Raw genomic sequence first — 520,194 nt, 5'->3', positions numbered from 1 at the left:
TGAGTAGCAACATCCATACTTTGGTGGAACATCCATAGTTTAGAGTTAATTGGTCAGTGATTCCAATGACCGTTTTCACGTCACATTGAGTGGAAGTGGTTCACGTTAGATCAAGAGTTTCCAAACTGTTCATCCCTCTGGTGTTATTTATTCCATGAAAGCGTGACCGTAAAATTGTCATTAATTGGAATGCAGTTTTCTACAGATCCTTCCTGGTACCTTCATCCACGTATTCCCTGCGTCAATGCATTGGCTACACCTGTGATCAGTGCGTCACAAAAATAGTCTCAATATTTTCCGTTTTCCGTTCAGCAGCGGATGAAGACCCAGGTTGGACCCTTTGAGGAATACAACGCAACAAGGACAGGAACCAAGTACCTTAGCTTATACACCTAGACATCCTGGGGGGGGGGGGGTTTGGAGAGGAAGGAACAAAAGGAGAGAAGCGCCGCTGCGATAGAGCGACCGCCGTCGCCTCCCGGGTGAGGATAGACATACTACGGAAGATCAGATCATATTAATAAAATAAGAGAGATAGATTGTAGAACAGACAGGTTCAGAATGTCTATTTTTCCACGATCAATAACAGATGATAACGGCAGCGATAAAACTCATAAATAGATTGCATGACTTGTAGTGTAGCCTACTAACCTATGTCAAACTTAATGCATGTTTCTTAATTTTATTATTATTTCTAACAACATATGGTAGGGTAATTTGTTAGTATACGTGACGCTTTTTGGACCGTGCGGTGTGCATGTGGGAGTCGAATTGTATGCTGCATGCTGGTGATTGATCACCCTCTGCCAAACACCCTGGAGGTGGCTCGCAGGGTATTATGTAGATAGCATCCATAGTAGATAGGACTGGAAGGGACGGGATAGAGAAATCCCAACGCTGTCATTAGGACGACGTGGGCCACTACTAGAGAAACCATAATTTAATGCTTCTACGGAAAGGAAATATTTTCTATGGAGAATAAAATAAAAGAAATAGACTGAAAAACAGAGAGATTTAAAATGTCATTCTTCCCTCGTACTATGAAGGATAGCAACCTTGTCTCAATCAATAGGAAGAAAGGCGTCACTTGCTAGGATGGCTCATTGCATGTGATTTTTTTCCATAAGTTCTAACCTTGTATGTATTTGCTAGAGGAATTACAAAACAATGGTAAGGTTTGTCTTATGAATATGCATGTATATTTTGCTAGTATGTGTAATATTACTATGACCGTGCGGTATGCATGTGGCGGTCCTCTTGCATGCTGCATGTTGGTGATTGATCACCCCCTGCCAAACATCCTGGAGGTGGCTCGAAGGGTATTAAGCAGATGTTGGTGTAGAAAACCCTACGATGATCCGTAGATTTTCCGTTCTGCAGTAATCTTTCATTTTCAGCCAATAAAAGCGTTGTAAAGAAACGCTTTTATTTAGGGAATAATACTCTAAATTAATTTTCGCTGCCCACCGCAGTCACAATCGGAAGGAAGTAATATTTTTCCCATAGTTTGTGAGGAATAGCGGCGAATGCAGCCACAAGTATAAGAGCATCGCTACTGTATACTTATATTTTCGTTTCAATCAGTTTTTCACGCAAATTTATCCACTCTTCCCGTTTTTATTATAACCATTACTACTAACTGCTAGTTTCTCCAGTCCCCCATATTATCTATATTATAACTAACGAGATTTTGAAAGAAACAGGGTTTATTCCTCCCGAAATTCCTTAAGAAAATTTTTGTTGAAGCTGTTTTTATGGGTTTGCCGGGAGGAAGTCTAACAATTGTCATTCCACCCTAAATCAACAGACGTTTTTCCCTTAATGCTTCAGATTTTGCTGTAAATTTGTCTATGGATCTACATTCAACTTAGACTGAATACTTCAATACCGCTCTGCGTTTTATGAACATTTTATGTTCCCACACTTTTCCCAAAAAATTCCTTCTATTTCTCCAGAAAATAATTTCAGATATGACTTAAGTAGTATTAATAGTGTAAGTCGACCCAGAAGGTCATTCAAGCGTCTTTTAGGCATTTTTTAAATTATTTATAGACCCCCGTATCGCCCCCACTCACTCGCGGTAGTTCCAAAAGCTAATTAGGATAGTGCCGCGGGATATTATAGTAGCACAATTAATTCGGACATTATCCTTAAACGAGGGAGAGTTCTGGTAAAAACTGGATTCTCTCTGTTGATACCAAAGGAGAGAATTGCAAGTCGATCAGGGTTGAGTGTTAAATACGGAGTGGAGGTTTAGTCGTGGCGTTATTGATTCCGATTTTAGGGGAAATAAAGATATTGCTATATAATCATAGCGAAGAGGATTGTATAACATCTAGTGCTGTAGTTGGAAAAAAAATTTAGGCGGTACTCACCAAAAATTCCAACAGCTGAACATGCATTATACATCCGGCCGCGAAGGTATTTTAACCGGTACGCTTATAACGAGTTTGGATTTTTGGGGGTACGCCGGACCGGCCCAAGGACAACACTGATAATATCTACAGGTGATAGAATAAGTGACATTATTTTTGAAATAATAGTGAAAGATGTATAATTTATTATGACAAATGACACATTATCTCAGTTTTATGGTTGGATTTGGGAGTTCTGATCAATTGTACGTCGATATTAAAGGTATGAACATTTTTTAGGGAATATGATTAATTCAACAATTTAAAAACATACTACCTAATATAGTTACTTCTTTTACAGATGAAAAGTCCGACAACATCACCTCTGCGTTTATCATAGCTAAATAAATTCATATGCAGGGGGGGCTGGCGGCGTTGGAAAAAGATGTTGAATACCCTGTGGAGGGAGTGATGTTTTTGAAGAGGGGTGGCCTTTTAGCCTTTGCTCTTTTCCGGTGGTGGATCAGGGAGATTTCACTGTCAAGGTATTTTAAAACTAGAAAAGATGTTAATATTTTTATAATTATGCATGGGGGAAAATATAAACATAAAAAACATAAATTTCACACTGTATATTTTAAAATAAAAGTTTGACAAAAATAAGGTGTTTGATCAGTTAAAATTTTCAATAATGCATGGCTATCTATCAACCAATCACATTTACAAACTCCTGTAACTGTTTACTGGTGAAATTTTCTCTCGGATACAGTCAAACGTTTTTCAAAAAAATTAATTTACACAGTAAAAAAAATGGACAGGATGAACAGTCAATGATTACCTGTAGCTGTACTTCCAAATCTTAGCAGGTACAGTCAGTCCTATACCAGGGGGACCGGCCTAAGACCACGATATTCATTGAATAAATGAATATAATATGTATATAAACGTTACTCTGTGGTTTTATTTTCTCTGCCATTGTTCTATTTTGGATCAGAGGATAGCGGGGAGATTTTTGGCCGCCACTGTGGTACATTTTGAACGGATTTCGTCCAGCGGTGGACTTGTGAGCATTTTTTCATGGCAGATATGAAACTCTCCCGGGCTGGAAAGAAATAACCATGGACTTTCGACTTTCTGGGCCACCACGCTATTTCCAGAGTTCTTTAATTTCTATGGAAATTTTGACACTCGCATTGAAGCACACATGATTCCCGATATGCGATTTTTTCCCATTTTTATCAATTTGAATTTCACCGACATTCATTCGGCAGGTTTGAAATACACCTGAAATTGATGATGTGTGATTGATTGAGACAGAAAAACGTTTTCAAAATTTGGAGATGAATTGTCGTCATAAATCTGGGAGCCCACGATACGTCGCAAGAAAGTGTACATAGACAACAGTCATATATGTTAGCAAAGCAAAATCTTCAAGTTCATGCATCGAATATAATACAATTAGAATTTGACTTAGAGTATAGAACTCTGCTGTTAAAAATTAATCGTTGGCTTGTCTGCTACAACCGCTGCAAGTTTACACTTGAGCCCACAAGACGTCGCAAGAAAAAGTACCTAAGGCAGCAATAATATATGTTAGAACAGCAACATCTTCAAGTTCATACATCGAATGTAATACAATAAGTTTTTATTAGATTATAGATCTCTGCTTTTAAAAATTAATAGTTGGCTTGTTTTCAATAACTGTTCAAAATAACACTTCACTTCGATAATCCGAGGAGCATAGGTACCTATTATGTGTCGTATTTGGGATCAACTGAACCCTATTTATTTCTTAATATATACAACTGCAAAAAGAGTTGTAAATGCATGTCAAATACCACGCAACCTTGTAAAATTTGATATTGTGTATAGGAGAAATAGTAACAAAAGCACTTTGAAAGTGAAAAGAAGTAAACACTGACCTTGCCGAAACTCAAAACCACGGAGCCTCATGATGATTGCTATGATTAACGAAATGACCAGCAATTTTCATGTATGATAAAGTAAATAACACAGACAAAAATAAATATTTACTCTAGTGTGATTTTTACCCGAATGCTAACGATAACTTATTTAACCTGCTTTGGATTGCATGATCTTGGATACCAATTAGTACATATCCCACTTATTTATGTGATGATGGTCCCTAGGGATAACAGTTTATCTCCCCCCCATAGAGCCAAATGTATTTATGCGGTGGAGAGGAGATTTCGATAGAGCCTGCGCATGCTGGAGGGTGGCTGGCTCGCTCCATTGGGAGAGGCGGTGGCGCCGGCGCCGGCTGCCGCCCGAGGCGCCGCCCCGAGCCGCGCGCGCACTCGCTTGTTTACGGCGGGAGAGTGGGGGGGGGGGCGCCCCGGATAGGCGTCGCGTCGTTGGATATGGGTGGGCGGCAACAATGGAAACGGACAGGGGTGGGTGTATATCGCAATATGTTTCCTCGCACGACCGTTCTCACACAAGCTTCCCGTTCCGTCCGATGAGGGCATGATACTCGCCGGGGAAAGAGGGTGGTTGGGGGGGGGGGGTGTGACGTCAAACCGCCCAAGCATCCTCAAGAGAGAGCTTTCGATTTAGAACGGCCACTGACAGCGATTGCGCCCGCTGATATTGCTTCTTTTGTTTTCTCAACTCGCCTCGGAGCGGAGGTGGCTGTCGACTTAGACGGCTACACGAAACATTGGGTCTTCGACGTCAGCCCGTAAGTGATTCCGAAAACGCCCATTCAAATGACGCGTTGCCGCGCCTGTCTTCGAATATTAGAGGAGGGGGTTTCTCCAGTTGCCCCCTGAATCTGATCCCACCCGGTGCAAATTTAAATGCGTTTGCAAAATTCGCCGCTCGCGTCGCTGACGGCTGAGTGATTTGCATTTCAGGGGATTGAAAGCCAGATTAAGGCTTAGAAATTACATGCATGTGGATATGATCTATCAAATTCATAAATTTTCATTGACGTTTCGTACGAGTGGAAATACTCTGGGTCAAATACAGAATTGCGAATAAATGGATCGCTCAGCTCCATGCGCCGCGCTGCGGTCATTTTAGAAATCTGGTTAAAATGCACAGAAATCCGAAACATAAATCAATCAGGGGCGTAGAGAAGAGGGCGGTCCAGGGGGACCGCAGCACCACCGACCCCCCCCCCCCGATACATAAAATCACAATTACTTTGCTTCATGTAAGAAAAAATATTTTAAAATCATTTTTTAATAGAAATCGTTAGTAAATTCATGAAGTTTTTTCGAGTAAGAAAAGTGTTAAAATTAGTTAAAAATCCTCTACTTAGTATCCAGTTTTCGAATAATATCTCCCCCTATTGTCAACCTCCCCCCACCCCCCGAACGAAATTCCTAGCTGCTCCACTGTCACCAATATGATACTAAAAACGTCAGTCGTCGCATTTAAGCTTCCCTGGAAAACAATGAAGATTTGTACAGTGGTATAGGACATAGACCCTAAGGTGGATATGCCATGGTGTATACCTTGCTAAGTCATGACAAATCTAAAGATAAGAACTTGGAACTGATACAGGAGGACACGAGGAAAAAGATAATCAGGGGATCTGGTTTGGGCAAGGGAGATACGGAGAATACCAATCAAGGATTGTAGTACTACGATGATGAGAAAATAATATAGCAGTATAACAGGCTCTGACCGCAACGTGCTTGTCTTGCTAATTTCACAATAGCTCTCAAGTTCAAGTGATCTACTTTTGGGTACAGCCACGTCAAAGTTTAAGATATCAACCAACAGTTCCGTCTCCCCTCCCGTACGAATGAACTTTCGACGTAACAATTATCATTACCCTGAGGCAGGGCTGGGCAGTATTTCAAATACAAGGATTTAAAAAAATGCGTATTTGTAATACATTGGTAATTTGAATTCAGTATTTCAAAATACACGACCTGAACGTGTCTAGTATTATGCATTTCAAATACACATATTTGGCATTTTCCCATTCTAAAATAAATAAAATATTTGTGAAAAACTTTTGAAGAAGCTCTGATAACACTTCTGTAACTTTATGCGTAAGCGATTATTTCGTTTTCGTTAGAATAGTTTTCATCGTGGTTGCAACTATCCATAAATTTCCAAGGTAGATTATATTTTTTTAGATCTCTTAGTTTCTATACAAATGCATTTTGTATTTTAAAAGGCATTTAAAATACTACTTTTTAGTATGTTTTTCAAATACCCAATTCAAAGGTATTTTGTATTTTGTATGTCAAATCATTTGGAGCGGTATTTTGTATTTTAAATACTCCTCGGCCTGTATTTTTCCCAGCCCTGCCCTGAGGAGTTGGAGCACCTGCGACATCAGCAATTATCCGGCAGCGGAGACGAAACTGAAGGTGGATAGTTTTAACAATGACGAGGGTGTGCTCAAAAGAATCTTGCTGGGACTATATGGACCGTGAAAGTTTTCACCAATATTATAAGTATTTTATGTAATTTTTTCACGTGCAATAACAAGAGCTCCTAAGATATGAAAATGAACAACCATGAACATTGATTGCATAGGTACCTATGATTCACGGAATAGTTTTTATTCGAGTAGTTGGTCAGTAACGACCTTGTTGGCACAACCACGCAGAGCGTGCTTTTTCCAGTTTTATCGCTGAATATCGCAAAAGAGTCTCTAATTTTATCCATGAACGGCCTTTCAAAGCCTATTATGACATTTTTCGCCACATATTCACGTCCATAACATTTTAATCATCGTACGTACATATGTTTCGTGCTCTTTTCTACCATTAATGTTATATTCATTTATATCTAAAGTCTCATTCAGCTGTTATGTATTAGTAATAAGATTCTGAATTCTCAATTTGGAAGGTAATTAGCAACGGCAAAAATTAGCCTGTTCTCAGAAAAAATAGCTCTAGGAATAAAAAAATTAAGGTTAAATTTGCTCCATAGAAAACGTTTAACTAGTGATGATTAAAATTTTCAGAATATATCCTCAATGTTATAAAAAGGACGAGTCAAGAAAAGATTTTATCGCGAAACAATTCTTATCCTTGATTTTCACTGTATGATTGTTAGATTACACTCGGCACATCTTGAATGGTGACCGAATGATCAGCCACAGGGACTCGTTCAACGAACGTGTCTCATCTCAATGCGGCGCCGGATTTTGAAACCACTTTTTGCCAAGTGATTCACTTGGCGTTTTCGCTCGCGGACCAAAATGTTATTCTTGGAGAATGGCAGCGTGTCTAACACAAGCTGCCGAGGAGAGGGGGGAGGTGACGGGACGGCAGCGCGGCAGGCGGCGAAAGGGGGAACTGTCGACGGAATTCTCGAAGAGGGGGGGAGATAGGCGCCAGTCGCGGACGGGCGCCATGTTTGTTTGTTTATGTTTTCGCCATATTAACAGGATCACAAACGAATGTAACCCTTTTAACTCCGCATTACTAAGCAGTCGTGTATTCTGAATAACTTCCACAAAATCCGATTAAGCGTCAAGAAACAAGCGTAAAGAGAATTATCGCTAAAAAGCCCCGTAATGAAGCAAAACAGCACCGATTTATAATGTAAAAGCCTTCCCGAAACATTAAATTCACTTTCAATAAACTAATTTTAATTAATGAAGTTTGAAGCACGTTTTACACGAGGCACGTCATCGCACAATCTAATGCATGTGTACGCCGTGCATGGGCAATTACAAATGAATCGTAAAATGCCATGAGTCGCACGAACGCATGCTCAAAAGAATGGAAGCATAATGTAATGCATGGAGATATGGTGGCGAAATAGTTCCTACTCTGATTCTGAAACGATCGTAGGACGCGCAATTGATAAATTGATGAAACTTGAAGATGAGAAATTTTAGGGCCACTTATAAAAAAAAGCTCCTTTAGAAAACTTAGTTAAGAGGACCCATCACTCTCGCTCAAGCGGTGGTACTTTATTTATGAGGGTAGTGCAATCATGTTTAAAATTAAGATTTTGATGTCGGAGCATTTCTATGGCAGTTGTATTGTAATAAAGATTTTGCGTAATTACGCACAATAAGAAATGTTGGGAATATAATTACCAGTGAATTTCATTGTAATAATGCGATAATAATATTAATAAAATATAATCTTATGTTAAATTTTTACTGGATCAATATGACATAAATGAATGGTAATTATAGAGCGAATGATTCTTATTGTATTTCCTTGGATATTTTGTTACAGTGATTAGAGTAAATATTTTTCAACGTTATCTTGTATCTCATACACGAATATTTCCCTCAAGAAAAGTTTGAGGAAATAGTTTTACGTTTAAAACACAGGAAAATGTAAACATATTCACTGTACTAGTTCAGACAAAATTATATTAGATGATAGAATATACTTTAATTGTGTATACTTAGAGAGAGCATTATATCATGAATATAGATTGGTCAAGCGGAAGTGAGGCATTTGCTCAAGTTTCGGTGTAACCCGTCTCCTCTCTCCTGGAGAGTTAGTCGGGATTTCCACCGGGTCCGGTTCGTTGAATGAGTCGTTTATCATCATCAGGGTATCGTTGCCAAGCTCTGATTACGATGGACGACTCGTTCATCGAAACGTCGTCCGTGATGGAGAACCTGACCCGTGGTAAATCCCGAATAACTTTCCACGATACAATACACAGCAAAATTCTTCCTTCTCTCCTCTTCCCACAAAAGTACCCTCAGAAGACTTCAGAGTAAATTCAAGCAAGAGCGATTATTGCCCTCTGTAGATGCGACTAACCATAAAATACAATGTTGAAGTTATTTCGGGTTTCCCACCGGATGAGGTTCTCAATCTCTGCCGACGTTTCGATGGTCGTGTCGTCCATCGTCATCAGGGCTACATAGCGACTGACGATGGACGACACGACCATTGAAACTTCGGCAGAGATGGAGAACCTCATCCGATGGGAAACCCGAAATAACTTCAACATCATCATTCGCCGGGAAAACCTCAGATCTTTCAATAAAATACAATTAAAACCAAATCACGATATGGCTGATGGATCTAATTGGCTAATTACCATGACAGTTTGTTACATGTCGTTTCTTTATGTAAAATATTTGGTACTGTACATTGAAATGCATCTAATTTTTTAAATACTTAATGCGAGTAACTATATCAGCTTTTGTGCTGTCGTGTTTTTTAACATACGAGATAAAAATTTCTTCTGTGGTATATTGCATTTGCACAGAAATATTTGAGCCGGGGGCGGGAGTTTTTCCCATAAATGTACACTCATTCCAGAGCATGAATTGAACGGACACTACCCATGAATACCATCAAGAAATTCTAGAATATATTTAAATTATATTTAATTTTATTATTTCGATGTAAATATTATCCCAGAGAAATTTTATCCTCACAGCCAAGAAAAAATAGCAGGATATCAGTAAAAGCTATTAATGAATATTTCATTTTATTGCAGTTTAAATTGCTTTTAATATACTTTGGGCAACGGTGGATCCTTTTTGTGCGTTTCTGTTTATAATGAATCTCAGAAATCAACTGCAAAAGAGGTGAGAATGTAATAAAACGGCCGTGAGTTAAACGCAAACTATGAAGCGACCAACGGTGGAAAGGTAGGGCCAAAGCAAATTCAACGCACACATCCAAAACTATAGGGATGGAAGGAAGAGAGAATTAATTCACCACGTTCCCTTCTGACAATTTATTTCCGATAAAAGCCTAAAAACTTCAGTCAGTATCAATATCGGATACAGAGGAGAGCTGAGCGATTCGTCATTAACTGCGACGGACGTAAAGAAAGCGTTGCACAGATGTCAACGAATTAAGCTGGGAGCCGCTAGAGACCCGGAGGCTGCGCACTAGGCTTAGATTGCTTGAACAATTTAGAACAGATATCTTTCAGAGTGATACGGAGAACATCTTATTAGAACCCCTCTATATATCCAGGTCTGACAAAAACGAAAATTTAAGAGAGATATTTTGCCGAATGCATCGGTAAGGGAATTCGTTTTTCCCTGAGCAATAAGGACCTTAAATAAATGCTTGGCGGACCTTCCTTAGAGCATTTCTTTCGTATTTGTAAACGAATGGTTCCTAACACACCCACCGCACTGCTGCTGAGGAAGCTTGCGGGTTATTATGCAGATATAGGTAGATGTGGTGGTGTGTATAAGTGTCGAAAGATGGTCGTAATATATAATCAGGGTGAAAATTTCAAAATGAATATACTTTTTCTATTTCGTGGTGCCAAAGGGTTAATGGGCCGGAAACGTTAAAAAAAGCGAAAGGAAGAAGTAAGTAGAAAAAAAGCCAGTGAGTCGATCGAGGACCATGGAGATGACGGAAGGGAAAGGGTTAGAGTCAACAAGGAGGACGACTGAATGGGAAATCTCAAATGAACGGATGAAGACAAGTCACACCCGCTCTGCCGATTATACGAGTCCAGAACCCTTCCTCGTTACCAGGAAAAATTGGTACTCACCGATCATTCAAACATTTATGAGGGCAATCATAAACTACCTGATAAGTTTAAGGAGAGCCATAACTGCCGCTCGACTGGTATTCTCTCGACGCTCTTTAATTGTTCATAACCTTAGTTATCCTTTTGAAATCTCAGGTTATGTAAAGTTTACTCACCACAAACAAACAAGTAATGGGTCAGCATTTGCCCGTGCATATAATTTGTATGCGTTTTTTCGATATCGCCTTCACTATTGTTGGACCGATGTAAACTAATAAGGACGTATTATCACTGACACACGGAAGCCTTATTTTCACCGAAATAAACTCTTTTTATAGTAAGGAATTTATTTTAAAGCCTAGTACCCGCGAATGATACCATAGTTTCTTTGACTAATTTTAAGTGATTTTTCTCAAATTGATTCATAAAAATTCAAATGTCAATGAATTGAAACTAATAATATTATAAACATAATAGGAGAGACTAGAGAGGACTGGAACACATTTTGGAATACAATTTTTTGGGAAAATATTACCGGCTTGAATCAATTTTTTGCAATCCTTAGTTGCTTTGACCCTTCTATATCCCACATAAAATTCTTCGATAAAATAGAAAGGGTGAGCACTTTGGAGCTTAGGATGTTCTGATCATATGACATTTGTCCCAGTCCTCCCTCATTCATGGAGGAATGGGACACTAATGCAAATGAGCAAACATAGCCAGAAAATATAAGTGAATGATGCAAATATACATAAATACTGTGGTAATATATGATCATATTCATACGATTTATGGCTGTAGTAGTGAATGTAAATAAGGATTTCATTCCTCCAGTATCTTAAAACAAAATTGGAGAATTCAGTTTCAGAACATTATCTTTTTTCACTATGAAACTAATGTCCTCTTGTGGAGGGAAGAAAAATTTTTATCTGGCTTCCCCTTTTCGCATGAATTTTACATCATATCCATCATCCTACTAATTACTACCAGCTTTCCCTGTGTAGTACAAAATAGGAAAACCATTCCACATGTCAGATTGCTTTGAAATATTACACTGCCACTGCCCTTGGACGAAAATGCTTAAATTACTTGTATTGATAATGCAGATTTAGATGAATTCTCTACTCTTGATAACTCTCTCACACTTTTTCCTTCACCACAAGCCATCTTCACAGCTACCAGAATGGTACAATTTGGCACTGGTACCATATCTGGATTTTTTCCCTCCACTTATGAGACATAATAATTAAAAGTAAAAATTAAAATGCCTTACAAAATAAAACTTAAAAAAAGGATAGTGCTTGGGAGGAGTGGGATTCTGTCCCAGTGTCCCATTCCTCCCACATATCTGATGCCCCAGACCTCCCTTAAGGTCCATTTTGTATTTAGCGTGTATTATTAGGCTTTCAGAAGCAACTAAATGTTAATAAAATTAACAGTTATAAACCCAAATTACATGCATTTTCGTCAGTGTTTCCTGCGAGAGCAAGTCATAATAGGGTAGTTTCCTTCATCAAAGAAAACGAAATGCATTGATTGCGATTCCTTATCCAACATTGGTGTATTCATAAAGTACAAATTATTTGGTTTTAAAAATACCGGTTTAGACGAATGGCAACGGTCAATTTTAACCTCATTTAAAAAAAGCCAGATTGGCGCCCATGCGATTCCATTCCACGTGACGTCACAGGGACCTAGTTTCTATACGAGTAGATAGGAGTTTTACATCGTCTGAGATTACCAATGCATGCATGAGGGACAGAGCTCAGGGAAACATGTCTTAATAATCACACATTAAAAATACCTAAGTTCGGAAAGTTTCCTTCGTTTGATAAGGTATTAATAATCCTTATTTTACCCAAGCGCTACCAGCTAGCATAGTACTCTGCTACCTGCTAGCATCCTGCGTCGTATCAGCGCTCAAAGCCTCGCCTCAAGGTCACCTCACTTGCGGCAGCAGGAACCAGAACGACGTCACACAGAGTTTTCCCATCATTCCTACTTAGCCGTCGCGTTTTCGCGCGCTTGAAAATTTTCACTTTTCGTTTACTCGCGAAAAATAGATATCGCCATTAAAAAATCTAAGAGCGTGAAATGCGTACTCCAGGAGTAATAATATTTCGATTTAGGCAATAAAAAAATAATAGGAAACCATCCTATTAAAGTAAGAGAAATTTAAAGTTAAAGCATCTCACGAGAGTGACACAAATTGGTGTGAAAACCTATTATCTCCTCTTCTCAGCTCACGTTAACGGAAGTGAGCCAGGATCCATTTTATGAGGAAATGCAGCTACTACTTCTTATCCATGTGAGAAAAACAAGAGCTAAAAAACGCAAGTCAAGAGAGGGGAATTTGAACTCCGTATCTCACACCTCCCACTGCCCCATTCCTCCCTTGTTTCCCCTATTTCATCGGTAAAAAAAAATTCACCCGTTTTTATATCTCTTCAGCGCCACTTGGGAAAAAAATTAACTATAAAATTTCATATTTTTCCCAGGTTCCAAGAATACCATGCAACCTCAGAAATCCGAGCATTCTCTAAATCGTCGTCAAAGTTATCACTGATTATATCTTAAACAGTTCTTCATTACGGCTCACTACAAATTTGAATAAACTGCTCAAAACTGGAAAAATGGCCATTACCATAGAATTCAAGAGTGCAAACGAAGCAGTGGTTTCAAATACGAGGAATATTTGCATTATTTTAGATTTAGGATAGTTAATGACCAACCTTTGAAGCAGTGCTTTAAATAGATATTGATATCTTATAAAAGATTAACATTGAAAATTTTCAAATTTTTTATTTTTAAAATTTTGTACATTTTTTGTTTCTGCAACTACAATAATTAAATTTAAAAAATTGAAAAAGTAATACCGTGCATAATTTACATTAAAAATATAGTAAAAAACAAACACCCGGCCGATGGATCCGTTCATAACATTCTTCAACCATTCTCCTGGCCCCGATAGGCTTGGATTTAGATCGTATAGCTTGCCATTTATACATTGACCGTGGGTCTATTTTCTGGTGTCTGCAAGCGGAATGCCGGCTGAACAAGGGGTCGGCACAATTCACTGAGTGAGAGATGTCTGATTGCCAGGACACTCAACGAAGCAAACCATGCACGCTATTTAGGTAGGAAATAGAGATAATTGTTTTTAAAAATGCACTCTAAATTCCAGGAATATTACGAATGCTTTAAATATTCTGCACGCTCACCATTTTCTTTCATTTTATATTAAGATGGTACATATTGGAAATAAATTGACACGTACTTTTCCGTTATTCGATCCTTATACTTCTTGAGCTATTCACAGGGAAGAGTGAAATACCTTAACCCCTTCGAAGATAAGTTGATGACGTCATGAACTCATTCCGAGTGTGTCGCCGCGTCTCAGCTACTCCTTAGTCTCTTGCATTTGTTGTTCTCTACACTCTCTTGTGAGATATTCATTCATTCACTTCGCTTCTCTGTGACGGTGTTTAGGATTTGAAACTCCACTGACGTCACGAACTTATAAAATGTAACGGTAACGGGTGATAGCTTTCGTATTTTTTTATTTTAAAACTGCGAGAGAGAATGGCAGACAGGGAGACATTTTTTCGTTGTAACTATTCGTTCCCTTTCAGCTACCGAATTTATTTAATGAATTGCCATTATGGGGTAAGTGAATGGTGTTTAGGTTGCCCCTTGCATTACCTCTTTTTGTATATTAATGTTGAAAAATTAATAGCCTTGTGCGTATCAGCCAAAACGTTTTTTATTCATGCGGTGGCTACTAATATTAAATAACAACAAATGAGAGGACCACCCCTTAGACCCTACAATTCTCATTCCCCAAGGTTAGCACTCATCACATAGGGCCCAGTGAATAAATCACGTAAAATGACGAAACACGGTCGGTTGAGCGTAATACGTTCTCAAAATAGGCGAAATAACGAACAAAGAGTGTTTAAAATGTTCACTTTCTCATTAGATATGCGCGCACACCGAATGAGCCGTGATTGTTACACACTCGCGCGCGCTGAGCACGCTGGGATTGCCATGGAGACGAGGGGACGGACCGCGTGTGTGGTTTCCGAGTGAACCTGTCTCCCTTGGTGGTGGCGTTGTTGTTGTTGCTATTAGCAACGTTATTATTTTTCCCCCGCAACCTAATGGACCACCCACGTCAAAGAGAGCGGAAGGAAGCTAGCCCCACCCCCAATTACGCACGAGGGGAGGGGGGAGGTCCCGACCGCCCCTCCCCTCCCCTGCCCACCCCCCTCGCCGTCGTCCTCGGAGACGCGTCGCGTTGTTCTATGTAGAACGCGGAAAAAAGTCTTTCGACTGTAGTAAAGGAGGGACCTTCATAGTTTATGGCAAGAACTCATTTTAATGACCTCATTAGAGATTTTTTTACTTTTTAAATGCTTGGAATAAATGCGCGCTATTTTTTTAAAAACATCTTTCTAAATTGCCAATGAAATGAGTATATAAAATTTTAAAAATCATGAAACTTTTATGTGGATTTCATATTTTATCAACCTTCTCTCGACCGAGCATTATAAAGTAAATCAGGAGCGATAATAAGAATACATATGAAAGGAATGAATATATTTTCAAAAGAAGCGCTGGTCACCAAAAGGATTAAACAAGTTAGAATTACGGAGAGTCATCCATATAACTGTCTTTTTGAGAGCTCATAAAGGTATATGCTCTTATGAATGAGCTCTTATATCCAAATTTAAATTGTCTTTATGAACTCCCATTGAAGAATGTCGCCCGTTCGCAGAGAGACTTTTATTTCAAGTATGGCGGATTTTAAAGATAATTTGCTGAATTGAGGACTATTGCGGGTTCTAGCAGTACGTGATTTCATTCGTGTACTAGGCGTGGCCCACCATACACATATCTGCATTCAAGCGCCAAAGACATTCCAAAGGTTTAATTAAGATACATAGAATTAAAAATCATAGCATTGTCCAGCGGAAATCGCCATTGAAGATAGAAATTTTAATTTATAATTATAAAGAAACCTATGATATGCCATTATAAAGGCTATGTTTACAAGTTTTCGCGTCCTGGTGTACTAACACCCTTTACCACTCACTTAAACAGGCTGCTTGCGGAGTATTATTATTATAGCAAAAATAGGTACAAGTCGACCATAAAGTCAGGTGGTACCATAAAATCAGAAAGTATATAAAGACAAAAACATGTAGAATCAGACCTTATTGAATCTTTCCTTCTTATCGCTATGACTTTCTCTGTACGAACTTTATTATTTCCTCCTAGCACAATTTCTGCCCTTACACGGGGCTTATCACAACCCTTACCGCCCGGAGTAAACCGGATGAATGCAAGACGCGGGAGAAAGCTGGCGAATATTTTTCATTGACTGCCTTTCAACCCACCGTTGGTAAGTGACCCCGAAGATGGCAATTTCGTTCATGCTCATCCCTAATGAACCAATATTACGGCCGTAACGGATAGGTAAATAATATAATGTTTCAGAACCAATGAACGATCTCTTCCCTTACCCTGTGTAATAATAGTGAGCCAATGACTTTGAGCGGAAAACTTCAACGTGATACGATTTTTGCCACCTTTTCGATATTTGTGAATCCAGAGTCTTTTTACATTCTTCGAGAGGAATGTCAGTAGTACTCTCACATGACATAGGGCGGTAACAGTGATTGGAACGTAAACCGAGACAAATCAAATGGGGCAAATCGAATGGTGCAAATCGAATTGGGCAAATCGAATTGGAGGGGAGTTGAAGGAGAGCGACCTCTTCTCCAAATCCAGATCACCACCGCCCCCCAGGGCCCTTCATTCCCTGAGCAAACAAGGCGCCGCCAGGGGGGGCCCGCTCTATGAGAGAGCGGGAGGGGTGGGACACACGCCCTACCCTTCGACAGGGTGAGCGATCACCGCGCTCCAAGCGAGTGAACGCGGAAACATTGACGCGAACGTGAGTGACAAGTGGGAAGGAATCGAATGATCGATACATCGAATCTTAGTTAGCCTCGCTTCTTAGTTGGCTTGTTCGCAACTTCACGTCCAAAATAACCACTAAGATCAGCTTCTATCCCTGCTGTATCTATCGCTCAATTGATGCTAATAATAACCATTCAAAACCACCGTTTTTCACTATAATCGTAGCAAGATCTCTAACGGATAAGATCGATATACAGAGGGTAATATGCACCATTTCTAGTGATCACCTGTTCCTCTCTTGCACTCGTCCGGCTGCACCTTGAGTTCGTGGCGAACATGTGGGATCCAACGCCGAAATATATGATCTGTGAAGTTCATTAAATACAAAGAAAAGCGGCGCGGTTCGTCAAAAATTGTAGCGAGTAATTAAAGAGCGTTACACAGCTTTTACATGAATTAGGAATAGAGAATCGGAGTCTGCGTGCAAGCCTTGGATTACTGGAGCAATTGAATAAAGATATTTTTTCAAAGCGAGAGCACGGAGTGTATCAAAATTCACTATTTCTCCTTTTACTTGGTAGTATTCCATTCAAAGGTTTGAAGACGAAAAAATTACTCTTTATGAAAGATGCTAGTAACATGTGAGGGCAATTAGACCGACATGGAGTACTTTCATTGTAATCCAGCGAATGAGATGATGTCCACGTGGGGGAGACAAGAAGGGGCATTTGCGTGTAAAGAAAATAATATTCAAGTGCTTACAAGGGCAAGTAAGAGAAAGATAAAAGAAATTTTGCTGAGCACTTAACATTTAGCAGCTGTAGGAGCGATTTTCAGATGAACGCATTAAAGTTATGCTACGACCACCCGAATTAAGTTCAAGAGAGAAGTTGGAAATTTAAAAAGATATTGAATAACCAAGACCATCGTCTGCGAATAGCATCACAATTAGTTTCCCTCTATTCTGGCTTCCGCTGCAAGATCTCCAAGGGTCTCCTCCTGCCTGTTACTCTTTCATGGAAACGGCCCGGGGCGGCCGCACCCAGTCCTTTACTTTTCGCCGCCAGCCCCACCCTCCCTTTGCGAATTGGCGGGGGGAGGGGGAACTCTCATAAAAGTGGGCGTGAGACACCGTCTTGTTGTCTTTCAATCGAGCGGAGAATTCCCACGGGGGGTTGCACTCCCCTCCCTCCCTTCTTTCTATTCCCTCCCCTCTCCTTCCCCTTTAACCTCCATCCGGGAGTGCCAAGTTGACCTCCGAGGAAATCGGATAATATAGCGACCACTTGTTTCATCGGCTCCGGCAGAACATCCCAACAAAGCCACAGCCATCATCAGGTTTGTTTTAATTTGTAGATATTGAACGGACCCGATGATTGTGCTGAGCGTCGGCGTATAAACTCACTTTAAGTAAAATATGAAGACATTCTCTCCCGACGAATTAACTTCGTGAAGTCTATTCGTGATTTCCGCCGGTTTTATCCGTTGTACATGAACAACGTTTCAACGAAATAATAATTCTGACCGAACAAAAATCGTTGTAACAAACCACAAACGTAAAAACGTCGGTGATATACTGCGAATTAAACCGCTGACTGAAAAGACTTATTTTAAGTATTTACATTAAGGGTGGAAAACGCCATTAAAAATTTATTTGGTTTAGCCGTGATACGAATACGGATCTCCTAGTCAGGTTTGCAATCGATTACAACATCAAGCCACCTTCCTCCAAGGTAAATTTCGGACTGGGCTGACCGAAAAAAATGCTTGCGTTTCACGTCCTCATTGAGGCACAGGCGGCACAGAGTTCGTGCTTACTTAGCCACCGTTGGAGGGAAAACCCTATTCCGCGACGGACGATTGCCATTTACCTTGGTAATAAATTAATAAAGGTTAATAAATTAGAAGGTAAGGCTGCATAAACAAAGAACTTCGTACTCATACACTTTCACAAGCGGGAATTCAATCAAGAATGAGATTAGACGATTAATTGTAAGCCAAATGATTTTTTTCTAAACGATTTTAATTTTTCCAAGTGAATACTTCTGAAGAATATTTCTCGGGTTGTAAAAAAGCATTAACCTGGCTGCAAACCCGAGAAATATTTTCAGATTTTTTTTCTATTTTGAATTTCACCTTTGGCGTGAATAACTTTGCACCCGCGCGCGAGACTGCTTAAAAAGTTACACGTTCATGTAGTAATTCCGAACGTAGCTCATTCCACCTTTGAGTTCAATTCATGTGGTCGCGGGTGGCGTCAGCTGAGAGCGCGGGAGAGCGAATAAATCTCTCACTAGAAGCCTCCGATTACGCGCCCAAAGGTTCATCATCCTTGCCGCTCATAATTAAGTACCTGTACCAGCAAAAAATACTGAAAAAGCGAAAATCTTCGGCTAAAAAAAAACTTATTTTATTGCTATTCCGCGACAGGTGTTTTCAAAGTCATCCATGAAACAAGTGACTAGCACCAGGCTACTTATAGCATAATGAAATAAAAATAGCTGCATGGTTCACCGAGTTTTATTATAAACCGACGCAGACTTCGAAAATTTATGTAATTTTCACGGAAAATTTTAAATTTTTAAGGAGAGCCTTGGAAATGACAAGTTTCCGAAACCAGCATCGGTCAATAATAAAATTCTGTGGACCACACAAACGTTTTTCTGTAACTATACTACTCGTTACACGGTTCCACAACATATCGCTATCCGCCCTTCAAGTTTGACAGAGTTGCTTGTTTCATGTGGTGCTTTGTAAGAAACTTCAACATTGAATGAGGTGTGACTGAAGAAAAGCATTATTGCCAGTTGAGAGGACTCTCGTCGCAGCTTGGGGGTTTGCCGGTGACGTCACTAGTTTGATCCCAACATACCTTGAGCGTCACAATAGAAACGTGGTATTGTACCACGTGACTGGCTTGCGATTTGAAAAATGGTCCATTATTGCTATGTTTTGCGGTGTCAAGAAAAATAACTAAAGGTAAGCTCAGTAACCTTTCATTGGTGACTATAGTTAAATAATAAAAAAAATATATTGTATATTATTTTGATATGTGCCTAATTTATCCTCCCAGGCTCTTGATGTGTATATATCCCACGTCACGTGATGCATATGTGGGTTTATTTTTTTTTAGCAAAGAGAACGCTTCGCTAGCCGCCGTAAATCTTCCTCTATCTAAACTCTAAGTCTGTTACCCTCTCCTAGTTGTGCTACGCGGGAGGATGGGCTTGCTCACCAGTTTCTATTTGTCTGCCGCCAAAGAAACCCGTATTATTCTTTTTTTTTGATCTATCGCATGCTTCCCGAGATATTCTCGGTGAAAAATCGACGTTTTTAAACCTTTCGCAGAATAGTTGATGACGTCACGATCTCATGCAGAGCATATAAACCTTATATCATCTACTACTGCGTGTATCATTGTTGTATACAATCTTGGAGGAGAAACCTTCCCTCAGTGAGTGGCTCAATGAATGATCGAGTAAATTATCCGACTCCGGAAAAGCTGTCAGCAACGTTTGCGATTTTTTTTAAATGATGAGAAGGAAGGTGGGTGAGGAGTATTTAAACTCAGTTGCAAATCCTCTTTCCTTTCCATCGATGGATTCTCTCAATGAATTTTGATTTTTGGTCAGAGTGTAAGAAATTTGTTGTAAAATAGAAAAAAGTTGTGGATAAATAAAATCTTGTTCTTTAAAAATATGATTTTTGAAATTTTTTAGCATCGAGGACTCCTTAGACACTCATTAAACTTATTCTTAGATCACGAACGAAGGGAAAAATATCTGTTCACCCATTTGGTCAACTACTTATCCCACCACACTAAAACTACTCAAGCGTCCACTAAATTTCTTCTGAGCAATAGTACGAAAACGTATAATAATAACGAAACGAGCAATAACGAGCAATAGTAACGAAAACGTAAAAAAACCTCAGACGCTCTTCAAGTGAAGAAATGCTTGGATTATTACACCCAAACCGCCGCCGAATGACATCCGACATCAAATTTCTTCATTGCATTATGAATGGGTCCTTCAGATGCATTCATCTCCTCTCATTCTTTTAGCTCCACATCCAGCCCGCGTGACCGACAATACCGAAACTTAACACCAGTCAAAATTCCTACTGTCAATTCCATTTCAAATACTTCTCTTGACCTCTTCGTCTCCCGCACTGGTTTCAACAGTGTAACGTCGTGTCCATGATGTTTGGCGTAATTAATTATGCACTGATGTTTAAATTTTTTTGTTATTTATATGCATATTTGTATTTATTTTGGTGTTCTGGAGTTGAGGACGCTATGGTGATGAAGAGTAAACAGGGATTGTCAGAGAGAGAGAGAGCCATTTTGGATGGAGAGGATGAAATAAAGCGCGTAAGAGTATAAGTAAGTGATTATTATTGTCTGAGGAGAAAAAAAGTTATGTCATTACAACCGCCAACTGCAAAGAATCTCATTCTGATACCCACGTTTCTGTATACCTATATATTTCATGTGTTGAACATTATTATTACTATTTATGAAGTTATTTTTATACTGGTTTTCATCATCTTCTATATTATTTCTACTGTAGGTATAGATACCTTTTTCTCAACTTATACGCAAACAAACGCTACAAATGAGGTACGAAAATGCACAGAATTTATCAGAGAACATGCGACGGCATATCTTACTTCCTAATTATTGCTATTGTTTCCTAAAATTGGTTTTTAAATAATTGAAAAAAAAACAAAAACCGGTAAATATTCCTGACGTTAACGGCGCACAAACTGATATTTTTGTTCATTTGCAACAATATCTCGCATTCTTTAAATAACTTTTATCAAAATGCGGCTGATTCCACATTCAAGTCTCCTGTTGATACGTAAGTATGAGTCATCATGAGCGTTTAACAGAGGATAGTGTAATTACTTCCAATGTTGTGTTTAAAGAGGTCCTCTGACCTCAATTTGCACATGAACATTCCAATAAAATTTGTAAATAAGACCCTGCCTTTTTTTCTACATTTTAAAATTAGAAACGCGCCTATCCCTCTGTGGATCTGCATTGAAAAGAGTGGGGGAAGCCCGCTGAGAGCGGGTGCATCCACGACCACCGAGAGACAAGGCCTGAGCGCTGATGCCTTCTAATTGTCTGACGTCACGAGCCGTAGGTTATCAACCACGCCTTCCGACAATGCTTGCAGTTGTTTATATTTATAAGCCATTGCGGTGAAAATGGTGATTGGGTTGTTGAACGCTAAGTTATTTGGAGTTTTAAAGCTTTTGCGATGGTTTTGTGGGCAACAGTATTGAATATAAGTGTTCAAGAGACGGTGTGCTAAAGTTGTCTTTCTCTGTACAGAGGAAAATACAAGGAGGAAACGAAAGTGTGCGTTTTCAAATTTCCTGAGGACGAAGAGACGAAGAGGAAATGGATACTTACCAATCCAAGAAAAGACTTCCAGCCGGCGAAATATTCCAAGGTGAGTTACTATCTTTTTCTTTCTATTTGGACGGCGTGATTATTCAGGGAAATGTTAGTACAATGTAAATGTTGATCGTCATTAAAAGTGAATTAAAAAGATACTTGATATAAGCATTGACCGGTAGACGAATTGTTATTGGTTTCTTGAAACAATTCTACTCTCGAGTGTATTTGCAGGTTGATTTCAATATTATTTGCGTTATCGCTTGAATAATTAATGGTTTTAATTATTTCATAGTACCTAAATGTCTTTGAAATTTTCGTATATCAACGCTAAATAGAATACGGCGCTTATCCTCGTGTTCTAAGGTGTTGTTATTAAGAAGAACTTGATTTTTTGAGGGTGTTATGAATAGTTTTTGTTATTAGTAAATTGTGGAAACATGTGAAACACTCGGGATGAATAAATGGGATACCTACTTGTGTAATAAATATGACCCATGCCTACGATGGCATTTTACATTATTTGTATGTTTACGCATGCATAGGGTAGTATTACTATTTTAGAAAAGAAGATTTTTTTGCATTAAGCAGTTCTTACAAAGGTAATATGTACTAACTAAACGTGTTAATCTGAGAACGATTGTGTAGAGAGCGAAACCTTAAAGTCTTCGAGGGTATTGAATAAATGATTCTTCAGTAGTTAATCAATTATGGAAACATGTGAAACGCTCGGGATGAATAAATGGGCTACCTACAAGCGAGATAAATATGGCCCATGTCTAAGTTGGCATTTTAGATAAAATATTGTTAATCTAACTACCATTGTGTGCACAGCGAATTATTTAAGTCTTGTTTACTACACCCTTATCAGACGAAGGTATTCTTCACTTGAAATACATTTGATTTTCCGTCTACCAATAAAATTATCTCTGTTTTTAAGGTGTGTATCCGGCATTTTCTGGTTGAAGATGTGCTTCATTAAAGCTCCTACTTCGATGAGAAGTCAGGAAAACTGCTGGCTGTACCATTGAACAGCCCAAAACTGAGGGATGGTGCCATGCCGAGGATCTTCCCTGATTACCCTGGGTACCTTACCACTTCAGAGCAGACCAGGGATGCGCCATCAATGAGGGAAAAGCGTCTTGAAAGTGCTACTGTGGAAGCTGCTTTAGCTGAGAGTTTGAAAACTCAGGAAGCATATAAGGCTTAGAAAAAGCTAGACTCTTTCGGAAACGTAAATTCTCTGGTGAAGATGAATAAGCATTCAGCATTTTGGGATGTGGTCGTGAAGCCGTGGACTGAAATATTTATGCATTAGGAAGAGTGTGCACCACCTGTTATTACTTACTCATTAGTAGTATACATTCATAATAATATCAAAGTATACCACTGAAAAAGGGAATTAAAAGCAATAAGCAAATTCACTTCAATTTTTCAAGCCTCTTTCATGTATGAAAAGTACCAATGATGTGTTGGATAGAATTTAAAAACTCCACAAACTGTAAATATTTATAGCTATAGTGTAGCTCTACTGGAAGAATGCAAAATTAAAGACTTTGCAAATTAATCTTTGAATAACTTTATCAAATCACAAATGTCTCTTGTTCCAGAAAAAAAGGTAAGTAGGTTCAAGAAAAGAAGACAAGTAAGGTACATCTGTGACATATTTGTATTTGCTGCAATGTTTTGTTAGTATCTCCTGAAGTTCATATATTTGCTCGCAATTCTGGTAATTTGGTTTTCCCACATCCAGTTACTATCAAACGGCTCTGCTCTTCTTTTAAAGTTGGTCCAATTAATGGGAAAAATGAGCATGGGTTTCTATCTTACGTGAAGCACCGAGTATCTCATTACAGAGCAACGAGCGTTATATCACCCTTATTCATTAGAAACCCCTTCTTGACTACAAGGGCAGAGTATAGTAGAACCTGCATATAACTCCAGCAGTTTAGCTTCTAGTGCTCATGAGTTCGCGGTAGAGAACTTACTATATTCATTTAAAGATGTTGTCCATATTTTGCCAGTGAGTACTCTGTCAGCCTGTGTTCTAAAAGATATTCTGAAGAAAGTCATCATTGGTCTCGAAAAAGTTGGTCTGGAGGTGGTTTGTGTTATAAGTGAAAACAAATCCATCAACAGGAAGGCAGTATCTCTCTTCACCAATCCACCAAGGCTGAGTACCTATAGTTTATCCACATCCTTCTCATCATTCTTGACCATTACTCTAAAGCCCTGACTCTGTCCATATGTTTAAATGTATTCGCAACAACTGGATCAATAAGAAATACTATTATTTTCCCAACTGAATGCGTTACATATGCTACATTTCTGTGTTATCAGGTAGGACATGGTATTTTTCCATTCAAAACTATTTCCCCAGGTACTTTAAAGCAGCAAATCCTAGTTCACCGTTTCTTAAAAGGTTACAATTCATAAGTGCATAAATTGCCATGAAATTATAGTTTGCAGATAGGTCTAATCAAAACAATCCCTATGTCATTTAACAGAAGCACAATCTAGTTTTATCCTAATCTTGTGCATGTGTAAGAACATAACTTTTTTATTTCATTATCGTTTAATGCGATAATTAAAAAGCGATGCTGAAAAAATAGAAGCCCCGTGAAGGATGTAAAAATCCTATGACTTCTATGTTATAAGTTCCACTGATGCGTAAAAAATGTTTTACTGAATATAAGACTTTTAATGATATTCTCGAGGTTTCGAATGCATTTGGAAGCAAGCTGTTTCTCTTCGAAGAAGATTTTTCGGCGAAGGCGTAGGTCCATTCGAGACAATTATGTTTCCCGAGGTAGGGATTTACTGTTAACATCATTTAAGTGTATGTACATATGATATTATATAAGGAAAATTGTAGCCGGAGAAATGTCTGTTCACATATCGTTTGGTTTTCTTACGCATTCCCCACCAATCGGCGCTATCAATGGCAGTCTTCGCTATTCCCTCCGTCCGCCTACGACTCGTGACGTCACAATTCAGCGCTCAGGCCTTGTCTCTCGGTGGTCGTGGTGCATCACGCTCGTATTTAAATAATTTATTACTGATGATTCCGCATCGACCAATTCTTTTGAAAAAATGAGTCGATGCGGAATTAACCTGGAAACCAATCATCAATTTAACCACCGACGAAGCCTCCGTAATAATTTATTACTCTTTTTTGAACCCAATTGTATAGACCTTAGTGCTGTTTTTGGTGTTCAAGAAATAAACTCGAATTTTAAACATACCAAGGAGTGCTTTCCAGAATCGCTCACCTTCGATTACGAAAAAAGTTAAAAGTGAGTGATGACCTCGACGTACTCAACGGATCAGCGTTGATGCCCAGTGTCCAATTTCGTACCTGGCAGTATCATTGACCCAAATGATTCGCGTAATTCTTGCGGGAAGATATCACTGGCGAGTGTTTTTCCTTCGGGCGCAGTGTGTTTCCGCCCAAGAGGGGCATTTACCCCCGGGGTACGAAAGGCGGAGGGAATGCGGAGGCGCTAATCGAATGAGCGAGTGAGAAGAGAAGTGAGAGGAGGGGGGCAGACCCCCCCCTTTCCCCCTAAAAACAGGGGCAGCGGGGAAGAAACGGCAGTTTGCGGAATGAACATAATATGTAGACCCCCGCGCTCCATCTGTCTCACTCGACAAAGACAAAGAGAGATCCCTTTCCGTCCATTTATTCATTCTGCGTCCCTCCTCAGATTGCAAAGCCTTTGGAATGGGTTGAGCAAACAAACATGGCGGCGGAGCGCAAACAAAGGCGGCCGCTTTAACGTGATTTGCGGCGGGCGTTCATCCCGTGTCGCCCCTGGCGGCCGACGGCCGAAATAATCCGCTTTGTGGCGAAGGACTGGATCAGTGCACGGGAAAAGTGGGGATCGTTATCTTGCAACCGCCGGAGTTTTCCTGTTCAAACTTCTCTTATGTGGTCAACCAATCGTATTCGATTAAATTCAACTTTCTGGCAACACCGAGTGGAATAGTTGTGGAAGACATGCCAAATTATGCAATTATCTGCAACGATGCTTTTTTCTCGTATCCACCAAGTTAGGTAATTGGATGAGTTGACCTGCAGCTCACGCCCTCGCCGTCAGCGCAATTAGGGGAGAGAGAACAAGGAGGGCAGGATGGAGAGAAACCCGATGTCGCCATTGGCTCCATTGTACCGTGAGGCAGCAAGGTGACCACATCAAAACTTCCCATTCGACGGATGAAAGACTGCTAAATAGTGCCCTCCAAACAGCACTCAAGATAGGATGGGGAACACTCTTGAAACTCAACTTGGACAAACAAGAAAACTTGGATTTGAACCCAGGCTCACGGGCTGGGATTTTTTAAACTTTTACTTATCTTCATCACCCCGAAAACAGGTCTTTTAAGGCCTTCGCAGGCGGGGAATATAACTTGTAACAATTGAGGACGATCAAACACAACCAAGTCCTGGAAAGAGGCACCTGCTCAGGCTGGGCTCGAACCACCGACCGTCGGTTTGGAGAGTGAGGACTTCTTCCCGCTGCCACCGAGATCGGCACCGATGTCAAGATCTACCCACCACACCCGCCGGATCCCCTTGTCCCTGGATGTTTGGTCACAAGCGGCAGTAGTGAAGAGGAATCGTTCATAGTTATATTTCAAAACCTTTCGAATGACCTCCAATCCGCCCTCTGGGAATTAAAAATATTATTAATATTATTTTTTGGCGCGCTGATGAATGTTACGCCAACACAATCATCGTATTTACGTACCAATCCAGGTTTCGGTATGATTGGGTAGAAATGTTTTTAAAAAATTGGGAAGCTGCGTCTCTCATTGTTCCACAGAGATTATTATGTCGAGACCTAACTGTAATTCTAGCTCCAATTTAAACTACTAAAAACGCTCATGCGTATCGCGTTTATCAGGAATTCCTTAGCGTCGGTCCATGTTTGCCAGCAGACTCCAGTCTTCTCATTCGAATACGCCTAAGAAAACCCCGGCAAAACCGCCGAATGAAATACTAATCGACGCGGAGTAAAATATGAGAAAGCAGTAACGCCACTGGAACCGCCCAGTGGAAACCTTTGCCTACAAAATAAATACGCTTTCAAGGGAATGCGTGGGTTACGAAATTCTTTTTACTCGGCATATAAAATAAATGATAGCACGTTTTAAGGTTCATTTATGCGAGTTTTAGCTGGCACAACTCGGATTTCATAACTCTTTTACATCGTTGGCTCATATCCAGGTTCCATAGCTTCATTATATCGTCAGATTCCAGATGAAAGGGCATACCTAACGATGCAACGAAGTGTAAACACAGGATGTGCCGATTTCAATCCGTAAAAATTTATATTTTGTGTTTTCCACAGTGGAAACATTTCATATGGTTTAGCCTGAAGTTATCAGTTATATTTGAATCCGCTCAAACATTTTCATCACAGTTTTTTTGGCATTTCTTCATTGTATGCCATTAATATAAAAGTGTAATTTGTAAAAATTTTCGATTTATCTGTTACTTAAATAAACCATAATTTATTTAAAGGAAAATGTATCATTGTTATCACCATCGGTGAGTTACGAAAAGAAACAACAGTAAAATTTTTAAATATATATCAAAATTAAAGCATTTAGCCATCAGTAAAATGTAAAGTTTGCTGAAATTTTCAGTAATGTAACATTTCAAATGTTTCTCATTCCTACGAGGGCCGTTAAGTACCAACTTCCTTTGAATTTTCGTGAGCTTGCTCTCTTAGTATCAAAATTGAATTCTATCAGCAGCAATTGAAACTCTCTTTTATGGATTTTATAAACAACGGAAAGTTGTTTACTTCAATCGACAACAAAACTGAAAGTATGGAAAGCTCACGAGAAAAGGTTAATGCCTAAAAACGAGTTCATCGCCGAAAAAAATTCCTATATTGAGGAGCTGCCGAAATTGTACTTGTTGAATGGCTTTCAATGTTTGGAAAAGTGCTCAAATAATTTATACAGCTGAAAGGAAACTATTTTGAAAAATTAAAATAGGGGAGGCCCGGGTAGGCCAGCGTAGGCCGGGTCAGCTAATTGGTTAAGTGACGCCATAATAATTAAAACAAATCAATACAGACGCGATTTTGTTGTTAAAGTGAATAAGAACGATATCTGTTGTTTTCCTACGATTTTTGCTAAAATTTGAACGTATTTTTTAAACTAATGGTTAGTGATCAATCATACTTTCTATTTATTCGATTGCACATTTCTTTAAGTTTAATTTGTAACAGTAGTCTTCCTCTGACCGCCAAAGATATCTGAAATTTTTTTGCATCTTTCTAATATTGCGGCTTTCTAATATTGTGTAATTTTAAAGCTGTATATTATCTCCGCACTGCGAACCTTGGTTCTCCCCCAATCTATCGATAGCGCCCTACTAATATGCAGTGTCTTCATCTTCGGCCGCACCCTGGACTCAAAGTCTTTTTCAGGCCCATCTCCACCGAATTTTCACCTCATGTAAAAATAGCTCAATCCCCATCAAATCATCTGACATCCTTATACCCAGTGGCGTAACTGTAAGGGGGAGGAGGGGACTGATCCCCCCCAAATCCTCTAAGGAATAAAAAAATATTTAAAACTATTGTCTAGTTTTGACCCATAATAACTGCATTTGCCTAAAATCAAAGATAATTTATAAATATCATGGCAGTGAGAACCGCCGGTTGCCTAAGGGGGGTCGCACCCGCAGGCCATTCCGTTCCCCAGAAAGCATATTCCTAGTTACGCCACTGCTTAAACCTCTGCTGAATCCATTGTGTCATTCTCTGAATTATAATAAATCATGACCTTAGGCACATCGATCACACAGTGATTCAACCCGAAGGTTGATTTGGTGGTGAGGGTAGGGCCCATCCCCAGCTAAGCTTCAGGCGCGCGAATTTCACACATTCAGGGTAGTGGCACAAATAACTTTCCCTGGGTCATCTCGCATTTCGAGGAGTTAGCCATAAATAGCAGTCTATAAATACTGGGAGTAATGATAATGCCACACTTGCCGTGGAGAACATATAAAAAATATTTGTGGCAAAGACCTGAAGAAGATAGGATTCTTCAGGCATGTTGTGAGAAGATTTTAGAATGAAGAATAATAAGAGAAATTCTATTTCGCAATCGTAAGGCACACCGTGAATATGCTGCAAGTATGTGTGATTCAACGAAGACATACTTAATAAATTATGAAGGAAAGCTGCGCGATTTGTCAAAAACTGTTACTAGCGAATATAGGCGTCGTACATGTTTAACACGAATTAGGCTGGAACCCGGCAAGGCTTAGACTGCTTGAGGAACTAAGAACAAATATCTTTAAAAGCGACACGGAGAACATTATAATTTCATCCATGTCCGTCAGAAACGATAAAGCAAGAGAGATATTTTGCCGAACGGATAGCTATAGGTATTAATTTTTCCCCAGGTAACAAAAAATAGCTTATAGGTTGAACTCATTGGTCCAATGAATCCCATGCTACCAACTCTTCATCGCAGTAGGGTGTTATACTAATACAACTTCCCAAGCGCCATTGAAGTGACTTGTTGGGTAATACTTCGATGTATTTCATTGCATTATCTTTTGTTGACCTCATAGGAGAAATTAAATGGGAATAAAATTGAAGGAAACATTCCCCGGGGCAAGATACGAGTATATTAATTTGGTTGAGATATGGAGGACCATGAGTTATTTAATGGAACTGGCATAGGAGAATGGGAAACAGAGGGTTGCAGTGTGCCTACCTACTCTCAGCTATACATTGAATGCATGGGCCTCTCATTTTCGAACTGACTTTTAATTTTCCTTTTAAGCATTTCTCATATAAAGTCAAATTATAAAAAAAGGATATTCATCTCTTTCTCACTATGGTTAAAGGTTATGGCGAGTAGCGCAAGATTTCCATCAGATTTTATACTTAAATTAACCTCGCGCGTCCTTTCTTGTAAGGTAATTTACACGTCTGAATTCAAAAGACCATCTCAAAATTTTCAATAAAAATTAAGCGCGCTACCCCGTGAGAATGAAGAAATTTTGTTTAAAGTTAAACCAAAGATTCACTGCCCGGTAACGATAAACGGCATTATGTTTTTCCGCGAGTAATCAATGCAGAATAATTGCATTCTTATCAACTTTATGCCACTATGTAATTAAAAATTATTTCATGCTCAACCTTATAATTTCAGCGTTATCTTTTTTTTAAGTTTGGCCAAAAGTTTGGAGTGCAAAATTTTTATTTTCAACTCAGTCAGCTTCGTTTACAACTAGGAGTGTAGCATTAGCTCAAATACTGTATTTCACCACTATGAGTACTTAAAGCGTACGAATACTCTTTGTTATGGTAGAGATAGAAAAACGAAAGAAATTGTGGCGTCTAAAGAGAAATATTTTCATATCTCCTACTTTGTTATGACATCAAATAAAATTTTGACTCACCATTGATCTTACATAAGTAATACATTGAAAAAAGTAAGCTGTAGCTATTTTTATTACCTGAGTAGTGCATTCAACGCTTTCCGCTTGCGATTTAACTATTGCAATCGATTCCTACAGCGTTGAAGTTTGAAGTGCTTCGACTTCGCTGATAGATCGAGTAAAGATCGACTACACCCTTAATCAATTCATGATCACTTCGCAGTTACCGTCCACGCGTAAAAGTGGAGCGTAACAGCTGATTGCTATAGAAGCGAAAGTCGACGTGAAATTATAGCTTTAAGATAGGCGTTAGCGGTCCCTCACGGTAAAGCACAAGCAATAATGCCATAACTACGTGAAGTTAGGCAGGGCCTGTGAAAAAACTACGATGGAGCCTTCTTGATTCTTTATTCATTAATAAATAAATGCGTAACTAATGCGGCTCGCTTAATTACAGGCGAAATTAATTGAGGATCGAAAGAAACCGCGCGTTGAAATCTCCCATAAAGAGCATAGGGGGCGATGTTCATTTAAGCGAGAACTCACTCCGACATACCTCTCTTAAATTTTGCATAGACTTTACAAGTTTTCCTCCCTTTCCTCAACCCAATTCCTGCATTATACAGTGCATTCCGGTTAAGAGAGAAACATTGGGACGGGTGCAATTTGCCCCATTCAAGAAGCAGTCTCAGTTATCCGAATATTTTATATATCCCATGAAAGAATTACAAATTGTTAAGTGGATAATTATCCATGCGGCTGCATAAAGCAACAACAACAAACAACAAATACTAACAACGTAAGGATTTTCCAGAAGAGTTGTAAAGGATTTATATTGGAAAATTAATATCATTGCATTTTAAATATTCACTATCTAGTTTAATTTTGGTGATGTATTTTTCATTTACAATATTTTTTTTTATTATGTATAAACTCTTACCACCTGGCAAATAGCCAACTTATAACTTGTACAATATAATAATAATAATCATAGTTGATGCCGAAAAGGAAAACAGTGACCACAAAACCGAAACCAGAAAAAGGAAAAAAAACATCTTTCAGAGCCACACGGAGAACATCATATAAGAACGCCACTATGTTTCTCGGTCATACAGAAACAATAAATTCAGAGAGACGTTTTTCCAATGGATAGGTATGGGGTTTCCTTTTTTCCCCCGAGCAAAGAGAACTTTCAGAAATGGTACTTGGCATGCGCATTCATTTTTAATTGTTAACACTACCCGCTACGCGTCTATTGAGGCGGCTAGTGAGGTAGTTCGCAGAGACAGATGTAGCATGATAGGGATTGCTTATAGCCAGCGTCAAATCGCGTAGTGGTAATATAAAACACGTATACAAAATCAATTTCAATTAGTTTAATGAACATGTCAGTAAACATTCACTTATTTCTTCACTAGAAGAAAGTAAGAAACATGGTTCAAATGGAGTGTGTTTTTGGAAGTACTTTTATTCACCGCAGAGGGCGCAATGCCTCACAAACCATTGTGCGGAGAAAGAGTTCGCCGCGCCGCGTGATGTGCGCCAAGTGTTGCGCTGCGCAGCCCGATGCTCCTTTGTCTCAGGCGACCCGCACTACCCACGACCGGTCCTTGACGTGAGGTCGGGAGATGGTCCGTAGGGCCCCAAGAGTACCGTTCGATTCATATATATTTGCCATTCGTCTCTCTAAGGCAGCAGTAACCGCGCTCCCTATTGGGAAGCGGAGAAAACTGCACGTAATGATCCTGTAAGCGATGATGGGCTTTTATCAGGCGAGCAGTCAATTCGGATGCCCATCTTTCCTACCGGTCCCTCCTCTTCACTTCAGCCAATAAAACGGTGCCTAGAACCCTAAGTTTGCAAGTCCACGCTCCGATTTCGGCCACTCACACGAACAAACAACATCAATGCGAAAGAGATCAGCACCAGCGGAAATACGTTGCCATCTCGAGTGCGATGGATGGTCAAAGACAGAGAGAGGAAAACCTGCGTGCACACACAAGTGTATTTTAATATATAGATCTGACTGGCAAGACCGTCTCACTCTTATCACTCAGTGCACGCCTAACACCAGTGCCACACAACAGAAAACAATGAAAACTCCACCGACTCTTACTTCCACAGCCACAACGCGGGTCGTTAATTGGAACGCCCGTCTCATCCAGGTCGAGGTGGTTTATACTGAGCATGGGACAACGTTGCGTATGGAGCGGATACTTCGCCCGCTCGCAGGCTTTTATAACAGAGCTACCGACGCAAAGGCCGGCCGCAGACATAGAAGACTACTTAGTTTCATGACGACTCTGTCATTCACGGTCAGTTCCTCTTGCGGTCGGCGGCCATCTTGGCGTCGAGGGACTCGTGCGCTGCCCGCAGCGCCGCGTGGTGGTAGGCTCTGCACTCGTCGCAGCAGAGGTGCAGGTGCTGCGGTCTCAGTGGGGGCGGCGGTGGGGCGAAGAGGTCCCCGAAGAGGGTGCCAGGGGGCAGGGGAGGCCGCGGGGGCGGAGGTGGCGCAGCGAACGGGTCGAGGAGGAGGGGCGGATGGGGGAAAGGGTGGGGGTGGTAGGGGAAGGGGAGGCGGGGAGGGGCGGGGGGCGAGGGGGTGGTGGAGGGGGGCGTCGCCGATACGGGCGTGAAGGCCGACATCTGGTGGCGCCGGTGGCCGAGCAGCAGGAGCGGGGGCGGAGGCGTGGAAGAGCCGCGCCTCGACGCACCACCCGCGCCGCAGCAGTCGGGAGCGGGGTGCGGCGATGACGGCGACGACGAGGATGAGGAGGTGGAGCAGCGCGTGGACGAAGACGAGGAGTGCGGACGCCGCGGGTGCAGGGGTGCGGCGTCATCCGCCTCTCGGTCTACGGAGGGAGCAGAAGTAATAATGGGGTGAGGGCGGGTTGCGGTCATGGGCGCGGCTAATTAAATGGTCTAGAGCACAAAAACCTCTTCTTCTAAGTTGTAAAAGAGTGGCCTCTCCACCACGGGAGGCCACTATGAAATCGGTGCTAAGTATGACTCAAACATTGACACACATTGCATGTCACACGGAAAAAATATCATTGTAATTCGCACAAATACCCACTCGCTGGTTCAGAATTCGCCGCTAAAGTGAGTTCTGCTGTCATTATATTGACTAAAGAACTTTGCAGCGATATCATAGGGAATTTATCTACAACATGTTTTTTTATCCGAGTAGGTGCAACCATATTTTAATTCCTTATAACTAAATCATTTTTATTTATGAATTTATTTATTCATCACGTGGCATTCTATTTGATTTTATTTGTTAACGTGTTAATCTTAAGTTTTGAGTTACTATTGTTATAGGGTAGGGATAAAATGAAAAAAAAACTGTTAGACTCTAAATGAGAGAGAGAGAAGTCAAAAGAGAATTGTACGATAAAATATGGGAGTATGGTAAATAAATATTTATTGCTGAAAAATGAGAAAAAAGGGCAGAGGGATACTATGTGAACCGCTTCGGCACGATAACATTCCGGATGACTTCGTGGATCAGCAACCAGAAAAATGAGGAACTAAATGAATCAGTCAATAGCTGTGAGTACATATGAACGAATTGAGCGGGATCGGGAGTCGATGACTCATATCGGTGAATATCCCGGAGCATAGACAGCATTTTCTATTTCTCCACTGTGGAAATATTATCCTTATGGCTATACATACTATTATCTATAGAAAACGGGTTGCATGGGTTCAGGATACGTCCTTCCTATGTACAATCCCGATTTCTGCCATTTTAATTTCTCTTTGTAATTATTCGGGCTTTGCTATAAATAAAAATTGATTATTCCATGACGATATTTTTTTAACGAATAAATGCGCTTTTTTGAAATTCCTGAACTAGATTTTTTGGTACGTGAAAATCCTAAAATCCAAAAAAACTACACTAGAGGAAAGCATAAAAAATGTGCAATTCCTTAAATTAGTCTCTTCGAGTCTTATTTAATCCTGAATTAAATCAGATTTTAATGCAAAATAATAATTTTATCAATATTTCACTCTCGCAGCTAGAAAAGATGTCGTTTACGACGGGGTTTTCCATAGATGATGCCATCTTCGGCTGGTATTCACCCTGTTCTAAAAACAACGGTACAACGCGGCTCAACATCTGTGATTCATGTCTCCGATTTCTGTGATACGGCGTATAAAATACGAATAAAATTTACCAGAAGAGTTCGGACATGTTTTATCTGACATTAATGTGTAGGTCCATACTAAGGGTAAAATTTTTCCGATCTAATCGAGAGACATCACTCATAAATTTCGATCTAATTTCAAGCATGGTAATCTCAAGTGCTCTTAATTGAGAATCCTGACGTCTACCGTCTTCCACCACGAAAAATTTCGATGTTATACCTTTTACAATAAAGCTTGATTGCTGGAGAAGTGCACTCTATTTGTCAATAGCTCTTCCATGATTTGAATGAACCGCGAATGCACACTTTTTACGTGTTATCCTTGAGAAAGCTATCGAAAGCCCTTCGTGGAGACGTCATGTGCATGGCGGAGTTAGTATTTCGGTGATGAACAACTTTATTCGGCATATTAAAATTTTGAAAGTCGATCAACGTAGCCAGCAATCCAGCCCCTGACCCACTGGCAGTCCCGCTAGCTTATCACGCTACCTATGTTGAAGTTGGCTACGGCTATCACTAACCGAAAGTGCGACGGTTGAAATTAAATTATCCTAAAGAAAAATTAAATTTGAACTCTAAGCTCGATTAATCTATTTAATTTTTTCATTCACCAGTTGCCATATATGGTAATTTGAGTTATTTCCTTGGATTTCAAAGCGTCATAGAAACAAATTCAGCAACCACCAGGAATGGTTAAAACATGGATTAACTCATAGGCGTTTTTACTAATGCATACAAATGAGTATTTCAGCGGAAATAGAAATTTTACATGTAGTCCGTAAGAATCATTAAAAAAGGAGCGAAATTCAAGAGGTCATTCTAAAGATGACTCGATGCGCGCAATTTATTTGGGGAGGGAGTATCAACATTCCATTGCCTAGACGTTTTTTTGGAATTTATAACTGATACTCGAAGAAATACAATCCAAGAACGCAAGTCCTCGTTTTGAAAGCTAATATTTGATGCAATACGATTCGCTGTGAAGCTTTTTAAGCACTGCTTTACCATATTATTACGCAAATGCAACGAACTGTGAAACTGCATCTCGCGGAAGAGTGGACTCAAATTCCTCAGAGAGTATGAGAGTCCAAGGTTCTTAGACGGTTGCAACGCTCCGGGGCAGGGACCCAGTAATTCAACTGATACGTCCACGCACCCGGGTAGGGGATTGGAGTGGGAAGGAAAAAGGATGGACGCCGCGCCGCGATAGGAGTCCTACGACGCCTCCGGGGTAGGGATAGGGATGGAAGGGCGGGATAAGGTAATACCCGCGCCTCTATGAGAGCGACCGGGATCCACTACTAGCGAAACAATACTTTAATGTGCCAACGATTTTGGAAGGTTTTACTATAATTAAGAAAAATGTAATGATCTGCGAAGCTGAGGATTAGTCTCGCGGAAGAGTGGACTTTGAGTACCGGCAGCTAAATTTAAAGCCCTACTGAAAAATCCAGCCATTTTGACTAAATTCGTACATTTTCTAAAATAATTGGCATTAAAAATATATTTATATCGATGTGTATTTCAATAAAAATAAACTTCGCTCTTTTTTATGAATAAGTTGAAAAACATTTATTGCTAATTTTTAAATATATAATTTAACAATGAAAACCTACTGTTTTTGAAAAATAAAAAAGTTGTAGCATATGATGTACCACCATAACATGCATAATAATTTTTTATTGCGCTCAATTTGAACTATTTAAAGCATGAAATCATAAAAAAGCATTTTTCCAAGCAAAGCATTATAAAGCCTGGATGACAAAAAGGGTCACTGCGCCCTCAACGAACGGTTCATTGACCCAAAGAATTTTCACACGAAGTGGGCTAAGATATGGGTGCCGGTAGCTACAGAGGAATTTTCGTCCTCAAGACACAAAGTGAATTCTTTTTCCATCGAGCAGTTGATTTTTGAAATAACAGAACCACTAAGCAGTAAACTGGAAAAGTACCACGGGTGAAATATTACGGCTTCACGCATACAAAGCCAATTAAATAGAAAGACGTATTATTACGTCCATGGCAATCTTCAGAAAGATTAACAGGACGTAATATTACGTCCATGGGACGCAAAGTGTTAATATTCTTAGCTGAAACAAAGATATTTTTCATCATGTTTATACCCAAGTTGCTGGCCCGATTTTCCCGGGAACTCGCAGAGCCAACTGCTGCAGCCGACGCACCCGCCGCTGCCGGAACGGCTATTGCACCCGCACCCGCCGCGCTTTCGACGAAATGCTGGATAGCCTACGGAAAGAGAGTGGAAAGCGGTTCATAGGTGACGCCATATGATCACACCTTTAAATGGAAAAGAGGCCTTCCGAGTCTAAACCATCACTCATTCAATTTATATATTTACACTCAATGTATCATTTACCTATGCTTGTGCACCAAAAATATCATATTAAATACAATATAAATATATCATGCACTTGCTTACCCGTATTAAATTTTATTTGTAAAAAAAGATTTTTGTATACCATTAAGATATAGACGGTGATTTAAATTCAAAAATTGCAGAACCACGGCACACCAATTGCAAACACGAATGCAGCAATAACAAAATTGAATGACATATCCGATGACTTTACTAATTGCTGAACTGATAATCAATTTAAAATTACAATTTATTCGTATCCATTTGAAAAATAAGATGGGCTTTTGTGTATTTTACATAACTAAATAATTTTAAAAATAATTATAATTTTTAAGCTGTGTTTTAAATATTTTATTAACTGTTGACGTGAGGGTAGAACCCACACCGGACGAAGCCACAAGCGTTCGAAATCGCACATTCAGAGAAGGGGGCCAGTTGCTTCCCTGGGACTTTTTGATAGTACGAAGCGCATTCAGAAAGTAAGTTCCCTGTTAAAAAAAAGAAAAAGAAACTTTTAATATTAAACATTGCTTTGTAAACATTGCTCAAATAAACATTACTCTTGTATTTTCTTTTTTTAACAGCGTTAAATTCACTATTTGAAAGCGACTCGCTCTGTCAAAAATGAAGGCTAGAAATCAGTGTATGAATGATTAAATGCATTTTCTACAAGGTGCTGCATAATTACAACGCACTTTTCCAAGTTTCCTGCTACGAGAGTTTCGCCGGCGTCGTAGTAGCTTTCTTCTGGTCGATGTGGAATAGGAAAAGCCGACTGTGACGCCGGCAATAATCCCGTCACAGGAAACACAGAGAAACGCGGCTATTTATTCTTGGACGATCTGGAGCCCGAGCCTCTAAGGCAATCTCTCGGATAGTTCGTGGTTGGTTCTCGGAGAGACGTCATAATTTCGGAATGAAATATCCACTAAGGTCTATCCGAATTTTCCGTCACGGAAATTCGTCCGAGAGCGGCCGAAATGACGGATGGTCTCGGGATAGCTATGACTTTCCGGTACTCGGAATCGGAAAGTGATGCGCCAGCTGATAAGTTATGGAATATTTTTGCAGCGAAAGTGGTGTTGTAGAACCTTGGTAAGAAGTTGCGAGTGATTTGCAATACTGGCACGGTATGAGTGCTAAAAATTACGGGAAATGTATGATTATGTACGGAGTTAGGAATTAAATTAAGTTACAGACGAAACCTGTTGAAAATGTTAACGCCTTTAAAGACATTAACGCTTTTCAACAATGCAGTAAATTAATTAAACGTAGCATAAAAGCGCTTCTGAGTGATGGAAACGGAATCGGAGTCGGAAACGGAAAGTTCGATTCCGAAATCTCGGAAACGAGGAATCGTAGTTACTGGATAGGGCTCCTGAAGCGAAAATCTCCTCAAGTGTTGAACTGAATTTTTGAACATTGCATTGTCATTAAAGTAAGCAAGTGTGCAAAATTTCAATCCGATCTGACAATGGGCAATGGGTCAAAAATTAATTAAAAGTTTCCATCGATGAAACAGATGTATAAACAAAGCAAGTTAAAAAAAATTGTGTAATAAATTAATTTGAAATAAATAAATGGGAGTCTGTCTTGTTTGGAGGACCCGGACTAGGTTCAACTGCGGCCGTACGCATGACGACCAACATTCCATTGTTTTAAATTCGTTGCATTGTCCATATACACATGCGTCGAGCGTAACAGCTGACTACTATATATATATATATATATATATCAGTCAATTCCGATGCGTAAACCAGGCTTTGGGAGAATAAGAATTGGAAGCAGATAGATAAGACAGGTGGATACCTTGAGGAGGTCGTCTCCGCATCGCTGGAGCACCAGCTCGAGTACGGATCGCTTCTTGGCCGGAAACACTTTGGAGAGCACCTCGAGAGACGAGAGCCTCTCCGCAGACAAGCGACGATCGCCACCCGCTTCCGGCCCCCCTCCCACCGCAGCCGACGCCGCCGCCCCCTCCTCCTCTGCCCCCGGAGTCGGGTCACCACCTGCAACAGCACAGAGAAAGGATAGGGATTAGGAGAGCGCTCGTACGGGTGATTAGTTTGAGACCGAGGGATCAATAAAGCCCCATATTCACAATTCACTTGGCCTAGCACAATTTCGCATATATTAGCGAGTACTGATGAACTAATGCAAGGTCAAGTATCGTGTGATTCATAGCCATTATGCTGCAGATCCTTCAATACGCTCACTCTCATTATTGGTGCGATTCTATCCTCATTCTTCCTCAACAGAACACACCAGCAAAAATCGTTAAAATAACAATTTTTCTCTTTACAAATTTTGCATAGGGATTATAATAGGGTAGTTTCCTTCATCAAAGAAAACGATAGGCATTGATTGCGATCCGTTGCCCACCATTAGTGTATTCATAATATACAAATTATTTGGTTTTTGAAATACCGGTTTAGACGAATGGCAAGGGTCAAATTTTATCCTCATTTGAAAAAGGCCAGATTGGCGCCCATGCGATTCCGCTCCGCGTGACGTCACAGGGACCTAGTTTCTACACGAGAGGATAGGAGTTATACATCGTCTGAGGTTACCAATGCATGCATGAGGCACAGAGCTCAGGGAAACATGTCTTAATAATCACCTATTAAAACTGGCTAAGGTCGGAAAGTTTTCTTCGCTTGATAAGGTATTAATAAACCTTTTTTAAGCCATGCGCTACCAGACAGGAAGGTACTCAGCTATCCGCTAGCATCCTGCGTCCTATCAGCGCTCAGAGCCTCGATCAAGGTCACTTCACAAGGAGAGAGGGGGAACCAGAAATGCGGCGCACGGACTTTCCTACTTACGCGTCGCGTTTTTGCGCGCTTGAAATTTTTCACTTTTCATTTAATCGCGAAAAATAGATATCGTCATTTAAAAATCTAAAAGCGCGAAATACGTACTCCAGGAGTAATAATCTTTCGATTTAGGCAATAAAAAAATAATAGGAAACCACCCTATTAAGGTCATAGGTGTGCAATCAAGATTTTTGGAGTCTCTATTAATTTTTTAATGAGTTCTTTTTTATATATTTTTTTAATTTTATGGCGGAGTTATCTTGTCCTTATCAACTTTTCTGTTCTGTTCTGCTATCCATGGTGAATATGAAACAAACCCAAACAAATCTTGAGCAGATCGAAGTTAGCCATACGGTTCTGGCAAGGACGTTTTCCAGAATTCTCAGCTTGAACCTGGAAATCCTGGTATCGCTAGCATCCTTGGACTTACGCAAAAGTAATTATCGAATCTCGCGGCTAAGCTTTCGAGAGCGTCCATCAGGTTGCAGATGGTAGGTCGAACTCTAGATAGACGGGTTAGCTGCAATGTAAGCGAGTTCACTCACCGAAATAGCACTCGAGGACAAGAAGTAACAACGTTCTTAAGGCCTGTTTACACGATACATTAGCACGTACGAGTTAATATCTGTTTGCATGATTGATTTTTGTGGACCGGAACGAAACATGTACGAATGCATGAACCAAATTAGAACAGGTTCTATTTTCTGTGCATGCATTTGCACAAGTTGGGTGGTTACACGGTGCATTTTGGTGTTCATTCTCCCATTCATACCTTTAGACACTAACCCGTACGTGTCAATGTATCGTGTAAACAGGCCTTTAGATTGGTCTATCCAGGGGTAAGGTAGGAAATTTTAATGATACAACACCTGTGATGAATCCGTGACTTGGCGACGGAATGACGCCAACAATTATGCTCCCAAGCAAAAGGAGTTGGATGCAGCCCTTCTTATTGGGAGTGAAGGTGGAAACCACAGTGACACTCGAATGGAATGTAAGACCACATCGTACCAATGGTAGGCTAAATACTTGAAGGTGGAAATGAGAAGAATGAACCTCGGTGTATTGGGAATTAGAGAAATTAAATGGCCCTGTAGAAGGAGACTTTTGGAGAGGAAGCTACACCATAAAACCCAATGGAACGATAAGCGGTATTTCTCTGGTGGGAATAGTGCTTAGAACCGGAATGCAAGATGAAAGCTTTCTGAGGTAAAATGAAAGGATAATCACGGATTAGCTCGTGAACAAACAGGAATGTAAGGAGGTGGAACACGTTTACATGTGAACGACAGGCGATGAGAGATAGAAGACTTATACGGGGGTATAGTGGGAGTCATCAAACAGGTAAGAGAAGAAGCGAGTATTAGTATTTAATGGGATTAAAATCCTGCCGTCGCAGAATGTCAAGGCCAAAGAATAACCTGAAAATATGGATTAGGTCAACGAAATAAAGGAGGAGAAAGATTATCCTGTTCGGAATACAATCAAGTGGTTGCGGAAAATTATATAAAAAACATAACCGAGGAAGATATATTGTAAAATGCCTGGAGGCATGAGAATATTTCAAAAGACTTTATCATGGAGGAAAATATATAGAGACAAGGTGAAAGACTGCATTAACCCGGGGCAGATATTGATAGCGAGCATGATTCAGTTAAGTGAAAAAGTCATCCTCAATCAAGAAGATGAAGAGAACTGTACGATCGTGTCGCATGTAGAAAAATTGAAGGCTCAACGTCAGCTATCATTTCAAGGAGCAGTAGGGAGTAAAACAAAAGTGAATGTTACTGAGAAACAAATTGAAGACAGCAGGAAATACATTGAGAGTGGACTATAGGAGGATCCAAAGAAAGTACTTGGAAGAAAAAAAGCTGTCGAGAAATATTCATGGATCACGGATGAAATTTTGGAACTCATTGAAGAAAGAGGGTAGAACAAGAATGTATAAAAGTAAGAGAGACAGCTTAACTACGAGAAAAGTAAGGAAAAATTTAAGTCACAAAACGAGGAAATATAGGGAAATGTGTATGGAGATTATATCTGCGAGAATGCGCAAAACAACTTTTCCTGTGGAAAAGTTGAAGTTTTCTAAAGATTAGTGACCAACCACCTCAAGGAGCTGAGCGCATGATCCAATGTCATTAAGGGCAAGAACGGAGAATTCCTGATTTAAAAATGAACATAATTTAAATAGGTGGAAAAATCCTAGAAGAATTACACAACAGAAATAATCTTGTTTCGAAAATAACTCTGTGAAAGAGTCATTTCGTTGTTTTAGATACGTGACTGGTTTTCGATTAAGTTTTCGCATCTATATTAGAAATTAACCTCACTTTTAATCTATGCGACAAATTTTTAAGCTGCCAATGCCTTCCTTTTGCCTCATAAGTTGGACAAAATTTTCATTTAAATAAGTTTAAAGGATATATTTCCCAATATACTGTGAATGCAGGAAATTTTAATTATACAGAGTATATATACAGTTACGACAGGTTAAAACTGTGATCAAACAATTAGTGACATTTTTCACCAAAAGGTAAACTTACGCATAAAGGAAAAACTGTTACTTATATCTTGCATTGTGGAGTGCTGAATCAGTGGACATTTTTCGCTCAATGCTTTAACAATTGTCATATGTATTCATCGCATCTATATCTTACAACTTTTCCTCCATGTCCTTTAAACATAGGTTATAAATAATCACTCATCATGTTCATATTAACTGTGCCAAAATATTTTAAAATTAATTACGATGGCTATATAAAACACGCAATTGGATGGTTATGATGCATCAAAGCACCTGAACCTTTCCAAGAGTTGCTGAACAAATTTGGTGGAATTTTGTACTCGTGTGTATCCAAGAAAGCTTTTGACAATATTTTTTAATTCCATACCAGTACCTAAGCATTATTTTGAAGTTATGTCATTATTCGTAATTAATGTTCATTTTTATCGACTTGCTGAATTTGTGGATCATCAAACACCACTGCTTTTTTCTTTATAAATTTACAGGCTGGGGAACGCCAAAATAAAGTACCTGAAACAGTCACATTCAGTTGGCAAAGCTTTGAGAAATTGTTTAATGAAACCAGGTTTTATATTTTGAGGTGGAAATCTAAATTTCTTTCTGTCGACAAGGGGCTGATGTAGTATATTTGGATTACAGGGTTTCAGTCCAGGTCTTCGACAGTACCCATTGTTTCTCACGACCTCTGTTGTCTCACATGCACTAAAAAGGAGGCAAGGTATCCATCTCACGTTATGAGTGCCCGCTTTGCTGGCCAAGGGGGAAGCAACCATGCTAAGGTCAACAGACATTGGTGCATGTGACATTGCAAAAAATGAACGACTCTATTCAAGACTTCATATTCTCCACCCAAGCAAACTGAATGGCTTACTGGGACTGAACCGAATTTATATCTACAGAGGAAGAGGGCAAAATTCAAGCTACGCTTTGAGAGTTGATGAAAAATAGCCATTTAGTTGCGATACAGGATGAAATTACCACCTGTTAAATAAAAACTGCTATCATTGTACAAAGGCAAGAAGTTGCAATTCACGTCAGAATCTGACCTATTCCTCCATTATTTAGCAACACTTCATAATATCTGCCAATAACTAACGACGACGATTTTGACTTTCAGCATTACTCTAACAGAATATATAGCTGATTTAATAAAATTCATGATTCATGATGCGTGCGAATTGACGACAAAATATCAGTGCAAGCAGCATGCATAAAACCTAAAACCCCTACAAATTACTACTGCTACGTCCCTGCGTCTCTATGCAAAAAGCTTTCCCGTTGCCAAAAAAAAGGCAATTTAAATGCTGGGCAAAAAAAGTAACAACATCATACGCAGTTGTTTCAACCTATTGAAAATCCTAGTTTTCCCCTCCCTTTTCGCTTAAAGCAAGGGTCTTTAACCCGCAGCTCCCGGGCCGAATGCGGCCCCTGGAGGTCTGTGGGTTGCAACTAAAAAAATAAAACCAAATACCGACACACTCGACAAAAATCGCATTGATTGATTGAAATGTTTAACTAATAAAGACCACTGCACTTTGAAATTACACATTTTTTATTTTATCGATGTGGTGGTAAAGTGACGTTGAGTATCGTGGCCCTCAGGATGATGTAAAATCGATTTTTAGCCCTTGCATTAAAAAAGGTCGAAGACCCCTGTCTTGAAGTGTACTTTTTGAAAAATTGCATTGACAAACGAATCAAATTATTCTCGGCTTGTCATTATTTCTGGATCCACTCTGCTAGCAGATAAGGGGAAGGAGGAAAGATCCACAGGACTGAGGAGTGTAGCGCGAATCAAGCAAGGTGCGGCGCGGCTGGTGGCAGTGTCGCCGTGACATTACCTTGCTCTCCTGTCCCCCCATTAAGACAGCAGGAAGGCGGGTGGCGTGCGGCGGGTGCTTTTGAGGCAGCATTTCGGCATAAAGAAATCAAGATACGACAAAACGGTTAATGCTTTTGTCCAAATGTCTCTAAGCTATCATGTACATGTTGAAAAACGGTTTTTTTCGGTTCGAAAAACTCATTGAGGCCTTTAGGCACCTCAAGCACGGCTATCCATCGTTGCACGAACCTGAGGATTTTTTAATAATTTTTTTCTCACCCATTCGCACATTTTGAGACCATGAATTCTTAAATCAAATCATTTTTTAATACATGAGCGCCGGCCTAATGGTGCATGCTTGATGAGAGCTAAACCCTATCATCTAATTTCACGTGCCACTGTGGTATCACCTGCATGTAGCAGAATACATATGTATGGGGACGTGGGCATGTGGGAGGATGAACTCACCCCCTGCCAAACACCCTAGAGATAGCTCACTTCAGCGGATCATGTACAATGGGTGACAAAAGTTTCCCAAGAAACGAAGTGGTGCCACAAATACTTTCGTTGAAAATTTACCTTATTTTCGCATTGCACGAGCTGACGACAGAAATGTATATGTGATACTATCTTTACTTTTACGTAATTAGCGTACATAACCTAGTTGATCGACTCTCAAAAACTCAAATAGGATCCGTCAATTTGTTTCCGACCAAAATGGGCTCTTTTGCTGTCTATTGAACACTTCACAACGGTTTTTCCATTTGGTTTTCGATAAATTTGTTTGCTTAGCAGGTTAACTGGGAAACAAGAGTCATTTGTTCATTTTCACTCCGTAACAGAGTTGAACAGAACTAGGAGAGTGTGCGTTTTTATCAACAGTGGTTGGCGACGAATAATGCGTATTACATGAAAATTTTATTTTATAACTATCTCCTTCTATATTCCCTGGGCGGATGGAACGACTAACATTATTCAACATTGCGGTGCTCGATTTTCGATCTTCATGAGCGTGGAATAGGGTAGTTTCCTTCATCAAAGAAAACGAAAGGCATTGATTGCTATTCGTTATCCACTATTAGTGTATTCATAATATACAAATTATTTGGTTTTAGAAATACCGGTTTAGGCGAATGGCAAGGGTCAATTTTATCCTCATTTGAAAAAGGCCAGATTGGCGCCCATGCGATGCCAGTCCACGTGACGTCACAGGGACCTAGTTTCTACACGAAAAGGATAGGAGTGTTATATCGTCGGAGGTTACCAATGTATGCATGAGGCACAGAGCTCAGGGAAACATCTCTTAATAATCACCTATTAAAACTGGCTAAGGTCGGAAAGTTTTCTTCGTTTGATTAGGTATTAATAATCCTTATTTAAGCCAAGCGCTACCAGCTAGCATGGTACTCAGCTACCTGCTAGCATCCTGCGTCGTATCAGCGCTCAGCCTCGCCCCAAGGTCACCTCACTTGCGGCAGCAGGAAGCAGAACGACGTCACGCGGAGTTTTTCTCGGCATTCATACTTACCCGTCGCGTTTTCGCGCGCTTGAAAATTTTCACTTTTCATTTAATCGCGAAAAATAGATATCTTCATATAAAAATCTACAAGCGTGAAATACGTACTCCAGGAGTAATAATCTTTCGATTTAGGCAATAAAAAAATAATAGGAAACCACCCTATTGGAGTAACATATAGCAACAGCGGAAGTCAAACAGTGTATGTGATTTTTTTGGAAGCTTTTTCCACCCAAAGTATGCATTGTACACCAACGGATGTAATGTCATATGTGCATCCACTCATCGTTAATGTAAAGTACATTTTACGTATGCGGATGTAATGTCACCTGGGCTCCCGGCTCGTGCGTCCCCGGACAATGGCTGTCCCTCCGCACCCTGTTCGTCTCGGCCGCCGCAGTGTGGGTTGCTGGGTTGTGTGGAGGCGGGTGGGGCGAAGATGGGCCCCGGGGGCAGGAATCCGAACTGCTGCCCCGTGGCCATCGCCCTCAGACCAAGGGCGATCGCGTCCTCCGCCGCCTGCTGCCTCTTCAGCGCCACCTGCACGACAAATACCATAACTAATCAGCCATCATGAGCAGGAACAGTGAACATGCGTAGGTATCGTCGATAAAGCCTGAATCACACGAGCATATTTCATGAAAAAGTTCACTGATCATTTGAGATATGCTTTTCAATGACTGGAAAAATGATTGCTTGGGCCATAATTTTCTATATTCCACGGCCATTTGATTCGTTCTTGACGTTTCCTTTGCTCATCATCATAAAGTTCAATGGCGATGCCACAATATACGATTGAGCCAGAGTCCTTTGGATGGCCATTTTCAACTCTACTCCCTCACCAATAGTCATTATGTGGCAATCGAAAGGACTATGTACTGAGCTAATATGCTGATGGGTCGCCTCCGTTTGTCACGTACGTGTTCAGCGATGGAAAACGTGACGACAACAAATGATGGAAATAGCTGATTATGTAATCCCTACCATAGCTGCCATGCCAGAAAAAGATAATGTCCGGGATTCATTAATTGAGCTGCCACTGCCGCCTTTCCTGAAAAAATGGCCTGTGAAATAGTAAGCACATAATAGGTTCTGGAAAGATAACGCCGAGATTAACACAACCACAATTATAAAAATCGTAGCTAGGAACGTGAGGAACAATAATCTAGAACCAAGTAACTAGGACGCTAATCAGACGCCCAACCAAAGTCCCGAATGCCTCATTACTGCAGTGCTGATGATCATCCTCGCAATGTGCGGGATAGCGGATTCGAGAATAATGGGAGAGGTAAAGATGAGGATCGAAGGGGAAAAGCGAGCGCATGGCAGTCAGAACAGCTCGCCAATATTGCGCTTAAAAGCAGTGGAATTCCGATGATTCGACTAAAAAAGGAACATGAAGCATTTAGCCGACTCTTCCCTATGCTCATCTCCCCAAATCCGTCAAAGAAAAGGAAAAACACACGGATGAGAATCGCAGATGTAACGTTGAACGCATACAACCATGTTTCAACAAAATTTATTTCTGTTGAAATTGATGGTTTGAGGTGAACCTTTGTGAAAGTGATTCATTATGAAAAATGAAAAAGAAGAAACTTTGTGCTTTCACATGAATATTCATTCACACATTTACACGACCATGGTTTCAACGATAGACGTCTTCATCAGGTGAACTCTACAGAGGTCCATCACATCATTTTATACCAGGCTTAAAGGCTGTACGTGCGAATATATATGCATGTGAAAGCTCAAAGTTTCTTCTTTTTCATTTTTTATTCCTGTTAATTACTACCACGGAAGTATTTTCCAAATTAGTGGCTTTCCATCTCATTTCTCCTCCACCACCCCACCATTACATAAAGTACATCAAAATTAAATAACTTGCAGTGAGACGGTATATAGAGGGCATTCCAATTTAATGAAACAATATGGTAGTTTCCTTCATCAAAGAAAACGAAATGAAGTGACTGCGATTCCTTACCTATCATTAGTGTATTCATAATATACAAATTATTTGGTTTTAGAAATCCCAGTTTAGACGAATGGCAACAGTCAATTTAACCTCATTTGAAAAATGCCAGATTGGCGCCCATGCGATTCCACTCCACGTGACGTCACAGGGACCTAGTTTCTATACGAGTAGATAGGAGTTTTACATTGTCTGAGATTACCAATGCATGCATGCGGCACAGAGCTCAGGGAAACGTCTCTTAATAATCACACATTAAAAATACTTAAGTTCCTAAAGTTTCTTCGTTTGATTTGGTATAAATAATCCTTATTTAAGCCAAGCGCTACCTGCTAGCAGGGTACTCAGCTACCTGCCAGCAGCCTGCGTCGTATCAGCGCTCAAGCCTCGCCCCAAGGTCACCTCACACGCCGACAGCTGGAACCAGAAATACGTCACACGGACTTTTCCCATTATTCCTAATTAGCCGTCGCGTTTTCGCGCGCTTGAAATTTTTCACTTTTCGTTTAATCGCGAAAAATAGATATCGTCATTCGAAAATCTAAGAGCGTGAAATGCGCACTCCAGGAGTAATAATCTTTCGAATTAGGCAATAAAAAATAATAGGAAACTATCCTATTAAACAAATTTCAAAGTAGACAATGAAAATCGTCCACAAGAGCATCCAATGCATTCTTTCCGCCCTCGAAACGATTTTAGAAAGTAGATTGAGTAAAAGAACCCACCGATTTAATATTTTCACCCACGAGAATTTGTTTTAAAAAACTACGAATCTTCCAAAATAATAGACATCCATTAGGCATTTCCGTAATCTTTCTTTGGACTGCAATCCACAACTCCAACTCCACCCGCAGCGTCGGAAGTGAGATATAGACATATAGTGACGTATGCTAATAAATTTCCGGGAATGTTGGCAATTTGAGGAAAAATAGAATGGGAATTGATGAGGAACGATCTAGGAATTATGGGGAATAATTCGGGTGAATTCTTTTGGGTTCCCAATCGGGATAGGGTCTGCAAGTTCGATGCCGATGGTTCATCGGGAAAGTGTAACTGTATTCGGAGAGACATGATGAAACAGCTAAATGAAGTGAGTTCAATTAAAAATTTTTGGTCTGTACCCCCTTCTCAATGTAAAGGTTACGAGCTAAGCATTTATACACACGGCGTGTAAATTAGGCAAAATATAACCCCGGAATTCTATAGAGGGCCCAATTTCAATAAGAATTGTAGTATGCGGTTTATCTTCATAAATAAATTATTTTCGAGATATTAACGATAAAGAGCTTAGTATATTTAAGGATAAAAACAACATTTGAAACTTTTTCATAAATTACCCAAAAACTCAGGGTTTTATCAAAAAAGCATAGAAAACAAAAATGTAGCTTATTAAAAAACATGGAGAACATTTTTTTGAGAAGTGATCAACGTGGGACAAAAAACGAATTATGCTTTTGTGATGGGCAACTATCCACTGAATTTCAAGTCAGTTGGTTCACTTTCAAAAAATTCGGAGGAGACTAGAAGCCTTCTCCCACGCAACATTCCAGTTCATTTCTTTCGCTTCCCGGGAAAGTGGACGATATGATTAAAGCGCTGGCGAGCAGTCGCCGCCCCGGGAGAGGATTCACATTCGATCAGCGGCAAATAAACCAGTGAACCAACGATTTTAGTTCGAGGGAGTTTTTTTCGGAACTCATTCGTTTGAAGCGAGAGAGAGCGCCGACTACATAGAAGCCAAAAAGAACGCCAAAGAAAATGCTGACGCAACCGCAGAATGAATCACGAATAATATTGTGTTTTATACGTAAAGAAACAAGTCTACGCTCGCAATTTCTCGCTAACAGCTTTCTCCTTTGTACGAAGCATATTCATAAAGTAAGGGCCGTTTGGACACAGGAAAAAATATACTCATATGAAACACATTTTTTTTGGCACTTTTAGTTGGCCACAAACCTACTCCACCAGTGGCGCAGCGAGGGAGGGGGGGTTTGGGGGATAACCCCCCCAGAGTTCAGAGAAATTTTTTAGTTTAATCCATTTTGTAATCCAGTATCTCGCTGCTGATGGAAGGGTCTCGGGTTCGAATTCCGGGTTAAGCATTAGGACGCCCCAAATAAAAAAAAACCTCGAAGTCAGAAGTGGTCCAGGGGATTAAATTGGCCCCCTACTCTGAATTTGTGATCTACACATGCCTGCGCCTTAGCTCGAGGAGAACTCTACCCTCACCTTTGCAAACCAACTTTCGGGTTGCATCGCTGAGTGAATGAGTGAGCTGAAGTCTTAAATGAGTGATTCGTCACAAAAGGGACAAAATATGATTTGCTGAGAGGGAGGCTTGCGTCCTCCTCAGATTTCAATGATCATATTTATTCCTCTTGGTATATCCAGCCTACAGCAACACCTTCGCAGTGCAGGTAGCACAGTGCTGGAAAGCAATAAATTCCTACTTTAATCAGATATGCTTCCGGAAGTACATTCTAAAACAAATTAATCGATAAGGGTGAATAATAAAAGCGATTTTTCCCTTCTCTGGTAAAACCTGTTTCAAAATGAATAATAGTAAATATGGTAATTTGAAATATCATGAAATGTCAAGTAACCCTGAGGTGGGAGCTGTTATGGTAGAGGCATGTGATGAGGAATGTATACATTCGTTTCTCCGGGCAACCCACCACTATTGGAATGAATACTATCGTTAATAGAATTTTTGCTGAAATGTTGTCTCCATTATTTCGATATAGGGGAACCCGGGGTGGAACGGAGTAAATGATTATTTTTAATTGCGAAAAAACGTGCTGCGCAAGCGGAAAAAACTATATCTAGTTTATATTGGTGTTACTTAAATTTAAGCAACACTAATCTGGACTAGTTATAGATATTTCCGCTTTTTTCGCACTTAAAAATCACTTACCCCGTTCCGCCCCGGGTTCCCCTATATGTGGATAATTATAATAATATATGATTTCCATATCTGTTTCTTTAATTTTTGTTTTTTGTTGTTAGTCATTTTTGCATTACTTCTTGAACTGAAGATGTAAAGCACGGCAGAGTTTACTATGCATTGTATTTTTTGGAACTTAGAGTGAGTTGGACTCGGTATTTTTAAAGCCGTTATTTATTCATTCATATTGTTCTATTTATCGAATATTTAACATTATAATCACCTGAATACTCACTCCCCTCCCACCAAACTGTCATTTGATCTGAACAATCACCTTCTGTTAATGAAGTCTTCTCGGGAGATCAACCGGGTCAAGATGGACAAATCTGCCAACGTTTCAATGGCCTTCTCTGCCATCGTCTTCAGGGCGAATGATGGACATGGTTATTGCCGGGCATTTGGGGCGGTCAATTCGTCTTTGATTGGTCAGTTTTAGGTTGTCTTCCTCCTCTCAGCTTGCTCATTCTTTTGATCATGGGATTCCATGTTTTGCTGAGGTTGAAACCCGCGTTTCTATTCATTTTATTATTTTCGATTCTTGTTTCAATGGCTTCATTCAAGATCTTATCTATAATTATTCTAAATGTAATGCATTCCATTGCCAAATGGGGGATTGTTTCCTTGGCAGTGCTGTAGTTGGGCCGGCACGGGCCGGTACGGCGTACCCCCTAAAATCCAAACTCGTTATAAGCGTACCGGTTAAACTACCTTTTTAAATCTGTAAAAAGTAGCCCTACTGTAAATTTTCCATCGGATTTCAGAAAGAAAATATCGGAAATTATAATTTACTTGTTCAGAGTTATCTCGTGGCACAACTTTGAACTAATATAAGAGTTGGAGTTTCGCATTTCAATCGCGGTCAGATGCATAATACATGTTCAGCTGTTGGCAAATTTTGGTGAGTACCGCCTAAATTTTTTTCCCAACTACAGCACTGTCCCTTGCGACAACTTTCAGAAGAGCCACTAAATGCTCGGAATAAGGTAACCCGCAAATTCCGCCTGTGATTCAGCAGGAAGCACTCCAGAGAGGCCACAAACGACGATTTATTCAAAAGACTGCTTTTAACGTCTGATGCATTTTTTTCCTCTACCCTGACATCAACTCGGAGGAGACCAAAGGAAATGCCAAAAGATTTAAGAGATGTGCTGATTTTTGATGACATTGAAGAAAAGTTCTCAGACACCAGTGACGAAATAAGTTCATCCGAGGATTGAAAGTTGAAATATCGTTAATGAAAAAATACGATCTAAAACCTCAAAAAAAAGCGATGCTAGAGGTGACTTCCGAAATATGTATCCCTTATATATTGTTATTTATGACTCCAAATTGATTTAATTTGTAACTTTTAGCTAATGATTGGTATTCCATTAATGCTATATTGTTTTTAATTGAAATATTCCATTACGGATTTAGCAAATAGTTTTAGAACTTTATAAAAACGGAAAATGGAAAGTGAAATTTGCCAAAATCAAGTTAAATATTTATTTACCAATGTCATATAATAATGAAATTATGAATTCAAAGATAAAAAATTATTCTTTTCTTTTCCGTTAAACATCCCCCCAGTATATGATGACATTAAAAAGGAAAAACAACTGGAAGGACCCGTTAAATACCGTTAAAGGCCTTGTGTGGTCATAAAACGCCCCTTTCCGCACGACCCTCCTCGGCGAGGATTGAAAAGGGAGGGTAGGGACAAAGAGCATTGGTTGTTACCTTTCCCAGAAACTGTTTATTTCACTCTCTCTCTCTTTCGCATGCCGACTTAATCTCTTAACAATAATTCAATATCCGAAGCATACTTCTTAAACGTAGAATGGTTCGGATAAAAATCTAATTCTTACTATTTTCACTAGTGTAAATCGTTAAACGGTCAAGTCTATCGATCCATTATGCTGGTAATAGTGTTTTAGGTCAATTCTGACTATGTGCCATGCTTCAAATGACGATTTTTAAGAATTAAATTCTGAAAAAATAAATAAATCTTCTTGATAAATCGACCGCAGTCACCGAGCCTCAAGGTCCCGCGTTGCATAGCATAAGTCTCTATCTCAAAAAAGCCATTTTGGACTTTTGTCCGGCTTTTTCCGATTTCAGACCACTGTGCTTCGGTGCGGTTATGAGATCGAGAGAGTTGACATTTTCTAAGTACGCAAAGTAACCAGACTCTCTACCAAACCAGGCTCAATCCCGGCGGGGGTCCACAGCCATCCCTTCGAAAGCAAGATGTTTCGCGTTGATCCTCCTCACCTCGGCGAAGTGAACGAAACTGCGTCATCTGTTATTCATGGAGCCAAAGACGTACTGACATTTCTGGGAAATGATTTTCCCCAGCGGAATTTCACGCACATCATTTGCGCTTGCGAGTGACTCCGTTAAGCTATGCCGCTGGCTAGCCCGCGATTATTTCCTTGGATAATGCCGACGTTTGAACGCCCAACCATTCCTAAAGTCCCTGCTAAAGCCTCGGGAATGTGGGTGCTATTCGCAAAAACATGCTAGCTGTCTTGTAGCATTGAATGTCAGTCAGAATGAACTTTTTTGTTCCCTTAATCCATGAAAATTCCGCAGGAAAAAATAAGATGCCTTCTCCACTGGTTGCTGCGAATTCGGGAGAGATGGATTCGTGTCTCGGTCAAGACAAATGATAAATCCCAATGAAATTTTCGCATATACCTACTTCATTTCCATACCAACCTCCCTAAGCCGGCTTCGCGTTATTATCTTTCGAGAGATAAATAGTTTAAATCGTACCCTGGATCTCAAGAGTACTTGAGTGGTAAAATCGTACAATACAACTGAGCATTATATCGTAGAAAGCGATATGATGCTCGTTATATTTCAAGACTCTTGATAAACAAAAAATTATAACGAAGCCTTAAAGCAACTTACTAAGTTCATATAAAAGTTTATATTATATAAAATGGACCCGAATATTTAACAAATTCCTGAGAGAGAAAAAAATTTGACGAACGTGAGATCGCATAAACACTTAAAATCGAGCCAAGGAGTAATAAACGCAAGAAAATGCGGGCGAATCAAGTGAATAATTGAAATACATACTACAAGGATACAAATAAGGTTCAAAATTTCAGTAGATCATTCTAAATACTTTCCAGTAACTACGGGTGGAGGACTGGATTGGTAACAGTTGCTGTTGTGATATGAAAACAATTGGAAACGGGATTAAAATAATGTGAATATAATTTCAAGCTTTAATTAACATACTAGAGTCCGATTAGGGTTGAATTATAGAGGATGGAAGAAAATTGAAAAAGAACAAAAATGATGGAAACATTATCATGGGTGAATAAATGCCGTTTAAGAAAATGGAAGAAAGGCTCTTTTCGTGTGCAAACTTGGGAAATGTTAAACGTGCAAAGGGTGATAAATCAGTTGAATTTTAAACCAAAGAAATGCGCTAAGCTTCACAGAACCATCCTTTCAAAATGCTCTCAGAAGGAGAAATAATAGGAGTTGAAAAACTTCAGCTTTGATGCATAAAACAAAAGGAAGTAGGAGGCTGCAAGTCGATCGACGAAAAAATTGAAAAAAGAAGAGCAATTTTCTATTTCATAGATCAAAATGAGTACTCAAAAGAAAACCAATGAAGATATTTCATCTTTTATGATAAAATATGTTAATCGCTGAGTCAACTATTCCCCGTAATTCCATTAAATTTATACATATTTTATTAACATCAAATAATAATTAGTGAAGGCTCCGATTGATTTTCAGGGCATTTGTATTAGAAGCTGATACATGGATCGATAAATAAAAAATAACAATAATTTCCAATCATTCGTTATCGGTCGTAATTCCAACCATCATTTCCTTCCGCGAAATAAATTAGGCAACCTCGAATGAGGGCTAGCAAAGTTTGCATTCAAGGAAAACGGTATGCGAATGCGAAAACGTGGCGACAGCAAACAACGCAAGGGAAAAATGAAAGCTAGGCTTGATTTCCTGGCATCACTTAGAAAATTTCCAAGAATAAAGGCGACAGAAGGGACCCTAGTATTTTCGTAACAATTTAAAAGCAATCCCTTCAAATTATGCTCTTCTCTGGTATCTTATTTTCCTGTGCTATGCAAAATAAATGGATTTTACAGGCTATTTCTTTTTACGATTGCACTGATAAATTTGAAAATTCATAAATACTCAATGGTGATGGTTTTCAATGTGTAGAAAATATGCAGATTACACCTAGAACTCAAATGAAATTTTGCCTCATACCGATACACTTATGGTGTATCATATTAGTAGCGTTATGATATAAAATATAAAGCATGGCGGCTAGCTAGCAATGTAACCTCCCCAGTCATTAGGATATTCATGCCTTCTGTCAGTTATTCGCAATGACGCTACTACTGAGTCCAACCCTTAAATAAACGACTCAGAAAATGCGATTTGGAAATTTTATTCACAAACTGATCATAATTCTATGACGCTAATGTTGCATCTATAAGAAGTCTATTGCCACCATGTCATATGCGGAAGAGACAAAATTATTTGAAGCTGAAATATAACAGCAAACGGCAAGTCGGAATCTAGCGCTCGCCAAGGAAAGCTTGGATACGGCGGTAACTGATCACACTTGGGCGAACTCACGAATCAACAATGGAACCGGAAATGGTACATAAATGGACGCAATCTTTAGGGGAACATATTCCTTCGCATGTTCCCAATGGAAATAAAATGAGTTGTGAATCTACGTCGACATCAAATCAGAAGACCTCTCCTCAGACTCGGGGGCGGATAAATTATTAATCATACTGAGGAAGAAAAAAGCAAAAGGAAACACAACGATTCCCAAAAGATAGAAACAACTCCTAACAGGACAAAATCTATAAATCTAACTACTGGCTGTATTTATTTCATTTATTTCAAATTGGCTACATGCCACCTTCGCCTGGTTTGATCCGTTAACAAAAGGAAGAAAGGACAAATTCGAGATATTAAATATCAAGCATATGAGATCAATATGTAAAATAAGGCTAGTAACAGGTTAAGAAAATGTGTACGATGGCGCCAATTAAAAACATTTTAAAGAAAAAGACCGAAAAATACTATCAAGGGGTAGGAATAAATCGTTACAAGGCCCAGTAGCAATTTTTTTAAGTTTAAGACGCATAGGACGACAAATAAAAGGGATCAGAAGATTAATTAAATCTCTGAAAAAGAGGACAAAATCGAGCAGCAGTGTCTGAACCAAGAAAGACCAAGGTCCTCTTCCTCTGGCCCTTGGTTCAGGGGTAGGAGTGGCAACTGGGAAAAGACCAGTAAATGTACGGATAGTTTGATCAAAGGGGACAAAGATATCTAAAGGCCTGTTTACACGGTACATTAACATGTACGGGTTAATGTCTAGGTGTATGAACGCGAGAATGAACGCCAAAATCCACCGTGTAACCACCCAACTTGTGCGAATGCATGCACAGAAAATAGAAACTGTTCTTATTTGGTTCATGCATTCGTACATGTTCCGTTCCGGTACACCAAAATCATTCACGCAAACGTACATTAACTTGTACGTGTTACTGTACTGTGTAACCAGGCCTTAACATAAACCCCAGTGTATTTTCTGTATAAAAAAGTAAAGATTACACAATTTCCCCCGTTGAGCGAGGATCGTTTTGTAAAAAATCCTTCCATATGGCTCTCACGAAAAGCTGACCGCTAAAGACAGTAAGATTAAAGACCTGTTGCAAGCGTTGGGTCATGGGCGTACCCAGCGAGGGGTAAGGGGGGGGCAGCGCCCCCCCCCCCTTAGAAGCAAAAATCGCAAAAGTCTTTAAGCAAAATCAGTACTGAATTGAAACGAAAGTATTCAAGAAATTTTCTCTAAACCCACGAAAAATTATATATTAATGTAAGATATGTAACTAAAATAAAACTATTTTTTCAAGGAAATAATTTCATGGCTTGCCGCCCCCTAGTCCATGGCTTGCCCACCCCCATAGTTATGATCCTGGGTACGCTCTTGCGTTGGGTGATGAAGAATGGTCTTCAGTAAGCCAACCTGCGATTCTGAATGATTGACTCTTTCGGGCCTGAAATCACAACGGAGAGGTAAAAGAAAATACCTCCAGAGTAGCGGATCCAGGATAGGTACAAGTGTGGCGCAACCTCCCAGCAGTAGGGTTGGTTCGAACGAAATAATTATTTTATCTAAATTTGATACCCATTGGGTGGGGGACTAGAGCCCCCTCTAGCCCCTCTCTGATTTTACCTCTGGGTTTCAACATACCAAAAGCGTGTAAAATAGGCCAAAAGTTTAGATTTACTTTGTATGTCAGTTCGTTAAAGTAGGTAAATATATCGAAAAACATAACTAAATATTTTTGTGCAAAGTAGCAGTCTCCAAAATTTCGATTTTATCTAGTGCGTGTTTCGGCTCAATGGCGGGGCTATAGCCTCCCCTTCACGTTTACTCAATGAGATTTAATATTAAGAATGTGCCAACAGAATCACCAAATACTTAATCTGTAATTCCTAAATGCAACAGGCTTACCCATCGTTCCTTGGAGACCCGTTGTTGCTTTGCAGAAACACAAATTTCGGATCAAATTTAAAAGTAATAGTCATCGTGTCACCAGCCTATATCTTTTGTGATAATTAAATTCAAGCATTTATTTTAATAATATATTGCGTAAAATATTACTGAACGATATTAAATGACAAAAAAATATTTCTAGCAAGGATGTCAGGGAAAATTTTCAATCGTTCTGAATACCTAATTTCATTGCACCCTATTAAGTCGAGATTTGCACAAAGCATCACCTTGTGACGTAAACATTAACTCCTAAGATACAGCTTTCAAGCAATATTAAAGCTGCCTTAATATCATTCATTCTCTAAGAATTTCTGTTCCTTGAAATATATGTTGCTTCGAAGCAACATTGGGCGTTAAAGAGTTAGACGCTCCCTCATGAGAGCGGAGAGTGGTTGCCGTGGACGGGAAAAGCGAAATTCGGTCCATGGGCGCCCTCTCGTGCCGAGGAGGTGGGAAGATGTCGCTGTCTGCTACCGCCGTCAAACGGCCACTTCGGCACCCACGCACGCATTGGGACGACGGGGAACGACTAGGAGGTGGTCTTGTGGATTGCCATTCAAACTTTGGAGCGCGGGTAATGACCACTGCCTCGCTTCTGCACAACGGCTATCTGCATCGGAGTGGATCGTAATAATTCTTTCTCCATTCGTCCCTCAAAAGGAACAGACCATCAATGGCCTCCCCACACCCACTTTGAAAGAATTTGTTTCGTCTTCAGGGGTGCGAATCAATTGGGAAAATACATACGTCACTGATATTATATGAAGAAGGAAAGACACTGAAAAAATGATATTTCTGTTCAGAATGAGTGCAAACCTTGGTGTATTTTTGCTTTCTCCAAATCTCAGTCAATCGGGCAGAAAAACTGTCCCTGGTTTTCGGATCCTCATATCGGGGATTTTAAGTGGATCCTCGCTATCATTTATATGTTGCCCTATCGATCTCCTCCCGGATATTACCCCATGATGTTTTACATTTCAGCTCATCCGCGTAGTTTTATGCTCATAGGATTATCACTGCACAACTTTGCGCATGATTCATTAAACTAACTTTAGTACAGTGAAACCTGCCTTCAGCGGAACTTGAGCTTGGCGGAAACCTGTCTTATGCGGAAAATATGGTTGGTCCATGCGGTCGCACTAGGGTTTTACGTGCTTTGGTGCCCTCTGTTAAACAGAAACTGTCTAACGCGGAGACGGAATTGATTCCCGGGCACGTGCATCTTGGTTAAGCGGAATTACAAAAAACAATTCCAAGGACAGCTTTTACCGCAAGAAAACATAAATCCTAAAATGAGCCTCCCTACAAAAAATCCTTAAAACGGAACTAGACGAAGGTGTCGTTCGTTCACAAGTTTGACCACTATGCGATGCTGTTCTTTTATTAATTCATAATAATTTCGTTTACGTGTAGAATTTGAGTCTAACCAACCTTTTAGGGCGACGCATGCAATAGAAATGATATGACTTTCACGGTCTTTTTTTAATTGTCAGGCCTTGAGTTAATTGCAAGATATGAAACCTAATGAAGAAAATGAGCACCCAAGAACTATCTTCCTCCATGTAGGAACGAACAACCTGACAAGATCCAAGAACCCCGATGATATCTTAGGCGAAATGTACTGCCTCATCAGGAAGACCAAAGAAACATTTCCCAAGTCCTTGATTGCAGTGAATTCCATCATACACAGGAGATATGTAAATAATCAATACATAAATGAGGTAAACTGTAATATAAGATGGGCTTGTGAAACTCTGGGAGCACTGTTCTGCGAGGTAAACAAGTATGTGGGATCTGACTGCCTGGGAAAAGATGGTGTGCACTTAAATCGTAAAGGTTCCTTTTTACTAGGTAAATATATTGAAAATGTTATTTCCTTATGCCAAAAACAGGGAAACTAAAGAAAGTGCCAGATGATGACAATTTTAAATCCAACCATATTGATGATGATAGAAAAGAAAAGACACAAACTCTTAAGATGTTTTACCAAAATGTTCAAAGTCTAAAAAACAAATTGACAGAGCTCGATGTTCTTTTAGAAAGTGAATTAAATCAGATGGATATTTTATGTTTTACTGAACATTGGCTCAGGCACTATGAACTAACTTGTATTAACATCAGCAACTATAATTTGGGTAGTTTTTCATGCAGAAATGAATTCAAAAATGGGGGGACATGTATATTTGTTAAAAATGACATAGAAATCAAAAATATTACTCTAAATAACATCAATGTGATAGAGAAAGATTTTGTATTTTCCATTATACAGCTGTTGAAACCTAAAATATTTGTTGTGTGCCTGTATAGATCACCAGCTGGAAATTTTAATGTCTTTATCGATAATCTATATAACTTACTTGACATCTTGTACAAACAAGCAAATAATATTGTGGTGTGTGGAGATCTAAATGTAAATTTTCTTAATGGCGATTGTGAAAGAGTTAAACAAATTCTGTCAGTTTTAGACTCCTTCCAGGCTAGTGCTATTGCTACTGAACCCACTAGGGTTACCAGTACTAGCAAATCCATTATAGATCAAATCATTACAAATATTCTCAGGGAAAATTGTGAGTTAAATATATTTGATACTGGTTTTTCTGATCATAAGGGTATCTCATTGTATATTAATGTAAAAAATGGTGTAAAAAACAATCCGTATTACACTTATAAAAGGTGCTTCCATGATAACCAAATGCAATTGTTAGCCTATGATCTAAAAAATGAACAATGGAAAGAAGTCTATGCTGCCAACTCCTTCGATGAAAAAATGGATGCATTTTTAGACAAATTCCTTTACTATTTTGATATCAACTTTCCTGTGAAAAGGTACAACATTTCTGATACCCATCAAAAAAAATTGTGGTTAACTAGGGAAATTGTAAATATGAGTCAACGTAAAAGGGAGTTATATCTTCTAGCCAAAAACACTGACAGTGATATACATAAGACTACGTACAAAAACTTTTGTAAATATTTTAAAGAAACCGTGGAAAAAGCAAAGTCAACCTCAAATGATAAACTTCTTGCCTGTGCCAAAAATATTACAAGAACCACTTGGCAGATAATAAAAAAGGAGACAAATAATAATAGTCAAGCAAAAAATATACAGCTATTAGTGAATGATGATATACAAGTTAACCCAAATAACATAGCAAACACCCTAAATCGCTACTTTATTGAGGCTCCAAAAAATTCTGTCTCGTGTATTAAAAATGGAAATTTAAGAAATAGTCCTAATAACACGGTACTACATTCACTTTACCTTTTTCCTGTCACAGAGAAAGAAATAATTCAAATTGGTCAATCCATGGAAAATAAGAACTCTGCAGGAATTGATGGTGTACCAGACAGAATAATTAAATTCTCCATTCCTTATATATGCAAAATCCTCGTCTATCTCATTAATCTTTCCTTAAGTGAGGGTAGCTTTCCCAAAAGATTGAAGGTAAGCAAGGTAATTCCATTGCAAAAAAAGGAAATTCAAAGGATATAACAAATTTCAGGCCTATAAGCTTGCTATCAGGCTTCTCAAAAGATTTTGAAAAAGTAATGCAAAAACGTGTTGTAAATTTCTTGGAAAAAAATTCAGTTCTCACTAAACAACAACATGGTTTCAGAAAAAACAAATCTACTTCCACAGCTCTTCATGAACTTATTACCAATGTTTTAAGTGCAATGGACACTGGTAAATCATCCTTGGGTGTCTTCTTAGACCTCTCTAAAGCATTTGATGTAGTAAATCATAATCTATTATTGCAAAAACTAATTAAATATGGAATTACAGGTAATACAAATAAATGGTTCCATTCTTATCTCAAAGGAAGGTCCCAAGTGGTTGTAATCCCCCATCTTGACAATTCCACAAATTACAGATCTGAATTCAAGTCAGATGAAAGGGCTATTGAAATGGGTGTTCCGCAAGGTTCCATTCTTGGGCCTCTGTTGTTCCTCTTGTATATTAATGACCTACCTGAGAGTGTCCCAGAAGCAAAAACTATAATATTTGCAGATGATACAAATGTTCTCATCGAGTCCAATAAAAAATCTGATCTACTAAAGAAAGTTTGTTCCACAATGAAATGTTTAGAAGACTGGTGTCAAAATAACATGATGGCCATAAACGTTCAAAAAACAGTCTGTGTTAATTTTGGCAGAGATCTAACACCTCCAGTAAAATTATGTGGAAATGATTTAAAATTTGTTGAAAACCTCAATTTTCTTGGAGTAAATATTGAATCAACAATGAAATGGTCTATGCATATAGAAACCCTTACCTCTAAGCTAAATAAAACTCTTTTTCAATTAAGATATCTAAAAACAAGTACCAGTATCGATATTAGAAAATGCCTCTATTATGCAAATTTTCAGTCACATCTGTCATATGGAATTATTTTCTGGGGTGGCTCACATCAATCTCATAAAATTTTCAAAATACAAAAACAGGCTATCAGGGCTATTCTCAATCTACCCTATAGGGAGTCATGCAGAGCACATTTTCAATCCTTACAAATTATGCCTCTTACTTCCTTGTATGTATTTAATTTAATAATGTATGTCAAAAAAAACCTGAACTCATTTGATCTAAACTGTCAAATACACCAAATAAACACACGACAAAAACATGATATACATATTGAACCGAGGTCATCTAAACTTGCTAGTGAAGGACCATATCATAAAGGGGCCAAACTTTTTAACTTACTACCACCAGATATCAAAGCAATCCAAAATAGCAACTCATTCAAGCACAAATTAAAAACGCTTATATATCAAAATTCAATTTATTCACTAGATGAGTACTACGACTTGTGTAAAAAAAAATATGCTAAAATAAGCTAAAATATGTACCACTGTCATCTGTCCTTTATGTTTTTTATCTCATGTGTTGTTTGTCCACTATGACGTTTTCTATGTTACACTGTAACCAAGCAGAAATAAAATTATTATTATTATTATTATTATTATAATTAGAATTCTGTCTTATCCGGAAAAAAATGACGGGTCGGAGAAATTCCGCTAAAGAGAGGTATCACTGGATATGGTATTTTATTTTCTCGTTATTTCCCTCATTTCGGGGGAGAATCGTGGCCTTCTAGGCTTGGCAGTAGAATTGCCAGCACAGTGAGGAGGTATCAGGTTGAAGCGGTGGTTAGAACGTTGACTTCTCACCCCGTGGAACCGTGTTCAAATCCCGGCAGTGGCGTAGACTAATCCGAGACTGCCTGATCCCCACGGCATAGAGGAGGCCCAATTTCATCACATAAAAGGCTGATTTCTGTTGCGGCTTCGGTCGCATTTTAATCGGTTTTCAAAAATGTCCGCGGCGCGGTGATGAGTGCCATGCGATCCACCTTTATCCAATATTTTGCTTTATTATGCTTGTAATTGCGAGGAATAGCATTGATTAGTAATGAATTTGATACATCACATCATCATTTGTATAAGTTTCGGTCGAAACCCCTAATTATACCTTATTTCCCCGTGAAACTCGGATCAATTTGTCCGTCGGCGACGCGAGCGGCGACTTTCGAAAACCCATTTAAATGCGCAGTCTGTGACAACACATTTGGAGCCCGACTTGGGGATCCTGCTTTGTAATATTCGTGCCCACCTTAGTACTTTAAAGGAGGCTACTTGTAACACTCGACCCGTCAAGATGTTGCATTAAGCCGTGGTCCCCTTGGCGCCTTTCGTTGAGAGCAGTCTAATGCCGACGCCGGGTTTCTTTCCGCCCATCCTTCCCCACAATTGTCAAATGGCGCAAATGACCGCAGCTATCGGTCGCCTACTCCAAATATCATCATACCATCCAGCAGTTAGTACTTTGACTATTTCATTCGCTAACTCTCACAATTGAATACTGGTGCAGCGTGCCCAGTTGCGCGACGCCCGAAGTTGCAGGCTTCAGGCACTCGGATTAGATGCGATGATCGAGGCTCTCTATGATTCTCGCACTGATTGCACTTCGAATCGAAATGACCGCACTCACCTGCGCGGCCATGACGCGCTGCCGTTCCGCGATGAGGTTGCACTTGGCGCATGCGCAGTCCCGGAAGCGGCAGTGCCTCTTGTGCCCCTTGAGCCACGAGATGGTGCCGTGGTTGCGGCACCGCGCGCACTTGGGCCGGCGGGCGCCGCGCTCCGTCGTCGGGTGCGCACCCGAAGCGCCCACGCACGGGTTCATGCTGCTGCAGACGCTCTGACGGCCCCTAGGATGTCACTTAGGAATGAATACGTCTCTCCCTGCTGCACAATTCCGATGTCCTTGATATGGGGGCAGGGTAGGGTGAACGCAGGGCCGGAAGTCACTCGCCCGTGCAACACATGGAAGAAGAGGCCAGGGCCGTCGGCGCCCTCTCGCGGAGAACTGGAGGCGACTCGCTGGTTAGTGTTCAGGGGGGGCAGGACGGGGGAGGGGGCACGCCCCCCCCCGGGGGAGAGTCAAGCCACGCCCTTTCTCGGACCAATGGGGAACCAGGCCACGCCCACCGCTCTCCCTTCGCGCCTCCTTCCGCTATTATCACACGCCCCCTCTCACATACTGCACTGCACCTCACACTCCTTAGGATTGCAATTCTCTCATGGGATTGCGGGTGGGCCCTCATTCTATTGGCACGTAACGCCCGCCTTAGAGTAGTCGCCTGGGCATCCGTCAGCAAAATACCTTTCCTGACATGGAATGGACACAGCATCTACTGCACCTCAGGCTCGCGTATAATTCAAGAAAGGACGATTCTCTACTCAGCCGCGAGATTGTGTTTTCTCCCGATGCGACTTTAAATGGGTTCACAGAAGTCGCCTCACCCGTCGCTCTCGGTAGATCGATCCGAATTCCTGGCTATTCCTGCAAATACTCTGTGCCATTGTTGAGAATAAATGGATTGCCCTGCACCTATCGCCGTGCTGCGGAAATTTTTTTAACACTGTTTGAAATGCGTTCCATTTTGACCAGGCAAGTACAGCCTCTAGGGTAGGTACGGGGGTAGGTACCATACGGTCCCCTAGTATTTTGTTCTCACTCCTTGGTGATGCCCATCAGGGGCGCAGCTAGGAATTAAGGTTTAGGGGGATTATAGGCGGAACTAATACAGGGAGGTCTGAGGGTGTGGAATAACCGCCAGGGTAAGCGGGGGCCATCCCCTAGAAAAATTTTCAGATGAATGGTTCAAAATGGTGAGTTTTACGGATTTCTGAGGGATATTTTATCAATCCTTACACTATTCTAATAGTAATGTTAATCCAATTAAGTGAAATGGACTTAAAGTTAGTTAGTGAGCCAGTCGGTACCCAAAACGTCGGCGCTCTCATATAATCCTACCCGCGCGGTATCCCGAGAAGAGTTTTTACATGTTGTTCGCCGGGAAAGTGTTAAATCTTACGTTTATTTCTGTCTATCAGTACGATGCAGGGACGAAGTGGTTACCAAGAGGCCAAGTAGTGACGGTAGTCCGATAGATAAATTTCCCCCTTAAAAAGAAAAAAAAAAAACATTTGCGTGAGCGTTATTGAATGATTCGAAATAAAGAGTTCATTTTACGATTTTAAGCAAGTGCACTCAGCTCCTCTGAGCTCTGGGTAAATATGGCCGCAGTTATAGTCCTTTCTATTTTAATATTAACAGTCTTTCCCCTAGTTCAAATTTCTCAAAATTTCCTTGAGAGAAAGCCCTGCATCTCGGAGATTATTGACTTTAATTTAAAGAACACTCGTTCACAAGTTACTCGGGTGCATGATACGGTCACCAACTGCCCTGGCCAATCAGATTACAATCGTGTACCTACACAAAAAATGCCATCCCCGTTTACTAAAATAACCCTAAGGCGCTACATGACGCCATTTGATACTCAAATTAAATGCCAATCTAAGGGCATTTTAAGAGTGCAAGATTCACATCCGTAATGCCGACTAAGCCCGCAAATAAGTTCATTGAGAAATAAAATTGCTACTCATTAAAAGGATTCCTAGGATATTTAAATGAATAAAAGATCGTAGCACTTTTCCACAAATGTTTTTACTGCGTACAACGCGTTTCGGCTCACTGAGCCATCAACTGGTTTTTATACCAGTTGATGGCTCAGTGAGCCGAAACGCGTTGTACGTAGTAAAAACATTTGTGGAAAAGTGCTACGATCTTTTATTTATTTAAATATGTCAACCTTCCACCAATTGAAGCCTGAATCTGTTGAACTTAATTCCTAGGATGAAAAGTAAAGATGAGTTAAGACCAAAAATAATTTTCTCATTCAGCACTTCCCGAATAATTTTAAAATTTTTATTATGCGAAAGACGCTGCTTTCTTTTCACGCATTGGGGACGTCATCGGAGCTTTGACTCATGCATTTGTTCAGGGAAAATTGCTCTTCGAAGGAATAAATCCCTCACTAGAGTGAAAACAAAAGGGATCCATTCGAGGCGATGCGCAAGGCCAAGGGAGAGATGGGAATCGGCACGGTATCCAGGCCCGAGTTAGTGACATCATTAACTTATCTCCGAGAGGCCGTCGATTGTTGCCACGAATTGCTCGAGAAGTAAGCGTCCATTCGGGAAACGGAAAAAAACAATGAATTCTAAATTTTCAAGTTCAAACACAATCGAAAGAAAATGGCAAACAAGCCCATTGTTTCATACCAATTCCTACGCAAATCAAAACACTAGATGCTTCTCGTGAGATGTGATTCCATCATGGATGAAAGATATAATAAATAGATCTCGCTTAAAACGGAAAACGAAGAAATGGAAGGAATCTTTAGTGGAATCTGAAAAGGATCTTTCATATAAAGATTTTTTTTCCAATCGCAACAATAGGGCACTTCCTGACACGGGAGCTCTCATAATTTCAAGCTGTTACATGCAGCTCAAAAACGCTATTCGGGCTTCCAGCCGGGTGGTCTCCCTCCATTCTGCCGACGTTTCGGAACACGAGTCGGGTTCCATCCTCAGGGCTAATGGTGAGTGGATGCCGCGTTTCCTTAACCCGACCGATAACGTCACTTACTGCCATTATCAAGAAGAATTCATCATCAACAAAATGAAAATTCGTAAGATTGGTTTTTGAAGCAGCTCTCTATTCCGCTCTCCCATCGCTGCTTATGCAGAGTGACATATGTCCTGTTGTACCGTCTTCTCCTAACGGGTTTAGAAGACTTCTCATTTCTTCCACTCTTCTCAACACTTTCTCATTACTACCTCGGTATATTCATTCTATCTTCCCAAGGAGGGCTTTTCCCAATTAAAAAGGAACGTTTTTTTCACGTCTTACCGCGTGATCAGTTTTTCCTGACGTTTCGCGACTCTCACCTACTGGTCATTTATTCCGAGAGATTTGTAGACCATTACGAGTTTGACCAATTCCCTCAGTAGAAGTGCCCTAAAGTGGTAGCGGAATGACGCAGTAAGATGTGCAAAACGTTTATTTTTATGAAGTCGTTATATTCCTAGTAACAGCGAAAGTCTCAACGAAGAATTAACAATTTTCTCATCTAAAGTGAGTTCTAAAGGCTTACCTTAAAATATCAGTAACCTTAAGGTATCTACGACAACGCCAGCGTTAATTTTATAGAAAGAAGCAGTTAGTAGTAAGTAAATGTCAAACTTATGCAACGCTTTTGAAAAATGCAGAAGCCCTGTGAGGCACTGCATGTAACAAGTGATTTTGTTCGCAGTCACGCGCACGTAAGCAAATACGCACCAAGGGTGAAATTCTCCATGAAAATATCAATCGACCCAGCCAGGATAAGCCAAATATTTTATCGAATGGTGACCCCAGGAGTGTAAGCTGTTTAAAGAAGGTAATACAGCGGTGTTAAGGACCGATTCTGGTTATAACATATGCATCCTCAACGGTCACTTTGTGGTCAACCTAAGGGCTCACTTCCTTATATTTATGTACAAATCAGAGATAGATAATGCATAAATTCACACATTTATTAAATAATCAACGAGCATACAGTAGGAGGTTCTGGAGTAAGTGAAGGCAATACTCAATTATCTAAACACTCACTTCAGAGAAATATTAAATTATCTCAAACTTGATTTGTTAATGAAGAGCTTCCACTCCCTTCGATAGAAAATTTAGACCTGGAAACACAGTGCCTTTTTAATGTGATGCTCACAACATCGCTCTGAAACATATATATTCTTAATTTCTGAAGCAATCTAGGCATAGCTCATAACCTCCGAGTCTCTAACGGCTCTCTCCATAATTTTTGTTTAATCTTAGTAACGCCTTCTATTTGCCTTTAGCCATATAACTGCTCTATCTCAATCGGCAATAGTTAAAACAATGTTAAACGATACAGAACCGCCCTCCTCCAGCACGCCTTAAAAGTACATTCTCGTGATAAGATTTGCATACGGTTTTTCGCATTCCGCCGTTCCTTTGAGTGGCTGTGTTTGAGGATTGGGATCATCCCGTTTGGAGCGAATCGGACACCAGTGCATGCGAGAGAGTTAACTTCCATCACCTCCAACCGCCTACTCTCCCCCATTCTCCTTTTCACTGCATTGCTTCAGTCTATAGCTGCGTTTACACGTCGACGTTGACAGCAATAATTGATTCTCAAAAGAGATAGCTCACCACCTTTATCAACAAAAATGTTTTACCCTCCCGTATTCATGGAAATTCATCATGGTTCGCGGAAATAGAATATTGATTACCTGTCACCATATTGCCTTATTAATGAACAAATGGAATACAAAGCAAGTAGATTTAAAAAAATAATTCTCGTCACAAAAGAGGAGCCAAAAGTATTCATTCCATATCTTTCAGAGCCACACGGAGATCATCGTCGCACAGTGGGCAGACATCGAAGGAAGTAACGCATGTCTTCTGCGTTTTTTCGTCGAGAGCTATGAAATTATATCATACTTATAATGTTTAAGTTCCAAATCAAAATTATCACTTCCCCACCTATTAATGAACCTCTTAAAAACAAGACGACTAGATTCAGATACGATAAGGTAGTCGAACCAATGTTAGATTATAATTTTGGTGTGTTAGAAAAAGGAATTTTGAAGTCATGAAGCCTCTATAATCCTATGCATATTATATCAATTACCTCACATCTACCGCTGGCCGCATTAGGTATTACTAAAAATGTAAATGGTCTGAGGAAAAAAAAACATTTCCGGCTAGAGCCTTTGCAAAACAGGAGGTAACATTGAGAACGTTTTGTTCAAAAGTGAACATTTTGGTCAGTTCTTCCATACTTTTCAGCTCACTGTAGCATTCGCCTCCCTGATACAGAAGCAGTTTTCAGAACAGTTTTAACACAGTCTATTCGTCGGGAAAGCATCCTGTCCTTCTTCAAAGTTTTTCGGTCCCTTTCTGCAAGCTTACTTATTTTAAACTTGCGGCATAATGGCTGAATGAGAAAGATTCCTTTTATTGTCTTTATCTTATCTTTCCCTTCCATCTGCCGAATTATAAATTTACGAGATTCTGGGCCTGAATAAAAAGCGACACTGTTCAATCTTGAGATAACTTGCTCTACATTTACGTACTACCCAGCAAATCCGCGTAAATGAGCGTGTGGCAGAGGGTGTTGGGTTAACAAAAATAAACAAATAAATGAAAAAAGGGAAATGCCCGCTCAAAGTTCCACCTAGTATTTATATAAGTCCTTGATTGCTCGGGAGAAAAATCAGTTCCTATACATCAGTCCGATCGGCAAAATCTCTCTTTTATCTTTTCATATCTCTTGGACCTGGAAACATCGTGGTATTATGATATCAAGTTCTCAGGGTCGCTCTGAAATATATCTATTCTGAATTTCTCAAGCAATCTAAGCCGAGCACATAGGCTCAAAGTCTCAAGCAGCTCCCGACCAATTTCCCTTAAAAGCTGCGTGACGATTTCCACTCGCAAGAATGAGTTTTTTTTAGACGAATAGCATTTGCCTTTGCATTTTCTTTACTGTCGGCGTCAAAATGATGTGCCGCTGTACTTTGCAAATTTATATCTAGCCTTCAGTGCATGCTATAATGATAAATATTACGTAATTTTAAAGGATATTTTATTCTCAATTCTGATTTATTTTTAGTTTTATGAAAAATTCAAAACCAAGACGCGAGTGCAATAAAATCGTTCTAAAAATACGCAAAAGCCATTTTATTAATCTACCTCAATGTTTGCAACTTATTGTGGAAGATGAATGTTGTAGATGCAGCAGTTTTCCCTGGATTGAGTTACAAAGTTCATGAAGTTGACAAAACGGCTAATGTTATGGTGCGCGGAGTCATTTATTACACTCGCGTGTCTTGATTTTTGAATTTTTCACAAAAAAAAAATCAAAATTGAAAATAAAATTTCCTTTAAAATGACGTATTATTTATTAATATGGCATCCACTGAAGTCTAGTTATAAATTTGCGAAGCACAGACGCACATCATTTTGACGCCGAAAGTAGTTCACAAATTAAGTCTTTCCGTGCCCGGGTCCCATGTTCGCTTCGTGTTCAAAGTGTGGTCGAACGAGTGCGAAATAGATCCACTCCTTCACCATTTCACCCGAAAACTGTCGCAACGCTCTTGATGAATCCTAGATTTTTCACGGTTCTTCCTGTGTTAAATATTTCCCCACAAGCCTCTGAACATTATTCGGACTCCGCCGCGTGGACTATATAAAAAATTGAGATACTCGCGTAAATGATACGCGCATGTGGGTGAGCCACTCAGCGCTTCGCTCGCAGGTTCATTTAGGAAGAAGCGGATAGATTTTACATTCCCTGAGTACTCTGTGTGTCACCTCGAAGATGAGTCCTCACAAATAACACGCGATTTACTTTCCTTTCATCGGTGTTAGCCACTCACTCAGTGCCACCTACTTGGAGTGATTCTCGCGAGAAATGGCAAGGATAATTAAATAAAAATGCTACGCCTTCTAAAAAAAAATTATGATGCTATTGTTGGTACATCAAAGAGCTGAGCTTTTATTTAACTCTTACAATACTAATTGTTGGTCGTAATAATTATCTTGATTTTTTATCGAAAAGTTTTATTCGCTGATTAATTATTAATTTGAACAATTAACTTCCTCAAAGTCGATACATCGGCAAATGGAATTTTTCGGCAGAGAAATTGGCCCGCAGCACTGAGCGGATAAAAATGACTTTTGGATATATATCGGGAGTTGCCGCTTATGATGAAAAGACTCTTTTGCCATATCAAATGCAAAAAGTATTAGTTTTTTGAATCGCGCAGTCGCGAACCAATATCTCGTTAAGGAGGGAGGATTTCTCCCCTCCCCCTTTCCCTACTCCCACCCCACCACCCCCATGAGGGGGCGTGGGAGGGAGCGCATAGTGTGTTGAGCCACCCACGGCGAGAGAGAGAGAGAAAGAGAGAGAGGAGCGTGTTTCTGTGTGTGTACCTTCCGTCTTAAAAGTTTTCTGACGCGTAGACACAACAAGGAAGAGACTCCATTGAGCTGAAGATGAAGAAGAAGAAGAAGAAAAGGTTTCTCCTGAGGAAACAAACTCTCCCATCTCTCTCTCCCTCCCCCTATCCCAGCATGCAGTTCGCAGGGTGCGCTCGTCAGTGCGTGTGGCCCCGAGGGCTCGAGCCAAAGTTGCGTTTGCGTGGCACGGCAGGGGGGGCGCTAAATGCTCATCTCACTCTTCACTCCCTTTAAGGAGGTGCCTCCGAGACGGCTACGACATTCATTTAATATATGGGGATCCTAGAAGCCGGGTGCGAGTGTAATTTTCACAATTTTGAAGATAAGTACAGATAATAATATGTGGTGGCGTAAACCATCAGTGGCGTAGGTAGAATAGAATAGAATAGATATATTTATTCATGCTCTAGGTATACCCTTGGAGCAAAACACAATTTACAATAATTGGCTCATCAAAAGCACAAAGTTCATTTAAATATCAAGTAATAACAATAAAGCTGTTTGATACATAAATAATAAAGAAATGACACGTAAACAAGGATTTAAATTTGACAACACACGGAATATGTTGGCTGTATTTTATGTAGGAGCTTATTTTCGCTCTCCATTGAGTGAAGTCTTGTATAATTTTTATTTAAATGCATGGTTGGAATCCTTCTGTTTAAGATCCTCAGGGAGAGAATTCCAAAATTTTAGCTAGGGCGGAGGTCCGGGGGGTTCGGATGCCCCCCCTAACAGAAATATAAAAACATAATTACTTTCCTTCATAAAAGTAAACAAAATGTTTTTAAAATCACGAATTTACGAAATATTTTTTTGAAAAATAAAGTTTTATTCTATCATGAAAAGTATTAAAGTTAATTAAAAACCCTCTACTTGGTACCCTGTTTTTCAAAAAATTTTCCCTTGGTTTTGGACCCCTCTCCCCCGAACGAAATTCCTGGCTAAACTACTGTAAACGGAACTGTCGTGGGAAAGGGCTACTTGCGAATAACGGAATCTATAGGGCGGCTGGTGTATTAGTTTTACCGGCCTCGGTGGCGGCGGGGTAAAGTCCTCGCCTGCCAAACCGAAGGTCGCGGGTTCGAGTCACGCCTGGATAAGTTACCCTAATCCAGGGAAAGGGCGTGTGTGAACGTCCTTCATTGCTAATTCCCCATTGTAAAGGCCGTAAATGTGATGTTTATGGGGTAATGGAAATAAATGAATAAACTAGGTAATGAAAAAGATGAATAAATTATATATATACAGCATAAATTTATATAATACATACAGCATTATACAAGAATCTTGATGTATACTTTAAAATTCAATCCATCGGGCAAATATCTCAAGAGGCCAGGTATGGATTCCACGGACATTTGGAGGATGTCGCGTGGGATATTGCTGATAACTTTATGAATCCTTGCTTCCAATTGTTCCAGTGCGCTTTTTTGTCCATAATATTTTACCTTTTGCTCAGTTCCATCAAAAAGTCACATGGTGTCATGTCTGGATATCTTGCTAGCCACTCATGAGGTCCGCGTCTCTTAATCCAACGCCCTGGAAACTTCTCATCCAACCACGAACGCACGACATTTACAATGTGAGGTGGTGCGCCGTTTTGCATAAAAATAATGTCATTGATGTTATGTCATGCAGGTACAGTGGGCCATCTCATAATCAAAACCTCATTTAATGTCCTACATGTACACGCTTTTTTCATTTTTATTATTTCAATATTAAAAAATTGCAGCTATTTTATAATACTTAGTTATATGCCAGCCTCCCTGAATATACAAGTATACAGTGTTTCATAAGTAACCTGCAATACCTCGATAGGTATAGGGGATACAGCTTCTAGCATTTTTTGGCCTATAAGCATGGGGTCGCAACTCCTTAGTTCCGGAGCTATGGCAACGCAAACATTTTTAGGTGCACTTTGAGTTACCATGAGAACGGTTTATCTTTGGTATCCAGCCTTTTTGACATTTTACTTAATACTCTGAATCTTTAAGGACATTAAATAATTAATGCTGGACGAAAATGTGCGACAGTTATTGTCTGAAAAAAGTAAAATCTCAAAATGGGTGAGTTCGCATTGTAGGCACTTCCTCAAAGCTCTCGCCCAAGTACGCTCAAAGATTAATCATTTCAATTATAATCGTACGACGCTCCCACAATTTAATTTAATCTAACCATTATACATATGGTGTAAAGAATATTATATCAGTTTTTCATATACACAAGATATTTATTCTTATGTTAACAACGTTAATGCTCGAACAAGAATATCGGTAAGGACTTGTATTAAAATATCATTTCTTGTTACTCCCATCCTATTTAGTAACACTCGAAGTGCGTGTTTTAAAATGTCAACGAAAATGGCGTGCACTCAGGCCCCACCTGGTCCACCGGACGTATCTCTGAGAGCAGACCCCGTGGTTGCAAAATTTTTCAACAATTAAAATTGATGGATTGTATTGTATATTTAACTCTAATTTATTTCGACAATCAAAACCGTTCATCACCTTGGATAAATTTTACGTTTTTATTCCATACATTTATGATTAAAAAAGCCTCAAAACTCACGAATTTGCATCCCTCTTCCCCCTGTGCCATTACCATTTCAACTTGTCCGCCGCCCACTAAAGGTTCCCAGGCGGGGCCTGATAAAATTTATGCGTCCTTTACATTTGAAAAGTGTCCTCCACCGCCCAAGACGATAAATCGCCTCTCTATTGCACAACGAATTGCGAACAAAAGATAAACCATGTCCATCCTCGATATTCCCGTACAAAAATATTACAGGAGAGGATCCTCAAGTCGGCCTCTAAATGTACTGCCAAAAACCGCGCATTTATATAAATATACATATTTTAACTTTTTTTAACTTTTGCATACCTACCTCTTTTTATGAATAGGCTTACAAAAATCGCCGCTCGGTTCGCTGACGGACGAGGTGATCCGAGTTTCACGGGGAAATAAGGAATAATTAGGGCTGTTAACCGAAATTCATATACATGATGGTGAGATTTATCAAATTCATTTCTTTTCAATGCTATTCCTCGCAATGACAAACATTACAGTGCAAAATATTGGCAGAATTGGATAGCATTAAACTCATCACCGCGCGGCGGACATTTTTGAAAAGCGATTAAAATGCGACCGAAGTGGCTTCAGAAATTAACACTCTATTAGATGGAATTGGGCCTCCTCCATGCAGTCCCCTTGTTCCCGAAAAAGTGACACAATTCATTCAACACATTTCTAGAGTGTGCTAAATCAATCACTTAGCTTTAAATGTAGATTTCACCAGATGGCAGCCAAATCGGCTTCTTAGGGTTCTAACGTCATTCATTTTACAGTCGGAGTAAATATTAGCAAAAGAGCAGTGGACAAAATTTGAGGCTAAAATTGAAAAACCTCTCGACGGAATTGCAATGGAATATGGAAAAACTGGAGAAGATTAACCAGGAAAAGACTATAATTAATGATCTTCCGGCGTAGCAGCAGTGGTGCCGACTTACAAAAAATATTGAGGGGGCCCAAACCGGAGACATTGCCCCAGTAAATTTTATAAGTAGTGAATTTTAAGTTTTTAAGCATTTTAGAAGAGTCATACGATCGACATTAGAACCCTGATCACTCGAATCTCGATATCTGGCCACTCCGGGGAAAATCGACAAGTCTTACACATTTTTTCCTCACATCTGTGACAAATTTTTGGGGGGGGCTCGGGCCCCCTCAGGCCCCACGGAGTCGGCGCCACTGCGTAGCAGGTCGCACCTGACCGAAAATCGGGGAATCTGGGTTCAAATCCCAGCTAAACCTAATGATTGTGTACTCTGATGAACATCCATCAATCCTGCTCTTCTTTGGTGACGCATTACTTTCGTAAACCTTGCGCCTTCATCTTCAGATATTCAGGGTATATTGGGAGTAAAATATCTCTTGTAAACATTAGCTTGCTTTAAGGTATTTACAAAAATGTACCTGATGACAATAATTATTAAAAAACCGGTAGTACGCTCAATACTAAAAGCGTCGTGGCATTTATTTTTAATTTCTGTGGTTTATTTATTCATTTTTCTCAAATTTACGGCAATTTTTGTACTTTTTTGCAAATTAATGTTAATAGCATTAAAAAATATTCATACGAATACACTTTTATTTTCCTGCTGAAGAGGTAGTTATGATTCCACTGTCAATTCCATTCTGAGTATAATTTTTGGAGCGAAAAAATAACGCAAGGAGCCATTTGAAAAAAAATGAGAGATTCTGATTCACAATAAAAGTACCAGGAAGTAAAGTTTACTTTCAGGAATAAACGATTTGGTCTCGAGTATTCAATATACTTATAACGTAGTAATCACTAATGGAATTAGGCATGTTTCCTGAAAATTATTCGTAACCGACAAGCAGAGCATATAATTGGAATCCGCCGATGATTGATATTCTGGGACATAGAAAGGTATTAGTGGCATAAGAGATCATGGTGTTTTACATTTAGGTCTCGATAGCATCCGTAATTGCTCAAGTTGCTCATACGAGGTGTGTTCAGAAAATATTAATTTATTAGTCTACAGTAATGCTGTCGCCTTCAAAATAGTCCCTATTAAAAATAATGCACTGATGACATCATAAGCGGATTTAGGGTGGGCAAGTGGTCCCCCACCCCCCAGACGCTTAAAAATAGAGGAGGTTTTTAATGCAAATGTTAATACATTTTATTTTTTAATGTAAAATTGATCTATATTTACATATTAATAAATTTTATGTTGAAATTAAGGATATATTTCATAGAGTAATCGTTGCATTTAGTTTTTGATCCCAAAATGAGAAGACCGTATGCCTGTCAGACCCCGGTACCCCCTCAGAAAATAATCCTGGATCCGCCCTTGGATGCCAGAGCTTCTCCCAATCCTCGAAACACTTCTCAAACTCGATCTCTGGGATAGCCTTTCGCTCTATCAGCGATTTCTTTTATTATCATGCATGCTTATGAAACGACGGCCCTAAAAGGTTCTCTTTATTTTTGGAAATCGGAAAAAGTCACACGAAACCAAGTCTGGGGAATATGGGTTACAGTAATGCTTTTAGACAAAAATTCACGAAACAACAATGAAGTGAGCCCAAAATCGCCGATCTAATAAAAAACGTCTAAACTTAGCGACTTCCACAGACAAAGTAAACAATGAATAATGCGGAAAATTTTATCATACTTCAGGGAAAAGTATACCAACATATTAAAAATTTGACAGTCGGACTCTCCCAGCTCCAAACGCGCAAAATTAAAAAAAAAATCCCGTTATTTTATTCATACATCTCGTATGTTCACTGAGATCCAAACTCGTGATCCCGAGCTGAAGCTCACTGACCTTCATACAATGCAATTCTGATACCCCCTCTCCAAGTGCAGCCAAGAAATTGCGCATCTTATCATTTTGAAATGCATCCCAGTTACTGAGCTCCGTTCCAATCACGCAACTTTTAATTTTTTTTATCGGCTCGAATAGATCGAATAGATCAATACATAGATATAGATGGAATCGAATGGGAAATAATAGATCGAATGAGATAGAAACTTGGAAAATGTATTTTTTTGACCCCATACGACGATTCGCAAGATTCACTTTCTTCACATTTGAATTTTACACGTTTTCCCACTCAAAATACATTCAGTTGGTGGCCCCTGCGCAGGTGTCAGTTTTGAGCACGGGCGAGTCTACTTTGGGGGGGGGGGGGTGTCGCTGAGTGGAGTTGTAGGATGAAATTGCCAGTTTTGCTTGGGACCTGATTACATTCAAGGTCCATATCGATGGCTAAGTTCTAACAACACGTATCTCAAATTCGGCCGGTTGGAGACAGGTATCTTAAACAAAGTGTAATAAGATTAAGGTGTGTTTGAGGAGGAATCTGCAATACTTCAGGAGGTGGTAGGAGAGACACTTTCAAGTATTTTTCTCCATGAACATGGGGTCGCAAATCCTTAGTTACCGAGCCATAGCAACACAAACATTTCTTGGATCCACTTTGCAGATACCATGAATTGTTTTTGGTATCCAGCCTTTTCGACATTCTATTTTCTACTCTAGGTTTTTAAGGGCATTAAATAATTAAGGTTGGAGAAGCATGCGCGATTATTAATGTCAGAAACAACTGATCTCAAAATGGGTGAGATTGCGTATTCGTATTGTTGATACTCACACAAAGGTCTCGTTCAGTTAAGCTCAAAGATTAATCGTTCCAGGCAATCATAGTCTCATATTTTCGTCCAATTTTAATTCACTAATGTCCTAAAAATCCAGAGTATTAAATAAAATGTTGAAAAGGCTGAATAACCAGGAAAAGCCGTTTTCATGGTAACTGCTAAGAGTATCCAAAAAATAGTTTGCGTTGCCATAGCTCAGTAACTAAGAAGGTGCGACCCAAAGCCTTTAGGACTATAAATGTTTCAAATTGTCTCCCCACCCACCTCCTGAAGTATTGCAGGTTCCTCTTGAAACGAACTGTATATGGGAGACGGTCCGGAATGGCTTCAGCCTTGCTTCAACTGCTCGTGTGCGCGGTATATAGCGAACGGCATTCATTTGCTTTCCAAATTTAAGTGGCAGTGCAATAGGATCCTCAAGTCGGCCGCTAAATGTGTTGTCACCCACCGAGCATTGAAATTGGTTCACAGATGTCGCCACTGGCGTCGCTCACGGACAAATTGATCCTATTTTCACGGCGAAATAAATGTATAATTAGGGGTATCAGCCGCAATTTACATTCATGATGATGTTTGTTAAATTCAGAACTTTTCAATGCTATTCCTCGCAATTTCAAACATAATACTGAAAACATTGGAAAAAAAGTGGATCGCATTGCACTCGCCATCGCGTCGCGGACATTTTTGAAAACCGATTAAAATGCGACCGAAATGGCAACAGAAATAAACCTCCTGTGTGATGGAATTGGACCTCCTGTGTGCAGTCCCCTGGTGGCACTGAGTCCTTCATATCGAAAGCCTCTTCTTGCGAGGAATCGGATTCCCGCTTCACTTTTAAAAACCCACTTCTCTCCCAAACCAAATACATATGCACGAACCCCCACCCCGGGCCTCAACCCCCACCCCCGCTGCTGTTTGGGGTCTCGGGGTCGCGTTAGTCCTCATGAGAACCCGAGGAAAAGAAAACAACCTCTAAAATCAGCTCATCGTGTGTGGTTTGGGGTGAGTTTTCAAGTTAATGTGCCTCATTGCTTGCAAACGAAATAGGAGATGCTAAACAAGTTACATGACGCAGAAATGCACTTAAATGTTTGGCACGAAGGACAAGAACAGCACCGTTGATGTGATGCAAAGTGGAGTCGTTACCTCCTTTGAGTAGGGATAAAAGTGACTTCGTTCTAAAACTTAGTTCTAACTTTCGTCGAGCCTCTCTATGGTAACACGGTGTTGTGTCACGTGACTAGCGGTACGATTAGCGAAATGTTGCTCTATTTCAGTGAATTTGGGTGCCAAGAAAAATCATTCAAGGGAAACTCAGTGACCTTTCATGGGTGATTAGTGTTAAAAATATTTTAATACACTGCATTTCATTTTGATGTGTGCCTATTTTTCCTATAACGCTAATAGATGTTTAATATTCCCATGCCACGTGAAGCATACGAATTGAACACGTGTTCACAATCGAGGGTGCTTTGCTACCCTCCGTCGACTAATAATTGCTCTAAGGGTCACTCAGATTCAAGCTCGAAATTCACTATGGAACAATTCGGACGATATGGAAAAGACATTCTTCGTTAAAAATTTCGTGGGTATTCTACAGTTTAAATAAAAACTTTTGGGCTATGTCGTTTCGTAAATTTTTCGATCTTAAGATCCCCTTGAGAAAGCGACCAGCATCGGTCGGGAAACGTTGGGGCCACCCAAAACATTGACGCGGCGAGGTAGACCAAAAGTTTTTATTTAACATGGAAGGGACAGATAATTTAATGACGAATCAAAATATCTTTTATATTCTGCCATTCTCCCATAAATTTAAATTAAGAAAACGTTGCAAGTTTTCTTAATTTAAACTTATGGGAAACGTTGCCCGTAACGGTATTCAAGCTCTGCCAGAAATATGAGAAAAAGTTGTAGCTAGTGAAAGAAAATACTTTCGATGATTAATTTTTAACAATTTTTTTACAATAAAGTTATGATTTCATGAAATAAAATAGCGAGAACTTAGTTTCGCACGTAATATTTATTTATAAATGATAAAATTATTTATAAATAAAATAAATTCAAAGTCCATTGACACCCTTGCGAGTTACAAATTTGATGGCGTCCCTCGCTGGGACAACTCATTGAATGTTTTCATCTTTCCATAGTTCGAATCAATCAGTCAGGATATATTGCTTTACATAAGAGAAGATAGTTGATTCTGCCGGAGAAACGACCGCAGAACTAACACGAGATGAATAACTTCTACATCAACATTTGCGAGGCAGTGGCGCAGTGAGGTGGAGTTTTGGGGTATAAAGACCCCCCCTCCCAAGTGCTCAGAGAAATTTGTTTTATAAAAATATTTTGGCGTGAAAAATTTTGCAATTAATATTAGGGGGACGGATGGCTCACAAACAAAACATCGAACCATTCACACAGCCGTAAAATTCCCATTTTGAACCATTTATCTTAAAATTTTCTGAGGGATGACTCCCGCTCCTCCCGCTTACATCTACATCTATATAATACCCTACGAGCCACCTCTAGGGTGTTTGGCAGGGGGTGACAAATCACCAATATGTAGCATGCAAGAGGACCGCCACATGCACACCGCACGGTCAAAGAAATATTACGCATACTAGCAAAATATACATGCTTATTCATAAAAAAACTTGCTAAAGGTTAGTGATTCCTAGAGCAAATACATGCAAGGTTAGAACTATGGAAAAAAACATGCAATGAGTGATCCTAGCGAGCGACGCCATTAATCCTATCAATTGAGACAACGTTGCTATCCTTAATAGTACGAGGGAAGAATGACATTTTTATCTCTCTGTTTTGCGGTCTCTTTCTTTTATTTTTTTCTTATGATCACGTCTACTATAGTACGATGTTAAACGAAGGATCTGAGACTTACCATGGCGGGTATCTCATACCGCCGAGATCCTTCAGTATTAGTTGAGCCTAACCCACCCCCCCTCCCCGCAAGTCTTAATTCCTAGCTGCGCCCCTGCTGCGATGTACTGAGCAAGCCCCACCAGGGTGTGTGGTACGGAGTGATTCCACGCCACGCATGTAACTCTCACCCTTGCCTCGATCAGAAACGCGCTAGTTCGCCGGACACAATTCAAGCCTTCGACACGACAACGGTCAGACCAGAAACTGAGGGAAGGACACGAACATGCTCATGTGCATGTTCGTGTCCTTCCCTCAGTTTCTGGTCTGGCCGTTGTCGTGTCGAAGGCTTGAATTGAGTCCGGCGAACTAGCGCGTTTCTGATCGAGGCAAGGGTGAGAGTTACATGCGTGGCGTGGAATCACTCCTCATCAGCATTAGTCAACAATCCTATAAGATTAGTCTGTCCCACCTTTCCATCCTTCTCTCCTATCCTTTACAAACTGTTCTATGCAACTCATTCGGGGCCGTCCCTTGCCCTTCTTATCTTCCACTTGTCCTTCTATGATTGTTTTCATAAGGCTATCATAACTCATAACATGGCCGGCGAAATTGTCCCGTCTTCTCCTCAAGGTTTTCAGAAGACTTCTCTTTTCTCCCGCTCTTCTTACTATTTCCTCTTTACTCGTTCGATCCATTTTATCTTCATTATTCTTCGGAAATACTACATTTCGAATGTTTCAACTCTTGACTTATTGCTGCTGTCAAAGTCCAAGCCCCGCTCCCATAGAATGCTACCATGCAAATAAAACTGCTAGCTAGTGTTGGTAAAACACCCCACCCAGGCGAGAAATATTAGTGAATGCTCCTGGGGAAGTTAAACAGATTTAAATTAGCCTCAGGGAAGCCTTGACGAGTAGTCAGGTACACCCCACTCAATGCGGACGGGATGATGGAACTTTCAACTCGGAGTAGAGCCCGAGAAATATTTACTAACAAGCGATGTCAAATTTCAAGGTTGGGGATGGACGCTAGGGCACAGCGACACAAGGCAGTGAATACCTCGCGCGCATACAACAACACCCTCGGCAAATGTAACCCATCTCGGAAGGAGCGACTAGACGGAGACATGGATGGCGCGGCCCTGTTTCGCCCGTGGGCATCCCACGACGGAGAGTGGGGCGCAGGCCTGCCAACCCCACCCCTTCTTCGCAGCCTCCCCCGTCACTCACTCACGCCATCTATCCGAGGCGGAGAGAGAGAGAGAGAAAAAGTAGGATTGATTGATGGCTTAATGGGTTTCGGTCAAAACACACGCCTCCTCCGTGGATGCGATCGTACACAATGGGAAAAAAAGACTCACTAAAGAGTAAACACTCGCCCCAATGTATTCATAACTTTCTTCGGAGCGGGGTGTCCATTAGGGGACTTGGGTTGATAGTTAATATAACGTCCGATACCATGGAGTCGCGCGGAATGGCAGCGGTTGTCGAAAATGCTATTCGGATTCCGTCGTATCATAATAGTTCGATACAGATGTTTTCAATGCCAAAAATGTTATTAATGATTCCAGGCGATACATTGTGGAATATGTGCGTGATTATAACAACTAGTGTATACTCTTTACTCACACGGGGTTACTTAATTCGAATAGGTACAATCGGTTTCGCCATGATCAAGGGCGAACCTAGGATCAAAACTAGGGGCAAGCCATGGTTGTTCAAGTTGTAGGTAAGATTTAAGCATGGAAAAGGTGAATGAAATCAACATTATAGGGAAACTGTAACTCTTTATTAGTTTTTAAAATCACTTGCGTGGTAAAATATTATTTTCCTAAAAGACATTTGCGATGTTTGCTTCTAAGGGGGAGGGGGAGGCAGCTGCCCCTCGCTGGGAACGCCAATGAATGGCTCCGGTATGGCTCTTGCAATAATTCGATGCAGAACATCTAAGCTACACTAATGTGAAAAAAATATTATTAATCAATTAATTAATTATGGCCCTAATTTTTCTCCCGCGTCAAGGTTCATAACGAACAATCGTTAATTACCAAATATATTTGGCCGTAAAAGTTTTGCAGTCGTCGCTAGCAACAAACAAGACGAAACGACACGATAAATTTCAAGCAACAAGTTAACTAATTTGTTTCGCAAAGGCTGCGAGACGTTCACTAAAATGGACGATAACAACATGCACGACAAATCTGCGGCTGATGTGACGCTATCCCTACGTAAATGCTTACGTGCGTGTTCGTGTTACAACGTGGAATGTTATGTACTGGATGTCCTTGCATTGAGTGTAGCTGGTGTTATTAGGAATGAACTAGACCAGATTAACAAGGATCAAGTGCATATATAAGCGTCATCTGTGTCCGCTGTGGCCAAGGTAGAGACTTTTTTGTCGATTCTATTGTGTTTTATGAAATATACATTGTGTGCAAAGCGAGGAGTATTCCGGAAAAAATCGCTGACTCTTCAACATATTACAAGAGGCTATCGTTACTAATGTTTTGGTGACATTTTTTTTGATTTACCAAGATGGGTTTAAAATACAGCGTTAGCAGCCTTTTAAACTATTTTCCCTTTTCTTTGGTGAACTAAAGGTTCCCAAATAACTCTTTAAGCCGTTTTACAAGGGGCACTTACTTGCACAATCTGACTTGTGTACGAAAGTGCAGTCAAAATTGCGTCGTGTTTAATCGCCATTTTGGTAGTGTGCATTGCCGCAGGGCGATTTTCGCCTTTGTGGTTTATTTTAAGTGTGAGGGACAAAATAAACATTTCCTTATATAAAAAGTTTAGAATTTTTTTTGCATAGCATGCATAACTTCGATATTCATGCACTTTTCCACACCTCAGAAATTGAAATCTACCTTTCGGGCATATAAAAAATCAAAGAAAGGATAAAATTTAATTTTAAAAAGCTATTTGTCATGCAAAGATGTTTTCTCTCCATAAACATACAATGAAATGCACCCATCAAATATTTTCCTCGTGATGAGATGAAGACGACGACCGACTCGCCGTTCTCATAGTTTTTCGCGTGGTCTTCTTCGCTCTTTCGACCGTAGAAGCTAAACGCTTACTTTTAAACAATGTTTAATGATTTATTGTTGTAGTAGAATAATCAATAAGAAAAAAGATATATGTCAAAATCCTAATGAGCTACGGCAAAATTTCATACATATCCTTAAAGATCAGCGTTCAACCTCTTTTGCGCCTATAGTAGGTAACCATCACAACGATGACAATGAATCAGGGCCTTAGACTCATCGTTCTTCATGATCGATTTCGTTTATTTTGAGCGAGTTCACCAGAGAATTATAATTCATATAATTCGGTTCCTTACAACGAATCTTTTCGTTTGAGCTAGAGAGAGGACGATAGAGCTTTTGTTGCCAACTCCGAAATTCGCCGTTAGCCTCCGAATGTACTAACTATTCCTGTCTATGTCTTTCCGTTAACTCTTCAAATATATTCCACATCCCCTTTTCCGCGTATCTAGAAGACGCAAGTGCACGGCGATTAGCTCATAGCGATCCATTTATTCTTAATATTTGCAATTTAGCGGTCGCAATCTACATCTACGTACTTCCCTGCAAGCCGCCTAGAAGGTGTGCGGCAGGGGGGTTAAGACACCAGCTGTTTACACATAAAAAGGAATTGATCTAAGGAAATCACTACTATCATTTATTAAAGTCCTTAAAACTTTGAGGGAAAAACGAATTCCCATATCTATCCGTTCGGTGAAACATCTCTCTTAATTTATTGCTTCTGTCGGACCTGGAAATATAGTGGGGCTCTAATATTATATTCTTCGTATCGCTCTTGAAGGTATCTATTCTCAATTGTTCAAACAATCTAAGTCTAGTGCGCAAGCTCCGAGTCTCTAGCGGTTCCCAGCCTAATTCGTTTAACATCGGGGTAGCGCTGTCTGAACGCCCGTAGAAGTTTTTGACGAAACGCGCAGCCTTCCCTTATATTTTATTCAGTTCACCAATTGAGTCTTTCTGCACCGGATTCCTTATGCTCGCTGCTTATTCAAGGTGCGGTCGGAAGAGTGCAAAATAGCACATTTCTTTAACTTTCTCATCCGAAATTCTTCCCTCAATACGATTGATAAATACTGATTTCTTCAGGGTCATGCCGCAAATATTCCTTGTATGTGTTCCCTACGAGAGTTTCGGGGTTATCGTAACCCCCAGGTACTTCACTTCGTCTGTTGCCTTTATGTGGAGAATGACATCGAAAAGTTATGAATTCGATAAGATAATACCTATCATCTCTAAGATATGTTTCGGATATCAACCCTAATCCTTCGTTATCTCACTTTGAAATTTGGATCGATCTACAGACGGAATCGCGATTGGTGACGTAAGCACGGGAATTCGTCTCTCACCCGGACATTAAAGAAATGCTAGGCGTAACTTCGTTTGAGTGTTTCCTCTTTATTCATTAACAGATGATTTACTAACACCCCCGCCACACGCCCATTGAGGCGGCTTGCGGGATAGTATGTAAATGTGAAGTAGTCAAAAATCCTAAGATTACTACTCGATCCTACTCGAATGGTCTCTTGAGTTTCGCGTGCAAGACCAACGCAGCATTCGTTCACTCCTGCGTATTTTCATAATGTCCATATATAATTTAAGGTACATATAAATCATGTATTTCCGGATCGTAGAAAAAATTACAAGTAAATGAAAAAGTGTTTAAATCGTTTTTATTTTTTGTTTTGGGGTAAACTGTAGGACTAGATAGTTATTAAAAATTTGCGTTAATTAACATCAAAATATGCGTTCTAAAAATACGCAAAAGCGTTTTTATTAATTAACATTGATGTATGCAACTTATTGTGGAAGGTGAATGCTATAGACGTTGTAGTTTTCCCTAGGATGAGTTACAAAGTTCATGAAGATTACACTACGACTAATTTTACGGTGCACGGAGTCATTTATTGCGCTGGTGTGTCTACACTTTTAAAATTTCGTAAAAAAACAGAATTTAAAATAAAATTTTCTTTAAAATGACGTATTATTTATTATCATTATAACATTCACTGAAGCTCAGATATAAAATTTCGACACATTTGGACGGCGGCAGTAATTTGACGCAACTCTCCACTCAATTCTTCCATCAGCCAATTTTTTCAAACCTACGTATTTCTTCTTTTTCACATCTTTCTTTACCTGTTCCATAAATTCTGTTCGATGTATTCCTTTTCCGTTCTTGCAATCCACTTGTCCCTCGACGATTGTCTTCATCAGGCCATCATGTCTCAAAATATGGCCTATAAGGTTGTTCCGTGTTCTTATTAAGTTTTTCATGAGGCTTCTCTTCTCTCCTACTCTTCTTAGGACTTCCTCATTACTAACTCGGTCGATCCATTTTGTCCTCATCATTCATCTATAGCACCACATTTCAAAGGCCTCTATCGCTACTTTCTCCGCTTCCGTCATTGCCCATATCTCACTTCCGTACGGTAGCATACTCCAAATGTAGATTCTAATAAGTAGTTTCTTTAGTCTCATGTTTAAGTGTCTTGCCACTTTATGTAAATGTGCTGTGGGTGACTAAACACTAAAACGCCGAATAGGGAATGCTGAATTGTGATATTCGTGATTTTTTTAGAGTGCTAGGGGAAGCAGTTGGACGAATGGGAGAGTATTTATCGAGGATGGCTTACACGCATCCAATTAATACGTATTTTAAGGCAAATGGTTCTGAAATCTTTTAAATCCAGTATAGTGTTCCAACTACTATTATTGGATTTTTAGCCGTTGTACTCATCAGACCTGCAAGCCTTTGTTTATTTAAGTTTCTGGTCAGCCTGTTTTTTTTTAATTCTTGAAGTCATAACGTATAATCTAATAAATATCTCTAGCGGCTCCATGTTGGGCACTCAGTTCATGAATGGGTAGTATCACGCTGGAAATATTTTATGCATGTTTTTCCTTCTGGAACGTCTGTAATTTCTTCCTTCTAGACCTTCTTAGTCATTAATTTGTATATTCAAGATGATATAATTTATCGAATACATAACTTTTGTATAATATTTCTCGCGAGTAAAAATACTCAATTGCAAAACTGTAAGAATTAATGCATTAATGCTGCGTCGTGGAAATAATTACATAACCAATTTTGAATCGCGCCATAAGTGGCAAAATGAATCAAACGGGACGGATAGGGACATCCTACTTGTAGTTCCCCAGGAGACTGACTTCGCATTGCGACCAAGATTTTGCGTGGACCAGGAGAGACTGTAGCTAATTGTAAGACTGAAATTAAGAGAATATTTGCTGAGCTCTCGTTGAAAATGGAGGCGAAGATAAAAAACTGATACGAGGAAGTATTAGAAGGCTAATAACGAAGTAGATTTTTGATATCTACTTCGGTGCTGAAGGATTTCAAAGAGATGTCCCACTTTATTAGGTATAAAAGTTACCATGCAGGCGAGAGGTTCGCCGCATATTTTTGCTAGTTAATTTTAGCCGGAAGCCTTTTTCCTCTTTTTTAAATACACTTTTCGATTCGCACCAGCTCATTATAAAAGCACTAGTCTCCTCTAAACCACTGTCGTGGATACTTCTGTCTTGCGTCCAGGTTCCGTAACCAGGATCTACACATACATTGCTGCATGGCTCTCCCTTTCTCTTCGGGAGAGACGCCGCACCTCATTGCTCCATAGCTTTAAGGTCAATATTGCGTAACTGTACTGAAAACAACCCGCGCAGAACTTACTGTTGCTATAAACCTTAAACAATCGTAATATAGCAGTAGTTTAACGTCTGATATGCATTCAGTGCAAAAGGAGAAACGGTTCTTCAAGATCTCCACATACATTGCTGTATTCATCTCATCCCTAGGAAAATGTTTCGATTCCTGTTGATGACTCCTATGAAACAGAGATGTTCTCCAAAATTAAAAAAATATATAAATTGTCATCCCTCCAAAAAGACAGAGGTCACATGCTTGAAAACCTTCAGAAACGAGCTCGTTCACTATTGTTTTTTTGTTTTTTTTTTACTGTCGATCTCGGTGGAGTTTTTAAAGTGATTATACAGACATAGTATTTCCGATTTTCAACCCATCGCCTATTTCTCGAAATATTGGCGAAGAAAAATCGACGACCTTAGCCCTGTCATAGATAAGTTGATGGCGTCACCCACCCCTGCCAAACGGGTCCTAAACGGATACTATTTTAATCTATCTAAACGGATATATTTTTTTTAAATACGAAGCAGTATTAAGAATTTCGTAGTCATTCAAAACAGTGAAAAGGTATATATCTAAATTCATTACTTTCGTAGGAAAGGCTACTGCAGTAGGATGAAGAGAGGGTAGAATAATTCGCATCCCGATTTCCCTCTATCCTCATATTTGGTTCCGTGTTGCCAATTTTTCCAGGAAAAACGGACAGCCAAAAGCCTCACATTTTTCCTGGAGCCGTTGTTATTCAGCGCAGAACAACGATCAAAATATGTGCTTTATAAACCCTGCGTCAGGAGAACAAATGGTATTTTTGTATGCTACATCACTACAGTAAAAATACCCTATGCTTAGTAACATACGCCAGGGGGCCTCAAGACATAGTGGCCACTTCTCGAGAGCCTATATTATCTCCATTAAAATCTATATAAGGATCTGGTCGAGTGAGGACCCTTCTAATGACCCCTACCTTGGTTTGCCTATACCTGCGCCCCACAAAGCTACCATGAAGTCAGAAAATAAATTCTTCTAGTAAATTGAGATTTGGGAAATGTGTGAGCGACCTCATTGAGACGGGACGGGACCGGCTCATCCGTACTCCACGCATTTTACCTCAGTAGATAACAACGTCCGTTTTTCTCACAATATCCAAAGCTGCCTTGACCGCAAATGCCCGTATTCCACACCAATTTCCTGAACGAGAGTTTACAAGTTTAAATCCGAGTTTATAGCGAGTCTGTGTATCTCGGATCTTAAATAGGTACATATATGGTTACATGGCGTCTTATGTTATATAGCGTTACGTCTGTTACCCTATACGCAGGAAACATCTTGATTTTCTGTGAAAATAAGTTGTTTTTCAGCTGGCTGAGGCACCTGTTAGATCCAAACCAAAAACCAACTGCACGCGCTCCAGCTCGAAGATTAAACCATATAACAAATGAAAAGAAAGCTATGCACTTATCCAGTAGCGTAACTAGGAATATGCTTTGGGGGTGGAATGGGAGGGTCTGGGGGTGAGGGAAAATTTTTGAAAAATTACATGCATAGAAATACATTTTACATCATTTTGGCACTTAAAATTTCACTTTGAGTAAATGCTGTAATTATATGTCAAAACTAGGCATTAGTTTAAAATATTATTTTTTATTTCGCTGAGGCTTTGGGGGGGGGGGATCCATCCCCCTCATCCCCACCCCATAGTTACGCCACTGTACTTATCCACCAATTTATTCTCATCAGATGACGCCGCTGCATCGAAACTAGTTGTAAATTGGTGGTTAAGTACATAGCTTTCTTTTCATTCGTGAGAATGAACTTCCACGAAGTTGAGCGGGAGATATAGAGATTATTAAACCATATGTTCTCATAAGGGTTCCATGCACCGGCAGCGTACTCTAAAAGTGGTCTCACGAGGGAAAAGTAGCCCGTTTCTCTCGCTTAAACTTCGCATTTCCCGAAAAATATTTTCACCAAACGAACAACCACCTAGTGGTCATTTGCGGAATACAGACGCACGAATTAGTGTAGCTTTCTTCGACCCTTTTTGACGGCCATAAAATGTGCGGAGTACAGATGCGACCGACGGGACCCTGGGTATCTTTTCATTTCACTTGCCGGTTATCAGGGTTCGAAATCTATTTTCTCTAATCCTTTTTCCCACCACTACCAACTTAATCCCCTCCCCTCCTTCATCATCCGTCTCCGAATCAGGATGGCCACACCAGGTAGTGGTTACGTGTCTATTCTTTGCCGACAGTACATAGTTGGCAGCCCTGCGCCTCTCTCTCCGTCTGATACGTGCCTCCTGGCTCTAGAGAAGCGCTCCCCGCGGGGGTCCCAAAGGGAAAGGGGGGTTGAGGCCCACCCACCACGCCCTCCACGGCTGCACTGAATACTTGAAACAACAACAGCGCGAAAAGGAATCGCTCCCCCCCTCCCTCCTCTCAACGTGTCAACCCCCACCACCTCTTCTTAAACTGACTCCAGCTAGAAAGAAACACCCTCACCGCTTCCGTTCATAATTCGGGCACTTCCAACCTCGTCATTCCAGCCTTGAGACACCGAAGATTCGACAACCGCCGATGAACGAATATCGTTATATATCTTCAAATTGTAGGCGAGCTGATTTTGTGGAATTTGCTCACAGGTAATAAATTAAGTTGATCACTCTGTCTATTCCACACACATTATTTGGCACACCTAAACCAATTTCTACACTCTCGTGTAATTTTCTTGAAGAAATACCCTATAGAGAAGTTGTGCCAAATTAAGTACATGGAATATACAAAATGATTAACTTATTTAAAATTTATCATCATCTTCAGGCGCAAATTATGATTTGTTTATCTTATTAAATCATAATTTGCACCTGAAGATGACGATAGTTCATTGAAACCCGGGTCGCGCCCTTATTTAAAATTTACAAATATCGGCTTATTTTGGGGCTTGGCATGTTTCAAATTAGGTAACCTCAACTCTCACCTAATTGGTGTAGAAATTTATGCGGGACTGGCTTTAAATTCATAACTGACTCTGAAAAGACGCACATACTCTGTAAAAAGCCTTAAGAAATACATCATATAACATCATTTGACATGAAGTGGTATTGTTATTGGTAGTTGGAAACTGTAAATCAGATTTCAACATAAATTTTCTTGAATCGATTCATCTGTTTTAAAGGCCACGCATTTTTAACTAAGTGGTGGGACCTTGTTCAAAAGTCGCGTTCACAACTAAAGCGAGAGTACTCCCTGCGAACTACTCGCATTTCAAGCCGACTCCCTTTCACTACCAATTCACCAAGCACTTGCAATCCACTTTTCCCTCTAAGATTCTCTACATTCCACTCCCAGTTTCCTCCAATAACTTCCATACGCCATTTTCATTCAGAATTACATTTGTTAAACCTTTTTCACGAGATGAGTATTTATTACTTCATTATATTGAAGTCAATGGACAACAATCCTAAGATGGGATTGAGGCAGCTCCCTGCATACTTCCCATATCGGCTAATCTTTTTTTTCTTTGTCTCATCCTTCATTACCTCTTTCATGTGTAATTCCTCAGAGTATTCCTCTTCCGACGTTGCTATCCACTTGTCCCTTTAAGATTATCTTCATTAGATCATCGAGCCAAACGCAAAGGCCAATTTAGGTATTCTCAGTCATGTAAAGATTTTAATAAGGGATCTCTGATCTCCTTTTCTTCTTAGCGCTTCCTCATTTACCGCTTCCTCGCTAGTCCTAGCGTTTTGGTTTATTTTAAGTACGACATCGTCAACGACGAAAATCGCCCCGCCGCAATGAACTCTACCAAAACAACGATTTTCGTCTTTTTTGTGTATTTTAAGCAAGAGAAACAATATCAACATTTCCTAGCATGAAAAGTTTAGAAATATTTTTTTTCATATAGCAAACATTACTACAGTATTCAATTTCTTTTCTAAACCTCGGAAATTAAAATCTACCTTTCAGCCTTTTAAAAAATCAAAGAAAGGGTAAAATTTTGTTTTAAAAGGGTATTTATAATTCAAAAATGTCGTTCTGTCCATAAAAAATACAATATATAATGAACCAATCAAATATTTTGCCCGTGAAGAGATGAAGACGACGACCGTTTCGCCGTTCTCATAGTTTTTCGCGTGTTTTTCTTCGCTCTTTCGACCGTAGAAGCTATGCGTTTACGTTCAAACAATGTTTGATGATTCATTGTTATCAGGCCCGTGCTGGACTACTTGTGAGGGCGATGGACTACCATGGCCAGAGGACTCCAGCACCATGCAGGGGTAGGACTACTGGGAGGTCTAGGGGTGTAGAATGTAATAAATAAATTTTGAAATTTCAATCCTTACTTTCCTGAGATTGAATTGAAACTTACCAGACTGAATTATGTTAATTTAAATATTTTTTTTAGTTTATTCAATACGGCGTCAATAATGCCGTTAAATGAGACATGATTGAAATCAATTTAAATGATCAATTATGTTATTCTGACATTGAATACGAAACCCTAGGGCGGGCTCGCGGGGTTACTCTTCTGGGCCGAAGTCTGAAGCTATAAGCTTGTCACCTCTGCACCACAGAAGGGTGAGGACAAGGCAATGAAAAGGAGGGAGGCGCCGCCGCGATAGGAGCTCCTGGGATAAGATAGGATTGGGAGGATGAGGAATCCCGCACCGTCAAAGAGGCGGGCGGGTACTACTACTAGCGAAACCATAATTTAAAGTTTCTACAAAAAAGAAAGATTTTCGTATGAGGAAGAGAAATGCTACAGTTTTTCGTAGATGTTGCTATTCTGACAGAGAGTATGAGGGTTCAAGGTGAACCCTTCAGGGATACAACGCACCGGGGCCGGGAACCAAGCCCGTGGCTTATACGCCCGATCACCCGGGGAGGGGCTGGAGAGGAAGGAAAAAGGAAAAGAGGCGCCGCCGCGATAGGAGCCCGTCGACGCCTCTGGGAAAGGAAAGAGAGGGAAGGAACGGGACGAGGGAAAGACACCTTAACGCTATAGAAGCGAAGAGAGCCCTACTAATTAGCGAAACCAGGCAAAGCCATTAATGTACCAGCGATTTTGAAGGATTGTTTTATGAGGAAGAAGAATCCATCGATCAAATCGCTTTTCTGACAGTGAAATTTGTCAGTTTCGGAACAGGAGGGCGCCAAATATTTCCAGGCTGGAGGGCGCACCGGGATACGTCTCGGTGTCCCGATGGCCCAACACGGGCCCGATTGTTATCGTCGATGAGTAAAACGATTATATGAGTCGACCCGATGGAGCTTCGGCAGGATTCTATACAAATGCTTAAAGCTCAGCGTCCTACCTTTTTTGAGCCGATAGTAGTTCATAGCTGCCATCACCAGATGATGACGGGCCTCGTCGATACTTAGGTCGTACAGTATTAAATTAATGCGGGATAATAAAGTTTTTTTGCATAGCATTATTCCAAAAGTCAGTTTTGATAAATTATGTCTTTACTTCAATGCTTTAACTTACCATATTAAGTAGATCTTTATTCTTTTTTGTGGAATTCTCTCTTCACATGGGCTATTCTATCGATAACTTTTTTTTGCTTCTTCCATCACTAGTTATTCTAGCTCCGAAAAAACGCAATGATTATATCATCATCACAAAGAAACGTTTGCAGATGCATTGCAATGCCTATGGTCAACGCATAAAGGTACAGCATGACAACGGGTAAATATTTCATTTAAGCAATAAGCACAGTGTTTTACTCGTATTATTCGTGGGGCACATTCAAACACAAAAATTCGTATGGATGAAAATTGAGTGTTTATTGTGAAAATCCAATTTTGTACAGTTATAGACCCTTTTTCCGATTTTTTTAGTAAATAATATTTTTCACCTATTATTTTTTTATTAATGAGAATTACTGAGAGGAGGAATCGCATTAATTCGATATCAATGTTTTGCCTTGAAGTAACTTTCATAGAGTCACAGCACTGTGGCCTTTATTTAAAGGTACACAGAATAACTTATTATGGAATACTATTTTGACCGCCATTGTGTTGGCCATTTTTATCTAAACTTTTTACGGGATAAAATATAACGAGCATACCTTACATAATGTACCGGATACAATACAAATTAAGGTGTGTAATAGATGGCTAAGTTTCAGTTTTTCCATAAATAAATGTCGAAAATATAACCTTTAGCACTCGTAAAGAATCAAAGACGTGGTTTGAAAGACTGCGGTACACATATGCACGTTGTGTTACAAATAAACTCATCTTTCCTCAAAATGATATGTTTAAGAACGTTATCATCACAACCATCAAAATTCAACAACTCAACGATTGGTTTGACCCACCTTATCACTCCAGTCTTCTCTCTGCTAATCTTTTCATAGTGAAATATTTCTTCTCTTTTACATTCTTTATAACTTGTCCTATGTAACTCATTCGGGGCCCTCCCTCGCCCTTCTTCCAATCCAATCCACATAGAAGACTTCTCTTTACTCCCACTCTTCTTAGCATATCCCCATTACTTACTCGGTCAATCTATTATATCTTTATAACTTTTCGCCACTTCTCACTTTTCTGCTGCTGTCAACGTCCAAGCCTCGCTTTTGTTCATAAGCATGCTCCACGTATGGCATCCAAGAAATTGTAACCCTATTTCTATGCTAGTTTTCTCAGCCGTGAGTAGATTCTTTTTTTGTAAAATGCCTTTCCACCGGTGGTATTCTTCAGACTATTTCTTTCTTGTTTCGTCCATCGCTGTTGGCCACCAGATTACTTAGGCTGTTGAAAAATAACGTAACTCTTTAGATAAACTAAGCTCAAATGATTCTTGAGGAAACTTCAACTTATGTAGCGATACCATCCTCAGGAATTCTCAAGCAGGTGCACTTCATTGTAGAAAAAATGCACGAGAAAAATTCTTCTGACTTGGCCAAGTTTTTTTTATGTTCAGAATGCCCCGGATTAATTTTTGTGCTCCTAAAATGCATCAAATGGTTCCTTGAAGGAAGGTTTAAAGTAATAGGAACGATAGTGAGGTTTTTCGTCGATCGTTCCGAGTTAGGGCGCAACTATGATTCCCCTTTTTATTACTGAAAACAATAATGTAATAATAATTTTATTTTCTCCTACATATCGATTTTACAGCTGAATAACAAAGACATAAATAGAAAGAGCTTTAGGTGGTCTCCAAGGTCTACAATAATTTACGAAACTCTGAAATACAAAAAGCTCACCACTCCATGATAAAAATATTAATATTATACACAAAGTGAAGGCATGAAATCAACTTATGGAATACATCATTTTCTGCCGGTGATACTGTGGGACCACCTAGGATATTTTACCTCATTATTTCGCAAGAAAAGAACTAAAAGCATATGTATCGCATTGGCAAATCAAAGAAACGATACTATGCCTTCAGGATATCTGTAACACCTAATAATTTGGAACACATGGAATTTTCGCGTCAGTACAAGCATCAAGAGTGAAGCAATTAGTGATAAGAATCTAATATTTTGCTCATTCGTCTACATGACGCAATGTTAGCCACTTTAAAATCGTGCGCCATGAAGACAAACACGCATGCGCAAAAGGCCTTCTCTAACGACGAAGAGATAGTTTCATTCACGGCCGAGGAGAGCCGCCACTATGAAGATCCGGCCGCGTCGTAGTTGACGCGCTATCCGATAGAGTGAGTGGAAGTAGGCGGCTGAGATCGCAGTCCCTCAAGAGGGAGGAAGTTGCGAATTTGGAGTTTGGACGTGTTATGTGCTTCGCCGGTCATCAATTATTCAAATAAATGTATGCGTGAACATTCTAATATCTATAACCGACCAAAATATCAGAAAAACCAACAGTTAAGCTACAATTCCGTCGAAAGCGGGAAATGACCGATCTTGGTTCAGGGGAGGGGTAATCCGGGGAAGAGGGAGGAATAATCCCCAGAGGATTGGGATACTTTTTGGATTTTAAATTTTTTTTCAAATCAATTTTAGGCTTTTTTATTTTGATTAAAAAGATCAGAGGACACCAGCAAGCCATCACCCGTCGAAGAATACGGCACTTACAAACTCTCAACTCTTCAGGCAAAAAAGAGTAATATGTTGGGACTAAGTTTTCAATAATCGATTATTCTAAACACATATGGGGTATAATCGGGTCAGAAAAAAATATCTGTTCAAAGTAATTGATGAAGCTATTAATCGGCGAATAATTCTGTGATTCTTGGGAAGTTGCGTACAACCATACGTTCATTGAGATTCATATGATTTTTTCCTATTATTTGTGAGCAGAAGCATCTCCGAGGTGACCACGTGAAGCAATAATTGGAAAATCGGAAAATAAATGTACGATTATTTGCCGATTATTGTTACGCAGAATGAAAAGTTTATTCCGGTGAAATGATCGTGCCGTGAACTTCGTGGATACGCACGCTCGCAGATTGGATCGCATTAATCACTTTCTATTATCTATCATTAATCACTTTCGCCTAAGCGCTTGTGTAACTCGAAGTATAGGTAAATAATCGCATGATTCTAAGAATACAAGATTTTCTGTAGCATAATATCCCACAAATATCGGCGAGATCTGACTTCGGCCTTTTCTGAAAAAAAAATTGGACATTGAATATTTGCAATCCGGCTGACAATCGGCTATGAGCCAGCGAACAAGCACGCGATTATAGATAATATGATTCTCATCCGTTTAATTACGAGCAAAATATTCGTCTATTGAAAAAAAATAGTTCCTATTATTGTCAATAATCTATGCATGACAACGAGAGAGAATCTTACGATTAATTTCCAATTGTTAGGAACCATAGGAAATTGGCTCACTCTAATCGCTTTCTGTAACCTTAACGCCTATGGAACACGAAATTTGCGAAAATTGGTAAATAATGGTAAGATATTTGTTCCTGACACGATTATACCGCATATGCGATTAGAATAATCGATTATTGAAAACTTAGTCCCATCATATTTTTTGCGTGAAGAGGTGAGAGTTGGTAAGTGCCGTATTCTTCGACGAGTGATGGCTTGCTGGTGTCCTCTGATCTTTTTAATTAAGAGTAATAATATTTTTTTATCGAAGACATCTAGACCTGAGTATCGCATCGACTACTCGTGCATCGCGCCAATTACGCGCCAGTGGCAAAACCTGTGGTGATCGTTTAGTCTTGAAACTGCGGGTTAGTCGTTTACTTAAATTTACTATCAAAGGAACTGAGTTTTTTCTTTATACGTGCTAACAATGGATATCATTATTGGGCACAAAGACATAATATTAATCAAATGTAGGCCTACGATTATATGGATGCATAATTATTATGAGATATAAAGAAAACGCCAATTCTACATTTTTCAGCCCGAGGCAAGAGTGCACCTATAGTATACCTATGGGCACAGCATCTTCATTTCTGTGCATCAGCTCTTAGTATCATCCAATAGATGCATCACCTCGTGCAACTAATATCTGGAACCATCGCCTAATTTTATCGAGTGAAAATTATGCTATTTGTAATCTGTAAACTTCTAGAATATACAGAGGAAAAGAATCGCATGCTTTTTCTGCTATTTGGAAACACCTGAAAGTCAAATTTTCTTCCATGTTTCAAGAACTGAAAAGTGCTTGTTTGTTGACCCCAAATAAAGACTCCTGCTTTGTCTAAATTTAGTCATTTGGCTGTCAAAGTTTATTCCTATCCAACGGCATTGACGACCCGGTAGCCCTGCATCAATTAACTCAATTCTTAGTATAGATTCTGCAGCTTCTTCGTGTCGAGAAATCAGCCCTTTCAGACAGCCCACAGGGAAACGCAAATACTGTCACGAAAATTAACAATGCAGTTATTGAATACTAACCAACCAACTTAGGCAGAATTTGTTGATGAAATGATAAACTTTTAGGCGGGAGGCTAAAAAATAAAATAATTGCCGAATTAAAAGCTCAAATGATCTGCAAAGATATCGAACCACTGTCCTCACTAGAACGTGAAGGTTTTAAAAAGTTGATAAACCACGTTCAGCCAAGATATATAATTTCAAGCAGGAAATTTACTGTCCAGAAGGTATTTCCAGAAATGCATGCAGAAGGAAAAATATAAGTTGAAGATTGTTTGAATATAATTAAGTTTTTTTTGTATCATTAATAGATATGTGGGCTTCAACTTCTTCCGATGATTACCGCAGTTTGACACCTCATTTTTTAGATGAAAAGTTTGAGTGTCATTATTTGGGCTTGGAATGTTTTCCTTTTGCAGAAATTTCAAACACAGCAACAGAAACTTTGATCACAAATACCATAAAGGAATGGAGTATGGAAGGGAAAGTTGAGTGTCTCATAATAGGCAATGCTTCTGATATGATCTCAGGTTTACAGCGCAGTACTTCCGACCACTTGCCGTACTCGTTTCATACTTTCTAATTGGTCGTAAAAGAAAGAGTACTGAATAAAAGTGAAATTGAGACAATTTCATAATCCAGCCGAAGTATGGCAGCTGCAGTGGCGTAAATACGGGGGAGGGGGAAATGAGAGGATAGATAGATCCCCTTACAAAGCCTCCGAGAAATAAAAAAAATATTAAAAACTATTGTCTACTTTTCACATGCAATAATTTAATCTGCTTAAGCTAAATTTTAAGTGCCAAAGTGATGTAAAATGTATTTCCAGGCATGTCACTTTTCAAAAATTTTCCCGGACCATTGCATTGGGAGGTGAGTCGCCCCCGAGTCCCCTCCAACCCCCCAAAGCATATTCCTAGTACGCCACTGGGCAGCTGCTTTGTATATTTGTGAGCGAATATGTAGCTAGGATGCACCTATGATGAGGACAAGTAAGCTAGCAAGGATGTTATGTATTTATAGTAGATTTAGATCAAGAGTCTATCAATGTATTTATTGTATCAATGTATTTATTAATGCAATAATTGATTCATATAGTCAAATTTTTCTGTGTAGAAATGTAAAAATTAAGAGCTAATTCAGAATTAGTAACTTAATGGCATATGGATTTTTATTTTTCGCGAACTTTTACTGGTAAAAATAACTCCCAAAAGTTCAAAGCATATGAACACTATAGTTCTTCGTACATTCATTACTATACACATTCTAAATTTCTTTCCATTCTACACAAGAATGGCTTAAGGAATAAGCAATTAACAAGACGAGGAGTCTTATCTTCATTACGCTTGAATTTATGTTAGTTATTCTGTAATACAGTAAATCTACTATTAATTTTTAAGCTTAAAGTATTAGGTGAACGAATTATTTAATCAAATAAATAAAAAATCAGCTTTCCGAAATGATAAGTATTATGCCTTCGACGAGCAACTGTCATGTATAGACGAGCAGGAAATATTATAGGATTACCCCTGCTCTGCCAGGTACCACTTGAAAAAAGTCTCAATCGGTCAACATCTAAGCAAGATTGAGTGATATATATGGTGAAAACCTGATGAACTTGATCTGATTTTGATAATGAGTACTAGAAAAGTATATCTTTTGGAAAAAGTAAGGCGGCATATTTAAAGAAATCCCAAATTTTCTCTAAGCAACAAGGTTAAGTATAGTAATGTCGCCACTAGATTGCGTTCAGACTTCATAGTATAACATCAAATCAAATTTTAAGAGATAAATATACTCTTGTTTAAGCGTCCGATGGGCCTTAGTTTTCAAAACATAATCGATAGAATTTGTAAAAACAGTAGTACAACTCCTACACAAACGCTACCTGCTACACAGCAATATCAAAACATAATAGCAATACTGCCCCATACAAAATTAAGGAGAATATCTTCCGCTTTGTTGCTAGGCTCAACAAAGAGCGCGAAAGTGGCTATCGTTATGATCAGAGCCCTCAGGACTGCCACATAATAACGACGAGGCATGAAGGAGTAGTTTTGAAGATGACCATCCAGAGAACTCTGATTATAATTCGTTTCTTTGTTTCCACGGGCTGCATAAATGTAAAACTTTTACCAGTAACTCCTTTCAGGATATTATATCTCGAACACTTTAGGCTCACTGGAAGCTTGAGCGAAAACAATAATCTCTTCCAATTTAATTCACTTGACGGCGATCTGACGGATCAACTTTTGTACTTTGCCTTGTAAGCCTTTAAAATGCGTCTGAGTTAGCGAAATCGGTAAAGACGTCTCTCCCTTGCTGTGGAATTTAAAAGCATTTCCATCCAATATCTAATAATTGAAAATTATTCAAGCCCTTTCATTCTTCAAATGCCGGATCCATCCGAAAAAAATTAAGTGTCCAGTTACGGAAATAAAATTATTACATTTGAAAAATGGAGAAATCGAGTAATTTTTTTCCGATAAACCCAAATTTAAATACAGGAATTTATTTTAAGCAAATTGTGGCCCTGACCGGCAGTATAACAATGTCAGCAACTGAATTATTATTACTTTAAAATCAGTTAACAGGGAAGATATATTTCCATGAAAACAGCAAACATTCCATTTTTATCAACACAAAATGCCATTTTAAATCCATTACTTCGATGAAATATGTTATTCCATTATCAAAATAATAGTCGGAAATCACGCAACTTTGACGCGTTGGAATTAATGACGCAACTCCGAGATTAAGCTTTAGATGTGCTTCTAAACAGACAACATGGCGCTAATTTTCATATTTTATTATCAAAAGCCTAAGAATTAACTTGCGTGACGACATATTCCATTCCATCCTTCGTAAATCAAATGAAGGCAATTTTTTTCGTTCATTTCCTATTGTGATACAAAACTTTTCCATTTATCTCTCTACCTGAGAAAATGCATGGCAGTACGTCTTGAGCTGAATGTCTAAATATCCCCATGCATGCCTTGTGAATGGGGTTGATACACAGGTGACAGATGATCCGAAGTTATTACAACCACAGGCCTGATGTTGGTAATTGATATTGGTACTAGAGCTTAATCTGAGCAAATACACGGCAGTACATTTCTTACCATTGGTCGTCCAACTATCCCCATGAATATTTTGCGTCATCATAAAGCCGTAGTAGCAGACGATATCCATCGAATGTTAATATTAGGCTTATATGATGTCTCCATGTTTCTGGGCTTCACCGCGTGGATTTTTCTTTATGACGACAAGTTTCTCCGGTATTCCAACTGGCGTCTTCAGGTCGGAGAAACTGTCGTCATAAATAAAAATCCACGCGGTGAAGCCCAGAAACATGGAGACATCATCTAGACAACGCCGCGAAAAACTACGCATCAATTAGGCTTATATATATAAAAAAAGTTGTTTTAATATGATGTATATTCTGATTACGTTACATAGATATCCTATCTGTAACATACAAAACGAGTTGTAAAAATAATGTTACATAGATATCCAATTTGTAATATCAGTTTTTTTCTTGACTGACATATTAAATAGATATGGGCCATATACGCATTAAATTAAGAAAGGAAAGAGAAAATTACTATATTAAAAATAAAAAGTCTAAACACAATAAGGGTTAAAAAAAATATTGCGGAAAAAGTTAGATACTTGTTATTTTTTATCACATTTACTATCAATTCAAGAAGTGGCGCTTATTTCATTTTTTTAAACTATCCCAAAACATATGCGCTAGGTAACATATGCGCTCTACAGAACTGAAGAGCACAAATATTTAGTAGGCATGTATGGGGAATAGCAAAAACCATAATGAGCATAATCATGATTCTCATAAATACTCATTTGATGCTGTGAAGATATCTAAGACATGTTGTAATATGGACGTCCAAAAAACAATTATTATTAATGTCAAAGATACCACTTATTTAACTTTTTTCGTCCCTTATGTTACGGGTATTTTAATGCACATGTTTGCTCTGTTAAGGGATCTAAAAATAATCTTGAATAACTTGCCTCTCTGTCTCTCACTGTCGTTGAAACATCATTTCCTAATTTTGGCCTCCAGTGGTGCGATTTGGGAAACCGGTTGCCTAAATCGCAGAAGTTTGCAGAAGTTTGGTATTAAATTTTTATACGTGTGTTCAACTTGGAATCGATTGTCCCTAAAAAATTTTGAGAGAAGTAGACATTCCTCCTCATTTGAATCAGCATTAAAAACATATATTGCGTCACTTATTTTTGAGTTAATTCGTTTTTTACCAAAATTGGTGCGATTTAGGCAATACATGCTTTCCCTATGTATGCACCTCCTCGGCCGGCCCTGACTAGTTCGGGATTTCCATCCTTTATCAAACCTGTTCGAGAACGGTTTGATGCTCTAAGCAGGGACGACAAGTGAAAGAAAACTAAAAAATTTTGTTTCGACCAGGCAATCGAAATTAAACTGAAGTCAAAAACAGTAAAATTTCAATAGTTTTGTTCCCGGGAGCGAAATGTAGAAACGAAATGGATTTAAACCCGGTGAGCTAAACTCGGGGTCGAAAATAAATCGGAGTCAAGGGACGAAACGAAACAAAGGTAATGCTTCTCACCGGAGGGACCATGTGCTTCACCTTCGAACAGTTGAGTTTCGACCCGCACACCGAGTACGATGCATGGTTGGACGAAGTAGAGGTTCGGACCAACGCCATTATATGCATGTGGCACTTATATTTTTACCACAGATTCCCTGAGGTATAGTTTGGTTTCGACCCGGGGTAGTTTTGACTCCGATTTCGTTTCGACCCTGAGTTTAGCTCCCCGGGTTTAATTCTTTTTCGTTTCGTTTCTCCATTACGTTCCCGGGAACGAAACTATTGACATTTTACTTGTTTTGACTTTCATTTAGTTTCGATTGCCATCCGTAGTTCTAGGTTGCGCGAAAATATATAAGCGAGGACTAATCACGTTAGAATAAGACTCGGTCGAGGTCTAGGAACTACACCCACGCCATCGACCGAGCTATTCAACAAATCCTCGATCTGGCGGTGGAAGATATGGAACGGTAAGCTGAGAATTACGGGAAAAAAAGATGAGTACGCATCCGATTGGCTTAATCCATACGATTTTTTTTATTTTTCCAATGAACCGAATCTTTCCGATTTTTTTGTATTCTTCTCGAAACCGAAAAAAATACTTGGTGGGTCATTCGAAATATCTAACTTCAATTTCCGCAAAAAAAAAGATTAGCTACCATTTTTAGAAGTACCTACACCATGGTACGAAGGGTCGTGGGAAAATTTTTCGTGAAGAAATTCCCTTTTTATTCACCTTGGGTGGTACAGGGGATGTAAATCAGTACTCAGTACAGAAAATTTTCCATACATTTCAGACCGATTGGACCAACGGTTTTGGTTGCATGGGCCACAACCCTAAGTTTAGCGGAATTTTCTCAATGAATCCTTCATCACAAGGTTTTTTTTCCTGTTTGTAACATCCTACTTGCCTATACTATCTGTAATATCCACTACAAGTTTTAAAAATAATGTCACATAGGTTACTTTGGAAAGTTTTCCAACGAAACGTCGCGTCGGGAAGCTTCATGCAGTCCTAACGAGGTGGGCAACCCGAGAAGAATGCATCCGAATCTTTCACCGGGAAAGCCGATGAAACGAGGGATGGCCGATTTGCCAGCCGCATTCGCCCCGAAAGTTTCTTCACACCTTTATAAAATGTATTTATTTAACATTCTTCTGAATGCTAAATAAATATATTTTATTAAACACTCTAAAGGATGTTATTTTATGTTAACATTCACAAGAATGTTATGCTATGTTTTATGATTTATTTCATGCTAACATTCTTGCGAATATATGACTTTTTAAGAGGGCCGAAGATGATTTTTCAAAGTGGCTCGCATTATCATGTCCGTTGCGTGAGATCCTTCGTGAGCTTGAATTAATGTTTTCAAAGATAAAATTGATGAAAAGTGTTCTTTCATCCCCGGATATGACGCCGTGATGGCCGGAAGTTGGTCAGAGTGGAAGGAAGAGGAAAGAAATTGGGGGAGGGGGGGAGTAACGAAACGGTTGGGTCGAGAACGGTTGGATGTTCCAGATTGAGCGCCACTCGGTGAACAAAAAGAAAACAAATGAGCGCGAGCGAGCGATCGCTCGTTCCGTGAACAGCGGACACTGCGAGTCCTCTCTGCGAATACCAAAAAATCGATTCAAGTGAACGAGACGCCGGAGGAACATCATTTATCCCCAGGCTTTACTCGAAGCATATGTTGTTGCCGTAATGGCCGTTTGTTTGATAACATTTAAAATAAAAATGGGATAGAAATTGTAAAATTGGGAAATAATTGTAAAATTGCACTTGCGGGTGACTTCGTAAAGGTTTCAGGCAAGGATACCAACCTACAAAAAATATTGGAGGGGTCCAAACTGGGGATATTGCCCCGGGAATTTTTTTAAGTAGTGAGTTTTAAGTTTTTTAAGCATTTTGTATGAGACATATTATCAACATTAGAACTCTGAAAGCTCGAATCTCGATATCTGGACACTACGGGGAAAATCGACAAGACCGACACATTTTTTGCTCGCTCCCATAACGAATTTTTGAGGGGGCTTGGGCCCCCTCAGGCCCCATGGAGTCGGCGCCACTGGTTTCAGGGATACGAGGGCCGTTTTTTTTTGCCTCTGGTGGGTCATGAACAGAAGACAATGTGATTGATTAAAAATTATTTCAATGCTAAATGTTGTTCACATTTGTGGTGTCCTTTGGACATAATGGCCTTGGCGATTGAGGAATTGGTCGCGCCTGTGGATAAGCTTTGCAATACCTTCCCCTCAGAATAATGCCGCTAATGACTTCCAATGAATTCTGTCTTTGTTCTGAAGCTCGTCGCCCGTTTGAAAACCTTTTCCTCTTAGCCACATCCTCATTTCACCGTAAAGATGGATGTCACCCGGCACTTGGTCGGCATTTCACGGCGGGTGATCGAAAATGTCCCATTGTTATTGCTAAAGGAGCAGTTATAAAAAATTTATAGGCTGCATCAGCGCTGAGATGACGGGCGTTGTAATGGATCAGAACACGTACAGAAGTCAGCATGTCTCTTCTTTTGTTTTGAATGGGAATGGGCGTAATGTTTAACACTGTTTCCCACTCTAGCCACAGTGCATTTTAAAAAATCTCATTGTTCTTCATAAAGGACAAAATATGTCAATTCTAAAGCCATTCGGCGAGCTTTCTGGCTGTCGCTCCGCAATGTACTCTTTTCGGGGGGATCAACTGAGGCAGTATAGTTGATGACATTGCTACTAATCTTATTCTAACATCTTATGGTTAGAAATTACTTGATCGTGTGGTGCGAAGGACGTGCAGTTTCCTTATCCGTGCAGTACCCGCCTGTCACTTACATGGCGTTTTTTTCTGAGCGATCGGAGATTGAAAAAAAACGCCCTGGCATATACGCGTTAACATCGAAAACAGCTTTTCCCGCACGATATCAACCAACGGTTCAACAACGACTCCGTCAAAAGCGCGAAGTGATCGATATTGTTTTTTTTGGCATTCCGGGGGAGGGGAGGGAGGAATAACTCCCCAGTTGATCGGGAGAATTTTGGATTTTCAATATCCAAAAATGGCATTTAAATTTCAAAGTTAATTTTTCCCCATCATTTCGACGATTTAGAAATTTTAAAAAAATATTTGGATCAAAAAGACGCGAAGACTCCAGGAACTCTATTACTCCTCTAAGAATATTGCACTTACCAACTCTCACCTCTTCACACACGCAGAGCAGTATGAGGGGCCAAATTTTTCAACATACGATTAAAGGTGTTCTATTTTAGGTAAAATTGAATCAGAAAAAAAACATCGGGTCAGAATAATCGATTAAGCTTATAATTGGGCCATCACTATATATAAATATTCTAACACTTTTGTTAAGATTTAAATTGTATCTCGGTTGCTGTTGAGAGTTTAAAATTTAATACGGATATTAGTTTTACAAAATTGGCCACCAAAATCCAATGGCGGCGATGCGATCATTTGGAAGGAACGGCAAAGATAAAGGGTCATTATAGAAAATTTTTTACATTAAAGTTCATTGTAAAATTGTTTGAACAACAATTTACTGGCAAAAGAAGAAGAAGGATGAAAAACAATCACGATTAAACGTGTTTTATTTATTTATTTATTTTAATGCTGCATAATTTCATTCTCAGATATTAGAAAAAGATCAACTAAAGGCTGAATAGCGATATTTGGCGGAACTTGGCGATAGGAAACATAAAGAAAGATACACTGAGTTGTATGTTCTACAAAAGTTTAATTTGCCGACCCAGGTTTCGAGTTGTACACTATGTCATTTTCAAAGTTTTGAAAACCTTTGTTAAGGTCAAACCTTAGAAAATGACATAGTGTACATGTCGGAACCTGGGTCGGTCAATTAAACTTTTGTGGTACATAAAACTCGGTGTATCTTTCATTATGTCTCGTAAGCAAAGATAGTCGCCTTGACTTGAGTGATATTGGTGAGCCAAGAAGATCATCCCCTGCAAGTAAATTCCGACATCACTGACAAAAATCGTCAAAATTAAAGCCATTTTCATGTTTCAAGGCACATTTAAAATTTATCATTCAGTTGTATCCAGAATTTTAACGGGTTAAAATTTGCGTGATCTTAGGCCATTACTTTTAATAATGACTTCTTTTCGTCTCCGCATCGAATATTTCTTACAATATATTAACGAGGGAAACGTATAATACATATTCCCCACGATACGTTTTTAATTATCGTAAATAATTGATTTTGATCGAAGGGGTTATATCTCATCCCCGACCTCTCCACCGGCGTATAAGCTCACACATTCCAACCAGTTACTTTTCCTGGGTCACCTCTTAGACACAAATGGGCGATCCGTAGGCGTGTTCAGCAGCTGCACCGGTCAACCAATGCTCTCCCTAGCCACCCAGCTTACAAATGAATACGATTTTTAGCGTATTCGTCTGCGGTGTAAGCGTAGCATGTCGCTTGCGTTAGCATAAACTTAAAATTAAACATTGTGAATATGAATCAGAACATTTTTTTAAAATACTCTGGGGGATTACATTTCAGTGTTTGTTTTTTCAATTTTTTAATTCGCTTAGTTCATATTTCTTTCTATTTTTAGAATGATTTCACAGAGACACTTGGGGTTGTTTTTGCTTAGAATTTTCAAACTCTTGCCTAGGATTTGAACCGTGGACCCTCAGATAAATAGTCAAGTTCACTAGCCACAATCCTACCTCACATTCATAGCTATTTCTCTTTAGAAGTGTCTACTTTAAGTCGAGCTTATCTTCCACTAATTCTCTACTTCCCCAAAATGATAAAATATAGTGTCCACAGACCTTTTTACGCTAAATAAATCATCTATCTCTGAGAACCAATGAATAAAAATATATATTAAGCCGCATCAATAATTCTGGTGACGCCTTTGGAAACCTCAGCCATTAAGCCTTGAGACGGCATTTCCTGCCTGTTGTCAAAAAAACTATCGCCCATATAAAAAGTAAGGATGGTTTTTTGACGAGGTGACTTTACTTTCACCTCACAGAAACGCAGTTAGTAATATACAAGAAAGAAATGATGAGTCACAGAAAAATGTGTCCTCCAAAATCCAGTAATGAAAATTGACAAAAACTATAATCACGATATGCACTCCATTTACCATAACAATATTAATTTTTTTAGCGAACTTCATGTAACATGCTTAAATGCGCTTTGTTATCAATAGCTTCCATTACAAACATCTTCAAACATATTTTATTCATTAATTCAAACAAACCTTTAAGTCAAACAAATGAATGCCGATCGAGCACAAAATATTCACGAACAACGGTGAAGTGGAAGATGGTAGAAGTCGAAGGTCAGAGGTTAAGATGTCGTCAGGCGAAATCACGAAAGTTTTATACACCCCTTCTGTTTACGATTTTCCTTTGGGGAACTTCAACTTTGTGGCTAAATTAATCAATCTTGAAAGCTATGTCAATTTCCCAATGCTCGATTAGGTAAAACATAGACCAATTTCAACGCTACGGTATCATTCTCTACATTCCCGTGTATTTGTTTAAGCATATATCTACGTTTAAGGGAGATGGAAGGTAGAGAGGAGACAATTGAAGGCTGTATCCCTGGACGATTTATAAACAAATCAAACGAGTCCTGGATGCTATATATCATTCTTCCCTATAAACTAACAGCAAATTGCCGCTCATACTGTACTTAATTTAGTTGAATTGTTTATCAGCTGCCTTTCTGTGCCTTACCCGGAGAATATCTCTCCACTGAACATATAATCGATGGTATTTTTCATCTCGAGGAGGCTTCTTCCACGAATCACGGTTTCAGTTAACCAAATTAGGAATAAAAGTCATGAAACAAATGACTAAGACGCTGCGCGGTAAAAAAAAAAATTTCATGCTAATTGAAAATCGACAAAAACCCAATGATAATTTCCCCGTTCTTTGACGCGGGCTCTTCTCAGTTTATCTAAATAAACGCCACCAACGATCTATGGACAGAGGAACCTAACGCCAAGTCCTTCCTGTATTCTCTACTGAACGATCTTTACATAGTTTATAACGACACATATTTCGTAGCATGAAGGGGGGTAGAGTAATTTTTTACGTTGCGGAAATCAATCAAAATTGATAATTTTTTACCTTGGGTTATCACTAGCGTTTTGTGCGAATTTATTTTATTAATCATGAAACAGCTTTTTTCCAATAGTCTCTCCGGGATTTTGAACATGAAGCGCTGATATTGGCACCTAAATTACAGCGTGAATTTGGTGACAATGGACCAACAACAAACTGGTTGATCTACGACCAGGATGAAAAATACTTCCTCTTTAGATAATTTTCAGAGAATATCTTCAGAAGTTTGCGTGTCGAATACGTGGAACTTCGATGGCACGGTTAAGGAAATAGACAAACTTTGTAAATTACACACAACTTAAAATTTGTTAAACCTCGACCCTTTTTCGATACTCACGCTTCATTCTGTATGTTTAAGGGAGAGGGCTGAGGGCTCCCGAGAATGATAATGACTTGCTTTCCTTGTAAAAATGTCGAGACACCCGAGTTTGAAGTACCTATTGTATCTCGGTAACTGCCCATTCGGTAGCAATGAAATGTACTGGGAATGAAAGGATAGTTATTTATGAGTTTCCAAAATATAATCAGGTATTCATATTTAGATCAACTCAATATTTTTATGCGTCTTTTTACGAAAAAAATGCAAGGTTTTATGACGCCCGGTAAACGGTAGCTCCACCTGGAACGCTATTTTCTCAATAACTTCTCCATTTACTAATTTAAATGTGATTTCATACAATGATGGAACGGATTCTTATAAATGTATGCACCCGAGAATGACTGTAAACGAATTTAATTAGCGCTAAAAATTGTTACCAAATAAAACTCCACGTTTATGTCATTTTTTTCGTAGGCATGGAGGCTATAGACAAGTTAAGGGTATGGAAGAGTGGGCGACCGCATATTTTTACTGGATGCAGATACGGAACATGGTAGATATGTGGATGGCGTAACGGTATCCAGTTATTTAAGAGTTACTTGTTGAACAGCCTGGAATAAGTCACGATTCAAAATTTTACAATAAATCCTTGAATAGAACCCCTGTTAACTGCATTTAAATGTTCACTTTATAACCAGGCAAAATAAATTTGATGAAATTTTTCCAGCAAAAGGTTGTTTTCACCACTGAGTAAAATTTTAAAATGTTCTATTATTCTTGCACTATATATATTCACTCTCCTTTGTGCCAGAGAAAACAATTGCGGCCCTCTGCGTTAAAAAGTTGTAATCTATTTCTGTTACTAAACAACTTCAGGGCATCAGAAAAAAATAAGCAAATAATGGTGGATGCGCCTGGATGTAACTTGTCAATTTCAAAAAGAGGAGCACCGGAAGAAGACTAAATCATTCAGACGAAAATTTTCCTGTTTCCTTAGATTTGCTAAGGGAGGACAATTAGGAATCACAAGAATAGCCTTTACTTTAAGTTTAGTTGGCCATGCCATGAATTAAATTATATTATTTCTTTTCCGCTCATTAAATCTGATACAGTGAAAACGGGATGAAAACGAAGAGAAAAAAAATCATTTTTATTGAGAGTACGATGTATTGAAAATATCATGGGAAAAAATTGGACTCGAGAGGCCAATGTGAAAATATTGCTAGACTTCAAAACACTAAATTCCAAGTCGGCTACAAGATGACCTGACCTTACAAAATAGAGTCGTTCGCTCAGACCAGAATCCTTGAAATAATTCGGTGGGTAAAAAAAAGGTGGAAGGGAATCACAAGTTGTGATGAAAAAATATCTTTCCGATTGATTCAGCCATTCTCCCGTTGCTCAAAGAATAGAATGGACCTGTCGCCCCTACCCACTTTTCATGAGTTGGTGACGCCATTATTGAAGCGTTAAATTGACTCGTTCAAGAAGACCCATTGAGGTAAAGTAATCACTCACAAGGGAATCAACAGTAATGAAACAGACGAGGAGGAGAGCCGTTGTCAAGAGGCGGTAAATGAGCTCGTGACGTCATTAATATATTTGCGAAAGTGTTTATTTAGAAAGGAGCTTACTTGCTCGAGAAGTAGGCAACCGACGGATCGTAAGGCGGAAGCTAAATGTTATTTCTATTTTCCAAACTATACCACACTCTAAAATTAAAAAAAAAAAACTGTGACCAGGGAAGGATAATAATGACAGGAGATTTTTGAAAAGAAAATATTTAAATGCGTCCGTGTTTTTAATATTTGGCTAAATGAACAGAAGCGAATGTATGTAACCCCTTCTTTCATTCCCATGCCCCCTACCCTACCCCGGTCACCTCTCAGGGAAGCTGCGATGTAGACAAATGACGCTCGCCGTGCGGAGGCAGGACTCGATTGGAGAGAGCGCGCGTGTGTAGCGGCAGCCGATGACGTCGCAAATGGGTCAGCTCTCCGCCACGCTAAGCGGCAATTGTTTATATTCGTAGGGTTGTATCATTATAAGGGGGTGGGCGGGCGGGCGGACCAGCGACGCGTGTCGCCATCTCGCGGTGCCTCCCGCAACCACGCGCCGCCAAAAACCTTCCTAACCCCTTCCCACCCCCTCATGAGGGAGGGGCAAGAGGGGAGGTGGCCCACCCAACCCCCTCCCCTCCCTTGGCTTCCGAAACACTCCATTGACGTCCTTGGGGTTGCCATGGCAACCGCTTAGGTTGCCGTTTATTGATCGCTCTCTCTCTCTCTCTCCCTCACAGCAAACTCGTCGTCGGGCCGCGCTTCCGAAGGGGAGGGGGGGCTGGGGGTTGAGGGAGGGGTGGGTGGCGGAATAATGCATTTGGGTGGGGGTGGTTGGGAAAGGGGGTGGAGGAATCGCTTATGGCGATGAGAAAGTAGAGGAGAGGAGTGGGTGGGGTGGGGTGAGGAGGCGCATTCCACCCCTTCCGAAACAGCTGAATGCCGCCGTGCGCCGAAAACGCATCTTAAAATCCTCTCAACACATTGTCATCGCATATTATGTATGCACTCGTACGAAACATGCGCCAGTCGGCGCAAACATCGGGCGTGGCCAAAACACGATGGACACTTAAATATTCTCGCGCGTGCATACATCATGTCATGCATTGCATGACATAAAATTGAAGAACTTCATTTGCTATGCAAATAAAACGAATATTGTCTTTCGACTTGTCCATAATGGTTTTTACAACACCCTTTCGATGACCATGAAAATTGACTCTCTCAAATATAATTACCAAGAGAAGGTTTTTGAACTAATAATTCGTTACAACTGCCTTAGGTGGGCCCACCCTTGTAGCCCATGCACTAAGCATTGGGTTCGTTACAGCGGTCTCATTTACCGTTATTTAAAAGTACTTGTACTTAAGATAGAGATCTCGATTTTTATTAATCTGATAGATAATTGAATGAATTATCTAAAATGTTCAATGGATATTCCTTTACTCATCGTATTTGCTTGTAAGTCATGATTTTTATCTAAAAATCGCTAGTTTTTTCTCTGAAAATAACTATAACCTAATTCCATGACAACCAGTGATAACAATGATAAATAAAGATTTTTACTTTGAATTTTAACACCATTTCCATTCGATATGTGTTGAGGTGATGGAAGTTTCCATAAATGTCCCTCTTCCGATAAGTGTTTTACATATGCATTGTAGTAATGAAAGAATCTCTGCATGTCTATTAATTTTATTTAAAAAATCACCTCTCAAGCTTTTTACTACTTTTTATAAAGTCACTTTCTTGTTTTTTTGTCTTTCCATTAAAAATCTTACTACTCAAATTAACCCATTTCCCGAGTAGATATCGACTTGAAATATCCAGTAGAATTGGAACCAGATGAAAATGTATTCATACATTGTTTCTTGTTCTCGAGAGTCGGTACGAGCCACCATTTTCGTTAATTACCCTTAATATTTATCTCTCTGTTGCAGCATTAATTCAAATATTTAAGTTCTTCCTAGTCATAAAAATGCTTTCTAACGCAGCGAATAAAGCGTCTTACTACGGATGAAAAGGTTACGGCTACTAATCCAGGCATATCCATATTATTCTTTCTCTTTATATTCATTAATGACTTATCCTCATCGTTGGCTTTGAGCATCTTCCATCTTTTTTGTCCGTGTTATTTCGCACTTTTTTATGTAGTAGATATCGATGGACTTATAAGCCTCAGTTTTATAAAATGAATAAGGGGGAAAACAGAAAAATATTTTAAACAATTAATCTAAAAAACTTCATTTTTATATTAACAAAAAAAGTAGAAAATGTATCAACTAATTGAATAACTGATTTAAAATCCCACGGTTTTCTTTCGAACTAAAAAGAAGAAAATAAACCACCCTGCCTTGGACCATCGTCCCACTCATAAAGTTTACAGATAAAAGAGTGCCTGTCAAAACAATTTCAACATCTTGAGTCAAATTATTTCTCTGGGAAACATTACGGTTTACGGTTCTACATCGAACAAGACTACCACGGAACACACCCCAAATATCATCACTTCCGATTTAACGGTCACTAGCAGGCCACCCGCCGTTGCTCTGGAAAAGTAGTACCCAGAGAAGTGGGATAATTGGGACAGTGAATTCATCGTCACAAAGCAGGATTTTTATGTTTTCTCTTATAACTTATCAAGATGTGTGCATAACCGGCAGGATTTCAAACTACAGAAGTTGTACGACGCGACGCAGTGCTGTGGTTGGGCTGGTTCGGCGTACCCCCTAACATTCAAACTAGTTATAAGCGTACCAGTTAAATTACCTTTTGAAATCTGTAAAAAAATGGCCCTGCTGTAAATTTTCTAATGGATTTCAGAAAGAAAAATCGGAAATGATTATTTACTTGTTCAGAGTTATCTCGTGGCACAGCTTGGCACTAATGTAAGAGTTGTAGTTTGAAATTTCAATCGCGGCCAGATGTATAATACATTTTTAGATGTTGGAAATTTTTGGTGAGTACCGCCTAAATTTTTTTCCCAGCTACCGCACTGACGTGACGTAACAAACGGTAATGAGAAAACAACGCAAAGGACGCGTCGGACGCATCCTAAAAGTGGCACTACGGGGTTTCATAGCATGAGATGCAGCTACGTACTAACTTTGGTGGTAATCCGTGCAGCCGTATGGGTATGCATAGCGAACAGACAAACAGACATCCTCTTTTATGCACATTGTTAGATAGATAGATAGATATAGATTTGCAGAACACGCCGTTAATATGTCCCCAATCGTCCATTTCAAATGTAAAAAGTGCTCCTTGTCCACTTTGATCCTTGTCCTTTCATCCCTTCATGATTTCCCGGCTTGATCTTCCTTTCAGAAAATAAATTCAATATGCCAATATCCTGAATATAACATGGTTCTTGACAATCACACTAAGCCGAGGAGGACGATGGCGAGTGAACGAGATTTAGAAGTTATTTAAGTCCATTATTGTTCGGGGAAACAACGAATTCCTATACTTAAGCGTTTCGCAGAATAGCTCTCTTAATTTTTCTACGCTGTCGGACGAGAAAACATAGAGGGAAGAACATAAACATACGATGTTCTTCGTGTTTCTCGGAAATATCTCAAGCCTAGCGCATAGTCTCCGAATCGTTAGCGGCTCTCACTCAAATTCGTCTAATATCTGTGGGTATACTTCAATCATAATTGACGGTATAGCGGTGAAGTTCACCTGCCATCGGTAAGAACTCCCCTCGGGGATGAAAGCAGAGGATAAGTGATTTCACAAGGGCCTCGCCACGCACAATGGGGTGGAATCGAAATAAAGAATCATTGAATCATATAATTGACGTTTTTTGAATGCAAAAACCTGAAATATTCCAACATTATTAAAATATTCTTGGAAATTAATGGACGGGATGTCGATTGCCAAGTAAATTCATCGTTTTCTATACATATGCATGCAAAAATTCGAAATAAGGTTGGCAAGAGGCAAGGCAAATTCTCTCCTTCAAAAAATTAGGAACAATATTAATCTGATTTATGCCTTTAAGCGATTCAAACTTAGGAATTTAATTTACGATGTAGAGTGAGAGTTTTCTTTTCACTTCTTTAGATGCCTGAGTAAACATTCCTACAATTGAATTCATGACTACCTTAAAACCCAGCATTCTTTCAGCACGTAAATATTTCTCGAAAGTTTCTTGAGACATAGAGGTATGCAATCTGGAAGTTAGTACCTAGAATTTTAAGGACAATCTCTCAAAAGATACTTGATTGCACGGAATGGTAGTAAGGAATGAATTATAGAGGTGCCCGTCAAATAAAAATCCCCCGCTGGGTCTGTGTTAGACTTTTTGATCGGAATATTTCCGATCGGTTTTCATTCAGAGCAGTGGACTCAGATTGCTTGGCACCGCAATCTGATTTTTCTTGCGCTTGAAATTTTTCATTCCGACGACGATAGGAGCCCTTGCAGTGAAAATGTTCAGGCATAACGTATTCCGATCACGTTCCGAACAATCGAATTCCATTGTTCTGAATGAAAACCGAACGGAAATATTCCGATCAGTGTCAATCATCACACCCACTGGATTGGGAATCGAACCGCGAACATTTCGATTTCCGGGCTACAACGAGCATACCACTACGCAATCCTTCGTCCTTTATTACCGTGGTGATTTCACCGAGGTTGGAGGAAAACCACAGCTCTGCGGCTCGGTCCAGCGGATTTAAATTCTCTCGGCAATTACTGTGAAAGCCGCAGGGATTTTTTGGTCCACTGTTGCGCTACCATGGAAACTAATTTTTTTCGCAGAACGGATATTAAAACTTGATGAAACAATTGAAAATCATTAAAAAGATAAAATTTCCACGCCCAACTGTTGTACATATGTCCTACTGGGAGCTGGAATGAAGTTAGCTAATTTGGGAAGGAAATTGTTTGAATATCAGGGTAAGAAGGGAAGTTAAATGCACGCGAAGACTGCAGTAAATGATAAAATAAGAGGCAGCATTAAAATTGACGACTCAGAAGTGACCAGCAAGTCTCAATTCCTTCGATATCCATTGCTATTCGCTGAGGGATCAAATACATGTCTGAGGAAGAGTAAGTTTAAAATGACTCAACCCATCTTAAAATAGAGTAAACCATGATGGACATCCTTTCCTATTCGTGTAATTACTTGGATAGCATTGGAAATTAACGCACTATATTGTTTGAAAAAGTTATATATGTTAAATCAACAAAGAGTAAAATGGGGTCGTTAACTAAGATACGAATTCGAAATTGGTTGAGAGAAAATGCAAGGAAATAATAAGTTGCGACGAAAAAAAGAACCATTCCCCATTCAGATATTCTCTTGACAGCTTAACGTAAGAAAAAACTAAATTTTCCGCCCAATTTTTGTGAGTTGGTGACATCGTAAGAGTCATGATTCATTTTATCGTTCAATGAGAAAGGTTCATTGTGGGAAGGAGGACGCTCGCAAGATTGTAAACAATAACGAACCACGTGAGGCCAATGCACGAGAAGGAATGATCTGAGACGCGGCGAACTGCTTGGAATGAGTTCGTGATGCCGTCAACTTTTCTGCGAATAAATAAAAACCGGTGATTACTCGTTGCGCATTGCGTGTGAGTAAACGAAGGATCTCGAAGCATATAGGTCTCACATTTTACAACGATTTTGGCGCAGAAAGAACTCTATCGGGTTCCCCACTTGGTAATTGGTTGCACGTCCCCCGACGTTTCGAAGAACGGCTTGTTCTTCATCCTGTCGGGAGGCATGCAGCCAATTGCCCAGTGGAGAGCCCGAGAATTCTTTTTGTAAACGGATCTTTTTATTTTGATAACTCGTAATTCGATGTTCACGAAACAGAATACCTGTTCCGAAACCAATAAAAGAAGCTTTTAAGAGATCTTATAATTGTATGATTCATAACCAACCGCCACTCATCAAATTTCATCATTACCGTTAATTGGGTTTTTCCAGCCTTTATATCAACTCACCAACCTGTCTGTTTGTTTGTCTGTTTGTCTGGTACAAATCTTGTAACTCAAATTTGATTCACTTCCTGTGAAGCAAAAACGCTGAAATTTTGCACACTTCTTCATTTCCGATGACAATACATGAAAATATAACTTTTTCTCTCCAACCCCCCTTTAACCACCCCCCAGTCAACCTATAGCCCCCCGAAACATGTTTTTGATCTAAGAGGTTCCAAATGGTCGATTTTCGTGTTTTGCGACCACAGTAAAAGTTATCCACTTTAGGCATATCCACATAGTAGGCATTTAAAAGCATAGGGGTGGCATTTTGAAACATAGTGGGCTTACCATTCACTGAAAATTTAATAAATATAGTGACTTTCTTAATACGTCACTTTTGGTTTTTCGGGGTCACTGAGTTTTTTTGCTTTGTGTCATATATAAACGTTGCTCATCCCCTGTAATCTAAATATAAAGGCTGGTTTTTAAAAAAAAATTTTTATAAGAGCTTATTTATTCGAGATTTTTAAATGTGGTCGTTTACCAATTTGCATTGTTGACGATTACTTGTAAAACTTTGCGTTATGAAATATTCGTACTACATAGTCTTAATCTATTTCTTTAATTGCTATTTCTCCTGAGTGATATGATTTCTTACACCTGAGTTTAGTGGATTTTACAATGCACATAATTTAAATAATAGCTCCTTATCTCCTTCACAACGTATCTGTGTACGGAACACAATTATTATTATAGTATTCTACCGATTAAGGTAGGTTTCCATGGAGTACTAAAGAGGTGATCTGGGAGCCTCTCTTTCCTTCCAGCACTGACGGAACACAATATTGTAGAAAAATATGATGACTCTCACTCGTAATAGCATACTGCTGTTGTAATTGTTTGCTGTCACCAGCCACTTAAATTTTATTTAGCAAGATTTGGCAAGTTGACAACCCCGCCACAAGTATTTCTTTATTCCTCATCGGTGCCAATATTCCGCTTTTGATTAATATCTTGCACGTCTGCGTAACTTTGTGAAACTGGAATTAAGGTATGCCAATAGAAAAAACCTAAAAATCAAGACAAAATTGGTGAACTAAGCCCAGGATCGTCTGGGATGCTCTATTTATGAAACATTGGGTCTTCCAGCAGGAACACCTGCCAGGATTCCGACCGGGTGTTGATTTGCGTATACGGTTCGAACCTTGAATATGAGAGAGGGGTGAGGACGTGAGGTAGAGCTTCGTCACGTGCAATGGGGCAGATATCGCTTAAGGGCATACGGAGGAACATGGTTCACTCCTGTTGTGCCTGCGATTGCAAAGAAAGATTTGTAAAACGAAGCGTAATATCTTTTTACAGGTGCGATAGTCTTGTTTCAAGGTCCATATACTATGTATATTCTTGTGCGTAAATGATTGCGGAGGAAAATATTGAGAGTTTTAGGTATATTCTGCCACGGTACGAGGATAGAATGAAAGGTCTCGCTTGCTCATCTCTCTGAATATTTCATGCATATTAATCTTCTTTCGATTTATACATTCCTTGGATACCATATAAAAGTCTTTCTCTTCTCATAATCTGCATTATCCGATGAGATTAGCCCACGTGGCGATGGAAATCCTCAAGTGGAATCACCTCAACCAGGTAACCTATGGTTCAACGGCCAAGACTGCCGTCGGCTCGGCAAACTTTTCTCACATAACTTTTCAACTTCCATAACTCCATTTCCTGTTTATAGGTTTTGCACATACATCACTTTATTATTTTCTTAGCAAAGGTTAATTGGGTTTTTTATTGATTCTGTATAATTATTGGTATTAATAAGGGTTCCTTCTTTTTAGCATGGCAGACTTAGTCACTGAAAGACCATATTCCCAAATGAACACCCGGTGGAAAACCCAACGAAACTTTTCCGAAAATCTTATGCCGGGAATTCAAATTCTACATTGGGAATTCTTAAATATTTGCATTTAATTTCTATTTTATCATTCGTGTAAAATGGTTTAGATTTTCCAAACCTTTGCAATAATTATATTTATTTCCATTATCTAATTTTCAACACCCGCTCAGGTAAACTTTATGACCTCCTTGTAATCTTCCTCGGGTGGTTAATTGCTGCTCAACTTTACAATTGCTGATTCAACGTATTTTATTGCTGGCTGTCGAACCTAACATTGTGATAATATTTCCACTTTGGCCCTTACATCCTTCTTCTCCTGGTCGAAATACTTGCTTCATATTTTCAATTACTCAGTAAAAATTGTAATTTTTTGTGGTATGTTATCTCTCTAAGAAATCCAAAGGCCTGTGGTTCAGTCCATTGAGGGTTTTTCCGTCGGCAATTTCTCTGAATTCCACAAGGTTTGTTTTCATCACTTGTTTAGTTGGCATAAAAGTATTGTTTTTCTCTAAGCGGAAAATAAGATTAATAAAACCAAATATGAAATGGGCGTGAAATTATCCTGTATCTTCTTTTCGTACAAAGTTTCCTTGTTTTTAATTATTTTATGCTCTCTTTTACTTAATTGTTTATACTTTTTAGCATAACTTGGGGTATCTCCTTTTGCAGCATTAACTCCCGCTCTGCATTTATTCCTATTAGTTTCCCCACACTCTCCATCGAAAAAGAAACATGACAATTTCAATGATGGATCATAATTATCACACGACCCGGGTTTTGTTGCTTTGAATGATATTCAGGTGAATTCGAACTCACTTCAAACAACTCACAAGAAATTTCACTTGTTGATGCGAATCGCAATCCGGGTCGTGTGATAATCGAAACTAATTAGTAAATTTTGTTTTGTTTCTATAACGAAAAAAATCACAAAATTATGACAGTTGTATTGGTTATTTTTTTCATCAACATGCTTCATTCGTTTTTATTTATAACATTCATACTTTATAGTTGACGCAGCTCTCCTCCTAGTTTTTATTGTAATTTTGTTTTTTCCATCTAATTATTCTAAAAAAATCACTTATATTCTCGGACTTAGCTTTAAACCGATTCTCTTTTATTTTACACTAGTAGGCCGTCCAGCGCTGTGGAAAGATGAAGTAGAAGTGGGAAACATGTAACTTGGAATTCACGATCATATGGCAGGAATCAAAGGTAAAAGAAAATAGCAGGTATAGTGGTGGTAGGCATCTGAAACAGCTAATAATGGAAAAAACAATTCCATATACCGCGCACGAGATCAGCTTCTACCCCGCACCACAGCACTGACCGCCAATTGTATCCATACGTACGAAGGCCAAAAACGACGAGTAAATTCATACCTCAGCGAAAAGGTTTGCACCGAGTATACAGACTGTCCCAAGGATCGTGTGTCATTTTTGACCTGCTATTTTAGTAACTTTTCATCGAGAAATATTCATGAAAATTGGCATACTTATGGGGAAAGGTCTGAAGTTTTGTTGAGTGTAAGCAAAATTATACAATTTTGACCTTTTGACCTCACAATGTGGGTCCAAACAAAGAAATTGAATTCGCCTTATGGGGTTTCAATGTTAAAAAAATCAGACAGAAAAAAGTCTGAATTTCATTGACCAAGATGTCAATTCTTAGGTTTTCGGACATGAGAAACGCGAAAATAACACTTTTATTTACGAAAATTCAACCATTGACCCTTTAAGGTCACCGTCAAGGTCATAAGGGTGGCAAAAAGAATAGCATACCCACAAAGGTGTCGATCCATTGGTTTTATAGGGGGCCCAAGTTATTGGTATTGTCTAAATACCCGTATTATTCACTAATTGACCTCCGAGGGTCACAATGGGGGTCAAAGGTCAGAGAGTTAAACGTCGGGCCATAATTACAACCAACGTGTCAAACCATAGGTTTTGAAGGGTGCCAAAGTCGGTTAGGCGGTTCATAGATCCGTATTGTTGATTTATTGACCTCCGAGGGTCACAATGGGGGTCAACGGTCATAGAGTTAAACGTCGGGTCATCGTGACAACCAACGTGTCAAACCATAGGTTTTGAAGGGTGCCAAAGTCGGTTAGGCAGTTCATAGATCCGTATTGTTGATTTTTTTACCTCCGAGGGTCACAGTGGGGGTCAACGGTCATAGAGTTAAACGTCGGGCCATCATGACAACCAACGTGTCGAACCATAGGTTTCGAAAGGTGCCCTAGTCAGTATAGATCGTGAAGTGTAGCATTATTTGAGTTAGGGTGTATCGGAGAGAGAGGCCGCGTACGGGATACACAGCGCACCCCCCGTAGTTTCGGCGTCTGACTTTTCATTTAATCGCGAAAAATAGATATCGTCATTTAAAAACTTAAAAGCGTAAAATACGTACTGGAGGAGTAATAATCTTTCGATTTAGGCATTAAAAAGATAAAAGGAAACCACCCTATTAAAGATACAAAAGACTCACAGGACTAAATTTTCGGTTGCGACACCACCTTCCTCGGGTTTAGGACTTGGGAAAGGATGAAGCAGAGCTGCGGGGGATGGAATGGTGAGGAGTTAGGGTCAAGGGTTATTAAATTAAACAATGCAGGCACTCGTAAACAAAAGCGTAATCTACCAACGTGAACGGTCTTTTTCTCAGTGGAGGACAAGGCGCAGGACATCTGTCGGAGGGAATTGGAACCTGCCAAATTGCCGCATCTAAACACCTCTCATAAGTCTGGCACCCGTCATCGAACTACTCCTGGTCGCATCCTCACCGATGACTCTTGAAACGCCCAGCTCCACATTAGGCCACCGTGAAGATCTCTTTATTTCAGAAAATAGTTTCCCGCCGGAATTCCATCTCTCAATCTTCGACAAAATCACTCAAAAGAGGGGCAAGACGTACTAAATAATCATTGGAACTCCGGCACTTGAGGGCCCACCCACGACCTCTTTATCGGCAATTTTTGGTATTTGCTATTATATTTTTCTCCCGTTTTCTAAAAGATTACTTTTTCTTCATGAGGGCATCCATGTAACTATTTTTAATCAAAATTTGAATGGAATGCAATAAAAAAATTAGACTTCTTCGTTCTGGATATTTATCCTTACAATTGCTAAAATACCTAGAGCGCCTTAATATATGCATTTTTCGATATTATTATTTATTTTCAACAATCAGGCCAGTCGAAGAGCGAGATGTACACAGTCTTAAAATAAACCTACACTAAGCAATTGAAATACCAAAATTCACTCATTGAATAATTATTTGGACTGTAAACCGTTCGAAATTACTGACCGGTTCAGGGGTTGAAGATTTTAAAATGTGAAGCCCGTAAATGATAAAGAATATATTGCTAATCCTATGGGGCGAAGGAGATTCATTGAAATAAGATAGAGTCATTCAACCTCATCTTTCTTCATTGAACGCATAGGGAACTTCAGTGAAGAAATTTTCTAAATCAGGTAAAGGGACCATTTCATTATAATCTTTTATTGGGTAGTGTCCTTCATCAAAGAAAACGAAAGGCATTGATTGCGATTCGTTACCCACTATCAGTGTATATTAAATAAACCATAATAAACAAATTATTTGGGTTTAGAAATCCCAGTTTAGATGAATGTTAATGGTCAATTTTAACCTCATTTGAAAAAGGCCAGATTGGCGCCCATGCGATGCCACTCCACGTGATGTCACAAGGACCTAGTTTCTATACGAGTAGATAGGAGTTTTACATCGTCTGAGATTACCAATGCATGCATGTGGCACAGAGTAGAGGGAAACGTCTCTTAATAATCACCTATTAAAACGGCCTATGGTCGGAAAGTTTCCTTCGTTTGATAAGGTATAAATAATCCTTATTTAAGCCAAGCGCTACCTGCTAGTAGGGTAGCATCCTGCGTCGTATCAGCGCTCAAAGCCTCGCCCCAAGGTCACCTCACTTGCGGCGGTGGGAACCAGAACGACGTCACACGGGGTTTTCCCGGAATTCATACTTAGCCGTCGCGTTTTCGCGCGCTTGAAATGTTTCACTTTTCATTTAATCGCGAAAAATACATATCGTCATTCAAAAATCTAAAATCGTCAAATACCTACTCCAGGAGTAATAACCTTTCGATTTAGGGAATTGAAAAAATAGGAAACCACCCTACTACCGGTTCCGGGTTTATCGTTAAATGTCGTTACTATAGGCCGTTGCGTCGCTATAGCGTTCATTTAATTATTTTATAGTTTCACTTCGCGGGAGTGGGTTTACGAATGTATTTCTACTAAAAAAACGTTCTGAAAAATCTGCTTCTGAAAAAATTTCTGGCAACTTTGCCTTTTCACTAATTAGTATTTGTATCATTTATATTCAAAGACTATGCCGGTGTCAATAATTGCAGTTATCATCCGAATTCCATCTTTTGGGAAATGTCAAAAAATACCACGTAAAGTCAGGTTTACAGAAAAATTAAGAGGTAAATACAAAGGAATGAAATTAACGATCAACAAAAATATTAGCTTCACCACTTCGAGGAGATCATAGGAAAAGTCTGGCGTGAAATGGACGCCATCCATTATTCTTCTGCGGCACTATAGCAGCAATCTGCCGCGCGTGACGTAGAACGTTGGAGATAACAAAACAAGGAGGCAAAGCGAATGAAAAAATGACTACATCACCGCGCGTTCCAAAGTTTCACGCTAATTTTCTCGTTAATTTTAAATATACCAAACGCCACGCCAATTTCCGTGCTATTGTTTTGTGTGAATGCTGCATTGGGTACATGAATCCTACGCTAAGGGCTCCGTATGGATAATTTATTGTAATTTCTTTCTATAACTCAGCCGTCACTCTTTTTTCGCCATATTTGAGCTGCATGCGCAATTATATGCACGCAATCCAATCCAATGTTTTCATTGCGGATCGGTAATTCAGTACTTATCTGTACTGTGGTGGAAATAATTACTGAATCGAGAAACTGAGTCGCCGGCAATCGCTGCGTTGATGGCAGAAATAATAACAAACAGACAAGTATTAGTATAAGATGTAGTGTCATTGAGTGTAGAAATTTCATATCAGGCAAAAATATATGCATACGTGTAATTTTGTTGTGGTAGTGAAAACATACACAAAAATTGTTTAATTTTGTAAAGGCATGCATTTGGTTACTTCATTCTGTTTTGCACGGTAAATTGGTGGGTATGTACTTGTATGGACACCGATGTGATACGATTTTTGCATGAAAATAGTTCATGGATGCTTTGATGATGATCAAAAATGCTATATTGCTGTACACCTTATGCTTTGGATTTATGGCATAGCTTTTCCGAGACAGCAAGATAGTTTGGTACTCAAAAGAGAGAACCAATGCAGTTTCCTCTCTACATCGTGCTGCAACGTAATGCACGAGCCCGTCACGCAGCAGTCAAGAATAAGACTCTAATTTCAGCTAAAATTATAAGTACAACTGCCACTAATGAGAAATCGGAAAAGTACTTGCTTACCGATTGTATACATCGCGGCGGCGCCTCTTTTCCTTTTTCCTTCCTCTCCAGCCCCTCCCCGGGTGATCGGGCGTGTAAGACACGGGCTTGGTTCCCAGCCCCGGTGTGTTGTATCCTCAAAGGGCTCCCCTGAGCCCTCATGCATTACCGATTGCATATTCTGTCCTTTATATCAAACTTCCCCGTCACTTGATGGTAGGAGAATTCAGTCCAAAACCCTTAATTGTTACAATTAAGAAATCCATTATCTAGAACTGCACGGTCAGAAGTTTTCCATCTCCTTAAAATGTTATCAGTAGCACCTGAAATAAAATAAAATTTATAGATAAATATTCTCCGACATTTCGCGGCAACCTCAAATAATAATTTGAGAAACAAATACAGGGTTATCATTCAAGAATGGTTTGGTTTCATTAACTCATCGGAAGGTGGTAGGATGGTAGAGATTTTTCAGAGGCTGCCCGATCCCTGCTTCAGTGTCTTGAGGAGGACACTTGAAGTGCAACACTCCGTCCGTCAGATGGGACGCTAAACCGTGGTTCCCTTGGCGCCTTCCGTTAGGGGTGGGCCAACGCCTATGCCGAGTTTCTCTATTGTCGAGCGACTGAGGGCGCTCATGTTGAAATTTATTTATTATGTAAAAAAACTGTTTGAGACGACAAATTTTAAAAGTTTAATCAACTGTAATCAATTCTGCTTTCATTAAAACTATCTTCAAAACCGCACAATTCTTTAATGATAAACCCTATACTTTGAGAAGGAGTCACCCACTGTTGAACGTTATAATGTCGATTTAAATAGAGGCAATTTCATCATAGCGCTTAATGGGTCGCTTAGTTAGCTTGTTGGCGTGTTGAGGTGGTGGATGGGGGAGTGCATCGCTTAATCGATTCTAATTCCACAATTCCCGATAGCTATCCTTACAAGTCCCGTAAGCCTCTCATTACTGAACCCTTCTCGTTTTTTAGGAAATTCCGATAAAATCGTTTTCAATCGAAGAGTAGTTCACCTCCCAGAGGTCGGATTGTAACAAAAATTTCAAAATGTAACAGTGAGCAAAACCTGTTATCGTAAGATTAATTTATTTGAAATGACGTTCGGAAGGCAGCAATAAAATCCAAACATAAAAGTGGAAAATAGTGATTGTGCTTACTACTAATGGCGCTAAAATGTTCTTTCTCTCTTCGACGGATCATTAGTTCATCAGAAATACAAACTTCAATAAACAGATCTAGATAAAACTTAAATTAAATATAGCTTCTTAATTAACTAAAATTCAATATCCATTGTTTTCGTACCGTAATTTGTGAAGGCATAAACTCACAGTCCCTCCAGCTATATGACATCAGCTACCATATTATTCCGCTAACCTTCCTTAAACATGCGGAAAAATAGACGACAAAACTGTTGTCTTGCCCACTTAAGTGGGAATACAGTGCAATTTATGGTAATTTATATTCCATATAATTCATACCATATCCGACCACAAACTGAAGGACGGATTGCTTGGGGTGAACGAGACGAGATACGACAAAAAGTTATAGAATCTAACCCCTCTAAAACGTCGGAAACCCTAGGTAAAAATTATCGAAACACTAAACTTTCTATCATTTGCATTTTTGCCAACTGCCTGTACGGGTTAAAAAAATGGATTTCTTAAAAATTTAATTTTTCGAATATAGACCACGTGATTCGTCAAGAAACCAATTTTCAGACCGATATGATAACTTTTAATTGCGGTCGAATCGTGCAACTTCATTTCAATATCTCATGAACTATAAATTTATAACTACATATGAACATATCTCAACATAGGAAGATTCGATTTTGCTTCATAGGGGTCAACAAATATTGTAAGAACCAGCAGAGTGACCAGAAAAGGCCTTTGGGGGGGGCAGACACCCCTTAGCGAGTGAAAGCGATTAAGCTACATAAAAAGCTCTCTAAATATATCCTTCCTTTAATGAATGCTCTGATATTTAGTCAAAATAGCCACCCCATCTCAACTCGTGACAAAAAAATGGACACAAACATTGTCAGAGTACGACGGATTTGAAGCCAACCGTAGTTACACACCATCCTGAGGTATGTCTCCGTGTGATTTAATCTAAGAAGCGCTACACATCCAAAAGAAAGGCTCCACACAATACTAGCGATAAATGTTCAAAATAGTGGCCTCCGGCCATAATAAAAATAAATATCATTAACGAAGGATGTCTGATCCCACTCCTTAATACACGGGTTCACTCAAGGGTACTGCATAGAGGAGGCCCAATGCCATCCCATAGAAGGCTGATTTCTGTTGCCACTTGGGTCGCATTTTAATCGGCATTCGAAAATTTCCGCGGTGCGGTGATGAGAGCAATGCGATCCACTTTTATCCAGTATTTTACAGTATAATGTTAGTAATTACAATAAATATAATTGAAAAGTTATGACTTTGATAGAAAATATCATCATGTGTCTGAATCTCGGTTAATACCCCTAATTATACATTTTTCCCCCGTGAAACTCGGATCAATTCGTCCGTCAGCGACGCAAGCGGCAACTTTTGTAAACCCATTTAATTGCGCGGTGTGCGACAACACATTTAGAGGCATATTTGAGGATCCTCTTTTGTAATATTCGTGGGTTCACTTATCTACTAGTTCGTTGGAATCACTCTGAGAATTTTTAATCTTTATCTCACTATTTCATCTTCTCATTGTCTATGCTCACTTAATGCGTTTAAGAGACGTAGGTATGGCTTTCATATTATCTAGGTTTTTTCACCTGAGGAGGTGAAGAAATTCCGCCTCTTGGGTAGTCGAGTGACCAGCGTTGGATGAGGCAAGAGGAAAATAATTGGTAGAATAGCCCAAGCGAAGAGTGCATTCCTAAAAAAAAAGATGAGTCACTCGACAGCATAGAATTAAAAAGTTGAAGAAAGGAAGAAATGCATTAGGACTTGCTTTCGGAGAATAGTTCTTTACGTTAGTGTGAGACGTGGACGATGACAGCAGCGGTGAAATCAAGGTTGGAAGCTTTCCAAATGTGGCGCAATAGAAAAATGATGAAGGGGAAACGGATAGATAGTGTGAGTAATGTGGAGGTTCTTAGTGAGGAGGGTGGAGAGAAATGTTCCGAAAACCTGGAGAGGAAAACGGGACAGATTAATCGGGCACATTATGAGACAGGTATAATCTTCTACATTATTTCTACTGTATGGATACCTTTTTCTCAACTTCTACGCAACCAAACTCTACAAATGAGGTATCAAAATGCACAGAATTTATCAGAGAACATGCTACGGCAACCTTTACTTCCTAAATATTGCTATTGTTTCCTAAAATTGGTTTTTAAATAATTAAAAAGAAACAAAAACCGGTAAATATTCCTGACGTTAACGGCGCACAAACTGATACATTTGTTCATTTGCAACAATATCTCGCATTCTTTAAATAACTTTTATCAAAATGCGGCTGATTCCACATTCAAATCTCCTGTTGATATATGTGCTTTTAACAGAGGATAGTGTTATTACTTCCAATGTTGTGTTTAAAGAGGTCCTCTGACCTCAATTTGTACATGAACGTTCCAATTAAATTTTTACATAAGACCCTGCCTTTTTTTCTCCATTTTAAAATTAGAAACGCGCCTATCCCTCTGTGGACCTGCATTGAAAAGAGCGGGGGAAGCCCGCTGGGAGCGGGCGCAGCACGCTCGTAGTAAATCTAATAAAAGTACAATTTTGAAGACATAGGGAAGGAAAAAAGAATTGAAGAGATAAACCTCGGACTCGAAATATATTGAACAGGTGAAGGATTTATAGCCTAGGAATATAGTTGAATTAAGAACTACATTTATTTAAAATAAAGAAATTTAAACGTTAAAATATAAGCCGAAAGGAGCATCAAACGAAGATCTACACCAAACCTGCAAAAAAATCTTCAGATTGCTGACCTTCGGGTGTATCCATTAATTACGTGAGGCGTTTAGAAGGGGGAGGGGTCAAGCCGATTTTCACCCAATCTCACGAGGAGGAGTGAGGGAGAGAAAGGGGCCGTGGCAAGTGTCACGTAATTTTTTCCGCAAGAAACAGTGGAAAATTGCGAACTTAGTATTCTTATAAACTTTTCTTGACTAACCTTAAATAAAAATAACTAAACGAATTGTTTTTTTAATAAACCCAACGCAACGAAGCATAGATTAACATTTTTACACTGATAATACGCGTTTTGAACAATCTCACGCGAGGTTAGAGGATGGCGTCGAGCCAAATCTCACGATATCTCACTAAAGAGGGAGGAGGGTCATAAAATCGCCAAAATCACCTCACATAATTAATGGACGTTCCCTCAAATGATGTCACTTTATTCCAATTATAATGACTTGAATAATTATGGTTTTGCTTTTCGGCTTATTCAGCATATATCACCCGGAAATTTTCAACGCGGAGCTTGAATTACATTTTAATACAACAATTTGACCAGTTCGTTTTTGCTTTTATTGTTCTCATTTGACGGCACCATTTTTAAAAACTAGCTTGGGCAGTGAAGTTTTTTCTTTGTGACTCAATGATTTTCATGCGTTTCATTGGTTAAGAAATTATCGATGCATCATTATTTTTTACCTTAATATTCTTGATTTTACAGTTAGATGAACGATAAATTATATTTTACCTCGAAATGCACCAATTTTGAATGATTTTTGTTTCACAGGTTAAAATATAACTCATTTGTTTTCACTGATTTGACCTTTTTCATTCTACTACGTCACGGACTGTGCTTCATTTTTATAACTATTCCGTAAATTAATATTTCATGATTTTGTTCCATTGTTTTGGCCGGCACATCTCACGCATTTACTAATGAATTCCACATCCGCCTCCCATTACCCTCCCTTCCCCCTCACCTCCTTTCATTCAATTCCTTCCCTCTCCCTAATAGACCGTTCCAGAGCATATTACTTGCAATCCAACAATCTTTAGCTCCTTGAGAATGACTGTCGAACAGTTGAAACCAAGGTAGTGTGATTAAAAAACTGTCATAAGTCACGATGTGAATTACTTTCATTTCATCAACGTACCTTGTACCAACTGCCCCGGCAAAAGGTCATGAAATTGTGTTATGAACGATTGGAATAACATATTTTCTAAAAGCTGGCTGTTTTCAAGAGCTGGAAATATTTCGCATTGAAAGTTCCTCACGATGGTGCTGATGGAACGGAACAGAATCAAAATACTCTTTTCTATTTGCTTACGTTGAAGTCGGTGAATGTTCCATCAGGGGTGGGCCCAAAACTTATGCCAATATTGTAAGAGAAAAAAAATCCCTCCATCGGTAAAAGCCTCTTTTTTAATATAATACTTCAAAAAACCAAAAATATTCCTTCCTGTTATTATCACCGATAACCACGTAACGTGTCGAACGCATAGATGCCAAGATAAACTGTTATCACAAAAATCTTGAAATGGTAACTTCGGCATAATATTGAATGATGAGGACGAGAAGTGGCCAAGGAGTCCAAAGATCGGCGTACCGTAAAAAATAAGCCATTTGTTTCGTTAGGTTGCTATGGAATATAATTATTAGGCAGCGGTAGAAAAATATCGAAGAAAAATTTCATAAAAATAAAAGCTATTTTAAATTATGCAAATCAGGAAAAAAATTATTTCCAGCAAATAAATTTTTGTAAAATCTTGAGCAAATGCATGCAATCTTAACAGTGGTTGGTAAAAGACTTTATCGGATGATTTATCTTACTTAAGTTTTCAATCAAAATAAGCAACAATAAGGATGGGCATAAGTACAGTTGGCACCACAACATCAACGTGCGATGCCAAAGATGCGCCTTTAAAACCCAAATAATGTTGTATAAAATGTAAAATTAAAATGACAATTTTCAAAATATATAAACTTCTAACTATGAATATAACTTTTTTAAATGTTATATTCATGTTGGCAACAAATTCGTAACGCTACTATTTACAGAGTGTAAGTTAATACAGAGAAGACATGCGACGCTAAAAACGGTAATTACTCGATGCGCACCTTACCATGTTCTGAATAAGTTGTTTTCGCTATGGAGCAAATAATAATTTTTAATGGTCAGTAATATTGGTTGAGCTCCGTAGAATTGAACGAGGAGAAGAATGGGAGGTAAACAAGAGGTTAAGCTTAGTCTTTAATGATTGATTATCTAAGAAAATACCTTCCGGAGGAAAGAAAAGCTCAGCGTTTTCAGCTTCCCCGAAAGAACCATTGCGGTAATATTATTTTTCTTAAACACTGGTTAGTCTGATACTTTGCAAGTCGAACGGAAATGTTCATATTCCGTCTGTGCCTAATTTTACTGGTACTTGGAAATTATAAAGTTAGTTGCAAAACTTCAAATTCAGTTTTACTTACGATTCAGGGGCAAAGGATGAGTAATTTGTTGCTGTGGATATTCAATATGCGGGTACGAAAATGAATGGATTGGCAGTAATTGAAGGGATTATCTTACATATAGTTTCTAACTTCATTAATGACTGAATTGATAGATTAGTACGGTTAGTTAAGTGGGCATAATCAACATTTACACCTAACTTAGCACTCTCCTGCTAAAAATTACCCAATCGCACTCTCAGGGAACCATCTTGTTTCAGATAAGGCTATGACCCAGAGTAGGTATATTTACTCACTCCGAGTCGATGGAGTTAGCTTCAATTTGGCGCACTTTTAACTTATTTATTAATTTAGCAACAAGGCGACATTTCCCTTGCGAGACTATAATGGAGTATTTTCATAATGCTCCATCTGTATATCCTTACTCAGTCGTACAATAGATATCTCTTACTTGAAATTGGATGCTCATGATTTAGACGCAGTGATAGCCGCAAATGTCTCCACTGTAGGAGAAATTTCGGAAAAAGAGATTCTATGATTGTGAGAGTAATATATGAGATGTAATGTACGTGATAAATATGAGATTGTGTAGTTTTCAAGCGAAGAAGTGTAATTTTCAAGTGAAATCCGAATCAGGCTCACTTCATCATTGGCGCTACCGAAAACGATTCAAACTTTTAGGATGATGAATTCATAAGCTCTTCTGGAAGAATACGCAAGCATACTCGCGCCCTATGACATTGAGCAAACGTTACCTTAAGAATCATCGAATAAAAAGACAGTGGATCACGTGACCTGGAACGTTGCCATGCCAATCGTTTTCGCATGCGCAGAAGCCGGAAAGCGTGACTAATATTGAGTTCCGACTGTTTTAATAAAAAACCATTTTAATGCGCGAATGGCGACATTACCATCAGTGATCGACCGAAGAACCCTTTAATGTGATAACTGTGTTAAGAATCATGGGCCGATGAATACCTACGACCATAGCAGGATTTAGAATGGGGGGTCACGTGCCCCCCAGATGCTTAAAATATAGTCAAGATTTTTAATTCGGTAATCATTACGTTCGTTTTTTGTGTATTACTGATCCTAAATCCTTTAAGCAATGAGTCCGAGTCAAGATTCAAGAGATCAAGAGCAAGATAGAAAGATTTACCGGTCATCTGTCATTCAGTAGTCAGCGATCGAAAAAAAGCATCGCCCAAGTGGGGAAGAGGTTCGAAAACTGTCCTTATTATGTATGTTACTTATTAATATTTTCATATTTTAATATAGGGAATATATCGTTCATTGGTTGTTGTGTCTTTTTTATACTATCAAATATGAGAAGAACGATTGCATTGTCAGACCCTTGTGCGAGTAACGCAGCAGAGGGGGCAAAACAATGCCCCCTTCCACCCCCAGAAAATAATCCTGGAACGGCCCTTGCCTACGATTTAACGCACGCATTACTCTCGGCCTCTCTCCTTGCGGGCGATTTCATGGGAATAGATTTTATAAACGTGCATTTTTACGCAGTCGGGGTGAATAAACATTCGTTGGAGCTCCCCGCAAGTACGTTGCAGTGGCTCGTAACCGCAAGTGCAGATATTCCTCGTATTAAAAATCGTCCGCAGTGACCTGGACTCGAGAGAAGGTGGGCATTCTACTTCGATTTCGCACACGAGCATTTAATCTAATAAGGCCTGCCCCGCATAAGGCTGCCAAAGGCGTGCTTTATTTTATACCTATATATATCCAGCGTTGAACTGTGGCTTGAGGCAGACAAAAGAGCCTTCGCCTTAAAAGAAAAGACTCAATCTTTTCAAAAAATATTATCAATTCTCTCAATATCTGCTTATTCAGGGACATTTTCGAGAGCAAATCCTTTGAGAGTCGCTCGATCGAGGCCACGCAAAATAAAATATTAATTTTGCGGAAAATGTAGAAAAAAATGACCCTTATTACGAATAATTGATGCAAAGAGAATACGTACATAAAATAGTCAAACGATTCCCAATCTCCATTCATTGTCTCAACCTGCGCAGTGTAAGTAAACATTTTGTATACAGCTCTACTCTACCGTGTTACATCACCAGCAAACAATGCTTTTAATGGCGTAAAATTGTTCGGACACTTGTAGAAATTCAATCTTTTCATCCATTTTTAATGCCTTCAGTATCTTCTTCTTTCGGTACATTTTCGAAAACCAATTGAGTGAAAGTCACGTGTTCGAGGCTCCGCAAAATTGAGTTGAAAAAAGAAGTTCCCTTCCAACTGCTGCAGTTCGAACGCAGATTGGTCTCAAATGATTGAGACATAGGAGATTTATACTGAAACATTTTTTGCACAATTTCTATTTATAGACTCTACATTCCCACCCAGGATTTATTTTTCGTGAGTAACTTTACCCTGTTTATTTACGACTAAAGATCGCTCTCAATGATCTAAAATTGTTGGTATACCTCTATCTAATCCTTCGGGCTGCATTAAAATTATAAGCTGATAAAGTTTTCGGGTTGGTAAAGAAGAAAAAATGTAGGGAAGATCTTGCTTAGAATTAAGAAATAAAATACTCCTCATAAGGAGAAAGTAGCATTCAACTCAAACATTTCACCTTTTTCCTATTACTGTAACATTCAGCTGAGGAAAAAACAGCGTTCTGCAGATCATGAAGCTTCTTCACAACTCCCTCTGAAACCAAAATAATGTATAGGCCATTTTACGCTTCCCTTCTACCACGAAGTTTTTCTAGGAAACAAATTCCAACTAATTAGAATAATTTTAATTATTAAATTAACTAATTAGAAGTTCGTCAAGATAAGTTAAAATCGGGTCCAACAAATTTTTAAGGTGGAGATATATAAATATACTGTAGATAAATTAATATGTGGGAACACTTATTGAGATATTACGGTATTCTAAGGTCAATAGCAGTTCTTGAAAAAAAATTGACCGAAATATGGCTTATATATCGGATAAATTTGCGTTCGATCAATTTCTAATTAGTGTGACATTTTTCGACTTCGCACTACCTTAATCATTTTTTTCGTCGCTTTTCTTCCGCATTTTGCGGACTCAATCCGCTGTGGAAGATATATCTGGATAAAAAAAAACAACGTGGGAATCTTAAATTTAGCTGTGAATGAGCCAGCTAAGAAACAACTTAATGGGCGCAATCGGAAGAGTGTGCCAGATGGCGCCAAGAACCAGTTACTTTTTGTTATAAATGAACAACGGCTATGATTCCAAGGGCCAATCTCCAAAAAACTTACATTTTCTAAAGGCAAAATATAAAAAAAACTTTGTTAACATAAGAACCAAAATTGTGTAATTACAGTTTGTCAATCATGCAATCTAATGACGTAAGTGGCAGAGATGGTTAGTATTATTTACAATGTTTTCTTTATATTTTTACTTTTATGCTGTCTACGGATATGATGGATATGTCCACGGACACGGCATAAGAGGTATATTGTCTTTGCTCACGAGAAAAAGTTTATTTTATTTGTGATTGGACATTCTGTAATTAGCCATAGTGTATCATCATGTCCCTACCCATTTATCATGTCCATGGACTGCAGAGTTTACGATCATGATGTCCACGAACATAACGAGTCATAGTCTATAGACAATAAATTTGGGAAACAATGTTTTTTTTCCAATTTGTCACTAAAATTAGTGAAAGGGTAAATAAAATAATATGCCAGTTTAGTTTTCATTTAACTGTTTTGTTTTTTTAATGGCTGTCGATGGACATAATTTTGTACGATTATGGGAGAATGACCCATAATGTTTGGTCATGTAGTGTTTAATATTAAAATTTTCATTGTATTTACATTAAATCGGCTGCTAAACCTTAAAAAAAAAAACGTTTCAGAGTGAACAGAAATTAAAATGGCGAGTAATGCAGCAGAGAGGGAAAGCAATGCCGGTCAGATTCACTCAATCATGGAGCTTTTATTGCGGCTCAAATGCACAAAACAATGAAAAAACTCTATTACGTTCTCTAAATTAAAAAAATATATTCTCTAATTACAATATATAAAATAAAATATAAATTAAGAATAAAATTATATTCTCTAAATATAATAAAGTAAAATTAAAAAGTTGTATTTTAAAAATTATAGTAAAAAATAAATTCGAAAAGACTCCTCCCTGATAGGCAGACGTAATGAGCAAGAAAGAACGACAAGCAAAACGAATGAGCAAGGGGACTACATGCCCTATCCGTCCAGTAGAAGTCTGATATATGTTGTCACTTAACTCGCTTTTTTATAGGTTTCATAAGTATTTCCACTACGCGGCGATGAGCGGAGGGCGATGCTTTCATTCCTTCTTTTTTGCATTAGAATATTTACTCTCGAGGAATGCAATTGAGAAGTCGGTATGGTATTTGCAGGAGGCGACCGACAACTTAGGTCATTTTGCGCCATGAGGGAAAGGGTAGGTAAGGAAGGGTGGGGAGAAACCCGGCGTCGGCATTAGTCTGCCCTTAACGAAAGGCGCCAAGGGGACCACCGCTTAACGTCCCATCCGACGGACGGAGTGTTGCGCTTGAAATGTCCTCCACATAACATTCAAGCAGGGATCGGGCAGTCTTTGAAAATTCTCTTCCACAGCCGGGATTAGAACCCGAGCCCACGGGGTGGGAAGCCAACACTCTAGCCACCACACCAACCCGATCCCCAATTGAAAAGTCGATACATGATATTATTTCGAATATAAATATAAGTCCAAAGCAAACGTTACAACCTATTTTCCCGGTGAAATTCGGATCGCTCTGCTGTCAGTGACGCGAATGCCCACTTTTTCAAATCCATTTAAATGCGCGGTTATCTTTATAGCAAGCTACTGCCTCCCAAAACTCAAGGCGGTATCTTTGTCGGAGGCTATTTCTATCAATCTGTTTGATAGTCATTCAACAATAAAACCCTTGTACTTCTCATCCTGTTGACGTATTTTCATTAAATTTCTTTCTTACATTTCCAGTACTCTATGCGAGTCTCAGCTGTGAGTCTGAATTTTTAGGAAAGCAGGAAACCAATGAATAATTACTAGGATGATAGTAAAAAATGCAAACTAGTGGGAGTCGGAACAAGGGCGTACCCAGGATCAAAACTAGGGGGTTGGGGGAAGTCATGGTCAAGTAGTAACATTTAAGTACGGTAAAGGTGAATGAAACCAACATTTTAAGAAAGTATAGCAGCTCTTTATTACATTTTAAATGTACTTGCTTCAAAAAATTATTTTTAATTTAGTTGGAAATCTTATGGCTTATATCATTTTTCGTGGGTGTAGAGAATATTTCATCAAAGCTTTCGTTTTAATCCATTCTGATTTTCCTCGAAGAATTTAGGGATTTTAGCGAGGAGGCAGCTGCCCCCCCCCCCCCCCACTGCCTCCCGCTAGGTACCCTTATGATTCGGAAGCATTGCCAATAAAGTATCAATGTGTCAGCAATATAAGAGGAGTCGGAAGACAACTTCAGTTAATATTTGCCGGTAAAAAAAATATTTACCCGATGACCGCGCTCATTGTGATCAAATCAGCTTAACGTTAACGAAATGGATGCATCGGCTTCAGAATCACGAAGCAAGTTCACCATTGTTAGAGGTAAAAACTCTTTGCATTATTTATTATTTATGCACAATTATTTATTTTCTCATGATAAAGTTTCTTTCGGCATCAAAATTTCATTTATGAGCGGGATATTCTTCTCCCTGGCATATAATTAGGATGCAGCCGAGATTTTGCGCAATACATCGCAGTTTGAAATACCAGTAGCGAGCGAAACAGAAATAGCCGTCTATTTTCGTGGAAATGCGAGCCGTGGTCGATAGAGTGGATGTCTATTGCATTCAACCCTTCCCCCTTCTTCCAAAATACACCGCACGAGAGCTCGTCCCATGCAATGTACTTTACAAGCGGGACGCGGCCATAAAAAATAGGTGCTATTCATGGCGAAATGATGAAGGTGTCATGTGTTTGAAACTGGGTAACTTTTCATTGCGGGCAGCAACGTTTTGGTTGGAGATTACGCCAGACAGATTTTATTTTGATTCGGCAGGTAAACCGCGAAACCTTCACCATGACAACTCACCAAGAAAACTTATGAATTTTCCATGATAGAAATATAATTGAATTGAATAAAAGTAAATTCGATCTCCAACAAATTTGTATTCATTCATTGATATCTAAATTATGTTTTCACGGTAATTGTCATTATATTGTACAACCATCCATCAGTTATTTCATCGTGATTGAAATTGCTATTCGTATCCCTTGATACTTAGTAGAACTTCCCAGGGATATTACGTTCCAGAATTTTATTAATTATATATAAATATTCGCAAACGATTTGTCGGATCGTGTTGTTATTTAGAACAAAATTAGCTGAAACCAACATGGTGGGTTCTATCCCCGTTCCATGAGTTCACTATGAGTCGTCCTAGGCGTGAATAACATCTTCCACAAGTCATCGATCGAGTGTTATTGCGTTCATTTTGCTTAAGATCCTTGCTTTATAAGGTGATTATTTTCAAATTCTATTATTTTTTCTGGCAGCAGTATGGAGAAAAATTTCGTGCAAGACTTTCACTCAGTCCAAACGAAAATAATATTTTGAGCGCATAGTTTTTTTCGTCCCTTTGTCCCTTCAGATGAATTTGTACAGCTTCTGCAATGCTTAAACTTTTAAGGCTTCCGGAAATTCGACTTGTGTCTCGGAGCAATCTTCTTATGCCACTCCAGTCTTAAGGTTGGCTGACCGCTCCCATTCCTTCACCAATCACTAAATCGACTAGCATGGCTAGCGTAGAAACGTATTCCCTGAGTTTCTTTCGAAAAAAAATAAATCACATATTCCTTTGGTGCATTATTTAGCCATTAGCACTTGAGTTTTTATTGCATCGGTGTATGATGTTGTACGCCTTCCGATTCCAAATCACCAAGCCTCCTGATCCTTCCTCAGTTCCTCATCCAATTCTCTTTCTGCCATTTATTTCTGCGTACCATGTGACCAGCTTTTCCTTGGCCTGCCTTCTTCTTTCACTTCCCATTCGCTGCCCGTGACTCTTCAACTGCTGTATTCTCATTTCGCCACCTATTGTATCGCTGACATTCGTAATCTCCCCGATTCTTAAATTCCTGATTCTTTTATTTTTTCCTTAATCTACTGGGTGAACTTCTCCAAAAGTTCATTTCTGTGCTCAATACCAAGCTTTCTAATTGTTTTCTTCAGAGGCCATACTTCACAGTTTATGTTGCTATGCTTTCCACTGTTGTGCTTTTCACCTCTTTCAATTTTTGTCAGTATTTTCTGGTCCCATAACAAGTTATTCAAAAGTGCAATTGCCTTTTTTCTTTTGCTGAATCTTTCCTTGATGGCAGTCTCCATCATTTTTTCAGCAATTTTCAGCGACGCATAGCCTTAAAATGTAATAATATTAAAGTATAAAAACTTTTTTATTAAAGTATAAAAACTTTTTTATAAAAACTACGTTTTATTAAAAAGAAGAAAATAACTTCCGACGGCTCCTTAAATTATTGAAAATTTCAAATATGATTGAGGAAAAAGTAAAATAAGTTTTAAAAGAACATTTCAGATTTCAAAAACGGAAAACTGGAAAAGCACAAGTTAATTCCGCAAGTACTAGCCATATTAGTGACTTTTATAAATTTGGACAATAAAAAAGATATGGATTAAATGTAAGAGAATAAAGAATATAGGATATATTTTGTGTGAATTAGTTTTGTATGTGGTGATTTATTTGCTTTCTGATATGCGAGGGCGGTTTTCTTTTTCAACCCCCGATTGCTAAGTAAAAACATCATACAAGCGACAGGCGGGTACTCAGCAAATAGGGAAACTGCAGTGTGCATCCTCCGCACCACATCGCTCAAGTAATTTCTGATCGTAAGTTGTTAGTTTTAATTTAAGGTTTATAGCAATCTCATTAACTACACTGCCTTAATTAATTCTCCCGCCAATTGTGCACTGCGGAGCGACAGCCAGAAAACTCGCCGAATGGCTTCAGGATTGAAATGTCATGAACTTTATACCGTTAAAGGAGAATTTTTTAATGTACTGTTGCTAGAGTTTGAAACAGCGTAAAAAAGTTATCCATTTCCATTCAAAACAAGAGAGGAGATATGCTGACTTCTGGAAGTGTTCTGATCCATGACAACGCCCGTCATCTCAGCGCTGATGCAGCCCAACTGCTCTTTTAGCGATTTTAATGGGACATTTTCGATCACCCGCCGTGCAATGCCGACCTAGTGCCGTGTGACCCCCATCTTTACACTGAAATGAAGACTGTCTTGGATGGAAGCGTTTAAAACGGCGATGATCTTCAGGACATATGCAAAACTCATTGGAAGTTATTGGCGGCAATATCCTATGAAGAAGGTATAGTTAAGCTTGCCCACAGCCGCGACCAATTCCTCAATCGCCGAAGCCATTATGTCGAGAAGAACATCACAAGTGTGCTCAATATTTAGCAATAATATAATTTTTAATGAATCACTTCGTCTTCTGTTCATGGCCGATCGAAGGTTGAAAAAAAACCGCCCTCATATGTATAATGCAGCAGAATGTAATGAAGTAATAAGATGGTGTAAAATATTTCTCCTGTACAAAATTAAAAGGACCACTTCTTGGCCTAAGGCAATAAACGTATGCTGTCATTATTAATTATTATTTTTATTATTTTTATTATTAAAACCCCTGTGCATGAAATGTGCATGTATTAATACTTGCCAGCTTTCATACTAGCAATGCGATAAACAGCATATGAAAACAGCTATGTCCCTGAGCTCATTTATTTAAATCGTTGATTAATTCGTGGAACTTTGAGTCTTTTATGAACCGCATGACATTCTTTAAGGTTACACTTTGGGTTTCAAAACCTTTATTTGGATTTTTAACACTTAAATAAGAGATCGAATAAGAATATTATTATTACTATTATTTTTGCTACAAGTCGGCTATTGCCAGGTGGCAGCATTAGATTTACACACATGAGTAACAAGTCTACCTATCCAATAACATAGTAAGAAACAGAAAAGACAACTACAGTAAAAAATAATACATTAAATCTAATATCATACAAAAAACAATTGAACATTGATCCAAATAGCCCAATTTCATACACTCCATAATAATCCACTATTTCATCAACCTTGAAATGATGAACACCTAAAAATTTTGGCATTTGCGGCGAAGATCTTAAAAATAATTTCAGGTAGGTCGTTCCACTTCTTTGTTCCTCTATGTGGAAAGGATTTTTTCAAAATGTCTGTTTTATGTTTTTTGAACTTCTTGAGTTCTCTTGATTAATGTTTTGCATCAACAGGTAACAATGAATGCTTTCGGTATTGTAAGACTCTGAAGAAGCTTCATAGGGGACATTCCGAATGAGAGAAGATGTCTTGTTCGTATGTGCCTTCTCCATGACAACGTACGGGCTCACGTCGCTTGTTCCGCTACTGAACTCATGCATTAGATCGATTGGACTATTCTGACCCTTCAACCTTACAATCCCGAATTGTGCCCTTCAGACTTTCGTGTGTTTATCAAAATGAAGGAAGGATTAGCTTGAGAACATTTCACAAGTGACGAGGAAGTGAATAAAGCAGCCATGAACTGGGCCAAGGAAATGGAGGGAAGTTTCCTCGAGGAAAGGATTTCAAAGTTGACTTCAAGGTGTACGAAGTGTATTGAGGTCTCCGAAAGCTATGTAGGAAAAATAATGCATGTATTGAAGATAGTTTCTCGCAAATAAATATTTTTCCCAGTAAAATCACGATTCAGTAATGGTAAAAAATAAAAATAAATTTTATTTAAAATATCGTGCTTATCGCGAACCAAAAAGTATACATTACATTTTCTGTGAGCCTGACGGAGTCTTTAATTAAATTGCTTCATATAAAACGAAAAACGTTGGGCGCATCTTTCCTTATAGCACTAAATTTATAAGTAACATAAATTAAAATGTAAGTAAATATCGTTCACTGTATATCGCTGTTTCAGGATGTCATGATGCAAAGAAATTTGTTGATATGACACTATCATTCTTGTTCCTTAAAATGATCGTAGCGCCGCCATCGGATTTTGGTGGACTCTTTTCGAACTAATCTCCGTATTTAAATTTAAACTACCAATACCAATCGAGATACAGTTGAAATCATGATAAAAGTGTTACAAAATTGCTTTGTCAACTGGTTCCGAGTTACCCTGAAATTTTTAGCATGTTAGCTAATCGCAAAGTGTGTTAAAATTGAGTTGCAAGATTTTACCCGGACAAGATAACAAACAACAAAGCGACTTCATAAAAGCGTTATAATATAAAATGAAGAAGGAAATTCATTTTCCGGATGACCCTCGTTTTATCTGCGTGGCTCCGTGGCCTTTCCGTGCCGCGCCTCGCACGCATCTCTGAATGGGCGTGGGAGTGGTGCGTGGGATGGGCTCCGCACCCACGCGCACGCCGCACCCCGTGCCCTTCCTCGTCCGGGTGCGGCCCACGCCTCCCCCTCTCCCGTGCCGCACGAGGAAACATCGCCTCCCACGTCTCCAAGGGGCCGCTGCGCCGCCCGGACGACCGACGACTTCCCCATAAAACTCCCGTTTGACATTTGCACTAATGTGCACATATTTGATCAACGCAATTCCAATCCCTATAAAACATGTTCAACTGTTTCACAGTTAAAATCAGAAATGACATTGGCCACTGATAATCTGAAACGCATATATATGGAACCAGAAGATTTTTGAACAGGGTTGTAGTAAGCTTCTCGAATAAAAATTCCCTAACTTCCTCCTGGAAAAAATCATTTACCCTGACCTTTTCACATCCCTTTTCCGATTATTCCATTAAAGTTTGATGAAAAGAGCAAATAAAATACAAATTTATTTTATAACTATGTATTCAATTATGTAACGTATAAATTTGAAATTAACACAGAAAAACAGTGCCTTGAACACTAAATTTCAGCCAAATAGCCACAAAAACGAAAGTCAATAGGAATATTACAGAAAAATTATAATATACCTGATGCTGAAAGAGGATGCTTAAGAGAAATTGGTCAATCGAGTTGAGATGCGGGGTATCTATAAGGAGGAATAGCAAAAATTCTCTCTTGCAGGGTTGTTTCAGGTCAGGAAAATCAGGATAATCAGGGAAATTTGAAAAGGGTCGGGAGAAGAGAAAGGAAAGTGAGGAAAATGGCGCCAGCCAATAACGCGGGGCGGCGGTTCTTTCGATTCGCACGCCATAAAATAAACATTTCCCTCGCTTTTTCCCCGAATGCGCTGACATTCCCGACCTGAAAAACCCTGCAGGAAAGGCAGTTAACTCTTCCTCCTTCCGTTTGCAGTTGAAGTTCATTAGCGCGTGGAATTATCCGTCCGCCATATTGTTCTACCACGAGTGTAGCAGAGATAACGAGTGCTCTTATGATAATATGAGCCTACGAAAGCTCAAAGATTGCATCAGAGTACTTTTGCAGCCTCGGATTACGGATAAAATTCATAAATTAATTCGTAGCATTGCAGTCCTCCATTTCTCGCTACCCAAAGCTAGTTCGTATAAAATCGTTTCAGGCTTAATTTTGTGGAATATTGCTATATATTCATAATTAAAACACAAATGGCAAGGTCCATATTATTTAATTTAACACTTAGCGACCGACCATGGTTACGACACTTTGTGTCAAAACCTTGAAAATGAACTTCCCCTATTAGGGTCTTTTTCCCCATATCATTCTTGATCATACCTAGACAATCATCTCTTGGACTTCTTCTTGGGACTTACACTATCAATTTTCCCTTCCGTTATGATTCTCACGCAACTGATGAGTCTAATTACGAAACAATTCCACCGCATTCTTCTTTGGAGTAAAGTGATCCATAGTGTCTTTTTTTCTCATATTCCTTTGATTCTTGCGTCGTAGCATAAAAATATTCATGGCGCCATCTCCCTCACTCTCCCTGGCAATCCTGACCTTTTCGGAATTCCCTCATTACCCTGATGTTCGTGAACCGAAACAACCCTGCTGGAGAGGCCGATGCCTTTTCTCCTTTTTGATACCTCCATTTATCCGTCAAATTTCTCATCATCATCCTCCTTCAGCACCCGGCATCTACAGTTCTCTATTATTTTCCCATCACTTTTTTCTAGATTTCTGAACCATAGCGTATCACAGCAACATATCTCACCAAAGAATTGGCTTCCACTGGCTTGACAGAAAAACGCTACGCCTCCTCCAGAAACCTTAACCCAGTTTTCTTACTCAGATCACAGAATTACTCCACTTGCATGTTTTTCACCTGGTTCTCTGCATAATAGCTGTCCACTGGGCCCCTGCGCATTTTTTTTACGGTTGCCGGAGCTTAAAAATTGCCGTTTTTTATGGCATACATTTCAACTCACAAGAGTAAAGTGATTCGAGCAGGGCGAATATTGGGAGTAAGAATTTTAAGTCTTCAATGGGATCATAATCCCAAAAGTAAGTCGAAAATCTTTTATTTGTATTACCGAAGGATCAGATAATGATCTCAATTGAAGACTTTAAATGGTACAGTGGAACCATGCTCAAATATTCATAGAAGTAGGCTTAATCGGACATTTGCATAAGCTGAACGCTTTAGGAAGGTCACAAAAAATTTATGTTCCATTATTTTCTAAGTAACGCCACTGAAAGTGGCCAAATGGTCTAAAAATTATATTGGCCACGTATCAAATATAGATGATAACGCTTAAAACTGCCTCCATCAGAGTGAAGTTTGGAAAAAATGGAATTTGTAATGAAAACTAGATTTTTTCTCCGTAAATGAAAACTCTGAGGGGGGTTTTGGGGGATAAAACCTCCCTCAGAGCTCAGAGAAATTTTTATGTTCAATCCCTTTTACTTAATTGGATTTATATTACTAATAGAATAGTGTAAGGATTAATAAAATATCCCTCAGACATTTTGAACCATTCATCCTAAAATTCCGCAATTTATAAATCTCGCACATACCGCTTATCCTGGTGGGTATTCCATACCCCCACACACCCCGGTATTTAGTTGCACCTAAACCTCCCCCCTGCCTTAATTCCTAGCTGCGCCCCTAGACCGGGTGGCTTGCCAATTCTGGAAAAACCCGGAACCGCTGTACCGGAAAACTGCTCAGAACTACGTTGCGGCCACCCAATCAATCCATGCCACGTAAAACGTGCAAGAAGCTGCAATAAATATTTCGCTAAATTCATGGTATTTCCCAAATTCGTTTCGTCGCTGTGGAGAAGGTCATCAGCACGGGCACATAGACTCCAATGAATGGGAAACGAGAGGGAGGGTGGAAATGCCGAGGGCTGCCCTTTGAGGGGCGCAGGAGAGGGAGGAAGATATATATTTGAATATTCGGTGGGGATATATATATCGTTCGTCGACTCGCCCTTCTTTGGTGAGTCGACCTTTGTAAGAGGAATTCCGACACCGGAAATATTGCTGGAGTAAAATTAATTCCTCTTTCGTGCAACTCTTTCGCGGGCAAGTGCATTAAAACTACCAGAAAATGAGATTGTTCACTCAGAGCCGATATGAATACTTCCTACTTAAAAGGGATTTAGGATCTTCTTTTTAGATAAATTTCGAATTTTTCAGGATTCGAGGGCAGCAATTGCGGTTCTCAGGAAATAAAATAACCTTTTGCGACGAAAAATGTCTTTTCTAATGGGTATCCTCATTATGAATGAGTTGGATATTGTTTTTATCGACTCAAGCCTCTGCACAGCCTAAATATTCCCTTAGTTTACAAAAGTTTTTAAATTACTGTACCAATAACAGCCATAACTGTCTCTTACGCCAATCATTATTAAGTGTCATCTTTCGGTAATATTTTTTGATTAAGTAAGATTTTAGACATGCCTTTTTTGGCGGTTTACTCAGCAATTCTACCGTAATTCTTGTGTTTTTTAAATTCTCAGATTGACCTATCATTCAACGAGCGATTTCTCCGGGTCTTATGATGGAGGCTCGGCCGATGTGCGAAATGTCAAAGGAATGCTGAAGACAATGTTCAGAAAAGCATTCATAAATAAGCTGCCTTGGAGGATATACCACGCATTAAAGATTATCTCCCGAAGATAACTGAAACACATGATCAACATACGAAATATTTGGGACTACTTGCGATAAATTTGTACGCTAATTCTGAGTGAAGATGCAACAATTCCCTGTGAATGTACTCTGCCGTTGAACGTTTCTTCGCGGGACGTGAATTGCAATTGATGAGTTTGGTGACTTTGACTGAAATTAGTTGAACGTTGATCGATTGAAAGTTAAATCCTTTTAACGCGTAATCAAACTGACACATGATCGCATAATCACTCAAGGGAATGGTTGCCCTACAAGTATCGTTCCGCACAAATGGTTGACATTGCAAATGTTAGTTAAGATACCTGAATGACTCCTTAGGAAACAAGGACTTCTATAATTCCATTCATATGAGCAAATATTGATGATGCACTTGTTTGAAAAAAAGCTGCAGCAGATTAAAAAAAAAGTTAGAATGCATGCAATTGCTCGCTATATATCTCCCCTACTCCTAAGGCTACTTTTGAGGCAACAAAAACCTCTAGTGACGATCCAAGTTGGTGGAAATCCCGAAGAGACTTCGCGGAAACTATTTCTATAAATTGTATTGCTGAAAACCTTTCCATCGACCGAGACATCAACACAAATTTAATTAGCTAACGACGTCACTTCTACTCCATGGCGAACGTAAATTTTAAGATCGTGCGGGGTTTCCTACGGATCGGATCTTATCGTATAATTGGCAGCGTGGAACGGGATATCGTCGAGGCTGAATTGAGGACGCGTTTAAGGCACAAATGGCCTTCCTCACCTCACCCACCCTTATCTACACATCTCACGGTTAGTTCATGTAAATCATTTGAGGTCACGTGACAATCACATCTCCTCGAATCAACAACACACGATTTTCTTGGCAGCCACTAAATGTGTTGTTGCCCATGTGCCGTGTCTATGAATGGTTTTACAAAAGTCGCCTGCTTACGGCAGAGTGATCCGAATCAAGCGAGGTAATATTCTGTAATTAGGGCGTTTGAACGAAATTTTTATTCGAGATTATATAAGTGCAAACCCAATTGCACACATGTAGAAAAAATAAGATCGCTCTCATCATAACGCAACGCTGCGGACATTTTTGAAATCCGAGTGCCCTGAGGTCAATATCATATATATAAAACATTAGCGCGAAAAATGAGTTTCAAACGGTAAGATTCACCTTAGGGAGAGCTCTATTTGTAAATGGTGGGAAATTTCTTGAGTGCGCATGGTCTTTGTAATTTGTAAAAGTGCTTCTTTTATTCCGTGTGTTGTTAACTATAACCGTCTCCCACGAATATCAAACTTGTATATTTTCTTGTTACTACTGCGAGAATCATTACAATAACAAAGTCCCCCTTCCTGCCTTCAATCATGTAAACAGCCGTTGCGTTGATAGGGCAAGGTATTGGTTCCACTTGTCACCAACAGTGTCACCTACTTCGTAAGTCTTGCTGCGCATGTACTACTAAAAAGAAGACGAAAACGCTGAAACCATGCTGAAAATGGGCTCCTCCGGCGAAAATATACGCCAGCAGACAGCGTTGATTTTGAAACCAACTGCTTCAATAGTGAAGTTCACGGGGTGAGGCCACCCTGTTAACTTGCTCAGTTATGGTACTTTTGTGAAAGTTTACCTTCTGACGCATAACATACCATACTCATATCTCCTATTTAATTTAGGTTCGAAGTAAGGGCGGGATATGAAGCAAAAATTCTCCTCCAGAGAATACTTAAGATATTTTCAACACTCACAACACCTCAAATAATGATTCTAACTGACCAATTGGAGAATGGCGCAACATATTTAAGCATTTAATCACTCGAAATCATTTTATGACTGATATGGCATAACATTTATGTAGTTATATAGTTTGTTTGATAGTTGCTATGTTACAATGCTTTTTCATACTTGTATCAAAGTCGATTTGTTAAAGCACTTATAGGTTTTCAGATGGCAAGGCTCATCCAAAGTAGATGCTTGTTGCCGATTGGTATTTGTGAATAGAAATCCAATGACTAGTGTATTCCGAATCATCTCTGAAGGTGTGTGCTTGCGTAAGTGAGAGTGGCCGCAAAATGGAGAGAAGAGTGCCAACGACCGTACATCATAAACAGATAGAGAACGTTTCGCCAATATCACATCTCCAATGGCAACTTCTAAGCCTGCAATTCAAGTATTATTGATGATAAATTGACGTGACAGAAGCATAACCTCAGTATTTACTTTAGTAGTTGTTGATGAAGGGATTTCGAAGTAATTTTCTGTTTCTGACGTAAATATAACAACATTGGTTCTTTCCTATACGGTCAATAATGTGTTCGTTGAGAGGATGCATGACTATCGTAAGACCGGATTATGTTCGTGAAGTACCACCACTTATTTAAAAGTTACACCATTAACAGACTCTTCTCCACATTTCCCCGTATCTGATATATGCATATTTCACCTTAGTAATTTCCTTGAAGGATGAGTACTTGTATTTTTAGATACAGGAAAATATCGTTACTATATGTTACCAGCAAAATTCAATGAGATAGCTACGTTTTAAGCAATCAAATCGTCACGACAGCAATAGAGAGATTAAGACCAGTCGAGAAACGTACTTTATAAAAGTGTCAGGTCTTCTCATGAAAAAAAGTTGGCGGAAACTGAGGTTTCCGGTGGCGTCTCACTTCCGGAATCTTCTCGAATAGCAACAAGCAGTACAGAAACACCGCAAAAATCCCAAGATCCTGCTAAAATCAAGATTTGTGCGGTCACTGTTGAGCCTCACGAGATTGACTGAGTCACCAGTTCTTTCGGAGTCTGTTGCTCCCGTCGTTGCTATCTCCGCTCTCAGTCGGTGGGGGGGTGGGGTTTAAGGGAGGAAGGGGAAGAAGGTTAAAAAGAGAAGGTGGGGGGAAGTGCGATTTCCTTCCGCCCGAGATTTATTTTTATTTAAATATGAACTCTTGAGATTTTAGTCATTTTTTTTATATATTTTCCGAAGTTTCGGATATTCATCTGTAATTTTCAAGGTTTACCACATGAAAAGAAGAGAGGTACCATAAAAAAGTGCTCAAGTATTGAAAATTAATCTCAAAGTGCAAAATATATCCAATTAAACGCTTTAACAAATATTAGTCAATAAAATTGGAATTATTGCTCATTTCTAAACAAAGCCATTTGAGCAAAACGATCACAAAGGAGCAAACTTCATACAAAAATTGTGGGAACCTGCAAAGCGATCATAAAAGGCCGCAGGCCCTTTCCGAGTGGTGAATAGAGCTGAAAATGTACTATTTTTATGCTACTTAGAAGCAACATTAGGTCATAATGGATTTAGTACTCATAGCACAAATGACAGGAGTTCTAAGGATCCCGGCTCGATTTTCAGTTAAGGAAAATATGGTGTATTAAGAAGTGCAATGCTCGTAACCCTACCGCTTGACGCATAATAAGATTTAAAGCAATCAATACTAACTTTTTGTCTTTCAAAGGACCTTCAATACTGAGCGCAAAACCGGTTACTTCAAGTAATGGCAACATCGGTTACACTGTCAGACATTAAAAAAAATCCAAGTCTAAATATCACCCTCATTCAGTACAACGTTAAGAGTGGGGGTGGCCGGTGGGGAAAAAAGGGGAGTGGTATGTTAAGGAGGGGGACGAGATAGGGTGGGTTGTAGGAAAAATGGGAATTCACTGGAGCACCGTCAGTTGGGGCACTCATAACTATAATCATGGATACCTTCCATCTTTTTTTTGAGGAAATACTTAGAAGATAACATTTTAATTTTCAGATCTGAGATACAGGTAAATGTTTACAACTGTCAACTTAGTATATCCTAAACGTTTCAAGATGAAATCATAATTTTTAAGCGAGTAATCCATCATCAAAGTAGTCCGATCGAGCGAGAGGTTCTGTAATTGCACAGTACAGGTGATACTCTGAGAGTAAGTGACGCGATGAAATAAAACTTACACGATGAATGTTTCACAATTTATTTGGAATGCCAAACACTATAGATTTCGACACACTAGTATCACTATCAATGGCACTCTTCTTGCCCCTTGGTCAAGTACCCTGGAGAATGTCTCGAGAATTTTGAACGTAGAAGGGTTTGATGTTGAATTAATAGTTCGATATGAAGTGCTAATTTAAAGTAAGGAAGTACACAATGAAAATAAGAGTTTTCATGGAGGTCAAGTTTGTTGACGATAGACTGAAAGATGCTAAATTAAATGATTTCTACTTACAAAAATTGTTGCTAATACAGACTATATGTCAATCAACCTGAAAGAAAATTTTAAACTGAGTGGTTAAGCATTAAAAAAAAACTCCATAAGCTATGAGCCCAGGCACCCAATAATCACAAAAAGGAGAGCAGTTAAGAAAACTCAAAATTTAACATTGTAATCAAGTTTGAAAAATGTGTTGTATGACATCTATTTTAGCATTAATAATTCTTTTTTTAAGGCGATCTTTGGGTGGGAAATCGGTAAGGTAGTCACGCTGTCTGGCGATAGACCGAGTTTAGGATTCTGTGGGCCGCGCGTTGACTTGGAGCGAAAGCTTTTTTTTGTGTTTGAGTGTGCTTCCTTTCCATTCGGCCGCACTTTATCGAAAAGCGTTGAGATGGATCGATGGATCGATCGGGTGCATCCACGCACAGGGAGGAGGAGGGACGGGTGACGACAGCTGAGAGGCCTCACGCAATGGGTGGGGGTGGGGGGGCACGCAGGTGGGTGGGTGGTGGGAGGGCGTGGCGGAGCGGATAGAGGGCGTGGCGCGCGGAGGGGCCCCTCGAGCAGCGTGGCGTCGGTCGCTCCGGCAACCGATTGTCTCCTCCACCGCCACGCCACACAGTGCCCGTCCACAGAGGCAAGCAAGCACGCCGCGCGCTCCTCGCCCTCTCCGCCACGCCCTCTCTCTCTTCCTCTGGCTGCTCGTGATCGATCTGAGCCAATAGGCGGCGCTCACGGATTGAGAGAGAGAGAGAGAGAGTCAGTCTGTGTCCGCTCCGAAGACGCTGCGAGCGATCCCTCGCTCTCCGACAGTGATTTGTGCTTCTGTGAGAAAGGAAGAGAGTGCTTCTTCGCGAGCAGTGTGTCCACTCTCGTATTGTGTGTTTGATCCGCACCGCCTAGTGTTTTTGCGCCTCGCTGAGGGGCCATGGTGCGGCCCGCTCGCACCAGCACGCCGCTGCCGCCGCCGGCCGTGCGGCCCTCGAGCCATCGCAGGAGGGACGCCGAATAGGAGGCGCGGAGACTCACGGGAACGAGCAAAAGGTGAGCGGGCCGAAACGCCGTGCTTATCGCGTGCCGTGCCTACCCACGACCGGTGACTATCTCGGGCCGGGGAGACCACTCTCCCACCGATGAGGCAGACGCACGCTGTCGGATTATTATTCCGCACGGCGCACGCGGTCAAGAGGGGAGACATCCCCAGGCCTCGTGGAAATCGGTGACAGGAGCAACACGAAGGAAGGCGGGTGTATTTCGAGCGGTTAAATTCATATTAATTGCCACGGGATAAAATTGCCCTCAATGGGAAATCGAATCACGGTAAAACTGAGCCGAGAAAATGGGTGAAATTTCCATGAAAATCAAGGAAGGCTCTTTACAATATAAAAACGACGAAAGAAATTTTACCTATGAAATGAATCTCTACATTCAAGAGCAGAAAAGTCAGTAACTGTCCACACAATAAATTTCTCTTCGCGGTTTGAATGCAAGCTCCCACACTGCGTATTTGATTTTCAAACTTCGAAATTAGCGAGGAGGATATAGTGGTTGAGAAATCAAAAACTTTTATTTTGTAGTACTTTCATGAATATGTAGATGCTTTCCCATTACTTATTCTTATTCGGCACGGGTAATGGCATTGCTACGTAATGATTGGTCATCATGTTCTTAAACATTATAGTATTATCTTTCAGTTTTCCATTGAGTGTGTCACAATCATGCCATGACATGTCTTACATTTAATCCTGGGCTGCTTACAAAATAAAATAAGAGGAGAATACTAAAAAAGAGCCATTCTAAGTTATTACGCTGCCTGTCACCGATTCCCACGATTGTGGCACCATCACAGCTGACCCGGTGCAATTGTTAAGGGTGCTTTCCTAAGAGCATCTCATTTTCAAATATAAAGTTTAAGCGTAAACCGCGAGGATCGAGAACCGACGAATACATTTCTTTCGCTTGCTCGATAAGGCTCCAGCTGGCATTTTGGTCAAAGGTGACACTTTTTGGCATAAAACTTGTCAAGAGTTATACGTGGGAGGACAGATTAAATATCTTAGCATTACGACGAGAATTTAAATAAATAAACAATATGCATAACGACATTTAAAAAAATTAAATTTACCGAGAGCTTCACCACCACAAACACGAGTGGGTTCGAGCCGCCGTTTTTGCAATCCATTCATTCCCGCGTTGCCTGACTCAATAGGATGGGTTTAGTTCGTATGTTGCAGACACGCAGGATTCACTGGATTGAAAAAAAATCAAATTTTCTTCAGGAAAATATATAGCTTTCAGGGGTTGATTTTTAAAAAATTCTCTTTTTCCTCGTGGTTGTCGCACGCTAAGAGAGAGGGTGGTGGGGGTGGGGGGTTTGAAGGGGGGGGGGGGGCGGGGAGGGAGTCAGCTGACTGTAGCGCGTGCTGCCGTTTGGGCGTGCCCAACCCCGTGAGTGAGAAATGAGCGACACCGCGCGGAACTCGGTCAATCGCTCATTTGGCGGGATTCGACCCGCGACCCACCAAGCTCCTCGCCCCCCCTGCCTGCTGAAGAGTCGCATGCATGCGAGATAGGAGTCCACAACGGGAAAAAATGGGTAGAAAGTTAAGCGCTGAAATGACGAGTCTAGCATTTCGATGCCAAATCGCGCAATGACGGCTGAAATATGATGCAATGGAAGGAATACAATGATTTTTATACGAGTTACGATAACTGTTGTTCTTGATGTTCTTACGAGTTCGTTCGCCAACAATATGAAATAGGTAATAATCAGTGATGTCATGGAAAAATTAGCAGTGCCCGAAGGCACTTTTCTTAACTTATTTTAGAAGTGAAAAATTACTATTTTTTTACAAGTTATAATTTATATTTTATTACAATTTTTTGTTTTTGTAACGAATGTATGAATTAGAAATTTTGAGGCAACCAAATTATATAAAAATGATATTTGACTATTATGTCTTTCGTTAACCAGAGGCGGAACGGCGTTCCGGCATCATGACACCCCTGATAATAATCACTTTATATTTCTCTGTTCCACGCTGATTACAAACTAAAAAATATAATGTCATTACCTATCATTCCATTTCAAAACAACCACAGAAAAAATAAGTAGAGGATAGGAGCACGATATTCAGAAAACAAATTGAAGCGGAAGGGTATCAATGTTGGTACATTTAGTCGACAATGGCTTCGAAGCACAACATAAGACAAGATACTCTGACGAAAGAAATCTTAGAAGGATAGGTAAAAGGGAATAATATCAGGGGTATGGGAGAATATCAGATGGAAAGGAAACATACGCAAAAAAAAGCTTTCGTTCCAACTCAGTGGGCGGCCCACAGAATATGAAACCTGGTATTCCGCCAGACAGCGTGGCTACCTCATCGATTTCCCACCCAAAAATCGCCTTATAAAAGAATAATAAATGTTAAAATAGACATTAAACTATTTGATCGGTCATTTTTGGAATGCCAAATATTGAGTAATTCAAAGTTCACTCCTTTTTATAATTATTGGGTACATGGGCCCATTGCCTATTGAGTTTTTTTAACTTAATATCTCAACTTAAGTCTCTTATTGAGATTGATTGAGATATAGTATATATTTGCAACAACCGGCGACCATTGGAGCATATAATGAATAATATGCTGTGGAATAATTGAAAGTTGAAGTGTTATAAGATTATGCGATTATAGAGAATTGAGTTAAGAGCTGCGTCAAAACAAATCTTAGGGTTAAAGAGTGATGATGGAGATGGTAATGAAACAATGTTTCCTTCTAAACGCTAGATTAATCTACCGTGACAATGACACGCTGTGTAGAAACAATGCGGAACGCAGGAAGTGACATTTCTTCTCATTTTTTTATGTATTTATTGAAACTAAATAATGAAGTCTTAAACTGTGTCTTAATAGGAATCATAACTTCTGCTTGACCAGTCTTTATTTCGACCTATTATTAACCATTTGCGACTTCTCCAGCTTCTTCCAGATTTTACCCTACACATGCGCTTCTTTCATTCATCACATTTCCTTGACCTCACATCTAGTTTATCTTTTCCGTCACATTTTTTTTCTTTGGTACATTGTGTCACTTCACACTTTCACTATTCTCTCGTCCGTCTTTCTGTACGAGTTCTCATTCCATTCCACTTTCTTTTGACCAACCACACTCCGAATATCTTCCTCGCCGCAATCCCTTCTTACCGACTATCTCGTTTCCCTGTCCAATAATGGAGAGTCCATCTAGAAGAAAACTTGTGCCATCACATTGAAATTTACACGGTATTATCACTTTTACTCGGTACATTCATTTCACTTATCTTCATCGTCCCGAAAACAACTTATTTAAGGCCTTTTACACTAGGGGAAATACCGTGTAACAATAACTATCACACACTACCATGCCCTGGGTAGGGACAACCTCCCTAGGCGGGACTCGAACCCACGACCATCGTTTGGCAGGCAAGGACTTTACCCCGCCGCCTTAAAGGCCAAAAAATTTACAAAAATGAAAATATAATACATACAATAATACACATCCTTTTTACTCAAAGAAAAGCTCTTATCTCAATTTTTTAAAAATCCTCCACAAATTCTTAGTTGAATAATTGCTATAATTGAGGTAAAGTGAAATGTTGAAAATAGTCTATTCAATATTACCTATGAAAATCTCAAGATCACTATATAGATTTTAAGCGGGTGACAATAATGTCACGAGACTAAATTTAAGCTAGTAACTAATAACGCCACTAAAAAGACAAAACACAACCAGTCTAGTGGGAGTGATGAGCCATCTTAAACAGAGAATTCAAAGCCCGACAATCAACTACCATCGCAGCTTTTAGGCGATTATTGTCTTTCAGCTTTTGAATACACGGTATTGTAGAACATTTACCAATAGGGACTCTCAGAATCGTTGACAGACAAAGAAATGATTGAGGCCTGTTGCTTGTCCTGAAATGTCGTGTAGGTTATTACAACGCAGTACCACAAAAGCCTTTAAACTTAATACAGTGGACTTTGGATGAACACCATCGAGTCATAAATTGGCTGAAAATTTGTGAATACTGGTGATTTATATACGAAGGTATTCAGCATGCCGCATTCGAGTCCTTCATATTAATTCCACCTTAAAAACATGGATTGGTGGCTAAAAATATAGAATTTTACACATAAAAAGAAGCCTTACAATTGACATTTATCGCGAACCATGGAAGCAATCACTACCCACGATATGAACAACAGTTGTATCAGGGTCTATTGTTCGCACATGATGCTGAGGTTGTAAGAGCAATGGTTATTTATACGCCTTGAAAGAGGTTCTTAGGGAGTCATTACACAACAGGCAATGAATTAATTCAGCAACAAAATATTGCGGTGCATAATGATAACGATAATAAGTTCAACGCGCAAATGCTATTTTTTATTCTATGTGATATGAGGGGTTGAAAAGCCATGGGATCCAAGTAATTTCTTTTTTCTATGCAGTGTTAGGTAAAGTTAATTGTTGGAAGAAATACACAAAAACTTGGTTGCCATGGGATACGAGAAAGTCTCTGTTCTGCTCTGGCATCGAGTGGAAAATCAAATGCACTACCAAATATCTAAATGATATTGTTTGTTTTCTATGGCAAATTTCTGTACCTAACACTGCATAGATAAAAGAAATCACTTGTACTACTTGGTTTCTCACCCACTCATATGAGTTAATCTATGACGTCGATACTATTAGTAGGCACCACCAACAATTATCATTCACGAGTTAAAATGGTTTATTCGTCGTCCCTTGAACTTTTAACTCACCTCTGCGAGTAAATTAATGACATTTTTATAATAAAATACGATATGTTGTCGGTCTATATCATTTTATCATCTTTGGAGGCTTATTTTGTATTGGACGGACAGAGTAATGAAAATTTTTAATGGAAGTAACGTCAACAACCACACATCTTCCTGGAACTCCTCTCACACATCTCCTGGAATAAATCTCTCCCGGAACATTTAAATTATGAGGGAACTGGATCGTTTCCATTCTCAAGAGACGAGATCATTAAAAGGTCATCACGCAAAAGGCGAACCACTCCAGATTATATACAATAGAATCAGGTATACTTTGATGGAATTTCTCAAGCATAATGCACAAAAATCGCAAACTTTTGCCATTTCCCAAGCCATAATTTTACAACGACCTAGGTGTCAACGGAAAACCGTCATTCTCCAGGTCTCAAACACCAGAAAAGTACCGAAACATACACAGCCGGGGTGGGAGAAGCAAAAAGCAAATTCAGGGAGTAGGGATAAGGGGGATGATGAGGACATGCGCTGTACTCATATGGCAACCAAAAAAAGATAGCCAAATACCTATTATTCCACTTATACAAATACCAGAGCATTTTATAATACCAGCAAGGTCATAACAGAGAGTATTATGCACAGGGAAAGAAATGTTGGCTCATTCGAGGATGGGTGGACTGGCTGGTCTCGACTCGGACACCTCCACAGAGAAGGACGGAAAGACAACAATAGGAGGACGAGAATCACATTGTTGCCACGTCGAGTTGCCGCGGTGACCAAGAGCGATGATTCTATATGGAAGGAATGATCACAATCGATGTCGATACCAATACCAGCACTAGAGTGAAAATAGTTGGCCAAATGCATCAATAACCCTCAATAAAAAATCTCTTGCATTTTTGCATCGCCTGTCTTAATAATGATGGGAGTAATAACGACTTATTAATATTACGCATAACGTTAATTTAGTCCAGCCGGCTTCGACACTAACTGCGACATTCTCAATGGTGCAAATCCCGAAAAGCGAGAAGTTTAAACTGTATGTGCGAAATAACCGTGTTGTTAATACCAATTAACGTAGTGTGGAAAATTTCCAAGTCGTCATTGCACCTAAAACCGTGACGTGCCAAATAGAGCCAGGAGCTGTTTAACCAGCCCTTTATAACCATAAGGTCACCCGCGACTTTCGTAATAATCACCTACTATAACAACATAAATTTCGTCTTTCTCTCTCCCAGATATCACTTTTTTTTACAAACTCTCTACCTTTTTCAACGCCATTTCCACTTCTCACCCTCCCCTGGATCTTTCAATACCCGTCAGATCATTCAAGAGGCAGCTTCGATAGGCCATCCTCTGAATATTTTTTTCTTCCTTTTTTAATATAACTTTTTATAGTTTTTTGTACTTTATATTTGGTATAGCTGTAGATTTTAAGTTTTATATTCAATTTTAAGGCCGTGTTGGCTGTTTTTGAATATTTAAATAAATAAAAATAAAACCACCCGTTTATCGCATTGGATGAAAAAATAATAAAATTGGTTGAATTAAAATCTTCAGTCTCTGATTCATAGTTTCCTCCCGTCAGAATGCTATCGATGAGCTCCTGCAGTCAACTATCAATCATTCCCAACACTCCAAGCCCAAGGCTGTGGTACACTGCATCCCAACATATCTCCTCATCCCAATCCAGTTCCTTCAGTTTCCTCATCGTCTTCTTCTTTGCGCCCTTCTTAATCTGCTCCATGTATTTATCCCTTGGTATCCCACGGGCGATTTTACCTACGATTATTCCCTCCATTATATTTCGCACGCACTCAGAGTATCTCACCTATGTCCGTGCTAAAGGCGTTCCCCTATCCACCAATGGGCTTTAATCTGGAGTACGGTGCTCCACAGTTCCCTTTCTTCCCCTATTCTTCGCTTTACCCCCTATCCATCTCACCAGATCCGTCCACTCTATCCTTCACCAGCCCTCAAACGGTTTCATTTTTTTCCAATCTGATAAATTTCTAACCTGACGCGAGAACGGCTGTGAAATTCACATTAATTGCCACGGGGGAATATTTTCCTTGACCTGTTATCGAACCACGGGCATTTGCCTATCCAGAAAACTGCGCAGACCGCTATGCTATCCAGGTCCCTTGATTCCAGAATAGAAATTTGTCCGTGGTTTGATTCGAGGTCCAGGCGAATTTCGTTCTCAAATTATTAATTTTGTTCGCTTTTCCAATGATCTAAGCGCGTTAAGGACAGGACCAATAACCGAGTTGAGTTGATTTTGACAGCATTTGATGACGTATGGCAACGATCTCTTGTGAGGGGGCGAGAAGCCAAGAGGTACAAGTGATTTTCTTTCTAAACCGAGGTAGGTAAAAAAATTGACAAAAGAAGTATACAAAAACTTGGAGGCCGAGGGATACGAATTATTATCCGTTCTGCGCTTGCATTGAGTAGAAAATCAAATGTACTACTAATTGTCTAGTCGATCTCGTTTGTTTTTTCTACCAAATTTCTGTACTTAACTCTGTTTAGAAAAAAAAATTACTTGCAACCCTTGGCTTCTCACCCCTTCACATGACAATTAACGCACGACCTCCATCGGAGAAGACATCTAGCGGTGGTCGCCGCGTAAATGACTTACATAATATTGGAAAGACTATAATATTAAAATTAATAGTAATAATTAATTATTATTAATATTATTTATTAATATTATATCATACATATCATATTGTCATTTTATAAAATTGTTAAGTATATCTTCAAATAAAACAAATTATATTCACTAATTTTTACAGTTAAATAAGACGTAAGTTTTACATTTTAAAGGTCCTGCTAAGCATTATGCTTATCAGCAGGTTCCATTTTTATCTTTACCCTCACAATACACTTATTAAATGTTTACACTTAGACAATATACATACACCCATACATAACTATTAGCATTAAAATATTATCCTCAAATAAGAACCCTAGACACAAAAGAGTGATAAGATACTAAGACTAATAATATAATATAGTATAGAGTATTAGCATTAATATTGATGGTAATATAAATAATATTACTATTGGAAATTCGATGCCCATATAATTCAACTCTGCGATGTCCGCTAGATGTCTCCTCCGATGGAGGTAGTTCGTCATATGAGATCGTTATCCTACGTCATCAACTTAACTTGGTTATTGTCCCTTTCGAACGAGTTTCTGATCCGTGAGAGCGCCACGCCCCGCACGAATCTTTTCACTCCCTGCTTCCATGCCTCCAATGTTACGTGGATTTACTCTGTGAATCACACGTCTACGCGCGTTCCTTGATTCTAAATATCATTGGAAAAATATCACTAACAAACAAGGGCATGCCCAGGATCAAAACTAGGGGGGGGGGGGGGGCAAGCCATGGTTATTCAAATTCTAACATTTAAGCATGGAAAAGGTGAATAAATCCCAAATTTTAAGAAAACTATAGCAGTACTTAATTTTTTTATTACTGGATTGAAACAAAATTATTGTACTTAGACATCTTACACTAACATCATTTTTTGTGGGCTTAAAAATGTTTTTGAAAACATTCGTTTCAATTCGGTCGTGATTTTCCTCAAAGACTTTTGCGATTTTTCATCTAGGGGGGGAAGCTGCCCCCTCTTGCCCCTCGCTGGGTACGACCATGCCAATAAATAAAAACAAATTAGCCCTCTCCAGGTAAGAACCCCTGCTGAGAATAATACCGTGATAAGAACACGTTTTCTTCATTACACCTGAAAGATTTTCGTGGTAATTTCAAGACGAACTTTTAGGAATGTTTCAAAACTTATCTTCTTTTAAAGTCAACTTTTTCCGGAGATATATCGTGGAACAGCGTATTAAATGGTAAACAAAGATATCGTGCTGCCCACTTAAATTTAATTCACAGCTCTACTACACGTATTTCGATTGGCTCGCATTTAGTCAGTGGTCATGACCTCACAGGGCCGGTTTAAGCGGCAAGCAAAGTAAGCGGCCGCGTAGGGTGCCAAGCAATAGCCTCAGCGCTCCGTTCAATGTTCAGAACTAATCAAACAATGTTATTTAAGGTTGAGGGTTGATTTACCTCACAAAGCTATTGTAGAAGTAAGGATATATATGGGATATATCCTTATTATATATAAGAGAATCCCTACTACCTATTAGTTTTTTCTTGAATGTTGTTCGTTTACACTAGAAATATTTCCGGAACCAGCACTGGCACCTCATTATGATCACAAACCAATCGAAACACATGAAGCAGATCTGTGAAATAAATTTAAGCGGGGCAGTGGGATATCTTTGTTTCTCATTACATTAATTTTCTTTTAATAATTTTGGCCATAACTTCGGTCGGTCTTCAGATTGACTGGGCACGGCTCGAATAAACCAGCACTGCTTCCTCTACGAGCCGAAAAATAAATATAAAATCAGGAGGCACACGCCGCTTCGTGGGCCCGCGCCCCGATCGCCATTCAGCTCGGCTGACCTCTGTCCCTTCCCCTCCCACGCCCTCGTGCACTCACACGTTGGGGGGGGGGGCACCGCACATAGATTAGAAGGGGTCATCATTCCACCTCTGACATTCAACGTCTCCCCTCCACCCCCCTTCCTCTCCCTCCGCGCGCGCTTTTACGAGTTCATTGAATTTCAGGGTGTGGCCATTGCATCCCCTGCCCGCGACCCCTTCCCCTCCCCGCATTTCTTCTAATACCTTCTACTCTGTGGTATTTTGAGGGGTAAGTTAGGGTAAGGAAGAAGTTAAGACATTAATTCAACGGTATCGGGCTATATATGGTGGAAGAGCATCCATCATCTCTGGTCAACAATCATAAGATTGGTTTGACGCTGATCTCTATTCATTTCTCCTGTATGTCGGCTAATCTTTTCACACCTACGTATTCCTCTCTTTCACATCCTTCTTTGCCTGTTTCATATATTTTACTCGCGGTATTTCATTTAAATTTTTCTTATTCACTTCCCCCTCGAATTTTGTCTTCATCAGGCCATCATGTATCAAGATGTGACCGATTAGGCTGTTTTGCCTTCATATAAAGGTTTTCACTAGGCTTCTCTTCTCTCCCGCACTTGTTTAGACTTCCTCACTCCTTACTCGCTCGATTCATCTGATCCTCACAATTTATATGCAGCCCATTCCGAAAGTCTCCACCCTTGTTTTCTACGTTTCTATCGTTTTTCCATACTCCACCTCCGTAGAGAAGCATACTCCAAATATAAGTTCCAATAAATTGTTTCCTTACTTCTCTGCTTCAATTACCCGCTGTAATTAGATATTTCTTTTGTAGGAATGCTCTCTTCGCCTTAGTTATTCTGCTGATAATTTCGTTCTTGCTTCACCAAATTTACATTATCCTGCTTGTCAATTATCAGAATTCACTCACCTCTTCCGGTTTTTGTTTTCCTTTTCCAATATTACCTATCAATATATTTATAATGACCCTCCATCAATTTGTTCGACATACTACACGGAGAGATAATAATTAAGATTGCGTGATTAATATAATATGAGTTACAAAGGATTCCTGAGTATAATTTATGATCCTACCCTGATATCAAGAAAGCATCAAAGGTAGGGAAACTGAAAACGTGGGGTTAAAACCTTTAAAATGTTATGGCCAATAGGGGTGCATAACGTTTCGAAAGCCGGGATTATTTTCTAGCCTATATCAGCAACTTTCGAGACATATGGTTCTCGAAAAACTCTGTCAAATGCGCGAACTTCGCCAGGCTGTCATTCATAATCGATAATCTTAACTCTCTAAGTGCCACCTACTTGGAGTGGCACCGGCAAAAAAATGCCAAAATTTATTGAATTAAGTGATATATCTTCGATAAAAAAATTCTGATAAGGCATCTTTGGTATATCAGCATTCTTTTTCTTAAATTTTACTCCAATTATTTAAGTTTTAATTGTATAATTAATTCTGATTTATTTATTCAAGAGTTCATTTGCTGCATCACTGTTAGTTTGAAAAAAATAACTAACTCAAAGCCGATATTTCAGCTTGTGAAACTTTTCGGATGAGAAGCAAATGACGACATGACGGACCGTGGCACTGACTTCGTCAGCAAACGGGATATTTTACCTCGCACATTTAATGACACAAAGTTTTTTCCTAATATATTTATCCCTTACGAGTTATAAATTTCCTTTCTTACGGTTGGTATCTACAAATCAAATTCGCTGCCATTTTCTGTAATGGTTAACATAACATATATTACTCCTGTCACCAAATGAGACGCAACATAGACATAAATGTTTCCTCATCAGATGCCACCTATTCAATTGGCTTGATTTTTGTGCTCTGTTCACGGTGAAAAGCATTGTCGCTTTTACAGTACTTACTCTTTGCTGGCGGAGGTAATTAATTGTGAGTGACGCGCCAGGGCTTCTGAACCCTTTGGCGCGTAATCGGCGGCTTCTGGTGAGAGATTTATTCGCTATTCCGCGTTCCCAGCTGACGTCACACGCGCCCGGATGAAATCAGCTTAAACGTGAAATGAACTACGTTCGGAACTACTGCACAAATGAGTAAATATTTTAAGCAGTCACGCGATCGGGTGCAAATTTATATATACCCTTGGTGAATTGGTGATTGTTTTTTGGGTTCATTCCGCGTTGACTCATATTTTGCGGACGACAGTTTCGGGCGCATTCCAGATCCCGCCTTCGGGTCCAAAGACGACCCGAACTTGAAAAAAATTGTCTTTGGACCCGCAGACGGGAGCTGGAACGCGCCCGAAACTGTCGTCCGCAAAATATGAGTCAACGCGGAAATAACCCGAGAAACAATCACTAATTAACTCACCGCGGAAGCCTCCGTAATAATTTTACCTTAGGTGAAATTTGCCATGGAAAATCATATGGCTTAGCCGTCATATATATAATCTTTCATTGAATTTCCGCCCATACAAGTGACTGCCTACGAAGTTTCTTATTTATGCAGCCTTAATATGGAAAACTTTTGTCGCGGAATGGCGGGAAATTAAGGTTTTCTCTCCGAAAGTGGCTGAACAATAGCACGACTTCCACCTCCTGTGCCACATAGTGGACCTGAGATGCATGCGTCTTGTTCGGTCAGCCCAGTCTGAAATACTCCTAGGAGAAACATGATTTGGGTGGAATAATACCTGAATGACCATCGGATAACCTCAACTAAGCCAAAAGATTTGTTTAAGTCGTATTTCACCCTCGATGTAAATAATTTGATATGGATTCAAAGGATCGTCAAAGGAAACTGACGATTTGCGGTGATGACACCTTTTCTGCGAGGGAATTATTCTCATGATTTGTCTAAAAATTATCTTTCTCCTCAAAACAGTTTGGTCTCTTGCATTACATCACCTTTTGAAAAACTTTATCCACATCTCCTCACTAAAAAACCATCACAACGATTTTATTTAATTTCTACTCCGTTCATCGACTTATCTCATTCTTGGCCATATCGATATCTTGCCAACATTAAAATCGAGATGCTGGAAATACTATTTTTAGTATGTTTATCACTGCCATCCTCCATCGTGGGCTTCTTAATATTTTGTACGAAATTATTTCACGTACACTATGATCCCCTCATTGTTTGTGTATGCCCTTGTTTTCAATTATTATTTCCAATTCCTCCGCTCAGATCAAAAGATTCTGATATCCATATTCCATCCATATTCAGTCTCATCTACACATCTATATGAATACTGACTTCGAAAAAGTTCATATTTTACTGCATCCAGCATTATAAAAGCGTTATTTTCTATATTTTCCCGCATTATATTACGAGCATATTAACTTTTTATTACTTATAGTTTATTTTATGAACAATCATGTTTCCACTCATTGACTTTCGTAAAGTATACCTCCCATGCAGTGACTTTATCTCCAACTTTCTCCACATTAATTCCTCCGATCGGATCGATAAAGCCATCTCAATACCACTGTCACTTCCGAGCTTCCTTTTCATTTCTATTCGTCCAATCCAGGTTTAAAAACAGCTCATGACCTCGCCATGGCACAAAGCATTCGAAATCTGGGAGGGGTGGAGATCCACAAAATAAGTGGAGAGAAAGTAAGTTCATTTGTTCATGAAACCACTATGCGTCACCTCCAAATAATCGATAAGCACAATTAAGTCACTTTTCAAACAAATGTGTCAGCTGGACCGTGGTCCCCCTTTCTTCCTTAATATTCCTCAACAGCATGTAATGACTGAGACCACATTTTTCTTTAAACTCCAGCAACAGCTCTGGACTATAATACATGCAATGGTTGCTGCCTTGTAATGCAAACAGCTTCATGATTGGAATAAGACGATACGGCGATCACGATAATACCGCAGCCGTAGCAGCTGCGTCATCATCAAATTATTTTCCATGCCGCTCTCTTTCACTTCATACTTGGTACATAGACTCTATTAGTGATGACTTTTATCCCCTATATCTCCATAATATGATAACAACCAATTTTTTCAGGTAGGATGCGATATATTTCCGGGAAGCACTGTGGCAAAAGGCGTATTAGCTTGAAAATAAAGCGGCACGCCCAAAAGACCAATGGCCGCATTCATTATTCATGGGATTCATGTAACAATATTTGCTTAACTAACACAAAGCTCGCGTTCAAAAATAAGAACAATGTTGTGTGTAGAACTTAAGGGAAACCCATTTCTTGTTTTTTGCCCTTGTCGGAGAATTTCGCTCTGTAGACCGTTTGATAGCTGAATTAAACCAAAAACGAGTTTCTTTTCCGTTAAGATCAACGACCAATTATGAAATGGCACGATTGTGTGTGTGTAAACGACTTCCCTATAAAGGGTACATTCTGATTTATTCTCGCAGAGCGTTGCAATGAAACCCATAGAAATACTATCTCCAACGAGCCGTGGAAGTACTTCTACCTCTGGCTTCAGCTGAAATCGCCCGTTATGGAGTTTCGCCTTCAACACCCAAATAATTCCCTTCCCTCAAACAGGGGTACAAACAGACGGCTGGGGGGCAGTTGGCCTACTGCGCGCCGCGGCGCCTCCCGGCGGACGCGCCAACGACTGTCGCCCGCCACTCGGCCGCTTAGCAACCATCCATCCCGGCCGGACCTATGATGTGATAACGTGGGGTTAAATCTACTTACTGCCGCCCAAAAAGTCACCTCAGTAGGCGAGGGTATCAGACGTTGACCTGATTTGAGGATTGCGAACACATGATTATGAATTTACGCGTGCGTATTGAGTTTTTCATCATCTCCCAGGCTCCGTTATGATCTTTTGCTATCAATGAAAAAAAATTCTTTACCTCTCTGTTCGTTCCAATTCAAACAATCCCACACGGAAAAAAAAGTTTAGTTAGAACTATCGAATTCTGATGAAATTTATCAAACTTTTGGGTTCATATGGCACATTGAAAAATTCAGTAATTATTACCAAACCAGTTTGATAAATTCTATCCAACTGATTTGGTAATTGTTACCGAAATGGCTACAGCAGTTCGATAAAAACTATCAAAATCGAAAGGGTAATAAAATCGACGTAGCGTGCACATGTGAAATAGTTTCAACCCAGAAAACACTATTCTGATTGAAAATCATAAAATTACGAGTTTGGCGTAAGTTTCTGCAAAAAAAATACAAAAAAAAGTGGAAAAATAACAAGCCTGCAAGCAGTATTGAACGTGGGCCGTCCGCGTGGTAGCTACGGACTCTAAAAACTAGTCTAAATCGGTTGTCATAATAACTGCTAACTTAAACGCTGTAATATATTATTATTGTGAGTATTTAACCTTTGTTTTGAAATGTGAATAAGGTGTGACTACAGTTTCCCTTTGTATGCTTAAGAGGAATACTTGATGCACACAATTGCATTGCGTAGTAACTCCATATGAATATCTAGTGCAGATGCGCAAGAAAACTTTATTTGCAGGCTTATTACATCGACATAGAGATGGCTTTAACGTGCTGGGTGATATCCTTAGCATGGATTGGGTCTAGTATCACGGCTTTTATCACATGTTATTAAACATGATCGCGAATGATTATACCTCAGGAATACCTCTAATTAAAGTTTTAATGTGTCGAAATACACAAACATCTCCTTACAGCTTTAATATCTATGATAATATGCGATTCAATCAATGTCTTTGATGCACCAGCTAACGGGTATTGCAATTTAAAGCAGGAAAAAACAGAAAAATGAACGTAAACAAAATTAAAACGTTATCGCCATCACAAATATTGAAAACAAAATCATTTCTACCAACTTATCTTTTATGTAAGGCCTGTTTAAGAATCTTTCAACTGCAAATGTGTATTGGTATAAACATAAGAGGAACGATAGACCGTTCAATAGATTACGAAACACTTGGTAAATTCTATCAAACTAAATTTGCATAGCAATGTAGAGTTTGATAATTTTTACCGAACAAGCAATCACCTTCGTAAAATTAATCATAACTTCGATAAAAGTTATCAAACTCAGAATCGTATTGAATTAATTCGGTTATTTTTACGAAACTCTTCCGTACAATTGACCAAATTATGCAATACCAAAATGTTTGATGAAATATATCAAGAGCTCACGCTAGCGTTTGGTAAAATAAATCAAGTGCTTAATAATTTGCATCAAAGTTTAAGTATATTTAACAAAAATAATCCCTATCACACCAGTCCGATATTTTTAATCAAATCTTTTTTTTCCGTGCATGTTTCCATTCTCTCAATTTGCCGTTTCTGCCTGACATGACAATATAATACCGTCGCGAAAATTATGCCCTGCAAAATAGGACAACTCAAAGATTTCGTTTTCCCCTTTCGTAAAATTTCTCTGATCACCGCATGAAGACGTGATGGGCGTCACATCACCGCTTAAACACTTTAGAATCATTTCACAAGTGGAATTTCAGCCAAGTATCAAACGCTATGCCCGTGTAAGGTAAACTAAATGTTTTTACGCTACTTTTCATAATTTGAAGTCAACGCTCGACCATTTAACGTTGACCGATTGAGCACGTATTTTTGTATTGCTTTAATTAACCGAATTGAAACCAAGATCACAAAAATTCCGATATTTGTTGGAAAATAAGTTACTCTGGAGTCATCCTAACCCTCCACGCACAGCACTCAAGCTGGCATAGGGAAACCTCTGAGAAATCTCTCCGCCACAGTCGGGATTTGAACCTAGTTCCTATACCTAGAAATGATATAGCATGGAGGTCAGATATGCAAATATGCAGACAAAATTACGAAATCTGTTAATTTTTAAGATCTCATATGAGATCACCGGGAGGTAATGGGTTAAGATTGAAATGGTGAGGGAGAATAGATAAGTCAAGGATGAACAGCGTAAACCTCTAGCCTACAAAGCAGCCCGTTTCTCGGAGTAATCTCACAAACAAGGACTAGTACTTCTGTGAAGGAGTGTGATTGCCGCTGATTTTGCGTGAACACTGTCCACTGGACAGTCTTATTCTCTTCGTTGCCAAAGACTATCCTTGTTATCTCAGCCACAACTTCCAGCAATATCTTTTCCAGCCTTCCTCTCCATTCCATTGAACGAGGTGCACCCCATTTCCATCGCCGACACTTTAAAGCGTGAAATTCTCGCTCGTCCTTTCTAACTTTCGGATGTCGAAACGTTGCAGAAAATGGACACTATCACCCGGTAGGAAATCTGAGTAAACCTTATTCAATTGAAACAGAATTGCATCCAGTTACAAATTTATAATCGTGAGTATGTTCTCGCAGCTGTTTACAACGCAGAAGTTTAATGTCTATTAAGAATGCTTATACATATCTTTCTGATACAAAAGTACTTGGGTGAGAATTTCTGGTGAGCCAACTAGCATCGTTTTCATTAATATCTATCATTTCATTTACATTATTTCCTAATTATTCATAATATTTCTTATTTGCCGTCCTCGGTGGCGGTGGGATAAAGTCCTCGCCTGCCAAAAAAAGAGGTCACGGGTTCGAGTCCCGACTGGATAAATAACCTCTATCCAGGGCATGGTTGTTTGTGCAAATGTAACTGTTAAATTTTTTGTGCACCCCGATGTAAAATGGCCCATATGTGGTGTATTCGGTGGTATGGGAATACATAAAAAAATAAATAATATTACCTTATATTTATCACGAATAAATCGGCATTTCTCGCACTTTGAGTACGTTACCCGATAAATGGGGAGTCGCAATTGTCATTTCGAGGTACTGCCTTCCCCTCCGTGAAGACTTATCATCTACATACTACCCTTAAAGCCGCCTAAAAAGCGTGTGGCAGGGGGTGTTAGGACACCAGCCGTTTACACATAAAAAGGAAATGCGAAATTACGATTAGCATTTATTAAAGTCCTTTATGGTATTGGAACGAATTCCTATATCTATCCATTCGGCAAAACATCTCTCTTAATTTATCGCTTCTGTCGGACCTGTAAATATAGTGGGACTCTAGTATTATGTTCACCTTGTCGCTCTTAAAGATATCCATTCTCAATTGCTCAAGCAACCTAAGCCTAGCGAGCAGCCTCCGAGTTATGAGTGGGCGATGGTTTTAGATTACCTATGTCATAGTTACAGTGCACTTAGTAGGTGCCCATGCAGGGCCGAGGGAATTGGATGCCAGAAGAACTCACCGCTACCGCTGCAGTTGAACGGTTTCGGATACCGTGGGTCCCTTTGTGGGAGTTTGAAAGGTAGGGAGACACACCCCGTTCCGTGCGCTTGAGCTCATTGAATATCCGTTCGTCGCTTCGGTGAATTGTATTCGGGAGGGATCCCATTAGCAGCGCCCGCCCGCCATGTTGGCCCGTTGGGAGAATGGCGTCTGGCTCTTTCGTATCGCTCGCGGGAGAACAGAAAATCACATCCATAGGAGGGACAGAGTCCACGCCACCCCTCTTGGGAACGACTTCGAGGTGAATTTCGGGAATTTTGAAAGCTGAGGGAATTCCTCCAAGTGATAAAGGCGTGCATTGTCGTTTTCTTTCCATTCTCTCTGGCCCATGAAAACCATATCGTCCATAAGATTGATCAGCAATGCATCTTACTATATTTTTTTGGCATGACAAACTTTCCCTCCCACGGAAAATTGAGTTAGAATGAGGGAAAACGTGTACAATAACCATAAATCAACAATCGTGAGATTGGTTTGAGGTAGCTCTCCATCCCATCCTCTTATCTCCTAGCCTTTTCATAGCGACGAATTTCTTCTCTTTTACATTCGTAATGACCTGTCCTATTTAGCACATTCGGGGCCATCTCTAGTCTTTCTACCCGTCCACAATAATTCTGACAAGGATATCAAATCTGCAAAAACCCGTGAAAATGCCGTCTAATGATAGCGAATATAAGCTTTGAATCAACGACGCGTCCCGAAAAAAGACTACCGTATTTTCTCGTGCTCAACTATTTTACATAAACATTTACGGCTATCGAAAACTGGCTTTATCTATTATTTGAAGCCATTCTAAGGCCTTTAAATTAGATCTATGTAGGATAATTGTAATTGCATCTGTTTCTTTTTCAATCTGATGGCGATTTTTATGGACACTTCGCCTTTTCAAAAGCCGTGATTCCTCGAACAGTAGTAAAGAAACTGTAACAGTTTAAACATCAGCGTTACCCTTGCTTTTTTGTAATTCTATAAAATATCCGTATAGGTAATAACATATTAAAAGAAAGGCGCTTTAAATTATTTCGATCCTCAATCGTGTGTCCTTGTGTCTCGTACAAAAAGTTAAATTTCACCAAGGGAATTAGAGGCACCACTAAATTTTCTGGGATATGTTTTAGACCCATAGTAAATGAGAAGATACGGCATTTGAACGGGAGAAACGCATCCTTCTCCGGAATTTCTAAAAATATGACATAATCTAATTTTGTTCTCCCATCCGCCTTCTCCGGGTTCTCCTACTTAAGAGTGTGAGGAGAGCAACGACATGACTGGTTGAGCATAGATGGTGTTGTTGGCTGAGGTCATGGCAGTCTGAAGGGGGCTGCTGTACAGGCGTCGGCGTCCCCTTGGCTGAGGTTAGTTATCCGCTTTCGCCGCTGCGAGGGCGTCGCTCCTTCCGAGGCGAGATTCTATTTCCGTGCACGACCGCCGCCTCCGCCCACACCCACTCCCCGTGGCGCCACCGTCGCCCTCACGTGAGTTGCCCATCAGTGGGCGGCGCGGAAGACGTGGGCGACAGACGTAACCCGCGACATAAGCGTGTACTAGGGGGCGGGGGTTTCGGAGGTTGGAGGCAGAGATAACATCAAAGGCTGCGTGTTCAAATGCGCCCCTAGCATCGATATTACAATCTCGCAGTCTAAAAACTCTTTTCATCATCATCATCATCACTGGCCATCAATGCTAAGATTGCTTTGACACAGCTCTACACGCAATTCTCCTATCAGCTAATCTATTCGCATTTATGTATTTCTTCTCTTCGACGTATGTTCAAAATGGTATAGAGAAAACCCTCAATAACTCAGAGTGTGAGTTGCCATGGAGGAAATAATAACGAAAGTTGCTGTTTATTTGGACGTTGAAAAAAAAGAACACGGAAGTTCACAATTTTGTACGTCAAATCTTAAGAAGAAAATAAATGCTGAGATTGCAATTTAATGCATCGATTATTGATTGTTACTATAAATAACATGTTGTTGTTGTTTTGCTTCTGAGTTACTTGAATTAATAAAACGGAAAGGTCAGTACCTGAATCGGTAGGAAGTTCTTAGAGATCCTGAGTCCATAAAATTTACAAACAGAAAGAAATGTAATAAAATGTAAGTAGTGTTCTGAAAAATAATTCAATCTCTGCATCACGACGTATTTCAAATCGTTCTTAACCTGTTTAATTTATTTTATTCGCGGCATTCCTTCTCCGTTTTTGTCATCTACTTGTCCCTCGACGATTGTCTTCATCAGGCCGTCATGTCTCAAGATGTGATCCTTAGGTTGTTTCTTCTTCTAATCTAATAGGTTTCCCTGTGCTCCTCTTCTCAAGACTTCCTTCTGGGGTTACATATGGTTGAATGGAATTAAAAACTCTTTTGTAAATTATAATACTAAAAACAATCTGACGCATTGAAATAACCTACTTTATTTTTTTGCAGTTACTAATGTTTAACCGAGAAAGATCACTATGTTCAACCATAATGATTGTTCATATATTCATTAGAGAACCTAGGTTCCAGGATTAGGTTTTCTAAATCATATCACAGAAAATCATACCACGTTAAACAATTATTTTTACCCCCACCTCGTAATACTCCAATTCGAATTTCAAATATGAATTATCCTATTTACGTTCCTCGTACTAAAAGTTCAATGATGGTTTCAGAGAATTCCACCTGAAGCCACTGTAGATCTAGCCTTGTTACCTAGATGTCGCCTCTCCCACAATGATTGAACTATTTGTCCATTTTGGGGTTGTCGAATTGATCGTCAGACAACAAGAAACTCAAAAAATGATGAATCAAGCGGGATAAATTGAAAGCGGGGAAAATTAAGAGCAAAATAAAATAAAAATTTACGTAATAAATGTAATACTAATTAAGAACTACATGTTTCATCAACACACTTACACATTACTTGGTACGATATCATAGTTTCAATTTGCTAGGACTCAATTAAATGCCACACACGAAAAACTTGTAAAATAATCTTAAACTTGCTCGGTTTTGATTCGCTCAACCGCCCTGTCAAGTTCTTTCTTGCTGTAGCCCGCCATTGATTCCACACACTCAGATATTATGCCTTTGACTCCATCCTTTCCTCCCTCAGGATTTCTAGTACAACTAACCGCCGCGCCGTGTCTTATCTGATCTGATGTTATGGATAAACTCTTTAGCGGTTCTCTCCGGACGAGCAAAATTCTCCCTCTTTTCCGTTTTCATGTTCCTCCTCGACCCTTACGTAATAACTCTCTGCTTCGCATTCTGCGATTCCGTCTTTCCATCTCTCAACGCTCTATTTTTTACCGAATTCCCACCTTGTTTAACTCCATGGCTTCAAAAATTCCTTTCCTGGACCTCTTTTCCTCTAACACTGTTAACAAATTCTCCCTAAAACGCCACCTGAACAATTCACCACTGTCTAATCCAGAATGCACCTTCTTACGTTCAAATATTTTGTTTTACTATATTAGTTTTTTTTTATTTATTGTGTTATCTTTAAGCTTTTATTTATTTATGGAGAAAAGTTAGTGTAAAAGCCTATGTGCTATTTTTAGTGGTGAAATATAAAAATAACAAAAATAAATAAAAAAACTTACAGGTCCATAATTTCTCATGAAATCTCGTTATAAAGATATCCGGTGCTCGGCACGTTTGTGGGGCCATTTCTTCAATTGTGGGCGCGGCCATATTGATCCTCAAGATGTTGAGCCCAGACGCCTGTCCATATCTCCGGTGGAAAAAATGGCGTCTCAATCACAACATGTTCACATAACGGTTACTAACGTACGAGTATTCAGCCTTGGAGTTAGGATTGATAGAGGGCAGGAAGCTACTACCACTCTCTTATGTAAACTCGTGCCCATCACATGAATCAACTAACGTATCACATAAAAGTTGCACATGAATGAGCCCAGCAATAAAAATTAGGCGCATAACAACAGTAAATACAATATGTTAAAGTTTTTTAGCACTACTCGCCTACGAAAGGTCACTGAGCCTCCCATGAATGATTTTCATTGCCATTCAAATGCACAGCAATTTTGCAGCATTTCGCTAATCGTATGAAATTCACGTGACACAATAGGGTAGTATCCTTCTTCAAAGAAAACGAAAGGCATTGTTAGTGATTCCTTACCCACCATTAGTTCATCAAGGTATAACTTACATAAATTGCTTTAATTTATATTTAAATTTATTTTTTTGGAATTCTAAAAAAAACAAGTCTCTGTTAACTGAACTTCTTCGCTTCAGATTGTATTTTTCAATAAAAAATTGGATTAATATATCCCATATTAGTTAAATATTTTGGTTTTTACATGTGTATTTTTATAATAGAAAAGCATGAAAATAGCTCTAGTTTTTCAACCTGCATTTCAGTTGCATTTAAATCGCAGACATGCACTAATAATCAGAAAAACAGTAAAACTATATCAAAAGTATTTCCATATTTTCCTCAAAACTTCGGAAATGCGACAATTTTTCTTTTTTAATGTTTTGCAAAATTAATGAGAAAATGACGCATAAGACACGTCGGACGCAACCGAAAGGAGCACTACGGGGTTCGGGAGCATGATATGCACCTACGTACTAACTTTGGTTGCAATCTGTGCAGCCGTATGGAAATGTATAGAGGATAGACTAAGAGACATCCTATTTTATATATTTTTTTACATAAATATTTCGTCGATGAGGTATTTAACACAGATATATCCCAGGTTGAGTACACACAGAACAAAGCACAACAGGATAGTTTCTTACATCAAAGAAAACGAAAGACATTGAATGCGATTCGTTACACACCATTATTATATTCATAATATACAAATTATTTGGTTTTAGAAATCCCAGTTCAGACGAATGTTAATGGTCAATTTTAACCTCATTTGAAAAAGGCAAGATTGGCGCCCATGCGATGCCACTCCACGTGACGTCACAGGGACCTAGTTTCTACACGATTAGATAGGAGTTTTACATCGTCTGAGATTACCAATGAATGCATGAGGCACAGAGATCAAGGAAGCATCTCTTAATAATCACTTATTAAAATTGACTGTGGTCGGAAAGTTTCCATTTTTTCCGTTATTTTTTTGTCATGGCAATTGTTGTGAGTTTCCTTCGTTTGATGGGGTACTAATAATCCTTATTTAAGCCAAGCGCTACCTGCTAGCAGCCTGCATCGTATCAGCGCTCATAGCCTCGCACCAAGGTGGCCTCATACGGCGGCAGCGGGACCCTAAATGACGTCACACGGGTTTTTCCCAGCATTAATACTTAGCCGTCGCGTTTTCGCGCGGTTGAAATTTTTTCACTTTTCATTTAATCGCGAAAAAATAGATATTGTTATTTATAAATCTAAAAGCGTGAAATACTTACTCCAGGAATAATAATCTTTCGATTTAGGCAATTAAAAAAATTTGAAACTACCCTATTCCACGTTACCACTGAGACGCTCGAGGTATATTGTGACCAAAGTAGTGACGTCACCCGCCCTCCACCAATCCTCACAATAAACGTTCACTAGAGTATCCGCACCGTTGCCACAACAGTTGTGTCCTCTTAACGCGACCGATGGCGGAAACAATAAACAAACAAGCAACAGTCGGGAAGTGAATGACGAGAAGTCACCAATTTTGAGCAGTTCGACAGGAAGCGAGTGATTTAGAGGCACGAAAGAAGTCGGAAACCGCTAATCTATAATCAGGTAGATCTTTGTGATAGAAAAAAACACGCTGGAAATTGGCAGCGGCGAGAAAATTGGTCTCTTGGCGGAACAGGGGCGCCGAAGAAAATCAAAACCACAAAAGACTTGTTGGGCAGAGGGACATGGGGGAGGCAAGGTCACACATCAAGGGCAATACAACGTTCTTGCAGTCTTCCCACTCCCCGCTTATAACCTTTCTGCCAAGACCTCGTTTTGCTCTGACCCAGAAGGAAAACATATACAAAACAATTCCAGCGTCGAACCACCCATTCATGAACCGAGTGCTCAGTATCGAGCCGCGAAAGATATTTATTAGATATTGTGTTGTCTTTGCCAGAGTTTTCAAAAAAGGACCAGGCTGACAAGAAACTAAAAAACAAAGGCTTATAGACCTTATCAGAACCACCGATATCAATAGTAATAGCAGTTTGGTGACTACCAGCTGCTCAGTTTCAAGCACCTAAATATAATCATTTTATTATCTGATTGTGTTTTTCTTCTTCGAGAGCTATTAATAGAAACTAAACTGAGCAGAAACTAACAAGCGAACATAAGCAAACTAGGTCAGGAGAATGGCAAACAGGGCGCTGACAGTCGTTGGAAATAAAATGCCGACTGAAGGAGATTTCATCAGAACCGCTTGCCTTAAAATTTGTTTTTGCTGGATGCGATCAGCCCATTCTCGTGTATTGCACCCCCATCTGGTCAACCTCTTCCCCTACCACTCTAAAAAATTACGAATATTAGATATGGGGACTCTCCAGTCGGCCGCTACACTTGCTGTCACCAGCCGCGCATTTCCATTGGTTTAATTAAGTTGCCGCTCGCAACTCGAAGGGCGATCCGAATTTCACTTTGGGCTGTTAACCTAAATTTAAATTAGAGATGATATAATCGATCTAATTCATGTATTTTTATGGCAATTCTCGGGAATGAATATACTTTATTGCAAATATTGATGATAAATGGATCATTCTGCATCTATCGCCGTGCTTCGGATAATTTTGATAACCGCTTAAAAGGTGACTGAAGGTTACCACGAAGCAAACTCAGATGGAAGAAGTTGGGGCCACCTATATAAAGATGGCTTGCTAAAAATACCCAATCATCCTCTCTACTTCTTTTAACAAAAAAATAGGGGCTGACATTGGGGTAGCCAGGAATTTTGATTGGGTGGGTCCAAAATCAGGTGGAGAATTTTTTAAAAACTGGGTACTAAGTAGACGGTTTTTACCCTATTTTAACACATTTCAGAATCGAAAAAACTTCGTATTGCAAAGAAACCTTTCGTAAATTCATGATTTTCAATACTTCGTTTTCTCTTATGAAACACAGTAACTGTATTTCTATTTTTTGGGGGGGTCGAGACCCCCCGGAACTCCCCCCTCGCTACACCACTGGGTGCATTGTCGTCATCCAAGTGTGGTATTTTTCACGTTGCCCTTTCCCTCATTCATGAATATTTATCTGGTAACTGGGTTATAGTGCTAACGAAGAAATATAAACAAAAGACGTAACAATAAATAAATCTCAATTCCAAAAACCAAGCTTGACACAAAAAAACTATCAAGTTATCAATCAATTTAAACTTACACCTAATTACAGGAGCGAAGACCAACACGTGGGTATTACAATATGTGCATTAAAAGGGGAAAAAATTTCCCATACCTTAGCATGGAGCATCAAATATAAATTCAATTATAGGATATAAATTCATTGAATGTCATTTTGTGGAAAATTTTATTCACGATAGTGAATATGAAGAGAATGAAATGGATTTTGTTATGAGCATCAACATACTTCTGTTCTCATTTAGCGCGATAGCGCGTAGCACAGCATCGGCTCTACTTTCGTGAGGAAATACTTTTCTAAACCTCCGCCTCACAACCGCCGCCGATATTCACCTGACCTCAGGTTTCTTCGCTCCATTATTAATCGATAATCCTGCCGCTTTGATCCCTTTTTTCCCTCATTTTCAAAACGTATTCCACCTGGTAAAAGGATTGCATCAAATAGAGGAGACCTACGATTAGAATCATCATTTACGCTGTCACTTAGGCGCATTTAAATCGTTTTTTTCATGGGAGCGCCCCCTTCATTCCCTCTTCTTGCAATAGATTATTTGCAATCTCGAGGAATAGAGTATAAAATTAGTGAAATCGATTGATTTCGTCTCCAATAATAACTTGATTAGAGCTGTAACCATTACTATTCACGTTATAATCTCAAAATTAAAATTTTCGGTCAGCTGCTCTGATTTTATTTTCTCAGATTCAGAAATTAGAGTAACATTCAGATTTCTCTGCCGTCAGCAAAGCGAGTGATGATTTTCTTGAACCAGCGGTGGCTTGTAGTACCTTAAGTGTCCGACTGGATAATTCTCAATTGTAGTAGCTGATGTACAAACTTAACATATCCCATGTTTCAAAACGACCATTTATACATTTGAGAAACTGAGAATGGATATCATTCAGAGCGATGCAGAGATTTTCATATTAGAGCTCCGCTATAATTCCTGGTCTGACTGAAACGATGAATTAAGAGAAATACCCACCCCAACGGATAAGTATGGGAATTTGTGTACCCGCAAACAATAAGGGACTTTAATAAATGCTAGACGGAAATGCTTATACACGATAAAAACCTCGATGACCTTTTTGCAGATAAGTTGATGGTCTGGGGAAGTGACGGAGTGGGTGATAAAAATCGGCAGGTGAAAATTAAGTAAAAATTACGGGCCGCTGGGAAACTGAGGGATGGAATTGACGTTGGTGTAGTGTTTGCTACTCAAATATTACAATTGATAGTTATCCAGTCGACCTCTATTTTATGTCCGATTTTATAATGTCAAGTTAGCTTTAACGGGAACATGCAACTGTCGTTACCTTAGGTTGAGAATATCTGAAAGTGGAAGAATAGAAAAGTAGTTCAGGATAACGTTTAGACAAGCAGGTGATCTTTAACGGAATACATCGTTATATCTGATTATCCTGCTTCGAAAAAACTTATCTAGACATTATAAAACCGGCCCTAAATGTACTACAACCCACCGCTTGTACAAAGAAGTCACCAGTCACGTTTCTGACGGCAGAGGGATAGAATTAAATCAGACGTGTAAACTGAAATTTATATTATTTAAATTTTAAATTAAGTGAGATGTTTTTTCCGAGAGGATGCGTTAGGAGATTCTTTATTCCCGAGCAATAAAGGACTTTAATAAATGCATGACGGAACTTCGTCAGAGAATTTCCTTTCTATTAGTCAACGTTTAGTGTCCTGCCACCCCCCGCCACACGCCTATAAAGGTGGCTTTCACGGTAGTATGTAGATGCACATACTGTTGCTTCTTCAGGGGCAGCAGTGCATTGCAAGATTCAGCAAGCGCGTTCTCAACTGGTCTCACTTATCGCGATAGTTTCTTCGAGGACATAATTTCAAAATGCTCCCACGTTAAAGTCAGCAATTTAACGATCTAATTCGAAGTTTTTTTTTCACGCCTATGCACGAACAAGAGCCCTCCAGAGCGGCTACGGGTGGAAAAGTGCAATCTAGCATTTTTTTTCTGGCAGCGAGCCAAAGTAGACAAGGAAGGTTGGGATCCATGGAATGAACTCCCCAGATGTGCTCGTGAAACACTTTTTCAATTATTTCCCTGCATTAAAAGATAAAATATTATACCTCAGTACTACTTTACATTTTCACCTTCCCTTGCGCTCCAATGCACATCAAAGGAATCATGGCTAGCGAGCACAATGATTATGGTCTGTTGTCGCTCCGCTTTACATCGTTTTTTGAAACCGCTTTTTCATGCGCTTGTGATGCCATAATTGTTGCACATGCTTGCGCAACCCAATTCTTCCTAACTAAAACTTTAACAGATCATGCGGAGAACATAATTGAGGTTCGCTTAGAGATAGTTTGCTTCGGCTGTGCTTAGATGATAAATTGAAAAGCTTTTGAATGAAGTTGGTCTCCTTATTTCACAGACTATTTCATTGATAATTTAACTTTTAGTAACCTTCGGTCCTTACTTTGAATGCTTAGAAATCTTAGCAAAAATCACCGTTTGAAATGTTGCCCAAACATTTTAGACCTGAATTTACTTTCCAGGCCACACACATATTTTTTTAAAGTTTAATAAATAATAAATTTTTTAAATAAACAAGCCTTGAAAAATTCACATAATTATTTGCGCATCGCGATTGTTAAAATTAAGTGTTGTGCACAGGATTGGATGTTTAGACGACGTATGTCGCCGAAATGGCGACAACTCAATGAAATTTCCAAAGGTTGTTTCAATGATTCATAAAAAGACGTATCGCATTTATTACTCCGGTCAATAATAAATATTCTATTCGATATTATTAGAAGATACTGCATTCTCCCATCTAAAACCTAAAAACCTCCGATAAAAATCTATTTTTTCTTTCCTTAGATTTAACTGAAATGCGATTTTCATTATTTCTGACTGTGAAGCAATTGCTTAATAACGCCTTTTTCTCCACTTTAATTTTGAAAACACAAAAAATGACCAGGAAAGATTGGAAACTTCTCCTATGAACCTCAAAACATGACTCTAGTCCAGTTTATCATCCACATTGCAGAGCGACAACGGCATATATTTCCGATGGAGGGAAAATACATCATTCGCCTTGACCGGGATTCGAACCCGGATCCCCCGATTTCCGGTCGAGTGCTTTAGCCAGTTAAGCTACCGAGGCGTCATTCTTCCCTGTGGGTATCCAGGAAATCCAAACCGGAAATCGGGGGATCCGGGTTCGAACCCCGGTCAAGGCGAATGATTTTTTTCTCTGTGGATCCTTCGCACGATTGTGCATTGCGGGTGACTCCCGTAAAAGTTATCACCGCGGCTAGTCCCGGTATACTTTAAAAACTGGAAAATACATCCTTAATTTTTTGGAGAAACACAGTGCGATGTAGCTATTGAGATAAAACATATTACAATTTTTCTGGATTAACAGAATTATAAGCAGGAGTCAAAATCCCAAAATGTGGTAAGAAGAATCAACCCATAGTACTCATATTCATTGAATTTTCTCATCAAACAAGCACAGCAGTATCAGACTAATTTTGCAAAATAAGAGATAATTTGCTGCTTTAAAAAATTTGACGCATAATAATATGAGAAGCAATACCTGAAGAACAGTGGCGGATCCAGGATAGGGGCAAGGGGGTGCTAAGTGGGGTTAAAATTCCAGCAGTAGTGGGGGTCGGAAAAAATTACCATTCTATCTTGTGTACATTGGATTCCCAAGGGGGGGAGCCTATAGCCCCCTTAGCCCTCTCCGCATAGATCCGCTACTGCTGAGGCACGTGGAAACTTTAGGGCCAATACGATTTATTCCATTTTCGTACTACCCATCCTGTAGATGAAGCGCTCACCCACATGTGCATATCATTTACTCAAGTACCTACGTTTGTGATGTAGTCTACGCAGCGATTTTCGAATGACCTTCAGAGGCCTATGTAATATTTATAGTAAAGCCGTTAAGAAACAAAGATTCATCAAGAGTGTTGCCTAAGTTTTCAGACCAAAAAGTAAAAGGAGATGTGATATTTCATACTTGTCAAGCCACACATAGAATACGCAGCGATCAAATAGTATCTGGTGCAGACATACTTAATCCGTGAGCTTAATAAAATACGAATTCATTTTACGCGATTCGTCAATAACTTTTTCGGACGAACAGAGAAAGTTTCACAGCTATTTAACAAATTTGGCTGGAAGCCGCTAGAGATACACAGGCTTAGTGTTAAGATGCGTTTACAATGTGTAACATGTAATATAAACATGTTATATGTAACAAGTTACTTGTAGCATTTGTTTTATATAACATTTGTTCTATAACAAGAGTCCAGCGGAGCCAAAAATGCATAAATGACATGTTACAGATTCAGTCCTAGCCCACCAGTCAACTGGCCACCCCCACCATATGCCTCACCTCTTTTCTGTAACATGCTACACATTTTCTCACCCCGTGCGGGAAACCAAAAACTTATTATATAACACGAATTTTTGTTATGTAACACAATGTTACAAGTAACTTGTTATACGGATTTGTAAGTTTTTCGTAAAACATGTTACATGAAACTTGTTTATATAAATGTGACACAAGGTAAACGCTCCTTTAGGCTTCGATTGCTTGAGAAATTGAGAATGGATATCATTGAGATTGACCCTGAGAACCTACCCTCACTATGTCTCAAAGTCCCACAGAAACAATGAAACATTCGCTCCCTCTACCCCACGGCTGGGTACGCCCATGAGGCGAATGTTGACAACGGCCTTCTATACGAATCCCGATGATTTTAAGATGATATTTCAGGTTTTACACAAGCCATGGAAGTAGGGCGGTGGAGCGGGAACGTCCTCATAAGGGTGAATGGAAGGAATCGCGGATTCGGTTGGATCGTGCACGGAATCAATGGCGAGGATGGATTTCAGCCAAGTGGAACAAAAGGAAGGAAGTGGAAGCAGAACATTTCGAGGGACACATTTCGGAGAGTGATTCGCCCGAGGACAGAGAAAATGGCGATTGCAATGCAGACCAATGATTCGGGGCTCTTTGCCAAAGGATTTCCACGGCGCATACGCGATTTCTATGGACGAGAGGTAAACTCAGAACCGAACGATACTAGAATACTCCGCTTTATTGGTACGACAAGATTTCAATTAACATCGTTACAAGCTACAGTTTTTTATCAATGCAAAATCCTCAGGAGAGTAGCTGAGAGAAGAATCCTCATGAAAACCTTATTAAAAAGGCAAAATAACTAGCAAAACACCAGAGGCATTACGGCCAGACGTAGGAAATAGTAGAGGGACATGTGTATGGCAAGAACGAAAAAGTAGGACATCGAATAAAATATATGAAGCACGTGATGAAGGATGTGAAAGATAAGAAAAATGTAGATACGAAAAAATAATTATCAGATAAGAAAATTGAGAGAAAAAATATGCGACTAACCAATCTCACGATTTTTGACCGGTGATGACGACTGTTTTAATTATAGAGGTTTCTAGAGTAGATTTAAAATTGAAATTAGTAGATGCCGAAATGATTCGATTCAGGATTCAGATGCGTTTACATAAGAAATTATTATATAATGGTCATTAAATAATGGAGTATTGACAACAGAAACCTCCATTGAGTAAAAAGTGAGGGGAAAATTGACAGCAGAACGTAATGGGAAATTGTTGGCATCGAGGAAAAAAATACAGCATTTACAAAAGAAACTGAAGAATGGAAAAAAAATCTTCGTCTATTGAGGAATCCTTGGCAAGTAATAGTGGTTTCGTCAGACTCGATTACAGAAAACTGAAATTCTTAGGACAGATATGAATGAATGGTTTATTGATACTCTGGGAAACGCATGAGAGCAAAAAACCGTAGGTATAGCATTCTACTCAAAATAAAATAAACATGAAACACTCATAAAATAAAAACAATAGTAATCGAAAAAAAATAATCTAACCAACATTAAAATAGTCAACGAAAAGATTCTTAAATTTTTCAAAACAACAGTGCTACAATGGATTTAAATATTTGTACAATTTCCTCTTAAATGTTTCCGGAGTGGAAGAGTATTTTATAGAGGGGTTGGGGGGGGGCTAATGAATCCCAAAACTTGGATGCTATAATGAGGAAGGAATTTATGCACTGGTTGGTACGGGCTCGGGGTATGTGGAGAAGGTTTAAGTCTCCCCGGGTTCTTCTGACGGAAACTGTAGACGTGAGGGTGAATAGGTTGTTGAGGTATGTATTCGGGCGTAGGAGCATGAAAGGATATGATATGGTCGTCTCTTGATGACTATCCCTTTTCCCAAGCTTACAAGCCATTTGCATTCATTTCTTCGCATTCAGAAATACCTCCTTTTCCCAGAAATTCCTGAAATTTTCTCCTCTTCGCGGAAAATCATCCCTGCTGCGATTTCATGACCAATCAAAACGCCGAAATGACGCGGTAATCGCTGATAGCTGGATGGCAGTGTGCATTGCTGGCAGCGAGTCAATTAAGCAGGCGAGGTTTCGGCGGCCAGCCGAGGCGGCAACTTGCGGGTGTCCACACGACGGCCAGACGGCGCGGCGCCCCGCTCCGACCCAGCTGTGGTTTTATCCGGCTGCTCTGCGGCGGGCTCTCCCGGGGGATATGGAGACATTACGTCCCCGCTAACGGGCGTCGCGTCGCCCAGAGCCCATCTCGGGGCACGCGCCCGAGGAACTAAAATCAAAACCACGAGCATTACAGAGGGGGATTCTGCCACAACGTGTGTGTGTTTTCAGGAACCGGCATTTGAGTGAATTGTTTGAAGTCGCCACTCGCGGCGCTGACGGTCACGACGAGCCGTTTTCTCACGGGGAAATAAGCTGTAATTTGAGCTGTTAACACATTCAATTTCGGCCCGATTTTCATTAAATATTGGTCAGAATCGGCTGATTAAAAATATATTTTTTGCTTATTTTGTGTTCAGTACAGTTCCTTACACATGTTTATATATGATTATAGTATAATATATTAAACTTTTTAATAATATTTGCAAAAATTGGTACCACGACAGTTGACGAATACCAGGCTAAAAAAAATTAGCGTGTTGACTTCAAGCTGCAATGTGTTGCACAAAAACTCAGCTTCATACTAATTATATGCCAGGGAGAGGAATATTCCGCTCTTAGCTGAAATTTATATTCGTGAGGTTGAAATTTATCGCTCATCACGGAAATTTTGAATATGTTATTGCAAATGTTGAGAAGGAATGGATCGCTCTCATCTCTTAGCAACGCTTAGGACATTTTTGTCAACCGTTTAAAACACGCCAAAAGTGGGAGCAAAAAAATTAATCTGGGCCGTACGTTATGATTGGCTAAAATACGGTGCCGGCGATGGTTTCAGCGACGGGTAAAGGGTTGTTCCGAGTAATGGACAAAGGGATAGGAATTTCATCCCTGGACCAATAGCGAAAAATGATCGCGTGGCACGGTCTTTTTTCCGCCATTATTCCATCACTGGAGCGATGACCGGAGCTATGTCTCGTTAAGAAGGAAAAAGAGATCGTGCGATATTGGCTTAGGCAGTGCTTAATTTCGGCTGGAACCCAGGGAATCTAAGGGAAAAGTGGGTACATCAAACTCGGTGCTGCGCCGACAGTTTTAAAAATTTCATCGTTTTTTTTATACTTGGTAAAACGTGATTCTTCATTGTAAATTGTTCTTGCAAGTTTAAAAAAATCGGAAGTTTTAGGGAGGTGGGATAACTTATATTTGAAAATCATACGTGAATAAAATGTGTGGTCGTGCGTTCCGGCACCTAAAATTAGAGAAATTAAGGGCAGAGAGACTGCTCAGCACTTAAACTATTTGAAATGACTGGGTTCTGAATTCGCGAGTATAGTTAAATTATGAACATTAAATTGCTATATAAATTAAATATCACACTACTTACGCTCTCCCCCACAACGATAAGTGATCTTCGATCTCTTCTTCCGGCATCCTAATTCGATGTCCGGAGCTTTTCAGAGGTTTCCTCCTTCCAGCGATCAGTTGGCTCAGTGGCCACTTCTATTTATCCGCGTGCATCCACATTGATGGAGCTGCTGGCGAAATAAAAGTGTTCGAGGCTTCCTCTAAACGCCCTCCTGCGGCTTAGTGACTAATAAGTGCAACGAAAGTGCAGCATGGCTTGATTTCACCTCACAAAGGGGTACGTAAAAACCAAGTGTCGAAAACCCGCAACCACGAAAAAAGTTACAATCCGCAAACATTATCTCTTTAATAATTTCAGCACCTAATGTGATTTAGGTGCCTACATGGAGCGCATTACTAGAAATTACAACATTTTTCCAACTGATTAAAACATTCGTTTAGTTAAATACAGGCATATTTGCGCCACCAAGCCATGTCAATTAAATCGTACGACTCACCGGGGACTAATAGTTGTCCTACTCTCGTCAGAGCCATTACTCACGATCGTAGACAATTAGAGCTACTTGAAACAATGACAGAAAAATGTGAAGTGACGAATTTTATTCCGTAACTCTCTATGTGAAAACTAAAAAGTCACATCTTTAAATGAAAATAAAGTAAATGGTATGCTTGATTAGTGCTGATTTTTTTCGGGTAATAAGGGTGAGGAGATACTGGAAACAGTGATGAAAGAATGTTAGTTTAGCGGGAGAAAGAATTCGAGGATAGCTAGTAGCTAGCCCTGATCTGAACTAAAGAATGTGTAAAAAAAAGTGAAAAGGGGATAGGCAGGAATGAACATTAAAGCTGTTTTTTTTTGGGGGGGGTTTCACGCATAACTCCCTCAACCTATAACAAGCCAATTGAGTCAAAGGCTATCAAAATACAACATTAAACATGCTATTAAATATAAAGATGAGTTACTTTCGTCCTCTGCGCTTATCACCATGATCGAGTCGGCAAAATCCTAAACAAATCGAATGTTGATGGATCTAAATTGGCTGATTCCGACGACGGCGGTCGATCGCATTTCGTTTATTTCTTTCAAGCTTTTATGTCAGTTTAATCTTACTCTCACGAAAGAAAAACTGATCTCTTATCCAGATGAAATCTATTTACTAGTATTTGCTTTGCTAAATTTTTAATTTCCACTAAACTATTTAGAAGTTGGGATTTTTAATGCTGGTATCAGATTTTGAATACCGTGCAGATATCTTGACCACTTTTGCTTACATTTACCCTGAGGAGAAGTAATCAAAATATCGTAAACGCATTGAATGAAATAGCCAAGGTGACTTGAAAGATGTCTCTCCTTAGAATATGCAAACGAAAGCAGCTCCTTTCTCCGAGAAAGCTGAGCGGAAGGCAAAGTAAGCAATCGGCACGTTACAACTTCTTCTGCGGTTTTATATTTAGCAGTGATATCAAATTTTGATGCACAGAGTTGTTTTTTAGATCATATTTTATTATTTGTAGAGATATTAAATTTCAATAACTGACCTGACATTTAATTGATATCATCTATACATCACATAGGCCTAAAAGTTTCAGTGGTGGCACTTTGTTTATATCATTTACATATAAAAGCGAAATTTGATGCTTCTCTTGCTTGGTAATGCAGAAATGGACGATATTCGTCTGTTGAAACACATTCTTTGGACGTGAGGGAACACGGAGTGAAGGAATAAAGAGATGCTTATTGGTTGGAGATCATGTGGATGGAATTCAATGAAAGATGCGCGTTTGGAGAGCAAGGGAGTTCAACATGGCATTGAATGCGGCGAAGAGAAAAGGCATCCAGTGGGTACTTGTGGCCAAGGATTGGAAGTTGTTGAAACGGAGCCAGATTCCCAGGTCAACACCAGTTGATTGTATCTTCTGACTTCTCCGATGTGTGCATCTATTGATCGGCATGTAAATATTCTATAAATCGCATGGGTGAAGTAATTTCACAGAGCTATGATCCTTTCCTCGTGATCGATTCAACAATACGGCGATTATAAACGTGCCTACATTGGTCATCATGAAAACCACGAGCTATCTCCTAAGGGACGCAAAATTAGCCTCGATATCCTATACAATGCAGAAAATAATACTTTCAAAGAATTAAATGTTATTATTAATGAATATTTTCATGACTACGATATTAATATAAAAAATATAACATTTAAATTCTATAACTTGCTAGTTTACATTGGAATTCATGTTCTTCATTTCTTACGCAAGTTGGGCCACATATACATATGTAAACAGAAAAATAACGAAAAATCATTTTATTTTTTTGCTGATTTATAGGGGCACTTTCTTCTCAGTTCTTCATTTAAGAGACCAAATATTTAGAGAGGGGGTTGGTAAGCGCTCATGAAACCCACACGAAAGAAAACTGAAACACGCTTCTGAAGGGGCCATAGTGTCAGGGAATGGAGCGACACATAAAATCCATGTTAAATGGTTAATTCGTTCATTACAACTCCACAAACCAAATCAAATAGCTCTGTCCCTCCTCCCATACCCAAAGCTGAATTTTTGTACCTATTAATTTAAATACAATAGTTCACTCTTAAGGTAATTACTTCGAATTTTTCTAAACTATAAGAAAACCATTTTAAAAAGCTCAAATCTTGTTCCTCTGGCAATCAATCTACGATTGTTTTGTGAGCCAGTGTATAGATACAAAACTAATCGATGTCTATGCCCTTAACATCGACCAAGCCTTTTGCTCCGGCTCTATATAACTATATATTTCATGCAAAGTCTTGCATAAAAATAACAAGGGGCCTTCACATATTTAATCCAAAACTACCTCTAGTTCTTCATCAAAATTGAAAGTTCATGTAAAATGATCTCCTAAAAGAAACAGTTATACAAATTAGCATAATTCACACATATGTTGCTACATGCCTGCTTTTTATCCTCGGTCCGAAAAAATTACACTAGCTATTTACGATTTTTACTCTTGAAGTCTGTGAGGAAAAGAGGTAAGGTTCCTCCTTTTTTTAGCTTTACGTTATCCTAATCCTGGGAAATAATATCTTTCGTCTCAAATGAAACAAACACGTATTTTATTGATTCAAGCATTAAATCACTATATCAATATCTTCTCCTCGGTCGTGATAAAGGAGACAGCAATAATCAATATGAGGAGTATGCATTTGAGGATACAGCACTACATTTTTCACTTTAAGGGCTGATTAAGTACATCTAAAGGCCATCGAAATATGTAATGCATTTACAGTTCAAAGCGTGTTCAACGGTATACCTAAAAAATTTATGGGCGACGAGGACTTAACCCAAACAGACCCCATTTGGGATTGACCGGGGAGACTGACCAGGACACCAAGGTGGGCCCTCAGAGGGTTACAACGCACCGGGGCCGGGACCAAGTCCGAGACTTATACGCCCGCGCTCCCAGGGAGGGGTTTGAATGGGAAGGAACAAGGAAAGAGGAGCCGCCGCGATATGAGCCCGACGACGCCTCTGGGATAGGGATAGGGTTGGGAGGGAGGGACGGGTAGTAAACGTCTTACCGCTATAGAAGCGGAAAGGGCCCACTAAATAGCGAAACCTGGCATCAGCCATTAATGTGCCAACGATTTTGGCAGATTTTCCTATTAAAGAGAAAAATCCATCGATCGAAACGTTGGATTGATCGGGGAGACTGCCGAACTTCTTCACTTAAGGACTAGTTTCAGCGGAAGGTATTTCTAACAGCCCAGGCGCAATATCCATCAGGAATTAGCTTCCGCCTTTCTGTGGTTGCAAGCACTCGCAATCAATCGCCTCCAGCACTCATTCCCTCCTTCAACGCCTCGTCCCTCCGCCGTTGACGATGTCGCCATGCAACGGAGCCGTTGCCTCTCTCCAGCGCTTGTGTTGCGCTTCCCTCGATTCCACGGCCGTTTAAACCCTTTAGCGAAGGTATGTATGCACTTGCACGGTTTCCCGGATTATCCCGCTAAGCTAAGTCGCGGAGAAGCGAGGGACGAGCGCCTATGTATTCGGACGAACGCAGAGGTGCAGCAAACTCTCCTTTAAACAACTCGCCGTGCCGCCGCTAATACACAAACCCACGCCGTTGTGCGGGAAAATAGATAAAATGTGGACAAAGTGAAAGGTTGGAAAAGGCTTTTTTTAGGTATTTTTTTCTATGAACTTGAACGGCATAGAAAATACATACTCTTACTCCTGTGGCCATGAAAACCCAAAATGATTTTTGGCCTCCACTCTCTTTTATCTTCCACCATTTCTATTTCCACTCCAAAATTTCTACATTCTTCAGTACTAGGTCTCATTAGCGCAGTCTTGTTCTTTTTATAGGTCTTCTACCATTGGGTCTAACATTAAAGACCCGTTTTATCATGCTGGTGTTGCCCCTTTTCAATAATTCGTCCAGTCACCTTAATCTTTAGCTTTATATTGTTGCATTTATAATAGGCTAACTATAAATCTATCTGATTTCTCTATTTTTTCTAGTTCTCTAAAATGTTGCTTCATAAATAGGCCAAAATATTTTCCTTGGTACCTTGTTTTCAAAGGTTATGAGCTTTTTTTAAGACTTAGCTAGTGACAAATTTTCGTAGCCGTAGAGTATTATAAGTTGTGTTATAGATCCTGATTTTGGATGGAATTGAAAAAGGATATAAAATGACTGGAGAATTGGAGTTATGGACATTTGGAAGAGTGCTGAATTCCAGTTTGATAGATCGTGTTAGAGAAATGAAGAAGTATCGTCCAGCTAGCAAATAGCCTAATTTTTCCTAGGCATAGGTCTAAAGCAATTGAGGACTATTGCGCAGGTGAGAATAATACGCCAATTAATAGACTCTCATGGCCCCTGATTAAGTCATTGGAGGAAACGAAGGGAAGTCAGTTTCAAGAAATTTTCACAATATGCTCCCATAATAGTATTACAACGACTGACTATGAGAATAATTGGGCATTCCATTGGGCTTTAATTTAAGGAAATAGCATTCGAACTTCAGACTTTGAACTTAAGCTCTTATTTCGATGCTTGTGCAAGTATATGTAGGGAAAATATTGGTTTCACATGAACATAAAACCCGTTGCGACAACATTTTGACTTTGCGTTCGTCGCACAATAAGAATCGAAACAAACATAACGCAGCCACGTCACCACACTATTTTTAGAGTGGTACAAATGGATTTTTTTACATTCCCACGCGTGGATGCTCAGAGAAATAAGTTTAATATATTTTATGCAATCTCGGGATTTTAATATAATTTTCATAATTTTAGCATGCCTTCATGGCTTTAATAATTAAAGTAATAGGTGATAGAACAAAAACTCAAGTTAGTCCCCAAGTAATCTTCTTTATCACTCGTAAACATCCATGAATGCATATTTTGAAAAACGTTTTGAATAAATGCGACGGCCCCATCATCGGGGAAAACTGTAACGGTCCCGAGGCATAACAATGGAGTCGTTCATTCTCACCTAAAATAGCGAATCATCAAAATAATTAGGTTGTTGGAAATTAAAATGAATGTACGACAAAAACATCTTACCCCTTCAGCCATTCTCTCCTAACTTTAAAGAAAGAGAAAACAAAATCTGCCAGTGCCCAATTTTCAAGAGTTGGTGACGTCAATGGGATATAGGCTCATTAACTCATTCATGGAGAACCGATCGTTGAGGGAAAGACTCGATCACTAGAGTATTAATGGCAACAAATCACTTTAGACGGTTGCGCGAGGCCGAGTATTGGTGGAGGAGCGACGAGCCGTGCGGCAGGAGTCAGTGACGTCACCAACTTATCCAAGAAAGGGTTTAGCACGCCGATATTTTGTATCGAATATCTGAAGAAGTAAGTTACGGTTCACAAAACGGGAAATAAAATGTCCTTTATAATATGATGCAATTCTTTCCCAGCTATCATGTTAATAAGCTTGACTAGAGCGATGAGGAAGAACAGAACTATAGTCGCCAGGCTTAAATGAGCATCAGAGATATTTTATACTTGAACTACCCCACAAGTCAGCAGTGGCTGAACATAGCATCACTAAGGACCACAAGATAGAATGGGATAGGGTCAACTAATCTGCCGTTCCAACAACTTCTGGAAAAAGCTTTCTAGGAAAAACAATTATATCTGGCTTACAATTATTTAAAATAATATTATATCGAGGCACGGACTATAGACTTAATAAATCTTGGAATCCCATTTTTAAATAAAAAATATTTATCCTTTTTATTCATATTCCCAAGGTAATTCCCGGTCGACTGGAATGAACCTGATTGTTATGTTTTTTCATAGTCAAATCTCAACGGTTTTTTTTATTCAGTAAAACTTATTCATTCATCCTGATGACGATGGATGAGTCGTTTGTAGAAATTTTTATGATAAACAACGAATTAAATCGGTGGAAATGTATGCGAATGTTTTTTTCTCGATCTCAGCAACAACGGGCTGTCAGAAACAATGGATGAACGTGACCATTAACCGTACTCTACCGAACTAGCTTCCAAGCGAGAACGAGGTGGGAAAGGAGAGGGGAAGGATGTAACCGGAATGTAAAATAAGTATCCTCCCCCCACGCGGGCCCCCGATCGAACCTCCCTCGCGACGACGACACCCGGGGACATCGCCACTGCCGCGGCGGGAGGCGGAATTCCCTCCCTCTGCATGCGCCGATCCCAAACAGGCACGAACGTCGACCGTCTCCAAAGCGAAGTTATTAAGTGAGAGTCACAAAATATTTTACCTAATTCAAAAGATATATCCTCAAGGCTTTCCAGTTTTGTGTAAGAAATACTCGCTATCGCTCGCTGGGATCCTCTGACCCCCCTCCACTTCCTGAGACTTCCCCGGAAAATGCCTGCCGACTCCTGTAGTCACTCTGCCAATTCTATTTGTCCGCCATTTGTTCGTGATAAGGACCATGCATTTATTTCTTAATGATCTCTTTTTTACGCTGACATCTAGCCTACTAAAACTGAATCCAAGGAATACCACACAATTCCTGTCCTCTAGCCTATCTGGCTGTTACAAGGTGTGGACTAATGGCTGTCACAATGACTTTGGTGCCATTAGCAAGCTTCCTAATAATCTTCAAATTCTTCATTACCAGCGATTTTTTACCCCAGAATGACCTAAAAAGTTAAAGGCATCAAGGTATTTGGCAGCACTGTGCTAGGTAAAAAATTTATTGTTTCGACAATTTTTCCTTAGGCTTCAGACGATTTAAGAGGGGGTATTTCTATGTCTTTTTGTCATATCTCGTCTCGTTTACCCAAACATTTGTGGAAGACAATGGTCGGAGGTGGGTTTTATAGAATATAGATATATATGGTGTAATAATGTCGCGACTTGTCAGAGACTTGTCGCGAGACCTCCTTTAAACATTTCGCATGTTCTGATGTTCCGCTTCTCTATTTCCTCCTAGACTTCTCACCAATATATTTTCTAGAGATAACTAAATCTCTCCACTGTCAGATTGATTGCTTCACGCATAACTTGGTGGATAGCTATATTGGATATTCATGATTGAATAAGTAAACTTTATATTCGCTCTCAAATAAATTTGTTGAAACCATCGCATTTCAAATAGTACAACACTATCCTGGTACATACAACGCGTAACAATACACACAAACCAAGGCAAAAAGATTTTCAACATCAGGAGAGCGAGTTGAGAATGGTATATTTGCTCTCCGAATGTAGAAAATTAGCAAGCAGGCAATTAGCAGTTTCCATTCATCCACTCACTTTTTTTAATGTGATACATTAATCCCATGAAATGAGAAATTAATCTGTGCGGGATCAAGGCTTTCATAAATAGATCAATGTTCCATTTTCCAGTGTGAATACTATAATAGAGTAGCAATTGCAGATCTCTGACAATATTAATTTTATCTTACAATCACTCAGGGCTTCAAACTATTCGACCAAGATAGGTTAGGGTAGTGCTAGCCTCAAACTAAGCCTTAAGAGGTTGAGTTTCTCTCATCATGGAATTGGTTTGACGTAGCTCTCCACTCCGTTCTCCTATCCGCTAACCATTTCACATTGATGCATTTTCTCTCTTTTAATTCCTTAATAACTTGTCTTATGTAACTAATTCTGGGCTTTCCTTAGACTTTATTCCCACCAACTTGTCCTTCGACAATTTTTTCATCAGGCCATCATTCCTCATGTAGCCGATAAAGTTTTACCGTCTTCCTCTTAGGATTTAAGGAAGACTTCTCTTTTCTACCACTCTTCTTAGCACCTCCTCAATCGATCCATCGTATCTTCATTTTCCTCGGTTGCACACATTTAGATAGCTTTCGCTCTACTGCCATCAAAGCCTGCTCCTCGTTCTCATGAAAATACAATACTCATCCCCTTATATTTATAAAATACTTATTAGCTATTATGCAATAGGCCTCACTCCCGCTAGAGCAGTCCCTTTTCGTGATGCATTTCCTAATAAAAACTTAAAATATCATTTCGAAATACACGCAGTGCATTGGATAAGCCATTGCCTACATTCATTCGTAGGAGTAGAAACGCAGTGAGTACATCAACATTCGTATTTGTGTGGGTGGTAACGTGTGCGTGCGTGATGCGCGGTGTGCGTGCGTGCGAGGGAACGGTAATGGCGCAATAATAATAAGAAGGCACGCGCGCTCGTCGTCTGCTCTTCCGGTGCCACCCCCAACCCCTAAGGGAGGGACGGGGGTGGAGTGGGGTTGAGGAGGGCGGGGGGTTGGCACCCCCTTCCCACGTGCGGAGGAGAGGGAGGAAGGGAAGGGAGAAGGAAGGGGGCGGGGCCGCCGATGACGTCACAGGGTCGAAGGGATCGAGAGGGCGACGCGCATGCATCGACCGCCGTGTACACACGAGAGATCGATCAATCGCACACATTCGAGGGACGGCGACGGCTTCAGGAATGGATGTGCACACTCGCGGAGTCGCCCACGATCGATTAATATCGAATCGGATGAGGAGAATGAACGTAATTGAACGAAAGTCGCCGAAATGGGTTGCAATCCCTTCCTCAACCGCACGAGAGCACTTCCTTTTTCTCTGGGCGAGCGATTTGAATGCTGTCAGACAGTCACAAAAAGCACGAGCGATGTCTTCTTCACCCTGCAAACCATCACTAGACTGCGTCAAAAACGTTATTACTAATGACATCAATGTTTATATAGGCATAGCCTATCGCGGCGGCGCCTCTTTTCCTTTTTCCTTCCTCTCCAGCCCCTCCCCGGGTGATCGGGCGTATAAGCCACGGGCTTGGTTCCCGGCCCCGGTGTGTTGTATCCTCGAAGGGTTCGCCCAGAACCCTCATACTCTTTGTTTATATAGGCTCTCACGGCGATTTTGGAATAATAATACGAAAAATGGTGTTTGCAACTAAAATATGTTGCTTTTACCAAATAAATCGTAACATCATTTTAACCATCATACAAATAACACTCAGGCGTTCCGCAATACTGCTTTATGAGTTGATTAGAGAGGAAATATAGCTATTTTCAGCTGAACAACATTCACTTCGAAACGAAAATGGCGCAAAGTTCAATCGTAACAGCAGCATGAAGATTTGATTAGCATAGGAAGATTAACCTGAACTATGATAGGGCTAAAGTTAATTTGTTGTAAGAGAGCATTCTTAGCCTAGCCTTCGGCGGGATAATGTCGTGATCCTCCGATCGGAAGCGAAAGAGGAAGAACACTGAATTTTACGAGGGTTCTGGCCCTTGATTTTAGGAATCAAATAATCACACCTCTGTATTTCAGATCTTATACACGCAGTTTCTTTTAATTATAATAAAATCCCGATATAATAAATTCTTGAACACATGCCTACATCTAAATAATACCCCGCAATCCGCCTTAATAGGCGTGTGATGATACGCGTTAGGAAAACAACAATTACAAAAATATAAAGGAAATGCGCTAGCAAATTTCCGCCAGGCATTTGTTTAAACCCTTTCTTTTTCGGGGAAAAATTCCCTACCTATCCATTCGGCCAAATATCTCTCAATTAATCGAATCTGTAAGACTTGAAGATGTAGAGGACTTCTAATATGATCTTCTCCCGGCCGCTCTGAAAGATATCTATTCGCAATTGCTCAAGTAATCAAAGTGTAGCGCGTTGCCTCCGAGTCTCTATCGGCTCCCAGTCTAATTCGTTTAACGTATACTTCCTCTACACCCATAAAAGTTTTTGACGCATTGGGCAGCTATTCTTTGTACCTTATTAATTTCGCGCGTTAAGTATTTCTGTATCGGATCCCATAAGCTCGCGTCATATTTTAGGTGCTGCTAGACATGTGCGAAATAGTACCGCCCTTTTACTTTTCCATCCGAAAATCTTCCCACAACACGCCCGACGAATCCTAACGTCTGCAGGACTCTGCCACAAATACTTCCTATATAAGTTCCCCTCGACAGGTTCGAAGTTATCGTCCCAGATACTTGACTTCATACGTCATCTATTTGTTTACACTATCCACAACATATACTTGGGGATTTGTGTAAGACCTACGCAAGAAACATACCTACGTGCATTTGCTCAAATTAAGCTCCAGTTTCCACTCCCAGATTTTTCACTCGATCAGGCAATGAATATTTGCGTCTATAAAATGCCAATAGTCTAGAATATTACCAATGTCTCGGGATGAAGATGTGCTGTGGGCAATGACACGGGTGGATTGCGAGGCGATTGGGCAGCACGAGCCCAGTGGTCCGCGCTTTGACTTCCACATTCTATATTATGACTGCTGTGAATGGCTGAAGAGTCACCGATAGCCGATGTCTTTTCAAAGAGAGAAAGGTAAATCAAAGACCGATATCGTCTCATACCGTGCCATTGTATAGGAAAGGAGAAACTAGGAAGCGAAGTGATGCGGATGGGAGAGGATAAGGAAGGTAAGCCGATTGCGAAAGGAAAAGTTCCCGAGGCGAAGTTTCAAATAGCTGCGTAGCATGACGTAACGCAACCACACATCATTTTTGCATATTTTGAAAAGTGGAATGCTTTCATTTCCTGACAGCTACAATAACATCTGTTCAGCTCTCCGTTCGAGATTACCTAAAACAACCAAAAGAACCAGTTTCAGAAATATTCCTCCTTCCGACTTGAATGGACACTTCGATTTCCAGTCATCATATGCATATTTAAATAGAATCGGTTTATTAATGTAACTTTTGGTTTTTTTTTTAATATTCTGCCTTCCATTACTTTGTGTTCTGACGTCAGAGAAAGTAATTTATGCAAGCAAAACTCTTTCTCGATAAAAATAATCCCGAGCCGTATTTCTTTTGAGTTGCTCAGCCACGGTCGGAACCTCCTAAAGAGATTACTCGAGCAATCGATGAGGCATCCCTGGAGAGGCACGGAAGAAATGAACGCGTGTCTCAGGGGAGAGCACTCAAAGCCAGTGGCCAACCACGAAGCCCGAGAACAGAATCATGCTCATGTTTATAACGCCGCGCATGCGCCGTGTCTCCACACGACGGCATCCAAGTGCAACAAAACAAGCTATCTGTGCTTTTTGTGGAGAAAAAAATATTGGAATTTGCGCTCCCTCACGAACCAAAGGAAACTCATACCAATCAAAGAAATCAGACACGCTCACAATAGTACCGATTACCTTACAATGCTGATTCGTATGTGTGTATTAACCCTTGTCCACCTGTGCTTGATTCAGTACAAGGTTGAGGAGGCTTTCTAGTGTCGAGCGGAAAGGAATCAGCATGTTGACAAGCAAGAAATTGATAGCAATAGTCAAAATTTTGAGATCTGACTGAACATAGAAGTAAAATCACTACATTAATTTCATGAAAATTTCGCTACATTCGGCTGAAATGACTGGAAAATAATCATTTTAAATATCAGCGTATAGTAGTCCACATTCTGCGTAATACAATTTGTATCTTAACACTAATGGATATTAACTACGAAAGCAACGTTTTTAGGCAAAATATGCGAAAAGAATTTGTTTTCAGAAATTAAATCAAATTCAAAGGAGAAATCCAAAAATTGCTATCTCTTTAAAATGGAATAACAGCATCCTAAGTTCTTAATATAACATTATGAATAATTAAATGAATACAGTTAATAAGTTTACATTATTACATATGACTGAAGTTAAAATGTTATAATTTTTATCGTATAATACAGGTATTATTAAATAATTAAGTGTGAAAACTATATTTTGGTTTCATTTTTGGATTCTCTAAAGGAAAATGTGCAAAAATGGGTAAATCTGATCGATTTCCTCCTGGAAAATGTGACGCTGAAAATGTCAAATTCTTGAAAAACCGCCATTTTGAATAAACAAGTTATTCGGCTTCTTCTCTATTTTTGCAAAAAGCTTAAAATTCAGTTGTTTTTTTTGTTGATTGAGGCCAGGATGAATAACGACTTGAATGAAAATCTGATCGGTCAAAGGTTAACTCTAGCCGTTAGATGGCGTGGAATGACCCTTCGCAGGAGCAAACCAGAATGGAGAGCGTCAGGCAGTCTCGAATGTTCGGTGTCCCTCATCCCCCGCCAAAAAAGTCAGGGAAAGTCCCATGATTCAATGCGGAAGTGCAGGCGCCTTGTTTTGACAGTGCGAAAGGAGGGGTTGGGGAAGGTGAGCAGGGCTGCCAACCCTCGGGAGTGCTGTTCCAAGAGAATGTGAAGCTGTGAGGGAGGGGTTAGCGGCAAGGCCATCGACAGACAAACACCTTGGATGCGATAGGTAGATCAGAACTGGCTCATTCTATATCGGATAATTTTGGATTATCAAATTTATTTAAGCATTCTGGCGGTTAAGGTGCGTTTCCATGGAGTATTTAAAAAGTATTCTGGCAGTCTCCTCCCTAGATGAACTTTTCTCTATATACACAATAAGGCCTACTCCTCCTTACTCTATCTAAAAATCCTATTCTCTACCAATCTCTCCCTCGATTACCTTACATTCTACCCTTGAACACCGATTTCAACATCCCCTCACCGCTAAGTACTCGCTCCATCCATACCGTCTGTATCCTCCGTATCTCATCTAAAAGCTGCCTCTCCTCACCCACCATGTGCAGCACTTCGTCGTTCCTCCTCCTCTCCCTCCACTTCACCTTCTCCATTCTTCTCCACACCCTCATCTCGAACGCCTCCAGTGTTCTCGCGTGGAGAAGGTGAAGTGGAATGAAGTGCTGGACATGGCGAGTGAGGATTATCTAATATACAGTTCAATGCCCTTCCGTACATTTAAGCGATGCTAAGCACGTTAAACATCCAGTCCATTGGTTGCGGTAAAAAAGCAAGAATACTGAAGTTTGAACGACGACGATATTTCCGCTGTCATGCATTTCAGTACGCCGCCCGAGCAGAAAGAGAATTCGTCAAAAGAAATAGGTAGATACAAGTGAAAGATAGGTACCAACAAATAAACGATCTTATCCATTCAATCACTCGCAAGAAGGATTAAAATAAAGAAGCGCGAAAGTTGCCACCCACTTTTCATGAGTTCGTGACGTCATTAGAGATCTGGTTCATCCGCTCGTTCAGGATGAACCTTTCATTGAGGAATGAAATTTCTCACCTGAGAGTCAATACGAAGAGCCCATGGCCCACGCAAGGCTCATGCAAGGGGCAAAGGAGTAGCCTAAAAGTGGTGACCCGCACGGAATGAGTTCGTGACGTCATCAACTAATGCGCTGGAGCTAAAAAATGACGTCTAATTTTCCCCTTGAATTAGGCAACGGCAAATAGTTCGAGAAGTGGGCAATGGATTGAAATAAAAAAATAAAGGCTCTGTTTTCTTTTAAAAACTATCGCAGTCAAAATAAACATAACAATTGGTGAACAAACCTATCGCTGTCACTTTCTTGCTTTTCAGCATGCTGATTCCTTTCCGCTCGACATTAGAAAGACTCCTTAAGCTGGAAATCCTCCTCAACCTTGCACTGGATCGAGCACAGTGTGGACAAAGGATCTATCAATGAATCTGCGTTGGCCACGACCATGAAAAAAGTAAAGATTAAAAAAAATTGATTTGCTATTAAATTCGCGGCCTTCCTGAACCCCTATTCCATTTTCGGCGCAGATTTATAATGCTGTTGAACCTCGTGGCATAATTCTCTGTTAAGAAGCTGAGACGCGTATTATTTGACAGACTCATCAAGAGCTCATCACGAAAGGTGGTGTTTGCGGAGGGTGAGGGAGGAAGACGAAGGAATGTGGGGGGGGGGATAAACGAGGCCATTGGGGGAGAAGGGTCGCTCAAGCCCATTCGAAAGATGGAATGGTTGTGGAAAGGATGTAAATCTCACATGGTTAGGAATGGCGTGTTCGCTAAAATTGCAAAGGCTGCCCCGGGCGTGAAGAGAATCGCTCGGGCAAAAATATTACTGAATAGAGAATTCTCCACTCCGCTTCTAGATGTTTTGATACCCACCGTGCATTTATATGGGTTTACAAAAGTTGATACTCGCGTCGCTGACTATCAGAGCAACCCGTATGTCATGGAAAAATTAGGTTTAATGAGGCCTATAAACCGAATTTTGACAGTGGCGTTGCGTTGGTGCGATTTATGAATTTCATAACTTTTCAATGCTATTCCTCACCACTGTAAAAAGTATAGAGTACATATTGAGAATAAATAAATTACTCTCATGTCATCGCCGCACTGCGGAAATTTTTTAAAACAAATTAGCATTCGCCCAAAGTGGCCACAAAAATCAAGCTTCAAGAGAACGGACCAGTTCCCTTTACAGCGCATTTACATCCTCGTCACCCAAGTGAAAGGTTTTGGAGTAAATAACTACTTAGCGCGGTCGGGTAAATCGTCTGGAATCTGACCTAAGGGTGCCGGGTTCAAATCCGGGACGAAGCCTTCGAGCATCACAAAAAGCTTTGAAATGTTTGAAAAATATAACAAGCATGTGGCTTAGAAAGGGGTGAGCTCCGCCCCCACCAACCCAAACCCAAACATTTGACATGAAGAGAGTGATAGGTAAAATTGAGTGAAACCACGAAATGTTCGCGCCGAAGGCGCGTATCAAATAGCTGTATCGATAAGTAAAACTCGGCCCAACCAGCCAGTTTACATAAGGAAGTTTAAAAATGGAACATGTGTACAGTTGGCTATAATAATAATATATTTAAAAACGTCAGCGATGGCGCACTTCACCCCAAACGCCGGTCGCAGTGTGCATACGCGATCAGCTGACTGATCATAAAATTAAATTTTCACTTTTACAAGAAAGTATATATTTTCTAAGGGTTACGCTAAACTTTAAGTCTTGGGTCCTCGAGAAACCAAAATTCAGCCTGTTTTTTTTACGTCCGAACGATAGTTTCCCATGAAAAACATATTTAAACGTTGAATACGGCCGCGCGCCCTACCCTTCACGCAGTGCCGGGTGCACACATTTAATGAAAAAAAATGAAATAAATAATATGTACGGAGCACTTAGGGTGAAATAAAGGTACTCATGCGTCAATGGCAGATTTATAGTAAAAATAGTGCGAATATACTGTATGTATGTTCTGTGCGAATAGCATAATTACCACGATAATTAGCGTGAGAATGGGTTGATTTCTCCGTTTCCTACGCATTTTTCCTGACAAAATCCGAAGCCAATTTTACGTACACAGCTCTAGCATTTACAGCGCTAATTTGCACAAATTTATGCCTCAAAATTATTCTAAATTTACCATCAAAATAAGTTTTCGAAATTATTTACTTTTACCTGGGATATAAATTTCAATTATAACCCATTAATTGAAGATATTTCCTACTTCCATACAGTTTTATTGAGGTTAGGTAAAGTGAAATTGAGAAGAGTCTCTACTAGTAAAAAAGCAATAAAATCAGCAGCGTAACTCGACTTGGAATAATTATTAGTGAGGATAAGAACTAACTTCTCTTAAAATTATCAAGCAGCAAGAAAATTGGAAATATCGATCGAAGTTCATATGAATTATGTCGAAAATTCACTGTAACTGATTTTTTGAAAATTTTCATACTTGGTACACGGTTCAAGGTATGATTTATGGAATATTTCACTTTTAGGTCTCGGTGATATTAAGTCATTAAGTCATCCTGAGTTATCCAGAGCGCTTATGCATATGGCGAAGGAGCAAGTTTACTTTTTTTAATTGACACCGCATTTCATTCAAGCAGCCGTTTATGTCTCCTTATTTTTTTAATAAACCCGCTGTCTGCGTCTCACTCATATAAGGCCTGCCTGAGCAATTCATGCGCTCCAATTAGGCGGAATGCACCCGCCGTGCAATGATTCCGTGTCACTGATTTTTGCGTCGCAGTTCATCGCGAATTCTGCAGGCGACGACGCCTCGTGGCCTCCTTTCGCGATATTGCGGAGATGGATTCCAATGCGCGCGCAAAAGCTGCCTCGCATCTAGCTCTCGCAATCAGTCAGCCTCATCTGCGGCAGACGCGTGTTGGTGCACGCTCATGTTGCCCTGACAACCTCTCATTGATATTCCCTCGTCTCAACGCACCACATCTTCCGAATATTTGAAGGACCACAAATATATTTTTTTTAAATCTTCCAGCGTATATTTTAAATATTTTACTCTAAATGTATTTTCTACAATTATAATACTGTTAACTTCATTCTTGATTCTGCTGCAAGTCAAAAATATTTGATTGTTTGAGGCGTAACTTTGTGAAAGCGATTCATTATTAAAATTAAAAAGAAGAACTTTGTGCTTTCACATGAATATTTATTCACACATTTACACGACCAATGGTTTCAACGTTAGACGTCATCATCAGGTCAATGATGACGTCTAACGTTGAAACCATGGTCGTGTAAAAGAGTGAATACATATTCATGTGAAAGCACAATGTTCTTCTTTTTAATTTTTATCAAAAATATCTATTTTATACGGAATTTTTTTAAGTCAACTTTCAAATTATATAGCAATTAGATAGCGACTTGAACAGACACCTCAAGAAAACATAACTGGAGACTGGCAAAATTAAATTTAAATTCATTGAGCTCACTGAGTTCTAATGGTTTCGAAAAATATATTTTCAAAATATTAAAGACGGAAAATGGGAAAAAACTAGTAGGGACAAGGGACAGTATCCATTCGTTCCGAACATTAGTTTGACGAAGCCATTCATTCATTTCCCCTATGAGCTAGTCACTTAACACAAACTTTGTTCACTTTTAATACCTTCATCCCTTGCTCCACGCATCTAATTCGAGGCCTGCCGCTCTTCCCTTTAACCTGTTTTACAAAGATAATTTTCATCAATCCGTCGTGTCTATGATGTGGCCGATCAAGTTTTCCCGCCTGATCCCCAGGTTTTCAAATTAAATCTCTCTCCTCCCGTTTCTCCTAAGATCTCCGCATTACTAACACGATCAATCCATTTCATCTTCAAATTCCCTTTGTAACACCATATTTTGATATCTTCCAGCCTTGATTACGCCGCTGCCATCATTTTTAATATCTACCTCACTATTATACTCCAAATGCAAGTCCTAAGAAACTGCTTCCTAACTTCAGCCCTTACTGTGCGAAAAATCCACAGGGAAGAAATCATTCGCCTTGACCGGGATTCGGACCCAGATCCCCCGATTTCCGGTCGAGTGCTTTAGCCGGTTAAGCTAGTGAAGCATCATTCTCTCCGTGGCTAGTCCCGGTATACTTAAATTATTCAACGCTTATATTTTCAGCTAAAAGAATATCACTCTTTCCAAGGAATGCCTTCTTTGCTTGGGTTATTATGCTTAATATTACCTTCTTGCTTAGTCCATCGCTGGTCGTCGGAATATCCAAGAGGCAGAACTCTTTCATCTCCTCAAGTTTATGGTTTTCAAGTTTCCAGGTGTTCTCTTCCCTCCTGCCGAAAAATAATGCATTTATTTTCGTCTCATTGATATTCATGTAATGCTCCAAAATTATTTAAACATGAATCACATTCATCAGCTCAATGATCCAATGCGAAATTTGGTATGAATTAGTAAGTGATGGTAGTGCTCAATAGAGAATAAGTCACTGGGGTGTGATAACGTGCATACGAGGTGTGATCATCAAATTACAGGAGATGAATTTTAACATTTCTCACGAGTTTGGAGAGTGCAGTAGTCAGTATCTTTTTATCATGTTGGTATACTGGCTCCTAAAGTATGATACTACTTTTAGCAGCATTCATTGTTTACTTTGTCTGTGGCACCCGCTAAGGCTAGGCGTATCTTTACGAGTTCGGCGGCACACACACCGTTCCTTGCCCGTGAATTTTAGACCAAAAACGATACCGTAATAATTCCTCAGCCACCACATCGCTCCGTGTGACTTTTCTCAACTGCCAAAAAAAGGGAACCGTATAGGGCGGTCGTTTTATAAGTATAGATGGCATGGAAATAAGTCACTGTCAGAGCTGAAGGCTATCCCAAAGATCGATTTTGAGAAGTATTTCGAGGAATGGAGAAGCGCTGGTACAAGTGCGCAATATCCACTGAGGACTATTTTGAAGACGACGAAATTTATATAGAAGAAAATTAATGTTTTTTTTAATTGAAATTCCCATAATTTCTGGACACAGCTCGTATGCTACATGATTAAAGGGGGCTATTTCTCTCCCTAGGCCATTTCGTAACGCGTATGACTTCACTCGGGATTACTACCTTTAATCCTTCAGTCAGCAGCCAGGTGATCTTCCCAATTGGCAACCCCTCTCCCTCATACATTTACGTACTACCACGGAAGCCACCTCAATTTCCGTATGGCGGGTAGTATTAGGATCAGCAGACGTCAACATGTACAAGAATACCGAAAAATTTTTATGTGCCATGTGTGAGGTATTGACCGCCTGAAAATTACGTACTTAGCACGCATACGAGCGCTATTTTGTAAATGGGAATTAATATTGCAACTTGGCTCGAAAAAGGCAAAAAATCGTCTACAACAATCTGTACTGTGTAGTTAACACCAACAAGAAACAAACAAAACAAAACATAAACGACGAATTAGATTCATCCAATGGCAGAAATATGAGTGTAATACAAACATTGGCGTCAACAGTGAATATTTTAGTTGTAAAGGAAGTAAACAATAAAATAAAATTATCTTCCTCCATAAAAAAATAAAAGTTCTATACGCTACTTTTTTGAACAATTAAATTTGACAGATTCTGAAACATATCTGTGCTGGTGAGAGCGAGGAAAGATAGTTTCGCAGCTCGCCTCTTTCGCCTTCCGCAGCGGAAGCACTGAAAAAAAAACAAACAGAGAGAGCGAGGAAGTGGCATTGGCGAAGTGGGCAGGGCGACCAAGAGGATGCGAGACCCCTCCGTTCATATAGACACACGCAGCAAACGCATGTCTTCCCGGATCTGCGCGTCTTGTAGTGGAAGGAGAAAATAATCTCGCAAGACATGAGTTCTCATAGGTAGTACGTTTTATTGTATTTGCATAAACCGGCAGACGCTGTTATGCACGCCTGCGCGTTCATTTTCCACAAAGCCTAAGTAAATAAATAGTACGAAAATGGAGAACAGAGGGTTGGTGTGGAGGCTAGAGTGTTAGCTTCCCACCCCGTGGGCTTGGGTTCAAATCCCGGCGGTGGCAGAGAATTTTCAGAGACTGCCCGATCACTGCTTGTAGGTTGTGTGGAGGGCATTTCATGCGCAACACTTCGTCCGTCGGATAGGACGTTAAGCCGTGGTCCCCTTGGCGCCTTTCGTTAAGAGCAGGCTAATGCCGACGCCGGGTTTCCCTCCACCCTCCCTTCCATGCCCTTCCCTCATGGCGCAAATGATCTTAGCTGTCGGTCACCTCCTACAAATACCATACCATACGGAGAATAGCCATTCATATCAACCAAATACAAATGGCATTATATTTCAAAATCACAAAACAAATAATTTCACATTGGGAGATATGCATGTATGCATTGATCACTGATTTTTTTCATTATATTCTACCAATATTTGCATAACACTGCATATTTTTATTACATCAATTTCTTGTGACCACTATATGTATTGATAATGATGAAGATATTTCAGAGAGGGTAAGCGTATCAATGTGTTGGCAACTCTTTAGATGCGTTGATTTTTTTAAGCTAGTGGCCTTTGTACATATTCCACCGTGGAATACATCTAGATACTACCTCACAAGCCACTGCATTAGGCAGGGGGTGTTAGGATACTGCCCGTCCACAATTACTAAGGAAATGCTCTACCGAAGTTTCATCTATCATCTATTAAAGTCCTCTATTTTTTTTGGGAAATACAATTTCCTTTATACCTATCCGTTCGGCAAATATCTCTCTTAATTTATCGTTTCTGTCGGACCTGGAAATTCAGTGGAGTGATATAATATTCTTTATGGAGCTCTTAAAGATATCCATTCTCAATTGCTCAAACAATCTAAGCCAACCGAGCATTCTCCGAGTCTCTACTGGCTCCAGCCTAATACGTTAATCCCAGCCTAATCTGTGTACCGCTTTCCGTATGCCCGCCGAATACTGCCGCCCTACACTCCCGGGTGCTCGCGGCCCGCAGTTACGGTCAGCTGATCGGTCCTCCGGCCCTCATTGCCCGCCCGGCATGATGGATGGATTTCCTCGCTATGATATCCAAGGAAGCGTGGTTAGGAAGACGGGGAAAGATTAACGCACCACGAGTCCATTAAATGGATATGCACCTCCAGTTAGCTCAAGGCATCAGGACACCTCACGAGGAACGATTTTGGGAAATTTCGATATGTGGCAATAAATTTGATTATCTTCAAATGATGCTAATAGTTCCGAAATATTCATAATAGGAATTTTTTAGTTTTATAAATTGTAATAGATTCATTTTTTTAGATGCAGTGCACCAAATGTAAAAGAGAAGCTGCCATCATTACCAGTGGTTTAGATAAGAAACATCATCTTATATCAATTGCCCATAATACGGGATGAACCCACTGAATATATATATTTTTTAATGTATACGTCAAGTGCTTCTTTTTATTAATTGCCTTTTAGACATTCATAAATCATTGCATTAGCTTAATTATGGTAACACTACAATATCTTGCAAGAACGAACTGCTACCATTTTTACAGCTGTCGCCAATGACAAACTTTAAAAAATAATGAATACACCAGTATTTTTCCGTTCTTCGACCAGTCGTCAACTTCTCAATCCATTCGTGGAGAAAAATCGACACACCATTAACCCTTCCACAGAAAAGTTGATGACGTCAAGAGCTCCAGCGCAAAAATGGGATAGCTACTCCTCAACCTCGCGCGTCTGACTCAAGTGAATAGTTATTGTTGACACTCATTTGATCAAATACTTCACTCGATGATAAACTCTCCCTGAACGAGTATATTTATCCAGATCCCTTATGCCGTCATCGACTCAAGAAAAGTGTACGACAACTCTCATGTTCTTTGTGTTTTAAAATTATGATGGAATGGCTGGAAATGGAATGAAAATTTTTCTTCCCGTATTAACTTATCCTTCCCTTTTGTGTGCCAAGGCCTTTAAATTTCGGGACTGAGTGAACGACCCCATTAAGCAAAGGCCAGCCCCTTTGTTTGTGTGTTTACTCGGCGATTTTTTTTGCACGCAGGGGTTGCCTACCTCTCCCGGGGTCACGCCTCTTTCGGACACTCGGTCCATGAATGAGAGAGTCCACACACCCCTCCACCCCTCCCCTCCCCCTCTCCTGTCTGGAGTGGAGGGGGATGAGGGAGGGGAAGAATACGCTGCGCTCACGCGTAGCTCAATTGTTTCACGCGCGCCGCCCAGCTTCGCGTGGCAACGGTATTAACGCGGATTGTTTACCGTGAGGGACCGGAAGCGTCGCGTGAACGCCATGTTTGCTTCTCGGCGTTGGCTGCCTACAGCAGTCAACCGTTCCGCTCCAATGATGGTGCCGATGACTGCCTAGAACTTCGGAGAGAATGCGAATTGATTGAGTAGATACCTGATCATACCTGATTTGATCTAATATTGAAATTGAAATAGTTCAGATTTCAACGGAGTCGGAATCGATATCCATGGATTAATTGAATGCGGCAAGTGTTTATTTAACTGCACGGGAAAATACCTCAGAGCCTGCTTTTTTTTAATTTACCACTTATAAGGGATCAATATTAGGTATATTATTGATATAATTTCCTTGCAAAGAGTATGAGAAGATAATATTACTCTTTCTCCACCGAGGCGTCGTCCCTTTTTTTCACTGTACCTCTGCCATCACTAAACGCATTGGAACTCTTATCACATCTCCTTAGGAATAATTCTACAATTTTATGCATAGTCCGATCGGGTTCAACTCTTGCACATTATTCTCAAGGATGTAAAATACTAATACTTGTAAGTACTGAGACCGCTCATATCCATTATTTCGCGAGTAATAATAGGTTCACGAATTATTCCGGCAATTACGATTGTCGTAGGTGTGTCATGTTGTTGACGTCACACATTCGTACGTTCTCACAAGTGCCATTGATAAAATGTATTGGCTAACCTATGGGAAAAATGAATAAAAGACTGATGAAAAACTACCTGAGACAGCCATTCATTTGCGCAGTAGGAGGTATTTCCACCACGTCAGTGGCGTCGCTCTATCGGCGGAGTTGTCTGTGACACACGCACGTCAACCCCGAATTAGTCACGTGTTCCTCGCACCAACAAATTGAATTAGGGAATTATTATTGACGGTGATGGGGTGATGCGGATTTGGAAGGAAAACGGGAGAGAGTGTGACAACGCATCCACGTAATGCGCACAATTCAATTAATGCCGTTTGTATAAAATCGGGGGCTGAGAAACAATCCATGTTGAGGGCAGCAGCGGATCCAGGATAGCGACGGGGGGGCTACGTATGGGGTAAACTCCCAGAAGCATTGCGGGTCCGAACCAAAATTACCATTCTATCTAGTGTAAATTGGATGTCCAAAGGGGGCATAGCCCCACAAATCCGCCACTGGTTGAGGGTATTTCGTAAACTTTTGCAATTTCCTAAAAAGAATTTCTAATTCTTATACGAGATCAGAGGACATTGATAGATTACAGGGTAGAGCACTTGGCTACCAACCAAAGGTTTTTGGGATCAAATTCCATTTGAAGCCTTTGAGCTCCCAAAAATAAAAATCCTCCTGGTACAAGGTACACAAGAGCAATTGTCCACAGCCCTACCCTGAATGTAAGTGATGCACACGCCTGTATATACCGTATGTATAGAGGGGAGTTCTCCTATATCCAACGGTAACTAATCCTCGCGTTGAAATACGGAGTGAGAGACATGGTGGTAGAGTTTGATTTTCGAAATTTTTCCCTGTCGCTTCATCGCAAAACTGTTATTGAAAATGAACCGGTGCGAAAAAAAAACAGTGAACCCAAATTGTACCATTCAAACAGCTCTGTGGAAGCGTACACAATTACGAGGGTTGAATTTATAAGACTTGTGAAGACTTAGAGACTGTTGAAGTGAATACTGCAAAAATGGAAAAAAATAAGTTAAGACTACTGCATGTTTTCAAGCCAGGAGAGATGAATATATTTAAATGATAGTTGAGCAAAGTAATACGATTCCCAAGTGTAAATAGAAATACAGATAGAAAAATCTTGAGAAAGAAACCTCTTGCAAACAAAGCCAACTAGCAAACAAATATTATCGTCATCCGCAACTCGACAGACCAGTGTGGGCCTTGGGTTCCTCTATTATTTGACTTCATTCAATTTTTTTGTTGCTTTCTCCTTCCATCTTGTAACTCCGATTGCCTTCAAATCATCCTTCTCATCCTGTAGACATCTCTTTCGTGGTCAACCTCTTCTTCCGGCCCCTTCCATCTTCCTATTGAGAGTTTGCTTGGGCATTCCGCTCTTTTCCATCCTTTTCACACTGTCCAACCGTGCCAAACAAAGTGGCTTGGCAAAACCAACTATATCCATCACTTTCAGTATTTTATTCATCGAGGAAAAGAGTTGCAGCCCCGTTGTTGAAAGGAGTTGCTTTAGAAAAACGTTTGCAGTGCGGAAATGAGAGAGGAGATATACATTCATTTTCTTTGCTTGGAAAAGAGTAATTTCTCTCGCGAGGAATACCGAGGTAAAGTTATTCAATCGACAGGTCACATGAACACGAACATAAACATCTATCAACAGCCCTATTAATATCTTATTCCTTCGTCAAATTCGGATCTCTCAACCCGTGAAAGACGCGGGTAGCGACTTCTGTAAATCCACGTGAAGTGAGTCAAAAAATCAAGTGGTTGACACATTAGAGTGCTACGTCGTGATAATCCTGGATGATATACCAATCCGATGCATGGGAAGTTGGGAAATATCGAGTATGGAGAATTAAAAAAAAACTGAAGTATATCAAGAATTCCATAATCAGCTGCCATACGCACTCACGGTCCGCACTGGCATATTTTGGAACAACGTACGCTTTACAAGCGGAAATGGAGATTTAGGAAAAAGGATATAATCGCATCGACAGGAAAATGACGTGGGAACGAGTTTGGGGTGAATGGGCTATCGGAAAGGCAATTGAGGTTTCGTAATCTGAAAATAAAACTGCGTTAAAAAAGGAATACCATTACAAAAATAGATATAGGGTATTTTTCTTCACTGGTGAATAATGTAGTCCACAAGCCCTGACGATTTCCTCGAAATTCACTTCTCCAAACGGGAAGCAGAACCACGCCGTCGTTGTATCTCAAAAACCCTCGAACTAGCTTCCATTTAAATACTCCCCATACCGATCAGATACCACGAGAATTTCCGCACCTGTTCATAATAAAATTACCATTTTAAAAAAATGCATTAATCTCTTTATCAAAATTAAACTCTGGTAGCAGCTCATGAAGTGTTCTGAGTGAAAAGAGATTAAAATCTGACAATTTCAGTGAATAGCAATGCAAGCCTTACAAGAAAAAAGTTGGGGATTGATATTGTTTAATAAATTGTCCAATCAAATATCTATCCCATTCCGTAAAATAAATATTTCGCCGATTTATCTAAGCTATAGAGGACCTTGGATAGTGTATCAATGCATTAACCTGAAGCTATCGTTACCGGTGTCCAGCCAGTTACCGGTCCGTCATATTGATCAACCGCTTTTGTTGTACTTCCGGTAGGTAAGCGTGTTAAATAAATCCTCAATTTTGCTCCTACCCTAGATTGCTGAATTACTCTGGAGTCGGTGTGAGTTTTCGTAAGCGTATTTATGATAATATACTGCGTACTATAGCTTCACCCGAGGTAGGTAGAACAATATGGCGGGCCTTTGGCTTCACCTGCCAATGGAAGATGGAATAGCGAACGCCCTCTAGCGGAACCTTTATGATCTAAACCAGCCGACCGGAAGTGGACCTCCGCAGCCAACTTGGTGCCTCAAGTGGCCTTCCCGGCAAACACCTTCGCCCTCCTTTATTCGCCACAACATTTCCAAAGGAGCCACTCCCGAAGCAAATCTCCCCCACTCAACGGACCCCCTCTCCGCCGTCTGAGCCGATGCACCGTGAAGAAGCGCCCTCGAAGGAGGAGGGTGAGACTCGATCCCTCCCTCCCACCACTCTAAACCGACGACACCCCACCCCCCCACCCCCAAAGACGCCCACTACCTCCCACCCCACCCTTCACCCCCTCGTGCCCCCTATGATCCACTTTCGCCATCGATTAAATCTCCACACGGCAACTCCACTCCAAGGGTAATGACGGAACAAATCCGCCGCCATCATATTCGCTCATCAACAACCACCACGTTCGCGTGTGATCATCCCATCCCAAAATCATCTTCTCACCCGCGCACTCGTCTTCTGCATATGGCGAGAGGAGTTATCGGCTTCCCTCCTCCCCCGCCCCGAGGTGGCGGAGATGCAAAGCCTGTTTCACACCTAGTGCGAACCTACACATCTTCAATCTGCATCTTTTTTTCTCAATAGAGCAAGTAATCAGGTTAGACTTAGAGCAGGAGCGATATTGCCACATACGTTTAATGTTTACCGTGCATGGATTCATGCAGTTTCACGGTTTTACGTAATGCATTTTATAAACGAACGTTTGTAAGCGTAAGCGTTTTTAGTCAATCGTTTCTGAATACTTATCCTAATTTAAAGTATTAACCTCAATGCTTTCAATGGCATCATTATTTTTAAGAAAAGTATGCGAAAAAATGTAGTGAAACGTGCAGTCGCGAACCTACGACCTTTGTTTCCTTTTAGTGTAAGCAACAAAAGTTATGTTAGCCATATGCTACAATGTAATACGCCTACCTATATATTTTTTATAATATAGGGCAGATCGATAGCAGATTAAAAGTGCTAATCAGGGAGCATAAAAATTCATTCACAAATGTAGAATTTTAATCACCGTTTGAAAAACACTTAATAGATAATTATCATATTTCCAATTTTAACCTCGGGGTGTTACTTTGGGGCAAAGAGGCCTGATTAGAATATTATAAATGAAGCTGTACTGATGCATTCACCCCTCTTTGATGGAATAGCTCTCATTTCTACCAAATTACGTTTTCAAGACACTATCCGTGTAGTCACCTCCTAGAATCACCTCCATTCCCTACAAAAACTATTCATTCATCCGCTAAAGCTCCTCTAGCAGAAATTTGTGAGACTGGTATCTTGAAAATGATGTTATTGCGTCGAAACCGGGACCATAATACCATGTGGAAAATTACTTAGTTATTTCATTTCAAACCATGAAAAACTGCCATCAATTAAGAAGGTCGACGATTAATTTTATGCAATTTCGGGGGAAAAACGAATTCACATCTCTATCCGTTCGACAAAATATCTCTCTTAATTTATCGCTTGTGTCGGACCTGGAAATATAGTGAGGCTCTAATATTAAGTTCTCCTTGTCGCTCCTAAAGATATATATTCTCAATTGTTCAAGCAATCTAAGGCAAGCGCATACCCTCCGAGTCTCTAGCGGCTCCCAGCCTAATTCGCTTAACGTCTGGGTAACGCCTTCTGTTCGCCAGTAGCAGTTTATGACGAATCTATCAGCTTTCCTTTGAAAGTAATTCAGTTCACGGATTAGTCTTTCTACACCGGATCCCATATTCTCGCTGCATATTCATTGCACAAACATCCTGAAAATATCCTATACAACGATATATTTCTCCTGCACACATTTATAAGGGAGTCTTTCGCTATGTATTTCCATAGAATTTATTGTCGGCTTCGTCCTTGGTGTACATGAAAATAAATAAGTTTGTTTCACAGAAAACGTTACAAAAATCCCTCGCTCCACTTGGTTTGGCGATCGTTGGTTCGCTTGGAGGTCCGGAAGTGTTCCGCTTAGCGCTCTTAGCTGCGGCGGCGGGAGATATCTTCGTAGCGGCCGGAAGGAGCGCCTCGCCGCGCGGCTTTCCTTCCTTGCGGTGCATCCGCAAAAACCGACCACGAAATAAAAGGGACCGCCGGTTTTTGCGTCGGCTTCCTGCGTACGCGAAGATGCACGACCGAATACACTGCGGCTGAACGGATGCGAACATCTGCCGACGTGTAAGGTGCTGTTGATTTATTGATTCAGACCACGAGGTTACAGCGAATACTTCTATCATGAACAAAAATTATGCACAAAAATGCCCTCCGGAGCTAAGCCCTCCTCTGTTATAGAATATGGATCAAAAAAAAGATTTGGAACAGAGTCGGGGATCTGTTTGATGTGTCAACAAACTGCTTGCCTCACGCCCGGTATTTCTGGGTTCCTTACCCGGCAGTGGCCGAGGTTTTTCCAGAGATAATTACATCTCTGGTCATTTTTATTTTCTATTTTTGCTAATTATTTGGAAAGGAAACTTACTCTGACGTCTGTCTCTTTTACAGTTTTTGAAATGTTTCTTCTCCCAGCTGTTACTGTCATATGAATTTGCTATATTTTTGTCCTCATAATGGCTACTAGATACAGTTTTTTCCCATTTTGTGTCGAAAGTTACATGCAATTCGCATGAATACATACGCTAAAGAACGCTCCATGATCAAAGAATTAGTCATCTATAACGCCGGGTTGGGAAGTAATATTCCAGAATTTGACAAAAAATCGATCCGTGAGACAATGAAGCTTTCCTAAGGATAATTATTCTCTGATAATTTGAACTGGAAATATTTATACCCATTTTCTCGTGAATGATTAGCATCGGTTAAAATAGCCACTAATGCCTGGCCTACAATGCGAACCAAGCTGTAAGACGGATGCCGCGAGATGTAGGCGTACATTTTTCGCTGTTCGCAAAAAAAAAGCTTAAACACGTGGGTTTTCCAATAATAATTCCTAAGTTTCAATCTTGAACAGCTCAAAAAAATATTAAGTTATCAAAACAACTTTATTCCACACTTGTACTTTAAATTTGACCATCTACCTAGTGCGGGGTCACTTAGAAAAACATTCCAATCCCGAAGAGATATTTAAAACACCCCAAGGGTAGAAGCGTCAATTGGCACAATATCACTGATAATTGTGGGAATATTCTCTAAGAATACGCAAAACAACAGGCCATTTTGTTCATTTTCAAAGGATACGGAGGTAAAAAGTTTTAATTACTGGACTATTCGGCCAATTGAACGACCTATCTCACGCCTCCGGTTTGGCTGCAATGGCATTAGTGGCGCTGAAGACGCGCTCTTATTGGCTACACCACGAATATTACAAAAGGGGATCCTCATTTCGGCCTCTAAATGTGTTGTCACCCACCGCGCATTTAAATGAGTTTACAAAAGTCACCACACCACGGACAAAATGATCCGAGTTTCACGGAGAAATGAGGAATAATTAGGGGTGTCAAACGAAATTTAAATTCATGATGATGTTATTTATTAAATTCATAACTCTTCAATACTATTCTCTGCAGTCATAAAACGTTATATTGCAAAATATTGGGAAAAGGGGGATCGCATTGCACTTATCCCCGCGCGGCGGGCATTTTTGAAAGCCGATTAAAGTGATAATGAAGTGGTAACAGAAATCAACCTTCTATGGGATGGAATTGGGCCTACTCTATGCAGTCCCCTTGGGCCGAGAGAATAACTTGATAATTTTCTTACGGCCCATGTCCCATTACAGACTATGTATTATTAAAGGTCTGGAAAGCAGACGGTTTCAGGCGCTCTTCTGATAGTATGTGCAACAGTTCCATCAGCGGCCCCGTCGACGCTGACCTTGAGTCATAATTGTGATTAGCACCTCGGCATTTCCATTTTTTCTTTCAATTTTATTGCAGTTCTTTTTTCGTTATTTCCTCCGCTCCCATGCATCATGCGCTAAGGGATGGGGTAGGGGTTGAATCGAGTAGGTGCACTGCACCCTTCATCGTCCTCATCTCCCCAGTTCTTTCCCCCGTCCATCCACCCACGAACTAGAAATAATGGCAGTCCTCATCCTCATTACAACGGCCACTTCTAAAGCACTCGGAGGAAGGGGAGTCCCATTCAACTGGCTTCCGATATGCAATGACACCGGCCGCATTTTACTATGCACTACTCTTTCATCTCATAACAACGTCTTCCTTTTCTAACTCTCTTTCTCTCTATTTCTAAAAGGATTGCTTCGACTGGGGGTACTCTCGGTCAAAGGATATATTCTTTCGACTTTATCATGAGGTTTTATGCTTTCTATTTTATTGAGATAGGCTTTACTCCATTTTGTGTCAAAACTTAAATGCAACACATGGAGATACAAATAAGTAGACACTCTGAATAAATATATTGAGAAAGCAACACATTCAATTTTCCACGATTATAATCTTTTATTCCCGAGCAAGCTTTTTATGTTAACACGTCATCTTAAATGTGCAAAATAGTAAACTATAAACAAGGTCCTTACAAAATAGAAAACTACTCTGTACCTTGAAGATGACACAGTAACATTGAAACATTTTTCGGGAGTATAAGTTTGTAATCGTGGAAAATTGCATGTGTCTCTTTCAATATGGAAATATTCCACTCCATCACACTTAGTTTTTCTGATTATACTCTGAAGAATTCTCCTTGATCGTAGAGTTCATCGTCTGTTACATTAGGTTGAGATATAATGTTTTAGAATTTGACAAAAAATGCGTTTCGTGAGGATATGAAGCCTTCCGAAGGATAATTTTCCTCTGAAAATATTAATTGGAATAAAATACACCCGTTTCCTCATGACTGATTTTGGTCACAATGGTTTCCTCTTGGTTTAGTTCTAGGTACCCTTCATACAATACTGTGATTAGGTAAGGAATAGAATTAAAAAATAACACATTTAATATTATAAATTATGTTAAAGAACATAATTTATAATATTAAAACTTCTCGTAACCTAGGTTACGCTCTTCGACTTAAATTACACCCCACACCCGAAAATGTTTATCGACATACACCACAGGAATGGATGAGATATCACAACGCACAAAAAATATCGAATGCAGCAGTATAAATAGTAATGAGATGTGTACACTGTACACCTCATGCGTAGGTAGGCCGTGGAGAACTAAATAAAATTAATAAGTAAAATGAATCCCTTACAATATTATTTCAGTAGTCAAAACGACGGAGAGTTGCCCTAGTTTGTGCATACATGCAGAAAAGGAATTGTGAAATCACATCTGTTAAACTTTTTCCAAATATAAGAGATTTTATGCGCGCAAAATGTTCAAACTCCATATTATTTGACTATTAGTTTACCACTATAACGATTATTCAAAATATTTTCTCGGAAATAAAAGAAAACGAGTAGCAGTATTAAATTTTATATTGAAGTAAAATCGAAGGTTATATTTACCAGTTCAATGCTCTCTGGAAAGTTTATTATACCATACCTGTTTTTCCAACAATAAAGAGACAGGCAGAAAAAATCCATACATTTATGGACGTATTTTAAATAATAGGTCCATAAGGTTTAAAATATTATGTACCTACTTTTTTCTCTTTTTTCGAGTCTCCAAAATTTTATCCTAGAAATGTACGCGCCTATTATCGACTAAAACATTTTATTGTTTGTCGAAGGCTCAGTCTATTGTGAGCAATACCCTTATTAATTTCGCTAACCTACAGGTAGAAAAAAAGAGTAATTATTGATTCAAATATAGGTATCTGTAAGTATGGAAGTAAATCAGTAGGTTAAGTCACTTCACGTCATGATGCTGATTTAACATGGAAGAATTTGCAGTGGAAGGTAGTAAAGTGAAAATTCTGTGACATATAACAACTTGTGCCGTTAATGGATGAAGAAAATCATAAAATATTATTTACAAGGTTAGTGTTTCGACGTACTGAACTTGCATACATTCGCTGACTATTAAGTATTCTTGCTACTTTACTCCATATTCTTGCGAATATTCTTACTCTCCTCAAAGTATAAGATATCTGATGGTTAAATGGAGAAACGTTCGTCTCTAATATGGAGAAAGTTAAGTAACAAAATTTGCCTGTGAGAAAAATTATTCGGTTTTATAATATTGTTACATAAGAGTAATCCATTATCATCCGAAACATCGAAATTCATCGATTTATATAATACTGACTGATGATGGGTTTTACTATGAGATGAAATTCTCATTATTCATATCTCGTCACTCTATCATTGCAAAACAAGTTAGACCCACATGAATCTATCAATGTCTGCGTCTTTTGAGACACTGATAATGTAGAGCAAAAGATATAGCCATTTATGCAAGTAATTTGCTTTGGTACCGGCGGATTTCACGTTTCATTAGATTATTCTAGAATCCTTTACAATAGCCTGTTTGTTTTGCCCCCAAATGCGCGAACTGGCCACGAGTTCAGGGGAGGGTACACTTCTGAGAGGGTACTCTTGAAGGGGAAGGCAACCCTCTCTCCTTACGGTCGGTTCCTTAGGGAGGAAGGGAAAGGGTGCATGTTTGTCAGGGAGACCGACAGCATTGGTTAAGGATGAGCCACTCGAGGAAGAGTTGCGGAAGTGAAAGGAATTTTGCGAGGGCATGCCGTTCAACTGCACCTGGAAACAGCAAAAGCGGTAAGGTTGGCAGCAGAATCAAGCGAGCTGAGCGAGGTCTCGAAAGAGAATGAAGAGGGAGAAGGAGAACTTTCACCTAACCCCCAGGGGAAGCCGTACTCGGAAATGGACTTGCATCGGTTGAGAAATAGTTTCTGCGCGCGGGCCACGGTAGAGAAAACAAGACTACACCCCCGCTTTATTTTAACAAATAATATTTTTTTTGATCGTTCGTAAGATTTTGAATTGCTCTAAAACTAATCTACATTAACGAGGTAACTCGCAAGCCACCACAAGGGTGTATGGCATGGGGTGATTCCACACCAGGAATGCGGCACTCATCCTAGCCTTTACCAGAAACGCGCCCGCTCGCTGAACACAGGCCACCGACACTCAACACAACGACAAGTGGTCGGGTCAGAAACTAAGACAGTGGAAAGAACACGACCATGCTGCTATAAAAATAAAACCACTTGTCAGCATTAGAAAAACGAAAATTGAGCGTAGTAACTGATTAATGCATGAGATATAAGATGCCAAAAAATGCACATAGGTAGTTGGTACTTACAAATACATATAAAGTTATTAACTATACACATATGTAGTGCCTATTTCACCTAGTCCAAGTCAAGCTATCCTAGAGCTAAACTATTGCAGATATCATAGTCCCTTATTGTAAGCGGAAAAACAACATCTTACATCTTCCTACCGTAATAATTAAGCTCTTTCAATACATCTAGAACAACTGGCATTTTTCGTGTGTTCCTATCACGTTGTCGACTATGATGCCTCTGTTCTTAACGATCCATATAATATAGAGCAATTATAATGAGAAACGCTACTTTTATTTGTAGGTTGGAAAATATGATAGGTGGCCTAAAATTGATCCCGTCGTAATAAGGTGCACATTTTACACATTTGAAACACGCAATCACTCTATACTTTTTGAAATTTTTTCTCATTTCAATCTAATATTGACAAATTAAAAAGCTATTTTATAAACCTCCAACAAAAAGTCACATTATCACAAAACAAATGGCAACTTCCCATTTACGTTACCTTAAACTTTGCCGTAAGAATGTATGGCTGCGAACTAGCATTGATTCTGTCCGAGAAACGGATTTATTTGTAATTAATTACAGGTAGTCATTTCGAAATAAATTTTGGCTCCAATGAGCCGTGGTAAAATAATGCCACCGATGTCGCCGAGCCTGATCTCAAATCTTTCATCAGATGCCGAAACCAGAACCAAATCTTCAGGGTTTACTCTGTAGATACTTTTCACTGTGGACTACAAAAGTATTGCACTTCCTTAACTTCACTTTTTATGATAAATGTACACTACCCGGGTTTCACAACGTAGTCACATCATCAAGGGACTTGATCATGATTGCACCCTTATTTATACAAGAATCAGGAGAAGAGGAGAGGTACTCGGGAATTTGAGGGTGGATTTTTGGGTAAAAGGAACAAGGAGGGTAGAAGGGCCTATTTTGTGCAGATAAAAAAAAGAGGAAGGAATGCTTCACTCGGAAATTTACGATTATGAACAGTTGTATCCCTTGGGTCCAGTTTATTGTTACTGCGGCGAATATTTACTTGTTGCACTGAACATTCATCAACGAGAAGTAGGAATATATTCATGGCATGCGAATGGATATGCGACTGCGGATATAAGCTCTAATGTGCGGGGTAGGGGCTGCTGCTTTTCACTTTTGAAAATTGCGTTTAAGGGTTTGGGAAGAATGGGATAGGGAAGTCTCGTCGCGTCGTTCTTGAAGTGCAGGATTGCCTAGTGCATTTACATCGTACATCGAGTCTCCTCGTATTTCCTTCCAATCGAAGGCTTTCCGGTGTGAAATCAATCAGAGAGTCTTTTCCTAATGCGTGGCTCGCGAAGTTTGATTGAACTTTACTCTTTCATAACAAATTGTTCAGATTAAATCCCCAGTTACGTACCCACCTGTGTGGCATTAATTTAATCCTGGTGATTGTTGATAATTGTCATCTTTACAGTGAAACTCGTAATTATTCCTCAATGTGCAACAATATTTTTGTGAAAATTTAACAATACCCGGAAAAATGGGCAACGATAGTCGACTACTATCTAAAATTTCCCAGTGAAGCATGCCGCGATAATGTGTCCCCGCTGATCCTACCTCATTGTTCTTCTGTACTCATTTTTTCCTTCCCCCTCCCTGCATCTTGTTTCTAACATAAACACCGTCACTTTTCCCCACCGAACTCGTGTTTGATACAAATACGAATGGAATATTGATCAAGTCATTTAAATACGTGAATATGTTATGAAACCCGGGACGCATACATTAAACATAAATGGTGAACTTCAGCAAGTTTAATACATGCATTTTTCCCATGAACATATTTTCAAAGGAATGAGAGAGGAAAATACCTATCTAACTAACAAAGAGGAAACGATAATGAAATCGGTGACATTTTGGAAATGCTTCATTTTGGAATGGAAAAACTTCGTAAATTTCGCATGCATAATTTTGACTAATTGTATTAATGATTAAGAATTAAGTGCACCCTTACCAGAGGATACCGTGCCGCAAAGAAACCGATATTTCAAAAATTAAACCCATGAAATTATTTGAGTTTTTCATTTCAACAACAATAGTAATTTTTGACCATTAACAATTGTTGCCCACTCATTTTGCTGGGTTTCCAGTTTCCTCAAAGTTAATGCGTCGACAATTGATCTAGTTTAAGTTTTACATTTCAACAATAATAATGATTTTACACTCTCAACAATTGCTGTCTCTCTCTTCTTGTTGACTTCCCACATAGTTAACTCGTCAGCAATCTACCCAACCGAGGCACCCCTCATCCTTTTCTACTCTCATTTCACCCGCGGAGCGCGGCGGAGCGGCATACTCACAATATTATGCGTCCGCACTCCCAACCACTCAACGACAACAGACCCTCACTCCCCTCCCCTCTTTCGCTCCTCCAATGCGGCATTAAATGCGCATTCCCCACCCCTGCCCATTCCTCAAACTCTGCCATTACTCAAAATTCGACCGTTTTCCTACCACTCCCCTCTCTCTCTCCCCATCTCCATACACAAACATGAGCACGTAACGGCGGGAGATGTTGGAACGTTTAGCTTAAATTATTTGGAAACAAAATATTGCGTTGTTGTTTGCGTGATTATCCATCGACCAAGCATGTGCTGGAAGTCCTTTAATATTCGAGAGGAGAATGAACTCTTATACCTATCCGTTGGACACAAACCTCTCTTGTTTTATCGTTTCTGCCGGACATGGATACATGTGAGTTTCTATGGTGATGTTTTCTACGTTGCTCTGCAAAATATCTTAATAGCCCAATTAATATAAGCCTTGCCATGAACCCCAGCCTTAAATATTTTAAAATCCGTAAAACTCTCTCTGCTCGCACGAGGCAGTTTTTGACGATTTGCGTTGCTTTCCTTAGTATTTAATTCAGTTATTGGATTAAATTTTCCGCTACGGGTCCCATACGTTTGCTGCGTTTTTGAAGGACGTACACATTATGTATGGTAGGTGGCTTATGATATCTTTCAACATGTTTCATCATTTCTGGCAGACGTGGAAATATATATAAAGCGGTTCCAGTTACAATCCGTTCATAAATTATGTTGATAAATAATGATGATTACTTATCCACCTACTTTTTTTCATTCATTATCACCATAAGTCAACAATCCTAAGATTGCTTATCGCAGCTCTCCATGCCTATCCCAAATCGGCTAGCCTTTTCTTAGAAACATATCGATGGCTAACTTCCAACAACACGTATCCCTAATTCGGCCGTTTTAACACAGGTATCTTAAAGAAAGACTAATAACTTTAAAAAATTAAATACAAGTAAAAATCAACTCTTTGTTTGCAAATGAATGCTTCTTTTTCAGTTTATGAACTTTTGGTTTTTAATTTTAGTGTACCTACAAGAAAACAAAAAAAATCGTTTTTTTGCTCTTCTGACAAGTTGCTATTTTTTTAAAACGTGTTGTTAGAACTTAGCCATCGATATTTATTCTTTTACATCCTTCATAACCTATCCTATGCAACTCATTCGATGCCGTCCTTAGGCTTTCTTCCCTTCCACCTGTCCTTCTACGATTGTTTCCATCAGGCCAACACGACTCATAATGTGGAAAGCTTAATTGTACCGTCTTCTCTATAATGTTTTTGGAAGACTTCTCTTTTACACCTCTCTGCTCAGCATTTCCTCATTACTTAATAAATATATATCATTATTTTTCTCTTGGTATGCGTAGCTATCCCTAAAACATCAGGGTGTGTAAACAACTCCATCATTTTCTCCGATTTGTTTTAACTAAGTCGCAACTGAAATGCAAGGTTTCTTTCGGAACGGATGGATTCTGAGGAAAGAGAAGATTTCTTCCTCGCTTGGTCGACGCATATGTAAGTACGTGCATTCATGTCGAAGGCGGCAGGTCGTGAGAGCGAGAGAGGTGGCGGTGTTCGATGTATCGATCGATATCGGATCGATTGAGGAGAGGAAGAGGATGGGTGCGTTGAGAGAGAGTCAGCGGAGGCTGCGTTCGAAGGAGGAGCACTACCCCCCCCTCCATTCCATCCCCCGTCGTGGTCGTGGGAGGGGAGGGTGCATTCCATTGTTGAAAAGGGGGGAGGGAGGGGCAGGGCGTGTGGGTGGTGACGTCACTATTTCTCGCCGACAGTGGGCGGTGCGTGCGCCCGGCTAGCGGCGTGGCAAACGAAGCGCACGACGGAATGTTGGGGGGAGGGAGGAGGGGGCGGGGAGGGGAGGGGAAGTTGTCTCGCTTCCCCTCCTCCCATCGCACGCAGACGGGAGGGGCCGTGACCAAGGGCAACGCGGCGATGACGCCATACGACCGCGATGACATCTATCCGATCATCTGAGAGTGACAGCGGGGGTCCACGGCACTATCATGGATTAACTCAGTGCTACTCCCACTTCGGTTTGGACTCGAGGGTAAATGTAAACAAGAGCGCTTTACGGCTGCTGCGTATCTTAACGAGATTGAGAAATCCGAAATCACGTGATCCCTCCAACCATTCAGTGGCTGTAAACTTCGCCACTTGGTTGATGCCCACGATACCCTGTTTTTTATGTTGTTTATATCGATCCAAAATTTCATTTCAATTAAAGTTAACACTCGTAAAGGAGCGGCACAGGATTTTTATTCAACAAAATAATTAATACATAAGGAGCCACTAATTTTCCATTTACCACACCCAATTAACATAAAAATTTCAATGATGGCCCCATCGGTTTTGGTTACTGCTTATCAACCAACTGCTGTGTTTGTTTACTCTTTGGATTTGGATAGGCAAGGATATAGAAGGCAAGGTTATAGGTTATTCGACACAAAGCATAGCAAAAATACGGTAAGAGCGTTCAAATTCTACCAGCTTTCTGATAACTACAGTGATCACAAAAAAGATGGAAAGGAGAAATTATTTTTTTATTAAAAACTGTTATTCCTTTGTCAAAAAGGTACCAAAACACTTTATATGATTCATTAATAAAGAAACTCTGAGCAGGCAACATGCTACACCCACAGGCTCAGTATTTTATCAATTCCGTATAAATGACATATTAAGTTGTTGAATAATAATATTTATATATTTCCTCTCAGCCCTCATATTTTCCTCTTGGGGGCTATGTCGCAAAGGAAGTAGTTCAACTTAATTAACTGCGGCCTTATTCTCTTGACTGAATCCCTACGTATTTCCGGAAATTCATAAAAAATAACATATTCGCAAAGTAAAACTCGACTTTGGTTTTCATTTGGCAAGCCCAGGTTTAGGATGAGAGTGATGGTCAGATTTCTGCAAGACTAACGTAACAAGGCAGGCGACAATTAAATGAAATTTGCTAACGCCTTCCTTAATGAATTTTTCTTCGTCATCAATAGAAGTCAGTAATCCAAGTTCGGTTCGACGAAGACCTCAACTTAGGGCCGGATTAAGGATGTGTGTGGCCCGGGGCCCATGTTGAAAGGAGGCCCACTCTTTCACGGTGTTGCAATTTGTAACGAAAAAATAGGAAATGCAAGTAACATAATTTTCAGCACATTTTCAAAGCTACATTAACAACGCCAACGGATAAAGAGTTTTTATCAGTGGAGTCAACCATTTATTAATTTCAATGTTCACGAGTACATGTTGACCGAAAAACAACCCAACTTCACTTCAAATCCTGCCATGCATGATATTTTTTTTCTTTTCTCAGATTTTGTGAGATTTACCTTTTTTTTGGTGGAAGGTATATGCTTTGTGGGTGGACCAGATCCCGGGCCCCTCAGGCCTTAGGTCCCTTTGATCCGGCCCTGCCTCCACCAGCGTTTCTGTTAAAGAGTAAACATTATTCTCTATATGCTATATATCCTATATGTACCTCATCCGAGGCCTTCCTCTGCTCTTCTTCCCTTCCACCTGACCTTCAAAGATAATTTTCACCAGACTCATGTGTCTCCGACGTAATTAACCAGACTTATTTAGGTTATTTAAGGACTTCTCTCCAACTCTCCATAATACTTTCACTCCAACAAGCTATCCATTTGATCCTCATTATTCTTCTGCAACATCGCATTTCCAAACCATTCACCCATGATATCTGTGCTGTATGGTGCGAAAGTATAAACTCTTGGATCAAGAGATCACTCTTCAAAATAAAAAGGAAACAGGCACCCAAAATAAAACGATTCAATTTTATACCATGGCAGGTAAGTAGAGAAAGAGGAAATGTACACTTATATCAGTGAAACCGGTTACAATATCAAGAAAAAAGTACAAATTTAATTACGCATCATTCTTCTAATTGTTTTACTTGCGCCAATAATTATTCTGTGGACCTAAACACACTTTTTTGTACTCAATTTAAAGCGGAATCCATCAAGGTTTAGATGGTCTTAAAATGAAAGATTTCCTCAAGAGTACCTGCATACCTGCCTTTCAAACGTTCTTTTTTGATGCCAAATTACTCGCATATAAGTTGCTCCAACATCATCAAAATTGCAGGGCAAGAATAATTGACCCTGTTTTACATTCCCTTGTATCTCAAATATTTAAAATATTATATGTGAGAATTCAGTTGAAAGGTAAATGTTAAGTTTTAAAAGTTTAAATTCAGGTAAAATGTGAAAATGGTCCATTTTGTATACCCTGAAAATTTCAAGATTCAAAGCGAGTTAGCCGTAAAAAAACCAAAAAAGGCCGAATGAGATTTGCCTGTCCTCTCAATGTAGACTGATACACGAATTGAAGGAATGTTCGAGGCAATAAATAAGTCATGGTACTTTGTAAATGTACGCTCTATATAAATATCAGTAACATGTGTCAAGTGGTGTCAAGGGAGATCAAGTGAAAGGGGAAAATAATTTAAAAGGGAAAACGAATAGAAACGAGTGATGGCAAAAAGTATGAACGGAAGGACTGGAACATGAGCCAGAAAAAGACTGATTAATTTTATTTCTGTCTTCAATATTTTTGGGACTCCTCCGCGAAGATGAGAATACAGGCGAATGCATAGGCCACGACCACGTGCCTATTCTGTGTGCTCGAGACAGAGGCACAGCGGATAAAAAACATCCTACAGTGACGCAACCCACAATTCAGTCGCCCCTAAATTGCCGTGACACTCATATCAATCATCTGTGAACCTTTCATGTAGGGCTTCCTGGTGCTCCGGTAAAGCTTTCAGAGGAAAAAGCCGGTGCATCGGAATAGCGCTTCTGAATCTTCACGCCGCGCAGGTGAGTATTGTTAAATTTTTTATGGTCCTATGACGAGAAACGAGTCGAACCTCGAAACGCTGGGAAATAATTAAATTTATATAAGGGAAAGAGTGCATTTCTATGAATGGGGAACATGCATGAAATTTGTTCATCATACTAGTAAGTCTCACTGAATAGAAAATTTTCTCAAGATTCAAAATATATAAGCCAAAACTCTCCTAGTATTCCACAAACGTCATTAAATGATAATTAAAAGTGCTCGAATATTGCTTGAAGTCACGTGACCTGAAACGCCTTCTGACGTCATCGGACGGTACAATATTAACTTCGCTGAGAAAGTAGAGCGGTAGAGCATTGAATTCAAGATATCGAAGAGAAAATAGCCATTATTATCGCCAAATTTGCGTTTGAGCCCCTACATAGACCGATTTTCTGTCCACTTCCTCAGTCTGTTATCAGTGGATACCGTACTGTGACGTCACGCTCCGATTACGTCATTTTTTTCAAGCAGCCGATGAAGATTAATTTTTCAAGACTCATAACTCTGATAAAAAGAATTATTCTCCCGCCAGATTTTCGGCGAGTAAATTTCAGGTAGGGAACTTTTTAATACAGTACATTTAAAAATTTTTGCATATTCCCCATTGTTAAACAGTTATAAATATCAATTTGAAATTTAGCCTAGGTTTCACCCAAAAACCTTTATCCTCGCATATATGCCACTTTTTCTGATCTGTTTATAAAAGTATTCCCCTGATTAAAGAAAAAAATAAGTCTCCAAAATAAAGTTTTATAAATAGTTAAGAGAAGATATTATTTTCGAGGCAAAAACACCCTAGCAAACAAAAATTGAGCCGATGATGAGCAATTTCGTGAAACAGCGGAAAAACAAACTGGGAAGTCCAACCTTCCCTTTTTACCTCTTCCCTTAAACCTTTTTTTCTTCATTGTCCAAGCTCAATTGTTCTTGAGACGGAAAATCGTGCAATCTTCATTCTCACCCAAAGGAGTCCCTTCCTCGCTGTTTACCGACCGCATTCCATCGTGACGAGCAACAAACCTTTCTTTCAATTTCCCTCCGTGAGACCGACACTTCACTTGAATTTAATAAAATATAATTCGATTACCTTGCAGATCGGAGTTTTTACACCGAATGATACAGAAAGTTAGGAACAACTTTATATGATACTTTTCATATATCTAACTAACAAGCAATGATTGTTCCAATGATGAGAAGATTTCACTAATTTACTCGTTTACTGAGGCCCGTGATTAAAATTTATTAAAAGGCTTAGGAAGAAGGAGGGGAAAGAAAAAAAACATGAATCTTTATTTTTCAATCTCTATTAAAATCAACAACAAATATAAAACTATGTGAGCCCCATCGTACCCAAATTGACAAACCCCCTAATACTTGACGTTGATACAAGTAATAATACTGAAATGTCACAGAATAATCGTTTTGTGTACATGTACTTGTAATTTTTTACATTTATTATTCAACGCATACTTACTAATGATGGAAAAATCTACTAAAAATATAAATTTTATTGAATAATGTATATACTTGTATCAACGGTCCGCGCAGAGTACATTTTCCTAAATTTGGATTGATTTTTTCTTGCTTTTCAAATGCATAGCTTAATTTTCAATCCCTGAGAACAATGTGCAGTAATCTTTTATTTTTGAATTAATCAAAAGGCTCACAAAAATAAACGAATTAATAGTCATTACAGGGATTACAATGGTCTTGTACCGCCGTCAGTATATTCACCTCCTTCCAGCATTATCCGCACACAATGGAAGTCATGATGCGATCTAAACGCTCATGATGTCGGGTGCCGTTAAGTTATTTAATTGCACAAGAGAGCATGGGAGTGACTGAAATATCTTTCATGCGAGGAGTTCCGCTCTTTCCTCGTGGATGGGTTCATTGGGGGTGGATATCGAGGCCCGTGCAGAGCGGAGCGTGCGGTGCCTCGGGCGCGTGGCTTTGCGTGCGTGGGAGCACGCAAGCCTCATCGTGGGCGGGCGGCGCGCGTCTTCTGTTCGGCGAGCCATTAGGGGAGGTGGGGTGGGGTGGGATGAGGGGTTAAGGGGTGTCTTTCATTCATTGATTTCCATCGAGAGATAGAGAGAGAGGGACACAGAGGCAGGCTTGCCAACCTTTGGAGACGCGGCGGCGGGTGGAAGATCGCGCCCCCGCCCACGGAGGTAGACTTTTTGATAATGTGAAAATTGTTTCCCTTGCTCGTAGTGTGAATTTGAGAGCAAAACTATCTAAAGCTATAACGTGCTTGAAGGTACATTCTCCATCCCTCAAACCAGTATCAGATAATTATGCCGCCTTCTTTCGGAAAAAATTGCTGTTTTTTTCACATATTTAAACGCAATTTGCAAACTGCAATCAGAATAAATTGTTAGCTTTATGTTGGGCATTTGGATTTATTTAACTGCACAAAAAACTGCTTCATTAGAATAGAGCTAAATTTATTTAAATTGTGGTCACTAGTTCCGCTGTTTATCGTAGAAAAACTTGAAAAAATAAATTTTCTGTATTTTTCCTAAAAATTAATCCGCCTCAACGCTTGTTAATCGTGAAATCACCTTAATATTGCAAATATTACGATTGAAGTTTCGCAACCTTAGTGCCCAAAAATAAATATTCGCGCTAGAAGAAACGAAAATTCGTTTTCTTTTTAAGAAATAAAATATTGCACTCTGAATGCGACTGAGGGTAGGTATTCGCCCATGAAAAAGCTAGTACATTGGTCAATTAATTACACAGTACGAACTATAACTCAAAGTATTAAGACTGATTAGCATATATCAAAATTTCAAAAGTCGACTAATCCTATTCTCGCTGCATATTTGAAAAGTTTCTGAGTGACCTCATTTGGGGGAAATAAGAATCGAATGTCCTTGGTTGGAGTTAATCGAGATATTTCCTCACGGGACCCAAGGAAGCCATCAAATCAAACGCAGGATAACATGAAGGGCAGATAAATAAATGTGCGTCACGGAAGGCGCTCTTCAAGCGCGGGAGGGCGGGTTCGCCTCGAAGCTAGCGCTGACTAGCGGCGGGATCCCGCACTCGGGAGAGGTGGGCGAGTCGAATCATCGCTCGCTTCCGGCTGAGACCGCGTGGCGGCGCTCCCTCCCTCCCCTTTCCCCCATCCCCTCACTCCCCAACAACGTTGTGCGTAGAGGCGGGCACGTTGAAAATAACACCATTCAGGAAACAGTCTCCCTTATTCACCCGGACTTCCGCTAATTAATGTATTTTATGGTAATTTTCATGAATGATTAATTTTAAAAATCTTGCATATTCACATCCCTAACGCCACCCTCCCCTGTTACTTGATAGGTAAATTGAAAAGTAAGAAATACCAAGCTCGTTAATGAATTAATATATTTTTAATGTAGTAAATGACGCAATTATCTGAGGGAATAATAATATTTTTCAATTGTTACTTGGAAAGAGTAAGCCCCAAAAGGAGCAGAGAAAAATTTTTCTATGGTAATTATTTTAATTCCAAGCTTCCGAATTTTTTAGTCCTGGATTGATTCCGTGAATGGGATGTTTTTGTCATAGTTCTTTATTCTCATACTAATACCACATAAGGCTTACGGCTCTCAAACTAATGCCAATTTGACCCAAGGCTGTTGCAGCAGGTTGTGGGAAAGTACGTACATATTTAGATATAGAAGAATATCGGTCTATTTTTGTAATTTTTGCCCAGGAAGTAAATTATCAGACAAATGCGGTAAATTTCTAAAATAACTCAAGTTGCAAAAATTGCATTAGTGAAGACAGCAATGCAATACCCATGCCCCATACATTCCGCCCTATATTTCCCGAAATTCTGCTGCAAATATCGACAGCTCAGAGGTTGAGGAACTGTTTGAAGGAAATTCTCCGAGCACTGGTCGCGTTCCCTCATTAATCGGTTTAATTTTCAGCTTTTTTCATTCACTAAATGCAAAGGTAAAGTAAACATCGAAAGAGGAAAGCAAAACAATTAAAATGATAATAATTTCGCAGATGATAATGGCTGATTCAAGTCAATTGTTTCGAAGTTGAAGTGTCGAGAAACCACGGCATCAACGTCGATGACGGCGCGTGACATCATATCCTTTCGTCATCATTCGGATAGCAGTTTAATAAAGCTCCTGAGTTTTTGAGGAGGAAATAATGATAATACTAATGTTCATTGATCCGCGAATTTAATCATCCGATAAATTTCCTCAAAATGTTGCCCTGTTATCCCAATTTTTTGCATTCTTGTTTTGGCCTCAGTTTTAACACCTAAAATACGTGCAGTCAGTACAAAAAATATCACCAAAACTATTTCCATAGCATGCGCGGGTTAGTACGTCAAATAAATGTGCTCAAGGATTTTACATTACGGTGCGATATTTCATAGAACATTTAAATGCCACTAAACTAATCAAATCAAATGCTTTCCCCAAATTTTTGTTTTAAAAATTTCGATTCTTTCGCAAATGAGGCCATATATAATGTTTAAATGTATGCTTACTCAAGCTCTAGGAGCCAATTTCGGCGCCATCTAATGTAACTGCCGTGACCTGACTTCAAATCAGCATCAGCAGGGTCAAGGTCGTAGAAGCGCAGGGGGTTCTAAGGGTCAAACACGTTATTTCGAGATTGGAGGGATGGACAACCCTTGAAAACTTCCTACCATAGTGCTATTGCTCACAAACTGCTGTGACAAATATATTGCTTAAAAATATAGATTATTGCTCGGTTATTACAATATATGACTTTGATAATGCTTAAAGATTTTCCGTAACTATAAATTTATTATACTTTTGAAGTGTTACTGAACAGGATTAAGAAAATTATGTATTTTTACGTCTGATTAGGCTCGGCTTGGTAGAATGAATTTTGGCGTGGATTTTTCTGTGTTTCGATTATTTATACTATTCCTGATTGATATTTATTAATTAAGTAGCCTTAGAGACTATCATGGATGAGTTTTTCACTGAAATGTAGCTACGGTAGGCGTATAGGTAATCCAAGTGCAGTAAACGTCCAAATGTTTGGCATTAGCCTGCTGATTCCATGATATTTGGCTGATGCAGTATTATGTAATTAGATAATAATTTATTTATAACAGCTGACTGTGATAGTGCTTGCAAAATAAATAGACCCGTATATTTTTCTCATTTTGATCCATTGCCTACTTCTCAGGCTAAACGAGACGAAAATTCGGACGGATTTAATCCTTTCGCAGATCAGTTGATGACGTCACTAGCCGATGCCGAGAGTCTGTCCGCTTACTCACTACTCAACGGCCTCATACTTGGGCCTAGTGCGGTTCGTTGTTGTTCACATTCTTTTGAAAGATGTCTTCTCTCAAATAATGCCCTAAGCTATCCCTGAAGGAATCAATGATCCATACCTCTAGTGACGTCGTCAACTCATAAAAATAGGGCTTCTTATTTTACACTTATGACCAAATGGTTGAATTGGGATGATTTCACTTTGTCGTACCCTGTCATCCCATTTTGACCAACCGAATTCTTTTACAATAATTGCTGATTCGGGTTTGAGTGAACTACCCCATTGGGAAGCACTAATAATGAGAGTGGGAGAGGAAAGAAAGGTGCTCAGAGGAATGAAAAAAGGGGAAGAGAATACGTTTGGAATATTTCGCCAATATTCTCAACTTGGGAGAATCATTGAAGGAATGGTAGCATTATAGCGAGCATCGGGAGAAGGACAGGAATTTCGGATGACATGGGGAATGGCAATTGAAAATAAGAAGATACTGAGAGTACCAAGATCAATGAATGGAGGTCATACAGTTCAAAATCAGCCCTAGGCAGAAATGCACACGGAAGGTAATCAAGGATCACCACCACCGAGGTTCGTGAGCCGCTGAAGTCGCGGCGTGATCAGTTCCTCATTCTTTTGAAAACGTTGGAAATTTTCCCGATCAATGCATTCATCTTCTATGTCAACATATAATACGTGAGTTTCCAAGTGGCTGAGTATGATTTAAGTTCCTTCGAACGATAGCCTATCAAAGAAATTCTAAACTAATGAAAATCAATTCTCTATTAGATGTACAAACCAGCCTTTGTAAAATGAGATCGTTAATTCGATCGAAGTGTGATATTCGAAATGTGATTGAAATGTGATCGAAAATTCAATTTTGAGAGAGTCACATATTTGCTTTAGCGTCCATAGGATCTTAGTTTTCGAAATGTTTGCGATAAAAAAATACAAGAGAAATGCCCAGATTGACGCGACCCGCGATACAACAATACAACCGCCAATCCCCCTGGCAACGAAAGGATTTTGAAGAGCGAGAACTGTTGACATTAACACCCGCAAAAAAATAATGAGTCGGACGGATGTTTCCTTCTCTATTGGCCTCTCTGGTGATGAATATTTCGCTTAAAAGTTATGCTATAATCGTGAAATTTTGAGGATAAGCAAAGTAGACTCTGTTCAACCTTTCTCCGGATCTTGAATATTTAAAATATGAATCTAAGGAATTAATTACGAGGTAAAAGGTTAAATTTTTTTATTTTCGACAATGGCAATTGTTGACAACGGTCATCATTATATGCCCCGAAATTTTTAAGATGATGCTATAAGTTTTCCTATAGTCATCGGTCACCAATAGATATAGAGGTATACGGCTCCCGATAAAGGCTACGATTCATATACGAAGGCTATTCAGCACTAATAGGTCCATAGAGTGATATCTTTGCTTTAGCGCCCAATGGATCTTAGTTTTCGAAACATTTGCGGTAAAATATACAAGAGATATGTCCTGATTGACACAACCCGCGATACAACAATACAATCATCATTCCTCTATTCCTTATAAATGGGTCCATGAAGAGGTACTTTCAGGGGCTTTCATTTTTGCATGGCGGGTTGCATCACCCTGAGCGGTTCTCTAGTATTTCATATCGCAAATATTCCGATGACTAACGAATTGGCCGCCATTGAAAATAATTCTCTTTTGAATACCATTTTAGATCACATTACGCTTGAACGCGATCTGATGGTGATAAATTCCTTCCTAGTTGGAAGAGGAATACAACGCATCGAGGTGGTGTGGTGGCAAGATTGCTAGCTTCACGTCCACTGGAACCGATTTCAAATCCCGGAAGACGCAGGGATATTATTCAGAGGAAGGATTTAGTGCATTCCCGGCTAATAGACTTCGTGAAGAGTTCTCGGGTCAGGCACTGCCGACGTTTCGATGTCCGACTCGGCCATCGTCCTCAGGGCTATGAGTATCGAGTGAGATTTTTCCTTGCTTATATAAATATACTCTCGTGGTCAGGTGACTGCTGATTGGATGTCATCAGCGCTCTGACACTCATTCCCCTGAGGACGATGGCCAAGTCGGAGATCGAAACTTCAGCAGTTATGCAGTTCCTGACACAAAGGAAATCCCGAGAACTCTTAACGAAGGATATTTTTCAGAGGTATCCTGATCCCACTTTGAGTCCTATTTGGAGCACAATATCAGCACACTGTCAATATCAGCACATTGTCCATCGGATGGGACGTTAATCCGTGGTCCATCTGGCCCCTTTTCGTTAATAATAGGGTTTCTCTCCACCTTTTCCTATTACCTTTCCATCATAATACAAAAAAAAACCTCAGCTGTCCGTTGCCCACTCCAAATACCATACCATAATAATAAAAAACAATACAAAAGGCCCTTTTAATGTAGTCAATGCAGATTTAATTTCCTTTAATTTAGAATTTTATCACTAGGCTTCCATTCAAAGACACTCAAACCGCATATTGTCACATGGAAAATTGTGACTAACATGATGACACAGGAAATGAATGCAAAAAGATAATATCGTACCCGCATCGCACTCTCTCTTTTCATTAATTTATTTGCATAAAATCCAGAAAATTCTAGAAGACCTTTTAAATCGGATTTATAAACTAAGGGGAAAATAATTAAGTGGAACAGAGAAACAACAACGACGGCAAAAACAGTAATTGAATTACCTTATATAACACGTATTACTTTTATCAAAAATATGACCAATTACGCTATTTCTCAATTTCATGATGTGATGAGCGTATTTTGTCAGCATAATTAGCACTAAGCGCTTTTAATAATCTCTAAGTCAGCCAAAGAGATTATAAGACCCTTTTTTAGCAAACAGGAGCTCCACAAATGGCAATTTAGACTAAAAAAACATTAAGTTTGCTCTGAAACCAGAGATAATGTCCAATTGAGAATGACCTACACTATAGTATGCATGCATTTGTATGAGTCCAGAGGTGACCCTTAAAATACTTTTCTTGGACAACTACACTTTCATGAGCATCCAAATACCTCTCCACACACAGGTTTCATTACTTATGGATGAAGTTCATCATTCCATGATAAAGCCATGATAAAATAACAAAAATGGTAATTTCCACACTTCTAATACAAATATCCCCAACCGACCATGGATTCAACACATATGCGATGAGTGTATATTCTGTTATAATTGATGTCCTACTACTCGTACATGTAGTCTATTGTCATTCGAATTGCATGAGGCAACACATAGGAGGATCTAAGGGGGGGGGGGGGACGAGGGCACGAGCCCTCCCTTAAAATATATGTAAAAATTTTAATATGGTCCCAATATCATTCCGTTCATTTTGTGTCACAAGGTATGCTTGTGCCCACCCCTCAGAACAAAATCCAGGATACGGCCTTGCTTGTGCCCCCTCCCCCCCCACATGAAAGATATCCTTGATCATCCCCTGAGTCGCAACACATTTGTGAAAGCCATGGTTGGTTGTTGAGTTTTGTATGAAAATTGTGGAGATTACCATTTCTGTTATTTTATCATGGATATATCTAACTTCCAAAAATCGAGCCTGAAACGGTTTTATAAGTTCATTACTCTAAGTTTTGTTATAGTCTTCTGCAGTACGATTGCATAACGCAGAATAGGTACAACTACATCCACATACAACCCCGTAAGCCGCCTCAAAATGCGTGTGGCAGGGGTTTGTTACTGTAGGGGCGGATTCAAGATGTTTTTTGGGAAGGGGAGGGGCACAACGGTCTGACAGGCAAACGATCTTCTCATACTTGGGACTAAAAGCAAGATGCAACAATTTCTGTACGAAATTTTCGAAAATTATTAATACATGAATTAAATGATTAAGGCTCCGTAATACACAAAACAAAACGGATTAATAATAAATGTATAAATAAACTTTTCCATTTTTCAAGCGCCTGGGGGGGCACGTCCCCGCTTTCTCCCCCCCCCCCCCCCAAATCCGCCTATGGTTGCTAGGACTCCAGGTGCAAACAACAAAGAGAGAAAAGGTGCACGATGGACATCTGATCGCAGAGTCCCAACAAACAGTTATTTAATTCCTTTTCTGTTCGTGGGCGAAAAGTTAATTTCTAAACATATTCGTTTTCCAAAGCATCACTCTTATTTCATCGCGTACGGCCAGCCTGGAAACATTGTGGTTCGTAATCTCCGATTCTCTCTCTACCCCCAGCCTGATTCATCAAAAAGCTGATATACTTAATTAATCTCATTTTATTGATTTAAATGATAGACCGCAATCAATAAATGCGTCAGACACGCATTTCTACCTCCAAAAATGCGAGACAGGGTGGAATTTTCCTCGCCAATGAGTGGATGGCACACGCGGCAGCAACAAAGGAGATCATCGGTCGCCAAGGGAGACGGAGGGAGGGAGAGAGAGGGAGAGAGAGAGAGAGCGAGTTCCATTGAGAGAGGAGGAAGGAGACGGACGCATAAACGCACGGCGCGCGTGACGTCACGGCGACGGCGCATGCGCAATGAGGGTGATATCGGGAGGAGGGTCCATTCATGTGGCACAGCGAGCGAACGCCACTTCTCTCTCCACTGTGTTGTATACAGATAATAATGGAGGAGAGATGCTCACGCACTTTCAACTACCCACCCCTCCCGCCGACTGTCCCTTTAGTTCCCGCCGTCGCCGCAACGCGACGCCACCGACCGATGAATCCGTCTCCCCAGCGAGAACGCGATCAAAAGGGCGCCTCTGCGCGGCGGTTCTCGGTACCACGTTGAGTCTCCCTTCTCCGGACTTCCGCCTCGGGCGATGACGTCGGCAGTGGCGTCACGAGGACGTCGAGGGGTTGGTGAGTGACGTCACGAAAGGAGGATGGGTGACCCCCATTCCTTCGCTTCGCCAATCCGCCGTCGCCCAACGCCGGCGGCAGCACCGTCGCCACTCAGTCAGGGGAGAATCCATATTTGTGCGGGGGATGCATTCCCATCCACATTCATTTATTCATTCGGATTGATTTCCGCCTCACTGCCCTGCATTCCAATTGGCGAATGGAAATGCACGTCGTGGCTGCAACAACGAGTGTTCCTCGCGAAAACTAACCAACTCTCAATGATGCTTAGACCACACCCGCCAAACATTAGACGTTGTAATTAACTGATACCATTTTCACACTGAATTCGGAAAGGAGAGGATGCTCCCATTGATGCTTCCCAAAATTATACATCTCCAAAGTCTACTAGATGCTCTGCGTATACACTACGAAGTACATAATGCTGTGGCGTACATGCTTTATGAAACTAATGTACATAATCTTCCCATATTAACAAGTAAAATTGGTAAAAAAAGGTCAAAAAAACACAAATTTTGCACAGTTAAAATTCGTGGCTACAGCGAAAATAATGTAAATTAATCAATACTAAGTTTTTCCACCCCTAAATAAACGCTGCTTTCTCTAACTTAGATATATAAGGAAATTTTACAATAAAACCGAAGTTTAGAAGCAATACCAATTGTTTATACCTCCTCTCAACGCACTTGCTATCAGAATTCAAAGAGTAGGTGCAATAGTTAAATAATTATCATAAATATACTAGTGCCAATAAAGACAATAAGTATATATTAATTATTCTTTTATTATCACCGTAAAACCACACCTTTCTTATGCGACTTTCATCTCATATTCGCCTTAAGAATTTATTTCCCAAGAATAGGACAATAAATATAGTAAGGTAGGAATTGCGGCACCACTAAAATAATTCATGCAATTTTTTCTTCACTCTTTTAAAGTTTGCAGAAAACATTCGAATTTTTCCAATGTAATAAATGAAGGACACTGCAAGTGAGTCCTGCAAAATCTATGATAGTAGCAAATACCTTGAGATCATAAATGTCGAAATAAATGTGAATCCCTCTTTCTTTTTTTATGCATTTGAATTTCTGCGTGCTTTAATGGAAACGAAGACATTAGTGTCATAAAATGATATAGAGCAAATATTGCGTAATCTAAATTCTGCTCCATTTAAATCATACCTTATCATTTTTACACTTTCATAGGTGACTTTATGTGTACATAAAATTAAAAGATAAAGAACCAAATATAAGGATTAATATTCATTCGTAAATCTGAATAAAAACAGAAGTACTTTTTGTAGAAAGCGTATTGCTTGAAATCGATGCTTATATGATAAAAACATATCCGCTAATATAGTAAAAGTCTCCAAAGAAATCACACGACAGTGAGTATTTAATGAGCAGTAATAGCAGAAAAAGACTGAGGCATCACTCAACCATGCATCCATTATCTAATTGTGGTCTAAGATCTCCTTAGAATCCGCAAAGATCACTCCTTGGATCCGTGATGGTAATGGTAATTCTGATTGTAAAGAAAATTATACATCACCTACTATTACCGAGCTATTAAGACTATTTCATTTGCTACTTCAACGAGAGGGCTGATGATTAAAATAGACAAGGTTAAGCTCACCTAAGTGTCTAAAGTTAGAGTACTAAGGAAGGATAGGCAATTTTTTCTACATGAAACAACTTCGCTCACGAATATTTAATTCGATTACTCCAAAGGATTCATTCCTGATTTAATCGTGGAACCCTTTGATCAGTGGGAAAATGTTCAGAACACTACGTCCTTACACTACACAAGTTTTGGCGAAAATATTTATTTTTAAAGTTCCTTCTAAAAACTTATCCTTCCACCATGAGAATAGCGTATTATTTCTGAAACGCTAGAAAGACCTTGAATATTTGCGCTATTTTCTCGAGTGGGCACAAACGTTTCTGGGAACCCTCCTCAAAATAATGACTAATTTGGTCCCATGACTAAAAGTAGACCCGAATCTGACCCCTATGAGCTCTTAATTCGGACCACATCCGCCGGATGGCGCAGTCTCACCCCTTGCGACCGCGAGCGGAGGTTCAAAGGTCAAGGACAGAGGATGAGGGGAGGGGCACCGCTGTGGCTACCCTCCCACGTAAATCCCTCCTCCCCAACGCCCCCTCGTTTCGTTTTTAGTTCCATCGCTATCCGTAGCTTCGCCGCCGCGCATACAAATAGAATTCCCTTTGAGGAGGCTCTCTCTGTTGGCTTCCGATCGCTGAGGCGTCTCTTCCATTACAGCACAAGCGCCCTTGCTTCTGGGCCAATCTGAAGCTGGATTGGGTTACCCGTCGAGGTAAATTGTTATGAGGTTAGCTCATCCACGATATCTCACGACGATTACAATTGACAGAGTATATGCAGATCAACTGCAGTGATGCAATTCACGTGCTGATTATTCTATAGCGTGGATCTTCGAAGAAAACAGCGGTAACATAAAACGCAATATTTTAATGCATAAAAGAAAGAATTCCCAGAACTTGTCTTAGTCTCCTTAACCGCAATACAATCGGAACAAACAACTCTTGATGACCCCTCTAACTAGGGACCTATAAGTAAAACAAAAAATAACAATGGCCGCGCGTAAAGAAAAATAAGCTTAAGCTTTGGCAGCATATAAGTGCATCAAGACTGTCACGAGAATCAGTCATCGAGAATGCGATGACAGTATAGTTAAATCAACGTCCTCATCTGAGAGCATTCTTTATCATCGTATGTTTCTACGCCAATAGATGAACTTCTTCAGCCATGTAACACATTGAATCGTAATGGTCCACTATCTCTAGCAATTCATTTTAGATTCAATATGCACCTGTACGAGTCTAGCGTAACAGTTCACTTAATGTCCAGTTGCTAGCAGTTTCGGATTCCATGCTCATCCCACAACAAGCTGTTATGGAAATAAATATAAGAATTTCGTACCGAAACCATTTTTCTCTTCAGCTTCAGCTTTCATGTCAGCTTTCGTGAAATATGACATTTCACAACTATGCAATGCTCCATACGATAGAACGCTGGTACAAATAAGGCTTGTAATGAACGAGAAGCCACAATCTAAACATTTAATACAGTCAATATTTACGCATATTTGTCGCATTTTCACTTGTATCTAATATGTGCAACACTGTATACTTGAATGTATATTAAGTTGACCATTATGCAACTCATCAAGGATGAATTGGCAAATCGCTATATCCCGAGGGATATGCAACACGCAACTGCTCAACCACAAAACGGGTAGAATACCGCGCAGGATGATAACCCCGAAACTGGCGACAGAATGTTCATTGTTCGTAGCATGGTATTATTTACATGCTGTGAATGTAACGATTTGTGCAAGTTACAATGTAATAACGGCTCAGCAAATCATAAGTCTTGTGTCTTCACTCTTTTGACTCGCAAAACTCTCTTAGTTGTAACATAGCAGCTTAGGCGCTTGGATGAAAACTATAAACTAGTCCGGATATCACAATTTGTACCTCTAACATTGAAAATTGACACACGAGGACACACGAATTGAATACAAACGTCAACAGATGCTGAGCTCACAATCTAAAATACGCGGAAATTTGCAGCGAGCGCGCTCAACCAAAGGAGTAATCCTTCCTTAAATGCTATATTTGATGCTCTTGATCTAACAATTGGGATCACATAATGCGAGATAAGAGTGAACGGCATTCTAGTTCACTGCAATGTCTATATCGCAAAACCGTTTGTGCCTTCCGCGATTCTTGATACCGTAGGCTCAGTGGTCAGTTCTCATTTCCCTTCTCGTGGATGGCCTCTTCTCACTCATCGCTGATTAGACTTTTTTGCTTCTACTCCAAGTGCCTTCAAAATATGTGAGAAGTAATGTTTCTTGACTGTTTGCCTTTTTTTATAATATCATATCTATATCCTTATTTAAAACCTGTCCTGTTCATTTGTTATTATTAGTATGATATTTTTATTTCGGAGCTCTCCATTGATGCATCATTTTTACTTTATTGGAAATAAAGGAATAAAACTTTGTAAGGTTCACTATTACAATTCGTCCAATATGGAGAGGTTTCACAAAGTAAAGCCTGAAGTTATCAGTTATATTTTTTTACTTTAAGTGCTTTTAATCAATTAAGAACTATATACAGGGTTTTCCATCAACCAGTTAAATAAATGTATATTATTATATTAACTGCCCAGTGAGCAGTCGTTGCGAGAGAGAAACACTCATTTCCCAATTACCTAATGCTCAGAGTAAATTTGAACTAAGGTGAAAAAGAGGTGAGGCGCAAAAAAGGTGAAACGCTTTTTTGTAGCATGCATTGCCGCGGGGCGATTTTCGTTTTTGTGGTTTATTTTAACTCAGAGGAAAAATATAAACATTTTCTTTCGTGAACAGTTTGGAAATATTTTTTTATATAGCATACGTTACTTCAATACTTATGTACTTTTCTACACTTTGGAAATTGAAATCTAACTCTCGGCTATTTTAGAAATCAAAGAATGGGTAAAATTTAATTTCTAAAATCTGTTTGTAATCCAAATATGTCGTTCTCTTCATGAAAAATACAATAAAATGCACAAATTAAACATTTTGCCCGTGACGAGATGAAGACGACAGTTTCGCCGTTTTCATAGTTTTTCGCGTGTTCTTCTTCACTCTTTCAACCGTTGAAGCGAAACGTTTATGTTAAAACAATGTTTAATGATTCAGTGTTGTTGCCTAATAAACAAGGAGTAAAACGATATATGAAACAACCCTTTAGAGCTTCGACAGAATTTCAAACAAACGCTTAAAATTCAGCGTTCCTTTTTTGCGCCGATAGTAGAACAATTTTCGGTTTCAGCGTATGTGACCAAGAAAAAGGTTAAGCTTTCAGGTTACGTGTTCCCGGATTGATCTCTTCGGCTGTTTCAGACGATATTGCTAATAACGTGTTATTTAATTCAGTCATGATTTTAATCTCTATAAAATTAAACACTAACTAAAAAAGAGAAAATTAAGGATTTAAAATAAATATACGCGTAAGCATTTACTTTTCTCTTCCCTTTTCCCATTTCCCACAGCAATCCTGAGTAAATACTTTCAATGCTGGTCCAGCTCTAAGTAAAGATAAACTTTGTTAATATCCATTTTAGTTGTGCAACACCAATCATTATTTCAAATAATCAAACCTATTTAATATGATGGAAATCAGTTGATACCATGGCCGATGTTTAATTAACAAAGAGGAAATTCACAAACCTTATCGTTAGTCAGTCGCCTCTAATGTACCAATAAAACGTTAAAAAATATTTCTTTCCTTTAAATGGAAATTATTGCCAAACATCATATATTTCGTGAACTATTATGAAATATAATGCGATAGTCTATTCAAAAATCCGCCATAACTTAGTTTATTATCTTCCTATATTTATGCATATTTGCTAGTTACAATAACATGAGTGGGGTGGGTAGGAAAGCAGATACTCAAGAGAGGCAGGGAGATGAGGAGATAAAGTACAAGAGATGAATCAACGTATATCTGGCAACGGTGTTATCCCCACGGGCAATGGTAAACTGAAAACGTGGGACGGGCTGTAGGTGCTATGCCCTCTTTTGAGTTTTGCTTGCTCCTAACCTTGAACCTGAGGTAGAGCCTAATATCTTGCTTTGTACATTTGAATGATGGCTTTCGCGAGGAAAGAAAATCAAAATACGTATTTTCAATATTTGGAGAAGTTTCGAGAGCCAGGGCAGGCATTTCGCCACCTGATGAATATTAAGCTCTCACATGACTTGAATGCTTTTCCGGAACAATTAACACATTACTTTAGGAAAGAAAATAATCTATTTCCTTACCGTTGAGGAAATGCAACGTAGGAAAATAATATTCAAGTAATTGGAACGAGCAAAAAGTGAGATTTAATATAATAAAAGTGTTTCCTAAGAGAAAAATCGGATGTGAAATTTAAAAGTAGAACATTTGAGATATGGTTAATATGGTATTGTTACAATAGAAAATTAATGCTTTTGCAACTCAATTTTTTAAATTGCGAATAAAACTTAGTTATCCGCGTGCATCAGAAGAGAAGAAGTAAAGAGTTTATTTGAAGTAGGGTAACCCTATTTAGAGGAAGTGGATTAATATTATTTTTTGGGAAGAAAAGTAAACAACTATGGAAGGATCAGGAAAGAAGTTGCGATTAAAATAGCCGATGTGAAGAGGGCATGTTACAAAATAGATATTCTTAAAGCAGAGATTAAAATTTTAGTAGTAACGAAATAATTCATCAAATATTACGTACTTCGAGAGTATGCGTCAATACAGCAGTGATCCATGGACGATGACTGCCGTAAATAAATAAAGGGTGGAAATACTCGAGAAATGGTGCAGCAGAAGAATGGTGAAGATCAAACGGATCGATCGCGTGGAAGTTTAAAAGAGTGCGAGTGAAGAGTAGGCATAAGAAAACCTAAAGAGGATGACGGAACATCTTAAGGCACAATGGTCGGATGAGTACAATCAGCGAGGGGCATAATGGTGTTATAAAGGCAGTTCAGGATGGAAATGTGAAAGGCAGGAAAGGCAAAGGAAAACCTCGAATATAATTCATGGATTAGCTATGATCGGTTTCAAAGAGCTTAATTAAGTCAATATAAATGGCTTTAAAATAGATCAAATGAATTTTAAGCTGGGCAAAGACTGCCTAAGGAATGATCCTGCAATTGCTGCCTCAACTTTGAGGCATTTCACCACGATGATTGGGGTAATAATGAGTTTGCAATTTTCCACAAAACTTTCATTTACCCACCCGGTCACGACACTTTCTGTAGCGATATCAGGGGTACATATACAATGGTATACTGGTACAAGAGAACAACTCCGAGTTGGACCCTTAATGATGGCACGGTGAATGTCGAACCTGGTTTGGTTTAATGAATGGAAAATAAGTTATCAGTACTCACGTTGATATAATAAATATTGTTGTGTGATTGAAGATTTTCTCCTTGAAATAGTCTGAAACGGTGAGTTACCGTCCAATTATTTCATTTTTTTGTGATTACTATCAAGTAAAACTATGTTGGGCCATTGCGTTGCATCACTTGCATTGACTCGCAAAACTGTTATATATCTTCATTTCTAACCTTCATACTTTTGGCCTTACTAATCATCATTCGCAAAACCTTCCATCACCATCTCTTTCTCTATCTACACCAAGAAATAATTTAATTGTTCACCTAAGACTTCTAAGTCTTTCGTTGACGTCTAAATATCATATTATTAAATTGATTGATGATTAATTATAACAGATATGATGTTATGATTAATCTGAAGCTTACTCATAAATGTGCAATGAACATTTAATAATTTTAATTTGAGTTAAATTGAAATTTAGTTCGAATACACGCTTTTACTTCGTCTTCTACTAGTAGATATCTCTGACGGGTATCTTTCAGCGTTACGCAAAATCGCCACTGTAGGTTCAAGAAAATTATGAAAGACAAATAATTTTTAAAACCCATACCATGTGATTTATATTTATATTCTGTCATACTATGTACTTATACAAGACTTAAAGATGAAATTTTCACCGTGGTAGGATGTAACAACATCGGATCAAGGAAATCAGAGCTCATTCAAGAGTCTTGGTTGTTTCAACTCTCAAAGCTAAAATAAGGTCGGAAAAGATGTTTTCCCTTGAAACATGATTGTATGCTAAGTTTGGATTAGCCTTTTTTATCTTCATCAAGAAAGTAAGTCAATGATAAAATTGGAAAAGCCTTTTTTGTTATATACACCATCAATACCATTGATTAGCAGGCTGGTTGTGAATCTAAGGAGGAGCTTCCAATTTTCGCATATATTCACCTTCTTGATGCTGCTTTTCCAAATTTAGTATATATTCCAAATTTAGTCAATGACGATAAGTTTTTTTAAGAACAAAAAATAGTGGAGGTCTAATTACCATGGTTAGCCGAAGAATAAGTTATGGGAAAAATCTAACAAGCGCTCATGTGTTACTTGCTTCCTCGATTTCATTTAAATATTTTATGTAGTCAAGAAATTGGGAGCAACCGATAAATAAATAAATGAACCAGTGCTTCAACCTGAATATTAACTTGGTTATGTGAGAGTAGAGTTTCCGCAGACATGTGATACTCATAAATTTACGGTAACTGGGTCAATGCATATCCCTGGGCAATAATTCCGACTCTAACGTCGATAAAATTAGTTAACTATCGGAAGATTATTTATTTATTTAATGCAGTCCAAACAATGACTCATAATGAAAAATACATCAATTAACAAAGATAAATTAAATCTAGATAACAATGATTAAAACAATATTCAAGAGTATTATCAAATAAAAAAACAAAAAATCGTATAATTCATAGGATAGAGAAAGGTGAAGAAGAAGAATTGCGACGGAGATGCTGCAATATAGGTGAGGGATGAAAAAAAGATCAAATTTGGGAACAAAGTTTTAATAAGAGGTAATGGAAGAAGGGATTCTGAATAGAAAAGAACGTTGGAAAAGAGAAAGGCGGTGGATGAAAGAACAATCATAACGTCAGTCGTGAAATTCTACGCTCACTTAGAATGGCAACCGCTATCAATAGCCAGGGTATACGCCCAATGCATAGCAAGGATTTGAATTGCTGCGTCCTAATTTACCCACGGTTTGAACCTACGACCCTTCGGTCAAAAGCCAAGGGCTCCACACACTGGGAACTCTACCTTATTCTATAATTACGCGGTAAATACCCAGTACCAAGAGAGCACTCTGAGGGCTGAGGAAATCTTTGCTCGGAGAAGATCCGTTCAAGTGGATCATTCTCGTAGGATCATTCATTAGCGTTCAATCAGGAAGACAGTGCGTTTGAAAGAACGGATCAGTCATAATCTTATTCACATCGCCCGGAGGACAAAAAGCTGGCTATGGGGGGGGAGAGGGTCTGCCTGCCGCCACAACTAATCGATAAAGATGTGGAGTGGGGTGGAGAGGGGTGAGTGGGGAGGGGGGGAGTACGTCTTGCCCCTCGGGCGACAGCAGTGCCACTCGTTCAACAACACTCCGCTGCAGCGTGCGCGCCTCTCCACGGCCACCAACCGAAACATAAGACACCTTCTCATATGGAGACAAAAAAATAACTTTCATAAAACGCGTCTTCGATATTTTCAATGCCACAAACATTGACAAGATCAACAGATAATGCTTAAAATGCCAACAAGAAGCAAGTTCTTCGATCGGCTTTATTTGTTCACTCGGAGGAAAACAATTAGCACTGCCACGAAAAGACACAAACCGACTGCAAAGCATGTTTTTCGCTACAAAAGTGAATAAATAATTGTTTTTCTGTATAAAAGTAGGACAATCGTTTGGAATACATATTGAAATTGTATTTTTGGATTATTTTAATTTCTGTGTGGTAAGTGGATCGCTTTTAAAGGTGAAACAAATAAGCCCATGATATGGTATTTTGAGGAGGCGACCGACAGCTGAGGTCATTTGCGCCATGAGGGTAGGGTATGGAAGGGAGGGTGTAGAGAAACCGGGCGTCAGCATTAGCCTGCCCTTAGCGAAAGGCGCCAAGGGGACCACCGCTTAACGTCCCATCCGACGGACGGAGTGTTGCGCTTGAAATGTCCTCCACACAACATTCAAGCAGGGATCGGGCATTCTCTGAAAATTCTCTGCCTCCGCCGGGATTTGAACCCGAGCACACCGGATGGGAAGCCAACCCTCTAGCCACCACACCAACCCGTTCCCCAAATAAGTGCCCGGGGTGATATTATTTACATAATACCATTAATGCTTTAAGACATTGCAACTGCATTATTATGTAGCCAAAGCTGACATGCTTAGATGAGCGATAATGAAACTTTGCACTCCTATCCCACTAATCTTCTCCATTTCTTCTCCTCCGCAGGTAAGCAGCGCGTCCACCAAGAGACGCTACCACGCTGAGGGTCCTTCGGTGAGTGGAAGGAAGCGCACTTCGAAAAGGAAAACATCTGGGAATTAAAGAGTACTCACTCATTCCCTGAACTTTCCCACTGTCCGGAAGTGCCGTTGACAACACCTCGTATAGGCGACTTAAGAAGGCGCATTACTTAACCCATTGAACGTTTTTCTCTTTCCGTGAGGTATTCGTTTTTTTTAATGCAAATCACTATCTTGAAATTTGCGTGATGATCAGAGTAGTACTTAGTCATTATTTGTTTGGGACTTCAATTTGAGAAATTTGCGTCCACAAAAGTAGTGAGGTAAATTATTGAAATTTCATACACAGGCAACTGTTGGCAAGCATTTACTCCAAATACCCTGAGCATTAAAAAAAATATCGTCATTGACTTGTAATGCTTCCACTATGCAAGTGTTAGTCCAAAAAATTATATAATCAACCCCACTTGAAATTACTTAAAGCTAACAATACAAAAAATGTGTTATTCCTTAATTGACCAACCCTTAATTCTAAACTCAAGCCGATTTTTTTTAACATGGTTCGAATTTTCAGTAGATTGATCACTTTTAAGTTATAAAATTACGTCAAAAATTACTTTTTTGTTATAAGTTCATATAACAACGTTATAAATATAAATTCCAAACAATTTAGCTCACTACCAGTTAAAAATAAAAACAGCACACAAGTTGTCTCTGTTTCCGACACTTTTTAATAAGCACGAAATGATTCGGTAAAATCGGAAGATGATTATTAATAAAGTACTCTATACCGATTAAGGTAGGTTTCCATGGAGTATTTAAGAAGTATTCTGGTAGCCACCCTTTGCTTCATGGACTTAGCTTTTCAATTCAAAATAAGGCCAACTCCTTTCATTCTATCTAATACTATTCTCTATCTTCCTCTTTCTCGTTTACGCAACATTCTTTCTTCTAACGCTGTTTTCAACACCTTCCCCTCTCAGTACTCGCCCCATCCACGCTTTCTGTTTCCTCCGTATCTCATCCAAAAGCCCTTTCTCTTCACCCACCATTTCCAGCACTTCGTCGCTCCTCCTCCTCTCCGTCCACTTCACCTTCTCCGTTCTTCTCCATACCCACATTCCGAACCCCTATGTGTCCATGTTTTCGCACCGTAATGTGCTAAACACAGAATGTTTACAAGCGTTATCTTTAAAATCGGAAAAAAAAACTTGAACTGCTCGGCAGGGAAGAAAATATTGTACGACAAGCGAAAATGTTAAAACGAAGACTAAAAACTCTGGCCAATAATCGATATTCTATTTTTTAAAGTGGTCAATCTTTAAAAATCACATTGTGATTCAAACAGTAGATAAGTATGGATTGGTGAGGATAGATCTCACCCAACATCGAGCCACAGGCGTGTGAAATCAAAGAAGGATATGGGGGGGCAGTTCCTTTCTCTGAGCTTTGCCTTTCTTAGAGAATTTTCGTTTCTGTATGCCCTGATGTTTCACTCGAGAATGAAAGCCGGTACTCATTGGTCAGGAATAAAGATCTCCAGCCGCCAGAATACCACGCTCCCGATTGTTTTCATAAAAGTCGCCATTATTGGGAACAGTTATTGGAAAAAATAAGCACAATCATTGGAAACAACGGTAAAAATATAACAAAGGCAAAAACACCGCAAAGGCATTTTGACCCATATAATATTTCGTGTTCATTCAGCATTCACAATTAAGATATTGTATTTTAGAACTAATGGGTGCCATCTCCCTCATTTTCTAATGCGAATAAAACTCGCCGGCCACTCATGTCCCGTCCACACGACTTCACTAAAAAAACCAACGTGCATTCACATAATCGTGATAAAGCCTGTGCTTGTCTCGTAGCCAGAAGTTTTAATATTCGTCTGAATATAATTGACCAGTGGCAAAAAAATAACTCAATTACAAATTAAATGACAGTAAATAACTTCACTCATCTTATTTATAAATCACCTCTACTTCTCTGAAGCTTGTTCGTCCATTCATTTTCTCACTAAATCACTCCAAATGATCATATTGTCTTTCTCTCCATACTTTCTTTTTTCCAGTTTCGGCCGCGCCAGCAGCGCTGACCACAGTTAAGTGGCAGAGTTACGAACTACTGATATATCGGGAACCGATGCGTGTTTAGACGATGGTTGTGGCTCCCGCAGCACGAATCTCAGGCACGACCGACGTTTTAAAAGCGAGGTATTACTGCCATCTAATGCAATATTAATGTTTATATTCGCTTTGTATACTTGTCACGATATTTAGTGCCTCGAGCGGCAAACATATGTTTTGGAAAACATCATTTTTCATTAAAATGCATGATATTAAGCCGAAGAAACCATTTAGCAAATATTTTTGTTTCTTTTTCGACTAAAAATGCTTAAATCGACTGAAACGTATCGTCTTCAAGCCTTATCCAGTGTCTTTTCCAAGCTGTCAATAATAAATATGAACATACAAACAGTACCAGTGACATCAGAGCACGTTTATATGAGCACTTTATTGGTTTATATATACTATTTACCGTACGCAACAAAAAATTTACTTATGGATCGACATGACTCTTGAGATGTAAAACTTCGCTGGTACGTCACTCATCGCCCAACTCCGACCTGTGCAAAAAATGCTACCCCTAGATGTACAGTCTGGCACAGGCGTGTACCGCGTAGAGGAGCCTCTCTCTCTCTCTCCGCAGCAGTTCATTATCGCTTAATGTGGTGGTCACGGTGAGGGGCGGACAGGGTCCGAACTCTCGTGAGTTATTGAATGACTGCGGTTGCAATCGATCGATACGCGCCTCCTAAATCAATCGGGCGCCCACTACGCCGCCGTCCGCTTTCTCGATTGCATTCGATATATTATCTCTGCGAATCCTATTGATTGAGCCCTCCATCCAATCCCTCTCCTCTCCATCTTCCCAAGCCTCTTTCAAGAGGCGAACTTCCGTTTGCGAGTCTTCGCGATTTCGTTGCCATGCGAGGCGAAATTCGATTATCATTGTTATCCCTTAAGCTGGGCTAAGCTGATTGCGCCAATGGCATTTCAAGTGCCATGTCTTTCTACTGTAATAAAGGCAGGCTTGTTGCGGATGTGCAAATATGCTTCTTGATGGTAGAAGCGAAAGGTTAAAAGAAATTATAGTGGATAAAAGAAATGCTTTCCTCTCATCTGGTTTGTGATAAGATACAATTAATCCTAGGATAACTATCGATCCCTCATCATTAATTGTATGGACAATAAAACTTCATAGCTACATCAATTCAATGCCAAAGCCTTCGCAGTTAAATCAATTTTGCCGCTGGATATACGTCCATAATTATCCATTGCTACTCTTTCCAAATCAAAAATGCCTCAAATTCACTAAAAAATCCAATAAAGATCAAATAGTTACTATATCCACTCGTACTTACTCTGTTATCAGTCGCTATTCATTCGTACCACTATAAAAATTTTCTAATAGGCGCCCACGTTAGCAGTTAACTTAACCCAGCTGTTGGCCACGTTATCACCATTCTCATCACGTGCAGATTACTTTAAAATAGGACCCGCGTTATAAAAGTCGTCACCATTGGAAGTTCCCATTTGAGGCACACATGAAAGGATCAATTGCACATAATATAGAGAGGTGTCGTCGTATATTTGTCTTAACGTGTAGCCTCAATGTAGAGAGTTGTTACGGGTTTCATCTAATGGAATTCTATCATAATAGGAAATTTACAGTAAATTTTGACTTAAATACATCTCGTCTGAAGGTTAAAAATGAAACGATAACATCAATTAATTCTCTGAGTCATTATCACACTTCTTTTCTCCCGTGCTCACACTTACCATTTCGTCAGCGATTCCTTCAGTCAGTCCGTCTGCCTCCGCTATCACACCACGTCAGCGTTTTCCAATCTTCTCCGTACAGTTTCACATGGTCACCTATTTGTCTGAGCCTGTAAATAGTTTGGAAAATAGGTTACTTAAAATAAAACACCCAAGAAATGACGATTCTATTTTATTTAGCCGTACCAGTAACTTGAGATCATCGAATAATTTTACCAGTGCATATAATAATATAAATATTTATATACACAGTATAATAGCAACAAAATGATATTCCCATTAAAGCAGGGAACATAAAAAGCATAGGTTTTTACGGCTGCAATCCTCCGATGGTTGAGTTATAGTATGGGGTGACGATCCTATGGATCTCTATTTATCCGCCATTCGTGCAATGTCAAAGTATTCCGACTGCGATATTCATTCGATAAAATATGCCTCAAATTATGTTCACAAATGAGGAGATGAAGGAAAATATTACAACAGAAAAACAGGCCTTTACATGATATGAGGAACCTTCTAGCAGACAAAAAATGAATATGTAACCTCGGCTAAGCTTATCAAAGACATACGGTTTATACTTCTCCAAGAATGCGAGAGTTAGACCCTCCATAAACATCAAAAAGCTCAATTAGAACAAGGAGGAGATTTGGATTAGGAGTAGTGCACTTCAAATGAGCTGAAGAGTCAGAAAAAAGAAGTTACCCGGGAAGTAGATCTAAACAAGGTGGAAAAAAGGCATGCATAATTTTAGAATTTTTTATGAGATATTTTACCCGTTCATATCTCGATTTGCTCGAGGATAGGGTGTTCGGGGGGGAAGGAGGAGAAAGGCCGATGGTAGAGTTCTTGGAAAAGGCACACACTCGGATGGAGACGGAGAACTAATGAAAGTTCAAGAAATCTGCAGGCACAGGGCCGTGGGGTTGCAGCGACAAAGCGATGTCCTAATTAAAGAAGGCTCTCCCATGAAAAACTAATGATACAACCGCAATAGAACAGAAAAGAGGTCTCCAGCCATGGAGCTTTGATATAAAGAGATGCGATCATTGAAAAACATTGCGAAACTTTCCTTTTGCTGGCCAGTGTTCATTCCTCATATTGTATCCCTCCTCTTACTTCCTCGATGCCACCAAACAGCTCGCCCAAGCTCATAATCTAGGTTTCTAGAATAAGGAAATGGCGGCGTGCGTATTTTGTTTTGTTTTTCTTAAATTTACCATTGGCTGCAAGAACTTTTACATCGACCGAAAAAAGGGTGAAAATCAGAATATTTTACTTATCATCTAATGATGCCTATCCATTCTGGAATGTATAAATATTACGCCTTGTAAGGCTCACTACATTTGTTAAATGAACCGACCCGAGTATCGCCATACATTGTTATATCTTCACGCCAGATCTATTGATCTGAAGGTGTAACCTATGCCACGAAACCTGGGTGGAGTCCATTTCAAACACCCATACTATTTTTTTACTTTACAGTGTACTATTTTTTTATTTTTCATTTTTTACACATTTATTGACTTTGATAGGAATCATTGTACAGTTTTAATCATTCAACCAATTCATTTCAATACTTATAACGATTTGACCGATTTGGCCGTCTCTTTGACCTTCACCTCTTTTACTCAGTAGCCGTGCCAACATCTCTGGCTCCATACATTACCTCGCTTCTTAACCTCATAATTTTCCCATGGTTTCATTGCAAATAATCTTGCGTTTCCAAATTCTCCAATCCTACCAATATTTTTTCATATCAATCCAGCAGAGTATTTATTCCTCCTTCTATTATTTATCACAACTTATTCAAAGCTACATATGCAAGCATTGATTTCATCATGGCCACAATCAATCAAAGTTTACCCTAAGCTATTATAAATCGTGTTGAAATAGCGAAGAGAGCAATTTTCCACAAAAACGTAACTTTGCTGCAGTATAACAATGTTTTTTGCTTTACGTAAGTTTGTTAACCCAGAGAAACATACCATTCAAGCGTCGCCTCTCCTCTCTCTTTTCCACAACCCTCTCCACCCTATGCCCCTCACCTCCTCCTTCGGTGTTCCGCATGCTACTGGTCACGGAAAAAAGATACTGCCCAATATCAATTGATCCAATATCAATGATCCAAAGAGCAAACCAAGGAAAACAGGGAATCATTGCCAAGTGCCTCTAATATCCGCAATACCAGGACACGAGTTGTGCAAAAGAAAAAAAAACTTCATTTTATAAAGGTATTCTACCAATTAAGGTAGGTTTCGATGGAGAACTTAAGAATGATTCTGTCAGTAGCCCTACATGGACTACCCTCTTCAATTCACATTAAGACCCACTCCCTTTCATTCTATCTAAAAATCCTATTCTTTTCCTTCCTCTTCCTTATTTACCTAATATTCTACCCTCTAGCACTGTTTTCAACATCCCCTCCCGCTAAGTACTCGCTCCATCCAAACCTTCCGTATCTCATCTAAAAGCTGCCTCTCCTCACCCACCATGTCCAGCACTTAGTCGTTCCTCCTCCTCTCCCTCCACTTCACTTTCTCCATTCTTCTCCACACCCTCATCTCGAACGCCTCAAGTTTTAACTCTTCCTCTTTCCTACTTGCCCAAGTTTCCGCATGGTAAAACGCTAAACTCCATAAAAATGTATAACTAACAGAACATATAAATATTTTCACCCTGAAGATGGTTCAGCGGCATTGGAACCCAGATCACATTAAAAGTTATATGTATATTAGAGGGAAATAGTACAGTACACTACAGTACCAATATGGACACATTCCACTTCGCCTCCCCAGAACCTTCGGATTTTATACTATCAATGACTTACCGTGTGAAACAAAGATTTTTCAGGGAAAAATCTGCTGATAATTAGGAAACGACAATTTCTTTCAAAAAAAAAGTCAACTGGTAAACCTTTTCTTTCGGCCAATGCCTCGTAAACTAAGCATACAGCAGCCAAAAAAAGGGTCAATAAATTCCATAATAACGATTTTCTCCCGACAAAGTGGGCGCTAAATGCGATATCAGATCGTTCTGCACCCCTTTTCCCCTCCCCTCCACCCCCATCCATCCAGGATTCCCCTCCCCTCGGTCATCCTCCGCTCAAGTAACCCACGCGTCGAACATAGCATAGCAACGCTGCGTTGTCGATTGTTTGGGGCGCTAATTATACGCACAGTTCTCGATTCTTATCTGAAAACACATCTGCAGACATGTTTGCAAGCCGCCTCGATAGGCATATGGCAGAGGTGCTAAGACACCAGCTGTTTAGGAGAAAAAGTGCAAGTTTGAGTGATTTGATCACTAATTCCCTCGCAGAATTCATTGAAAACCTTTGATTGAGTTTTTTGCTTTCTCTCGACCTATCTTTTTAACACTACAAAATTACAGAAATCGTTACGAGTTACAGAATTTAAATGCAAATTTTTGCCAACGTTTCGGTTTACTCACATACCTTGATCAGAGCTTTTTTACAATGATTTGGCCGTGGTTCGCATAATTCACTTCAAAAACGCCCTGATGAAGGTAAGTAAATTTACCGAAAAGATGGAAAAAAATGTATTTCAATTCTTTAAGACCTACTCTCCAAGATAATAACCAAAGCTTGATTTTTTTATTGTTCGGTGGGAAAAATTCTTACAACTATCCGTGCGGCACATTAACTCCCTTATTTTATCGTTTATGTAGGACCTAGAAACATGGTGAGGTTCTAAGGTGATATTCTAAAGATCACTCTGAAAGGTATCTGCTTTTAATCGCTCAAGCAGTTTAAGCCTCTGAGTCCCTACGGCGGCACCTAGCCTAATTCGCGAAAATGTTTCGTTAAGCTCCAATTCCAGCTACAGAAATATAATTATAGTTATAGTAACCTGACTGATAATGTCTGTATGGCTCCAACTATAAGCCCAGTCCTCAATTCTTATCTAAAAATATATCTACAGAATAGTCTTCAAGCCGTCTTAATAGGCGAACGACAAGGGGTGTTGAGACACCAGCAGTTATGAAGAAAAATAATGCCCCTTTGAGTGATTTGGTCGCTAAGTTGCATTTAGAATTAATCTAAGTATTTTTTTGCTCGGGGTAAAAATAAATCATGTTACCCATCCGTTCGGTAAAACACCCCTCTTATTTCATCGTTTCTATGGGACCTAGTAACACACTTAGGTTCTTTGATGATGTTCTGAGTATCGCTCAGAAAGATATGTGCTCTTAATCGCTCAAATAGTGTGAACCTCCTGGTTCCTAGTGGCACCTAGGAAATACTTCGTTTAAGCTCTCCATTCGCTCGTAGCAGTTTCAGGCGAACCACACCGCTGTCCTTCGTAATCATTCGGTGTACGTTTAAAATCTCTATGCGCGCGATCCCATACGCTCGCCGCTTGTTCGATATGTGTCCTGACGAGTGCTAAGTACTACCTACTTCTAATCCCCTTTTTCATCCGAAAACCTTCCCGAAACACGCCCAACGAACTCCATCTTCCTCGGGTATCTCTCACGGAGGGGTCGATATTTTTGGGTCGCCAATTATGGGCGTAGCCACGAATACTACGAAAGAAGATTGGCCAGTCACACCATGTATTTGCTGCTACAAACCGCGTATTTTAATAGATTTTCTAAATTCGCCACTCGCGTCGCTGACGAGCTGATCACTCCGAATTTCACGGAGAAATAAATATGTTACGATTGAGGCTATTGACCGAAATTTCATACTGGTTTGATCTGCTAAAGAATTCATGACTACTCAATGTTATTTCTAATTATTGTGCATATATTATTAAGTAAATTTTGATAATAATAGGACCGCTCTCACCTCATTGCCTTTGATTCATAACAATGAAATTCCTTTTTATTAGGTTAATAACATTTTAATAATATGCATACCTATTCATGTAGATATCATTAGAACATGATGGAGGATGTACTGCCATTGAAAGAAGATGCTAATAAGACTTAATCGCTTCTTTTGTTAAGAGTAGGCTCCTGGATGAAAGCAATTTCACAATGATTCTACACACAATTTAAAAGATTATATTAGAAATATTGACAGCAAATGAACTGCGACAAACTCGTCACCGCGCATACATTTTTTACAACAGATTAAAACGCGCTCAAAGTGGATCATGAATCAGGCTTCTACAAGGTAGACTGAGGCATCCTCTACGCTTCATCTGCATGTATATAAAACCTTGCAAGCCACCTCAATAGGCGTCAGGAGGGGGAGTTCGGACACCAGCTTTTAACGAAAAAAAATAGAAAATTCAACAAAAATTTCTAGCTAGCATTTATAAAAGTACTTACATTTCGGGGGAAAAAGGAATTCCTCTTCATATCCGTTCGGCAAAATATCTCTCTTAATTTAATCGCATCTGTCTGGCCCATAAATATAGTTGTGTTCTAAAATGATGTAGGTACTCCGAGTTGATCTACAAATATGTTTCTTATTGCACAAGCTACCTAAGCCCAGCGTGTAGCCTTGGAGTCTCTTGCGGCTACCAACCTAATACGTTTAACATCTGTGTAAAGTTTTCTGTATGCTTGTACCAGTTTGTGGCTTATCGCGCGGCTTTCCTTAGTATTTTTTAAGTTCACGGATTAATTCTTTCTACGCATGTTCCCATATCGATACATACACCGCAAAAACGCTCAACAATCGCCCACCGAATCAAATCCGCTCATCTTGTAGCCCAAAAATACGAATCCGCTGAGCTGGCAGAGTCCGGAGCATAACCACTCATTTCCTATTCTCCAAGCTTCGGAGGTGAACGTTTACCCTCCGGACACTGCCAGCTGAGCGGATTCGTATTTTTGGGCTACTAGATGAGCGATTTTGATCGTAGCCACCGTTTCATTCGGTGGGCGATTGTAGATCGTTTTTGTTGTGGAGGTATCGATATGCTCGAGGTGTATGCAAGATGTGTCCGGAAGAGTGCGAAATAGCACCTCTCTTTTACTTGCTCATCCGAGAATCTTCCCACAACACGCTTAACGAATCCTATCTTGTTCAGGGCTCTACCAAAAATACTTATCATTTGTGTGCCACTTACGTAGTCCCCTCGTGCCCAGTCCTCGATTCTAATCTTCAACTGGAGTCCTGCTAAGTAAGTGGCATCACCGTACTGCCCTTCACTCGTCAGCCGCCGCCGGCAATATCAAATGTATCCACTAGAGTCAACACATTCTGTTCACATGACCGCTCAGTTGAGCGCGCGAGAGTCAGCTGTCGAGTATTTGAACACACTCGATCGGCAGCTTCTCTTTAGAGCACCTACCCTGCCTTAGAGCCGGAGCGAAGGGACACGGATTCGCGCATTGCTTCAGTGCAGTTGCATCGATGATATGATGATATGATGGTACTCTGAAGCGACTGTGCGACTGTAATAATATAAGACTTTATTCCATTCATTTACATAATTCATAGCATACAATAAGCATCAGCTACAACAGAATGAAGTTAGGCACACTAGATGAGCAGTACAGTGGTTTGCGTAACTGCTGGATAGATGCTTTTTTCCTAATGGCACATACCTTGGCAAAAACTTCAGTGATATCCTCTTACACGAAAATAAGGTCAATATAGTCGGCGATGGCACAAAAGAGCGCGCTCTCTTCTTAGTGACTACCCTTGACAATTTCAGACGTGATTTTCACGTTTTCCACTGAAAAAAGCTCAATTTGGCGTCATTTATTGCATATATGGCGTAAAATGAGGCGACGTGTTGCGGGTTGCCTGGTCCCACAAAACTTCTTTCCGGGATATGATAAAATGTCATTTTCTCGATAATTAAAGGAAATAGAACTGACATATTTGGTCAAAAATATTAATTAAACTCCAAAGTTGTACCCCACTGCAAAACATGAGTGCTCGCTTAAACTAAATATACATTTTTAACGGTTTTCGTTAAAAATTTCGAAATTTTAAGATAAAATGGCGGGCAGAAGATATTAACCGATTTTGAAAATAAAACATATTTGTAGTACCCATCCGGACATGCAACTTTTGCGGGCATTACGATTCGCTTTTAAAAAAAAGGCGAAACGAGGCACCCTAATGAGCAATCTTTTCATCTATCCATTCTACAGCACCACATTTTGAAAACTCATGTTCCAAACTGTCAACGAACTACTCTTTTTAAATGCCCCCTTTGCTTAAACTATATTACTGACCATTAAACACATCAAAATTATTGTAGAATACCTAATAAAATACAAGAAGTTCAATTTATTTCGTTATTCGAGGTGATATTGCTTGAATATAATATCCATCAATTCCACAAAAATTTTAAACCCACACTGATTAGTTTTAACTACGTGAATATGATTACATCTGGCTATACCGAGTAATTTATGTGAATTCAAACTACATGAACTAAAAAAAATCAAATCGCCATCATGGATTTGCCTAAAATTTGCTTCGAGTAAATCCCCAAAACTCAAGGAAAATGAAATTTTTTGTACCTAAATTCATCTGATATTGGAACTGTATTTTTTAAATATTTGCTAGCCTACTAAGAGTTATTTCATTAAGAAATAAAAATTAGATATTTGCCAATGATAATTTTTTGTTTTGTAATAATGTTTCTGGAGCAGCGAATTTTTTCCGCAGATGTATAATTCTTGAAAACAGTTCTCTTTATACGCATTTAAAAGATAACCAAATTTTCTTCCACAAATCCTGGTGCTTCTATGCCAGCGCAAATCAAAGGAGCAAACTCGGTTAAAAGCAGTGCGAAAATAAAGCAAGCGAGATGAGATTCCGTCAACTGATTATAATAATATTAAGTATTATTCTGGCCTCACTCGTCCGATAAAATAAAAGATAAAAAGGGCAAAAATTTGCACAATAAAACAATCTTTTATAGGATAGATTGGGGCCTACCTCTTCATATTTCCCTTAGTCCCAACGGAGTGCTTGTACTTAGTCCCTCACAAATCCCTCTAGATTGCCTAATAATATCTACAAAGAAGATTCAGTTTTCCAACTAAAAATTTAAAGGAATCGACTGCTCGTCAGCAACATACACTTCTAATCCCTAAGGCTCAAGAAGCGCCACAACTATCCACGAATGCCAGGGTACCTTTATACGTTCAATAAACCTTTTTTTTTTTAAAACAAAAACATTGAATCTGTCCATTTCACCATTAGACTCGAGGTGACGTTTTCACCAAACAATGACGGACGCTGCCATTCCCATAGTTTAAGTGTACGTGACGACTCGACTGAATGACAGAGTAGTGCTGAGAGTGCAATCAAGAGGACTCTAGTCCCTCAAAGGTCGTACAGCTCTCTCTTTCTCTCTTTGCCAGTGGGCGCGGCTCTTCCGTGTCACGTGATACCCCCGAGCGCTCGAGGGGAGAAAATTACGTGCTAGAAAGGAGGAGAGGGAGTGCGTTGCATACGCATATCGCAAGTGATATTCATTCAGTCATTCATTCATTGAGTGATCGATAGGGAAGAGCGAGGGGGAGCAACCGCTAAACCAAAATGACCGAAATAATTGAGCAATAAAGGCTTATCGTAAAATAATGGCGCGGTTTCAGTAATTCATGGGAAAATAGAAGAGATAGGGTGACAGAGATTTTTCAGAGGCTGCCCGATCCCTACCTGAATGCCTAAAGGAGCTCACTTCAAGTGCAACACTCCTTCCGTCGGATGAGACGTTGAGCTGTAGTCACTTTGGCACCTTTTATTAGTTGTAAGCTAATGTCGACACCTGGTTTCTCTCTTGTCCAGCGACTAATGGTGCTCATATTGAAATTTATTAACTATTGAAAAAAAACTTTGTGACAGCATGTAACATATAACATTCCCCTAAACAATGTTTCCCAGGTAAAGGTCAAAATCATCGCTATTGTGACACCGGAGTGGTCACCGTGGTTACATACTCGTGTGGAAGAACTGAACGTGAGCGCAGTGGGCGTGCGTGGCAGACGCCGACACACACAAAGATGGACCCCCCCCCCGCTTCGGTACACCCTAGTCGTGATTCTATCGATTGAAGCGCCACGGTGGGCCCCCTCCCCCCCCCTTTGACCTCCTCTCCTCCAATTCCCCCCCCCCCCGAATATTTCGGCACTAGAGAGGAGGACCACGGCTTGACGAGGATTTCCCTAGATACAATCTCATTCAATCCATCACCGTATTTCAATACACTGCATCCCTGCATTTCTCCTGTTATGTTGATCACACCTAATCGTCTTTCCACAAAATCTCATCATCATCACTAGTCAACAATCCTAAGATTGGTTCGACGCAGCTCTCCATTCCTCTCTCCTATACACTAACCTTTTCATAGCGACGTATTTCTTCTCTTTTACATCATTTATAATCTGTATTATGCATCTCATTCGGGGCCGTCCCTTGCTCTTCTTCCCTTCCACCTTTTACGATAGTCTTCAGCAGGCCGTCGTGCCTCAAAATGTGGCCTACTAAGTTGTCTCGTCTTTGTCTTAAGGTTTTTAGGAGGCTTCTCTTTTCTCCCACTCTTCTTAGCACTTCCTCGTTACTTACACGGCCAATCCATTTTACCTTCATCATTCTTCGGTAGTACCACATTTCGAATGCTTCCACTCTTGACTTCTCTGCTGCTGTCAACGTCCAAGTCTCACTTCCATTGAAAAACATGGTCCATATGTAGCATTTTATAAATTGTTTCCTTACTTCTATGCTTGCTCTAAATACTCTAGACAAAATCTATTTTTTTAATTAATACAATGGAATTACTTTTTAAAACACAAGCCTTCCATCTCTTTCAATCATACCTACTTCCCATCTAAACAAACCCCTGGCCACACAGCATACACAAGTTACATGTCTTCAAACCCACAAATACATCTATACACATCAGCATAAAATAACTTGTACTCAAACGTTAAAATCACTCCATCATTAGAAACTTTTGCCCTGGAATGCCACAGCAAAATTTATTTTGATTGGTAGGGGTTGCGTTTGAATACATGCAACGTGTGTATGTTTTGCAGCCGAGGTTTTTTTTTCATGGAAAAAAGGGATTGTTGATACAGATGGAAGGTCACAATTTTGGAAAATTATTCCGAGTAGGTACTAATAATTACTAATAATTAAAAGAAATAAATTTTGTTGAAAGATGATTATTAATGATTGACGTTACACTCCCTTTCTCAAGATATTTCTCCAATTTCCAAAGGTTATTCTTTGCGCTCATTATTTCTACAGTTTTATTATTCAAAATACGAAAAAAATTTAAGGTTAGCATTTTTGGGGCTGGGACGGATTAATAACATTTCAATGAATTTAAATGGGTAAAATTACTTTAAGATACGAGCTAGGTTACGGAACGAATTAAACTCTTGCCTCAAGGTATCACAGTGCTAATGTGTTTATTAGATTGTTTCAGCCGTCCACCTTTCTTCTCTTCTCATTTATTTTAAAAATGATCAATAATTTCTCTCAAGCCCACACAATACCTACTTGCCTAATCCTTTTAGCCTCGCGGGCACCAATGCATTTCTGATTGCGCGTCATCGTGAAGTAGATATGTCCCACAAAATTTGACGCAGTGTCTCCACGGCCTTATCTCGATGATTAATTTTCATCGTGGCTATCTTTCGGTGCTTCGACATGATGTTTCTGATGACTCTTTTTGTCTATCTAATCGAGACTGGTCGATCCCTCGAAACTCACACGTACAATCGAATATGAAAAGCCAGGACTACGTAACTCGGCATAAGTTTATGAAGTCGACCTAGGTTTCGACGTAGAACTTTACCATTAGGGGTTCCTACAAAATGGCGTACAGAACAGTCGCAAGCAGCGGCGGATACATATTGGGGGCGCCCCCCCCCCCTTACGGGGCCGCCTTCATTGCCGAAAATTGCAGAACCACAATTGTTAACTTTTTATGTCATAAGATGGCATTGTCTTGTATATGTGTGTAATCAGTTTAAATAAAACTATCTTAAAATTTACGCGTAACTTGATTATTTTTCATTAACGTAAAAGTATGGGTAGCACAAAATATCTTTTGCACCTCCCCCTCGAGTATTTACTGTATCCGCTGCTGGTCGTAGGCATGACTGCATAACTTTTGAATGCACGCGTATTTATGCGTACGTTCCAGATGATGACGAGGCACATCAAACTCAGGTTGATAAATTAATGCGGAATAACGAAGTTCTAGGTTTTCGTTTTCAACACGAATAGCAAATTCCTCCAAGTCAAATCTGAGACAACCTCGTTCATGCTTTATTCGTGATGTCACAACCCTCACCAATCGCAGTAGATGTACTCCAACGAGTTGGAGTCGTTCACCGAGCGTTCGCTAGGTTCGTAGTTGTCCACGCTATTGAGAGCGATTCCGTCCCTCAGTGAAAATTTTCCTGCTGAGGTTAGGTATGGAATATAAATCTAACGACTTCAACGGTTCATGAAAGATGTGAAATAGTCTTTGAAGTTAAATTTTGAGTCGTTTTATTTTTAAATTGCACTAAATGGAAAAGATTTTATTCAGCGCGCCTTTCAGTTTTTCTCTTCAAATTTCTAAATTATTTCAAAAGATTGCGATTTCGAGTACAAAATGACTACCCCTTGCTTTGCCTCAATAATAATAAGTGAACATTAACTCCTCAGGATGAGTTCAATATGCAAGGATCAATAAAGGGATCTAACTGAAATATGCAATTTTTCTCTGAGAACTTAATTTATACATATTTTTGGAGCGTTTGGTAATTTACGGTAATAATTTTTTCGCCCTCACATGTTCCATTTAACAATGAGCGATATTACATTCAGTACGTCGACAACTAATTTAAGAAATATGCATGTCGCTTATAGAAGTGCGCTAACTGGCGCGATCGTCTTTCGACTTCGAGATCACTCTCTGTAAACCCATTTTTAGAGCTACTATTAGTAAACTCTCAGTAGTGAACACAGTAATTAACACTCCCCCTCTTAATGAGGTTCCATGGGGTAATTAAGCCGATGAGGTTCGCAGGGACTGTTTTGGGTTTTTATTCCGCGGCCCCGCATTCGAATTGAAACGGAATTTTTCGAAGGAAGCATACCACCTGTTTGGCTGTGAGGAACCCGCTTAAAGCACATCACTCTGTCTGTTCTGGATGAGACACAAGATCATGGATCCCACGTGTTGCCTTGAAGAGTAATCCCGATCGACGCGCAACGCCTTCTTTCTCTCCACGCTTCCTTCCCGACCTAGTTTAATTGCAAATACGAACTAAAGTTAAAGAATTAAAATAAAACTTAATTTCAAATTTCCACAATTATTTTAATGCGATGCCTTTCAACTGATAGAGCCATAGTCTCGTTCATGAACACATGATTGCTATCTGTGAGCTGAAACGCGTCGCACGAATTTTACATATTTTTGGAACCTTTAATTTCAATACATCTAACTTCCATTATATAACGCCAAAATCGTTTGTATTTACACGACCTGAAGTATTTATCAACTCCCCCAAACTCAACAAGCATACACTATCGTAACAATATCTCGGTTTATATTAATCCTTTAAACACCCAACTAACTTACTGACTGATTTTTTCCATTTTTTCCATATCCTACTTATTTTATCACTAATTAAGAGATATTATGAAAGAAAACACGAAAAAAAACTTTTGAAATGCGTTTTCAAGCATGTTCTCAAATCGGAATACGCATCAAAATTTTGCTATCGCTTGGGAAATAAATATACACTTGACCGAAAAACTATGTTCAACAGTGTAATGTATGTATTGATCTTTTGGGTAAATGAGCATTAGTACCAGAAGAGGGAGTGCAGGGAAAAATAAAGATTAGACCGCATACTCACTACAGGGGTTATTAAAATAACCAATTTTGAAAGGGCATAATTAAAGACCAATGTACACACAAATCAAGCAATTCACTTTAAAAAAATATTTCTACGCTCTATTTATATCATAAAAGCTATAAAACTAATCACCGATTCGAAATATAAATTTCATGAATTTATATATATCTGTTCCCAAATGGGAGCATGGGATTGTAAACGGTTAAGAAAACATGAAAATTATTCACCGATGTCCGAGGTGGTGAACCACCGAATTTATTGCCATAGAAGCTACTGTAACGACGAGACTTCGAGGGACATAAAAAGATATTGGATGGTAGGGAAACAAAGAAGTGAGTCAATGTGCAAAATAAAACAGGGTTGGAATATAAAATAAAATAATTACTGGTGTGTGTGTGGGTCGAAACTAAACCCTTCGAAGGTGAAGCACGTGATCCGTCCGGTGCGAAACATTTGTGTTTTGTTTCGTCCCAGAGGTTAAGTTTCGGCCCGAAGTAGTTTTGACTCTGATTTCGTTTCGACCCTGAGTTTAGCTCCCCGGGCTCAAATCCATTTCGTTCGTTTCTGCATTTCGCTTCCAAGAACGAAACTATGGAAATTTTGCTGGTTTTCACTTTCGTTTAGTTACGATTTCCATCCCTGAATCACGTATTTGTCCATTCACTCACTTATCAGGGAGGCCAAATGAACAAATTTGCGACGTTTTCTCAAACGCAATTGATCCCACTTGCACCAGTTAATAAAAGCTGAAACTAAAAAATAAACTCACTCTCTCAGCGAGTCCTCGACCCTCAAGATGCTTTGGATGGGTGAGGATAGAGCTCACCCCAGATTTAACCATAGGCGGGTGAATGCTACACATTTAGGGACCAGTTCCTTTCCTTTGGCCACCTCGCACTTAGAGGATTTTATTTTTTGGAGTATCCGAAGGGTTCACTCGGACTTTGAACCCATTTGAGTACCACGCATCACCTCCGCTAGGCATGTTTACAAAACAAATGAAAGCGAAAAGAGAAACATCTCATATCACCTCATGCACTGATACGGAGCGCGCTTTGAGCGTCAATTGTCTCGGCGTGGATCCGTTCATGCGCAATTAGCCTCAGGGGTGGACAAGTGACAGTGGCAATACTGGGGTGGATCACTGACTGCGCCGGAGTTTAAGTGGAGGGGGGGAAACCGGAAGGAAAGCAGGAGCTTGGCATCCGGTTTTAAAGGGGCGCATGGCCAGCGCTCAACGGATACTCGCATTTCAAATTCCACCTCGCCACGCCATCCAAGGATACTACAATACCCGAGCCTAGAAGGTGCGCTATCAACCGACGTGCAATAAAATGCATTTACACACATGCAAACATATTTCGCCAATTACGACGTAGACGGTAGAGTGATTTCAAAGATACGCGAACGATAACTAGGGCTACCAGGCGAAACCTACATATTTTTACAATATAATCCATCTATTCAGAACATTTTCAATGCTATTACTCGCGAATGAAAATATTGATATTAAATTCATATCACTGCACTAGGCTCCTGCACTGTGGATATTTTTGAAAACCGATTAAAATATGCCAAAAGTGGCGGCTCAGATCAATCCTCTACTGAACGAACTAAGGCGTATTCTATGTATCCTTCTTATTAAAATCCCTCGTTCTAATATTTTTCATGAATAATCCGTGCTTTTCCCGGTGAATGGCATGGATGAAAGCTTTTCGGGTTTCCAACCGGGTCAGAGTCTGTATGGTGCAGGCCGACGTTTTGTTGGGAGACTTTCCCAGCATCCTTAGGGCTGATGGGTAGAGCTCACCCCAGAATAAACCACGGGTGTGTAAATTCTACACATTTAGGTACCATTTCCTTGCCTTGGGCCACCTCACACTTAGAGGATTTTATTTTTTGAGTGTCCGAAGGCTTCACTCGGACTTGGATACCAGTTGGCTACCACGCCTCACTTCCGCTATCGTCAGCTCTGAGGATGCTGGGAAAATCTCCGAACGAAACGTCGGCCTACAAAATGCAGACCTTGACCCGGTTGGAAACCCGAGAAGCATTCATCCACAGAATTTTTCATAATCCGTAGAGACATTCTGGTGAAAAAAAATTGAGTACGTTCTGCACATGACGTCACAAGGAATGCCAGCCGCGGCGTGGCTTATTAAGTGGAATCCAGTAACAACAAGGAGGATGTTGTGGACCGTACCTTCCGGGGTAAATTCAGCCAATTAACGTTCTCATTTAGCCAGCACGTCCTTACAAAAATCATCGGAGGAAATACGCGAAGGAAGTAAGTCACTGATATTGTGATTAATTATTAATCACGTATCCCACGTATTCTCCGCGATCAATGATTTCCAAATCGTTAGGTGGGAGAAACTGAAAAAAATTCAAACTATTCATCAGTCTTAAACTAGAGAAACAATTCATATGTTCTTTGTTTTTCATCGGAAACTGAATTCTCATTTATAACACTCCATCATCCAACCTGATCTTCCCAAGAAATCAATTTTTAATCAATTTTGCTAATAACTACTACCGAAAGACACCCTCATAATATTTACTCAAAAGGCCACGAAAATGCTCGTGTCAAAAAACATTTTCTCAATAAGCTGCAAATTCGAAATCTTCACAGTTTTTTTCTCAAACTTAGACGCCTATTATAGGACTCTATAGATACATACATACTTATTAATGCAATCCTAAGATTGGTATACAGCAGCCCTCCATTTCTTCCTATCCCAAATTACCTCCTTTACTTCCCTGAAGCTCTTGCCTTTGATCTATCATAGGTACTTAATCATTGGGCTATGGAGCTTTATCTTGGTATTCCGTATCGTTCTTGATTCGTTAATCTCTCCATCTTTCGGGTTTTTTCCGCGTTGTTTTTCACAGGTTAACGACAGTTTGCTGTGACAAACAACACGGCACCTGACGACACTTACGACCTAAAGACACCTGGTGGAATCCTGGTGAAACTCTCGTCAACCTTTGACAAACAATGCAGCGGAAACCCGAAAGTTGGAGACATCAATAAATTAGACTATGATGCTTCCAAAATCGATCGCTATTTCCGATCACGTCGAAATCATTTCTTTCAAAGCATAGCCGTCATTCTCAATGCGCCGAACGTTGGCAAAGTACCGATGTGTATATATATACGAGGGCGGGCCAGGATTTTTTTCTGGGGGGCAGGGGGGTAGAAGGGTCTGATAGGCATACGGTCTTCATATATTTAAGAGTAAAAACAACATACAACAATGGCTGTCCGAAATATTCCTCTTATTTCAATATAAAAGTTATTAGTATTAAACTAACTGATTGAGACTCCGTAATAAACATAATAAAGCGAACGTAATGATAACTTTATTAAAAATCGTGTCCATTTTCTGAGTGTCTGGATCGTGCCCTTCCCCCTGAATTCGCCTATGTATGTATATTTATGTTACATTTGGAGGGGGAAAGAAATTATCTGGGGTCGGGACAAGGGGGGGTAGTGATGTATAAGAAGTATTAATTCTAGATCCTCCAGCAGCGTTTGTTCACTCAAGGGGAAATTACGCGTTCGCACCATTATGATCCCATATGCGAACGGAAAGAACCGTCTTAATAGGCCGCCCCAAGATGAAAAGCGAACATGATTGACGACTCCGAAGGGGGTGGAGGTCAGAGAGGGTTTTTCAGTCTCTTTGCACCCGCATATCACTCAGTCCGCCTTTAAGAAGAGTGAAATGCCCTCCTGGTGCAAGCGGGGTCAGGGGTGGCACGGAGGAGAGAGGAGGGGGGAGGCGAGGGGGCAGAGGTCGCCAGTTGTATCGATTTTCAGAGTGGAGCGCCACTCTTCATACCAAGGAATGCCGCCTCGTCCTCGAGACGGCGACTGGAGCGCTGCGGTGCGGGGAAGAGCCGAAGCAAGCCTTAGCCTTTCCCCCCCCCCCAAACCAAAGGGTCACTACTTGCCGACGGGGGCACCTCTGCGACCCCAAAGGGAATACCTATAGGATGCACCAGTCCGTCCCGTTGAAGCTGAGTTGTGTTGCATTAAGATGCATTTTGATCGGTATCCAAAAATGTCAACAGCGCGGCATTTAACCCTCTTACAATTAGTGCCAACGAACTTTGGGGGTGCTAGCAAAAAGTGCCAACGTAAATTTAAGAATTCTGTAGAACTTTTATAATAAACACAATATAATTTGACTAAATTAGATATTAATTTATTATTTTTCTTTAATTTTACTAAAATTCATTATTAGTCGGTTTTAATGTTGTAATACATTGGATGAGGGATAAAACAAAATGTATTGATTTATTATGATTTTGAATCTGTTCTACGTTCGGACTGACATCGGTTCGCAGCACTTTTCGCCCGTCGAGCAAAATCCGATATATCGGCCCGTGGCACTATGGAGAGTGAAATTATCAACGCAATTAAATGGTTTTAATTCCATTTTTGAGGATCAGCCTTAGCTGGGTGGCTAGATTTACACCCCGAAAATTCAAATCCTTTCAATCTTTTGTCGATATGTATCTCTTGGCCTTGATTGAGTTGTACACCCTGATATCCGCACAATACAAGTCTCCAGGTTTGAATCCTCGGAGTGAGAGCATGCCATTTTGGTGTACGGAGATGCTTCAAGTGCATCTTTCAGTTTCCAAGACGAAAGGCCGATTTGCCAAAATCAAAGGGGGTGAGTGGTTTTGTTCGCACGAGATCTGCACTCACAAGGGACACCTCTTACCTCGAACGCTTGGAACCGCACGAAAACGCATGACACCGCGAAACATTGTCACGGTCTAATCCAAATTTAGCAATAAACAGAGATAAATATAGCATTCAATGTTATATTGGCGAAGTTTAAAGTTTATCTAAAGAACTTAATGCTTTTACGACGAGTGAGAACGATCAACAATTATTGAGAGTATGCAACCCGCGTGCCACCCAAATTGTCTGACTGGGGTGGCGCGCGCTCACTCTCGCTGCGATATCTCGGGAAGCAAAGGGCAGAAATGAAATAAATTTGAGATAATACTAATCTAATGAGTCGTTGTAGAAGACAAAAAAGTGATGAAATAATCCGAGAGTGACATCATCTCTAGTTATGTCCGAAAAACACCCAAAAATACCAAACTTTCAAAACTTTAAATGCGATGCGGCACATTTTCCCGGTATCCGATTGCAAAAATAATTCTCCTGATTTATTTTCTCACCAAATGGAACAAAACTGGGGGGCGTTCCAAACGAAATTCGAAAACTTTAAAAAATAAGGACCACCCTACGGTGACATAGTGTATCTGCACTAACCAGTTCTCCAATTTCGTTGGTATAGCTTATAACGTTCACTTAACCCGGTCACATCACAAATCTAGTTGATACAAATTGCAAACACTTTTTATAAGTTCTTCCGGCGAAAACATCGGGAGCGGCGATGCGTACACCCGAATAATTTCATTACAATACTTCCGTATTCTTTGTTCCGCGTCGTCAACAAGAATAATTGTCGTCCATTATTGTTCGACTCCATTGTTTTACTCCCATCATCACAGAGAGATTATTACAAGCTGCAGAACTTATTTGTACACTGTGATGTTCACACTGGGCTTCCACGCTCCCTAATACTAGGGCCGCCACTCTGAAAATACCCCAAATCATATACAAGGCGATTCAATACAGCTGATATACTATTTCGTTTTCTCATTTTACAAAAGTTACCTACGCAGAGACAGAATTCTGAGGGAGTGCATTAAAATTCCTTAGATAAATAACATTTAAAAATATGCATACCTATTCATGTCGATGTCATCAGAACGTGATGGAGTCAGTACTGCCATTGAAAGAATGCGTTCATATGACTTAACACTTTCTTTTGTTAAAAGTAGGCTCCAGGAAGGAAGCAACAAAATAATGCTGAGGACATTTTTGAAAGCCGATTAAAAAGCGATGAAAGAGGCAACAAAATGCAAGCTTCTACGGAACGGCCTCATCCACAGCGCGGTGCGTCACCTGCGCAAGCACTCTCCGTCTCTGGATTGGCGGCAGTCCAAATATTTGCTCGGGCAACGGTGTGTTGCCAGACGAGTCGAAAGGCCCCAACACCGTCGGCCTCCGTACCCATCCATTCATTCATGCATTCAGGAGGACCGAGATCACTGCCACGCAACAGTGCCCACGCCCACCCTCCCTGCTCAGCGAGACGCTCAACATAATTCGGAACTTTCTCTTTCATTTTTCGTTAACCCTTCCGCTGAGAGATACGTTCCATGGAACGCCAAAAAAAGTTTTGAAATTATACGCCCTTGGACGAAATTCGACCTCCACTATCGCTGTATATTACACTGAGGCCACGCAGAGGAGACAAGGCTAAATGGTAACGGATACCTTTGCTTACATTTCAGTCAGAGAAAACACACTGCTTTAGATTGAGGTGATGACCTGAGGATGAATGAATTAATCGCAATGTTCAGATTCACCGCATTGTAAAAATAAGATACCATTCTCTCGGTGAATAGCATAAAATGAACGAAAAATGTCTCAAAAACAATCAAAACAAGTTTCAGATCCCTTCCATCACTGTACATTACGCTATTCAGCGTTTTCATGTTAACTGCATAGTGCATCCAATAAAATGCTTGCGTTGCCATGGGTCAGTAACTAAGGAGTTACGACCCAATGCTTATACGACAAGAAATGCTTAAATTGATTCCCCTACCACTTCCTGAAATATTGCAGATTGCACCGGAAACACCCTCTATTATTACACATAGTACGCCATTTCAATCATTGTAATTGATCCCCTCCTTTCTCTTGAATATAAACAGTGTAATAACACCCTAATACAAATGTTCTCCAAGTGTGAGGACATGAATTACATACTACAACAGGGGAGGTTAAATTTCGTCGGAGGGCAAAAATAGCATCACTCCATTTTCTGGGAAACTTTTTGAAGCTTCCAAAGGCACACTGCACATAAATTGTGCAGTGGGTAAAACGGATAAGGGGCGTAGCACTCATTCGCTCACTTCTCCCTTGACTATAATATAGAGTCATAGTCGGTTTTCATGCTTATAAAATATTTATGGAGCTACAGCAGAAAAGTGCGGATGACCACACACAACAAACAGTGAAGAAATAAGAAAACGTAAAATTGCCGGTGCCAATTTTCATGAATCGGTGACTTCATTAGAGTTCTACTTCATTCACTGGTTAAAGGCTCGTTAAGGGAGACGGAAGGAATCGGTCATTACACTGATACGATGCTGCATCTTTCGGCGCGGGCAACTCTCACTCACGAACACTGTCTCTATCCCTTACAACAAAAATTAATACTTCATAAATTAGTTTCATGAAGATTTTTCTAGCAACCAAAGTATTTTCCACAATATGTATTATATTTACTAGAATATCACCTATGAAGTTTACTCTTGAATGGCGATGGTCTTAAGTTCACCTAGTATTCATTAATTTTGGACCCTAATCATTAATTATGCCATGATATGGATTTATGAATTGACCAACCTGTACGTGATTAAACGTATAGGACCCGTTTAAGTTATGCACGAATGAATTCAGTTCAGCTGTGTATGACATTAATAACAGCAAATCCTCGTTTAACCCATAGTACATGTGCAACGCAGTACATAGTGCAGGCATGAAGGAGATAAAGGGATAAAAACTTCCTTGATCGTTCATCCTAACATGCACTCCCTCTGTATCTTATCTTTACACAGTCCCTCACTCCTTAAGATTTACATTCAATCGCTTTGAGTTATGAATCTTACAAAAAACATCCCTTTCCTTCCCACAATTCACAATAATTATCTATCTGGTATGGTAATCTCACATTAAATTAATTAATTAGTATGGAGTTTTCCTTGAAATTTGGATCGAGTAACACAAGAAATAGTTGATGAAACGTTAACCGTAGTTCTCCGCCTACTGAACACAACTTGACCGAGTGCTTAGAAGTTACACTAATCCGTCGCCTCCGAGGGCTCTCCCGCTAAAACCTCTATAAGAGGATCAGGAGGGGATAATAAGAGTCTTATGGCCGCCCCTCCCCGTTTCTCAGAGAATCTTGTCTCCGAGGAATATTTCCGCACACTTAAGACGACTTCAGATATTTACGACGCATAAGAAATTTTAGTATCCATGCAATTTTTATCATGATTCTACTCTTGTGATATTTTGCACTGATTTTTATATTTTTGTAAAAATAAGCACACTTCTTTGCAGAGACTTGTCTTGATGCTGATACATTTTTGTTATTCTGAGCTGTTATATGTATTGGATGGCAAACCCACCAATTGAGAGCTCTTCTGGAATTCTAATCTCATTCTATTATAGCCAAGGAGCTTTTAAATAACTGGAGGCACTGTTTCCGAGTTTTTAGTGTGGTCAAAGTTCCGCCAACTTAATTTGACAATTTTTAGACTAAATCTCCGACTGATATTTTGAGGTGGCTAAGTTTTTTTTTCTGGAAATGAACTACATTAAGTGAAAAATGCAACCATAATCATTAGTATTTCGCCGTTAATTACCATTGGATTTTTTCCACAATTCGCGATACTTCTAATAATGTATAAACTCTGTGTCTGTTAGCCACTTTACTTGTGAGGGTTTCCTCGAAAATATACTTTATTACTGTATTTGTTAATTTGCGTTGGCTATAATAAAATTCAATGCCTGTATAAGTGCAGGTAAATGACTTGTTTACTCCCATAAAATTTTATTTTCAGCTGAGCTGGTCGTATAATGTAACCCTGGTGATTGATAATAATTTTTCGGTGGGAAAAGATGTTTGAGCCATTACTTCGAGAAGCATACGAATGAAGTAAGAAAAACAGGTTTATATTGTGCGTTCAATAGCTTATTTTAATGTATTAACGAGTTATGACCAAAACTTTTACAAAATAATAAGTATTGACTCTCACGGGATTGTCAATGTTTTGGTCTAAGTGGGCGTGGCTTGTCCTACCCAAGCACTCCCATTCCGCCTCGCTATACTTCGCTCCACGCTCGAAACCAGATATTTACAACCGCCTTGATTATAGCTGATACTTATTCAATTCCTTTTAATTATCTCTTTTGTTTCACAAGGTTTATCCAAAGCAAACGGACCAAGTCAAGTTCACTTGTGTTCTGTATCATTATTGTATGGGGAGTAATAATCTCACAATATGATAGTTGCCCAGGAATATGGATTTTATTATTATTATTATATCTGCAGCAGATGAATTATAAGCACGAGAACGCCATAGCTTCATTTCGATCCTAACAGCATCTAAGGCTCGTGAGCATGCGTGAGAGATCCGAATATCTGAGGCTCGTGAGTCGATTTCTCAGTCTCTCGCTCCACTCATATCAATGAAAATAATCGAAGATTGAAAGATCAAAAATTTATTTAAGTATGCTTAAATTTGTTTTTCTAGTATTCGAGTCGGTCCGATACATGTGCATGAGCTGTGATTTGATCATAAGATTTTCTAAAATTTAGGTTAATATATTAGGGAAAAAAATTATAAAAGTGAAAAGTTCATTTATAACTTAAGGAGTCACCCGCTATTGAACTTTAAATGCGCACATTCTGATGAGTATAAATATTTCATAGTTGCCACTAAAGGAATCTTCAATTTTCCGTCATTCAGTTGAATATGTTTGACCGGAGTGTAAACTCATCTATTTTGCTAAAAAGAAGGTACAAAAGAGGCAATGTTACGATAGGTGGCTTCTCGCCTTCATGCCAGATCGTTAGTCTTCACTTCGGAATAATTAGAGTCATTCATGTGCCCTTCCTCCACTGTGGAGCTCAACAAACCACAAAGTCCCACCCACGCGTCAAGGGTTACCCACCAACAGCTCCGTAACGGTCGATCATGCCTGCTGTTTCCTCTCGTGGGCCCTACAAAGGACTTGGCAGCCCCATCGCAGTCGAGACACTCGCTCAACATGAGTTACTTGAGTCGCGAGGCGGATGGCTGTGGAACCTGCATCACTTCTCCCCTGCAGATTACGAAAGCTATATCTAAAGGGCTATATCTAAGCTGACTGCTTTGTGTTTTCATGAAGTAGCGAGCGTGTTCCGGTCTTTGCTCCCCTCTAGTAATACACACAAAAGGCAAGTTAGAAACGGCAGATTTAGACGTCACCGTGGGTGATGGATTCAGAAAGCCCAACAAGGAAGCAATTCACAACGTGGAGACAAACAAGACCGCTCGATACCCCGATTCTTGGTTTATTTGAGATCGATTGGGAAAATAATGAGAATTAGGGGAAGTAGCCTCAAAACAGGTATCAAATTCTGAAAAAATAAGTCTTCTATACAAACATTATGGCAGATAATTACGGATTAAATTTTTATTTTAAATAAGTACCCGCAAATTTTTATATGTCAAGAAAAATCATCTCTCTCCTATTCTCAGTTCTTTGACCTTTCCTCTAGGGCACCAGCTTTTACATTTATGTAATTGGTTACCCACATTTCACTTTTCTCGTTGATTTGTCTATCTTAAAATATTTTTCTAACAACTAACGAGCTGATTCAATCATACCCTTGTACTCCCATTCAGCACTAAACATTTTTCTATGCCTTTGATTACGGCATCTAATTTAGACATGAAATTAGATGGTTTCACTTCCATTTTTTGGTGATCAGCCTTAACTGAGTAGTTATGCTTTTACATTCAGAAAATTCACCTCCTTTATTTGATTTCAAATTACGTCCACAATTACGAATCGAAGTAAAAAATTATAGCCAACTTTATACCTGCCTTTCTACCGGAAATTAATTAGCTTGATGGCAAAGGTTATGATGCAAGTGTTGGTTGACCACATTCCAACATCAAGAGACGGGATGAACGTAGCATGGATGAGTAGAAACTTTGTTTTCCTCCTCAGTTTTTTTTAAGCCGCTTGTTTTCCACTACTAAGGACGAACCTCTGTCTCCGCCACGAGGTTTTATTGTGGCAGAGGAAAATCTTTTCCTCGAGTGCTCCCACCGCATCGGAGGATCTTTCTTCGAGTGATGGTTGTTGCCCTCGCCGCGTTGCGTCGCTGTCTTTACGCCAACGGCGACCGAGTGTCTTAAGAGGAGACTGAAGACAAACGGACGCGCTTCATATGTCAACATCTACATACTAACTTGTTAGCCGCCTAAATAGTCGTGTAGCGGGGGGTTTGAGGTCACCAGCCGTTTACATGAAAGAAAATGAAGGCCAATTGGAGTGTTTTGACTACTGAGTCTCTCCTGGCATTTATTTTAGTTCATAACTTTATTGAGCGAGAGAAATAGAACGTCATGTACCTGGTTCATTCCGCCCAAATTTGACCAGGTGTTAGCCCCTTGTTTCAACTGATTCGACCAAACTTGGCAAATCGTCTTCATTTGATTGGAGATCAAAAACCCCTAACTCTTTTTGCAATTCATGCATCAGTTTACAAGATATTGCAATATTGTATGACTAAAATTTTTCAAATATACTTCTCAAATTATTCGTCATATCTCCGGTAATAAAGAAGATAAAAAAAGCATGCCATGTCTCATTTTAAAGGCGTTAAATTTAAAAACGATTATAAATGGATTGTGTAGCGAAATTTAAATCTTTAATATTGTTTATAACAAGTTTTATTTTCGAAACAATTTCTGACGATGTAGTAAACCTTACATTTTTTTATTTTTTATATGCTCCAGATACAACCCTTCACTACATGTCTGATAAAACTGGCTGAGGTTACATTTCCTTTACGAAAGAAAAAACTTTTTACGAAAGAAAAAAAGGCGTAACGCTTGCTTCCGGCACTTCATGTTACGACACTCCGGCACCAAGCTGATCCCATAGATACAGATATTTTTCCTTGTACATAACCAAGGAATCCCAATACTAATAAAATCGTAGTCTGCCTAATTCGAGTCAATTTCATTCGATTTGTAATAAACAAAAAGCTCAAGTTAAAACATATAACGAAGTCACGAGCTGCACCTACTAAACTCACTCCATATCTTATTTTTTGCACCTTATTGTATAGCACTCATTAGACGTCACACCCTTCAGCAAAACCCAATAATTCTATCGATAAATTGCACACAGATATAATATCACTAAACATGGTGTTTACTACCCGTACCTCCCTTCCAACCCTATCCCTACCCCAGGGGCGTCGACGGGCTCCTATCGCGGCGGCGCCTCTTTCATTTTTCCTTCCCATCCAAACCCCTCCCCGGGAGCGCGGGCGTATAAGTCTATGACTTGGTTCCCAGCCCCGGTGTGTTGTATCCTTCAGAGGGCCCACCTAGGAGTCCTGATCTCTCCGTTACTTGTCATGGCCCAATCATGAGAACGGTGGCCCAATCGCGAGAATCACGGCCCAACTGCGAGAAATAGTCACAGGGGTTTTGAGGGACATGGAATTAATTGTGGCATGCCAGTGAATGGCTCTCCTTTGTTAGAGCTTTGCAAAGGTAGACAACGACTGCAGTAGGAAAGCAGGAACTAAATGTGGCTTGCCACTGTTTGTCTCCCTTTTTGTGGGCAGGCTGTTTTTTACTCGCTTTTTGCCCGAAACTTTACTCAATGTCAAGCTGCAGTTCCGTTATCAAGTCTCAAATGTGCGCGCAAAGGTTCTGCGTCGAATACACCAATCCCCATCCCTATAGCAGCTGGTGCGACTGAGATAGACCCTAAAGTGTGACTGTGCAAAATGCAGACTGACTGACACGCTACAAACTTAATATAAGTGTACATTTTGAACGCCATGAAGTGTTTAAAAATCTCGAGACTTCTCAGAGGGCAGATTCCTTCAATATGGAGAACGATTTCGATTCGTGTGGATAGACGGCCATCCCTACGACTAGCGGCGGTGCTTTTGATTTTGCGGAAGAAGTCAATGCCTTATGGCAGCTCTCAGAAAAACGTCGAACAAGTGAGGTTTAGCATGCGCATTTGTTTGCAATGCTTCTAACGGAAGACTCCTCCAATATTAAGACAGATTTCGATTCGTGGCGATAGATGGCCACGACTCGCCGCGGTGCTTTCGATTTTGCGGAATGAAATCAATGGCTTGAGGCGGCTCTCAGAAAAACGTCGAACAAGTGAAGTTCAACATGCGCATTTGTTTGCAATGCCTTCCACGGCGGCTGCGGTTAATTGGACCGCCGATCGACCGCTACTGCCTCGCGCTCATGGTATGACGATTCGAAGGGGAACGTGCGTGCGTATCCTGCGAGTACCGCTACACCGTGTTTTAGTTATGCAGGACCTGTAGCGTATACTCCCAGGATACCCATCGGACACTACCAGAGTAAGGAAGAAACGTCTATCGACTTTTTCGTAAATATGGAAGTGACGCGAGCCGATAAATCGGCTTTTAGTTCTAGGCCAAAAAGTGCCACATCTTGTGGCCCACAAGCCGAAATATCGGTTTTGAGGCAGTTATTTCTTCACATTAATAACTATTCAGTAACGATACTATTTTTTGTGGGTTATAAATGAGGATAAATAATGCGGTTAAAAATTAATATAGAAAGAGTAAAATCAAAATAAGTACGTATGATATGCAAAAAAAATATTTTAAAAAAGTTTTTTTTCTCGGTGTTAAATTTTATTTAAATATCTTTGGTATTTCTCGTCAGTGCTACTGCAAGTAGTTGGCACTTAGATGGTTGAAGTGGAACTTTTGTGCTTTTAAATGGAAATCATCACCAATTTCTTCTAATTAAAAATTTTCTTATAACTTTTGTTGGATATTTTATGGACCTTTACGAAGGGCTGAGACTTTTTTCTGATATAAAAAACTTTTCTGGGACTTTTTTTATTAATCATCATGACTAAGATAGAATTTTATGTGATGATCATACTTTTATAAACCAAACGCATCCTCCAAACCCATCACTCCGCGTGGAATGGTACCAGATGAGATCATCAGCGTGAAATCCCAAGGAAATGGTTGAAGTCCCTTGGTTCAACCATTTCGGAATCTTTAAGAAACAATATCTCCTTTTTCCACAACTACGTCTGCAGGTAAAAGGAAGAATTAGGTAAAATGAAAATCCTTGTTGATTTGGCCGTGCATAAGGTGATAAATGCAATCTTGGCGAAATTAATACATGGGTGTTGAGTTTCTTTTAGTAATGATGGGTTGCATGATTAAAAAGGCCTAAATTTTTCATTTATTTTCTTACTACTAGGAAATTTAAATATAGCCATAGTTCTTTTTCAACTAGTAATGCTCCTGAACTGTTTTTATACAATTTAAGGGTGTCCATCGGAAGTTTTCAAGAAAAATATGATTTTCGGTATAAATAAACGAACGTTGTACGGCCGTTAAGCAGTAGAAAGAAAATAAATTCCCCAAGCTAGTACTCTGTAATGGAAGAAATTTTTTTCTCCATAAACTTCTCCATTTATTTTTTTCAAAGTGATTTCCGGTATTCCCGCCGGGTGTGCTCATAACCAGTAATTGTGAGAGACCTGGTTATAATTCACAACATTCAGATTTCACAGAATTTCGCTTTTTACCGTGACAGATGCCAACTTTTACTAACTCGCCCACATAGCTGATCTTGCACGCTTAAATTTTGAGCAGCATACTTATTCATAAGGCCTGAATCACACTATCAGAGTGATAGGTTTTCAAGATGATAGTAAAAAATTATTTAACGGTGTAAAATCACCAAACATAGCGAAAATACCAAATATGTTGAGCAAACGCCGTTTGGGGAAAAAGTCCTCTCCGCAGATTGGGGGACATCTTATTTGTTTCAAAACAAAATTTCTCAATAATCACAGCCACTTTTTTCTCAAGGATAATAGTCTAGAATTGATTAAAAGTCACAAAGTTCAATAATCCTACGAAATCTACTGATGCTAACGGCACATTTTCATTTTACAATTTGGATTCAAATGCCACGCGCGCGATTCTATAGTTAAAAAAATGCGTAGAAATACCATACTCACAAGCCTGAAGGGTATAAATTATCTTTAGAAAAGATGTCCTACGCTCTCTACTGTATAACTCCGCTTTCTCAAGGAAATAGAAAGGAGCTATGACCCGTGACCCCTTCGAATCTGTCCGCCCCATTATTTGTACCCCTGCAGAAGTCTTCCAGTCAAAAAAATACTAAAATCTCACCAAAATCTATCTCAAACAATATTTCATCACAACCTCCGTTTTATTTTGTCTTTTATATTAATCTGTTTCACACTTGTAATTCAATGTGAATCCAAAAACTATTTCATTGAGATTGACGTGGTTTATGACATGGATAAGTCGGGTTTCCTGAAATAAATAATCTTGCCATGAGTAACATTTTGGTATTCATGCTGAATAGATCATCGGTAAATCCGAAAATGAAATTGCGAACATATAATTCTCTGGAAATTTTTCTGTTGAAAATACTCTTTCATCAACTGCTTCATCTATTGATTTTTTTATAAAAACCGATTGTATTATTTTCTCTTACTTTGATTCCTAGCTAAAACCACCGTTACTGAACAAAATTACAATAGTGCTGTCACTTTCAAGACTTTGCAATTGCATTGCTTAAAACTAATGAAAAACACTGCTTTTGGGATTCGTAACATAGATCCTACATTCGATACCGAAGGAAAAAGTCTACATCTGACGTCAGAATTACAAGATACTTTCGGAAACCTAGTTTTTGTATCTACTGGTGCTCATTAACTAAGTTGAATCATTTCTCTAGTCACGTTCCCTTCAGGCTAACATCGGATTTTCAGCTGTCTTGGCTTGGAAGTTAGAGCGTTGGATTTTCACCCGACACTGCCCTCGGGGAGAGAATATCTAGCATCTAAAAGCCACTGCTTGGAGTGAATGGGGATCTCCCCGTTGCAATTGGATCGATGGCCCACATATATTCTAATTCATTGTCGAGTTCTGCGAGAGATGCAAGTACACTCATTGGCTGACCTTGTGTCACGAGCATCATTAGCGGACAGACACTGCTTTAGTCAGAGGGTAGTTGATAAGGATATACGAGAAATATATTTCATTGCTCACTGTATGAGTCCACGGATGACGTGGAGAGAAAAAAAAATAATTATAAACATCAAGTAGATAGTTCGCGATAAGTAATGTGGAATTCTATAAAGAAATTGGAGAGAAGTCTTTGGGAAAAGTCATGGGAGGGATACGGAACAACTTTTTCGGTCAGGTCATGAAACACGCTGGGCTTATGAAAGCAATCGCAAAAACAGAGGTGGCAGTGGAGAACGGCAAAGGTAAGCCACGGATGAAGTACACAGCAGACAATGAATGATTTAAAGGTGAAGAATTATGCATACGTCTAAAGATCAGTTTTAAGGAGAATAAAGTGGAAAGCTGTGTCAAACCAATCTTCGGATTTCTGACTGATGAAACAATGATTGATGATTGCTTAAACAATAGTGGTTAATTCAATTTTGAATAAGCATATACAATTTTATGAGTATAAAAAAATTGAAAAATTATTATCATTGTACTTTAATTATCATTAAATAATTCTACCGGTAGGTTTGCATGGAGTATTTAAGAAGTATTCTGTTGGTATCCCTCGATGCGCTTCCCTCTTAAATTCATTATAAGACCTACTCCCTTTCATTCCATCTTAAAAATGTTCAATTATCCTCCCCCCTCTCCCTCTTTTACCCAATATTCTGCCCTCGAACACCGTTTCCAGCATCTCCCCCTCCCCGCTCAGTACTCGCTCCCACTATATTCCTTCCATCCAAAATCCATCTACATATACACCTTCTGTCTCCTCCGTATCTCATGTAAAAGCTGCCTCTCCTCACCCACCGTGTCTAGTACTTCGTCGTTCTTCCTCCTCTCCGTCCACATCGCCTACTCCATTCTTCTCCAGACCAATATAGACCTCGAACGCCTCCAGTCTTTTCTAGTCCTCCTACCTAAGTATCCATGTTTCCGCATCGTAAAGTGCTACACTTGAGATCAAAATACTCTCAATGAATAATATAAATTATTAATCTGATTTGTGAATGAAAAACTTTGCTGTTTCTACAATTTGGAACTTTATTTTCCTGACTAGTTTCGATACACTGTATCATATTCATAGGACTAGCCTATTCTAGGCCTAGCCTAGGCTAGTCCTATGAATATGATACAGTGTATCGAAACTAGTCAGGAAAATAAAGTTCCAAATTGTAGAAACAGCAAAGTTTTTCATTCACAAATCAGTAAGATGGATTTCTACAACGTGAAGGGCTCTACTATTCAGTGCATTAAATTATTAATACCCAAGAGGTTGAAATGTGGTGAAGAAAGATAAATATTGCTCGCAATCTTTGTTAGTGCTCAGAGCATATCTCCACACCATGCGGCTCGGATTTTGCACGAATTAAATTAGCTGGAACCAAGGTGTCCTTGAAGTTATCCTCACAAAGCACCCGATCATTCAAAGAGTCCGCTTTGCGAGATTTCTCCACCTTTCAATCGAAAAGTGAGTGTGCAAGCCCACATTTTTTTTCTCTGGCGGTAAATTTTTGGGCAGGTGTGAAAATTACTTTTTTTCCAAGAGACCGTTCTTTTTTACTCATAGCAAACCACGCTTCAACGAGTAATTAGGCGCTCTTTAAATTTTAATTCGAAGCTTCACATTTCCACCGAATTAACGCCGGGGTTCACGTCCAAATCCATGCATTTCCTTTGATGCTTGAGCTATAAATACACCCGAATGTTTGCTCGAGGAAATCGCTCAACCCGGCGAATGATCGACCTTTCAAAATGCTCTCCACTCGCCCGACGAGGTCACCCAGGTGGCAAGAAGGTGAGAAGAGGGACGCGAACGAGGCGGGGGTCAAAGGGCATGCGAGAGCGAATGGGCAGACACCGAAACGGATCGAGGGCCCTTCTCGGGTAGAGGGTAAAAATTCGCATGCATATAAATATCTACCATCTAAGTGACTAACGCACTTTCACACGTGCCTCCGTTCAAGCTGGATAGCTTCTAATAATGCCACACGGCTTTCTTTTGCTACCTTTGTAATTTTTAATTAAACTTTCTTCGCTCCATTTATTCTCAACAATTTTTGCTGCATGATTCCCATAAGTTTATCTCGTGCATTATATTTATTCATGAATTCCTACGACTTACGGAAATAACTGATTATTCACCTGAAGTTCAGTACTTTCATACTACCACCCCAGGAGTGTGAATGCATGAATTGGAGTAGAAAAACATAGACAGTAAGATGATGGTGGAGGAAAGTCTATTTTGAACATAAAAATTTGCATCATGCTACAGTAATTATAAAATTACCGAAGCTGTAGTATTCCGCTAAATGGATTTGCGTCGTGAAAAATTTTATATATCGGGACTTAAACATGACTAATTACAGAAGTAAAGAAACAATTCATCAGTTTCTAAACGTGGAGCATATTTTTTTTATTAGAGCGAGGCTTGGACGTTGACAGCAGAGGATAAGTCAAGAGTGGAAGCATTCGAAATGTGCTGTTCCTGAAGAATTATGAGGATAAATTGGATTGATTGGTTAAGTGATGAGGAAGTGCAAAGAGAAGTGGGAGAAAGAAAAGTCTTGTAAAAATCATGAGGAGAAGACGGGAGAACTTATTTGACCAGATGGAAACAATCGTGGAAGGACAGGTGGACGGGAGGAAAGGTAAGACACGACCCCCAAGAAATTACAAAGGATGGACTATTATTTCTATGACAACGGTAAAAAAATACGTCGCTATGAAAACGGTAGCCGATGGGAGAGCGGAATGCTGACCTGCGTCAAGCCATTCTTAGGATTGTTGACTCATGTTTATGATTACTTGGAATGGCCCGCTTCGAATTTCAAACAACAATTAGAGTCTAATAAACATGACAAATGCGCCAAACATAAAGTTAACTTTAAAATCGACGTCGGAAATTACATGCGACACTTTCGGTCTTCTAACTGAAAAGGCATTACGTGGTCACCGTCGCATTAAAAATTGAGAAAAGGCCTAACAATCGATGAGTGTTAAACAGAATAAAAAGCCGAGATAGAGAAAATACGTTATATTAACTATGAAAATTTGTGCCATCACCTCAAACTCCGAATCGAAATTTATTAAAATAATTCGGTGAAAGAAAGGGAAAGGTATGATTTGGCGAAACAGCAATCTTTCCCATTCATCATATAAAGTTAAGAAAGAGATAACACGGAAGGTTCCGCCAACTTCTCACGGCTGTGCGAATTTCTAAAATTTCTGCTCCGCATACTCGATCAGAGAAAAACCTTTTGCTGAGAAAAACAATGGCTCACAAGAATATATAACAAAAACATTACAATGTGACACTAATGCACAAGACTGAGGTGTGACTGAGAAAAGGTGACACGATCGGCATGAACTCGTGATGTCATCAACTTGATTTCGGAACGGTTGAATCCGTTGATTTTTCATTGTAACTACGCGGATATTCTCTTTCAAACTCAAAAACGGAATTAATAAACAATTGGCCAAATGGGCGGACCTCTTTGTTGTGTAACAGGAGAAATAAAATGACTTTTAAATGAAGGTAACAATCAGGCAAAAATAACAGATTATTGTAAAAAAATAAAATAGCAACTGCTTGTATAACCCGGGCTTGGTCGATGAATAACAGTCCCTCGCAAATCTCATTTAACCACCGGCGCAGGGCTCTCACAAAGGGAGTCCCTCTCACGCTAAAATATAGCCAGCCATAAAGAAGTCAAAGCAAGAAGAAGATTTAATTAAACGAGTGAATATCCAATCATCCGAGTTTGCTCGAAGAAGAACAACACGCCTCTTTTGTTCCAAATAAATATCAGTTTCAATTGGGACGCACGATAACCTTTGCACTTTCCAAGATAAGCGAAAAACATATCACGCACCACGGAGGTTGTTTGAGCACGTGAACGAAAGGAAATCTCATAAATGAATTCTGCTTAGAAAAAAATAGTACTCGAGAAAAGTGAGGGAATATATGTATGTGTGTTGTATGCCCTCCCTAAAACGAATGTGGAGGTTGTAGGGGAGGGGGAAGACCATAATCGCAAAGTTACATTCAGCGTTATTCCAGCAATGGTCGACATGACTCATAGTTACCGCTAGTGTTCGCAAGCTAGCGGTATACAGAGGGACTCAGGGGTATTTATTCTCATAGTAATCCTTATTAAAATTCTTTATTTTGGTTGCCAGATTTCATGTTTTTCTAATAGAATTTCTCATTAACCGACAAAAGAACTCTTTTTAATTCATAATTCCATATTGCATTAACATAAATGTTATTAAATTCTCCACTATAAATGTCAAAAAATGATATTTGATACTGATAAACTGATTTTATTAGCTAAATTATAATATTTTGAATAATCCTATTATGACTATCATTCAATACACCAGGATAAACATGCGTTGACATAAATCAATGCCACATTATTGGGTTTTTAGCTAAATAATGCCGTGAATAATTTCAATTGTTGTTATTTCATGAAAATGGCATTCGATTCGCCCCATAAATCTGTAAAGATCATTAATATAAAATAGATAATTATTGAATTTTCCACGTTAAATTTCTACTTATAATCAAGAATGCCATCTAAGATAGTAAAGTCTTTTTTAAGAAAAATAACGAAAATTTTTTACTTTTGAGTTGTCGTGGAGGATTCTCCTTAAAGAGGACTCAGTTAATGAATGATAATTATCAACTTTAGGACATGGAATGTTTTGAAAAGCTATCAAAATGCCGGTGGGTGACCAAAGTTAACTCAATCTCACATGATTCAACTCAAAGTTTGGTTTGGGAAAAGTGAGGGCAAATTTATTGGTACTACCGGTTTCGCTTACAGCATCATCAGGTACAATATATCAAGGTGTGCAACGTTTTAAATAGGAAAGGATTCCTATTTAAGAGGAAACCGGTAGTACCAATAAATTTAAAATTGTGGAAATTGCTCCTGCTCCTTCATTATGTTCCGTTTCCACTCCATCTCGCCTGAATCCTCAGATTATATCTCTTAGAAACACGTTCTTGTTTCGCGCTCGAGGAAGGCCATAAAACAGGACGGAGGATACGTGAAAAAATAGTATGTGTAGTAGAAGCATCATTCTGTCGTGTGTGTAATTTTCATAACGTGCGATAAATAAATGTCGATGAAAAAAAAATACGGTGCAATACTTTCTGGGCAACCCTCGTATGTTTCACGTCCCAACTCCCGTAAGCATGCTCACTCTTTCCGAGGTGGACTAGATAGAAATTACTACCGGACCACCACACCGTGACTCTGTCCTCTTGCTACGTCCAACTTTTGAATTTTGGAAACCCATGAAATAGAGTGAAAGTGGCCGCCAATCACGTGCTCTGTTTCATCACGCCTTCGAGGAAGCGAAAAACTGCGTGCGGTGAAACCACTTGTTTCCTCTGATTGGCCACCCAGTCGACTCTTCAACAGTCAACAACTTTGTCGTACTTTTGAAATAGATGAGCGTCGCACGCAATTCCCAATGACCTCCCTCCGCTCCCGCAATAATTTACCATCTCGACGCGTCCATCCGCTGGGCGGCGCCGCGAGCGGGCTTGCTCTCGCTGCTTGCTTTTTTTCACCTCATCTCCCCCCCGGGTGCCACTTTCGCTCACGCAACTCGCCTATTCCAAATACTAATTAAAGACACCTGCATACCCAAATATGCCCCCACCTGTACACGGGCGATAGAGAGAGAGAGATAGAGAGAAAAGCCAGAATACTGTCAATAAAAACCAGAACACTAAGATATATAAATTAGCCCTCAATTTACGCCATTTCCAAAAGAGGTACTTTATTTTTTTTGTCTTTAGAATTCCGCAGCGATTAAAAGCACTAGTGTAATCCATTTTTAAGTTTACTAATGCGTGGAATGAACTATTATTGTACAAAAATTAGTTTCTCTTGCTAGGAGCGAATGGTTGAGCAATAAAAGTCAATTTCACCCAGCAATCGATTCGAAAATGGAATGAGCTTGGTGATTAAATTCCCTGATCTTCTTCCTCATAGTCTCGTTCTTTATGTGCCCCAATTAATTCCTTACTCGGGGGCTTTCCCGTCAATTTTTCCTTCCATTTATAACCCTCGCATAATCACTGTGACACATGTCATGCGTTTCATGCCTCTGGTGCTCTCTTATTCTATCCTTCGGTTTGCCTTCTCGTTTCTCGACCTAACCGCCCATTTTAGCCTCAGTACCCACCTCTAACACACTGTCACTAAAGTTCTATTCTTCTCCGACCAGCTTTTCCAATGACCCGTGTTTCCTATCCGTTGTGTGCTACAGCCCTACACACTAAGTAAGAGACTGGAATTTCCCAAATGTACCCACCTGCTGTCTCCCGCAACCGAGCCATGGAATTCCAGAAGCATTCTCTGGCTTGTTCGCTGCCGTATATAAGTAGCGAACATTCGACCCTCTGGGCCGACACAAGCTTACCAAGCCGCAGTTCTGACATCTAACCTATAAATCTCAACATGGCCAGTCCTGCTTTTCATTACCAGCGGACACGCCTCATATTTGGTGACCCTGGACGATTGCCATTTCGATGGAAGGTGAAGATAAAAATCGACGTCTTCGGCAAGAAGGAAAAACGCGTTCCAACGCAAGATCAACACCTACAAGAACTTCAAGCTCGTCTTTTGCAGCTTGAATTATAAACCCAGCACGCTTTACAACTGGAATCGGCCATCCATTCCAGTCCAAACGGCGATCAAATGGATCTAATCGTGGGAAATGATCTTTTGGGCCGTTCTGGCCCGATAAACCGGCGTTATGATTCACCCAGATGGTTTGTTGGGGAACTTTCCTTGCAATAAATGGGTGTGGCTGAAAATATCAGGGGGATCGTGTTGGTATGGTGGCTAGAGTTCTGGCTTCCCATCCAGTTGGTCCGCTATCAAATCCCAGCGCGCTGCAGCGGTGGCAGAGATATTTCAGAAGCCGCTCGATCCCTTCTAGTTTTTTTTGCGGAGGGCACTTCAAGTTCAACACTCCGTCCTTCGTAGGGGACGTTAAGCCATGATCCTCTTGGTGCCTTTCGTTAATAGCAGGCTAATGCCGATGCCGGGTTTCTCTCCACCCTTCCTTCCATACCTTTTTCCTTATGGCGCAAATGACCTTAGCCGTCGCGTCGGTCGCCTCCTCAAAATACCATATCATACCTAAAAATATTATTTTTACCCAGGACTTGATGCACTTAAAATTCCCTCTGTAATTGTTCCAAATCCATTATCCCTCCCAAATAAATCCATCAAAGGCCAAACCTTTAATGAAGCTAATGAACGCTAATCGCCGTGCGGTGAGAGCCGCCGGGTCGACCGCTTGGGAGGTTTCCTATGGCCCAAGCGGAGGCGTTCACAATCTTGGGCGAATAAGGAACGCGGTTCATCTACATCTACATGATACCCTGTGAGCCACCTGTAGGGGTGTAGGATGTTTGGCAGCGGGTGACCAATCACCAGCATACAGCATGCAAAAGGACAGCCACATGCACACCGCTCCGCCAAAGGAATATCACGCATACTAGCAAAATATACATTTATATTCATAAGACAAAACTTGCCAATGGTTAGTAATTCCTATAGAAAATACATGCAAGGTTAGAAAGGTAGGACTGGGTTTTTTGCACGCTCGCCGAAGCTACTGAGGAAAGTGAGATCCCAAAGCGCTCGTCTTTCGATCCAAGAGCTTTGAGTTCAAATCCTATGCCACGTCTCCGAATGTCCCAAACAAAAATTCCGCACGCTGCGGAAAAGCGCTCAGGAAAAGGAACTCCAACCCTGAATGAGTGGCATTCATTCGCCAGTGGTTCATAGCGCGGAGTAAAGCATGTGGCGGTTCGCAAGGGTGTTTTTTATACCATTTACTTGTATCTGAAGAATCGTATTAGAGTGTACTGTGTATTGGGGAATACATTTAAACGAAGAGCTGAAAGAAAGAGGTAGATGATGATCTAATGCGAAGCTGCGATAAATATGGGACAGAAACGTTTTTTGCACTCACAGAGTAAAACTTAAGATTTCGTCAATATCCTCTGAACATATTTAGAACATATGGTAGAAAATTCTGCAGGTAAAGAGAAGTCGGAGGAGCTTCATGTGTCTGTAGAAATCTTTTTTTTTTATTGCTCATTATCTGTTTCTTTTACACGGGTCTACAATTTCCAATTGCTCATGTTTATAGCAATGAAATTTCCACAAATTGGCTCCATGAGGAATAAAATTCCCATTTCCTCTGGAGCCATCAAAATCTCCAACTGAAAAACAGACTGTGGTGACCTCTACCCACACCCATACGAACCAATCTTTACAACGCCAAGTGAGTGAGAGTATTACAGCGAGATGAGTGTTGGTAGGAGAGAGAGAGAGAGATACAGGGGGAGCAAGTGTGTTTGTTGGAAGGGGGGTGGGTCGATGATAGAGCGGGGGAAAGGGGGGGGGGGATTACGGGGGAGCAATCGTGACCTCGACCCCTTTGGTCCCTCGACGACGACGCCTCGAGAGCACTCGAGAGGGGAAGCTGCTGCTCAAACAACAACCTCATCCCCCCCCCCTTCACTACCACCCTCCCTTAAACCCCCCACCAACCAACCAACCAGAGGAGGAGGACACCGAGCGAGACAAATGAGTATCTAGAAGTCGCGTCCGCCTCTGCGGCGGAGCAAACAATCGCGAAAATTCCCCCAATCTCATACGAAACCATGGCGACGCATCACGCACAGCTATAAAACAAAGGGAAAAATGGAGTAGCAACGCGTGATGAATAACAGGCACTGACATAATTAGATATATCAGGCTCACGTTATCAGAAACGGAAAATTTATACGCTTCAGAAAAATTAATAGCTTTCGCTGAGTCAGTTGCATAAAAAGCTGTATTTTCAAGTAAATAACAACAAGCACAAGCACACAAGTACTCAAACAGTTAGAACAATGTTTATATCTCCCTTAGAGAAAATCCATAGTAAACATTACTTGGAATCATCATTAATCGAATATTTAATTAGTTTAAGATAATAATTAACATTTTAAAGCGCGATCATGATATGGAAACGATCGTTGATGGAAAAGTGGCGGGGAAGATGTCAAAGAAATTCCTAGGATTAGATACGTGGAGCAGGTGAGGAAAGATATAAAACGGAAAAAAAAGTAATTTTTGAAATAATATCTGATAAGATAAATGAGTGAGTGGAGACCTCCGTATAACCTATCTTCGGTTTGCTGGCAGATGATGACCAATGATCATTAGATTTATCATTCCATTAAAATTTATCCCAGCGATTTATAATGAGACTCATTTTAGATTACTATTGAACAATAAAACAGAGAAAAAAGATTTTTCCCTTTTAGCGCAGTCAGTGGTACTAGTGCGTTCATTTTCCGTTCCTTCAAACGAAGTCAGATGAAATAATTATCCAAGGAATCCCGAGGGTACAAAATACTGTTAATCCCAAATATTAAACTTGGCTAAATAAAGAAATAATGGAGGTCTGAAACTCCCAAACATCATCCCTGAGAGAATTAAATATTTTTGACTGCGCAGTGAGGTTTTTTCACTCCGAATCAAAACCGCAAGTCATGAGAATTCGGTGGATGAAAAGGAGAGATAAGTTATAACGAGTGATTTAAATGAAACGAAGTTAAAGTAATTGATTTTTTTCTTCGATTACATCTTTGTGCACAAATTGCGACCGCGACGGGTCCGTCAGAGGAAGTACAGGGAACAGAATCAAAAGATTTGGCGCGGTTAAGATCACACTTTTTACTGCACTTATTTACTGTTACACACTCTACATCTCGCGGTCAATTGTCCGCTGCGAAGCCGCTTGCTCTCTGAAGTCCACCTTAAGACTCACCACATGATCGACACTCATCTCACCACCACTAGTCAAATAACACTTTCATCAATTTCGGGGATCGCGTTGGTGTGGTGTCTAGAGTGTTGGCTTCCCACTCGGCGGGCCCCGGTTCAAATCCCGGCAGTAGCAGAAAATTTTCAGAGACAACCCGATCCCTGCTTGAATGTAGTGTGGAGGATATTTCAAGTGCAACACTCCGTCCGTCGAATGGGACGTTAAGCCGTAGTCCACTTGGCGCCTTTCGTCAAGAGCATGCCAATGCCGACGCCGGGTTTCTCTCCACCCTTCCCTTCTTACCCATTCCTCATGGCGCAAATGATCTCAGCTGTCGGTCGCCTCCTCCAAATACCACCACGACACTCATCTCTTCCATTCGCTGTCATTGAGGAGGCGTGGGAACCGTTGGTCGCTGATGTTGCAGTAGCTATCGGTGGGACTAGAGCTACCGGAAACCGAAGGAATGTGCAAGCAGAAGAAAGAACGGAGAGAGCGTGGGACGCTTAGGTAGGTTCTTTGGAACAAGACGAGGAAGTATTTGGCTTCTTACATTTGGTATTTTCACTTTTTATTGATTCCCTATTAAGAAAGTAGTTTTTACTTCTAATCTACCCCAAATCTCGTGCAAAAAACCGTCATATTTTAGTAATCAATGGCGAAAATTTTAATTCCACGCGCGCTTAACGCAAGACATTTTTAGCTACATTAATCCCATCAACAGGCGTGCATTTTTGACAGAGCATATTTATTTATGCTTCAAGTGCCTAAATCATTTATTATGATTGTCATTTTATGGAATGGCATCAAAAAATAGTGAAAATGCTGGTTTATATGTGAGTACTCATTGTTTGAGAACATATTGATAGCAACAGCATCAAGTACAGGATCCAAATTTAAATAAATTTTAAGCGTATTCGTAATCCTGCTAATAATTTTTTCTAAGATAAATATTAAATAATAATTAATTAAAATTTGACAGCGTAATTTATTTTAATCGATCCCGATTCATTTTTTTCAACACTCTCCCCAATACTGGTCAGGACAAAAATTAATCGTATCCATTCATAAATTCTCTAATGAGTTTAAAACGAGAAAAGAAGAATGCTGCCGCCCACTTTTTATGCGTAATTAGGACTCCGATTAATTTACCCCTTCACGGAGAACCTTTTATTGGGAGCTCACAAGGGTGCAAACAATAATGAACCATGCGAAACCAATACGCAAGGCCAAGGAACAGCTTAGGATCGGTTATTCGTCCGGTTAGAGTGAATAACCGCTTCAACGTCATAAATTTGTTCGTCAATAACGAATGGATGAAATAAACCCTCCCGACCATTTTGCACGAGTTGGTGATGTCATTAGAGCTCTGGTTCATTTACTCGTGGTTCAGAGGGAACTTTTGGCAGAAGTAAACAATTGCTCACAAGAGTGTAAACATCAATGATCAATATCATTCCAATGCTCAAGGCCAAGAAGTAGCTGAGAAGCGGTGACGCGCTCGTCAAGTGTTCGTCACGCCATCAACTTAGGGGTAGGTCGTCGAGTTTTCGCCGCAAATAGTTGGAAATGTACGTGAAGGATTGATAAACGATAATGCATGTCTCCTTATTTTTCAAGCTCTTATCGCAGTCGTCAATCGCGAATAATACTGAGCAACAATGAGGAACTTTTTTCACGAAACTGGATGTTCCGAATGTATTTCTGTCGGTCGAATTCGAAAATCATAGTCTCAGCATCGTATCACCTGCAGTTATGAGGAAAATAATAAACAATAATCAATCTTCCACATGAAAATGGGTAAATAGTGACTGTATGGCAATCAAGTTAAAGTAGAGTAAAAGTAAACTACAAGATGTGGAAATGTGCACACATAGCGAACAGATTTGAACAGAGAATGTGGAACCAAACATTCAAAACAACAACTTTCACTCCGCGATTTCTTGATTTTCTTGGCATGGACTATCCATCTATCCCACTCATGGAATTTCTGTGTGCTAACGGTGAAGCATCCACCCACTCACTCCCAAGGTCATTTATACCCTAAATGATAATTATCCTCGCCAACTGTCTGCCTCCAACTCTTTTTAACTTCTGCATCCGCCTCGCTGACTCTCATTTTCCCCCATACAAATCAGCACCTCTTCCTTCCATCTTTTTCTCGGTCTTTCTGGAGGTCGTCTCCCATCATGGTTTTCTGCCCAGACTTGTTTTACTAGGGCCTCTTGCTCTCTTCGTATTCTGTGCCCTCCCCATCGCAATCTGCGGCTCTTAGCTTCAGCTACTACAAAATTCACTAATTCTTGGTTAACCTTGTGGTATTCCATTACAAGTTTTTCCTGGATGTACACAATTTCTTATACCACTTTTTTTAAACTGGATTCTAGGGAACAGTTAGAAATTTTAAAAATAATTGAAAGTCAAGACAGTACTCTTACAAATGAATACCTCTACCCGTCCTTTTCCCCTATTCTGGCGTCCGTTTTAAAATTCATCAAGTAACTAGGTAACAATAAGATAAACAAATCATAATAAGAGCCTGATGATGATGATTATTCATTGAAACCCGGGTTGTGCTCTTATATATAAAAAAAAGTGGTATAAGTAATTGTGTACATCCAGGAAAAACTTATTTCAGCTACTACGTCTGGCGAGTCGAAAAGGTCCCTGATTTCCCTGCTGTGTTTTATTCTCCAGGTTCTATTCTCTCTTGTTGATCAAAAACTTTCCTTAACACTTTATTTTCAAAGACAATTAATTTTTATTCCATTCTTTCGTCGGTAACCCATGATTCAGCTCCATATAGAAGGATAGGTCTTATTACGGTTTAATAAATTCTAAGTTTTGTTCTGATGGATTAAAGTTTCCCAGCATCCCAAATATTCTAGTACATTTGTTTCATTTCACGGGTGTACTGATGGAACCTTTAACCCTGTCCCTATCTTACACTTCATAGGATACATTCTAGTACACTTTGCGTGCAATGGACGTAATATTACGTCCTGCTAATCCTTCTGAGGATTGCCGTGGACGTAATATTACGTCTATATATTTTATTGAATTTGTTTGCATGAAGCTGTAATATTTCGCCCGTGGTTCTTTTCAAGTTTACTGCTTAGTGGTTCTGTTATTTCAAAAATCAACTGCTCGATGGAAAAAGAGTTCTTTTAATATCTTGAGGACGAAATGTCCGCTGCAGCTACCGGCACCCCTATCTCAGCCTACTTTGTGTGAAAATTCTTTGGAGGAAAGAAGCGTTCGTTGATGGTGCAGTGATCCTTTTTGTCATCCATAATTTTGAATGATTTGCTTGGAACAATGCTTTTGTATGATTTACATGGTTTCAATGGCTCAAATTGATCATGATAAAAAAATATTATGCATTTTATGGCGGTACATCATTTGTTGCAAATTTTTTATTTTTCAAAAACAGCAGGTTTTCATTATTAAAAAATATATTTAAAATTTAGCAATAAATGTTACTCAACTCATTCAATAAAAAGAAAAAAGTCCATTTTTATTGAAATACACATCCATATAAATATATTTTTGATGCTAATGTTTTAAAAAAAATTGCGAATTTAGTAAAATGGCTGGATTTTTCGGTAGGGCTTTCAAATAAGCGGCCGGCACTCAAAGTGTTGACCACAAGCGCTGAAATGGCGAGTCCAATTCGCCAGGAACTTCCGATGGCAAATCGCGCAATGGCGAGAGTGGCTCGTCACCATATTTTCATAATTCTAGCACTAATTAGGGGAAAATATAAAAACTTTGTCAGCTTAACAATGCTAAAGCATCCATTATGCACTCATTAAGTACTCATATGTCTTGAAACATGATTCATAGGAAGTAATAAAATAATTTTATACAATTAGCGATAGCTGTGTACTCGATGTGTTGAGCTAGATAATTTATTATATGAAATAATAATCACTCTTAATTTCACCGTTCTACGTTTATTAAAAACTAAAAAAATATCATTTAATTACCTACAATTTCATTAAAAAAGAACCGCAGAAAAAAATAAATAGAGGATAGGAGCGCAATATTCAGAAAATGAATTGAAGTGGAAGAGATTGATATATTGCATTGTCAAATAATGCAATAGTGTTCGATTCGTGCAACAACTGAGGCTGATGAGATATTTTGAGTTTCATTTTCCAACTCAGGAGGTCGAAACACATGCTACATTTTCGAAAACTGTTTTGTGACCCCGCACTTTGTTGCACGGCGTAATTGGTGAGCGAGCCCATTTCCAGCAGCTGGCTTGGGGAGTATCGAAAGCAGAGCAACGGCAAGTAAAGGGGCACCTTCATGAATTCAACATTATCTCTATGATGCTCTCAACACGCTCTCTAATTTTAACACGACAGAGTGGATTCTCACGCGATCGTTCACTGCAGCATGCTCTCCCCAGGTGGAAGCACTTTCGCAACTGACCTCGCGGTCGCCAAGGATACCCACTTCCGGCGGCCCTTCCCATTAGAAGGGAAACAGTTGTTAGCACCAACAGGGGGTATCGGCGGATCATAGAGTCGTATCCTGAAGGAAACGCAGATTATCCAGACGTGATCCCAATACAACACAAAATCGGGCCTTTGCCATTCACTCTAATTACTAACAATAACCAAAGTATTCTGGTATTCTCAGGTACAAATAACTCAGACCGTACATTAATTTTTCTGAATCAAATATTACAAAGAACAGATAATATATTCGATTTAGGGATACATTTCCCATGTTCCCATCCTTAGTGCGTAAAATTTAAACTGTCACTTATGTTAGGGTGAGATCTACCCTCACCTATGCAATCCTATCTTTTGAATGAAGTACTCACTGTCGAACACAAAACGATGTACACTCCATTTGAAGACCAATAAAGCGATCGTATGAATCAACAAGTACTTTTCAAATTATCTTTGGTTTATTTTTCGTTTAACTATTATCTTTTAGAGTCATATTTTATTATATATTCTCCTTAATTACTTTTTCATGTCGAATTTCATCCTTGAGGTGAACCCTCAATGATAATAATATCACTAAGTATGGGAAAGAGAACAGCAATCCTTTCTCAGCATTTTCCTCGAAAGAGGTTTGTCTTTTAATGATTTTCTTAAAGATTTGCGTTGGTTCGTGAACTATAATTCAGAAAATTCACATATTTATGTACTCAATAAACTGCAAGAGTGTATCTCAGAGGAAGAGTTTAAGGAATAATACTGCGAGATCATTAGAGTAAAATTTTGTTTCAGTGGTGGCCCATGCACGGTCGCAAACCCCATTCTAGGGGAGACCAAGTGGATCGCCATTGGAGGATGGTTTTTATAAATATTGACCAATAAAAAAACACCAACTTAATTTGCATAAGAAAGGAATCGTATATTAAAAGTAGGACGTCTTATTAATGTTTTTAATCCAACGAATAGATCAGCTACGCGATGAGAAAATGTGGCCTAAATAAATGTTTTAATTGTACTTAAACGTATTAATAGTATTAATGAAGTCCTCTTGGATTTCAAACCACTTAAATGAGTTTCTTAAAGCCTTAGATTTCTGCAACATAGAAATCGAAAACCTGCGGCCGTGTACGGTTACGATCGTAAAGTGGAAACATTAGGAACTACGAGAACTATTGTCAGGACATGCATTCACACTGCTAGTTCGGCCAACTGTCGTTGGGACGATCGTTGGGACAATCGTAATCTGAACGAAGCATGTCTCTCTTTCTGCAGCTCCTAAGTGCGCTCCAACCAGTTACTGATTTGAGCGAACGCCCAGCCACCTGTCGAGTCTCCCGAACCCGTTCATATTTGGCGGCGACCGACCGCGGACTCGAGGCGACAGAGAGGTCGAGCACAGCCACACTCGATCAACTCTAAACCAAAGCGGATACGTTCGATTCCACTGCCGAGCGATTTAAATTTCACCGAAAGCACGGAGCCACGTCAAATTCACCCGGTGGAAAACCTGAACAGCCTTCCATGACTATACACGCAGGGGAAACACCGGAGAATTCATAAGCAAGAGCAGTGAATGGTTTTATTATTACCCTCCTTATAATAAATTTAGTCCTTTGTCACTTCTGTATTCAATTACCACGTTCAATTATGAACCAGATTACTCATTTTCAAATAGATACATCCCTTCGACTTCCAAACTTGAACTTTGACGAGATTGGTAGGCGCTTTGCAAGCCTCTAGTGTGAAGGCGCCATCGAAGGGCGTTATATATAAGAAAGCTGTTTTTAGTGAGCTATATAAAACCCTCGCGGTAAATATTTAAAAGAAATTTTAGAATGTTTAGGAAATGTTATAATGAAATCCCAGCCAGAACCAAATAATAAAACGAGGGCCTGCCGTCGGTGGAGCACTTGGATTCTTGCGGTAAGCGGGTCTGGGCCCACCTCGAGTTAACTTTGTCCAGTCAAACGATGTGTGTTTATATGGTTGTGATGTAAACTACATGGAAATATTATGCATACCATATCGGCATTGTTTTACACTTATAATTGCAATAATGGGTAGGGATATCCTTGAAATAAGCTGCACTTAAAATTGCTATATTCGCGAATATTGCCTCTACCTTTCTAAGAGTGTACTGTTTGGCCCTATTCTTCGGGAATCCTTACTATTGTCCACCACCAACAGCAGCCTTGGGAGGCTAGTCCGGTTTCCCATCGGGTCAATGTTGACATCAGCTCTGAATATGGGAACCATCTCGGTCACCGAAACGTCGGCAGCCGTGTCAAAATTCACCCGATGGAAAGCCCGAATAGCCTTCCATTACATGCTGGGGAAACTTCGGAGAATACTTAAGCAAGAGAATTACATAATTTCATTATTACACTCCCTCTAATCAATTTAGTCTTTCTTTCATACCTATGTATTAAATTACCACTTACAACAATACTCAACCAACAACAATTCAACAAAAATTACTTACAATTACAAATTTCAACAATTGCCACGTTCAACAATACCATATGACTCATTTTCAAATTAGAGATCAATCCCATCCACATCCAAAAATCCTCGCAGTATAATTCTGCGATCGTTATGGATTTCAGGCAGTTGAGGTGCCCTGAGTCATAAGATTTCCTTCCAGTTATGACTCATAAAATGAATGAGCAAAACACTCTTCTCAAATGAAATATTCCTCATGAGAGACAGTAAACCTGGAAATCAATCGTCTTTCTATTTTCTGAGGATACCGCTTCCAAAAATAATTAGGACGAGATCCACGACAATGTTTCTCAAGGCGAACCTTTCGAAACTGACCAATGACTGCAAATCGGCCCTCACGAGAGCCAATCAGCGCCCATTTCCGGTCTTGCACGGGGCCCACGGAACTCCCGTTCGACCTAGAAAAAGCCTCTTGAGACGCTACCGCCGCGGAGGACTTGAAGGTGGGTGGGGGCAGCCAAGCCGAGAGGATATCAATTGTTTTTTATGCATGAGATGACCGTTGCGAGACCCGAGAACACATTTGGGTGCGAGCCAAATGGCCGTTTGAACAACGCCGAAAATATATATCCCGGACGAACGGAGGGAAGTAAATCACCACTCCATAATGAGATAATAAACAAAAGAGGAGGCACAAGCGCAGTGACAACAGCTGTTTTCAGAGTTCTGTGTTCTCTGCAAACTCGTCGGTGAAAAAAATTAAAATAACATTTCCATTCTAGCAATACTTAAAATTAATTGTATATCTAATGACTTAGGATAAATTTATATCACAATTATAGCCAATAGAGTAATTCTAAGTATCTACATTAATTTTCCAATCCAATAAAGGCTGAAATTAAAAAAAAATCATCATAAATAAATTTATGGAGTAATTTTCGAGTTTCCTTGTTTATATAGTATAATTAGTATAAATGCAAATTCTGAATAATTATTCATATCATGTTTTTCATTTTGCGTCTACCTATCATAAGAATTCAAAGTTTAAATCAGCGTCTTCAGGAATACAGACAAAATTTGAAATATTATGCAAAATATAAAATGATAAAGGCACGCTTTGGAGTGATTGAATCGTATTTTATCCGTAGAATTTAACTAAGAGTGAACCACAATCGAAGAGCCCTTGAAAAGTAGCGGAACAAGGTCGTATATATCCAAGTCAAATGAAATTAATATGCTCAATTAATATGATTGCCACAAACATTAATATACAAATGCCATTCACAAATGGAACGGAGAAAGAAGATGATAAAGGTTGATGTTTAAAATAGTATACTGTTGAGTATTGATATGACATGAATTTTTGAGAGGCAAGAATACTATGTCGTGTATATGCAGAGTTATTCGGTATGAGCTTCCGCATGAATACATTGGTCAGTGAAATTTGCAATAAACTGGATTGAAATTTGGTGCAATGGGTGAAGTGTCCCACTATGAAGCAGATGACACGTTTTCGCAAAAACATACGAGCCCATCGACGTCCAAAAGTACTATATGAATGGTTTTGCAATTTTGATGTATTGCAGGCAGTTGAAGGAAAATAATTATCCCGAGTCATGAAATGTAATCCAATAATGACTCAATAAGCGGCGAGTTCGACACTTTTCTCAAATTGAATCACCCTCATAAGATGCAACTATCGTGAAAATGGATTTACGGAGGACTACCAAAACGAAAAATATAAGCTCATAGCGGAATGAAAGTAAAATTCAGGATGAATCATGGAAAGCATTTGATAACTATTTAAAATAGAACCAAACAATGACCTTAAAGCCACGATCACTTTTTCCGTTCCTTTCCAGCGATAGCTTCAGCGTTCACTTCAATGATGGTGGAAAAATGACCGTTTAAGGCAATCTTTTTCCGCGACGGCTTCAGGGATGGAAACCCCTTCCCTTTTTAACACCACTCTTTTTCCGTCGCTAAAAACACCGGTGGTCGCTAACGCACTCACGGCCGCTAAAGGTACGTTTTCATGGACACGTTTCGGGCAAAGAGACGCGAAAACGGAATCTTCAGCCAATCAGAAGCCTGGAAACCGTCGCGCGAGTTCGCGCGAGATGCGTCGCCCGAAGTTGAACATGAAACGCGTGAAACTCGCCAACATGGCTGCTTGCGTAAGTCTTCTGCGTAATTCAGTTGATGAATTTATTGTATCCGAAATTAAGGAGAAATATGCTTACGTATACCATTTCGGAGACAACAGATACCGAAACAGAAATCTCAAATAGAAAGCCTGGAGGGAGATAAGAGTTTCTGTTGGATTGGAAGATATGGTGACCTTTAATTTCTGATGATTCTCAAAAGTTATGAATGTTGAAGCTCGAGTAGTAATATCATTGCATTTATCAGCAAAAGGTGAGTTGGCCAGATGATAATCTCTGCGTGACAAATATCGCACTCTCTCTACCTACTGCAAATTGACATGTGGATGAGACTATGAAATTAGTTCTTCTTTCGCTGCATGAATAACTATTGGACACAGTATTAATGTAAATAATGATCTTTTTAATCTCAAATTATACACTTCGCTGTTGTCTTTTTGACTGATTCATCTTAACCAGTAACTAATCAACAACTCTAGACCTTGGCCACCCTTTTTGCTATTTTATTAATTTAAATTAGCAATTGCTATTGCATTAACTTCAGCAGAGACTAATGGGCTGCCAGATAAAATGGAAGAATTACACTAATTAGGGTTTAATGATCCACAAAAGATACTTAAAACACCGCTACTGTGGAAGCATACGCGGTCGTCACTTTTCATTTGTTTTATTGTCGCTTATCTGCTGCAGATAGCTCGCGGGAGGCTCCTACGCGCAGGTTCGCTTTCATGAGAACAGTTCACGCGAAGAATGACGCGTGTCGTCGCGCCCGAACGCGCCTGACGCATTCATGAAAACGTACCTTGAAAGCAATTGTAACGCCACGCTTGTCTTTTAATTGAACGACAGTTGTACATACAGAAAGTGATGGAATTAAAAAAATGGAAAAAGGTGGAAATGATCGTGTGATTCGGAAAAAGACGGGTCGAGCGAACACACCCTTTTAGTCCCTGAAAATCTATTGCTGGAGCTATAACACACGCTTCGTGCACTCAATCAGGATATGGCTCGCCTTTTCATATTCACCCCAAATGCTTCAAGCCACACGAACCATTTTTTTTTTCATAATCCACAACCCTAAAAATAACTATCTCTAATGGTCGAAAATAATAAAAGAAATTCATAATTTATCGGCCTTGGATTATTTTCTTTCACGATTCCTCGTCATGGAGAGGCAGTGGGGTTCACAATGAGCAATGTGGGGCGTATATGGAGCAACAACAAGTCCAGAAGAGTGTCTCGGTGAAAGAGCGAAGCGGTGAAGGGAATTCTGCTTACCCACTTGAGGCATTTAAATTTTATGTTTGATCCGGAAGAACTGATTCCTTGAGCGTATTCCATCCGCGGGACATCCCAAGTTACGTTCTCAAAATATATAACGCATTTATTAATAAAAACGTATAGATTTTTGTAGCAATATTCTAGCAGGCGCCTCTTGAAAAAACCAACATGACGTTTCGTGATGGCATTTCCTCCACTGACTATGATAGAGGTAAAGATACATTTATATCTGTTACAATCAAACTTGAGTGTAGATGGCATTTACACCTAATTGTACTAATTTTATTCTTAAACACTTAGGCATAATGTCACGACGTCGAAACACGCCTTATTTGAAATTAAATGGAATGGAATTTTCATGTGCATTTCATTTAACAAAATGTTCTCCAAAATTGGAAAACTATTGAAAAAAGATTATCTATTGAAGATAGAAATGAGGAAAGTCACAATATTCATTCATAAAAATGCTATGACAAGATGAAATTCATTAGATGCCGAGAAAACAGAATAAACAGAAGAATTTTGCAAAAAGTATGGTATAAACATAGTAACGTGAGATACATTGCATAAATGAAGAGATAAATGAGCTACTCACACAACACGAGGGAAGATTAAGAGATAAAAGGCGGACACTATCGGGAAACTCAGGCTCAACCAACCACATTCAAAGCAAGAGACTAGAGGAAGGGTGACTTGCGAAGAGAAAAGAAATTTGCGAGCTGAGCGACTGCGGAGATTCCATCCCATGAGGTTATTTAAAGTAACTACAGCAATTACAACGGCCTCGGACAAAAAGGGAAGCAAATATAGCAATTCCATTGACCTTCTAAATTCTTAAACCGCAAATTAGTCATTCGTAGAGTTCTCCTTTAGTGAAGCACTTTATATCAAGCCGACATTTGAGAATTTTTATGGTACCTGGATTGGGGCTAAAATAAAATATGGTTGATATTCTTAAATGATAACGTGACACATAATCACGTAATCAACCGTGGTAGATATTTAATAATATAAATCATTTAATAAAAGTTTTATTGAGGTAGTATTATACTCTGAACCATCGGCTTCATAAGTTGTTTCCACAAAAGACGTAGTGAACTCCACGAATTGCAAATATACGATTGAAGGAAAAATCTTATACGTGGAGGAGGCGATGCACGATCACAGTCTCGCGTTATTCGTCGACCACCGGCCATGGGTCTAGGAGAACGGAGTAGTAGAGACAAAAGGTAGGCATAGCGTCGGGATTCGACGCCCGCACCCCTCGTTTCCGGAGGCGACCGTGAGGCACGGGCGTGCGAGCCTTGGAAATTGCGGCAGCACGAAGTCCCGGGGCGAGGGGGAGTGCGTGTAGCGCGCAGGCGCCGGCGCCCGCCCGCCCTCTCGCTGGCGCCGGGACGAGGAGGCCAGTCCACAGTCAGAGGCAGAGAGTCGAGTGCGGAGCGGAGAGCAGGAGTGGAGAGCGGTGGAGCACACGGCTAGGGTGCCGCTCTCACGGAACGCCTCTCCCCCTCTATCTATCCTCTCTATCTATCCCCCATCTATCCTCTCCTTATCCTCTATCTATATCCCTTCTCTATCCTCCCTATATCCTCTCCTTATCCTCACTCTATCCTCTCTCTATCTTCACCTTGTCCTCTACTAATCCTCTCCCTATCCTCCGTCTATCCTCTCCTTAGCCTCTCTATTTATCCTCTCCTTATCCTATCTCTATCCTATCCTTATCTCTTTCTTATCCTCTCTCTCTTTCCTTGCCTTGTCCTCCTTCTATCCTTTCCCTGTATTATCTCTGCCTCCATTCTCCGTCAAACCTCTGTCCTACATATCCTTTCTCTATCCTTTCTGTACGCCTTCCCAATAATCCCCTCCTAATCCTCACTTGTTTCACCCGTGTTCCACTCCGTCTGCATCTTTCCTATCTCTGTACTCTTCGCTGGTCGAGAGGAGAAAGTGAGCGCGGGAGGGAATTGCGTTTACATACAGCCCTCCCCCTCACCCCTCCCCCTCCACGACGACAAAACACCCCTTTCCCCTCCTCCCCTTGCTCAAATGTGCACAAGAGACTAAAAGGGTTGGGGGGTTAGAAAGCACAACAACAAGGGAACCCTCGGCGCAGGGTGACTCTCTTCGTCGCCCACTGGATACCCCCGACACAAGGATCGTGCTCACCAGTGCATTGACGGCGACGTGTCCACAGTGCCTGCCAGTGTTGTGTTGTGTTGTGTGAGTGTTGTTGTTGCCTTCCGAGGCGCCCCCAACCAAAGCGACACCCGGACTCAAGATGCAGCCAGACTCCAAAGGTACGTCCGCACCCGGCGCCGCTGCCGTCTGCACCCTCCCGCACCCCTATCCCCAAGGGGGCGGGTCCCGACCGCGAGAGGACACTAGTGCTGCAAGCCATAGATTCGCTTTTTCCGGCCGATCCATATCACTCCTGATCGCATTGCAGCCACAACTACTCAGTGTTTCATCCCGAAGGCTGGTTTTGTAACGCAGATCACATGAAACCGTCTTTCAAACTAATTTATTCCTTTCAATACAATTTTTTTCCAAAGCAGGTCTTCCAGCGATCTCGTGCATCACACCTGAACAACCCCTTAGCAACCAAACATACGTACTCAAGTCAGACGTCACTGTTTGGATGGATGAAAGTGTAGCACCCCATCACGGACCAAAGCCACAAGCGTTTGAGTTTCACACTTGCATCCTTCCCAAGGACACCCCGCACCAGCAAAATTTTGGCAGGGCGTCCTAGGGCTTCAACCAGAATTCGATATCTGGACCCTTCGGTCAGTAGTCAATGGCCACTAACTACAGCCATAAAATTTACGAACCTCAAACTACGTCAAGGGAAATTAAATACATGGTGGTTGATATTTCCGAGACACCAAAGGCCTGTGTCAATACCTCAACATATTTTCGAATAACCTCTGCATTCGAGTAAGTGCTCCCTTAATCCTTGCTACCACAACGTACAACCTTAAGCCTATCAATTAGATTTTCTAGCTGATATAGTCGATTCCATGGTCCACCTAATAGTCTGTGTATGCTTCGCGAATCATACCCGGAATAAAATTTAAAGTTCCTCGATGTTCTATAGCACCGTTCAACCGAATGGTTGGCAGTGTCAGCAAGTCCTTCCATCAAATTTTTGAGTCTTTTTTTTTGTTCAAATGAAAACGTGTGTGTGTGAGAAACGGTTTATTGTGGCACTAAAAACGCGAGAAGGCCGCTGGAGGGCAGCAGCGTCGCACGAGAGGCCGTCCCCTCCAGATGCAAACGCTGTGTGGGGAGCGGGCAATAGGGGGTGGGTTTGAGGGGGTGGAGGGGGGGGGCAATGAGCGGCGCAGAAAAGGCACTGCCGCCACAGGGGGGCCTTCATTCATGATCTAAACTCCCTCACTATTGCTCGTCACCACTGCACCGACCGAAAAAGCCTGTGTCTCTCTCTCTCGAACGAACGAAGATAAAATAGAATCACCCACGGGAGTAAAATAAAACTTACACGATTTATTTCTTCACGATTTATCTAAAATACTAAAATTATTGAACTCAAAAATACCCTTGAAAATTACACGAGGACGTTAAAATCGGTTGAGTTTGGTATTCCAAGAGAAGTATGAATAGTAGCGCATCGTTTAATTTTAAACTCTTCACATCGCTTGTTCGCCAGTCGATTCCTGACTAACTTCATGGTGATGAAGTCCCAGAAAGTATTCCAAGAATCGATCAAAGGAATTACTTACCGCGGAATTTCCAGCGGCTTTCCTTAAACAGCGGTATTATTCAAAGAAGTAACCTGGGGCTAAGCAGCGTCCTGTCTTTGCGGAACCTCCCACCAATGCGCGGAAATTCCGCGGAGGAAAAATCATTTTGCCTTGACCCAGATTCGAACCCGGACATCATCGCCAAAATCTCCGCGGAGGTACAAAATTTCTCTGCCTCTTGTCTGGTGGAGCACCTGGATAAAATTCTGGGTTCGACTCCCGATCAAGGCAGATGATTTTCCTTCTGCGGAACTGTCCTCGGGAGAGTGGAAGAAAAGAGAAACCTTTATAAAATGTCTTTATAAGGACGCAGGGCAATTTCATCGGCCGTATCATCACACACTGGCCTTAAGTGGAACATCGTCGAATGATTGACAAGAGGAGAGGAAGGGAAGGTTTGGAATTGGACATGTCACACCGTTAACGAAGGATGTCAAAGATAAGGCCTGCGTACAAATAAAAAGGTTGGCCGATACAAGAACAGAGTAGATAGCTGCGTCAACCGGTTATCAGGAGTTTGTACCGATATAATGAACCCATCCCACCAGCGTCTCCGCTAACCGCCTCCGAGTTACATTGTAAGAAAATACTGTGATTAAAAACTACGAGATCATGCAAAATTAAATGAAGCACAGCATAGAAACATTTTAGAACACGGTCGCTGAATAGCCAGACATTGCAGAGTCAGCCGCCCGGGAACTAGGTGCCGGTCGATGCAAAGGATAATATCCCTGTATCCCTCAACATGACACATACTCGAATCCACTGGCTACCATCCAACGGGCATGTTATTATTAGAAAAAAAATCAAATGAAATTCCTTATAACTTAAGTAGCCATGAGTGCTGAGAAATCAAGGTCTCGGCTGATTTAAGGCAGGATAAATATTTTTACTTAGTTCGCATGTCTTTCATTAAAAATTAACTTTTTCAGTGCCAACCTATTTTCTAGGTATTATACCAAAAATGCCGAGGTATTTTTGCTGAATTTGCAGTAGGTTAGGAAACAAATTAGGCCACAAAAACAACTAAAGTTAGATACTTAAAAACTTTTGGAAATCTTTCTTGTATGTGGTTTCAACTTTTTTATTGTATTATTTGACGAAATTTTGGTAATGTGAGTTTATTTTTATGATTTAACGAAAATATTTAATGTTAAAATAAAATGAAAACTCACTAATGAACGATTATTGAACTATCAGCATTTAAGAGTGACATTGCAGGAGGAGCGCGATAGCGCTTCCCGGCACTCTGCGCGTTAAAATATGCTACAATGTAAGGAAAAATGAAATTTCCGAATAAAGCACTTGAATTTTTAATCATAATCTTATGGCAGCCTTCAGATGAGTCCTTCTTGAAAGAATCTAAAGTCTTCACGAGCAAACACAGTTATGTTTGCATTTGTCCCATTTCGAGTTCAAAACCTTCAAGATAATTGGAACGTAAATATCCCAGGTTATCAGCTTAGCTTTAGAAATGCTTGAATACCATTATACTTCTCCAAGTTTGTTCGCTGTCCTCAGGATTAGTGGTGCAGGAATTATGTTCACCGAAAGTATAAATTGCATTATTAGGACGATAATACCTCCGATAAATTTTTATCTTCAGCATTTCCCACAACCTTTTTGGGAGCATGTATTGGAAATGGAAAATATCAATATGAGAACCAGTAGCATTTTTACCCTCTGATTTCTGCCATTTTCCATCTGCCACAGCACCGTTGACCTCGCCCATTTTCTGTTACGCGTTCCTATCCTTCTCCCATATGTTTTCCTTCTTTTGCATTGATGCATATTTGCACTTACGGCGTTGTGTGAATGAAGGAAGGAGTAAGTTAATATATTTAAGTGCATAAAATAGTATAAAAGGCGATCACGAACCTCTGTTTGACACCAATCTGCCAGATGAGGACGTTCGATTCGAGCCCCGAAACATCGGCTAGGATAAAGCTGACGCAGTGGAAAACCTGAGAAGAAGTCCTGCAATTATATTCCTGGAAAGCCTACGATCCCATAGTAGTATAAATCTGTTATGGCCAGGCGAGGTTCTTCGGAATGATTAGGTGCATGAAACAATCCCGGATAGGATATGGAACAAGGTTGTTATTCACTGTACCCATGTATGCCCTCACCCCTGTCGCCTTCCCCCCCCTTTCCCTCGTGGACATAATGCTGCATTCATGCATTGATTCGCGCAGCTGTCCTTGACACCCCCTCCCCTCCCATTCCCTTGCACCTATGCACCCCCCACCCACGACACACCTTCCCCTCCCCCCCGTACTCACACCGCTCGCAATTCGCACATTCTCCTCATTTACTCATCTCCACCTAGATAAAATATCAAAGCTAGCCCCTAGCATACATTCATTCAGGCGGAAAATCTAGACTTCAGTCCTGCATTACCCAATAGAATCTTATAGAAATAAATTCTTTCAGCCCTACCCTTCAACAGAGATTATTGAATATGGTTATTAAGGGAAATTCCTAATGAATTGTTACTTGCAGGCAGGCACGTGGCCAGGAGAGAGAGAAAGAAAACATTATATTTCGTAATCCCAACACAGAATATAGAACAAAAATTTGTCACACACTCAGAGGCTACTCAGCCTCATACGAGCATTCTATAAATTTACAAGTGAATAATCGCCCGTATCGTGTAAATACACCCGGTAAGGAGGTTTCGGGGGGTTTTGTCACTACCTCCAAAAATTCCCATCCACTAGTCTACCCGCCATAAATCTGCTGAGGAGACCACTACCCTCTGACACTCCATTTTACGATATAGCTAGTTATCATGTCTCCCAATAGCTAACGAATCGTTAGCAACGATGATTCAACTTTCAGCACTATGCAAACGAAATGTATAACGGATTCAATGGAATGTATGTATGTTTTCTCGATGTGCGCGAATTGACAAAACAACACTGACATATGCGATCCACGCACCTCCCATGCACCTCCGAAGCAAATTCTGGGGCTACGGGCCTGCAGGCAAATTTATTTCATTTGAAAAGTTTGACGGATGCCTTTTATACAATGGGTAAATTTTAAACTAATAGGCATGTATTTAATCACTCGCCTAAAATTTCCCGAATAGAAAGAAAGAGATATCCAACTGTCTATTAAAAAAACAATGGGAGGATTTCTTTCTGGCAGGCCACAATGAGGCTGGCGTGGCAAGGAAGAGAAAAATGAAATTCTTGTGCCTTATAAAATATTCTAAAAATCCATGCTGCTGTTATAATATTGTAATTTTTAAAATCAAGATGAACGAAATCAAAATAGAAACATGAATTCGATTTTGAATAAGTTTCGGCTAAATATTGAAACACTTAAGCTAAGTCAAGCTAAATTATTCAACTGGGAAAATATTCAGAGGGTAAAAAGCTTCAAAAATCATATTCTGCGTACATCATAAATATCATGGAGCAATATAGTGTTCTATTCATAGCACCATTAATGATTACTTACGAAAAACTTTATAAAATGGATTACAATTTTATTTAAAATTAGCATAAAATGCTCAGCTCATTAAATTCTCAGTGAATTTATGACATCACCCGTATCTACTAATATTGGGAATCTGTCTCTAAAAATTTTTCATAATCAGCACAAAAGGCCATATTAGCATAGACCTGTGCTTCCCCTTAATAAATCGTTGGGAGGAATGTAAAGTTTGTTTTTCGTGATTATCCATAGTTGTATACGACGATATTCAAATCACAGATTATGCTTACTACCGCAATTGAAGAGCAGCCTGCCCTGATAAGCCACCGGACGCGAAAAGTTATATTGTATTCAACATACACATACATTTGCCATAATGTAATTAAACTTACTATCAGAATTTTATGGCATTGTTTGATAAAGTAAGCCAGTAAACTTAAAATGAATTCTTATCAGCAAATCATGACTGCATGATCATCGTCGTCGATTATCAGTTTCCTTATCCCTATCCTTAAAAGATTCGTGCATTATTTAAGCAATTCGATACATGTATTTACTTTTCTAAAGCATAATAGCAATTCACCTTCCAATGAAACGGAATGAATTGATAAGAGGACTGCTTCGGATGTCGACACTCCCTTAATTGAGGAATTATACTCTTGACATTGTTTCCTCAAGGGCTTATAAATGTTCCTTCAAACCAACCCTGAGTCTGTGGAAAATAAAGTCTTTTAAACTTCAAGCTTCATACATTTAAGGTAGATCTTCTTTCCACCAAACCAATCGATTGACCTGGTTCCGCGACTAATCTTTTATGGATACCGATAGGGAGAGCTATTCATTGTTGATTATTTGTCCTGGAAACCATTGGCGCTAATTAAAAAGGGAGTCAACGGATGTGCGATCGATGATGATACCATATCTAGTGCAGACACGTTTGAGAAGAAAACCGCTTGGAAGTACAGCCACCAAGAAATACAGAAATCACTTGAAAGCTGGCGATAATGTCTATGAGCTAAAATCTTCTCTTCCCAATTGAATTTGCGGAGCTCACAACAGCACAATTGTTTTTTCGTCATGGCCAAATTAATTTTTTCGATGATATTCACAGGACGTGTTTGCATAAATAGCATTAAAGGAAATACATGGTTTCTATACGTTTAGTATTTTTCTGATCTTCACCGAATAATTACGTTTTAACTGAAGAGAAAATTTGAATAAATAGTATTGTTGAACATGGATGCACTGGTAATTATAAAATTACATTCACTCTGAAATTATACAAAGTAAAAGTCAATATTGGTGGATAAGGAATAAAAAGATATCTGTTGTAAAAATCCCCTCTAAGCCCATCGTTACGCTATGAGGTACGCTATTATTTGGTGGATTTTATTCCTTTTTCGTGAAATTAAAGCGGCAATTACAGAAATTAAAGTATTTCCTACAGTAATTTAACATTGGTGAAACCCAATTGTGGATGGTCGTCAAGTTTTAAGGCTCAAATGCAGAGCTGTTTAGACAAAGTAGTGGTTCTCAACCGAAAGACTTCTCTGAACCACTAACCCAGATATTAAATGCTAGTAGTTCGATGCCTAAAAATCAGCAGTTCAGCAACACAGGAATGACAGCTGTGAGAAAGCATAGCAACATACGAAATATAGCTCGAAAAGAAGTTATTTTTCCAAAGCGAAACTTATTTGGTCTTCCCAATACTTTTTTGATCCGGAAAAAAGCGATTTCGCGATAAGCATGTGACTACACAGATTCCGCGATGTTGAAATTCCAATTTTTCCATCTTCCGGATACCACCGCGTCGGTTGCTATGCGACGATATCGGTTGAGGTTACCTAGCAACCGACGCGGTAGTAACCGGGAGATGGAGAAATTGGATTCGCGATACGCATAATAAAACATAGCACCTGCACGATTGATTTATTGGTGCACAGACCAAGATATTCGTGGCATCACCGCGGCATTTCAAGTACCTCAAATAATAAAAACGGGTCTTTGTACATCCGAGACGTCGACACCGTTCCACAAGTCACCATGAAATTTGGAAAATTTATGCCAAATTTTAAAGAAGAGGGTTTTAATACCATTCACTAAGTTACAACTTTTCCTGAAGATCCCCCATGGTGGTGGACCATGATAAATCTTCATTTTGCTTTTTAAAAGGAATTCCACTTGAGAGAAACGGCTGAAACTTTTTCATCGGATGCGAGAATAAATAAAGTATTTCAATCTTTCAATCGATTTTTCATTACGTTTCCATTTTTAATGTAAAGCATTTTTCTGTTTGAGATTTCAAATTATTCTATAAAATTATACTATAGAATACTAGTGCTAAATTCTCAGATGAATAACTATACCTATTTTTATTAGCATTTTTACCTTTATACCTAGATAAACGTTAGTTGTACCGTCTTTCGGGTTCTTAGCAGTAGGGTATGTAAACCGTAGCATGAATTATGAAGCTCGCATAAACAATGATTTGTATACAAAACTTACGTAGGTACTTCTGTGATACGACTGACACATTTTCTAGAAAAAGGAGAAGAGTAGGAATAATTCTGCAATGAGGTTAAAAATCAAAAATGCAAGTAAACAATTGGAAACGCATCGTATCTTGATCGAATTCTTTCCAATATCTCCGAAATGAAATGAGGGCTTCCAATATTTCCGAAAGGAAATGAAACTCGTGGGAATCGGTGAAAAGTCATCGGCAGAACGTGGAGCACCTTAAAAAAGAGCAGGTCAATCGGAAGGAAGGAAAAAAAACTACGTACGAATGGAAGGAAAGCCATTCTTCCTCGGCCGCGTCTCTCGCCGTGAGTCTTGATGATGCCGAGATAAACCCAAGACGAAGCAGCGAGCACTAAGGAATGCGAGGCTAGGAGTTTCCCGTGTCTGAGGTAATTCGAGTGCAAATGCCGCGCAAGAAGGAAAACTGGCTTGATGAGTTCCTCCGTATGAATGCATGATTTTCTACCTTCCCGGCATCGGGCATCGGGATTAGTATTCCACCCACGAGGGACCTCCTCACCGAGGATTGTAGGGGAGAATCATCCCATACCCCCTCCCCTTCTTCATCCTCTTCATAATCTACATCCCATTATCTGCATTCCTCCGTTTTCTTCATCAAGTTATAAAATGAATCCCTCGATATTATAAACTAGATTTTGTATGAGAGGGTGAGAAGATAAGGGGTACTAATGATTTCTTTTTTTCCAAACAGAGTTGGGTACATAAATTAGGAAGGGAAAACAAACGAGTTCAATCAGATACTTAGTTTTAGCATTTGATTGTCCACTCGATGTCAGCGCAGAACAGAGACTCACTCGTATCTCTTGGCAACCAAGTTTTTGTTCATTTCTTCCAACAATCAACTGTATCTCACTCTCTTTAGAAAAAAAACCACTTGTGCACCACTTGGCTCCTCAATCCCTCATATAACTTTTGCAATTTCTGTACGTTTAACATTTAAGAAGTTTTCAATAGCTTCCCTATTGATTCATATTTCATTTTAAATCTTTCATTCGTTAAATTCTCTTTCAACAGTACCACATCTTTTATCATTACTACCAATCCACTTTAAAAATATACCTAAAATATTCAATGTATTTTTAGACCAACTTCAACCCTTTACAGGCTAAATTCTAAAAATGTGTTTTAATTTTTCATAAATCCTACGAGAATCTTAGGTTTTCCTAGGCTAGTAAATCCACCGTTTGAGTAACCAAGGAGTAGATATTTTTATCTTACAAATTGATTCCTAAAACAAAGATTACCGGCTACAACAATGTTGCCTGACGCCACGATCATAGTTCTTGGTGCAGTGATGACTTTACTAAAAACTACCAGCTTGGCATGTTAGCGTAAAATGAACTTCAGGAAGTCAAATTTTTGTGATGGTTTATTATGTATTTAATTTCAAGGATGTGCCATAGCTGTCACTCCCTCGCTTATTACTAACTTCACCACACCATAATGCCATTCTTATACTATTGGTGATCGTCTTCAAACTTGATGTGGAATCTTAATGCTTCTTCCGGCTAAATGATGTAAACTCATTAATTACCCACCTATTATGAAAAATTATTCGTCCTCGCTAAACACATTGGCGTTAGGAGAGGTCTAGAATGTGCAAAAGAATAAACCGGATTAATCCGACGAACTTAGAGTGAGGGTAGCTAAATATTACTTTGCATGTAATTAGACGTGTAATGGCTTCTCAAGGGAAAGAATATTTAAAATTTCATTCGCGGAAGCTTGTAAATAATATTTTTTATATATTTTATTAACATTCGACTTTGATCTTTCACTCGTTGGCCTGACTCAATCCACTGAGCTAACTGAATCAGCTCCTGAATCTCCAATCATAAAATCCTTAAACTTTCAAAAGTCGGAGTATATACAAGAGAGTATCCATAGATTTATGAAAGACCTAGTGTCGCGTGATTGAGACTTCATTCATTCATAGTATTGCAAGCGTAGGATGTGTATGATATAGCCCACCTGTACTCATTTTCCCAAGATATTTCCTTTATATCTATGACAAATGGGGCGTACACAGAGAAGACCCCAATCTTGTTCTGTTGAAGCATGATTTACGCTGCAAAATTTGAGCGTCGAGCTCTGAGCGACCTTGAACCCATTAAGCTTCAATATTTGCAAGAAATCATTCACGCTCGCAGGTAATGGCATTAAAAGTTGTGAAAATGATATATCACACTATTCACAGTATAAATTTGGGTTAGCGTGCCTAATTCCAGCTTACTTTATCTTCAAATTCGGATTCATCTGCATTCAGTGATACGAGTGGCGACTTTTGTAAGCCTATTTGAATGTGGTGGTTGTCGGCACGTCTTGAGCTTGATGGTAGAAGCTTCTAATGCTAGTGATCCATAGTAATTTCCTCCCTCGTTCCCCTCTTTCTCCACCCAAATATCCATCACGTAATTTCAATGTGCTCTCACATGGCCAATCCACAGGGTCCTTCCGCTGCGTATTCAGGCCTTACATGTCGTCAACCGCGAATCTTTTACTTTGTATCCTAGCTGGAAAGCCTCATCATTGGTGTAGTTCTAAGATCTATTCTCACTACCAGTGCGACCTAGTAACCGTCGAAAAATCAAGTAAACGTTTGCATTGAGGCCTCCAATTTTTTATATGAACGTAACAATTTCATTATACGGAAAACAATGCTTTCCCCGTTGGCATAGCAACAAAACCTAAAAAAAACTAGTGCACATCCAAAAATTTTGATACTCAGCCCTATGAAGAAATTCTGACAGGGGTGCGAAGAACAAGAGGCATTGAAACTACAGCATTCAAATTATTATGGTGAATGAAATGAGTTAGCAATGTAAATATAGGCAAGTAGTTCTTGGTAATTTTTTTGACTTTTTCATCTTTGAGAGCATGTAAATTTACAATAAAAGTACACACCATGAAAACAAATGCTATCACCCTAGTCAGATAATTAGATCCATCAGACTAACCGTGTGGTCGATGTCTATGCCATCACGGCCTATGTCATTTCAATCTTGGCCCAATGCACGGAAGCCAAGGTGCGCTCACGTATAAATTGTCTTTGAGATTCATCCATTTTTCAAGTATCCTAGATTTGGTCTTGATCTCATAAGCATCCTCTGGCTTATACAATGACCAGTTTAAATCGAGCGATATAGTTTGGCATTAATGTTTCCTTCCTAGAGGCGTAGCGTATTTTCCTTGGTAGGGAAAAAACTAAGGGAATTTCGTCGCCAAGTGCTAATGGGAGCCAATGGAGTATTTGAACTATTCATCGAAACAACGGAAAAATATTATTGATGCATAAAAGCTCCATATTCAAATTTTCACCCCCAAATATTTCGCCTTATTCAGCATTTACAGTTTAATTCAAATTCACATTTTAGATCTTACGCTGAAACCAAAAGTAGCGATCTTCCTAATTGGGTGAACTAAGAACACTTTGCTGGTACTCACAGCTACCTACTGTAATCTTTGTTTATATTAGCTCTGTGTATTAATTACGTTATTTAGTGCCTACCACATTAAACTTCAATCGTATGAAGTTTTCAATCATATTAAATTACATTATAACAAAAGAAAAAATTACTAAGCGAAAAGTTTGTCTTTTATGGACAAAAATGGCTAAAACCAACTAAAAACTGTCCTTTTTAGTGTTGTTTTAATATTATCGGTGACCAACTGAAACATTCTAATGACCGGTAACAATATTTTTTCTTAAATATTTGATCGAAAAAAAAATTAATGGCTTATATTATATAAAATATGAAAAAAATCTAGGCCAATATTGACTCTTTGAAGATCTACAGAGTCGGTGATAAATCATTTTTCGTCCAACTATGATCCTTGCAATTACTTAGGAATTTAAGCAATTTAAGTTCTACTTAAGGAAAATAATCTTAACCATGCGTCATGTAAGACAAACTGTTATTATGCCGAACGGAGGGGACCGCGACACTGAAAATGCTCCTCTGCTCGGAGAAGCCTATTGGAGATCACATTACCGCGTGGGATAGAACCGAGTTCCGGAGCCATACATCCTTAAGTCCGCCTAAAACCACTCCAATCCCTCGCCAGTGGAAAAAAACAAATGCGAAGCGCGCCCCTTTCATCATCCGCGGAGATGACTCCCGAGTTAAGCCGAGAGCTCAGACTGAAAACCGCCGCGGTATTCCAAATAATCGGGAATTGTGTTAAGTTTACCCAAGAATGCAAGGTTAATAATAGGTTCTGTAATAACTGATTATTTTAGTAGTTCCATTAAATTAAGGGAATCGATGAACTATATTTTTGGGGATCCATCGACCCATTTGAGAACACCAAGGCCTCTGCAGCGAACACTTCCGGGGAAACTCCTTCCGCCCCTCCCCAACTGAATAAATAAATAACCTCGAGGTTTTTCACTCTCTGGCATCTATTGTCTTCCTCCGGTCACAACCTACAATGCGCTGAAATCGAAAAAAGCTCGCCAAATACTCACAAAAGATTTTGCGAGCTAGGAAATTGAAACTTCGCATAAATATTTTGAAATAAATTGTGCATAATTTGCCTGATTAAATCTTTACTGTACCCTCACGTTAGCAATACATATGAAGGCAAAGTTGAAAAAAATTAGCGAAAAACGAACACCCTCGATTTTTTCTGAAAATTAACAGCCTTATCCTCTTACTGAGTGGTTTCTTGAATTACTTTATTGACATACCTGTCATATCATGTTAACCGCGTCGCGACATTCAAGACGCAGGTTTAGACAGTTTGCTACCATAACAGAAGTATTGGCTCAGTACGGCTACAAAATCCCAACAGTATAATCAGCTACAATCCAATTCATACTAAATATTTGGTTTTTGCTAAAAAAAATTACTCATTTCTTCTTAAATCGAAGCCATTAGGTTGTGCTTTTTTCCCACCAAAACAGAACATATTCTTGTGGTCTTATAAATTATCAGATGCCCGAGAGCAGAAATCCCTTCCCATTCTTTTAAAAGAAAAATGAAAAGAACTGACAGGTGCATCCAAAAAGGATAGCAGGATAGCATGGAGAACAATCCGTGGCTCAATGCCCAAATGAGGATACTCTAGATGGATACTCACAACGGAGTGGAAGAGTTAAGCTGAGCCCTTAATTGGCAAAATTGAGTACGTACGCGGACAGAATATCATAATACCAATTAACGTTGGCAGGAAATATATCTCCGAAACCGGTTTTTCGAATCAATAATGGGAGTTTAACAGGTGTTAACCCCGACAAGGGCTATGCTAAAAAAACTTATCCAAGTCGTAGCCTCTGAGATATACACAAGCCAGAACATCCGCATTTCGATTGTCATCTGGTTGAAATTAGTAGGCCCGTTATTAAGGATATTCTTGTAGGGATACTGGAATATTTTCTCATATAACGTTCTTTGGGCTGTTGATATTTGGTTTTTATCATAAACTGCCATTCTATAATTATTATAGTTATCAAGCAATTGCTACTGATGGCTCATAAAGAGTTTAACACTATTTTATCCCGTGCTTATGCAATTCGTTCAAGTAAAGGCATCGATCGGATTTTTTTAAATCTACCATTTATCTGCTTTTTTCCCCAAGACACAACAATGCTTTGATGTTTTAAATTAAATGGGATAGTCCCATAAAATTAGTCGTGCAACCATGTGTAATTGTTTGTTTCTCAACCTATGCCATAAGAATTCTGTAGGAAGCAACGAAAGTTTTAATGGTTTTCCGGTAATAATTTCCTAAAACTTCGCTTTAAATAGTAATATATCTTCCCCTAACGTAATAATATTCTAATAAATTTGAATCGCCACATAAAATGAGGCGGTTAACAAGATAGAAATATATTGACAACCAACCAAATAAGCGTCATACCAACTTTCATTGATATTTTAATCGAGTGTTTTCGTAAATATGATACGGTTCTTCTTCGTACAATGGGGAACCGGATTTTTAGTCCTGCGTTTTACGTATTGGGCAACTATATCTCACCATGAAGGTAATCTCCATTGTATTGAGAAAAGTTTTGCTACCTACGATTCCATTCAAAGAAATATACTTTAAACTCTCCCGTGGCCACGGTAGGACGTGTTATTTTTATAAATCTAATCTGATTGAGAGTGTTGACGAGACTACATTGATTAGGAAAATCTCATTTTCCGTCAGGTCTGATAGGTGAGGATAGATCTCACCCCGGACTGAGCCGCAGAAGTCGAAATTCGCTCATTTTGTGTAAGGGGGGCTAGTTTCCCTACAGGACTCATCCGGGATTTGAACGCATCTCCTAAGATCCGAATGGGCCACCAGGACCATTTTTAAGCTCAACGCCAGTTTCCACCCGAGGGCAGTATCAGGAAAGTTGCAGCTACCAATGTGAATTTTTGTTTTTAAAATATCGCTGGATAAATAATATCTTTTGACAAGCTAAGACTGCTACTACGTTTCAATATGTACGCCTGGACGCCTTTCATAGCATTTACTTATGAAAGGCGTCCAATCCTTTGATCTATGGTACTTCATTTTTTTCCTTTTAAGTTTTCTCAATTTTGCTTTTGTGGCCAAACAAATTTTCCTGTTGTACATTCTCAGAATAATAATTATCCAAATTAAAGTGATGTTTGTCTTGACATACATTCCAATCTAATTTTTAGTGCAATTTAGAGTTTTATATTCATCTTCGTTAGTTACGAAGTTAGTTCGTTATCGACCGAGTAGTTCAACTAGTCGATAATGAACAGTCTACGTCCTACACCAAAAGAATTAAATTTTACTTGAATATATGAATGATTACGTGTAAACATTCACAGACCTAAGAATTCATTCGTAGTTATTACACAGTGTTATCTTCTGTCATATAGCTAAAAATACAAAATTAATATAAAAGTTTCATGAACACTCTAAAAAACATTAAACTATCTACTATCCACTACTATCCACTCTAAAAAACATGAAACTATGAAAAACATTGATACGAATTCCTCATCCGGCACCATGAAATTACACCCTAATAATAGTCAAACAAGATCTTTTAATAAATATTAAAATCTGATATCCAAAAACTTCACTCGTACCTTTTCTGGAATATCTGACATATGTCATTCAGCGTATTCAATTACGTCCACATCACTTTCTTTCATAGATAATAAAGAAAGGTCTGTGAATAGTGAAGAAAAAAATGAGCAATTTTTTTAGTTTCCTTCCAATTATATTTTGCACAACTCCACTGCAGGCTAAGTTTGCCAAAGTGGCTCTTTTTTCTCTGATACATTCACCTCACTTTATAAAAGATGTGAGTGGGTCAATTATTAACCTATTTTTCCCATAAACTTCGGGTAGCTCAAACTTTTATATTTAGCTTCACAAAATTTAGTTCGCGTACTTCCTGAAATATGACTTTTTTATGGTACGCAAAAGTCTCCTTCTTATCCCCTGTGAAATTTTTGAGCGTAATAATTTTGAATGCAACGTTGTAAATAAAAATATGAGAACAAACTTCGGCCTCTATAGGTCGGGCACAATATCAGATGGGCTTATAACGATAAATTAATGTACTTCAGTCGGATGCGAATTTTTTCAGTCAATAATAAGCGTAAATGAAATTGTTGTCATTTACTCTCTATGCTTTGGTAAATGTTCCAAATGACATTCTTCTGGCAGTGGTAACATTGAAAGAACGCCCACACACGTTTCAAATGCTATTCTGAAAATGCCTTTCCTTTCGGACAGCAGGCATTTTTTTAGAGGAAATACACGTGGAAATTGAAACATCAATTCTTAGTAACTTAGAGGATTTATTTATATACTGATGGCATATATTTACCATGATAATACAGTAGTTTTCCAAAATATCTATCACAACATCATATTTGAATATGTGTATGTTGATATGAACCGCTTTAACCTTCGATTTAATATGCTCTATCATAGACATGTGCATCAACATGAATTCTTTTCCTATAAAGCTGGGCCTCATTTGGATAAATCTTACTTTAAATTGGATCGTAAAGAGAGCGCCAAAAAAATGAGAAGAATAAAAAGACACAATGCAGTGAATGGATATTGGTCTCTTTTGTCATCGATCGCATGATTCTTTGGTACAACATTCAGAGCTTATTGTTTAAAAAAAAACGTTTACGTTAGGCGCTAAAACGTTTTATATTTATTTTTATGTTTAATTAATACTGTTGTTGATTTGTCTTACATGTTGAATTTGATGTTCATGCGTAATAAGGAGGGATGTAAGGTTGCCAATGGTTCTTTGTGGAAGAAGAGAGGGATTATTGTGAGAAAAGCCATTAAGAAAACATCTTGAAGGATGGAGACGAGGAAAGATATTGTATTTTTCAAATATATCAAAAGGTTTTGGAAGCAAAAATTCTCTGATATTACACCGCGAATTCTTATCGAATAAGAATGAGCTGTATTCGCAGCTACCCCTTATCAGAATAATCATCGTCCCCTTAATCACAACCAGTGTTAGACTTGTGAGACAAACAAATAAGTCACCAGAGGAAAGGGAAGGGGGGAATGTCCTAGATTTTTTAAACTCTTGCCATATTTCCGATCTATGTACTCACGTCATTTGAACTTTGGTGGCCAAAACCGGATTAAGACATGAGAATTATTCAAGCAGTTGATTGGACTAAAACCAATTATCGCATTCTCCATCCGAACAAAATAATCAATGCGGATTCGGGTCAACTGCTACAAGCGCTATAGGGAGATGGAAACTGATTGCGAACACATCTGCTTCACATTTTCCTCAGAAATAACTTTCCTTCGCTGAAAAAATCTGCATTGACAGCCTAGCTGCCCCTAAGCCAAGGGTACGGGTGAGTAGGTATCGAAAATACCAAAGAGAGAATTGATTTCACAACTGCGCAAACGACAAGCAGACAGAGAAGCCGTGGTAATGCGGCGGGGGTATAATGCTCACTTGGCACAATTTCAACGGAAACAAGGATCAAGAATACGTGTGTATATCTACAACCGAAACTCATCGCAATACTAAAACAGCAAAATTATCCGTTTTAATGCTGTATTGAAACTTTCTTGTTGCAATTACTGAGAGGGAATATTACTTTGATACCAGGTTATCAACTGATTGTAATAAAATAAGTACTTAAGTCGTCGTACATTAATCGCACCAGCATATGCAAGGCTACAAGCCAAAGTTTGATTTGCACACCATTGCGAGGAAGAAGTGCTAAAATTTTAACAACACTCACTTTTCACTTAAATGTCTGTCCATATTTGAACCAATCAGCAATATTGAGCGATCTTAAATAATTATTCTACTGTAAAATATTTAGAAATTCAACGCTTGCAAAAGAAACCTGAGCTATTCATTTGGAGCCACTACTAGGGAAAGATAAAGACGAAAATTTTCAAGCGTTCTGCTTTTTTTAAAACAAAAAACGCCCAACTTTAAGTAATATACGTCTCAAACGTATCAAAACCTTTGTTATCTAGGAGGGAAATTAAACATAGGACTTTAAAAGTGAATTTACGGAATGAGATGACATCCATCGACCGCATCTTATTTTAATATTCACTTACACAATATATCCACAATTTGACGGAAAAACCTTTGCAGACAGACCCACTGGAATAGCAATTAGGATATTCAATCATAACTCACAACAGAAAATCGAATGCAATCGAGCAAAAACAAGCGGTTATATCAATCAGCCGAGAACTAAACCTGGCCCCAAATCTCTATTTTTTGCCCTAAGACTTGATATACGAAACTATTATATCTATTTTTACTCCTCCAATCACATATACCCATAACAGGGTTATAAAACTGGTTTTTATCGTAGCTTTTACATGAGAATGACCATTTTTTGTTGCATAACTTTCCCCCGAAATATGCTCCCTGCCTCCATTTCTCTACTTGTCCGAACAAACTCTTTTCACTCCTGACGCAGGTTTCGTTTCCTCAAATGTGTTATTTCTCCAGTAGTGCCTCTCGACTTTTTCCACTTCATGAATCCTCTCCTCCGCATTCCCATCATTCTGTGAATCATATCAGCGCCAACTCTACTAGAAGTTATAGTTGACTTTAACTATGATTTTTTGTAACTAGCAAAGATTAGCAAAGGTAATATAAATGTGAGGAAAATTAAACTCTACCAAAAAATCATTTGTTCTTAGTATTCGGAATGTGATGCAACAAAAGAATAATGAATCAATCGACCGAGTAAATACTGAGGAAGAGCAAGGAAACGAAGGAGGGGAGACAAGTCGTTTGAAAACCTTGAGGAGAAGACGAGACTACTTCAACAGTCACATAACGAGGGATGAAGGCAATCGTCGACAGTGGCGTTTCCATAGGTGGATTTAGGGGGATACACGGGGGCACGTTCCCCCCCAAACGCTTAAAAAAGAGACAAAATTTTTTACAAGGTTATCATTACGTTCGTTTTGTTTTTTGTACGACGGAGCCTCAATAATTTAATTTCATATTATTAACTTTCACATTAAAACAAGGAGAACACTTCGTTCACTAATTGTTGTATCATTTTTAACATCAATTATGAGAAGATCGTTTGCCTGTCAGACCCCCACCACCCCAGAAAAAATTCTGGACCGCCCCTGCACATGGGGTTTTCCGGATTACAATCCCCCCCCACCTTTGAGTCTTTATTAATTTATTATATATATTATATACTTTATTTAAATAAGTACTCGTACAAAATTATTGTTTTTTGAATCCTAAAAATAGCTTTTCAAACATAAAAAATGCCGAAATTTTCCCCGGACCCCTCTTTGCCCTGGAATGTTTTCCACTCCGAAGGTCCCCAAAATTTCAGGTAAACCCTCCCGCCCATTTCAAAATCCTGACTATGTTACTGATCGTCGACGGACATGTATTCGAGATAAAAATCAAAAGAAAGCCATAGCTGAGTTCTGAAGGGAAATTTATCAAGGATGCAAAAGAGAAAATATGCGTAAATATGAAAGGCTGGCAGTCATATGAGCGGATTGGAGAACTGCATCAAAGCAATCATCAGACGATGGTAATTTATTCCTGCATCGCATCGATATCCCACAGTGTTACCATACTAAACCTATAATGAATTAATAAAAAATCATTTGATCGCCTCTTCATCGTTGGCATATATTCGGAGCGCGTTGAATTTGAAATATATATGTTAAAGCAAAAACTGTGACAACTCGAATATGAAATTTAAATGCCCTTAAGAAGAAATAAATATTGATTAGTAGTTAAAATCAATACAATGGAATATGCATAGAATGAGTGAATAAATACACTTACTTTCCAATAGCGATGCCTCAAGTCTCAATAAATTGCTATAAGAAGTAAGTATTTCAAGAATTGAAAATGATTAAATTCGATTAATCACTTTGAAAAATTAATATATTTTCCTGAGTTTCCACGTCTCAGTGGGATAGCCATGAATTCCGATAGGGGGGGGTCTAAAACCAGGGGGGAAATTTTTTAAAACAGGGTTCTAAATGGAGGGTTTTAAACTCATTTTAACACTTATCTTACTCGAAATAACTTAATTTTTCGAAAAAAAATTAATTGGTTAATTAGTAATTTTTAATTTTTTGTTTTCTTTTATGAATCAAAGTAATTGCGTTTTTGTATTTCGAGGGGGGGTCCGGACCCCCTCTCGCGACACCACTGCCCCATCTCCTTCATATCAAATCATTTTTAGCCCATAAATGATACAAATTTTTGGTAATTTGCGGTAGGATAACAGAAACTTTGGAATCGGTGTAATGAGGCAAGTTGATGTTAATCAAAGCTGACCGTGAAAATGCGATGCCTATCACATTTCAAATCTCGTAATCCCACGCATAGTTTCCCGATTTACCATGTGGAGCTTTTCAATCCAACGGATTACTTTAATTCTGGGTCTTTGTCATCGCTATGAATTCCTATTTTCTTCCATTCCATCCATCGATTCTCCTCCACCATCCAGACACTAATCCCTGACCTGATGATTGACGCCTGAGATTTTGTTTCTTCACAACCTGGTTCATTAATCTTGTCATGGGTAAATCGCAAATATTAGTCTGGTGGAATCCATTTTGATAAATTAAGCATCGATCACAGCATCGTAACTTCACTTAGCGAGGCTTAAAACTAAATAGTTGACTAATTGAGGGGAGCGATTACTTGTTCGCTAAAACTTTAAGCGGCGTAACTCGACTTGAAACCATCATTAGCAAAGAAAAGCAGTAATTTTTCTTGAAAGTGGTCACCAACAAGGAGAAAAGTAATGTATTCATTCAGTTATGTAAACCATTATAGGTTTTCTTTCATAGATGTCGCGATTGATACAATGTCAGCTCTGAATATTTCAATATTAAACCTAGGTGATACTTAGTCTAGTTAGGTACGCCAAATTGAGTTGTTTTGATTGAACACACGAGCGCATGCCGCATAATGCACTAGGAATTTTCACCCGACGTTACGTGATCCAATGGTGGTTTTTTTTATTATCCCCATTTTTATTGTTGTAATTATTATTTCCCTGTTGTTAAGCTAGGTAAGTTCTTCCATGACTCCCAACGCATCGGGGCTAAAGTCGAAGTCCTTCCTCACGGCTGACAGAACTTAGCGTGGGAAACCCAAATCACATTCAAAAACACAATGTACCAGTAAGGCATACATAACGTACATATATTTCATTTTAGCACATCCGCTCTCATTTTTGGACTTAAACTGCATGTAAATAGGTTTTGATATGTTTATTTTTGATTCCGAGAGAATCGTTTCGTCCACAGTCTCAACAAAACTCGCTACTTGACATATTTTTCGCCTGCACAACATTATACGCACACTTCATATTTTTGCTTCACTCTGATTTCTAAAGGTGTCTTAACTGTCTCTATGTGTCTGAATGTCTTTAACTATTTCTAAAGGTCTAACTGGCATGCAGGTCTTCTATCCATCTCCTTTGCATACGTATGTGTCTAAAATCACTAAATCTTATTTCATTCCTGATGCATAATAGCATTTCCACATACCGAGATCAATCTTCAAGTCAGTGCTAGTACACAAAACAGCGCCTTGTTCGCGCGGAAGAATTGCTCCATACTTCTAAAAGCAATCGCCTTCGCACCTCTCGTCTCCAAATGCGCGTGGTTTCGAGACCAAAGGAGGTCTGCTGTGAATATTAGAGACCAGAGGCCACCGCGCCGTGGCCTTCCCTCAATATCGATCCATTGCCCGCTCTTTTGCGTGAAAATCCTTTCTCTCGACTTCACCCGAGCATTTCGGCTACTGTAGACCATAGTCACTTTTTCATCAACTTGCGCTCCATGACATTCAAAAGCAAGTCGCTAACTCTCGTTGCAAGGCTTTACCATAGAGCACCGGGTAAAATTATTCATAGTCATCATTTATAAGTCCAAAGTTTGATTTGGCGTGGCTCTCCGCACCAGTTATCCCACCTCCTAATCTTTTAAGGTTGACAAAATTCTTGTTTTGCATTCTTCACCACCTACTCTCAGCACCTCATCCGAGACTTTCCTCGGCTGTTCCTCCGTTCCACCAATCCTTGAATGATAATTTACGTCAGACCACCGTGCCACATAATGGGGATATTTAAACTGTCTTCGTCTCAAGTTTTCCAAGAGATTTATCTCGAGCTCTCCTAAAATCAGTTTTCTTGGAAATTACACTGTTACTTACATCACTTCTTTAAAGTGAAAGAAAGAATGGTATAAGTAATAGTGTAATTTCCGAGAAAACTTATAATGGAATCATCATCATCACTGGTCAACAATCCTAGGATTGGTTTGACGCAGCTCTCCACTCAGTTCTCCTATCAGCTAATCTTTTCACACCTACGTAATTCTCCTCTTTCACATCTCTCTTTACTTCTTCCACATATTTTGTTCGAGGTCTTCCTTTTCCATTCTTGCCTTCCACTTGCCCTTCGACGATTGTCTTCATCAGGCCATCATGTATAATGGAATACCACATAGTAATGAGTTAGTGAATTTTCCTCTAAAATCGTCCACATTACATGATCTATCCATATGATCTTCATCATTCTTCTTTTATAGCACATTTTGAAAGCTTCAAACCTGGATTTCTCGTCTGTTTTCATCGTTCATGTCTCACTACTAGAAAAGAGCATGCTCCGAATGTAATTCCTGATAAATTGCTTCCTTATTAGAACGCTCATATTCCCAGCTGTCAATGGACTATTATTTGAAGAATTCTCCTTCCACTCGGTATATTCCACTGACTATTTCCTTTTTGATTCGTCCATTGGTTATAACTAGGCTAGCCAGATAGCGAAGTACTTAATAAAATTGCTCATTTAGATATGCGTGGTAGATATTTTCGTCCACTTGAATGGGTGATAATTCTCTTCATTTCTTCCTTTTCTGAAAAAGTAACAGGCAATTACGATCAGTTGTGCGGTGTGCACCCACGCAGAAAGCTAACAATTGTTTCTTCAACATACTGAAATCCTGAGTTCAATTCATCGGACTAGATACCCACACCGGTGTGACATCGCTGTTTTGTTTCACCTGACCCACTGTTAATCAGAATCTATTTAATATATGTTGCCCTCATCTCTCGGAGCGCAGAAAGAAATAATATTTGAACACAGCAACACGCTTATTGTTTGGATTCCTTATTTACTTCCATATATCGCTATTTTTTTGTAAGTAGCCAATTTATGCCCTCTAAAAAATAAAACAACTAATTTTTAAATCTAAATTTATATACATTTATTTCTTCAATGGATCCGCATATCTCTGTGTTCAAACTAGGCATCAATCTTCAATACAATGGCCTATTTTATTGAATTAAACCTCTATGCTTAATCATGTCGAATTATCACATTGAGTGCTCGTTTAAAGCTAAAATCATGAGTTGATTTTCGTTTCATAATATATACATTTAACATTTCCTCCGTTCTTAACCCTTAATACTTGTATTCTTCGTATCTGTGGGTCCAGTCATCTTTGCAATCCCTTCGAACCAAGAGCATCCGATAATCGTTCCCTCACCTACGAGACGTCCTAAAGATTTTTGACTCGGTCCACATCCCTTCCATCTCTAAACCAATTTCATCATTTCCGTTACGAGTCGTTTCGATCGAAAACCTAAGTGCTTCGTTTCGGAACACTTCGCCCTGAGCCAATTTGAAACCCCCGGAAATGGTTACCTGCCCGTGCATAAATTTTTTTCCTAATCAATCGATATCTCCCATAAAAATTTTAGCATCGAATTTCCGAAGAAAAATATGAATTTTTCAATTATTTTTTCAGTAGGAGAGACCGTATGTTAAATCTAAGAGATATCGGTCATGTTTAATTTGTAAAGTAGTCCAATCTGAAATTAAGAGATAGGTTAATCGACTTTTAACTAACTAGTTAAAAGTCTAGTTAACTAACTTTTGACTATCCATTACAACCTACAGGTACTTTGATACATTTCAGTGTCAAGAACTGAGTGTCTATTACGTTTCACTTGCAATTCCAAACAGTATCTACCTTCACAAACAATTGTTTTTACTCGCAATTCTTAGCTGAATGCATTTTCACTGACAATTCCTTGAAATCGTATTTTTTCCTTGTTATATCCGCTTACGGGCAGGGAAAAATCGTGATTACTTTGTACTCGACGCTTTAGCTTTGAATTATCTTGGTGCTTACCAACCAAGGATGGCAAGTGAAATGAAAGGCAACACCAGCAAAATTTCAATAGTTTCGTTTCAGGGTGAGGAATTTAGAAACGAAACGAATTATTTTATCATCCGGGAAGACGGGGATACCCGGGGAGCTAAACTCAGGGTCGCAACGAAATCGGAGTAAAAACTACATAGGGTCGAAATCAAACTACATGTCTAGGACGAAACGAAACGCAGATAATGTTTCGCACCGCAGGGATCACGTGCTTCACCTTCGAACAGTTTGGTTTCGACTCTTAAACCGAGTACAAAGTATGGTTGAATTAAGTAGAGGTTTGGCCTACACCCATTAGATGCACGGATCAATCATTTTTTCACCAGAAACACGAGAACGGTGAACGCAAACTGGCCATTTGATTTTTAAGCTCTCTACACGTATGTTACACGTAATGGGTCGAAACTATTCCCTCTTTTCCCCTTCCACTCAACTTCTGGGATCGAAACTTTACTATGAGCAGCGGAGTTTCGATTAATTTAGTTTCGTTCCCGGGAGTAAAGTTTCGTCCCGGGTCGAAACTATACTCCTTGGTGGCTTTAATTAAGTGGTGGCGAAATTAAGCTTTGGCCTCTTATTTTTGTTTCCCTCCACGTTGAAACGAAACATTTTCATTACGTTTCACTTGCCATCCCTGCTACCAACTGCACCTGAAAAGCCGAGATCACATTCCTCTACAGAGTTTACTGATACCTATACACATCCCTATCCAACATCAGCCAAACTCCAATAGGCCAATTACATATCCCTTTTTCATCGATTGAATGCCCTCTTAAGATCCCCGCAATGGTAATCTTTTTTTTACGTCAGCCCGTATCATATTTCAGTGCACGACAATATTCCTATACAGTCATTCCCACAGACCTGCAGACAATGGAATTCTGATATGATATAATTCTTTGATCCAAGACGACTGTTCTTTCGCCTCAAAATGCTTCGCCCTACTTTTCTTTCAACCTAAATGTGCGTATTTTCCCATTTCTAACTGATGGTAGCCGGAGTGTTTGGAGTGCCCGAACGTGCTTAATCCCGGCTTCAACTGCTCCTGCGCGCAGTGCATAGCGACCAGGATCCCATTTTTTTCAGTTCAGTGGTCGTTCCTCGATTACGAGCGTCACACACACCACAACTTCACAGCGAAAAGCCACTCGACAATCCGTATTAATCGGACACAGCTAAGCCCCATTCTCAGCAACTTAACTTGGCTTTACTTGACTCAATGTCACCCAGACCTATAAGGAAAATATTCCACCAATCAAATCTCAGACCGTGTATCAATCCTGAAATTAATTGAAGAGAATTGTTGATAGTTCACGTGGTTGTCGATAGATATTGTTTCTTACTTCTGGCTACTTTCAAGAGAAATTTCACCTTCTTTAAACGAATGATCTCTCTAAGATGAACAAGGCCACGGTAAATTGTTTTTGAATCAGTATAAGTTCTTCTTGAGGGTACAATTCCTTTTTTATGTCAATTTAAGTCTAATTGTTGTGAACGGTTTTAACCCTAAAGTCATGATTTATAGAACAATTAATTCTCATCATAAGCATAATTTGTTTGCTATCCATTCAACCTGTCTTTCAATCAATCTGTCAACTTTTATGCTCTCGCGCAGATAGATTTTGACAAGGAATTGGGAGCCATCAAACAAATGACTCTCAGCAACGGGTTTGATGAGGTTCTTATTGACAAACTTCATCGAAAGAGACTGAAAAAGCCATCTTTTAATCTATCCGTCAACCGATCACTAGTTTCTCGTCCGTGGGCCAAAATTCCCATTACGGCATCTATCCATTAAAATATCCAAGATGTTCCCTGATGACAATGTAAATTAATGTTTTAAGACCCTTTAACAATGGGAGAACAGATTTTTAAGTCGAAAGGTAGCTTAAATATATCGGACAATCATCGTTCACATCACTAATATGATAATTTCACGTCGGATAATACAATGAGGTACAGTTTTTGCATCTTAGATGCAGGCGCAAGTTGTCTACGGATTTTCTAAATGCAATGGAAATTTCTAGATGGTAGCGTAAATTTTACAAAATCTATAATTTTCAGCAAATTCGACCAGTTGACGTGATTCGTAATATAAAATGCACTTTTTGAACAGCCTCGTCAAGTAAATATTGATTTTGGTTGAATATGGAGTTGAAAATTCTGTCTAAGGCTTTTGTTGAATCATTCCATAGAAGAATTAAAGAAAAAACGAATAAAATGGAAAGGAGTGATATGAATGGCAAATCAACCGCTTCGATACGTCGAGCTCCAACGCGAGTCCTCGTCACCCTGCAACTCTCAAAAATAGCCGGCAGCAAAGATAACTCGATGAAATAGTCAGAGACGGAATGGAGCAGAAGAGACATTAATTAGGGAAATCTTTGTTCTTGTGCGTCAGAGGACCGATGAGAGCGACAGCGGACGCGCCCACCAATCAGAAGTAAGATAGTAATCACGTCACACTTCCATTGTCACCACCACCACTCGTGTACTAGCTACATCCCATGGAGATATGCAAATGCACAACGCTATTCCTTCAACCATTTTAGTACCACTTGTAGTGGCTCTGGCGAGAATTGCTAAGGGTATTCAAATAAAACATAAGATATTCGCGAAAAAATTTCTGTTATACCATTTCTTTATGTATCAGCATGCTGTTTTTTTGTTTTATTCTCTTAATATAATTTTAAACTGTTGAATTAATCCTAATATTTTACTCAAGAGTTTATTTGCAGCATAATTATTAATTTGATCAATTAAATACCTCAAATCCGATATTTCGGCTCGTGACACTAAGAGGAGCATTGGATACCGTCTCCTTTTGTCATCCTACACCAGTCCTCTTCACACGAAGACGTTCCAAGGCTCACTTTTCCGTCAAGAAATGCTGTTCAGGTTTTTCACCCAATCACATTCTTTACTTTCACCAACGTTTCGACATACATGTCATCGACCATCATTAGAGCATGTCGTGGTGATTTTTGACCGGTTTACGCAGGCTTTAATCATTTCAAAGCAACTATAACGACAGCCCTGATGATTCTGGACGACACGGACATCGAAAATACGCCAGATATTAATAACATGACCCGGCTGCGACCCGAAGAGGATTTTTCTTTCCCTTTTCTGTTATCTATCACCTCAAGGAAAGCGAAGAATAAGACGATGCGATTTAAACGTAATTAAGTAGCAGAACTTATAATTGCCTTATTCGATCGTGTTCGTGTTTTTTCCGACAATCGTAGTGAATTTCTTGGTGAATTTTCTGGAGACGACAATTCAAATAAACATCAGCAGTGCATAGTGCATAGGAAAACGTTCTCCGACAAAAACCTTTAATTATGTGTGGGCCCGAAAATAACACTTCATTCATAAAATTTCTTGAGTAATTACTGCTAATTTACCTTATGAGCGGATCGTCAGGACGTAAATTCAGTCTTACCACACACAAATGATGGAATAAACAATGTTTGATTTGATGAGAACATACAGACAATATTATAATCTCGTTTGATTATACCGGGACTAGCCACGGTGATAATTACGGAGTCACCTGCAATGCACAAATTATGCGAAAAATCCACAGAGGAAAAATCATTGGCCTTGACAGGGATTCGAACCCGGATCCGTCGATTTCCGGCCGAGTACTTTAGCCAGTTAATCTACCGTGGAGAAATTTGTGGGCTTTAACGAACAAGGTGGAATCGACTGCTGAGCATATTATGCGAATAGCAGTCCAAGTCGAGCGCACGGCGCCACAGCCGGAAAGCAAAGCCCGAACTTTGAACACGAAGAGGTGTTCGCTCTAGACTTGTTTAAGTATACCGGGACTAGCCACGGTGACAACTCTTACGGAGTCACCCGCAAGGGAGTCACCCCAACAATTAGCAGGTTTATTTTGGTTTTACGTGAGATTCGGCGAAACATTTACTATAACCATAGCCTAAAACCCTTCCACGTTGAATTTTCTTCTCTAGTTCGGCATATATACATATACATGCACGATTAAATTTTGTAAATCGATTTCTTTTTCATTGCATCATATAATAATTAATGCAGTCTTGGAGTATGGGTTTGCGAATGAAATGCAAAAATGTTTGCCGACGTTTCGATATTTTGTTATGTCTTCATCAGGCCTTATTTGTACTTTGTTTACTGATTATAACAATCAACAAACAAAGATTGAAAACAATCGGTAAACAAAGTGCAAAAAAGCCCTGATGAAGATATCACAAAATAGCGAAACATTTTACAATTCATCTCCTGACCTATACTCCAAGGCTATTAATTATTATTAAATTTTGTTCAATCCACGAAACCTAATCGATACCTCCACTGCATAAACGCTCAATAATCCCCACCAAATCAAATCCGCTCATCAAGTACTATTGGGCTACTAGATGAGCGGATTTTATTCGGTGGGCGATTGTTGAAAGCTTGCGCAGAGGAGGTATTGTAATCCATTCATCTTACTCTCTCCCTTCCCATCATCCACCGCGGCTTCCAGCATCAATTTTTGAAAAATACGATACATACTCCTTCCAACTCCTCATGAGATAATTGTGCCAAAAAGGCGTTCTTTCCCTCAAATTAAAGTGCAATAGGATAGAGTAATACATGTTTATGAATTTACTAATCCTTGGCAATCGGAGCGAAACTCCGTCCGCAACACGGTGGTGTCTGGAGAGACAAACGAAGTCACAGAGGCGAAGACGCAGCCTGAGAGGAAATCTAATGTGTCTGATTGGCTGACCACGACGATAGCGCATGTGTTCACATCGTTTATTTGGATAAATTCATCGAATATAATGCTGACGAAGAATTTATAATGTATGAACCCTTTAATACAATATTATTGCTGGTTTTCAAGATGATAGCGTAAATTTTAAACAATAGATACGTCATCAAATCTAGCCGGGTGACGTGATTCATACCATTAAATAAACGCACTTTTAACTGCCCTCGTAAAGTAAATGTTGATTTTTGTTGAACTGCAATCTATTTACTTTTCTGTCTTTAACCATTTCCCATAATAATGCTAACTTGGGATTTCATTGCTGGTCTTGGCTTTTCGTCACTGCGCATCATCCTGCGCACTTTTGTTTACATTTCCTCTGAGGCGGGCACTTTCAATTCTCGTCCAAAATGTGCCAATAGAGTATTGACATGTGTCATTGTTGGGCGATGATTGCTTTGCCAGTAAAACCAAATATCTTTAGGGAGTACATTTCGGCGTTAAACTTTCTTTTCGTACTTTAAATAACCTAGGACATTTAAATTGCAATTGTTTAGAATCGATATTAAAAGAGAAATGTTTACAATTTATGAGTGAAGATTTGTAGAGGGCAGATGACGGCACAACATAGGTTCCAAAATACCTGAAGCGTCTCAATGCTGACGTGGCACTGAGTCACGTGCATTGTATATGATTAATGAATGGCAGATTACAGGGCCGGCCCTAGCAGGTGCGGGGCTAGGGGCGAACCTTCAGTGCGGGGCCCTCCACTTAAAATATTAAACTCTATACCCCATCTACAAACTCGAGCATTTTGAATCCCTACCACTCTCTGGCTAAGTATGTGTCCCCTCCCAAATTCAGACTTCGTAACTACGCCGTTATGATACCATCACGCAGTTGAGTTCAAAATAGTATAATACAAATAAAATTTATAATTATATTTATTCATAAAATTCAAAAGCGCCCGCTCTCACTCATGTCAAGTTCTCTCACTCGTTGTCATCACTCACACGACACAGTACTGTACTGACAAACGCAATTGCACAATAAAAATTACTGCATTATTATTCCTTTTTCATAATATTATTTTTTGTCTAGCACGGACTTAACAATACAGTAATAGTTGAAATTGCGTTTTCAAAACTATCGTATATTTTAATTTTTTTTCACGAACGCGGGGCCCGGGGCGGTCGCCCCGCCCTAAGGCCGGCCCTGGCAGATTAAATCTGTGCATGGGTTCAAAGAAAAATCATTCAAGGGAAGCCCAGTGGCCTTCCTTTGGTGAGTAAATGAAAAATGTTTACTATGCTGTACATCATTTTAATGACATTATCACTTAAGACCAAATCGATCCGAGTTCCACGGGTAAATGAGGTATAATTAGGGGTGTTGACCGAAATTTTCATTCATGATGATGTTATTTATGATGATTATCGACTCCGTAACTCTTCAATACTATTCCTCGCATTTGCAAAGACAATACTGCAAAATATTGGAAACAAGTGGATCGAATTGCACTCATCACCGCCCCGCGGACATTTTTGAAAGCCGATTAAAATGTGGCCGTAGTGACAACATGAATCATCATTCTATCGGATGGCATTGGGCCTCCTCTGTGCAGTCCCCTTGGCTCTAGAAATATATTTTCCCAGCCATTGAAGAGCATAGCTGAAATGATGACTGGACGCGAAAAAGGCTCATGTGATTCAAGCTTTAATGAAGCGACGTCTTGGCATCCGTCCCGCACGCATCGAATGGAAAGCAAAAAAAAACGTCGACGACTCGAGCGAACTTGAGTCGATGAATGGGGGATGAAAGCACCCTCAACGCTTTATATATTTATATACATATATGTATGTGGTGCGAGAGTGACGCCCAAGGAGGGAGACGATCCTCGCTTGTTTCCACCGTTCTTCTCTTTCTCTCTCCCCGTGACCTTCGGCGAGCACGCACGTTTTATACATATAGAGACGGAGGGGGAGGAGGTTCCCCCCCCCCCAACCCACCCCACCGGACCCAACACCCCTCCAAAATGCGCCATTGCCAGGGGGCTTGGCGCCGGCGCCTGCTCCGCCGCTCTTGGCGCCCGGGGCCGCTCTGTGACCTCGCACGCACGCCACTCCTCCCCCTACCCCCCCCCCCCCCCCCCCGCTCGATCGCTCGCTTTCCGCCCCGGGCGCCACCTGCCCAAAAGCAGAGAGAGAGAGCCGTGGTAGGTATGCGTGCGGAAGGGCCTTGCGTGCGTGTGCGAGCGAGCGCCTCCTCGGTCTCCCGGTAGAGGCGCCACGCACGCATCGAGAGCAGCGCCTCTGACGGCCGCGGTGAGACGGACACGGGCGCTCGATGGCACGGGAGCGCGGTCGGTCATTGTTCACTCGTCAATTTTTATTTACTTTATTTCATTATTCCTGTGCCACTAAAAACAGCACGAATAGCCTTACACGTCACGGTCTTTTAACTTAACAATTAAAGGTACACGAACATCCATGCCCTGAATGGGATCAATCTACCACGGCGGGACTCAAACCCGCGACCTCTTGCGTGACAGGCACAGACTTTAACCACGCCGCTACTGAGACCGGCTGAATCGCATTTTAAATTCGATTGCAATAGATTTTGAAATATAAAGAGACACGTAGTTATGCGATTTTCGATCCGCCGCCTACTTTTCAAGCCATTCAGGATGAAATATCAACGGACTAGACCCTTCCGCTGATAGTTGATGACGTGAAGAAGTCTTGCCAAACTTTTCACCTCCCCCAACCTCTCGTTCTCGTTCATCGGCCTCTCGGGGTTCGCTGTTGTTTACACCCTTTTGAACGATCCCTTTTCCTCAATTTAAGGTTCCCCCTTAATGAGTGAACGAACCTGAACATCAAATTTCGTCACCAACTCATGAAATAAAGGGTGACAACTTTCTCCTTTTCTTATTTTGACCTCATTAGAGAATGGATGAAAGAAAAATAATTTATCTTGTCTAACTTGCTTTGAGAATGGCAACATCCTTGACCTCTTTCATCAACATAGTAATATTAGTTATTCTTTGAGCTCTACTGTCCTTATTTGAACCCATTTTTATTCACTCTAAGTTTCCCCATCAAATTACCTCCTTCATCGGGAAATATTTTAATTATTTAATCAGATAACAAAAGGTGCACAAAAAAACTGGTTCTCTAAATGGTCTAATAACTACAGGAATTACAATTGACTGTTTGGAAAATTTAGGCGGATTTAGAGGGGAGGCACGTGTCCCCCCTCCAGACGCTTAAAATACAGACAAAGCTTTTAATACAGTTATCATAACGTTCGTTTGGCTTTTCATATTACGGAGTCTAAATTATTTAATTCCATATTAATAACTTTCATTGAAAATAAAGAAAATATTTCGCACAGTATATCTTACTTTTAACCTCAAATATGAGAAGACCGTTTGCCTGCAGAAACTGGTGCCCCCCCCCCCCCCCAGAAAAAAATCCTGGATTCGCCCTGGTTCAAGACTCCAGTCCAATGAGTCATTTCAGCCAAAGCCTTGCGTTAATTATTTTTCCCTGAACTTAACTGCTATCCCTTAACTTCGACTAAGACAACGATTAAGCCCTTACATCCATTCGAGCCCGTTCGCTGTCATGAACTCCCAAAATCCAGGATGGGACTTAAATATTTAATTTTAGAATTTTTTTATCGGCCTTCTCAAATGTAACCCTTCAGCAATAATACCTCATTTGAAATGTTTTAAATGAATCAAGAATCGTCCATGTCACAGACTCTTTGATTATTTGCACACAGCCAGTGAAATTATGGAAATCATTGGCTGGTCCGGGTTTGAAATCCACGCGTTGATATTGTTTTAGTATGATATCCTTATATATTTGTTATACTTTTGATATTTGTTTTACTTTCGCCCACAAGGCCGTCCAGTTTTTACGCTATGCACAGAAAACAATATATATATGAATAAAATATAATATAAGTGGAATTTTCTCTTTGTATATTCCGTGTCTATGAAGAGCAGCAGATATGGATCTGCGTCAAACCGACTACTTTAATGCGCTTGAATGGTAAATAATGGGAATATTTCACCATCAATTTGAATTGAAGAAAAGGAAACCAAAAGCAGAAACGAATTAATGGAGTTAATTCTTTGCGTTAATGAGACAAGGACGCCACGGAATCAGAAGTTCACACTCGTCCAAAGCAAATTTGAAACTGCTGCAGCCGTATTCAAAATCACTACAACAAAATATTTCACGTAAATAAATTATGTTATGAACAATAATCAGGTGGAATTTGAATGATTCCGGAGAAGAAATGCTAAATTTACAATATGAAAAATTGTAACCTGTGGTTGAAAGCGGTCTTACCGCTCACTGATCCATCAATCACGAATTAATCTTCACTAACAAACAGATACCTTTCACAGCGACACGAAGAACAGCATTTTGCATCCTCATCGTGATTCCTGGTCCGATAAAAATGATAAATAAGAGATATATTTCGCCTAATGAATAAGTGAAGGGATTAGTTTGTTTCGAGAATAATGAAGGACCATAATAAAGGCTACGTGGAACTCAAAAATCAAACATCTATCTCCAACACGAGCCACCTTGTTTTCCTCCTTAACGGCTGGTGTCACACCTAATTACCTAGTTGGGCAGATTTCTGGTCACTATGCAGACGTAGACGTGAATCTTTGATATTCAATTATGAATCGCGATAACTTCTCTTATCTAGCATCGTCACGACGGAGCCAACACTCGTTATTATGCACGGAGATTCGATGAAAAAAATAAATATTAGCATCAATATCTTCCTTACTTTCGTGAAAGCTTTCCCTTACAATCGGACATGATTTCACATTGCTCAGTAATTTACAGATTCACTTCAATGGGTTGCAAATTCTTTTCTATACCGAAGATGGTCTTCTAATGACACAAAGCTTAAATACATTAACTAACATTGATTGATTTCAGATTGATGGTGCTTGTTTGGCAAAGTATATGGAGAGGCAAGTTACATTTTATGACACGATTGCAGCCGTGAAATCTTTTTTAGCATCAAAAGTAGAGAGTTGTGGTTTATTTCAATTACTAGATTGAAATTTTCATTTCTACATAGTTTTTAAAGATTCGTAGAAAACTCCTCGGTATTCGAGAGCATTTACTTGCAAGGAAAATTTTTAATCTTTCAATATCCGTTAACTGAATGCACTTGCGTACTACGCGAAAAATAACACCGCAAAAATATATGAAGGCAATACAATCAACGTTCAATAAAGGAATTGGGCAACCAGGCTGTGTACAAAACAGTCGGCAGCCCCGTAATGGCGTGACCGACTGTCCTGGGTAGCTTTAGACTAATCAACTCATTCATTGCTTGACTCAGTCCCTCCACTTGAATAATAATGCAAAATTCCCACAAAATTTCAAAGTCACACTACATCATGAATTTCATCAAGGCGTTAAAAACGAGCTGCATTAAACGAAGGCCATCCTAAAGTATTTACGGGATACCACATGTCCCCTTTGCCAAATCAATGTTTTCACCTAAGTCCGGTTTTGTTGTAGAAAACTCGTCTGCCAACGCGAAAGACCTTTGAATCACCTTTAAATGCGGAGTCAAAAACGAGCACTTGTCTGACAGAGAGTGTTATCCTCTTTCATGCACATCAATCGGATCACCACGCGTGAGTTCGTGAAAACCAGGCCCCGCTCACTAGGCAGATGCTAGCGAATGCCTGAAGATGTCAGGGCAGTCGGCGCGAGCAGCGCCTCTGGCGGCTCGGCACTGATTAAAGCGCGAATTCGAAAATCCACGGGGGAAATCCTTGTACGTACTTAGTTTATGTCTTTTTGGCTGAGATTTTCCTCTCGCTATAATGCCGCAACCATGTAGCAGGAGACATTTACGTTCATGTTGTTCACCGGCTGGGAAACGAAGGTAGCCAAGATACCTCTATCATTTAAATAAGACTACCGGCTGACTTTCACTCTTTTTCTCCTACACTCTTTTTCTCGACGTACACTGTCAGGGCCGGCTCAAGGCAAAATACTTACCACGGAAAACTGCTGTTTTGTCGCCCACCTACTGGGGGTTTTGGTATGAGATATCCCCGAATTACAAGGGGCTTGGTATGGAATAACCCCAATCAAATTCGGTCGCCCCCTAGCTACGTCGCCCGGCCATGTCCACTGTCGAGACTAAGTAAGCAGTTAACTAGAATACCATGCCCTTACATTAAGAATAGCCAAGTTATATTGTAATCATAAACTACATTGCTAAATTAATAAGCTAAATAGTATTTAGAGTACACATTATGAGGAAAATCTCAGTAAATGGTATTGTATGCAATGAAACCAATAATATGAAAAGAATCAATTTAAAAAAAAAGGAAATAGACTACTACTATGGAAGTAGGAGGAGAGAAAGCGCAATCCTCCTCCTCCTTCCTTGTTACTAACATAATATTACAAAAGATAAAGAATAAGACAGCAATCGTTGTTTAAGAATTTATTTGCTGGATACCTTACATTAATCATGGATTTTTTTGGTTCATCCAATTTTATTGCTTCACTATGTTAGTGTCCACCAATTTGAGAAAGAGAATGATTTACATTACTACAACATTGTTAATGGCGTTACTCACTGAACATGCGAAAGTCACAGCATCATTTAACGGGCCAACCTAATCAAATTTGGATTTCTTGAAGAAGTCACTATTTCCTATTTTGTCCTTCATCACGATATGAACTGATGGTATTCGCAGACACAAAACTTCAACTTCACAAGTCCGTGGTATAATCGCCAGATACATCTCTTTCAAAGTCCGCTATTCATATTGTAAAAGTTCGGCACAACTCCCAAAGAGCAAGAAAACACTCCGGAGTACAGGCACACGCACACGAAAACAATCAATAATTAAATAGCAGCGCGTGATGGGATCAAAATAACGATACACACTGATACACATGCATCACCGTTTCCAAAACAAACAATGGAATTCATCCGGGTAACGACAATTCGATCCTAATCGGTGACCATCTCTATCGATAGTGTGAACCCCTATCGATTGTGAGAGCCACAATCGATCGTGAGACCTTCTATCGATAGCTGCAAAATAAGTCCGAGCCAGATGTCTCCACCGTCGAAAGAGAGATAGAGAGAGGGCCAAAAGCTATACTATAGGGCCTTATGGGAGTGAGCGAGGCCTGGTGAAAACTTCCTGTCGTCCGGATTAACTAGCGCCGACGACCTTGCTTTAGTTAAAAGAGGCGATGGACGCTATCTTCCTCCATTTCCACCTCTATTGGTCCGTTTCCGTAGACCAACTTATGATCTAGCGAGCATATATGGCACAACTACGTGAAGTATGGTGAGATCCGAGCGGCGGAAATCAAATACACATCAGACAATTAACCAACTAACAATAAGTACATTCTAAACACATTATCACTTCAATTGCAATAACGCAAAATTCAGCAATTATGCATTTCATAACCGTGCCTATGATAGTCATTATGCGCTCTGAAGGACCAATAAATGATAAGGATTAACGTTGACTAGCATTCATAATTTTACGTATGCTCAAGTTGTCTGTATTATGTAATCCATGTAATATTTTTATATGAAACGAGAGAGACATCGCTCCACAGTTAAGCACCAACCTTAGCCTTCAGCATACCGCCTGCGTCTTTAACTCTGCCCCGTTGTCCTCTCCGCGTTGGGCGGTTGCAGTCATTCGACACACCACCGCATCCCACTTGCACGTCATCCTCACTCGTCCTCAGTCTCGAGAATAGACACCGTCACGGAGATCACAGTCCGCTTGAAACTTGGTGGCCCCTGCGCTGACGTCGGTTTTGGATAAGGGCGAGTCTAAAGTACCGTCACACGGGGGTGTGGATTAAAATTGCCAGTTTTGCTCGGGACTTGATTCCATTTAAGGTCTATGCTTACTTGACTCACTTGCTAGCAGTCAGTCCGAAGCGCTTCGCCTACTCTCCGAAGCCCCCCCTCCACGGTCACTGTCCCCTCCACTCGCTGCAGTTTCGCGCATTCAGGAGCCACCACTCAAGTTTTGACGGTCTGTACGATGGGGGATTACCCGGTCGGTTACTATATGTGCCGTCAACCACTGCGCATTCAAATGGGTCTACAAATGTCGCAACTTGACCCGCCCACGCTAGAGCGAGGCAAATTTCCTCGATGAATAACAGAACAAAATGAGGGTGTTAACCAAAATTCATGCTCGTGACGATATGATCTATTCATTTCAATACTTTTCGATGATATTCCTCTCGAGTGCAAATACTCAATTGCAAATATTTCGAATAAAGGAATGGCTCTACATTCATCACTACTGTGGGGACAGTTTCGAAAACCGATTAAAAAGCGCCCGAATTGGCATCACCTTTATTATCTTCGCGCGATCACGTCCACCCCAGTGCGACGGTAAATGAAGCTCTTTTCCACGTCGTCTGAGAAAAATTATTCTTCGAATTTGCTTGGTAAATTCATCCTATCCTTTGCTCTACACTCCTGCTATGATTCGCATCCTTTCTCACCCATAACCTAATGGAAACTCTTTAAATTTTTAACTTAACAATCATCACGAATCTGTTGGACCTACGTTTTACTCTGTTGCTTTCAGCTATCAGTCCTACTTCATAAGGATCCCACACGCTAATAGCATATTCCCAGTGAGGCCTTACAAGAGTCAGGTGGCTCATCTCTTTCACCTTTCTATGGCATTTATGAAGAATTCTTTTTACAAATCCCAGTCTACGGTTGGCTTTCCCGTATACTTCGCGTATGTGTTTACCTCAAGAGAGATCTCGAGTAATCTCCGCAATACTCGAGCAACAAGTATTTTACCAATTCGGGATTCAGTAGCTGGAATCCGTCAGCGGTGCAACTTAAACTTAAAGAGATAGCCATTTGCCAAAAATCATCACCATACACTTTTAAAGATTTAATTATAACTCTCAAGTACTGCACCGTTCATGAATGACAGCGAGGTCCTTTCCTAATTCCAATCTATCGCAATGGCCATCAATTTCTCCGCACCCAACAATATCATCTGCGGGGAGGCGTATTTTTCACGTGACAACGGTGGCAATATCGTTAATGTAGTGAAGAAACAAAAGAGGATCCATAACATTTCCTTCGAGTACACATGAGGTAACTTGTAAAGAATCCGAGCTAACTTCATCGAAAACAACAAATCCAAAAACTTCATCCAAAATCCCCATTCGCGATCGTTTAATAAATCCGACCTATAACGTGCTTCTTGGCGGAGCCTTATCCAATGGCTTTCTGAAATCTAAAAATATAGTATCAACCTGGCCATGTCTGTCACCCGCGGCTAAAATAATGTGAACGAAGAGAGTTTACTGGGAACCACAAGACCTCCCTTTTCTGAATACGTGCTTTTCTTTTGCTAATAGCTTTTTTGGCTGTCTAAATGGCCGAATATCGAACTGAAAATAATACTTTCCGAGATTTTGCCTGATATGGAAGGGAGTGAGAAAGGCCTCCAATTACTCAGCTTTTACCTATGTCCTCTCTTAAATAAAGGCGTGAATTTACAGTTTTCAATCTTTAGGGACAGTGTGTTCTGTTATGGGTTCTTCAAACACTATCTTCGAGTAAGGCGCTATTTCTGATGCTGATTTCTTATACGTGCGAGCTGAAATGAGATTAATGCTTAGAGATTTCTTTTGATTCATCAATCTAAGTTGTTTTTCTAAGCCACTGCTGGAAATACAGATAGACGGTATTTGTTCTTGGCTGAGTTGAAGTAAAAGCGTTGAAATGTTCTTCGTGAAATTCGTGAAATCGTGAAGACTCTGTGAAAATAGGAATTCGTGGTATTACGGAATGTATTACATTATTCAGTAAGTAACCGTTCTTTATTATAAAATATCACACCCACCACATTTTATTATATGTACATTATTGAAAAAAAAAACTTTCAGTAGTCAAGATGCTCCTAGCAGCTGACGGGAAACCATAATATTCGGTTTAGCAATGAAGCATTGAGTGTAATAGAGTGCATTGTAGACAACAAAGATGGTAAACTCAAAATAACATCATTCCCAGACGGCACAGAACCCTCCGTATCTAATTCGTATGTACATAGTACCCATTGACTAAGGGGATACTATGCCGCTCCGTCGCTTTTCGTCAATGGATACATTCCATTCGCGGCCTGTCGACGAAGCGCGTACGCAGCATGTGAATGTCCGCTACTAAGCACGTACGATTGGATACAAAGCGCGCAGGAACACGGCACTCAGGCTAATCTCAATCGATTAGGTCGAAATTAGTTATATCGTAACTCGCACGATCGAAAAATGTATCGAACGCAACACAATCGATAACTACCGACCGTAGCGAGAACCTTGATGCGAATCATTATGAATTGTAAGTTCTCAATAGGTAAATAACACCATATCATGAATTCTAATTACCATGAAAGACTCACGACCGACAAAGTTTTTGTCGGTTGTGAGTTTTTCATGGTAATTAGAATTCATGATATAGTATTATTTACCCATTGAGAACTTACAAAACTTACTCGGCCACTTAAATAACTCTGCGAAAAATGAGATTCTCACGGCTAATTCACGCATCCCCAGCATCCAGAATTCTTAAGTGGCTCGTACTTACATGGAAACCTTGAGATGTTAATGAGAGTAAATTCTTATTAATTTTGACACTAAATAAGACATCACATAGCCCACGAGCATTAAAAAGCTTACCCTAAAGCCTGACGAAATAAAAGTTTTAAATAAAAATTGCCGATGAAACAGGATTGCTGACACATCTGCTATTAGTATGATCGAATTCATCAAAATGCAAGCAAAAATTAACGTATAGTTCAGTCTCAGCTACTAAAACTTACCCATATCAGGCGCTAAAGTATTTGAAAAATTATTTGGGATGAGTAAAAGTCTCTAGGTCACTGCAGTAAATGTATCAACCTATTAAAAATATGAAAGTCCTGCCAAATCACCAGCATAAACACTTGTAAAATAAAACATGTTATCTCTTAGATCACACCTCCGATTTTATACTTACTTTGCATGAAGTCACCACCGCAAGAAATTTTAAAGAGGCAGGAAAGAAAAAACCCACAGAAATACAATACATATATTATGTATTTTCTATTGTCAACCACAATAATATTTCCAATTTTCTCTTCTATCCCACATCTAATTTAGCGAAACAATTACTTTTATTCTCTTTCGAATAGAAAATTATTTAAAAGAGGACTGGTCGATACATACAAACTATCGTCAATACTTTCTCCGATACACGTCCACTATGACTGCACCAACTTGCACAAATCAAATCCACATCCACAAATATGTCACTTCTGCCACAATGTCTGTCTTCTTGGCGACAGGTAACAGTGAAGCAATGGTACCTTCCTCCAATCTGGGTAACTTCAATTCAGCAAGAATTTTCTCCTCGTCTTCTCGTCCAAGGCCACAGATTATTTTCTGATATCACAAGGTGCGATGTGAATCTCACACACCTAAAATTAATAAATAATAAAATACCATGTAACTTATTAGGTCAAATCATTTCCAATTTTTGGTATTTCTGCATGAGAAATCAAATTACTATAGGCTCGTAAATATAGTAAATATTTGTATGCCCGATATTTTTATTGTTTTAAACTATAGCATAAGATAATTTGAAATGATGAAAGCCGACGTGTAATACACCATAGGGCAAGCTAAGAAGCAATATTCGATCCTATAAACTTGGCAGCTTATTCCTAGTTTCTCCTTTAACCACACGTTTACCGAATGAATTAATACAAAAAAGACAACTAAAATGCAAGAATTTTCAAAAGAATTGCTGCTACAATATTTTGAATCACCATTTTTAGTACTGAATAGTACTATAGTACTTCAGTACTGAATAGTTCGGGATGTTGATGCATCAACATCCCGAAGCCACTTCTAACTTAAAATTACATCCAAATATAATTACAGCGAGAAAGAGTACATACCTCACAGTTTTTCGTGGGGGTGAAATGTTTTCTTCTTATCGCCCAAATGCACTTCTTCTTCAACTCAGGATCTTTTGGAAAGCTAAAAACTTGAGCCATGTCCCGGAGTTTCCATTACATCCCGACATTACACACACGGAAGGCATTTTTAACAAAAATATCTCACAAACACGTTTCTGAAGCCCAGATAATGAAATTAAAGAATAAGGGAAACTTCACCATTACCAGACACTATTTTTCACAAACTTAACCACAAAAATCCCTGAAATGAGGTGAGACGTGACGTTAACCATGTCATCTCCAACGGCTTGTGAAGGCATGTGATCTTTCTAGGAGGATATGGCACGATGACACCAGATGGCACCACCCGCGAAAGAAAATAGTCCCAGACCGAATACAGTTTTATCGATGAGATACAATTTTATCGATGCATATGAATTTGCCAGTCCTCTTGCATCTTTTTTCGTCATTAAAGGAAATAAAGAAACAAAACCTTCTAAGTAACTTCCTAAGCGCGATTTTTGTATCTTGATTGTCCACCCTCGTATTTAGGTACGAAAACTTCCTGTGCCGTCTGGGTTCATACCTAAATGCTAGTGGAAGTAATCACTTATTGTGCAACTAACCAGCGATAATATAAATCTATGGATGATTCAACGAAAGATATCAAAAGATGATTCTTCGACGTACAAATGATTAAGCAATTCTTCACCATATCCTCCATTCATTTTGAAAATTCATTGAAATCGAATGACTTCTTTGCAGCCTTCGTTTCTCCGCTCTCGTTGGATCGAAGAGAAAATAGTAGGCTTCCGAATCTCAATTGACGCTTTTATACTTTGGTTTTACATGGATTTCGATCAATGTTTTTTTTCTTAACAATGTACTTCATTAAACTACGTATACTTTTAAATCACTCGTTACTCATTGCTTTTTTTATTTGAATGTCGCGCTCAGCCCGTAGGCTGGTATAGATAAGTGAGGGTGGAGCTCACCCGAAACTAAGCTACTGGGGTGAAAATTTCACACAGAAGGGACGTGAAAATATTCTTGCAGGCATTGGTGCTCTGTGGCTCAGAAACTTGGACCATCTGAAAAAGGGATAAGAAGACAATTAGAGGCCTTTCGAGACCTGGTGCTTTAGAAGGATTCTGAAGATAAAACAGGCAGTTGGGGTGAATAGTGAGGAGGTCTTTAGAAGTATGGGAGAAGAAAGGACACTATGGATCACTGTGCGCCAAAGATGAACACGGTAGATAGGCCACATAATGAGCCACATCAGTTACGTCGGAAACATAATTCAAGGAAAATTAGTCCCGAGAGGAAGACCAAGGGACAAGTGCTTAAGACGGATGAAGAAGGATACGGGGAAGATGAACCTCAGGGAGGTTAAAGGACTAGCTTAGTGAGGGGAGAGAATGAGGGCTGCAGCATGCCTACCTTAGAATTGTAATACTATGAATGGGGATGCAATGCCAGTTCGTTTACCTATACCACCACGCTGCTGGAGGAGTTTTTGTTTGAGGGCGCCCGAATACTTCCAGCAGCCACGCCCTCTAGCCTCTGGGCCACCCCCGAAAGCATTGGTGGAGCCCAGAAAGATTTCTAGGTTAATCAGACCTCCCTGCCAACACTTTCGTGTTATCCTTATCCTTCCCAACCCCACCTGGTCCGCCTAATTAAGCGAGACCTTGAAGCCCCTGTGTTTGCTCCCTGCAGAACGAATTCCTAACCACGAATCATCTGGCTGAGATACCGATACTGACAATTATCGTCGAAAATAGAATGGCCACGTATGTGTGTAGCTTACTCACATTTTTTATAAAATATGTAAATTATAATGAGATGACGACAAAATGAAGCTCTAGTAACGAGTACGTTGTGATCAAATAAATGAATTCTATTCTACCACCGTTGCAGGGAAAAGAATTGATCGTTATTTGCGATTTGCATGTACACAGTGCAATAAAAATGAAAGAGACAGCGACTGAAGGAGTGGATCTCTATACTGCTACCTATGGCAGAAAAAACTCTAATTCAAGTGTGCCAGTCGTGCATACCGATTCAGAATTACGTAGGCGCAAGGGAGCGCATCGCATTCTTGCTGTCGCACTCGCTGAGGAATTCCACCATGGCTATACATCGCATTCTCTATGGAAGCACATTACGGTGTAGAGAAAAAAATCACTTTTTCAAGTTCCACATATATTTATGTATTATAACGATCTATTTTTCGACCGCAGGAGTCATTATTAGGTTCCTTTGAATGAAAAAAATTTCTATGAAACTTGACAATATGATTTAACTCCATACATCTCCAACATGATCACTAAACGGAGGCGTACATTAAATACGTGAGGCGCTTAGGGGTCGCGCAGAATCTCACTCAATTAGGTTTCATACCCCAGAGGAAGGATCACTGAGCTTCCCTTAAATTAATTTTTATAAATACCGAAATTCACAGAGATAGTGCACCACTTCGCTAATCGTATGGAAGTCACGTGACTCTATTCCACGTTACCATTGCGACGCCCGAGGTATGTTGGAACCAGGGTAGTGAGGTCAACCAACCTCTATTGATCTTTAATCTATGGTTCATACAAACTTTCAAGTTTCATTACCCTTGATTATTCTCTGATTTCCAGTCCTAATTTAAAAAAATCCTTTTATTAATATCAATGTGAAAGAAAGTGGATTTTTATGGAAGATTACAATAAGGTGTATTGTGAAATAAAAGTTATTGATTTCGCCATAAACTTTGAGATTAAAATATTTCATCCGAAATAAAAAAAAACAGATGGAAAACCTAAGCAGTGGTTACTTGCAAATATGAGGTTATTAAATGATCATCACAAAAACCGGAACTTATCCTGAGTTTGCCATTTTTGCAGCAACATGATCTTCCATTGCACTCATTTCCAAACATTTACCAGGTACAAACTTCGCCCTCCTGACCTTCAGGTCACGCTATTTTAGTAAAATCTTCGCCCTTTATTCGCTATTATTTCTTCCAGAACGTAAACAAAACAATAATGAGCACTTCGCCGCTCATGCTCCAAAACTGCGATTTACACGTTTGAAAAATTAACATACGGGTATATGGAAACAAAAGTAGAAGGAGAATTCTAAGGGAAAAGAGTCAAGGGACGGCCCCGAATGAGTTACATAGGACAGGTTATAATGGATGTGAAAGAGAAGAAATACGTCGCTATGTCGTCGAAAATGTTAGCGGGTATGAGATCAGAGTGGAGAGCTGCGTCAAACCAATCTTACGATTGTTCACTAATGATGATGATGACAGGTGTCTGCCGCGTGGTATATCGGATTTTTTCCCGACGTTTCGTGACCGATTGCTGGGCTCTTCTTCGTCTTCAAGGGGATGGTGGTATTGCTGCTGAATTTTTATTTGAAGTGGAAGAGGCGGAGGGAGTGAGGGGGTAAGGGCTGGAGGGGGAAGACTGAGAAATGTTGTGTATGACTGCGTTCCATGTATTGCTGATTCTCGATCCGGTGTCCCTGTTGAAATTATTTTTTTTCCTTTTCATCGATGGCTCCACGGATGATGTCTAGGTTCCATCTTATATAAAAGGGCTTTAATCAAGAAACTATTTCCACCTTTTTGCTGTGACTTTTGGAGTTTTTCCCCGGCCATAATCTAATCTCCCTAGCTTCCGGTCTCGGTTTTTATTTCCCTGACACTTTTCGGACTTTTCATTCGCCATACGATTCATCATCAGTGGTCAACAATCCTAAGATTGGTTTGACGCAGCTCTCCACTCAGTTCTCCTATCAGATAATCTTTTCACACCTGCATACGTATTTCTTCTCATTCACATCATTTTTTACTTGATCCGTATAATTCGTTCGCGGACACCCTTCTCCGTTCTTGCCATATACTTGTCCCTCGACGATGGTCTTCATCAGGCCTCCATGCCTCAAGATATGGTCTGTAAGGTTGTTCCCTCTTCTTGTGAAGGTTTTTATAAGGTTTCTCTTCTCTCCTACTTTTCTTATGACTTCCTCAATACTTACTCGGTCGATCCATTTGATCCTCCTCATACCTCTGTAGCAACACATTTCGAAGACCGCTACCCATGATTTCTCCGCGGCTATCATAATTAAAGAGTAATGGATGAAATTTTGAAATTTGAGAAAAAAGAAAATGTTGACAACAGCCTGCTATATTTCAAGATGATAGCAGATGTTTTACGCGAGTGCATATTCCTTTCCGAAATAAGGACTGCTGGAGCAGGAGGAACGCGCCCTTGCTTTTATTTATTAAAATTTAGCGACGGTCTCTTTAATTGAAGTCTTTCAGCTTGTAAAATACATGGAATATCAGTGCTCACCTGCGTGCTCTGCCCCCAGGTTGACCTTGCTGGGCTAACAATTGTTACCTTGTTGCTTGTCATGGCTCAAGCATGAGAATCATTGCCCAATTGCGAGAAATGGTCACGAGGATTTTGGTAGACATGGAATAATATAATTAAGTGTAAGAGACTGGCAGTGGCGCCGACTTCATGGAGCCTGAGGGGGCCCGAGCCCCCTCAAAAATTCGTTATGGGTGTGAGGAAAAAATGTGTCAGGCTTGTCGATTTTCCCCGGAGTGTCCAGATATCGAGATTCGAGTTATCAGGGTTCTAATGTTGATTATATGACTCTTCTAAAATGCTTAAAAAAAACTTAAAACTCACTACTTATAAAATTTCCCGGGGCAAGATCCCCGGTAAGTCGGTATCCCTGGTGACTGGTATTCCTTTGCTAGAGTTTAACAAAGGATAATCACTGCAGTGAAGAGGCAGAAATTAGTTGTGGCTCGCCACTGTTTATCTCCCGTTTCGTGAGCAGGCTGTTTTTGATCCGTTTTTGGACGTTTTTTGCCCGCACCTTTACGCAATGTCGAGCAAATGCACTGGGACCAAGTTTAAAATGTGCGTGAAGAAATTCTGCGTCGAACGCAAATTACGCGATATTTTTTAAAGCGTGCATCGTGTCGTGCGAGCACAAATTTACTCGTCTCACGACAAGCACCTAAGGACGAGAATTTTTCGTTTGCACTCAAAGCCAATTCGACCAATTCGACTGCAGCCACGAATCGCCTTCCTGCTGCTGTGATGTGGTGAACGTCCGTCCCCCAAGCGTCGCTCTATCTTCGTCGACGGACTGCATTTTATTTCCGCATTCAATGCGAACGGACCACTTCGACCCCAATCCACGAATTCAGTTCCTGCCGCTCTCAACATTCGCCATCACTGAGGATCACTGAAGGATCACTGAGCTTCCCTTAAATATTTTTTTTTATACTCAAATGCGCAGCGATGGTGCACCTCTTCCCTAATCGTATAGAAGTCACGTGACTCCATGCCACGTTACCAAAGCGACGCCCGGGGTATGTTGGAACCAGGGTAGTGAGGTCACCCAACCTCTATTGATCTTTACTCTATGGTTTATACAAACTTTCAATTTTCATTACACTAAATTATTCTCTGATTTCCAATCCGAATTTTTCAAAAATCCTTTCATTTCTTTCAATGTCAAAGAAAGTGGATTTTTATGGAAGAGTGCAATAAGGTGTATTGCAAAATACAATTTTTTGATTTCGCTAATTAATTTATTGACCCCAATCCACGAATGCAGTTCCTACCGCTCTCGACACTAGCCATTGCGGTTGCGCGGCAGAGGCCACGAAGCTTACCTTAAACGCAGGCAGATTGACACGCTACAAAATTAATATACGTGGATATTGGGCAGCAGTCTTTTCCTTAAGGCACAAAATTGTCCAATTCCTATCCTATCAAGGAATTAATTACATGTGACATAAGTGATGGCTCTTCTGCAAGAGTATCTGGTAAATAATATGTGTTCCAGACATAAATTCAGAAGGAAACCTCATTATGTTTGAATTTTCGATTTTCAGCGAAGAATTCCCACTTCAATGATATATTTAAAGAAACATTACGCGCAAGTTCTGGTTCCAGAAGTAGTAAACATGTTTTTTATTTTACCGGACGGTCCCCGAGTGTGCTAATATGTGTGCGATCGGAATGCTACTTTTTGTTGGACGCAACTTAAGGAGGTTAAAACAGACAAAACTAATTTTTGAGAGCATATTTTTTGGAGTAATTTCATAAAATAATGATAACATTTACCCAAAAATTCACTAACCCCGTAAAAAGAAAAGAAAAAATGTAAACCACCTGCACTCAAACAGCTTTATTTACGCGATCCCCTTTCCGAAGCTTCGATTTATAGCCGCCAGGTGTCAGACACTTCGTATGGATTCGCCGCCGGATTACCTGGCACACGAATAAGTGAACAGGTGTTATTGGCCATAAAACATTTTTCCCATAAATTTGATAAGAAAAACGGTAAAAAAAATATTGAAACTGATTAAAAAAAGCATCGGCGCTTGACAATAGCCGTTGAAACAGCAATATAGAACCACCAGTAAATACGTTCTTACGAGAACTATTTCCTAGTACATGTTTATAAAATTATGAGTTTTATTATTATCATTGTCTGAATATCCAATGAAAACTGATGTACCCAGTACAACAAAGATCACGTTTCAGAAAATGTTTAAAAGACCCTTATATTCGCAATTATTTCCTTCACATACACTTCATTGCTATTAGAAGAAGAATTTACCTGTTGAAGAATTCTTTGAAATTCAACAAAAATGGAAAAACCATTTTCTCCTATATTTCCTTTCGTCACAACAGCCAGCTAATGTAAAGGAACGAAGCGGGAGCACACATATGGCTAAAGCAGGATGCTCAATGGCAGCGTAACACGCCCCGTGTATAAGGACCTTGGGATTCGAGAATTAAGATTACGAGTCTGCGTAAACAGCTCACGCAGTGAACTAAAAAACAATGGAATGCCGGTCACTATGCACCGCGCACAGGAGCAGTTGAAGCCGGGCTGAAGCACGTCCGGGCCCTCAAAACAAGGCCGACTGTCATTTATGTATTTAAATTTGGAAAATGAACAAAATTCTATTTAAAAAATTGAATTTTGAGATAATAAATACTGCCGTTTGGGATCCGAGTAATTTATCTTTGAGCTCTCCAACTCATCCGAATTGTATTAGCTGAGAAAAAATGCAAGTTGCGCGATTTCCCGAGTATGAAAAATGAAGCGCAACCACGGAGGTCCACAAGATGGCTAGATGCGCAATTTTTCTTCACTTTGGAATGAGGAATCAGCATGCAATAGTTTGCATATCATTGGACAGCCCCATTTTTCGCCAATAACACCAATTATTTCCTCCGATGGTGGGATTTATAGTGGGGGTCACAGGGGTCATGAATTAAATTAAATTAAATTTATCAAATTTAAATTAACCTCCCCCCCTAAATTTTATCTACATTTTTTATTTTTTTTTTGTTATTTGTTTGTATATCCTTGCAAAGGAGTAAAGGGTGTGTATATGAAAATGATTTGATACAATTCCCATACGAGAGAAAAGTTTAAGTTGTACATATGGAAGAGCTTAGCTCTTTTAAAAAATTTACACGAAAGAACGCCCCTCTCTCTCGGGAGGTATTCCATACACCCCGGACCCAGATCATGACCCCCCCAAAAATTTTATGCTGAATCCAGCCCTGACTTCCTCCTCCTTGTTTCTTTCTAGGTGCGGCGGCGGCGGCGGGGGGGGAGGACGCGTCGTCCGCCAAGAAGGACGCGGGGAGCAGTCAAGTGGTGAGCAGTGGCAGGATGCCGGAGCAGAGCAACGACTACCGGGTCGTCGTGTTCGGCGCCGGTGGCGTCGGCAAGAGCTCGCTCGTGCTGCGCTTCGTCAAGGGCACATTCCGCGAGTCATACATCCCCACCATCGAGGACACCTACCGACAGGTGAGTGACACCGCCACGAATTCCACAAATCTCTAATTTTAGGCACTTTTTAGTCGTGCGACTTCGATAAAATTTAGCACACGTTTCTGGTAAGGTTGTTATTTTCGTTTAGTCTAAACCAAATTTTATATTTTACAAACAGATATATTATAACTACGCAAAATTTGATTTAAAAGAGGCGGATCTTACGGTACTAATGTCATTAATATAAAGAAGGAACAAAAGAGGACCTATAACATTGCCTTGGAATACACCTGTGGTAGCTTTTATAGTATCCGAGCTAACTCTGTCCAAAACAGCCGTCTTCACGCGATGGTTTAAGAAACTCTTGATCCGCACTACTACGTGCTTATCTATACCGCATGCTTCCAACTATTGAATCTGCTTGAAATGCGGAACCTTATAGAATGCTTTCGTGAAGTCTTAATTTATAGCGCCATTGAACATGTCTATCACCCACGGCTAAAATATCATGCTCAAGGAGAGCTATCTGAGTTTCACAAGACCTCCCATTTTTTAATCCGTGCTGTTCATTTGCTAACAGTTTTTGGCTATCTAGATAGCCTATTATCAAACTGAAAACGATATGTTCCACAATTTTGAAGAAGTGGAAGTAAGAGGGGTTAATGTCGCTCTCGTGGGGACTACCGATGGTCAGTCGCCCTAATGAGGGTTCACCCTCGACTTCGAGCCTAATCCGACCCTTTCCCGGGGTCCGAGCTCGCGACGGATGGACCCAAAACACCGGGAGGGCCCCCACCCATGTGGGCCACGTGTAGTACAATTTTGATTTTATAGTTCCTCTCGTGCTATCAACAATTTATTGCCTTTATCGTCTTCTTGATGACACCAAAAATACGGTCCTTTTTTGATCGTCTTTCTACGATGATTTTCAAGAATTTTGTCCAATGTGCGCTAAAAGTCCCCTTTTGACTTGGCAACGGCGCAGCCATCATCAGTGGGGTGAGGTGAGAAAGCCCTATCGGGCCCAAAGCGTCCGACAGCCAAGAATGCCAAACTGTGCCCTGACCTTGGATTTGGAAAATTTTATGCTTACTAACTTGAATGTAGGCGGAGATTTTAACATAATTTATATGGAATGGGAGACTTTCAGCTTTATTCGTGTCCTGGCGTGTTTGGATATAATGAGCAGAAGCCTCGACATTTGGTCTACTTTACATTCTTCGATTTCATTTTCATTATGAATTAATAGTCTCTGGTTTACGTTTAGTACCTAAATTAACGGTCACACTTGGTCGTATAAGGAGATTTTTTAGTTTCCTTGCCTTGCAATCAGGGATGCCGACTTAGGAAAAATATTGGGGGGGCCCAAACCAGGGATATTGCCCGAGGAAATTTTATAAGTATTGAGTTTTATATTTTTTAAGCATTATAGAAGACTCATATGATCAACATTAGAACAGTGATAACTTTAATCTCGATATCTGGACACTCCGGGGAAAATCAAAAGGCTGACACATTTTTTTCTCACACCCATACCGAATTTTTGAGGGGTCTCGGGCCCCCTCAGGCCCCATGGAGTCGGCACAACTGCTTGCAGTATTACGAATGTGATATGATCCTATTTCTGAATTTTTGCTTTGTGTAGCTGCAACCGACAGGTTTTGATTTCAGTCGGGATCTTCCCTCTCGATCTGTTGATAATTCCAAATAAACTAGTAAGGTTACTCTTCAGTCTCTGCAAGGTAAAGAGAAGTAAATGAACAAGTTATAATCCTTCTTTTTCATAAATAGGTGGAAATCAACTATATTACCACATGGCATCCGGGACGCATATCATTTGGCCAGAGATGATATTTTCCAAGATAAGGAAAAAGCATTCATGAAGTAATTTTTATCCGTATCCACAGCTACCCACGCTTTTTGAATGTACTTACTGGGCTTTCTCAGAATGAATGACGAAAATGGATAACGGGTTTTAGTGGTGAAAAGTAATTGTTACGTAGGGCCCCAAAATTTAGAATACACTACAAAGTCATGTAATCTATTTGTTCTGATCCTTGACAATGCCCGTCACCTCAGAGCTGATGCAGCCCAATAGCTCCTTCAGCAATTTCAATGGGACGTTTTCGAGCACCCGTTCAATGTCGACATAGCGCCGTGTGACTTCATATTTACGCTGAAATGAAGAATTGGCTAGGAGGGAAGCGTTTTCAAACGGGCGATGAGCTTCAAGGGAAAGGCAAAATTCGCAGCAAGTCATTGGCGGCAACAACCTATGAAAAAGTATAGTAAAGCTCGTCCACAGGCTCGATATATCCTTAATAGCCGAGACGATTCTGTCGACAGGATACCACAATTTTACTCAACATTTAGCTATGAAATAATTTTTAATCAATCACTTCGTCTTCTGTTCATGAACCATTGGAGGTTGAAAACATACGGGCCCTAGTAAATCCTCGGGTCCAGACAAAATCCCTTCTCGCTTGTATAAAGAACTAGCCACAGAAATTTCCCTCTACTTGCAGTCAATATTCAGTAAATCCAACAAGGAACACGAAGTACCTAATAACTGGAAAATTGCCTAAGTTAAGTAGTATATGATTCCTTATTGCACGCGGGAAAAACATCTAAAATATTTCGGTTTTGCAGTTAATTTCTCAAACCTTATCCTTGTGATCGTTTATACCATAATAAATTTTCACGCTTATGTATCTCCAGGTTTGTGAACAACTTTTAAAATCCGTATTATTGGCCAAAGTAGGATCAAAATTACGTTTATTTGGAAGCTGTATCAATTAAAATACGAATGGGGTACCACAGAGGCGTAACTATGGGGAGATGAGCGGATGTATCCCCTCAAAGCTTCAGAGAAATCAAAAAATTATTAAAAATTTTGTTTGGATTGGATACATAATAACTGCCTCTGTTTAAAAATAAATTATAAGCGCCAAAATGATGAAAATGCTTTTTCAGGCATGTAATTTTTCAAATATTTTCCTGAACTCCCCATTTCATGGGAGGGGGGGGGGGTTACCCCCACTAATCTTCCTCATCCTCCTGCAACGTATATATCTAGTTACTCCGCTGGGGTCCCCCAGATGGACCCCATTTGGTAACCAACGTTCTAGACAGAATGTCTGACTGTTTTGAAAATGTTTGAATGTGTAACTGAATCTTTATTAATTAATTATTAATATATATATATAAATTCTTTTACATAACTAATTTAATTAAACAATTGATACTACTAGGCATTATTATTTGTGTCCTGCCATCAAGATTGGGATTTTGGCGATTTTCATGAGTAACATCTAAATCTACATCTACATAATACTCTGCGAGCCACCTCTAGGGTGTTTGGCAGGGGGTGATCAATCACCAGCATGCAGCACGCACTTGGACTCCTACATGCACACCACACCGTCCAAAAAACGTCCCGTATAATAACAAACTATAAGTACTACTATATGCTGTTAGAAATAGAATATAGAATAGAAATTCAGAAACATGCATTAAGTTTTACATAGGTTAGTAGGCTACTCTACAAGTCATGCAATCTATTTACGAGTTCTATTGCTGCCATTATAATCTCTTATTGATCGTGGAAAAAATGACATTCGAAATCTGTCTGTTCTGCAATCTATCTCTCTTATTTTATTTATATGATCTGATCTTCCGTAGTACGTTGGCGTCCGCAATCTATGGTTAACTTCATCAGAAAAGACACTGCTCTTGAATTTATCTAAAAGGTTTAGTCTATTTTTCAATCTACGGTCCGACAGAGATTCCCATCCGAGTTTATGTAAGAGGTCAGTTACACTAACAAGACTATCGGAACGACCTTTCACATACCTGGCAGCTCTTCTTTGCACGCGTTCTAACTCTGTTATTAAGCCTTTTTCATGAGGGTCCCAAACACTGGCAGCGTATTCCAAATGTGGTCTAACGAGGGAAAAGTAGCTAATTTCTCTCACTTTGTCGTCGCATTTACCTAATATTCTTTAAAAAAAACCATTTTACGATTAGTTTGACCGGTTATTTCTCGAATATGTTTATTCCACGATAGATCATTATTGAGTCTAACACCAAGATATTTCACGGATTCAACTGCCTTTAACTGGGTGCCCCAAATGATATAGTTACGCTATAGGGAGTTATTCTTCTTCCAGAAATTCATTACGACGCATTTTTCCAAATTTAATTCTAACTGCCAAGAATCGCACCAAGCTTGGATAGCAGCAAGGTCATTCGTTAGTTCATCCATATCTTTGCTTCAACGGATTTCTCTGTAAACTACAGCGTCGTCTGCAAATAATCGCAACTTACTCCGCACTACTTCGCCAATGTCGTTTATATAAAGAAGGAATAGGAGTGGGCCAATGACACTACCCTGTGGAACGCCAGAAGTGACTCTAACCTCATTGGAGACTGCACCGTCTAATACTACTCTTTGGACGCGGTCGCTCAAAAATTCTCTAAACCAGGAAATGACATCTTCGTCTAGACCATAAGATTTCAGTTTTATTATTAACTTTCCGTGAGGTAATTTATCAAATGCGTTTTTTAAATCAAGAAAAATCGCGTCTACTGGAATGTTGTCTTCCCCGGAGACTAAAATACCGTGGGCGAAAAGCGCTAACTGAGTTTCGCACGATCTGCTTTTCCTGAATCCATGTTGAGTTCCCGTTTATAAGTTTTGCGCGTCTAGGTGTTTCATTACCGAGCTGACTACGATGTGTTCAAGGACTTTCCAAGAGATGGACGTTAAAGATATCGGCCTGTCATTAGATGGCTGTTCCTTGTCTCCACTTTTAAACATTGGCGTTACATTAGCAATTTTCCAGTCATTAGGTACTTCGTGTTGCTTGATGGATTTACTGAATATTAACTGCAAGTAGGGGGCAATTTCTGAGGTTAGTTCTTTATATACGCGAGAAGGGATTTCGTCTGGACCAGGTGATTTATTTGGACTAAGCGATTTCAATATATTTTCTATTCCGAGCGTACTAATGTCAATAGCTGGCATCTTATGTATACTGGGATTGTCATCGGTCTCGGGTGAGTTTTCAGAAGGCTCCGTAAACACGCTCTTAAAGTAGGAATTTAATAAATTGGCTTTATCGTAACTGCTTGTCAACACATCTCCATTGTCGTTTCTCAGCGAACATGCGGTAGATCGTTTACCTTGAACTTCCCTAGCATATGATCAAAATGCTTTTGGGTTATCCTGTAACTGCTCTACTAGTGCTTTTCTTTTAAAATTCGTGAACGCATTCCTGAACGCTTCCTTCGTGGCGGCTTTAGTCAACCTATATTTTTTAATTATTAGCTCGCGTTCATTAGCGGATAAATCCGTGCTGACTTTTTTCATTTTAGCATGACACGCTCTCTGTCGCCTCAATGATTTTCTCACTTCCGCGTCGTACCATTTCGGTTCGCTGCCTTCTTTTACTATTTTACTAGGGATGTAGGTATTTATTCCCGAAGTTACGAGCGAAAGAAAAGCTTTCCAAGTATTCTCTACATTTAACTTTAATACTGATTCTTGAAACTCGGGGAAAGCATTTTTCAGATGACTCTTAAACCCATCAAAATCCGCTCTTTTAAAAATGAAAACTTTACGCTCTTTTTTAAAGTTTACAGCGGTATTTAGAGAAATTTTGCAGTTACTACCCGATGGTCACTTATTCCTTCGACAGTGCCAACGTTTACTACCTGATGTGGTATATTTGTCGCTAATAAATCAAGAATATTTTCTCCTCTGTTTGGTGCGGATACTATTTGAAACAATGATATAGATGTAAAAGTTTGTATTAAAGCCTCTCAGATCTATTTATCCCTCCCACCAGGAATGAAGCTATAAGTCTCCCAATCTATAGAAGGTACGTTGAAATCTCCACCCACAATCAAGTTTCTTATAGGATACTTGGATGCTATGCTGTTTATTTGATTTTGAAAATCCAACATTGACGTTATGTGTGTGTAACATGTGATCAAGAAAATTTTTATCATGGGGTTGTGTTTACTTATCCTACTGTCAGTCGTCTCACACTGTGTGAATGTTCTTGGAGTAATATTACAATTATCGCACGGTCCTCTGTCCTGTTTTACGTTCCTTCACTCGTGATCTTTAGTACATGTCGTCCGTTCGTAAAATCCGTACATTTTCCCGGTGAAATACTGTTTCGTCGTATCGGACTACGCAAAATTGGTGAAATATGTAAAATATATATCTGTGATTGAGAGTTCGTGTTCTTCACAGTGGTAGTTCTCTGCTCGTTTCAGCTATATCCCTTATTACAGTGGTAATTCACAGTCAAAATAGTAGACTCGATTTTTCTTGATTTCAAAATAGCATTTGATAAAGTACACCACGGGAAGTTAATAATAAAACTGAAATCTTATGGCCTAGATGATCTGATGATGATGTCATTTCCTGGATAAGAGAGCTTTTGAACGACCGCGTCCAAAGAGTAGTATTAGATGGTGTAGTCTTCAATAAGGTTGAGGTCATTTCTGGCGTCCCCAGGGTGGCGTCCCCAGGGTGGTGTCATTGGCCCACTCATATGCCTTCTTTACATGAACGACACTGGCGAAGTAGTACACAGTAGGCTACGATTATTTTCGGACGACTCGGTAGTAATAGACACCAAATCAGAGATATTGAAATCGTTATTCTTCCCTCGTACTATCAACAATAGCAATGGTGTCTCAATTACTAGAATTATTCGCGTCACTCCCTCGGACGACTCTCTGCATGTTTTGTTTTTCTTTTTAGGTTTACACTTACTGGAGTTTCGTCTTCACTGCTGCATGTTGAAGATTAGTCGCCCCCTGCCAAACACAATGGTGCTAGGTGTAGATCTAGAATTTACTAATAGGTTGACTTGTTGTGTATCCTACTGACTTATGAATTCCTTAATTCATGTTTCAGAAATTTTCCTTTTTTTAAGGCCGCTTAACACGGTGAATTTTATTTCGCAAGATCATTCTAATGATCTTTCGAATGACCATCATTAACCGTGTGTAACGGAAATTTCCTGCGATCGAATGATCATTTGAGGAAAATTTTAGGCCTGTTCTAATTTGCTTCTACATCTACATCTACATTATACCCTGCGAGCCACCTATAGGGTGTTTGGCAGGGGGTGATCAATCACCAACATGCAGCATGCAAGAGGATTGCCACATGCACACCACACAGTCAAAGAAATATTACGCACACTAAAAAATATACATGCTTATTCATTAAAAAATTGCTAATGGTTAGTAATTCCTAGAGAAAATACATGCAAGGTTAGAACTACGAAAAACATGCAATGGGTGATCCTAGCGAGCGTTGCCATTAATGCTTTCAATTGAGACAACATTGCTATCCTTAATAGCACGAGGGAAGAATGACATTTTAAATCTCTCTGTTTTGCAGTCTATTTCTTTTATTTTTTTCTCATGATCGCGTCAACTATAGTACGATGGTAAACGAAGGATATGCTTCACGTCGTCTGAGAAAATATTATCTTCGAGTTTCCTAAGTAAGTTAAGCCTATACTTCGATCTACGCTCCTGTAAAGATTCCCATCCTAACTCGTTTAACATACTTGAAACGCTGCACTTTTTGTCGTAACAACTCATCACAAATCTGGCCGCCCTGCGCTGTACTCGATTAATTTCACCTGTTAGTCCTACCTCGTAAGGGTCCCACACGCTAGGAGCATATTCCAAGTGAGGCCTCACTAGAGTCAGGTAGCTTATTTCTTTCACCTTTTTTGGGCATTTACCGAGAATTCTTTTTACAAATCCAAGTTTATGGTTGCTTGAATGATTTCCGTGAATGATATGAGCGCACGGCGTCCACCTTGCCGTTGGCATACACCTCGGAATTTTAAGATCATATTTAAAATTTTGGAAGCAAAGTAACCATATGCAAAGCTCAAATAATAATATGTACTTTGAGAGAACATAAATTCACAAACATCAATTGTCTAAAATGGGTAATTCGGAAATGACATTCGGGATATTCAATGAATAAAAACGTCGTTTTTCTCCTCGATTGCTCCAATATTTTGTGTAATTTACAATTATTAAAATATATTACATGAGATGAGCGCTGAAGTTTGGGTTGAGAGCCCCAATTAATGACAAAATCTCTGTTTATTCGGTGAACACAGTAGAACGAAAATGAGCCGTTACGTTATCTTGGCTCCCCTATGAAATCACAATATTGCCTATCTCTCATCATTGAAGGTAAACATAAGAATTAAATTTCAAGCATTTCCCAATTTGCTTGAATGATTCCGTGAATAATATAAATGATATGGTCATTTGAAGAGTAAGTTTCCTTGTGATCATGTTCTAGAGTGCACTATCTTGAAGCAGAATGATCGTTGCCCTTCAGCGAAAACAACTTATTTTAACTTATGTACTTCGTTACGAGTTCACAAAACGCACGATTTATGAAAGTGGTTTTCCGCTATCAATTCGTACCGTTCTAATCTCTACTTAGTACGTCATAACCCACCGAAAGACGAATGAATTTATTTCGAATGATCTTTCCAATGAAAATTCACCGTGTAAAGCGGCCTTTATGCCTTCTCATCTTGTCTGTATGAGCAGTTGGCAAGTTTTTCCTTTGCATGAATGTGGACGTATTTGTTAGCATGCAATTTTCAATTCTTTGCAACTTTCCAATTCCCAGGTCAGAACAGGGTTTGCCATTGTTGAGCGTCGAGCGAGAGGGCTTTCCTATCCCATCCCAAAGTTGATGGCTGCAGCGTTGCCAAGTCAAAAGGGGACTTTTAGCGCACATTGGACAAAATTCTTGAAAATCATCGTAGAAAGACGATCAAAAAAGGACCGTATTTCTGGTGTCATCAAGAAGACGATAAAGGCAATAAATTGTTGATAGCACGAGAGGAACTATAAAATCAAAATTGTACTACACGTGGCCCACATGGGTGGGGGCCCTCCCGGTGTTTTGGGTCCATCCGTCGCGAGCTCGGACCCCGGGAAAGGGTCGGATTAGGCTCGGAGTCGAGGTTGAACCCTCATTAGGGCGACTGACCATCGGTAGTCCCCACGAGAGCGACATTAACCGTAAGAGGTATAAGCCTGTAATTACTAGGCTTTTCCCTATCAACGCCTTAAAATATAGGCGTGACGTTTGCTGTTCTCCAATCTTAAGGGTCTACGTGTTCTCTCAAGGATTTTTCACACTCTGTCTTCAAGTAAAGCGCTGTTCTGATGCTGCTTTCTTAAATACCCGAGCTGGTATGAGATCAATGTCTGGTGATTTCGGGGCAGTCTGCAGATTTAGATGAAATATGCAACTAGTTAGTGCAGTTCAGATAATCACTGACCACTATGAAGGAGTAGACGACCGTTCTTTATACTCAGCATCAGACTAAAGTTCGGAATGAGATGCTTCTCTTACGATTGCGAAAGGGCAAGGGATAGGAGCGGAAGAGGAGGTAGAGGGGGAAGTTGGTCTGCGTGATTCACGGAAGGGAGTGTGTTTTTGTAGGAGCGAGCGATTAGCAAGCACCTTGGATGAGGGAGATAAGTAGTGGAATGAGGAGGCACAGGTCTCCAGATATCTTCCCGTCAGGCGATTTCTCAAACTTCCAGTAAAGGTGAATATAGAACGGGAGTATCACATGGCATGCAATCACGAAACTATACCTTAGGCCTCCGAGATGTACTATACCATAAGAATAATGTGGGAAGCGACCAAAATGTTTGTTTTCTTATATTACAATGACCTTAAATACCGCCTGCTAATGATACTAAGTATTTCCGTAGCGCATAAATATTTATAATTTAATTATTAATCGCATAAATTGAACCATACGACAAGATACAATGCTTAACTTTATTCAAATCTGATAAGATAATTTCATTGGAAGCGTATTTTCCGTGATTCCCCAGGACTTCTAAATGCAAGTGCGACAGACAGTATTACGGTCTGTACAGTGGCGTAGTTAGGTGGTCCGGATCCCCCCCGAAATATAAAAACACAATTATTTTCCTTAATAAAAGAAAACAAAATATTGAAAATCATGAATTTAAAAAAACATTTCCTCAACAAATTAAGTTTTTTCGATTGTGAAAAGCGTTAAAATTATATAAAACCCATATATTAAATAACACCCATTACTAAGTACAATGGAAACGAGACTCCAGGGAGGGCTCGCAAGGTAACACTCCTGGGGCAGGGACTATAAGCGCGAGCTTTTTTCCTCTGCACCCAGAAGGGGAAGGACGGGAAGGAACAAGGAAGGAGGCACCGCCGCGATAGGAGCCCGACGACGCCTCCTGGGAGTGGTTAGGGAAGGGAGGGATGGGACGAGGAATCCCGCACCGTCACAAAGGCGGGCGGGTCCTACTATTAGCGAAACCAAGCATACGCAATTAATGTGCCAGCAATTTTAGTGGGTTTTCCTATGAGGAAGAAAAATCCATCGATCACATCGCTAGATCCATTACTTAGTACACCGTTTTTCGAAAAATTTTCCCCCTGGTTTTGCACCGCCCCCCTCCCTCCCCCCGAACTAAATTCCTGACTACGCCACTGGGTCTGTACACTGTACATCTCTGAGTCTACATCTAAATGAGGGAATGCAAAATCCACAAACAGTCGTACTCGAATTAGTTCATCCAAATTCGTGCCATGTGACTTAATGATGAGTGGTAGTTGTCTTCCTTCCATGATGGCATAAATATTTTCATAGAAAATGCGGTTCTTTTGCTCAATTGAAATTCCTCTAAGCTGCTCAATACATTATATATGTATATTGGGAAAACTGGATGAACAGTCAAAATGCGAATCGAAGAGCCCATATGAGCCATTTATTTGACTTCGATTCAGTAGGTCTGGTGTAGCTGAGCACGAGGACGCAGGACGCGCGGTCGACGCTGATAAATCTAGAGCAGGGGTCTCCTAATTATGGCCCGCGGGCCACACCCGGCCCGCCAAACAAATCCCTGTGTTGGCCTTGAAAGTTTTCTGATCATCATTTGAAATTAATTCTTACAATTAGCTTATATAATCTGGAACCTGATTTTAATGAAATTTTAAAATCAAAACGACAGTATCATATGTTACACTAATTTGGTTGCATAAAACTAAAAGCGGGAATCCTTTCCTACAAGATATTTTTTTTTCATTTTTATGCCCTAATTTTTGAGGAAATTAAATTACTGGCACTAATTTGTTTTATTTTTTATTTTTATTCCTGCGACCCGCACAAATGTGGGAAATATGTAATGTGGCCCTCATTTTGAGAATTTTGGAGACCTCTGATCAAGAGTCATCGTTATGGTGAGAAATTCGAAGCCCTTACTCATTCCAATTGGAGACATCGAAAGCGATATTAAATTTAATCTAAATAGAGAATCGGGATTTTAAGTAATGCATGAAACCCGTAAAAATTTCCTTGCCTCCCCCATCCTATTTCAATTCCCTCTCTCCCTCCACCTCTTCACCTTGAAATAAGAAAATAACGCCATCTGTTATCATTTCCTATAGTTAAAGACCAGTATATGGCGTGGAAACTTAGGGCCAAAAACCGAGTCTAATTTATCAAATGAGGCTTTTATATGATAAAATGTCAAATAAAGGAGTCAACAGAAATTGGAGCAGGAACGTTTTGTTTAACAGAAGTGTTTTTTTTTTCATTTTTCAATAACTAGACGCTCACAGTTTTTTAATTATATTATTGTAAAAAATATTGTGTGTAACCTTTCATTTATGCATCAATATTGTACACTTATTTTTTCATTTAAAGCCCTGAGAATTGTTTACAAATAAACCGAAACGTCGGCAAAACACTTTTGCATCATTTGGCCTAAACTACATGAACTTTTGATCATTAATAAATAGAGGTCAAGAAAAGAAACAAATCTAACAAAATAGAATTTTCTGCCATACAAGGTTACAAGGTAATTATGAGAGTGTATGGCGACATACTGTAATAACCACTCACAAGCCAGAAGCCATTACTACTCACGATGTGGCGTGACAGTTGGCAGTGATCCTGCCAGCACATTAAGCTAATAATCCGCGTCCAGTTTTCAGGGAAATACGACTTCCCTACAAGGAGTCAACGTCAGTATTAAACCTTTGGAGAGTTCCCAACATTGAGCCATGAGCGACCCGAAAATTTATCCTATTATGATTTATTAATACGAACATTCGTTCAAGTCATTCAATTATTTTAGAACGCCGAAACACCACCATGTGATCTTTTTCCACAATGACACACATTTTCAATTTCCACAATGGTTTGTATTGAAATGAAGACTACAAATTGCTCTCAAAATCTCTGAGCGAATAAGGTACAGGCGCTATTTTTTTAAACGAATACCTTTCTATCGACCATAAAATACTCAGCGGTCGGAGAACTCAAAAAAGGCCAAGTAGTCAAACGTACCAAGATTGGTATTTCTAATTGAGCCAAATTTTGATTCCTTCGTCGCACCTTTGGCTGGTCATTGCAGCGGTGGATGATGTTTCTTGGGTGAACCCCGCGTACTTCTTGGGTTCGTTGGCCAACGCTTCGTGGCCGTTGCTGGTCACTTTTTCTGAGGGAACATGGATAGTTTTTCGTGGAGGGTATTTATTAGGGTTCATGGAGGGAAGAAGGTTGAAGGGGGAGGGTGTGAAGGGGTTGTCATTCTATTTTCATGTGACTTCAGGATCCCACGCGTGCCTGATTTGTAAGCCGCAGTCTCTATTGAAGTTCTGGTCGCATTGCCTAATTTCTAACACCTCGCAGATTAGCCCGGGTTTCAAGTTTTTCACCAGGGCGATCGTTTTGGCATTTTGAAAGTTAATTGTGTGTCCCGTGGCTGCATGTTCCACCACCGCCGACTTCAATGGTTGTCCCAGCTGAATGGTGCGCATGTGGTCTTCCATTCGAGCCTTCAATGTTTTTCACTTAAAACGTAATTTGAAACTAAGAGACAAAAAAGTATTTTGAATGAATTCCTCGTTCATTTTTCATTCCACCTTCTTAAAAATTGAACGCCTTCCTCGAATAAGATACATTTATTAGTAAAATGAATCAAGTTGTGACCATGGCCCAAATTTGGTACAAATTTTCGAATGTGATTAATTCAAATCGCATGGTCTAAGCAGCTTCTCTTGTGTAAATTGGAACGAAATCGTTTTTGGACTCCCTAGGTTGGCTAAAGTTCTCTTCCTAATCCTTACATGTACGTTAGAACGTAAGAGGAAAATTTTTCAATTAAGTTTGAAAATGCTTATAAAATACAAACTATCGCGTCAATATATAACATCACATAATAGAGACAAAAACGTTTTATGAATGCAAACAACGCCTTTAACTGTAAAATGAATGCTTCTCGGGATGTCTTCAGCCAAGTCTAGGAAACAAAAAAGGAGAAGTATACATTTCGGAGCCACAAGATTTCATACGTACAGAGATATTATAAAGATAAATATTTTGTTAATGAATCGATTATCATTGGACAAATGCAACAATAAGAGATCAATATAATAAATAGATTGTATATCTGATCAGAGCAAAATATTCCATACATTTTCAATGCTCATTTCAATCAAGCAATGGACAAAAGATCAGTTCTCGAATTGTCAGTCGAATTTTATGGAGAATTACATGAAGCTGACGATTGAGCGTCAAATGCCTAGACAAGAGATTAGCGAGCACTTGCCATCCCAATATCTGCCACACTTACTGAAGAATTTCCCGGCCTTATAAGCAGATTTTCTAATGTTCCTCACTATTCCAGGCTATGCCAGAGTAAATCATTCGCAGAAAAAATGGGTCCTCTATAAATACCATGAATTATTTTTAGTTGAAAGCTGAATTTTTAAGGCCTATTGGTGGCCCAGAACGGAGAATCTACGATTTCGTGAACCAAATTAGAACAGGTTCTATTTTCTTTCATTCAGTAGTACGAGGGTAAACTTAAAAGTAAGGTCTCCAATTTTTTGTCATTAAATAAGACGTTCATTTAAATTGTTAGATATATCGTTGGAAAGGTCATGGCTTCGGCTATTTTCCAATGTAGTCACCCTGGCGCTCGATGACTTTCCTCATCCGCAAGATGAACTTTCGAATCCCGTCGTCATACCAGCTTCCGTCCGTTGACCTCCTCTTGCATCTTGTTGTCCGTCGCAAACGCCATCCCTCCCAGGTGTTTTCTTTAGGACGTTTCTTAAGGACGATTGAAGTATAGAAATCACTGGGCGACAGAGTCCAAAAATCATCTCCTTCCTCTTCAAAACGGCGCACAACTTCTTCCGCACATTCCACGCGCTGCCTCCAGTGGTCTTCGGGGATGTGTTTGGGCACACACCTGGCAGTGGATATGTGGTCGGGGATGTGAGGGGAAGCTCCATGGAGACGGCTGCTATGCCTACAATGAGCGGTCGACAATGCTTCGCGGCGTCGAGAGTGGTAGTGGAGGAACCAAGGAACACGGTGGTGTTGGCGGATTGCGCCTATCACTTCATGCGGCGACGCAACGACTTAGGAGACCTTGTAGTATTTCTTAATTAATTGGTAGACAAATTAAAGGAGGTCTTTCTTTGAAAATAGAGCGTAGCCAACAACCTAGTATATTCACAAGCATCAAAGCTACTTGGATACATATTCATAACAGACTTTATTATTAAGTTTACCGTCGTACTTAAAAAAATTGAGTGGTTACGCTGTGCATTTTGCTGTTCACTTTGGTAAACCACTTAAAACTTATCCAATCATCTGGAATTTTTCATCTTTTATGAAAAAGAAGACCGTTGTCAACATTTCCCTGTTCATCAAATTCGATAATTTTTACCCTAAAATTATTTTCTCAGATGCAATATTTTTTATTTGAGTTACAGGTAAATGTTGGTCAGGCTAAATCCTCACGTACCATGAAAATTTCATGATGTAATTCTTTCTTAGCGAATTATTTTGGTGAAGACTTTTCGGAATTTCCACCAGTTTGAATCATTGCACAGAGTTGTTAGAGAGTTCGGCTTCAATAATTATTAGGGAGATAACATGGAAATTTCAAGATGTTTGATTCTTGTAGGGGTGCGTTGTTTATAACAAAATATTCGCTACCTAAACCACAAGCGTTGTTTAAAGACAAAATATTCGCTACCTAAACCACTTGATGAACAGGATTATTATAGCAATGACAACCATTAACAAAGAAAAGTTAACTAACGTTTGGACAGAAGTTGAGTATCATTGGTACATTTTGAGCGACTAAGGGCGGACATAATAAATATAAATTATGTAAAAGCACTGTTTGAGACGACAGATTCTAAAAATGAAAAAACAGAAACTCTAAGTAATTCTGTTTTCATTCAAACCATGTTCAAAATCCCACCTTTTATGATAACCTGTAGGCATACCACCAGGGTGATTAAATTCAGTCACCCTTATAATGACGCAGGAGTCGTCCATCAAAACGTTCCTTATCACGCATACATCTACATATACATACTACCCTGTAAATCGCCAAAAAAGGAGTGTGGCGTGGGGTGTTAGGACACCAGCAGTTTAATATAAAAAGCAAGTGCTCAAACAAAGTTACGACTATCATTCATGTAAGTCCTTTCTGGCTCGGAGAAAAAAGGAATTCACACGTCTTTCCGTTCGGCAAAAAATCTCTCTTAATTTATTGCTTCCGTGGGACCTGGAAAAAATTGGGGCTCAAAGGCGATGTTCTCCGTGTTGCTCCTAAAGATATCTATTCTCAATTGTTCAAGCCATCTAAGCCTAGCGAGCAGCCTTCGAGTCTCCAGCGGCTCCCAGCTTGATTTGCTTGACATCTTCGTACCGTTTTATGAACTCCCGTTGCTGTTTATGATAAATTGCGCAGCTTTCCTTTGAATTTTATCCAGTTCACGGATAAAGTCTTTCTGCGCCGCATCCCATATGCTCGCTGCATATTCAAGGTGCGGTCGGATTATTATTCGGTCGGTTGGACATATTATGATTCAAACTGGTAGAAATCCGGAGATGACTTCACCATGACAACATGCGTTTATCGCGAGTCACCAATAAACAACACGGACGGAGGTTATCCTCTTTAACTCGCGCATGTTCATGTATCGAGGCCTTAAAACGATTGATGCCTCACGGCAAAAGACCAATTGGGTGGGTGTAATGCGAATGAAGATATCTCTCTCACTGAGATTGCATCACAGGTGCTGAAAAGAAGCAATCTTAGCCTGTGAATGAAGATTTGATGTCACTTTGATGGTGTTTTAACTGCTACCACATGCTGCGACTCTAGCACTGCCACCAACTGGTACTCTAATCACGATACTCACTGCTGTCGAAGGAATCAGTCAGAGGTTCGGTCTGACTGCGTGCCATCGACGTGCGAGAGTGCGTGCATTATGCCTTCGACGCTTATCTGAATTAGAAATTAATATGATACCTGTGGTTTAATTATAATAATAGTAACAATAGATTACATCAGGCCTGATATTATAAAGATCCACAAATCAGAACAAAAAGCAAATATAGTTGTGGCAGCGGAGTCACTGAATCATAACGTTAAGTCCACGGAAAGAGAGAAAATCCAAAAATATCAAAATTTGGTCAGTGAAATTAAAAATATATGATAATTGAAAGAAGTCAGTATTCACCCATAATAATAATCTCTGCGGAGGGAGAGTTATATAAAGGTTCAAAAAAGAATTCGAAAACATGGGAATATAACAACACCTGGCTAATATCGGGCAAAAAGCTGTTTCACTACAGACTTAACAGATTGTGAGGAAATTCGTGGTTCTCGAATGATCGGACGATGGAGGATAGGGAGAATTCTCTTCCTTAAGATCTGAGCCAAATTCAAATTATCATCAGGGTAAGTGAATATTTCCTGTAGTTGTAAACCAGCTAAGAAAGTAAAAAAGAGTCGAAAACACTAATAATAATTCAATTCAATTAGTTTCGTTAGCCTCTTACTCACGAGGAAATAACTGTGCATAGATCTTAGCAATTGAAAATCTCGCCACAAATAAAAAACAAAGGAAGAGAATACAAATTCAACCAAACTCATCCTGAGCGGATCACTGATGCAATAAAGACTATCCAATGTAATAATGATGTCAATATGATACATTCCTTCGCGAACAATGTGCACGCACAATACAACACCAAAATCCCACACCGGTTTTACATTGATTCAAGTGTTTTCAGCCCTTTTTTATAAGCGAAGACCAGAAAAACTTATACAATGGCAAAGAATAAAGAATACACACAATACATTTTGGTGGAGAAATTCAATTACAATGTTAGAAAAGAAGAAAAGCTAACGAAATAAGTCAATATTTCTAGGTATTCATTGGGAGAGGGTTACGAGATTAACAACGCCTGTTTCCAACTGTGTAGACGACATTTTCGCCGGCTTTAAAGCTGGCTTCTTCAGATCACACGAGGAGTTTCTAGATATTTGCTGGATAAATTACATTTTAGGTAAATTATGCGAACTTATGCTTTAAATTTCACACAAGACATTGATAACTAACTTGGTGCGCTCATGAATTCAAAACATTATATCGTGACTCTTACTGTTTGGGCATATTCATGTAACTATGGAGTGACATGACGGACTGGATTTTTATTATTGCTACCGTTTCGACTATACATATGTGTGACTCACTTCTCGTCCGCGACTCATATCTGTGATCGCAATCGCACTTTCGAATCACAGATATGTTGACGAGTTGCAGCATTTACAGTTAAGGAAGTGACTCGAATATCGCACATACCTGAGACGCCTGATCTCAAATGACCGAAGGTATAAAAATCGTTTTCCCTTCGCTGAGCCTATCGTCCTTAGAATTATTTAAGACTACTTTGACGTCGCTGCATTCCATTACCACTTTTTTCCCTTATTCGAGGTGCTACATATCGATCATGACTTCCAATTCATTCTTTGCAGAGGTTAGATCTTTGAATATATACCGACACATCGGTCGATTGAGAGTAGGTATCTACTGCTGAGGGCGAATCGAAAGTGGCAATAATCATCAAATAAACTGGATTTTAAATTGACTTAATGACCCCTTGCATATTCTCTTTAAGTTTACGAACACCACATGAATCGACAATAATTTTTAAAAATAGCGGACGAGCCCATTTCCTGTGTAATGCGCAGCATTGGCGTAAATATAATTTTAATTTGGACTTGTGAAAAACACAAGTTATGATATTTTTGAAAGCGCGCGGCTGGCCGCTAATCATACCGCCCAAATAATTAATAACATTCCTCTAGAAAGTGGTGTGTGTATTTTATCCAAAATGTAAGCCAACGGCTCGAAGTTATATTAATCTTAGTTACTCTATTTGAAATTTCAACTTTTTAAAGTCATTATTATAAACCTTTCGCTGAACTGTACTAAGCAAAAAACCTGCGGTGATTTTGAAAGCTTATATTCAAGCAATGAATATTGCTCAGGGATGCCGACTTACAAAAAATATTGGGGGGGCCCAAACCGGGGATCTTGCCCCGGGAAATTTTTTAAGTAGTGAGTTTTAGGTTTTTCAGAATTTTAGAAGATTCATATGATCAACATTAGAACCCTGATAACTCGAATCTCGATATTTGGACACTCCGGGGAAAATCGAAGCCTGACACATATATTCCTCTCAACCATAACGAATTTTTTAGGGGGCTTGGGCCCACTCAGGCCCCGTGGAGTCGGCGCCACTGATATTGCTAAATATTCTGGTTTACCTTTGGGGTGTGACTGATCACCCTCATTATTTACGCCACTGATTTGCACCCAGTGCAACAACAAGCACACAAATTGGATTACGAATCGAGCTCCCCGTGACGATGACGTAAAAATACCCCCAAAAAGTTAGATCTGGCCTAAATGTACCATCAAGACACGCTGGACCGGGCCACACGGTGGCATCGTAAATGACCCCTTCATCTTCTTCTCATTGACTCAAGAGAAGTCACAGGTGGTTCCCTTCCATCGACAAGGCACAAACGTTTACAATGGCAGTCGCCTGTGACATCCCATTGAATGGCACTGAAATGCAAAATATCTCGGAGCAGTAATCGACCGCAGGCTAACTATGATAGATCACATTCCCTAGGAAATTAACAAAGCACTCATATGACAAATTTTAGATAGTATACTCGCAAATAAAGAGCAAATTAAAAGAGAAAATTAAAAGCTATGAGACGTATTCGAGTCAAAAACATTTCTCAACAAATGGGACTTGAACGAAATTTGACTTTTTTCTATTGTTCTATGATATTCTGGGGCAATTCTTATGAAGCAGGGGAGCGTGGAAAAAATGCATTAGTTCCGTTTTAAATCAAATAAATAGTATCCCGGAGAATATGCCTCTTTAAATGCCGTACTTCATTGCCCAATAGAAAAGGCAATTAAAAATATGGAAATTATACCGTTTTCCGTCCTTGTACAAAATTATTTTTTTTAATATCTCCACTAAGATAACAGCATCCTAAAGGATAGGCATAGAATTTTTATTCCATCATAGGCATAGAGTTTTTATTCCATCGAGTTTTAATTCCACGGCGTCAAATAACGCAAACAAGAGAGAAATGACATTTTCCCAATAGACCAAATGGCACCTCTCTATTCGCTTGGAAAAATTTCTTGTCCTCAAATGTATAGCGGCTATTTGTATGGAACGTAGAAGCACCGGCATGGAGCGGCCTTTTACCAGAAGAATCAATTAATCGATTAAAATTCATTGGATGAAAGAGCATAAGCTCAATTCTGTGGATAAAAAGGTCGACCACAAATTAAGACATGTGCAAAAAGTGCTCATTGAAGCGTAAATTTCCCAAGTCACGTGATACACATGATGGGTACACGTATTTACTGAAGAGGCTGCTGAGCTACCCGTCCTCTACTGATCCTTACCCTAACGGTGAAAATACCCCTTTCCGTAGGCCAAAGCTATTACCGATTCCCGGTTCAAAGGATAGAGTGGTATATCGAGAAACGAGTGCCCTAACGTACGAGATATATGAGATACGAGACGGGGAGAGAGCGAAGTTTAGCTTTGAAATACGAGCGAAATTATAGATACGAGGAACGGCCGACTGCGGCGCTGCACACGGAGAAAAAGGCAAACACCAGTGAAGAGAAAAGCACTGAAATTAAGCATACAGTAGCATTTAATTTGTGTGTAAGTTTCATTTATGTGACCAAAATACAAATACACTTTATGAAACCAGTTTTTTCCGATTGCATTCCCTTTTTATATTTTTATACAATATTTTCCATTTATAAAAACTTTTTTCTTATACGAAAATACGCAATAAAAACAATTGGGGTAGTATTTCGGGGGCTGGAACGAATTAATGGCATTTCAATTATTTTCTATGGGGAAAAATGATTTGAGATACGAGCAAGGATACGGAACAAATTAAGCTCGTATCTCGAGGTATCACTACATTCACCTTAGTAGCTAATGTCGATTATGTACAGGGAATGAAGAAAAGGACGAAGAAGTGGACAAGTTGGTGAAATGGCGACGATCCCCGAAAAAATCTGCTTACTCGGAAATTGGGATTGGAATATCCATTTCGATTCTGATCTAAAATCGATTACCTCACCCCTATTTCCGTTTTAATTGAAGTAGACATTCTGTTTTGAAAAGTAGATCAAATTCTTTTCCATCCGATCGATTGTCGATTTTTATCTTGCTGCAGTGTTAGAGTATTGCCGCCTGGCTTTGCTTCGCGCCGCGCTATTGCACTATGAATCACTCTTATTTATAATGGACTATTTTTGAGCCCCCATTAAGTTCAAGTCCTTAAAAAGGAGGACGTAAAATACACGCATAAAATTTTATTTCGCAGGGAATGATTCCCCGCCAGCGCGTGTTATCGCTCTCGAAGTTAGTTGACACTTGACTCGCTCCATTCCTCCATTTACTTTTTTTCACTTAGGGTAAGTATTCCTTTCAGATTAAGTACGAAAAGAATTACAGAGGAAAGCAGACAATAATCCCTTATGGTGGTCGCTCTTTGTATTCGAGGCCGTTGGCGTTCTATAATTATTATATCAGTGATTTGCTATGACAGAACAAAGAAAGTAATTATCAGCAGAATAGGCTAAGAGAGCATTCCATTCAAAGAAATATATACTTACAGCAGGAATTTTAAACATAGATGTAAGGAAAGAGTTTATCAGAACTTATTTTTGGAGTATGATTCCAAACGGTAGTGAAACATGGACAACGACAGCCGCGGAGAAATCAAGTGTAGAGGCCTTCGAAATGTGGTGCTACAGAAGAATGATGAGATCAAATGGATCGACCGAGTTAGTAACGAGGAAGTCCTAAGAAGAGTGGGAGAGAAGAGAAGCCTCATGAAGATCTTAACAAGAAGACGGAACAACCTTATAGGTCACATCTTGAGGCAAGATGGCCTGATGAAGTCTATCGTCGGCGGACAGATTAGATGTAATATTAGCTGATAGGAGAATTGAGTGGAGAGCTACGTCAAACCAATCACAGGCCCAGTGATGATGATTTGCGATAAGAAATTTATACTCGTATATCGTAGTAATATAAATTTATGCCTGTAGTGTGGATTCTCTAAAAGAGTGATGTATGATCTTAGGTTTTCCCGGCATATCAGGTGCAGAAAATTTTCTCGGGTTTTCCACCGGTTGATATTCTCCATGTCTCCCGACGTTTCGAGCTGCGACTTGCTGTTCATACTTAGGGGATCTTCAGGGGATATTCAGAAGACCCCTGAGGGTGAAAAGCAAGTCGCTGCTCGAAACTTCGGGAGACATGGAGAATATCAACCGGTGGAAAACCCGAGAAACTTTTCTGCATCTCTAAAAGAATTGGCAATAGTTTTGTCGTATCTTTTTTTGGATAAGGGTTCGAAAAAAAATTGTATATTTGCCGATTATAGAGAGACTGTACAACAGGAAATACTGAAACTGGTTTGGAGTGAGAGAGAAGGGGATTTGAATGAGACATGGTTTGAATGATTTGAAACTGGTTTGGATTTGAAATAGATAGGTAATGAGAAGCGCAAAGTACTTGTATACTGTTAAGAACATAAAATCGATTGTCGAAATAATTAACATGCGACTACAGCAGAAGTTGCTTCTTACGCGGGGAAAATAGTGGTACGCAGTGAAACCATCGATAAGATCTCAGGATTCAGATATGCAATTTGTTGAAATCCAGGGGAATCAATATTCTTGACGACCTATTGTTAAATATTGTGTAAAATACGAAGAGTCTTGGCAAGTTTTCTGCGTAGAAGAGATGCAAGGAAAACATACCTCACTGAATTGAAGGATTTTTTTTGGTTTGTCACATTTAATTGGAGTGCAAAAATTGAGCCATAAAATGTTTTTTTTATCTTTGCAAAGCAGATAATAGGGATATGACTGTATGAGAATTGTGACGGCCGCAATTATGCTTACATGTTTGCATAGAACTCTTAGATTCACGACGTACACCAATTAAACGATCCAAATTTTAAAATACATTTCCCAGGTTGTTCCATATTTACCATACATTTTGAGGACCTAGTCTATTACAGAGAATTCATTCGGTACGCTATGCAAGCTCCTAAAGTTTAATGATAATTTTACCGAGACTAATTTTACAAGACTTTAGGTCCGCGGTTCGATTCCCGGTCCAAGGGAATTTTTTCTCATGGCAATTCATGTAAAATCCTATTAAAAATTAAATTAAAATTCATATCATAAAATTTATTTTTGGCAAATTTTACTTGTCCCCTATGTATTTCCAGTAATCTAGCGTGTTCGATAAGCCGATTATATCACGCTTGGGAGTAACATGATCGGTATAATTACGCTGATAATAAAAGTGTATTGGTGTATGTGTACATTTTACACGAGCATACAATTAATTTGTTCGTTCCAAATTCATTCACAGGTGATCAGCTGTAACAAGAACATCTGCACACTTCAAATCACGGACACGACCGGATCACATCAGTTCCCAGCCATGCAGAGACTTAGCATATCAAAGGTGAGTTTTCAGTGTTTTTTTCAGTAGAACTCCAATGCAAACAAGCAGTAGTTCGCAATGGAGGACACGCCACCATCATGACCTAACTTTTTTCATTGCAGCTTTACTCTATCCTTATCGGTAGCAATACAATTTTTTTTAAATCAAGAGTGTCTCAATATTTTTGCGCATGAATTCTACCTTTTGCATATAATGATTACACCTTAAGTATTTGCCATCTGATAGAGTAATTTGTGTTTAAAAAAATAACACCAAAATATTTTGACGATGAAAAGGATTCCTCTCTTTTCACGGAACTTACAACAGATGATTTGGCATGCATTGATTGTATGTAATCTTGCAATTAATTTCAAGAAGACAATATTTCATAGCTTGATTTTTATGAAGTATTAATCAAAAAAGCAAAGGACTTATGAACAAATTTATGCAAATAACCTAAAAATAGCATTATAGAAGAAGTAAAAAGAGTTCTCTGTAAATAACCTAAAAACAGTATAATATTCGTTTGTATAATCATAATGCATGATTTATTTCAAATTTCCCACCCAAAATATATTATTTGACTGAAGTTAGAGGATTAAAGACATTTCAGGCGAGTAAATTGGAACCTAGGAAATAATATTAAGTTTTAATAATAAATATGGCTAATATCACCGGTAGTTTTTGGATAGACTAGAAGATAAGCAGTGGGATAGACAGGAATTTCGTTCGAAGGAGTTCAAAACCAGGGTGGAAATTTTTTTAAAAACCAGGGTACTAAGTAGAGGGTTTTAACCTAATTTTAACACTTTTAATAATCGATAAAAAAACTTTGTTTGTCAAAGAAATCTTTTGTACATTCATATTTTTCAATATCTTTTTGTCTTTTATGAAGGAAATAAATTGTGTTTTTATATTTAGAGGGGGGAATCCGGATCCCCCGGACCTCCCCCCTCGCTACGCCTCGCCAAATTGAGTAGAGAGAGTTTCGTCAAAGCAATCTTAGGATTGTTGACCAATGATGATGACTCGTAGCCTGCTGTATAGCGGGCCCTCAGTATAGTCCCTCCAGATAACTCCGTCTTAGAACTTCTTCTTCATCTGCGTCTACGGTCTCCTCATCTAAGTCATCGATTATTTTCCATTCATCGTTCATTCCAACACCTCCTGCATCGAGCAATCCCTTTCCGACGTATTCCCCGCCCACTCTTGCCTCCTACTTTCCAGAGCCCTGATCCGTCCTCCATCCTCCCCCACTCTGGTCAAAACCTCTTCATTTATCTCGCTCGTTCTTTCAAGCTCATAGTCAATACTCTTCTCCACATACTTGTCTCGCATACATCGATCCGTTCAATAACTTTTTTCAATGGCATCAATGCCTCATAACTAAGGAATGAAAAGCTCCAAAGAAAAAAAAACGCTCAGCCAATCTTTTCCCAGGTCTCATATCTATTTTGCTTCACAAAAAATTAAATTTGATACAAACGTCTGCGGACGTTATAATCCTCATCTTAGTTTCTTTTCATATGTCCAATACTTAATGGTTTCCGTTCCAAGATACCCAATTGTAACTTTTCTCATTTACCCTCCAATAGCAATTCTTTTTCCTTCTACAGTACCAGATTCATCATTTTTGTCTTATTTTCATTTATGATTGGTTGATTTTCTTCTTTCATGTGATTGAGGTGTTCTGATACACTTTTATATACTCCTCATTTTCGGGAAATAATTTCACGAAGTCCGAAATCCCGATGATTGAATCTTCCTTCCCCTTAACTGCAATCCCTTTATCATTCATCCACCATGAACGATTGAAGATTCTTATCCTGTGGCACTTCCGAGAGCCTATATGTTCTCCAACCTCGGAAGTGCGCCTGAGTCGAGCCACCGTTGAGACACCCATGTTTAGGTAGTTGCAATACTTCAGGATATCAGACACTTGGATGAGTCAAACCACCTTCAACACGATCAGTTGAGAGTCAGGCATGGGTCTGAATTGTAACCGGACGGGCCGGGTCGTATTAATTTCATTTGAGATGCTGCTCCCATTCCTCGTATTCACGTAAATATTGTGCTTCGTTTTAAGAAAGTATTTTCCAGATAATAGAGAAATTTGTGTTAATAACTGACGTCTAAATATTTTACCAATGAAAGGGATTCCTCTCTTTACACGGAACTTTCAATGGGTATTTTGGCGTGCTTTGATTGGTTGTTATCTTGTACTTAATTTCAGGAAGCAAATAATTCTTTTTCTTGATTTCTATGGACCATCAATCGAACAAACAAAGAAGGTATGGACACATCTCTTTAAAGAACCTAAAAAAATAATATAACATTCGTTTTTAATATCATAATTTACGATTTATTTCAAATTTCTCTCCCTAAACATCTTATTTGAATGAAGCTAGAGGAATAAAGACATTTCAGGCGAGTTAAGGGGGTCGTAGGAGATAATAAGAGTTTAAAATAACCATATATGGCCATGGAAAACCGTGATAAGAACCTTCCTGATTAAATGGAACGGGATAAACTCTACGCTACCCCACAAATAAAAATTGATCATTGTATACGTAGCAACATCATAGCGCAGTCTCAAACGTCTTGAATGCACTACTCCGCAAATTTGAGAATTGAGAATTATTTCCTTTCGAATTTTTTCGTCACATTTTTAAAAAAATTTTACTTATGTATGAGTTTAAAAAGGGTTTGATAGGCGTTGAGGAGTGTTATACATTGTACGTTGACCATTTTAAAAGATATTTCGGCGTCTAAGTGATTCGTTTCTTGCTTAAAATATCATTCTGGAGCATAAATAGAGGTATTACCAGAGTCCGCTAAATTGCCTCATAATAGCACTAGCATAATAGGCCAAACGCTGCCTATTTTCTTTTTTTCTGTTCATAAAATATCGATTTCATGAGAAATCTGGATATTGTTGGTAATATGGATGATGTGGTACATTCTCGTCGATTATCCGACGTATCACAATGGTAAATTGTTTATTAGGAGTAAAGAAAGGAATATCATCTGCTCGTGAAGGGGCCTTCGAAATTAAAATAATGAATTATGTAATTTGAATATCAGTTCAGATAAGTATTTATTATTGAATTAACTGGACTGCAGATAAAAGCACGCATATGAAGGAAACTTACGAAGCTTCCTACGACAAGAAGCAGACTTCCAGAAGATGTTCATGTTGTTTGACCGCTACAAAGTAAATAGAAGTTGGTAAACAGGAAATGCCGTACAGAAACACAAATGAGAGTATTTCTATAGAAAACTTTCCAATAAGTTATCGACCACTGATATTATTTTGGAATGATCTGGCAATTACGAATAATTCTGCGCACTAAATCCTATTTTAATTTGCCATTTAAGATCTCTTTATGAATCATTTTTGTGGTAATGACGGTGTGACATTATGAAATTACTGGCAACAGTTAACTACTGAGCATAACTGACGGTTGTAAACGACTGTCGGAACTACTACCAGTAACGCAATACAGAGAACAGCTAACGTATGCTGTGCATTAGTTTAATGCAGTCTCTTGAATTATATACTCTAATTTTGAAATAAATACTTGCAATTTTCCACGATTGTGCAATTTATTACGACCTAGGCTTCAATGTACTACTGATGAAGATGAACTGAGTAGAAATGGTATGTAGCGTATTCCATTTATACAATTTTTAACTGGAGTGGGGCAAGTAAGGAGAGGGAGGAGAGGGAGAAGAGAGGAAAAAAGTGAACGGAATAGAGAGGAGAGGGAAGAGGGGAAGAAGATGCTCGGAAAAACAGGAGACAGAGGCATCATTTCCAATGGAATCGTTTGCGACGACTTGACCTGGTGACGGAGTAGTGTTGAGAGTGCAATCTAGAGGAATATTAGTATAATTACTTTATCTATAGTGTACATATGCGGATTTTGGCGGGGCATGGGGGCATGCGTCCCCCCAGAGGCTTAAAAAGTAGACAAGGTTTTTAATACGGTTATCATTACGTACGTTTTTTTTGTATTTGGGAGCCTCAATCATTTAATTTCATATTCATTAACTGTCTTGTTAAAAATAAAGAGAATATATCGTACAGTAATTGTTGTATGAATGTTGTTTTTAATCTCAAATATGAGAAGCCCGTTTGCCTGTCAGACCCCCCCCCAGAAAAATATCCTGGATCCGCCCTTGATAATGCAAGTCGCCAGCTGTGCTGTAAAAAAATGCTTTCCTAAAGATCATCATTCCAACATATACCAAAAAAAATTATCCATTCAAAAGTCCATCACCGACAACAGAAAATGCGATTGTAACGGTTAGCTTCCATGGATTTTTGTGGCTGTATCCGAGGATGAATGGCGAAAAAGGTCTGGGAAAGCCTTCGATCACGGCAGCCTCGTCTGCTTCCTCGTCGATTCTTTTGGCCCCTTCACTTAATTAGGCTCCCTCAGCCGACAGTTCTTCTTCCATTGTCCTCCCTCCGCCAATATCCGCGGGCTTTGTTGAACCACTTGGGTGTCCATCGCCCCTGGAAGCACCACCGGGTGTCACGTAGTCCTCTACGGGACTCCATCTAGAGATTAGCGGTGAAGCAGTAGCATAGAAGGCAAGCAAGTAGGTACATAGATACGTACGGAGAAATTCTGAACAGCCGCAGCCACTCGATTTCATGCGCACATTCTGGTGTCTCACTTCACTCAACTTAAAGATGAAGAGGCGGGAGTGGGAGATATAGCGGGGAGGTCACAGTGGTCATGTCCCTCAACCCCCAATTTTATCTTTTTTTCATGAGTTAAATAGTCTTTTTAGGATATTTATTTCGTCTTCATTTTTAAATTTCATAAATTTCAAAAAAAAAATCAATTTCATCTGTTATTAAGAATAAAAACGAAATTTCAGGCTACAAAATGCGTAAAAAAATATGGGTATTTTAAAACATTTTGCACGAGAGAACGCCCCTCTCTTCCTGAGGGTATTCCATACTCCCCGCACCTCTGGTCATGACCCAAAATTGATGCCGAATCCGCCCCTGTGAAGAGGTCACGTAAATACATTAACAGTATTCGTGGCGCCACTCTATTTCTGTGGAAACCTTTCCGACCCATACCGGACCTTGTAAGTGTGACTCATGATCATCGTCATCACTGGTCTACAATCCTAAGATTGGCTTTACACAGCTCTCCACTCAGTTCTCCTATAAGCTAATCATTTCGCACCTACGTCAAGGGCAGTCGCCGAGGGCCCAATCCAGAGCTTAGGGGACCCCACAACGCCCGCGTCTTTAGTGAAGCGTACCTATATGAAAGGTGTGATGCAAAAAAAAACGACTCAGATTACTTGAACAAATTATTTTCCATTAAAAAATTCTACGTTTTAATTAGCTGCTTTATTCACAACACACTCCGCGTAAAAAGGTTACATAAAAATAATTAAATAAATGTGTCCGAAGATATAAGAAAACCTGATGATTTTCAGAAAGGTTTATTCGAAAAGGATTATTTTGGATTTCAGTGCACTTTCCAATAAAAATTCACTAAATAGATAATAGAACCATAATACATAATTAAATTTTATGAGCTGTGAACATTTCACTTTCTTGGAATTTTTTCTTACAAAATTGCTATTTTTTATTAACTTTTATCAAGATTTTAAGACTTTTTAATTTATTTTTTTATAATACCGGTACTAGCCACGATGATATCTTTACGGAGTTAGCCGCGATGCACAATTTGTGCGAAAAATCCACGGAGAAAAAATCATTCGCATCCTGGTCAAGGCGAATGATTTTTTTCTGTGGATGTTTCGCACAAGTAGATTTTAAGAGCCAGAATGGGGTCAAATCCATTTCCAGGCATGCAGTTTCCCTAAAATCTTCCGGGGAAGGACCCTCCGGTAAGAGGAGCCCCATGATGAACCCCAGTCGAGGCCCACAATCACCTCAGACCGCCCCTGCTTTCATACATCGTGAACGTACCGTACGTACGATTGAAGATCCTGACCCTGCGGCACTTCCGAGAGCTTATCTCATGTTCTCCAATCTCGGAAGTGCGCCTGAGTCGAACCACCGTTGAGACCAGGGATGATGGCAAGTGAAACGAAACGAAAATGTTTCGTTTAGACCCAGAGCGAAACGAAAATACGAGGCATGGGTTTAGCTTCGTTCCCGCACGAAATTAAAATCACAAAGGAGTTTCGTTTCGACCCGGGACGAGACTTTAATCCCGGGAACGAAACTAAATTAATAGAAACTCCGCTGTTCATAGTAAAGTTTCGATCTCAGAAGTTGAGTGGAGGGAGATAAGAGGGAATAGTTTCGTCCCATTACGTGTGACATACGTGTAGAGGGGTTAGAAAAATGAGCTTAAAAATCGAATGGCCAGTTTTCGTTCACCGTTCTCCCGTTTGTGGTAAAATTATGACTGCCCCATGGATCTAATGGCGGCAGGTCGAACCTCTACACCATTCAATTGATTCAATCACACTTCGTACTCGGTGTGTGGGTGGAAACTGTATTGTTCGAAGGTGAAGCACGTGGGCCCTCTGGTGTGAAACATAATCTGTTTCGTTTCGTCCTAGAGATTTAGTTTAGTTTCGACCCGAAGTAGTTTTGACTCCGATTTCCTTTCGACACTGAGTTTAGCTCTCCGGGTTTAAATCCATTTCGTTTCGTTTCTACATTTCGTTCCCGGGAACGAAACTGTTGAAATTTTACTTTCGTTTAGTTTCAACTGCCATCCCTAGTTGAGATTCCCATGGTTACAATTCTTCAGGATATGATGATGCAATGAGGAACTTGCATGGGTCGTAGATTGCTCTAAAAACTATTTTGAATAAGTCAAATGGATACATTAGCTCGCAAAAATACCTTCAGTTTCTCCATTCAACATCAAAAGAAATAAAAAAATTGCATTTAAAATCGAGAAAAATTTCTCTGAGCCGACCACTGCGCGAAGACACCCGAGCGTTGCCGAGGCCAGGCGTGACGTCATAGGTGCCTAAACAACCGTGGGGAGTAGGGAAATACGCTGAGCGCTTGGAGTAAAATTTGTTTGGAGGGAGTATTTAGCCGCTAATCGTCACTTTATTTTGTTCTGTTATTCTTGGGCAAGTTTTCCTATTGCTATTGTGCCTAGATTATTACTTGGGATATTAATAATGCGGCATCGGGATGATGAAGTACAAGCGTTTCACTTCGTGTGTTTTAGTTATCAGAAAAATGGATGATAACGTTGCCACTCGTTCGAATAGTGCACCTGAAATTCATCTACGTCTACATAATACCCCGCAAGCCGCCTATAGGGCGTGTGGCACGGGATGTTAGGACACCAGCCTTTTTTTAGGACACCAAAAATTGATGCCATGACCCTCATGGAATTTGTTAAGACAAATTATTGCTATACGTTGGCGGCAAATCGAGTTGTAAAAGAAACTTGTAATACTGCAGGATAACGATCGTAAGCTGTGCTATTGACATTAGAGTAAGCTGTGCTGTTGAATTTGGCAACGCCGGATTAGCGGAGAAGGTAGTCCTATCCGTCCTACGGTACGAATTCACAGCAAAACAATCTGCACACAATCCACATGTGAGATCGCGATCGGTTCCGCTGTCAACACACACAAGCTACAACCTATTTCAATAATATAGGTAAATCCATAAACAATATACTACCATAAACAATAAAAATATAGCGGGAAATTGGCAAATACTCTTATGAAAAACTGGATGTCACTGTCACATTCTTATATTCATCACGTACAACTTACAATAACAGAACTCGTTATGATGAATACAACTATTTATTCACTGATTTAAACCCTTAAATTAGCCCACACAGGTGACGTTTCTCACTACTATTCGTTGAAATAATGGAATAACAAACTTCACTCACAGTTTTCATTTCAATAGCGTGATCGTGAAATGTCATATCTACGGTGAACAACGGAGATTAGCACGCCACTGACAATTTTTACACTACTGTTAGACATTTATCGATAGCGTAATAGCACTTTTTACAATTCAATCACGATGGAACACTGATAACCCACCACCGCTGCCAGGTATGTGAAAGGTCGTTACCATAGTCTTGTTAGTGTAACTGACCTCTTAGATAAACTCGGATGGGAATCTCTGTCGGACCGTAGATTGAAAAATAGACTAAACCTTTTAGATAAATTCAAGAGCAGAGTCTTTTCTGACGAAGTTAACCATATCTTGCGGACGCCAACGTACTACGGAAAATCAGATCATATAAATAAAATAAGAGAGATAGATTGTAGAACAGACAGATTCCGAATGTCATTTTTTCCACGATCAATAAGAGATTATAACGGCAGCAATAGAACTCGTAAATAGATTGCATGACTTGTAGTGTAGCCTACTAACCTATGTAAAACTTAATGCATGTTTCTGAATTTCTATTCTATATTCTATTTCTAACAGCATATAGTGGAATAGTTTGTTATTATACGGGACGTTTTTGGACGGTGTGGTGTGCATGTGGGAGTCCAAATGCATGCTGCATGCTGGTGATTGATCACCCCCTGCCAAACACCCTAGAGGTGGCTCGCAGGGTATTATGTAGATGTAGATAACTCTTGGCCGATATTTTTCAACCTTGTCAAACTTTGTGCATTACAACCACTGGCACTGTGATTATTAGCAGTAGCTTAACGGGAGATGTCACGTTGAAAATAACACTATTTTGGCACAAAAATGTTTCTAGATGTCTCCAATCAGCGAGCAAAAGTTGCATTGACTGGAATTCACCCCATAATACAAGCACATACAGTCCTAAACGACGAATTCTCCGGTACCTACGAATAAACGGATGAAGTTATTGTATATAAAAGCTAAGCGGACATCAGAAAACATCAAAATCCTTCTAATTGCATACTTAAATGAATTATATGCCGTCGATAACATCAACTTACAATTAACGTATCTCCCTTCCAATGGCCGTGGCTCAGACTCCTACAACGATGTTATTTAGGTATTATAGAATTTTTGGTTTAACTGCTCCAGTTTTATATTTTATGCCCGTACTCAGATATTTATATTATAAATAATGCAAAATATGAGGGCTTCCAAGCCTCTATCGTCGGATATTTATCTTTAAATATAAAATAATCAACACGTCTAACAAACGAAGCTCTCACAACTGCTGGCAACTATTATAAACAATCATGCCTCATTCACATTACGATCGTCCGAGCCGTCGTCCTAACGATAGTTGACCGAACTAGCCGTGTGAATGCAAGTCCTGACTATAGTTGACGTAGTTCCGAACGTTGCCACTTTACGATGGTTAGGCGCTGGGAGACCGGAAACGGAAGCGACAAGAGAAAGACGAAATGCTCGTGAAGCTCTATTTTTTTCATGGACATTTCATGGATTTGTCCTAGGAAGGAAGAATATGGGCGGAAGAAAAATTATTCGGTAAATACACGTTGAAAACAGTGATATCTTGTCAATGCAAACCACAACAGCTTTGCTAATCATCAATTTCCCGTTCACTTTAGATGTCAGCACTAGAGAGCAGCACAGGTTTCAACCATAGTAATGTGCAAGGCCCTTATATACTGGTTACTAATCTTCGGCTCAATGTTGTTGCCTTGACTGACGCTGCCACCCCTCAAACCCCTCCAGAGAAACTCTGGCGCACAGTGGCGCTACCACTAGGGGAAATATGGAACTAACTGCGGTCTCGGCGGCGGTTCGAAAGCAAATCGGGACGAGATGGAGTGATAAGAGTCGGATGTGGACGAATTATAGGAGGAACGATTAGATTAATTGAATAATTTCACCATGAAAATGCGCTATGGGCTGTAAATCACTAGTTTCTTAGTTTCGGCGGGTAAATAGGACCTAGTGAAGCCAAAGTAACAATAAATTTATCTGCATTAGGGTTTTACCTAACTCTCGGAATTTTCTGATTAAATGCTATGATCGAAGGCGGCGGCAGTTGGAAAAAAACATATAGGTACATTAAAAGGCATTTCTCCCGTTAACGGCCATTTTACACCGTGCACATAATTGCACAAACTGATGAATTTACTAAGGCGCTGTCAAAATAACATCGTGCAAAGCGATAAAGTGCTAGAACGAATACATGCAAGATGGTGAAATAGCCCCTATTCTAATTTCATTGAAATATCCGTGCAATTGCACGCCAGATGGAGATAGAATAAGATCTCATGATGGCCACTGCTAGTCTTCTCTACAGAGTGAGTCAACACTTCCAATGGTCATTTTTACAAAACACAACAAAGAGTCACTCTCTCGTCGCCTAGGGTCCGGTCTCCCAGATGCCAACGTATGGTGAGGATATGATTGATCAGTTCACCTTACGCATGCTTATATAGGGTTATGTTATGCAAGCAGTTACATAACATACAGGGTGAATTCTGAAAGTGATGCAATTGAATAACCCGTGCCACCCCAATTGGTTGGAGTGGGATCAAACTACTTGGAGTAGGAGGAATGGACTCTAATCATTGTTGCAAGACCAATCTGATCGCTTTCTAAGCTATGGAAGGACGTAAGTTATTATAAACCCCCCCCTTGGCCGACCTTGTCAAGGAAAAAAATGGAATCAACAGTCGAGCAAAGTTTAAGTTTTATGCTAAATATCTTTAGGAAACGAAATAAGTTGTGAGGCTTCTAGCGACTCTGTTCTGCCCTACTCACAAGTTTTGAGGGAGTTAAAAGCCTTTACAATAATAATAATATGCCTTTATTCAGGCGAGGTTGAGACTATGAAGTCCCCTCTTCCACCTATTGAAGGGCTCCTTGCCACAACATGCTATGAATCCACACCCTGGTTCCTGGCCAAACACCAGATTCGTATGCTGCCTCACCTGTAGTCCGGAGGTCACCCCATCAGATATTTTTGTGCAAGTTAGGATTAAGGCAGCCCTGAAATGAACCCATTCTTCATCCATAGAAGAGATACAAACAGCCATGAAAAAGACCTTAAGAGAAGCCTCCGAAGAAACCTCCTTGGGCATGTACTCAGTCACAGCACAGTCGCTGGAAAAAAATGTGCAGAGGCCTAAAGACAGTACTTAATCAATTTCTTATTACTCTAAATTAATGACACAATATCCAGATCACAAAGGAAATATAGTTAATTATTAACCTATGCTATTTAATGTCTCTTTAGAAGTGCACCCTATAACATTTATTGAATTAGAAATATAGAGCGGCTGTAAAATATACAAGACCATTTCAATGCACTACTCTCCAGTGTTGGGAAAAATCTGAGAGAGTAAAAAATTCTCTCTTATCTTTTGGAAATAATCACTAGGATTACCTCTATCAGGAAAAAAAAACACCTTTTGAAGCTTACCAACATTTATTTCCGAGAAAAATTCATAAGCAAACATTTTCAGGTATACATTCTATCAAAAGGAAGTAAATTTCCACATCAATTCGTCAAACAACATCTCTCTATAATGTCATGAAACAGACAGCCATAAAAAGCATCAATTATTCTCCTGAAAACGGATTAAATAAAAGCTGACTGTAAGTTCTTCATTTGAATTCTAGTAGGAAACAGCCACCATAGGTCTTGAATATTGAAGTCCACTGATGAATCATCTTAAGTAACAGCCTTCAAGGAGTTTCACAGACATCATATTAGCTGATAGAACAAATAATAAAAAAGGATTAGTACAAGTATAAGGGCTAATAACAAAACCATGATAAGAAATTTAAAATAAAAAATGTCCAAAATTTAAGAAATTAGACCAAGGCATTTAAAACATATTAAGTCACAAAGAACACAAATATTAGTAATGTGAATGAGAGTAAATTATTGAATAAACTGAATAAGAATAGGAAAAAAATAAATATTCAGGCTTACAATTAGATAATGATCAATAAACAAAATTAGTTCACAAATTTGGCATTTAAAGTAATGATTTCTTAATGATTTTATAAATAATTAAATAGTCATCCATGAATTCCTAAAAGTCAAAATGTATAAAATTAATAGCATGAGCTAAAAAAATTGAGCCATCAGCATTAAACACTATCCCACTGAAAGCGCAAGTTTTATTAGAACACATTTCCCAAAACTACATCACATCAAATTATTTTCACAAGTTCATGGTTCACTGGTTTCATATACCAGTTTATCATGTGGAAATATGAACAATAATGAGTCCTTCTCTAGACTGTGAGAATGGAATTGAGAAGCAGGATAGATGCAGGTGAAATGTATCTCATGATCCAATATATAATAGATTTGCCAGTGATCATTTTAAAAACCTGGAATTTGCTAGAGATGAGAACATGGCCCATAAGGACATTGCCCCATCTCAATTCAATGCTAAGGTAAGCCCTCCTCTGGGGCAAATGTGCAGAAAACTCGGTTAAATAAATCAAGCCGGTGTCCCACAGTCAAATTTGCATCCAAATATTTGCCTCAATATGTTTGGAATAAAAATTTTGTTGCAAAAATTTGCATGCAATGGGACAGGGGTTCCCCACGATGGACCCTCATTTAGACCAAAAACAAACGAAAGACAATATTTATGTATACAAATTTGGAAGCTTTTGGAAGTGAAGTATTCTGTCTTTTTAGCAGTTGAAATCATCTGAACAGGCCTCTTGAACATTAAAGAGAAAGAAAACAGAAGGAATGCTGAACTTGGCGTTGGCTGGAAAGCGTTGGAGTAAGCGTGCTTAACATATTGGAGAAGGAGTTGCTCACTGATGTTCCTGTATATTACTGATATTAATTGACGATAAGTGAGGATATTTTCATGTCCCTTATAAGCAAGGTTGAGGGCAGAATAAAATGCCAGGATACAAACGTGAGGCAGTTTATTCCCGCAAGGAAAATGTTATTAATAAGTGATGGACATGGTCATTGAAATGTTATGAATTAATAGTGCTTTAATACCTAAAGTAAATCTTTTATTCTTTCCAAAACACCCCCTCCTTGTATTGTGAGTCTAAAAGGAAGGTTCCTTCTCATTAAACATGAACTCATTTACACATTACAGATTTCCTAGTTGAGAGTTTCCATCGCGTATTCCATACAGTATTTATGAAAAATACTCCACCGGTTTCGACCTTTTCAGGTCTTATCAAGAGGTGAACGATAATGAACATGACCTGAAAAGGTAGAAACCGGTTGGGTTTTTGATGCATACTGTATGGAATGCAACAAATTTTATTTTTGTGTCCATTATATATATTTATTAATTAATATGCTCATGCAGACGATAAATAACCTATGTGGCCTGTGTGTCAGCGTTTGGCGCTTCTCTTTTGTCAAAGGTCCAGTGATTGGTTGGTTTCATCCAATTGGATGAAAATTTAGAACCTGTCCTACCCATTTGGACAAAACCGTGTTTTGTACAAACCAAAGGACCAAAAGCCAGTTGGATGAAATTTTGACCGTGTGATAGGGTGTACGTCAGTTGTATCAAATTTTGATGCAAATTTGACCCTTGGACATCGGCTTCAAATAACTGTGGTGCCCTACTGTATATTCAGAGTGTATACGCTCACATTTATGAACTTTGATGGTTACTTTACTATGAACTGTGGATAGTGATGTGCTTGGTAGAGGCATCAATTCCGAATGGCTTAACAATAAATTCAAAAGGCTTCTGAGCAGGACAGTGAATAAAAAGTGATAAAAAATTGTCTTCATAGTGACAATTGGCCTAAAGAGTTAAGATTTTATGAGCTTATCCAACATGAATTGGGTGAAATTAATTAATTGTTAATTAGGGCCATTCCACCGTTATGTACGGGACATTTGTACTAATTTTTACAGCTTTAAAATATTACTTCTGCTCCTAATATTTTTTGTGTTCCATTGAAACAGCTATAAATTGTTAGGTGTAGACCTAAGCTATTTTTCAAGCTACAGTTCTGGCTTTAGCACTTTGTTGTAACTGTTGCAAGAAAAAATAAGTGCCTGTTACGTACGGGACAAGCTGAGTCAACCACTTGTTTGGCTCATGTTATGAAAAATGATATTTCAGCTCAATTAGAATTTTCATAATGCTGTAATATTTTTTTTCATATAGCTTAAAAAGTATGCTTCAAGTACATATACTTAACATTATTAACAAATTTTTTTCAACTAAGTTACAATTTTTTCACCTTTTGTTACGTACGGGACAAGGGTGTTACGTACGGGACATTGTACACTTCAGGCTAAAAGTTATTGAAAGCAGGCAGAGTTAACATGGTCAAAAACACATTTATCAGAAAAGGTTAATTACAATATAAGAAGATCATATGTTTATAAGCATTATTTTCTTGATCAATTAACTTGTATTTGCTTAGCTTAATTATAATACAATTAAGGTATAAAAAAATTATACAGCTACTTTAATCTTGTTACCATGGTATTATTAATAAAAACAAGGAGAAAGATACCAGAGTTCATAATTTAAGATCTTTACGGTTAAATTTTCCATCGTCTTTTTTTGTTCAACACTATAGGAGGAGAAATAGCTTTAATCACCTCTGTCTCTCTATTGTATACAATACAATCGGGCAGCGTTGGCCATTTATAATGTTCTGGGGACTGGTGGGTACCATCAGGGGTACAGCTAGGAATTAAGGCTAGAGGAGGTTTTAGGGGCGACTAATAGTGGGGATCTGGGGGGTACGGAATACCTGCCAGGGCAAGCAGGAGGTACGGGGACCCTCCCCCAGAAATTTTTTAAGATAAATGGTTCAAATGGGGAGTTTTACAGCTTTCTGAGGGATATTTTATTAATCCTTACACTTTTCTATAAGTAATATTAATCCAATTAACTAATTTAGATTTGGGGGGTGATTATGCCCCAAAAACCTCCCCCTCCCCTCGCTGCGCCACTCGGTACCATGACTGTAACTTACAGTTGCTTCTGTGAGACAATTTCTGTGATTTTGCCTCAAAATAAATTGCCATTATATTGCACTAGAACCCACTGACCTCTGAATTCTGTCTTCACTTCAACAAACAGGTCTAAATTCAAGTTGATATCTTTAAAATGTTTCTCTCCTGAAAAACTTTCATTTGTATTGCATATCACGTGAAAGCTAAGGATATCTGGTGCTGCTTGAACATTGTCTCAATGCTTTACTTTGATGATGGTATCATTTATATAATCTTCTACAGCATAATATGCCTTGAACAAACAAATATTGAACAACAATACAATAAAACTTTCTCAATGCCAAATTCTCTTGATTATCCAGATAATTTGCACTGAACCGAATCGATAAATCTCAGCAATTGTAGCAGCAGATCAAATTGATAAACCTCGACATCCAATTATTTCCACAAAATTTATTGCAAGGCATTTATTAAATAACTATTTCAATTTGTTAATTCACGCATCTGGTCTTTAAAAGCTCCCGAGTAAAATAGTCATTGGTTCCGGTCATTGATTATAATTAATTGTAGTTCCCAAAATATCATATCATAGTAGAACGTAGAACACTTCGAAATGGCAGAGCAAAAATGAAGTTAATTACATTAAACGCAAAATCAACCAAAGGAAATTCTTGTGCGCGACATTGCGAGATACCTGTTACGCTTTATCTATGAATCCTACATAAAAAGTTAATGTTTGTCTGTGTCTGTCATACAAAAATCATCATATAAATGTGGTTTGTATCCGATCGAGCTAAAATAACGTAAAAGAATATTTATCGGTCGTTTAAATTGCAATGCATTTAAATTCTTAAAGACTATTAACCCTGCAAGGCACTAATATACGTTAAAAATAGAGGCCAAGATAGAGAAAAAATACACTTATTTGCGGTGTGTAGTAGGATACGATCGAGGAGTACTCCTCTCTGCTACCATGAACAAAACTTATGAACCTTGTGACGAAGAGAAATAAACAATAGCATTTTCACGCACAAAGGGCAACTTCAATGCACAAAGAATTACGCAAATTCTCTAACTCATCTCCGAGCTGCTCAAAATCAAAGGGCTTCTCAGCTAGTAATGTATATAAACAAGAAACCCAAACCAAAACATCAGGTCCATTCCAGATAAAAAAACTTAAAAATAACTTTTCAAGAGTTGGATTCTACTTCCGATAGAGCAAAACAATGTTTAAAAAATATCAACTTTAGATGCGAATACTCACTGTGCCATGCGATGGACAGTAGGCGGCACACATTACTTACAAAATTAAAATTAATGTGTCCACCACATTCTGCCATCTTGGAATAAGGTCGACTAAAAATGTTGAGCGGGATAGGAGTTTCATTTTCGACAAATGCTGTAATATGGACACGCAGTTGAAACATTTGCATTGTTATTAAACTTAATTGCTAAGATTAGTGAGACTTCCGGCCTTCACCGTTATCATAACTTAGGTACCATGCACAAGAAACAACTTATTCAAAAATGCAATATGTAAACATTCAGTGTACTTACCGCCGCCTTCCACAAATGGGAGTTTATAATGCCCAGTTTGGAATTTTATTTCTTCTTAGCATTATATACCGACTTAAAACCACGCACAAAAACGATCCCTTGTCGTAAGCCATGGTGTTCACAGGTAAGTAAACGGGATCCCACTACGAGCGAGGGCACGGGATTTGTTTCAAGTCACTACTCCTGAACCATCGCTGACTTTTCTGAGCTAATAGCACCACTTTTTAGCCACAACACTCAGTATCGTACTGTCAAAAAATGAAACCTCCAGAAGACCTCCTTACCACTGAAAAAATGGAAAAAAACACCACAAGTCAACGTTTTGCCTATCTTCGCCATGTTAATTTTCCTACAACTGGAAACCCTGTGCACCCTCGCGCTGCCACTCGTTCAAAAGAGGAACTATTTGGTGTCGGAAGATTGAGACAACAGCGCCCTCTGCCGATTTCAATACGAACCTGTGGAACATTAGTAACCAGTATATAGGGGCCATGGTAATGTGAATGCACGATAGTTCCGACGACGGCTCGGACGATCGTAATGTGAACGAGGCATCACAACAATAGCTTCGCGTGATGTTTAGGCACCTTTGACGTCATCGAGGCTTCGTCGGCAGTGGCTGGGGGGTGAGGGAGTTTTTCCCGCGCTTTAAAATTCGTTATATTTATCATTAAATATCTCGCGAAGGAAAACTCAGATAAACATGCGGTTTTCTTTGTTGTATTCAGAAAATAATTTTCTATCCGCCTGTGAAATAAAAAAAATTCATGCAAGTTCCCCATTTCCTATAATTTTCCGAGGGAGGACCCTCAGAGATCCCATCGGTATGGAGGGCCCCAGGCGAGGGTTCCCGATCACCACCGTATCTCTTCTCTTTCGCTCTGCGTGACTCACCTGTTTAATTTCGTTTGCAGGGCCACGCGTTCATCCTGGTGTACTCGGTGACGTCCCGGCAGTCGCTGGAGGAGCTGCGGCCCATCTGGGACGCCATCCGGGAGACGAAGGGAGCGGAGCTGTCGGGCATCCCCGTCATGCTGGTGGGCAATAAGTGCGACGAAGGGGAGGGGGAAGGCGGGGGCGCGCGCGAGGTTCGAACCGACGAGGGAGAGGCGGAGGCACAGCGCTGGGGATGCAACTTCATGGAGACGTCGGCCAAGACGAATCACAACGTCAAGGAGCTGTTCCAGGAGCTGCTCAACATGGAGAAGAACAGGAACATATCGCTGCAGCTGGACTCAAAGAAGAAGGGCAAGGGGGGAGGGGGAGGGAAGGGCAAGATGAAGGAGAAGTGCTCCGTCATGTGAGGGAGTTCGCGTGACCCCCATGCGTAAACACACATACACACACACAAACAAACGAGAACACACGTGGATGGTGTGCAGAACAGACGCTGGAGTGAATAACGTGTGGCACGAGAGAGAGAGAGAAAGTAAGAGAGAGAGGGGAGGAGGAGAAGGGGGGGCAAGGAAGCAGGATTACCACCTCCCCCCCATCCACATCGCCACAACTGACTCTTGCATTAGTGCTGCGCATTGATGTCGTTGGCACCGGCATGTTTTCATTCCTCATCCATCACACATTGAAACGGTAATTGTTAGTTCATTTGATTTGGTCCACTCATCAAGGATATCCCGTCCCAAACCAACCAGCTCTAGTCATCGCCTCCCTCCCGCCACAGCAAGTTCACGAGGAAATTGTTTCCGTCTTCCTGTTTTCTCAAGAAATGGAATGACGTTCAGTGTGTGGCCTGAAAAGAGAGAGAGAGAGACATATAGTGCGGAAAAATTGAGAAGGTGATGCGTGAGCAGAAGAAGAGAATGTTGTAAATTTTACCTCCATAAGATTTTTGATTGTGGTTCAATATATATATTTTCTGGCATTATTTATAATTTTCTGAAATATCATATTCCCCTATCACGTGATTCAAGCTTTAAAGAAAGCAGTGATTTTTTGCCCACGAGCAAAAGATTGTTCCTGTTTCAGTGATGCCTTTGGCAAGTGAGAATACTGAAATGATACAGAGTGAGATTGGCGTGGAATCTAGGCAGAAGGAACTAAATACATGCCGGAAACATGAAAATGCATTCCAATGCAGCCGTCAAGAATCGTGGAAGCTGTCTTTGAAAACTGTCTTACAAGCAGTTACTCCTCCTTTTTCTTTCCATATCCATACTCTTGCCATCATATGTCTCCCTCTTCCTGAGCATTGACAGTGAGATTGTTGTATATAATTCAGTACGTCCCAATCGCTTATAGAAAAGTTTCTCTCCAATGCTGATGATAGATACCATTTAACGCCAAGTCTTGGTTATGGGAAAGACAATACATTGATTCCTTAACTGAATGATAAGGGCATAAAACAGAAATACTCTTTACAGTAACCTAAGCTAGAAACAAAATGGGCTGAATCCATAAAACTTTTAAATTGGGTGTTTCAGTTTTCCGTAGAGAATACACACAAATTATAATTCCATACATATTGAATAACACTTTAAATAAGATCTTAAATCACATGTTTGTTGCCTCTTATCTCTTTCGCTTCAATAAAAGTCTCCTCTATCGCCGTAAAGATTTCCAAGTCATTAAATATAATCCATTGTCTAAGCAAGATGTGATAAAAAATATTCTTGGATTTACATTGGAAACAACACAAAGTTTACATAAAAATCTAATTAAATTTTGGGCTAAGCCTGTAAACCGTTAGGTAACACAATCAATTTTGGAAAATTTCTGGCATATATGCATCAAAGGAATAGCAAACATTTATTATCAAAGATGTCAAAATTTCTAATGCACTAATGTGACCGTATCATTATTGCTATTAGGATGATTTTATGAACAATCAAAATTAAGAGTTCGCCGAAAGAGCAGCAGTTTAGACATAAATGTTGGCAATATTGTTTTACAGGTGATGAGACTACCTGGATTTGGCTGCGCTATTGCTGTTCAGACAAAGGAGTAATAACAATGATGAATTTCATTCAAGACGATTTGTACATAGAGACTCCGCAAGGAGATGCTAAAAAAAGTGATACACAATGAGAGAGAGACCCAGAAGTGCCCATAATGCTCACACTTCTAACGTGCAACGAATTCAAATAATACTTCCAAACCCAACTTACTTGTTGAAAGACTAGGAAAGAATAAATATCATTACATTAAATACATAGTTCAAACATACATATTTTAAAAACTAGGTAAGGTGTTTGGATGGTAAGACTGATTCGCATTCTTAAAGGGTCTTAGTGAAATTTGTTATCATGCTCTGCTGTAGGCGTTTAATTGTTAGACCATAATTGTATAAACCAAGCCAGAAACAATTGTGCAAAATACAAGTGGCTCTGAATTTTTGGTGCACAAGTAACGCAGAAACAAAGTGAAGAAAATTTCAAATTTCATAAAACACTTGTGATAATCTTGGCTTCAAAGTACTAACATAATCTCAAATTAAAAATGTGAACATTAAAATATATTTAGCTAAAGTGTAAAATTAATCAATAAAACATTTCACAAGTACAAATCATTGGGACAATTACCTCCATTAAAAAAACCCAGGTTTATTGCTATGAAAATAACTCAAAATGATTTTTTCACATTTTATACACAAAAGCTAAGTTACTGGTATTCACATGCTCATAGTTTTCCAGTGGGGTAAGTGCATTTGTCACTAATTCAACAGCCCAGGTAAATTTTGGTGCCCATTAAACTATCTGGACATCTTTAATCCTGACTAGTACATTACAACCGGATATGTTTGCAAACAAGACTACATTATAATGGAAATTATCTTTGGAATCAGTGATACCCTGACCAATTAATAGTCTAGTTTCTGAGAAATTGATGCTATGATTGCCTTAAATAGTATTCATAGGTACATGTTAGAGTTTTTAGCTCATCAAATGAGAGTGCAAATCATAATTATGAACATGAAAACTCATTTTGGTAATAATGTCATTTGTTAAAAATTGTGTGCCAAACATTCGGAGCTTTTAAAAAGAGAGAAAGAGAGATAGAGCGTGAGTATGTTGGAAGTGTGTGAGTGTGTGCGTGAGTGAGCGTGAATTTGTGTGAGTGTGCGCGCAATATCAAAGTACGGGTTTTCATTATTGGAGAACAGCCAGTGCCATTTTCTCATTTCATTCAGTGTTTATCGTGTCCTAAAAGATATGTTTGCCTTAGTTTCCATTCAAAGTCGTTAATAATTATATCCTCTTAAAAGGTGAATGTAACAGCATGAATTCAGTATACAATAAATCAGTATCTGCAACCTTCTTTCATTTTGATTCCGATGCTAACTGTAATCATTATTAAGTAGAATGAAAAAAAATACTCCATTCACACACAATCATATCAAAGAAAATTTTGAAATCTTATAATTTAGGCAGAATTTGTAATAAAAAAAGTTTGAAAGGATAGAACACTGCTTGGCAACCTGCAACATATCTTTCCAATATATATTTGCTTCAAAGGGATGACGTCAAAAATAACAGGATGTAAAATTTAACTTTCCACAATTTCTAAATCATTACACCATTCAGATACAAGTAGAGCTCATATAGGAAGTTGTTTCCGGAAATTCAAATCCATAGATACTCACTAGTCCCACAGCCTAGTCAGGGATTTTCAAGTCCTTATAAAATATGCCGATTGCATTACAACAAAATATATCATCAAAGCTATTACCATTTAAAACTCATTTTTTCAACGAATGCTTGTAAAGGGATGGTCAAACAGCCAATGGCATTTGTGGTTCCTTGCAGGACAAACCTACCCAGTCCATTGGGTTTCAATAAAATTATACACTGCCTGTAGCACCTTTTTGCCCTCAATAAAGAATTTCCAATAGTGAAATTACCCATTTATTCAAGGACAATACAATAGAAGATGATAAGTGGCTTGGCTAGCCATCGCATTATGGGTTCTGAGATTAAGTGGCAAAAGATATGAAATCAAAATTTTATAAATCACTAGCCACTTTATCACTAAATGCCACAACTTCACTCAATTAATCAATTACAAAATCAAGAGTTAACGAAACAAGAAAAGGAGTATTTCAATGGAGTACCACCTGTCATGATACTTCAGTACCAAAATAACAAAAGCTGACAAAAACATTAAAATAATGTTATAAACTTACTCCTGGGAGCATATATAATATCTGGCATGTGTTCAGCAAATGTTGAGCGCTCATCAATGAATGTGTTCATTACTGACAAAGCAAGGATGACTACGCGAGAGATTTTTTTTACCATAATCAACAGAAAGTATCTGCAGAATCAGTACACAAGGAAATGCAATCGGAGATCCATTTTCATATAAGTAGCTCTTTCGATCGTCGGGAAGTCACATGGAGCACAAATACTTATAAACATATATTGTGATAAAACAATCTCCCTCATTGCACACCAATATCAGTGCAATTTCATTTCAGGCATATTATTACTTCCAATATAAAGTTGTTGATGTGTTTTCCATCAATCACCTGAATACTGAATTCATTGTGAATCTTTGTTATGGATTGCGAAGCGATGTACATAATTTTTAAATTTTGATTAATTGTCAATTTATTATTAAAGTGAAATGTATATATAAATATATAATCTGTTGTATTTGTTTCAGAGGAGAATGCAGTTGAGAGGCAGCGAGTTGTCCCTCTTTAAGCACCCTGGGAGTGATTTATTCCATTATGTCCTGGGTGCCAATGGCAATCCCCATATTTTATGCTCAAAGACAACTCTGATTAATAAAATAGCATATAAATAAAAATCCTTATGGGTAAATTATCCTCCAATATCATGTTATTGAATAATCTTTAGACGCTTCAGAAGCAAATATCAACAAATATGTAAGAAGTGGTAAACTGTCTCTATCCCTATTGTTGAAAAGAAAAATAAACAAATTGATTTGCCTTTTACTCTCTGTTGAAAGTCTTTGTTCTATTTCTTTGGTAGTATAGGTAGAAATTTCCACTTCCACAGAATCTGTCACAAAATATTAACCTCAGCTTCACATTATGAAGTTCAAATCGTACATTATCATGTACAAGATGCAAGCAATATTTCATTCAATGGTTCTTGTACTTTCAATCTTTTTTTTTATCACCTGCCTAGGAGAGAAATGGTCAACAATTAGGAAACACTCTCATTTTTACCCCCGCTTCACTTCCTGGATAATGACAGATAAACTTCAGATTTCACCATGAAAATTTTACAAAAATATTGACACAAATCTTTCTCACATTCTAACTTAAGATGATTCCTAGCTTAAGAATGCTCATTACTGACATAAAATTATCCACATGCATCCAATTTGGAAATATGTACATATACATTCCATTTGAAGAGCCTTGACTAACCCTTTCCCACCAAACTCACCCGAAACCAGCCACATAAAATTATCTCCGCCATTCACGAAATGCAAATACCCTAATGCCACAGCGGTATACATATGCATATTTTTCTGCAGGGTGGGACTCAAACCAGCAAGCAATCTTTATATGGAATTAAAACTGTTCATCATAGCTGCAATGAACACAAACGCAGAAAAATACCTTCAGCATGTTTTTTCTTTCTATATCGTATTCCCATACCCCTTCCTTTGGACAATGACCACGACACAGTGGAAATGCAAGCAACTTCCAACAAACCCTGGAGCTACACCGGTAGGAGTAAATATCAATTACTCTTGGAGAGGACACCCATGCGATAGAGGCCAAAGGGCAGGAGTCAGAAGAAAGGTAATCCACATTATGGTGTCACTTGAAAAACAATGTCAGACTGGATCTAGCATCTCTTCCCAGAAAACACAAAATCACAAACATAAGACTCATCAAACACGACCCACCCACCTTTGGGTTAGTGCCATTCACTACAGTGAGGTTGACGAAGTCCTCGAGGTCGTTACCATAAAATATCCCTGCGGAGACTTATCACAAGTGTCCAAGAAATAAAATGAATTTAGAGACAAGGAATATTTGGACGATGATAAAGGTAGGAAAACCAGGAATATCAAAAGGGAGAATACGGGGGTGTTTCAAGAAGAATATATGTACATACATATTTCGATGGCATATATTTATTGACCTTTAAGACATACTAACGTGAATCTTAACACACATATTTACGAACATCTAAAGTTTACATTACAGTTGTTAAATATATCCTCCATCAGTGACACCAACAATATTTCATCGATACTCAAATTCTTCCCATACTCGGGCAAGCATGACCTTCCTCCCCATATTTGAGATTAAAAATGACATACAACAATAGGGTGGTTTCCCATTATATTCTTTCGATCGATTAATTAATCGAAAGATTATAACTCCTGGAGTATGTATTTCACGCTTTTAGATTTTTAAATGACGATATCAATTTTTCGCTGTTAAATGCAAAGTAAAAATTTTGCGAATGCGATCCATTAGTGTATTCATAATATACAAATTATTTGGTTTTAGAAATCCCAGTTAAGACAAATGTTAATGGTCAATTTTAACCTCATTTGAAAAAGGCCAGATTGGCGCCTATGCGATGCCACTCCATGTGACGTCACAGTGACCCAGATGCTATGCAAGTGGTCAGGAATTTTACATTGTCTAAGATAACCAATGCATGCATAAGGCACAGAGCTCAGGGAAACATCTCTTAATAATCACCTATTAAAATTGCCTATGATCAGAAAGTTTCCTTCGTTTGATAGGGTATTAATAATCCTTATTTAAGCCAAGCACTACATGCTAGCAACCTGCATCGTAGCGGCGCTCATAGCTTCACTCCGAGGTGGCCTCACCTGGCAGCAGGCAGAACCAGAATGACCTCACACAGGCTTTTCCCAGCATTCATACTTAGTCGTTGCATTTTCTCGTGCTTGAAAATTTTCACTTTTCATTTAATCGTGAAAAATAGATATCGTCATTTAAAAATCTAAAAGCGTGAAATACATACTCCGGGAGTGATAATCTTTCGATTTAGGCAATAAAAAAATAATAGGAAACCACCCTATTCAAACACGATTAGGAAAGAGCAATGTAATGTGAGGTTATGTGGTAGACTGTGTAGAGAAGAATCTGATCAGGAATGTAGCAGTGTACAGTTTGGCAACATGGATGCTGAGGAAGGAGGACAAGATAAAAGTCAAAATGCATTCAAGGTGTGGGAGTGGTGGAGAATGAAGAAGGTGAAGTTGATGGAGATCCAGAGGAATGACAAAGTGCTCGACAAGGTGAGAAAGCTTCAAGATGAGACACATAGGAGGCATAAGGTTAGGATACTGCAATACTGAGAGGAGAGGATACATTAAAACATGTGTTGATTGGAAAGTTGTTAGGTAACCAGGGAAGGGGAAGAAAGAGAATTGGATTTGCATATATAATCAAAGGGAGTGGACCTTCTAATGCATTGAAAGGGTAGTCCAATTCAGGGAAGGGAGACAAGCCAGAGTAATTCACAAAATGATTACCTTAACTGGAAGAACGTTTTAATAATAATCTTAGTACACCTGCTCTAATCAGTTATGTAAATCCCACTCATCTACATAACATTCTGCACAAGAGGCAATTAAAACTGGGCATGGTGCCATATTTATTTCACCACCTTCATTCATCAACAATTGTAGATTGGTTTCATGTTGCTCTCAACTCCCACCAGCCAACCTTGTCATACCTACGTATATCTTCTCTTTCACATCCTTCATTATCAATTCCAAATATTTTATATGAGGTTTTCCTTATCCATTTTTGTCATCCAAATGTCCCTTAAAAAAAAACTGCCTTCAGCAGATTTCTTCTGGCGAGCAGTGTATTAGGCCCACTTCTGTTTGCTCTCTACGTCGACAACATTGTTGATAACATTCTTCCCTCCAGCTGAGGTATTCTCCTCAATGCCAACAATTGTAAAATATTCAAAAGAGTTAGCACTGAAGCTGATTCTCAGGATTTACAACCTGCTATTCAACTGGTGTAAATATGGTGCAGTAAATGGCGATCGCGTGTGAATCCTGGGAAATCCACTCCAATGTCCTTCTCGCTGAATATCACCATCACCTCCACTTATACTTTAAATAATCAACCCATTCAATCTCTTGTTTCCCACTCCGATTTTGGTGTCACTTTTGGCCACATATTAGCTTTCCATGCCCACAAAACCATTGTTAGCAAGGCTTTGGCAGTCGTTGGAATCCTATTACATCTGAGTGAGATTTCCTAACCACTTGCTTTAAATTCGTTTTCATTGGATGTGTGCATCCCATCCTGAAATATTTCTCACCTATTTGGTCAACTGCTTCTCTCATCACTACTCAACTATCCACTCTATTTATTCTTAGAAATAGTAAGACATCACATACCTCACCACAGGCTCTCTTCACTCGAAGAAATATGTACTACTCTCACTTGGATTGTTACACCCAGCGCCAATTGACATCTGACTTACAATTTCTTCACTGCATCATGAATGGGTCCTTCAGATGCATTGATCTCCTGTCATTCTTTTCACTCCCCATTCCAGCCCGCACGATCTGCAATACAGAAACTTTAAACCAGCCAAAAGTCCCAAACATCCCTTTTCTACCATTCACCTTCCCTTTTCAAATCCCTCTCAAAAACTTCTTCTTTCCTTGACCTCTTTGCCTCCTGTGCACCAGTTTCAGCATGCAACTGCATGTCTTTCATTCAGACACCCACCTTTTTGTACATGTATTGCATTTGTTAAACATCATTTTTACTAATTATTGTATTTCATACTTGTTTATATCATATTTACATAATTTAAGCTCTTCATGATTCTAAAATAACTTATATCCACCTAATATGAACATTAAGAAGGAATATTAATTACTATCGATAACTGCCAAAGGACATGACTTTTTAAATAGGCCAGACATAAAATATCCCACAAATTATATTTCCAATCATCAAGTAAATAAACTGCAGATTGTGTAGAAGTCATATTCTTGGTATATTTTCATCTAATATGAACTTAACCACCCAAATTCTATCACTGCATTCAAAGACACTTGACTAGAATAGGCAGTCAGAACTGATCGTCTCGAGAAGAATTGTTGCTTTAGAGCTCCTCCATCTTCCTCTGATCTTAGATAATAAATTCTGACAAAGACTGAAAAAATGAACACATTAGGGTAAATATCCTTTATGGCTGTGAGCTAATTCCATACCCAGTTTGAAGTGGCCTGATTTTTTCCACACTTAATTGCCACCAAAGAACTCAATTCCTTTACTGAAGATATAAGCTCTGCTCAATTTTGCATCTACAAACTATGAAAACTTGAAGACTCAATTATGTATACCCTTACATCATATCCCTGACAACGACAAAACCGGCCAATGGATTTTAGCCACATTTGGGCAATACGTAGGTTGCTAATCTGCCAAGTTTAAGTGTTTAAGCCCAGGTAGTCGGGACTTATTGCAGGAGTCTGCTTAATCTCTGAAGGATAAAATGTATGGATCAGAGCGAGAAAAGATAAACGAGGAAGCAGTCACCTGTAAACTAAGGAAGAGTGGCTTTAGCAGAGCAGTTTAGGTTGGTTGGTTTCAAACTGCTGATGCAGAATAGGTTTAAAAACCAGAAATGAGTATCAGATGCGTTAAGCAGGAGTGCAGATCGAGGAATTCAAATTTCAGTAGATACAGGGTTACATTTTCCTATATGAGAGTGGGGATTTGGCTCTTTGAGTGGGGAGGCTGGAGCTGTCAAATTTGGCCCCTCCATCTTTGGTACACAGGATAGTTCATTTAATTGTTATCACATCTTATCCATTTAAGATTTCAAAATATTTATTGCATAAATAGTGTACACACTCATTTTTAATATTTTTTAAACATGCTGCAAGCATTCAGACACAGGATAGAAAATTTTCCAGGAAACCTTTTTGTCTTTTTTTCACACAAAGATCTTGATACTAACAAGGTACTGTAACCAATTGTCAATACCAGATCATGTTTAACATTTGCAGTGTGTCCGAAAATAAATTTTAAGTGACAAGTGTATTTGTTTTTTTTTCAGAAAAACCATTCCTTCCACCAACCATCTCAGCATATCTACTCCATGCTCAAACACTATTGTAGCTTTTATTCACTGAGGTTTGTTTACCACAGAAGGTTCCAATTGGTAATAAAAGCATTAGATCGACTTTCAATTTATAATGAGTCATTGAAAATAAGCATCATATATTACAAAGTTTACAAGGGTTTAAATAAACTTTTCATGTCCCTCAGATATGCTGGCTGAGGGGATAAAAAAAAAAGCTAAACTGAACCACTGATTCAAGCATTGAAAAATTGAAGAACTCCACTGAGGACAGCGTGAAAAACATCAAGGAGATCTTCAGGCAGAAGGTGATCCTGCATAAAAGTTGCATTTCCCTTTGAACATTAAATAGGCTCAACAAGTCAATGTCATCAGGATTGTTTGTCATGGTAGGAATTGTGAAGTTTAGGAGCCGATATTCACTTTTTACATTGTTTCTTATGGGATATTATGTTTCGATTAACGTCATTTCGTTTATTGACACATTTTTCAGGAACGGTAAGTGACGTTAAATGAGGACTCACTGTACTTTGAAATCCAAAGTAAAAAAAGTTTTTGCAACACAGAGAGAAGAAATATTTAGACCTCATTGATCCAATGTCCCAGAAAATTGGACCTATCCTAATATAGATCCTTTATTTGTACAACTTCTGCTCTGTTTCATCAAAAACGTTCACACAAATTCATGCATATGTACATGAATTCGTAAAAAAATTATAGTGTCCCAACAGGAATTTGAGTTAGTTAAAGTAAAGAGCTACGATCTACAAAAAAATCATCTTAGGTCGAAAGAAGACATTTAAAAATTTTCACAAAAATGTATTGAATTGGCAAAATAAATTTTCATAGTTACAACACTATTATTTGCTTTAAGAGTCAAGCACTGAAATTATAGCATTAAAAATAAATATAACAAATTAAGTACGTATTTCCAAATATCTCCTTTAAACAATAGTTATCAATTCCACTGCATTATTTCTCAAAAATATCTTGTAAAGTCCAAGAGATGTTTTATTGAGTATTTTCATATAAAAAGTATGTTTCTCTCTCACATATGTAACATTTTAAAATTTAAAAACAAGCAGTCACTTAAAAAATTTATATATTGATCACAGCTTATCACATGAACCAGTCATGTCGTAGGTGCATTTCATTAATCAAGGACATGTGAGCACAAAAATGCACATTACCTCTGTAGCACAGACATCAACACACACAATACTATGTACATTTTCGGACGATAGCATTAAAAATATTAAAAATGGCCATTACAAAAGAAAGAAATACTCAATGGTTGTGCTTACACAATATACACACTCAAGACACACGATCCTTCTCCAAAGGTTTGACCTCTGGGATTTCTTCTGCCACCTTCTTCTCCTCCATTATCCCCCCTCTCTCCTTGTCGTCCTCCTCCTCCTCTGTAAACGGACATCCATTAGTCCCGTCCACATCATCAGCCCCACTATCCCCCGTGCTACTCAAGGACTCCGGTGGCGGACCGTCAGTGGGTGCGGCCACCCCAGCACAGAGCCTTCCCACTCCACTGTGAGCCCCTGGGCGACCATATCCCAAGGCAGGCACCCTCTGCCGCGCTCTTTTCCTCCTCGGCGGTGGCTTCACCACCTGGTAGAAGAGCATATAGCCTTTGTCATTCACAGCACCCACAAGACTTTCCTTGATGCATGAAACGTTAAACTCATATATACATATATACATACTTGAATATCAACCTAAAGGTCAAATTTGTAACCTAGAAATACACCGAGATACACATTAGACAGATTTATAAAATATGAAAACACCATCAAAATAAACAGGATGCAAATAAACTAAAAATAACAATTTTATTTACTTAATTATTTAAAAAAAAACAATACGGCCATGACCTTGAATAGAAAAGTTATAATCTGAAGCTTTAACAAATATAAACTATAAAAAACCATAAAAAGGATAAAACAAAGATTAAGGAGAAGATGGCTTTTCGAAAGCTACCTCTTGAATGATCCTTTTGACATTGAGAGAACCAGGTTAGGGTAAGTAGACGAAATGGTGTAGAAAAAAGTAGGAAGTCTGTAAAATAGCGATCTCTGGGAGAGAGAAAGACGGACTTTAGGTTGGTGAAGTAAGTGGTTATTATGAACGGCGGGGGTGGGAATGTGGAGTGAAAAGAATGGGAGTATTTCTGAGGATCAGTGTTTGCTATTTAAGGCATTATAAATGAAAGAAAGATCACAAATATTCCTACGAGTGGATAGTGGGGCCCTCATAGGGCAGACATTATTTCAGAGAGAGAAGAATTACAGAGGTGAGGAATGCAGTGTCGGACAAATGAAATGAAGATTAACAGAAAAGAATTTTCAGGTCAAAGTGATGGGCAGTGGAGTAGAGTATGGAGCAGCACTCGAGGATTGGGAGAATGCATCCAGTGAAAATAGCTCTCATGGCAATAGGGTCACTAAGAGAGGTGAATCTTTAAGGAACTCCCATGACTGACATGGCCTTTGATTTTACTTCATTGAGGTGTGTGACAAAAGTGAGTTTGGGATCAAAAGTAATACCCAGGTTATTAATGGAAGAATCTATCAGAACAATTTCTTTGCAAATAGTGTATTTATTACGAGTGATGGTGCGTTTTAAAGAAAAAGTACATATTTTGATTTGCTCAAAATAATTTTAAATAGGTACTGAAGGCACCAGGCCTCGAAGGAATGAAGGGAAGACTGCAATGACTGAGAGACAGAAGTATTCTCAACTCTTTTGAATATTTTGAAGTCGTCTGCAAAGGGGAGAATACCACATGCGTTAGAAATTGCACAGTTGGTAATGTCATCAATGAAGAGGGAAAAGAGATGATGTCCGAGAACACTGCCTTGGGGGACAGAAATTTCAAATGACAAAAGATATGAGTGCTCACACAAAATAATTTTGCCCACACATGATGCACTGAGATACAGAGAGTAAATATACCCATGCATTCGAGAGCAATGTGCAGCGGTTGCTTACCTCCTCTGGTTCATCCTTTATGGCCTCCACCCTTGAACCATTGACTGGTGGTGCTGTCCCAGTACTTGGTGACACCCAGCGGAAGAACGGTTGTTTTGCCAAGATGGTGATGGCAATGGGTGCAATCACAACAAACGAAAGACATGACCAAGCCACAGTCCTCATCAAAATGTTAGTGAACCACCAATCATCTGCAATTCAGAAATGTTGAATTCAAGCATGATTCCATATTATCTGAGATTAAAGTTTTTCATATTTCCAGGTTGAGGTTTTTGACTCTAAAAATGTAACAATATTTTGCATTCCCTAAAAATATGATATGTCTAATTCATTTTGCTGGAGTTTTCTGAACTGTGTGCTATGTAGCAGTTACTCGACACATTCCATCGACGAAAAGAAACTCATGTGTAATTTGGTAAGAGTATGTGAATAGATTACAACTGGATTCCATAAACAGATACATTTACAACAAATACTTTTTTGAATACATACATCATTTTTGCGCGGTGATTATTTATGTCACCATAATGGGTAACATGATTTTGTGCAGTTCCACCAAAGGACTACTGGAATAAGAGGAATACTGAAGTGTGCTAAAAGGGGGATTCCCTTTCAAATAGCTGACCTCCAGCTGGTGGTAAGGAAATTTTTGGACAGAACTGGATGACAGGAAAAGAGGTTTAAAGATAGCAGACAGGCATTAAGTGTGAGCACAGTTTCATATCCAGATGAGCAAAGTTTACCATGCATTTCAGCCAGAGCATTAAAAGACAATGGAGGTTCTGGAGGAATATTTCAAAAACTTGAAAACTGCTTTGGATGGAGTCCCCCACGAGAATATAATCCATTACAATGAAAATAACTTGAGCAACAATCCTTGAAAGTCAAGGGTTACTGTTAGGAGGGAGGTCAAACACCCAATACTCATAAAACAAGAGCCTCCATCATGACTGCTGCATCATCAAAGGGCAAGTTGCTTCCGCCATACACAGTTAACAAAGCAGTTCATTTAATTCCAAGCTGGGTGGAAGGTCGAATTGAAAGCTCCAAGTACAATAGAAACCTCAGTGGGTGGTTCAATATCACCACATTTGAAGACTGGTTAATGGCAATAGGGTGCCTTTTATTTAACATTTAGTTATCCACAGAAATGAATTCCCTTGTCTGCTCAAATCTTTGAATGAGTTACCGGAGGCTTCTCTATCAAAAAATATCTGCACTGGATTTAATGCCACAGGTATTTTTCACTTTTTTCATTTTTATATCAGCTTTCCCACTGCTATTTTTTTCTACATTGCTCCTTAGTTTCAGATGACCAAAAAATACCCAAAATATGGAATGCAATGCACTCTCTCAAGTCTTTTAACTTGTATCTCCTACCACCAGATTTCCTCATGTGATGCGCATAGGAGGATTTAATGCAAATTACACCATGGGCACACTTCAGATAGTTTACTTAGACTATTCCTCAGATAGTTTACTTAGACTATTCCACACGCTCATTCCATGTTGTCTCTCACTGGGTTGAAAGGATGAAAATTTAAGGGGAAAATTTTAATTGAATGGCCTGCAACCTGATCAAAAATAAAATTGCATTTTATCTAAGGGCGTATGGTACTGTATGTAATAACAGCAGAAAAGCTTTCCTGAATCAGCAAAGCAGTAGCATTTTTTGAAAAACTGATTCGCGACATCGGCTTTTCCATGGTTCTTTTTTTATGCATTTCTCCATTGCTCCTTGGTTTCAGAAGAGTAAAAAGTACCCAAAATAAGGAATCCAATGTACTCTGTCATGTCTTTTAACTTGTATCTCCTACTACCAGGCATGAAATGCATTTTGCCATGCCTTCTGTGAATAACATAGAAGGATTTTATACCTTTAATACTTTGGTACCTTAATCAACATCCTTGGTACACTTCAGAAAGTTAACATATGTGATAATGCAATCATGTCACATTCCAATTGTGAAAGTTAACTCAATTAGGTACCTGAGTATGATGCTGTTAAATCCCTGATGAACTTGACGACCACACCAAGCAGTTCCTCCACATGGACGAGGGCCACTTTGAAGATGGACACTTTGAGAGCAGAATGGCTCATCCTAGCCATGTGATACTCATGGCATTCCTCTGAACAAACAAGGAGAAAGATTTTATTCACAAAAATTATAGCCTTTGTGCAAGTCCACTGCTTTCTGTTGGCCCACTTATTTTTCGCCCTCTCATGATGTATTTTTTTAAAGGAAAGTTACTCAGAGACACTGAGCAATGTGAGAGAGACTCAACGAGCACAAACATTGGTCAAGTTTGTCATGATTACAAGATGAATTTTAACTCAGGCTTGACAAAATTCAATGCCCTCAATAAGACATAATTTAAATCATAAGATGAGGTCGAGGGACAACAACTATTTGATGGAGGCTGAACACAAAACTGTATACAAATACCAATCAATGGTGTACCTTAATACACAGGTTCACTAGAACAAACTTCTCGTCAAGGGAATCAAAGAATGTCACTAACATCCAAAATTAATTTGCCACAACTTACACTAAATTTCATGAGAGCCATCTCATTCATACCTTTGCCACTGCCACTAAAGATTCTCTCCCACCAATTTTGACTCTCTAACCCCAAGCAATGATCTGGAATTTTTCCCAATCTCAATTCTTCTGAATACTGCTTCACCTTCTCCTCCTGAAAAATTAAACCATAGCAAATGTAAAATATTATCCAGCCATATCGTTTTCAACCTCATGCCAAGAATGCCCTAAACGAAGCATCAAATAAAGACGCAGCACTGACACATATTGAAGAAGAAGACTTCAGGTAGGAATACTGCTTTAATTACTTTTAAAACCTCACTTCCCAAAATTTTTCCCGTAAAAGCATTTATTCTAAGGAAAATCATTTCCCAAAATATTCATGAAATTTAATTTAAGTACTGCACATAAAAATAGAAACAGGAATTCTGAAAAAAATCTGATAAAAATCAGAAATAACGCATGTTTAAGTACTAGCAAGAGGAAAATGGGCCTAATGGCTACTGGTTCAAATATATTGCAACAATTCACTATGCCACATCAAACCTTGTGGAACATTAGCAGGGTTCCCACTCAAACTTAATTATAAAATTCACAGCTTTTTCCAGGTTTTCACGGTCTACGTGCCGTCAAATTCACGGTTTGTAGATAAACCATCTTAGGCAGAAATATTGATCGCTCAATCATCGGCCGCACACATGCACTAAAAATTTAACAAACGCAACAGACACCGTTAATGCAAACGCAGCAATGAAAGTGCTACCTCTCCTGACGTCACATATCGTTTGCAAAATTCACCTCCGGCTAAAGGTTGCGAGTGGGAGAATGGAGGGACCAGATTGCCAGGGAAATTAAGATGTGTCTGAATTTTCGCCAGGGTTAATGAACACTTTCGTTACCAGTCTCACGGCTTTGGTACAGGCTTAAGGTCAATGTGTCGTCATGGCACACGGACCCATAATTGCGCTTAGAATATACTTGTGCAGATAAATGCGTGGACAGTGTGGTGACTGACCTTGAAATATGATCGACAAACCAATTTTCATTTTGATCTGTCAATCGTAGATCTGAAATCAAGTTTGAGAGATTTTTTAAGGTTTTATGACAAAATTCACAGCTTTTTCCAGGTTTTTTCACGGTAGACAAAATTCACGGCTTATTCACGGTTTTAAGGTTTCCACGGTTGAGTGGGAGCCCTGATAAGTTAAATAAGTTACACCACACAGAGAGAGAGAGAGAGAGAGGAAGAGAAAAACTCCCATCTCAAGCCAAAACAGCAGTAAACACAGTCATATTCTGAAATGTGAGCCTTGAATGTTCTTTTTTTTATGTTAACAATAATGAATATGATGGTTTTTTGGCAAAATTTCACAAATTGTAAGGAAAATAGCAATTTTAATAATTTACATACACTGTTTTACATTATTCAAGTATTTTCCATAATTCTCACATCATCTATTCAAGCTCATTCATCTGTGTATTTGAGTGAGAAACAGAGTTATAAATGTGTGCAAGTCAAAGTGCTGAGTTCTATATATTTATCATAACACTCCCAAATTCCCCGACAAAACAGCATAAATTAATTTTCTATCATTTGCTCTTGAATACCAATGCTGATACTATTAGTTTCCACAACTCAGTGCTTAAGTGGTGTGTGTGTCTTCTTCGATTAGTAGTCTCCGTATGAGAAAAATGTACCACCACTAAGTATTTTAAATGCCACTGAAAACAATTTTATAATGAATACCAGTAATATATGTAATGTCTCAGTAGGTTAGAAATATGTAGCTTTGTAGGTACTATTTAAAACACTTCTATTAACAGTTTTCTCACTGATGTTACCAACTTAGTTATGGTTCTGTGGTTTAATCTTTGCACATCAGCATTTGAATGACAAATGAATGTTTATCAACAGATGATTCCATTCACTATTTCGTGATCCAAAGTAAATTTTGATCACTCAGAGGTCCTTAAAAGGCAGTAAGTTTCCAGCCCATGCACAGAAATTATATGTTGCACAGTTTTAGGCACACACCACACTAACATGTTTGTAAATATGATTGAAGTTAGACATGTAACCATTGAATAGCAAAGATTTGGGTTTCAGTAGAGAGCAGAAGAGAGCTTGGTACCATATGAAAAACCTGAGGCCAACTGATGAAGACCAATCAACAAAAAGATTGCGGATACGCTGATGCCATATCTGGATTACCAAGGTCACAAACTGACAACAATTGGAAGCAACTTGCTCAACGAAAAGGCTCAACCAACAAATGGAAACAAAGAAATAACTATTAAAATACACATCAGATTGTTATAATTTCTCTTCACTCACCTCCAAGCGCTTGGAAAACTCCCATACAACAGAGGGCAAAAAGAAGCAAACGATTATACTCTTCCATGAACCCTCCCTGTTCAATACACGTTTAAGAGTCAATATAATGTAACATACTGTAAGGATGTACACCACCTGGAAAGTAATTAGGAAAAAAAAATTAAATATTTTGTTCTCAATTTCTCTGCAGAGCATGAAATAATGGCTGTCATGGCATCCAAAACTAATGCAGTGATAATAAAGAATACTGATTACAATTCCAACAAAATCAGACACTTTCAAATGAATGCCTAACAAATGCATTATTTTCGCTAATAACCTTGCAGTGACTCTTCTTCAACACAGGGTTCACCAACTTCCTTTTAACAATGCCATGATTCAATTAAAGAACTCCATGAACCAGGTTTCACCAGATAAAATGTTGCATTGTGTAGGTAAATTTAATAAATCCCTCATTACGAGGTGAAAAGCCAATCAATTTTCAACAGGATGAAATATAGTGAGACAAATATTATAATTAAATACAAGTAACAGATAAAATGGTAGGTTTTGCCATTTTTTCTGTTTTTTATTCCTTCATGTCATAAAATTTGTTAGTCTGCCTATAAGCAAGAAATACATCCAAACAGACCAACTATTCCAAAGAATTTCTCAATCCCAATGAGTCCTCAGTACTTTAACACCGGTGGAAGAACCCACTCATATACTTAATACCACAGTTGGAAAATACATAAATTGCGAGTTAAAGGAAATATAAATTTTTGACATAGTTTCAAATAAATCTGTGTCTATTTTTCACCTTTTGAACAACAAACTCTATTCATATTCAGATCCAAAGACCTTTAATCATTATTGACGCATCAGAGAGTCCAGTATTTTAGTCTCACCCATTATTTATGAACAGAAGAAGTTTGAATAGTGTAGAAAAAAATGCCCAAGGCATGGCACGTAGCTGAAGCATTGGCTAGGGGAGCCTGGGGGAATCTCTGCTTAAGCACTTAACATAAGTAAGCCCTTATCGACACTGCTGGGAATATGTATTCATATGCAGAGACAGCAATATGAGGAATGAATTGAGTTACCTTCATTCAATTTTCAAGAGTAGAGGATGATGACATAATTTTAAGAAAATCAGTTGCATTATTTGTGATATCAAATTATGTAAAAGGAAATGTTAGCATTAAATTTTTTTATACATCACTCTTACCTGAATACATATTTTTCGAAGAATAAATGGAGATGTCGAAGATTTGTGAGTGGCTGAAAATCGATTAGCAGCCTCCTCCTCGTGCTGAGCCATGTGTATTTCACTGGAACTAAATAACCAAGAAGCTCCTACCATCCTACTTTTCATATTTCCTAAATAAACTATGAAATCTCATCTTAATGGGTATTAATCCCTCACAATACACTAATTCAGCCATTAAATCAAATGCTCCATCAAAAATTACTAACCTTAAAAATTTATTATCACTAAAAATTTATTTTTGACTTACTTGGTGATTTTGTACCTGACCTTTGTACCTGATGATAGCAAAGGTGATTCGCTGAAACACGTCGCATGATAATAAATACTGTGGACATACACGAAGTTTTTCATTCATCATTACTAGGTGATTTTGCTCACCAATTATTAAACCCATAAGACAACTTGCATTTTCGATAAAATTTCAGGCCTATTCTTTTTCATTCAATCCATTAATTCTATTTTCATTTCCACTCTATAAATCCTCATTCCCTTCCTCCTCCTTCCCTACTTCATCTAACATAGATTTCAGCTGTATGAGATTGCTGTCATACACCATCAAATAAAGGGTCTAGCCGGTTAAGATGGTGAAAAGTGCCCCGGATGTTTAGAAAAATAAAAAATATACACTTGAAGTGCATCAAAAATTATGTGTTTCCCTAAAGTTTCAGGCCCTAACAATGGAAATTAACCCCAAAAAAAATTGAAACACTATTTTTCGTTTTTTAATCATATCTCCAGTTTTTATTTTTGTCAAGTCTTTTTCTTAATTTAAAATGCATACATTGTTATGTTCTACCATCCTGATTTTTTTCAAATTTTTTTGACTGAAAACTAAACTTTTTCATAAGTTTGAAATTTTCAAAATTAAATTAAAAATTTTTGGAAACAATAGACACAAAATGGCCATAATTTTTGCCAAGGCCAACCAACAACCTAACTAATACCACCCAATAAGTACGACACCTTGGTGTATAGCCTAATTAACAGCCGACCTTCTCAAAACTCTCCATTTCTTTACATTAGCCTTTCTCGTCAAACCTCTCCAGCTTCCTATTTTCTCGCTGTAATATGCCATTTATTACTAAAATCATCCTCTTTCCTTGCTCTATGTCCAAGTTTTTCAGCTTCTTCCTCTAATCCATTTTTCTTTTTGTTTCCTCCATTATCCACCATTCTTTTATCCTGTAATACCAAAATCACACACAATTGAAGGGACTGAAAAAAAATATATATAGAAGGCTCAGTAGACAGAAGATGATGCTAGTGTGCTAAAAGTATCTTTTAACCTTTTCCCTGCTAAAGACATAAATATACATGTGGACGTTTCTTGACCAGGGAGACAAAAGCCATATATTTTCGCTGAAGATTTTCTTACACAAGTGAACGAATGCTGAATATATATACGTTTCCTAGTTCTCCCCCTTTTATGATGGTCGCGGGAGTACGACAGCTTTGTTTCAGGATCCAATACTGCGGGGTTTAGGCTTTACCCTTGGAATCTGGGAGAAGGTACCCTGACCCCTCGCCTTTTATTACCCCTCTTAGCGGTAAGGGACTGCGGTCATGCAATTGTATATCCATTCAGTTTTCGAAATAAGTTTAAAATTTGACAGTTCTCAGAAAAAACGAGGAATTCGATTCAAAGTCTGCACTTTACATGCAAGCAACAATTAACCATGAGCCAAATACATTTAAGCAATCCATAAGTTGACCGCGAACCAATGCCGCCGGTAGGGTTGTTTTCCTGGAAAGGAGGGAGCACAACTACCCTCGGAGTCCGAGATAATGCGGAGTCCGAGATAATGCGGAGTCCTCGCTGGGAGGGGTCGAAAAAGGTTGAAGCTGAAAGTGCGTGATTATCCGTGAGACCTACTTAACGAATGTCCTCCAAAAATGCCCCGTACCACGAGAAAGAAGTCTCTCTTGGGGCTCAGTACAACAGTCGTGCTAAGACGAAAACTCCGCCGTCTGGAAGGAGTTAATAGACATCCAACATCATGAATGTAAAAGGTGGCATATATGTCTCTTATATGCCTCGTTGCATTGAAATTGGCAGCTTTGTTTACATGTTAAGGCTCCTCAAACTTGGGAGTTCCGCTTATTTTTATAGGCAATAGGTGACTGGGTTTGTAAAACGGTGTCACAAGGTTAAGCATTTTGTAATAAAAGTGAGGTTTTACTACCCTCTCAACATAATATGAAATATTGGCTGAAAATAAGAATACTAATTTCAAATAAGGTCTAATAACTCACCACCATGTAATCTATTTTGGCAAAGGCTTGGTAAATGTTAGTTCCAAATCCTTGAATCCAATGCAAGTAGGAATGTTTACACCGGCTCAACAAAAAGTCTGGCTCTGGGGTTGATGTAAGATTTGAAAGAATTTCATCAATTTGTCTCAGGTATAGCTTGGATCTTTTCAATCCAAAATCTAGCAAACTTTGGATTTCCTGGGGCCGTGCAAAAACAACAATTGACATCACCAATTGGTCATTCTTAGAACTTGAAATGGACTCCAAAGGCACAATATTTCCTGCAACATCCTGTAATGAGAGTAGTAACATCCAGCAATAATTTTATATCCTTCCAATGAAAGAACATAGATGCAAAAATTAACTTAAGTAGCATCCATTGAATCAGGTCTGCATTATGTAGGAACTAGAGATAACAGGAAGTTGTGTAGTGCTTAATAATAAAACGTTATTGTACTTTTCCACACAATTTAATTAATACGACCGGTTTCGTCGCAGAGGCGACATCATCAGGTACATAATCCGTTATAATAACAGTTATTTTGTTCTTGTTTATCTGGTTGCTATTACGTTGGTAGGGGAGGGTTGCGTTGGGGTTGGAGCATCACTCAGCTTCAGGGAAATCTCCAAGAGCGGGGAATAGTTTACAAAAATATTTTCATTTGCTAAAATTCCATTTTTTATATGCTTCCTTATCTCCAACTCCTCCAAGCAGTCCATCCTTCTTCCCTTTCCCTCAAGGTGGAGAATTCTGCCTCTGCGACGAAACCGGTCGTATTAATTAAATTGTGTGGAAAAGTACAATAACGTTTTATTATTAAGAATGGATTTTCACAAAGTAAAGCCAGAAACAATCAAGTTTATTGTGTAGTGCTGTTTATCAACCAATAATAGTGCATGCAAGTGACGTGTCACTTACTCCAGTAAGTGGACGAGTTTCTTATGTTTTCATAATGTTGTGTTTACGTTAATGATCCACTGTGCTACATTTTTGATTAAGTCTTTAGGAGAGGAAATGAATTGCCGAATAAAAAATATAGGGTGCCATTAAAAAAAGACATACCGCTGTCCATATCTTTGTAAATAACAAAGCTATAAGGAAGGCAATCATGCTGATTAATGTCTCCCTGACGGCTAATGAACATTTGCTTGACATATTTTTGAATTTGCATCTGGACAAAAAGTTATTCCGGGTGGTCAAGATAAATGGGCCACCCTGTATATAGGTATCCGTGTCAGGTGGTGGGGGGAGGGGAGTGAGAGGTTGGAGGAGTAGGTTGTTGATTGTTTTTGCTGATTACGGGATGCCAAGTATGGCTAATTATAAGGCTGGTGTCCCAGTTGAAATTGTTCTTCTCCTCTTTAGATATTTCTATGGTTTCTCCGACGAGTCTCTGTTTAAAACCTTTTACTTTGGCAACAATTTTTGCTTCCTTAAGGTCGACTGTGTGGCCCAGCGCTGCGTGTCGGCTACAGCGGACTTTGTTGACTGCCCCAGTCGAATTGCTCTCTCGTGCTCCTCTAGGCGTGTTTTGACCCATCTGCCTGTTTCACCAGTGTAGTTCTTACCACAGGTCTGGCAAGGAATTCGGTAGACCCCTTCGACTTATAGTGGAGTTCCATCCTTGACAGTTTTTAAGAGATGTTTTATCTGCACTTGAGGAGAGAAGATTGTCCTTATCTGGAATTTTCATAGGATATTTCCTATTTTGCCAGTTGTCCCCGTATATGTATGACAGGAAGGCTTTCTTCTGGTCACTTAGGTCATTTGTAGAGGAGTTCGCGCCTCTGCGGTGTTGTTTTTGATCTCATTCTTTTTGATGATTTTATTAAATGTTCGAGAGATAACTCAGTTGTTGAATCCATTTCCCTGTAGAATGGTCTCTAGCTTCCGCCTCTCTTTGGCAAAGTTGTTCTGGTCACTTACCATGTAGGAGTGGTGAATCAAGGTGTTGACAGCCAGTGACGTCATGGCAAAATTAGCAGTGCCAGAATGCTCTTTCCTTAACTTTCTTTAGAAGTGAAATATTACTCAGTCTTTTTTTTCATTACCATTCATTATTTATGTTTTATTACCAAATTTTTTGTTTTGGTTAGGAATGCATAAATTATAAATTTAGAGGCAACACAATTGATAAGTGTTTCTTGACTGTTATGTATTTTGTTGACCATTGCCAGAACGGCATTCCGGCACCATGACACCTCTGTTGACCACTCTATTTATTTGGGATGGGTGATAATGAGATAAAGCATGCAGTTACCGATTTGTTGCTCTTGGTTTTCGATACACTGCATGCCCCAATGTTCCATCCTTCTTCTTTTTCACGAGAACGTCCAAGAATGGAAGTTTTCCGTCTTCCTCCACCTCCATTGTAAACCTTTATGTTGTCATTGATTCCATTCAAATAAGTATAAAATTCTTGAAGCTTTTCCTTGCCGTGCGTCCAAATCATAAAAGTGTCATCAATATATCTGACCCAAATCTTAGGCTTGTGGGTGGCGTTCTGAATTGCTGTTTCTTCTACGTGTTCCATAAATATATTTGCAATTGCTGGGGAGAGAGGGGAACACATTGCTACCCCAGAAATCTGTTGATAAAAATTATTCCTCCACCAGAAGAAAGTGCTCCTGAGGCAAATCTCTGCTAGCTTGGTGACGTTTTCTCCAAATCTTTCTTTTATGACATTTACCGCCTCATCACAAGGAATATTTGTGAAGAGCAATGTTACATCAAAGCTGACTAGGATATATTCTTTTTTGACCTTCATGCCACAAATAATGCGAAGAAAATGTTGAGAGTTTTTCACGTATGATTTCACCTCTTCTACTGCGGGCTGAAAAATCGGTGCCACTCCTTCCTTATGAAATTTTGGCAGGCCGTAGATACAAGGAGTTTTCGGATCCTGTGGGTTGATTCTTCTTCTTTCGGCGGGATCTGGTATTAAGTCTTTATTATTTCTGCCACTATCCTCTTGTATCAGGAGATTGGGTCTCTGTCGATCTATTGATAAGGTCCTTCCACAAGTAGCTCTTCCATCTTCTTATTGTAGTATTCTTTCTCTAGGACGACCGTCGTGTTGCTTTTGTCAGCTGGTAAAATCACGATGCTGTCATTTTCTTTCAATTTTTATAGAGCTCCCCTCTCTGCCATGGTGGTATTATGCTTCTGGCTTTTCCTATTCATTCTGAGGATTCGGCAGGCATCTTGTCGAACTATCTCAGCATCGCTGGGGGGCCATCCAAAATCATTAACCCTCACAGCAATTTCATGGGGCTAATATGTGATGAGGGCACATCTATTTTAAACCACCAACTATGGATATCCACAGCTGCACGGAGGCAGTGGTTTCAACCACAGCAAGACGTAAATACGACCATTAGTCTTGAGCATTCCAAAATTTGGGTTACGAGAAAATTGCAAAAATACAAAATCACTTCGAGAGAAGCAATTATTTGAAGCAAATTGATTTTCAATAAAATATCATATCAGCAAACAAACGTTTCTGATATATGTCCTCAGTGGATCTATTTTACTATTGGGTAATATATGGTAATCCTTCAAAGTACGCATCACGCTCTGCTAATTTAGATAGGGCAAAAGCTCGGAATGGATTTTGACAATAAGAATCAATTTCCAGAGTGAGTGCTAAATCGTGGCAGTCACTTCACCATCACCTACTTTAAAATTACCTCGATTTCTGCGCGTCGGAGAAGGAGATTGACGAATCTTCTAATTGTCACATATTCCAAAATTGTGTTCTCCAAGGACTTCTTGGCCACCTCTGTCCCAGGTAAATTACTTCCAAGATGGGAAATTTCATTATCTAAGAAAAATTGTAAGAATATTAAGTTTACATTCAATTTCGTCAAAATTTGACAACATGACGGTTATTTATTACCGTAAGGCGTTCCTCCAACACTTCCTTTATCTCGACTGTATCTAAAAGAAAATCAAAATCAATTAACCTCATGAAAACACTGCCAACTAATCATAAATATGACAAGGAATCTAAGGCAGGAACACACTTCAAGATGGTATGTACACTATGATTAGACTTGCTAAATATGATAACGAAAGTGAATATGTACCTTCATACATAATAAACGTTTTAACTACTTACCCATCTATCGACCAGTCGTTTGGATCTATGAAGTTTATCTTGGAATTTACCTCAGTCGCTAATTCGCTCGTTTGATGAGCATCGATTTTAGCATAAAGAAAGGCCAGACAAATAAATAAGCCCACCCACATTGTATCGAATTGTGATCGTTGAATTATTTATTTAGCGTCACTCTCCCCTAGGGCATAACAACCAACTCCTTCGTATTATTTCCCCATGCGCAACAGCTCAAAAAGACTGCACGGATATCTAACACATTCAAGTCACCTCATTCACGAAGAACCACAGGCTTCAACACTTTGAAAACCGCAGAAGCTGTCTTATCTCCCATTCGCTAACGTTGAGAACCTGACTAGAATTTTCCACTCGTTATGAAGATAGACTGCGTTTTAATAGAGCTGCTTCGAATAATTCTTGTCCTGTTATTCATTTTAATTCACATAACCACGATTCAGAGGACAAGAGGTCTCGGCTACTTCTATTTGAATTCAGATGCAGCATTACATTTGTTTTCATCGTTGTCCGTTGTTTCGGATTACAGTCGAGTTTCCGGGTTAGTTCCTGACGCAATATTAAGCTTCGCAATAGTCGTACTAGAGGCGCTGATTGTAGCCGCGAGTTTGAGCGATGGTTTGAAAATAGTTTTATCAAGTCATCATATTTAGCGAATAGCATCGAACGATATACGAACATTTGATGGCATTACGTGAAGAAATGTTAGATCTCAGGTCTACGCAAATTCAGTTATTTCTGCATTGCTGCCGCTATCATTTCATCACACCCATCATTATCATTACATTAAATCTGACCACCCCAGTGGAACTTTTGGAAAAAATCCGCATGCGCGATCTTTTGCTCGAGTTTCGAAGCTCGATTTTCCACCAATTTCGTGCGGACCCATCAATTGATGCCCTACGATAACGAGTTTGGCATAAAAGTCCACAGAAATCCATTGTTATCTTCAGTTGAAAAGTTCGCGGCGAAGCTCTGCAAATAGTTTCTGGATTGTCTATTAGGTACCAGAGAAAATTATAAAATTGCTTGGGATCTCTACACTAGCGCTATCGCAACATACGGAAATTAGTATCTTTTCATGTAAGCAAGATTCTGGACATGCCACCAGTAGTTAACTGCTCACATTTAAGCATCCGTTTATTTTTTTCAATTTAATTTAAAAATACCCAAGCATTGACTGCGTCCCAGTATGATATTACTCAAAAAAGAGAAGATGAAATCATTAATATTGGCGGTTTTGATGTTCCCTCTCCTGTTGATATTTTAATTGGAGCTGAATTTCCGAATGGGAATTCGCTGCTTCCTCAGGTATCCATCCTGTGGCCCTTGATTACTTGACTACTTTCAGATTTGTTTTAGTGGGCTCAACTCAAATTACTCCAGAGTCTGAAATTAATCATCAGCCTTCTATGTTGCTTTAATTTCAAATCATGATATTAATCTTAATACTTCTACCCAACAGTTTTGGAAACTGCAGAGGAAGTACCTCATTTTTCGCTCACTCCTCAAAACCAACAATGTGAAGAGCACTTCCAGTCAACACACTCAAGAGACAAAAATAGTTGTTATATCGCTCAGTTGCTATTCAAGGACTACCACCCCCCTCTCAGAGACTCAGTGCTTAATGCCAGAAGAAGATTCTTTGGTTTGGAAAGAAGACTGTCGGCACAACTTCTAAGGAGAGAGAATTACTTTAAGTTTATGTCAGATTATCTCACTCTAGGTCATATGAAACCTCGTGATCAAGATTTCCACATTATTTTTTACCCCCTGATGGAGTTTTAAAAACTCAAGATCCAAACTCAAGCATGCCCATTGTAAGCTCAAAGACTTCAACTAATCTCTCACTCAATTCAACATTTATTATTATCAGGGCCCAAATTACAAAATGATCTTTGTGAAATTATTCTGAGATTTTGGTGCAATTCCGTTGTATTCACATGCCTTCACAAAATAGGGTAGTTTCCTTTATCAAAGAAAACTAAATGCATTGATTGCGATTCCTTACCCACCATTAGTGTATTCATAATATACAAATTATTTGGTTTTAGAAATCCCAGTTTGGATGAATGGCAACAGTCAACTTTAATCTCATTTGAAAAAGGCCAGATTGGTACCCATGTACGTGATTCCACTCCACGTGACGTCACCTCACTTGCGGCAGCGGGAAGCAGAACCACGTCACACGGAGTTTTTCCTGGCATTCATACTTACCCGTCGCATTTTCGCGTGCTTGAAAATTTTCACTTTTCCTTTAATTGCGAAAAATAGATATCGTCATTTAAAAATCTAAAAGCGAGAAATACGTACTCCAGGAAAAATAACCTTTCAATTTAGGCAATAAAAAAATAATAGGAAACCACCCTATTCATCCTGATGAACAGTGCTTTCAACTGATATATTGGCGTGAAACCTCTCACAGTATACAAATTGAACACAGCCACTTAAGGAGTTACGAGTGCACCATGTCTGGCCATCCACACTTCTCATCAACTGGATGAAGATGAAGGCACGAAGTTTCTGTGAGCTGCTAATGTCCTGAAATCTCAAACCTCTGTTTGATGGTATTATTGTGCTTCTTGCGGATAATGCTGTTTCTAAATGCTTGCAAGCAATGTTTAAAAAATACTAAAAATGAGTTGGTATATTATTTATTTAATTATTATTTTGAATCTCAAATGTATACACAACATACATATAACAATTAAATGAACTACATATCTTGCTTACCAAAGATGGAGGGGCTAAATTTGATACCTCCAGCTTCCCCATTCAAAGAGCCAAATCACCATCCTCGAAAACTTAAAATAGGAAAATGAAAAGCCGATGTCCCTCCGTCAAATTTGTATCAAAAATTTTGTATCAAATTTTGATACAACGTAGGCAAACCGTCTCCCAAAGTCAAATTAGTATCCAACAAGCTTTTGGTCCAATCGCTTGTATCAAACTCAAGTTTGGTTAAAATGGATAGAACAGGTTCCAAATTTCCATCCAAGCGTTTGGCGATGCTATCTTGTTAAAGGTCCTGTGATTGGTTGGTTTTATCCAATTGGATGGAAAAGTAAGAATCTGCCCCAATTCTCATTCATTCTCTCTTAATTCTTACCCTGCACCTCCATGGCGCTAATTCCTCCCTTCTCCTTCCACCAAGCCCTCCTTGTAATACCTCTTCTTCCCCACCCCCCACGAAAGTGGTGTGGGGTGAGGCCCGGTGCGCCTCTAATAGGTGGTTTCCTATTATTTTTTTATTGCCTAAATGGAAAGATTATTACTCCTGGAGTACGCATTTCACGCTCCTATATTTTTAAATGACGATATCTATTTCTCGCGATTAAATGAAAAGTGAAAAATTTGAACCGTGCGAAAACGCGACGGCTAAGTATGAATGCCGGGAAAACTCCGTGTGACGTCGTCCTGGTTCCCACTGCAGCAAGTAAGGTGACCTTGGGGCGAGGTTTTGAGCGCTGATACGACGCAGGATGCTAGCAGGTAGCAGAGTACCCTGCTAGCTGGTAGTGCTTGGCTTAAATAAGGATTATTAATACCTTATCAAACAAAGAAAACTTTCCGACCTTAGCCAGTTTTAATAGGTGATTATTGAGACATGTTTCCCTGAGCTCTGTGCCTCATGCATGCATTGGTAATCTCAGACGATGTAAAACTCCTGACTACTCCTATAGAAACTAAGTCCCTGTGACATCACGTGGAGTGGCATCGCATGGGCGCCAATCTGACCTTTTTCAAATGAGGATAAAATTGACCATTTCTAAAACCAAATAATTTGCATATTATGAATGCACTAATGGTGGGTAACGAATCGCAAACATGCCTTTCGTTTACTTTGATGAAGGAAACAACCCTATTGCCCTCTTCGAACCCAATGTACAGACATGTGCTCTTTAGGGTTTTTATTATTATAATTCTTCAATTGTGAATTATTATCCTTCAAACCTACCGCTGCACTTCTTTGTACCTTGCGGTACATGATTCTGCTACTGCATTCCACAAGCCTTGTTTTGCATTCTTTTGCATTCGTAAAACATGTTGAATGACACAACCAATGGCGCAGGGAGGGGGGGGGGGAAATTGGGGGATAAACACCCCCCCCCCCCCCTCCAGAGCTCAGAGAAACTTTTAAGTTTAATCCATTTTACTTAATTGTATTGATATTAATAATAGAATAATGTAAGAAGCTATAAATATCCCTCACAAAGCCGTAAAACTCACCATTTTGAACCATCTTTCTTATAATTCTGCAAGTTATTAATCTCTCACCTACCGCTTATCCTGGTGGGCATTCCATACCTCCACACACACCGGTATTCATTGCACATTAACCCCCCCCTGCCTTAATTCCTAGCTGCACCCCTAGTTGCGCTGGACATAACGGCAAGCAAGATGAGTGCACGTCCCATTGGCAGATCTAGAGGGGGTACGTACCCCCCCCAGACCTTTAAAAAATATGGAAGATTTTAATATGGTCCCATTATCATAGCGTTCGTTTTGTTTTGCGAGGTATCCTTGTGCCCCCGAGAACAAAATCCTGGATCCACCCCCGGTATGTTCTCAAGTGTTTTCATTCAGCTATGATAAAATAAAATCACTTTGTACTTTCCACACAACTTTAATACTTCAGGACTGGTTTCGACGTGCTCTACGTCATTCTCAAGCTAGACCGCCATTTGAAAATGACGTAGGATACAGAAACCGGTAACAAATATTAAAATTGTGTGAAAGGTAGGAAGTGATTTTATTTTATTTTCGTGTATGTATTACATGTTAATTCACCAACCATCAACTTCATTCATTATGCTATGTATTCAGTTGTTTAAAGTAATTTTTACTAAGATTACATCGATAGAAAATAACGAATGATAATAAAGTATTCTTGATGAGAATAAGTTCTTTGCATTATGGTTGTGCATAAATATATTGCCGTAAAATAACCCGGTGGGCATGTGTCTACCATACTTTTAAATATTCGTTACCTAATATTTCTTTCAAACTTCACTGTGATGTTATTTTTTCCTACCACACTGATCATAAAAGGAGCCTGACACACAAAATATCTCCGAGACTCATGGGTCTGTAGAGGTTAACTCCGCCACTAGCGAGATTAGAATAGGGCTGTACAAGTCTCTCGACCACCCCAGTCTCCACGGTCGAGACGAGAATTTCATTTCTCGGCATTGTCGGGACGAGACTCGGCACGGCGAGAGTCTTGCCTGGGTCGAGAGTCTTGACGAGAGTCGAGAAGTCTCACCCCTTCGAGATGCATTATCTGAAGTTTCATGGGTGCGCACACCAAATTTTAGGCTTTTCTGACTGATAGAATAGCTCCAGGACTGTTTCAAAGTGGCATCTGTTAGTGATGTGCTTTACAAACAGCATGCCGTGATTGAATTTCTCACCGAGGAGAAAAAACTGTAAGGGATATTCACAAACATTTGCGCGAAGTCAATGGAGCATCTGCTGTCAACAGGAGTACAACTAGTCACTGGATTCAGAGGACGGGCATATCAGAAGGCAGTTCTGCGGTGCTCCAAGATTTGCTGTGGTCAGGGAGACCATCCACGGCTGTCGCACCAGACATGTTGCAGTGAGCTGATGTTGCCATTGATGCTAAGAGGCGGCATTCAGAAGCATAAGTAAACACATAAAAAAACCTCAAGAATCACATCCAGCGACTTTGGTGCCATACCAACTGAAGAGATGTTTTGATTCAACATGATAACCCTCGGCCCCACACAAATGTGGGGACTAGTGAACACATGGCAAAACAAGCTTTGACAGTGTTACCTCATCCACCATCCAAAGTACCTGACCTGGCTCCCTTGGACTTTCACTTGCTTGGGCCATAACAGGAAGCCATTCAAGGAAGACATTCTGAGGATGATGAGGATGTGATTCACTCAGTGAAGAAATGGCTGCGTGGTCAGAACAAGGATTGGTACCAACAGGGCTTTCACGCCCTTGCTTCACGATGACAGCCATATAAAGGGACAAAGATTACGTGGAAAAATAGGGTGTGGAGTTGAAATATCATTTTATCGAGTGTGTAATTCTCATAATGTTCAATCAATTAATGTCGAAGAAAAAAATATGGTGCATTACTTTCTGGGCAACCCGCATACTTAGTAAAACTTCTTAATAGCAAACATATGCTATGTAATTTTTTACAACCGCATCTCAAAAAAATAGCTTACGGATGCATTATATTTGGGTGGTGGAGTAGTGGGGGAGGAAACCCCCTAGTTCTGGCCCTGTCAGTAATTACTCAGTCGGTTGTTATAAAATGAACTGGAAATGAAAGTTATTTCTATGTTCCTGCAATATCACCTGAAACCAATCCTTAAATTGAATTTTTTTAAATCTGACATATGTATGATAAAAGCACGGTTCTTGAGGCTCCGAAATGGTAGCTCCACTTAAAATGTTATTTTTGCAAGAAATTTCCAGTTTTAACATAAGAGTGCATACAGTGAAGGAACTGACCATTATAAATGTATATCCCAGGGAAGCAATTCATAATAATTGTACAAGCCCCAAATATTGCCACTAAAGAAACCTTAGCAATTTTTGTTATTTTTAGGCATAGTGTAAGAGGAGACTGTCATCCTCCTTACCTCATTTCCCTTCCCATACAAACTCAGCGATAACTCCTTTCCTTTCAGCTCCCACAATTCCCCACCACCCAACCCCGACAGGAAGTGGCCAAGTAAGGTAAGACATCTTCTTAAGAATGTGAGCTTGCTACGCACCTGAGAATAACAGAAAAACGCTTACCAGAGGGGGATGACAGCGCGTGAGTCAGTCGGCGAGTGCACACTAACAAGGGAAGATTAAAGAGTGATTGTTGACGATATGAGTTGTTTTCTTTTTCGGTGCGATTTTCCTGATCAATCCCCGGGCGACGACGACGAGAGGGCCTTGGCGACTTACAATAGCAAATAACAGACACTGAAACGATTATAGTACTCACGCACCGTAATAAGCCAAGATAAAAGGATCAACATAGAAAAAGTAAAAGTTCTCTAGGAAATCTAGGAAAATGAACTGTTAAATTTGAGTCACAAGATTTAACCCAAACAAGACAACAAACATGAAGTTAACACATTAAGTGCGGAGCACGTCAATTGACGTGCTCCACAGTTTCCCTTTCTCCACCTTCGTACGCAACTAATATCCACTTCAGAGTCTTCCGATCGTATGTACGGCCTTCAGCAAGCTTCCCTCTTTCGAACCGTGTGCGCTGTTTGTAAAAAGCTGTATTTGAATGGAAGTTCTGGCACGGAATCCTCCCTCTATTTTTCTTTCATATTTTTACAGCCGATTTGACTTTAATGAAAATCGGGCCCCCATTGAATGTGTTAATAAAAACTTTGTAAAAATACCAAAAATTGATTTTCAAATTTTAATAAGATATTCATTAGGAAGGAGAAAAAATCAAAACAATAGATGAGGACTACCCAGCAAATAAAAACACCAACAAGGGAAGGGAAAACAGCACCTGGCAGTAAATATGTAGAGTGAAACATTTCGAGCATGTAACTCTAACAATATTTACAGCACTCTTGTTCTACATTATTAACCAAAGTTTGCACATAATGGTAAATTTTGAACTAATTTTGACAATTTTTGTTATTAAAATGACCAGCATATAGAGTTATTCTGAGTATAAGATTTATTTCATGAAAAAGTGCACAAAAAAGTGCATTTCACATCTATGAACAAAAAATATACCTAATTAAATACTACTACACATGACTTTAATTATTATTTCAGTTTATTTTTGCTTTTTCATCTAATTTAATTTACAAACTCATTTTGAAATATGATGATGGTAAGTACTAGGTAATGCAACTTAGTAGAAAACCAATGACCTCTCATCTCTGGTTGTTCGCAATTTGGATAAAAGTGTTTGTTGATCTTGGTGAGTAAAATAATATATAGTTCTTCACAATATCAATCACCCTTGTTGGTTTATGATCACAACCACCACAGTCTATTGAAACTTTCAACTTCACCAAAAACACTGCTACTTCATTCCCCATTTTATGACTTAGTACCACATAAAAAGTATACAATATAACTTAGAGAAATCACTGAAAATTTCAAAGTCATGAATAAGCAGATTGGCCATTCTGACTTTCATTTCCACTTGCTTGCAAACATTTCTCTAAAATTCAACTATATAAATATATGTAAAGCTTTCCCAACAATTTTAATCAACTTAATAAATAATTATATCAACATTGTGGGCATATGTACCCAGGTCAGGTTGTAAGACAGTCTCCAAAAACTCAAAACGTGTTTCCTCAGCTTTGAGTTCACTTGATAATCAAGGACACGGAACTTATATCAATCTATCAAACTATGCACATTCTGTGGAAGAGACAGCATGTAGTCATCACCGCATTAAAAAAATATCAAAATTTCAACAGTACCTCAATCGAATTAACCCACAGATATTTCGGTCCGTTTTTCTAGCTCAATTCAGTTCACCGCAGCTGATGAGGATCAGAGGACTTTTTATTTTGAATAACCTATGACGGGAACTGAAATTAACCAACCATATTGCATTTCAATGGTCATTCATTTAATGCAACAATGAAAACTTGAAGAGTTACCTAGTGCAAAGTGTCACCGAGATCCCTTCCCTTTCAGTTTCAAGTGAACCTCAATCCAAGTTAACTTGATTTTTGGTGCTATCGAACACAGCCTTAGTATATTTTTCCAAACTTATTTGAACACAGAATCAAATAATTTATCACTTTTACGATTATCTCCGACCAAAAATAATGGCATAATAAGCTCAAATTCCAAATACTCTTTTGGGTTGAAACATTAAGTGAGTAAGCATAAATATTTATTGTATACATATCTGTATAAAAAAATGTACAAACAATTAAGATCCCTCAGTAAATAAATAGAAAAAACACCAGCAAAAATTAACAGTATCACAAAAGAAATAAAACTCTTAGTTAGTAAAATGAGTTGCCTCCTACAAGAATGTGTGAACATACATAGAAGACTATCACTAACAGCCAGACAACTAAACAGAAAATATTTTAAGTCAGTCTAAGTAACAGAACAGCAGTGAATGAACATGATTCCCTCTAATTTATAAAAACTAAAAAAATATGGCCAAATTCCTTATTTCAATTATTGGTCTGATATGTTCTCTTGCCCTCAGGGAAAATGGTCTTTAATGTAAGTTTTGCAATCTTTTCTCACAGATTCTAGACCTCTAGGGTACATGGAACCAAGCGAATTCAAATTCATAACTTTCTCAACTCAATACAAACAAGTAAATCTTTCTGTTTTAAATCAACCGATTCTGATACAGTATATATTTCAAAGATTAGTCCACTTTCACGTGATACTTGATTTAAGGACTTAAGCACTCATATAACCTCAGATGAAATAACAATAGGAAATCATTTGTTTTCACTTTTAACTCACACCTCCAGTAACAAACAATGCTCTCATTTTCTCTTGCATTGAGTGATTCAACACATCACAATGGCAAGTTAACTTTAGTGCCCCACTTTGTCACTGCTTCTCCTATACATTTAACTCATCATGGGTCCCTGAGTTTCCTCTCTAAATGTATGGTAATACTTTGGTCATGATAGGCATAATCAATGGAAATGCACTGATAAGAAAACTAACAAATGGAAAAACAGCACAAGAAGAATGCACTCTACGGGACACTGCTCTCCCTCTAACTTATCTATAGTGACAATTTTAGGTCATTATTAATAACAAACTGAAACAACTTAAACACAGAAATAGGGATATGATAGGATACCACTCAATCTGAAATGAAGCCAAGGGCAGAACATAAATTCAACACTGCCAAAAGTTTAAGGCTGTATTAGCACACTTTCTGAAGAATTGAGCACTAAATGAACGATGTCCTACACTGATGCAACTCACTCACCTAACTGACAGGTAAATTTTGACAAGAAAATCAGTCATTTTCATTGGTATCGCAAGAAAAATTTTCCCAAATAACTGTAATACTGTTAGAAGTATCACAATTATTTGGGAAAGTAAGTCTAGCAGCTGCTAATGAAGTCAGAAGGGTTTTTGAGGAATGAAAATTGATGAACGGAAAGGATAGGAATTTGATACTCATCCCTAAATAAAATAGATTAGATGAACATAATTTTGAATAATTTGATTGCCAAGAGTAAGAAAATATGTACCTTTGATCAGCTCATGATTAGTACCCATGAGATTCAAATCAGTCTGGGAAAGTATGCAAAATGCAATTTTATGACCAAAAAAAAGTAATCCAAACAGACATTCCAGGTTTTCACAAATAAATCAACTAGACTGATTGCCATTGATGGTAAAACCCCAGAGAAACTCGATTAGAAATTGAAACTCAGTAGAAATGGAGATTTTTGACCATTTTCACCTTTTACTGGTGGAGAGAACAGCACAAAAAGAAGGCAACAGCATTTACAAGAAAATGTACGGAAATAATTTAAGTAAACCTAATCACAAGGGAAAAGGAATTTTTGACACAGGTACACATTTCCATCACATAAAGATTCTCAACAAATATATTTGAAAATAAATTTCTGAATAATAATACACTCCCATTGCTTAAGATCCTGAGGAACCCCAGGATGAAATTCATATGCTTACAATGAAAAATATTCAGCTCAACATCAACTCTTGGAGCGCCTGGCACTGCCGTCATTTTGGCGCCTCCCAGCTCCCCAACGCTCTCCCCCCACTTCCTCCTCATCGTCTCCATCCTCGGCATGTTCCTCACCCCTCTCGCCTCGACCCTTCGACTGGGGCAGGGCTGGAAACTTTGGCAGAGGGTTGGGTGGATCAGAGTAGTTGCATGCCTCGATCACATGACGGTTAAACGTTTCACTCTTGTCGGCATACACATGGTGTCCTGCCCCAGATATCACCTGCAATCAAGAGAGCAATCACTAAGCATGATGACAGTAGATATACCATTCATCCATTCATAATGAGCATAAGAAACGCAGGTGCAAACTGAGTTATTATGGAAATATTTCACAGGCAACCGCAAACCTTTTTCCCAGAGAAGACTTTAAAATAGCATATTATAACACATCTAACTTAAGGGCGTTATTATGCAATACAAAGATAAAATTGACTTAAATGATAGAAGTGGCATTTACAGACTCAAGTGCAGTGACTGTGAGACCTGTTACATAGGCCAGACTGGACGTTCGTTCCGAGTAAGAGCAGAGGAACACGGAAGGCATTTGAGAAACGGGGAGTTAGAAAAATTGCATTTCGCGAAACATCTATGGGAGAGTGACCACAGGAGCAATTTTGTTCCGGAAATTCTCCACCTTGAGGGAAAGGGAAGAAGGATGGACTGCTTGGAGGAGTTGGAGATAAGGAAGCATATAAAAAATGGAATTTTAGCAAATGAAAATATTTTTGTAAACTATTCCCCACTTTTGGAGATTCCCCTGAAGCTGAGTGACGCTCCAACCCCAACGCAACCCTCCCCTACCAACGTTATAGCAACCAGATAAACAAGAACAAAATAACTGTTATTATAACGGTTTCTGTACCTGATGATGTCGCCTCTGCGACGAAACCGGTCGTATTAATTAAATCGTGTGGAAAAGTACAATAACGTTTTATTATTAAGAATGGATTTTCACAAAGTAAAGCCAGAAACAATCAACTTTAATTAATTATAGCCAAACTAAGGCCCATTCAATCGAATCACTACCAGTTCAGATATGTGTTCGCCATTCTGAATGCCATAAAAAATACGGCATTGAAAAATGTGGAGCAAAGTACAGTAGAATCCTGATTTAAGGTTTTTCAGGGGGGACAAGCTTTAAAACACTAAATGCAGAAAAACACTAAATGAGGACCTGCCATTTTTTCAGGTTTTAGGGTCTGTAATGATTGAAATGGCTTTTTATGAATAAAAAATATTATTTTACGTAACTAAAAGGTGCTGCATGCAGCAAAAAATTCATTGATTAAGTGTTTTCAGCCCTATGAAGGTTGGATAATACTTTTCAGGAATCAGCCAAAAAAAATGGGTAGTAAAAATAAGTAATGAGAGGATGACAATTGTTTTAAAGAAATATTTTAAGAAAATTTTAATATGCATCAACTGAAAAGCATTCCCACACGGAATTTATTATGGAAATTAGTGATTCCATTTTTACTAGAGATGTGCGAATAGTATCCGCGAATACTCGAATACCTCGAATAATAGAAAGTATTCGATATTCGAGATCTCGAATAGTTATGCTAAAGGTACCGTCTCGAATACCTCGAATACTTTGAATTTCGCGTCATACACTGTCGCTCGCACGTCGTTGGTAGTTGACTCGGAAAAATGAGAACTCTAGTCGTCTAGTGCACGCAGCGCCGTTTTAGGCAAGCTGACGAAATACATCAAATTCACGGGTTCGAGCGGTGAAAAAAGTTCGACGTGGGGAACCGAAATTGATCGGATGAAAAAAATCCGAAAATCCCAGGTGTCCCCTATCAGGAGAACCTCAGTTCCGTGGGATAGCAACATTGGCGCATTTCCCACGATCCGCTATCCCCATCCATTCAGCGTTCGCCCCACCCCCTCAGACGATTTCCTCTTCCCCGAAAACAAAAAAAGGTCCCGGCTCGTGCAGGGATCGTATTACGAAGACCTCAGCTTTGAAAAAAATATCAAGTTACCGGAAAATAATAGAATCGTGTTTCACCCTTCCCTCTTTCTCCCCACTGACCATTTTCCCGCATCCATCTTTTGATAAAATGAGAGGAGGTGTTTGCCTTGTGTCCTTTGTGGCTAATAATGACAGGCAGTTATTTTGAATCTTCCCCAGGAGATGAAACTACCATAGGGAGGAACTCAGTGCCGTGGGATAGTGACATTGGCGCATTTCCCACGATCTGCTATCCCCCTCCATTCAGCATTCGCCTCACCCACTCCTGAACATTTCCTCTTCTCCGAAATCAAACAAAAGATCCCAGCTCGCGCAGGGATTGTATTACAAAAACTTTAGCTTCAAAAAATATCAAGTTACGCGAGAAAAATAAAAACGTGTCTCGCACCCACCCCCTTTTCTCACCCACTGACCTTTTTCTACCTACCTGCTTCGAATTTCCCCCTTTCTCGAGGTCAACTGCTGCATGAGTCATCTACTAGCCCGAAAGGTGTCTAACAATGACTTTCGGCAATTGTTATTACACCTTTATTGGATTGAAATATTAGTAATGTGCGCGTAATTTAAAAAAGAATAAGACCAAACACGACATATTTCTGACTTTATTTAAGCATTTTGCGCAGGAAAATAAATACCGGGAAGAAGAAGAAATACGACGGAGGCGTAATGCTCAAATAGGGTGGTTTCCTATTATTTTTTATTGCCTAAATCTAAATATTAATACTCCTGAAGTACGTATTTAACGCTTTTAGAGTTTTATACGACGATATCTATTTTTCGCGATTAAATTAAAAGTGAAAATTTTCAAGCGCGCGAAAACGCGACGGGTAAGTATGAATGCCGGGAAAAACTCCGCGTGACGTCGTTCTCGTTCCCGCTGCCGCAAGTGAGGTGACCTTGGGGCGAGGCTCTGAGCGCTATTACGACGCAGGATGCTAGCAGGTAGCCGAGTACCATGCTAGCTGGTAGCGCTTGGCTTAAATAAGGATTATTAATACCTTATCAAACAGACTGTGTGATTATTAAGACGTTTCCCTGAGCTCTGTGCCTCATGCATGCATTGGTAACCTCAGACGATGTAAAACTCCGATCCTCTCGTGTAGAAACTAGGTCCCTGTGATGTCACGTGGAGTGGCATCGCATAGGCGCCAATCTGGCCTTTTTCAAATGAGGTAAAATTGAACATTGTCATTAGTCTAAACCGGTATTTCTAGAACGAAATAATTTGTATATTATGTATACACTAATGGTGGGTAACGAATCACAATCAATACCTTTCGTTTTCTTTAATGAAGGAAACTACCCTATTGTTTACATAAAATTAAAATATTCCATTAATCAGCTAAATTCCTGTTTGAATCCTTTAAAGGCAATCACAATTACTCGCCAAAATCCTGGGTTTCCTGCTGCATAGGCGACCTAGTCAAGCATTTTCACATTCATCGTTTAGTATTCGAGGTATTCGAAATTCGAGGTATTCGAATATTCGAGCAATGATTTAATATTCGAATTCGATATTCGAATTCGAGAAATCTACTATTCGACCCATCCCTAATTTTTACGTATATTTCAGTGGTCTCGATGAAATTTTAATTTTTTTTCTGTAAAAGTGACATGTAGGTGACTATAGCATTTCTAATTTAATTAGAAAAGGTGGAAGTAGGTACTCGAAAAATCGTCATTGCATCTATAAAGATGAGTGAAATAAAGGGACAGCAGAAGATTGCTAATCCCGATATCTAAACTACCGAATATCTAGTAAAAGGGAGGTTTTCTGGAATTATACCAACTTAACGTTTTCTGTTGCCTCGGCGAAACGAGGGATTTATGAGCCTTTAAAAACCCTCCCGTGCGCACATTTTGGATTTCGAGGTCATCCAAAAAAGGAGAATCTTATTTCTAGTATGCGTACAAGTCGATGGTGATTCAACTCGATGATGGCACCAGATTCGTCGTCATATATCCGCGGCCTCATGCAGGTCGAATGGAACCGGGAGAAGTTGTTTACGCGGCGCGCTGATCACGTTGACTCCGATTCACCTTGTTTCTCGGCAGCTTTTAATGAAATTTGGTTGGACCTTGAATAACGATTAGCTAAACTTTAAGTTAAGTGAAAAGGTTTAATCTTCAACAGAACTGGATTTCATCCGAAAAATTGTCAGTGCCTCTAGAGTTTGGCAATTTCGTCAGGGTTATGATGTCGAAGTCAACCACCAAGGGATACCTGCCGGATTTTCGTATTTTTCCGCGCTCATCTATTCTACCGTGAGTATGCGGTGATTTTTTTCCAGTATGAGCGATTTATTTTGAGTAATGGACCGTGATAGTTCGTCAAAACTCAGATTGTCATTCTCTTTTGACATTACAGTAAACTCTTGATTTTACGAAGCAGGATTTTACGAAGTTTTCGATTATACGAAGTGATATTGCGGTCCCGGTGAAAAGCCTATGCTAAATACATGGCGCTATTCGATTATACGAAGTTTCGATTATACGAAGTTTCGATTATACGAAATTTTTTGAATTTACGAACCTCGGCTCAGTCCCTAGGAACAAATGGCATTGGTTTATACGAACTACGGCGAAAAATTTGTCAACAAAACTAGTTATGCCGGCGTAAGTAGCTAAAAAATCAGCGCTTCCAACTGTGGTCCATCAAAAGTGCGAAATCGTAAATGATAATGCAACTTTGGAGAGAAATGGGTCGCCAAAAACCTCACTGTGGGAATTTAGGGGGAGTAGGAGTACAGTTAAAATATCGCGGCTGACATTATACCACTATTTACGTGCCTGCTCGTAAACATAGCATCGACAATAATTCGTAGTTTAACATGCCAGGAAGGTCGCGCGGAGTATTTCGTACACCCCTAATTAACCCTTTGCACTGCTGTGAACGTACAACGAAGACTACTTGACTACTTTTCGCCGAAGCACTTCGAAGGGTCCCTAATCCGGGACCCTTTCCTCGACGAGCTCACCCTCGCTGGCCCCTGAAACTGGGCTATTTTTTAATGCATTACCTGACGCAACCCTGGGTTTCAAAGGGCAAAGGTGCCATGGGGGGGAAAAGAGTAAAGTGCGTGTTACTGTGGGGCTGTGCGTCAACCAAACGGGCACGGACAAAATAAGCCCGATGTCATTGGGAAATTTGAAAGGCCACGGTGCTTAAAACATGTAAAATTGGAAGCCCTCCCCGTTTTTTACCATGCAAATAAAAACAGCTGGATGACCCGAGAAATTTTCCAGCAAACGGTTATACGTCTACAGAGAAAAATTGCTGGAGAGAACAGCAAAATTGTTTTAATAATGGATAATGCCACCGTTCATAAATACGTGGAAGATCTAAAATTGGCTAATGTTCGAGTCCTCTTTTTACCCCCGAACTCGACTAGCAAGTCCCAGCCCTTGGACCAAGGCATTATCCAAGATTTTAAAGTCCTGTACCGGAAGAAGCTTGAGCGGTATTACTTGCGATGGATCGGTATGTATACATTCATCTATTTTGCTCATGTGCGTTTGGATATCGATTTAGATATTTTTATTCATGATTATCATTCTTTCAAATCTATTTGCTACTTTTATAAATGGGAACAGAAAATAATAACATCCCGAAATGGACGTTGATTAATGCAATCCGCGCCATAATATCTTTTCGTGTATATATTGGCCTTTGTGAATGAACAACTTAAATATCTTAAGTATTGGGCTCTATTTACCGCCAATTTATATTTCAGGCTTCTCGTAATGAAGACGCACTTCCAAGTCTAACCATGAACTTTCTTCTCACGCGCTTCCCCGTTCTCCCATGCTGGGGTTCTGTCTTTCAAAAGCCTTTGTCCCTTCCCTCCTGCCGCCTTTGACTGATCTTGCTGACACCCACCTTACACCTTACGCATCCCAAACCCCTCCTTCCCCAGCATTTCCCATTCACTCTCTCCCTAAGGTGACTGAGCTTGTGTGCGTCGCAAAAAAATACATACGGCCCCCAAAAGTAGACTGAGGCAGAGCTGAAGGCCATTTCCCCACCCTTCTTTGTCCTGCCCCCTTCACCAGTCCTTGTGATGACCACACTTCTTCCCTCAGGCAATCCCCATCCCACTCTTATTCACCCCACCCACTGGGAACGTTCCCCGATTGTGGAGAAGGGCATGGTTCATCTTTACCTGCAACGGGGGGAAGTTATTAACCGGAGAGAGGAGGAAGAAGTATCTTCCACTATCGGGAAAATGGTGCCGCGCTTATAATTGTCTCCCTTCTTCTCAGCTGACTTTTCAATTGAAATTAATTTCTTTGGTCTTTCCACACTATATTTATTTACGATTATGGGGCGACTATTTTTTAGTGCTAAAACTAAGAAAATCTTTTCTCTATGTCAATGATCCTTTGCCTAACTTTCAATACGGCGGAGAAAGGAACACGAAAACTAAATGAGGTGACGGTACAGGTTTTTGCGTGTCATTTTTTGGGAATTCACGCTAGCGAACCAATACTTAACCACGTTGAGAAATGATAAAACGTCTCTTGTAGGAAAACAATCAATGTGGATAGTAACGTTTCTATCTATATTTCTCCGATACTATAAGATGTTTCTCCTGTCGTTTTCCGGTTGGAACCTTGCTTCTGTCGGCATAAAAGGAGAGAAACATACTATATGAACAGGTCACCTCACACCCGGTATGAAGAATACAGTCCTGATGAAGAATTAAGTATTTTATGGCAACGTCTGCGAAGATGATGGAACACAGTAGTCGGACGGAGAACTCAAACAGAATTTACTTCAAATATTCGCCAGAAGATAATCACATCCTACGTTGTTTATGATCGTAATTGAATCTCAGTGAAAATAGAGCACATTCTGCTGAAAATACGAAGTAACTTGAAATATTAACTTACGAAGGTTATTTTGGAAACGGGCTAAGACCCTTGTTTTTCTTTTTTTCTCGTCACTGAGCGATAGAGGGCGACATAAATGGCGGTTAGGCCGGCTGCCGCTAAAATTCCGTGGGTATCAGAAACAAATATCTATCTTTTGCATACTTAATAGTAGCTATTGGCTCCTAACCACAAATTTATTACTGTAAATTCTTATAATAAACATTGCAATTCATTACTTGATTACGTTTTCTAAACTGGTCGGGAATTTCTTTAGCGATCGTTGATGTTGAAGTATGAACAAGAAATGGGAATTTTATGGTGGTATAATTATTTAACGATTTTTCACATCATAAATCGATAGCAAAAAGCCTTTTCTATGAATTATACCGAGAATAACCACCGAAAACATTTAAATAAGACCACTAAAGACAAAAAACGGCGGAAGAAACAAAAGCGAACATTTTTTTCGTGACTTATGAAAAAGGTTTGAATTTACGAAACTCGATTTTACGAAGTGCCAATTTTCCGGTCCCACTGACTTCGTAAAATCAAGAGTTTACTGTAATTAGCACCAGATAGATATTTTTGAATCGACATCGATATCAACCAGCCGCATGTCGGTAAATTGGCTCCGGGGTATCTAAATTACGATGTAAAATAATGTTGCTCCGCAGGGAAAGAATGCTCTCACTCACGGTCATGACAGGGGAAACACTTCCTCTGTTCTTTTGCTGTTCCTCCGTGGAAACTGACCTTGGAATGGATTACAGAAAGAATCTTCTAGTGAACTGCGCAATTGATATTGAGCCTCCTCTTTTGAAAAGAGAAAGTAGCCGACTGGAAAAATATTGGGCTAATAATGGACTGCCCGTAGGGAGTAGAGTTGAAAGGGGCATAAGCCATCAATTGAAAACATTACGAGAAAACATAATTGTAGCGGCCCTCGGAGGATAATTCGTGTCATCAGTCGTCACGTATCATCGCAGTTAAGTTCAAGAAGTGAAGGATAAGGTAGATTGAGGTTATCAAGGGATGGCTTTGCTCCATTAGATCGGATCTGATACAAAAAGTGCCTGGTGTTTGGATCAGAAGGGGAGCGAAACATTACGAGAAGACAAATCACCCAGCTTGCGAGTTGAAGGTCGCAGCGCTGGGCTCGCGGAAGAAAGCAGTTGAAGAAGCGTTCCCCGGTAGATTCTATCGACTCTTGGTAAACTTTCATGAGACTCTTCTTGTTGATGAGCATAAATTCGAAGATTTGGATTAACCGTCATGAAAAAACGTTAAATTGAGCAAAAAAATCTTGAGCGGGACAAATTTTTGCGACCATAAATGCGGAAAAACGCAAAATGCGGAAACACTAAATACGGATAATTTTTACATCGTCCTAATAGGAAATGAATCGGGACCCAAAAAAATAAACGCTAAATGCGGAAAAACGTTAAATGCGAAGACGTTAAATCCGGATCCGACTACACGTGGTCTCCCCTTGTAAGTAATAGATAATAGAACCATAATACATTATTAACTTTTACAATCTGTAAAATTCTCACTTTTCTCAGTATTTTTTCATACAAAATTGCTTTTTTTCATTAACTTTTATCTGGTTTTCACCGAAGAGACCAAAGACTGAAGATAAGAGACTGAATTGCATCAAAATCGAGTTTAAGACATAAAATTTTGTAAAATTTTCGGGTGGAGGAACCTAGAATTCCCTGGTAAGCAGGGCCCCATCATGAGTCCTAGCCAAGGGCCTCCAATCACCGCCCCTAGCTCAATGTATGCCATCCTCATTCACTGTGGCGTGAAACTATTGCTAGGAAGTGCAAAATCTACCTCACCACAATTGAAGCATTTGCGGGTGAAACACAAGTCAGCATGCGATGAGAAAGAGACAAAATTGGAAGGAAACATGCATGAGGAAAATTTGAATACTGTCAACTAACTAGAAAGGTTATAAAAATAATTATCAATCAGCTAAAATATTAAAATATGCATGAAAATATAAAACGCATTCCTTTAATTGCTTTTACACAGAAGAAACTTGAATAATTACTTCGGTTTATAGCAGGCAATTAAAAATGCATTTGGATCCAAAAATATCCGAAGATCCGACACCTGAAATCAAGTATCCAATCTGGATCTGAAAAAAATCCTGGATCCGTCCATCCCTAATTTTTACTGCAATTAATGTCAAACAGAATACCATACAATAAGTTAAGCGTAGATTAAAAATATAAAAATTTGAAAAAACATTTGCTCCTTTCTCAAAAAAATATGAACTAAGAATTGAATTGTCTTTCGAGCAATGTTTACAATTTTTAAATGAAATTCTATGGTAAATATTAACTTATATCTGGATTTCAGTACAAACATCAACATGGATATTGTTGCTGGATTAAACGCATTAATATTGACGGTAGAGATTCGTTCAAAATTGGACGATTCTCAGAATAAAACGAGGAATTCAATTCCAAGTCTGCAACATGCAAGCAACAATTATGCATACAGTTAATTCATAAAAACAAAGCATGACTGACCACGAACCAATGTCGCTGGTAGGATTATACACCCCAAAAGGAGAGAGCCCAACTACCCTCGGAGTCTGAGATAATGTGGAGTCCCCACTAGGTAGGGTTGAAAAAGGTTGGTGCTGAGAGTGTGTGATTATTCGCAAGACCCTTCTTAACAAATGTCCTGCAAAAATGCTCCATACAGTGGAGATGGAAGTCTCTTGGGAATCAGTGCAGCAGTCATGTTAAGGAGAGAACTCCACCATCTCAAAAGGGTTAGTTGCGGCATTTCTGTCGACAGATTAGAGATTAATGCCAAAGAAGTTTGTACGTTTCTTATTTATTATTTCATTTACGTAATTTGTGTTTTTGAGAAAAAATATTTATGAAAGCTGCTCAAGACTACAAAATAACTAGTGTGGTAGAATATGGTAAATGTTTTTTTTAATAAATTTTTCTTTAGTCTAACTAGTCATTTGAGTTTATCTTGAAATAATGGTAAACAGGTTTTACTAAAGAGGGTTTTTTTTTCTTTTGATCTGAAGCATCTAAAGCAGAGGCTCCACTGTAACATAGTAAATAAAATAGAAATTCCATTCTAGACTTTACTGACCTGAACATTCACATAACAGCCAGCTCTTCTCTTGCGTATTTCTTCGCCGGCTGTGTTGTCTACCCACGACCTTGATCCATACAGTAGCGTCACGGGAACATCTTTGCTCAAGCTATCCATGCGTGGAGCCATTGGGTTCTTGGCCCAGCCAAACCCAGACATCATGGCATGGAAGGCACTCTCCCCTCTGCAAACATTGAAATACAACCAGTTAGAGTAGGCCAAACAGCCAGGAATAATGAGTGACTGGCTATTTACCTCTAAAAAGGTCCATGATTACGATGCAAACAATTCACATTCTTTCATGATATTAGCAACTAGCTCTATAATAATGAATAATTGTCTCAACATTAATGTCATCAACTACAAGTCCCCTTTCACAAAAAAGGGCACATTTTTTGCTCAAAATAAAGGAATTGTACAAGACTACTAATGAAATCCTTTTTACCAACCTCAAATGTTTTGACTGCATTAACTTCAAGATGAAAAATTGTAAATTGTATCTAATGTATAAGTATTGAATGGCAGACTCATAAAATATTCAAGAAAAACGTAAATAATATGCTGTGAATCCAACTAAAAATAAAAAAAAAGAAGTTTGTGGGTAATGTGACAATCATGCTCTTGTTTGCAGCTCTATGTTCAGTAATATTCAGCTTAATTTCCCAAAGTTCAGAGAGTAAAAGTTTCAAACAGCTAAATCATCTCAGTAAAACGACAAATGATAAAAGATCAAAGATTTTTTTGATGGATGTTATTTGTAATTCATTCTCCAGTAAGACACCAGGCAAGGTTGTTGAAGGTTGATGTTATGACAGTGACAGTTTCATTTTCATCAGGACTGATAACTTAAGCAACCTCAGCCCTGAGTCACCCCTCGAAACTTCAGCCTTCAACAGCCATACCTGGTGCTCATCTCAAAATATTTTACGAACAAAAAAATCAAAGAAGTTTCAACTTCCATGGATCAATTTGATAATCCAGGTTTTTGTTTCACTCCACAGGTGAAGACAACACAACTTCTCAAATACAAAAAGGAAGCACTGAGGTGAAAGATTATTCATCTCAGAAGTCTATTCAATTAAATCACCAATGAAACCATCATCAATTAAAACCAGCAGGGTAAAACAAAATGACCAAGTTACTTTTTTCTCTTAAGAATTTATTACCCATGATGAACAACTTAATAACCATTCCCTTTAAGACGTGGCCAGCAGTCGGTCACGAAACGTCGGGGCAATTCCGATACATCACACAGCATACACTCATATGTCTATCTTTAACTTACGTGGGATTTTGTACGTTGCACTGATATATATACTGTGAAATAACCTGCTCTTCTCCAGGGACTACATGAGAGAATTTGCTCATTATATCAGGACGTGTCTTCTGAATGAGCCACTGACCTATAAAAAGAAATGATAATACATGATTAAATTGATGACATCAGAATGAGGAAGACACATAAAATATTTTGGAAGCAAGAGTAAGAAAGCATTACAGTGTGCTTTCTTACTTTTCCCTTATCACGATCCGTAATGCACTGAAAGATTTTGTAATCATACGGTTGGTAACACTCAGTTAACTCAGGCAGTATGTATGCGTTAAACACCAGAAAGTTGGCATTACAGCTGGTTCAACAATAGACAAGAATAGGGAGGGCGAAACAAGGAGGGGGGAGAGAGAGTGTGATTGAGAAATTGAGCTAGTGCAGTCAGCAGAATTGGAGACAAAAAAGGGGAGTGAGTTACATGAAACGGAAATGAGAGACGAGAAAGAGAACCGGGAGCCAAAGGTACAAGAGAAAAATGAGGTTGGTGAAGTGAGAGAATAGACAAAATGCATGTAAGGAAAGCAAAGATGATAATGCACATTGTGGCTCAGCTTCACGGTCAGCAAGGACATCATAGCCAATAACCATTTCCAGATTACAATAAGAGCAAAAGGGAAATTATAAATTTCATACAACATTTCATGAATTCCTACATATTCGTGTCAAATTACCATATAAGCACGTGTAAGAGCCCCACACATGTAGGAGACGCACCCTTATTTCAAGCATCGAAGCTAAAGAAAAAACATTTTGCAGCATATTTTTATCCTATCGTGCGTTGTTGCAGACGTATGCCTGGACTTCCAACAAAATTATCTAGTTATCAAAATTTCCTCTTTCAATACTAAAAATTTTTGCAGCATTTTTTCAGCTAAATTTACACGATACGTATGGCACTCAGGGATATGTATTCACTTGTAGTCTTAGCCTTATGATGCTTACTCAAGATGGTCAGATCGAATACCTCGGATCCAAATATCCACGGAAAATGCCCTTCACCTTATACTCCGGATCCAAATTTGTTTAAGAAATTGAAACTGAATTCGAAATTTTAAATCAATGCTTTTGCGAATGCAACGTCCCATAAGAGGGAGTAGAAAGAGTTCCAATCCCCTCTTCGCATACGCCGTTGCTCTACAATGCTTGTCCTACTCATGAACAATTTTGTTTAAAAGCTCTTGTAGGAGTGTTGCAATAGAATTGCAGCCGTGGAAAACTTTAAGGCAAACACCACAGGCACATAGCATAAACCTTCCCAAGAGAATGAACAACAATCGAGGGAATCTCGATGCCGTAGGATTATAACCACGTCGTACATTTCACGGAAACACAGTCGGCCCGGGCCGAGGCCTCCATCAGCCAATGCCTTTGCCATTTTTTTTTCCTTTCCGAGACCCCACAGACCATAAATCACTTGCTTCAAAAGAAAATATCAAGTTACATGGGAACAAAATAGAAAGAGATGTAACACGAGGCATATCTGACAGCATTTAAGTTTTTAAGCTCTAATTTATTGACCCAAAGATTTATAGTCACAATAAGGCTACTAATATTCAACACAGTCCAAACAGGACCATTTCAAAAGAAATAAGCATAGCATGAGTGCATTACAACGACAAGACTGACTGGAAACTTCAGGCAACGCAAACTGCGTATATAACATTGCTGCGCCTTCGCCCCTTCGCTTTGAAGACAATGATGTCACATGCAATATCGGACGTGTACTTCCCTCACTCATTCGCTCGTAGCCTCGTTGCTTGTAAGACATAGGGAGTGCGCTCCTTCCCCTCGACCTCTCCTACAGCGCTCTTCACTTATAAGCATTTCCAATTTCTTCTATCCACCATTTAGTTCAACAATGTACACACTTGTTCAAATTTTTTAAACCGCAGGTTTTGACACCAATATAATTTTCAGTAGCAATAATCCTCATAATAGTGTCTGAAGATGATTTTTGAAAAATCAGGTCCTTAGCGTAATGGAAATTACTTGGCAAGACAGATATTGACTATTAACCATGTATTGTCCTTCACAACTACGCGTTTTTCTACATTTTATAAGCGGTTACTATTTGCAGTATAAATGCCACAGGATGCTCACTCATGGCAGTAAATTAAGTGTGCCCTCTGGAGCAAAAAACCCTGTGCAATCTTTTCCACGTTCACCTCTGAGGTACCGACGTGACGGCGTGATGCTTATTAGTAAGAAAAGCAAACAGGAGCATTTTAAAAATATGTAAGTAAGGGAGAAACTCCCCTGCCGGCCGCTTGTTTTTAACCTAGGGTTTCAGATAACTGACTCACGCTGAAAACCAAGGCCACTCAGTTCCCCTTGGACTTCGTGAACCGGTGAAGGATAGGAGGGGAAGATAAGAAGTTTGTGTAAGAGACACACCCCCATTTTCAGCTGCAATTTCTGGGAAAAAAGGTGTGCCTCTTACAAGCACTTATACGGTATGCAGGAATATTTCTGTTTATACTTACATTTAAATATTCTGTAAATTTGGCCTAATAATTTCTTTTAATGATTTAAATAAATATTTGTGCATGAACATTAAAATAGGGGTTAGTCTTTGGAATTGAACTGTATTCCCTATGATTTTTGTGCTGATTGTGAATAAGGTGTTACATTAATTAAAGTAACCAGTGCAAGGGTGATGATACTCCACACGGGAAGTCATTTTTCACAATTAATAAAAATAGGCTACATTTAATGAAGGGTAAGGTTGCTTTTCTGATGCTTCAACTCTCCTTGGCCTGAAACCAGAAACAAAGAAGATTCAGCTAACCCCTTCTCTAGTGTGGCCCTGATAGAGCATCCTCCTCCCATTTATAAGATTTCATGGCAAGAGAATCCCTTGCTACAGTGTACAAAGATGAGCATCATCCAAAACTTTTGAACTCTCATAAGTAATGAAACCCCACTTATAACACACGATTTTTTTTGTACGTACCCATCCTCTTCCTTTTTATAATGTTTTAAACTTCGAATTTTTAAATGCTAATTCAAATGCTCCAGTCAATTTGGAGCATTTCAGTGACATGAAAAGTGTGACTGCTCACCAAAGGGGCCAGAAAAGCGGACAGCCCACAAAGGATTCAGCGGTGAGACCGCATATGCAATGGCCCTCACCCAGAAGGGAACAGCAACACGGCGCTGGAGGTCATGAGGCTTCTCAGGAAAACCCCAGGGATCAGCCAGAATTAAATGCTTGATTCTGAAAATTAGACATTTTTGAAATAAATTCACTAACTCATTAACTTTGTGGTATTCTAATGAAAGTTTTCTTGGATATTTCACTACTACTTATACCATAAGACGATGATAACAAATCGAAACCAGAGTTGCTTCATGTAAAAAAGTAGAGGTATAAGTAATAGTGAAATACCCAAGGAAACTCATTTAAGAACAACCTGATTTTATATTGTATGAATGTGGAAGGCCATACAAATGTATATGTACCACTGAGATCAGAACAGCCCCAGGCTGCATAGGATTAATCAAAAGGATTGCAACACATTCATCAGGTGTCTGAATGGTCATTTGCAAGATTTAAAAACGCAATTCCCTAGCTATAATCGATGGAACCTAGATTAACACCTCTTGGTCCGGCACCCTTTAAACTAGACTAGCCATTGGGGCCGGTCATATTATATGCCATAGGCCTCAATATATGTTCAAACTATTATAACGTCGATAAAAAAGACGTCAATTAGAAAAACTTTCACAAAAACAAACAGTAAAGCTACCTGAAGACGCACAAACCAGAACTACGTCAAAATAGTTCCAAATAAATCCGTAGAGGTCAGCAGGAGACTGCACTGCATGAAAACGTAAAAATGCGGGATCTGCACATAAGCGCTGGCGGCGGAAACACGTAAAAACACGTGTGCGGACCATAATGTGTTAAAACCACTGCAATTATTCCACAATCGAAAATAAGGTGAACGCACTCAATCAGTAACCCTATTGGAGCAGAGTAAAAGAATTTTGAAAATGAAAACTGGCATATCTTGAGTCGTTTGGGTGATACTAAGAGCAGGGGGCAGAGTCACAAATGTAAACCCTTTGCTGCGAAGTAGACTAAGTTTTCAAACACTGTCCATTTTATTCAGACAATAAGAGAGCACAGGCAGTTAAAAAAAAGTGGCAATATCAACTCGAGCAGATATTAATAATGCAGTTAAACTCTCAGAAATGAAATTACTACCACATTGGCCTGATAAGACATTTCACGACCCAAAATGGATTTTTCCAAATGTTTATTTTTATTTTACTTGTTCTTATCTTCTTATCTTGAAGAGAAATTATTTGATTCAATGCAATAGCAATGATTTTTTTGTAGTTTTTAGACAAAAGTCCAAGCAGTAAAAATGCACAGATGCACCATCAGTGTCACCACTTGAAATTTTAAAAAAAATGTTTGAACACACACATGGAATCAAATAGGTATTACATCATATTGCCTATATATCTTTCATTATTTTATTTGGATTTTTTCAAGAGAGTTTAATAATTTGACTTCATTAAATTATACTTTAAACTTGTAATTTGATTAATATACTAGATAAATGCTGCAGAGTCAATCACTGCCAATATCTATGGAGTTTTTACAAGAAAGTTTTGAACATCCAGCATTCCAACTATATTCGAACGATAGACAAAGGCTTTTTATATAATGGTAGGTAAAACTTATTGCTTTCCAGAACCATTTTCTTGGCATTTTGATGTAGATCACTTAAATAGGGGAAGCATTGCAAAACCAAAACCTATGCATCAATGGTGCACAATAGCATGCTAAATTACAACTTCCCAACCACTGCATCATGAAGTACCACTGCTAACTCTGAAATTTCCTCCTACACAAAATTGCACAGATGTAGCAAAGTTGACTTGAGTCGTGCTGCTGTGCAGTGTAACTGGAAAGGGCTTGCTCCTTTATCACTAAATTCCCTGCAGCATGTAGGAAATTGGCTCAAGATAGAGAAGAAAAGATGAAACTTTTGTCAAATAAAAGGTAGTAATGTTACTTGTTAAATCTACTTAGATCTATTATGGCACAAAATTTTTAATTTTCAACTGGATTATGTTAGAATACATATGTGACATGTGTGTTTATGACACTACACCTTATTTAAAATTTCACCTATATTTATGTTCACAAAATAACCATTTTAGGGAAGGAGGTTTTTACATGCCCAATTTTTTTAACATGAGCCACTCCCTACTGATTATCAGTCTTTTCTGATCATCTGACGGGGTTCCTCCAGGGATCAATAATGAAATTGACACCTTCAATACATCATTTTCCTTCTCAAGCCTTAATTTTTAACTCAATCACTCAAAAAAAATTTCAGAAGTGAAGAAAAAATCTTTTGACTCACCGCTGAGGATACTTGATGGCATAAGAAGCAGCCAAAAATCCACCCATGCTATGGCCCAAGAGAATCATTGATTCTAGCTGCATTTCCCGGCGCCACTCTTCAACAGATTGTACCAACTGATTTTCTGCTTCGGCTGAATCAGAGCTGAAAGTTGGACGAGAACTTCGACCAAAGCCTGTGGAAAACATTGACAGAGAGTAAAATTTATCCTAGGCCAGTAGACATTACACATTCCTTGCCAATGCACAAATCCAAGGATACAAAGGATGAATCACAGGACACTTCAGGATTGTTTGGGTTTCTTTCCATGAGAAGCTTTGTTTTTTTGTAGCATAGAACGAAGAGTTGATACTACCAATATCACTAATAATACATGCAGCAATTTCAGATATTATAATTTAATTTCTTAAATATGATCAATTGGCAATTGCAATACAAACGCTACAAAGAGCAAAGTTGATTGGTTCAGGCGCGCAGCTAGGAATTAAGGCTAGTGGGGGTTTTAGGTGCAACTAATACTGGGGGGTATAGGAGATATGGAATACCCACCAGGATAAGCAGGAGGTGCCTTGCCCCAGACAATTTTTAAGATAAATGGTTCAAAATGGTGTCTTTTATGGCTTTCTGCAGGATATTTTATTAATCCTAACACTATTCTATAAGAAATATTTATTCAATTAAGTAAAAATGGATTAAATTACTCTGAGCTCTGAGAGGAGCCGTGGGCATTTTATCCCCCACAACTCCCCACCGCCCCCCTCGCTGCACCATTGGATTGGTCAACATCTACCGGGTCCTAATGGGAGTAAGAATGAACACTGGGACGGCACCAATGGTGAGAACAAGCATACTAACCAAGATGCCGGATTTCCTGAATGCTAGCCCTCAAACACACAATACTTGACCTTGTAAAGTCAAAGGATAAATAAACTTGCGCATGACCACATATTGTGTGATTTGAGCCTGAGATAAGCAAAGTGATCCGGTAAAAAATTTTGAGATCGCAACCATCTTATTCTAAAACGTTTGCTTATTCAAGAATGCTTTCCTAAATTCTATGCAGGAGAAACTGTTGAGAAGGTTTTTCATTTTCTTTTTGTATAACCATGGAAGATGCCCTAACGAGAACTCTAAGGAATACAGAGTCGGAGGAGGTGGCAGCTGGTGACCAATGAAGGAGGTAAAGAGTTGGAGTGACTCTCTTGACAGTGCACTGTTCCACCTAGTCCTCCACCTCCTCTCCCTTATCCATACAGGTCAATTAAACAACAGCCATGCTGTAACAATTTTTGGTAATTTCAGTCTATTATGATGTTATACTGCATTTTGACAATGAAATTAAAATTACTAAGCACAATATCCTGTACCAAACATGTGATGAAGATGTCAAAATTATTAGACCAAATTTTTGAGAAAAAGTTACCCATAACTCACTAATTTTTTTAGAAAAGGTCTAAAAAATTTCAAGGTACTCTTGTCTATAATCAGAAAATTCTGATTAAATTTGTAAATATGACTACAGGACCAATGCAAGTTTATACGTTTGGGAGCTGTCAAAAGGACTTAGAAGAATGTATAATCATAAATAATGTACTTGTATTTCACATAATACCTAGCTGATGTCACACATTTCTATGTAAAATATATTGATAACACTTATTTTTGTTTTTAGCAACCCACCTGATAAACATCAATTTTCTGACAATTTTCAAACAAGAGGTTAATAAAGATATTTCATCATCCCTAGATTTCATAATTTGAGAAGCCTCTCATGGGCAGCAGAAAGGGAAAGGTCAGTGTGAAGGGAGGACCTAGGTAGAGCATTGTCCGAGGGACCTATACCAATAGATCCTAGTTTCATATTGCACATATCATCACATTTATGTTCCATTTCTGACACTGAATGTCCAACGGAATTTAGAGACGGGTAAAATAATGGATTATTGAAGTCATTAAAATAGTCATCAACACTTTTGAATATTCTGAATGTACACGTCTCGGTGCACAGAGACTGAGCGGTAATTACATTTCACCCTGATACTTTGGATATTGAAATTGAATTATTCATGAATCACCCCTTCCCGATGAAATGCCAAAGAATAAATTTTTTTTAATGCTAACATGCCGGGATAGAACCAGACCCTTATGTGCTTGCTCTCGACTACGAAGTGTAATTGAGTAGAAGAATCTTTACTTTGAATGAGGTCCTCTCTCTCCTCTCATGCTATCAAAAACACTTCACCCAGCAGTTGGTAGCCCTGGCACCCAATGACACTTCACAACCTAGAGTTCTCTTTCTTCCCCTCTCTGGCCTTACTTGCAGGAGAAGACAAAGCCGAGTAAAGGCCTTCACTTACCAAAGCAACTTGAAAATTGCCAATTAAAATGACATTCCAGCTCATTGAACTAATAGATTATGCATAATTATAAGGATACCTTATGCTAAAAACTTAATTCATATTATGCATGTGTGATTATTGGTATTTATTCTCTCAAAGTATAGGTGAAGGAGTATTTCATTCACTTAACCTGATGGGCCACTGTTGGAAGGAACTCTTCAATTATTATATTTGGATTGGATTTGTGCATAGCAAGCGAACGCATGATTCCTCCAACAAAAACAAAGAGGAAGCTTAAGCAATTGGCTGCCAAAAGAAAGGGATACTTATAATGAATTTAACAGGAATTAAAAATAATCTCATTGCTCCTCATGACCTATAAATTCAACTAATGAAGTTGAAATATGCAGAATCATTTCAGCATGCACAATGGCAAAATACTTACCCAGTAGGTCAATGGCATAAACAGGGCGAGACGCAGCGAGGGCATCAAAATTCAGCACCCATAGGGCCAATCCGGAGCCAAGGCCATGCAAGAGGACAAGGGGCACCCTCTTGCCCCCCCTCGCCACTGTGCCACTCCCACCTTCACTGTTGGCCTCATTGAGGCTCACGGTCCAGATGCGGTCTCCCTCACCCACCACCGACCCTATGTCCACATACCATCCTCGGTAAGCTGTTTTCAAATCTGCAACGGATAACGAAAGGTCCCAAATTCAACCACCACTTGATGGCTTAATACGAATACAACATCAGCAGTGGTAAATAAATTGTACAGGCAAAAACATTTCCACCCAATTATTATTGCATCTATGATTTTGTTCATTGAATTTTAAAGTTATCTAGCATAAAATTTGGAACTTGCAGGGGCAATTATGAAGGATTCCTTCACCATCTTCCACTTCACTGTTACCTTTATCCATTCTATGTTATGTGTTCCTAACCATTTCTGTGATTTAATTTGGAGTTGTTTCAATCATATTTACATTTCTTGTTTGATCTGCCAAGAGTTTATAAGGGATTCGAACCCCAGAATTTTCACCCTTTGGATATTGCATCTGATGCTCCAACCGTTGCACTACCATGATATTTAGTTTTTGCCATGATCTACCACCAGCCACATCACTGTTGTCCATGGGCTGAGGAGTTTTTCCAGGGGGCAAAGACCAGTTTGCCACCACCTCCTTTAATCCCCCCTCCCTAATTTCACCCCACCACTAAAATATAATTCCCCCATTAGCTATTTTTTAAGATGCAGTAGTTGAAATTACACACAGTATGTATGCTTTTAGGGAGTTATATATGTATGTGAAAAACATTTTTTTAATAATATTTATATTAATAAACCTATAATACATTACACTTAAATTGAAAAAAAGCTTACACTGATACACTACAATGCATGTGTACATGACTAATACAAATAATGTGTTTAGTAATTAATTGCGACTATACAAAAATATGAAATTCGCTTTCCAAATTTTGCCACCCCCTGAAATATGCCACCCTGGGCACGTGCCCCTCCTTCCCTGTCCTAGTTCCATGCCTGGTCCTTGTACACAATTATGTAGAGTTCAAAAGGAGGAATCAAATGTTATATCAAGGACTACCACAAGATATCAAACCCCTTGCATATACATGTCTCAATGTAGGTGATTTGTTTTTCCTTCAATTTAATTTAATTTCCGTAAAATTTGCTACAAATATTTTGACGTTAGGAGACTTTGAACAAAAAACTATATTTTAAAATATCATTAACTTTAGATTCAATATGCAAAGAAGAGCAATTTTAACTAATGCTTAAAATTTGCTCATGCTCAAAATATGTAATACATATTTATTAAATTTTTTAATAAACTTGAGAGTATTTTTTACAAATATTTTATTATAGTTGAGATGAAATTTTATAAAAAGTTATGTATTTCTTGGTGATGAATATTCACTGTGGTTCTATGCTCTGGAAATCGGAATTAAAAGTGATGAATGGTCACATCGTAGCCTTCAGATTCAAAAATCTGCAAGATGATATTCACCCAAAAAAGGAAAATACTTTTACAGCTTAGTAAATGCTTTTGAGAATGGATCCTCCAATCATGGGCAGTAGGTTAGCTCATCTTACTGACACAACATTGCATTTTAAAACTTTTTTTATTCCATGTGTACGCTTTCCTGGATGAGTAAAGAGACAGGAGAGAGGTTTACGAGTAATCCACCATGTGTGTCACCCTTTGTAGACGACAGCTTTGCCAAACTACCATAACTCAATGGGGTACCATAAGTGCACAAGGAGGACATGCTCCATAGACTGAAGTTGGCTAGATATGTGGCTACCATACTCAGACCATTAACTGGCAGGACTACCACCGATGTGGAGAACTCTACACACTTCTTCAGAATTTGTCAAAAACAAGTGTCATGGATTGCAACACCCTAATGAGTTTTGACACGGAGTCACCATTTACCAACATTCCAGTGGGAACAGCAAGAGAAATGGTGAAGTCTCTCACCGATGATGGCCTTCTTCAAAATGCCCTGAAAATGGTTGTTCTGCCTATGTTTCCTCTGGAATGTGAAATTTTACAAGCAGATGTAGGGCATAGCCACGGGATCTCCACCCTAACCAGTCACTGCTGATTTGCATTGGGAAAAATTTGAAGAAGCGGAATTGCAGTCATTTGAGAAGAAGCAAAAACTATTTCTTAGATACGTCAATGATAAATTTTTAATCTGGTAACATAGAACGAATATTGCAATTTCCAGAGACATCTCAGTACAAATGACTCTAAGTTCATTATAGAAGTAGAAAAGATAAACTGTCGACTGTTTGTAGACATTCTAGTTGAGAGGTTGAATGATGACATGCAGTATTCGAGAAAAAGACTCATACAAAAAGCTGCCATTGCATGCCATCTCATCATCATGGCCAGCAGAAGACATCAGTGATCAGAACCCTAGTAAGATGAACCATATTCATATCAGAAGCCTCCTCCCTGGAGAAAGAGAAGCTGCACCAATGCAATACACTGGAAGACAATGGATACCACTGAAACACCATTCTTAAAGAGGAAAAGAAAATTGACAAGACCCTAAAAAGGAACAACAACCGTGCACCCGAGGATACTAAGAAACCTACAACATTTACCTTCCTTCTATATGGAACAAACAAAAAGATCGCTCTCATGCTCTCAAAACATGGTATACTGATGAGATTTAATTTTGCAAAGAAGACAGCCAGCCTTCTATGCACAGCAAACGATGGAGTTCCCATGTGAACCAGTTGTGGCTGTAAATACAAAGGGCAAATGTCAACAGTCCTAACAATATGGCTCCATAAACACCAAAGATACATGAGAAATCAAGAACTCACCACTCATTGTCAGCCATAGCTGAAATACTGGAGTGGACCCACTCACAATACATGTTGACTATGCCTATTATTAAGCGATTGCAAAAGAGAAGAGATACTATCAACATATTATTAGCAAAGCTACTGAGACTGTGAAATCCACGGACACCTTCAACAGGGAAGGTGGATACCAGCTACCTAAGACCTGGAAAAGTGCTCAAACCAAATCCAGAAGGAAAGTATATTTCAGGGAAGACGGGCCAATGAGAAGAATCCTGCCTACAACAAACGTGTATAAAAAGATTGTCGATTCTACACCTTCTCCATTCAAGAAACCTGAATAGGCCGCGTGCAATGCCGGCAAAACTGTCATCTACGTAGATGGACACACGAAGGGCACATCCCAAAAACCTCTCTACTGAAACTTTCTTGTAAGCTTTGCATTATAATATCAGGAGGTATTTAAAATTTTACCTGGCAATTAAGGAGCAGGAGGTCAATTCACACTCTGGTGAACATTAGGCCATCATTAATGCTTTGTTCTATCATACAGGATGTGTTACTTATTAGATGATGAATGGCACCATGGAGCATCTAGCATTAATTTTATTCTATCGGCACAAAACAAGCACGAATAATAAAATAACTAAATTAATTTGCATACACTTAAAAATGCAGTTGGATACAAACATTTTCAATAGATCAGAAAATATCCAACAGGTCCAAAATCTCAAATCAAGGACTTGTGCCAAATTGGATTTTTTTAAAAATCAGATCTACTCATCCCTTCTTAAAAAATAACATTATTTCCTCTATCGTTGTTGCTACAGCAATGTTTAACACTCAAACCTTTGCTCAAAGCCTTTTTACAACTTCACAAAAGAGGTTAAAAAAAGTCATTTATGAACCATCCCTCCTCCACCTGAAACGCCAAATATATAATCCATATTTATTTATCATTTGCCACTGAATTTTACTGTAATGACTCTTCCAGAAAATCATTTATGTCATCTAAAAGTTTGCAAGCCTTTGTTGCAGTAAATATAAGCAACATAACTAGGCAGTAAATGCACGTTAATTATGCACCAAATACTGAAGAGTATCACAGATCACACAGAAAATAAACTATAGTGATATTATAGTAACATCTACTCGAGGAGTTTCCAAATCCAACATACAACAAGATAGAATTCATTTTTTAATTCCTTTGTTAGAGAAAGGGCAGGTGCTTCTCCATTCCCCTCCTAAATCACATACATGCCCCAGGCACCACTTGCTAGCTGAAGGTGACATACAAGAAAGGCTAAAAGTGCGTGACTTCTTTTAATGTAAAATTGCACACATCTTTTCAAAATACATCGACAAATGACACAAGAAACCTCATACTATAATTTTTCAGCAATCTATTTTATTGGCCATGAAATGCTTTTGGATCCAGCAATTATTTTTGCATTTACACATAATTGTATTTCTAGCCAGCACTATAGCTGTTTGAAAATAGCCGTGCGAAAATGTCACTGATGAAAATAAAAAAATTAATAGCCTTATCCAAATACATTCCTAGATTTTACTTACAATGTCCAATGAAAATCACGTTAAAAAAATTAATCTTATAATTTGTGCAACGATTTAATTCCAAACAGTTATCTTTGGGCATAAAAAAGTTTCTTATGAAAGCACTCACAGGGAGCACTAAATGAACACCTGAACTTTGGGAACATACTCCTCAAACAACCATCCTTAGGTGATCTCTTAGGCGAGTTTATACCAAGAATCACGCTCTGCTAACAGGTTATGGGCCCAGACTCAGGGACGTATAGTGAAAAGTAATATTTATTTGAAAAAAAAAAGAGAGAAAAAAAAAAACATACACTACCTAGTGAAATACTGTGAAGGCGAAAACTAAAGATGGAAGTAATATCGCAAAATACCATTCCACGTTTAAATAGAAGGAACTGGAATGCATGGAAGGCAAGGGTGAAAGCGGAACTTTTGGCGAAGGAGGCATGGGAGGCGATTATAGGATACGGAGATGAAGACAGTAATGTGACTAAGCAGAGTACGACGAGCGATGCAAGGAAAAGAAAAACAAAGGCAAATCTTATCACACTAGCCATTTTAATGCGAACTGTCGGAGACGAACTTATAAACGACATCGCCGATTATGAAGTTGCGAGGGAGGCCTGGAATCATCTGGAAAGGGTTTGTTGCCAAAACACCGAATACGGAGCCGCAATGAAATTTAGAGAACTCGCAAGTTTCAGGAAGACACCAGGTATGTCTATTCAAGATTATTGCAACAGTATGATGGACATGAACCGATGTTTAACACGGAACGAATTGGGTCTCACGGATAGACAATTGGCCGCAGTTTGTCTTACCGGATTGCCGAAAGAGTACGAAATAACAGTAAAAACATTAATTGCCCAAAAAGAAAACCTCACCATGTCCGTAGTTAAACAAGTGTTAATCGAGGAAGAGGAGCAAATGGATCTTGGAGTTTCTCACGAAGCGTTGAAAGTGCAGAAGAAAAAGTTCTACAAGCCCAGGAACAACGCTAGCGGCGACTTTGGGAGTAAAAGGGAACACCAGGAGATAAGAAAACAGGAAATGAGAAAAGAAGGCGAAGCTAAAGTTTACTGGTGTTATGCTTGTGGTCAAAAGAATGATCATATTGCAAGGTTCTGTCCTTTAAAAATTGAGGAGAGGAAGAAAGAAAAACAAGCAACCGCAGGAGTAGTGACCAGAGAACATGTAGCATTTTGTGCGCAGAGAACTGAAAAGAAAGATGATGGAATTTGGGTGGTTGATTGTGGGGCGAGTGATCACATGAGTAACAGGAGGGATTTGTTTACTAGTTTCACAGAATTAAAAGGGACTGTTGCTATGGGGGATGATGCGCCTGTACAGATTGAAGGAGAGGGAGCTATTTGTATCCATCTTTCTGATGAGTGTGGTAATATTGATTTTACTCTTTCAAATGTACTGTATGTCCCAAACATGGGGCATAATTTGATATCTGTAGGACAATTGGAGGAGAAGGGCGTTAAATTCGTGACAGAAGGGGGCAAGCAGGTGGCATCTATGGGAGAAAGGACATTGTTTAAGGCCCACAGAATTAACAGGTTGTATTATTTATCAACAGTTGGGAGCTCTAGCATTGCAGATATAAGAGGTGCTTATCATGACAAGAGGGCGTGTAAAGTGACTTTCACTACTTGGCATGGTAGGTTGGGGCACCCAAATTTGGATGCTATGAAGAAATTACAAGTATTGACCTCTTTAACTAGTAAGAAGAAAATGGATGAGGACTGCTCTGCATGTATCCAAGGAAAGATGAGGAGAGAGAGTTTTCCTACTGCAAAGGATGACAGAGTGAAGAATGTGCTAGACAGGGTTCACACAGACATCATGGGACCAATCACACCAGCCTCATTGGGACAAAAGAAATTTATCATCACATTCATTGATGAAGCGACCAGGTATGTTTCTGCCACAGCCATCAGAAGAAAGAGTGAAGCTTTGGAAGAATTCATGAAATTCAAGGCCAAAGTGGAATTGCAGCATGACAGGAAAATAAAGCAAATCCAATCTGATGGTGCAGGAGAGCTGACCAGCAAAGAATTCCAAACTTTTCTGGAGAAATGTGGCATCACGCATCGTAGGACAGTGGCCTACACACCTCAACAAAATGGATTGGCCGAGCGGATGAACTTGTCACTGTGCAACACTATCAGGTGCATGCTGATCCTGGCGGGGGTGCCTGGTGCATTTTGGGCGGAGGCTTTGAAGACTGCTTGTCATGTGAGAAATCGATGCCCATCTAAACCTCTGGGGTTCAAGACACCTTTGGAGATATGGAAAGGGAGAGCACTGAGAGAAACTGATTTTTCATACTTGCGGGTGTTTGGGTGTCGGGCGTGGGCATGGATTCCTAAACTGAGCCAAGAAGGGAAGTTTGGAGCCAGGGCAGTCGAATGTATGATGATGGGGTATGAAGACGATGTAAAGGGGTATAGACTCTGGGTATTAAAGGAGAAAAGAGTTATTGTGGCACGAGATGTAATTTTCAGGGAAGCAGTTTTTCCTATGAGGCCACAGGAGATGGAGCATCACCCAGTTGAGCCTCCACAAATGTTTGAAATGCAGAAAGATGGAACAGACCAAGTGGATAGTGAACCAAGGTTTGGACATAGGGAGACACCGAATCTAAGGGAGACGCCACTCAGGGGAGGCCGAGCAGGGGATGATGATGGAGAGGTGGTGTATCCAGGGGAGGCACCACTAATGGGAGGCCAAGGAGAGGATGATGAAGGAGAGACACCATCCAGGGAGGCGCCGGATCCAGGGGAGGCACTGCTCAGGGGAGAAATAGAGCAACAACCCGGGAACGAGCATGACCAGGAGGGTGCCAAGGTAAACGAAAACGATGGTGGCAATCCAGCCCTTGGGGGACAAGCGAGAAGGAAGCACAACCCAAGAGTACCATGCCGCCTACCATGTTGCATGATCATCAAAGGAGAGCGGAAAGGGACCCTCATTGACGTGCCAACTTCTATAGGTGAGGCCTTGAGTGGCCCACAGGCTGCTGAATGGAGGGCAGCCATGGAGGAGGAGCTGTCTATCCTCAAGAAGATGAACACCTGGAGTTTAGTTAAACGATCTGAGGCGGGAAATGTAATTGGCAGTAAGTGGGTATTTGCCCTTAAAAAGAATATCCATGGGGAAATTATAAAATTCAAAGCAAGACTTGTTGCACAGGGGTTTAGGCAAATTGCAGGGGTTGATTTTTGGGAGACATTTAGCCCAGTCATGAGGAGAAGATGTCTTAGATTACTAATGGCTATAGCAATTGAGAAACAGTGGGTAATACATCAAGTTGATGTAATATCAGCTTACCTGAACAGCCCATTAAACATCCCTGTGTATATGGAGCAGCCAGAAATGCATTTGATGGAAGGGAAACATCCTAAAAATTTTGTTTGTAAACTAGAAAGGAGCCTGTATGGTCTCAAGCAGTCGGGTAGAAATTGGAACCATTTCCTACATCGAATTCTTTTAGATCTGAAATTCTATCAATGCAAATATGACCAGTGTGTGTATAGGAGGGAAACTGTAATTTTAGGTATTCATGTGGATGACATATTAGTCATTGGTGAAAAACTGGCTGTTCTTAAATTTAAAGCTGAATTATCAGAACTGATAGAAATAAGAGATTTAGGGGAAGTGACAAAAATTCTGTCCTTGTCAGCAAAGAAAGAGGAAAGTGGGCTAACACTGGACCAAAGTTTGTATGTAGATGAGATACTCCACGAGTTTGGTATGGGTGACTGTAGGCCAGTGGCGAGTCCTTTGGACCAAAATGCAAAGGACAGAGAGGAGCCAAGTGAGGAGGAAATTTTTGATAACTACATGTATCGCAAAGGGATTGGATGTATTTTGTATCTAGCAGGAGGAACCAGATATTTCATTTGCCATTTCAAAGTTAAGTCAATATTGTGAGAAAGCTAGCCATAAGGATTGGAAAAATGTTTTACATGTACTGAGGTACTTAAAGAGTACTAGGAATTATAAGTTAAATTATGTAAGAACTGGAGAAAAAATTAAGGTATATGTGGATGCAGATTTTAATAATTCTCAAGATGGAATTTGCATCACAGGTTATGTAGTCATATTTGCAGGTGCAGCAATATCTTGGAGGAGCCACAAGCAGAGCTGTACCGGAACCTCTACAACTCACTCAGAATACATGGCTTTGTATGAAGCATGTACAGAAGTTGCATGGTTAAAGTATTTTTTCCAGGAATTAGGAGTGGGAGAGTTTGTAGAGAGTCCAATAAAAATTTGTGTTGATAACATGGGAGCAATAAAGTTAGCTGAAGGAACTAATGTCTCTGAAAGAACGAAGCACTTTAGACCTAAGTTCCATTATGTGAAGGAATTAGTACAAGAAGGGACAATAATTTTGGAGTATGTTCAGTCGTCAAATAATTTAGCTGATCTCTTGACAAAAATATTATCGGGTGTGAGGACTAAGATGCTCACTCAGAGATTGGGTTTGATTTGAATATTTTTTGTTTGTGACTGTACTTTGACTGTGATTTGAATGTACTGTTTTTTTTAACGTGTAAATTTTGTTCAATTACTGTATGTAATTTATCAGCTGATTTAAATGATTGAGGGGAGGTGTTGGAAGTTGCGATCATATGATATCAGCTGCGATTATACCGATGGGTACACCATCTAGCGGCAAGTATAGGAATTGCATAGTCGCTACTGGTATCTATTTACTCTTGTAGAGAGGTAAATATAAATAAAGCATTGTTGGTTGTGCTCTTGTCAAGCAAAGGTGGTGTATTTATTTTTACTGATTCCCTGTCCCAGGAGTGCATTTCTGGTAATATATTGGGCGAGTTTATACCAAGAATCACGCTCTGCTAACAATCTCCAGCATTGCAGCCAGCATCTTCCGGTTCAAATATCAAACAACACAACTCTCAAAGCTACTTTTTTTCTTTTCCACCACTGAGTAAACCAGTATGGCCTAAATCATTGCCATACTAGCACTGCCACAAGTATTCAGATGTAAAAACGTAGTAAACCCCTTATTAAATGAGCTACGACTACACTTTTCAATTAACTAGGGGTAGGCTAAAAATAAGATCACCAAAGAGAGACTTAAGTTGTATCCTCGGGCAGTATCATGCATCTTTGGAGGGAGGGAGGAGAAAGTTCAATGTGAGACTAAATGCATGTGATTTTTAATAAGATCCTCCTTTAGAGCTTATACTTAAAAAATACAAAAGAAAAATATGCACGATGGTACTATCTTTTGAGACATAATGTTACATGGGATAAGATTTATTATATGACAGCTCAACAGTAGCAGTCCATTAAATCTAATCAGCATGTCCACACCGCATTTACTCATTATGCAGGTAATATGACAGCTAAAGTTTCCTTGATGTAAGGGATCACAAAAATGTAAGGGATTTGGATAAATCATGAATTCGCACTTGTTGTTGTCGTCAGAATTCGGTGCAATTTGCGAATAATGATATAATTTATCCCTCGAAGAAGTGTCCATGACAAGGGGAAGTTATTGATGACGCATCCTTTGGTTCGTGAGGATCGACAAATGAGAACTGTATACATTGATTTGTTCTGGAATTGAGACATTGCTCCATAAAACAGACATTGTGCAACCAAGATAGAAAATCCGTATCTCAACAGAGATAAACTGATGCTAGTAAGATTTTAAAATGTAACCATTTGAAGAGCACATTATGCAATCGCCACAAAATCTTCACCCCTGAAGTTACCTGCGCGACTGCGGAATACGCGAACAATAACACAAATCTACAGCCTTTTGAGTACCTCGCATGTAAGCCAAATGGCAATACGCATTGCAAATCACACTTAACAGAGGTCGTCGATTGCACAAAATAGATTCATAGATTAACATATTCAAGGGTTCAATTCGCTACGTACCCCATCATGAAATACGAAGTCATACTCACGCGACAAAATTTTTTTCTCAGCTGTGCGTAGCAAAACATATGACATCCTGGACCAGCGAAACCAACTCCAGAACCAACTTGAATTCAAAGAGAACGAATACTTGAGAATAGTAACTTAATAGCATCTATTATTTAAGTACAAATTGCACATGGAAAGAGAAAATAAACGAAGATATTACTGACAATTTTAATACAACGACAGAACTGTAACCTCAAGAGCCGGATAAAATGGTAGTTGGGGGTAAATAAACGACGACAATGCGAATCAACATACATCTAATTTTATCCTTTCGAGAGGAAATCACAGATGCGTTACTTATATAAACGCTTACATACCTTTCTTTCGCAACTTCAGGGTCCGACTTTACGAGGGCCATATCGCCTTAATATTTGAAATTACCCACAGAAAACTCAAAGACCCAGCAGATTTTCCAACTTACTATCACACAAGAGCATTCCAGGAATAACCCTCACGTATAGCAAACTTTGTCCCACTCTTTTAGATGAATAATACTTCAACCTCGACATCTCACTATCTACGATTATGACAAAGACAGATAGATATCATTCCCGAGCGCTATAACTGATTCCCTGGGCAACGATGATGACGACATGAATCTTCCATTCGGCATGATACGAAGAGTTAGAAACGAGTGAGGCGTATCGACATGATGAAATCCTCCAAATCTGCACAGTTAAAAAACGACGAAGGTCGCTAAAAACAAATACGAAACGGGTTACAGGCGCGAGAGTTCTAAGTAGACTCCACAAAATGCTGAACAGCGAAAACGAACTAAAAACCAAATTATAACGACTAAAATTTATAAATCTAAATAGGCCACTCGTTCCGCAGTATCGTCGAACTGCCTCGAACAAACAAATCCAAACCACCTGAATGACCTGAAACAATTGAAACGCGTAGTTAGAAATGTGTACATTTCAGATGGGTGTCCTATATTCGTGCTGGTGTTGATGTGTTGATGGGCAATCCTATGTGTTGTGCGATCTCGTGTTCCGCAGATTTTAGTCAGAGAATTCTACCCTTTCAACCCAGCATACATAATTGCTACCCAGTTCGTGGCGTATCGAAGTATCAATTTCTTCTGAAATGGGGATGCGATCAAATTTTAAGCCGGAGCATATGCTACCAGTGAGACGGTAACATCGGTTATTTATTTTGATGAGCTCTTAAATGGACAAAGTTTTAAGTGACAGCACAATAATGTGGCTAATGTGTTGATGGTGGGTGCAAATCCATCTGATCAAGCCTGTGCTTCCACGGTTTATGTTCCTGAAGTATATCCGATAAGAATGAGTGACTGTGGTCGCGGATCACGCAGAACTGTCACCATGAGGTTTCACCCTCATCACGGGGAGAATATTATTCTCTTCGAGGATTCAACTGTCGCCCTAAGAAAGACAAGCTTCGCAAATGCTTTGGCGTTTTCAGAGAAGCCATTACTCCCTGGAGAGATATTTCTTTTGGAAATCGAGAAGAACGAAAGGGGATGGAGCGGACACATGCGATTAGGACTAACACAGGTGCCAATATTTGATTTTTTTTCATTTTTTATCTTTCATAATAATATGTTTGAATTTCAATTCTACTGTCCAAGCGAAAGTGTACATATATATGTACCGTAAAAACTGAGGATAAATCAATGATCAAGGATTTTTGCTGACCCGCCCATTATTTTAATGTTTCTTGATCATCAACCCTGTTTCACTTTTGACCGAATTTTCATTTTGTCGTTAATTTATACTCTTGCTCAGTTTTTTTTCGCTGCGCCTCCCATTCTTGAATGCGTTTGCCATTATTGCTATTATTCAGAAAGAAAAACAGTTATTCTTTAAATCGATGTGAGGGAAGGAAATTATCAAAAACGTTTTCATTACTATTGATAAGTTCTTTAGATTGCCAATTGACCGTTTAATATTTTTGCATTTTACCTTAACGAAATTCCTATCTTTGGAAGGAAATTATATGTAGACTGTAAAAAGTATGATACAGTTAAACTTGCCACTGTCATTTTTCAATTTGCAGTCTATGCTCATGACCTTTTGAGCAAAGTTCCTCTATAAGGTTAGTCTAGTTGAATAACCCATGAAATCTATGGATTATGCCGAGAAAATTGAGGATTCCATCACACTCATTGATCAGCTGCATAAATTAGGAGCTAAGCATATTCAGCGACTTGAGTTTTTATGCTGAGAATGCATTTATAACTGTGCTAGACCTGGTTACTCTATTCATTGAATTGTAGAACTCTATGTATGACTGCAATAACAAAAATATGAAAATTCTCCTTTTAACCTTTGGCATATCCCAGAAGAGGTAGGAGGAGGTGGTCTAGTGCAGTAGCATTGTCATGTTTACAAAACATGATCATGTTGATGTATTTCATTCACTACGTGCGGGTTCTGGGCCAAGGTCCATTGTCCCCCAGCCCACTTCCTTCATGGGGTGAGGGAGTGCTAGCATGAAAATATAGATGTATTTTATTTACTACCCGCTGGATTGTGCCAAGGTACCCCACCTGCCCCCTCCCCTCAATGGATGAGGAAGTGGGTGATATGGGATATTGGATGGTCAAGGGCCTCTCATATGAATTCAGTTGTAGTTCACTTCTGGCTCTGCCCTTGCTCACGCTTTCTATCACTTTCTTGATTCTCTGGGTACTGTTTCCACATTATCTGCTATCTTTTTTTTCAACGAGGTTAGATTTATATACAGGTATGGTCGGTATTAGCTTTCCAATAAGTAAGTAAATGTGCTATTTGCAAATTGTTAAAACTTGTGCGGTCCATGTGATTGTCAATGAATAAAACTTTTGGGTTAACCTGCTGCCGGTGGCTTAAAAGTCCCTTGAGTTTTAAGTCACAAGATGTGGAAATTTTTATTCATTGACATATCATTTGCAAGTTGTTATAATCATGTGTAAGCTTAGGACCCGTACAGGACCTCATGTAGCAGGCGTAAGGGTCCTTGTATCTGACCCTGCTTTGCAGAATATGAATGAAATGCATCCATTCTCATGAGAGACTTGCTGCACCTATGGTAATAATAATCATCATCATCACTGGTCAACAATCCTAGGATTGGTTTGACGCAGCTCTCCACTCAGTTCTCCTATCAGCTAATCTTTTCATACCTACGTATTTCTTCTCTTTCACATCCTTCTTTACTTGTTCCATATATTTTGTTCGAGGTCTACCTTTTCCGTTCTTGCCTTCAACTTGTCCCTCAACGATTGTCTTCATCAGGCCATCATGTCTCTAGATGTGACCTATAAGGTTGTTCCGTCTTCTTGTTAGGGTTTTCCCGAGGCTTCTCTTCTCTCCTACTCTTCTTAGGACTTCCTCGTTACTAACTCGGTCGATCTATTTGATCTTCATCATTCTTCTATAGCACCACATGATGCACTTGTATTCACCCTGTTAATTAACGTATTCAATACAGGATGCAGTTTTTAAACTTTTCGCAAATATGGGTCTAACATTGTTTCTAATCCAAAATGGTGTGAAATCTTGATGAAAGAAGGGAGCTGACTGAAGGTGATAGTTGTGAAGGGGATAGCTTAGTGTTACTATGAGATGATACTTTCATAGAACCAAGAAAATTCCAGCACGCCAGAAAGGAGGACCATGTCACCTGATGTGTCAATTGATGGGATTCATCAAGGAATGGAAAACATACAGATTCTTAGAAATAGGATTTGGGTCATTAAGTTGTCACGCATACATTCCACTCGAAAGCATTTAACTCATCATTAAGGTTGATTTTAGGTGAGGGTAGATTTCACCCTTGACTTTGCCACAGGTGTGTGGGCTTGACACATTCAGGGTATGGGGCTAGTTCCTTTTCATTGACTTCCTCACATCTCTAAGATGTTTGTTTGGGGAGGTGGTAAGGCTTTCCCAAAATTTGAGCTGTTTTAGCATGCTCTGTTCTGCTCACTTCATTCTGTATATCTTATTGAAGGATTTAAAGTATGTGTAGTTTCTGAGTTATGGACAACTTGAACTACAGCATTCTATACTTATGGACTGGCTCATGATGCTCCTCTTAAGGATATCAATTATGAAAGATTTTTGCTTTCTAAAATTATGGTAGTGTCTTCATCCCCTGCGATTCCAATGATCTTCTCCTTGTCTTCATTAATATCATACTTAATAATATTCTGGCTAATCTGCTTGCCAGGATCAAAACTTCTCTCCCTGTAAATAGGCCGTGGGTACAACATTTGACAATCGTACATTTTGTTATATACTTACAATTATTCTAGTGCCCTGGTCATTAGAATTGGACTTGTGAACAAATGTGACTTACAGGCATTATGCGGAACCTAACTTGTCCACAAGCCAGAGACTAACTGCAGCCTCATTCATCGTATGGATTCATGGATGAAGTGCCATATCTCTGCCATAGCAGAAGTGGGTAATTTGAGTGCCTTCATTTCGTGTGGTAGCTGCAACTCTTAGCTTTGATTTCCTAACACCCCGTACAGGCATGCTGAATTTGCTATCTAAAGTTGATACTCATGTATGCACATCCCTTGTGGGTTGAGGAGTTTTCACCCTTTATTGTGGGTTCAAAGCTATTTGATACAGTTCCAATATTTTTTTTATGTGGGATTTTCGCAACCAAATACAGGGTCTGTACTACATATTTGTCATGCTACATGTTAGAAGTGATTTAATTCCTTACGAGTGACTAAATTACTTAGTACCTATCAAAATTCTTTCTTGGAATAGAGGTTGTCTTTCACATATAAACAATCTTCAAGCAATTCTCTTTGATGTTGTCCACCTCCTATGGGCTCCCCATGTGGAAGTAGTCTATCAATCTCATCTTTTGCTAATTCAAACTTTGTACTGTTCACATGAATAAGAACTGGGTTAATTTTGTTGTCACTGGGAGGGAATGAATGAATGGATAATTTCTAGCTATTTAAATCCATGGAGAGAGTGCGAAAAAAACAGGGTCTCTTCTCATTTCAAGGCTCACTTTTTTTGGAAAATGTCCTCCTCATTTTCTCTTTTCTGTGTAAAAAAGTTTGTGGGAGGCCTGATGCTGGTGGCTAGGGATGGGTTTGGTGCCATTGTGAAAGTTTTTGTGGTTGTATTTGAGTCTTTCAGCCACCGCACATACTTTAATCCTTCCAAATGTGTCTGTTAGCGTAATGGAGTCATTATCTGAAGCACTCCATCAGAGAACATAAGTTCGGGAAGGAAACAATTGTGGAAAAATGATTTTTTATCAAAAACTAAATTCTTGTTAATTCAAGCTCTCTCTTGAAATTTTGAAACAATGAATTGTGAGATTTCCCACCCCAAGAATTAGTTCACATTCCAGCAAAAGCAGAAAATTATTTTTGCGGGATTCACTTAATAGTCATCACCACGTGCCGCCAATCCTAAGATTAGTTGGACGCAGCTCTTCATTTCGCTCTCCTACCCGCTAGCCTTTTCATGGTGATGCACTATTATTAATGTGTATCCCAAATACATATTCACATGCTGTCTTTTCAATGCAAACTGTGGCCATGATGCTAATTAGTTTCAACTGATTGATTCCCTATGCCCTTCTTTGATTTGCATTAGCAAAGGAGGCATTAATGATTATAAAGGAGTTGATGAGAAAATGATTTGGAAAAGTGTTTCTAAATGGCGAGACATATGGGGCATTGTGCTTCAAGGTGAGGTGACATGGATACTGAGGAAAAATGATCATAACAGAGTGGAGGCATTAGAGATAAGGGAATAGGAGAGAATGGAGGAAGTCAGATGGATGTAGATGAAAAAGTGCTAGACTTTGTGGGCAAGGAAAGGAAATTTGTAACAGTAGATGCAAAGGAGAGGGTCCAGATGGAGTTAGTACAGAGCAGAAAGGAGATGATGAAAATCTTGATAGAGGGAAGATGTTGGAGATAGAAGAGAGGATTCATGTGATAAATATGAAGAGAAATGAGTTAAGTCTTCCGTCAAACTGAAGAAGGCATTTCGAAGTGGGATCAGGGACAAGCCTGGTAATCAGTGAAATGGCTGCATTGTGTTCCATGTTAAGCTTATCTTTTTTGGTGGATTGCTGCAATGATAACAATTGAAGCATTTTTTCTGATGGGTTCTAATGATTGCGATAAAAATTATGAGATCAAAAGACTGAAGATGTTTGTGATGCAGGTGTGGAGGATTAATAAAGGTAGAGGAAAAGTAATGGGGAAGTGCTAGACGTAACATTTGGATAAAACATATGTACAAATGTTGGGAAGATAAGGAAGGTTGAGGAAGATAATAAACTTTATAGGTAGCATGAAAATAGACTTACTTGTGAATTACAGCAAGGGATTTCAATGTTGAAACCGGGACAGGCAAGAGTGATTAATGAAACTTTCCATTCAAACCTACCTTGTTTATATTTAATAATAAGAAGAATGCACATATAAATTGAAATTTTTATGAAGTGGCAACCATAGGGTGCTCTTAAAATATATCTCATCATTAAAATATATCTTATCATTAAAATTTATAATTACATTTTTACCTTTACTAATTGTTCTGAGTACATTCGAATTCTTGGAATATGATGATTAATGCTAAAGTCTTGTATTTTGTTATCTTTCAGTTGGATCCAGCAACGCTGTTCCCCTTACCACAATATGCACTCCCTGACCTCACTAACCGTGGGACTTCCTGGGTGTATGCAATAACCAAGTCAAACAATGGTGTGTTTGAGTGTGATAGCAATGGAAACACGACAGCGGCAGCCGCTGCCGCCTCTGCTGGGGTGGACGACCAGGACACAATGGAAATGGAGCACTTTAGGCTGCTGGGTATGTCGCTATTGGGAGTAGAATTGCACCATCAAGAGGCATGGGCTTATTCAAATCCATGGATTTACCTAACTAACTCTTCAGCTGGTTTTATGGTGGTGTCATGCCCAAAAAAAAAAAAAAAAACAATTTTTTTCCTTCTTGATTGCTTTGAAGTGAAATGCATAGCACATAAACTATCAGGTGGTCACAGTTACCAATCATTTTTGCTGCCTGCAATTTAAAATTGCCATTTGAAATGAAAAAGACTTGGTATTGGGAAGATCTCTTGGGTCCCACACAGAGTGAAGGTTTTCCATCTCGCCTTCCAATGTTTCGATGAGTGACTCTCTTATTGTCTTCAGGGATCCAGGAATCCATTCGGAATATGTGTGGGTGATGAGCAAGGTACTCGTTGAAATGTTGGAAGGGGAGGTGGAAAACCTCACTCAGGTTTAAATTCAAGAGATATCCTCCAATATTGTTCATTAGGAAAGCATCAGACATCGCAAGACTCATTATGTTATTCAACATCTCACCTACTGAAAGGAGATCGAAGTAGCATTGATAGGCTTGCCTACCAGTAACTTATTTTTTTCTCATGTGGATGAAAGAGAGACTTACATTGGGACTTTCATGAGGTGTACTCTGCAGATATTGATCAAACTTAGATAGACTAAGATGGAAGTGTTTGGTAATGAAAAAGGGACAACTCATCTCACTACACAGATACGTCGAAATGCATGAAATTTTTGCCTGAAAGAACAGTAGCTTGGCAAAATCCATATTGAATGACCATAAAATAGTAATTTTTTGATATTTTAATGCCCCTCCCTCCCCCTAAATGGCATTTGAGCAAGGGTCAGGGGTTCACCTAGAGGTCTCAAAATTTTCAGGCCAAATTTTTTATCCAGATGGATTTGAGAAAAATCAATTTTTTTGATCCATCCTAATGTGCAACTGGAGCACTTTTTAATGAGTGGAAATATAAAGCTTTCCAGGATAAATTACTAGATTTAAATGTATGCAAAGATTTAAAAAATAATGCATCTTCTTTTTTGAACTTCTATAAAAATAACTTCCTTGTGGACAGACAATTGAGTGCCTATATCATGTTGTTTATGATTTTGCAAAGTCAAACAAAGTAAATCTCAGAATGAAAATGGATTATTTGGAACTTCCAGAATTCAAGGAATTAAGCTCTTATTTCGGCCCTTCAGACAAGGTTAAATCCTTGGCTTGAAATTTCCAATGCCTTGAGGGTGTGTTTCTGGATGCAAATTTTGCTTGCATTACAGGACCTCACCACTTACTGATCATTGTTGATAAAATGTTCCCATGTTTTTGGCTTAAGTTCAATGACCATCCTGATGCAACAGAAGATTCCAAATCCCATTCAGCAGTTTTGGTAATTTATACGTACCTTTTGTCGCATCATAAAAGGATATGGTGCCTGTGCATATTTTTGATAGTCTCTTCAACATTCATTTTAATAGCATTCATTACATCAGTTGCAATCATGGAAATATATGCATATAAAAGAGTAGGTCAGTTTGTCTGTCCATTGCGCGTTTCCATGCACGTGCAGCATGGATTGTGACCAAAGTTATTAAATAGATGTCTCTCTTGCTCCCAAACCCAGTAGTGCTACTTTCGGTTGCGCTCTACGCATGTTTTGCATCATTTTCTACTATTTGTTACTTCACGTCATAAAACGTCTGCCATTGGACATCCTGCCAGGTAGGCACACCTCTTTACGCCCTCAAACAAAAAACAACTCTTAGCTACTACACTCGCCTATTAATCTTCTTTGTGCAAACTTTTTTGGGGTTATTCGTTTGCACTACTTTTTTAGTCTACACAATTACGCTCGCGCAATGATCTATGTTGTGGAGTAGGTTGTAACCCAATCCCTTGGGCGGATTACAGGAATCGTTTTTTTTTTCCCATTGTTTACTGTTCACCGTCTGCCTCGCACCATCGTATTTCAATTTTGAGTCAAATGTGGGATAGATTTGGGTGCGGTTACAAGTTTCCCACTTCTCTGGTCACTATTCTTCCCGAGCAAGGGCGGGTGACCAGCTAGTAAGTAAATAAAGAAAAACTTTCAACCAGTAAACTAATAAAACAATGGCCTCTGATGTATAATAGGGGATTACACATTGGAGGCCCCATTCCATCCCAAAGGAGGGTGATTTCTGTTGTTACTTTGGTCACTTATTAATCGGTTTTCAAAAATATCGTCAGCATAGCAATGAGTGCAGACTGATCCACCTTTTTCCTGTACATATTTTGCAGAATAGTATTTGCTATTGAAAATGCCGCTATACCTGGTGTGTGATCATGCTATCATTAGATATATGTGAAAATAGCACTTTCATTTTAATTTTTTAGCACTTTTAATTTCAGTTTATAGCATTTTGTAGCATCTATTTTTTTCTTTATTTTCATAATGTGTCAATTGTAGTGGACTGCAAAGTGTGATGAAACACAGTTATTTGAAAAAATATGGAACAGTTAAAATAATTACGGGTATAGTAGTAATAAATTAAGGAATAAGATAATAAAGTAAATAATTGAAAATGATATAGTAGCCTGAATATCATTTACACTTGTTGAACATCAACATTGAACAAGTTTTAACACTTTCTTCCTTCAACTGGCTGTGTCTGTCAGTCACGGCTAGATTGTACTGGCTGAAAAACTTCTCTGCATCCACGATGCTAACTGGTGTCTAGGTTGTGTGGAGTGCAGCATTGCCAAACTCAGTTTTTTCTAGGCAGATGGCACGACATATTTGCTTCACATCGCGGAAGCTACCTGGGTTCTCTCTCAACCTTTCTAGCCGCTTCCAATGAAAATACATGTAACCATCTATGAAACAGTAAGGCCCAACGTCGAGTGGCATAGCGAGGCTCGGCACTAAATTTACGAATTTTGCCATCGAAAAGGCAAATACATATGTGGTTTAAATATCATAAAAGTCCTATCATCGCGCCTTTGTCGCATTTATTCACGTGTATCGCATTTATCGCAAATGCGATTTTCATGTATCACTAGCCATCATTCATGGGATCATGCAAGCAAAATAGAACGTGTTCTAATTTTCACTGAATGATCATGCGCGTGATGGTTCATTCACTAATTTTTCTGTTATGCTCGTCGAATGACTTTATTCGCATGATAACACAGCATGATCATTCACCGTGTATAGCAGCCTTAAGAAATAGCATTGAAAATTTATTAATGAAGTAGATAACATCATTAGGAATATAAATTTTGGTTTACACCCCTGATTATAGCTTATTTCTCTATGAAGTATGGATCACCTTGCCCATCAGCAATACGAGTGGTGACTTTTTTAATCCCACTTAAATGCACTGTGGTTGGCAGTAGTGATGGCATAAATGACTCTTTTTGTGGAGCTGCCTCACCGCTCACAGCACACTCCTTAGAGCCGCTCGCACAGTGCAACTCAGAAAAGCACTTCTGGGTTGAGGGGAGTGGAAGAAAGAGGAAGCAGAGAAGGTGGTGAGGGGGGGGATTTCTGAACAAACTTTTAAAATGCAACATTTCCTAGATCACAATTTGAAAAATTATATTCAAATCAAATCACATATTGCATATTCACAATGTTTAACAGGTGATATAATTGAGGAACCATTTCTGCCGATATGTTATATCTTTTGTGGAAGACGGAAAATGTATTCAGTCTCCTGTGCTAAGAGATGACGGTAATTTAAAAAATTCTGTTGCAACAAAATATTCTCTCCAAAAATACATGATCATGTTAACAATTCATAATTAATTTCATCGATTAATCTTAGTTGTTTGTGTCAGAACAAATTTTCATTATTTTTCTCGTATTATTTTCATAAATTTGCCCTTGCTGAAAACTTACATGAGCATCTTCCACCATTTTTCTTTCACGATGCATGAAACATGCAGGAGAGACAATTACGATAAGGGTCATGTGAGATTCTTTAGAATAATACCCAGAAAATGAATCAGGAGAATCTTTCAAGTGGTGTGACAAGGTGAGCAATGTGCTACCTTTGACCTGCCAAACGTGCAATGAGCCTCACATGGAAAATATTTGTGGAAGGAGTCGTGTGTGCATGGAGTCCGACTTCCACTGCTCATGACTCCAACACGCACAGTGTGCGCTGAGGGAGTCATTGGCACCAGGAGTCTTGACTTTGCCTCGTGCAATTCCAGTGCACATTGTGAGCGAAAGGAGTCATGTGTGCATGGAGCCAACTTCTACCGCTCGCGAATTGAGCATGCACAGTGTGTGCAGAGGGAGTCGTCTGCGGAGGGGAGGGAGTCGTGTGCAGTCAGCGTTGGGGAGGGAGTCGGGACTCACCAAATAAGACTCTCTCGCTTCACAGCTGTATCTGCTGAGTCGCACATTTGAACTGACTAACTCGCACAGTGCCCATCACTGTGTATTTGACAACACTTTTAGTGGTCAAATTGGGAATCCTCTGTTATTTTTATATTTGTGGATGTATACAGATGTAGAGAGCACTTATAAGAGGGTCAAATGAAGTACTTGAATCTCAATATGCTACATCTCAGGGAACTGAAAAATGTCTACATATTGCCATTATATTTCTAGTATTCTAACAGTCTGAATTTTGCATAGTTGAGTGAAAGGCGTTAAAAATTAAAATTCAAAAGTGCAAATTTAAAAGTTGAAGACCAATTTTATTTTATTCATACTTGGATACAAGGGACAGTGACTCTTTGATTCCTGTTTTCATTTGTCTTGTACGTTTCTACTCAAGTCAACATTACTATCAGATAGCTCATGCAACTCTGCATATGTTAACAAACCCTTCCCCCCTTATGACTGCTAGAAGAATCAGGCCTGATGTCCAATGGCCGAGAACTGCCAGCATCCAGCCTAGGACCCATGAGGTCGAGTGCACTATTGAGTGAATCTAATTCTCCCTCAATCCTGCCAACGGACGTGGGCAGCCGCATTGGAGTCATGTGGGTTGCCCGTGGTGACGAGTGGGGCGAGATGCATTTCATTGTGAATGGTGAGGACCAAGGGGCGTGCACAGAAGATATCCCACTGCGCCATGGCCCCCTTCACGCTGTCGTTGATGTCTATGGCACAACAAAGCAAGTGCGGCTAGTGCAGTTGTATGGAGGTAAGTTTTAGTGATGTTGCTGTAGCTCCTAGAAAAACACCTCATTTTCATTCTTGCATGCCTCTTCTAGACATACCTCTGGCATTTTGTGGAGCTGGGCAACAAACGTTTCTGAATTTCAATGGGTAACTGGAAAACTTAGATGTTTAAAAATGAACAATTCCTCTGTCTGTGAGTGAGATTGGAAACTACATCAGGCCTACTTATGTGCCAAAGTTTCCATCTGCTTGGTTACAACTGCCATCTCAATAGGTTTAAATTATTATTCCTGGCATTTTAGTCTGTCATAAAAGTGATTGAGAATAGAAATTGGAGACAGTCAGTAGGTGCATTCTGAATCCTAATGACCAAATGATGTACCTTCAAGTTTGACTTCCAGGCAGTGTTTTACTCATGTTGGTATATGTAAGTTCTCAATATTGTATCATCAAATCTCTACTAGAATGATTAATATTGCCATATTGTCCACAAAACAGGATTGTTTTCTTGAATTAATTACAATTCTTCTTAATTAGATTAAGAGTTAATATAAAACAACAGATAATTTTATAATATAAATCAGCAGAATCTTCCACAGTTTTTGACATGATTTCCTTTGATCCTACACAAAAATACGTAGTTATATAGACATTCACAAATCTCACACAAGAGAAGTTGGTAGCAATTTGATTTTTACGAGCATAACTCTTGATTTAAAATATATTGGATGCCATATTTTCAATATGGCATCCAATATATTTTAAATCCACATTACTATAATATAATGGGCATCCAGCCCGTTCCATGCTCTCGCCCAAGCCTAGCTATGGAATTAGTCTCTCCATATATGTGAATCAGGCTATATTGCCATTAAATTGTACTATTTTTTTTATCATGGGTTGTATAAATCTAGACTCTTTACTGGTACCTACTTTGTATCAATAATATCTCAAAAACTTAAACCCACTGGATGCTATTGCAAAAAATACTGATCTGTTTAAATTTCATTTCATATGACACTGCTAAGTTATAACACGATCTGGTGGTGACAACTCGTGAGTCAACTTGTTTATTGGTTGACCAATATGCCATGTGTTACAAAAATCAAATTTTTGCTGATTATTATTCAATTTAGCCCACATGACGTTGAGAATTGAATATGTAATGATTTTTAATGGAGCTGCAGCACAGCAATTTATTCATTTTATATTTTCATTTAATTCAACAGCAGTGGAGTCATTGCAAAGTGCTTGTCGAGACGCCATCTTGCAGCACATCACGAAGAGGGCTGTTCACTCCCTCCCCCTTCCCAGGATGCTCATTGAATATCTTCTGTACAAGTCTTAAGCCACTGTTGTGCACTTCATTGTGGCTGCTGAAGGTAATCATTTGGTACAAATAATGTGAACAATATACAAGCAAAATCAGTGTGAGATATTCTCTGGGTCAGACACTCCAAAATCATTGGGTTTGCATTTATGTGCGCAAAACATGTTCAAGTGGGAACGTAGATTTCCATGTGTTAGTGAATGTGTTGCACAGAATTATTTGTGCCTGTTAATATTGATAGCATGCTCTCATTGCTTCCTTTATTACCATTTGTGAATAGAAATAATGAGGTTTCACATATGTGAAATCTTCAATTTGATCCATGTTTTAGTATGTACTTATAAAATGGTGCTTATGAGTTTACTTTAACTTATATATGTAAGGTGAAGCTATGATATGTAAAAGTTATAGCTGTAAGAAAGATAAAAGAAATATGATTGTGAAATTATGTTGACTTTTGTTTTTTTATCAAATAAAGAAATTGTGTTAGTTCTCTCATAATGAGGGCCCCTGATGAAATGGCTCCAAAATAAGTGCCAAATAGCTACAGAGCTTACGTAGCCGTTTTGGAAAGGATGCTGATTAATTATTGTTGGCTATAAATTAAATTATCTGCAACTATAGTAATAATTACTACCAGATGCATTGACTTCAGTGATAATTTTCAATGGGGGAGGTTCCTTAGTAATCCACAGCTCATGATGTAAAGAGCCACTGTCATCTAGTGGTTGCTGCCAAAGCTGTGCAGAAATATGTATTGGCACTTCCTTTTGGATTGTAAAAACTGACATTCTTGGAAACGGGTGGTAGGTGCTGAAATTGACTTAGGGAGAGAGTTAAATATATGCCAAAGGATTGTTTTGCAAGATGGTTTGTAATTGTGTAACTATATGTAAATTTGCATTTTCATTTGCAAATCTCTCTGCTTTTACTAAAAGGATGATTTGAAAATGGTGGTTAATTATGAGAATAAACTTGGATGTGCTAGTGACCAATAGTTATTATGATTGTATCCCAAAGGTTTCTTATGAGCAGCTGCTGATAATTTTGATAGCTTCATCCATTTAAGTTACAATAGGGTGGTTTCCTATAGTTTTTTCATTGCTTAATCGAAAGATTATTACTCCAGGAGTACGTATTTCACGCTCTTAGATTTTCGAATGACGATATGTATTTTTCGCGATTTAACGAAAAGTGAAAATTTTCAAGTGCGAGAATATGCGACAGCTAAGTAGGAATGCTGGGAAAAGTCCGTGTGACGTATTTCTGGTTCCAGCTGTCGCTGTGTGAGGTGACCTTGGGGCGAGGCTTGAGAGCTGATATGACGCAGGCTGCTGGCAGGTAGCAGAGTAACCTGCTAGCAGGTAGCGCTTGGCTTAAATAAGGATCATTATTACCCTATCAAACGAAGGAAACTTACCGAACTTAGGTCATTTTAATTGGTGAATATTAAGAGATGCTTCCCTGAGCTCTGTGCCTCATGCATGCATTGGTAATCTCAGACAATGTAAAAATCCTATCTACTCGTATAGAAACTAGGTCCCTGTGACATCACGTGGAGTGGAATCGCATGGGCGCCAATCTGGCCTTTTTCAAGTGAGGTTGAAATTGACCATTGCCATTCGTCGAAACTGGGATTTCTAAAACCAAATAATTTATATATTATGAATACAGTAATGGTGGGTAAGGAATCGCAATGAATGCCTATCGTTTTCTTTGATGAAGGAAACTATCCTATTATCTTATTTGTTATGCATTATTTTCAACCCTGTTTCCTGTGGTCAAGTGGAAGGTAAAGGTGAGCTCTAATGTGAAACAAATGGTAACTTATTTTACTTCTGTGGCTCCAAATCTATTGTCTAAAATAAGGACCAATGCTGAGATTTTCATGTTATATACACCCGTCGGCACGGAAATGTAATTGCCACTATTCTTTCTCTCTTAATTTTTTTCTTTGTGTGCATATATTTATTGATTGTGCTTGCCATTTTTCACAGTTGGAAGTACTGCATTTGATTGCCTAAAGATGTGATAAAAACAAGCTACTTTTTAATAAGCGATAACAGCTAACATTATCCTGTAAGCAAGGCTTCCTTAAAGTAAAAATCATGAATTGAGCATGCTTTTAAATAAATGTCTTTCTGCAGAAAAAACCAGTGATAATATTAAATTATAGCTTTTTGCATTATTTTAAGTGAAGCAGGTACTCATGAGTACCTGTGGATTGTCATTTATAATACAGGCACCAAATTGTAATTCTTTAGCATTCACTGACCATTTGAAGTGCTTTTATAAGTTGAAATGCTAACTACATGGTGAAGAGCTGGGAGGTCAAGGTGAAATATTTTTTGGAGCACCAAAAATTTTATAATTTTCCAATTAATTCACGATGTGATTCAGATTTGAAAAAGGACATATGGGATCCTTCTTTAATACAAAAATATTTTATTAGTTCTTTATCCATAGTACACTTGTCTAGTTTTGAGAAATCAGTTCTGGAAGAAGAGGATAACGTAAACTGCAGGCCAGCAGCTCGATTCTGTAAATGTCATACCTGTGCTTCGCGTGGTTCGAACCACAGTGGAGTTCTCACGCCTCTCACCGTGAAAGACGTTCAAGCGATCCTGTAAGCCTGTGTCGTGAGATGTTTGACGGATTGCGAACGATCACTTCAGTTTCTTATGTTGGTAGCTGTGCGGACGCGAGGAACGAATCAGAATCTCCGATACAAACTGACTTCAGCGGCCAACTGCAACTTCAGTCACCATAGAGAAACATATACAATGCCGTGGAATATTCACTCCCAAAGTAAATAATACTTCTTTACTCAATTTTGAGTGAGGTCTTTTCTTTTAAAAGTACCTATTAATGATAAGTTACGGTTGCTTAATTAGTTTATAGCTATAAACTGTACCTTACCTCTTTTATATGTTGTCAAGTGCTGCGTATCAAAGTCAGTTATCACGTAGCGGGCTCGTAATTGCACAATTAGCTCTAATTTCCTCATAATATGGAGCTAATGCTTACGCGGAATGAGAACAAGTGTTATTTTATTATTTAATAATGGTTCATTCTCGTATGCGTTTGAGCTGTTCTCATCATTTCAGTACATAATTTTAAATGCGCTGTGGTACGTATACATATATGTCTGATTATGCAAGCACATGCCACTATTCACGATTTATACTGATGAAAATGTTTCTGGCGCGAATACGAGTAGATTATCAACAGTTTCTACTAGAGGACGAGATGTTTACATGTCTTAGTATTTCTATAATGTCAACAGAAAAACGAATCATGTTGGTCGTGTTACTGAACGGCAGCAATAATGCATGGAAGAGATGGAATAGATGATCAATGTTTATCTTAACGTACTAAAGTATGCCCCGGCAAGCCATCTAAACGTCTACGAATTAATCGTGGTGTGAACTCAGTGATCCATCGCCAATCTCACGTCTCGAAGGGATTGTTGATATCGCGTATCTGCCGCCGAAGTATGTGCATCTATTGCCTCCGTCGACATTGGTGCTCATGCAACAGTAGCGGAGGTATGTAAAGAGCCTCCATTCTCGTTAATAAAAACAAATCGAAGGCTTGAACTTACGAAACAAATATTAAATAAATCTGTTAACATTCAATACCGCACAATACTTTTACCGTTGGTTCTACTCCAAATTATTATGAACATTAAGTTATGAGTATTTTACTTGTACATTCTAGAAGATGCACAAATATAAGATAATTGTCAAACCCTCAGCGCAAGGTTCCCACCAACTTCAATCGCAATGAAGGCCAATCAATTTAAATAGGACGCGAATGTAAATTTAACTTTACGCATTTCTTTTATTTGTTTTAAAACATATTACTTATGGGGAAGTGACAATATGAAATAGCCACCATCGTAATTAATGAATAATGTGCTATTAATTATCAATCACAGCGTAAATTCATAATGAAAAATTAGAGCGCATTGCCGCGACGAAGCTACCACGGGCCCTCTTGGGCGTGAATACTTTCACGGACGCGGCTGTGAAAGTGACGTCACTAAAAAGTTTCAGAATCGCTCAAGCGTCAAAGCCGTGAATACATTGACGAAATCCGCTTGTGACGGCCATATCACATTTACAGAATCGAGCTGCAGGGGATGTGCTGGCCAGGTCACAGCCAGCAAAAATTCACTGGGATTCTCTTCATTCAGTGGAGGACATGGTTTTGTACACATGCACGCAACATTATTTATGTGCTGTGTATCTCACAGCACTAGCCCTCTTGCTAAAGACTGTTTCTCGTCACTCAAGCACTACCTTTGTATGGAACACAATGTCATTGCCGTAAGAATGGATAAGTACAATGGTAATGCTCACGATAGAGGAGATGATGATCTCCACAATGCCAAGGTTCAATGATGCCTGGGTGACTGATAAATTCTGTGGCACAAAGGAGGAGTCTATGGAGCTCCTTTTTCTCCAAAGAGTCATTAAACTTTGCATTTCCATACATTTCATTGAGAGGGGGTGGGAGTTATAGGAGGGGAGGCAAGCGCACTGCTGATCTGCTGTATCAGCCTCTGCTGGTTATAAATTGCATGTCATAATGTGCTGTCATGGAAATTTTGGTCATTGAGCTAAGTCCATAGGACTGGTGCATCTCATGCTTCCAAACCCCTTAGTGCTACATTTGGTGGTGTCATTTTCTCATTACCATTTGATAAGTCACAACACACAATTTCTGCAATTGGACAACCCGCCGGGTAGGCACACCTATTGCAATGCTCAAAGGGAAAACATAACTCAAAGGACACAACTCTCAGTTATTAATCTTCTCAGTGCAAACCTTTTTGCTGGATATACGTTCACACGATGTTTTTGGTCTACGTAAGCACATGTGACTGTTGTGTAGCAAGCACAGTTAACGGAAATTGTTTTGTTCACTGTGGACAGCTTACTAGTGTTGTACAAGTTTGGTGGCCCTCCAAGCTTCCTCTTTACATAAATGTTTACTTTTCACATTTGAAGATCCACCTCTAGGAATTGCCCCGAGACTTACATAGAGGATGAAAAACCCAGTTCTTAATCTGGCAACCAAGCAGTGGCTGGATGTGCCTCAGATTTCCTATGGCATCTATCACTTTTCACTATCTGGTAAATTTGTACATTGATCAGTTTTGTATCGTCCATCTATAGCTTTAACTTGAAGTCAGCAGTTTAGCAGCGGAGTGGACGTACTGATAAGGATGCCCCGATATGACCAAGACCAAGCCTCATTAACAAGATCCTCTACTTAGGGTATGACTGTAATATAGTACATTAATAGTAATCAATTTTCTCATCAACGCAGGCCCATACTCTAACCATACTTGTCATAATTGCATTCTCTAATAGAAGCATATAGCCTTTAATTCTAATCAATCCCCTGATCAAACTTATTCACTCTTATAAATGTAAGAAATGTACCAGCATGAGGCTTGCATTACAAACCTACAGGGGTATTTATCTTGCATAGTTTGCTTCAGACCACAGTAATATGATTTTTTTATTTCACGATAAACAACTTTAATTATTGACTATGGCAATTTCACTGTAATAAATTACTTCAATCTTTCACAAAATACTAATTTCTAAATTAAAGCCAGAGCTGATGTGAAGATTTCATGTGAGTAGTGACTAATTCACAGGTAATTTCTTACCAGAATTCATGGCTAGAAATATACCAGAACTTTGCCAATTAATTAGAGCGCAGTACTTCTTCATGGTGATGCTTTTAGACTACCATGGTACACAGAGTACATACCCCAAAAAGGAGCAGTGAACAGGAAAAAGGAACAAAATAATCACCATATTGGCATCAATGTGAAAAATGCAGTTTAATGTAAGAAAATTTGGGGAAACAATTCATTTCACAGACAAAACCAATTGTCACTTCATTATACAGGGCTTTATAATACAAATCGGATGCCATCAATTACAGTTAAATAATACAGGCAATCATTAATTCAATAATATGTACAAAGTTGATTGTTGTATCAAGTGTAATTTGAATTTAATCATGGGTTTAACAAACCAAAGAACACTTTAATGGATGGTTTATTTAGAATTTCATTTAATAATCCCACTAGAGCATTCTACTCCAAAAGCCACATCCATTGAGATCACCAACATCGTTAAACAGTAAGCATTGTCACCCAGAGTACATACTAGGAGTCGGCAATGGAGTTTCCTCAAGAGGTACATATATCAAGTCTACAACTTCAAGTTAAGCATGGTAGTGTGAAATAAACTGAAACTTCAAATTAAAGTGATTAATGAATCAACCAACCACATGCCTCGCCTACAACATTCTCGACTTCAATTACCTTGTGTAACTGCTTTTGATTTCTTCCATTCCAATTTGTACTGTTTCAATGACTTGAAAAATGAACCACAGAGGTTCATCAATTGTTGGCATGCTAAAAATATATATATTTTATAGAGAAAAATCTAAGATGGAGAGATATTATCACACACTGAGCTGCGGCAATAGTATAAAAGTCAAAAAGTTCTCTCCTAAAAGAAAATCACAATAGTTTCCACAGAAGATTGCAAGGTGACCAATATTTGATCCCTTCCTAATTTATTACCACTAACCATAGAAATAGCAAGAATTACATTCATTTTTATTGTTGCAGATTAAAATTATATATACAAGTTTAAAAAACTAGCAGTGTGATAGCAGATGAAAAATTGAGAACTTTTCTCCATGAAGAGGACATCTCTTTGAGTCACACAGCGAGTTTAATTTTAATATAAATATACAAATGCTGATTTCTCCACAAGAGACTTGAATCCATGGATTTACACGTCACATTTTAGAAGAAGTATCTACATACACAAAAATACGTCACATAAATTACAAAAATATTAAAAAAAAACCCTGCAGAGAGTTTACCGAGAAATCTCCACATTTGGTCCCTAAGTCAATTGGGAAGGTACACAAATCCATCACAAAAATCTGGCTTGAATGTTCCTTTTTTGTACACTTAAACAGCTACTGACACACTACAGCAAATTCAACGTCAAAATATAATGCATGAACTCCGATCCCCCAGCCTTTCATCTGCCTTTCAATGTGAAACAATAAAAATGAATCAGTCAACACAGGTGTTCCCAGGCATAGAAAAATATAAAAATATCAAAGTAGCCAATCTTGTATCCACTGACTGAACGCTACGTTGTGAGTAGAAAACTTTTGATGGGGGACTGGACGGCAGCGGGAAGCCCAGCAAGGAATTGACTTCCAGAGGCCAAAGGAAGCTACTGCCCTCTTAGAAACAAAAGGTGGCCGCACTCCCATAAACTGCACTCATCAAAACGAGAGGGGGGAAAAGCACCCAGCAGGAGGCAGCACATGTACGCACAGTATCTTCTTGGTCACTCTCTCAGTCATTCATCTTGCTGTGCCCAGGAAGGAGGAAAATAGGTCAACAGAAGAAGGTCCAAAAATGAAAGCTTTGGTAAATCAATTGCAACAATGCAACTGGATAACATGGAAAGCATCAATGACAAGATTAACTATTGCCACTAATACATTTTCGACTCCTCATAGTCCGTTGAGCTTTCGCGAGGTGGAAGCAGTAAGCAGCAGTGGACCACTGGCCTTCCTTCTCGAAGCTTTGTACACATAATTGCCTTGAATGGTGGAAGTGGAGCCTCTCATGGGGCCAGCCACGACCGAAGATCCTCTCAAATCCGAGATGGTGGTAATCGTGGAGGACGGCGAGAGGAGTTGAGGCGATGACGAGGAGGCAGTAATGTTAACGCCTAGGTTGAGCTTGTCATCATCCAGTTCCTCATATATGCCATCAGCGACCTGATTAGAGGAGAGAGATTAATTTACCCACATGATAGCATGAGGGAGGCAGTTCGTCATCTTGAGATAGGCCACTTCCTCTGCCTTCGAGGGGAGCGACCCCAGTTGCATTTAAATGACGATACAACCAACAGCTTTACAATGGTACCTAGGCTTTTGAAAAAATGAACATGAAACAAAAAAATAAAATGAGGATGTAAGCAGCCCTATATAAAAATACTCTCTGATAATGGAACTAAAGTAATTTCTCCTCAATTACCAACCAGAGTAGAACATGCAACATGTCCATGCCCTAAACTGCCAGCTATATAACTGGTGGTAATGATAATTACATAACATAAATAAAGAAAAGGTACACATGAAGCCAGTAAAAGTAGGATACAGCTTTGCTCAGAGACTTGCTAACATTTTTTCAACATGCTACAAACTGATTTTTTTTACTATTCCCAAGAACATTACATAATTTCACAGTTATTCAAATATAATCAACAACAAAAAATGACTGGCCATTGAGAAACTGAGGGCAGTATCACATTAATAATTAATATGTGATTTTATACCAAGAATTATCGTTACCCAGGGCAGAACTACTCATTCACGCTTCAATGCATGAGGGAAGGAGTGCAGCAAGGAGAGAAATCAAATTTCAATGATTTCACTAAGTGAAGATGCATGCCCAACAACATGCTTATATTTACACACAGGCACGGAAAAAATATACACAAAACAATAAATTAATGTTCATTGCAAATGACATCAAAAGCCTCCCCTCAATCTTCTTTCTAAACCCACACTATGTTGTTTTTGTGGTAACTTACATCCAAGTCAAAGTCTACAATGTTGGTGCCGTCCAGCAATTCCATCTTAATGTCCATGTAGTCACCCATGTCATTCTCAGTCTTCATGTCCTCCTCATCAAGCACCACAACCCCATCCATCACCGCATCGTCCTCCACAACCACTTCCGTCGCCATTTCCTCCTCCTCCCCCAACACTTCTTCCTCCTCCTCCTCGTGCTCCACCTCCACTTCCTCCTCCTCCTCTTCGTCGTCATCTTCCGACCCTCCCAACTTCCTACCGCCAACCACCAACAGGCCACCCTTGCCCCCCTTCCTCCTCTGCCTGCCCCCACCCACCACCACTCCATCATCGTCCACACCCTCACCAACTCCCTCCTCCTCCTCCCCATCGTCCTCCACTTCCTCCTGCTTCGGCTGCGCAACAATCTGCGTGGGAAGACGCTGGGACGTCGGCTGCAGCCTCCGCTCCACCTTGTGCTTCACCTTTCGGAAGTAGCCTCGGTCGTTGGAGAGCACTAGGCTGCTGCTCCCACTGCCCACCCTCCTGCCGGCCACCAAGTATGTGGTAGTGGTGGTCGAGTTGCTGCTGACAGCAGGGAGGGGGGCCGGAGAGGAGGGCACCATGCCCCCTCCACCACCTTCCTCATCCTCACTCTCCTCACATGACATGCTGCCCACCAGCGAGACGTCTCGCTTCATATCCCCTCGCTCCAAGAGCTCCAAATTGTCTGCAAATGAAAAATAATTCATTCCATTAGCCTCAGGGCTACAGCACATCTCAAATGATCACTTGCTAAAACAGCCACCAGAATTAAAATAGAGGTTTCTACATGGCCATTCAAGGGATCACACTATCACTTAGAATCTTTGATCACGCAACAGTAGACACATTTCCAAGACAAAAAAATGGCTATAACATCAAAAAAAATTTCATGAGGAGTTTCCCCACGACCACTATCACCATAGGTCTCATCGGTATTGCTGAGCATGTTCAGTTCCGCAATAGCAGGTGAATCTGCAAGTGGTGATAGCTTGAGATATGCGAGAGTATCATCTCGAAGGTCGAGACGAGAAGTTCAACAGATTCAGGATTCAATTGGTGGTTAGACATATTTAAATAAATAAAAGATCGTAGCATTTTTCCACAAAATTTTTTACTGCGGACAACGCATTTCAGCTCACTGAGCCAAAACGCGTTGTATGCATTAAAAAATTTTGTGGAAAAGTGTCGAAGCGAGACTGATTTCTCAGCATTTTCAGAGAGAGACTCGGCGAGTCTCACCTGGGTTGAGAGTCTTGATGAGACTTGAGAAGTCTTGCCCATTCGAGACTTCTGGACTCCCGTCGAGACTCCTGACATGCGGATTTCCTGCGAATACCGCATTCATTCGATAGTAGAGTTTACAAAGGTATCCCTTACGAATCCAATGGATTTATTCACTCCATAAAAATATTTTATTCATAGACTTACCCTCTCCATCCAATTCTTTTGTGTGCACATGATGCTAAAAAAGTACCCAACAAGAGATTTGGAAAGTACCGTATAAGCGCGTGTAAGAGGCGCACCTTTTTTCCCAGAAATTGCAGCCGAAAGTGAGGGTGCGCCTCTTACACAAACTTCTTATCTTCCCCCCTCCCCTTCACTGGTTGCAAGTCCAAGGGTAACTGAATGGCCTTAGTTTTCCGCGTGAGTCAGTCATCTGAAACCCTAGGTCTAAAACAAGCGGCCGGCAGGGGAGTTTCTCCCTTACTGACATATTTTTAAAATGCTCCTGTTTGCTTTTTTGTAAGCATAGTGCCGTCACGTCAGTACCCAAGAGGTGAACATGGAAAAGATCATGCGGGGTTTTTCGCTCCGGAGGGCACTCTAAATTTACTGCCATGAGTGGGCATCCCGCGGCATTTATACTGCATATAGTATTCACTTATCAAACATAGAGAAACGAGTAGTTTTGAAGGACATACCTGGTTAATAGTCAATATCTGACTTGCCGAGTAATTTCCATTACGCTGAGGACCTGATTTTTCAAACATCATCTTCAGATGCTAATATGAGGATTATTGCAACTGAAAATTATATTGGTGTCAAAACCTGCGCTTTAAAAAATTCAAACGAGTGTGTTCATTGCTGGACTAAATTGTGGATAGAAGAAATCGGAAATGCTTTTAAGGGAAGAGCGCTGAAGGAGAGGTCGAGGGGAAGGAGCACACTCCCTCCCCTCGGTATTTCAAGCAATGAGCGAAGGAGCAAGTGAAGAACACGTCCGATCTTGCATGTGACGCCGTTGCCTTCATAGCGAAGGGGCAGCAATGTGATATACGCAGTTTGCATTGCCTGAAGTTTCCAGTCCGACACGTCTTGTTTGAATTCGCTTATGCTACACTTGTTTCTTCCGAAATTGTGCTGTTTGGACTATGTTGAATACTAGTAGCCTTGTTTTAACTATAAATCTTTGTGTCAATCAATTAGAGCTTAAAAAAATTTAAATTCTGTCAGATATAAGTCGCTTTAGGTCTCATTCTTTTTAGGTTAGGTCTGCTTGTCATACAATTGCTGAAAGATATCGAGATATCTTCGAGCTCAGTAGGTGACTCACCTAGCATTTGGCCTCCAGAAACTAGGAGAATTTAACCTGGTAGACCGAAAAAGGTCAGTTAATGAGATGGGGTAGGGATGAAACACATTTCCATTGTTTTCCTGGAACTTGATATTTTTCTGTGGGGTCTCGGAAAGGAAAAAAAATGGCAGAGGCATTGGCTGAAGGCGGGCCGAGTGTGGTTCCGTTAAATCTACGACGTGGTTATTATCCTACGGCACTGAGATTGCCCCTATTGTTGTGCAATCTCTTGGCAAGGTTCATGCTATGTGCCTGTCGTATTTTGCCTTAAAATTTTCCACGGCTGCAATTCTATTGCAATACTCCTGCGAGAGCTTTTGAACAAAAGTGTGCGTGAGTAGGACAAGCATCGTAGAGCAATGGCGTATACGAAGAGAGGATCGGAACTCTTTCTACTCCCTCTTATGCCGCTGTTACCGCCGCAGTTATCAAAATGTCCTCTTTCAAATAGTATTGAAAGAGGAAATTTTGATAACTGTCGAAATTCCAGGCATACGTCTGCAACACCGCAAGATAAGATAAAAATATGCCATTTTTTTTCTTCATAGCTTCGATGCTCAAAATAGGGGTGCGCCTCTTACACACGCTTACACAGTATTTTTATTACCTTTTCCTGACCTCTATATTTTATTAAAAATTGAATCTTGAGTGTAGGTCCTTAATTTGAAATTTTGCCGATGTTTCCGTTTATTAACAAACAATTATCAGGGCTTAAAATGAAAAAGAGCAAATAATTTCGATTAATAGGCATATTATAGGGTTACTTCAATGTTTCTTATTGTAGTATAATAATATAAAAAAGAAACATTGAGTTATAAATTAACTAAAAAGAAGATGCTACAGTCAAATTCTATATAATATTTATTTACCTTCTTGTGATGTTTATTCATGGTAACAAAGGTTCATGGTTACCTATCAATTTCGGTTAATTAAATAATAACAAATGCCTAAATTGTCAATGTCGATTTTTTATTACAACTATTTTTGATTTTGGAAATATATAGCATGTCTCAAAATAATCTTTTTGTTACATTATTTTCAGTGTCCTAAATAGGAATTGTTTTATTTTTTTTCGAGGATGCAGGAGTCTCAATGGGTGCCGAGGAATCTTAAAGGGGCAAGACTTCTCGAGTCTCGTCAAGAATCCTGACAATGCCGAGAAATGAAAGCCTCATCTCCACCACCTGAGACTCTTGGGTGGTCGAGAGTCTCGCACAGCCCTATTGATAGGACAGTTGCCACAACATTTTCTGATGAACTCCAAACTGTGATTGATATGTAGTTGCTCCTTTCCCCCTAAACTAATTTTAAATGTTTACGAGACTAGATTTTAAAAAAAATGCAATCTCGTTCATTAATTTTCAGGGAAGAAAAACCTGGGTCAGGTTACAAGGCATTTATAGACTGTTTCAAGTAGTGGCTAATGTCTTGGGGGATTTAAATTAAACCAAGCTATGATTTGTCATCCACAAACTCTGTGAACAATGAAATGGTATTTAAAGTTTCATTTGCCTAAAAGTTGGATGGGGAACAAAAAGGCCTCGGTAACACAATAATTGTTTTTAAAATGGTGTAAAAATTTGTCAACTGCCGGCAATGCATTACAAACCCTTGAGATGGCATGCATTTTTATCCTAGAATTAGCCGACCCGCCTATCCTAGAATTAGAGATTATATCTACCCTTAGTTTTCTGCTGTTAAAAAAATTAGGATACTGAAAGAGATGATTGGTGATTAAATTGAATTGAGTTATAGAGCTGCATTAAGCCATTACGTTTTAGCCAAAAATACAGCCTTATCTCCGCATAAATAATTTTACCAAAATAGGAAGTCACTCAAAATTTTGAAATAATAAGATACATTTTAAATAGGTAATGATGCTTTAAACGTGACTGGCAGAATTAATTTCACAATTCGCGCAGTTCTAGGCAGTTCCAAAAGTACTTCACACAAAGAAATTCCTAAGAATTACTGATGCAAAAGAATCATCGTGAAGGCACCCATCAAAATCTAGCAATAACCCTTTCCAAATCAGTAGATTGCAAACTGAACACAAGAGAAACATACGCTGGTTTTCTACTATCCACAAAATTACATTAAAACGATAAATATAGGCAGTAAATTAAAAAAATTAACTTCCTCCTCCATACAAGTCACTTACACCTTGAAAATGATGTTCAGGTTACCTAATTAGTCAAGTAACTTGCTCTTTATATAAGCCCCCTAGACTTCTTTCTCCAAAATTTTTATCTAAAGAGAGAAAAATGAGAAATACTTTTAGAGAAAAATGGTATCTCAAGAACACTCATCCTCATGCCTATTTTTGCACAATTTTGATAAGGGCAATTTTGTTGTAATGCAAATTTGTCTCATGGAGGCACATCCCTTAGCTCCTCAGCCAAATATAAAAAGCATAACTTTTTAATGCTTGCCATGCTATCTGAGTTGCTGACCAACTGAAGTAATTTCATCTAATCTCCTGAACTGAATGACAACATTGTGAACCAAGAACATTAATTTAGTTTACTGCTGGTGGATATGAGATTTTAAGAAGGCAATATGCTACATACCGGGACATATCATGGCTTTTCGAATGGCATTTGGATCCTTTCTTGACCACTTCTGAACTTCTTCATCCATCTTTGGAATCTTGGCTGGGTTCATGGCCCACAGACAACCCTTTCGCTGCTGACTGCCTACTCCAGATGATGTTACAGACGATGAAGGCGATGAAGAAGAAGAAGGCTTTTCTATTTTCTCAAAGCACTTGTTCAGACTAAGGTTGTGTCTCACCGAATTCTTCCAACCATTTGGAGCAGTTTTGAAGTAAGGAAAATGTTCACTGAAAAAAATAAGGGTAATTATAATAGTCACAAGCAACAATAGAAATAAGTAGACCGTGTCAAGATTAGTTCCAGAAAACAATTCATTCAGTGGGGACGTGAATGGGAGGCAGGAAAATTATAAAAATTAAAATATTTTGGGCAACAGCAATAGATAAAGCAGTGTTAAATGTGATTTTTCACATTTAACACCACAAAGTTAATTAGTAGCAGCCAGAAGGTAAAAAAAAATGGAAAAATAGAAAACAGCAAAAGGGTAATTTCATTATTTATTCACTGATAACACAATATACAGGGTGTCCCATTTATCTTGACCACCCGAAATAACTTTTCGCCCCGATGCAAATTCAAACATTTGTCAAGCAAATGTTCATTATCCGTCAGGGGGACATTAATCATCATGACTGCCTTCCTTGTAGCTTCGTTATTTACTAGATATTTACAAGATATTTTCGTTAGTTACAAGATATGAACAGCTGTATGTCTTTTTTAAATGGCACCCAATATTTTTTATTCGGCAATTCAACGGATTGAATGACTGGTGTGCACTTTACTATGTTTTCATTTATTCACTGTCAACGTCAGCAAGTGGAGTAGCTCTAATACCCGCGTACCTGCACTAGCAATAAGCGGTAGAGAGTCAGTCATTTTTCATAACACTGAGTTAATGGTCATCTGTGCTACATTTTTGAATAAGTCTTTAGGAGAGGTAATTAACTGCCAAATAAAAAATATTGGGTGCCATTTAAAAAAGAATTACCACTGTTCATATCTTTGTAAATAACAATGCTACAAGGAAGGCAATCATGATGATTAATGTCCCCATGACGGCTAATGGACATTTGCTTGACACATTTTTGAATTTGCATCAGGACAAAAAGTTATTTCGGGTGGTCAAGATAAATGGGACACCCTGTATATGTACTTTAAATTTAGGGGATAGGCTCAAATTGCAAAGTAAAATCTTTTTTGTACATGTTGAACAGTTTGTAGTCTTGTAATATAAACTTCCAAGTTCAAACACAAATTTAAAATCTTTAATAACTAATTATTACAATTGACATTTTCCCGAGCTAAATTTGATAGCATATCAATAATGACCAGAAAAAATCTTGAACAAAATTTAATCCTAGAGTTATTTTTACAAAAAAAAGATGAGGAAACATATGCAATATTTTTGGTTTTCAGAAGAGATGACCAAAATGAAAGACCAACAGACCTTTTGTTAGTCATAAAAGTACATTATCACCAATAAGCAATCATTTTTCATAAAACTTATTTCATGAAGACACATGTGACACAAACAAACTCTGTGTTGAACCCTACGATTGGTAAGGATGGCTGAGAGTAATGCAGACCCCAGACATGGGAATGGGAATCAAACATTCACACACCCACGGTTCCTCACCACGAGCCATCTCGCACTATGAGGATTTTTGTTTGGGGGTGTCCGAAGGCTTCACCTGGGATTTGATCCCAGGGTCCTCCAATCTGTTGCCCAAAAATTTACCCACTAGGGCACCATGCTCATGACACAGACAAAGAAGAAATGCTCTTAGTAAATTATTTATTTGAAAATTATGAGAATGGAAGAGTTCCTCGGGTGATGCCTTTCAAAGATTATCGTGAAAGCTGAGACACATTAATGACCAAAAGTTACTCTATTAGCAAGTCCTTTTTACGTCAAATGTACTTAACCTTGATCAAGGAAGACATTATAGAGAAAAACTGGAGAGACATAGGTGGAGAATATAGAGTAATTCATGAATAGATGAGGATACAGGGAAATGAATACATGATGCATTTTGATGGAAAAAAGATTAGGAGAAAGATCTTAGCAGTAGAGGTGATTGACATCTACAAAGAGGCTTTAAAGGGGACAAGCCATGCTAAAAACTAGGGGTAAGGATAGTAAGATGTCAAAATAACCTGATGAGGGTCAGGGTAGACAGATGGAATTTGGAGGATGGAAGTTCAAAAGAAGTTACCAGCCAGGAGACCACATTTTTTCCTAACATGCTGACAAATTAGCAGTGCGAAACAATGGCAAGGAAATGTTCACGAATACAATGGATGTGAAGAGAGAGGAAGGATGGAAAGGAAGATAAAAGGGGAGGCACTTGTTCAAGAATGATCACCTACCACAGAGCAGGGATATACTGCACTTAGAGCTACACTGATGGCATGTGGATACAGTGCAGCACATGCTATCAACTTCTCAATAGCACAAAAGGAGCTATTTACATATGGCAAGGAAATTCACATTTTAGGAATAGCAAGAAGTCACTTTCCTACTTTGAGGTATGATATTCCCTTAACAATACATGATATTAAAAAATGCAGTCTATTTCCATGAAAGGATTAGCATTTTGGATATACATACGAAGCATACATGTCATAAATGAGGATCTTATTGTAAAAATAAGTGGTGCAGTAGAAATCACATTGAAATTACGGATCAATTATAGATGGCATCCCATCACTTTACTCACCACATGAAGTTGTAAATTTCAGACACAGGAAGACTGCCAGTTGTGCTATTTTTCAGAGCCATGGCAATAAGACATGAATATGAGTAGGCTGGCTTTGGATAAGCACGTCCACCTTTCTCTTGTGAGTTGTTTGAGGAGCCACCATCGTCCAGGGAATCTGTTGATGATGATGAAGATGAGGTTGGAATATGCTGAGTGTAGACTCGACCAGAGCTAACAAACCTCTTCTGCTGTGAGCCACCCCGTGCAGATGGTGACGATGATGATGATGAAAGAATGGTGTGGTTACTTGAAGGGGTGGTTGTAGTTACCTAAAAGAATACAAAGACAGTCAAGTCTGATTTTCAGATATCACACCAAAACAATAATATTTAAATGAGACATTTTTTTCATTTATGACTCCATGTGCAAGCAACTTCTACAACTGCAACAAGCATTAGAGCCAGGAAGAAATCAAAGCTATTTTTGTCTGGTACAGCCAGGAATATAAACTAATTAGGTCAAAATATTTTTATTCAATTTATATTAAATCACGGAATCATAAATTTATATTCAATCACGGAAAAATGTGGTTGATTGTATGGCACCCTGGGAGCTACATATGGTCTGCTCTAGGATACAGGCAGCTAATGGCCAAATAATTATTTCCATTTCAATCCCCAAATACATATTTCATTACTTCCTACTTATTAATGTATGCAGCAGAATTCATTCATAATTGCCATTGAACAGATGCTTGTAACCATTTAGCATTCATCAAGGACAATGTAGACGGTATTAAGATACAATTAAATCCATGATTATGACACTAATTCCCACTTCACTACTCATTTTCATGGCCAGCTAAGTCTACTAGTGAATTATACCATATGCCACATGAGCATGCTTAGGATCAAATTTCTAGTACAGTAACCTGTACATGCTTAAGTAAACTGTAAAACATATTCATTTTAACTATATCACTATTGAAACTTTTGTATTCAACATATAATAATGTAATCTTTAATTTCTCTTAATCTTTCGCATAGATATACATGTGATAATACTTGCATAAAGTTTTCATTTTTAATTATGCAATGTAAATGGGCTACTTTCCATTAGTAAAATTATTATTATTATTCTATCAAATGTGAATGAAACGTTTCCTCGTGGTTGGACAATAGGGAACCGCAAGAGGCAACTTTGAACTCTATTGAAAATCACCATCTACAGCTGAATGGTTCAGATTCACTCATAAGTATAAATGGATATTCTGATACACAAAATTATTAAGTGCTTTCAAATAATAAATATTGTAAGTAACATTGTCTTTTTCTAGCTTATGTAGGCAGGCATCTAACAAATTCCATATTAATAAATGCTAGAATTAACCTATATTTAATATTTGAAGGTTCTTTCTCATAGAGGGATTTTTCTGAATAAACTCCCTAGATCCATGCATATGGCCAAATTCCACTTCACTTCCAAATCACTTAAATGTTTGCAGAATTAACCATTTTTTCATATGGACCAGCCAGTCCTGCCGATTTAGGGATTCACTAGGCACTGAAAGTTTATTTTTGTGAATGTTGCACTTGATTCATTAGTACAATTGAAGGGAGCATATCTGACTTGGTATCTAATTTGGCAAAATAATTTCAACATCAAGGTTTGCTTATCATTTGATGTGTTGTTCCACAACATCTCTCTGCAAAAAGTAACATCAAATTTAGGTTCTGTACTACAGATTTTTTAAAAAGGTTTTTCCCATTAAAATTAATACACAAAAATTGAAATTGGAAAAGTTTTCATCGCATCACATGGTTTTTACTAAAGCTGTAAAAATCATAATATTAATATTAGCAGCAATTAAACTGCATTATTTCATCAGAAAGAATATAATCATGTTCTACCAAAACCACATCCTGCATTAACAGTGCAAAAACCACGTTTAATACACAAAAAAAAGGTTCTAAGCAATAAATTAAGGGAAGTCACCTGTTGATACTGATGTTTTGGTGAAGACTGAAGCTGCCGTGAGGATGAGGATATTGCAGTGCGAAGCAAGGGAACACCGTTAGTGACAGCAATGCGATGATGGCTGGCTCCACTCCCTTTGGCGAGAACACCAGAGTTGGTGACTGTGTAGCTCTTGATGTGAGCCAATGAGACTGTGGTGGTGGGAGGTGTAGAGGAAGCAGCCACTGTCGTGGCAGTCAATGCAATCGAGATCTGCGACCCTTCACCGCGCTTCTCTGTCTCAGACAGGATCACCATAGGAGAGGGTGGAGTCGGCTGCTGGGGCCTCGGCTCCTGCTTCTGCCGCACGATCGTCACAGGCATAACACTGCTGGGGCTCACCATCATTCCGGCTGCATCCAGGTCTAGGCCCATGCCGGAGCTGTTGCCTCCCGCACCAAGTCCACCGACACCACCACCACTCCCACCACCCACACTTGAGGACATCCACGAGACCATGTCAGCTGAGGAGGGGCCTCCCCCCACACCAGAGAGCTCCAGGGGGCTTAGCATCATCATGCCATTGACTCCAGTGCCGCAGAGGCCACCAAAGCCAGTGCCATCAAGGGAGGAATCGAGGAGGTCAAGAGGTGGCAGGTCCCCGAGACCAAACTCACTCGACCCCCCTCCACCACCCAGGAGCACACTGTCAATCTCTGTTTTGATGTCACAGTCGAGCATCTCCTGCAGGGACAGGCCCCCATCTTGAGGGGAGAGGTAAAGGTCCATTATGGAGGTCGCCACAGCTCTATTAGGTGTGGGCAGGGCACAAACGCACAGACTGTTCCTCCAGAGCTAGCCAACAATGTGACTGAGACCTGGGAGATAAAAACCAGAGGCGTGGGTCACCCCTCACAAAACAGGAAGACGGATTGAGAAGATTAAAGTGGCCCATTCACTGAAACTGAAGAGAGGTTTCACTGAGAACAATTTTAAAATGCCAGATAAAAACATGCAATGAACATCATGGATGGTGGGGGGGAAAGCAAGCAGATTTTGTCACCAATAAAAGTATTTATTTTTTGACAGCTTCTATTTGACTGAAAACTCTCAACAGAGAGACTTACTTGGTTTGAAATAAGGCTATGAAATTGGGCCAGAAGCCCTCTTTCATCTTCAATTCCTTAAAAACTTAATTTCTTTATGAATAACTGGGACACTTCTATGGTTTTTTAAATTGAACCAGCTATTGGCTTATGGTGCATTTTTTCTATATCCTAATTCATTATTAAATTTGTTGGTGCCACAGTCACTGTTACACTTTAAAGCTCATTGAGACAAAAATACGTTAATTTTACGAAAAACTTTAGCATCAAACAAAATAAATAATTCTGAATCTTGTTTCATTAATTCACTTCCCATTAAATTTCAATGGCTTCCTTAACCCAGGCTTACTTATAATGCAAATGATATAAGCACCCATTTTAGAACAATCATTAAACCTGTCAAGCTTTAATTCACTCTTCGTACCTACTCAGATAACAGGATGACAGCTTTAATTGGGAAATTTATTTCACAAAGCCCTTGCACAAAGTTATTAATTATATCACTATCCCTATAGATATTGATAATCAAGGAAAAGCATAATGAAATGCTAACCAGAGGATTATTCCAAATGGTCTCTATCCTACTAAGTAATACAGTGAAACCTCCATAAAAGAGAAATGGATGAGTGAGACTAAATGGGTGGTTTCCTATAATTTTTTTATTGCCTAATTCGAAAGATAATTACTCTTCGAAAGATTATTAGAGTACGTGTTTCACCCTTTTCGATTTTTATGTGACGACATTTTTCGCGATTAAATGAAAAGTGAACATTTTCAAGCACGCGAAAACGCAATGGCTAAGTGTAAATGCTGGGAAAAGCCCGTGTGACATCATTCTGGTTCCGGCTGCCACCGTATGAGGCTATGAGCCCCACTACGATGCAGGCTGCTAACGGGTACCACTTGGCTTAAATAAGAGTTATTAATACCCTATCAAACGAAGGAAACTTTCCAACAATAGGTCATTTTAATAGGTGATTATTAAGAGATGTTTGTGTGAAATGATGGGAAACCCATGCCGAACTCAAACTTTGAATTTGTATACATTTCAGTTAACTTTGACTTGAAGGAAACACATTCTTCACGACTCTATCAATTCCTAATGCACACCTTGACAGAAGTTAAGAGGGAAAGACAGTGATATGTTTTCAAAGAAAGTTTCCCAAGGTAACATCTTCGAATCCAGTGAATCGAGACATGAAAGTCGCTTCAAAAAGGTAACAATCTATTTTTGATAAGAAAAATACGGTCAAAAGACATACAAATATACAAAAAGAAAATCTCAAAAGACTTAAACCGATTTCTTTAAATAAACAATGTAAATAATTTAAAGTGTATAGATAATTACATACATAAGAAGTATATAATTGTGGTTCCCATGCACTCTTCTCTCCCTACTTACTTATTTTTACCTCTAAAAGTTGGAGACTTCATTCCAGAACCTATTTAAGTGAGAAGCTGGGTGAGTGAGAAACCTCTACAAGCGAGAAAAATGCTGGTCCCTTGAACTATCACTTATCAAGGTTCTACTGTACTTGCATTGTCTTTGCATAGATGCAGGAAAATACTTAAAAAGAGGTAACAACATCTGGCATAGCCCCTTGATACTTTAAGGAAATAAATGATTAGAAGGAGGAAACCATTGAAATTCAATGGTAATATATAATAAAAAAACAAGATTCAGAATTATTATTTTTTTTGATAAACCAATTTTCCATAAAAAATTCTTATTTTTGTTTAAGTGAGCTTTATATGGAAGCACAGTTTCTTTGCCACCAATAAACATATATCATGAAACGTATCCTTTACCATAGAAAATATCCTACCTGCCTCTCAACATACAGAGTGTGTTACATTTTCCTTACCCCATCTTCATGAACCTTAATCTATCTATTAAAACTGATTGTGAAAATTCCTTTTTTTACTGTTTCGACCAACTGCTCTCCTTGATATCTCTTTCAACAATAATTTCTCCATGAAAACTGATATGTCTTGGTATATAAAAAAGTAATTATTTATAAGGCTGTCACCAGTAATTTATTTTTCTTAACTTCACTTGCAAAAATATCCAAATTATGCAAATAAAATTTATAATATGACCTGTTACGTCTTTTATATCAATAATATTTTTTTGCCAGGGAATTTTTGTCACAATGACATTTTCATAATACACAATTAGTATGAAGTTACACCAATGAAGGATTCTAAGAGAAATTTTTTTAGGATTATTATTACCCCACTTACACTAGCATTGACTTTTCAATCTCCAGTGTGATCTTCAGCACACAACAAACGATTATTTTCAGGAAGTGCATTATGGATCAATTGAAGACTAGATAATAAGCAAAAACTATCATACAAAAATATTTTCATAAGGATGATAAATATTTTTTTACCAAGATGCACCATTTCCACACTACCTCACAAGAAGTTTCATGTAATATTACATTTTTTTGCATAAATAGTTACTGAATGGGGTATAAAATATCCTAGACACTGTCTAACAAAGCTTTTCCAGTGAACTTACGCATCACAATCATGACATATTTGAAATATTTCACGGCTGTATCACCAAGAGTATACCCTGCTTATGAAAATGTAAATTAAGCTTCCATGGGGTAAAAGCAATATAGGTCATTCCTCCCAAATTCGACCAGAATACTGGCAAAGTTGACCCTCAAGGTAACCAATTTCAATAAAATTAGTCTCCTTACGAGAACAAATGAAAAACCTTGAAGTCTTTTTCTAATACATGCAACAAGATATAGTAATGTTGTAAAATTGAAATTTTACTTAAGTATCTTGGCATCAGATTTCATTTCTCCAGAAATAAGGAAGTTGAGAAAGCATGTAATGCCTCATTTTTACGGTGAAAAACATTTTTAATGGGTTTTCTTAAGACATTTAATCAATTCAATATTTTTTATATATAGTTTTAAATTTCTAGTCCATTTTTGATAATGTAGCTGCTTCTTTGATTATTCTCATTTTTATATATGTTGTAGATAAAACCCTTCATCACAAGTTTAAAAAATTGGTAGGGCTAATAATTCTTTTAAGAAGGAAGATTTTTTTGGGGTGAAAGCACAACAGTGGCTTACATGACATATCGCCATATTTTAGAGGATAAAAATGCATGCAATGGCTTGTTTTAAAGGTCTATCATTGAGACAGTTATTTACAATAGTTAAACAAATTACATTATAGGTTTAAAACATACAAATCGATTTTTGAGAATGTCGTTACCCCTTCGTTTGTCATCATTACATCCCGGTCACATTTTCCTCACATACCCTTCATTATGCTTTGAGAATCATCTTTACACGCATAGCATGGATTCAAGCCCACAAAAAAATGCAAATTCCGAATAGAATCCATGAGGAAAACAGAGTATTTTGGGTTTAGGGTTGTACTCAATTTCTAGCAAATGTATTTTAAAATTAAGCCATATATATTTACAGAATTAAAAAAAAGCAGGAGATTACCCAAAAAGTTGACTTTGCCATAAAAAATGAGCAATTTTAGGCCTCCATATTTCATTTTGAAGAATTTTTTATTAATATTAAGCTTGATAAACCTAGCACTCAATGAAAGCTTGCACAAATATAAATTTCCCCAGTCACATTTTAATAAATTTCTGACTACCAAATACATGAGTCATAAATAAATATATATATTGCTTGCTATAGAAATATTTCCCCACAAAATGTACACATATTGCAATTTTACGATCCTAAAGATGCCACGCCTATTTGCAAGTTGCAAGACCCCTAACTATAAACTCATAGTGCATAGATATTAATCTAAATTAAGATAAATAATTAATCATCCTAATTTTTATACTATCGAAATGAAACCCTCACCGCTATAAAATTTGCCAACTAATATGAGGTTAATTGTTTAGTACATTGACTCTCTGTTGGAATAAATTGAAACAACAAATCAAATAAAAAAAATAAGTTGGGACGTGACTTATTGAAAAAGAATTTACGGATGAACATGATGTTACTCAGAGTAAAAATGCTTAGTGTGTTAATTGATAATGTAAAACTGCTTTATGGTGGGAAAAATAGAAATGAGTCTCAACCTTACATATCAATGTACACAATTATGATAAAACATGTCAATTCCGCGATAAAATGGTTACAACTCTGAAATAGCAATAAAAATTATAAGTTGAACAGAAATGCATGGTAATCACAATTATCCACTATCGTCCGTATGTCGTTTTAATTCTTTCACGATGTTTCGATCAAATAAAATTTACAAGTGAAAATTTAAAAAAAAATAATGAAAGGGTACAATAATTTATTTTATTCAACTCTTCATACTGAAAAACAAACCAAAAAGCGAACAATTGCAAAAAAAAACCTTGCAAATTTCACCAGATAACATGACCAGTCGTAAAAAATAACCACCAGCTTCGAAAGAAATCAATGTAATAACAAGTCTTCCTCTAGCGTTAATTTAAAAAATGCTGTAAAACATTCCGTTTTCATTTAAACGAGCCAAAAGTATGAGCCAGAAAGAGACCAAAATGATGGGAATTCAAACGACGACTTGAAACACCGCCGCGCCAAAGCGAAGGAACTACCCCGAGCGCATAAATTGGATCGATTATAGAGCGCGAAAAAAAACGGAAGGATTACTCATCGCCGTAGGCTATTCGCCGGAGGAACACCGGCATCCTAAATGACCGGCAGGAAAAATAAGGAAGTCAATAACGGCAGGTGCGATACTCGCGCGTATTTAATTAGGAAATTTTCTTAGATGAGAATCGACGAAAATCCCTCGCACCGGGTAATTCACTTGAAGAAATAATGCTTTGAGACGGTTGGCACCTGATGATCTTGGATTGTATACCGCGAGAAATGCTAAATGTCATGAAAGAAACAAAATTCTCATGGATAAATTCTTGACAGCCTATTGCTCTTACAACTCGTGTGACCACGGGCACTGCAACGACAGACATGGAGGGGAGGGGGATCGAGTTATAAGGGAGGTCGGAGCCGCCATTGCTACGATCTCCGGTTGCGGGGGGAAAGAGAGGGCGCAGTGGAGGGGAAAGAGGGCCTTTCCAGAGGGGAAAGGGGATAGCAGAGGCGGATCGATACTCCGGCAAAGCAGGGAGTCATCCCTTCCAACCCCCCCTCGTTTCGAAGACCACTACCACCTCTATGAAGTACAGGGCTTGGTAAGGGTACATAAACCCTATAATTTTCACATGCAATCGCTGATCTTACATGATGATATGAGTATGAAAGGCTCGAAAAGGAATGCCTGCCATCACACTATACCAGACACAATATTGCAATCAGCGAAACAAAACCGGCAGAATGATAACGGTGCACCGGTATACGATAACAACAGGCCACCAGAACGCTGTAGATGAGACAAGTACATCTATAATGAGTTAGATAACTCGGATAAAAGGAGCAAGAAGACCACTTCAGTCGTGGAATAAAAGTCAAAATAAAGAGAATCAGAGAAAGATGTGATTACTAACAGGGACTGAGAATGCATTCCCTTGACAAGCATGCGATATCCATTTCCACGAGAGAAATATTTGGTGAAACCACAGCAGCTATGCTAGTATTTAACTTCTCCATACATGCATTACAAAAACTTAGCCCTTGACTAAATACAACGAAACGATGGTTCAGTATAAATATTAACATCTTTCAATAGTTTAATTCCAAGGTAAATCATACCAATTTATACGAACGATGGGTAAATGCGGATTAATAGAAACATTTCTAGAAATCATATCAAATATGCTTAAGCTAAACCGAGGTATAAGGATCCAATGACTAGAAAATTGATTAGGACACTGAGACCGAATGACATTAGGACGACGTATTCTTTAGGAGGTTGCACCCTCAATATTAGGATAATGTTTATTCACAAAAGATAACTGACGATAAAACAATTCGCACAAAATCACTCATGTGCCGTTGCCATAGTTACGGCTTCATCCTTAGCAACCTTGAACATCCTCAAAATCTTCCCGCCGAGTTATGACCTCCTCCCCTCTTGCCGCCTTCAAAGACATCTCATGAGAAATTAATAACATTCAATTCCACACAACTGTTGTTTAGCAGAATTATTGATGCACGAGGTTTTCTCACTACACAGGATGAATATGTTAAATGTATCAATCCCCATTACATACAGTTTTCGACGTACTTTCAAAACTTGATGATAACAGTAACGAAACTATACTCCTATCTGGCGGTCCGATTCGTTCACTTCAAAACTTAAGTTTAATAACAAACAGTAGCCATTGGTTCCATGCAATACTTACAGCTTCATACAAAATCTTGTCCACCGATCAACTGGAAATACAAGCTCCGGCAATCACACAATATAAATAACAACTTTAAGAGCTAAACGTCACGTTCAAGGTTCTCCAGATACACAGTACGGTCGTTTTGTTAGCTCACGGACAAAGACGGACTAAATTTGAAATTTAACGAACCTCATTGGCCAAAATATGTCACGTGGTACAAAACATAGCATCCGATTGGCTCGTTCCAGGCATTCTGTGGAAGCCATGCTGAAATCGAAGTCATCCTTCACTCGCAAACAAGAAATAAACCTTCCGTTTCAAGCCGATTCGCCTAAATTATGGGTGTATTATGACAGAGACGTGACCAACCAATTCTTGGAAAATAATCATCATAATTGGCCACAATAACTCAAGTCTATACCGTCTCAGGTAAGCCCGCGATGAATGGTACAACCATGCACAAGTAATTCTTAAGTGAACACACCCATTTGGTTTGTTACTCAAAATGGCGCTCTACTTATGGCGGCAAACGTAGTGAAATTATGTGGCAATATATCGGTTTTACATTTCCGAACAACAGTGTGTTTAATTGTTACCAATGAACTTCTTTATAGTAAAAAGTGATATTTCAGAAGTAATTATGACAATATTCGATAATAAATCATAATAATATTAATACTTACTTTCGACGGAGATGGCTACCGTTGACAATGCTTGTGATAAATGGCGACACACGTCAAAAGCGAGACAACTAAAATCAACGAAAGGTAAACAAGTAACTTTTTATTTAGAGTAACAAGGAACTTAAGGGTTTTAAGACAATACCCCAATTGAAAATTCTTAACATCACGATACAATTTTCCCAAGCAGTAAACATACGTCGATATAGGTAAGCGTATAAGTTGCAATTCTTGGCAGTAATATATGGACTCCTTTCTCCAGCCGTAATGGTCCTTTAAATATCGGCGACGGCAGGTATGATTTTTTCATAAATATCAATTCCTTTCAAAAATATTGTTTCATTCAAAAATTCATCATGATCATGCAGGAGTATCGGGGTTCTGTTGATTGGAGAAAACCCAATAGCCGGAATTCCAACCTAGAATAATTAAAAGAACTGTATAAGAATTTATAATAAATGTAAAACTGTAAACATTAACTGCAGTGAGCGAACCACAACGTTCGTACACGTTCAATTTTCTGTTTTACCTCTCTCACGAAACGGCTGTCCGTACCACCAGGAAATATTAGTGTCCTTATTTTAAGATTCCTGGAATGAGAGAGTACAATGTTAAGCAAAGCAACCAACACATGTTTAAAAAAAAGGCCAGACCAACACGATCGTTGAGAGAGTGCAATATTAAGTAAAGCCATACACCAAATTTTTTAAAGACTACTAACATAGTAACTACAGATCTTACCACTGTATTTTTATTCACTATCGTTTCTAATATGTACGTCAAATAATGAATATAATTAATCACTTAACTTCGAAAATTAAGCAAAATTATTTGCAATTGTCAGAGACATTGAATAACTCTCCAACAGTAATCATTGATTTGTAAATAATTTATGGAAACAATTAACTACTATGGGAAACTCAAAATTGAAAAAGCTACATCATGTATTTTATATCAACTAAAACTCATCACTGTAAAAGATTTCACTTCTGCTGCTGGTTAATTGCTAACATGTCAAATCAGATTTTATACCTTTACCCCGAAAACTGTTAGAAAATATAACAAAACCACATGGGCAGTTTGATTTTACTTCCCCAACATTGTAATTTAGCAATACTTTTCAACAATATAAACTTTTTGATTACAATGTCAAGAAGTTAGCAATAACTATTGTAAAATATCACATCAAATTAAAGGGAAGAGTCCTTCAGTAAATAAGTTGTTCATTAAATCAAATCTGGCCTATTTTCTCAAGACTATTTCACGCAAAGCAATAGCAATGAAATTAACTCAGATGAATGCTTTAATTCATGCAGTCCAGGGTGCTCAAAAAATGTACACTAAAATGCCAAGTGTAATATGGCCTATGAATTTTTTTTACTATGTTACCAGCTAGCATATGTTGTTGAAAATCCTGTTTCCAATGTGCCTCATAACAGACATCAAATTGCAATTAAGTGAGATGTATAAAATATTCTTAAAAGAAAATAATGAAATGCTTTTTAAATATACCAAGCGCTTATGCTTCTCAGAATCTACAGTTGAATTAAAACTTCTTGTGATAACTTCCTAATATAGCTTGATTTATAAGAAAAACCAAAAAGATAACTGCCACGTTGTTTGAGTTCATGTACCTAAAACAGATCTCAAGAACTAAAGGTAAGTACCAGATTGGTCTACCCACCATGCTTGTACACAACTCAAACTTTAATGCATCCAAGAAGCCCCCTGGTTCACTGTATTCATTAACAATTCAATCACAACCCAAATCTCACTTCAAAATCTACATCACATGCACCAATTCCACACTTTCGACAAATTAAGATTTTATGCGGTGGAGTGCGATTTGCTGTGATGATCCAGAGTAATGCGCTAAAATTATGCAATGGAAGTGTGAAGCAAGTTAACAGCATTTATCTGATTATATGTCCGATTCTATGCCTCAGTTTTGAAATAAAAGTTTTCAGCAAGATAGATTAAATTGTTAGAATCAATTATTTTAAAAACCTGAAAAAATAAAATCTCTATTTTGAAGTTTTAAGAAGGTCAAATTTTTTCAAAGGGATCAGGGTTTTTATGAATCCAAACACTCAGATACATCCAATTAAACTTTGACGTGACAGTATTCGAAGGTAAACAGAATGCATTTATGTACACTATTCACAACTGCTCGGTTCTTTATGTCACAGACTTTGGATGGATAAGTTCAAGGTGTATACATAAAGTTCAATCTATGCCATTCACTATGGTCTGACTCACTAACCCATCTGTAAACAGAATTTTCTTTCTTCATAGATAACTCTAGCTACCATTCTTTCTTTTTATACTGATCAAATACCCTTCAACCAGCACAACAAAAAAAGTGAGGCTGTCCAGAGAAACACTCACATAGCATCCGAAGCCCTCTTGAAAGCCACCCACCATGGGTTACTCTCATCCAGAGGAGTGACGGGAGCTTTGGCATTGCGCTGAATGAAGGTCAGGTGGGTTCCAGGTCCAGCCTCGTTGCACCAACTTTCAATCATTGCCAGGAATTCTTTATGATCGATTGTCACAGCCAATCTTGCATCAAAGATGACCTGTAACTCTGGGGGTACCACATTCGGCTGCACTCCTCCCTGCTCAGAAGATTAACATTCACATTTGTTTTTGCCACCGACACAATTATTACAATTTCTATGTGGTCAACAATTAAAGCTCACATTCTTGCCTAAGCAAAATTTCAAATTTATGTGATTCAGTACAAATCCCCTCAATCAAAAAGGAAATTCAGCAGAAATAACCAATTGCTGCAGCAGCGATGTACTTTTTTTTCTAAGGAGTTTTCCTCTACATTTACAATCACATGTTTTCAAAATTGATAATTTCTTTCAGGGCATTTTATGAGAAATAAACATCTCTATGAAAAGCTTCATTTAATTGAATGAACATGAAAAGTATACAGTCATCAATCACCACTCAGCGCATCTCAATAAAATAGTATTTTGATTCCATTATACATTACTTGGACTACTACATCATGCCTTTGAATGGCCACAAACACCAATAAAAAAAACGTAAAATTTTTTGTTCTTACTTCAAGTACAGTATGAAAATTATAAACTGAAATGCATTGAATACTTACATCTCTGCCAATAAGCATGAAAATAAAGAGTATTTTTATTAATGATGCAACACTACACTATAGATTTAAACTTATAACATTATACCAAATTAATTAATTAGTCAATATAGAGAGGGTAGCATTTAGGAGCTAAGGACACTAAGCAACATTCAAAAACATCATTTACAGACACTCAAAGTTAATAGTTGTTTATGAGATGGTTAGTATTTTTAGGAATGAGTTTGTAAATTTCAAGTTGTAGCACTCTGCCATCATGAACTGCATAAGAAAATTTTCAGTCACTCATGAATGGTATAATACTTGGTTAATATAATCAATACTACATAATGGCATAAAATTCAGCGTATGCTTGTTTTAGACACACTTTCCACATAAAAGATGAAATTTATCAGTTGCACAACGATATGAAAATGAGTTATTTGGTGCAACAAAACACTTTTCCCTAAGTTTCTGTGGCCTCGGAGAATTTTTCAATGATATATGTAAGCCTTCATTCTGATCGCTTGACCATTCTCAAGGGAGCCTATATTCGATGAAATAAATAGCATTACTGGAAATCTTACTCTCAGCCAGTGCTCATGAATTCTGGTTAAGTCACAAAGGAGTGTTTGAAGTATCTGTTATTAATGTTTAACCAAATCAACTTTTTCTCATTACTTTCTACTTCAATACTTGACTTTTTTCTCATTGCAAGAAATTGTTTTGAAAGGATGAATCCTTTTTAAATTTGCACAAGTCAGTAAATTTGGAGAAGAGACGGCCTCAAAGCATTGCAAGGCGCATAACTAAATACCTACTAATCCCTAAACACAATTTATAATTTTTTATACAATAATAATTGATTCTAAGGTAAGCCGTAATTTATAGTCACATGAACAAAATCATAATTCAGGAAGTAGAGTTAAGTTAGACTTCATTAATGTTAACACAAGAAAAGAATTGGCTTAAAAGTGAACATCCTAAATCCAGAATTTAGAAGTAGGCACCAGAATAGAATGATTAAGTAAGAGTAAAAATGAAATTATTTAGATCAGCATTCATCTATTCAAGATAGTTAGATCAAGTAGTTTTCCATATAAGTGAAATTTAGGTGACCACATAGTAACTTTTATAAATGTAAAGCAGAACATGCAATTATGATAAAGAGTTTTTAGAAACAAACGATACTTTGACTATTGACAGAGACTATTGCTTTAGTGGTTCATATTTATAATGTGATTCGTTAACAGAATGATAATTTGTAGCTAATTTTGTTATAGGACCACTAGGACAGCTCTTCATTTCTGGCACAGCTGTCCATTATCCTCAAGGCAACCCAAAAGAACTCAACAGAAATATTGGCATTTTCAGAAACCTGTTCTAAAAGAGGATTGACAAAGAAAGAAAAATCTAGGAAGCAACTGGATATGATCTGATAACCTTTGACCCATATGCATACATATAACATGAGCTAATTGCAACTTATACAAGGGTCGTTCAATAAGTCTTTAGAAAAAGTTATACAAACAAATTATACTGGGTCAATTGTTTTATATTTTTCATTCTAGTCCTCTTTTAGCAATATGAATTTTTTTAAGCATTTTAAGCAGCCCAAAAAGTAGAATTTCGAGATCACCTCAAAAAAGGCATTGATTCGGACGATGACTTCCTCCTGCCCATGCTAACCTTTGTTCGCAAAGCCATTTCTTCAATTTTTGAAATAATAAAAAATCGTCAGAGGCCAAATCTTGTGAATGCGGTGAATTTTGTAATAATTGAAACTTTAAATCTGTAATTTTGGCTATTGACTCTGAACAGGTGTGCAGCCGTGCAATGTCTTGTTGAAGGAAGCAATTTTTTTGCTTCAAATGCTTTTCTTAATTTCTAAATTCAACCAGTCCAATAATGATGCTTAATGCTCTCCAGTTATCATTTTTCCTTTTTCCAACTAATTGATGTTCCAGTTCCGCATAAATTACAAAATATCGCTGCCAAGACTTGACCAGCCCATTTCAACATTTTCGCCTGATTAAGAGCCCGCTCATCTTCAAAATTCCATTGTTTACCTGTTATTTTGTCTCTTTATAGTGGTGATGAATCCGTATTTCATCAAAATTTATGAATTGATGCAAAATCCATAGGATTGCGAAGGAAAAGTGCCAACACAGCCTTTGAGTTGACCACACACTAGGGTTTATTCTCCAATGTGAGAAAACGCACTGCTAATCTTACCGATATTTTTTTCACACCCAAATTTTAGTGCAAAATTAAAGCCACTGTGCATTTCGATATGCCTGTGGCCTTACCTATGTCTCGCACTTTGATTTGTCTAGCACATAAAACCAAGTCTTGAATTTTGTCAATCATTTTAGGGGTAGACACTTCCACAGAGCGTCCGGAACATTGTTAACTTTTTTGGATGTAGGGCCACGTTTTCACTCATTTACTCAATTCAAAATAGATTCAAACACAGGAGCAGATCTTCCATAACATTCATTCAAGTTAGCTTTGATATCTTCCGGCATCAACCCTTTCAAAATCAAGCGTTTGATCACTGCACAAAACTCAATTTTATCCATTTTTAAAAACAAATGAAAGTTGTTCACTACAATTGGCAACAACAATGAAACTATGGGATGGATACAGCTGAAACTTTAATAGCTGACAAGTCACAAGTGCTACTTTCTAGTCAATATTAATTTTTTATACTAGGAGAGTAATTTCTTGGTGATTCTAAGGACTTATTGAACGACCCTCATACCATTCAGCCCCAAGCATTATGAATGCGTCAAACTTTGAAACAAACAAGAGTTTGATGAATTGGGGAACCCAAGTCACCTTTAACAATCAATCAATCCATTGCTAATAGTTAATGAAGGACATGTATTGAGATTATTGCAGGAGGGTACTTAGATATTCCAAATACAACAAATAAGTACATATATTCACACAGTTATGTGTGAAAGTAATTGAGAACAGATTTGGTGGTACTCCCTCAAAGGAAATTAAAGTTGTAAGGAAGCTTCCACTACGCTGACAATGAATTTTAGAGTCCAACAGGAGGAGGATGGGAGAAGTTAGAAATAGGCAGATGAGCATAAGAAATGTACCAGAAAAATTCTATTTCAGCTGCAGTAGTGTCCATTTATAATGTGATTCGTTTACAGAATGATAATTTGTAGCTAATTTTGTTCGCATACCAAGAGACCATGAAGCCTCTAACATAGGCGGATCCAGGGGGGGGGGCAGGGGGGCACGTGCCCCCCCCAGACCCTTAAAAATATGCTAGATTTTTAATACGGTCCCATTATCATTTCGTTCGTTTTGTATAACAAGGTATCCTTGTGCCCCCCCTGAACAAAATCCTGGATACGGCCTTGCTTGTGCCCCTCCCAGAAAGAAATCCTGGATCCACCCCTGGCATCTAATATGAGGAAATTGGTTGATGTGAGAATAAAGCACAGTAGCATAAGTTGCACCAAATTTTGGTGATAACCAGCAATCTGTTCTTAAGCCGGCAAAAACATTCATGGAAAGAGAAGGACGTCAAGTACATGCTTGATAGAGAAGGTGTGCTCCGCTGAGGCCAACTCACTTCCACTATCTCCCACTTGATGGCTTGCCTCACCTCCCTATTCCTCACTCCTCCCCTCCACTTCTCCTACCTCCTGCTCCTCTTACTACACACTAATTTAAAAACCATGGCCAACACAGAGGAATTTTTGAAAGTCTTCCCAGGCCTTTGTCAATGTGATAATGCCACTAGAATCAATAAAAATTGAAATTTAACGACATTGAAGTATTTATTATTGGTGCTTTGCTAACTATAATAAACCAACTAATGAATCTAATGCAGAGCAGAAATATAGAGCAAAGTTTTGACACAAGGGTAACTGCCAATGAGATGTAAATTTATTCTGTACAGAAGAAACTAAGTATTTCTTACTCTTTCACACCCACTGAAAATCAACACAGCTAACTGACCATACAACTCAACTACAAGGCTTGCTTTTGCAAATATTTCTTAAAATGAATTGAATAAGTACAGACAAAATTATCTATAGCGTAGCCCCATCTACATGTAAGATTCTTGCTCTGGATGGAGTGAATAACAAGGTCTATAGGGTAGTAAAAGAAATTTTATTGCAATGGTAAAACAAATAATTATCCTAGCTTGAATGAATAGGGAACAGGTGATACCAGAAATAAAAATTGGAAAGGAAAATTTATGAAACCATTCACGTATGAATTACAAAGTAAAAATATCTACCAACTATCACCGACCGCAGAAGGCACATGATTGGAAAACTGTGGATAAGGAAAATATGTGCAAATGTTACACTTGCAAAGCCTAAAATGAATTGTCATTTAAACAAGTTAAACTCAACAGCAAGATACTTTGCAGGGCACTTCATAAATGGTGGGAGTACAAGAACTTTGTACCACATTTCCAACTTAAGTTATCTTATAAAGTAAGGTAGAGACTCAAATGAGCAAGGTAGAGAGAGGGAAAAATATATTTTCGCAATTGCAAAAGCTATACCTTACCTTGATCTGAGTGAGGTTAATAGTTGTGACATCACCGACTGTAAGAGTAGGATTAGCTTCTAATTTTTCTTTTTCCTTCTGGCGAAAATCCATGAATCTGTCAATTATTATACGTAGCTTCTCACCAGCAGTCGAGGGATGCATCAGAGACCCATGTCCCGGAGTACCAGGGCAATGAATGCACATGTCTGGAGTCAAAATATACATGAATTGACCAAGATGGACTCAATACTACACTTTATGAAATTTTTCTAATGGTTAAAAGGTAATATTATTTTTTTACTTTTTAAAGTTATTTTAATTTTTAAAAAGAGTTGAGCTTTTTGCAGACCACAGAAAGATGATATTCTCACACACTGTGATTCGAAACTTAGGTTGTTTTGGATGGGTGAGGGTGGAGCCCACCCCAGACTAGGCCACAGGGGTGTGAATTTCACTCATTCAAGGTAAGGGAGCCAGTTCCTTTCCCTGAGCCATGTTGCAAAGCAAAGATTTTATTCAAGATGTCCAATGGCTTCATCCAAGAATTAAGCCCGGGAACTTTCAATCGGTAGCCCAATGCTCTACTCACTAGGGTACCACACTCCAACCACCAAGATGATTCTCTCTCTCTTCGCTCTCTAAACAATATTCTAGAGCCAAATAATTCAATGATGCAGTCATCTTAAAAATGAAAATCACCAGGCTTAAGCACAATTTAACCTCATGAAAATAACAAAAAATCATGGTAATAGAAAATACATAGCATATTTTGGCATTTCAACATATGCAAAGGCATAGAATTAGAAGTTTCAGCTAGAGCTTTGATAACGTACAGTTATCAAGGAGTAATATTCCAACATTTGCTTTAATTCCTTCAGCCCATTGCAATTACGTATTGCCAATCATCTAGACAAAGCCACAGAATTAAAAAAATAACTACCTATAGAATTATGTATATTAAACACGATCAACTAGATAAAAGAATTGCCAGGGGGTTGTCATGAATCTGGAGGACACATTAACAAATTTAGGTGCACAAAGCAAAATAATAGCATCTGTTTTTTTAATAACTATGAATCTGTAACTCATTTTAAACAGCATACAGCCGCACATGTAATAATTAAATGATGCCTTCTTTGTCGACTCTTCAAGGTTGGTAGAATTCTTTGGCATCATTACTTCAAGAAGGGAGTACCATTCTTCTATTTATTTCAAGGTTGCCTCCTCAATTTTCACTGCCTCACAGCCTTCAACACCCCTTCAAGATAGAATCAAAAATAATCTTTGTTATATTCCACTCAGTATTTATTAATAACTCTAATGCAGGTAATTATAAAGAGGTAACAGAACAAAGGATAGATAGACAGAGCGGTATATACACACACGTGTAGGATCTCACAACAGTTGAATTGAGGGAGGAGGGGAACTTCAAGGACGGTGGTGAGTTAGTGATTGGGAAGCGTTTAAGTTTCATTAGCTTACCAATCACCAACTCACCACTGCCTTTTAAGTTTCCCCTTCATTCAACTGTTGTGAGATCGTAAATATGTGTACATACTACTCTGTCTGTTTATTGATTTGTTCTGGTACCTCTTGATAATGATCTGCATAGGTCAAGGTCAAAACCAGTAGAGTTTTTAATAAATAATGTATGGAATATAACTAAGTTTATTTTCTATTCTATCAGGTCACCATTCCACAAAGTGATCTAGTGACCCATTGATTTGATATCCCTTTAATAAGCAAATAACTAAGCCACAGTTACAGTCCACCTTCTAGTTCTCTATATATATACTATTCTTATTTGATGCAGTTCACTACCCTAACACATACCTCCCTTTCCTGCATTTTATAGTATCATCTGAAAAAATATCAATTTAACAGTGGAAGACCTAAGAATGATGTATTTTCTTGATGTCACATGCACACTAAGCACCATAAAAATACCGAACTTCTTCATGATTTTCAACCTATTCTCCTTCATTTCGTGAATTCAAATTCATTTCTTCCAAGTTGAGGACTTTCATTGCAAAACACATATAACCATTAAATCAGATGTTATTCATACCCTATGCCAGTGAACTTTCCTATACCTGATGTTCTAGATTCACACTTACGAAAAAAAATTGTTACCGGGCAATTATAATTACCTACTTAAAAATAGTGAGTTATTGATCAGCAAGTATGTAATGGATGAACATATGTATGTATCTGAATTTTACTGCAACATTAACATACTTGCTTTAAAGCAAAGCTTAACTACTGGAATATTCATTAACATGAATCTAAAAGTGGACAACGTATTAACTCTTTTGGAAACATTTGTAATATGTAAGTGTTAGATGTTATTTATCACAATGCTGTCATTCAACAGTGGCAAAGTAATGATTAGCACCAAAATTGTGGGCGAAATTATGTTTCAATTATCACTTCCATAATCAGGAGGTAGAAATACATTATGAAAACTCACTTTTGTAAAATAAGTTTTTTCACTGTTGTAGAGTGTGTTTTTCATTATTTTCTCCCCACCCTATTTATCTTTAGAATCCATCCCATATGGAGAAGGGAACGATGCCAACCCTTATGGTTAATGGTTTGGCATTAAGAGAGAGTACTGTAAAGTACATAACCAAAGGACATTGGCCCTTAGGATAATTAAAAACAATAATTGATAAAAACAATTGATATGTCGATCATGCACACTAAAGAAATGGAGAAAAAAAAGAGAATGACAAATGGATAGTGCAAATCAGCAGGGCACGAAAAATTTTGAGAAAGCAAAAAAGCAATGATTTCTCTCACACAGCCCTGTGAAGACAAGGATTCCAGAGGAAATGGTCTTCATTTATTAACTCAAGAAGCGATAAAATGCGTAATTATGCAATTGAACACTTAACTAAGTCAGAAAACTAGTTATCCGAGAACCACTTTTTCCCGAACATTTTTTGAATTTTCCTAGGGTTACATATTTTCCCCTTGATCTTCAGAATTGAAGCAAGCCTGAATTCGCAATATTTTTTTCAATTAAGTCTTTTTTGCAGCATTTACCATAATGAAAAATAGCTATCTCAATGGCATTACTAATAACCACCACATCTAAAATATAAGGAGGAACGAGTATGAAAACACCATAAAATAAAGAGGAGAATGAAAACTGGAAACTTACGCCAAATGCTCCTCTCGCCATTGTAAAGTACAAATTCTTCAGTGGGGCTAGCCATTCCCTCATCTAGAGAAAACCCAATGTTGAGTTTCTTAAAATCATCAGTGTGAACAAACTTTTTCATGCCATCAGCACCACCTATCTCTTCATCTGTAAAATAATTAAATCAAGGCATAGGAATTCTTTTTAATGATAATAATGTGCATCAGAAAGATACATGGTATCTTAATAAGCAATATTCTAATCATAAGAGGGTCATTCCATTCCAAAACTTGGGATATCATTGGATTCTCCTAATACTCACCAGAGAGCCTCATTTCACCATTTATTTTCAGACTGTATAGCAATATTCAGCAAATCTTACCGAGGGACTGTGTATTATTCGCCTATACACCAACACAGGTTCAAGGACTCTATTTACTGGCCCAAGCTAAAGAGGGAAGGAGGGTTTGGAGGTATGTCTATTTATTCAAAGATCTTATCATAATGACAGCCCATGATAATTAATTAATCACCCATTTCATAGCCTTTGCCATAAAAAGAAAAGTCTTATGTGGGATAGAGCAAGGAGTAGGAGGGTGCCAAACGCACTTGAGTATAGCTACTCAAGCTCCCAGGTGATAGTAGAGCACTCAGTGTATTTGTTTATGTATTCCAGAGTCAAGACAAATTCCTGTACAAATGCATCCTCACTCACAGACAGCTGGTGGAGGTAGGGGGTGTGGTGGCTAGAGAGTTGGCTTCATTCTCCGTGGACCTGGGATCAATTTCTGCTCGAGGCAGAGATTTTTCATTAGTTGCCCGAACCCTGCTTGAGTGCTGAGTGGAGGGTACCTCAGTGTACAGTACTCTGTCTATTGGATGGGATATTAAGTCATGGTCTCCTGGGTCCCTTTTGTTGAGAGCAGGCTAATGTTGATGCAAAGACAGCGTCGCCTCTCTACTCTTCCTTCTCGACCCATCCCTCATAGTGAAAATGACCTCAGCTATTGGTTGCCTCCTCCAAATACCAAACAATACTGAAGGGTGGTGTGATTCACATGTTTAGAATACAGGAGGCTACTTCGTTTTCCTGGGCCACCTCGAACTTTGAGGATTTTGGTAAGTGGACGTCAAAAGGCTTCACCCGAGAGTTGAACTCACGACCCTTCAATCAGTAGCCAAGCACTCTACCTACAAGGTCAATACGCTCCCCCTGATCATCTCCAATGTATCCTAAAAGAGTTTTACTACATCATATATGAATACCCAGATCAGTAGACGAATATTTCCTTATCTGAGGCTGATACTTGAATGTGTGTGCCTATGAAGGTACTGAGGAAGGGTTACCACTGACAGTGGATATTGTGGGGGAAGAGGTGGTCTGACCATGTTTTAATATGACGCTGAGAAATCCACAGGTAACTACAGTTTGACAAATGCTATGCTATATTGGTAACTTTACCTATTATGATGAATATTGGTGATAGACTAAATACATAAAATGATTTTGATTTTTAACCATATATCCTGACTTGTCTAAAAAATTAATTGTAGGGCACTGGCTCAGGAAACATAATTTTTGGCCTGAAATTCTTTACTATATATCTTATTTCAGTTTGAAAATATTGGACATTGCATGTAAAACTTAAGCAATGTCTTATAGGGCTTTCATTATAAGATTAATACAACCATTAACCTTAGTTGAACCACGAGAAAAGTTTGGTCACTACGATTAGATTAGGCACAACCTTGGCTCTAAGTATTCAACCCACTTACAGTATCTATCTGATTGATTTGCAAATAAAAGAGTGGCTTGAGGGAGCAATTAGCAACCAATGCCAGACATAAGGTAGATACACCAGGTGAAAGTGAAAAGGTAAAACAAAAAGCTGGGCAAATGGTATGATTGATATGAACGGAAAATAATGACAAGACAGAGCAATACCACGGAATTAAAAGAAATTATGCACAATAAAATGCCAAATTAATAACAGATCACGGGCCAGGAAAAATAACATTTCAAGACACCCAGTGCATCAAAAACATATCGATATTTTAAGGAATAATATATACATATGGCATTTTATATTCATAACACTAACTTTATAAAATGAAAGTGTATCTAATAATGGATAGAGTTCACCGAACATACCAGGCACAAATGACAAATGCAGCGTTCGCTTCAGCTTGATACCACTGAATTTGAGTCTTCGTACAGCTTCAATGTATTGAATACCGACACATTTCATGTCTTGTGAACCCCGCGCATATATGTTCCCATTAGCATCCTTGTCAGCTGAAAATGGGTCATGAGTCCACTTTTCCTATGAAATAAGAATTAAATATAAAAAAGAGACCTTTCCAAAATCAACTTAACCATTAAGAATTTGCGGATAAATATCTGCAAAAAAATTGATTCTACCGCTATACAGCTATCAGTGAACCAACACGATTAATATGCTTAAAGAGGGAAATTATCTCAATACAAATACTCACAGGATAAACAGGAACGACGTCCATGTGAGAATTAAGCAATACGGAAGGTAATTTTGGTTCTTTTCCTTCCCAAGAAATAACCACAATCGGCTTTTTTGCAACTACCTCGAAAATACGACATGGCAGGTCCAAACTCTTGGCCTGACCCTTGAGGAATTCTAGGCATGGACCTATAATAATTAATTATGTTAGCAAATAACCAAGATTAATGGAAAGATATAAATAACTAAGTGACAACCGGCAAATTAAAGCAAGCAGTACAGGTTACGAGAATTGACGACGCGCAAGGAAAAAATACGAATGACATTGGATACCATAATCGACATCGGGCTGCACAGAAGGGATTCGTAAATAAGTTCGAAAGTTGGTTACAGCCTCGGATTCCATGTCAGTAACAAGTCAATATCATCACCCAGCGAAAAGTGAGTGAGGCTGGGATTCATTTGCCCTCGTATATATACGTAGCAGCTCTCGGGTGGGGACGCACTGCAGACCGGCTGCTTGCGCAACTTGTTTTACGGCAACAAGAAAGGCACCTTGAACCGCACCCGAGTAGGAAATGAAAGATTACACCCACTCGAGGAAACGATCTGCAGCAATTCACTCATTAAAACGGGAGATGTGGGAAAGGTAACACATAATTATTTTCTCAAATGCATTGTATAAGATCAAAATCACTTACTGGGAATTAGATTTTTCTCTCAATATTAACATTTATTTAATATCCCATGCAAACCTGTCACTGAGGTCATGTCAAATTGAGAACCGCGATGATATCTACTCAAATTCATACGAGTACATTACGTACTCACCATAGCAGATGCAATTAGTAAAAATAAAGAAAAGAATACATCACGAACGCGCTTCCTGTTAACTACACTTCCTAAGTTAAACAACACACGCGCAAGTGACCTCGTTTACCTCGATGATGAGTCGCTAAATTTAAGGTGTCAGCTGGCCATCAAATTTTTCACTGGAAGTCGTGCATAGTATCTAACTGGGAGGGTAAAAATGATGTCATGAAATTAAACCGTGTAATCAAGTGAACCCAGAGACTTTAGGATTGGAGATTATTTGAATGCCGTCTGTAATAATTGAAGACGCACGCCAAACATCGAACTTGAAAAGTTGACAGATCCGTTTCAAGATCTCAAAAATACCATACTTTGGTTTAGTACCATCTGCACCTTACCACTCGCGCGTTAATACACAACCTCCAAATCTAAGAAATTACTCCGAAAACCGACGAAAGAGACGTCTTTTACGCAAAAATTCATGCCTATATTCTACTCGATAAGGAGATAAAAGCCCAACCACTGACTTACTTTGCTACGATACTCCTAACCATCCAACAACTATAGCTCGGTGAAGCCTGGAACGATTATAAGAGTTTTGAATCGCGTCTTTCAATAGAGTCAGTATAACACAAGAGTTAAAAAATACATAGAATGAATTACTGAGATAGCGAAGTCACAACAAGTTTGTTTATCAGTGAACACCAAAGACCTCGTTGTCTCTAATTAAAACACCTAACTCCATTAACCTCAAATCCGCACCTCCGCATGTACTCCAGCGACGCACATAGATTGTCAATTATTCCATCTCCGTGTGTCGGCGTCTCCTCTTCCCCGCTTCTCTTTGAAACTCCTCACTTCCGAGCCATCCTTCACATATTACATGTGTTAGGTTCAAGGGTGTTTCCAATGTTTCCATCCATCCTCCTTCGTTCCCACAAGTTTCCAGATCCACCCTTCCCAATCCGTTTCAGCGTTACTGGATCGAGAGGGAGGCAATGCTGGATTTAGGGTTGGGGCAGTAATTGCTTGAGGGAGAGCGGGGCGCAATTTCTAGAGAAATTGAAAAGTTAGTATTCTGAAAGGTGGCTCTCCAATGAAATATTTTATTTCACCAGCTTAATAAACAATGCCTGAAAATAACTGGTGACTATCTAAAAGCCATTTGTCTATGCATCACTATTACAGATGAATTATTGCTAAAATTAAGGTATTGAAGACCATCACAGCATAAAGTAATGAACCGCCAGCCCTCCTACCCCCTCCGAACAGCGACCTTAATCCACCCATTCTAATTAATGTCTATAAAGGCCGCGATACACGGTGAATTATCATGCGAATGATGAAGCTGAATGATCATGCCATCATTCACGGGGTCATGCGAGCAAAAAAGAACATGTTTTAATTTTCACTGAATGATCATGCGCATGACGGCTCATTCGCGAATTTTTCCGATACATGGCGAATGATTTCATTCACGCGATCACTAAGCATGATCATCCGCAAGATCATTCACTGTGTATAGCGGACTTAAACGCTAAAACAATCCCGCATCCGGGCTAAGAGAGGTGCAGACTTGGGCATGGGGGCATCGCTCAACTATTGTGGAAAGGATCTGCGGGCGGGTAAAAGGGGAATTGGTACGGGACTTTTTCTTCATAATTTCTCCATGTGCTCGGATTTAGGGTGGCCCATGCCCCGTAGTTCAGGGCCGTCCAGACATAGCGAAGACTTGAGGAATATTAGTGGCGGATACATATGGGGGCCACGGCGCGCGCCCTCCCCTTGTGTGGTTGCCCGCATAGCCGAACATTGCAGAACCACAATTGTAACTTTTTAATATCATAAGATAGCATTGTCTTGTACATGCGTGTAATCAGTTCAAATAAAACTATCTTTAACTTTGCATGAAACTTCTTATTTTTCATTACGATAAAAATATAGGTATCTCCAAATATCTTTTGCGTCTTCCCCTCCTCCCCCCCTTGTGTTTTTCTGTATCCGTTACTGATGTTCATTGAGTCGCTTCTTCCCGCCTCCCGTCTAGAACACTTATTATCATTTCGCATCTGGGAACTTAGGCACGTACGGGACACTCATGTTCTCATGTCCTACCATATACGCCTGGGAACCCGTGCTTTCTGAGTCATATCGACGTTTATATAGGACTTCTGACTACAATCGTCGCATGTTAAGATACAGGAGATAAAACCGAAGCGCAGCTCTGTAGGGAGACCTGACGTCCTATACCTTAACAGAAGGAGAGCTTGGAAACAGATTATTTTCTAAATCAATCTATGGTTCCTGCTTTACGTTTGCGGATGGGCAGTAATCCTTATCACACATATAAATCCAAACTGGATAAAAAATATCGGTAAGCTGCTATATTTAATTTTAAAAATCATTCTATCGTATTAATAGGGTGGTTTCCTTCATCAAAGAAAACGAAAGGCATTGATTGCGATTCGTTACCCACCATTAGTGTATTCATAATATACAAATTATTTGGTTTTAGAAATACCGGGTTAGACGAATGGCAATGGTCCATTTTTATCCTCATTTGAAAAGGGCCAGATTGGCGCCCATGCGATGCCACTCCACGTGACGTCACAGGGACCTAGTTTCTCTATGAGTAGATAGGAGTTATACATTGTCTGAGATTACCGATGCATGCATGAGGCACAGACTTCAGGGAAACATCTCTTAATAATCACCTATTAAAACTGCCTATGATGAAAGTTTCCTTCGTTTGATAAGGTATTAATAATCCTTATTTAAGCCAAGCGCTACCAGCCAGCAGGGTACTAGGCTAGCCGCTAGCAGCCTGCGTCGTATCAGCGCTAAGCCTCGCCTCAAGGTCACCTCGCAGGGCGGGGGGGGGGGGGGGGGAACCAGAAAAACGTCACGCGGAGAGACTTCCCGACATTCATACTTAGCGTCGCGTTTTCGCGCGCTTGAAATTTTTCACTTTTCATTTTATCGCGAAAAATAGATATCGTCATTTAAAAATCTAAAAGCGTGAAATACGTACTCCAGGAGTAATAATCTTTCGATTTAGGCAATAAAAAAATAATAGGAAACCACCCTAATATGCTCCCGGACATAGTCACCCATACTTGTGTCCAAACGGGTCGAAAACAACCAAACAATAATAAGTCCGTAGCTTTTGCTAAGCTGAATGAAATCCTTAAATGTAGTTGCTGTAGAAGAGCGTTTATTTCCACTTCAAAATGCGTACGGCTTTGGTAACCGAGATGGCTTGTTTCTGTTAACACAGATTTAGGGCACTGGGGAAAATGAGGTGCGAGCACAATATCACTAGCAGGGGCAGATCCAGGATTTTTTCCGGGGGAGGGAGGAATGTCTGACTGGCAAACGATCTTCTCATACTTGTGGTTAAAAACAACACTCAACAATTTCCATAGGAAATATTATCTTCATTTTCATATGAAAGTGATTAAAATGAAATCAATATATTGAGGATCCGTAACACAAAAAAAACATAATGATAACGTGCCCTCCTCTACATCCGCCAATGATCACATGAGTAGACATACATATAAGAGTACAAACGAAGGTTCTTTCACGAGGCTATAGCTAGGAGGAGACTGATCCCTATAAATCAATTGATAAATGTGGAGACGGCCCAATCTCTCGCCTGATGAACACATTCGAGATCGACCGTAGGACACGAAAATATTAACAAACTTTGATACCAAACGGACCAAGCAAACCAAAGCGGACTTCACGACAGAAGCAAGACGAGTGGGTGGGGAGGACATCACCCGATTGAAACATTTCCCCGTGGAGATTGTAGGGCCAGTGTTAGAGAGGTCGATACTCTCGCTACTTCCTTTCCTGTATCACCTTGCTGTTCTTTGCAAATTATAACAGACTCGGCGGAGAGCAGTTTAATAACTAAAGTTTATAATTAAAGTGTGTTATTGCGTACCCAATATACTTTACTTTTTGTCGTATTTAGCTGTTTTCACGAATATTGGCGAACTAAGAAATCATATGATGCCCGATTAAAACACACCCAAAAATAATATCAAGTAATATATAAGCATAATATGTAATTATTACCATGAAATCACTCCAGGAAAATAACCTATCAGCAAGAATTTCAAATTGTGGAATTTTTCAAATAAATATTGAAAATTATTTTTTATTGACTTAGGTATAAAAAATTGATATTGCAAATCATTTGAATTTTACAGAAATTAGAAATTTACGTTTATTAATTAAAAATCTAGTCATCAAATTATTGAAATTTTGGCTATTAAAACACAGGCTGGAGATAATACGAAGAAGAAGGAATTGAAAATGGGTAATAGGAACCATTGACCACAACCTTGAGGAGGACACACAGGTTCCAAGGACACACTGCCAAGGACAAGTGCTGACAGCGTCTGCCTCCAACACGAATACGCAACCAACGACTTCCAGTTCGAAGTATGCACTCGGGTCCCCAATCGGCAATCAAACTACCAAAAAACCACTATCAAATAGAGTCCCGGCGAATTGCGGCCGCTAGATGAGTGATTCCTAAAGTGATGCCCGCAGGCCATGTTCAAGTGGATCATTATTTATCATCGTGATCTTACTTTTCTCAGCCCTTCGACATCATAACCGGCGAGCAGTGGTTGCGAACATACATAACTTTTGGTAGTAGCATAGGCAGAATTTTGAACTGTGGTTGAGGGGTTTACCGGAGATTTCGGGCCCTTTCCGGGCGTATGGAAAACAGCCCAGTCAAAGGGGGGTCCTCCCCCGGCAAATTTAAGGATTTTTGATGATGAAAATATGATTTAGAACTAAAAAACTGTAATTTTGTATGAGTATTTATTAAAATAAAGTACATAATATATATAAAATAAAGTAATAAAGGCTCAAGGGGAGAGAGGGTAGTAACCCGGAAAACCCCCTTCGTGACTAAGGCACTGACTTAGGGTATCACCCGTTGAATCATCCGTGAAAACCAGTCGTGGCCAAAGCAATCAGGTAAGAGGGTTGCAGAAGATGGAGGAGTCGGGAGGCACTACATATAATATGATGGTGGCTCATGAATCCACTCACTCTTTGTCAGTATTTCAACCCGAAGGTCGATATGGACAACCAAGTAACCGACAACCCCAGGCCAGTAACACCCTAGCGCGAATTTCACACACTCGAGATATGTGAGGGTAGTTCCTTCCCATGGACCACCTCACACTTCGAGGATTTTTTCCTCAGAGGGGTCTCCGAAGGCTCCACCCGGAACTTAAACCCAGGACCCTTCGATCGGAAACCCACCCACTTTGCTACCACGTTACCGCCAGCGGCGGATTAAGGTCGCTGCTTTGGAGGTGCAGTGGAATACTTTCCGTGGTGCCTTGGTAATGGCCCATGCCTCTCTGCGATCAAGCGTGGACAACTAACTTTTATGTATTCATAATAATTTTAAACGTTGATTGTTTAGCTCGTGACATAAAAGTATTGGAGAGCCGCTAATCTTTTAAAAATTTCGAGAAATTGTAGGGAGGGGCATAATAGTCAAAGAATTGCTCACCATATGTCCCTCGCCTCTCCATAACCCACCACTGCGTCCCGAACGTGAAACTTGCGTCATATTTTCTCCATAGCAGAGCGCAGTACCCAAAGTAGGCTTGAAGATGCGTTTAGTAACCAGAAGGGGTAAAACAAGTGGCTTAAAGATATTTTCTTATTTTTAAGGCATTGATTGTTAAGTTGGTGATATAGCACTTTCATTCGAGAGCCAGCTAAAACATTGCTTTCTTCTCCATTTTCCGAACATATTGCGTGGCTGGCTCGCCTCCCATGTCACCCCACTTAATCCGTCACTGGCTACCACATAAAATAGTGTAGCGAAACATTCTCGGTGAAATTAACGAAGACGCGAGCTTCACTCACTCGCGCGGAAATATGGCGCCTTCTACAGAGAGGCTGAAGGTGATCAAGGGTCATCATACAAGAGAGAAAGAAGAGAGTTTTTATCGCTTCGGCCATGTCGTTATGAGGCATGGCAGGTGCATCGGCCGAAGACGACTGCACCAAGGAGGTCAATGAGACCTAAGCACGCCACTCAAATGCATATACGGTCGTGCCAAGTGCCGTCGTATCACGGAAGCCAGCCGCGGCAGCTAATATGAAGAGAGTAGGGCAGTGCGTTGGTGAAAGGGGCGGAGAGTCTGAGGGGAAGAGTGCCCGCAAAGAAAGCGGATTCAATTGCTAACGGCAGATTTTAAAACAACTTTTGAGGAGGAAGCTGGACTCGATCAGTGCATGACAATTTGGGCCGGAGCAGAGGATGACCTTTCATATGGTGAAGAAGACGTGGCTCTCAACTCTTTTCTCATGCTCTCCCCTTGGACAACACAGATATCTATATCACATCAAAACGAATACATATTTCCATACGGGAGTCCTTACCTTCAATTCATCAAATTTTGTTAGGTCTCTTTTCAGTATATTTAATCATTACGCGCAACTGATGGAACTGTAGACGTTGTTTTACTATCACATTGAAATTTATCAAATTTCTCAATACATTTTACTCTACATACCCACCTCTAATTAACGGGTAACAGGCTGTACAAATATTTGCCTCGAAACATGACCATGGGTGAACAGCTTTAATCATACTGTTGGCGGTTAAGGCGGGTTATAGGTAAAAGGGTTAAAATGAAATGTGGACTGCAGTGACGGATACACGTGTATCCGTCACAGTCCACATGTAATGGGGGGCGCGCGCACCCCTGGCGGGGCCGCCTGCATTGCCGAACATTACAGAACCACAATTGTAACTTTTTTTATATAATAAGATGGCAGTGTTCTATTAGTGTATAATCAGTTTAAATAAAACTTTCTTAAACATTGCATATGACTTAATTACTTTTTTATTACGATTAAGTAAGTTAAGGTAGCTCAAGATATCTTTTGCGCCCCCTTGAGTTTTTTCTGCATCCGTCACTGAACACGGATAATATAGCAACAATGGTCCTCCTAAGTTGTAAACTAGATTTTATCAGCCGGTATTTATTCTTACCTCATACTAAAAAAAATAGACCTAAGCAGAATTATTCATTAGCCCCTTTAAATTTCGATCTGTCTCACCCCGACGTTCCCCAGCTTTATCCAAGGATTTCGCTCCCGAGCTTCAGCGACGTCCGACGCCCACCGCCGAACTTCAGCCGCATATCCACGAGTGACTTCCTACAGGCGGAAAGGGCTTGACAGTAGTCATAAATGTCCCCATTTCTGGTGCTAACATTAATTTCTTCCAGTCATATTCGGAGAAGGCGAGGAGGCGGGCAGACCAAGAGCCCGCGGAGAGTAATGAGCTCCCAAAAAAACAACGGCCTTCTACTTCGCCCCTGGACCTTGAATCTATGAATGGCAAGTTAATTGATAAGGTTTTCGCGATGAAGATAAAATGGTGCAACTGAAAGGAGCAGCATGCATCCGGCAATCAGTTGACTCAGAAAGAGGAAAGACACGAGGGCAGCCTTGTGGCCACCGTGTAGATAAAGGGGGGCCAAAACTGAGTTTGGACCATTGAAGATGAACATGCAGACGTCGCCTAGGGGGATAACAGTCGATTAGGGCCAGAACCTTGATTCCGTAAATGCCAAAATCCCGTCAAGACGCTTCCGTCAATACGTTGACGTCGGCGCGGTTGGAACGATTCCGTAACTTTTGACCGACTTCAACAACACTTCCTTTTCAATTCTTAAGAAATTTTCTTTTCTTCCCCGACAAAGAGAGCCTGTGATAGCTTAGTCACGGCAATGCACCTCAATGTTAAGCGATAAATTATTATCGTTATATTTTTGTCATGGTCGTGTCCTTTTTCCTGACTACGTGTACATACTGCAGCAGCTGGAATAATATACGTCGAAGTTAATGTGGACTGGCGTTCGTCAGCAAAACATTTATACCGTAATCAATGTGTCGGAGTCCAGTGAGACTACGCGTGGCGATAGAAGTCGGAGAAACGCACTAAACAATTTCGATAAGATATATACACAACGAACATGGCTTCGAAGACGCGCGTTTTGTTTCTCTTACCCTCACCACAAAGAAATTCCACCAACTCACGCCTGATACGGACGGCGTCAGAGGAAGATCGCTGCGCTGACAAGCACTTGGCTCATGAAAGATAAGATATCAACGTGAGACAATGCGATCCCGTAAATTTTCCAGTCTCTCCCAAAATTTTAGGTACGTCCTCCTTATCGCGCCGTAAGAAGAGCAACAAAACGCTTCGAGCTCACTCACTGGAGGGGAGGGGATGGAAATCAAAATTTGACTCTCAAGAACAACCTACCGTGCATGCGGCGTCGAAAGTGGAGGGGGAGGGGGTAAGAGGTCGCCGAAGGCCTCGCACCCCATATTTTTCCCCGGACTTAGATGAAGCGGTCCTCTTAGAACACCTCGTTTGAGGCGAGCATATAGCATCCCACACTCGAAATTTATACCTCAGAAAAGTTCCAAAAATTGATTCGTAAAAATTGTGAATAATATTCCGTCAACTATGTTTGCAAAATTTATTTATTTATTTATTTCAAAAGCCCACATACAGCAATTATTGCCAATTTACAGTGGCGCAATAATAAGATAATAAATAATATATAACAAGAAATAAAATACACATAATGTTACGGGAATCACATCAACCTAAAATATGCAAAAAATCACGTACGTAGAATATAACGAGAATCAAAACCTCGAAATTAAAGGACACAAGTATATTAAACTAAGGAAAATTGTAGCAATGGTAAGAAATGGGAAGCGTTGTTACTGATGTTCAGAGAGATAAGATAGAGCCAGTTTAGTAAAGACTTTCGGGGATAGGGAAAAGGGATCAATACTCGGAGGAAGGGAATTCAGAAGTGAAGGAAGGCGGTAAAAAAGTGAGCGTTGAATGAGTGATAATCGGGGAACTGGTGTGTGGAGCAGTGAGTGGGTGCGCGTGGGGCGGGAGGGCACTCGGAAATTAAGAAAAGAAAGGAGTTCAGGACAGTCTGTGATTGAGTTTAGGATATTGTAGATAAATTTAAGGTCACTTTTGAGACATACAGAAGGAAGATTGTGAATGGAGATAGAAGTTAGAATGGTGTTAGTGGGCATATTACGCATGTGAGGTACTCTATATTTTACTATATTTGAGAAAAAGTTAGTAAGAGATTTAAAGGCGGAGAGATTTGACGGAGCCGACATCGCCCAAATAGGAGAGCAATGGGCTATAACAGGGAGGACAATTGCCGAAAAGTAGCAACGAAGAGCTTGTGGTTCTTTGATTTCCGAGTATCTGTATAGTAGGCCTAAAAGGGACATGGCCTTAGACTTAACTGTTTCTATGTGCTCGGAGAAATTTAGTTTTGTATCAATTAATACGCCAAGATCCTTCACTGACGACTTGCGATTCACGGGTATTGAGTTTAAAGTGTAATTAAAGTTAAGCGGGAATTTTTTTAGGTTGATGGACATGGTATTGCACTTACGCTCATTGAGTTTTAGTTCCCAGGTAAGACACCAGCGTGAAATGGTATTTAAAGCGTTTTGCAGTTCGTGGCAGTCAGCGGGAGTTTGGATGGTTTTGAAAACTTTGCAGTCGTCAGCGTAAAACAGCATGTGGGCTTGCGAGGCGGGAATAAGGGAGGCTAAGTCGTCAATGTATAAATTAAATAGATATGGTCCTAGAACACTGCCTTGGGGAACTCCTGAAGTTACAGGAGACCAACTAGATGAGACGCCAGAAAGAATGACGCGCTGGTATCTGTCACTAATAAAGCTAGATAAGAGGCTGAAAAAATTACCATGGATATTAAACCTATTACTTAATTTATGAAGGAGGAGACTATGGTTGAGGGAATCAAAAGCCTTTGAGAAGTCAATAAATACTGCATCAAGTTGGGCTTTCTTAGATATTGAGGCAACAGCATGGTGCTGAAAAACTGACAAATTAGTTAAACATGATCTCGCAGGGAGAAAGCCGTGTTGGCAGGAAGATAGAAAAGGGGACGTGGAATAATAGAGCCTGTTTAGAATAATTCTCTTGCAAACTGATGAGAGAATTGGAAGTAGAGAAATGGGACGGTAATTGGAGACATTACTTTTCGACCCAGATTTGTGAATTGGAGTGACGTTAGCAAATTTAAATTGCGGTGGAAAAACTCCGAGAGAAAAACAACGGTTAAATATTATGGATAAGGGTAGTGCGAGGGAGGAAGCACAGTTTCTTATGAGAATAGGGCTGAGACCGTCAGGACCAGGGGAACGATGGGGGGAAATCTTGCAAAGATAAGAGTAGACTTCCCGAGGGTCGGTTTGAATTTGGGATAGGCAGTGATTGGTATTTGGAGTAAGTGCATGATCATGGGTTAGAGGGTAACTAGAAGGAGTTTTAAGGCATTCAGAAAAGAATCTAAGAAATAGATTAGATCTCTCTGAATCTACTGCGCTGAGGTCATTGTATGAAATGGAATTCGGAATGCGAGGCCGGTTACGACGACGATTGACAAAGGACCAGAATTTCTTGGGATTGGATGCAACGGATGAGCAGTGGGCTTGGGCATATTCTTCATAATCTCGACGGATCAGGGTTTTTGAATAACGGCGTAGGTCAGAAAAAGAACGGCGAGTGTGAGTATTGGGAAAGGACTTAAAAAGGTACCAGGCACGGTTCTTGTTTTTTAAAATGCGGATTGTTTCAGTTTTAAACCAGAATGGGAATTTTTTCGTCTTGGGGCTGGCGATCGGGACAAAGTCTTTAGTGATGCTCTCAAGGATTGCGTAGAGGAAGTCCACTGCTTCTTCAGGGGACAAAGAGGAAACAACACCCCAGGGTATTAAGTCGAGACAGTGATTTATGTCCTTCCAGCAAGCCTTTGCCCAGACTGGGCGGGGGGAATGTGAATAATGTACGCATTCGGTATAAACTGTGTATAATACGCGCATGAAAAGTGCATATATATTATATGATGTCCTCATAAATTGCATGTGCATGCAAATTTTATGCTATTCCATTCAGTGCATATAATTTGCAGGTTATGCGCATATATTGCAATTTATGGGGACATTATACCATTTATGCGCACGTTTTATCCACATATGCTGCACATTTTATACCAATGATGTGGCATAATATTTGCTTAATATTACATACGTTCATATTATTCACTTTGGGCTGTATCTTAGGCCTTTTACAAGGTTACCACCCATACCCCACTACCCAGCAAACATTACTCCCACATCCTCACAAACTTAATGCACACTACATGATGAATCATTAGAGATGGATATATGATCTGGAAAGTAGAATTAGATATCTAGAAAATCCATATAAAAACAAGTCTCTCCCTCACTCAGTGATTCAACCCAAAGTTCGGTTTGGATAGACCTCACCTCAGACCAAGACAAAGGCATGCAAAATGACATTTCAGGGTAATGGGATAGTTTCTTGGCCCCTTGCATTTCAAGGATTGCTATGGGGTTTCCCGAGGCTTTTCCCAGGATAACCTCGATCAGAACTTTACCAACTAGGACAAATCATTAGATTCATTTAAGCCTGGTTAGTTGATTCCCTAAAAACAGCTGGCTATGTGCATACATCACAAGTTCTAATTATAAAGTTAATACATATTTAAGTACTAAACTATCAAAAGCTGTGAGTGCAGGAAAGCAGCATATATAGTCATATCATATATAGTATATGCTTTGTGCCTAATAATTTCTGTAGTATGCTTGAACCCAGGGATGCCAACTTACAAAAAATATTGGGGGGGCCCAAACCGGGGATCTTGGCCCAGGAAATTTTATAAGTAGTGAGTTTTAAGTTTTTTAAGCATCTTAGAAGAGTCATACGATCAACATTAGAACCCTGATAACTCGAATCTTGATATCTGTACACTCCAGGGAAAATCGACTAGCCTGACACATTTTTTCCTCACACCCTTAACAAACTTTTGAGGGGGCTCGCGCCCCTTCAGGCCCCACGGAGTCGGCACCACTGCTTGAGCCAGGGAACCTGGTCTTTCCTCTCAAGTTTTTCCCCACTAACTCATAATTCAAACCCATAGCTTACACTCCACCCAATTGTCATACATAATTCACGAGCAGCTATTCCACTTTTTAAAGAAGAAATTTTTTTAAATACAAATACAAGTCACTCAATACTAAAACAAATGTCCCTAAAACCGGTCATACAATGCATGTTTTAACTTGACATACCAGACAACACATGCTGCATATTTAATGAATGATACCCACCAGTGGTGTCATGGTACCGGAATGCTGTTCCGGCTCTGGTTAACAAAAGACATAACAGCCAAATAGCACTTTCATCAATTTTGCTGCCTCAAAATGTCTAATATTTACATTCATATCCAAAACAATTTTTTTTGTAACAAAATGTAAATAATAACTTGTAATAAAAGAACAAACAGAGTAATATTTCGCTTCTAAAGATTTAAGGGAAGCGCGTTCCGGCACTGCTACTTTTGTCATGTTGTCACTGATACACACCATCAGATGTGATATCTTACAGAATTCATACCTTAATGGAATGGCCCATCATAAATTATTCAATAAGATAAGCAAAACCTACTGGTGTCTTCTGGAGGAGAAAGAGGGTTAGAATGCATAAGAAAGCCATGTTAAACTGGAAATAAAAACATGTCTTTAGTACATGCAGAAATATTTTAAAGATCGACAAATAATTTGGCAAACAAAGTTTCACACCTACCAGATTTGGAAAAAATACACTGTAAACACAGTAGAGGAAGTATCTTGAGAGGCACAGTGTATAGTTAGATTTTTTCCCGTCTTGACCTCTATTTATTAATGATCAAAAGTTCCTGGAGTTTAGGCCAATGTCACAGTATATAGTGCCAACACGAAATCTCATTAAGGCAATGTAAATTAGATCTGCGAAGCATCAAGATTATGAAGATAGTCCAGATGGGCTATCCCAAGCATGGATGCCACAGGAATTCCTTTATTATAAAACTAGTTCAGGAAATATATCAATAAATCAAAATAAAAATGATTCATCACCCTGAATTTGAACTTGTGCACATTTTTGCAAGAATATTGTTGGTGATAGGTTCACTGTCAAGTGCAGCTTATAATGTATGTATATTGGCTAAAAAACAAATGAACAATACATTTATAAATATTTTGAAATCTATGCACAAACTAGAACCTAAATGCTGAAAAATGGGTGCATGTTCTCCAATTAAAAAGAAATACCTAAAACTATCATTGAACTTATGAAAGGATCAAATGTTAGATTTTCCAAATTCAAATGCATGTATTTATAGGCCTCTTTTTTCACTTCTAAGAGTCCATCATTTATTATTAGCATGCTTAAAAAACATTAATTCACTCACAGATGCACTCTCTCTCCCAGAGCCAGATACTGATCAAATTTCTTCCATATCGCTCATGACAGAATTGCTGGTGCATACAAATTGGCAAAAAATTACCAGCATAGGCAACTTGCATACCACCTATGCCCTGAAGCAAATTTCTGGCTATTAACCAATGCAAAACTACCACGTTTACCAGTGGACCACCTCCAATATTAAGCCCAGTTTTGGTAAAGAATCGACTAAAAGTTATCAGACCACTTGTAACCAGTGGCACAGCTGCAGGGGAGTTTTTCTGGGTCATAACCCCCCCTTGAGCCTTTAACAGAGGCACCAAGAACGACCCCCGCACCCCACATTCCCCCGGGATGTTTTCCATACACACTGGTAAGGGCTTCGAAATCTCTGGTATACCCCCACCATTTCAAAATCCTGGCTACACCACTGCTTGTAACGATTACTTTTACGAAATGTTATTTATATTTGTAATTTATTCCTTTAGGTGAAACTGGAGTCTTTACTTTAATTGCAATTGTTGCTTGCTCGTAATCAACGATTACTTCACTGATTTCACTAGCCCAACAGATAACTGAAGTGTCCCTGAGTACTATAATTTGCTTGTTCAGGCTCAGCCACTCTTATGTTGAGGCCTACTATGGGTCAATAATATATGTACCACCCCTTGTGTTGTCACAGCAGTTGTAATTGTATGTGACAAAAGTAAAATTGCAACTTTACCAATTTATATGACTCAATTATTTCACATTTTTACTGCATTTTCAACAGTTACTATGTGGACAATCTTACAAGAAGTAATTGTAACTATAATTTCACTGATTACTTTTTGAAATCAGTAATTTCTACTCGTGATTTCTTTCTTTACGGGGTAACTGTAATTGAGCCTAGTTTCTTTTCTGCAGTACTTTTTCCAACACTGATTCAGCAATACCAGTGCTCTCAAGATTTTGAAACAAGAGAAGTGCAAAAATTCTCCACACGTAAAACATTGAAGACCAAGAAATGTCGGAAGCATATTTTTAACCTTCGATGACAAAAAGCATAGTAAATTATGCCCCACTCCTTAAATTATGCCTAATTATTCACAGGTGGTCTTTGAATTATGAACAACCTAACTTTTTGACAATGCATACTTACGGACAACTTAAATTTTGGTGTGCTGCATGGAATAAAAAGTTCAAGAGTTCATGCTAGAATTTTGCTGTACAGAAACCATGTATGTACCATGTGTTCAGGCTGTTAACTTGATTTGGCAAAAATTGTCTAACAAACCTTTTCCATCTTAAAATCACCATTACGGAAGATGGTGGAACATACCTCACACAAAATAACTTTGGTACCATGTCCAACAGTGCCAAGTTGCGAATATGTCTAATCAAAGCTTCCCAAGAGTACCCCTAGCACTACCACTCAAGACTATTTTTACTCTAAAAATCATAGTCATCAGTGATTATCCTACCTAGATCCCAAGATATTATGTAAAAATAATATTTGCTGATACATAATTTGAAGAGTTTTCAAAAACGGTATAAAAATAAGTCCAAGCAAAATCTCAATTACCAACACTAAAGAATCATTGCACAGGCATGAAAAGGTTTAAAAAACTGATTTTTAGTTTCTTCATCAATAGTTAACAAAATACTCAGACGTATATCCAAAAAAAATGTAGGCCACCACAGAAGTGAGTTGATGTAGCCTCCCAGTTTGTGAGTGTGGTGATGTGTGGGTTGCCTAAGGCAAATTACTTCCCACCATGCACACTATTCAAAATGAAAGTGCCGACTTGCTCGAGTTATTTTTAAAAATTTCATTCAGGGCAAATTATGTGCCACACTATTTGGAAATATAAGCAATTCTTTTTACCTACCCATCATTTTGGAAACACTCCAGCTGTCGACCATCTGCCATTGGTATCAAATCACTGTGTCACGGTGTATGTGGCATCACTACGCACAATAGGCACCAATTCCTACCACACATACTATCTAGTACATAATACACAGATAAGAAAAAAAAAACATTCCCTACTACGACTTTCATTAATCACTGCAACATACATATCAAAATAAAACCTATAGGATGTCAAATTTTTCCACTACATTTCAAGATTTAAGTTCATAAAATGCTAAGTTTCAAATAAAATATATAGGTAGTAGCAAAAATTGTTAATTTCCAGAAATAATATCTTCTTTATGAAATTTTGCAGAAGTTAAAATAGAAAATTTAAACTTAGTACAGCTTTAAATATCAAAAATAACAACCTTAATTTTTTACGAAAAAATTTGCAAAAAGCCAATTTAAAAAATTTCAGGGTCCCTATTTGTGTCATTCTGCGTCAACTCAATGCAAATAAGAATTATTTTTAAACCAAACCTCACTGATTTTTAAATATTTAGCATATTGTAAGGATAGGCAAATACCAAAAAAATGTACAACAGTAACAAGAAAGAAAACAAGAGGATACCAAAGTTGAGAAAACTTGAGCATGCCTATCTACACATAAATGTCTAAAATCCTATTTGTAATACAGATAATTCATATAAATATACCTTTTTATATAAAAGAATAAATACTGTTTTAAATTCTTATGCAATGTGACCTGTTCGCATGAATTTTCAAATCAAAGGTCATTGACTTTCAGTTTTGATCTCATATATCTCAGAACATCCCCCATTTCATGAAATTATCTTAAGGGTATATCAGTAACATCACACTAAAATAATTAACTAAACCATCAAAATTCCGTAAGAACATCACAATTTTCTAAAAAGCATGAGTGAGCCAGCACATTGCTTTTCATTCAGATTACATCTACTAGTTTATACTATTTTTATGCCTAGACTAGAATCCCTTAAAATATTTTTGAAACCAGTTATGACTTAGCACTTAAGTCAGTGCCTTTTATGTTCTGAAAACATAATTTACAAAAATTCCGTCATCTTTTGGACGCAACCATCTAGGGAAACTGAGGTGATATCTATAATGTAATATGATTTAGAATAGTTGCACTAAGTTTTTAAATTTTCAATCAAAATTTATAAACTCTTTAGTTATCTTGCAAGATTTACAGAATCAATGCCTAACTGGCCACATTTCTACCCTCTGATTTTCTGCTTCAGCAGTCTTCTACTTCTATGATACCATTGTTTCCTTGTTCATTTTAAACTGCATGTCCCTGAAG

The 520,194-nt window shown here is 39.2% G+C and overlaps 7 protein-coding genes and 1 long non-coding RNA gene across 13 annotated transcripts; 3 read left to right on the top strand and 5 right to left on the bottom strand.

Moving 5' to 3' along the window:
* Positions 1-32,836: 32,836 nt before the first annotated feature.
* LOC124160106 (doublesex- and mab-3-related transcription factor dmd-4) lies at positions 32,837-63,544 on the bottom strand. The gene is made up of 5 exons (XM_046535855.1): positions 63,191-63,544; positions 46,059-46,269; positions 38,858-39,057; positions 36,795-36,918; positions 32,837-33,372 (listed from the first exon to the last, which is right to left on the bottom strand). Exons 1-5 carry the CDS (start codon positions 63,383-63,385, stop codon positions 32,837-32,839), a joined length of 1,266 nt encoding a protein of 421 aa, XP_046391811.1. The 5' UTR covers positions 63,386-63,544.
* An 83,899-nt stretch (positions 63,545-147,443) lies between these two features.
* On the top strand, positions 147,444-388,387 carry LOC124156650 (GTP-binding protein Di-Ras2). 2 transcript variants are annotated; one of them, XM_046531315.1, is made up of 4 exons: positions 147,444-147,869; positions 342,895-343,115; positions 365,996-366,091; positions 383,388-388,387. In XM_046531315.1, exons 2-4 carry the CDS (start codon positions 342,978-342,980, stop codon positions 383,775-383,777), a joined length of 624 nt encoding a protein of 207 aa, XP_046387271.1. In that variant the 5' UTR covers positions 147,444-147,869; positions 342,895-342,977; the 3' UTR covers positions 383,778-388,387. The 2 variants fall into 2 exon arrangements, with proteins under 2 accessions (XP_046387271.1, XP_046387266.1); XM_046531310.1 differs by lacking the exon at positions 147,444-147,869 and adding an exon at positions 294,651-295,365.
* Positions 388,388-393,247: 4,860 nt separating this feature from the next.
* On the bottom strand, positions 393,248-409,638 carry LOC124156644. The gene is made up of 9 exons (XM_046531305.1): positions 409,026-409,638; positions 408,804-408,844; positions 408,595-408,728; positions 404,905-405,195; positions 401,403-401,537; positions 399,107-399,221; positions 398,514-398,654; positions 396,525-396,715; positions 393,248-395,144 (listed from the first exon to the last, which is right to left on the bottom strand). Exons 1-9 carry the CDS (start codon positions 409,154-409,156, stop codon positions 394,836-394,838), a joined length of 1,488 nt encoding a protein of 495 aa, XP_046387261.1. The 5' UTR covers positions 409,157-409,638; the 3' UTR covers positions 393,248-394,835.
* Positions 409,639-416,704: 7,066 nt separating this feature from the next.
* On the bottom strand, positions 416,705-450,090 carry LOC124156619 ((Lyso)-N-acylphosphatidylethanolamine lipase). Of its 2 annotated transcripts, none has more exons than XM_046531268.1 (8): positions 449,998-450,090; positions 449,662-449,738; positions 439,241-439,483; positions 436,457-436,631; positions 434,135-434,289; positions 431,028-431,145; positions 429,740-429,926; positions 416,705-419,980 (listed from the first exon to the last, which is right to left on the bottom strand). In XM_046531268.1, the coding sequence occupies exons 1-8, from the start codon at positions 450,036-450,038 to the stop codon at positions 419,726-419,728; spliced, it is 1,251 nt and encodes a 416-aa protein (XP_046387224.1). In that variant the 5' UTR covers positions 450,039-450,090; the 3' UTR covers positions 416,705-419,725. The 2 variants fall into 2 exon arrangements, with proteins under 2 accessions (XP_046387224.1, XP_046387233.1); XM_046531277.1 differs by lacking the exon at positions 449,998-450,090 and adding an exon at positions 449,845-449,934.
* A 533-nt stretch (positions 450,091-450,623) lies between these two features.
* Positions 450,624-463,934, top strand: LOC124156629 (neuralized-like protein 2). 2 transcript variants are annotated; one of them, XM_046531297.1, is made up of 4 exons: positions 450,624-451,203; positions 456,287-456,494; positions 461,339-461,635; positions 462,843-463,934. In XM_046531297.1, exons 1-4 carry the CDS (start codon positions 450,901-450,903, stop codon positions 462,959-462,961), a joined length of 927 nt encoding a protein of 308 aa, XP_046387253.1. In that variant the 5' UTR covers positions 450,624-450,900; the 3' UTR covers positions 462,962-463,934. The 2 variants fall into 2 exon arrangements, with proteins under 2 accessions (XP_046387253.1, XP_046387246.1); XM_046531290.1 differs by having other exon boundaries at positions 450,830-451,203; positions 461,336-461,635.
* Positions 463,935-468,787: 4,853 nt separating this feature from the next.
* LOC124156588 lies at positions 468,788-489,646 on the bottom strand. 3 transcript variants are annotated; one of them, XM_046531241.1, is made up of 6 exons: positions 489,558-489,646; positions 481,519-482,443; positions 479,542-479,852; positions 476,777-477,048; positions 471,607-472,316; positions 468,788-470,788 (listed from the first exon to the last, which is right to left on the bottom strand). In XM_046531241.1, exons 2-6 carry the CDS (start codon positions 482,266-482,268, stop codon positions 470,519-470,521), a joined length of 2,313 nt encoding a protein of 770 aa, XP_046387197.1. In that variant the 5' UTR covers positions 482,269-482,443; positions 489,558-489,646; the 3' UTR covers positions 468,788-470,518. The 3 variants fall into 3 exon arrangements, with proteins under 3 accessions (XP_046387197.1, XP_046387192.1, XP_046387184.1); XM_046531236.1 differs by lacking the exon at positions 489,558-489,646 and adding an exon at positions 489,064-489,539; XM_046531228.1 differs by lacking the exon at positions 489,558-489,646 and adding an exon at positions 488,890-489,057.
* On the bottom strand, positions 489,643-503,345 carry LOC124156606 (aminoacylase-1-like). Its single transcript, XM_046531252.1, has 8 exons — positions 503,143-503,345; positions 502,829-502,998; positions 502,485-502,656; positions 500,354-500,500; positions 497,206-497,393; positions 491,943-492,172; positions 490,084-490,144; positions 489,643-489,973 (listed from the first exon to the last, which is right to left on the bottom strand). Exons 1-8 carry the CDS (start codon positions 503,213-503,215, stop codon positions 489,830-489,832), a joined length of 1,185 nt encoding a protein of 394 aa, XP_046387208.1. The 5' UTR covers positions 503,216-503,345; the 3' UTR covers positions 489,643-489,829.
* Positions 500,508-502,571, top strand: LOC124156612. The gene is made up of 2 exons (XR_006864360.1): positions 500,508-500,805; positions 501,009-502,571. It is a non-coding gene; the product is annotated as an uncharacterized LOC124156612 (long non-coding RNA).
* Positions 503,346-520,194: the final 16,849 nt, after the last annotated feature.

The sequence above is a fragment of the Ischnura elegans genome, chromosome 1 (genome assembly GCF_921293095.1).
Source record: "Ischnura elegans chromosome 1, ioIscEleg1.1, whole genome shotgun sequence".
In the NCBI taxonomy this organism is placed as follows: Eukaryota; Metazoa; Arthropoda; class Insecta; order Odonata; family Coenagrionidae; genus Ischnura; species Ischnura elegans.
The sequence above is the reverse complement of the archived record's forward strand: the minus strand, read 5'-3'. Positions and strand labels throughout refer to the sequence as shown.

Coding starts and splice junctions, on each gene's coding strand:
- LOC124160106 (XM_046535855.1), bottom strand. CDS start 63,385: ATGAACCCGTGCGTGGGCGCTTCGGGTGCGCACCCGACGACGGAGCGC. Junction 46,270..63,190: donor AGCGCGTCATGGCCGCGCAG/GTGAGTGCGGTC, acceptor TTTGTCGTGCAG/GTGGCGCTGAAGAGGCAGCA. Junction 39,058..46,058: donor CGCACGAGCCGGGAGCCCAG/GTGACATTACAT, acceptor GTGCTGTTGCAG/GTGGTGACCCGACTCCGGGG.
- LOC124156650 (XM_046531310.1), top strand. Junction 343,116..365,995: donor TCGAGGACACCTACCGACAG/GTGAGTGACACC, acceptor ATTCATTCACAG/GTGATCAGCTGTAACAAGAA. Junction 366,092..383,387: donor AGAGACTTAGCATATCAAAG/GTGAGTTTTCAG, acceptor TTTCGTTTGCAG/GGCCACGCGTTCATCCTGGT.
- LOC124156644 (XM_046531305.1), bottom strand. CDS start 409,156: ATGTGGGTGGGCTTATTTATTTGTCTGGCCTTTCTTTATGCTAAAATC. Junction 401,538..404,904: donor CCAAAATAGATTACATGGTG/GTGAGTTATTAG, acceptor ATTACTTTCCAG/GTGGTGTACATCCTTACAGT. Junction 395,145..396,524: donor TAAAGGATGAACCAGAGGAG/GTAAGCAACCGC, acceptor CTCTTCTACCAG/GTGGTGAAGCCACCGCCGAG.
- LOC124156619 (XM_046531268.1), bottom strand. CDS start 450,038: ATGGCCCTCGTAAAGTCGGACCCTGAAGTTGCGAAAGAAAG. Junction 439,484..449,661: donor TGAGAAAAAAATTTTGTCGC/GTGAGTATGACT, acceptor TATCCGTTGCAG/ATTTGAAAACAGCTTACCGA. Junction 434,290..436,456: donor GCCATCAAGTATCCTCAGCG/GTGAGTCAAAAG, acceptor TCTAATTTTCAG/AATCAAGCATTTAATTCTGG.
- LOC124156629 (XM_046531290.1), top strand. CDS start 450,901: ATGGTGGGTGCAAATCCATCTGATCAAGCCTGTGCTTCCACGGTTTAT. Junction 451,204..456,286: donor TGCGATTAGGACTAACACAG/GTGCCAATATTT, acceptor GTTATCTTTCAG/TTGGATCCAGCAACGCTGTT. Junction 456,495..461,335: donor GGAGCACTTTAGGCTGCTGG/GTATGTCGCTAT, acceptor TATGACTGCTAG/AAGAATCAGGCCTGATGTCC.
- LOC124156588 (XM_046531241.1), bottom strand. CDS start 482,268: ATGGACCTTTACCTCTCCCCTCAAGATGGGGGCCTGTCCCTGCAGGAG. Junction 479,853..481,518: donor CAAAACATCAGTATCAACAG/GTGACTTCCCTT, acceptor GTATTCTTTTAG/GTAACTACAACCACCCCTTC. Junction 470,789..471,606: donor TTGTAGACTTTGACTTGGAT/GTAAGTTACCAC, acceptor TCCTCTAATCAG/GTCGCTGATGGCATATATGA.
- LOC124156606 (XM_046531252.1), bottom strand. CDS start 503,215: ATGGAATCCGAGGCTGTAACCAACTTTCGAACTTATTTACGAATCCCT. Junction 502,657..502,828: donor ACGTCGTTCCTGTTTATCCT/GTGAGTATTTGT, acceptor CTTATTTCATAG/GAAAAGTGGACTCATGACCC. Junction 497,394..500,353: donor TGGCGAGAGGAGCATTTGGC/GTAAGTTTCCAG, acceptor TTTTGACTCCAG/ACATGTGCATTCATTGCCCT.